A 548,272-nucleotide genomic window follows, 5' to 3' on the forward strand; every position below is an offset into this window, starting at 1 on the left:
ATAGTAAGTTGCTATGGAAGCCCTAGAAAAGTAATTACATATCTCATCAAATGTTAGATATTTTTTCTGATTCCAAAGATTCTTTATAATTTACTAAAAACATAACTTTGGCAAATCAACTGAGAAAGGATAGGTTGTTTTTGTTTTTGTTTTCAGGAAAAGTAGACCCTGGAGGGCAGCTTTAGCGGTTTAGCGCCGCCTTCAGCCCAGGGCATGATCCTGGAGACCCGGGACCCAGTCCCTCATTGGGCTCCCTGCGTGGAGCCTGCTTTTCCCTTTGCTGTGTCTCTGCCTCTCTCCATCTCTCTGTCTCTCATGAATAAATAAATAAAGTATTAAAAAAAAGTAGACCGTAGAAACATATCTCACACCTTAGACAAAATTAATTCAGAATGGATCATAGACTTAAATCATAAATTTAAAATCATAGACTTAAAACATTAAATCATAAAACTTTAAGAAATAGAAATAGAAGAACATATGCATGACATTGGGTTTGATGGTGAATTTTTAGATATAAACTGAAAACATAAACCATGAAAGAAAAAGCTGGTAAACTGAACTTTCTCAAAATTAAAACATCCTACTTTTTGAAAAGCAACAGAGAAGATGTTTGCAAATCACATATTTGATAAAGGGCTTGTGTGCATAATATATGAACATCTTGTGAAACTCAAGAAAACAAGCAAAAAAATTAAAAATAAGTAAAGAGCTGAATAGATATTTTACCAAAAGAGATGTATGGATATCAAATAAACTCATGAAATGAGGCTTAACATCATTTGTCATTAGGGAAAAGCAAATTAAAACCGCAGTGAGATTCCACTAGACTATTCAAATGTCAAAAACTTAAAAAATTGACAATAACAAATGCTGGCAATGATGTGGAACAACAGGAATTCATTACAGGTGGGAATACTGATGGTGCAGCTTCCATGAAAGACAGTTTGTCAGTTTGCTATAAATTAAACATAGACTTAACATATGTCCCAGAAATAGCATTCCTAGGAAATTATTCAAGTGAATTGGACACTTATGTTTACACAAAAACCTGTATAAGGATGTTTATAACAACCATTTATAAATGCAAAAAGCTGGAAGCAACCAAAATATGGTTCTACTGGGAAAAGTGTGTAAACAAACTGCGGTCCATCCATACAGTGGAATACTATTTGATGGTATAAAAGAACAACCTATTGCTTCATTAAACACCATGTATTAATCATAAATGGATTCTGCTAAGTGGAAAAAACAGACTCTAAAGGAGACATATTGTATGATTCTATTCATGTGGCACTATGGAGAAGGCAAAACTATAGTTGTAGAAGGCAGGTCAGAGTTTGCAAGGAATTGGTAGAGGGCTAAGTAATTCACTGAAATGGAGATCTACCAAGGAAATTTAGGGTGGTAGATCTGTTCTGTATGATATGGGGTAGTCAAAACCCATAGAAAAGTACGTACACAGTGTGAACCTAAATGTATGAAAATTTAAAAAAAAATCCAACCAGCATTTTTGGGGAAGCCAAGACACAGCACAAACTGTATAATCCAATAGCATTTTTTTACAAATGAATAATATAATTTCACTGAAGAGAGTCAATTGACCTAACAACATTAGAATTGAATGTGAGACAGACATCAGTACTAAGTTATGTTTAGCTTAGTATTTACTCTAATGAATAGATTCAGAAACAACTAGAGGTATATGTGTATGTATTGGTTGGTATTCATAAATATATTCTACTTCTGTCTGCTTAGATGATGTAGAAACAATGACACCTAAGTAGTAACTACAGGGACATAAGAGATCTTGAGACAGAACTACAAGAGATCTTGAATCAGATTTCTCTCAATTTCCTGACCCAGAGAAATGGTGAAATAATAAATGTTTGCTCTTTTAAGCCGCTAAATTTTGAGCTGTTAAATTGTTATTTCCCAGTAGATAGCTAATGCACATCCCCAAAATGTCTTTATAACCATCTCTTCTCACTCCAGGATACAATCTAAGATTATGCATCGGAAGTAGTCATCATGTTTCTTTAGTCTTCTAAACTATGGAAGGATCCCAAATCTGTTTTTACTCTTGCTTATAATGACATTTTTGAATAATGAAATTCAGTCATTTTATAGAATATTCTTTAGCTTGGGTTTGTCTGATGTGGTCTCATAATTAAATTTAGGTTATGAATTTGGGGCTGTAATATTTTTAATTCATGTATACTGCAGGATTTTTTTTATAACAGCAAATAATTTTAACAATCTATATGAATGAAGAAAAGAAATTGGTTAAGCAAATTATAGTTATTCTGATCAACAGAATATAGTAACAGCATTAAAAGTTATTATACAAATGCATTTTTTACAAGGTTAGAATAAAGAATTGCCTGGAAAAAAGAAAAACAAGTTTCAGAGCTGAAGGGATGATTTAATCTCATTAATTAGATTCCTGTTTGTAAATATTGATTTTCTTTGTTAGGGCAAAGATATAAATTTATAAAATATATTTTTGCTTGGGCAATATAAGTAAGCCAATAGGTAATTTTTTGAAAACTTTCTACTGTGTAATCTGAGTCCAAACATATGATCTGAAATCAAAAACTTGTTTTATAACTTTATCACATAATCAAGTTCTAAAATAAAACTTTGTTATGCATTTTTCTACAAATAATGTTATAGATTTTCTCATATCTGTTAATATAAAATAATACGATGAGGGAGAAATACCAATGACATCATTCAATTAAACAATTGATGTTTATCTGTCAGTGTTCTACTCTATCCCAAATATCCTCCCTGCACCAAATAGAAAAAACTACTAAGAAAACACAGAATATTCAAGAAAAGATAATCATAGATTTTACCTGTACATTGAAATCCTGGATGAACCATCCAGTTAAAGCCATTTAACTTCTCCTAACATTAAATTATTCATCTATAAAATCAGAAAAAAAAATTCTATTCAAACAGCCTGAAATTAGTTATTTATGTAAAAGTATTTAGTGGCTTTTCCTTGGGATTATGAAGTTCCAGAGAATTTACATAAAACTGAATATTTGAAAAAATGTACATTTGTTCTTATTAAATTTATGTTTTTTGTCATTTGTGTTCTAAAATAGAAAACATATGACAGTACTTCTTTGGATATTATCCATAAGCTGTTTTTAATTAACCATAAACACGTATAAGTGTTGGTACTAGGAGGAAAGAAAATATGTAGGCATATGCCTTAATAGTTCAGAGTGTTTGGAGTTCTTTCATAAGAAAAGCCATATAAAAATTATATATCAAGGCAAAGTCTGTAGATGCTGAAATGTATAGATACTTGTGACTCAGAGAACTCTTTTGAGGGTGACATAAGATAATGTGTAAGAAGGTCCAAGAATTATATCTGATCCCTGGCAAAATGTCAGGGATATTCGTTTTCTACTTTCCTGTTAAAAAAGCAATTAACTGGTACTAGCTGAGACTCATCTTGCTCCTTCTATCTAAATAGGTCGTTGGGAGCTTGACAGATTTTCATGAGAAAAGAAAAGTGAAATCTCAAGAGAAATTACTGTGTAAGAAAGCATAGGTATAGCAAAAACAAAAAGTTGGAATTTCTGATGTAGATTGTTAGTGTGGAATGATCTAGTGCTTGGGGACAATGTTCTCAGTACAGCCATTTGTGTCTGAATGCTGTTTGCCTCATTTATTCTTCCTCTTTTTGTTTCTATCCATTTTCTTTCCTTCTGTTTTTTTTTCTTCTCAAAACTTTTTGGTCACTAACTTTTTTGATAGTGAGTGTTATACATTTCAAGTAGATATCCATCTAACACAATACCATTTATTTCTTTTAATTCAATATCTGGTGCTTTACTATAATCCATTTCTTTTGTCTCTCCTTGAAAACTTCCACTTATAAGCATTCTGTCCTTTTCTGGCTATTTGACAGTATCCGTTCATCTCTGTTTGCAAATGCTCAGGTCTTTGTTTCTTTGATGCACAAGTTCAACTGACTTTTCTTAAGTCATAGACACAGCTTAGGTTTTTGGGCTGAACGCTCCATTACAATATAATTATTCCTTTTGCATTGTATTCTTTTTTTCCCCTCTCTTTTCTTTGAAATGCCCATCTTTCATCTTTTTGTTCTTAATTTATTAATAATGAGGTGAGGCTCCGCTTTTTTCCTTTGAATTACTTTTATAATTAGTTCAATTAAATCAGTTTAATTAAAATGGCATATATACATAGTGATGAAGTGAGAGAGAATGATGAGAAAGATATTGAAAACACACCAAGCATAATGGCATTTTTATTTCATTCAGTGTAAAGATTAGTGATTCTTTACCTGGGTACACACAACATTTGAGGTTCAGATGGATACAATCCCTTTCTGAGAAACAATACACAAATATCATATATACATTGTCTTGCATAAAACTGAAAGAGACAGATCTCTTTGAAGAATATGTGCAATATATGTCAGGCCATACACGAGAAAATGAGTAGCAAGAAAAAGGCAGGATGGTAACGTGGAGTATTGCAACACAACTTGAACTGAAGGGAGAGTGGGAGGAGGAAAAGCCTCTGACTGAGTAGTACTATAAAAGTACAAAAGAATATAAGAGCTACTCTACATGGAACTGCAAAGAAACTCTTCCAGATACCCAAGGAGTAAATATGTGATTGTGACCATGGGATCTGAGAAGTTAGCATTCAAGATGGGTCCTAGGAAACGGGCAAGAGAAATTGAGAAAAATCATCCCTGACTGCAGTGAGAAAAGTGCATTCATATCGAATGATTGGTAATACCAGTAAATGCTTCAGTATGTTCTAAGTGTTTTGTACATATTGACTAATTTCATCCATTTAACAGTCTTCTCCAAATGATGCTGGTATTGTCTTTTTTTTTGATGAGCCACATGAGGAAGACAGAGATTGATTAATTGGCCTCAATTCAGTGAAAACAATAAATGGTGGAATCAGAGTTTGGACTCAGAAAGTATTAGAGGAAGTCCCCAAGAGAACATGACCTCTGGTTGAGGAGAGCGGGATACCGAGCAATCAAAGTCTTCTCAACCCCTGCCCTGAGACTATGTGGACTGATTAAGACTAAATTTAGTTAAGGCATCTATATAAACTTTTTATGGACTTCCTAGATACAGAGAAGTACTCATCTTGCAGCCACTCAAGACAAATTTTGTATGTAAATTCCCTTGCTTAAACCTTCCACCTGCCAAACTGGAACAGCTTGCCTCTTTCTTTGTTCTCTTCTTGCCCTCTATGCATAGGGGCCACTTTCGAATTTCACCTGGGACAACTCACAAGTTTGAGAAACAACAAGAAAACTGGCTCCAAGTCTCTGTTCTTTACCATTATGCTGTCCCACCTACCTCCATAAGGCCAAGCTGGAGCATGCTCAGATCCCTGGATAGGAAGGGAAGTTATTGGGATGCCTAGGTGGCTCAGTGGTTTGGCACCTGCCTTCAGCTCAGGGTGTGATCCTGTAGTGCTGGAATCAAGTCCCACAATGGGCTCCCTGCATGGAACCTGCTTCTCCCTCTGCCTGTGTCTCTGCCTCTCTCTGTGTCTCTCATGAATAAATAAATAAAATCTTAAAAAAAAAAGAAAGAATGTTAAGAGCTGCAGATTGGGAGAGCAAGAATATATATATATATATATTTTTTTTTTTGCGCTTTTTTTTTTCTATCTTTATTTATGATAGGCATACAGAGAGAAAGAGAGAGGCAGAGACACAGACAGAGACAGAAGCAGGCTCCATGCACCGGGAGCCTGACGTGGGATTCGATCCCGGGTCTCCAGGATCGCGCCCTGGGCCAAAGGCAGGCGCCAAACCGCTGCGCCACCCAGGGATCCCAAGAATATATTTTTGTAATAGCTTAGGACAGATAACACCAAACAAAACCAATTGGGGCTAAAATAGAATTTCAATAAAATAGAAAAATACATCATAGAGGCATTTTATAACTAAACTAGAAGTTCTTAGAAAGCAGGGCCTGAACATTGCACATATATGCTTTTTGCAGAGAAAGATTTTTTTACTCTTATTTAAAAGTAAATATTCCACAGATACTAATTTAGTCTGAGTTTCATGATATATTATAATGAAAAAAGAGGGGCCTATTATTTTGCCCAGATGGAGAACATGGAAATATCAAACGTATTAGGGAAGATTAGAATTAATGGGAAGGAAATGAGTGTTCTAAATATTAGTAGTTTTAGAATGGCCTGCCCTCACATAGCTTCCTATGGGATTTTGAGAGAAGAACAGAGAGAAGAAAACCCAAGCTCTGCATAGAAGTAGGACAGCATTCCTTCCTAGGCCTTCACCTGATATAGGGTCTCTGCAGAGAAGTTGTACAATCTATCAATGTCGTAATTTCAGATCCTTTCATCAGTACATATTATGTGCTTTTTATCAGTTTAGGTAAATTTTGTAGTCACTTTGTATATTTATAGTTGCTTGATTTGATATCACTTTGCCATTTAAGCCTTGAAGATTTAGTGAAGCTATATATTTTTTTAATTTTTTTTTTTTTTTACTGAATGTCATTACTTTTCTGTAGCCAAACACACATCTTCAATTCCTTCACATATAAATTAACAGTCCTTAATGAAACTGTGAACCTATAGTACTCGGTATAAGCCTTATAATTCTGTGTATAAATATTTGGATTCTGGAATAAGAAAAAAACAAAGCATGTATAAAACTCTACATCTTTAAGAGTTAAGCTTTATTTTTATTTATTTTTTAAGATTTTGTTTATCTATTCATGAGAGACACACAGAGAGACAGAATCCGGCAGAGGGAGAAGCAGGCTCCCTGTAGTGAGCCTGATGCGGGACTCGATCCCCGCCTGGATCCTTGGATCATGATCCCCGGATCCTTGGATCATGATCATGATCCAGAGGCAGACGTTCAACCACCCAGGTGCCCCAAGAATTAATCTTTAATCAGAAATGAAATTCAACTTAGATGCTTCACATAGGGGGAAGTTGAGGAAGAGATTACTTATAAAGTATTGGCAGAGTTAAGGAAAACAGCAAGGGATGTTGAAGCATACTAGAGTAGCATTAGCAGAAGCCATTAATATCCTTGGGAGCTGTAATAGAGGAAGGAAGAGGAAGAAGAGGAATTGGGGAAAGAAAAGGAGTTGGACGAGGGGGGTAGGTGGCAGCAACTCTAGCCATAGAGACATGCAAGTCTTTCCAAAGCCTCAAGAAGGAAGGAGTAGAAAAGAAACACCTAAAACATTCTCTTCTCTTTTATTCTACTCTTCCAGTGGCTTCCATTGATTAAACCCAATAAAAAAGCACTTATAATGTAGGTGCATTATATAAGGTTAATTTCTTGAAGCACAGAGCAGGGTAAAAACAAGTAAAAAACAGGTGTGGGTGGAAAAAGGCAAACTAATCATCTGTTTATAATCTGTTACTCTGTATTAATTTCTGTGAACCTCAGTCACCACACATATAAAACAGGTACAATATAGTACCTATATTCCAGACATAGGCTGGTTATATAAAACGGAAGTATGGGGCACAGAGATCATCCATGTTAGGTGTTCAGTGAGAGAGAGCAGAAACTTCTAGCTTAAAATGATGGCTTGACACATTGTGTATTTAGTCTCATACTCAGGCACCAACTGAAATTATTTTAAGAAATAAAAATGTAATAGAGTTATAAGTGCAAAGGGAAAGGATTCAGGGTCATTACCTGATCACAAATTACAACAATTTTTTTGCAATGTAGGTTGACAAGTGGTAACTGATTTGGAAGAGAAAGGAAATGAACTGATAGAGGCATATGCCAAGTATAGGACTCAAAACAGGAGTCATTTAAAAGACTAACCATCAGGCTAGAACATCTCTGCTTGAAAAATTATATCAGCCACACATATGCCTCTGACCTAGGGAACAGGAGGTTTATTCTCAGGAGGATTGAATGGAATACACTCACAAATAAAAATGGCAGATATGATGGTTTGGGAGGTTGAAGAAAAAGAGATCTTAAAAATTAAAAAAATAATTGTCAACAGGTCACTAAATCCTCTCTTCTGCTTCAGATGAGAATGCCAGGAACTAAGCAGAAGAATGGTGTTCACATCTCAAGAAAATGGATAGCAGCACAGAAAAGAACTCTACAAACTGATATTTGGGGTTCTTTTAAATAAATGGTTTACTCCCCCACCTCAAGTTTAATGGAAAAATTTTCTCCCAATTATCTTAAAATGAAATCTGTGAATCAATAAGGATACTCACAAACACTTTCCAACTGATATTTTTTAAAGTATTATACTCTTGAATATGAACAGACAAAAAAAATTCTCAGACATATGGGAAAATCCTCCACATAAAGTAGATGAAGGGGTGAGAGGACAAAGAAGAGTGAGAAAGACACCAGAATAAAAAATAGAAAAAATAAATAGCTTCAGAGGAAACAGATCATAGTGGGAGCAGAAGAAAACAGAAATGAGTTTGCACACTCAGAGATACAAGAGGACATAACAACCATATAACAAGAACAAGATGCTATTAAAAAATAAAAAGAGACCCAGAAAATAACAGAAAGAAGCTTCTAGAGAAATATATATATATATATTTATATATAAATATTTATATATATTTTATTATTTGCTACATACAGGAATATTTGAAATATTTGTACAATCTTCAAGTAATCAAACTCAAGTTCACTAATAAGATAAACTCACAGGTTAGGCATCCCGTTTTAATGCATTAAGAAAGTCAATATCATCACATATACAAACTGAAGGATAGTCTGTAAAACAACTAGCTCTTAGTCTGTAAAAATAATCTTACAAGGAAAAGAACATGAAAAGTGTTCTAGATTAAAAGAAACTAAAGACTTTGGATCCCCCTCAGCCAAAAAAAGAAAGAAACAAAGAAAGAAAGGAAGAAAGGAAAAAAATCCTGTGTTGGAGGATATTAGAGGAAATTTGAATATAGACTATAGATTAAAAGAAGAGTGTTCTATACCCAGCCAAACTATGAATAAATAGAAAATAATGATACAATTATTTTAAACACACATTTCAGAATGGAGAGGACTCAAGAACTTTACTTTCCATGTCCTCTTTCTTTGGAATACACTAGAGGCCACGCTTCCAAAAACAGGAAGCGTGGGAAAGAGTGTTCCAGAAATAGAAAGAAGCAAAGATTAGCCTTTAGAATATGTAAGCATCATCCAAATGGCAGCAGCAACCCATAAAATCTTATACTGATTTTCAGAAAAAATGTGACATGTTAGAAAAGATATGCAAATTAATATTATAGACTATGTAGAAAGAATTATGGATAGGTATTACAAAATTATACAAATGAAAAAATAGGTAAATTAACTCAAGGGGGAAAACAATTTTTCAAGCAAGGAAACATATAACCAACAGTATTAAATCATCATGAGGCTGAAAATGGTGATTTTTAACTTAACTAAAAATAGTGAAGTTAATACTTTAAGACGGGGAAGAGAAATTGGAGTTGATTATGCAAGTGAGCTAAGTTTTCATTTACATTAAGTGGAAATCAGAGGGAAAAAACTATAAGAATATAATTAGAAAAATGAAGATAATCATCAAAAAAGGAGATAAAAAAGTTCAAACTTTAGCAAATGAGTAGCAGGACTGAAAATTGTACATTTAAAATGCTTCAGCTGATAGACCTGAGACAAAGGCTTATGTATAACTTATCTGTGAAGGCATTTTCAGGGATAAGAAATAGAGTTAGTGAAAAAGTAAAGCAGGAAAAGAATAGCCTACACAAGGATCTATCATTGTTGATAGCTATGACCAGTCATCAAGAGCTCAGTATATAACTAGGATGCAGAACAGTATTTCTGTCAGAACTGAAATGAGAAGCCAAGGTTTAGAATTTTGTTTATCTAGTCAGAAAAGCCCATTACCTAAACAAACAAATGAGGGTCAGAGATACTTGAGTCTAGTATCTCCCTGAGCATCCATTTCCTGGGCCATTTCCAGAGTCAGTCCCTCCCTCCACCTTAAATTGTACATTCTGCACATGAATTGCACATTTGGCCAACTCCTCCACACTTCCATTAGGAGAACAAAACAGAGTGGAATCCAGAGATTGGGCTTCTCACTCCATATTTGGTAGACTGTTCGTGTGATTTTTAAAATTAGCAAAGTCTCTTGGGGCTTCAATTTTCTTATCTGAAAGGTAAGGAGATTAGATCACTTCTAAACCTCCCACATGGTATGATTCTATCAACTAAGCAAAAAAGTGTGCAAAATGACTTCACAAAAGAGTTCACAACTGTTAAGTCACTTGACTTGAGCTTCACGCAAAATTGTCCATTTGAGGGCTATCATGCAGATAGGATTTGGCAACAGTTGAAGACGTCCTTTCTGAAAATTGTATTGAAAGTAATGCCAGATATCACTTACATTTGTTGTTCCTTTTCTCATTTATTGTTTTTCCAAGTATCACCAAAACTGACAACCATAAGTTGCATTGTTTTTCTCCTCACTGGACACTGCATCAGTGACATACATTAACTAAAAAGGAATACGAAGTGGCATTAACAATTCAGACTTAATTTATGATTTGGATGACATTCCATTAGTACTAGCCAACCATAGTAGGACACTTAGCATATTAATACTCATAGTTTTGTTTGTATTTTCATTTTTAATAAATCTATAATGTGCACTGTTCTTGCTGCAGCTGCTTCCTTTGCATGCATAATCTATTGTAATATACTTAAATGTTGCTGGTTTGGCTTTTTATGTATTTTAATTAATTTAACTATGTTTTAACCATTATCATTGAGTAAGAAACTTTGGTCTCTTTGAGAAGTAATGTTTAACAGTGATTAAACTGGTTTGAGTGAGGAAAGGTAATATAATATTACATGAAATGTTGGCTAACAAATAAAAAGGGGGAATTGTGAATAGGCTCAGTCAAAAGTTCTTTATAAATTAAAACAATAGGGCAGCCTGGGTGGCTCAGCGGTTTAGCACCTGCCTTCAGCCCAGGGTGTGATTCTGGGGACCCGGGATCAAGTCCCACATCAGGCTCCCTGTATGGACCTGCTTCTCCCTCTGCCTGTGTCTCTGCCTCTCTTTCTCTCTCTCGGTGTCTCTTATGAATAAATAAATAAAATATTTAAATTAATTAATTAAAACAATAATGAGATTCAACTATGCACATATTAGAATGGCTAAATTGAAAATACCAAATAAAGTAGAGGAACAACTGAAACTCTCATTCATTGCTGGTGGGAATGCAAGACGTACAAACACTTTGGAATACAAGTTGGCACTTTCCTAGAAAGCTACGTATAGCCTTAACATAAGATCCAAATATCATGCTCTGGTATTTACTCAATTTATCTGTAAAAGTTATGTCTACACAAAAGCCTGAATATTTATTGTAGATTTGTTTATAATCACTGACAACTAGAAGCAACCAAGATGTCTTTCGACAGCTGAATGGAAAAACAAATTTTGATACGTATATACAATGAATATTATTCAGTAATAAAAAGAAAATATCTATCAAGGCATGAAAAGATATGGATGAATCTTAAATGTGTACCGCTAAGTGAAATAAACCAGTCTGAAGGAGCTACATAAAATGTCATTCCAATTGTATAACATTTTGGGAAAAACAAAACTATAATTAAGGTGAAGACCAATGGTTGCCAGGAATTTAAGGATGGGGCAGAGAGTTGATTAGTTGAAACAGAGAGGATCTTTTTAGGTTGGCAAAGCTATTCTGTATTACACTGTAATTATTGATACATGACATTAACCATTTGCCAAAAGTCATGGAAATGTACTGCACTAAGAGAAAACCTTAACTTGCAAATTTTGAATATCAGTTAGAAGGTCAGTGGAAGTCAGGATGTAGAATGAGACAAAACAATCTAACTTTATTATAAATGTATGAAACAACTACCTGGAAGAGGGTAGGAGGAATGGCACTGACCTAATAAACCTTAGGAATTACTGAGATCTGAGATCTGTTAGACTAACGCAAAAAAAAAAAAAGAAAAGAAAAAGCTGTGTATAAGCACTAGTTGATAAAATTAGTTTCACTGGTGATTCAGGGTTAACAGTTTGATATTTGATATGATTATACTTATATACAGGAAATTGACCAATTAAGTAAAGGGATGGCATATTGTGGGAGCCAGGTTTCTCACAGTTGGCAGAGAAGTCAAGGGCACAGAAGTCATTTACAAGCAAGCAAGGAAGACTACAGTGATCTATATAGTGCTGGATTATAGTTGGAGACATTAGTCTGAACTTGCGTTTAGCTTAATATAGATACAGATGCTTTCATATAGAAATATTTATAGCTCTGTGTCTACATATAGGTTAATATACATATATATATCAATACAGAGTACTTGTCTATTCTGTCATCCTGAATGGCCTATAAGCAATGACACTCCAGTAGCAACAAGCCCACTTCAGCCCAGCTCATGATTTCTGATACCATTCTTCAAACCAGGGTTCCCTAGAGAGATGGATGATTCTGGAACTGGGGCAGTAAATATACAAGATGAGCCTAGAGTGTCCTTTAATAACAGAAAGTAAGGAAGTACTCAAAACCAAACCAAAACAAACAACACATTGATTGGGGGATAGCAAGGGGCCACAGGAGCCAGCTCAGAGAAACTCAAATGGCTAAGATTCCAACAATTTGAGCAATAAAATAAGTGATATTGGGTTATATAACTCAAAATATAAAACAAATACCAATAAGTCCATATCAATATAAATAAATTATTGAATAAACAAATAAATGGGGACAGAATAGACAAGTACCCTGTGAAGAATTCCAAATGATGTATGTAAATATTCTCTCACCTTAGTCAAGTAGTGGTATATAACTCCCCACTCCTCAAGTGAGAACTGCGCATAGTAATCTCCTCCAATAAGTACAATAAGGAAAGGGGAGAAAGACTAACTTTCCAGCAAAGACACCTCATAAACACTGTCAACCTCAACCAAGTGATCAAAATAGAAATCAATAGCACTGTCATGTTGATAGTATGTAACCTTGGTATGATGTGATGAAAATGGCACTTCACCTCTGGAGCTTCCTGCCAAAAACACATAACTTACCCTTACTATAGGGAAAACATCAGACAAATCCCAGATGAAGGATATTCCAAAATATACCTGATAAGTCCTTTTTTATATATTTTTTATTTTAAAAAAATTTTAATAATAAATTTATTTTTTATTGGTGTTCAATTTGCCAACATACAGAATAACATCCAGTGTTTATCCCGTCAAGTGCCACCTCAGTGCCTGCCACCCAGTCACCCCCACCCCCCGCCACCACCACCCCTAGTTCGTTTCCCAGAGTTAGGAGACTCCTGATAAGTCCTTTTGAAAATTGTCAAGGTTATCAATAAGAAGAAAAGTCTGAAAACGGCCTCAGCCAATTGGAGTCTAAAGAGACATTATAACTAAAATTAATGCAATATTCTGAATGAGATCTTGGAATAGGAAAAATATATTAGGGGAAAATAAGGAAATTTGAATAAATATATTAAATATTATTAAATATATTAAAAATATATCAATATTTGTTTGTTAATTGTGACAAATGGGTATACTAATGTAAGATGTTAATAGAGGGAACAATGCCTAGGATATGGGAATTTCTATACTATCTGCAATTTTCCTGTAATTCTAAAGCTATTCTCAAAATTTATTTATTTATTTATTTATTTATTTATTTATTTATTTATTTATTTATTTATTTATTTAAGAGAGGGAGGGGAAGAGAAGGGGAAGACCAGAACGAGAGAGAGAATTTTAGGCAGGCTCCATGCCCAATGTGGAGCCTGACATGAGGCTCCATCCTATGACCCTGAAATCATGACCTAAGCTGAAATCAAGAGGCAGACCTTGAACCCAACTAAGCCATTCAGGCATGCTAAAATAAAATTTATTTATTTTTTAAATTTAATGTCTGTAGGCAAATTATCAATTATTAAGCAAATATTTATTGAGTCCCTTTGCTTGTAGCCTTCATCTTGTAGAGAAATTTAGAGCCACTGAAGACAATCAGAAAAAAAAAAAAAAAAAGAACCATAGTACCTTCTATAAAATGGGCAGGTAGAGATAAAAACATTTAAAATGTACTTATACCAGCAACATCAATAAAAACTTTTAGATAAAGGAAAAAGTAGTAATAACATTAAAGTAAGCACCTAATTGAGGATTTTGTTGTGGGCAATAATCCATATCCCCATAACACTGGATTTGGAAACAGGAAGGAATGTTTGTGCTTTAAATAGACAGCAAATTCTTAAGAACTCATTATTCCAAACCTCTAAGAACTAAACCTTCCCAAAACCTCATTCCACAAAAACTTGTAGCACTTATAAGACATTTCCCAAAGCTTTGTTCTGTGTGACAAAATCCAGAGGGTTTTTAGTGTGCATTTGCAAATCTAAAGATACTGGATTGTAAAAATAGGGAGTGTTAAATTTAATAAAAATGACTTTATTCCTTATTTATACTTTGAAATCTTGACTTTAGGGACATCTGGCTGGCTTAGTCTATAGAGCATGTGACTTTTTTTTTCTTTGAAGATTTATTTATTTATTAGAAAGAGAGAGTGAGAGCAGTGGGGGATGAGGCAGAAAGAGAAAATCTCCAGCAGACTCCCTGCTGAGCATGGAGTTCTATGTGGGGCTCCATCTCAAGATCCTGAGATCATGACCTGAGCTGAAGTCAAGAGTCGGAGGCTTAGTCAACTGAGCCACACAGATGACCCAAAAAGCATGTGACTCTTGATCTCAAAGTCGAGTTCTAGCCCCTCATTGGGTGTGCAGCTAATTTAAAAAAATAAATAAAATAAAATGTATGGTACTTATGAACATGGAAACATGATTGTTTTAAAAAAAAATCTTGATCCTATGTCTCTGGGCTATCTGGCTATGGCCTATTTAAGGTGAGCCTGAATGATTTTTCTCCTTTAATTTTATATCATTATTCATACTTCTAAAAATAATTCTCTCTTTGGAGGAACTTAATAATTAACCAAGCAAAACCAATTGATGAAAGTGGCATATTGATTTTCTCTTTGAAAGGTGGATCTATTTGCATTAATACTTTATATTACCCAAGACACAGCTTGGGTCACAAGGTCTTTAACACATTAAGATAAGTTTTCTTTGAAGCTCCAAGTCATATTCATGGCCAGTCTAGTGATGTTCCTTTATTTATTCCTGTGAATAAATAAACTCCTGTGAATAACAGAGGAATTTACATGCTGTTATTCACATGATTTCCCACTGAGTTTTTACTCTTGGTTCTGAACACTGTATCTTTTTCCATTTGCTAATTTTTCTACATGTAGAAATTGATAGCAATTGACAATTCAGCTCCATTCCTTCAATTCAAAGAAAAACAAAATACACAAGCTTTTTGTGGATGGAGCAGACTTTACAGAAAGATTGGTGTGATAAAGGGGTTTACAAGTCACAAATATAAAATTGAGTACTATCTTTGAGGTAAAAGAATTTATTGAGTCACTCTGCTGAATGCTTCTGTCATCTTTGTGTCCATAAACTTCCTCCCCCTTCTTTCTTCCATCACACCTCTCTCTGGATGTATAAATTAACCACAAAAAAGGCAAACACAGAGATAAATATTTTCTAAAGGCAAATTCTATTTTCTTATGTAGAACAATGTATTTCTCTCCAGTTTCCTCTGCACATTCAGTTTGGGTACAGTTTTTATATAATCCAGTATATGCTGGGTTATGTTGCTACTTATGAGCAAGCCAGAATTATTTGTCTTTACTTCAGGATTTAATTGTCTGAAATTTCCCCATGAGCTGCTGCTCCAGATATTATAATGGGATTGTAGCACAGTTACAAAATATGCAATAAACTTCATATCAATACACATGGAATAATGCTTCCTTTAATATCCTACACACTGTTAAAACTTATGGTCAAATGTATTCTTTTTCTTATTTTAATTTTCAGAAGCATTTGACAGAATTAATGAATTCTCCTTGAAAGTTTTTCTTTCATCATCAGATACTTTTTATCAATCTTCTTTTGCTGATTATTTATCAGCTTTCTGGCTTCTAAATATTGGAGTGATCCAGGGCTCTGTCTTTAGTTCTCTTTTCCCTCTATTTTTTGTCCCCAGATAATATCACTTTATCCCATAAGATTTGGGATAACTGTATTAACTATAAGTTATGACCACCAACTTTTATCTCCATCTCTGATCTCTTATTTGAAGTCTATATTTGACTGTCCAGCTGCCTACATTACATCTTCTTTGCAAAGTCTAGATCCCCTCGAATTTAATGTGTCCTCAGACTGAATGATTCCTTTCCCCCAAATCTTCACCTCCTATATTCTTCTTCTCTTTCTATGTAATTTAAAGCATCATTCTCCCTTTTAAACTCCGTATCTTACCCATCAGCGGTGTAACAGTGTCTTCTTTTTTTTTTTTAATTTTTATTTATTTTTGATAGTCACAGAGAGAGAGAGAGAGAGGCAGAGACATAGGCAGAGGGAGAAGCAGGCTCCATGCACTGGGAGCCCCATGTGGGATTCGATCCTGGGTCTCCAGAATCACGCCCTGGGCCAAAGGCAGGCGCCAAACCGCTGCGCCACCCAGGGATCCCAGTGTCTTCTTTTAAAATAAATCCACCCAAGGTTAACTGTTTCTCAGGACCTTAATGCTGCCATCTTGTCTAAACCATTAGCATCTCTCCCATGGAGAAGTCCTTCTCTTATACTTGTTCTTTTACAGTGTGTTCTCCATAAAGCTGAATAATTTTATTGAAATGTGAGAGGGTGGGATGCCTGAGTGGCTCAGCAGTTGAGCTTCTGCCTTGGGCTCAGGGACTAATCCTGGAGACCTGGGATGGAGTCCCATATCGGGCTCCCTGTGGGAGCCTGCTTCTCCCTCTGCCTGTGTCTCTGCCTCTCTCTCTCTCTGTGTCTCTCATGAATAAATAAAGAAATCTTAAGACAAATAACATAAAATAAAATGTGAGAGGGTATTTTTTCCTCACTCTAAACCTTCTTCAATAGCTGATCTCACACAAGGTAAATCCGAAATGTTTGATATAGCCATAAAAGTTCTGTGTAATTAGGCACTTGACATATATATCTCTTACCTGCCCTCTCATCCCCTTCTTGGTCCTACATACCCACACTGAGTCCCACGGTATTTCTGGAGTAAATCAAGTACATTCAATCAGCAGAGCCTTTTTACCTGCTATTCCCCCAATTTTTCTATTCCCTTAGTCCAGTTAAGTTGCTTTGAAAATGGAACCTTGTCAATGAGGCTTTTCCTGTCCACACTATCTAAACTGATACATCCTCCCATAAGCAACCTATCTCCCTTCTCCCTTGCTTTATTTTTCTCCATAATATTTTAACCCCACTCATTATTATTTCTTTGTTTGTTATATTTTTCTTCCCATTAAAAGGTAAGCTCAGTGTCTGGCATATAGACTATATTGATAACTCATTTAATTTATTAATTATTTCTTTTCAAATAATGTTTGAAGATTTTTTGGAAAATTTTATAGTATGACTTGCCATTCAGTAAATACATATATAGTCCTACACTGTCCTGTAGATACAGAATGTATGCAGAAAGAAGGTGAATGGATATTTTATGTCCACTTACTCTTTTCTGAAGAATCATTAAAACCCTGAGATTGTGTCAAAGTTTGAACCATTTTTCTCAGTATGTAAATATTTAATATTGGCAGTGGAGGTATACTTAATTTGGATTGGGAAATGTAGGTGATCAGGAACCTGAGTCCCAAGTTAGGCTTAAAAGAAATTGGGGAATTATCTTCTCTTTCAATAAAAGAAGCAAAAGGATTTCTAAAATAATTTGAAGGATAGAAAAGAAGTTATAGAGCAAGTATTTCTATTACTAACAGTTGTTAGCTCTTATACCTATTCTTGGTTTTTATATTGGGACCATTAACTTACTTCCTCTCTCATAGCCCCTATCATTTAACCTTAGACTTAAGAAAGCCACAGTGGGGCCTCTGGGTGACACAGTCAGTTAAGCACTGGACTCCTGATTTCAACTCAGGTGGTTATCTCAGGATCTCGAGATCAAACCCCATGTCAGACTCCATACTCATTGTAGAGTCTGCTTAAGATTGTCTCTGCCCCTCCTGCTTGTGCTCGCTCTCTCTCTCTCTCCAATAAAATAAATAAATCTTAAAAAAAGAAAGAAAGCTACAGTGTCCTTTCATTGATACTATCATTTAACCATGTAATATGAGATGGAATCCCAGCAAATTTTAGACAGACTCAATTACAAGATTTTCTTTATGATATCAGAAGAATTCAATGGACCAGCAATATCTAGATTCAATTTTTTTATAGATAGAATTGCTATGGGAAGGTCATCAGTGAAAATATCTACCCAAGGAAATTATAAGCCAAAAGAAATAATTTCTTACAATGATTACACCTACATCTCTCCAACTAAAGTATTATGGAAAGCATAAAATGAAATTCTCAGAAGGAAAGGAAAAAAAACTATGAATACCCTTTCCTCTTTTCTGTAGAAAGTTGTTTCCTTATGAGACCAAGTTACTTATCTCTTGGGAAAGACACCATAAAACTCTTTCTCAGAACTCTTAAATATTCATGGAGTGATACATGTGACTAATGTAATAATTTGGAGTCTTTTTTATTTTAGTGATGATTTTTGTCCAAATAGTAAATTTATCCAACAAATCCAAGCCCTATTCATCACACATAAATTAGAATATCTGCTAAATATTCCCAAAGTAGAGGTGCCTGGATGGCTCAGTCAGTTAAGTGCTTGACTCTTGATTCCAGCTCAGGTCATGATCTCAGGTGAGATCAAGCCCCATGTTGGGCTCTGCGCCCAGTGGTGTGTGGAGCCTGTTAAAGAGTCTTTCTTTCTTCCTCTCCCTTTGCCTCACTCTTACCCCATGCTCTCTCTCTCAAAAAAAAAAAAAAAATAATAATAATAAAATAAACTCTAAAAAAATATTCCCAAAGTAATGGTTTGAATAGATTTATACAGATAATATGGAACTATGGGAAAATTGGATGAAGGAGAGTGAGGTAAGGCTTTCTTCACGAACTTCAGCACTACACTTATAGGTTTTCAAACCATATCTACTCTGGCTAGTTCAATTTAGACTATACAAAAACATTCACCGATGCAAAACAATACACAAATAAAAGCAAAAATAAATGTAACATACTCTTCAATTGGCTTATGATTTTAACAAGGACTACTACAAATAGGCAAATGCGAATAATATTAAGGAAAATAAGCACGACTAAACATGAATAATGTATGATAGTAGCTCAAAGTCATGTAAGATTATGTAGATAGAAAATTTTAAGATTTTTGTTTTTTGGTTTTTTTTTTACATGTTGTCTTTATAAAGATCATTTCCATCTCTACTTATTTTCAAACTGCAAGGACGTACTTATATTGAAGAACTGCCAAAAGAGTAACAAATATTAGTGAAATGGCTAACCTTTAATATGTATTCATATTAATCATATTAAATGTTCATATTTACTAAAAGTAAACATGACATTTCTTCATCAAGAAAATTATTATTTCCTATAGCAATAATTGCAATAGTTACTCTTGCCCTAATCTTCCCTTCCGCTGGATCCACCGAATGAAAGCCAGATGGGACATTCCTATGCATACAACAGGGTCTGCATTACAGGAGATGAACCTCAAAATATGAACATGTTGAAACTTTTCCCTCCTGAGAGAGGGAGATATCTCCTTATTATAATGAAATTCTCCTTGGGAGTGTAGGAGAAGAATTCTGGACTCTTACTCATTGAAAGATAAAACAAATGTATGCAAGGGGGAGATAAGTGTCTCTGCTTTCACAAACCTTGTAATATTTTCATAGTTATTGGTTTTATCCCCTTTTAAATGTAAACACATACCTCATGGAGACAGATCTCCCAGAGTTCTCAAAACTTATTGAGTCATCTTTTAATTTCCAAGTCTTGTTTATTAACCCAAGTTCCAATAAAATTTATTCACAAAGCTCAAACCATACAGAGACATAAAAATTATATCCTCTATAGAACCACTAATATCTGAAGTGAAAAAATATCATTTTTTCCTTAGTGATTAAATAATGATTTTTACCAAATATCTTCAAGCCATTTATTTTACAAACAAATTTGACTCACAAAGAGATAAAAATAATGGCATGATGTTTACTTAGTCTTCCTCATGGGATAATTCATTCTTCTGTACTCACCTATTAATAGTCAGAGTGTTTTTGTGGGGGTTTTTGTTTGTTTGTTTGTTTTTTATAGTCAGAGCTTCTTAAAGTGCATTTTATCCTCCTTGCTTTTTTCATTCGAATTCTTTCCCTAGGCTGTCTCAGACACACTCATGCCTCATCCAATCCATAAAATTATATTCATAAAATTAAATCTTTAACCCAGAGCTCTCTTCTGACCCAAGATTAATAAATACAACTGCTTACTTGATACCTTATACCTGAAACATAAAAAGACCATTATTGAAATCATGATTCTCATAACCACAAGGTGGTATATTCTGAGTTTTCCATTTAGTGAATGACATCAATATGAATCCAACCATGTAAGACAGAAACCAAGTCATCCTGATTCTTCCTTCCCCTTTATCTTCAAATCTAATGTTATCTCATAAATTTCTCTAATCTTTGTTTCTTTTCACCCCCATTGTCACAAGTATAAACTGATGCTATCAGCTCTTGCTTGAACTGTTGCAATAGCTTTTTGCATTATCCAACATGGTAGACACTAGCCACAAATAGCTATTTAAATTAACTAAAACTTAAAATTCAGTCACATTTCAAGCAAACAGCCTGGGTATATAACAGTTACATCACTGAAGAAGTTATTGTTAGATTTTACTGTTTCTAAAGTGTTCTATCTAAATCTATTTTACTCCCCATCTAATTAATTATTCACACTGGACACAAGTTAGATTTTTAAAATACAATTTAAAAAACCCCAAGCTGAGGATCCCTGGGTGGTTCAGCGGTTCGGCGCCTGCCTTCAGTCCAGGGCCTGATCCTGGAGACCCAGAATCGAGTTCTGCATCAGGCTCCCTGCATGGAGCCTGCTTCTCCCCCTGACTGTGTCTCTGCCTCTCTGTCTCTCTCTGTCTCTGTCTCTGTCTCTCTCTCTCTATCATGAATGAGTAAATAAAATCTTTTAAAAAAATTTAAAAAATAAAAAACCCCAAGCTACTCATACACACAATTTAAATATTTCATTGGCTTTCCTTCTGCTTTTAGGCTCTAACCAACCATTAAATGAAAGTGATTACTTTAGCTATAAATTCCTGCACCAAACCCAATGACTCCTGGTTATTTTGCACCCCATTTTTCTGGATTCACTCTATAATTCATTATAATCTAACAATCTTGACATGTTTTTCCCCAATTCTTAAATGGCCTTCCCCATCCTTCTTCCCACTTTAAGGAATTTGCATAAGCAGTGCCCTGATCATGGTATACTATTGCCCACCTGCCCCCTCCAACCTTTATTTGGTTAAACATTCAACCATTTGACAACTTAATTTTAAATCAGTTGTCAAAACCTCAGGAAAGCTTCGACATCCTTAATCAGGTCAAATCCTCCTGCTTTTAATAATCATGTATAATATATCTCTCCTTCAAAAGATTTATTGTAGCTGCAATTTTAAATTTATATGTATAATATTGGATGAAAGAGGGCAGGCATGATACCTGTTTTTGCTCATTTATAGTGATTAACTCAGAGAAGCTGCTTATATATTCTGGTTGAATGAATTCAAGTCTTCTTGTGATTTCACTCTTGTAGCTATGATATAGTGACAGGGATTTGGCTATCATCAAAGGGATACCAGTGAATGTACCTGGTTGGAAACAAAGAGACTGACCGACAAAAGTGAAAATCATATGGAAGGATATCCAAGAAGCCCAAAGACCATGAAAGGAAGCTACAGCTATCAAATAAAATAGCCTGTGTCATGGCCTTGTCATTCACACCGTGCTGCCAGTGGCCCAGCCACACTGAACTCCCAAGATCGCTAGCACCACTGGACTCTTAACTCCCCTGTGCACTGAGCAAATAATCCTCAGCTCTTATTGCTTTATTGTTCCCTGTTGAGAGCATCAGACTGGAGAACCTCAGTAATGGTCCCATGCTGCAACTGCCAGAGGGCGGAGAGAAGAAACTACAGAAACTTTATATTTCCTAGTGTGAGGTGGGGCCTTGCCTTCTACCAACAGGCACACACTACAAGCACTCCTCCCAAGCAGAGATGAGGTCAGATGTTAAACCGTTCAATATATCTGCAAAAGCTCTATTTCAAAATCCTCCTGTTTCCTCAAACCCTCAAACAGTTCAAATATAACTATTTTGTTACAAGACCTAGGATAGTTTATTTTGTTTTGTGATATGTGAGGACAATTTTGTGTATTTTATTACAATACATGAGGACAGTCTGTTTGCTTCATCTGCTATTCCCTGCCATATTGCTTGATATTAAAATGGTCCCTGGAATATAAACACACTCAACAAATATTTGTTGAATGGATATTCCTTAATATATATATATATATATATATATATATATATATATATATATATATATTTTAATTTTTTTTTAATTTGAGAGAGAGAGTAAGCATATGCCAGCAGTGGGAGGGAAAGGGACAAGCAGACTCTGCTCTAAACATGGAGCCCAACGTGGGGCAGGACTCCATCTCATGACCGTGAGCTCATGACCCTAAGATCACAATCCTGAATCAGGGCCTAAGCCAAGATCAAGAGTTGATTGCTTAACCAACTGAACCACCCCGGCCCCCCTTAATAAGTATTTTTTAAATGACAACCTTCATTTCAGTGTTTACTATCTGTAAGACACTGTTGTAAATATTTTAAACATATTAATCCAATTAATTCTCATCAAAGCCCTGTGAAGTAGATCTGAGTTCTATCCTCATCTTAAAGATTGTGAAACCCAAATACAGAGAGAATATGAACTTTCTCAGACTCACATAATGGTGAAAAGCAGAACATGAATGTTAGTTCATATAAAATGAGTGATATGTCTATATAACTATTATACTAAGTGGCCTACAATAGTAACTCTAAAACTTGGTTGGTGTCTGATTTATTAGGAAGAAAAATCTAATTAAAATAATTGATTGATTATAAAGCCTATGATAGTATTACAAACACCACCAGATTAATGTTTCTAAAATTCAACTCTGCTCAGAAAACTTCAGTAGTTCAATGTTTTCTAGTAATATCTTACTTTTTAAAAGAGTTTATTTATTTATTCATGAAAGACTCACACAGAGAGAGAGAGAGGCAGAGACACAGGCAGAGGGAGAAGCAGGCTCCATGCTGGAAGCCTGATGTGGGACTCGATCCTGGAACTACAGGATCACGCCCTGGGCCAAAGGCAGAGGCGCAACTGCTGAGCCACCCAGGCATACCTCTAATAATATCTTAAATCCTAAGTCTATTCTTGTAGAACCACTGATGATTTTATACTGGTTTTCTGCTACCTAGAGCACTGTGTGTCACTGAGAGTAATTTCTACTTCTGTTAATGTCGCTATTACTATTACTCTTATTGCTCACTCCATTTTCATGTGCATTTCTATGTTTCAGTCATTCTTGGGCTATCTGTAGTTCTGGAAAGTCCTAAGCATTTTGTACATTATGAGTTGTGTTTTAGCAACAGAGGTATAGGCAGCAGCAGCAGCAAAGACATTTCGTAGACTCTTGGTGAGCCACGGGCTTTGAGGAGTATGGCTCTCTCAGCACATAGTAATTACTCTTCCTTTATACAAATGATCACCTGATAAGCCCATCTATAGCATAGTGTCCTGTTCTTTCTCTTAAGTGCTGTCTAGTACAGCCCCAATGCCTAGATGGGATGTACAACCACTAGTCACAGTATAAGAGTCATTCCCCAAGCTTAATATCAACCATTCCTTTGGCTGAAACAGAGTTCAATCTGAGACACACAGACACAGGTAGAGACAAGCAACCCATGGCCACTTTAAGAAGGGCCTCAACCCATGTCCCAGTACCTTATTTGCCTACTATCAAAATGTCTGACTTTGGTCAGTTAAATTTGTAACAGAGGTGTACTAGGTTTGGGAGATGCAGCACAAAGGGAGTACAGGTCAAAGCACAAGCTTGCTAGCTGACAGCCACATAGCTCAACAAGCACTCCAGCCAAAGCACGGCAGTTCAGAGCGCATGCTCTCTAGCAAGCAGCAGAGCTAGTTCACAGGCCACAGCCAGAGGAGAAGAAAGACCTCCAGTAACAGTGATCCTCACCTAGAATCCTGCTCATAAAAGACATGGTTAGGGTTCTGCCCAAATCCATCAGCTGCCTACACAATATGCTTTTTCTCTTGCAGTTCCTACTGTCCTAATATCCGGCCACTAGCATTCAGGTTTCAATGGCATTTCATGAAACTTTTGTGAAACCCAACTGAGAAATGATTTTCACTCTGGTGAAGTAGAACTGTACTTTATATATAATACAATATGACATTATAATATTCTGTATATATGTAGTTATTGTCCTGACTATGCTTGAAGTTCTATTCAAGAACAATGGGCAAAATCTTTTCTAAATATTATTATCATTCTTGATACATAACCCACTCCAACTAAGTAGGTCTCAATGACATTTGTTAAAGAGACTAACGGCTGCTTTACAAACTAATTAGCAAATGTTTGTTTGCTATTAACAATGTCCGTTATAATGTGGATCCTTTATAGAAAATATTGACATTAATATATTAGCAATAGGAGGAATCAAGTTCAATGGTTTCCCAAAACTTTATTAGAGTTTCTGGATTCCTGTATTAAAAAAAAAAAAAGAAAGGCAAAAATCCTACTTTGTGAACGATGAGAAAGCTAACCTTTCTAAAGGTGGCATGATTTTGACGTAGGCAATTTTTTATTTTTACCTTTCTGCCTCTGGTAATGACACTCTTCTAAAGGTGAGGCAAGGTTTTGAAACTAGATCCTTGGAAAAAGTCAGTAGGCTCAGTTCTATTCTCAGTTCTGTTAAAAGGTTGACTGACCTGGGGGCAAGGCGGCTAATCTGACTGTGCCTTACTTTTAGTCCCTGGGAGAAAAAACAGTGGCTGTGGGCTCCTAAATTTTCCTTAAAGTTGTATGGATTAATGAGAAAGATCTCTAAAATGCTTTCAGTGGCCTAGAAAATGATTACTTATAAATATAATCTACTACTATTATGTTTGAACCATACATCAAACTGGGAGTGCTCAGCCCTTTCAAAACTGCATCCCATGATGACAATGGTTGATTTTGACATCCTTGTGGGGAAGATACAAACTACATATTAAAAAACACTTAAGTCCTTACTCTAAATTAAAAATAAAGAATTGCTATATACTCACCATACATTGTTAATATCGTTTTATTATGCAATTTTACAATTCTATGAACAAATGATTAAAAACACTAAATTTCAATCCTGGAGCTTCAAGGTTGAATCCCTTTTCTGTAAGAACCATCATGCTTTAGATACAAATGGCTTTGTCAGATCTTTCCAGTACAAGATAAGTGGATACTCATGAGTCCTGAGTATTCTCCTATTTGATCCTGGACATCAGACTAGAATTGAGAATCTTAAAATCATCAAAGCTAAGATTATTAAAAAAAAATGCCTTCACTAATTCTATAACATGGTAGACTTTGTTGCTCAACAACAAACATATGAAGCAGCTTCTGAAATAAACAGACTACATTTCACCTCATCACCTTCAGATCTCTGATCAAAATTCACTTTTACACGGATTGTGCTTTAACCATTCTATTTGATATAGCAGTAGCTTCATCTTCACCATCTCTCTCAATCTTACATTGCTTCTTTTTTTTTCTTCATGAGCCCTAACTACACCTGACATTATGTGTATTTTGTATTTGTCTTCCCCAGCAAAATGCAAGATACCTGAGTACAGACCCCTCTGCAAATTTTGTTGTTTTTTTGTTATTTATCTCCAGTGCCTATAGAGCATATAGAATGTACTTAATGAGTGTTGGCTGGCTGGATAACTGACCATGTTACTTCTGATCCCCCAAACTACCCAAAGCCTAAAACACACTTTCGAATATAGTTGGAACGCAAGGTTTACAGAAGTGGTAAATTATTATAAATACTAATCACAGTGTTTTTATATTTTTGACATCCTTATATTCCGAAACTGTTAATCAATCAATACTGGAATTTCGCAAGACTACATATTATAGAAAAGACATTTTTAAAACTCACGTATATCAGAGGCAATCTGTTTGAAAGCAAGGAAAATGTGAGGGCTCTGTTACCCCTAACCCATTTCAATGAAAGCAGTTATGCTTATACTTTTTTCTTGTTTAAATATGTCTCATTCCATCAAAGAGTTTGTGGCTTTAGCATGTTTGAAATTATTCATATGAAGCTAGTGTAAGATATTTTTTGGATTACAGTAATTGAATTTAAACATAAAATAGTTATTTATTCAGAAGACATTATGTATTGAATATTGTTCTAGGATTTAAAAGAAATAGAGTACTGATTAAATAATGAGAGCTATTACCTTTGCCTTTAAGGAGTATATGGTATAGTTACAGGTCAGAGAGTCAAAATTAATATTCATAAAATACTAAGAACACTACAAAATATCATTGAGTTAAATACAAAATTTACTGTGCTGCATATGCTATATGACTCTGAGAATGGGGGAATATTAAAGAAGGCAGACACAGGGAAATGAATGTGGAAAATTCTACATGACGTTGCAGTTAATCATTTAGTTCTGAATTAAATGTTGGCAATGACAACGAAGGTGATAAAAAAGATGTTTCAAAAGAAAAAAATGGAAAATACTAAACTATGTTTAGCATACTTTTTAAAATAAGTATTGGAATAGATGAGAAAAAAATAAATAATACTTAATATGAGAATACGAAGATTATTTTGCCCTTGAAATAAATAGATATCTGGAAAATTACGGAAAATTTAGTATTCTCTCATGATGCTGAATAAATGAGATTCCTTTCCCCTTTTTTCATGTATTAGAATGTCAAATTGGACATTACAAAGTTGCACATGAGGGCCATGCTTATTTCTGTGAATGTAAATTATGAATAAAATTTTGTGTTTACATTTACTTATTATCTCAGAATAAATATGTAGTCATGTCACTCTGAAGCAAATTTTTAAGAACGTTACTGAGTTTGATTGTTGAACTGAGATGTTAAGAATTTGAAGTTAAGGTTTTTCTGAATCTGTGAAACTGTTGTCACATGATGGAGTCCTCAGAGAAGACTGAGATTTCAAGAACCATTTGCCTTTCATTACATCACTGCAGAAATCCCAAGAGCCATATAATTACTGTCTGCTTTGCATGCTTTTTAAATCCTTGATCTTTTTGCTGTCTCCCACCTCCTCTTGCTCATCAACATGCTTGCTTCTCACCATGTGCTTGCTATCTTGCTAGTGGCTCCTCTTCCACCAACTCACATTTACTCTGAATTTCTGGGTAAGAAAGAAAATACACACAAATTCTTTAGGTTTACAACATATGACTGATTCTCATCTAGTAAAACACATTAGCTCTATTTGCATGTTATAGTATTAATTTAGACTATTATGAGATCTTTTGATTCTTTCTACATGGTGATTTATTTTGTCATTTTGGACAAAGAAACTTCCTGGGTATGTGACCTCACAAAGAGTAAGTCATTTAGAAAGTACAAGAATATGTATAGGCTAAAATTCAGTTTCGTAATAATAAATTTTTTTCATATAAGGAAACAATAACTTTAAAATGCTAATAATTATATTTAGTGGTGACCCACTTATTAGATTAATTGCTAGACCTTAAATGTGCCTTAACATAATGAACAGATAATCAAGGCATAATAAAGAATAAAAAAAAAGCAATGCTATGAATATTAAGTTGGACAAAATTTGTGCTAGATTTATCACAAATACATGTTAATAATCTTTGAATTTAGTTATTTTTTTTAATTTAGTTATTAAGTAGACTGCAGACTGCACATGGACTCGATATTTAAAGAAATCTAAACATAATGGGCAAAAAGAAGTTAATAAAATGTCTACAACTCTTCATTTCCTGTTTCTTTTTTTTTAATTTTTTTATTTATTTATGATAGTCACAGAGAGAGAGAGAGAGAGGCAGAGACACAGGCAGAGGGAGAAGCAGGCTCCATGCACCGGGAGCCTGATGTGGGATTCGATCCCAGGTCTCCAGGATCGCGCCCTGGGCCAAAGGCAGGCGCCAAACCGCTGTGCCACCCAGGGATCCTCATTTCCTGTTTCTTAATTGCAATTTCATATATTGGATAACATCTGTCATAAGATTCTAAAGACACACTCTCCCTCTTTCATTTTCAAAATTTTCCTCCAAAATCAGTGGCTGAAATAAAACGTGTGTGTGTGTGTGTATGTGCACGTGCACGCCATGTAATCATATAGTTTTACTCATGCATGCCTCCTGGATCTGATCAAGTCCAATTCATACTATTCTATTTCCATTGCACAAAAGCTTGCTTTTCTGTTCTGGAGGCTTTACATTCAGTAGATCTGATAATACCCAACCTAAGGGCAGCCTGAGTGGCTCAGTGGTTTGGTGCTGCCTTCAGCCCAGGGCATGATCCTGGAGCCCCAAGATCTAGTCCCACCTTGAGCTCCCTGCATGGAGCCTGCTTCTCCCTCTGCCTGTGTCTCTGCCTCTCTCTCTCTCTCTCTCTCTATCTCTCTCTTTCTGTCTCTCATGAATGAATAAAATAAAATCTTAAAAAAAAAAAAAAAAAACAAAACAACCTAAAAGGGAGAACACAGGTCCCATGGAGAGGAACCCAGCACAGTGGGACTTCTTTTACAAAAAAAGAATGTGGTTCATGTTGTTTGTTTGTTTTGCTTTTTGTCACAAATGGCATTGTCTTTCCCTATAACCTTTCTGGACATCTGCTATTGGGTTTACCAAGGACTCCACACAGCATCCTTATGCAAATGTGACATCTCTAACACACTGGTTTCTTGGGACATAATGGCACCCATAAACGCATCTTGCACTGCAGCCTGAACCTATTACCACGTTTTCTTTTCCTCTGTGTTTCACTTGAGACTTCTTAGTCACATGATAAGTAGGTTGGAACAGTATCCCCTGGTTTGGTATATGTTGCCTCCAAAATCTAAAGAAACAAATTTTTTTAATGACAGGGAGTACAGTTCATGGGTACTTTATTTTTACCACATGCTCCAGACCATAGACCCCTAAAAGTTTCATGCAATCCACTCTTTGGAACACTTGAAGACATCTAAGTTACCTACTACCTTCTGTCCACCAAATTTTATTAACATAATGCCATTCCTAGAGTATACCAGTGCGATGCAGAACCTATGAAAGTTGAATATAGTCACAGGAGAAAAAAGTAAATTTTACTCCAATTCTTCCCACATAAAAGCAAAGTACTTTCGATCTTCTATAGTGATTAGTAAAATTTTTAAATAAGCAGGTATTTCTTTGTAATCTTTCCCCTTCAGGAATGTGTTGGCTATTTTGAAAACTTCTTTTTCAATATATAATCATTAAAATCAACTTGAAAAGTTCTTCAGAAAATCCTTTTGGATTTCAATTTTAAATGTCTTCATCATACTACATTTGAAGGGAATTGGCATCTTGTCAATATTAAACCTACATGTCCATGAATATTTAGGTTTTCACAGAAGTCTTTCAATAATTTTTAAAATTGTGTACATATAGGTCTTTAAAATATGTTAGATTTATTCCTGGTTTCTTTAGCTTTTGTTATTCATTACAAATACTAGTTTTAAAATATATTTAATTTTCTAATTGTTTATGCCTGTACATATAAATGAGTTGAGTATGTGATATTGACTTTAAATTTCTATTACCTGTGAATAATTACACAGTTTTTTCCCCCCAATCCTGATACACTTTCATTTCTGCTTTATTTTCCTTACTCCACTGGGTAGTACCTGTTGTACAATGTTGAATAGAAGCAGGGATTGTGGATATTGTTAACTTGTTCTTGATCTTAAAGAACCACATGTTTTCCTTTGTTTCTAATATACTTGTGAAGCATGGAAATTTAGGGTGGAATTTGTGGCTTCAAACCACAAGTCATCTCCTGAATTAATATTCTTAAAACTATGTTATGTTGTATTAGAATGTAATCAGGAATCTATTTTTTGCTTATCTACAAAGATCCAAGTTAGACTTTCTTTGATTTTGTTTCACACACACACACACACACACACACACACACACGCAAGGTGAGGTAACACAGGAATTTTTGTATTTTTAAGAAAATTAGCACATATAGACATATTCTATTTATAAAAACTTCATATATATCAAGAAAAATTATCAATTCATTTTTTAAGCCAGAAGCTTCATAACTAAAACAGCAAGTTTTCACTCTGGAGCTACTTTTTAAGGGTTTCAAGTTAGGCTTTAATATATATAAATGTACTTTTTGAAAAAAAAAATCAATCTAAAGGCACTAAATTTTTCAAACTTCAATCTGATAAGCACAAATTCAATCATCCAGTGTTCTCTGGGAACTCTAAACCAGAAGTCATAGACACACATGGCTGCACACTGCATTGGGAGAATGAACCGTTTGCTAGAACTGGCTCAAATTGATGTTTAATCATCCTTTCACATGCTCTGAGTGGCAAATAATTTTTAAAAATACATAAATGAAACCATGAAGTTGAAAGTGAATCCTAAAATGTTCAAGATCTAAATACTCAGTTTAAATGTAATAATATTTAAAAACACAAATTGTAACAACTTCTCAAGGATTTGACTTCAACGGTAGATTAGTGCTTAATACTAAATACCAGAAGAAAGACATAATATGATATCTGTACCTGGAAAATGCATATGCATTACCTTAAAAGGCAAGTGGAATAAGAGTGAGGAAATATGGAGGTATTTAAAAAGTTTTTTTGTTCTATGTACATCATATTTTCTGTACTACAACTTCATAATGGAGGAAAGGGAGAAGATAGTAAAAAAGGAGATTATTATTCTTGGAATTTACATCTGATGATAGCAGTTATGGTTTCCCCTGAGCATGTTCAGAGAGCACTGAGGGTCGAAAGACAATCTCAGTGGAATTTTTTTTTTTTTCCTAAGGATAGAAACCTGGAACATTTTGGTATATAACAGAAAGGAAGAAACCAGGCTCAAAATATTGAGCTCATGTGCCAGCAAGTCCACTTAGTAGCCACATGCTTTTAGAAAAGTTTCCTAAGAAGCACTCTGAGACTCAAACTTCTTATCTGCAAAGTGAGGAAAATGCTTTTTGGCTTCAGAATGTTTTGAATATGATTTACAGTATTGTGAATATCTCATATCTGCAAGAAGAAGTAGCTATCACTAGTAGGTTTTAATACCCTCAAGTAACAGTGCCTTGCGTAGCAATAACAGGCGCTCAAGACCTCATTTTGATTTTAAAGTAAGTAATGTAATGTTGAGAAAAGAGATCATTTATGTGAAATTAATACACAAATCTGTTGATACTGATACAGTTTTTTGCAATGATTATGTTTGTTATATGGAGATAATTCAAAAGTTTTTTTTTTTAATTTTTATTTATTTACACAGAGAGAGAGAGAGAGAGGCAGAGACATAGGCAGAGGGAGAAGCAGGCTCCATGCACCAGGAGCCGGACATGGTATTCGATCCTGGGTCTCCTGGGCCAAAGGCAGGTGCTGAACCACTGTGCCACCCAGGGATCCCAATATGGAGATAATTCAGAGGAGTGCTTAAAATCACAAATTCTCAAAACTGACTCCCAAAGTAGAGTCACTGATCTATCGGGACCTTGAGCAAGGTATTTTAATTTTCTGTGCCTCAGTTTCTTCATCTGAATAACAAGAAGAAAATAACACCCACATCACAGGGTTGCTGTGAAGATTAAATAGTTAGAATGGATTCAGAGACTTAGTATGATATGAGTATTAGTTATTTTGGCTGCAGATTTGGATTTGCAAAAGATTTATTAATTTTCAGAGAATTTATAAGGTATATAATTTATTTCACTTCCTTTATAGATAAGTGCATTCTTTTGGCATAATACCCAAAGCAAATAGAATAAATAAATATAAATATATATATTTATATTTATTATAGATATAGTACATTATATATGACATTTGAGCTGGCATCTCTCTGGATTTTATTGTAAAAGAAATGTTTAATAAGAAATAGTGAAAGGGATTATAAGGGAAAGGAAGGAAACTGAGTGGGAAACATTAGAGAGGGAGACAAACTGTGAGACTCCTAACTCTGGGAAACAAAGGATTGTGAAAGGGGAGGTGGGTGGGGGATGGGGTGTCTGGGTGATGGTCACTGAGGAGGGCACTTGATGTGATGAGCGCTGGGTGTTATACTATATGTTGGCAAAATGAATTTAAATTAAAAATCTAATAAAAAAGTGAGTGGTTTAAAAAATAAAAGAAAAAATAAAAGAAATGTTTATCATAAAATGATTAGGTAGTAAATATAAGAAAATAAATATAAGAAAAAAAGAGCAAAAAGAAGATGCTATTTAGACAACATTAAGAAAAGTCAGTGTTGGGGACTGATCTTTTGTTCTTTTCCAGTGTGAGTATGTTATTTACAATTGTTTTGCTTACAATTGTTAAAATGACATAATTTGACATAATTTGAAGTCTGATATAAATTACATGCACATTATTAGTGTTAGTATTGTAAAGAAATTTTTTCAGATAACTCTGATTAAGCTACTAGTAGAATAATGAAATTATCTCCAATTTCCTGGCAAAGTTTCTTCAAAGAGAGCTTATCACAGATTTTAATCACTACTGTTATTAGAATGTTATTTCATACATTGATCCAAATTTCACAAATATTTAATTTTCCCCGAGTATTCCTAGCTCTGCCTATTGTGATTCAAACCGCACAGTGTACTTTGTGGCATGCCCCCACCACACCAGGCAGCCACTGGAAATTTTAAGATTTATGGGCTTACTTGCAAAAGGAGGGGGGTACATGCTTCCAGACCAAGGGTAGGTCGTCTCTGACCTTGTAATAGTCTATAGCAAGAGGAGCACTTTGTAGTCAGGCTGGTAGTTTGAGATTGTCTGAGATGTGGACATCCTGCCCCTAGGGAATCCACTAGCAGATGAAAGGGCCCAAGAGGCAGGGCTGGCAGGTCAAGATTGGCCTCCTAAGCATCATTAAGGAGAGGTGCCTTTGTAAACAGCTAACAGGGCTTTGCTCCTCTCTTTCTTGGATGTGCTGTCAGGGCCCCAACCCTTGGGCTGATCAGGGAAAGCATTATTTAAAGTGACTAAATCCAATATGTCTCTATTCCCCCCTCTTCTCAGACTTCTAAGGAGGTGGCTATCCTGTGGAAGGAGTGCTCCAAACCAGGAGACATGTCTTGGACCCTGCTCACAGCAGCAAGGGTACCTCCCAGAGAGAAGAATGGAGTCCAGCTCCTGGGGTAGACCAGAGGGAAGGTGGGAACCAGTGAGAGGAGACAAGAGGGAAGACCTTGGAGAGGAAGGTGGTATCACCAAGGACTGGGATCATTTACTTTCTCTGCTGGTGATCCCACAAAGAGAAATAAAAATAGAAAAGGAAAAAAAAAAAAAAAAAGGAGAAGCCAATTCTCCCTTGGAAGAGAAAACATGTGTCCTCTCACACCCTGAGTTCCAGTCTATCCTTAAGGATTTCACCCGAGAACCACTTGAGAAAGGAGTCCATGCACTTTTGACACTTCTTGCTCCATGTGGATAGATAATGATAACCAAGTTTCACAGGTAGCCAGGCCACACACCAAATCGGCCACCATAACACTTTGCTAACTTAGTGGATGGGACTGATCCTTTTCTTTACTTACCTATTCTCCTGGTTTTCCCATGGAAAGGGCAGACTGTGACTGAGTTTTGAAATCCTCATCCGTGCTCTTCTAGGATGCTGGGTATTAGAAATGCCTTATCACTGGCTTCACATTCAGGCACTCCAAAACAACATAGGCTTTAGATTATAGGGCAACTTGGGACCAAGGATGGATTGTTATATAAATAAGGCAAAAAGATGGTTTTGGTATATTAGTCCCTAGGTTGTTTATTTCCTTACTGCAGGCTGCAACCCATTAGCTCAAAAGCCATTGGGTGCTGAACTAAAATATTTACATATCTGGTTGCTTTTGAAATAACCCAAACAAGCAGATTTTTAGCCATTCAGAGCCTGCCTTCTTTGCATACTCATGAACCCTCAGCAACATCTGCTAACAATAGATAGGATAAGCCCTGGGACATAAAAACCCCAAGCTACTGCTGTCCTTCTGCAGCACTCTGACATGCTATCACCTAGACTCATAAACCCGCTCTCTCCTGAGAGTTCCCTGCCTTCCCTTCTGAGTAGCAACCCCACATGAGCCTCCCTGAGCAGCCTATGGGTAGTTCCCTAGCCCCTACAATACAAATATGTCAGAGTGTTACCCAATAAAGTTGCCACCTCATGGTCATAGCTTTTCCCTTGATCAGCCCCCAAATCCTTCAAACACCCCATAAATATGTCATGTGCATACTAATGAAAAGAAAGCTGTAAAACCTCTATTAATATAAGATGAAGCTGACTTTAGAACAAGGAATATTATCAAGGATAAAGAGGGACATTGCATTATGAAAAAGTAACCAATTCTCTAAGATGATTTAAAAATCCTGAATGTGTTTGGACACAAAAAGCTGAGCTTCAAATACATGAAGCAAATCTGATAGAATAAAAAGGGAAAATCAAAGAAATAACCACCATCAAAATTGGAGACTTCTAATTTTCCTCTTTCAATAACTGATCAAAAGGGTAGACAGAAAATCAGATATAGCAGACCCCAAAAACCTATCTACAAACTTGACCAAAATTATACAATATTCTACTGAACAACAATAAAATAAGAATTTTTATCAAGTGTACATGGAATATGCACCAAGGTAAACCATATTCTGGGCCACAAAACAAATCTTAACAAATTTAAAGTAGAAATCACACAGAGGACTTTCTCAGATAACAATGGATTAAACTAAAATGAATAAACAGAAAGATAGATGGAAATCCCCTTAAAGGGCTAGCAATTAATCAATACACTTCTATGTAATGCGTGAACCAAAAAGGTAGTCCCAAGAGAAACATTTTTAAAAGATTTATCTATCAACCAACTATCTATCTATCTATCTATCTATCTATCATCTATCATCTATCTCTTTATTTATTTATAGCAAACATACATGAGTGAGGGGGAAGAGCAGTAGGATAGGGACAAGGATGCTCCCCTCTGAGCCAGGAGCCCAAGATGTTAGATCCCAGGACCCTGGCATCATGACCTGAGCCGAAGGCAGATGCTTAACTAACTGAACCACCCAGCCATCCAATGTCCCAAAAGAAATTTTAAAAACACTTATACTGAATTAAAAAGGAAAAGACATATCAGAATTTATGGGATGAAGGTAAAGCAGTGTTTACAAGGAAAATTATAATGTTAATTACTTATATTAGAATATCCTTCTAATTATTCACCTGCCTCCTGTATTAAATTATCAACCCAAAAGAGGATTTTCTACATGTAATTAGATTATGCTATATCTCTGGATCTCCATCTAATGAAGAATGAAATCCAAAAAGTTTATCATGGTCTTCAAAGCTCTGTATGACACGACACATGATATCTCTTCCACCTCATTTCCTCCTATTTGAGGCCAGCGCTTCAGCAATAGTGTCCTTTTTATTCTTCCTCAAAACTGACAAATATACCCTTGCCCCCAGTTCTTTGCAGCTATCTCTTGCTTTGGTAGCTACACTCCTCTTTTGATGGATGCATGACTTGACCTCTCTTTCATTTGTGCTGTCAGCCCAACTCTGTTAGAGAGGCTTCTCTAACCAGCCTGGGTGAAATGCCACTTCCCTTACTTTGGGTCACTGCAATGGTATGTCACATAGACCCAAACATGATAGAAGTTCATAATTTACTCACTTAACAGTGAGCATACGAACATGTCCATGGTATGACTTTCCTCTACGACTTTGCTCAAAGTCTCAGGCTGAGTGGGGCTAGGCTATAGCATTTTCAATATGGAGCTTGCAAACTTGCTGGAGTCATTGCCATCACTACAAGTAAGAACTTGTTTTTGTGACCTGTTTTATGAGCAGGAAAACCATGAGAGCAAAGTAGTTTTCTGTTTTGTTTTATTTTGCTGCTTTTTAGGGGCCAGATCTAAGGGCTATACACATAATTTCTGCTCACATTTCTGTGAATGAAGTGCCATCATATGACTATACTTTACCTCAACTGGGAACTGTTTGATACAGCAAGCTACTTCCTCAGATAAAGGAGTATCAGTGTGAACTGTAGTGGAAGATTAGGAGTCCCTATTATGCCTTATTTTTTTGTCACAGCATTTACTGTCTTCTTCCACACTATTGCGTCTATTTGTTTGTTTCTGGTCTGTCTAGCCTAAAGAGAAAGGAAGCATCATGAGAAAGGGTAATTTGGGTACTCTACCCTTTTCCTGAAAAGTGATCACAAATGCCTTATTATTTTACACGTTGAGATGCTAAATAGGCTTAGATACTGAAGCTTTCACAATAAAATCATGGAGATATTGAATGGTAGTGAAAATAATTAGCAACATTAAAGTTCTAAAATCTTTTTGGGAAACAGAAGGTAGATGATCAAATTATTCTTAAATCTGAGGCACTTGAGGTGTATTTGGTCAATTTTATTTATTTTATTTTTTTAAAGATTTGTGTTTATTTATTTGAGAGAGAGAGTGAGAGAGCAGGCTCAGGCAGGGAGAGCTGTAGGCAGAAGGAGATGGAGAAGCAGAGTCCCCACCCAGCAAGGAGCCGATGCTGGACACCATCCCAGGACCGTGAGATCATGACCTGAGCCAAAGGCAGACGCTTAACCTACTGAGCTACCCGGATGCCCCTGTCATTTTTCTTATCAATGAGCACATGTAACTAGACTCATCGCTCTTTACCCAATATGAAGATTCTACATGTACTTCCTGATATTTACTCCTGGAGGGTAGGAAGAGTTTTCCTTGACCCTCTTAGGGTCCCTGCTGGGTTCAAAAATTAAATGACAGAGCTGGATTAATAGGAGAAAAGCATACAGATTTACTTATTATAAATTTTACATGAAGTGGGAGCCTTCATAAGGAAATGAAGACTATAGGAACAGTTGGGCCTGTGTGTTTTTACTTTAAGGTTGGTGAAAGATAGACATAAAGGAATATGGTAAGTTAACCAGTATGAAGTAATAATAATATTTATTGCATAGTGGACACTTAAGGCTTAGTTTGTTAGAATTCCTCTTGGCATCCCTTTATCTTTGAAGATATAGATGCTTCTTTTTCTCTTGGTATGGGGGAAAGAGCATCTCTCACAGAAGGGTTTTATGTCTTTTTCTCCCATACCTTAGCTTAAAAAATGCAATATATAAGAATGTCATATTTTGGGATACATTGCCCTGAACCCCAACACACTCAAATATCCAGAAACTTTAAAAATTAATTCGAGAAGTCTTCAAATCAGAATTAAAATCATTGTAAATGGTTTCTGCAGTAAAATCAGGCTTTCAGTAGGTAAGGGTAGTCCTCAGTGTCTCTCTCTACCACAGCAGAACACATAAGCACCATTTCAAGGATGAGAGCAACTAGATGTTTGACACAGGTGTGCAAGGAATAGAGGAACATAAATCATATGAAGTCAACTGCCTAAGAAATTTTCAAAAGTACATTTGGTATTATTTATATCATAAGAATCAGTAACTGCTTTTTCAAATCTATCCAGATGAAAAAGAAAACTGCAAATTTTAGAAATGCCAATCATTAGCAGATGCCCAAGGTGTGTAAGATGGTAGATGGTAGGAAAGGGATAGCATGGGAAAAGGACATTAGGGCCTAAAAAAGATATTCCAGTAATGCCTAGCTCCTGGTTTTCCAGAGGTATTAAAAATTAATGTATACCTAAACAGAAAGTACCCTGCTTGTACAATAACACAGTAAGAATACATTTCTTTTTCTGCTGGCATCACTAAAATCCTATCCACTCTTATGTGATCATATTTATCAGCTTTGGGGAAAAAAGTTACAAAGAAAATTAAGGCGTTCTTAACAGGCAAGAATGTAGAGTTAAAATAGAATTGCAGGAAACAAAGTATTTATCTTTATTTTTCTTCTTTGAAACCTGTTAATAGGTACATATACAATTATAAAATTTATAATATAAAAACATGTATTCATGAAAACCTAACAAAACATTTTTCATCAAAATCGTAGGTTTATCCCCAGAATGTATGTATGTGTGTGTATGTATGTGTATATATATGTGTGTGTGTGTGTGTGTGTTATTTATGAGTTGCAGGCTACTGTTGAGTCTTACAGTCTTCCAGTTGATGACACACCAATAGCCACTATGTTGTAGACCCTTTTTGTCAGTGTATTAGTGTTTTTCATTAGTGTACGTTATTGTTTCATTGTATTACTTACCTATGGTTTCTTTAACAAATGACTTAAAACAATGGGAATGCATTCTTTTATAATCTGCAGGTGGGAAGTCTAAGCTCAGTTTTATGGGGCCAAAATCAAGATGCCAGCAGGGCCACACTCCCTCCAGAGGTTCCAGAGGACAATTTACTTCCTTGTCTCTTCAGGCTTTGGAAACTTCATCACTGTCATCCTTGTCTCAGTTCCCTTCTTCCAACACCAGAGCAAGCCAAGTACCATCTGTCTCTGCCTCTACTTCCTTCTTTCCCCCCTCTTCTTCCATCTACTTAGGTCACATGGTCTTTCCTGTGCCAAATCTCTCTCCTCCCTCTACTAAGGACTTAAGTGATTGCATGTAGTGCCCAGCCAGATAGTACGGGATAACCTCACATTCTGAACATCCTTAACTTAATCAGGTCTGCCCTCTCTTTTTAGTCATGTAAGGTAACATTCCAGGTTGCAGAGATTAGGATCTCTATACCTTGGGTGGCATTGTCCAATTTCCACATTTCAAGAAAGTTTAGATTAAGAATTATAGGCCAAGGAAAAAAAATAGTAAATTAAGTTTGAATCAGTCCTTCAATTCTCATAAGAGTGACAATCTAATTAGTCTGATATTATCAAAATTAACATTTTTCCTGAAACTCAATGATGATCCTAAATCTGATTTATGTGTTTTTCAAAAAGGTCCATTTATTTCAAGTACCACTCACTTATGTATCCTGTAGTTAATGTCTTAAAGTGTTGGTGACTTGAACTGATCCATTTTTAAGAAAGATAAAAAAGAACTTATTGATAATTTTTCTACATTCTAGAAAGCAGTTAGGCACTATAGCTACTTTCATTAACCAAGTAGTAGAATAAACTAGAGAAAATATTACCAACTTTCCTTTCTTTCTCATGAAGAGGCTGTTATTTGAGGGTCTTCTTATTTTGCCTATTAAAATTAAATACTGGGCAGCCCGGGTGGCTCAGTCGTTTAGCGCCGCCTTCAGCTCGAGGTCTGATCCTCCCTGCATGGAACCTGCTTCTCCCTCTGCCTGTGTCTCTGCCTCTCTCTCTCTCTCTCTCTTTCTCTCTCTCTATTTCTCTCATGAATAAATAAATAAAAATCTTTAAAAAATTAATTAATTAAATTAAATACTATTTTAAATTTAAATTTGTGCAGGAGGAAGTGTTGCTAAAAAGATGCACATCTGCAAAGGTTTTAGGAAATATATGTTTTTATGCACATTGCATCAAGATGTTTAAGATTGATAAGGAAAAAAATAATGTTGATTTAATACCTTTAAGGGTAGCCATTGATGTTTTGATTAGTAATCTGGAAAGAAATGTACAAAATGAATATGAAGTTATGTTAAACGTAAATCAAATTTCTACTAGCTATTAATCCCCTGCAATATGTGGCTATGTACAGGAGAAATCTACATGCATAGGCTCAAGAAAGTTAAGCTTCCTAGAGTACTGAGCCTTGTATAATCAAGGTATTATATCTATAATAATGGTTTGTATTATGTTGAACATTGTGTAACAAAGTAAATTGCTGAGGTTTGCTATGGAAGATAGACAAACAATACTTTTTAATTTAAAAATAAACTTCCTTTGCTTCTAAGAGCTTATTAAAATCCCAATAGGACAATTATAGCAAATCATCTTACCTAGAAAAGAACATACATACATTTTATTTCATAATATTATCTCTCCTTTTTGAAAGTAGCCTGAAAATGAATTGAATCATTTTGTTTCATTATCCATTCTCTATTATAGAAAATTTGATATCTGGAGTCACAAGTTTTTTCTTGCTCAGTCTCCCTATTATATTTATAATACATGAATAGGTGGTAATAATATTTTAATGAAAGTACAACATACCACAAATACTGGAGGGCAGATATTTTCACACTTAGGCATCTAATGAAATTAAATTTGCCCTGTGGCTAGATAGTGCTGTGGAAAGAATTATAGATTTGAGGTTTTAGTACTGACTTGTTCATTTAGGAGTTGCTTCAACTTTGGGAAAACACTTGAAAATCCTCAAAATTATCTAGAAAGTGAAAGGCACACTTATGTCCATATCAAGTGCTGCAATCACATTATTGGGGGCAATTTTTCTTTCTTTCTTTCTTTCTTTCTTTCTTTCTTTCTTTCTTTCTTTCTTTCTTTCTTTCTTTTTCTTTTCTTTCTTTCTTTCTTTTCTTTCTTTTTCTTTCTTCCTTCCTTCCTTCCTTCCTTCTTTTTTTTTTTTTTTTTAAGAGAGAGAGAACAGGGGAGGGGCAGACAGAGAGAGGGAGAGAGAAATCCTAAGCAGACTCCATGCTCAGGGTAGAGTCCAATGAGGAGCTGGATCTCACAACTCTGGGGTCATGACCTGAGCTGAAATCAAGAATTGGTTGCTTAACCCATTGAGCCACCCAGGTGCCCCACACATTCATTTCTTGAACAGTTTTTTTTTTTTTTTCATATTTGTGAAGTTACTTCTATGGACCAAGCATTGTCCTTGGAACAGAGAATACTAAGTGAAAAAAATGGTGGACAATGGTACCTGGAGCTCACATTCTATCTTGTATGTGAGAGGGTAGGGAAGAGACAACAGTAGATAAATAAAATAAATGATATCCTGGAATATTAGAAAGTAGCAGTTGTTATGGAGGAAAATGCAGCAGAGCTGAAGACAAGGAGATAGGAAACCCAAGGGTGAAGGAGGAGTACTTATAATATTTAAAAAGAGGAAAAAGAAGGCCTTAAGGAAATAATATTTTTGTCAAGTCTTATCAAAGGAAAGGAGTACCCCTTCCAGATGTCTGGGGAAAGTGCATTTGATCGAAAGGCCCTCAGGCAGACCATGTAGGAACAGAGAAAGGGGACAATAAGATTACACCAGGTTGGAGTTACAAGGAATTGAGGGAAGTGCACGCAGCAGAACTGAAGACATGTGAGAGAGAATAATGAATATATTTGTGATTTCCTGTGGAATTTATCTTGATAAGGAGAGGGTTAAATAGATAAGACTGAAGCCACAGGAAATGTTGGTGGTACTCATGGACTGACAGTCCCTGTGAGGTTGAAAGATTATCAGAATCTTGTGCCAGAAGCAGTTAGCTTATAAGAAGGGGTATGGCAGTCAGAGAGGGAGATAATCGAAATTGAGTGCATGGAAGGGTTCTAGATTTGGTAATGGGTAGTTCTAGGAGCATGTTCAGTGAGTGACTGACTGAGGTTGGTGTGAAGAGGACAAACAGGAAAAGAACATTAGAGGAAGGAAGTTCATGGAAATATGATGCCAGGGTGTTGGTGTGATGCTAACTGTGGAGACAGTAGTCATTAGGCACTAAGACAGGAGTGGTGGTGAAGAATGTGATAATAAGACAGGAGTGAAAAACCTTGAATAAAGGACAGAGATGATGTGAGGTGTGTGTAGATGACTAAAAGGACAGACTGTGGCTGTGTAGTCAAATTGGCAAAGACTCAGTGCTGGGAGTATTCATAGAAGACAGAGGAAGAACAACTTGGAAGTGGAAATAGGAAACAAGAAAGACTCCTAGCTCATCTCAAGGCTCATTGCTATAGGAGGAAAAAAGTGACTACAATGTAAAAAGGTTACAGGGGAACAAAAAAAAAAAGAAAAAAGAAAAGAAAAAAAGAAAAGAAAAGAAAAAGAAAAGAAAAGAAAGAAAAAAAAAAGAAAAGAAAAAAGAAAGAGGAAAAGAAAAGAAAAGGCTACAAGGGAATTAATGTGAAGGAGAGGTCAGGTTTGGGCTTGTTGAAAAAAGTAAGGAAAACTCACAAAGGATGGGGATATAGGGCTTTCTGCTGTTGTCTAACTGTTTGCTTGAAAAGGCAAGAGAGACTTTTAGAAATGTTATGGAAAATGAGGATATAAGAAAGGATGAAAAAAAAACCAGGAGGAAATTAGAATGCAGGATGGAGATACTAACCTAGAAATGTGTATCTTCTTCAGGTGTATGACAGAAGTAGGGATGGAGGGATAGTAAAATCATTTGCACTAATTTAAAGGTAGATAGTATTGGCACAGATGTGAGTGTTAAAGGTAGAGACAGATAGATAGGTGCCTGGGAAATTCACTTCCAATGTAAGAACTGTATGAGTAAAACTGTGAACAGAGTATGTAGGGCTGTAGCTAGTCCATTAAGGTTCAAGGTCTGGAAAAAGATGGTCTAATTTGCATATAGGCCACCCTCTTTGTCAGTAGTAATATATAGTGGAGGCACCTCATAAAATATTAAACAGAAGCCACAGGTCAAACATATGCATGGTATTATGAATAGCTACCAATATTAGAGTATTTAGTGAAAATAGTAAGAATAGAATAAAATGTTAACTAATACTATTTCTGTAAAATAAAAATATATACCTACAAAGCAACAACACAGAGAAGTAAACATAAGAAAACTGTTCATGACTTTGAGATAAGAAATCTTAGTAATGACATAAGAAACATAAAATAATCCATCAGGCTTCAACAAAATGGAAATTTCTACTTTTCAAAAAAACTGATAAGAAAATTTTAAAAGTAAGCCAATTTATTGGAAATATGTACATGTGATATAGGACTTGCAGAATACACAATAAGCTATTATATCTCAATAAAAAACAATTAACTTAAAAAATGACAAAAGACTTGACCAGATGTCACAAAAGAAGATGTATGAATAGCCAATAAGTACATGATAGATGATCAACATCAAAGCCATCAGGTAAATGCAAATTTTATTATTTATTTATATTTATTTATTTATTTATTTATTTATTTATTTATTTATTTATTTTTAATTCATGAGAGACACACAGAGAGAGAGAGGTAGAGACACAGGCAGAGGGAGAAGAAGGCTCCCTGCCAGGAGCCCAATGAGGGACTCGATCCTGGGACTCCAGGATCATGACCTGAACCACAGGCAGATGCTCAACCACTGAGCCACCCAGACATCCTGGTAAATGCAAATTTTAAAAATATGAGCTATCACTGTGTACCAACTAGAATGGCTACATTAAAAAACCTAAAATACCAATGTGTGGGACCCTCATACATTGCTGCTGAGAGTGTAATATGGTTCAGCCACTTGATATTATCTTAGAAAGTTAAAATACACTTATTAATGACACAAGGATTTCACTCCTAGATATTTACCTAAAATAAATAAAAACATGCATACACCATAAGACTTCTACATTAATGGTCATAGAAACTTTATTGGTCATAATTACAATCCAAAAGGAAACTATCAAAAAGTGAATTGATAAACTTTGGTTTATCTATATAATAGAATACTACTGAGCAATAAGAAGTGACAAGAAAAAACATAAAACAAAAGCCTACTGATACATACAACAAGACGAATGAATCTTAGATGCATCATGTAGGTCAAAGGAAGCCAAACATAAAAGAAACATACAGAATTATTCCACTTACATGATATTCTAGAATGGGCAAAACTAGTCTATAATGACAGAAAAACGGTATCCAGACTAAAAGTCAGGCATATTTCTGAAAAGGGCAAAAAAGGAGTTTCTAGAGTGATTGAAATGTTCTACACCTTGATTATTATGGTGATTATATATTTTATAAAAATTTATTCAACTAAAACTGGATTTAGGTATATCTTGATATGGCTGATTAAGAATAAAAACCTGATCCTTTAGAATAGCAAAATAAACATAAGCAAAATATAGATATACAAATGGGAAAAATATTGCAACTCATATCAAAAGTACTAATCTTTTTTTTTTAAGATTTTATATTTTTAAAGATTTTATTTATTCATGAGAGACAGAGAGAGAGAGAGGCAGAGACACAGGCAGAGAGAAGAGCAGGCTCCATGCAGGTAGCCTAATGTGGGACTCGATCCCAGGACTCCAGGATCATGCCCTGGGCTTAAGGCAGGGGCTATACCACTGAGCCACTCAGGGATCCCCAAAAGTACTAATCTTTCTAATGTATAAAGTCTCACTAGAAGTTGTAAAAAAAAAAAAAGTCTAACAAGGAAAACAAAAAATGGGCACAGAAAATGAAGGACTGATTCACAGAGAAAAGGAAAGAACAAAAGAAAGAAAAGAAAAGGAAAAAAGAAAAAAAAGTGTGTGGTTATTTGGCAGTGGGGTGGAATTAGACTTGGCTTTTAAACATTTATAAATTATTCATCTTCACTGATAATTAGAAAATGTATGTTTAAAGTATCTGGAGATGACACTGTTCAATTTATCAAATTGTCAAAAATCCAAGTTAGAAAACATTTGTCTCAGAAGACTGTGGGTAGATAATCTCAGGCATTTTAGTGGGAGTGTAATTGGTATGTGGCTTTGGAGCATTCTGGAAATATCTATCAAAAATAAAAATGTAGATACCCTTTGAACCAGAAATTCTACTCAGAGGAGCTTTTTCTTAGAGATATATTCACATCTGTGCGAAATAATATGTGTAGGATTATTTATAAACATTAGTTATTATTATTACTACTATCACTAACAAAATTCTAACACAATACAGGAAATTAGAATTCATTAATAGAGCACTGGTTATCTAAGTTCTGGTACATCTATAAAATATTCAAAGAAAATCAGGAAACCCTCATGCTGAATTGGAAAGCTTTCCAAAATACACATTGGCATGAATAAAAGAAAGCATATTACAGTGTGTGCAGATCCCTGTCTTGGAAGGAAAGAAAATAGCAGGAGGTGAAAGAATGTTTTCACAGTATAATTTGTTTATGCTTTTCGGTTTTTGAGCCACATATATGTTGAAGCATTTTAAAAATTAAGTATAGTAATTTAAAATAGTAAGCTAATTGTAAAAATCACTATCTGTAACTCTAAATTAATTACTTTTACAGGTGGACAAAGGCAGTCGTGCTTCATCTCTCATCTTATTTCGGTAAAATATTTACATAATGTGTTTGATGATTCTTAATGATTTGCTCACTTCCCCCATTTAACTAGGCTATGGGTGCTACAAATCCAATTTACACATGTGTTTTGGTTTTTCATAGATTCCAAGGGTATTTTTAGCAGAGATCAGGTAATGTAAACGGCCAATTTCACAAAAAAATATTGTAAGGATTAGTGTAATGAAAACAATTAGTCAGAAACGTATAATTTTATTTCATTTTTGAATAATTGAAAAAAAGCAAACAAAAAAAAATGTGTGTACAGTATCATCTAAGACCAACGCTCCCCCCCCCCAAAAAAAAAACATTAGGCAAATGTTATTTCATCATGTATAAAGACATTTCTGCCCATATTGTTGCTATTCTTTTTCCCTGTTGACAGATGGTCTTATTATTCTGAAATATTGTGGAAACAACAAGCTAAGACATCAGCAATCAACTGAGAATACAAACAGGTTTCTTCTCATTGGTCTCAATCTGCACTTGAAAGCCAAGTGTGGTTTGTTCCCCTCCAGTTCTGCATTTTAATATTTGGGGTTTTAAATTCATCTCATGTGGTATATACTGGACAGGCCATTTGTAACAATAAAAGATTAGGGGGGAATTGTCAACAAGCAGGACTATATTTATATTTGAGCAATCTTTTTGAAAAAATTCAGTATTTCTTTAAAAACACTAACCAATTTAATGTTCGTCGGTCATCTTTGCTAAAGACAAATGTTTGTTTTGCACAAGAAGTCATTAAAACTTACAAATTAATTGCCCATAACCTAAATTCATATAATGTCCCAGCTGGCATGATAAACAGAATTTTCAGATTTTTTTTTTTTTAACCTCTATAGTAGTAAGACTTACTAACCGAGTGTTATTGATTTAGAACAGGTCAGTGTTGCCAACTACAGCATGCTATCTATCACAGTGGGAAGGAATGATCTACAACCCAGCAGTCCCCAGCAATCAATGCAGAAGCTTATAAATTTACATCATTGGCTTCTAAAACACAATTAATTCGTGCATGTTTTCCTAGCAGCAATTAGCAGCAGGCAGGAGTTTTAATGAAATAAAGTTGTGATTCCCACAGGGACTATTTATAATGAACATTACAAAACAAGAGCTTCAAACTGTTTACATTAAGAATTGATTAATAACAAAGCCATTAAGCTACATATTAGGTTACATATTGTGCCAATTTAAGGGATACTGCTAATTAAGTAATCATAATCGTTTGCATGTGGCATTTCTAATTAACTTTATATCTCTTTAAGTTTTTCCTTCAGGACCAACAGCATTCGAGTGGCATTAGCAAAAGGAACATTTAGGCCATTTCTTGGAATATTGCTTTCCAATAAAGTAGATTTCTATGAAAACACTTGGTTTAATCAGAGTAAGTGGCTTTTCAGGAGAATTATTTTGGGTTGCACCAAGTTTACTCTTGAGGGAATGAATTAACATTAGGTTAGGGTTAAGTAGGATTTCAAAATGTTTCTATATAAATTAAGTTTGGAAAGTAGTTTTAAAACTTCTGAAAAAGTTAAACACTAGAGCTGTAACGCCTAAAAGGATTATATTGATCTGTTTTTTATGTGTGTTATTTATAGAATGCTATATATGCATCTGGGAGGATTCCTAAAGATTGTTGATCCTGGTAGTAAGGGAGGGCTTGAAAGACTTTTTTTCAGTATCTGCGTCATAGGAAATGATATCTCTGCACTAGTCCCACCATCGCAAATAAATTTTGTGACCTATCCCTATTCAAACTAATTTCAATCTATTTTTTTATCACCAAACAGTAGCTTCTATAACTAGCTTATTTTTTTTCTTTTCTCTATTAAATATTTATTTAAATCCTAGTTAAAGTGTACAATATAGCAATCTCACACTTACATACAAAAGCCAGTGTTCATCACAAGGGCACTCCTTAATCCTCATCACCTATTTCACCCAAACCCCACCCACCTCCCCTCTGGTAACCATCCATGTTTTGGTGTGTTGTTCTCTATAGTTAAGAGAGCATGTTTTGGGGCACCTGGGTGGCTCAGTCGGTTAATGCCCAACTCTTGAGTTCAGCTCAAATGTGAGATTGAGCCTGCATCCAGCTGGCTCCTTGCTCAGTGGGGGGGTCTGCTTGAGGATCTTACTCCCCTTCTCCATCTGCCCCTTTCCTCCTCTTAGTCTCTCTCAAATAAGTCTTTTTTTTTTTTTTTAAGTGTATTTATTGGTTCTCCTCTTTCTCTCTCTTTTTTTTTTCCCTATGATTATTTGTTTTGTCTTTTAAATTCCACATATGGGTGAAGTCATATGCTATTTGTCTTTCTCTACTGACTTACTTTGTATGAGTAGCTTAATTTTTAACAGCCTAAAAATTTCATATTACTAGTTCTTAAATGTATCAATCATAGAGCATTTTACACTGAGTAACACATTCTAGCCTTCTTTTTACCGTAAACTATAAGGGTAGATTTGATTGTTAACATTATCAATTCCCAGATAAAATGAATTTTCTTGTTCTTGACCAAGCCTTCTTCTTATCATGCTGCACATCTGCATGGAAATGCCTGGACTTTTACTAACAATCCACTGACGGTTCAATTATAATAACTGCAAGACACTGAACGCTTGCTATGTTCACAGTTCTGTGCCAAGACTTAACACGGAAATATTTTGACTAATGCTTAATCTTGTAAAATAGATTTTACCATCATCAGGAGAAAACGGAGAGTGAAATGCTAAGTAATTTTGCTAACTCCGAGAACTAGCAAATGGCAAAGCCAGAATGCAAGCCCAGATGTGCCTAACTCCAAAGAAGTAACAGCTACATCAAACTCCATCTCCAGTTAACCCTATTGCTTCAACTCTTGAAGGACCTGCAGCCATCATCTTCCTATTTATTGACAATAGTGAAGATTCTTTTGAGTATCTAACAAACCATATCTTTTTTATTTGCCACTCATTTTGAACCTTGCATGGGCTCTGTTTCTGTCAAAAGAACATAATAGAAGCAATGCTGTACCAGTTTAAGGGACCACTTCCTCTCTTTTGGAATTTCTCTTTGGGAGTTCTAGACTGACATATAACAATTCTGAGTACCTTGAGACCGCTCTGCTGGCTAGGTCTCAAGTAAGCCTACCGTTCAACAGTTTCAACTGAGCCCAGGCTTTCAGCTATTACCATCAAAGATTCCAACGGTGATTGAAGCTGTTTCAGACCCTCCAGACAAGGCTATCTAAATGTTTGATTCTACCAAATGACCTCTGTGCAAGCCAGGGAGTAGAAAAAAAACACCGAGCTACACTCTGTCCAAATTTCTGACCTACACAATTGTGAGGTATCATAAACTATACCTGATTTGGTTGGGAAGATCTGAGCTGGATGCTATAATGATATGACACCTTTGGGGGCATCAGTTGGGTGAGTTTATTTTGCATGGAGGAGAGTTGTTTATTGAAAGGATCCACTAATAAAGGTTCTTATTAAGAACTCTTATCTCTCCGTGTCATTCAAAAAGTAATGATTGGTGATGTTATAATATTCCCATAGAATAAAAGGGTTAAAAATACCAATAGGAAACTTATCTTTTTGTTTTGTTTTGTTTTGTTTATGAGTTTTTTGGCTTGTTTTGGTGTGTTGTTAACACATTCAAACTCTTGAAAAGGGCTCAGATATGTAGACTTCAATTACAAAATAGCTCTGAGAGCTCCTGAAGGAGAAGGTCGGGGTGAAAGAACACAGAGGAAGAAAAATAAAGCAAAGCATATTTTACTCTTTATTTAGTGGAATATTTCCCACATTTTATGATGTGTTTCTGCATTGCTCTACAATAATAAGGCTATTTGCATTAAATCATGCCAGTTATGCCAAAAATAAAGTCACGACACAAGTAGTAAGAAATAAGTATCTAGAAGTATAGCTTGCTATTCTTAATTTTGCATTATATTTGTCTGTGATTTTCAAGAAGAAAATTAATATCTATCATTTTATTTTAACTTTTTTTTAAAGATTTTATTTATTTATTCACGAAAGACACACACACAGAGAGACAAAGACACAGGGAGAGGAAGAAGCAGGCTCCATGCAGGGAGCCCGATGTGGGACTTGCCCTAGAAATCTAGGATCATGCCCTGAGCCAAAGGCTCAACCACTGAGCTCAACCACTGAGCCACTCAGGCATCCCTAATTTTAACTTCTATATAAAAAACATTCAATAATGTTTGTCATATTCATTTTAGCATAAGATTAATATCAGAATTTGGTTTTAAGTGATATTTTCAAGATTGAAGTATTTGTTTCTTCATGTTGAAAGTATAGTAGGAAAAATGTTCATTAGCATATTGCTATCGCTTATGCAGATTTTTTTTCTTTTACATTTTTAAGAGACATATAAAATTCAAGAAGCCAAGAAAAATCTGGGAAAAGTCACGAACATCAGAATTTCCACATGTACTCAACGTTTAATGAGCCAAAGTCTAAGTAATTAAGTACAAAAGGAGTAAATCATGGAACTGTTCATTATAGTATGCTATTCCCCACCCAAACCTTCTCATGTCTTTAGACTGCTTTAAATTTTCTATGTATATGAAAATACACATATACATAAATTTCTAGTTTATGAAATTGTAGTTTCGGATTGCCCGGTTTCCGCTAAATACATATTCAGGTACATAATTATTACATTTAAGAACACTTCTGCAAAATAAATTAAAATGCAGAGGGTCTTTTAAATAGGTCTGGTACCAATCCCTGTGTATGTGGTGGGGAGGAGGTGGGTTCCCACTTGGAGAAGCAATTCTCAGACACCAACTAGGCAGCCTAGGATTTAACTAATTCTGACACTACCTACCCAGAAAGATCCTCGGATTCCACAGGTTAAATGTTTCATCCTACAAATCCCCCGCTGTCCCCACCCCATCTTCAGATAGCAGTCACAAGTCCAGTTGGTTACCTGCACTTCTGGCAAACTGGTTGTGAATCAGAGGTTCCCAAGACCCTCTCCTCCGGTTCCATTAATTTGCTAGAGCAGTTTACAGAACGAAGAGACATGTTTTACTTACTAGATTACTGGTTGATTATAAGAGGATATAACTCAGGGGCAGCCAGATCTTAGAGACACGGAGAGCAAGGCATGGGGAAAGGGTGCAGAGCTCCCATTCCTCTCCAGCTCTCCAGGTGCACTGCTCTCTCCAAATTTCCATGTGTTCACCAACCTAGATGCTCCTGAAACCTTGTCCTTGTGGGTTTTTATGGAAGCTTCATTACATAGGCATGACTGATTAAGTTATTAACCATTGGTGGTTAAGTCAACCTCCAGCTTCTACCCCTACCTGGAGGTTAAGGGGGTCCTAAAAATTTCCAACCCTCTCATCACAGGATTGGTTCCAAGGGCAACTCATCCTTAGGTGACCTAAGGGCTTCCCAGAAGTCACCTCATTAACATAAAAAAGGACCCTTTTATCTCTCCTATCACAGGAAATTCCAAGAGTTTTAGGAGCTCTGTGCCAGCAACAGTGGAAGACTGAATATAGTTCTTATTATAAATAAAAATATCACAACTTTTTATTATAATTATGCATGGTATTCTGGGTTATAAATCATATTTCCACCAAGTCAAAAGAAAGCAGCAAGAGACCTTTAGTAAAATGCCTATGTTTACAATAGTTTGGGAGGTGAGTAGATACAACAATTAAATTTAAACTTTCTCCCGACTTTATGATAAACCACGTTCCTGCACAAACTCCAGAATGGAGAGTTTACCTTAGGGAAAAACAAAACAAAACAAAACAAAACATAAAAAATATATAACTTTGTAGAAACTAGAAACTGCTGGAATTATGTATTGAAGGGAAGCAAAATATACCACTTTGACATATTGATTATTTTGAATTAAAGTTACTTAAGAAACAGCAAATGCAAGAAGGACACTCTGACCCCCACTATGTCCCTCCGAAAGCAGGAAATAAATCTTTCATGTGAAAGGTACCCTCCCTGTACCAGAAAGGTAGAAAGCATCCTCATCACCAGAGAGAGGAAATTTAAGGCCTAGAAGGTTGTATAAACAAAGCTTGTTACTTTCTCACTAATTTACTACCCCAAACCCACACTTCTTTATCTTGTTCATTCTTCACAAATTTATCGTTTCTTTGTCCAAAAGGTATAAAAGCTGCCTGCTTTGGTCATTTTTTTCAGTCTCATATTTTTAGGGGCTCCTATACATAAGAGATTAAATTTGTTTTTCTCCTGTTAATCTGTTTTATGTCAATTTAATTAATAGACTAGCCAAATAACCTAGAAGGGAAGAAACAAAAAGTTTTCCTCCCTCACAATGTATTATTAGACTCATGGCAAGCATCAGGACCGTATTGCACAACTGCATTTTCAGGAGATATTCAATTATAATTTACCAGAGGGGAAGCAGATGGAGAGAGGCCTACATTTCTATCATAGAAAAAGTATTTGGAAGGCCACCTTGTTACTGTTTTGTTTTGTGTAGCCATAATTGGAAGATTATATACTTTACAAAGACGTATTTCTTAGATTTTAGGTGTGCCTTATTCATGTAGTAAGTATATTTCTTAAAATTTTCCTATGAAACAATCGAGAATTTTGTCACTTAAAACTTATTTTAGATATTCCAGAAGACATTACTATTTACATAAAACCTACTTTATAGGTTGGTAATGTCTATACAGTTACCTTATATATATATTGAATCTCCTTCTCATAGTTTTATAGCTTATTTTTTAATGTGCCTTCAGCTCTTTAAGTTAAAACACAAAAGTTATACTGATGTTTTCTGTAACCTGGTTATAAACTTGTGAATACTAATTTGGACATCTTACAAGATGCACTGCCCATTATACCTCTGAACTATTTCAATCAGTCCTGTGTGCTGATGACCCCTAGATCCGATCTCCAAATCCCATCTCCCCATAATATGCAAACCTCTATTTCTAGCTGGCTTCTATCCATCTTCAAGGGGATATCTTGAAGCGATCTCACATTTAACACAAGCAATATTAAACCCATTTTATCATTTCACATACCTTTTCTTGATCTTCTCTTACACACTCTCTTTCATTCTTATCAACACTGGTTCAGTCTACTATATGGTAATTTTCTTTCCCATCTGAGTGATAGCAGTAGCTTTTTATCCAACTCTCCTGTCCATCCATTATTGCCATCAAAATTCTGTTCTTGTACCCCACATCCTTAAGCCACTTTAAACACATTCTCAATCCTAAGCAAGCTTCTGTGTCTTTAAGCAAAGGTTTTTGGAGTGACCAATCCCTCCTGCCTTCCAGGAAATATCATCATTTAAGATTCAACTCATTTTTCATATCAGTACAGCATTTCCTAAAAGGGGGCTAAAATTAATCACCTACTCCCTGGTATTCTTAGTGAATTTAACATATATAATCTGTATAATACTTAGTGTCTGTTAGGTAGTAAGGACTCAAAAATGGTAGTTGTTTTTATGAATTGTATTAAAATGATCTTTGCATGTGTTTGTCTCTTAACCTCCTGAGGGCACAAATTTTATTCTGCTATTTATTTTATTACAACTCTAAGCATACACTTGGCATTTAGTGGGAGAAGCTGTGCATCTACATTCAGTAAATATTACCCTGACTAGGGCTGTAATTTAGAGTTAAAAGTGTTACTTATAATTATTGTCAATAAGAACATACTTTCTAATAGTGATTAGAAAATATTGATGTGTTTTAATAGTATTATTACTATTACAAACAGGAGAAATATAATTCTGAAAGCTTTAAGCAATGAGTAAACATATGGATATATATATTATATATATATGGAGTTATATTAATATAAATATCTTAAAGTAAGAGAGTTCACACACAAAGTGATGGAATAGTTTCCCATCTCTGAGTTAAATACAATGAATTACCTTTCAACAATTAGTCATTTTTTTCTCCCAGGTATGTCTGCAAAAATTACATTACTTTTGGGATCTCAACAAATTTGCTTTCAACAAAATATGCTTATAGCTTCTCCAGAAGTATTAGAACAAAACATATTTAAATGGTTGTTACAGCATTGCCCTTGGTTACATCTTTTATCTAGGATATCTGATTTTATTCTGTAGGCCTGCGGCTGAACTGTAAATTATTTTTGTTCTCCTGCGAGAGGATCTCACCATTCCATCAACGATTCAGTTCTGTGTGCAGACTAAAAGGGAAATAGGATATAATGAAATACCCTTAAGGAAAAATTATAGGTGTACTGTAGGTCCGTAGTTGTTCAATATTCTACAGATACAGCACTCTGAAAGACATTATCCCAGTTGTTTAGGTGTGAATAGCATTCCATGGGTGAGGGAATACACATGAAAATGAGAAATGTTCTCATTAATGGTATTATCATTAAATCTTAAAGTGGTTACAACACATAGCAGTATATGACTAGATGTTGACGTGTTGGGCAGAACTACTTATTATGAAATACAGAGAATCAGAATGTCCTCTCATTGAGGACACATTAATTCGCCGTTTACGAAATTACAATCAGTCACCATAATCATCATTCTCATCATTAGAACACATATATTCCATATTGCTCTTCTGGGCACTGTACAAATTAGGTTAAAAGTCAACTTAGAAGTTGTTTGCAAATGTGTATTTTATATCATCTGTTGGTTGCTCTCCAATGGCTATTTTTTTATCTATATATCTACCTCTTTATATTCGTATTTTTTATTTGAGCTATCTATGCCCAAGTATTTCAAGATAACAAGAGTTATATTAATCTAAAGAGATTCACACATAAAAATTTTAATTGAGGGTAGCCCGGGTGGCTCAGCGGTTTAGCACTGCCTTCAGCCCAGGCCATGATCCTGGAGACCCGGGATTGAGTCCTACGTCGGACTCCCTGCATGGAGCCTGCTTCTCCCTCTCCCTGTGTCTCTGCCTCTCTCTCTTTGTGTATGTGCCTTTCATGAAAATACATAAATAAAATCTTAAAATTTCTTTTTTAATCAAGTGCTCTGAAGAAAATAGGATTAAATTATTACTGTATTAGTAATAAGATTTGCAAACTCACTTTTATGATTTTCTGTGTTCAGGTTACATTATGCACTACTAAGGAAGTGAGAGCAGCACGGAACAATAAAGTAGCTACTAGTCACACGAGGCTATTGAGCACCTGAAATTGGCTAGTATGATTTATAGCATGCTATAAGTGTAAAATGTACCTGGATTTTATAGACTTAGTATGAAAAATAAAAAAATAACACATGACATGAATCTTTTTTTATATTAATTACATACTGAAAATATTAATTTTGTCTAAATGGTTAAAATAGATAATTATTAAAGGTAATTTTATTTCTTCTTACTTGTTTGGACTGCTAGAAAATCTAGAAGTCTGTCTGTAGTTCACATTACATTTATATCCAACTGCACTGGGTTAGAATGTTTGAAATTCATGTAGCTAGGGTCAGGTAAGTTTCAAAGAAAAATGGAGGAGATTTAGTAAAAGATATATTAAATTAATTCTGTTATCTTCTAAATGACATCCACTGTGTGAAAACTACCTTAAGATTAGACTTACAGGAGCTGTTCTGATACTGTTATTTGTGATAAAATAAAAGTGACAGCCACAGTTCCCCTGTGTACTGGGGAACTGTGACCATTACTTCTGGAGTTCAGATAAAGCCACATTTCCAGGCTATGGGATTCTCTCTTGTGCTGAAATACTGCCTATGTTTACTTGAGTCCAAAACTTATTTGAAAAACTGGGCTTCTAAGATAAATAAGCACTCTTTATGGCCAAATGATCTTGATAAATTGATTCTAGAATTCATTAATATTCTATCTTTAAAGGACGCCAGGAAATAAGATATCGATGAGGAACAGATGAATAGCAAGTTCTGTTATCTTTACCTTTCACATTTCTTATTTCCAGCCTATTTTCCCATATCTGTTTATATATGTGGTTGTAATGAGAATTTATGACATAAGAAGTTTTCTTTTTCTAATTTTCAAACCATATATATACACCATATATTTTCACATCGAGACTTAAGACATATAGTACGTATTGCATTCTTTGTTACTTGTGGCAGAATGACATCAGTCATGTTAATTCACTGTGATGATTCTAGATGGCATATTTTTATATGCCATCTTTGTCATACTTTGGTTTCTCATTTAAAAATAAAAAATAAATGATAAGACGAAATTCTACATAATACAGAATTCTAAAAATACTTGTTAAAGCATTTATTGTACTTTATCTGACTGAATGCAATACCATATCCAGTCTACATCATGTGTCTAATTACTTATTAAGGACTGTAAGCTGGGAAAATGTTCATTACTATTAAATTATCAAGGATGTGATGGTTACTAACAGAATGACTACCTACAAGTTATGAATTATGAGTTTTAAAAAACAATTATTTGGCCTAAATAGAACTTACCAAGTTAACCAGTTTTAACTATTGGAGTACAACATGCTGTTTGTCTCAGCCAAGTAGATGCAAAAAGGAATAGCACAAGACACTTCAAGGGAAAGAAATTGTAGTGATCTTCCCCACCTAGGGCAGATCTTGGATGAAAATGCAAAGTAAATATATTTAGACCTTTTTGACTGACCCCTTTTATTTATTTATTTAAAGATTTTATTTGGGATCCCTGGGTGGCGCGGTGGTTTGGCGCCTGCCTTTGGCCCGGGGCGCGATCCTGGGGACCCGGGATCGAATCCCACGTCGGGCTCCCGGTGCATGGAGCCTGCTTCTCCCTCTGCCTGTGTCTCTGCCTCTCTCTCTCTCTCTGTGACTATCATAAATAAATTTAAAAAATTAAAAAAAAAAAAGATTTCATTTATTCATGAGAGACACACAGAGAGAGAGAGAGTGAAGCAGAGAGAGAAGCAGGCTCCATGCAGGGAGCCTGATGTGGGACTGGATCCCAGGTCTCCAGGATCAGGCCCTGGGCTGAAGGCAGTGCTAAACTGCTGAGCCACCCAGGCTGCCCTTGATGGGCCCCTTATAGCAAATCTCCAGCTAAGGGAGGGATTCCCAGCTCTGGCTGCATATTACAACCTACCAGGAAAGACTTCAACACATAAGGCTGTTTGGCCCAACTGAAATGGATTCAATCAATATCTGGTCCAGAAGAAGGGCACACCTCTGTATGGTTTAAAAGTTCCCCGGGGTGGGGAGGGGAGGTCTCCAGGTGGTTCTAGTGTGGACCAATTACAGAACCCCTAATTGAAGACAACCAGAAACCCCATATTCCCTGTTTACCAATATTCTGTTACTGAAGCCTGAAGCCTCTACATTTCAAATGAAGCTAATACCCTGCACCTTGCCCTGCTAATTTCTCACTGCTAAAAGTCACTACTAATTTGTTTCATATTTTCAAAGCCTCATTAGGTTACTGGCCTGCTAATTACATATCCCAAATCATAATAAACCACTAATAGATGAAAATGATTTAATGTGTGCTACCTTTCTAATTAATGAATTTGCTTTTTAACCTAGTATTTAGCATATCCTAAGGTGTGAATGGATAAATAAAATATGAATTTTTGGCATTCTCAACTCTATAGAAATACTTTAACTCTGGTGGGACATTCAACTTTCCTTAAGTATTTCTACATGATATTTTTTTTTAAAGATTTTATTTATTCATTCATGAGAGACACAGAAAGAGAAGCAGAGATATAGGCAGGGGGAGAAGCAGGCCCACTGCTGGGAACCTGATGCAGGACTTGATCCCAGGATCCCAGGATCATGACCCAAGCCAAATGCAAAGACTAAACCACTGAGCCATTCAGGTGCCCATCTACATGATTTAAATGGGAGCTCGCTATCCTGCTCCCATTATTAAGGAAGGAGATTGCAGGATGAATATGAAGTGAAAATATTTAAGGAAAATATCATGAAAGGTAAGGAAGTTGAGGATTCAAGTAATATAATATGGGAATCTATGCTTTTTTAAGGATTTTCTCATAGTTATTCTATTACTAAAGTGGAATTGTTAGGAAGAGTGGGTATTTTAAAGAGAATCAGTGATGGTTGATATAATGACAGAAGTTTTTGCTCACTGCTAAGGATGACTGAAAAAGGAAGTATGGATATAATTAATTAATTAGAAATAATAATAATAATTAATTAATTAGGATGTTTCCATCAGTGCTAAGGAAGGAGATTGGCCATTTATTGTATCATTGCAGTTATTGTATCATTGCAGTTACATGAGACTAAAGTTAATATGAACCAAGTTTAGAGACACCTATCACTAAAAATTTTTTCAGAGGTGAAATGGTGATGTGATTAAGAAACTGGGAAAAAGTTATAGTCTCTGGTTTCAAATACAAGGGTCAATCATTTATTATTGTTGCTGCTGCTGCTGCTGCTGTTGTTATTGTTATTTTTTAGAGAGGGAAGGAGGAAGCCCAGAGGGGAGGGAGAGTGAGAATCTTAAGCAGATGACCTGCTGAGTGTGGAGCCTGACAAGAGGCTCAATCTCACTGCCCTGAGATCATGACCTGAGCCAAAATCAAGGTCAGTGATGCAACCAACTGAGCCGCCAGGTGTCCCCAATCATTTTTTATTGTTTGACCTTGAACAAGTGCCTCACGTTGTTTGGCTGTAAAATAGGGATTGTGTTTATCTTTACCTCATCAGTTTGTATTTAGGAGAGAGGAGTTTAAATGGGTTAGTAGTGTAAGTAAAATCCTTAAAAAGCACATGGACACAGTAATATATATAGATATTAACTATTATTATTACTAAAAATGTGCAAAGCTACATATGTTTCTAGTTTATATACAATTATATCTATACATGCTGTCATGGTTCCAATTACCAATCTCTTACTCCCAAGAATTTACAAGTTTTTACAATTCAGAATGTCTCGGGCCCTTTTTTTTCCTGGCCTGTAATAAGACATTGCAGTATTTCGTAAACTAGGTTGAATCACTGCACTTTGTCTCATTGTATTGATCTGATATTTTCTATTGAATTGTTACACAATGTCTCTGTCTCTCTGGATGACCTACCTGTCAACCTTTGAAAGTCTTGTTACTATAACTTATTCAATGTCTAATCCATGAAGTTAAGTGTTTACTGCTGGTATTTTTATATCTACTTTATATTAATCCTTTAAAATACCCATTTGGGTAAGTATATTCCCCTGTTGGAGATGAGAAAACTTGGCCTTAAATGTTACATAATTAACTCCAAATCATTCAGCTCATTAAATATCTGAGTAAGAATTCAAACTCAGACATAGATGTTTATGCTCTCATAAACCAAAGTTTATGCCCTGTTGCCCCTGATTTCTTCTTGGTGCTCTAATTTCTTTTTTCTTTAAGATGTTATTTATTTATTTATTTATTTATTTATTTATTTATTTATTCATTCATTCATTCATTCATTCATTCATTCATTTATTCATTCATTCATTCATTCATTCATTCATTCATTTAAAGTGAGAGCAATGGGGAGGGGCAGAGGGAGAGACAGAATCTCAAGCAGACTCCCCACTGAGCATGAATCTCCACCTGGGGCCCTATCTCAAGACCCTGAGACCCTGACCTGAGGCAAAATCAAGAGTCAGCTGCTTAACTGACTGAGCCACCCAAGTATCTCTTGGTGCTCTAATTTCTAGCCACATATTTTAGTTTATTTTCTTTCTTAAACAGATTATTAGCCTTCACCTTTAACTTCAAGGATGAATTGGTATACAAGTTTTATTTAGACAAATACACAGATTGGCTTATAATAATATTTTATTTCATTTAGAAATGTTATTCTCTTATTATTGGTCTGTACCATGATGTAGATCATGAAGCTATAGCAATTTAGTGAACAAGAATTGTTCATAGAGAACTGGCAAGGGTTTCTGAGAAAACCACTTTGGTTAAGAGATGTTTAGAGCAAGAAAAGACTTCCTGTTCTCTTGAGATACATGAATGTATGAAGGCTTATTTCGAACTGTTATTATCATTTTCTATCTGCTTTAAAGGTGACATATTATACTGGTTCAGGCCAAAACTCTGAGACCAGCCTGCCTGGCTAGGTTAATCTTAGAGAGGTCACTGATGATGTGATCGTCAAGTGTGAATATCCAGCTACCAATCTCAAGTGAGGATTCCTACCTCATGGAGAACAGCCAGCCACCAGAAGTAGGAGCTTGCACACTGGCTCACTGCATCTTCTATTTGTTCAGAGTCCCAGAGGAGGACTCAACACACAAAGCATTGGTTGAGATATTTTACTCACAGAAAGCAGAAGAGACACAACAGAATGAGATTGGTATTTGCTGGTGTGTGCTGATCTACCACGGCTGGTAGGTCTCTCCCAATGCACACACCCTTCTCATGCTGTAGGGGAAGATTCCATTTCTTTCCATCTAGGGCACTGGACAGGTGACATATGATACTCTTAAGTTATACAAGGAAGCTCACTGAGTATCCAGAACAGAATGTTTTCTCTTAATAAGAATAAGAATATGGACCAATGATATAGTTCAGGACATGGCTTCCATATTGGGGAATATTCCAGGGCCAGGGCACTGATGGGGCAAGCCCAGTGAAGGGCAACAGGTATGCAATAGCTGCTTCCCCAGCAGTGATTATAGTCAAATTACATAAACTCCATATCACAAATTGGGGGTCATGATAATTTCACCCTCATAAAGTATTGGGAGGATTAGATAAGTTAATATATGAAAAATGCCAAGAACAGGGCCTGGCATATACTAAGCATTCCATTGAGTATTAACAATATTTGTCCAGCTGTGACAATTTTAGAATACGACTATTGTTTGGTGCCTCTCTGTGGGTGCTGTGCTTAAACTCCATTCCCTTTGTATCTTGGTGGGCTTGTGACTGCTTCAGTCAATAGAGTATTTCTGAAGTGACACAATGTCATGTCCTAAATGAAGTCATTAAGTGACCATGCAGCCTCTGCTTTTTTTATGGGAACATTCACTCTTGGAGCTTCATGAAAAAAGTCTTTCTAGATTGAGATTATCATGCCAGAGAAGTCTCACAGAAAGACCATGTAAAGATGCCTGGATATTACATAGAGCAAGAGAATGATGCTCAATGCCTTCCCGCCCCACCATCCCGACATGGTCAAGTCTTCCCAGCAGAAGCCCCAGACATGAACCAAAGATTATCTACTCTCCCCTGCCATCTCTAAATTCCTGACTCACAGAATTTGCAACCATAATAAATTATTGTTTTATACCACTGAATTTTAGATGGTTTGTTACACAGCAAATGGCAACCAGAATATAAGCCTCTTTATTTTTGTAGCATATATTAGAATCACAGGTTTTGCCTTATAATTGGGAATATTATTTTGCCTTATTACCTTTATAACTACTGTCTTTCCAATGGTTCCCTTCTAACTCAAACCAATTGAATCCAACTCAATTCAAACCAATAACCTGAGTTCTTGGTTTTTGCTCTCTGATTACCAAACACTTTAATTCAAAAATAAAATTACAAAACTGCTACAATTTGACAGTTGCCAATCTTTCCACAACTCCTTCAGTGCTACTTACATTCTTTCCTGCATGAGGCAAGTCAATCATTTCTCCTTATGTATTTTTCTCCATCTTGCTTTTCTCCTGAATAGATCGATCTGCCAACGTCCTATTACACTACACTTTCTGATCTTAGATGATCTTGGCTCCTCTTTCATGGAAAAATCATGGTAGGAATCCTGTCTTTTTCTCTGCTGTCTTCTGAAAAGTGATTGCCATCTCTAGCTAATTGATCTTCTATTTTCCGTCCTCCACTTTTCTTTCTTTATTCTCTCTTCATCCTAACTTAGTGAAAAGGTAATAGTCTTCCTCCCATCTAAGGCTAATCCCAATGCCTTAAATTTATATGATACCTCTTCTTGTTGCCTTGGAGCACATGCTCCAGTAATGATCTATTCTCTCACCAATATTTTCAAATTTTATCATCTAAATCTTTTTTTGTGTACTGATATGGTCATGTTTAAATGTCTCCTATTCAGGCAAAAGAAATCATTCTATGCTGATTTTGATGAGTTAATCTTTTAACTTGTCTTTTGTATTCTTTTGCATTTCTTGAATTTTTCTAGTGCATACATGCTATACATAACAGAAAATATAATAGGGTTAATTTGAATTAACCACTTTTCTAAGTTCTAGGCATGGGTATACAATGAAAAAAAACACAGAAATTTTGTTCTCCATTACTTCAACCTCTTTGGACAATATATTAATGCAGACAGCATATTAGATGTCTCAGAACAGCATCATTTGTAAATTTAGTAGCCAAATCTCATTACATGAGACTTCTGGGTTTAGCTCAGATATATAGAGAGCTAGAATGTCATTGTCACCCTTATGACAAGAGAAAAAAAGCTGAACATACTGCAAATTAGATTTTTCTTGAACTCTGGAGAGAACTGGAATGGCAAGGAAAGAAGTTCATCCAAAATCTGGAGAAAAAGCAGCACAAGCAGGGAGAAACAGGACACAGCCATTTGTTTACTTGAGTTAGATGCCACCAAATGCCATATAAGTCAGTGAAAATATTAAGCTAGACATTTTTAATTAATTGCAAAAGGCTGAGTAGGCTTAATGTTAGACTATAAAGCCCCTGAGGGCCACAGACATAAGATAGTCGTGTCCCTTTTGCAGAGCATTTTCTCTTGGAGCCCCACGAGGTTCTCAGGGAATATCAGGGAGAAATCTGAATAATGCAAAACAAAACAAAACAAAACAAAACAAAAACAGAAGAACTTCCTTCATGGTTCTTCCTGGGGTTGAAGAATGATAACCACTGCCAGAACTCCATCCAGACTCCTCTTTCTCTCTCTCTCTTATGAAATAAAATATTTTTTTGTTTTTGTTTTTTTGCAGATCTTTCGGGTAGAAAACAATTAAATTTGTAGATTAGGTGCAGAGGTGGAAATTCATTGCAACCCAAGGTGGAAATGGGTGGCTGCCACCCTTCCCCATCCCAGATGCATCCCCTATCTCATCTAAGGAGCAAAATCCTTAATCTGTAGGAGTTAGGGCCTCAAAATTATAAACTAACAGCACTAGTGGAAAAGTACTGAAGTTAAGGATGAAAACAAAGAATTTTTTAAAAAGGTTCTACTTGGAGAAGGAGCTAGGGAATGCACTAGCTCTAGTTTTGTATCTGGAGAAGAGACAGTATACGTACAAAGGGCACATGGCTGAGGTCAAGGCTCATGGTGTCTGCTTAAGACTGAGGCTGGTCAGAGCATCAAACACCCCACCCAATACCCTACCAACAAGCTAATATACAACTAGTAAAACTAATAGTGGAAGACATCTGGGAGAACTCCAAGACACAGGCTTTCTCTAGGAAGAAGTGCAAAGGACAATTCACAACTAAGTAGAAAGACAAACAAAAGGTATTACTAGAGGAATTTGTAGGCTTGATGCACTGAAGATAACCCAAACCCAGCCCTATATCACAGCCAAGTGACGCTCGTCCCAGGAATGCAAGGCTTGTTCAATATTGAAAAAAAAATGTATTTTATCATATTAATAGACTTACTAAATAAGAAAAAAAAACATTTTATCAACAAATGAAGAATCAAATCATTTGGCAAAATCATACATCTGTCCCTGATTAAAAAAAAAAAAAAAAATTCCACAAACTAGAAGCAGGATACTTTCTTAATCCAGTAAAGAATATCCACAAATCCTACAGCTAACATTATATTAGATACGAGTCTACTTTCTGTCTAAGATCAGGAATAAGACTGGGATGCCTGGGTGGCTCAGCTGTTGAGCGTCTGCCTTTGGCTCAGTGCGTGATCCTTCCTGGGATCCAGGATCGAGTCCCACATCGGGCTCCCTGCATGGAGCCTGCTTCTCCCTCTGCCTGTGTCTCTGCCTCTCTCTCTCTCTGTGTGTGTGTCTCTCATGAATAAATAAATGAAAGCTTAAAAAAAAAAGATCAGGAATAAGGCAAGGATGCCTCCTTTCCCTCCTCATATTCTACATTATGTTGATGTGCTAGTAAGAAATATTTGCAATAAGGCAAAAAGAAAAAGGAAAATAAAGGCCATATAGTATAGACAAAGAGAAGTAAAATACATGATTGTCTATACAGATAGTCACAAAGATTATTTTAAAAAGGGCTCCTAGAGCTTTAAATACATGTAATTCATTTTGTCAATGATTTCTTTGTCAATAATGCTTTTTAAAGCTTTTAAAAATTGCAAGCTAACAAAAGCATGTTAATTTGCTCTATGGAGTCGACAATGACTCCCTAAATATTAAAATATACCTCCTAAAGTCCCAGCCAGTTCCTACCACAGTCCCATGGTCTCCTGCCTCTCTTTTCAACATGACAGATGGCGTGTCCTTCATTAGTGTCCTTCATTAGTCAAGGACTGTCTGGCAGGTGGAGTGGCGGTGGCCACCTCCAGGGCCTTTGTAGTGCCCATCAAGCAGGTCAAGCCGCTGCTGCAAGTGCAGCCTGCCAGCAGGCAAATCACACAGAGAAGCAGTATGAGGGCCTTATAGACTGTGTGGTTCAGATTCCCCAAGGACCAGGGAGTCCTGTTCTTCTGGTGTGGTAACTTGGCCAATGTCATCAGATACTTCCTCACTCAGTCTTTCAGTTTTGCCTTCAAAGGTCTTCCTGGGTTGTGTGGACAGGAGAACCTAGTTTGGTCACTATTTTACAGGGAATTTAGCACCAGGTGGTGCCACTGGGGGCAGAGCGTTGTGTTTTGTGTATCCTCTTGATTTTGCCCGTACCCATCTAGCAGCTGATGTCAGCAAAGCTGGAACTGAAAGGAAATTCAGCTTGGTGACCACCTGGTTAAGATCTACAAATCCAATAGGATTAAGGGCCTGAACTGGCTTTAATCTGTGCAGGGTATTATCATCTACCCAGCTGCCTACCTTGGTATCTAAAGGGCATGTTTCCAGATCCCAAGAGTACTCACATCTTCATCAACTGAACGATGGCACAATCCACCACAGTGATTGCTGGGCTGACTTCCCGGGGTGGTATGATGATGCAGGTAGAGGGCAAAGGACTGACATCATGTACACAGGCAGGCTTGACTGCTGGAAGACGATTGCTCATGATGAAGGAGCCAAAGTTTTTTCAAGGGTGCATGGTGCAATGTTTTCAGAGGCATGGGTGGTGCTCTTGCACCTGTCGTGTGATGAAATCTAGAAGTTCAGGCAAGTTATTTCCTAGTTTTCCCCCTGGTGAACAGGCATGTTGTATTATACAATATACCTAAACACTCTTGACAGACTATTGGCTGTCTATTTATCGGTGGTAACTATTTACTGGTTCCAAATGGGAAGCCATAATATCCATCTGATTGGTTTTCTCTTAAAGCCATTTCCATGATGAAGAGACACAATTATATTTTTTATTTCAGTCACTCTTGTTTGAAGAAATAAAAAATGTATGAAATAATACTGCCTTTTAGAAACAATTACTTTTACTTTTTTTCGTAATGAATATTGATCCTTTTTTTTCCAAACAAGGAATAGATTCCAAAATTCTTTGTAACTAATTCATTATAATTCATGATTAGGCTCTAGGAGTATACTTGAACTAAAGATAGTATCACTCCATGAAGATCAACATTTAAAATGAAGATTCTCAACATTTCTATTATTTTTACATAATTTTATTTCAATATAATCTTTTGTTTTAAAGAATGCCCCTAATTTTTCTTATGAACTTTCTCAGAATATTATCGATTTCAGTAATTTCATATCCATTTGTAAACAGATTTGTCTTTGGATTTACTTTATGATTACATTACTTTCATACCACCTGTTACAATTATTTCGCTGTGATTTAGCCCCTTTTCTATTAAGCAGTGGGAGTAACTTTGTGCTCTAACCCTTAGCAAATCCTTCCACCATAATTCTCTAGGGATAAGCGGTAGTTAAGAAACCAGTTTTATGTTTGAATATCCAAATTAATTAAATGGACATCAATAGGCTTGACTTAGAGTATGTGCCCCTCAAAGACATTGTCCATTTACCAAACCCGTAATATTAGTTTGTAAAGGTCTGTACTTCTTTAGAGAACTTGTGAGTAATGTTTACACCTTCTTAAAACTATTTAAGTGCTACCCTGAATGTTTTCATTCACTGAATGTTACACCTTCAAATGTTTTCACTCAATAGATACCCTAGGGAGCTCTGAAATTCTAGTGGGATATGGAAACATTTATTTATTTTTTAAGTAGCTGAACATATGGGCAAACATCAGTATATTACAAACAAAAATAAATTGAAAGATATATCCCTTCCTAATTGTATTGAAAGAATTCAAATGTTTTCCATGGACTGTCTAAACTTAATTCTGTAGAACAATTGATTACCTATTGTTGGTGGCATGAACCACTTCCTTTTGGGTCACTGTAATTATTAGAAAACAGTTTCCTGGAGTCGTGGGGCTCACTTTCTCTCTTTTAATATAACCTACTTAGAGGATTGAGTACAATTTCTAATGTGTATACAATAATTTTATAGACTCCATGCAACCTAATTTGAAACAAACTTTTGGGTTTAGACGAATAAAACTGCTTATTGTGTCTACCAAATCTTTACCTTATTTTATGAGCTGTAGATACAGCCTCTTCATATTCCTATTCTTCCTCAGTACCTAAGAGGTTACTGTCTTTCACAGTAAGTGAACCCTGAGTTAATGTGGTATGTAAGTGATATAAACTTAAAAAAGATCCCAAATTGACAGGTCTTTCCTCTCACAATTAGAGAACTCTACCACTTTGTTTTTGAAGTACATTTTTTTGCCACCCAAGACTAGTGATTCAAAATAGCTGCTTCTCTCATCAGGGAAATTATAGGCAATTATGAAACCATATCCTCAGCCCATAATAATGGGATAGTAAACACATTTTACTGAAAGAAATGCAATAGGCTTATTTCTCTAGATCTTCTAAATTTTAAACTTCGGATAAGTCAGGTCACTAAAGATTCAGAATCTAGATGTTCTTTTCTTTGTTAGTTTTATATAGCTATACAAATATCTATTTAGCCTACACTGAGGAACTATAACAAATATGTTGTAGCTACTTTGTGTTTTGGCAAACCGATTATATAAATCAATACATATTCAATACATTCAATAATGTCTATGGGACAGGCAATAATGCTAGTCACATTCCATGTTGCCATATTCTGAGAAACTCTTGAGGGGCACATTTTTCTCAGTAGTTTCCAGCGCCTGAAAAATACTCCTATATACAACAAATGGCAAGTTTTATGGTTGAATATAATCTGATTAATGTAGCTGATTTTTTTTTTCAGATGATAATTTGTGACTTACCCCTGGCTAGTGTGAAGAAGAATGTGACAGTGTATATTTGTATAGTGATCTTACCCCCGGATTCATCTTCTTATTTTCCTCGTGTTTTTCTTACACCAGAGGTATCTTCATTCACTCAGAGCCTAAGGCAGCTCTGACTTGTCTGGTAATAGGGCTATTCCTTCACTTCAAAATGGTGACAGTAAAAATTTGAGATGATGCCAATATAGAACGTATCAAGCTTGTGACAAGAAGCAGGAGTTGCTATCCGGAGTCTAAAGAAAACAAATAACAGAGAAGATTGGCAGATGCTCTGCTGCTGACTCTCAGGAGCGTGCATAAACACATGAGTTTCCTTCAACTGAGGAATACGGGCTGCTGTTTCTGCATTCTGCTGGTATAACTGAAGCTAGCTTTACTATATTTTTACTGTTTTGCTACCCATATTTTAATACAAGCTCATGTGACCTGAGGAAAGAGGCTCAGTCAGGAAGCATGTGTCTAAAACCTAAAACTTTAATGACTTCATTTTCTATACTATTGAATATAAACTCCCCAGAAAAACTTTTAATACCTTTGACAATGCAACTAGATGTTTCACAAAGTACATGTTCATCTTTATTTTGAGATACCTTGTAAATATATCATACTAACTTACTCCACCAATCAGTCCCTTATTTATCCATCCATTTATTCAATTAACATGTTAGTATTTATTAGTTTTATAAGGTAATGGTTATTAAAAGCCTGCCATTATGTATTTAACGTAATGCTGGCAGCAGCATCCCTCTTCTCCATTATTATTTAGGATTAAAAATGTTAACTTCCTAAGAAAACCAGTAATGTCTACCTCCCAGAAGAGTGACTGATAGTAATTCCTAAGTCTAAATTAAAATAATTTTATTTTTGTGCTAATGAGCTATTATAAAAGAAGAAGAGCCCAGGAAATGTCAATGTATTTAATTTACAAAGATTTTATAATGTTTTATTTTATGTTTAATCTTTATTTTATAATGTCACTTAGAATGTATTCTAGTTGAAACAACTTTGAAGAATTAAAGTAAAAGTTCATTAACGTTACTCTGGGGAGACATTAATAAACAAGTTACAATAAACATTATCTATGTTATATTGAACTGCACTGAAAACCAGAACTCACACTTCCAGTAAGTTAGGCCACACTGTTCTATTAAGTAAAGATGTATGAATCCTCATGTCAAGATGTTTAGCGGGAACCCAGAAAAAAAACAAAACAGAACAGAACATCAATTAGCCTCAATAAGTCCAAGGTGAGACCAACTGAGTGGAATGATTATTCATGCCAGCAACGGGGGAATTTTTTAAAAAGTGTGCGTGTGTGTGTGTGTGTGTGTGTGTGTGTATGTATACATATACATACACTCTCTCCATTTATGTATATAAATATTTATGTATATAAAGAGAGAGAGAGAGCGCGCTCTGCAACTCAAGATGTGGTATATTATATGATATCATTCGAAGTATGCAGGATCCTTACTGCATCCAAATGCATTTTATCAGGATGTCCAAGTAATGTGCAAACATTAAAGTTTGAGAAACATTGCCATAAGCACTATGGAGACTAATACAGAGATTGCTAGCCTCCCAGCAAGGACAAATGGACTCCCAAGGAGTATTTGAAGAAATGTTATTGAAGTGACTTGTTATAAGCTGTTATTGTGTATCTCTCCCTGCCCAGATATTTCTATATTCAAGCCCTAGTATCTCAGAATGTGTATGTATTTGTGGATTGGGTACTTAAAGAGGTAATAAAATTAACAAGAGGTCATAAGGGTGGGCCCTAAAGCAATATAACTGGTGTCCTTATAAGAGGAGGAAATATGGATGCTGGTGGATGGGTAGAGAGGGAAGACCATGAGACGATACAGGGAGAAGATGCCCATCTACAAACCAAAGAGAGAGCCATCAGAATACAGAAATCCTGCCAACACCTTGACCTCACAGTTCTAGCCTTTGGAATTGTAAGGAAAATAGACCTGTGTTGTTTAAGACATCCAGTCTCTGGTACTTGTTATGGCAGCCTGAGCAAACCAATACAGGTCTATTCATAAATGTTTGGGCAGAGTTAAGAATGGTAGAGTACTTCAGACTAACAAATCAAAGAACTGTCCCCACTTCTAGGTCCAAGGGCAGTTATAACTGTAGTAAAAAGATTCCCTTGTAGAAGCATTGGTCTTAAGAAGTTTAATGCAGCTGCCAAATAATCGTAGGCTGGCAGGAGAGAAGCATGGAGAATAAATATCCACAACACTTACTACTTCTTCAATTTTCTTTGTCCTCTTGGCTAAATCTAATTGGCAGCCATAGGGTAACAGTCTACTGATGATGCAGTTTGTATAAGTTAACCTCCTAAGGGAAAAACAGAGTAGACAATGATATGAAGTAGTTTGGAAGAGCAAATAGAAATCATGCAGCAGAACTGCTTATCTTTCTTCCTTCCTGTTTATTAAATGCTCTTCATTTACACCCAGCCAAAAGACTGCTTTTCTAATGTCCTTGCATCTATCTATGCATAGCCACAGGATTACCTTCTTTTTCAGATATGAATAGAAATTGTTGGGTGGAACTTCAAGTCATGCTCCTTACAAAAGGGATATAGCTAGCTGGAATATGCCCTTTGTCCCCTCACCCTTCTTGCTGAAGCCTGTAATGGATCTGACCAATGCTCTGACAGCAGTGGAAATTGAAAGCAGATATATGGGAGGGATGTAGGTCTCTGATAACTGTGCAACGCCTCCAAGTCCTGCATATGCCACTTTGGCATGAGTATTATTTTAATCTGAATCCAACTGGGAACTCACAGATGCAAAAAGTTCTCCTCCTTCTCTTATCTGCCCAAAAGCTGGGAATACATTTCCCTTTGAGGAAATCCTATATCAGAGAGAGAAGGGGACTCTTATCATCTCAGATGAGGAGTTGATACCAAGATCAATTTGTGTAAACAACCCTTACTAAAATAGCTCCTACCTTCCATTATGAATTCCCTCATAAGTTTTCTAGTTACTTCCCCATAAATTACTGTCCCTTGAAACCCAAACCCCTTGCCTTCGTTAAAAAGGTCCCAATTCTAATACCCCTTGAGTATTGTTTCTTTTCTGTGAACTCCCATGCACATAAATATTAATAAAAATTACGTGCCTTTTCTTCTATTAATTTGTCTTTTATTAGTTTAATTCAGAAATCCCCAGTTAGTGAATCTAAGGTGGTAGGGAAGAGTTTTTCCTCCAGGCAGTGTAAAGTTGGACTGAATTCAAACTGTTACAGAGGTGAAGGTGAAGAAAGCTATTTAAGAAGCTTCAAGAGATAATGAATCTATATTATTTTTTTAAGTTAAATAATGTCTCAGAAGGTTTTCTGAGGTAAGGCCTGTTGTGCAACCCCAGTAAAATCACAGAATTATTCTAAGTGTCACTTTTCTTACCTACAAAAAGAGTTTAATAATAACATCCCTGGTACACACAGATAATTATTCTGAAATATATATGATAGTACTTGATAAATAATGAAGAAAACGAGTTGAGAATCAGAATTTTGTGATCTAGTCCTTGGTCTAACTAATTGGACCTAATTAGTCACTTTTTTTTTTTTTTGGTTGATGGTGAATTTTTGAAAAGATTATTTATTTATTTATTTATTTATGGTCATTTTTAAAGGATTTATTTATCTATTTGTGAGAGAATGATAGAAAGAGTACTTGCATGGGCAGAGGACCACAGGAAGAGAGAAAGAAGCAGACTGTCCCTGAGTAGGAAGCCCAATGTAGGGTTCTAGCTCATGAACATGAAACCATGACCTGAGCTGAAATCAAGAGTTGGATACTTAACTGACAGAGCCACCCCAAAACCCTGATAGTGTCCTTATCAGAGGCTCAGTTGGATGGATTCACTTAATCTATACAATGGAATATTACTCAGCCATCCAAAGAATGAAATCTTGCCATCTGCAATGACTTGGATAGAACTAGAGGGCATTCATCATACTAAGTGAAATAAGTCAGAGAGAAACAAATACCATGATTTTACTCATATGTGGAATTTAAGGACAAAAAAAGATGAACATGGGGCAAGGGAAGGAAAAATGAAATAAGACACAAACACAGAGGGAGGCAAACCATAAGAGACTCTAAACTCTAGGGATCAAACTGAGGGTTGCTAGAGTGAAGGTGGGTAGGGGATGGGGTAACTGGGTGATGGAAAGTAAGGAGAGCACTGGAAGTAATGAGTCCTGGGTATTGTACGCAACTGATGAATCATTGAATTCTTCCTTTGAAACTAATAACCCGGGATCCCTGGGTGGCGCAGCGGTTTAGCGCCTGCCTTTAGCCCAGGGCGTGATCCTGGAGACCCGGGATCGAATCCCACATCGGGCTCCCGGTGCATGGAGCCTGCTTCTCCCTCTGCCTGTGTCTCTGCCTCTCTCTCTCTCTCTGTATGACTATCATAAATAAATAAAAATTAAAAAAAAAAAAAAAAAAAAAAAAAAAAAAAAAAAAGAAACTAATAACCCACTATATGTTAATTAAATCAAATTTAAATTAAAAAGTTTTTAAAGACTTTATTTGATTTCAAATAAGAATTTGACAATTATATGACTTATTTTTATTTATTAGGGATTATGATATAGGTTTAAATCCAATTGCTGAACTTTAGTATCTATAAGGAATCTGCCTACATAATAGTGAATATAATGTGATATTAAATCCATATTAAATAAGCTATTTAAAAATGATCTTCTACTATATCTCTACTGTATTTTTAATTCCAAAAGAAAATACATTTCATTTTTTATGATTGTTTTCCATTTTTAGGCCACTAAGTTATGGGGAGATATAACGTAATCTTGAGGAAGTATGGATTGAATTAGGATTCTAACTTTGTAAGAATAAAAAAGCTACCTCCTGTGGCTCTCTTTGACAATAATACTTTTTTTCTATGAACTATGGTGATATATATATATATATATATATATATATATAGTTATATATGTATATCTATATATCAAGATAAATATATCATTATTAAATTATATTTTTTTCTATTCTATGTGCTATTCTAGATATATTACATGAATTCTGACTGATTATAAAGAATTTAACTGTGTTCTTTCCTTAAAATGCATGTGTGTTTATATGTGTGTAATATTGAAAAATTGAAAAGAGAAGTACAGAGAATATAATTCTGGGAACTGTAATCAAAAGAGGGCAGGGGGAATCAACACAGATTTTCAGAAGGAAAATTTCCAATTATGCCAACAATTACATGAAAAACAGATAAGAAAGCTTAGTTGTCAGGAATTGTATCATGCCTCTAGTTATGGAAAGTAATTAAGAAGGAAGATTATATCAATCTCTCTTTGCATTAAAGAGTGTTGGTAAGATATAAAAAATATCAAAGGTTAGATAATAAGCAATAATTCATCTTTGCATTTAGGAGTCATAAAAGTTTCTGATAATACTCTGCTGAATTATTTTGTTTGCAATCAATTAGTAAATGTTTTAAACTCATAATTTATAACCACATTCACTTATGAATATTTGTTACCCATATAATGGGTTAAGTCATTGAGCATAAAATGTCAAATTTATCTAAGTTATTATAACCATTTGAATGATGTAGTTACCATGTATACATAGCTTCTTTGTCCATCATAACATAAAAAGAAAACAGTTAAAATATAGACAGAAAACAAACAAGAGCCAAAAATATCTAGGGTAAAAGAAGAGTGTTACTCTTGCAGTGTCCTCCAAATACAAAAATGGGTTTGCATGCTCCTAGGAGGTAGGACAGTAAGAGGTATGACTCATTTTCCCTTCAAGTTTGTGTTGTGCTTTCCAATCAATAGAACTAGAAAGGTCTTTTGGAAGGCTCCAAGCTTATTTTTATGCTATGTTCTCTGCTTATGTTCTATGATTGCCTCTCTGATTCCCACTGGAGAAGGTTTGACAAACCACCAGCACTCTTCACTTTGATTGAAAAACTTAAAATCATAGAATTACAAGAATTTGGATGTGGAAGAAGCTTGGATTATCTAGTACAATCCCAATTGTATGTTCAAATCCCTTCCTAATGATATTCATGATACAGTATCATTGATACTCTATTATGATACTTTAATTACCAGCATTTCTTTAATTGAGCAAAAATCTGCCTGTTTCCCTTTTAGCTCTTCCTATATATTTCTACTGTCCCAGATTATAAATAGATCATCTGCTTGTTCAGCAGCAAAGCAGTCCTCAGGGTGTGTATGTGTGTGTGTGTGTGTGATCCTTCTGGGGCACACATTTATTTATCTTACATTTTATACATTTAATTTCTTGATTTTATATTTTTATTGTAGAATATAAATTACATGAAAATACGCCCATTTTAATGTGCAGTCCTACAAATATTAGCAAATACATAGAGTTGTATAAGCACTATCACATTCCAAATATTCCCTCTTGTTCCTTTATACTCAACCACTCCTGCCACCCTTAGCACTTACTAGTGACAAACACTCTCCTTGAACAAAGGTTAGTCAGGTTCCTCTGAGCCCTTTTCTTGACTAGGCCTTGACTTTAGGTTTCTGTGATCATCCTTTAGGAGTCATTTTAGCAAGAATCCCACTACGTCAGTGTAGGGAAAATCTTCCCACCTGGGGATATATGATGGGATTTTCATGACTATGAATTTTACATTTCTATAATATTTTCCTAACTTCTTATTCCAAAGAACTATTTCTTTAATGTATGAATGTGTACACCTGCACTTACTTTTAGTCCATGATGAAATAGCAGTTCAATAATTTTAAGTAACTAGCTAAAAAGCACATGTAAGGGTTAAATGTTGCATGCTTGTATCTAATTATGTCTTTGTGTTCCTCTGGAAGGAAATATGCCTTTCTTTACTTGCATGAGTCCTCATCCTGGCCTGCCTTCAACAAGAATCCTTTTAGGTTAATTTTAGCAAGAATTCCTCTTCCCCTGATGTCTCCTCTTAGTAATTTTCCATCTGCTGATGTCTCCCCTAACCTGCTTCCTGGCTATAAATCCCCCTTGTTCTCTTTGTATGTAGAGTAGAGCTTGATCTCTCCCCAAATGCAATGGTCTTAACACTTCCACCCATTAAAACAGTCTTGAATATAGTCTTCTTTACCATTGTAAGAAGGGTCAGAATAATTTTTTTTAACATCATACAGAGATAATCATTCTGAGCATTTTGCTTTGGACTCTAACAAGTTTGTTTCTTGAAAGTACTCAGACATTCCCTAATTCTTTATAAACTCTGTGTCCTGTGTTCCATGCCATTCTCCAACTAGCCTTTTCACCCTACTATATATTGTAAATATATTTTAGCAGACAAAGTTCTTACCCCTTTGTTAGTAATTATTTCATGTTCTCTAGCAGAGTTATTTCACTCTTTTATGATTCCATATACTTATATTTCTTATTTAATTTCATTTATCCAGTAATATAATTATTCATACGGTTGATTCTAATATTCAATTGTAAGCTCTTTGAAGACAAAGACTGAACATTTTCAACTTTATATTTCACAGACAGCTGAAAACGTCATAATTGTGACTCAGTTTCAAAGGGTGAAATTAAAAACAATAGTCTTTTAATCCTATGCTGAAGCCTTATTAGAATATTTTTTTCAAGAGTGAAGATCACTAGGAAATGCATTATTAAAGCACCAAAAGAAAGTAGATTTTTCCCCCTGCATTCCAAATTAGTTTTTTTTTAATTTAGCATAACTTTTATAGAAAATGGAACTAATCCTCAGAGAATTTAAGTGTTTTATCCAGGTCAAGTCAATGGTTATTAAGTTAATCCTAATTGGAATTAATAAAGAATACTGCAAGAAGTATGCAAAATTTTGTCTTATGCATATATATTTTTTAATGCAGAATATTTGCCTTCCCACACATATGATTTAAGACCTTAGGGCACTTAAAAAAATAATCTATCCATATTATCCCTTTTTATCATCAATAGATAATAGATATACCAGGTGCTTCTGTTGTTTGCTTGTTTTATTTTTGTTTCTCAAATGATTTCATGTAGACAAGCAGGGAAGGCCTCTGAATAGAGGCAACATAATGTCAAATCTCACAAGTTACCATTTAATTTTGTGCAATTTTCATGTCTATGAATTTTGCATTTCTGTAATATTTTCCTAACTGCTTATTCCAAGGAACTATTTCTTTAATGTATGAATGTGTACACCTGCACTTACTTTTAGTCCATGATGAAATAGCAGTTCAATAATTTTAAGTAACTAGTTAAAAGGCACAGGTAAGAGTTAAATGTGGCATGCTTGTATCTAATTATGTCTCTGTGTTCCTCTGGAAGGAAATATGCCTTTCTTTGCTTGCATGAGTCCTCAAATTATTCTTGATTCCTACTGATGCAGGCACTTGTCCGGCATCTCCTGTGACTGAGATTGCAGTGGGTTATCTATGGCCTGAAGGGCTTAATCTTGCCAACAATCATTCATGTCTTGTAATTGTAAAGCATTTTGGTCTGGGTAGAAACATTTATTATGCAACAATGCTTCATCAAAGATAGATTTAGTTATAAATTAAAGAATTGATGCAATGTTTCCAGATACTGTGACACTTTGAACTGAGTTATTTGAACTATTGCAATTTGAATAACTTAGTTATCTCAACTTCTCACTTACATGAGTATCTATACGGAGCAAAATGGTACTTAAATTGTGTGAGAATATGGCAGCCCCAAGAAATCATCTAGGTCAGTACTTCTTAACCATTTGCGGGGCTGGTCAGGAGACCCTTTGAATAGATGAAGAAATGATGAATATCATTACTTAAATAAAGTAGCCATCAGAACTGTTTATTACATGCTACCCAACTAGTTACTGAGGTAAAAACTTAATCTTTCTGGATATCAAATTCCTCCTCAGTGAAATAAATGAGTTGAATTAAACAAACTTCAGTGTCTGATGCTTTCTAAAAATCTATGTTTATAAGAAACATAACATATTAACTTATCAAATATCAGAAAATATCTAAAGATACACTAATGAGGCAAGCTTATGAAACATATGTAAAAACTAAATAATAAATGACATCTTAATTTATTATTTACAAATAATATTGGACTTTGGAAAAGATTTCCAAAGTCTCATATTCAAGGAATCTCTAGTCTGATAGGTAAAGTGTTTCACAAATATATAACTTCCAACAATTAAATATATTTAAGAACAACAATACACAAGACAGTTATTATGTAAATAGTGAGCTAGAATTTCATTGGTGCTTTGATTTTTATTTTTTATTTTTTATTTTTTTTTAAGATTTTATTTATTTATTCATGAGGGACACAGAGAGAAGGAGAGGCAGAGAGACACAGGCAGAGGGAGAAGCAGGCTCCACACAGGGAGCCCGATGTGGGACTCAATCCCGGGTCTCCAGGATCAGGCCCTGGGCTGAAGGCGGCGCTAAACCGCTGAGCCACCCGGGCTGCCCTGATTTTTGATAAAGACAGTTTACCATAGGCTAAGACGAGGTGCTAGGTGTTGTGAGGGACATGAATAGAAAGAATGTTGCATCAAAATTGAAACATTTTAATAGAAGTATTGTCGGAGGTGGTCTTAACGGCTCTACTAGCATCATGATTACTTTGTTGTGCCCCTTGGCCCCCAGTAACTGCTGCTTAGGTAGAGGAAAATTTGAAAATTAAGTTTGGGTCTCAGATGAACCCAATTCTACCCTTGGTTCTAAATTTACATCAAGTCACCTTATTCATGAAGGGTCCTGAAGGTAGGATTTCTTAAAAAAATATTATTGTGATTGTCTCTTTGAAATGTAAAAGTAATATCAATAATTCAGTGAAACTGGATCAATGCAATTCAACCACCAAATGTTCCAACCTACAGTGAGGGCTCAGATAGTTTTAAGTGCCCCATACAGGTCCTGGTCATTGAAGGAGTCCTAACTCAAATTGCTCCAACTTCTCCAATATTGTAATAGCAGAAGTAAGAATTATATTTCTTGATTTATTTACTTTTAAAAGATATAGAAGGTAATCTCACAATAATTCATTATTGGTTCAATTTCTTTTACTTACAACTTGAATTTATGGATTCAAATATCAAATGATAAAAATATATTATATTCTTATGCCCAGGTTTTAATATGAGAATGATGAGATTTATCTAAGCTTGTGCTCCTGGGAAATATTGATGGTTAAAAACTCATGTCCCAATTTTGTGTCCTAGAAAATGGTATATTGCAAAGAACCATCCTTTCCTATTTGATTGAGCAAAGACTCACAGGTGACTGGTGTTTTACATATGACAAGGCTAAACAATTGTTTGTTCCAACCAACCTAAATAAATTAAACATCCTCTAAATGTTTGACTGGCCAAACTTTATTCAGGCATCTCTTCTTCTCCCCAGGTCCTTAAACTTTGACTCACTCTTGATTTGGAGCAAGTATTGGAAACTTAACCAAATGTTGGATCCTAGAACAACACCTATTTGTGTTTAACTGTACGATCGCACCATCTGCTCATCCCATTTCCCCATACCCTGCTCTTTCTATCTGTACTTACTCATCGTTTCTGCCTGACCTTTGAGGTACTTACAGAACTTAACATGGAAACATTTTCTCTATTGTAATAGTTTATTTCCCCCTACTGCAGTCATCTTTTGAATAAAAATCTCTTCTTACCTAAATCCAGATTTGTTTTTTTTCTTAACAAATATAAGGTCTTTGTCTGTTTCACTAGATACTCAAACCAAATGAATTTTATACATAATAGCTGAAGTTATGGATATGGCTTTTACATTTCAAAGAGAGAGTCACAAGAATATTTTTTAAGAAAACCTACCTTTAGAAGATTAAGAAATCCTTCATGAACAAGGTGACTTGTTCTAAATTTAGAACTAAGGGTAGAATTGGGTTCAACAAGACAGCCTTAATATTTCCCTCAGATTTGTTTCCCTCAGTCAGGTTTCTTCCTGACTCTAGACTCTGACTCCCTTTTCTCAGAGCATTTTCTTTTCTTTTTTTTTTTTAAGATTTTATTTATTTATGAGAGACACAGAGAGAGAAGCAGAGATACAGGCAGAGGGAGAAGCAGGCTCCCTCCCAGGTGTCCCATCAGAGCATTTTCTTAAGAAAATTGTGGTTGTGAATTCTTTCTCTATCCCTTTGATATATATGTAAACTTTTTAAAAGATTTTTATTTATTCATGAGAGACACACAGAGAGAGGCAGAGACACAGGCAGAGGGAGAAGCAGGCTCCATGCAGGGAGCCCAACATGGGACTTGATCCCAGGACCTGGGATCACGCCCTGAGCCAAAGGCAGACGCTCAACTGCTGAGCCACCTAGGTGCGTTCCTATACATAAATTTTTTGAAAAGCCTCTTGCCAGTGTTGAAAACAAGGAATATCTTCCCCAAGGACCTAGGAGCCATTTTTTTTGAAATGTAAACATCAGGAAAGAAACCTCCTCTATCTTCCAGTATCTGTGGGAAGGTAGGAGCCTAACTTCCATAGGCACCAATCAGTATACAACAAATCATAGAGAAAAACACACAGATTAACCACAGAGGAAAACATTCACAAATTCTGAAATAATGCACATAAGTCATTAAAAATTCTCCCCCAACAATGTACTAGTACTTTTTCACTAGCTCACCCTAGAACTTAAAAACCATCACATCTTTAATTTCGATGGGGTTGACTTTAGAATATATTCTTGACTCCACTGATGCAAATTAGTCTTCAAGAAAAGTTAAGTTGCTTGTGTTCTTTTGAGGGAAGATATGGATATATGCTTAATATACTTTAAAAGATCTACATACCTTCATTTATTCAACCAATATATATTTATCATTTTCTATTAAAAACAATGTCCTAAATGTTGGGATTTTTTTTTTTTAAATGTTGGGATTTTAATATCAAAAAGAAAGAGAGAAGCAAACCAAGAAACATAACTATAGAAAACAAACAGATGGTTGTGGCAACCGGTAAAGGGTGACTGAAATGCAACCTATATATAATACACTCATCAAGCTATGCTCCATGATGTTCCATGGTGTTCAAGGAAGAAGAGATGTCTTTTTCCAATTTGCATGAAGATGCCTGGGGACACTAATCTTCCTCCTCTGCATCATGCACATCATGATAGCAATATTTTTAAAACAATTTATAATTTTCTGCCTCCCATTATCCAAACCCTAATAGCTTAGAGATTAGGGTCTATATGTCTTATTTTTGAAAGTTTCTATTTAAATTCCAAGTAGTTACCATACATGTAATATTAGTTTCAAGTATACAATAGAGTGATTCAACACTTTCACACAACACCCAGAGGGCATCAGAGCAAGTGTGCTCCTCAATCCCCATCACCTATTTCAACCACCCCCGCAGCACCTCCCCTCTGGTAACCATCCGTTTGTTCTCTATAGTTACGTTTCTTGGTTTGCTTCTCCCTTTCTTTTTGTTATTAAAGTCCCAACATTTAGGACCTTGTAATAGAAGATGATAAATATATATTGGTTGAATAAATGAAGGTATGTAGATCTTTTAAAGTATATTAAGGCATATATCCATATCTTCCCTCAAAAGAACACAAGCAACTTAACTTCTTGAAGAATAAGCTGCATCAATGGAAACAATAACATATTTCCTAATATAATGAGGCTCTCGGGTATATAAAATGTGTTTATGCTTTTCTTTAATGGTACCAAATATCTCCAATTTGGAGCATTCAAGTATTACTGTCATAGTTTTATTTTTCCTCTTTTACCATTGCTGTCATGCTGGCATTTGTCATGGACATCACTGCAGTTTCTTTCAGCTTTCTAATTTACTTCTATATAGATTTGGAAACCAGAAGATAAAATTCTAACTGATCTTATGGAAGGTAGGACTTGAGGGATTCTCTTTACTACTAGTGAAACACCATCATTTATTGATGATAAAATGGTGTAACTTTGGAGGGAGGAGGACAGCTATCCTTGACTTATTTTTAAAATTATATGCCTTGGTTCTGTCTTTTTCCTTAGCCTCTTCATCCTCCTACTTATCCTCATCTTTTTCTTCTTCTTGTAACAGTCTGGTTGTTCAATAGATGAGTTGCAGATATGTGATTTTTTTTTTTTTTTTTTTTTTAGGCTCTATGTCAACTTTGGTTGTAAAGGAAAATGTGCTTCATTAAGTACCTTCTATACCAAGTAAGCCCACTTTCCTATCCTCATCCAATATGAAACCACAAAAGGGTTACAACAGAAAGCAAGTCAAGATTATCTATTTCACTCTACAAAGCTCTTTGGTCCTGAATTTATATTCTTACCATTTATTTTATAAGTGTTCTCAGATTCAGTGTATTCAAATAAATTTATATTCTCTCTGACAATGCAGGTGACCCCATATGACTCTATCTGTATTTCTGAGAGGGTTTTTCAATCTTCACTGGCTTTTATATTACCTTCAGGGAGTCTTTTTATTGATATGTGCGTGTAGTATTACAAATGGGATTGCTCTTTCCTAATCCTTTGAAAGTTGTAGCCAATGAATATACATAATAACAAAATTGCAGGCATGGCTGCACCTTACTGAAACACACATCTTTTATCCTTCAATAAAAAAAAAGAAGAAACATACATCTTTCAAATAAATGACACTGTTTTATATGGTGGTGGTTGTGGGTTATGGTACCCCTGAATAGTCATTATTTCTACACTGAAATGTTTGCTCAGAGCTTATATTTTTTGAGGAATGAATTTTTGAAATTAGTTTTATTTGTCTCTTTAAGAAGTATTAGAGAAACAGAGAAACAGAAATCTTCAGAGCTATATCTGTTGGAAAATAGTGTGATGTAGTTGAAAGAACATGCATGGGTTATATAATTCTGGGTATAAACTCCAATTCCAACAATAGCTCTGTGACCTTCAGCAAGTCACTTAATCTCTCTGATCTTCAGGGTTTTTTTAAACTTTAAAATGACTTATTTGATTTTATTCACATAGGAATAGTTCAGAGTTTCTATGAGAAATAAGTGAGATGACCTTTAAAGAACTAAATGCATAGTGTGTTTCCAACAATGCCACTTTCCTTTTCTCTCCATATTTCTTTAAAGGAACCTGTGGATGCTAATGTTAGAGAAACCTGATTTGCAAACAAAGTTAGATTGGAGTTTTATCAAAGGCTGGTTCGGGGGATATTTTTAACAGGAGACTCAACCCAAGGGCCTAAGCTATCTACAGCTTGTGGTTCAGAATTCCCTGTTGTATTATTTAATTTAAGGTAACACTAGATAGCTGCTGTAACCAATCAACAATGAACTCTCAGTAGTTAAAGAAAATGGAAATTTATTTCTCACCCAGGTAAAGTCAGCAGGAATAATGGGGAGCTCTGTTCTGTGCAACCATTCATGACTCAGGCTAATGGAGGCCCTGCCACATTCAATCTGCGGCTTCTAAGCTCACCCATGGGATCAATATCTAGCCAACAGATGGGAAAGATAAAGTGAGTGAATGACAGATCCGAAGGTTTATTAAGCTTGGAAGTGATAATCATAACTTCTGCCCATATACCACTGGCTCCACCCAGAAACAAAGGAGGATGGGAAATGTAGTTACCACCTGGGAAGCCATGGCCAGGCAACAATTCTGCTCCATAGAAGGGACAATAAATTATCGATAGAGAACTGGCAGCCTCTTGTCCACTTGGAAAAGCTTTGAGAATTGCTAGGGAAAGCCTGCCTGTGCCCTGTTAAGTAGGAGTGACTGAATAATATTAGTGAAGGAAAGTCATTCTAGCCTAGGAGAATGGTGAGGAGCATAACCTTGGTCAAGGAGAAATAATTAGTATTGAAAAGAAAGGATAAGTTTGCGTTTAGCTGGTACAAAGTGATTAAACTTTTATCTACACCATTCAAACCTGAAAAAAAATTAAAACCATGTCCAAGTTGGTTAAAAAGAGAATTATAATCATAATAATAAATGAACGAAGCAAATGCAAGGATCTATAAATACAGCACCATGAAATACCCACACATCTCTCAGAGCTCCAAACAAACCTACTTTGTAAAACAAAATTGTCCATTAAACAGATAATTTGGCTAATTAAATTTTATTAATAACTAGATATTTTTGTTTTTGCAATTTGGATTTACAGTTATGAGATTAAATAGTTTAAGCAACTGAATTGCCTCAAAAAATGATTATTTGTAGGTATACTTATAATATAGTAAGAATTTTTATGGCTCAGAATTGCTCTGTCAGGAAATAGTAATTCCTAGATCTCAATAAGAGCTAGAATCCATATTTTTTTTTCCTGCTTTCCACTCATGCCCTTTCCCAATCAGGGTTTGTTATTGTCCAAATTATGTTATAGACATCTGGTCGAATTGAATTAATTATTGATCTGATCATGTCATATCCTGCTCATTTCATTAACTATTCAGTGATCTCCAGTATTTGTAAGTGAAGTTCAATCTCTTAGCAAGTCAAACAAAGATTTACATTCTAGCTTCTGTTTATCTCTCAAAATTCATCTTTAGGTAATTAGCAGTAAGAACAATTGTAATACCTATCTTCTACAGGGACGCCTGCGTGGCTTAGTGGTTGAGCATCTACCTTCAGCCCAGGGTGTGATCCTGGGGCCCGGGATCGAGTCCCACATCAGGCTCCCTGCAAGGAGCCTGCTTCTCCCCTGCCTGTGTCTCTGCCTCTCTCTGTGTATCTCTCATGAATAAATAAATAAAATCTTAAAAAAAAAAACCTAGTATCTTCTACAAAGTCAAATTTCAGTAAGTCTCCAGGTATCTGAAACAGTGAACATGAAAATGTTACAATCTTTTATGGAAGAAAGATTTTACACTATAATTATTTATATCAAGATTTTACACTATAATTATCTATAATTATTTATATCAATTATTTATATCATGAGAAGGTGACATCTGCTTAGGAATGTATATCACAGAGGCAATATGATAATAACATGAAAAAAAGGATTATGATTATGCGTATAACTTTAAAAAAATATTTATTCATGAGAGACACAGAGAGAGAGAGAGACATATACAGAGGGAAAAGCAGGCTTCCCATGGGGAGCCCAATGTGGGGCTTGATCTCAGGACCCCAGGATGATGACCTGAGCTAAAGGGAGATACTCAACCACTGAGCCACCCAGGCATTCCATGATTATGTATTTAACTTGATTTGATTTCCATAGTGAACAGAGGATTTGAAAACAATTAGAGTAAACAACGCTATAACAAGCAAATTTGATGTACAAAATGGTGTTGAGGGAGTTCAGAACATGCCACTCCAAAATATGCCACTTTGGCATATTGGTTATTCTCAACTGATGGTGCTTTAAAAATAGCACATGTAGAAAGGTGTTATCCAACCTCTGCCTCTTTCCCTAAAAGCATGTCATAAAACCTCTCATGAGAAAAGTATCATCTTTTTTAGCAGGAAGAGAAGAAATATTCTTCTTACCAGAGACTGGGAGTTGACACCAGAATGGATCTGGACTACTAACTAGCTGTAAACAACTGTGTTCTGTAAACAGACCTGCCTGCTAAAACACCCCTCATCTTCTTTTAGTTTCAACCATATATTTCCTAGTTACTGGTCCCCAATTTACTGCCCCTATTCCAAGCCCCCTTGTCTTGTCCCACCCCCACAACATGTCATGTTGTTTAAAATGGTGTATGAGCTTTGGAGCTATCAGCTTCTTCAGATCTTCGTATTCCTTTTGAAGACTCCTGTGTGCATATAAAAATATTAAATAAGATTTGTACACTTTTCTTTTGTTAATCTGTTTTATGGAAGTTTAATTTGTCTACCTGGTCATAGACCTGAGGCAGATAGATAGATAGGAAGCAGATCTTTTTTTAAAAGGTTTTATTTATTTATTCATGAGAGACACAGAGAGAGAGACAGAGACACAGGCAGAGGGAGAAGCAGGCTCCCTGCATGGAGCCTGATGTGAGACTCGATCCTGGGACACCAGGATCAACCCCCTGGGCTGAAGGCAGCGCTAAACTGGTGAGCCACCCAGGGATTTCCATGGAGGCAGATTTCCTCCCTTAGAGGGCATATCAATGAATAGCACTGAAAAAGGCCAACTCTGAAACTTATGAATGAATGACTCCATGGCTGCATTAATTTTAGGGCTCCCTTTAGTTCTAAGAGGTACATAGGTAACAATCCTTCTACATCTGTAGGGAAGATAAACCTCACTTCCTTATAGATCTTCTCAGGAAGGAAGATCATCAGAAAGATGACCCCATTGCTGGAGCTACATGCAAGCAAGGCCAGGTGTTAACAATCTTCAGTAGACGGACCATGAGCTGAACCTTTCACTTGTCACTTATCATATGCATCTAAGTTTGTGACCCCAACACTCCATGTGTGTATCATATCTTTCTTTTTAAATTTTTATTTAAATTAGCATATAGCATATTATTAGTTTCAGAAGTAGAGGTCAGTGATTCCTTAATCTTATATAATACCCAGTGCTCATTACAATACATGCTCTCTCTAATGTTCTAATGTTCATTACCCACCCCTCCCCTCCAGCAATCCTCAGGTTGTTTCCTATGATTGAAAGTCTTTTATGGTCTGTTTCCTTCTCTGATTTTATCTTGTTTTATTTTCCCTTCCCTGCCCCTGTGTTGCTTTGTTTCTTAAATTCCACATATGAGTGAAATCATATGATAATTGTCTTTCTCTGAGTGACTTATTTCACTTAACATAATACCCTCTAGTTCCATACACATTGTAAATGGCAAGATTTCATTTTTTTTGATGACTGAGTCATAGCCCATTGTGTGTGTGTGTGTGTATACACATACATATATGCATATTTATATATATATATATATATATATATATATATATATATATATATGCATATACCACATCTTTATCCATTCATTTGTCAAGGGACATCTGGGCTCTTTCCATAGTTTGGCTATTGTGGACATTGCTGCTATAAATATTGGGGTGTGGGTGCCCCTTCAGATCACTACATTTGTATCTTTGGGGTAAATACCTAGTAGTGCAATTGTGGGTCATATTTTCAAGTTCTATTTTCAACTTTTTGAGGAACTTATACACTGTTTTCCAGAGTGGCTGCACCAGCTTGCATTCCCAGAAACACTGTATAAGTGTTTTCCTTTCTCTGCATCCTTGTCAATATCTATCATTTCCTGACATGCTAATTTTAGCCATTCTGACTGTGTGAGGTGGTATCTCTTTGGGGTTTTGATGAAATACTGTATCTCAGGGGTATTTCCCTGATGCTGAGCAATGTGGAGCATGTTTTCATGTATCTGTTGGCTGTTTGAATGTTTTCTTGGAATGAATGTCTGATCATGTCTTCTGCCCATTCCTTGATTGGATTATTTGGTCTTTGGGAGTTGAATTTGATAAGTTCTTTAAAGATTTTGGATACTAGCCTTTATCTGAAAAGACATTTGCAAATAAATCCTCCCATTCTTACGTTGTCTTTTGGTTTGTTGACTTTTATTTTTCTGTGCAAAAGCTTTTTATCTTGATGAAGTCCCAATAGTTCATTTTTGCCTTTTTTTCCCTTGATTTTGGAGACATGTCCAGCAGGAAGTTGCCTGTGGCCAAGGTCACACAGGTTGCTGCCTGTGTTCTCCTCTAGGATTTTGATGGGTTCTTGGCTCATATTTAGGTCTTTCATCCATTTTCAATCTATTTTGGTGTATGGTGTAGGAAAATGGTCTAGTTCCATTCTTCTGCATGTAGCTGTCCAATTTTCCCAATCCATGCGTGCATCTTAAATTTAAAAAATCGATCTTATAAAAAGAAAACCTTTTTGGCAAGGTTGATGTCCAGCTACAGTAAGATATTTGTAAAGGTTTTTAAATGTTTTGAAACATGATACCAGTTAGCACCACCCATGCAACCAAGTCATTATTCCTATTACAAAATTATTTAACTGTTTAAATAGAGAACTACAAGGGATTATATGTTTTTGACATTATAGAGAAGTTAAAAATAATATCCTTGCCACTCTTTCCTCATTATGGAATGCTAGCCATTTGATTGTCATAGTAAATAGAGTAGTGTAAAAAGTAGAGTTAAATGATTTCCTTGAATGCACTAGTATGGTTAATTCCCCAAAGTATTTCCAGATATCCTTTTGTTACATATACATAAGATATTTTAAGGGAGAAAGAGTGAAACAAATAGATCATCAATTAAAATATAATTTTTTAAATAGAAGAATAAAAAGTAGAAAATCTTGATTATTTAAAGCATTGGATATGCTATTATTACCTGACTTGAAAATTATTGAATCAATTTTCAATTCAGGCAGTATTTCCAAGGACAGTAGAAATCTGTAGGGGATTTTGGGAAAATCTGCAATAAATTATGCTTATACTGCAGAGATTTAATTAGGGATTTTTATCTAAAATCTGTTGGAGTTTTGCCAGTTAGTCATTAAGTTTTATCCTTGCTTGGAAGCCATCCTAAAATTTAGTGCTATGATCCTCTGTAAGATACAGAGTGACGTTCTAAATCTAGCATATTAAAGTAAGTAGAAAAAATACCAAGCACACTTTTTAGATTTTGAAACTTTAAAAATTTCTCTGAATAATTAACCTATTGGCACCAAGAACACTAATTTTAGTCCTTTTTAAAATAAAATACATCCCCAGTTTATCATTTTATTCCTAGCAAAAGTACCATTCTATATTATTAAAACAGGTCTCATCTATGTCTTGCATTGATTCTTCATACTATTCCCATTACAGGATGAGCTTGAGAAAACAGAAATATTTCTCTAGGTGTCTTGCATGAATTTTACATCCCTATCCTAGAACTATTACATTAAAATACCTTAGGATAGTCCTAAGAATCTTCAGTTTCAAAAATTTCCCCTGACTTTTCTACATTCTGCTGGAGATTTAATTTTTTTTTTTCCCCTTGGGGTGCTTGGGTGGCTCAGTGGTTGACCATTTGCCTTTGGCTTGGGTCATGGTCTCAGGGTCCTGGGATAGAGTCTTGCATCAGGGTCTCCTGCAGGGAGCCTGCTTCTCTCTCTGCCTATGTCTCTGCCCCTCTCTCTATGTCTCTCATAAATAGATAAAAACTTCTAAAAAAGTCAAAAAAATAAACTTATGTCCCCTTGAGTTTACATGTCCCTTCATGTTTGCATTATCAACTGCATTGTGATTATTTGTTTAGATGGCAATTATTTGTTAATGGCTTCCCTAGAAAGACTATGAGATCTTTGAAAAAGTGATTTTACTAATTTATAAATATTTGAAATATAGTAAACCCAGTGTGTGATACAAGGCATATGTCTGTGAAAAGACAGAATGAAATTGTATAAATCCAGATATGTAAAGAATAGCTTGGGAAAAATAGATTCATTTGAAGACCACAGCATATAAAACATTGCAGAAGTGGTTACAAGAATGACATAAAAATGATATTACAAGCAAAAACCATTGTATTGTTTATAAATCTTCATTGAGAGAAAAGTGGGAAATATACTCAGAATGATGGGCAGAGGTGAATGAGAATGGGAAAAGCTTTGAATGCAAACCTGGAGAATTTTAACTTTAACTCATGCAGTGAAGAACTATTTACTAAGGGGGAAATAATAGGTTGAAAATGGTATTATTAAATAAGTGGCATTATAGAAAAAATATAGTGTGGCAAAATATATTTAGTGTAATAGTGTGGGATAACTGGGATGGTGAAGAAAATTTAGAAGCCACCATAAATAGGAATAAGGAAATGGTAAAATAGTGACATCACCAACTTGGATGTTGTTTATTACACATACACACTTATATTTAGAAAACTATTTGTAAATTTTACATAAAATAATACAATTTTTTAAAGAGCTAAATCAGTCACAGACATAAAGGATATTTTTTAAATTGATAATCGCTGTTTCATTTGTTTAAAACCTCTTAATAGTATGATCTGAATGATAGCATTCAGTCATAGCTATAAAATTACATTATGATGTCTTTCCTAAATTTTGGAGTCCAAGAAAATATATACCATAAGAGCACTTCAAACAAAAAACTTTCAACTTTTAAAGAATGAAAAGAAGAAAAATCCCAATCAGTTATAAGATTTAAAGAAATGATTCATGGAAGGGATCTTGAAGGATTGGTAATATTTTAAGCCTAATATTAGAATCACATTTCACCATTTGAGTTAGGCAAAGAATTATGAAAACAAAAACAAAAAACAAACAAAAAAAAAGAATTATGAAAACATTGGAAAATTTTAAAAAGTGCTTTTCTACAGTAAGAAATAGACATAATTAAAAAAAAAAAAAGAAATAGACATAATTAGCCATACTCTAGAGAAGTTGGTGGTGAAGATAAGGTTTTTATTTATTTGTGCTAGGTTGAAAAGCTTGAACATCATGTAATTGTATTTTCCAGCAAGAAAATGAGTACTGTCAGAAGGGGAAACTCTGTGTTTATCTCAAGAGTTATAAAATAGATGGCTAGATGTATGAAAGAAGCTATATTTCATGAGGAGGCTAAAGATGTAAATTAAGAAGAAGGTGGGCAGATGAAATAACAATTCCCTAGAGGACATGGGAGCAGATAGTTGCTGAGGTAAAAGGATGCATAGAAGTAGAAATAAAAGCTTTTTTTCTTTCTTTTATATAAAAGGAATGGTGTCTTTTTTATTGCTTTGGGTATGCCTTATTAAGATGAAGTGTTAAGTAATCATTCGACAACAACATACATGATAGACCAGAAGAAAAGATTAAAGAGGCAGGGGTACTCTTTGAAAAGATTTTGGAAACAGATAATATCCTGATTCGAAATGTTGGATCTATAACAAATTCAGATGAATATTAGGTCTCATGTGTTGTACCACAGTAATTGACCTAAGCTGGAAAGAATCTAGAGTTGAGGTTAAAGAAAGAGGCCAAGACATTAATGGTAGCACATCACTTAACAAGTTACAGAAATTATAAAAGTCTTTTTATCCTTTAACCTATTTTGGTGAATAGAATATTTTATCAGAGTTGAAAATTACATTGAATATCACTTAGTCTGCCATACATACAAATTGGAATGGCCTTCTGCTCATAAGATTTTCCCAGAGGTCAAGCTGTGCAAATTTTCTTGTCCAAGTGATCATAATAGATTGGTCTAGGGCTAGGGATCCCAGCTTTAAGAGAACCAGAGACAACCTCTTGAGAAGTTAAGTTTTCAATGATGGAACACTAAAATTCAGTAGTATACAGCACTGAAAAGTTTATAGCAATACTTGAGAAAGTCAATGAACACGGATAAAGCCACTGTGTGTTTGTTTCTTGCAATCGAAAGAACAATTAATAGTCACTTATGTTTGAAGCTGTCTACAAATAAAATATGAAGATACTTCCCCAATATCACACGTTGCTTATGTGACAAAGCTACAAACTTATAATGTAAAATGGCCAACGAAATTATTATAAATCATTTTATGCAAGTGAATTTAGGAAAGTGCTAACAATAAGTAACAAGTAAGCTGGAGCTACTTCTTAGATTATTATGAAACTTCAAGTAATTCATTCAGATTTGGTCTCCCCTTTCGAGTCCTTAACCTAATTGGAATAGTTATTATTCACTGAAGAAGAATATACTTATGTATATATATAATCAATATTGGTAATTAAATTTATACATTCTCATTCCTTTTCACAAGGGTATTAATACTTCAAGAACCAGGATGGAAATAAAGCATATAAAAGTTTATATAGAAGGGAAATAGAATTTATTAAGAGTTTGTTTTACAATGAATAGGCAGATTGCCTATTATGTTTTAACAGTATCTGACCCTAAGCCTTTGTGTTTCCTTTGCATATTTCTTGAAAAGATTCTGGAAATTCATTTGTCATCATATCTGTAAATCATCATTTAAAAAATCCATTTATTAGTTTTAGAATTACAAATATCAGTTACTGAAAAAATATTTATTGTTTTAGGTTGCACTATATGATGGTTACATTTTAAATAATATATCTCTTGAAAAGTATGCATATTTGAGAATTGTATGTGGATGTATGTGTATATATCAGTCTTTCTATTTATCTAGGCATAAATGTGTACCATAACCTTGCATTGTGAGGAGAAAAGTAGAAATAAAATCTATTTTTGAAGCTTTAAGTATGGAAATGGTTGCATCAGTAGAAACTACCATACTGTCTGGTGTACTGTTGACACACAGCTTGCTGGTTGGCACAAGGATATTTACAGCACTGCTGGAGTAGAAGCTCCTTCAGATGAATTCACTGAGCTAAATTTTCAACTAAAAAGGTGTTTAGAGTGTCATTCAACCTGGAGAATACAAGGTTTCAGTGAAAGATTTGCAGCTGTAGAGACAAGAGTGTCTAGGAGTCAGAATTCTGAGCACATAAAATGGGTACTAAATGAATTTCTGTAACAAAGAGATGTGTTAGTTAATAGGATAAAGACAAAAGAAAATACAAATACACCACCAGAAGGACAGTTACAGGAAGAAAAGTCAGTTACTTCTGATGTAAGAGTTCCTCTTTGAGGAAATGGGCGAGAACATCTTATCTGAAGTACAGCCTCGTGATTAAAACAATGGTCTCAATGTGTGATGAGTATGAAGGAGGGCACTGGTGATGAGCACTGGGTGTTACATTTGTGATGAGTCATTAAATACTACTCTTGAAACTAAAATTACCCTATAGGTTAACTAATTAAATTTAAATAAAAATTTGAAACTAAAAAACAAACAGAAACAAACAACAAAAGCAAAAACAACCAACGGCCTCTGATGTAAAACAGCCTGAGTTTGAATTCTGCTTCCTGAGTAATCTAATTAACTTCCACATCATGCCTCAGGGGGTTGTTATGAGAATGAAATGAAGTAATATGTGCAAATTTGTTGACATAATAAATATCTTAAAATGTTATCTATCATCATCATTATCATTATTAACTTTCTCATTTGTTTTCAATAGGACATCTCTTGGCGGAGCTTGGATAAAAGATAGGACTTTTCAATTATAATCCTTCTCAGTTAAAATAATGGACCGATGATATTTCTACCTATTTCTTTCACATATTTAGCATTCTTCGTGAAAAAATGAAAAGAGTATCAGGCTAGAAAACTAAATGAAAATTTTCCCTGTAAACTGAATGGCTAATCTTAAAGTCTGTGATTCTTTGATTACATACAAGAGCAACAAAACGGACACTTAGATGCTTACAGGTTAACTTCTTACAAAAAGTTTGTCAAATGAAGATAGTGAATTGCTTTTCAAGGATCTCAACTAGATTCTTTCTGTCACTAACATTTAATTTCAGCCTTTAATTGAAGGATGACATATGGCTCATGACAGCTTAATGAAAAGACATTGAAATATATACATTGTTAAGTCAGTCATGATTCTAAGAACCTCATTTATTGTAACATTATCTAAAAACCTCTGCAAAAACAAATCAGTAAGTTTTCTATAAACAAAGGGGGATTTTTTTTTCTCACACTCACTGCGGTTTAAAATTCTAGAGACAGTATTCCATAGACTATTTTTTTTCTGTATGACTATGAAGATCAATACAAGAAAGTAAAGGCATATGGGGCATAGGGGATAATACATTTTTAAAAGTAATATGGATGAAATGATCAGATGAATGTAATTATATGGTATTGCATTCTTATGCAGAATGGCCTTTGATTGAAATGAATGGTGCAGGTCTTGCATTTATCAGCACTATCCTGAATTTAGCAATGTTTGCCTGTATTTTCTTGGATTGCCCCTTAAAGCTTACTTTCCTCTTTCTTGTCTCATCTTGTCATTATTGTTGTTTTAATGATTCTTAACCACAACTCTTACCTCCAGTTTGTAGTTTATAAGTGGGAATGTCCATTTCTATGAAGCACATTCATGTGAGGTTGTCTATTTCAGCACCCTTCAGCCTACAGCACCTTGATAGCTGCTGATCATTGCATCCCCATAGCATTGTTCTCATCTATCATTTTGAATAGATAATAGACCCTTCTCAGATGGCCACAGATACCATAAACATTGTAAGATACTATTGATTTCATTTGCGTCTATTTGTTGTAAAAACTCAGTATGTTCTAACATTTATCAGCCAATTTGTCATCTATAATGTTGTAAGTTTCCAGTGTTGGTAGTCTCCCTGTTTTTCCTTATGTAGTGAGAATATAGTCAGTTTTGAAATTTGTGAATTTGTCCTACAGTACAAAATTTGCAAAAAGCCATTTCAAACTGTTTGGTGGGAGAAAAAAACAATTAAGAGTAGCTCCTATTTAATGGTAAAATATATGAGTAACAAACAGTAAATAATAAATGAATAAGAAAACACTTGCTAAACTCACCATAGATACTGAGCTCCTAGTTTGCATTGTTTTTTTTTTTTTTTAGAATACCAGTTAGTTAGCAAATAAAAAGAGACCTGAACCAATAAACTCCATGCAATCTTTAGAGACATATATAATAAAGGAACACGTATGCCTTCTCTTAGAAAGAAATTCATTACAGAATCTTCTCTAATTTATGTACTTATGAAATCAAGTAAAAAGGTACCAGTAGGGGAGCATAATTTTACCTACTGAAAGAGTAATGGAAGTTATCATTAAAAACAAGGAAAATGCCAGAGCATTGTCATTTCTGGAGTTACCATTATCCTTAACTGAATTTTAAATATATAATTAACATAAAGGAGCAAAAGAAAATAGGTGACACCATGGTCATCATTTTGAACATGATTAACATCCTCATGTCAGTCCTTCTAATCTCTAGTCATGTTCTGGAAGAGATGATATAACTTGATGCACTGGGGTTGTAGCTGTCAAATAATTTAAGTAAAAAAAGTCATTGATTTAGTCCACAAATCTAGGACCTGAGATCTTTACATGCATGCTGTGAGGAATTCAAGTCTCCTGAGACTCACTCTTACTACCTGGCCCTTCTCATTTAGAGTTTTGAGCCCAAAATCCCCCTTGGGAAACTAACTGTTGTATTTTTCAGTGAGCTTGACTTAACCTGCAGTGAACAGACATGGGTTGGCCTTCTAGTACAATAACATCATTGTTGCCCCTGTCTGTATTCATCAGAATTGAAGCAGAAATTAATATACACAAGATGGGTAATGTAAGGAAAGTTTGCAGAAGTATTATTTCTATGTGAATTATTTACAGTAAAGCCAGGAAAAATGATACAATATCTTGAATCTGGTAAGGAAAGAAGGGGCCATAGATGTCCTTAGGCCAGAAGTGTCAATGGAGGGCCAAGATCACCAAAACCTGAATGAAGAAATTCAAATGGAAAGGGGATCCTAAAGGGAAAGATGACCTTCGGGTGAATGATGCAGTCAGCAAAGGGGGCCACAGAAGGAAAGATCCAGAAAAATAAATAACTCAAACTTCTCCTCCTGCCCTGATACTTTCTTCTGGATGTCTCATTTTAAGAATTCAACCAATAAGCAGTGGGCAACAGATTCTTTTAATAGCGTCCATACATATAAGGCTTTGGGGATCAAGAGTATAGTATGGAAGGGTAAAGAATGAACCTACAGGAATAAATAAAAAATATCCTGCACCCTCTGGCTCAATATCCCAGCAGCATCAATCGGGAAGGTGTCCCAAGAATATCACTAACCCCTGCTTTTGCCTGTTGTTCTCTGAGCCTTACTTTTCTAACTACTGAGACTCTGTAATTAACTTTTTCACCACAGCCATCTGAGTTCCATACTATTGTGGGCTCCGTTTGCCAATATTCCAGTACTGCTTAATTATAGCCATTGATTATACAGGAGAATTTCTAGAGGTATAATGGACTAGTACTAATCTGACTCCTTTCTTTCCTTTGCTGCCCAGTGAGTCAATTGCCACAGCCACACTCTTTGTAATTCCACTCCACCGGACTGTCACCCCATGCATAGACACACATAGTGATTTATATTCTTATTCCACTATCACTGTCGCTTCCTATTCCTACTTCAATACTATCAAGTGTTTACTCTTCAGTTGGAGCTATCCGTTTTGTACTTTCGCTGTAGTGCCATCTGACATGACTGCAAGAATGCCACTTCAGAAAAAGGGCCCTCCCTCGTGCCTCTGCTTCTGTTATGGATAATTCTTGTTTCATTTTCCTCCACTATCGCCTTTATATTTTTTAAATCTCTAACGATGATCACAGCTGAACACAATCTTTCCTTGCAGTTGCTGTCACTATTCACCCATACTTAAATCCACCAAATACATGGCTTGATAGATTACTAAAATTTAGCTAAGGGAATTTCAGGAAACCTTCAAAATTGATTCTTACCAGGCTAATGGCTATAATTCCTTTTCATGTTTCATACTTCAATGAAATTTGATACATTAAATATTAATTAAGGGTTTGTAGTGTTGTCTGTACTAAGCCATAGTATGATTTGTGAACAGAATAAACACATTCCTTGTCCTCTTAAGATTATAGTCTAGTAATTGATACAGACAAGCATACACTTGCTATGGACTGAATCATGTCCCCCTGCAAATTCATATATTGCAGCCCTAAGCTGCAATGTTAGAACCCCAGAGTTGTTCATGCACAGAGAAAAGGCCATCTAAGGACAGATTGAAAGTGATCATCTGTAAGCCAGGAGGAAAGAGCTCATCAGAAACCAAACCTGATGGTCTTTTGATCTTAGTCTTCCAGCCTCCAGAACTGTGAGAAAATAAATTTCTGTTGTTTAAGCCAACCAATCTGTGGTATTCTGTTATGGGATCCCAAACATATTATCACAGATTTTAGTACCAAGAAACGGGGCACTGCTGTAGTAAAAATATAAAAACAGAGAAGTGGTCTTTGGAACTGAGTGATGAACAGAATCTGGGAGAATTTCTGAATTCTGTTGAAAATAACGTAGATCACTTCAAAGAGACTGTGGACATCTTGGACTCCCAGCAGAGGAGATTCCTAGGCAGTTTTAAAGCCCACCTGGCTCCTCCTTATTTTTTTAAAGCCCTCCTGGCTCCTGCTTATTGCTTATAGTAAAATGTAACAAGAAAGAGGTGAACTGAAGGAACTGTTAAGCAAGAAGGAACCATGAAGATGTAGAGGGTTCTCAGACTACCCACATTGTGAAAAATGGGGACATGTATTCTGGAGAGAGCAGTAAATGTATGGCTGGCCAATCTCTCTGAAAAAAATGACCCATTGATTTAACTAGCCATCTCAGCTGAAGCCAGGAATAGAAGTAGGGTTATACCACTGTTAGTTTGGATCAAAGAGGAAAAGAAAGGAGGATACAAAAGAAAGCTTTTGGACTTTGGGAATTCTGTTGGACAGGACAATAGAGCTATTTGACTGAAAGCAAAGGGAATAAAGGGGAAAACAGAAAAAATGAGTGGGAAATATCAGAAAGGGAGACAGAACATGAGAGACTCCTAACTATGGGAAACGAACAAGGGGTGGTGGAAAGGGAGGTGGGCGGGGGGTGGGGGTGACTGGGTGACAGGCACAAAGGGGGGCACTTGACGGGATGAGCACTGGGTGTTATGCTATATGTTGGCAAATTGAACTCCAATAAAATTTTTTTTTTTCAAGAAAAAAGAAAAATGATCCCAAGGGTATTTAAACAGGGCTGCCATTGCCTTGCTGACCTCTTTGGGGGCAATGCTGTCTCCTCTTTGCTTTCAGAAAGGGGAGCCTCCTCTTAAATTTCAATAGGACTTGCCTCCCTTGCTGAGAACTTCAAGGCCAGGCTGCTTCCATTATCAAGGGGGGCAGAGCCACCACCCTGTGGACTTGGAAGGCAGAGCATCACTAACCAAAAAGGATTATTTTCAAGCCGTAAGCTCTAATGGAATTCATCTTGCTAGGTTTGGAGTTTGCTTAGGACCTTTCACCCTTTTTGTCCTTACATCCAATTTCTCCATTTTGGAATGAGAATAGCTATACTATGCTTGTCTCGCCATTAGACTTTGGAAGCAGATAACTTACCTCGTTTCACAGGTTCACAGCTAGAGAGGAATTTTTGACTCAAGATGAATCATACTTCGAGTCTCACCTGTACCTAATTTAGATGATATTTACATGAGATTTCGGACGTGGAGTTGATGCTAGAGTAGGCTAAGAATTTTGAGGCTGTTGGGATGAGGTGTTGGTATTTTGCATGTGAGAAGAACATGAATTGGGGGGAGGGGGCCAGTGGAAGAATATTAAAAGCTGAATTATGCTTTCCCTAAATTCATATGCCAAACCCCAAATCCCCAGTGTGTCTATATTTAGAAATAGAGCTTTATAGGGGGTAATTAAAGTTAAATAAAGCCATGAGGGCACAGACTCATTCCAAGAACACTGATGTCCTTATAAGAAGAAGAGACACCAGAAGTCCATGTGCACAGAGGAGAGGCCATGTGAGGACACAGCCACAAGGCCTCTTTGCAAGACAGGAAGAAAGGTCTCCCCAGAAACTAACCCTGCTGGCAGCTTGACGTTGGCACCTCCAAAACATGAGAAAAAATTTCTGTTATTCAAGCCACCCAGTCTGTGGTATTCTGTTATGGAAGCCTGAACAGACAATACTCAGTTAAAAAAATAAAAATGTGGTAAGTGCTAGGAAAAGAAATGAAAATATAGCACACAATAGAAACATGGCAGGACAGAGGACAGATTTGGTAGCTCAAAATAGGGAAGGCAGATTCATTCCCTATAAGATGAATCTTGCAAATCAAGTAGAAATTTTCCAGGTGAAAAGATAGTGAGGAAGGGTGTGAATAGTTGGAAGTTGAGAATGCTTCTTGGTAAAACGTATATAAGTAATTCTAGCATTGGGCAGAAATGGAAATCATTTAAATATGGGAATAATCTAGAACTGAAGATTGGTACCTGCCAAGAGAAAAATCTGCAGCGATTATTATATGTCACATCTTTGTGGTTGTAAACTCAAATATATGAATAATCACATCACATATGCATGGTTACTCCAAGGCACAGATTGTCAAAATGGATGAAAGAATGAGACACAGACAAATGCTGCCTACAATATCTGACCTTTAAATAAAAAGACACAGATAAAAATAAAAAGAGGAAGTCGTATTATGTAAACACTAATGATAAGAAAGTTGGCTATATTAATATCAGACAGAAGAAGAGACCTTACCAGAAATAAAAAGGAGGATTTCTTAACGATAAAAGTCTGTTCATCAAGAGCACCTAACCATCTTAAATGTTTATACACTTTACCAAAGTGTTTTAAAATATGTAAAACAAAAAATGATAGACCTGAAAAGATAAATGAACACTTCGAAATTACAGTTTGAGATTTTAACTTTTTTTCTCTCAGAAACTGAAAGCACAGGTAGACAGAAAATCAATACAGACATACAAGAATGGAACGTCGCACTCAACCAACTTAACCTAATTGACTTTTATATAACACTACGCCCAACGAGGACAGAATATATATTCTTGTGAAGTGAACATAGAAGATAGGCCATAAAACACGTCTCCGTGAATTTAAAAAGATTGACATCATATACAACATATTTTCTCACTGAAATAGAATTCAATTTTAAATCAATAATAATAAGGATTTGGAAAAATCCCCAGAAATTGAAAAATTAACAATTACAGCACCACTCACCCAGGGACTATTATATCTATTTTCTCTAACTTGATTTAGGCATTCAACACTAGTTCCATTGAAACTCCGATTTTTTTTTTTTGGTAGAAATTAATAAGTCGATTTTAAGATTCCTGTGGAAATTCAAAGGATGTAGGTCAGCCAAAACAATTTTGACTATTATTTCAAGACTTAATTTCGAGCTTTTATGATCTATACAGAGTATTGGTGTAAAAGTAGACATAAAAACCAATATACAAACCAACGGAATAGAGTCAAAAAAGGATGTGTGTGCGTGTGTGTGTGTCTTACAATGCCCAAAATTTTCAATTTGAAAAGATGATAGTTTCCTTCAATGATTGGAAAGCTTGGTATCCATAGGGGAAAAATGAACCTTAAAGCTTTCCTTACCTCATGTACAAAAGTCATTTTGAAATGGATGGTAGACCAAAATGAAAAGCTCTAACTATATGTCACCTAAAAAAAAATGTAAAATTAATCTCATATAGGTTTAGCAAATATTTCTCAGACCAGCACTAAACATGATCTTTACAAAATGATAAATTATACATCAATTATTAAAAACTACCGTCTTCAAAGACAGCAGTAAAAATGAGTAAGCAATCTATAGATTGGGAGAAAATGTTTCTCAGTGTTTATATTTGACAAACTGTTCATATCCAAAATATGTAAAGACATCTTAAAATTCAGTAAGATAAATCATCCATTAAAAAATAGATAACAGGGATCCCTGGGTGGCTCAGTGGTTTAGGCCTGCCTTCCGCCCAGGGCGTGATCCTGGAGTCCTGGGATCAAGTCCTGTATCAGGTTCCCTGTGGAGAGCCTGCTTCTCCTTCTGTCTGTGTCTCTGCCTCTCCCTCTGTCTCTCATGAATAAATAAATAAAATTTAAAAAAAAATAGGCAACATACTTGAATAGATTACTTGACAAAAGAAATTGGCCAATAAGCACATGAAAAGATCCTCAACGGCATAAGTTTGAGAAGGGAAATAAAATAAAGACTTGAGCAATGAGTTACTGTTAACATGTCCACAATACCAAGAATTGGTGTGGATGTGAAGCAACTGAAACCCTTAGACATTGTTGGTGGGATTGTAAAATGATACAACCATTTGGAAAGCCAGTTTTGTACTTCCTAATAAGGTTAAAAATACATTTACTATATGATCCCATACACCACTATGTTTACCTAAGAGAAATAAAAGCATAAGTCGCATGATGCCTTCACATAAGTATTTATAGGAATGTTATTCATAAAAACTTCAAACAGGGGGCAACCCGGGTGGCTCAGCGGTTTAGCGCCACCTTCGGCCCAGGGAGTGACCCTGGAGACCCAGGGTCGAGTCCCAAGTCCGGCTCCCTGCATGGAGCCTGCTTCTCCCTCTGCCTGTGTCTCTGCCTCTCTCTGTGTGTCTCTCATGAATATAAAAATAAAATCTTTAAAAAAAAAAAACTTCAGGGATCCCTGGGTGGCGCAGCGGTTTGGCGCCTGTCTTTGGCGCAGGGCGCGATCATGGAGACCCGGGATCGAGTCCCACGTCGGGCTCCCGGTGCATGGAGCCTGCTTCTCCCTCTGCCTGTGTCTCTGCCTCTCTCTCTCTCTCTCTCTCTCTGTGTGACTATCATAAATTAAAAAAAAAAAAAAATTCAAACAGGGAACAATAAGGATGTTCATCACAAATGAATGGATAAATAGATTGCAACATATCTAGGTAACAGAATACAGCCCAGTAATAAAAAGGGGCAAACTACTTATACACAGAGAAGCGTCGGTGAATCTCTGAAATATGGTACTTATCAAAAGGAATCCAGAACCAAGAGGCCTGAGGCTATGAAATCCTTTTGATGCTCCTTCTATTAAAAGTGCAATATAATTCCAGCTAACAGGGAGCATTAGCCATCAAACATGTGACGGAGAGAATATTCTGCAGTATCTGCTTTTATAGAAGAAATATCTCTGTCATTGCCACTGTTGTGTCCGATGCTCTCTGGTCATGGCCAGCTTCTCCTTATGCCACCATATATACTTTGGCATTGGTTTTTTTTTTTTTTTTTTTTTTTTTGGCATTGGTTTTTAGTCATCAATGTTAGAGCGACCAATTTTCCTGGTTTGCCTGGGACTGGGGGACTCTGGAATGCCTCTATTTTCCTTGGGGTGGCTCTGATTTTTGCTGCTGATGCTGCTAAGCTGTCACTCGGTTTGCTCGCCAAAAGATGTCTTGTCATTTGCTTCCCACCTCCCACTGTAGGTTATTAGACACATTTCAAACCATACTACACTGACATAAAAACAACATTAAAAAATGACACCTTTCAGGATATTGCCTGAATTATAGCTTTTTAATAGAAAAGTCAAGGTGTAAATCAGGCTATATAAAATTATAGACACAACATGATATTTAACCTTCATTGAATACTAATTGTGTGACCAGCACAGTTATACGTAACCATATATGCATGTATATATATGTAATATACACAAACACACATAAGATGTATGTATGTACACACATGCATATACATAGGCACATGTCTCATAGGTTCTAGCAACACCTCATGAGAAGAATACTGGTATTATCTCCATTTTATAGTTGAGTAAACAATGAAAACTGAGTGGAAAACAATGGAGTTTGAGTTTGTGTTTTGTCTCCAATATCAATTTGTACAAACTTGATCTCTTTGACTAAGATTTCTCTTTTCCTGCATCTCAGTACTTACTTAGTTAAAATCTATGCCAGATCTTTAATCAAAGCCCACATTTGTGTAAATTATCTAGGAGGCGAAGAGTGCAATATTAAAAATATTTAACAGGAAGTGTTTTAGATTTAGACTGAGCAGATTTTAAATTCTGGTTCTTTCACTAACTAGTTGTGAAACATGAAGTAAATTATTTAACATTTGTAGGGACCAAATGGCTTCATCAACAAAATAGGAATTTTTGAAGATTAAATAATTGTATTTATACATGTATATTTTATATGTATGCCCACATACATGTATATTTATTATCTATACATGTATATGTGTATAACTCAATATTATTCTAAACTCCAGAGCAGCCTGTAGGATCTAAAAAACTTTTAATAATGATTTCCATGTAGTTTGGTGAATAGTTTGTATGCAATCGATTTCTTTAATTATTAGAAAACATTTAATTGCATTTCTCCAAAGACTCATATAATTACATGAATTATTAAAAATTTTAGAAAACTTGTATTGCATATCGCATTTTAATTTTTAGTTTGAAAATTTTATTAACTATGTGTAAGAAATAGTAAGATACATGATATTACATAAATGACTCAAACATAATCCCTAAAACAATAGCCTAAAATAAGTTTATTTTTTTATTATTTTTTTATCTGACTCCTGTTCCAGCTGATTATTAGTGCCTCTGCTGCTAGTGTTTTTTTTTTTTTTTTGTATATTTTTATATTGCAGCTCGATTTGCCAACATATAGTATAACACCCAGTGCTCAGTGTTAAGCAGTAGTACTTTCTCTTTATTTTTCCTTTTAGGGATGACTAGCAAGGCAATAGACTCACTGATGGTGGGGCAGGAAAGAGATATGAAAATAAGTAAAAAATTCTCCTCCAAATTATATTTAGTTTTCCTGTGACATCTGCTGAATTTTATTGTGAGAGGAAACTAGCAGACCATGTTACTTCACTCCTCTTAAAAGAAAAGAAAATGTAAAACAAATTGAAAATACACAGTTGAAATTAGATTAAACCCTGACTATAGAAAAGTTAGCTCTCACTATAACAAAATAGTTGAAGCATTGCATATTGATGCAACAAGGTAGACATTCTCCACAAATTCATTTCCCTGTCTTAAATATTTAATGTTCCTCATGTTCCTTTCTGTCATATCAGAATATTCCAGAAGCATTTAATAGAAGTGAATGAAATTCAAACAAGAAAAATCAAACTATACTGCAAAGATACTATTAATAGAATTTTGTGACTGATTTGATATATACACAGAGAAGATCAGAATTCAAGAAACAAGTCTAAGCATATATATATAAAGGTCTAGAGTCTTTTCTTGTATAAGATACTTATTAATTAATTAATTAAAACACCTGCTAACACCAACTTAATTTCTTCTAAGCTATGTGTTTTAGCCAAGCAAATTTTGTCATTCCTTAAACTATTGTCTAGTTTAAAATATACTTTTGAACTACAACAACCACACTTTTTTTATGGAACATAAAACATCACTCTCAATAGCTTAACAAATTCCAACTCGTGTTTTTCTTTTTAAGGCTTTCAAATATTACAATGATGTTTGCTAAAATAACTTACCCTTTCCTCTCTACAGTGTATCCAAATAAGCTAATGCCAACTTTCTTATATAAATAAAAACCTTCTCTGGCTCAATCCTATAACATTGAAATCATTCCCTAAATAACCTCAGTTTTCTTTCTTCTTATTATTAGATGAATGCAGCACATTGAAGTACAATCTTTATTTATCAATTAAATGTTTGAGATTTAATTTTTTAAGACTCAATAATAATCATCTTTGTTACCAGCTACTTTTTTGGAACTTGAAAAAACTAAAAATCATTAATATTATAAAAATTTTAAAATTCTAACTACTGTTTCCTCATTGTCTAATTCTCTCATTCTAAAGTTAGTCACATTTTAATCTGCGGGATCATTTAAGCTGGCAGGACTAATTTAGTCATGGTCTAGAATCTATAGGACATATGTGATCTTACCTTTGTCTTGAAAGCAAAATGTTATGTGATTCCAATCATAGGAATATAAAGAGACTTCCTATATTGCAATTAGAAAAAAGAAATAGTATTCACAATTAAGTATGTAAAGAAGCTAGTTTCCAAATGATGCTCTTGAGTCTTAAAATAGATAAGGTGATATAAAATGTGGTGAATAGTTGAAGGAGGCACAAATAAGTTGTTCAGAAACACCTGACTGCATGGGAGGGTCTGGGAAAAATATTCAGAAGGGACATTTGAGTTTGTCTTGAAGGATAGGTAGGTGTATGTGTGTGTGTGTGTGGGGGGGGGGGGGGTGTCAGTATTTCCACAAAAGAGGTAACAGGTACAAAGATAAGCAATCTAGGAAAGGCCATGTTAAGACCTGCTGAGAAGTGCAGAATGGCTGGTTGGGAGGGTTTATAAGATGGAATGATGAAAGAGATGGCTTGCCCCAGGCTATTTGGAGCTTTGCTTGCTCCACCAACAAGTTTAGATTTCATCCTATAGGGAAAGAGGGAGATGTCAAAAGGTTTAAAGCATGGAAGTGTGAGTTCTCTAAATGTATTCCTCTTTTCCAAAATTGTTTTGAATATTGTAGATCTTTTGCCTCTCCTTATAAACTTTGAAAGCAGTTTAAATCTAAAAAAATGTTTGCTGAGATTTTTACTGTTATTATTATATGTATGGATCAATTTGAAGAGATTTGATATCTTAACAATACTGTTTTCCATACCTTGGCCACACTATATCTCTCCATTTGTTTAGAATATCTTTAATTTCTCTCATTAATGTCATAATTAGTAGCATACAAATCTTGCACATACTTTGTTAGATTTACCTTTATGATTTCATGTTTTTGGTACTATTGTAAATGATATTCTATTTTAACTTAATTTTCTAGTTGTCTATTACTAGCATATAACAATATATTTAATTTAATGTACTATTTTATTCTGCAACCTAGTTGGACTCATGTATTCATTTTAGTAGTTTTTAAAAGTCTTTCAGTTTGATTAGTTCTTTCCATAGATAATTATGTTTTTTCCTCCTTTTCACTCTCTGTGCCATCTGCTGTATTTTTTCTGTGTCATATTACATTTCTAGTGTAATATGTCATGTAAACTATGTCTTTGCCCTATTACACTGTCATACTACTTTTTAGCCAAAGTTGAAAAGAAGTGGTGACATGTACATTCTTGACATGTTTTTGATTTTAGGAAGAACGTCTTGTCTTTTACCATGGAGAATACTACATGCTGCTAGCTTCCAACATTTGCTTTATAGTTTGAAGAAGTTCCCTTCTATTTCTAGTTTAATGAAAGTTTTTATCTAGAATGGATGTTAACTTCTGACAAATTTTTGGTTCTATTCAGATCATTTATGGATTTTCTTTTCAGTCTGTAAATATGGTGGATTATTTTAATTGGTTTAGAAAGTTGAACCAACTTCAGATAACTCAGATACACTACACTTGGTTATGAGTATATATATATATATATATATATATATATATATATATATATGATTTGTCTATAATTAACCTGCTGTTATTTCATTAAAGTGCTTTGGTTTATGTTCATCAAGGCCATTGGTTTGCAGTTTTCTCTTACTATTACTATATCAGATTTTGGTATTAAGATAATACTGACCTCAAAAGTATGAACTGGAAAGTGTTTCCTCCTCTGCTACTTATTTATTTATTTACTTACTTACTTGTTTTTATTCAGTGTTTCCTTCTATAATTCTTTTTTATAGATTGATAGATATTGAACTGCCTACCCAACAAGATTCACTAAGAGGTTTTTTCTTTTTTAATGTTTTATCTATGAAAAACTGTCAAGCTGAAAGATTTCCTAGCTGTCAGTGAGCCATTCTTCTCTAGCCTGATCGTTAAGCTTTTATCTTGTACTCCTCTGGAAAGTGCTCCATGACCAATTGCACATCTTTTGACAGCATATATCAAAAGTATTGGTTTCGGTCTTTCAATATTTGTTTCCAAGACCTGTATTAACAAATATAATGATTCAGTTGAATGAATTTCCTAGGTATTTATAAATTTCATTGGATATTTTCTGTTTGATTTTTTTTGCATCCTTCATATATGTTCATGACAAAAAAGAGATTGACGAATACTACAGCTAATACAAAAATTTGTTTCACCACATTTCTGTATCATTAACTTTAATGTTTTACTCCCATGGGTTAGAATTAATATGATATCTTAGAATACCCAAACTGATTCATTGCAACCAGATTCAAGGACCATCAATAATACAGTGAAAAATTCCTCTCAAATTTCCATTCTCCTTCCCAAGGGTAAGTGCTGATGTACTTGGTGTAAAGTTTTTCGATTCTTGTTAATGTATTTTTATTCCGGGTTATGTACCATCTTAATGTGTAAACATTCGTTACCCTAACAAAATAAAATTTTCACAGAATACAGCTAAACAAAAATAAATACAGAGAACATTTAGAAGTATGTTGTAACTAACATAAGTCTTTACTTTTAGAAAGGTAGAAATTCTCTCTGTGTCTCTCATGAATAAATAAATAAAATCTTTAAAAAAAGAAAGGTAGAAATTTTAGTTCAACTCTCAAGTTAATGTTTTAAACAAAGAATAATTATTGACATTTAGAGTGATAACTAGTCTGTCATAGTGACTAAAAGCAGAAATAAACTTGGCAAAGTACAAAACCTATTACTGGACCTTTAATAATTCAGATATTCATTTCCATATACTTCACCTCTTTCCATGATTCTGATACCCCCAAAGAATTGTGTACAGTGCCTTATATTTCATCAGGATAGCTAGTATACTTAGAAAAATCATAGAGAAATAGCAAAGCCCCTACTTATTCAACACAAAATTTACTTTTATAAGATCTACTTGAGACCTATTGTTCAGTATGTCAACTACATGTACAGTGTGCAAAAAGCTACACTTTAAAACTGATAAATTAGGAGCAGATATTTCTCATAATTATGACATATGTAGGTAAAATTAATAATCGTCTCCCTATGTTCTATTTTATTGCCAACAACCACTTAGATCTCTGGCACTCCCAGAATCTTCATAAAACACCCTATTCCTGTAAACAAATTATGTAAAGACATGAACAATATGTACTTTCATATGTACTTAATAACAGGCAAAGCCACATCAATGAAATAAAATATATTTACCTTTATAGATTATGATACAATATGCAGAGTTTAGATTTAAAACTTCACTAGAATTGTGGCAAGTCTATATTTTGCATTAATTATATGAATAATGGACACAATTCTCCATTTGAACTGCCTAATACTATCAACCAACTGAATATATGAGCTTTCCTCCCCATTAATATTACATAGCTTGTGAAAGTGTTCCTTTCTATGCATATTTAAACAATATAGCAGATCTTTCGACAATACAACATGCTTGAATCACTGTAGTTCTTGAAACATGTATACTCATTTTGCAACGGACATGGTGTATGAAATAAATAGATCACTTACACACTTTAGACGGTTCACTACTGAAAGTGGCTTGTCTACAATAATATAGATAGTGACAGAGTGACACAGTGCAAATTTGATTTCAGGCTTCTTGACTACAAGTCTAATGTTGTTACTACTATAGCTTGATTTTGAGAGGAAAATAATTCCTGAAAGCACTTCCATGAAGCATTTGCCAAAATGGAAACAAACGGAGTGTAAGGTTTACCACATGATATAAACTCACTTTAGGAGTTTGTGTTCTTAAATCCAGATGAGTTGCTTAATAGTTAACTGTGGTAGAAATAAAACTTAAACATGTTTAAATTCTTCCTCTTATGTAACTTATTTACACAAAATACTCCCAACCTACTACCTATACTAGAGTATATGATAAAGGCAATTTAAAAATCATGTGACAAGAAAAACGAAATCACACTTCAACGAAATTATTTCTGTAGGTCACCCACCCTATGAGTCTGTTTTCAAATAATTGACTTCACATTCTAGGTGGGAAGGTCTTTGGCTTATTTTAAATTTTTTTCCAAGTATTATGTAGGGTATATAAATATATGCTTAGCCGAGCTTCAGGAAGGCTTATTTCTAAAAACAATACATCCTTTCTAAATTCTGAATTGAATTTCAAGTAAAACCGTGAATGAATATATCTAGGATTATGTGTTACTGCTGGATAATATAATTAATGATCTGGGATAGACTTGAGTATATCTGATGAAGCTGAGTCTTTGTGCAAAATATAGATTCTGTTATGGTATTACTCTCTTCCATGTATACCTCTGAAACTATGCCCTGTGTTTTCTTTTCTGATTCTTCTTTCTCTTGCCTTTGCTAGGGTTCCAAGTTTCCTCTCCAACACCCCTTACCAACCTCAATAATTTGTGTCTTGGCATCCTTATCCAGTCACATAATTTTCACTAGTATTTTCACTAGTATTTATTTCAAAACTATGTATCCCACCATAATAGGTATCCCTGAACTGAACTTTGAGAATGCAGTCCCTAATATTACTTCTGAAATGTGATGCCTCACAAATATCTCAAATTCTGTGTGCCTGAAATTATTTTATTCCCCTTCTAACCAAATCTGCTCTTTCTCTTCTCTTCCAAGCCTGCAATCTAGCTTCCAAGTCAACTCCTCTCTTGATATCTACAATCACCAGAAGCTCTAGTGATTGTACTTTTTTTTTTTTTTTTAAGATTCTATTTATTTATTCATGAGAGACACAGAAAGAGAGAGGCAGAGACACAGGCAGAGGGAGAAGCAGGCTCCATGCAGGGAGCCTGACATGGGACTTGATCCTGGGTCTCCAGGATCACACCCTGGGTTGAAGGCCGCCCTAAACTGCTGAGCCACTGGGGCTGCCCTGTACTGTCTTACTACTTAAAATCGCTCTACTTTTCTCTTACTTCAAGTTTCAATTATTTCTCCTGGGTTTTTTGTTGTTGTTGTTTTGTTTTTGTTTTGCCATTTATTCACATTTTTTAGCTTTTGTAAATTTCGATTGGTTTCAGAAATTGTTGGTCAATGAAGCAGAGGGTGAATGATACATTCCTCCTGAGAGGTGTCCTTGTAAGGCTGGTACTTGGTGGAATGCTGGCCAATCATTTTGCTTGAGGAGGTTTGGTTTTAGGCTATGTTAGGGCGGGCCAATTTCAGATTTGCGTAGCTCTTTTTCCTTTTTCCACTCTTCAGGTGACTTCATAACCATTCTGAGATTTCAGCTGTAAGCCCAGTGACTTTACTAAGGCTCATCTCACATGGCTGGGTCTGAAGTCAGACTTCTTGTCTCACCAATCCAAATGATTCCACAAATGGAAACTCAGCTTCTTTGCCTCCAAGCCCTGTAGTATGTGGAATTTATTGGAATCTTGTCCTTGCAGACAAGGTTTGGAACCAGCAGTGACATTAGGGAAATTGGACACACTTGCTCAGGCTCATTTCTCTGCAATTTCCTCTTCTCTGAAATAAATGAACACATTTGCTCTCAGGCAAGAAGAGTCTGGAAAGGAGGCAATCTTCTCCTCCCCGCTCCACCATTCTGTTGAAATTCACCAATTAGATAAGCCACTCAAATTAACTTAGGGCAGAGAGAGATAAAGGGCTGAAGGACTGAAGGATGCTAATGTATTATGCTAATTGAGTTCCCTTCTTGGAGAAGGAAGATCAGGAGAGGAAAAGAAATGTTCCTTTCAGCAGAGTTTATAATCATGACACAGAGTGAGTAATGTTATGATGTATACATAAACATCCTTTTGAATGTAAACAGCATCTTTTTATAGAACTGTCAGTTGCTCATCAACCCTTATACCACCGAGAGCTTCCTAAATGGCAAAATTAAACATTTTTAATGGAATTATTAATTTGAGAAATAACTTTTTAAAAATCTATGTCACGTTCTGAAGAAAATTCGTCAGTACAAAGCATACTTCTGACATAACCAGAGCAGATGAACACATGGGTTTTATTAAACTCTTAAGTTCAAAATATTGGATGCTTGGAGAGATAGCTGAAATAAAAAAGAGGGGAGGAGACATTTGCCAAATGCATTTGCTTTGGGAAAACTAAACTGAAAGTTTTGTTTTTGTTTTTTTTTCTTTTTAATAAATTCGAGATTTCAATGGAGGTCTTATCAGAAAGTATATAAGACACAATATTTGAGTAAAAACTAGAGATGGGTCCCACTTAGCAAGATGGCAGACTGAGATCATTTCCACTGTCAAAAAATATATACGAAACTATATCTATATGTGAAGCCAAGTATATGTCAAAATGTATATGAAACTAAAAAATTTCTCCTTATCCGTGAAAAAAATCTGCTTGTATTATGTAGTTAATGAGTGATGATATTTAAAATAATTTAGGTACTTTAAAAATTCAATTGCATTAGAATTTTTAATTATGGTAATGGTGAAAATGAATTCAAAATATTAATAAATATTTGTTTTATGGTCATAGAAACATTGGGTGTAAAGGTAAAAGGTTAAAATAACATGAAGGGTAGTGTTTGTAAATATATTAGAAGACACTTCTCTCTAGAGAAGTGACTAGTGGAACTTCAATGTCATTCTAAAAGTCTATATGCCAGATTTCATCAACCTAGATCTAGCAGTATATCAAATTTCAGGCAAAAGGCATACTGAAGCCTAACTAACATATATTTCATAGAGATCCAATATGGACATATAAAGACACTTGATAGTCAACGAAAGATAGACACTGAGGAGCTTTGTTAAAACTATCATTTGCAAGGCTTAAATAATAAACCTTGTACATATTATAAAAAACAAATACTAGTTAAGTCATCCTCAATCTCCATTTTCCTCCGTATCCATTTTAATTTAAGGGTACTTTATGGTATTCATATTTCAATCCATGGTGAAGAGAGTCATTTTTAGATTAGACACTAATCCGTAAAGACTTTCCATTTGCATAGTACTCTGAATTGGACAGAAAAAAGCTCTTAAATTAGAAAGATGCCATTAGTTAAGTGAAATCATAGAAAGTGTTTTACATAATAAATAAGAGGCAACAAATCTCTATAGAAATCAATTGATAAAGACTTCACAATATATAGACTTTGATGCTTAAAGCAATATTGATAAATTTTAAATTCCAAAACTAAGTATCACGTTGATAAAGTTGTAAAAATGTCCTGTAATTCAAGAATGAAGCATTAGAAGAAGTCACTAATAAGACACAGACAAGAGGATTACTAGAACCAAAGAAAAATATCAGAAATTTCAAAATAAAGGAAATCTATGTTCGGGGACAGAATATTGTGTAGTTTTACCTTTGAAATTTTAGTTTTATTTAATTATTCATTCAACATGTATTTATTAATGTCCAATATGTGCCAGTTACAATTTTTTCATTTAGTTTTTTAAGATTTCATTTATTTATTCATGAGAGACACAGAGAGAGAGGTAGAAACGGGAAGAGGGAGAAGCAGGCTCCATGCAGGGAGCCTGATGCAGGACTCAACCCCAGGATCCTGGGATCATGACCTGAGCCAAAGGCAGAGGCTCAACCCCTGAGCCACCCAGGTGCCCCCTCAAGTTACAATTTAGAACCGAACCAAATGTTATCTTTAAGAAAATGTCAGCAGAGGGCAGCCTGGGTGGCTCAGCGGTTTAGCGCTGCTGCCTTCAGCCCAGGGCCTGATCCTAGAGACCTGGGATCGAGTCCCACATCTGGCTCCCTGCATGGAACCTGCTTCTCCCTCTGCCTGTGTCTCTGCCTCTCTCTATCTATCTCTCTCTGTGTCTCTATGAATAAATAAATAAAAATCTTAAAAAAAAAAAGAAAATGTCAGTGGAGTAGAAACTAAATGTATTATACATTAAAAGACTACTATTAAATACAGTAAATGATAGTATAAATACATAGTACTAAACTGTAATTTTACTTGATACAAATGTACCAGGTATTATGAGGGGAAATAGCAGAGGATTTCATTTCTTTGGGGGGCTCAGAAAATGCCTTCGAGGGGAAGCAATGAGGTAAGGGTCGACTTTATTGGCAGGATGGTATATTGTATTGGTGGATATTCACCGAAACTAGAAATAGGCAGGGCCAGTTCATGAAAATCTTCATAAACATGTAAAATATGGAGTTTGTTCTTTCTCTGAAATGAAGTAAGAATCCATTTAGAGATTTTGGGGCAGAAAAGTAGCATGCTCCAATTTATGTTTTAGGTACATTGTCACTACTAGGTGAATATATTGAATGGAAGTGGGAGTAGAACAGGGAGACCAATTTAAGATGATACAGTCACACACATGTAAGTTGATGGTACCTTGTAAGGATTTAGTGGCAGTAACGTTGGAGAGAGATGGATGAAATCAAGACATATTTTCTGGTGGAATCATTGGAAATTTGGATGGATCAGTTAAGGAAGAGAGGAAAATGTTGAGAATAACTTCCAGGTCTCTAGCTTGAGCAAGTGTGTGTTTTTTGCGAATTACAGTTGTTGGAAACAAGGAACAAAAAAAGCAGTTTCGACCGGGCGGAGTCATTGAGGATTGATCACTGTGTTTTGACATTTAATTGAAGATGCATGGGAAATAATCAGTATGGGAATATTCAGGAGGTAGTAGAGTACACGGACGTGGCCCTCAAAGAGAGGCGTGTGCGGAGGATCATAGGAAGTGATAGATTGATCATGTACAGTAAGGACACTCAGGACTGAACACAGAGAAAGTCCTCTAAGTCCTCTTTACTGCCTCTTTCTCAGCTTGGGTGAGAACGAGGCAGTAAAGAATTTTAAGAAGGAACAATCTAAGAATGAGGATGAAAACCAGGTAGGTATGATTTCATAGAGAGAGGCACTTTTTGTGACTTATTTTCCTAAAGGTCTAAGAAGCTTTTGATAGAATTCCTTGCTTTTCACTGCAAGGGCCTTTATAAAGGGAGAAGGAGGAAAAATTGAGACAAGTGGAGGGATTAGTCTTTAGGAGAAGGAGGCAGTATGTGTCTCTTGGGCTGTCTATGAAAATACCTCAGACTGAACGGTTTTTAAAAAACAAATTTATTTCTCACGGTCTGGAGGTTGAGTCAGGGAAGTGAGCATGTCAGGCGAGTGTGCTCTTCTGGATGGCAGAGTTCTTGGAAGATGCTAGGGATCTCTATGGAGCTTCTTTTATAAGACACTAACCTTGTAATGAGGGTTTCATGATGCAAACACCTCCCAACGACCCCACCCACCTAGTGATGTCATCACCTTTAAAGGTTAGGATCTCAACGTATGAATTTTGGGAGTGCACCAACATTGAGATCCTAGCACCGCCTCACTGATAATAGGCAAAATGAACAGGTGCTAATATATGCACAGTTTAGCTTCAGTTGTGGGAAAATAAATCACGGAGTGGCATCTGTTGTTTGGCCCGCCAGACATCCTTCCTGATTACTTTGGCTACAGCATCCCTTTGAGGAGTGACTTGTCACCCTTTAGGAGATGAAATGGGGCTGTATGCCCCCTTCTCTGACATCTGAGGCATGTGACTATATTTTGTATGGTAATCAAATTGCCCTACACATGGTCATATTCATGATCCACATCTCTAAATTCAGTGTTTTGTTGTTTTTTACTGGTTTTCATGAAAAATGTGCCAGTTATTCACCAAGTTTGGCAGCAATCCATGGCCAAACTTTCTGCTCCAATATTCAGTCACTGTTTCTTCTCTTCTGTCTTCCTGCCTCCTGTTTCAGTTTCTGCTCCTTTCTGCTACAGAAGCTCCAAACTTAAGCATGTGGACTTTCCTCAGGTCTCTCTGATCCACCTCTCTGTCTGACAAATCTCACGTATCACCCTATCACTCTATCACCCTGGATAATGAAGTCCCAGGAGGCCAGCACCCTCACTCATCCAACAACAAATGAATCCAGAGAAAAATAAATTTAGGCCCATCCATCAAAATTTTGCCTATGTTAATTGCAGTCTTCAAAAGCTATTAATCAGAGTCTGGGATTCAAATTCTGTGACTGTTCATTAGTGGGCAAACACAAAAAAACCCTTTATCTGATATAGATGATCCTAAATTACATTTTCTTCTACTCATATTTTTTTTCTTCTACTCATATTTAAATGTAAGACAAGCATGGTGATTTGAATGCAGTGTGGTCAGAATTTAGCAAAAAATAAATATGTCCTTTTCTATGAACCCAGCGTTTTGTTCTCACAACAATCTATGAGAAAGGGTTTACAGATGAGCAAAGGAGATGCTGAGAAGTTAAGCAATTTGTCCAAAGTTGTTCACCTAGTAAGTGAATCATGATATTTTATGACCACTCAGTCAATGACTAATTAATTAATCAGTTATGTGGTTAATTACATGATGTTCAGGAAAAAAATGGACTTAAACTTGACCTATCTTAAAACAGTAACCTGATATATTGGCTTATGTTGTGATATCAGAGTACCGGTTATAAGAACTTATACTGTAAGGATAAAATCATGAGACAGCTGAATTTAGTAAAACATGGGATTTTACCACATAACAGTCCTTCATAAGGCACAATTTGGAGGAAAAAAAGACCTTTCTCTCTGCTTTGCCAATTATTGATAGCCACCAAGAGGGTACTTATATTTGAATTATAGCATGTCAGATTTATTTTCTAAGTTGTAGCAAAACTGCACGTTTTAATTAAGTTTAAAGGGCCCACCAGGAACAATAATATTATATGAGACATGGCCAATAGCGTGTTAAGAAACGTGGCATTTAGCCACTGTGCCCATTTTTATAGCTACTCAAAGAAAAAAAAAAGAGTAAAAAGTATTATGTTGTAATATATCTCTCATTTGGTTTTAGATTAATTTCATCTTTGCATATGCCTTTAAACTGTAAAGAGCAATAGGCCGGATGTATTCACAACAACCATATTTAGATTAAGTGAATAATAGTATTATATCAGTAATAATAATCAGGATGACAGTATTGATGATTATGATTTTATTTGAAGCAAATGTGGGGACAGTTAGGGAAAAAATTCCATGATTTTATTTATGTTTTTAGTGAAGTTTTAAACTTAAATATATAATTCTGATTCTATTCATATGTCATCAAAATAAATGTTAAATTTTTGATATGTACAGATATTATATACCAGGGTTTAAGGAATTTAGGTCTTTCTGACTCCAGATGGAGACACAAAATATTTTCCTTCTGTAATTAAATATTTCAAACACTCTTAAGATTTGTAATAGAAAAATGAGACCACTTAAGACAGTGAATCTTGAATTATTCAGTTATCATTTGAAGACTTTCTCATTCATTTCTTTGTTTATTGATTCAATCAAGAAACAATGTTGAAACAAGCTAGAAATAGATACATTGTCTTTGACTTGAATAAAATCAAGTTTTCTTGGGAAAAAAATCAGACCTATAAAGCAAAAATTTCAATTTGGGAGGTAAACACTAGTATATGTAATATCAGCTAAAGGAATAATTCCAAGAAGAGAAAATCAACTCCACCTTGAAAAATCAAAAAACCAAAAATGATATTATAGAGGAAATACTTGCTCTGAGTCTTAAAAAATGAGTAGGAGTTGAACACACCGTCTAGTACATAGCGTGCAAAGAAGTCCATGAAATCTCACAAATGGTTCAGTTAGTTCAGAAAATACATATTGAATAATTTAATTCCATAAATGTTTATGGAATTGTAATTCTTAGGTAATACAAAGAAAAAATAATATTTCTTCCCTGTAAGAAATCTAATCTAAAAGCTTAATAGAAGTAACCAAATAATTAAAAATAATGTGAAAAAATGATAACCCAGGACTATGCATGATGTTAAAAGGAATATTGAAGAAAGAATAATAAAATCTGCATGTGGCAAAAGAAGGAGAAAGTTAATGAAGGGTGAGCGTAGTCTGGAGAACGTGCTCCAGAAATGTGAATAGGAAAATCACCCAGACTAGAAACAGCAGGATTTGTGCAGCAGAATTATTCTATATTACTAGAGATTAACATTTCAGGGAAAGGTAGTAAAAGGCAAAGAAAGTATGATAACATGTAAAGGCTTGCTAAGAAGCTTTAACTCACTAGCCACCTTCTCAGGAGCCTCGAAGTTTGGACACATCCCCTTACGAATTATGCAAGATAATTCGCTGGGATGTCTGGAGAAAAATATTGTTTTCTGATTATATGTATCTCACCTTATTTCCTGATTTTGTTTATATCTTATATCTTATAATTCCTGCAACATATTAGGTCTTGTATATGATTTATAAATAAGTATATGTGAATATTTTGAAGGTACGTGAAGAGGATGGTAGTAGAAGGTGGAAGGTCATGCAAAATAAAAAAGTTATGAAATCAGGTATTTGCTTTTGAATCACATGTTTTTAAACATTGAAGGATAAAGAAAAGAAGACCAGTTGTGAGACTACTAGAATAATATAAGAGAGCTAGTAAGAGCTGGAAGTTATAGAGACAACGCATCAGAAGAAATAATTAGGAGGGGAATGTAAACATTCCTTGATTAATTGGTAATTGCTCATTTGTTGACCACATATTGGAGGCCACATGCTATGCTACGTGCCTCAAATACCTTACTTATCTCTCATGGCAATGAAGAGGTTGCCATTCTTCTTATTTTACTTAGCAGAGAAAAATGAAGCTTAGGGAAGTTAAAAAATTAATCAAAGTGTGCATAGCGGGAGAGTGGCAATGCTTGACTTTAAAGTCAAGTTAATAAGACTCTAGAGTCAAGCTGTTAACCACTTGCCTCTGAAGGAAGAAACTGAGAGGGAAAGGAAGGGGGTAGGTATTGATTCAGAGGACAGGAATTAGTGAGAGATGGCAGTTTGCCCAACGTTTCCCATTTGGTATCTTGAAGAATGGCACTGAGTGGTAGTGAAGTACATGGTCCGATTAATAAACATTTTCACTCATTACATAGTGATTTTCACATGCATTGAACAACCCAGAAGAGTGTAAAATTTCATTATGCTACATGCACATCACCAACAATGTAAGGATAAATCCCGTACTTACGTGTATCACTTACATGACCATAAAATGGTCAAGAATTTCATTCAGACTAGGAATGTGACAACAGTTGAATATCTGAAAGAAAAATGTGCGTTGAGAAGCACGGTCCCAACAAAAGCAAATAATTACAACATAATTTGATAAAAGTGCAATTATATAATAACTTCCAGTTGTAAGGGAACTTTAATAATTAGTTATATATATAAATTAATAAAAAATATACCCCAGACTCCCGTATTAGCCAACCATCATTCTCAAGTATCATGCTATAGCTTTTCTACAGTCTGAACAAGAAAACTAACCAGAATATTGGAGTTGTTTTCTTTGGCTTTTGTTCTAGATCTTTTTCCTTTCACATCCAAGAAAAATTAATAAAAAGTATTCTTAGGTTAAAAAAAGACCACCTTAATAAACTAAACTCTCTCTCTCTTTCTCTCTCTCTCCCTCTTTTTCCTTTAGGTAGGTATAATTTTCTAGTTGGGTAAGACTCTAGGGAGGCTAACAATAGAGTTTTGCTAGCGAAGTGAGTTAGTGCTGCTTAGATATCTAATAATGACCTTTCTTCTGATTATCTTTGGACATTTAGGCTCCTTGATGTTCCTAAGTTCTTTGAGGCGGATGGCTGGCTGCTGCTAGGCAGATGTGGCTGTCCCAAGGGACAGAAATTACACTCAAGGGAAGCTGGTCAAGATGGCTTCATTTAAAAATGGTCTGCCGTTTTTGATGAGATTTATTGCTAGAGGCAAAGGCATAGATGTGAAGAATATCATAGTTTTGGTGTATGGGCCATAAAAAAGAAAAAAAAGTCAGTTTATGCTTAGAGACAATTAGCAGTTAGGGTAAATTCTGACATTTAATGCAATCTCTCTCTTTCTCTCTCACACACACAACATCTACATGTGTATGTGTATCACTTACTCATCATTCTGAACCCAAATTGAGAAGGAATACACTATATTGCACTCAGTGATATGTTTATCCCAGAAGTCGAAGATTACAGATGATTTTAAAAAACCATTTTTTCCCTTATTTCACAGGTATAAGGGTAAAATTAAATGCCATTAAGCGGTGTGGGTATATTACATTACAGCTACAATAATATTCATGCTTATACTTCTTTATTTGTGATTATTTAATGATTCCTACTTAAAAAGACATACTCTGCAATGTTTTTTTCATTTCATTTCTTGAAAATTATCAATTTGTATTCCTCTTGATACCATTTCTTAATATTATTTTGTGTGATTAAGTAACAAGTAATTTGAATTTGCACTAAACTCACCAATAGTGACACCTATTGGTGAGATGTAATTGTAAAATAGTAAGCATTTTGTATTACACGTTTAGCTAGATATCATATATCAGAAAATACACTTTATTCATAAATCAGACTTATCTTTAAAGTTTTGATGTTTATTGTGTCATGATTAATGGCTGAAATGTAATGAACACTCGGAGTAAGCATGTCAAAATGGTCCAATTCAATTAGTTTAGATGTGTTTCTAAGCTGTAGTTTTATCACAGTAAAATAATGTTTCTTTTCTATCTTATTGTAGGTGGGTTAATTGGACAACATTTGTTGAGCATATGCTATATGCCTCAGATACCTTACTTAATACTCACAAGATTATAATTTGTCTTATTTCACTTATCAGAGAAAAATTAGATTTGACAGATTTTTTTTTTCAAATTTTCCAATTTTTCTTTGGGGTAAATAATTTCTAAATGAAGCAAATTATTACTTTCATTTATTCAGTCTGGATAAACGAATGAAAAGAACTCTCCCTCAGAGATCAAATGCTCATAAAGAGGACAATTTTCTTTCATTTCTCTTTTAATCTCCAAACATAAATACATGTACTTTGTTTGCTATGCTTAGGTTTAAAACACAAATTATTTTAAAACTATGCACTGAATGGATCCTACACAAAATGTTATAAAGAAGTGAGTGATCTGTATGAAATTCTTAGTTTTGTCAGAGAATCAAATTCACTTGTGCATGTTTCATCTCTTTGTTCCTTCAAACTATTCTGATTCAACATGTCAGGCTTGTGTAAAAGCAGGGGTTGACATTTAGCTTTAACCCACAGCATGTAAGCTTGATATTTAGGGTTTTATATAGTAGATTTTTGGTATATGTATGTATGTATTTAGTTTTTTTTTTTTTTTAAGGAGTCTCTGGGGAGAATCACATGAAAAAAGTACATTCAGTTTTACCAATTGCTTTAGCATATGCTTTTCACCTGTATTTTTACTTATATTTACAAGGCAAAATAAAATAGTGTCAGGTTTCTGTTTGTGCACAAACATTGTGACAATATCCTTTCATCCTCAACTGTTAGCTACGATCCAGCAATTTTATTAAAATCTAATTCAAAAGACACTTTCTGGGGTTGATAAAAATAATTGTAGAGAACTGTGAAATGAGCAAGATGGGGCATAGGATTTTTATGAGTTTGAAGGTCACAATGTTGCACAAGTTTGGATTCCAGGCTTGATAACCATTTTTCCCCAGTTTATTCAATGATCTAACTTGTCCCTTAGAAACATTATTTTCTAGGGTAAATTACCAAATCATCCATTAAATGTGAGAGCATTTCTCAATTTTATCTTTCTCTCACATGTGTTTTTTTTTTTTTTTTCAGAACATATACTGTAACTTATCCAGACACTATGCCAAAGTCTGTCAGAATATAGAGTCCTTGGTTATTGACACCTTACAAACAACAACATTGACTGAGATAGTTAAATAACACCAACCCGATCTAGACGTCGATCTTCACCAATACCTGTGGGAACTTTTCGAGATTTTTAGGAAGCTGAGTGATTACTGCAAAGTACTTAATCAGCACAATAGGAGGGGGGGGGTCTATATATGTACAGAAACTCAGTTCAACTTTATAAACTTTAAAGGAATAACTATAAAATGTGTACAGCAGTATTTTGATTTAAATATTTATCTCTCCGAACAGCTTCTAATCTGATCTGCTCTCGATGCCACTTGTCTTGTTCTCACATCTGTGTCCCAGTTTTTTTTTTTTTAATTTTTTTTAAAATTTTTTATTTATTTATGATAGTTACAGAGAGAGAGAGAGAGAGAGAGGCAGAGACACAGGCAGAGGGAGAAGCAGGCTCCATGCACCGGGAGCCCGATGTGGGATTCGATCCCGGGTCTCCAGGATCACGCCCTGGGCCAAAGGCAGGCGCCAAACCGCTGCGCCACCCAGGGATCCCACGGTTTGAACTTGTTTTTTATCATTTGCTTAGAGTCTTTCCCTCCCTTAAATAATCTGTTAAAAAAAAATCTGATTACCTACTTTCCTTACTGTTGTACACTATCAATTCAGGGTTCTTTGGACCAAAGACACTGAAGATAACTCTGGCAAATTTAAAGCTAAAGAGCTGCTCCCAGAGTCAAAAGTTAATGTGATAGGTGTTTTATTGTTTTCATTTTCTGAATTGATTTGGAGAAAAAAATCAGATCCCAGTTAACCTCCCTCCAAAAAAAGTACAAACAACCAGAATTCGTTTCTGGGATGGTGCTCAACCCCCTGTCCCCCATAAATGGAGGGCTTGTCTCGACTATTTAACCAACATTGTGTGGGAGTGCTTCTAGTTAATCTGGAAGAATGATGCTCTGTGGTTTGCACAGCCCTCTTCAGTGGCTGTAGAAGTAAGAGTGACAAACATCAATCTCACATCAAGCCTTATGGAGAAGTAACTACAATTTTTTTTTTAATGTAAGAGTTAAGACAGTTTAATTTTTTATTTTATTTTTTGACAGTTTTAACTACAATTTAGAGGTTTTTGTCTTATATAATGATTGTGAGACCCTGTGCCAATTTGCAAAATATCACAGATGCCTATGTTATAGACCAAATACCAGGCTTTTCTTCCCTTCCAACTATGTATTTTTATTTAAATACTCTCAATTCTAGAGCTGTCTACAGTAATGTTAACTTCTGTAAAATGATTTCAGATACCTCCATTACTTCATTTTCCCAACCAGTCATACATATTTTTAATTACTGAATGTTTTCTGTACTCTGTATGTGTACCAACTTACTAATACCACAAGTGTAAAAATGAATAGTAAGCCATGATATCTGCCCATAATAGGCTTAGAATTTGATGATGTAAATAAAAATAAAGAATTCGAAGTCAATGCAATCATCTCAGTGATAGGGGTTTTGTCTTATTTGTCACTATTTAGCCAGTTCACAGAAATGCTCTGTATTTTATTAGTTTTCAGTAAACATATTAATGAAAATTATAATACAATTACAGTGTCATGAGTATTGAAATAGAAGTACATACTCAACATTATCAGAGCACTGAAGAGGAACAAATGAATTGCCTAAGGGTTTCATGATGGTTTTCACATTTGGGTTGAGAGATGAAGAGACCTGTAAAACAATAATGCCAGACATGGTGAAACAATGCTACACTGGGTTTAGGGCACAGGTGTGTCCTAAATTGCAAGATCAAATCAACCTCAAGGCATAAATTTTGACATTGTGCCAGAAATATATTGTCTATCATATAGTAAGCAAGGAAAGTCTTGGCCAGAGAGAAAGCTAATTCATATTTAAACATTTTCTCTAGATGAGCTAGTGGTTTCTGATACCCAATGAGTAATTAGATTTTTGATGTGGTATGTGGTAAGAGAAAATTGAGTGGAAATGCTCAGAATAAAAAATTATAGTTATTATTTTGTAATGGGTTGAGTAGAAAATTATTTAACAACTTAACCTGTTGTTTGACATTTTGAAAAGTTTAGATTTTAAAAATATTTATTATGTACTTCTTACCCAGAGTTTAATGGACATAAACCCTTTCACAAATACACAGAAAGCTATAATGTTTAACTTCTTTGCTAGATATGCTTTCTAAAAGTGAAGGAAAAATGATGATGGTCTTGTAAATTAAGCCCCATAAGTATGATTTATGGTTTGGGGTCACACACTTTTTACTAAAAATGAAAATTTTTTCTTTTTATCTGAGTCATACAATTTAAATCTCAGGGTGAAAAGCTGTCTTAATTATAAAATTGAAAATAAAATGTGTCTTGTGGGTTTACAAAATCCTTAGCATTGCTGACATTCAGATGTTTAATTTCATCGGTTCTGGTCAGGAAAAGGAGAGTGAATAAAAAATAAGGCATTATTACTTGTAAGAAAAATGTCAAACAGAAGTAAAGACAAAATTGGAGAACTGAAGATTTGACCAATTCATGTCTAAATGGCTTAGAATGATGGAGGGTTTTAATAGTAGCTAAATAGCTATTTCTTGAATAAATATCATCCATAAAAGAGTATAAGAAGCCTGGATGGGAAATAAAATGATTGAAGAGTCATGCCTCTTAAGGCACTAGGATTACTGAGTGTAGTTTGAAACTCAACCACTGCATGGGAATACCAGCTACATAACCAGTAATAGGTTTGAAATTGTAGAAACTGATAGCTGTGCTTTGGGATTTTCAAATTTTCTATCCATTTTTAGAATTATGTAGACTGATTTTATGATAATTGCTATATCTGATGGGGTTGCATGTAGTCCCTGAGTAAAGCTGTGGGGCAACATTAAGGAATAAGTGGGGACAAATGGGTCTGCCAGAGATGACATCTTGTATACCGTCAGGTTGTGCAGGTAGCTCCTAGGGAAAATTCTAGATGAAATTATACTCTTCCTTTAATTTCATTTGTTTAGTCATGTCCTTCTTTTTTCCCTTAAAAACCCTGAACATAGCTTTAAAAATGCATTTACATCTACAAGATCTTAAGACTAAACGAGAAATCAAGAAAACTTAAAAATACTAAAAAAAGAATTAAGAAGTTGGGATCAGAGAGCTTACTATGTTAGCCCAATGTCCGCATCATGGCATAAATTTGTCTGAGCTTTTAGCAACCAGGGCAAAGGAAAATACACTCATTTATATGATTCAACATTGTCCTAAGGTTTTTAATGCCATACTTGTCAGAAGCAGCTAAACTATTCCTAACACTAGTACTTATAATTACATATTTTTCATGTGGAATATAGTGAAGATCCTCAAAATCTTTATGGTTTCAATAAAAGGGAGGTAAAATGATATATAGAAGCAAAGTAACATGTTGATGGCTTAATAGGTGGCCTAGTATTGGTGTTTAAGAGACCACCATATAAAATAGTTCATAGGCAATTAATACTATATACCTTACAAAATATTCCCAGGTCATTATAAACTTTATTCATATATGTATTGTCACTAAAATGAGAAAAGCTTTCTCAGAATATTTTTGAACTAATTTAAAAAATGCAGCTGTGGAAAAATAAGCTGAGTTATGACCCAAGCTTAAAAATAAAAATATCAGAATGGCATTCAAATAAATATTCATGGAAATATTCTGGATGTTACTTTAGTAGATTTGTAATAATTTTTCTATGCATCATGCAAATCCACATATCTCCAATCAAAAAGAGCAAACCTTTTTTCTCTAAGTGTTTAGATCATTATTTGTGCACTCATTAATTTATTTAATAAATGCTTATTGGTGTCTCTTATGGGCCTAAATGTTTGGGCTATAGTCACAGACAAAACAGAAAAATCTCTGCTTTTATGGATCTCACATTATGGCAAGGATAGATAGTCAATAAACAGGAAATAAAATAATTATAAGAAGATTTTTGATAAGTATCATGAAAAAACAAAAAGGTAGAGCAAGATGAGGGGTAGGGGATGCAGTTGTAAATAACACGGTGAAAACAGGTCTCACACTGAGAAAGTGGTGGAGTAGAGATTGGAAGAAAGTAAAAGTGGATTCTGGTAAAGAACATTCAGTATATCAGAAAAGGTGACAAGGCTTTAAGGTACATATGCCTGTGAGGCTGCCTTGCTTCATAACTAGCCTGGGATCTTTAATAGATGTACTTAAGTTTACATGCTTGATTTATTAAGTCTGCTTGTGTATTTATAGATTTATTAACTCTGCTTGTGTATTTATAAATCTGACATTTCTTTTTAGGAGAACAGAAAGCTCTCACATGTCACAGAACAGGAATTAGACCTCTTGCACCAATGCAAGCACTGAAAACTGAATAGGCACCACTAAATCTACATGGAATCCGGAAGGGTCACAAGCCGCTCTGCCCCTCACTGATTAACAACACCCTGTCCCTTTAGAACCCCCTTGGCTAAGCAGAAAACTTGGAGCTGGCTTTTAGACGAAACCTATCTTCTCCCCAGATTGCCAGCCTTCTGAATAAAGTTCAAATTCCTTTTCTAATCAATAGTCATCACTGCGTATTGGCCTTTAGAGAAATAGGCAACCAAATTTGGGATTCAGTAAGACCTGTGATATTAAGAAACAGTTGATAGTCCAATGTGTCTGGAGTTGAGTCAAGCCTAGAGGAGAGCTTGTACTACATATATGTCCTAAACATTGCATGGATGTGTGTGTGTGTATACACACACACACACATATATATATACACACACATGTTAATGTATTTATCTGAGATTCAAATTTAATTGAAATTCAGTGTATATCTCAGCCCTGGTCAGAGGGTAACATAGAGTTAAAAGATCATTACCCAGAATATGTGTGAGTACCTGTTTATATTTAAATAAACACTTTATCTTTTATTTTGTTTTTAAATATAGTATACAGTATGTGAGTACATACAGAAATAAAAATATACCATTTGCTATTAGCTTGACCTGAATTACAGAACTCATAAATCATGATTGTTATACTTCTATTAAGCTGCTCTACCATGTTTTATTTTCCTGAAATAGCTAATGAGTCCTGGGGTTGGTGGTGCAGTGGAGAAGACATTCTAGCAAGGATCTTAGTTAGGTGGTCAAAAAAAAAAAGAAGTATTATATAGATTAATTATAAAGTTAAAGAAAATGAACATTAACAATTTATTTTAAAATTTCTGCTTGGCCAAATAGTAGTACAAATTTAAAAGAAGAAAAATATGAGACACGTTTTTATGGGATATATTTGTATAATTAGTATTAAAAGGAATAATTTTCAAGTGACCTTATACTTATATAAAAATGGTATAATATCATATTTAAAGCTTCATGTTTTTGGTTTAAATCACTAAGGTCATTAAACTGAACATGGGATTACCAGGAAAATGCTTAATATGTCTCATATAGAGAAGATTTACATAACAATATACATATTTTTGTAATGAAACAGAAACAATCCCAATGATGTACCTCCTTAGAATTGTAACTATTAACTGGCCCAAATCCATTAATCCATTCTTATGAAAACCTAAGAGTTCTTTGTAAATTTGCTGCCTTCTAACCCTGGTATCATGTGTACTCTCCTATCACTGAAATCTGTTCTCTCATTCATAAACTCCCTCTCTTCAATTAAAATTAAAACAAAGACCAAAAAAAAAAAAAACAATGCCCACACTGCTTTTCAGGATATAGTAGATTAAAGAGAAATGAACAGTATCATAAACTTATAGAGTTACTTTTCTAAAAATATCCAATGGCTGCTGTATACATTTTGCAGGATGTTCCCTGCACAGTTAAATCTGGCTGATGGAGTAAATGGAAGCTAAAATCCACCCTAAACTCTGCTAACCAAGCTGTGAACCTGCAGTCATAAGACATATATCCGTTAAATAATTTATATACAAAGTATATAAAGGATGCCTGTAAGTTATTAGTAAGATGAAAAACAATCCAGTAAAAAAAGGGGTCAATAGATTTGCACAGAAACTTCATCAAAGAAGAGATATAGATGGCAAATAACAATAAGAAAAGGTGTTCAACATCTAGTCTTTAGGTATAGTAAGTTAAGACCACAGCCAGATGTACTGTGCTCTTAGAAGAATGGTTAAAAATTTTAAAAACAACAGCAACCAGAAGACAAAATGCTGGCAAAGAAGCACATCAGCTGAAGACCTCAACTCACATGCTGATGGGAATGCAAAAGGGTATATAGTGACTTCAAAAAACTTCTTGGCAGTTTCTTATAAAGTTAAACATACACTTACCATATGGTACAAGAGAAAGAAAGCATATGTCCACATGGATGTTTATGCAAGCTTTACAGATAATAGCTCAAAACTGCAAACAACTCAAACATTCATTAACCGATGAATGGACATGCAAATTGTTTTCATACAATAGAATACTATTGAGCATTATAAAGGAAAAAATTTCTGATACAAGCATCATGTTCAGTGGAAGAAGTCAGACACCAAAGACCATATACCGTATGAGTTACTTACATGACATTCTGGGAAAGGCAAAACTACAGAATAGGGGTTAGGTCAGGGATTATCGTGGGCTAAGAACAAGGAGTAGGGTTAACCATAGAGTGATACAAATAAAGTTTTTTTCATGAGATGGAACTACTCTATATCTTAATTGAGCTAGTTATCACACAATTTTATACATTTGTCTCAACTCATCAAAGTGTATATCTAAAAAGGGTGAATTTTCTGTCTATAAATCATACCTTAATAAATAAGAGTTTTAAAAAAATCCCTTGCAAGATCAAAAAAAGATCAAATACCTATGAATATGTATAATAAAAGATATTTGAGAAAAATAAATTAAGGATACCAAATTGATGTTTTGGGTGATTTAAAATTGTTAAAATGCTAATTCTTCTCAAACTGATCTTGAGATTCATTGCAATCTCCATCATGATACCACAAGGTTGTTCTTTTGTTTTTCTTGGTGTAGGAATGGGGCATTGGAAATAAGATAATTCTAGAATTTAAAAGAAAATTGAAAATTGAAAGAGGCCTTGAAAATTCTAAGACAATGAACAGTGAAGGACTTGCACTTGAAAATATTAATTATTATAAAGTATAGAAATTGAAACCATATGACATTCATTCAAGGATAGATAGACTACTTGTGCAGAATTGAGAATCAAAAAAACACCTCCACAAAGGCCATCTGACTACAAAATAGATGAAAGAGCAGTGAATTTGGAAAGTGATGGTCTTTTCAACAAATCAGACTCCATCCATGGGTGTGTACATATGAGAGAAAAAAATCCATTTTGATCATTACTTCACATCATACAAAAAAAAAAAAATTCCAGATAGTTCATTGATCTAAATGTGAAAAGTAAAATATATAGCTTCCATAAAAATTACAGGAAAATAGCTTCATATATATATACATGTTTTTAAAAAGATTTATTTATTTATTTTAGAAAGAGAGAAAGCAGAGTAGGGAGGGGCAGAGGGAGAGGGACAGAAAGAATTTCAAGCTGACTTTGTGCTGAGCACAGAGCCTAAGACAGGGCTTAATCTCGTGACCCTGAGATGACGTCCTGAGCCAAAATCAAGAGTCAGCGACTCAACCAACTGTACCATCCAGGGGCCCCATGCAGATTTTTCTTCACCATGAAACAATAAGCGCAGACAATAAAAGGCACACTGATAAATCAGTACAAAAAGTATAAAGGTCTGTCCACTAAAAGGCACCAGTAAGATACTAAAAAGGTAAATCACTGACTGAGAAAATATTTCACTATACATATCTTGTTTTTTTTTTTAAAAGAAAAACTTGCATCAAGTAAACCTATATATAGGTTTACTAAAAAATAAACTATGGAGGATCTAAATTAAAGCCATAAAGAATACAAAATGTTTCTTAATATCATTAATCATTCACAAAAATCAAATAATAACCCAAAAGTACAAAACAAACTCATCAATCTGGATTAAATTAGAAACAGCAACAACTGCTAACAATGCTGTGGAGCAGCTGGAACTCTCATAATTTTCTGGTAGAAATGTAAAATAGTGAAATGAATTTGTACCTCTTGCTGAGATCAGTAATAGGATAATCTTAAAACATCAAGGGAACCCCAAAATGGGACAAATCTATTCCAATTAGTTGAAAAAAAAACAAGAACACTAGTGAATATGCATTCATTTAGGCGCCTAATACATTTGTAAGTATAAATGAAAACAACTCATAGGAATAAGACTAAGCAAAAGTACATCTGGGGCGTCTGTGTGACACAGTCAGTTGAACCACCTGACTCTTGGTTTTGGTTCAGGTTGTGATCTCAGGGTGGTGATATGGAGCTCAGTGTCTGGCTCTGTGCTCATCAGGGAGTCTGCTTGAGATTCTCTCTTTCTCTCTCTGCTTCTCTCTGCCACACATTCTCTCTCATCTCTCAAAATCTTTTAAAAAAGGTATATCCAAAAGTTATATACATACTGATTTAACCAAAAAATCTAAAGCATTAAATGTATGGAGATTTTGTTAGTAAAAACAAACACTGGCATAGTGCCAATTAACTTCTGAGACACTTACTCTTTAGGTAGAAGTTTATCTTTAAAGTCTTCAGTCATACAACCAAACTAAATTCTAAGAAAATCATACTGCCAGTGGCTCCTCTGGCAATAATTTAAAATATTTTGGCTAGAACTGCAGAGTTAGAAATGACCATGTGTTATCCATCCGAGGAAACCAAAAAATTGTCTCGATAGCTTGTGAATTATAGGGAGGTTTTACTAGACTGTGGCCAAAGGCCCATGAGTAATGCTCTGCATGTCATTGTGTAGTATACATTCCCCAAGCATGCCTAGACACAGTTAGTACTTTATTCTTATGGAGCTCAAAACATTATACAACAAATGTTTAGTATACAAGTTCTTCAATTCCAAGGGACAGATCTCAGGAGAAAACCAAAACTGTGATTCAAGAAAATTTCATATGATGAAATGGCCATAATCATTATAACTATTAAGTGACCACTTACTACAGTGACTGTCGTTTTATCTACATGAGGAAAAGCTTTGTATTTTATTTCCAAAGCTTTTATTGGTTTGTATTTAGAAAGTAGATCCATTAAAAAATGTGATCATAGTGTCAAGGGCCTGTATCTCACAGGAGGAAATAAAAAGCTCTTTGAATTGAGTATCTAAAAATAGCAAAGGTTTCTTTCTTTATGCATTTCATGTAGCAAGTGACAGCTGTCTTTCACTTTCTAAAAATCTTGATTAAATACAATAGTAGCAAAATCAATCTTTTCCTATTTAACTCCCTGCAATAAAAGACAAGGAAACAACATCATATTATAAATCACTGTGAAACTATAGCACCTGGGAACCACCCCTAACATTTTATATAATATTCTTCTCTATCAAAAAGAGTTATAAATTACCAACGTTATCCTTCTACACTTGGTGAAGGTATTAAATTGCACTTTGAGTTTCATATTTAACATAGAATGTAAAATTACGCCTGGATATAGTTTGTGGTTCAGGTGGAGGCCAGGTGGATTTGCTTAATCAGCATTTCTGTTGTGAAATCACCTATGGAGTAATAGCAAAAGTGACCAGATAATTGAGAAATAAATGCTAATCTAAAAAGGACTAAATTGAAGCATTTCATGGTCCCATGAACATGAACAAGAATGAGTACTGTGAATGATATAAACAACTTATTAGTGTTGAAATGTGAACAATACATACATACTCATTGGGGTTTTTTTAATTTTTATTTTTAAGATTTTATTTATTTGAGAGGGAGAGAATGAGCACAGGCAGGGAGGGACAAGGGAAGTGGGAGAGGAAGAAACAGACTCCCGCCAAACAAGGAGTCTGGACGTGGGGTTCGATCCCAAGACCCTGGGATCACGACCCAAGCCAAAGACAGATGCTCAACCATCTGAGTCACCCAGGCTCCCCACTTCATTGGTCTTTTATGTAAAATATTTAAAATCTTAAATATTCTCTATGCAAAGTAAAAAGTTACCTCAAGTGTTTTGGATTTAAAGGTGGACATATGCTGCACATCAACTGTAATTTTACAATGTAATTCTATTTGATTAAGGACAATTTCTTAAAAGAAATTTTGTTTATATAGCTTAGATATTGTATAATCATTTATGATAAATGAGAAAATTTTGATTTGGAACCAGATTGAAAGTATTTGATGCTTAGTACTTATTTATAGTGAGACCATCACCCCCATTAGTTTGAAGCAACAAGCTGTTCTTTTTCCTATTTTACAGATTTATCTCTTTCATAAGCCAAACTTTAATATTAATAGTTCTAGAAATAATAGTTGTATATCTATCTTTCTGCAATTAAAAAGCCTATTGTACAATGAAAATTAAAATGAGATACCAATTTCACATAGCATGCTGAAAATATTTAAAGTGCAATAACTGCATAAGGAGATAGAATAGATTCAGATACTTCTGACTGAAGGGGAAGTTAGTATAATTATTATTAGGAGAAATTTCACAGTACTTAGCTAAAGAATTAAACGTATATATGATCTGACTAAATATGTCTATATCAAGAAAAAATTTAAGGAAAATATTAAGGTGCACAAAATTATATTGAACTGGATGTTGGGAGTAGTGTTTTTTGTGTTATTAAATGTATTGAATCTCAACTTCAAAAAGCTAAGAGCTACCTAAATAGGAAAAGACATGTTTTTATTCTAGAAAAAAGGTGTTACTATAAATTACATTGTAAGAGAATATTTATTGTTGTGAAAGTGTTTTGAAAATAAAAGGTAACTAAGAGTGTACAAATAAATAAAGAATATAATTGTTCTTTAGAGATTCTCATAAAAACAAATGATAAAATTTAAGTTTTCTTTATCATATCATCATCATCATCATAATCATCATCACCATCATCATTTTAATAAAAATTCAGCCATTTAGGAAAGAAAGCTCCTTTCTTAACTTGATAAAGGATATTTTTAAAACAATAATGAGAAGAAATTTTGTAATTAATGGTGAAATGTAAAAGGTTTCCCCTGTCATCAGGAAAGAAGACAAGAATAGGCACTTTTACACTTTTATCCATCATTATATAGGTTGTTATAGCCAGTACGATAAGTCAAGAAGAGAAAAACAAGGAGAGTGGGATGTGAAATATATGGAAAAAAATCAAAGAAGACCTAGATTTAAATACTGTATGTACCATGTTAATAAACTGAAAGGGTTGACAATTTAAAGACATCAACTTTCCCTAAACTGCAGAATATTTATTGAATATTAAACATTTTTATTTTATTAAAACTAAAATAAAACTGGTATCATCTATGCTCTGTTTGGAATTGCTGAAATCAAACAGAATGAAAATTTCAAGTGTTAAGGAAAACATGGTGCAATTGGGATTCTTTAAACAAGTGGTGTGAGGTTAAATACAAGCCCTATCAATGAACATTTGCCAATTATTTCATAAATTTGAAAAAAATGCCAGTCCCATGGCTTAGTAACTCTATTTCTAAGCACAAACTCAATAGAAATGTAAATAGATATGGACCAAAATATAACTATAGAATCTCCAGAGCTACTATAATTAATTGCTGAAATCTAGAATATGAAATACTTTATGAACAATAGAATGGATAACTGTTTTCTTTACACAATGGAATACTCCACAACAATGAAAATAGACAAACTCCACTACATGAAACTATGTGGGTGAGTCTTACAAATATAATGTTAAGCTAAAGAAGACAGACACAAACTAATACAGGGATTCCATTTCTGTACTAAACAGGCAAAGTAAACCTGTTTTATTAGAAATTAGAGTGATGTTACCTTTGGGGAAAGGGATAATAGAGGTTAGGAGATTTCATAGCGGAGTCTTCCTGGACAGTTTTACTATTTTCTTTATTGCTCTGGATGCAAATAAACATGTTTTCATTTTATAATAATTCAAATTTCTGTCTTATAATTTGTATGATGTGTAAGTATATATTTTAAGAAAAGTGTTTATTTATGAAACAACATCCAAAGTTGTAGTTGTTTTCCATGACTAGACTATATTGTGATAGTTGTAATCATAAGATATATATATATATACATATATATATATATATTTGTAGCGTTTGCATGTGTGTGTTTTTCTGTGTGTTGGATGAACGAGAAGATTGTAAATTTACAATGTTGATCCAATGAAGGCATCCAGTCACCAAGGTCTATTACCTCATTCGGAATGCTCATAGTTACTTGTTTCTGTTAATTTCTTATTTAAACAATAACAACAACAAAACCAGGGATGAGTTTTTAACCAAGAAACTTTTCAACAGAGGTTTTACAGACAAAACATACTCTTTTCACCCCTTCCAAGTGGCTTACTTTTGGGAAGAGGCACATAGATCTTGGCCTGACTTGCCTTTTTAAAAAACCCAGAAAATTGCCACCAGTCTATTTTCTTTTCAAGTTTGTATTTAAATGCCTGATAGTTAATATACATACAGTGTAATAGTAGTTTCAGGTATTTATAGTCCATTAATCTCATTGTGTCCCATGAGAAGGAACACCCTTATAATTACCTGTGAAAATATATTTATCCTAAAAAACATATTCATGTATTCAGAATATTAGGAAAATACTCATAAAATATATTCTTAGAGACATTTTTGTGTTGGGGTTTGGTCTGTTTGCAGACTTGGCCAGTATGTACAGTAGGAGCACAGCAAATGACAAATAAGAAAAAGTAAAACAACCAACAAATGTGAGTGGAGCTCAGAGAAATATCAGTATTCAGGGAGGTAACTTAAATTAGATTTTACTGGGACAGTCTTAGGTATCTAAGAATCAGTTCTCATTGAAACGAGAATGGCAAAACCAAACAAATCATCAGAATCTACACTGGATGTGGATCAGGATGAGACTCTCACACAGAGAACTCAGTGTAAGTCAGAGAATATAGAAAGGAGGGGGAAAGACAATAGCTGTAGATTTGTAGGCATCCAGAATAGAGTTTTTGTGCCAATTACACAATCTACAGATTTGAAAGAGCACATCTTCTGATTGTTGCCTTTTTCAGACCAGAGTGATTTAAAGATTGGGAGAATCTGGAGTAACAACTTAAAGCCCTCAGGTCCTGAACACACGTTGGGCACTTAGTGAAGTATTAATCTAGACTTGGTGTTTTAGACTTTGAACATAATGATTTTTGGAAAAAGGTTTTATTTCATTTCATTTTCTTAAATTTTTGAAGGAAAATGTAACTTACAACTGAGACTCATTTGTCTTTTTTTTTACTAACTTCAGTGCTCTTTGGTTAATAAATAGTACCCAGAATACAAAAAGAGGAAATTCTGTTTTCTTACATGCCAAGAATTTTATATTGAAATGTGAATATGTATATATTCATAAATTATAAAACATCTAAAAAGAATAAAAAATCTATAGTTGTAGTGGTTCCAATCCAGAAATTGAGTTTTAAAAATATGGATTGCTAAAATATCTATATCTATGCTTATATATCTATATATAGATTTCTTTCATTTTTTCCTTATTGATTATTGGTGGTTAAAGTTAAGCTATCTGATAAGAAAATGCCACAGTGTACTCATTTAGAATCCCCCTTAGCATTAGAGATTCATTACTAGTGATTTTGATTCATCCTCATTACTTGTGAAAATAATTAAAAGTATATCCACAAATCTAGGATTCTATCATTTTAAAGATATGTTCTTCCAACATATTAAATGTATTTGGATACATTGACTTGCTTTGTTTTGTTCCTCAGTAAACAAGTCACATTCATTCTCAGGAAAGATTTATCATTTCTGAAAGTCACCTAGGTACTTAAATCATGGGCTTAAAGCAGTTTTAAAAGTGTAACTAAAGATAGACTGTGACCTTTTAGAAGGTGAAAAGACTTATTTTTGAGCCAGATGGTCAGCCTCAGGCTTAAGACATTAAAATTGAGGCTGGAGGGAGTTCAAACAATGACACTGATTAGTGCATATGTCTCTACATTAGATGCACCAAAGGACAGCAAGAAAATCTTTTATGACAACTTGTCTGTTGCCATTAATGCAATCCTTGCAAAAGGAAAAGAATCATTTTTGGTTATGTCAATGCCTGAGTTGGTTAGAACCACAACAAATTTATTTCAAATACAATTTTAGGCAATATTTAAAGAACCAAAAAACTGAACAGATCACAGGTTGAGGGGGGTGGGCATTTCTAATTGGCTTATCACAAAAGCACCTGAATTATTATATTTCTCCTCCTTTGATATTCATTCCTAGGGTATTTTCCATAGGACAAAAATAAACTGACCTTCTGAATCCTTGCCCTAACATCATGATACTCATAGTAAATGACTCAGGGTAAATATCTAAACACTCATTTAGTAGGACTCTTCAATTAGCTAATTTTTAGAAAGTGACTTAACTGTCAGCTATAAGACAATTTAATCATTTTCTCCTTTGAATCTCATACTATAGAAATAAGGCATAGAATTCTTCCTTCTAAATAATATTTGCTTTTTTACAGGCTCAAGGGCATTTATAAAGATGGAAAATGGCAAATTGATGTGACAGCTTGTAAAATTCCATATTTACTCTTTCTTTTTCAATGATTTAAAGTTAGAATCATGATGCAAATTCTCTAACACTATTGTTTCACTTTATCATTCCAGGCTTGAGAGTCTAGGGGATTCTCAAATACTTAATGGCAGGAAGAAGAATCAAATACATAACATATTTTCAGGTTTTAGTATGAAACAAACCTGCTTGGTAAGACTCTTGTGGTCTCCTTATTAAATACATCATATCAAAGTGATATCATTCATGAATACCATACTATTTTTGTTTTTTTTTCAATTATTATCTTTATCATCTTTTATCTTCAAATTTAAGATAAAATAATTTATTTAAATGGGCCTTGGATATCTACGTTTTCAAGGTGAGTGTTTAACATTAAGGTGGGTTCGTATTTGAGCCTACTTTATTTACAGTGTGATTGAGTGCCCATACAGGTTCATGTCCAAAAGGATATCTTATCATTACATCTCAGCATTACTAATATAATATGAGGTTACGTTGATGATGAGTAGTGATTTATGAAAATGAAATGTTAAAAAAATATAAAGAGAGGGTATTTTCCTTAGGGGACTTAATAAATTCTAAAAGATACATGCTAATTTTGCAGGAAGGTTGAATAATAACCATCCGAAGAGAAATCTTGTTGTATCAAGAGAAGAAAATATTTTAATTTTGGTAAGTGAGAAATATAGTATATCAGATCAGTGGTTTCAAGAGATATTGTAGAAAAGAAGATGAGATAGTGAGGACTGCTCAGGATTTATCCTCCTGTAATCACAATAGGGAGATGAGCCAAGGGCAGTTTAGCTTGATTGATGAGCAGAGCTATGAGCCAACTGAGAACAAACTCATACACTACTATTGGTTAGATCAGTTCGGAAGTTGCTTATGAAATGTTAATGCAAAAAGCTGTATGTAAACAATAAGTAGATGTAGATTCAAAGGTTATTTAGCTAGTTCCATCTTAGGAAAGGATCTAGGGAACTTTTGGAGAAGTCGTGTTCTCCACTAACTTAGTCATTGCCATTGTAAATACACTAAATATACATGAATCTGTATCTTCTCACTTGTCTTATCTCAAGCCTGTAGGACACACACGGACATCTCAGGAGAAGCAAAGTAAATTCTTCTATGTATACTGATGCTAATCTGCACTTACTTCCCCCCCCCATATCCAAGTCCGTTGCTCGTCTTGCCTGGTTATACTGACTATGTGACCCATTTATGCTTCATGGAGTTTTTCTTGAGCGCCCAATAAATTATGCTTAAAGCTAGTCATGTTGAGGGGTGGCTGGGTGGCTCAGTAGGTTAAGTGTCTGCCTTTGGCACATGATCCCAGGGTTCTGGGATTGAGCTCAGCATGGGGCATCCTGCTCAGCTCAGGAGCCTGCTTCTCTCTCTGCCTTTGCCTGCTACTCCCCTGCTTTGACTCTCACTCTCACTCTGTCAAATAAATACATACATACAATCTTAAAAAAAAACTCTAGTCATGTTAAATTAACCAATAATTTTTATAATGTAACTCTCCACAGTAACTGTGTTTGTATCAAGTGAATCTGCTTTCCAACCAGAGAAAGAAACTTGTCCCAAATGGTGTATCAGCTCATCTTTACTGTGAACCTACATTTGGATTTTAAGGTCTCAGGTTAAATCATTCTCTTAGATGGAGATGGTATGAAACTGAGGAGCTCTGGTGTGGCTTTCATGAGTGCTTCAAAGAAGCTGATGAAATCCCTTTGCTAAATTTTGGACTAACTGAGAGACAGATAAACGAGGTATGTAGATGGAAAACAAAATACCAATTGTTACACAGATAAAATCTAGATTAGAGAACATGCCACAGTTTTGATACTACTATGGTATTTTTAATTCCGCATACTGCTGTACCACTTCACAGTACAGCACTGAAAACCAGCATTTTCTCTGTAAGGACATAGCTCTTTTGCTTTGAATTGGCAGATCCTCTTCCTCAAACTAAAAATTTGAAATTCACCAATAAGATGAGTAACTCTTCTTATGCAACAGAGAAATAGTTAGAAAGAGGGCAAGAATATTCCTCCAATCAAGAGTCCTTCATATGGAAGGAGACATTAAGAGTAGAAAATTGGCTAACAGAGAGGAAAGAATGAAGAGGACATTCATCAAATACTAGTGACCACCTATATTCTTCACCTAAAGCTGAATTCATCTCCATTTCTACTTGCCCCTGAGTTCCCCAAGCTCCAGTTCCCTCCAATCTTAGCTCATAGCTAAAGTTACATATCAAGCCTTTCCTGATTCATACTTCCCTGTTGGCACATAAAACTCCTTATATCCTGTGCACTTGGACTTATCCTGTCTTCTTATATGTGTTTTAAATATGTTTGATATATTTTATACATATGTTTGGTATATTTTGGGCACACATGTGTCTGAGCTCAATGGGCCCAGAGAAAATATAATGTAATGATTAAGAACTATGGATCTACATCCTAGCCAAGATCACTTCATAAATATGGGATTTCAAACAAATTATTTGTTCTTTTGTGTGTCTTTTTCCTTATATCGAAAATGCCAATGAACATTAGTTGTCAGGATTTTCATGAGTATTAAATTAGAGCATGTATGTACAGATAACAGCTTTCTAATATTCTAATATGTAACTATTATGATTAATACTAGATTTCAAACTTCTTCATATCAACATCAATCTTTTATATTTCCTTGTAGTGTTCCCCCCTCCTTTTTTAAGATTTATTTACTTATTGGAGGGAGAGAGAGACAGAGGGAGCATGCCCGCACAGGTGTGCACACACAAGCAGTGGGTAAGGGAGTAGAAAATCTCAGTAGACGTCCTTCTGAGCTCACAACCTCAGGCAGGGTTTCATCCCATGACCTGAGCTCATGACCTGAGCCAAAATCAAGAGTCCTATGCTGAACTGCCTGAGCCACCCTGGCACCCCCATAGTGTCTCATTTTGTATACAAGGAGACTTGCTTATGGAAAGTATTTATGAAATATTTTCTAGAGTTAAAAATATCAGAGCTTTAAGGGTTCATAGGGGCCTTGAAATCTAGTACCCTTATTTTATAAATTGGAAGCTGATATACTGAACATGCAGTTTACTTGCCCAGTGTAACACAGTTGATTGATAATACATGCAGGAATAGATTTTTGGGCCAAGACCTACCAGATCCAGATTTTAATTAATGATTTACCTAAGAAAAATCTGGCAAGCAGATAACTCAACGTTTTAGTTTACTGCCAAAGTAAGCATCCCTCCTGGTACAGGGGTAAATTGCAAAAACGGCCCCCAAATTCTTATGTCCACATCCTCTGAGTAAGTTTTTGTGGTTTCCCACAATCTTGCATCAGCCATGTGACTTGCTTTTAAAAATAAAATGCTATTAAGTACAAGCAGAAGTTTGAAGAACATTTGCGAGTAGAACTTTTCTCTCCTCAAAGCTCTTGGAAAAAGTTCACACAAGCTTGGTGAGATATGAGAGACCACAGAAAGCAGAAATGAAATGTTCCAGTGTAGCCCCCACCAGAACAGCCTGCCCTAGCCAACCTGTCGACCAACCAAAGAGCATGAACGAGTGAGGCAGAGGATTCATCATTTGAGCCCAGCCCACATTTCTGACCAACTGAATCAGGAGGTAAATGAAAGGTTGTTTTAAGCTACTAAGTTTGGGGGTGGAGTGTACACAGCAAAAGTAATCCAACTGAAACTACAGTGTGGATTAGTTAGTAATTAAATGTTTTATGAAAAATAGGCAGATACTAAGCCTGCTCAGTTCAAGTCCCCTCATACACAAGAAGAGGTTACTTTCTTCTAAACAAAGTTATTATTAGTTAATGGGAATTATCATCGACCCAGATATCATAAAATTGAGTATTTTTGTCCTCAACACTTGTCAGTTGTTTCTTACATCAGAAGATTTATTGTCTTAGCAACTAGGACTCTTTGTTGGTGTTCTCTGTGACTAATTTTTCAGTTCACCTACTGACTCTGGCACGTTGTGTACCTTAAATAAAGTATTCTATGACACAAAATATTTTTTGACAGTGGCCATGAAAAAGTAACTGTAGTATTTGAAAGCCATCTCGCACATTCAGAGAGGTTTATAATATAACATTCTACCTCTAAGAAAAAGAATCAGCAATTTCTCCCATTCCCTAAACAATAAAAAACTTTTTACATCCATATTGTTAAGCACCAAAAGGTTACATCATAGCTTCACACAAAGAAATTTACATAGATTTTCATAATGCTCTTGGTAGGTAGTAAGATAGAGAAATATCATATGAAGCAGATAAGGGATTATTTGATTTTTCCATTTAACTCATATCTCCATGAAAGCCTAAGAAACATTTGCTTAAAATTAGCATTGATTGTATTGATGAATGCTTACCAAGGACTCTTAAGGTATATTTGAGTATGTAATTTATTCTTGAAATACATATATCACAAAAATATCTAGTCTGTATTTTGCATATTGTTCAAAATACATATATATGGAAAATAAATGTCTCTATTATCTCATGAATTTTAGACATGCTTATTCTTTCCCCATGAAATTTGTTAAGCTGTATATAAATATATAGGGTGATATATATTTCATTGTGCCCACTGAAAGTATACAATTTAACTTTGGTGGTAGTCAGAATTTATAAAATCACTCAAGAATTTCTGTCAGTCTTATGGCTGTGGATTGCATCAGGTGGCAGAGGACTGGTGAACCAAAGCTACGAATAAGAATAGACAGGAGCATTTTTTAGCTTTTGGATAAGCGATTAAAAACAAAGAATATAAAGACGCCAGAGACAAACTGTACAATCGTTTCCAGTTATACAAGCAGTCACGAAGTAGGAGGGTATATTCACCAAAGCAAGTAAATAAATTTCAGAGAAGCAAAAAAGGAACAAGCGACCATCAGGTGAAGAACACTCAGACAAGACAAATAAGTGAATATGTATGAGACACTAGTACCAAGATGATATCGATTCAGAGGTAAACTTCTGTGTACTCTTGAATTTGTATCTTAAGTGATGTACTTTGTCAGGAGTGGAAGCCAATCTTCATATTGCAGCCATTATAGGAAGATTACAGGATATGATCCTAAAAATTTGGACTACATTTGGGCTATGTGGGAAAAAGTATGAAACAGGAATGCAGAAATAAAATGATCGAGAATAACTTCTTTGTCAGTTAACACATCTTTATGGAGAGCCCACCATATACAGGGACATCACCTTGTTGACTAGCGGAGGACTATTGCACACCATCTATAACGGACAAGGAATTAGTTAAGAAATAGTGAATACAATAACAATTCTTTTTTAGCCTTTACAGTTCAGGTAGTTATTTCACTATATGTAATTATTCATATTGTGCTAGCTAATTACTTTTTCTAACTTGGTAGACCTGTTCAGTATTGACTACTAAATTCCTTAATTGATATATCTTGGTTCATATATTGCATGTGAAATATCCATCAACCTCATAGCATTTTTCTCCCCACCATTTATGGAATCCAAGAAACTAAAAACTAATAGATTTCATTTTGTTTTCACAACTCAGTGAAAATAAAACTCTCACTGTGCCAGTCACAAGCTCACATTCTAAGGTTTACCATTAGAGTAAACCCTTTCTTTTCCAGAAAACAAAACAGGATATTTCTTTGGGTCATAGAAACTATTAATTGGAAATTAGACTATTTTGTATACTTAAAAGGCTGATTTAAATAAATAAATAAATAAATAAATAAATAAATAAATAAATAAATAAGTAACTGATTCTTTGGTGGAATTTGAGCTGTAGGGAACAGAATCAATGTCATTTAATTTCGGTATCTTCAGAGTCTACGCTTATGTTTGAAACACATTGAATGGGGCAGTCCCAGTGGTGCAGCAGTTTAGTGCCACCTGCAGCCCAGGGTGTGATCCTGGAGACCAAGGATTGAGTCCCACATCAGGGTCCTTGCATGGAGCCTGCTTCTCCCTCTGCCTCACTCTCTCTCTCTCTCTCTCTCTCTCTCTCTTCTCTCTCACGCACAATGTGTGTGTGTCTCATGAATAAATAAATAAAATATTTAAAAAAATAAAAAAAGAAACACATTGAATGTTCTAAAAATTTGTGGAGTGTATAAATTATGGGTAAATGAACCGTAAGGCTAGCTCTGAGTACTCCCTATTTTCATAATGCTATCAACTCCAAAAGAGTAGACAAAGATAAAGCCAAAAGGAGACAAGAGAAAAAGGTCAATTGTCTTTCTTTTTTTGGACTCAAGAGTTAATTACATTCGGTTTTGTTATCAGGACTGTACGGTGACAAATACAAGGCTAAATAAATAAAACCACATCACATGGTAGAGAATATAGCCAGCAAACATGTTGATTATCCAGAACACTCAATTTAAGAAAAAAAAAATAGGTAACTTTGCATAGTATAAAAGAATTATTTTGGGGGGTACAGTGGACATCTATCAGAGTTATTTTAATTAATTTTTAAAGATTTTATTTTTACTTAATCTCTACACTCAACATGGGTCTCGAACCCACAACCCTGAGACTTGTGTCCAGAGTTATTTTAATTTAAACTCCTCTGATTTCACTAGCTTGAAACTTGAATGTTCTTATTTTCCCAGAATTAACAAAAGTTCTAACTTTAGGTCAAGGTTGATTGGCAAAAATGCTTGGCAACAGTTGAGAAAACTATAAAACAGAATTAAGCTTCAGTTTTTTCATCTTGTTAATGATATATGTACCCAATGCCAAGTATTTAGCAATATTAGTTAATCAGGGAATCCATTGTGAATGATTAAAGGCACATTAAATATGTAATTCGTAATGCAGGCTCAGGGCTACTATTGCATTTTTGCTTTAATGAGTTAATGTGTTTAAAGAAATGATGGTGTTAAGCTAAAGTTGTTTTAACTTTCAAAGAAAAGGGTTTTTAATTAAAATAATCATAGACTCTCCTTGAAAAACTCATTGTCTTTGTAAGGAGAATTAAAGAATTGCATTTTGTTCTGCAATTAAGTTTTCAAACCACTAATGAAAAATGGGACAAAATGACCAGTATGGTCATGGAAAAAAGCTTGATTTCATTATAGCTGATTTGGAATCTGTTCAAAGTGGAGAACAAGAGGGGCAGCAGGAAATAAACATCCTTACAAGTCATGGACAAGCTGAAATAACGACATTCGGCAGAGTGTTGCACAAATTAACTAATAACCTGTACAAGGAGAATATTTTAGCTCCTTGCATTCAATTTAAAGAGGGAAAGACCATGTCACCTTATAAATTGAAGTGCATCTGACACATAAAGCTATTTTAGGGAAAAACTACTTTTAAAGTTTCCAATATCATCAGGAAACCCAGACATAGGCACTGTCAAGATCTGACTTGTGTTTTAGATAGTCTGATATGTGAAATCTTATGAGTTAATACTTTGGGATTATTTTTTATCAATTCTTTGCTGTAGGAAAGCTACCTGAAGATAAAGAAATAAACATTACCTATCTCGTCTGAACTAGTGATTTTCAATACCTACCAAAATGATATTCTTAAGCTTCTTTATAAATGATAGGTCAAGGGCTTTGTACAGAAGGTAGATCATATTTTCAAAATGAGCCCTCTTTGAATAGTGATGCTATTTCTGACAAAAAGAAAAGGACACATCAAGAGAGAAGGTTTTATCTTTATTATTGTCTTTATTACTGTCATCATGACAATCATCCAAAGTATTTTTCACTATAATTGTCCACAGCATTTATACTCAGTGCCTGTCAGTGTAGGTTGCTCTTCTAAGCATTGTCATAAACAAGATAATAAAGGTGTTATTTCACTTTCATCCAGTGTAGGAGTTGTCATTCCTGTTTGGCTTTAAAATATAGTAAATGTGGATGATATTCTGGAGAAGAAACTAGAGAATAAAATATTAGATCATATCTTAATTTTCCCTTCAAATTTGATAATTCACCTCTTTACCTATAGCTATGAATAAAATTAGCACTTCTTCAAATTTGAATAACATTCGGAGGAAACAAAGTATTCCATAACATTTGCAACACTTTTTAGAGGTATGTTTATAGTAGGTATTTATTACCATCTCATCTGATTTCAACCTGAAAAGTCATAGAGAAAATCATTGGAAAGTGCATTTTATATTTAATTTTTAAATAACTTAATTGAAAATTCAAATAAGATAATAAAATACAGAATTTATATATCTGGAAAACCAAATATATTTGGTTTTGATATTGTCCTTGAAGAGGTATTTCTCACACATCTGACTGATAGAAGCCAGCTGGCAAAGGTGAAGGAAAGCGCAGGGAGTTTGTTTCCTACAAAGGCAATGATGACAAGGGGCAACAGATATCATTATTTCTTACGCTGATTAACTGGAGCTCAGAAAGAATTTAGAAGACCATGATTCCTAGGGATGTAAAAAAGCAGAACAGCCATTCTCTATCCTATTGCACTCCTTTTCTAGAAATTCTTCATGTGATGGGGTATTTTTTCATCTTTCTTATATGTTATATAATATTTTAATGCCTCATATTAGGAAACCAGGATCTTTGAAACTATGGACATTTTTAAAATTTTTCTTTCTTAAAAAAATTTATTTATTTATTTGAGAGAGGTAGCACATAAGTGGGGGTTGGGGACAGGCAGAGGGAGAGGGAAAAGCAGGCTCCTACTGAGTGAAAATAGCCCAACTTGGGGCTCGATCCGAGAGCCCAGAACCTAAAACCCAGGATCATGACCTAAGCTGGAGGCAGATGCTTAACCAACTGAGCTACCCAAGCACCCCAAAACTATGAACATTTTAAATATTCTCTAGGACTCACTCAGTTAATAAGCAAACAGAATGCTTCAATTATTTCACTTGAAAAATTCAACTCTATAAAATTTTAGAACCAGCAACAAAGTGTTAAATATGACCACATAATACAAAATAAAGGGGAGAAATCATGGACTGAATGATTTTTCAGAGACATTAAAGGTAGATTCAGTGAAGTACTGAGCAATGATATGAGCAATGATCACTGAGCAAACAATAAGATACAGATTAGTTTAGCTAGATAAATAGAGGCTTGTGGTAGATGAATATAATAATCTGCAAATTATTTTTCTATTCTGTGTCTATAATAAATAAATAAATACATGAGTATTATCAATTACAGCAATAAAGAAACATCAAAATATTCATAACTAGCATTGCCACTTGGCAGTCTAAAAGAAAATGAAAGAGGTAGTAGCATATAAGGAATTGCAAAAAAAAATGAGGCACAATTATTCGCAAATGTTTGATTCTCAGATGCAACATCATAGTGAACTGTTAAAAGAGAAGCAAAATTTAAAACGGGGACATTCTTATAAAGAAAGAAACAGAGTAAAAGTTTTCATTATAATTTAAGGACTTCAGACAATACAAGCAATAAAGTTCTTTGCCTGGGAATCATGTTTTATTTTTCCACTTGCCAAGTTGATTTTTAAATTCTATTCTGTGGGTCTTAATAAACATCATAATCATGATACACCAATAAAATTGGCAATGCCTATAAATCTATAAATAAATATATCCACCTCATTTGGGAATTTAAGTTTGATAATAAATAAACTATGTTAATACCATTTCTCAAAAATGTCAGGACATTTAAAATAGATTCAGAAAGAAAAACCTTCCACTGAACTCATAAAGCAAGAGTTTTTTGCTTCATAAACACAATTTAATTATATATTTATTTGATCATGACTGTTAATTCAGGTATTTTTTAAAACTTTCATCCAAGAGAAATTTTCCCCTAAAGACATTTTTTTTTGGTAAAATTAAAAAAAATACGATGTACTTCATTTCTCCAATTAAAATGTCTATTTTTCTTTTTTTTTAATTTTTTTAAATTTATGATAGTCACACAGAGAGAGAGAGAGAGAGAGGCAGAGACACAGGCAGAGGGAGAAGCAGGCTCCATGCACCGGGAGCCCGACGTGGGATTCGATCCCGGGTCTCCAGGATCGCGCCCTGGGCCAAAGGCAGGCACTAAACCGCTGGGCCACCCAGAGATCCCCAAAATGTCTGTTTTTCATCAGAAATACTTGTGTGACCTATGGGAAGTCATACATCTATGGCATGATTTTATATTTTTAATTTTATGGCATTATTTGTTTTTTTTTGAGATGAGTAGCAAAACATATGAGTAACACATGCCAGGGAGGAAGAGGAGAGGCAGACTTAAGAAGAAAGGCTCCAGTGTTATAGATGAAGGCCATTTCACTCTTAAGTTTCCATGGAGCAAGTGGAGGCATGGGTAGGCTAGTACTAAGTAAATAAATAGAACAGGAAGCAAAGGCTTTAAAAACCTGAGATCCATTTGGCAGCAAATTCCAGCCTTCTATGGACTCAGACACTGATTTCATATGGTCATCAAACCATCATGCTGGCCTGATGGTAGTCCTCTCCGAATATTCCAGATGGATATGGATGGTGTCTGCCTAGTTCTCAAGACCCACTGACTGTTCTGAGGGTCAGATGCTATCCAGGGGCTTCTAACAAGGTTCTTCACTGCTAAAGAAATTTATGCTCAAGGGATTCCAGAGGTTTAAAAATCAAAAGGAGACTGCAATGGATGGAGGCTTTAGCCTTGGTGAATGGAAGGGTTCTTCTTTTGCCCTGCTCATCCTTAATATATTACTTGGCATGTCATAGGTATTAAAATATATATTTTTTATGAATATATGAAAATATGAATGATCCTAGCCCCAAGGATTTTCCCCAGTGTACCCTTCAGCCATATTCTAATTTTTCATTTGTTTATAATTATTGAAAACTGTTGTTTACTTATCACTTTTATTTCCTCTTGTATAAAAGTTTAATGACTTTTATTTGCTAAACCTTATTTCTTAAGGGAAAACAACTAAGAATTCTTTTTAATTTAACTATCACATACTTTTATTTTATTTTTCTTCAAATAATTGTAAAAGAGGCCTGACACTCTTTCTTTTTCACATGGTACAATTTGACTCCTCTTGCCTAATTTCATAAATGTATGGCTGATTACTTAGGGAGATTGAGTGTCCTCTTGAAAATGTGACCAGACCTCTCTATTCCTTTTTCAATATCATACTGGAAGTCCTTGCTAATGCAAGCAAGAAGTCAAGAAAAGGAAATGAAAGATACACAGATTAAGAAGGAATACATAAAATTGTCTTTGTTCTCAGATGACATGAACATTTATGTAGAAAATCTAAAAGAATTTCCAAAAATAAAGACCTCCTGGAACTAGTGTAAATGATTTTAGCAAGGTTCCAAGATACAAAGTTAATATACAAGTCAGTTGCTTTCCTGTATGCTAGTAATAACAAAGTGGAATTAGAAATTCAAATCATATTTATATTAGCACGCCTCCCAAAACAAAATACTTAAGTGTAAATCTAACAAAATATGTAAAAGATCTATATAAGGAAAACTACAAAAATAAACAAAATCAAAGAGCTAAATAAACAGAGAGCGATTTCATGCTCATGGATAGGAAAACTCAATGTTGCCAAGATGTCACTTCTTCCCAAATTACTCTATAGATCCAATGCACAACTTACGCTAAAGCTATAAAAATCAGGAGAGTGTGGTGTTAGCAAAAAGAACTAGATAAATAGATCAATGGAACAGAATAAAGAGTCCAGAAATAGAGCCACATAAATACAGTCCCCTGATTTTTGACAAAGAACAAAGGCAATACAATAGGGCAAAGATAGTCCCTTCAACAAATGGTGCTGGAACAGCTGAATGTCCACATGCTAAAAATATGAATCTTGACAAACCTTATAACTTTACAAAAGTTAACTCAAAATGGATTATGAATTTAAATGTAAAACCCAGAATTGTGAGATTCATAGAATATAGCATAGGAATGACCAGGATCACCATAGGTATAATGATGCCTTTTTAGATACAACAAAACAAGCATGATCTGTGAAAAAAATAATTAAACTGGACTTCATTGAAACTTAAAAACTTCTGCTCTACAAAAGACAATATCAACAGAATTAGTAAGCGAGCCATAGCCTGGAAGAAAATATTTGGGAAAAAACCCCTCATCTGATAAAGGACTATTATCCAAAATATACAAAGAACTCTTAAAACTCAATAATAAGAAAATAATTAATGACCCAAAGACCTTAACAGATACCTAAGCAAAGAAGATATGCAGATAGTAAATAAATATATGGAAAGATCAGATGTCACTAAGGAAGTGCAAATCAAGACAGCAAGGAGATACCACCACACAACTATAAGAATGGCCCAGATCTGGAACACTGACAACATCAAATGCTGATGAGGATGTGGAGCAATAAGAATTCTCAGACATTGCCGGTAGGAACACAAAATGGATCTCTCTAGAAGACAATATGATAGTTTCTTACAAAACTAAGCATACTCTTAATAAGCAATCTAGCAATCACTCTCCTAGGTATTTAACCAAAGATGGTGAATAATTATGCTCACATAAAAACCTGCACGCAGTTTATAACAGCTTTATGTATCATTGCCAAATCTTGGAAGCAACCAAATGTCCTTTAGTAATGAATGGATAAATAAACTGTGTTATATCCAGATAATGAAATATTATTCACTTCTAAAAAGAAATGGGCTACTAGCCATGAAAAAAACATGGAGGAATCACTAATGCATATTACCAACTGAAAGAGGCCAATCTGAAAAGGCTATTATATGATTCCAACTATATAACATTCTAGAAAAAAGAGAAACTATGGAGAAAATAAAAAGATCTGTTGTGGCAGGGGGTGGGGGAAGGGAATGAATAGGCAAAACAGAGGATTTTTAAAGACAGTGAAAATACTCTATGACATTACAATGATGGATATATGTCATTATACTTTGTCCAAACTCATAGGCTGTACAACACCAAGAGTGAACCCTAAGGTAAACTATGGGCTTTGGGTGATTATGATGTGTCAATATAGGTTCATCCTTGGTTAAAAAAAAATGCTATGGTGACTAATGTTGATAACTGGGGAGGCTATGCACAGGTTGGGCAGGGGATAAATGAAATATATCCATGCCTTCCTCTAAAATTTGTTGTAAGCCTAAAACTGGTGTAATAAAACTCGAAGTCTTAAAAAATAAAATCTCCATTTACTGTAGAGAACAAACTGAATGTTGTTGGAAGGGAGGTGGGGGGGTGCGGTGGTTTGAATGGCTGATGAGGATTAAGGAGGGCACTTGTTATGATGAGCACTGGGTGTTGCATGAAGTGATGAATCACTAAATTTTGCTCCTGAAACTGATATTACAATACATATTAACTAACTAGAATTTAAATAAAAACTCGAAACAAACAAAACAAACAGAAAATCTCCAGATACCTTAACCAAGACTTACTTTTTAACTTTCATTTCTTTCCCCTTATTATTATAACTTTTTATTATTAAAAATACTAAGAGTGTTTTCTTCAAGGCTGCTTTTCCTTAAGCATGCCTAAGAATTGCCTAGATGGATATTTTGAGATGCTGTTTTTAAAATACAATTAAATCAGGAAATTGATTAATATTTCAGGAGCCATTCAGGTACATGAATTATGATTAGTGGGGTCGTAAGTCAAAATAGAATTTGTTGTAATAAAGAAGGAGAAAATTGTCTATTCGTCTCAATTTTACCTATTAAGGCAGGTCTTCTGGAAAATGCTCATGCAAAGACAGGATTTTGATGCCCATAAAAAACTTTGAACTTGATTCAGAGGCCTGGGATGATATGGGACATTAAAGCAAGTCTGAAATATTCGTTTTAATAAATATTAATTTCCATTTTTCCTCTAGATATAGGTCAATTCATTATATGGAAACAGAATGCAGTCTTTTAAATTCCATTGCCCTCAAAAAAAAATTCCATTGCCTTCAAATTTCATTATCTTACAATTTTGAATTTTGATTATTTTTTCTTAACAAAGTAAATGAGATGCCATCAACGCCACCTTGCATTGAATCTCCCTAACCCTGGAGATGTTCGTTCCCCCATTTGCTCCACTTTTACTTTTTCCAATCACACTTACTAATTCCTAGAATGTAATACAATTTAACTGACTTTATTACTTCTTGTTTGTTTTTTCCTACTAGAATGTAAGCTACTTGAAAGCAGTGATAATGTGTGTGTGTGTGTGTGTGTGTGTGTGTGTGTGTGTGTGTGTGTGTTTGGTAATTAATGTACCTGGAGTACCTAGGGACTCTGGCCCAAAGGAGAAACATACTTAATGAATAAATATTTATTGAGACTATGTTTAGACAGTGATCAAAATACAACTAATAATATTTTCTATTTCCATAGGATGAAAAGTTTCAGTGTGATATCAAGGATCGGGATACATTTGCCACCTACTCAGCACAACTTAAATTATGTGTCAAAAAAGCTTTAGCTTTTTTATTGGTTATGTTGTTGCTGTTGTTACCATTTCAGTGATGATTGCAGTTTAAATCTCATCTAAGTTTGCAATAAAATTCCACCATCTGGCCACATTCCTAAATCTATATTACATGTTTGGATAGCATAGAAATTGGTCATAGTACAATCTGAAAAAAACATCAATATTATGGGTTCTTAGAATTAGAAATGATAATCGAAATCATACAATCTCTTATTTACCTGTGTAAAAACTATATTTACATAGCAAGTTAGGGATAGATAAAAAAGAATGAAACATATATATTTTCTGTATGTATAAAAATGTATTTGGTTTTATTGTTTCACTCTAAGTTTCTGTAATCTATGTGACATGTGAGTAGCTTATTCATACAAAGAAATTATGTTTGATGACAGTACAAGGTCATTTTGAACTTTAAAACTGAAATTTGAGAGGAGGGGCAGGATGGCGGAAGAGTAGGGTCCCCAAATCACCTATCCCCACTAAATTACCTAGATAACCTTCAAATCATCCTGAAAATCTATGAATTCGGCCTGAGAATTAAAGAGAGACCAGCTGGAATGCTACAGCGAGAAGAGTTCGCGCTTCTATCAAGGTAGGAAGACGGGGAAAAAGAAATAAAGACACAAAAGGCCTCCAAGGGGGAGGGGCCCCGCGAGGAGCCGGGCTGAGGCCGGGGCGAGTGTCCCCAGGACAGGAGAGCCCCGTCCCGGAGGAGCAGGAGCTGCACCGACCTTCCCGGGCGGAAAGGGGCTCGCAGGGAGGTGGAGCAGGACCCGGGAGGGCGGGGATGCCCTCGGGCTCCCGGGGACACTAACAGACACCTGCGCCCCGGGAGATGCGCCGAGCTCCCTAAGGGCTGCAGAGCGCACGGCGGGACCCGGAGCAGCTCGGGGGGCTCGGGGGCGGCTCCGCGGAGGGGGCTGCCGGGCGGGAGCGCGAATCCAACAGCGCAGGCCCCGGAGCACAGGGCGCCGGGACACAGCCCAGGATCCGGCCTCCCCCGGGACAAGCAGAGGCCGGGAGGGCCCAGGAGAGCAAGGACGCTCCTGCCCCAGCTGAGCAGATCAGCGGCCCCGCCCCGGAGCCTCCAGGCCCTGCAGAGGAGTCACTGCGGGGGCTGACTCCAGGGCTCCAGAGCTGGCCCCGCCACTGGGGCTGTTCCTCCTGCGGCCTCACGGGGTAAACAACCCCCACTGAGCCCTGCACCAGGCAGGGGGCAGAGCAGCTCCCCCAAGTGCTAACACCTGAAAATCAGCACCACAGGCCCCTCCCCCAGAAGACCAGCTAGACGGACAAGTTCCAGGGGAAGTCAAGGGACTTAAAGTACACAGAATCAGAAGATACTCCCCCGTGGTTGTGGGGTTTTTTTTGTTTGTTTGTTTGTTTTTTTTAATTTCTGTTTGCTTCCCCCACCCTTTTTTTCCCTTTCTTTTTCTTTCTCTTTCTCTTTTTCTTCTTTTTTCTTTTTTTCTTCCTTTTTTCTTTTTTCTTTGTCTCTTTTCTTTCCTTCTTTTCTCTCTTTCTCCTTTTCCCAATACAGCATGTTTTTGGCCACTCTGCACTGAGCAAAATGACTAGAAGGAAAACCTCACCTCAAAAGAAAGAATCAGAAACAGTCCTCTCTCCCACAGAGTTAAAAAATCTGGATTACAATTCAATGTCAGAAAGCCAATTCAGAAGCACTATTATACAGCTACTGGTGGCTCTAGAAAAAAGCATAAAGGACTCAAGAGACTTCATGACTGCAGAATTTAGAGCTAATCAGGCAGAAATTAAAAATCAATTGAATGAGATGCAATCCAAACTAGAAGTCCTAACGACGAGGGTTAACGAGGTGGAAGAACGAGTGAGTGACCTAGAAGACAAGTTGATAGCAAAGAGGGAAACTGAGGAAAAAAGAGACAAACAATTAAAAGACCATGAAGATAGATTAAGGGAAATAAACGACAGCCTGAGGAAGAAAAACCCACATTTAATTGGGGTTCCCGAGGGCGCCGAAAGGGACAGAGGGCCAGAATATGTATTTAAACAAATCCTAGCTGAAAACTTTCCTAATCTGGGAAGGGAAACAGGCATTCATATCCAGGAAATAGAGAGATCCCCCCCTAAAATCAATAAAAACCGTTCAACACCTTGACATTTAATAGTGAAGCTTGCAAATTCCAAAGATAAAGAGAAGATCCTTAAAGCAGCAAGAGACAAGAAATCCCTGACTTTTATGGGGAGGAGTATTAGGGTAACAGCAGACCTCTCCACAGAGACCTGGCAGGCCAGAAAGGGCTGGCAGGATATATTCAGGGTCCTAAACGAGAAGAACATGCAACCAAGAATACTTTATCCAGCAAGGCTCTCTTTCAAAATGGAAGGAGAGATAAAGAGCTTCCAAGACAGGCAGGAACTGAAAGAATATGTGACCTCCAAACCAGCTCTGCAAGAAATTTTAAGGGGGACTCTTAAAATTCCCCTTTAAGAAGAAGTTCAGTGGAACAATCCACAAAAACAAGGACTGAATAGATATCATGATGCCACTAAACTCAAATCTGTCAATAGTAACTCTGAACGTGAAAGGACTTAATGACCCCATCAAAAGGCGCAGGGTTTCAGACTGGATAAAAAAGCAGGACCCATCTATCTGCTGTCTACAAGAGACTCATTTTAGACAAAAGGACACCTACAGCCTGAAAATAAAAGGTTGGAGAACCATTTACCATTCAAATGGTCCTCAAAAGAAAGCAGGGGTAGCCATCCTCATATCAGATAAACTAAAATTTACCCCGAAGACTGTAGTGAGAGATGAAGAGGGACACTATATCATACTTAAAGGATCTATCCAACAAGAGGACTTAACAATCCTCAATATATATGCCCTGAATGTGGGAGCTCCCAAATATTTAAATCAATTAATAACCAAAGTGAAGAAATACTTAGATAATAATACACTTACACTTGGTTACTTCAATGTAGCTCTTTCTATACTCGATAGGTCTTCTAAGCGCAACATCTCCAAAGAAACGAGAGCTTTAAATGATACACTGGACCAGATGGATTTCACAGATATCTACAGAACTTTACATCCAAACTCAACTAAATACACATTCTTCTCAAGTGCACATGGAACTTTCTCCAGAATAGGCCACATACTGGGTCACAAATCGGGTCTGAACCGATACCAAAAGATTGGGATTGTCCCCTGCATATTCTCAGACCATAATGCCTTGAAATTAGAACTAAATCACAACAAGAAGTTTGGAAGGACCTCAAACACGTGGAGGTTAAGGACCATCCTGCTTAAAGATGAAAGGGTCAACCAGGAAATTAAGGAAGAATTCAAAAGATTCATGAAACTAATGAGAATGAAGATACAACCATTCAAAATCTTTGGGATGCAGCAAAAGCAGTCCTAAGGGGGAAATACATCGCAATACAAGCATCCATTCAAAAACTGGAAAGAACTCAAATACAAAAGCTAACCTTACACATAAAGGAGCTAGAGAAAAAACAGCAAATAGATCCTACACCCAGGAGAAGAAGGGAGTTAATAAAGATTCAAACAGAACTCAACGAAATCGAGACCAGAAGAACTGTGGAACAGAACAACAGAACCAGGAGTTGGTTCTTTGAAAGAATTAATAAGATAGATAAACCATTAGCCAGCCTTATTAAAAAGAAGAGAGAGAAGACTCAAATTAATAAAATCATGAATGAGAAGGGAGAGATCACTACCAACACCAAGGAAATACAAACGATTTTAAAAACATATTATGAACAGCCATACGCCAATAAATTAGGCAATCTAGAAGAAATGGATGCATTCCTGGAAAGCCACAAACTGCCAAAACTGGAACAGGAAGAAATAGAAAACCTGAACAGGCCAATAACCAGGGAGGAAATTGAAGCAGTCATCAAAAACCTCCCAAGACACAAACATCCAGGGCCAGATGGCTTCCCAGGGGAATTCTATCAAACGTTTAAAGAAGAAACCATACCTATTCTCCTAAAGCTGTTTGGAAAGATAGAAAGAGATGGAGTACTTCCAAATTCGTTCTATGAGGCCAGCATCACCTTAATTCCAAAACCAGACGACCCCACCAAAAAGGAGAATTACAGACCAATATCCCTGATGAACATGGATGCAAAAATTCTCAACAAGATACTGGCAAGAGGATCCAACAGTACATTAAGAAAATTATTCACCATGACCAAGTAGGATTTATCCCCGGGACACAAGGATGGTTCAACACTCGTAAAACAATCAATGTGATTCATCATATCAGCAAGAGAAAAACCAAGAACCATATGATCCTCTCATTAGATGCAGAGAAAGCATTTGACAAAATACAGCATCCATTCCTGATCAAAACTCTTCAGAGTGTAGGGATAGAGGGAACATCTTAGCCATCTACGAAAAGCCCACAGCAAATATCATTCTCTGGAATGAAGCACTGGGAGCCTTTCCCCTGAGATCAGGAACAAGACAGGGATGTCCACTCTCCCCACTGCTCTTCAACACAGTACTGGAAGTCCCAGCCTCAGCAATCAGACAACAAAAAGACGTTAAAGGCATTCAAATTGGCAAAGAAGAAGGCAAACTCTTCCTCTTCGCCGATGACATGATACTCTACATAGAAAACCCAAAAGCCTCCACCCCAAGATTGCTAGAACTCATACAGCAATTCGGTAGCGTGGCAGGATACAAAATCAATGCCCAGAAATCAGTGGCATTTTTATACACTAACAATGAGACTGAAGAAAGAGAAATTAAGGAGTCAATCCCATTTACAATTGCACCCAAAAGCATAAGATACCTAGGAATAAACTTAACCAAAGAGGTAAAGGATCTATACCCTAAAAACTATAGAACACTTCTGAAAGAAATTGAGGAAGACACAAAAAGTTGGAAAAATATTCCATGCTCATGGATTGGCAGAATTAATATTGTAAAAATATCAATGTTACCCAGGGCAATTTACACGTTTAATGCAATCCCTATCAAAATACCATGGACTTTCTTCAGAGAGTTAGAACAAATCATTTTAAGATTTGTGTGGAATCAGAAAAGACCCCGAATAGCCAGGGAATTTTAAAAAAGAAAACCATATTTGGGGGCATCACAATGCCAGGTTTCAGGTTGTACTACAAAGCTGTGGTCATCAAGACAGTGTGGTACTGGCACAAAAACAGACACATAGATCAATGGAACAGAATAGAGAACCCAAAAGTGGACCCTGAACTTTATGGTTAACTAATATTCGATAAAGGAGGAAAGACTATCCATTGGAAGAAAGGCAGTCTCTTCAATAAATGGTGCTGGGAAAATTGGACATCCACATGCAGAAGAATGAAACTAGACCACTCTCTTTCACCATACACAAAGATAAACTCAAAATGGATGAAAGATCTAAATGTGAGACAAGATTCCATCAAAATCCTAGAGGAGAACACAGGCAACACCCTTTTTGAACTCAGCCACAGTAACTTCTTGCAAGATACATCCACGAATGCAAAAGAAACAAAAGCAAAAATGAACTATTGGGACTTCATCAAGATAAGAAGCTTTTGCACAGCAAAGGATACAGTCAACAAAACTCAAAGACAACCTACAGAATGGGAGAAGATATTTGCAAATGACATATCAGTTAAAGGGCTAGTTTCCAAGATCTATAAAGAACTTATTAAACTCAACAGCAAAGAAACAAACAATCCAATCATGAAATGGGCAAAAGACATGAAGAGAAATCTCACAGAGGAAGACATAGACATGGCCAACATGCACATGAGAATATGCTCGGCATCACTTGCCATCAGGGAAATACAAATCAAAACCACAATGAGATACCACCTCACCCCAGTGAGAATGGGGAAAATTAACAGGGCAGAAAGCCACAAATGTTGGAGAGGATGTGGAGAAAAGGGAACCCTCTTACACTGTTGGTGGGAATGTGAACTGGTGCAGCCACTCTGGAAAACTGTGTGGAGGTTCCTCAAAGAGTTAAAAATAGACCTGCCCTACGACCCAGCAATTGCACTGTTGGGGATTTACCCCAAAGATACAGATGCAATGAAACACCGGGACCCCTGCACCCCGATGTTTCTAGCAGCAATGGCCACAATAACCAAACTGTGGAAGGAGCCTCGGTGTCCATCGAAAGATGAATGGATAAAGAAGATGTGGTTTACGTATACAATGGAATATTCCTCAGCCATTAGAAACGACAAATACCCACCATTTGCTTCAACGTGGCTGGAACTGGAGGGTATTATGCTGAGTGAAGTAAGTCAATCGGAGAAGGACAAACATTGTATGTTCTCATTCATTTGGGGAATATAAATAATAGTGAAAGGGAATATAGGGAAGGGAGAAGAAATGTGTGGGAAATATCAGAAAGGGAGACAGAACATAAAGACTCCTAACTCTGGGTAACGAACTAGGGGTGATGGAAGGGGAGGAGGGTGGGGGGTGGGGGTGAATGGGTGACAGGCACTGAGGGGGGCACTTGATGGGATGAGCACTGGGTGTTATTCTGTATGTTGGTAAATTGAACACCAATAAAAAATAAATTTATTATTAAAAATATAAAATAAAATAAATAAAACTGAAATTCGTATTTTCTTACAGGTTCTTTCACTACTTGAAATTTATAAACCATTTCTGTAAATTATAAATTCAGCTTATTAATAACTCCCTATCAGACATTCATAGAGCAGATCATCTTTTAATAAACCCCTCCTTAAATATCACAGTATCATTTTGTAAAGAGAATTGTGAGACTATTTTGGCATTATTTCTCGCATCATTGCAAATCAATAGAACATTAACTTATGGATCAGTAGCAAGAAAAACAACTTAAAGTAATTCTTGTGTTTAGTCACTTAGTCAATTTTATCCAATTAAAAATAGTCATGAAAGGAGTCTAGTGAATTTAGGAAAAATGGAATACAACTTACTTTGCCAAATAACAAAGTCTATATAGTCTATGCATTTAACGTATTTGCCAATAAATAAATAAGTAGTAATTACCTTGCCCAGGGCTTTCCCACCTTTTTGAAGGGGAAGTGGTTTAGATGTTTTACTAAGAGACATTCATACTCCTGACAGATTCATAGTCAGAATAATGATGGGAATACAAAGTAAATCATTATTTTATGCTCCAGACTTGTTTATTCTTTACATGAGAGAGAGTATATGTGATTGAGAGGGTGGAGTGTGTTCTTGTCATTGTTCCTGAATCATTTTGGTTAAACTTCCAGTAGGAAAATTACGCATTCTCTGAAAAATAGGGACCAAGGAAACAAATAATAGAAGAACCCTTGTTTGGAAAATGAAAAAGTGGTCAAAGAAAGAAAAAGAAGCAGGGAGATAGAAATAGAATCAAGAAGTGCTTGTAGCAAAAAGTAGAAAGCGTACCACTCAGATACACCATGAAATTAAATAATCCATTGTGGCATTGAATCTCCACATGACTGGTTTTTGTACAGTCTAGTTTATAGTTGACATTACTAAGTATTATGCAAGAAATAAGCATACATAATGTAACAGGCTCGCCAAACATTTGTATTATGCAGAAACTTTGGTTTTGATTCAAAGTTACAAAAACACAAAACAAAAATAAAACAAAAATGAGAATTCTAGTACCCACCTTATTTATTTCTGTCAATGTGAAGATAGTTTGATATGCCATTCATAATCTGGCACTGTTGAAAGTTTTTTAGCCTTGAAATACTTTTGGAGCTTTAGCAGTAAACTACTTTTAATATTTTTCATTTTTTTTCTGAGTAACATATCTTCCAGCTGAATTTTTAGGTATTACATTTTTGTGAATTATTTGCTAGAGGGGCAGCCTGGGTGGTTCAGTGGTTTCACGCTGCCTTCAGCCCAGGGCATGATCCCAGAGACCCGGGATCGAGACCCTGCATGGAGCCTGCTTCTCCCTCTGCCTGGGTCTTGGCCTCTCTGCATCTCTCTGTGTCTCTCATGGATAAATAAATAAAATCTTTTAAAAAAATTATCTGCTAAAAAGTGCACAAATTAACTGTTGAGGCCTTTTAAGATTGTTAGATTATTTCCTTCTCCACATACTACTTGTGGCTAAATTTAATGGTCTGACAAAATTCAAAAGTGATGCTGAACACTTTTCTAGAGAGGAAATGGAAATGTATGGCTCAATTCAAACAAACATAAATAACGTAATTGTTCAGTCAGGTATTAAAATACTAGCCACCACTCAACATCCTTTCTTTCTTTTTGCCTCAGAAAAACAGTCTATTTTGGGAAGCAAATCACTCAACCTAAGGATTACACTTTCCAGACTTGTTTGCAATTAGTGATTTCCACATTTCCAAGTTCTGGACAAAGAGATGCAAGTGAGAGTGTTGTGTAGGCCTTCATAAACTGGTTAATAGAATCCTGAGGTTCTTGCATGCAATCTTGGGCTTGGAGTTTATCCTGCTGATATCTGATGACTTTCTAGCCCTAAGATCTGATGACTTTCTTGAGTAGCCATATCACCAGAGAATGCTTTCACTCAGGGTTCTCTTAGGTAAGAGGATACAACTTTCTATGTGTAAGCCACAACTGATATATTGTGCGTAAGCCATTGTATATAACACATTGTGAGTCACTGTTACAGTTCTGAGATTGCCACTCAGGAGGACTGCACTAATAATTGCCTTCAGTAATACTTTATATATGATATATTTATTAGAAAAATAAATGTGTTTTATAGAATTAGTAGCTAGCAATGTATACCTTAACTCATTTTTTCCAATTATATACTGAAGATGTAATTAACTATGAGGAAAAGAAAGTCAGTTGAAAAAACTTTTTAAAGATTTTATTTATTTATTTATTTATTTATTTATTTATTTATTTATGAAAAGGCAGAGACACAGGCAGAGGGAGAAGCAGGCTCCATGCAGGGAGTCCGATGTGGGACTCTATCCTGGGTCTCCAGGATCACGCCTTGACCCAAAGGCAGTCGCTTAACCGCTGAGCCACCCACGTGTCCTGGCGGTTGAAATTTTTAAGAACCTTGAAATGTAATTTGTGTAACCTTTGTTTCAAAGACTTCCCAACTGTATATAATGTTTAAGTACTATAAATCTATCTTTATTATATAACATGTGAAAATAAATAAAGACCTAAGAGTTTTATTTATATCTGATAAACAATTCACTGGGAAACATCAATCAACAAAATTTTTTAAAAAATCCTTTTTATACAAAGCATATACTATCTCTTTTGAATATATAAGACAGTAGGAGGGTCATTTATTAATTTAACTGCTTTATATGTGAGATTAGGGTCAGATTTTAAATGGATACAAGTAAAGCTCTTATGGAAAATTCAATTTCCGGGGATCCCTGGGTGGCGCAGCGGTTTGGCGCCTGCCTTTGGCCCAGGGCGCGATCCTGGAGACCAGGGATCGAATCCCACGGGCTCCCGGTGCACGGAGCCTGCTTCTCCCTCTGCCTGTGGCTCTGCCTCTTTCTCTCTCACTGTGTGCCTATCATAAAAAAATAAATAAATAAATAAAAAAGAAAAAAAGAAAAAAAAAGAAAATTCAATTTCCTAATATGAAAAAAAACAAAACAAAACAAAACAAAAAAAAATGAGTACTTTGAGGCCAGTGGTTAAGTGGATAGTTTCTTTCATGGATGGGTCCAGATTCAGATTCCAATAATTAATTTGCAATGTAGAAAAAGAGGTTTGAGGAAGCAAACTAATGAGTTTAGTTTTACACATTCTGAATTTGAGGTGACTGCAGGACACTGAAGGTGATGAGGAGGCAATTGATTACACAAGTCTAAAAGCCTTGACAAAAGAATCTTGAGGACAAAGACTGCCACAGAGGTTTGAGAGTCATTAGCATATAGATGAGAATGTGGCTATCCAAGCGGGCTGTAAAGTTGAAAGAGCAGTGGGCCAAGAATTGCATCATGGAGATTGGCAGGTGAGGAGATACCCATAAAGAAAAGTCAGCATGGGCAGGAGAAAACAAGGAGAGTTGAGTCACCTCAGGCAAGAGAGCAGAACTTTTCCAGAAGGTAGTAGCCAGTGGTGTTAAACATGCCAGGGAAGTCTAGTAGTACAAGGTCCAACAAAAATCTATTGACCCCGAGACAATTGTAGTTATGGGGGAAACATCTTGTGTCTGAGAAAAGCTGAAGATTGGAGAGAGTCAATGATTAAGTGCATGATAGGAAAATGGAGATATGTAGTTGATCCTGTCACTTATGAATAATGTTAATTTTCTTCTTTATTTCTAATTCTTATAATTCATATTTCTTGTTCTACTTACTGCTGCCATCAGGGTAATACTAATAAAACTGCTTATATCCACGGGTTTTGACTTGTTTCTACTTTGAAAGAACTACTTCTAAATTTTCATCATTTAGCTTGAATTTTTTTTTGAGTTTTTGATAGAAATCTTTGTTGGCCTATGATACCCTGTTCAGATCCCCATTTGGGAATGAATGGCTCATTTTCCTAGCCTCTAGGAGTGTTGCTGGCAGATTACTCTCAGCTGTCAAACTCCTATCTGGATTGTCTGGTTTACGAAAGCCACTTGGCCCAAAGTATTTCCTCCTGGAACACCCTGCACCAAAAGTTAATCATTATAGGGTGAATCATTATAGGGTGTAGATGTTAGACTTGCTCACATTCCCATCAGGAAGACCTTGACAAGAGATCTCAGCTTCAGAACTCATCATACGATCAGCTGAAGCTTCCTTCAAGATTCCACAGCTCAATTTTTCCCTTTGCCTGATCCCAGTTTCTTCTCTTCTTTCTATAAGAACTAATTATAAGAATTCACCCCTAACACGATCATCTCTGTCCTGGAGTTGGCTTCCTAAGGAAACCCAAGCCACAACAATATTCTTTATCAGATTATCAATTTTTCTGTTATTACTAGTTTCCTAAATACATCTATTATTTCTTTTTTATATGTTAAAAACTCATGGGTGATTCTTAGACCAACCGGCAGTATATATTCAAACTTCGCTTTCTGTTATGGTGAAGTTCTGGAGTTGTGTTCTTTCACAGGAAATAAATAGGAATTGATGAAAGGGACTCCATATTTGCTACCTAACACTTATGAGTTTAAGGCACGCACATTTCTTTTTTTTTATTTTTTTATTTAAATTCAATTTGCCAGCATATACTATAAACAACCAGGGCTCATCCCATCAAGAAGGCATGCATATTTCTGACATGGGAATTTTCTCTTTGCTCTTTCATGTACAACTCTATATTTAAATGGTTTTAGTTATATTTGATCCTGTATGTTCATACTAGGGCAGAAGCTTCTGAATTATTTCAGTCCACCATATGTTTCAAACCATAAGTACCAATATTCCTTCCTGGTCTGTGTTTTATGTGAGAATGTAAACACACACACGCACACACACACACATACACTCAGTGGGTTATCTATATAAAAGCATTTTTTTTTCTGTATCATGGTAAATTTTGAATAGTTATAGAAAACTTTGAATAGCTACTCCTTGCTTTAGGTCAATTCCGCAGAAGCAGATCCTGAGACTGGATATGCCAGTGATTTATTAAAGCAATGCTTCCAAAAGAAATTGGGAAGAAGTGGGGAAAGCAGAAAAAGGAAGCAAAAGTCAAACAACTGCGAACTTTCAGGCAAAAATCTCAGCTTCAACCTGATTCCATGCTGAACTCTGAATTACCCCACATTGTTTGAGCTGCTCAAAGCAATAGAGTCAGTTGGACTTTCAAAATCACTAACCTGTTAGTTACTTAATTGAAAGCCATCCAGAAGGACACAAAAATCCCAAACTCCCAAACACTATCCACTCTCTATAGCACAGTATTTCTCCAAGAAATGTGCAGATGTAGTCCAAAAGGAAAGCATACGAAGTTAGCAGCAAAAAAAAAAAAAAAAAAAAAAAAAGTTAGCAGCAATAAGGTTAGATAGATAGATAGATAGAGATATGATATAAAATAAAATCTAAGTATATACATAAATATAAAATGCAATATAAAAATGAATATATGTAAATTTATATAAATAAATATATATTATATATATAAAATACCAAATTTTACATATAAAAATGGAACTCATGTTTTCTAACTAAAGAGAATATTAGTGATCTTAAGCTGATGAAGAAGAGAAATTAGGTGTTCTTATCTATATAATATAAACTGCAAAACTGTAGTGGGAAGATAAAACAATTATTAACATGCTCTCAATATAATCTCTGTCTCTCTTTAAAAAAACGGAAGTAAGATGAAATTCAGAATATTATGAAAATGAGATTGTGGCAGTAATATATACCCAAATTTCAGGTCTTCTATGTGAATAGTGCCTGAGGGGATAGGGTGAGCACTATGGCTGCTTCTACTGCTTTGGAAGTTTCTAGGAAAGTGAAGAGGAGATATCAGAAACAAAACGGTAGGTCAACTGACCCATGGTTTGATCAGTGGTCTGCAGGTGTGGCTCAGAGTGTAAAAGTAATGATGAGCAGTTACCTTGGTCTCCCGACTGAGGTCGTGGAAGATCCATACCTATATGATCACATAACGAATTTACAGAATGAGATCATTGATTTCTCATCACTAAAAGAAATCAACAGCAACTCATGTTGGCTCTGAGTACTTCTTCCATATGCAATATTTAAATTAATATGTTTATTACTATATACACGCACACGAACTTAATAATTTAATGAAGTTTGTAATTAACAAAAAATTACAAATAGCATTGACTATGGGGATCCCTGGGTGGCTCAGCAGTTTAGTGCCTGCCTTTGGCTCAGGTCATGACCCTGGGATCCAGGATCCAGTCCCACATTGGGCCCCCTGCGAGCAGCCTGCTTCTCCCTCTGCCTGTGTCTCTGCCTCTCTCTCTGTGTGTCTCATGAATAAATAAATAAATAAAATCTTTAAAAAAAAATAGCATTGACTAAAGTACCCCCTATAAGTTGTGATTTTTGCTTCTAGAAAAATATTTAAAGAAAAGTGTGCATTACTGATTTTATACTGAGATGGTCTATAGTCGATATCTATCATGTACTACTGAAATGAAATGTATTGAATTTTCTTCAATAACTTTGAACATAATAAGGTCTTTTATTTTATATTATATTTTTTAAGATTTTATTTATTCATGAGCAACACAGAGAGAGGCAGAGACACAGGCAGAGGGACAAGCAGGCTTGACACAGGGAGTTCCATGTGGTACTCGATCCCCAGACCCCAGGATCACGCCCTGAATCAAAAGCAGATGCTCAATGGCTGAGCCACCCAGGCCTCCACATACTAATGTCTTTTATTTATTTATTTTTTTTTACTAATGTCTTTTAAATTAAGGGTGAGTAGTCAGCCCCAGTGGCCCAGCGGCTTAGCACTGCCTTCAGCCTGAGGTGTGATCCTGGAGACCCAGGATCGAGTCCCATGTCAGGTTCCCTGCATAGAGCCTGCTTCCCCCTCTGCCTGTGTCTCTGTCTCTGTCTCTCTCTCTCTCTCTCTCTTTGTCATGAATAAATAAATAAAATCTTTTAAAAAATAATAAATTAAAGGTTAGCTATATCAAATGTCCAAAATACCAAGTGTTCCACAAAAAAAAATTTAACTTTAAATCTCAAATTTTTCTGTGATAGAAATACATGTTTCCTCAAATAGATTAAGTGGAATAGAATATTAAAATTCTAACCTCATCTTCCAATCCCTCAAGGTTCCTGAGAATCGGCTCTTTAATAATAAGACAGAAGATAAATCATCCTCTTTTTATATATATATATCTAAGTCTTTAAAATGAAAATCATATTTTAAAATGAGATAGCTGAGAAAAGTCTGTCTTAATTTTTAAGCATAAACTCCTAACAGAACCTTTTTCTCAAGGTCACTCAAAATTATATCACAGGAAGTTAAAAACCATATTTAAACTCTTAAGAAATCTGAGAGCAAATTCTTGTCATCTTATTTGATATAATTTCATAAAGCAGCAGTGCCCCCTGGTTGCTATTTCATCCACCACTTCTGGCTGGAAGTGAAACATAGTTGGTCTTTGAACAATATTAGGGTTAAGGGCACTGACCCCCTGCACACTCAGAAATCCATGATAACTTTTGACTTCCCCAAAACTTAACTGCTAATAGCATACTCTTGACCTTACTGATAACATAAACAATTGATTCACACATATTTTATATGTTAGACATATTATGTGTTCTGTTCTTAATGTAAGCAAGAGAAAAGCAAATGTTATTAAGAAAATCATAAGAAAAAGAACATGTATGTACAGTAAGGTACTGTAAAAAATTCCATGAGTAAGTGGACCTGCACGTTAAAACCTGTGTAAAGGGTCAACTATACTTTTAATCCTGCATATTAGATAAGCTTCATTAAAAGAGACACATTGCATTGGAATGAATGCATTTGGATTATAAATGTTTTAAAAGTTGGCAATAGTCTAAGCATTGTAACATGATGGCTGGCAATTATTGGTTCATTGCATATTTAATTCTTTTTTTTTTTTTTTGTATTGGAGATAGTTTGCTTTAAGTATTGAATTTCAGAAGAACAGTTGTTTCCAATTTTACTAATGACTTCCACATTGATGAATATGGATTTCTGTAGAGTTTGGACACAATTAAAGCACTGATAGTTTTCAGGATAATTCAGTTCCTATTTTACTTTGAACGCCTTGCTTTATTCCTAGAATATGAGAAAGATAAACATCACAAATAGGGACTGATAAAAGGAGAAAAAGTATCACTTTTTAAAGTTGTGCATTAAATACTTGTATTGTCAAATAAAAATAATAAAGTAATGCTTCACATAAAGTGAACAAATAAAAAAGTAGACCATTAATATGAATTTTGTTAATCAACAGAATTCTAAATTAATAGGGTTAACCATAAAGATTATCTGAAAATGTGTTAATGAATTAATCATGTTGTCCATTAAGATAAAATAATGAATTGAAGAAATATCAGATGGATTATTGTGCTCATTTTTCATGTTAAATAAAATATTGCTCATTTATTAACATCTCCATTTGAATGATAGAAGAAAGATAATTTTAGTAGACGTCAGGAAAACAAAAACAGTAAAAGATTCATGCAACCCTTAAATTAAAGCTATTCTTACTATCACACACACACACACACAAACACAAAGTAAACTTTAAAAACAGAATTCAATAAGCAACAGACAAAAGTAGACTGCAGATAACTGTCTCATGGACACTTGTTTAACATTTGAAATGTTCCTTTCTGAAAGTATGTATCCAATCAAATCAATATTATATCTGTATTTCCTTTTTGATTTAAAATCATAGCAATAAATATGTCAAAGTTGTTAAAATATAAAAGAGGCCATATTCAATCAACCCCATTTCTTTAGGACCTTAGTAATTTCAATATTAGTTTATATGACTAATTAAACAATAGTATTCATAGCTAAAAATTCACCAGACTTCCAGACAATAAACAAAGAAACAAACTAGCAAACCAAAATCCCAGTCAAGAACCTGTTCTAATTCAGTAATTTACCCTCCTGGAGTTTGTAAACCTTTTATTGAAATACCTGCAATTAACCAATGCTCACCCAATGACACTGACCAGAAATATTAATGACAACAGTAAACATGCAAAAGAACCCCAAATTACTCATCTGTAGAATAGCAGATATCAAAGTGAAAGATTCTAAAATGAAATAAAGATAAATAAAATTATTTATTATAAACCTTGAAAGTATGTGACTTGAAAAAACTTAAATTTCAGAAAGTTTGCTATGTACATTGAGCATATTAAAAAAGAAAACTTTTTACTGGAAGCATCAATTAATTAATATTCAAATCCTATTCCTGAATGTTGTATTTTCCTCCAGGGTTTCCTTTAGATGAAAAGGCAGTTGTTAGACAAAAATGCTAACAAAGTGTTATGATAAACCCATCTGTGAGAATTCCTCAGTCGCTAGTACAAGAACAATTAGAAGAGCTCACGTGAGCAGCTCTGCATCATTTTTTGGCTTCGACAAGCAGCCTTGCACACAAGATTTCAACAATATCCTCAGAGGGAGTCATTTCAGAAACAACTGGGAAATACTCACCAAAGATGAAAGTCTGGCAAGAAAGTACTCCAATAAGGAACTTGCTGCTTTAGACTTTGAGGCATAAAACAGTTTCAGGACTGGTTTGACAATTATAGCACCAAAAAAAGGAAGGGGACATGTAGGAGAATACTTTTACCATGTCATTCATTGTCTCCAATTAATTTATTCTCCTAAGTCCTAAGTTATTCATTTCAAAGTGCATACATAGAATAAGAGAAAAAATAGTCGATAAATTTCTTTTCCCCAGAATCAAAATCCAATTGTGAAATGAATTATAAAGAGTAGTGATATGCTAAGGACCCATGAATAATAGAAATTTAATAAAGTGAATAAAGAAGTTTTTACAAATGAAATGTTTATGGGATCATGTGGTAGAGAGAAATTAATGCTTTTTCTTGATCTGAAATGGTTCTGCTGATTTTTTTTCAACTATCAATAGAGTTGCTCATCACACCCTCACCTTGTCTCATACGTCCTGCTCTGGATTTTGCAATTTACTAGAATCGGGAATATCATCACCATAATCAGAAGGTGAAAATAATTTCATTTCATAGCGTGCAATAATATATTTTATAGAGGATAAAGTACAGGGTCAGTTTTGTGTTATATGATGAAGAGCTTATAAATTCATAGAACTGTAAATTGAAGGTCAAAGCCAGTATAAATGAGTAAGACTAAAGTGCTAAAATGAGCTCTGAGGTGACTGAGCATATTATGTTTGCTAAATTTTCCTATCTCAGTTTTTTAAAATGATCTGATAATAAAGCCAGTCTGTAGTATAATATACACATCAAATGCAGTAGATAATTCCCATTCACATAAGCCCAATTTATTTAGGCCAAGATTATACTCAATCCTCTTGCTTAATCACCCAGACCTCTTAGTCAATAACCAGTATTATAGATAAGGAAATAGCAAAATCTAAAAATTGCAGATCTTTCCATGATGAGTCTTGTGTGGCCGGCTTCCTGAAACGTACTATATAGGAAATGGAACATTTGTATTTCATTGGAAAGTTCACTTCGATTAAATTTTATCCGTTACTTGCATTTGTCATTTCCATGATGACTTCTGTTATGTTTATGTATTTTCTCTCTTTGGCTTCTGTGCCAGCTCTCCCTGATTTCTGTTGACAGTGGATTAAGGTAGCCCACATTCTTGTTAGCACCAATAAGTGCTACAGGCACTTGGGGGCAGCCTTAAATGAAGACGGATCACCCTCTGCAAATGCAGTGTCTCTCTAATCTGCAAAGCACAAAACTGTCTTAATGTTTCAAATTGAAACAAGAGAAAGTTTAGGTAATTTGTCTGCAATCCAACGTAGGTGAACTGACTGAACTATCTTAGTGTTTGCTTAAGGTATCATCTTATTACCGTTTCAGCTAAGATGACACTTTTAAAGGTTGACTGCATTCAATATCCCTAAGTGGAACTTATGCCTGTAAAACATAATTTTACTTCTAGATATTAATTCAGTTTAACTTATTTCCTGTAGGATCTGGTCAGTAAAGAAAATACATACATTACACATTTGGTAGATAAGTCGTTTCGAATCAAATTTGATTTCTTAAAACTACTATTAAAACATATCAGGCAAATAAATAAATAAATAAATAAAAAACGTATCAGCCAGATCATGAAAACTTCACACACTGATTTTCAGTGTGATCTAAAATATTTCATTACCTTCATTAAATCAAAATGGAATTTTAATTTATCACATATTCATTGCTTTTACCACTTAAAACAATCGTAATCCAATCCTTGAAAAATAAAATATAATAAAATCACAAAAGATAAAAAAAAAGTGACTTTGGTTTATATTAGGTTTTTGTTTGTTTGTTTTTCAAAAAAATAGATTGGATTCTATTATCTACAGAAAAAAGCAATGGCTAGAGGGAAGACCCTGCCAATGTAAAGGTAGGAAATTAAGAACAACATCTTTTTCTACTATTTAGCTAGTATCTGGGGACAGGAATGAGAAGAGTTTGCTGTGGAAATTGCCACCTAACAAAGATTAAACAGGTTTCCGGAGAAGTAGAAAAACAAGGTGCAGTCATACAGTAAGACACAGAAGTACGTTATAAAAAATTAAAGAAAAGCAAGAAGGCAGAAAATAGTTAAAAGGTTTTTCAAAAAAATTCTATAATGATATATGGTGATGGATTTTAACTAGACTTCTTGTAGTCATTTCACAAATATCAAATCATTATGTTTGATATAATAATATCTATTACTGATAATATACTATTAATATACTTTTTGCATGTCAATTTTGTCCCAATTTTTTAAAAAAAGTTTTTATGTGTGATGATCCTATTGAGGAGGATGAATGGGAGTAAATTTTACACAATCTTTCGTTTTTAAATTTTTTTTTAATTTTATTTATTTATTTATGATAGTCACATAGAGAGAGAGAGAGGCAGAGACACAGGCAGAGGGAGAAGCAGGCTCCATGCACCGGAAGCCCGATGTGGGACTCGATCCCGGGTCTCCAGGATCGTGCCCTGGGCCAAAGGCAGGCGCCAAACCGCTGCGCCACCCAGGGATCCCCTTACACAATCTTTCAAAATCATTTCTTCAGAATGTAGTTTCCAAACTTGAGTTAACTGGATTAGCCTACATTATATGCAGCTCTTTGAAGGAATGGGCTAAAAATTCTGAAGCTACCCTATATGTATTAAGAAATTAAAAAATTGCTTGGTTGATATGATAGCCAGGATTCTCAATGTTAGAAAATAGAGTTACAAGTATGGAAGGGAAAAAAGGTTAGAATAAATATTGTCCAGTTGAACATGAATTAGAAATATGAAATTATGGTGTGTGTGTATATGTATGTGATACATATATCATATATACCATACATCCATATTTAATATAGATATATGTTCCTTTTAATCAAAGAATAAAGGAAAAGGACACAGAAGTCAGCTTGTAAAGGACCCCGTTGGTTAAATATAGGGTGTTTGAGCAACAAAAATAATTATAGTGATATAATCCATAGAATAAAATAAGTATGTGTGAGTTTACATTGATATAAAAGATAAATGGAGGGTAGAGAATGCTCTTATAGAAAGCACAATAGAAACAGAAAGTTTTAACTTGGGAACCACTAGGGCAGTATTAATTGTTTAGATCAGAATCACCAATGGATGCTAAGATTAGTGGGGAAAAGCATGATGAAAATGCAATATTTGCAGGGTTTTATAGTATCTCCCCACAAGATAATTATTGACACAGTAATTTTACATTAGAGAAAGAGGGTGGATACCAAGTTCACAAAGTATCACAAACATTTCAAGTAATGGACAAATGAACACAATGTGTCTCCTAGAAAGAACACTGCACCACTTCCATGACATTCTTGGCAAATATGCCTCTACTGAATGTAATTATAAACACACACCCAAATTGTGGGGCAAAATATCTGCTCTGAATTCTCCCGAACTGCAAGGTTATAAAACACAAAGAAATGTCGAGTAATTCTTTCAGGTTAGAGGAGATGGAGACCAGACAACTAATAATGATCCTGAAATAATTGGTGACATTTTAATAAGGCTGGTGGATTACATATAATAATGTATCATTGTTAATTGACTGACTCTTATAACGTCACTGTGGTTATAAAGACAATACCCTTATTTTTTAGAAAATCACACAAAAGTGTTTACAATTTGCTCTGAAGTGTTTCAGGAAGGAAAAAAAGCCAGTGTTTGCCAAGAGTCAGAAAACAAATGCCCTTGGCAAATCTGGGTGAAGAAAATCTGTGCCCTCTTTATTTTATTTTTATATGTTGAAATTAGTTTTTACAAAAAGTTTTAAATAAATAACATCCTAGGAGACTGGAATGGTTGTACCTTGGACCCTGATCCCTTGGCAGAATTAGGACATGGTTGGGGAAAGTCCTGAATGACAGTGTCCCAAATGCCACGTAAATGAGTTCCTAACGGAACACGTATGAGTAATTATCAACGAGTAGAGCAAATGACATTTCTCAGGCCAGATGGCAGATGTCTCCCATAGAGAAGATTTCTTGATTCAGTAATTTGGTGATCATTCTCAAGATAAACTTGTGGACAGGTAAGGAAATATATTTACAGATAAATGCCTATCTGCAGCTTATTAAAAACAGAATTGTAATGGGCGCTGTTTCTTAGAGCAGTTGTCATCTAAATGTAGCCTAAATTTAGAGGAAGACTCTTGTCTGTGAGAAAAACAAAACAAAACAAAAAAAAAACTTTGATTTTAACACAGAGCTGTGGAAGCATTTTTACAATTTTGATGTCAAGAATGAAGATACAGCTATCACAGTGGCTTCTGACAAAAGTTTGAGATAGCTAATATGTTTGATGACAACACATTTTAAAGAATTAGAAGATTGAAGTGTTGAACAAAAAAAAGAACTATGATAATAGAGATTAATTATTGTTTTCGCATTCAGTGTAAGAATAAATACAGAGATAGGACTACTCACGAGATCCTACTACAAAGATGACTCAGGAAGAGAGAAGAAGTTTTGAAGAGGTTAATGTGGCTCATTTTAGAATACCCAACAAGGCGAGACACATTACTCTTAGTTTCTCTTACATACACTCATGGCCTCCTGGATTCCCGGAAAAGCTCCACAAAAGACAAAGGCCGACCTGGCTTCTAGATGTAAGAAGAGCTTATTAATCTTAATGTGTTTCTACTAACCTTGTGAAAACAGCCTGTTTCAGAGTGACTGATTGCATCTGAGTTCAGATGGTGCAAACTTTTAACCCTCAGTTCTATCCTCTTTCACTTTTCATGGAACTGGTCACTTAAGAGCTTCTGTACTCTGGATGTCTTGGCGGGAGTCTAGGTATTTGAATGCAACATACAAAAAGGGAAACAGGTTATACAATGTTTCCTCTTCTCACCTGATTTCTTGGCCTTACCCCAGATATCTCCAAAGTTTATAAATATTTCCAAGGCGGAAAGGGTGGATGCGAGGTAAATGTTAGAATAAGTACCAGGAATTATTGATAAGTAGACTCAACTTTCAGCAGAAACTTTGGAAAGAACAAGGAACACAGCCTTGTTTAAGCCTTCACATCTGATGATGTGCGCACGCCCCCCACACACACCCACATACACCATAGATTTAGCACCAGATAACCATACCAAAAAAACCTCTGTTTATTCTATCTCACTAAGACCAGTTATCTCATCTGCTGTATGAGAACTTTTTTTTTAAGATTTTATTTTTTTATTCATGAGAGACACAGAGAAAGAACCAGAGACATAGGCAGAGGGAGAAGCAGGCTCCATGCAGGGAGCCCAATGTGGGACTCGATCCTGGGACCCCAGGATCACGACCTAAGACAAAGGCAGATGCTCAACCACTGAGCCACCCAGGTGCCCCCGTATCAGAACTCTTTAAAGGCAAACATTTCTGTCCTAAGATATAGCTACTGGAAATAGTCACAAGATGCCTACCATTATCAGCTTTTAATAGGAAGTCACTGTCAACATAATTTAACCATTTAGGAAATGTTATTTATGACTTTTTTTTTCTGAAATGCCAATTCTGGCAGCCAGAACTTATATTAAAATGTATATATTATCACACCAGACAATTGCTATTTACCAACCTAATGTTTAGTGATATTCATATTAAATGAAAGGAAGAGGAGAAATATCTCTATCTCCTTAGCCTGAATAGGACTGAATTATTTGTTTTGTAGAAGTGATAACCTCTTAGTCTGTCCTTCTCTAATATCCTGATAATTACTCACCAATGCCCAGATCTGCAGGCATCCTGGTAAATGTTTGCCTTATTGTCATTATGAACTTCCTCTCTGCTAAATCCTAGGTCATATGATATTTCCTAAAAGTATGATATTTTTCTTTTTTTTTTTCAGTTCTATTTCCAACTTCAATCAGAACCACAGATTTTAACAGCCTCCTTCTTCCTCTCTCACTATCAAAAGTGGGAGAAAAAGTGTCACAAGTGGGAGAATATGACTCATTAAAAGTAAACATTTAAGAGCTTGGTACAGCAATTTTCTATTTTTTCACAAAAGTTATGTTTCCTCAGAGTGCAATGGACAGAGGTATAAGGAGCACTATGGAGCCCCTCCTTTGAAGATCGATAGCGTACAACACATTAGATGACCTTCTACGTGACTCTGTCCAAACATCAATAGAGATGGAACCCGGAGTATTGTCTAGTTGTGACAGTTGTGAAAATGGAATAGATTATAATTAATGCCACTGAAATCATTCTGTCTTCTGCTAAAAGCCTGCCAGCCTCCTAAGAGTGTCACTGATTCTGAGTGTTCAGATTCTCTCTTCATTCAAGTATAGAGATATTTGATGCTACAGATTGCTATCCAATCAATGTGATGGAAAACTATCACCTGACCTCCTGAAGACATTAACATTTTATAGAATGCTTACAATTTAAGGATAAATATGAAGTTTATAGCTCAAAAGCATTTACCTTTGGAAGCATAATTTATGGAAATCCACACATCTCAAGCTTTGAAACCCATTTGTGTACCTAGGAACTAATTAATGGAACTAAGATAAATGAGCCCAAGAAAAATGATATTTTGATCTCTTGCAATACAGTAGTCCACTCAAACCCATTAGAAAATGTTTTCGCCCCAAGAAAATGCATCCAGCCAATGACGTAGCAAAGTTATGATGAGGAATAGTTATTTCTGAAATTATGTAACAATATACTCCTGTTTTGCTTGTAAATAAAAGATAACATAGCACAGCTGATGCTTGTTTAAACTTTGCATACAAATATGCATGATGCCAACTGGATTCAATTTATCCTGTCTTAATTTGAATTAACTTGACAGATCTTTTGACACATGCTGAACAGACTAATTGTTGCTTATTTGGGTGCACTGAATCAGTGAACATGGCAATCAGAATCCAAGCAGATGTTCATAGTTTCTGTGATTGCCCGGAGCCTGAGGGTGGAAAAAGATGGAGAATCATTTTGCTGATTTACTTTTGTTAGTATCTGTCAAGTCATGGGCTGCATTACAAATACTATTGTTAAAATAAGCAGACTCTGCTAAAGACTTGTGAAGAGCAGATATGAATGCTAATGATAATTTTACCTTTAGATGCATTTGAACTTACAAAGTCCCTGTAATCAGAATTTGCTAAGGGTAAGATTGCAATAGGACATTTTTCTTCTTCTTGCCTTTCCCCCCAATATCTTTCTTTTCTAAATGTCATTAACGTATTATGACTAGTTTCCGGAACACAGAAAATTATAGGGGAATAAAGCAAACAAAAGTATACTTGCTACCCTTACTGCCCACTTTGTCAAATCTTGTGTTGTGCCCTATTTAATACGTTATTTTTTAAGAACAGGAACATTACAGATCCCACGGAATCTTCCTGTGAATGAATGGAAGAGATAACAAGAGTTGGATCAACTTCACACACCCTTTAAAAATTTGTTACATTGTTTTGTGTTATCAATTTTCAGTAAAATTTGCTACATACATTTTCAAAAAATAACAATGAATTAATGGAGTAAAATTTAACAGAGTAGAAGTCTAGAGTTAAATAGTTCAGAGATTGTTAAATGACTTCTTAAAATGGTTAAGGTTCCATTTTGGACATACTTCTGGTTCATTTGTATTTCCTATTCTATAATTTTTTCTACATGTCTTGTCTATTTTTCTACTGGAAATTCCATCGCTTTGTTTAGATTGATTTGTAGAGTATGCACTTTGGGCACTAATCCTTTGCTGGCCTACGTGCTACAAATACAGTCTTCCAGACTATGGGGTTCTAATTTTTCTTTGCATAGAAATAATAAATTGCCCTATCAACGTTTTGTCACTATTTCTTTAACATTGCTTTTTGTTTTCTTTTCTCTATCCTCTTCTTCTAAATTTCCTATTAAAATATATGAGATTGTCTCATTCTTTTTCTGCATATCTATTGGCATTCTCTTTTTTCTCATCATTTTACCTCTCTATTCTTTATTAAGTGTAGTATTATCACACCTAATTTCTGGCTCATCGATTCTTTTTTTTCCACTGTGTTCATCTGATTATCTATCACTACATAAATATGTGAATTATATAATTATATTGAGTTATAGAACTAATTCTCATGACTTGTGTTTCTAGAAGTACCAGTAAGTCCTTTTTCAAATCATTTTTGTTATATCTTGTTCTTTCTTCTTCCTTTAATTTTAGGCTTGATTTTACTTGTTTTTTTTTTTTTTTTCCTGGGAGGAGAAGGAAGTAAGAGAAATTTATTTGGCATCAGTGATCTATTAGGAGGTCTCCATCTAAAGTTGATTTTTTTTCTTTCATAATCACAAACTATAATTGACTTCTCATTATTATCTAAACCCACAAAAAAAAATAAAAAAAAATAAACCCACACTACATTCTCCTTGGTCCTCTGCCTTTTTTAATATGTGCAAATTACTGTCACTTAAAGTAATATCTGAGAAAAAATTTACCTTAATTTCCCCAGAAATGTATCCATTTCTCTCCCCTACACTGATTTCACCCCTGAAACTCTTCACAAAACTACCTTAGAATTAAGTCCTCAACCCGGTAAAGGCCACTTGGAGGCTGTTTCGGGGGCCAGTCAGACACAGAAAGTTAGGCCCCAAATCTATAAGATCTCAAAGTGCCTGATGAGGGGAAGTGGCCGCAACTCTAAAGGAGGCAGATCTAGGAGCATCCCCAGAGTCTGGGCCACAAGACAATGGGTCAGTGGCTTATTTGCTGTGCTACGTAGCCTTGTGGTTTTTGCCAAGTCATCTACACGCTACATACCTATTTCTTCATTGATAAAATGAGGATAAAATCACCAATCTCAGTGATGATATGAAGGTTAAAAGAAATGACAACAAAGTGTACCAGCATATAAGAATCCAAAAGTTATAACTTTATTTCACTTTTTTTATAGCCCTGCCATCTTAGTTGTGTGGCACTAATTCTACTGTTTATTTTCATTTCTGTCTCTCACTCATCTTGGTATCTTTCAGGACATTTTTCTCTTTTTTTTTAAAGGATATTTTTCTAACTTTGGACTGACAAGTCATTTTCCAGAAACTCTTCCGTGTGAGAATCATGTATACTGAAATGAGAATGTGTCCCATAAGTCAACTGTTGTATTTCTTTTTGCCAGGTCAGGTGAATTACTGGTGTAGATCAACTCAATAGTAATAAATCCCTACTGGGGAAAGTCCATGGTTTAAAAGTCTCATGAAAGGTTTTTGTTATTGTTCTTGTCCTAACCAAAGCTCAAGCCAAGACAGACAACTTTCTGTATGGTATGCTTTTGCCAATAGGACATTTTTAAATTGTCTGCTTTTCACAGAAGGTGTAACATTTAGAGAACCTAACTTCATGTAATGATCTCAACTCTAAACCCATAGCTCAGGCTGGTCTAAGTCTGTATTTCTTGATTCCAAGTGAACATTAAGAGTGTGCTACCATTTTAAAAGAAACAGAAACATCTGACTTTATGCTGATATAAAAATGTGCAACACATTTTCTTTATTTTGGAAACAACATATATTGTTTCCATATCCTGGCTCTTGTGAATAATACTGCAACAGGCTATAAAAGAGAAGATATATCTCTGAGATCCTCATTTCAGCTTTTTTAGATATCTGCCCAGAATAGGATTGCTGGATAATATGGCAGTTCTATTTTTAGCTTTTTGAGGAACCCCTATATACGGGTTCAAATTTCTCTTCATCTCACCAACATCTCATTATTTTTAGGTTATTTTTAGAATTGCTATCCTAGCAGGTGTGAGGTGATATACCTCATTGTGGTTTTAGCTTGCATTTCCCCAGTGATTAGAGATTTTGAGCATCTTTTCATATACCTATTGACCATTGGTATGTCTTTGTTAGGGAAATATTTACTCGGGTCCTTTGCCTATTTTTAAGTCATTTATTTATTTATTTATTTATTTATTTATTTATTTATTTATTTATTTCTACCGAATTGGGGAATTTCTTATATATTTAGAATATTAGCAGATATGTGGTGGTCAACTGACCTTCAACAAGGGTACCAATAATAGGCAATGGAGAATAGTCTTTATCTTATTTGTATTTTAGCTGCATCTATAAATAGTATTATTTGTGTCTCTATGAGATATATATGCATATATACATCTCATAGAGATTTATACACATCAAATATATATATTTGATATATATATACACATCAAAAATATGAAATTATATTGCACTTATTTCTTTTAAACCTTGCTTACTTTAGTCAATACCATGTGTATAAGATGAATCCACAATGGGATACCTCAGTGGTTGAGCATCTGCCTTCAGGTCAGGGCATGATCCAGGGTTCTGGGATTGAGTCCCACATGGGGCTCCCTGCAAGGAGCCTGCTTCTCCCTCTGCCTATGTCTCTGCCTCTTTCTCTGTGTCTCTCATGAATAGTTAAATAAAATCTTAAAAACAAAAGATAAATCCACAATGCTGTGTAAAGGTGTTATTTGTTTTTATTAATTTATATTATTCCACAGCATATTTATTTACTCTATTTTTAATGGTCTTTTGGGTTGTTTCCCACTGGAAACTAATATGAACAATATTAGTATAGTTTTCTGGTAAATTTTTCCTGGTTTCACTGGAGAAGAGATTCGTTAAGATTTATATACAGGGCTAGAATTGCTGGCTATATACATTTCCTGAATTTTATTTGATATTACAAGATAATTTTCAAAGCAGCTGCACCAATTTTCACTATCACCAATAGTGTATGAGTGTTCCACATCCTTGCCAATAAGTTAATTGGATATCTTTATTCATGTTTATTGAAAATTTATATTTAATCTCTTTTTGGAGAACATATTTAAGCCACTGGCTTATTTTTCAATTTATTTTTCCACTCTCTTAATGATGTTTTGAGAATTGTTTTATACATTATGGATATGGGTTCATTTTTGTGTCCAGAAAGAAGAAATGAGCTTTAGTCCATAGATAAGACAGGTCTCACCAATCTTTTCATTTAAAATATTATTTTTCCTCTTTTCCTCACTTCAGGCACACACACAATTATTTATTTTGTTTCTTTGTTCATTTTCTTGGGAAAATACATCATTAAACCAGTCTTAAACATACCGCTGAATCCACTGTTTAACTTTAAAACCTTAATATCCTTGGCTTTCTTTGTCTTTAAAATCCTATTTCCCCCTATTTGGGGGTACAGAAGGAAGTTGGCAGAAGGAATTTGTGGTTTCAAATCTGCAAGATCCCAAACTTCAGAACTCCACCTTTCCATTTCACTGAAAATCAGTCACTTCTCTCTCAAATTGCTTAATTTCTTAATTTCTTGATATAAGTAGTAAAGAACAACAATTTGTATTTTCATTCTGAGTCTTTCTGTTTCTCTTGGACATATGGGCTTAGGGAGGACTTGATCAGCTTTCCAAGTCATCTCAGGCAACATGTTATTGAATAAGTTGACATCATCATATTGCACAGCTCTCAAGCTTGCCAATCTGTTGCTTTGTCCCACCACGCACACCCATCCACTACTCCAGATGCTCATATTACTGTTAGAGGTCCCTCAGTCCTGCATGTTTGTTACAGTTTTGGTAGTTTTTTAGGACAGGGATAGCTGTTGAAACGGACCTCAAACAGATTAGTCAAACACAAACATATTATCGGTTGTAGGCAAGTTGGTAGGAGACTTTTCTCCACTTGGTGATTCAGAGATTCAATCTCCTCTTACCAGTGGCAAAATTATCTGGTAGGAACTTGTTATTTTCTGCATCTGGTCTGCAAAATGACAAAGAGCATGTGGTGAAGAGACAACACTTCTCAAATTTTAGGACCGTAATTGATGTGCATTAATTTTGCTCATGTTCCACTGGTGAGACTTCAGGCACAAAGAAACATACAAATGCAGATGAGATGATGGAAAATATAATCTGTGCACCCAGAAGGAAGAGGAAATGGATTTTGAGTCAATGGATAGCAGTTTCTGCCATAAATTTCTCAAAACAATTTATTGTTTGTTTATTGGTCTTTTGCTGGCGGTTTGCAATTCTTCTTCATATGTACACAGGGCTGTTGAGAGTTCATTTTTATTCCATTTGTCTATTTGCCTATACTCTAAGCCAGAACCACATTATCCTGTTTATTATACTACTTATTGTAAGTCTTGATAGCTACTAGGACAAATTTTCCTATCTTCTACTGAATTAAACCCTAGCTATTCTCAAATATATTGCTATGTGAAGTTAGATGAATATTGCTAAGTTTTACAAGCAAAACAAGTTAGGGTTTTAAGTGGACTGTCATTGAGTTTATAGATTATTGAGAATTAAGAAATTTCAAAACATTAAATAGTTCTTTAAAATATTGGCTCATCAACCTAAATGTTATAACTCTAAATTTGTTTAGGCCTAATTTAAAATATCCCAGTAGAGTTTTATATTTCCCATAAATATGTCGCACTGCTGTTGTTACATTTATGTTATTTTTAAGCAGAATGGTTGTTTTATTTTCTAATTGTTGCTATTATATAAAATACAGTATTTTTGTATATTATTTTATATGCAATGACCTATTATAATAAATTAATGGTGGATTCATTTGATCACCTAAGTATAAAATCTTATCACTTGAAACAATGAATTTTTTTTTATCTTATGTGTTGTTTGTTCATTTATTTAGTTTTTAAAAAAGATTTTATTTATTTATTTATGAGACACAGAGAGAGAGAGAGAGAGAGAGGCAGAGACACAGGCAGAGGGAGAGGCAGGCTGCATGCGGGGAGCCCAACGTGGGACTCGATCCCAGAACCCCAGGATCATGCCCTGGGCTGAAGGCTGGGCTCAACCCCTGAGCCACCCAGGCGTCCCTAGTCAGTTTCTTCTATAATGTTTCCTGGCTTACTTGCTGGGGAATTCCAGGACAAGAATAAATTGTATTGTATACATGCTTTGACAGGTTAAGCAACATTCATTTCATTCTTAGTTTGCAATATATAATTATTAATAGACCTTAAATTTACATGAAATGAATTTTTCTTCCTCACATTGAAGAAATCATATGGGTTTCACCTCTAATATGCTAATGGTATTGATTCATTAGTGGATTTTGAGTATTAATAAAATCTTGATTTCATGAAATATACCTTATTATGCATATTACATATAATATGAATTTGGTTTTCTAAAATTTTCATTATGAATTTTGCATTTATATTCATAAATAAGATTGACTTGGAATTTCCTTTTTAATGTTTTTTGTCATATTGTTGTGGTTTCAAAATTTTGCCAACAATTTTTAGAATTACTACTTCTATATAGTAAGTATGGAAGTTTTGGCTGAATAATTTGATTCAATTTAGTTTCTTTCATTGTTTTTTGAGTATCCTCGTTTTCTGTTCTTTTTTTAAATTTTTTTTAATTTTTTAATTTTTTAATTTTTAATTTTTTTCGTTTTCTGTTCTTTATTAAGTCATGTAAATGAATGCATTAATTTTTACCCATCTGTTTATTTCAAAATTTTAAAATTAATTGATAAAATATCCCATAATATTCTACTTATGAGTACCTGAAGCATCTGTATTTTTTGTCTCACCACCCTGCCCTCTTTTCTCTTTCCTGAGGTTGATTATCAGAGGCTTCTTCATTTAGTTGTTCAAAGCAATAATGTAGCAATCAGTAGATTTTATTCATCCTTTCAAAGAACCAACATTTGCTTGCATTGAGCATGAAATTGTCAAAAAAGATAAATATTGGTCTCTGCCCCTGATCCCTGACACACAGTCCATAAGACCTTTGTAATTTCCTGAGTGACAGGGTCTGACACAGAGGTCCTAAATCCCTTGGAATTTCTTGGGTGTTAGGAATGCCTCTTTTTGTAAAGAAGCAACCATGGTGTATTCCTGGATGTGGGCTGGTCACCAGAAAAACTAAGCCATAATGAGAAGCTTGAAACTCTTAGCCCTGTCTCCCATTCTCTGGAGAGGGGGGAGAGGCTGGTAATCAAATTAATTAACCATCATTCCTATGTGATGAAGTTTCTATAAAAATCCCAAAATATGGGGTCTGACAGCTTCTGGATTGGTCAGTGCATCCATATTCTGGGAGAGGAGAGCACCCCAACTCCACAGGGACAGAAGTTTCTGAGCTAAGGACCCTTTTGAACCTCACCTGTGAGAATCTGCATCTCTCCATTTGTCTCTTCATCAGTATCCTTTATTATATCCTTTATAATAAGTCAGTAAATGTGTTTCTCTGAGCTCTGTGAGTCATTCTAGCATATTATTGAATCCAAGGAAGGGGTAATAGGAACTCTAATTTATAACCAACTAGCTATAAATTAGAAATACAGTTGACAACTGGGGACTTGCCATGCCAAATGTTTCTGGAATGGGACAGAAACCTTAAGTGGTGGGATCTGACACTAACTCCAGGTAGTGTCAGAAGTGAGTGTGAACAGAGAAAATTGTTTTCTTCATATGTTGAAGAATTACTTTTTAATTAGTCAAATTGTTTCTTTGCTTATTTGTTTTAACTTACTGCTGTTTTTTGCTAACTGCTCAGATGGATGATTGTTCATGGATGATTGTTCATTAATATTCATTTGTTTTTTCTAATATAACTAATATACTAATATACTAATATACTCTACTATGCCTGGGTAAGATATAAATTTTTCTTTAAATATAGCGCTAGATATACCTCACAAATTTTGCTATGTAATATTTAAATTATTACTCAATTCGAAATATATTTTATTCCTTATAATTTCCGCTTTAGCCCATGGGTATTTTAGAAGCGTGTTCTGATTCCAAATATCTAATCATTTTCTAGGTCATCTCTAAATTAATTCCCAGCTAAATTTCATTTTAGTAAGAAAATGTACTCCGTCCGTATGTATCTAAGTGTACTTAAAAATAATGTATATTCTGAGGTTGTTTGTGTGGTGCTTTATTAGCATCCATTAGGTCAAATTTCTAGCGTGTTCAAATCTCTTTACTCTTATTTTTTGAGAGCATGTTTCACCTTACAACTATGAATGTGTCCTTTTCTCCTAATTCTGTCAAATTTTTGCTCTCTGCATTTTGTATTATGTAAAAGCAAATTTCAAAGTATTGTTGCTCTGGTGAATTTAAATTTCTGTCATTTTAAAATAACCCACTTTATCACTAGGATGCTTTTGGCCTATATCTATTTTGTCTGAAACTAATAAACTAATTCCTACTTTTTTTGGCTAGTTTTTGAATTGTTTATATTTTTCAATCATCTACTTTCAACCTTACCATTTAAGAGGGTCTTTCACCGCAATATACATCTTAATTTTTCACTTAGTTTCTTTTTGTTTTTAAATGGAACATTACATCAATTCCTACTTGCCATAATGAGAAACGTACTCATATTCCATGCTATTCTTTCAAATCTCTTCCATATTTCTTTTTCTCTCTTGGGCTTTCTCCATCTTTTCCCCTCTAAGTAACATGGAATTTACATCTATTTCTTAGGGATATCTTACAAATTAACAAATCTCACTTGTCTTATCATGAATGAGATTGTTCTATGATTTTATAACTTTTAATTTTTTTTGCCAGGTTGTTTATATCAAGGTCATACGGTCTCATCAAGCATATTGGCAAATGTTTTTCTTCCCCCTTGATTTTCTTAAAGCCTTTGTGTAAAAGTTTCTCAAATGTTTGCTAGTGTTCAGCATTAAAAAATACCTTGTTCTTGAGATTTTGTTTTCATTTTGAAATGAAATTTTCATTCAATTTCTTTAATTAGAGATAAAAAAACTCAGATTTTGATTTACCTTAGGTCTGTATTTGTAAGTTTGTTTTTCAAGGAATTTATTTCCTAAGTTGGTGAATTCATTGGTTGCTATAAAATTGTTCTTATATTCCCTTGCTTACTTTTTAATTTCTGTAAGATATGTAATGATGTTCCATTTAACTTTTCTAATGTGTGTAATTTCTTTCTCTACTAAAGTTTTTAGATTTATTTAATATCTTCAAAGAAACTTAACTTTGCAATCTGCTTATTTACTCCCTGGTTTTTTGGCTATTTTCTAATTGATTTATACTTTTATCTCTAGTTGTCCTTCTCTCTACTTGCTTTGGGTTTAATTACTTCCTTTCTTATTACTTTTTAAGGTAGAGACTCAGGTCACTAATTTTTATGATTTTCTTTTCTATTATAGGTATTTAAAACTACAAATTTCTCTCCAAATCAAGCATCCCCAGAATAAATTCCACTTGGTAATGATGTGTATTATCCATTTCATACATCACTGGATATTGCCTGCTAATATTTTTCAGAATTAAAATGTATATTTTAATCTCCATTTACAAAAGGAATACATATATGTAAATGTAAATATGTACTTGTTAACTAGAAGTGAATAAAAGGAAATGATAAGCTTGTAATACTGAAATTTTAAAGTATAGTGGAAAGTAATTAAAATCTTCATCTTGTGCAAGAAAAACTGATGATAAGAAGAGTATGTTTTGTTTTATTTTTCTTCAGGGACCATCACTAGTCTTAGGTTTCTTCATTTAAAGAACATTTCCAGGGGCTCCTGGGTGACTCAGCTGGTTAAGTATCAGACTCTGGGTTTCTCATGATCTCAGGGTCATGAGATTCAGCTACTTGGCAGGGCCCCCGCTGAGAGTGGAGACTGCTTGAGATTCTCTCCCTCTCCCTCTCCTTCTTCCTCTCTCCCACCTCTCCCCTCCTCTCCCATAAATAAATAAATAGATAGATAGATAGATAGATAGATAGATAGATAGATAGATAATTTTTCTTTTAAAAAGTCATTTCCAATTCTGTCCACCACTGGAACCCAGAAGGTACTAGCAGACTAAAAGTTTCATATGTCATCCTTCATGTATTTTAGAAATGGGCAAAAGAGGGACAAAAAGAATTGTCCAGGAATGTATACAGTGTTACTTTTTCCAACATAAAAGGGACTATCAAGTTATAAAGCATTAAAAGTTGCATAATAACACTGATTTCCCATACATCTGTTTATATCTTTAGCTTATGATTTCAAGGAGATCTAGAGCGCCTCTGTGATTCTTTTTGTAGCTAATTTTAACATAATAATTAGAGTTAATGTGTAACTACACCAGATCTCAGCTGCTCCTACACGGTACACTGGTGTACCCTGTGATTACAACTTAAACACGCCAAATGAACACATGAAAAATTTATATGTAATTAATTATACAAATGTCATTTAATCAATTTTTGCTAAAACTAGGCAATATCTGTTTCTAAAAGAAAATAAGGGAAATAAAACTATCAAATGATATAGTTGTGACAAGTGGAATTTCCAATTGTGAGTGTTTAATAGTTTTTTTTTTTAAATAGTACAATATAGTCCTTTGTAGTAATTGTTTTCCATAACCTCTCATATTCTGGGTGTCAAGAAAAGCCTTTAACTATATTTTCACTATTAATGCATTATAAATATTGGTTACCTAATTATCATGTCAATTAACTATATGGCACTTCTTTATGGTATGGAGCATATTTTTCTCATAATTGAACATCCCCATCCCCCAATGCCTTGCTAAGTGCTTGCAGAAATTAAGTATTGAATAAGAGTCTTGTATGAAGGAGGAATTAACAAAACAGGAGAAGGTGGTTAATCATGTCCTGAAAGCCTAGAAACTCTTCCAGGCAGAGAAATGGACCAAGGGCACTTGAGGTAGAGAAAATTGTTTGCAAAGGCAAGTAGATTTTATTCATTTAGTCAACAAATATTTATTGAGTCTATTATACATGCTAGGCTGTTGGGATATAATCTAAGGCAATTACATATATGGTCCCAGCTTCCATGAAGCTTATGGCTTATGAAAAAAATGTGTTCAGCTAATAAATCACTCAAAAATGTGTTCCTATAAGCCAAAATAAGTGTATAAAGCAATATAAGTGTATGTAATAAACAGAATTAATGCCTTCTTCTGAGTTAATTGAGCATGTTTTATAATCCTAATTTGTCTCTACTCTGGAATTATTTATAAATTTAAAAAATTAGTAGTCATTCCTATGGTTGAAGCCCTTGCATATAGTGTTACATTATATGTTATGTAACATTAATGCTGTCTACTTATGTATATTACATCACTTAATATGTAGAGCAAGATGCTTATAGCTAAAAGTATCAATTCTTCCCTCTAATCCCATGTACTATTTAGGTCATATATTTTACTTTTAACATATGCTTTAAGCATACAATATATCACTATTTTTGCCTTAGACAAAGCTATCTGTTATAGCTCCTAAAAGTAAGGGAAAACAAACTGAATTCAATGTTTTTATTCTTTTATTCCATATCAGGGATCATCCCTCTTTTTAGTTTAGCCACCTTTATGTCTAGTTTTATATTCTTTCTGCCTAAAGAACTTTGCTTTATATCTCTTGGAGTGCAAGTCTACTAGAAATAAATTGTGAGTGTGTGTATGTGTGTGTGTGTGTGAAAGCAGGTATTTTCCTTCACTTTGACAGCTATTGGGGCGAGGTATAGAATCCTATGTAGGCAGTTTCTATTTATTTTTCAACCCTCCAAATACTAATATTCATTGTATCTGGCTTGCATGATGCCAGATGAGAAGTGTGTTGTAGTTCTTTGGTCCTCTTCATGTAATGTGTCCACATTTTCACGTATTTTCAGTAGTTTGGATGTAACAGGGAGGCATGGGATGTGTCTGTATGTGTGTACGTGTCCTAATTTCAGAAAACCTGTTGCCATTATTTCTTCAAATATTTCTCCTCTTCTTTTTCTTTTTCTTCTCCTTCTGGGATTCCAAGAATACATTTATTAAACCAGTTGGTATTGTCCAATAGCCCTTTAATTCTGTTACTTTTTTGTTGTTGTTTTTTACCTATCTTTGAGGTCATTAATTTTTTTTCTTTTATTCTTTTTTTAGGGGAGGATATATTGAGCACAGGGAACATTTTTAATTGGCTGTACTGGGCATAAGCATGTTCAAAGCATTCCTTATCTTCATTACTATTTTTTGTTTGCTTCTAGCATTTTCATTTGTTTCTTTCTTATAGAGTCCACTTCTCTGCTAAAATTACCCATTTCATCTTGCATGCTGTCCACCTTTTTTCATTAGAGGTTTTATCACATTACAGTTGAATCTTGAATAAGTTGAGAGCCAACACCCTGTGCAGTCAAAAATCCACACTTAACTTTTGACTCCCTGTAATAGTGTATTCTGGTTTTTTTTATTTGTAAATTCTTTATTTTGGCTAATATTGACTGCAATCACTACTACCACAGATTTATAATGGCTGAGAGGACTTATTCACTAGATATTCTGTTGTTATTAAACACTAAGAATTAAGAAAAGACTGGAGGGTATTTAGAATGGAATATGGAGAGGAGAGCAGAAGCTCAAGGGAGAACATGACGTCCTACCCAGCCTTGTTATCCGAAATGAGTAACCACATCAAATATAACTAAATGCCAGCCTCTACAAAAAGGTTTTCAGAAAGAGGTCGTATAACTATTACTGACAAAAAAAAGTCAGTGTTTCTAGAAAAGATCTTGACATGAAAGACCCAGCTTATGAACAATTATACATAGTACCATGACACAGCTGGGATCACAGCAGCCTGGCACCAATTAAAATGCTGTTGTGGACACATTAAACTGTAGAGGCTGGTTCCCATTCACAGATACGTGTGATGTTTTATAGCATAGGGGTGCAGATGGTTCTCTCCTGTGTATGTAGATGTCATCTGGAGGGGACTTCCTCTTGCTGCCACATTCAAGGAATTTCTTAATTGTAGGAATATTACTTATTTTCACTGTGAACCCTTGGAGGTGCAGGGAGGATATTGGGGATATTCTCTTTTAGAGCCAAAATGGTTTGGAGCAGAATCACGTCCCCAGAGGCTCAGCTGATTACCAACAAGAAATCTTTTGCCTGTGATCCCTTAAATCTTTTCAAACACAGGCAATTATCTAATTGTAGCCTTCTAGGCCATGTTAATCACTTGTGGTTTTTTTTTGTTTTTTTTTGTTTTTTTTTTGATCATCTGGTTTTAGGAATGGACATATGATAATAATTTCCAGCAGGTCTAGCATCCCCTACATATACATGCCGGCAGCTACAGCCCTGATGGGCTTTTAGGCTTTCTGGCATTCATTTGGAGCAGCCAGAGTCACCCAATGTGTTCAGCAAACAGCCTGTGGCCCATAGCCTGTTGTTGACTGGAAGTCTTATCCATAAGGTAAACAGCTAATTAACACATATTGTGTACATTATATGCACTATACGGTGTATTAGAATAAAGTAAACTGGGAAAAAGAAAATGATTTAAAAAGATCATAAGGAAGAGAAAATATATCTATAGAACTGTACTGTATTTAAAAAAAAAATTAAATGTTTTTGATCCATATAGTTCAAACCCATGCTGTTCAAGGGTCAACTGTATGACATTGATTTTAACATTCTGCTCATAGCTTTTCAATTTATATGTCAAATATGAACCTAATTCTATTGATTATTTTTTGTCTCTTGGAAATGCATTGTTCATTACTTGCTCTTTGATAAACCTTATAATCTTTTGCAGAAAAAAACTAGACATTCTATATAAGACAGTAGATACCAAGGTAAACAACATGTGTGGGGGTGGTAGAAATTGGCAAACCTTTCATTCTACTAGACTTTTATTTTGTGGATTTTGAAGCCATCGAAAGAGAAGTGGCTTTGGTTTGGGTTGTTTAGTTGCTACCCTCTACCCTCAGAGCACCTTGGTCACCTAATTGCTTTGGAGATAATGTGTGTTCAGGATGGGGATGGTTTTCTTTATGGTTTTATCATTTCTGATTCATCCTCAGCTTTAGTAGATCTCCTTGACGTGTGCCTGAGAGAGCATTTTTCTCCAGTCTTCCTCTATCCTGGTCCTCTTCCAGGAGAATCGTTCACCTGTTACTCATTTAACTTACAGTCTGGTAGTAGAGTGTACTCACCCATCCTCCAGCTGTAGTTCTGGGCTAGCATTCATTTGATCCTTTCCTCACTGTTTTTTCACTAGGTTTCACTAATGCCCAATGTGTATTGCTCTTCTACCACACTAAGTAAGTATTGTGAGCAATTTGCAGAGTTTTGTCTTGAAATATTTATCTTGACTACACCCTGGAAAATTAATTAAAAATCATGTGGGTAGACCAATGGGGAGATATCACAGTTGTCCAGGTTGGACAAGATGGGCCCTTGGAATGGAGAAATAGGGGTGGATATGGAAGAAAGACATCTGCTGAAAATAACAAGAGAAAGAAAGAAAATGAAAGAAAGGTGGACTTTTTGAAGAGTCTGACACTTATGGAGAATAGTGAGGCATTCAGGGTGGCTATTACACGGGATCATGATAAGACTTTAAGGAAATTAGGCTGGAAATGAATTATGATGAGACCGGAAAGACCATGTAGGCCATGCTAAGAAGGCTGTATTGATTTCTTCTATATGTACTAATTAGATCACAGTAGGCTTTAAGCTGAGCTGTGACATGATCATATTAGATTTGGGTAGATATGACTTAAATCACTAAGTCATGATCTATGTAGATGGAGTATTATTACATTCTTAACCATAAATGCAACATCTCTGTTAGTATAAGCATATATTAAAATGGTAAAGCTAGACAATAATAATCTTTACAAACAAATGAAAAGAGTATTACAGTGAACAAAATTTAGTTTTCTTATCACCATCCACTGAGCAAAGTAATCTGTCAGTAAAATATATCAGTCATGAAACAGGAATCATAGTCAACATAAAAGTTGATTTAAAGATGAAGATGAACCAGTTGGTAGATCAAAAAAGTGGTTATATTTGACAATTTACCTTTTCTTTTTATGGTTCAGGTAAAGTATAAATGAAAAATTCATTATATCTTATATCATAGCAAATTTATAAATCCTGGTTTAAAGGACAAGCATTCCTTACATATAATTTTCCTAATTTTTAAATGTTATATTAATAGAGTCAATCATCCAGCCACTTATGTGTTTAAGTTCTCAATGAGCACATATTGGGCACTGAAAGGCTCCGTACGGTGCATGCAGGGATTCCAAAAAATTAGATGACGTGTTCTCAAAGAGCATCCAAAAAAGAAACAGACATTGCTCTGCAGTGGAGTTAAAAGCTGAAGAGTGCAGAATAAGGATGGAAGTACCAGTGACCCTATGAGGCAGGGTGGGGGGCCTTATAATGAAGTAAATAAGGCAGGACTTTTTGTTAGGCGTTCAGTTCAAATCATTCAACGAAGCGTTACTCAGTGCTCTGTACCAGGCCCCGTGCTCAGTGTTTGGGCTGCAGAGATTGATAAAATACAGTCACTGATTTCAAGAAACTAATAATCTAATGAGAAAGACTGACATCGTAACAACCAACTACGGTATCGAATTCTAGTAACAGTATAAACTACATGGAATTAAGCCAAAATGAGAGTTGGAATGAGGGTTCACTGAGGAAGTGATCAGGAAGGAGAAGTGGAGAGTAACTTGGGGAGGAGTGCGATGTTAGGTCAGTACCTCCTTGCAGAGGACAGGACAAAGGGCTAAGGAGCTAGCCTTGACATCCTGCTCCCCAGGACAGGCTCTCATGCGGAATTTCCATGCACCGCACACCAATCTTTTTAAGGAATAGGCATCACCAACTTTCCTTTGTAGGTGTGAAATCTCTGACCCTAAGAGGTAGGTAGCTTTTCTTAGATAATGGCAGGCTGCTAGGTACCACCTACAGCTATTCCGTTTAAACATCCATGCGATCAACCATGGTGTGATAATGAGTGAAATTACGTGGTATCAGAGGACTGTAAGCAGCTCAGCACGGATGAACCACATGCAAGATTACACATATTTCTTTTCTTTTCATATCTTACCATTCCCATTTGGGTTCTTTGGATTTGGCTACTCCTTCTTTCAGGCTTATCATTGGAACTTCAGCTCCACCAGCCTGCCACATACTGACAGATAGCAAAGCTTACCTAATCTGCCTTACTTGGGGTCACGAGTAGCTGGATGAAACCCCCAGCAGGCTGCGTTATGGATCCTAGATACTGCAACCATTGCTTCTGGTTCATCCGAATGTTGCCTCCTCTGGCTCTCGTGAAACTTTATTTTTCAGATTTGGAAAGGTGCCTTGCTGCAGGCTCATGTTCTGGGCCCCAGTGGTTACTCTTGCTATTTTCAGATCCTTTTCCTTACTAGCCTGCTTCCCTGCTGCCCATCCTTTTCCGCTATTCCTTGTGACACTGAATTCAACCAACTATTTTCCCAGCTCAATGGGAAGAAGTTCCTTTCTATAATTATGTCATCTCAGTAGGGACAAAGGACATTTTCTGTTTCTTTTTTAAGCCATGAATTAATGTTAATAAATCCGAGCTATAACCTTGGTGATTAGGCCCTATCTTATTCTGCTTTTATACGAATATTTACAAATTGCAGTTTGGTCCGTAATTTACCATTCCCCATTTAGCTCTGTATGGTCAAATCAAAGAGTATTTTTAACTTAGCATTTTGTCCCTCTAGATTTTGAAGCCTGAAATGATCCTTTCCTGTTTTTAAAATCTGTCCCATCTGGCCTTCAGTGGACTCCAGAGTCTGCAGAACAAGAAGACATCCTACTCACTTAAAAATGAAAAAAAAAAAAAAAAAAAAAAAAAGAAAGAAAGAAATTTTACCTTTCCTACCATCAAAATTGTTTTTTCCTATTAATCAGAGAATCTGTCATAGAGCCCCTAACTATTTAATAAACTTTCAAATTTTGTTAAAAATTTGTCTTTCTCGGGCAGCCCCGGTGGCTCAGCGGTTTAGTGCCGCCTGCAGCCCAGGGCATGATCCTGGAGCCCCGGGATCAAGTCCCACGTCAGGCTCTCTGTATGATGCCTGCTTCTCCCTCTGCCTGGGTCTCTGCCTCTCTCTGTGTCTCTATGAATGAATAAGTAAAATCTTTTAAACAAAATTTGTCTTTCTCTATTTGGCCTGCACTCTGGATTCATTTCTGTTTTCCACATTACATAATTTTTTCCTTAACTAGGACCAGTGTTTATTGCTTTGTCACTAGCAGCTTTATCATTAAGTACAATATTCGTGCGTGTATTTGTGTGTAGGCTTTTCACAAGCCAATCCCCTCAATCTATCAGAAAGTATCAGAAAGCATAAAAAGTAATATTCAGAATCGTCAAACATGTCATACTTTATGATTTTAAATTTATTAAAAAAAATAAAGAACAAACTTGATGTGACTTGTACTACATGTGGCCCTGCTTCTTGAGAACAAACGTATATTACAAAAACCCAATCAATATATATGTTAAAATTCTGCAAGTGCTTAACTTTTCAATATTCTCCCCATAATGTGCTCTTGGACATTATTTTAATATAAAACAAACATACAAAATCCATAAAACCATAGCAAAATTGGGATTTGTTGTAAATTTTCAAATATCTGAATGAAGTAAAACATAGTTGGCTGGTACCTTCCCATTTTGCATTTGTTGAGATTGAATGATCACCCTATAGATAAAAGCCTACATTCACTCACAACAGATTAAAGTTATCAGAAAACAACCTAGTTCCCTGAAGTTCTTTTCCTCCACTCGTTCTGAAGCATTTTTATATCTTATAATTTTCTCAGTTATGTAATAAATCTCCATAGTCTTTTATTAAAACATTTAAATACATACATATATATATATATATAGTTTCTCTAATAGCAAATATAGCCAATTTTAATTGTAAATCTGAAAAATGTCTTTCTGATAGAAAAAGTAGAAGGCATTCCATCAGGACCTATTAACAGTTCAGAAGTCTCAGAAGCTGGGGTCTCGCGATAAAAATTCTAATAAAAAAACTGAGGGATGCCTGGGTGGCTCAGTTGGTTGAGCTTCTGTGCTGGGCTCAGGGTCCTGGGATTGAGCCCCCGAGCAGGGTCCCTGCTCAGCAGGGAGTCTGCTTCTCCCTCTGCAACCCCTCTCCCATTGTGTTCTCTCTCTCTCTCTCTCTCTCTCTCTCTCCCTCTCTCTCTCAAATAAATACATGAAATATTTTAATTAAAAAAATTGAGAATTTCAGCTTTGGGGAAGCCACTCAAGAATCAGTTTTTTTTTCAGATTATACCACCACATGAATGTACTGTCCTCCTCTACTCTGTCGTTGGAGTGTACCCAGTCTAGAAAGAACATTTCTCACTAATCAATTTTATGCCAAAAAAAGAAAATAATAATGAAAACAACCTATTTTATAATAATGCTTTATTTCAGTTTTATCAAGACTGATACCATTCTGCTCTCAGCAATTATGACTCATCCTAGACATGCTGCTGCATAGCGATCTATCACCAGCTTAACAGCTTATAATACAACACATTTCTTATCTCATGATGTCAGTGGTTCAAGAGCTGCGGCACAGCTTTGCTGCATCCTCTGCTTGGGGTCTCACAGGCTGCAATGCGGGGGGCGGTGGCAAGTAGACTTCATTCTCATCTGGAGCACTGACTGGGAAAGAATCTTTCCAAATTCATCCAATTGTTGGAGGAATTTGTTTCCTTGTGGCTGTATGACTGAGGGCCCATGCTTCTTGCTGGCTGTCAGTGGAAGATTCTAGAGGCTGCTGCAGTACCCTACCACGTGGCCTTCTTCACACCAAGTGCTCAGTGTGCTTGTTCACCTCCTCAAGCCCAGCAGGAGAGTTTCCTGTATACTAATCTGCTAACAGAATTTCATAGAACGTGATGTAATCTTGGGAAAGACATCTCACCACCTTTGCTGTATAAAGTAACTTAATCAAGGGGTTGATAGCTATTACTTTTTCCACATTCTGCTTTCTACAAGCAAAACAGAAGTCCTGTTCTACTCAAGGGGATGAGATTATATGGGATTCAACACCAGGAGATGGAGCTCGTGAAGCCACCTTGGAATTTCTCCTACCACACTTTTCTAACAATCCATCAATTTCCCTTGGAGAGGTCAAAGCCATACCCTGTTTTAAGGATGAATTTTTATTATTTGCTTATAATTGTACTAGTAGAAAGATCATATTCCAACTTACATAAACCCTGAAATTTCACAATAAAATCTTACCCCATTGATCACAGTGTATTTTTATAAACAATAAATCTGAACAGTGAAGTCTTTTATCTGTAAGTAAATGTATTTAGCAAAGTTATTTTGGAAGTATTTTCACTTTGAAATTTTAACTTAGGACCAGTCTCCCCCTTGGCTAATTTTTAATGGTAATACAATGAAGACAAACTTTTACAATGGGATGACCTCTTACATTGGAAATGTTTGTCATTTATCTAATTCCCTTGGTTTGGAGGCCCTAGAGATCTAATTCTTTCCAGTGATTTCTTCTATCTCGGAAGGTAGAGCTACTCACAGAGGTATCATTTTTTCTTCCTAATTTCCCTCTTACCCTCTTAGTCTCTCTGATCACGTTGATTTTCTCAACTGAGAATTGGAATCAGGACTCAGGTCAAGCGCTAGAGATTTTTCTTCATTCACCACTAGGCCTCTTACACTGCCCCATTGGAGAAAGATGGAAGCCTCTTTACTGCCAGTTGGAAGTGGAAATTCAGGCTCCCGTGGGCTTCCCTTGACAACACAGGGGAGGTGGGGGTGCAGTAAAGGCCTCATTACCAGCCAGTAGAGATTAAAGGTTCAAGTTGCCTGGTTGGTCTTTTCTGACACTATTCCAGCAGGGATAATGGGGACCCCAACCTCATAAGGATAGGAGTTTACCTTACTCATTGCTTATTCAGACTTTCATTGTGTCAATATGATATAGGGCCAAAGGTTTTGGTTAGACTAGAGCAGTTATTGTTGCAAAGTGTTGTACCTTGCTAGACTTCCCCTTTCCTACTCCTCTGGGTGGAGAGGACAAGCTTTTTTTGAGTGGGGGGTACTGTTGCATAAAATCCATGTTCACTTAGAACCTCAGAATATGTCCATATTTGGAAATAGGGTCTTTGTAGATATAATCAAATAGGCGAGTTCCTCTGGATTAAGGTGGATCCTAGTTCAATAAGACTGGTATCCTATAAGAAGAGGAGCAAACACAGACATGAGGAGACAGATTGAAAAGGAAGAAATAAAATTGTCCTTCTGTACAGATACGATGATCATGCAAGTAGACACTCCAAAAGAATCTGTAAAAATAAAAATCCTAGAACTCATAAATTAATTCAGTAAAGTTGAAAGATAAAATGTTAACATACAGAAATCAACTATACTCCTATAGACTAGCAATGAGCACATGGATACTGGAATTAATTTAATCTACTGGCTGGGAACGAGGTCTTTTCTGCACCCTCACCTCACCTGTGTTGTCAAGAGAAGCCCACGGGAACCCGAATTTCCACTTCCAACTGGCAGTAAAGAGGCTCCCATCTCTCTCCAGTGGGGTGGTGTCAGAGGCCTAGTGGAGAGCGAAGACTTTCACCATTGCACAACAGTAATTAGATCACTGCTTTGCTGTATCAGTGGAGACTGATGTGGAGGGGGTCCTGATTTCTCACCCCTATCCGTGTAACATTGTGTATCTTCTAGATAATTTCTTCTTTTGACCCTTCACAATCTCTTTACATTTATTTTACATAAAATGTATAGGGTTTTTCAATTGTGCTTAGTGGGAACAACAGGAAAAAGTAGTTCTACTCCCATCTTTCTGGTGGCACACAAGTCACTCCAAACTAAACTCCAGAGGAATTTCAGAGAACTTTTCTGTTTAACCTCCTTTTTAAGTTTCTTCTTTTCCTCAAGAAATTTTTAGGGAAGACATAGTAAAAAATAAAATAAAATAAACATATAGTAGACTACATGCGATGCCCCCTTTCGGATGTTCGGCACAAGTGGTCTTGCAGAGCACTGTCCCAGACAGGGTGCATGATACTCCATGCCAGTCAATGATGCCTGATTTCTCAGATTATTGGAGAGGTCATCTGATATGCCATGATGCTGTGTGTGCTCTTTCCTTCTTAGAAGCGCAGCCCTCCAGCATGATGGTAAGGGCAGAGAGAGTAGTCCAGGCAGTTATATCTAGATTGGTCCAAACTCTTACACAGGAACCCCTGAGAGGATCTGTTTGTTTTTTTCTAGTTCAGAGTTTTATATTTCTGAAGTTTCTTTATAAACTTGGTGATTTTCTTTATAAAAAATGGTGATTTTTCTTCTCTCTCTTTTTACTTATACTGATTTTATCTGAGTCTAAAAGAGTAACAGCTTGTATCACAGGCTGTAACTGTATCACAAAACCCTATGAAGGACAGATACTCAGGTTATTCCTTATGTGTGAAAGTAATATTTTCTCCTTCATGATATTGTTTTTTGTCTCTGGCAGAAACTCTTTCTAAAGTCTTTTCAGGTATTTAATGCAGAGCTAAATAAACTAGGAATGGTCCAATTTTAAATTCCTGATCACTTCATTTGCAAAATATACTTTTGTGATGCTTAATTTTATATGTCAGTTTGACTAGATCCCAGGTGCCCAGATAATTTGGTTAAGCATTACTTCTGGGTGTATCTGTGAGGATATTTATGGAAGAGACTAGTATTTGAATAGGCAGTAGACTGAGGAAAGCAGATTGACTTCCACGGTGTGTATTGACCTCACTGAATCTGTTGAGGGTCCGAATAGAACAAGAAAGCAGGGAAGGGAGAATTTTTTCTCTGCCTGTCTGCATGACCTGAAACACTGATCTCTTAGCCTTGGAATAGGACTTAACACCATCTCAACTCCTGCTTCTTGAACCTTTGGACTTGAACTAAAACTTATGCATTGGTTCTTCTGGTCTCTTCCCTATTGGTTTTATTCTCTAGAGAACCCTGACTTACACAGTTTTCATTATAATGCCATTATCATGTGGGGTCAAGCAGGAGAGGGCAGTTTTGTAAGTGTAGCTTTGATGGAAACTGTTATCAACTGAATGTGCTTCCCTCTAAATTCATGTGTTGAAGTCTTAACCTCCAATGTGTATTTAGGGATGGAACCCTTGAGAGGCAACTAAGGAGTGCTGAGCTCATGAGCTCCTAGAGTCCCAGGATCGAGTCCCACATTGGGCTCCCTGCGTGGAGCCTGCTTCTCCCTCTGCCTGTGTCTCTACCTCTCTGTCTCATGAATAAATAGATAAAATCTTTAAAAAAATGAAAAAATAAAAAAAGCCCTTGTGATAGGGCTACTGCCCTAATAAGAAGAGACACCAGAGAGCTCCAGCATATAAGGGCACAGTGAGGAGGCAGCAAGTCAGAAAGAGGATCTTCACCAGAAATCAACCATGATGGCATCCTGACCTTTTACTTCCTGCCTCCAGATCTGTGAGACAATAAATCTCAGTCGTTTAAGTCACACAATCTATGGTATTTTGCTACAGTAGCTGGAGCTAACTAATACAGACTTCTACTTTGATAAGCTTTTCTAGGTGCTTGCATGCCTTCATTCTGGATGAAAGAGCATAAATTATCCCACGCTATGGCCTATTTTATCTCTTTGCTTTATGTCTTACTTCTTGTGAGATCTTATTCCCTTTCCTTGATATTTGAGTAATCTTTCCTATGTCTCCTGAAGTAACTAATACAACCATTTTTGGCCTTTGCTTCTTGTATGGGCAATAAACTCCCTCTCCGGTCAAAATTTCCTAATCTCCATCTTTTATTACCTCTTCTTGTTCAAAATATCAGTAGCAGGTTTAAAAGTCAAATGTCTTGGAAGGCCAGCCCATGTGAAGCAAATAAGATAGCAGCAAAACATCGTGGAGTGCTAGCAAATTAGTGAATGTGTGCCCCCATCGAGAAGACTAAGTGGGCCCTTATCCACACCACATTTCATCAGCTCCTCTAAATTTTCAAGAGAATATAGAAATTCAAGTTTTTAAAGGCTAGCAACTAATTAAAAAAAAAGAAACTTAAAAGGATGGGGGCACCTGGGTGGCTCAGTGGTTGAGCATCTGACTTCAGCTCAGGTCGTGATCCTGGGGTCCTGGGACTGAGTCCCACATCAGGCTCCCTGTAGGGAGTCTGCTTCTCCCTCTGCCTTTGTCTCTGCTTCTCTCTGTATGTCTCTCATGATTAACTAAATAAATATTAAAAAAAAAAAAAAAGGATGGATGTGAACCAATGTTATTCAGGACAAACAACACAAGTCTGGGGGCCAGATTTGGCTCTTTGGCCCCAACTGAGGACTCCTATTATAATCTCTTTAATGATTCCTCCCAGGGGTGTATTTTCTTGGTGGCTCCTGTTAATATCCCTTATCTGGCTTGGGAGACCAGGCCAATTTAAGTCCTGCTGATGGTGGAACCATGGCTTATGTCCTTTCGCAGCTCCGTCTGGCAAACAGCTCCCCCTGGCTCAAAGAAGTGCTGCCCAGCTGACTGCTGGCAGTGGAGCTCGGCTCCTCCAAAGAACAGGACACAGGAGAACTGCCCAAATCTCTCTGTCCTGGGGATGAGTCTGTCTATATTGAATAGTTTATGATGCCACAAGCTGGTATATAGCTCTGCAGCCACCTCTGCTGCGGCGGGCGAGTGCATCTGTCACGCAGAATCTGCAGACATCAATACTATTGTTATCTTAGGCACCAGGATTTTATTTTCCTCAATACTTTATTTACTTCATTGAACAATATTGAATTTTCTTCTGCCCGAGTTAGGCTCTGAGACTAAATCATCGGCAGGTGCTTTAAATCGTTCTCTTGATGATTGCCTGTTTCTATTTCTGGTATCGTTTTTATATCTGAAGTACTGGGTTGGATTTTCAATTTTGGTGGTCAGACCTGTGTGTTTCTCTTCACTGCAGAAGTTGAAGCAAGTCTCTGAGGCATGTCTTACTATTTTATTCCTTGTTTCTAGTGTGTCAGTCCAGGTTGGGCAGCAGCCTGTGGGAGGTGGGGCGTGTTTCTTGCAGAAAGTTTCAGAACCACACACTAGAACTTTATGGTGTGGGAAAAGGAGGAAGAAAAAAAAATCAGCTTAACCATACTCAAAAAAAAAAAAAAAAAAAGAATTATGTTCAGATGGTTTTATCTTCCAAGATTTTTTTTTTGTCCAGATTCATGATGTAATCGTTCTATTTCCTTCATTTAACCCACTTTCTCCCTTTCACTGTCATTGAGATAGACAATTTCTGTATAGAAATTCTTTGGGTCGCATTTACTCACAGGTACTTCCCTGGGTTTCTATTAAAGTTTAGAACCCCTGCCGCAGATGACCTCTCCTCCCTGCATTTTGCCTATCACGAAATTAATTACCCATTAGTATTAATTTTTTTAAAGATCGTACTTATTTATTCATGAAAGACACAGAGAAGGATAGAGACATAGGCAGAGGGAGGAGAAGCAGGCCTCCATGCAGGAGCCCAATGCGGGACTCGATCCCGGAATTCCGGGGCAAAGGCAGACGCTCAACCACTGAGCCATCCAGGCATCCCTACCCATTAGTATTATTATCATTGTTATTAATTTTTAATTTTGTTAACATATGACTTAACTTTAAGGTCTCAAAGGCAAGGAGGTTATGTTGGTCTCATTCAGTGTATCTCCCAAAGAAGAAATAAGTAACATTATGTCTCAGCTGAATCTATTCCACGTTCATATAACTGTATCCATATTCAGTTTTTAATTTCATTCAGATTCTGTTTGCCAATCATTATTCTATAGGGGCACAGAGCAAAATAGCCCACTTTGCTTTCCAAAAGCATACTTACTGTTCATCTTTGCTCTTTCCATCTTCATTTGTTTCTTCTCATATCTAAAATATAAGGTAGAGAATTCAGTTTAACAATTCAAAGTTTAATATTGGATGATGCACCCTGAAAACAAAATCCCTTGGTTTGTATATGGTGAATGTATGATCCAGAAAATTTTAAGTTCCTGGGAATTCAGTCGAAATTTCTCTTGTCCAAGAGCAGGGAATTAATAGATTATACTTATGAATCTTTCATCTATTCAACTAATCAAGCTACTTATTTAATACCTCATTTTAGATGACTAAGCCTGTTCAAACAAAGTGCCACAGACTGAGTAGTATAAATAACAGGAACTTATTGTTAATGGTTCTGGAAGATAGAAGTCCAGGTGGTGGTTCCTTCTGATCGCTATGAGGGAAGGATCTGATCTGGGCCTCCCACCTTGGCTTGTAGATAGACGGCTGTCTTCTCTTGTGTCTCTTCACATTGTCTTTCCTCTACATTTGTCTGTCTCTGTGTCCAAGTTTCTTCTTTTTATAAGGACAATGGTGATATTAGATTAAGACTCACTTTAATGAGTTTTATTTCAACCTAATTACCTCTGTAAAGACTTTATCTCCAAATAGGATCACATTCTAATGAACTGGGGGTCCGGAGTCCAAGCTATGAATTTTTGGAGGACACGATTCAACCCATAACATACCAATTGTATGATTAGAAGTAATTTTTAGACTCCGGGGGATATGTATTTCATACTCTTGTGGGGTAGGCCAAACCAAAACTCATGAATAAAAAGTGTGTGATACAAAGAACTATGTAACTAGGGCTAAAATTGTGTGGAAAGTATGCTATGCTGTAGGGGCTCAAAAATAACAATAAATAAAAATACTAATGTGTACTGGAATAATCAGGAAACAACTGAGATTCTAATAAAAAAAAAGGGCTTAGTAAAAAAAGAAAGCTGGACTTTAATAAAATGGAATTTAGATAAGTATAAGGATGGAAAATAGCATATAAGGTAGGAAGTAGGGGTGACAGCACAAAGGTTTGAGTGATTAAAAATGCAAGACATATTCACGTCATAGTAGGTAGAGGAGCTGGCTCAGATAGAGCGAGCATGTTGAGGAAAACTAGAAAAGAAAGTTAAGTTAGGTGGGAAATGAAGGGTCTGCTAAATGGAAGCACTTAGTACATTCGAAATATTGGTAGCAGAGTTGACAATTGATCAGTTATGAAACAGGTAGTGGCTGAAAGTTTCTGAGCAGGAGATTGACAATAATTGTGGTAGAATGAAGAAATCTTCACAATCTCTCACCCCTTCCCACATTCATGAACTTTATAATGTGACTTGGCAGGCCCTCCCAGAAGGAGGTGAAGGCTGCTTTCTCTTTGCAATGAATACACTAGTTTGTGATTTACTTTTACTAATAGAATGTGGCCCGATTGACATTACAGCAGTTTTAACCCTGGTCTGAAATTAATGGTTGTGTACACCTTCTCCCTCTCTGTCTCTCTCTTTCCCTCTGTCTCTGTCTCTCGCTTGTGATCACCTTTGAAGAAGCCTAGTATAGTCTGTTGAAGGATAAGAAACTGTGTGAAGGGAGTCCACCACAAACGAAGTCATTTTTCATCATGAGCTCTCAGAAGACCCTTCAGTTGCCTGTAGACACACGCATGACCCCAAGCAAGCGAGATCAGCCTAGCCAGATCTAGCAGGTCAGAAAATTGTCCCATCTAACCCATAGACTCATGAGCAATAATAAATACTTAATAATTATCATTAAGTTTTGCAGTTGTTTGTTAGTATTATTGTAGTAGAAAGCTCAAACTGTGGCGTTTGAGTAAAGAAGGATGAACCTGGCAGCAATGGCAGTAGGGAGAGGAGTTCCTGTGTGAGTATATGGAAAGTAGAGGAGGGCAGTTAGAATAAATAGTAAAAGGAAATCGATCTAAGAAGGACCTCAGGCTAGGATACTCCTAACTGAGCTGTACAGTAAGGGAGTCATGAGAAACATTTTGAGGAGAAAACTGGCAAGCTTTGTGAATTAAAAAAAAAAAAAATGACAGGGAAGAATTAAGGAATTTTATTTGAGTTTCTACCGAATACTTAGATAAACTTTAGCTATTTCCTTTAAAAATAGTTCTAACGTGATTTTCTAGGCTCAAATGAGAACTTTCCATAAGCTATTTCTTTCATCAGTTTGTCTAAATATACCTAGTAATTTGGGGGGTTCTAAAAATGGGAAATTCTATAAAATATATGGCCACTGTTAAAGGTTTCACAAAAATAAAGTCTTTGCTTGAGATGATGGGTTTAAAATATAAACACCAAAGATGTTGGTGCTTCTTGGGAGAGAAGCTTGACTTTTTGCTAAGAGGTTGCATAAGAACACTTAGGTCTTTCAGTGAGGAAGATTTCCAATTGTTCCAGTTCCAGAGCATGTTCACAGATAAAGCCAGATTAAACAGTCCTGCTGTCCAGCTGCCAAACTCATAGTGCTTGTTTATACCCATCTTCTAATCTAATCTACATCCTTGTTTCAAAGGATGTGCCATCCTAAGAAGGAGAGATCTTTTAAGACAAGCATAGGAAGCACATGACCATAGATAACAGCAATGAAGACAGGAGTCTTTCTTTCTTTCTTTCTTTCTTTCTTTCTTTCTTTCTTTCTTTCTTTCTTTCTTTCTTTCTATTTCTTCTTTCTTTCTTTCTTTCTTTCTTTCTTTCTTTCTTTCTTTCTTTCTTTTTCTTCTTTCTTTTTCTTTAATTGTCAAGGCTAACAAGAACTGAAGATAAAATTTTGAACATTTGGTAGCTTAATGGTCATGACTATGTCAAGGCCAAAAGAATGTCAATCTTAGGTTATTTAAAAATACCTATCATCAGATGATCATTTAATTGTATTTATACAGGTCTATGTTAATGTATATAATATAAATTTTCCTTCACCAAATTTCCTTAGAAAATTATATTTTGCTTATAAAAAGCTCTTTTCAGACAAAGCATTCATTAAGAGAGAAGACATTAGGAGTACCTGGGTGACTCAGTTGGTTAAGTGCCTGCCTTCCTCCCAGGTCATGATCCCAAGGTCCTGGGATGGAGCCCTGCACCACATTGGGTTCCTCTTCAGCAGGGGGTCTGCTCACCCCACCAGCTTGTGCTCTCTCTCAAATAAATAAATAAAAATTTTTAAAAAATAAATAATAATAAAGAAGTGTAAGAGAAGACATTAAATTTAGGTAAAAATAATTGAGTGAAGTGGAACAGATACAGAAGAAATGATGTCTTCTTTGTCTCCCCTTGGTTCTTTAGTTCCTGGGATGCTCTGAAGACCTGTATCTGTATGTCAGCTTTACTTCTGTTTAACGGGCATGTTCCTTAATGGTGGCAACAATGTGGAGACATCAGGAATCCTAGTGTTCCAGATGAGAATGCATGTAACACATACAAATTTGCGTCACTGTGAAGGATTCTTGCTGAGAAGCCTTACATCCTTAGTAACAGATGCCAGTGTGCTTGCTAACCTAGCACCAAGCCTGCCTCCACACGTTCTAATTGAATGAAGTCGCTAGAATTAGCTTAAAGATCTTCTGGTTTTAACTTTTGGTGTTTATGAGTCATCTTTCCTTTTAGTTACAAATGAGAATTTTCTGTGAAAGTAACTAATTGCCATGCCTTTTGCTGATGACAGGACCAGGGTATCTGTGCGGCTTGCTCCCAATATATGATGACTAAAAAAAGAAACACAGAAAGAGTGGGAGCTCCATTTATCTCCAATATAGGAAAGATCATCCATCAAAGTTGATGCTTTCTAGACTCTTTGATTTTTTTTTTGTTTAGAAATACATTAGAAACAGCATTTCATATCATTAGATCTTCAGACACTGCCTTTACCAAATTTCTCATTCAATCGACAAATGTACTTTTACCTTTAAAAAAAAAAAAAAACAGCCAATTCCCTAATGGTAGTCATTTAGATTTTTTTTCCACTTTTCCACTGATATTGGATAGAGTATTGCAGTGAACATGCGTTTTAGGTAAAATCTTGGTATATGTAACAGGAATATAAAATGTAACTTACATGGTGATGTCAAGTCACCTGTCCTTAGACGAGAACAGAGTGAACCATGGTGGACAGAGCCCAGGTATCGTGATCTCCCTGTGCTCAGCTTTTGCAGAATATGGCTCTTTAAAGGGAACTTATACAAGGATGAGTGCAGAAAAATAGGGAAGCATCTCAGCGGGTCTTGCTCAACGAGTTAAGGTGTTTGACCTTCATACCGTTGACGAGTATTTTCAAGAGTAAATAATTTAGCATCTTAATGGATACAACGGATATTTTCCGAGATGAAATACAACACCATAAAACGGAATACTATAAATCAGGGTGCACCAATAAGAGTTTGAAAAATGTTATTTCAGTTTTATGTGAGGTGCCTGTGGATAAAAGAGAGAGAGAAGAGAGAGAGAGAGAGAGAGAAACAGAGAGAGAAAGGTTGAAATGTGGTTTTCATGTGTAGTAAAACAAAATAAAATTAAAAAAAGAAAGGCAGTGTTGTCAATCATGGAAAGCCATGGAGAAATTTTACGATTGGGGGTAATCTGTCTGTATTTGCACTTCTCATGAAGAAGTCTTTTTCTCAAGGAGGTTAGATCTGGGAATAAAGATACCTTGGAAACAGGCAATTATATACCAAGCTATGAAAATTTTGTGGTGAAAAACCATCACTACCCAAAGTGAGGCAGTGATGATGAAGATGAAGGGGATCCACAGTGTGATGTTTAGGAAGGAGAATTGACAGAAATAGATGACTGCCTAGACAGGATGGCAAGCAATTCATTATGATTCTGAATGTCTTTGGCTCAGGTGATTGTGTGAACAGAGATGTCATTAACTGAGATTAGGAGTACAGGAAGGAGAGCCAGTTTTGACAGAAAGAGTTATCATTTCTGAAAAAAAAAATATTGAAGTTGATGGATATTCTATTCTTTGTGATGTTGAGAAGTTTCAATATAGTGCAGGGGATGTCCTGAATTAAAGCATAAATGCCAGATAAGAAAGTAGAAATAATGTCTACAAGCTACCTATAAAAGTTCCACCTTGAGGGGCGCCTGGGTGGCTCAATTGGTTGAGCATCTGCCTTCGGCTCAGCTCATGATCTCGGGGTCCTGCAATCCAGCCCTGCATCGGGCTTTCTGCTCAGTCGGGAGTCTCCTTGTTCCTCTCCTTCTGCCCCTCCCTCCATTTATGCTCTCTCTCTCTCAAATAAATATATAAAATTGTTTCTTAAAAATTCCATCCTAAAAGGCAGGCAATATAGGATATATAGATATTTCTTCATTTGTCTATTTACATGTTTAAATATATACTGTTTACCTACAATTCCCTGATCTTTTTACAGCTAGATGGTATTTTCCATATAAAAGATCTATAATTATTTTCATACATTTGCTTATTCCTTGTCCTAATTTTTACTTATGAAAATTTCAATACCAGAAGATGCAATTATATAATAAATTTTAGCAGTTGATTTCTCTATAGATGTGTATCTTCTGTGGTTGATAATGTACCTGAACTTGTATTTATACAGGAGACTGGTGCTTGCCTGTGGTGTTGCAAGCACACATTGTTTAAGCATAGCAAGTTATTTTCATATGCACTCTGCAGTAGTGTATGAGGTATGATAGGAGATGCAAAGCCATTTGATAGAGGAGTGCCAGATGTCATTTGTTTCACTGGGATCCATTGGCTCTTCAGGTTTTAGTAAATATAACTTTTCTTTTCTCTGATTTTATGATTTACATACTTAAAGGCTAGGCAAGTATAAATTATTTTAAGATGTATCTGGTAAATGGCTCTAGAAGATTTTGAAGTGGTAAAATATAGTAATTTCTTCTTTCCGATTGTTTTATACTTGTCCTTTCCTTTTAAGTCATGCAAGTATTATTATTGTAATACAAATCTGTGTTATTGCCCACTTATATTTCAGCAACAGCCTTATGGCACTGGGTCCCTATCATCTGCCTCAACTAATAGATCCATCCAGCATAGGATGCCCACTATGCAGGTTCTGAGAAACTGCCAAAGTAGTCATTCTAAACATGACAGTCATTATGACTTTGTCTTACTCAGCAACCAATGTTCATTCTTTATTACCTACTATGTAATATCCAGGCTCTTGTGTATGACTTTCAATCTATTATAACCCAACCCTAAATATAACACTTGGCATTACACCACATGACTGGGGTTGTATTAGACTCCCTGTCCTCTTCATGTTCCACACTCACCTATGCCTCTGGAATTCTCTCCTGGGTTTCTGCCATAAAGTGGAATTCCTTCTCCCCATCATCTATGCACATCCAGACTCTACGGACATTTTGTAGACCTATCATCTTTCTCATGAGGCACACTAACAAACCAACTTTTATTTTTCTTTCAGTTCTCCAACATCTGTAGAGTCAGAACCTTGATTATAAACTGTTCTTTTAGATGTTATGGTTTTATTTCTTTTATTAAACTGTATATAAGAGTATAGTGCAGATCCTTTATGACATAATTCTTTTGTAAAGTTGATATATATAGAAACCCATCCTCATCATGGTGCTAAATTATATACTTGGTCATTGATTGATAATTAAATGACTCAAGAGTTCTGACATCAGTATTGGCTCAAAACCACTTGACTCTATCTTTAGAAAAGATCTACTTACAAATTCTACCCCTCTACCCCTACTTGATCACCTTCCCTCTACTCTATCATGTTCTACCTACAATCCCCCACTCTCTTCCTCAGGTGGGGGTTGAAGGGCCAGAGTGGGGGTGGCAGGGTCTGGAAGCCAGGCAGGCCCCTGCACAGAGAAAAAAAAATCTGGTGAGACTTTCAACTCTTTCACCAAAAATCTAAAATAAAATATAAACTTACCTAGTCATATCAATTTTCTACCTTTAGTTAAGTATTTAATACCTTTAGGATTTTTGCTGTTGTCATCACTGGTTTTCTTTTTCCACTCTTGTTTTTCTCAGTAGTGAGGTAAAAATCTCTACAGCTATATGGAAATAACTAGGTAATACTTTATCTAACATGTGAATGTTGTTTATAGTTAAAGACACTTTACTGACATAAAGATGCAATTCGAGTTTCTTAATAGATTTTATTTATTTGATGGAGAGAGAGAGAGAGAGAAAGAGAGAGAGAGAGAGTGACAGAGAGTGCATGAGCTGGGGGGAGGGGTAGAGGGAGAGGGAGATGAAGGACTTGATCCCAGGACCCTGGGATCATGACCTGACCAGAAGGCAGATGCTTAACGGACTGAGCCGCCCAGGTGCCCCCAATTCAGAGTTTTAAAAATATCTTCTAGTAATTAGCTAGGATAATTTTTACTCAGTAATTTCATTTTCCTGAAATAGATAAGATGCCAAAACTCATGCCATTAAAGAATTGGTTACACAGATCTTTCCACCATGTTGATCTGAGGAACCTGTAAATCCACCTCTTTCTTAGAGGACTTGTTCATTTCATTTCATTCAGTCTGGCTGTCCCCTTCAGGGTGAGCACAGAAGTGTATGTCACTGCAGGGAAAAGTTTCTTCATGCCTTGAAGATATTTATTTCCCTCAATGAGCTGAAAAATAACAGGCAAACATTTTATTTATACCAGAGACCCTAAAGTGATGGTGAATCAAGCTGGAAGACTCATTAGCTTACTTCATGCCCTCTGTTGTCACTAGAATAAGATCTGTTACTTATATGGCTTGCTCTTCAAAAGTTTCCATTATGGAAAAAAAGCCTACTTCCTTATAGGCATATATAGGTAATTTAAAAATAGGAAAGTATTCTTCAGTGTTTTTGTGTAACTTCATATGAATAGTATATTATACGTAGAAATGCCATCATAGACTCATTATAAAATAAGCCCTAGTTATTGTTACATAAAACATTTTTGATGCTATTTTGATTTATGTTTTTAGAGAGTTAACAGTGATTCTGTAACTCCTTTTTAACCTCGGTTTTGATCATTACCAGTCTCCTTATAAATATTGACTATGGATTTACTAGATAGAAAAAATGAGGATCTGCAAGGGTTGCTATGTACTAATTACTGAACATGGAATGCTTCTAACTGGATATACTTCTGCAAGATTTTCAGCTGTAAATAATCATGTCATCTCTGGATCTCTGAGAGGCAGCTGCATAAGGAATTATTAGTTGTATAACCATTACACTAATAGAGAACGAGCAATGGGTAAAATTTGAAAGACTCTAAAGCCTACTAAACTCATCCTTCTGGAGAGCAAAACACATCCTAGTAAAAGTGGATTTGAGAAGCTGTGTCAGATGGATGTGCCATTCCTGGGTATTTGCATGGCTTATGCTGCTGCTCCTATTTTGTATCCTTCATGACTCATTTGTAAAGCTTATATTTTATGGGATCCTATTTGCTAATTTGGGCCTCTGTGATCGTGCAATTTGTATACTGTTTTACATTTTTAAAACTAAATCTTTATATAAGTTTGGTGATGTAAATAGTGCATGTGTTACCAGCTGTTTTAGAAAGGAACTTAGTCTAAGGTGATGATAGTAGCAGTAGAAAATCCAGAGCAGTGGCAACTATTTACTTAGCTTTTGGTGTGTATCAGTGTGCTAGGCCCTTAATTCATTTACTTTACAATTAGTCAACATACAGAAGACTAAGCTTCAGGATCCTTGTCTTTATTGGACCCCATCTAAGCCCTGAGAAATCTGCTAGAAATATGTTCTCAAGGTCATATAATTGGTAAAATTTGCCCAAGTGAGATCCTTTAATTATAATCTTTTAAGAATATTATCTTCCCACTCCAGCTTCTCTTTGGCATTTTTTTTTCTCATGTTGGGTGGTATGGAAGGAGGCAGCATCGAGGAAATTCAATTAGGGATTCATTTATTCAGGATTTATAGAATAGGTTTACATGATGAAGTATAATTATATGGCTTGCAGTTATTTATATAAAATTATTGCAGAAATCCTAGTGTAGGAATGTCTTTCTGGAATAATCCTATCACCCATTGTGTTATAACATAAAAAGTATGAAGACAGAGTTTGTATCATGGCATGCATGTGTCTTTGGTGCCCAGAGGCTGAAATCTATTGGTAGTGGAAAGAAAACAAGGTATAAAATGTGCAGAATCAGAAGCTAGCCTGTGAAAAATTCTCACAAATTTATAGTACATAGATGAAATAAATGGAGAGAGCTTTTCCTAGATTTAAAATAACCTGAAAATTTAAAAATACTTACCAATGACAAAATGTGAAATTGAAAGAAACAGCTCTAAGCTATTGATAATAAGAAACATTTTTTTTAATCTAACATATTAGAGAAACATTCTTTCTACTGGAAATTAGAATATAAAATTCTCATAAGACACTCAGAGATTGAAGCCAAAAATAAACAAATGCACAGAATAAAAGGATTATAAAAGTACTTCAGAGAACTAGTGAAAACATTGATTTTTTTTCCAGATTTTCTGATACTTTTGGCATGGGTCTAGTTTTTAAAAATTAATAATTTGTTGAAAGACCTTTAGTTATTCAAAATAGTAACTTCTGTAATATTTTTGCATTTATTTTTATTTTTTAAAGATTTTATTTATTTATTCATGAGAGAGAGAGAGAGAGAGAGAGAGAGAGAGAGAGGGAGATGCAGAGACACAGGCAGAGGGAGAAGCAGGCTCCATGCAGGGAGCCTGACCTGGGACTTGATCCCGGATCTCCAGGATCACACCCTGGGCTGAAAGCGGCGCTAAACCGCTGAGCCACCTGGGCTGCCTGTATTTATTTTTTAAAGAATTAAGCCAAATTTTATGTGTATCAGGCCCAGGATCCACGCATGCCAGGATCTACCCAGAGTCAATGGTATTCTCCAGAGTTTATACACCCTTGGGCCAACACTAGAGAGAATGTCCTTTAATATGCTTTTTTCCTTTCCACTGAGCTTTTCTTTGTTCATATTAAATCATTTATGTAGGGTGCCTGGGTGGCTCAGTTGGTCAAACATCTGCCTTTGGCTTGGGTCCCGATCCTGGAGGCCTGGGATCAAGCCCTGCATTGGGCCCCCTGCTCAGCAGAGTCTGCTTCTCCCTCTCCCTGTGCTCCTCCACTCTGCTTGTGCTCTCTTATTCTCTGTCAAATAAATAAATAAAATCTTAAAAAAAATCCATTATGAGGGAGAGAAAAAAAATCCAATGCTATGCAGAAGACTATATCCATATGTGCAAGGAATAGAAAAAGTTAGGCAATTCAGTTATTTATTCATTAATTCTACTGAGTTCTAAATTGGAAGCTGTTTGTTAAAATGGGCAAATAATGAAGCTTCCCCAGGGCAGGTCAATATGCAAAATATTCTCTATGCCTGATGTATAGAATTTCTCTTGATAGAAAACATAACTTTCTATATAATTTAGAGACTATATCAAAGTTCTGGAAATATTTCTAGTGCTGAAATTGTGAACATATGTTTGAAACTTTGCAAACTGTTTAATTATGAAAAATATCTTTCTGAAATTTTAAATATAGCCTACCTTAATTTTGTAAATAGAGTATTACCATGTGGTGTTTTTATTTTAGACATGTGGGGAATTTAAACAACTTATTTCTGAAGGAGAATATTCTTTTCCAAAAGTGTAAAACTATTCCAATCTGGATGGTCAAGAAACAGAATTGAAAGCCTTTTCAACAATAGAGAGTAATTTGGAACCTATTTAAGAAAGAGAATGACCAATCCAGGTAGACAAGACTTGAGTTTATTTATACGATTCGTATCTCCCTTCTTGAAAGGACATTTACAAACTTGATTTCAAAAATAAAGAACTTCTGAATGACAAGTGTTCACGTTTTAATTCCAGTATTACAAGTATGCTCTTTTGTGATAAATTATCAGTTGAAAATGTTCCAGTGAAATCTGGTATCAGTTAATTTAACACTTCATATAAGAAATAAAACATTTATTTTCAAGTCTTACATATATTACTTAAATTAGATACAAAGTTCAATTTGTAACTTTCAAATTTTACTGCTATATCAAGCTACCTGGGAGAAAATACCTTAGTGGAAAAAAATGTTTTGATTGTTTTAATAAGTATGACTTTTAAAACAAGCACTGTTAGTAACAATCCACCCATATGTTATTTAGGAATTAGGCAGGTCAAATAATGTGTGATATTATTTTGAAAGAAAAGAAATAGTATTTGTTGGGCAGGTGCAGGTAAAATAATATTTGAAGACTATTATAATACGCAACTTGGAATCAAATTCAAGAAGTTGATTGGTTAATAAGAATAACATTGAACAAATTCATAAATAACTGCTTAGTTCCCATCTTTTAATATTAATCCGCACGACTGAAGCACACTGAAAACAATGAAATGAGATAAAGTCGTAAAAAAATTGTACATCTGATTGTTTCCTTGATGGAGGCATTGATTTGTTAAAATAGCTTCTCATACACATTTTCCTGTCCAATAATATAAACTTGCTTGTTTTCCATATATACAAGTATCCTGTGAAATCCTGGACTCCAAAAAGAAAAAGGTTGAGGTATAGCATTGAATAAAGCATCAAAATGCATGATATTTTTGGCTGAAATTCAGCAAAGTTACTGTCAGTAGAGCAGAGTTGATCCAAGTGCGCTTCCAAGAGTCTTCTAGGTTTTTGCCCCTCTGAGAAATTTGTTGGCGACATCAAATAATTGAACTCTTCAACATCAATATATACAAAGGCATTTTATTATTAATCAAAGAAAGGGAATTAGAGCCATCAGAAATTACAACTTTATTTTTTTTCATAATACATATATTTATTGCCATCATAGTTCTGCAATTGTCATAAAATTAGAGTCAGATGGAATTCAGAGACACGTGCAAGTTTTGGAAATGGACACATAGATAACAGTATAGAACTGTACATAAAATAATTACAATTTATTAAACACATTGTTTTAGCACATCCTTGATGGATGGGAATGAGCACCATATCTTTTATGAATATATATTTTTCTCTTCTTTTTTTTCTACAGCACCAAAGAAATCCAAATAGGAAAAGGAGAGATGAAAATTGGAAATCAAGAATAAGGCCTGTTTCCATCTCAGCCACACTATCTTGTATTTTTATGATTTTCGAAAGTTTTTTCATATAAAGATTCTGGCCCTCTCACGAGCACCAGTATTTTTAATCGGAACATATATACGTAGCAAGTTGCTTTCTATACCATCCTTATTCAAAACTTGCATGTGGCATAAAATGGGTTGGTGGCACCAAGGTATTTTTTTTCTGTTGATTTCATATGTTCTTTGTCCTAATCTTAGCCAAGGAAACAAACAGGACCAACTTCAAATCCAAACTTCTGATTCTGATCACCAAAGTCATTGATCATTACATCAACGATAGGTACTTGATCAATTTTCGGTGTATTGATTTCAATCACAGTTTTGTCATAGCCTTTTCTGGACTGTAAAATGGAGCAGAAATAAAGAGTTACACAATCATTTTATAGTTTTAATACATATGTTATTTTTTTCTTACACCTCTGAATGGAGACAAGAAGGTAAGAAAGACAAGAGTAAGAAACAAATTTGTCATTATCTACATGTATTTAACTCTTGTTTTTATCACTGATGTCATAGATAGTTTTAAATTTTGAGTGTTTAATATTTAGCTGTTATAGCTGTTACTCAACTATAATATTTGGATATATTGCACAGTTGAAGAGAATCTTACTGAATTGAAAAATACCATTTAAGATGAAGACTGATGCTAGTATTGAGTCAGGCTCCTACATAATAATATATTCCCACCATTGTAATCATACTAGGTATATATACAAGGTTTCTTAAGACACAGTATACAAGTTATAGTGCACGAGGTCACTTCTACTGTTATATATTAATTTTGTGAATGATTATCAGTACATTACTATTGGGAAATCCAAACACTTGCTACTTTTAATATGTTTTATTTTCTCTTCTTTGATCTGTGGATACCTTACTCATTGGTGAAGTCATGTGCTTATTGCTTTGTAACTATGACTTCTTTAGTCATCAGCTAAAACAATGAGTTTTTTAGTGTGTTCTCTGGGTCACTTTCTTAAATGGAATTCCCACTGTGTGAAAATGATAGTTCCAGAGGATAGAAGTAACAAAAAATGACAGTAACTGCCTAAACCACTATAGTATAGAATCAACAGACAAGCTCCTTACAAACAAAATACAGAGGTAAGAATTATCTATAGTATAAATGGTATAATGCCAATTCCTTTACCTGTCATTTTAGATCCATGGATGAAGGAGGCAAATGAAATTTTTTTTTTAAATTTCAAGAATAACTAGCTATAATAGTATTCAAATATCAGGAATAATTCCATAGAAGTAGCATATGATCTAAGATTAACTTCTGCTACGGCTTTTAAAATATGTCTATATGTATGTTTCATGGTTTGTGTGTGTGTGACTGTGTGTGAATATTAGTGGCTTCTAAGACACCGTATTTCAATGCCAATGTTAAGCATCAGATCTTAATAACAATTGCTATTCATTTCATGCATTTCATGAGAGAAACCTGGCTTAGGGCCAAACTGAGGTGGTTACACGCTGCCTCCCACCCTGCGGAAGAAGGCAAGCGATTTCACTCACCGCACAGCCATCATACAGTGCTTTGATGTAAGGGTTGTTGTCGTAGGACATCTCCTCATCATTTGATCCCAGGAATCGAAGTGCTTTGTCGTAACTTCCTGATGACACATCATACCAGGCTGCTGATTGATGACAGGTGTAGGTGAAATTCTGCCGAGCAGAGGCAGTCAGCAGTTTCAGGAATGTCATTTGCACCATATTAATGGAATTTCCTTCAACATCTAAATAGGAAAGCTGGGAATAAAAGAATAAAAAGACATATAAAGATTCTTTTACTCTTTTATGTTATAAAAGGATAAAATCGCTGTTGACGTTGAACTGTTACCCCAGAAGCATTGGATGAATCAATCAATGGGCCCATTTTCAGTTAGGGAAAGAAAGTGGGCACGGAGGATCAGAAGACCCAGAGACAATATTTTCTGAAATTGTATTCCCATCTGAGTTACTATAAGCACTATGTATCTTGAAAAAAAAATCACTTTCTTCCTATGCTTCATTGTCCTAATCATTAAAAATTTCCCCAAAAATGCTTTTGTTTCCAAGAGAGCTTTCATTATATTTGTGTATCTTTTTTTTTTGAGTTTTTTTTTAATTTATTTTTTATTGGTGTTCAATTTACTAACATACAGAATAACCCCCAGTGCCCGTCACCCATTCACTCCCACCCCCCGCCCTCCTCCCCTTCTACCACCCCTAGTTCGTTTTTAAATTATAAAGTGGAAAATAGTGAACAATGGGAACTGGGGAATCTTGGTGCAATGCAAAGGTGACCAATTTAGCGGGGTTTTACTTTTTTTTTTTTTTCCAGAGAGAAAGAGTGTATATGCACTGCTTGCACGGGTGATGGGGGCAGGAGTAGAGCAGGAGCGAGAAAGAGGGAGAAACGATTTCTAGTGGAATCCTGCCTCTATGAGCACAGAGCCCTAGGCATCTGGATCTCTTGACCCTGAGATCTTGAGTGGAAACCGAGTCATCACTTAACTAACTGAGCCACCCAGTGCCCCTTCATTTTTTTTTAATATCACCTACTTCTTTAAAAAATTTCATCGTATAAGCACTTGACCCACATTTACTTAAAGATTTTATTTATTTATTTATGAGAGACAGAGAGAGAGGGGCAGAGACACAGGCAGAGGGAGGAGCAGGTCCTGGGCTGAAGGTGGCGCTAAAGCGCTGAGCCAGCCAGGCTGCCCTTGCCCCACATTTTAAAACATGTTCCTGCAGTTTTTTATTTTGGGGCCATAGTTTTCTAAGGTGTTTGGTCTTTTATTTCCAGGACAGACTTGCCCGTTTGTTCATTCTTAGATGATGCACTTATTCAACACTATGTCACTAGCACTAAGCATAATGTCCAAGATGACACAAGTGAGTATTTGTTGGTCAGTAAGCACTTATTTTGAATTTACAGCAGGTAGTTTTAATTGAAAATTATTAAAGGTCTTTATTAAATTCATAAGTCCATTGGGTGTAATTCAAATACTAGGGTCAACTGAAACATATAAACCTAGAGTTTTTAAAAATTGAGTAGGGGGATCCCTGGGTGGCGCAGCGGTTTGGCGCCTGCCTTTGGCCCAGGGCGCGATCCTGGAGACCCGGGATCGAATCCCACATTGGGCTCCCGGTGCATGGAGCCTGCTTCTCCCTCTGCCTTTGTTTCTGGCTCTCTCTGTCTCTCAGTCTTTCATGAATAAATAAATAAATAAAATCTTAAAAAAATAAATAAATAAATAAAAATTGAGTAGGAAATTTACCTAAAGATTTAGTCAATGTAAAGGTAGTTATCTATGGCTCTCTTCTTTATTGCTGAATCTACTCAATTCTTACTGATTAACAGCTTAGATAGTGAGGAAGCTTGTTTGGTTGAAGAAACAAAGACCACTTGGGAAATGCACACGAAGGAAAACAAACCAAAACAACAAAAAATAACACCACATACAGAATTCTGTGTATGTATTTTTAACTTCTACACTAGTAAGAATATCACATGGATATTTTATGGAACTTGAAGATTGAATAATTCTGTCAAGTGGAGAACTTCACTAAAGTTGTTAATTAATACGTGTAGGTTCCCCTAGGATGATAACTATAAAACAGCCATCAATAGAAAATAATAGCTTTTTTAAGAACATCAAACAATTGAATAATTATCTAGGAAAGTGAGAAACTTTCATTTAAATACATTCTTATTAATATTTTAAACACATATATTTTTAGACAGCTTTTATAATACAAATTTAGTTTTGGCACCTAATCTTAAAATACCTATAAAAATTATCAATAGTGAACTGGCAATTGTATGAAAATATCTAAATGAACTTGTGCTATAATCCAAATAAAGGTTAGGTCAGTCAGTTCACTTTATTTCCAAATGTAACAGTCGAAAAAAAATTTCACATTCTAAAAGTTTTTACTGAAATAGAGAAATGAATATATGTATTCTCTATACTGGATATTTCTAACATAATCCATTTTTATGATGTCTATCAGGTGCTTAGTGGAATGCATACTTTATCTGATCACATTATTTTAGTAAATTTAGTATATTTCCATATGCTATTAGCATACTAGCATAGCACATTTAGACTTCTCTAAAATACTACAGTGATCTAAGATAGATGGAGCCAGCCGGAGAACACTTGGAATCCTTGATAGTAGAATTTGGACTTTCATAGTCAGTGTCTAGAGATATAGAGAGCTTCATTTATGAAGTTTAAGATAAACCATTTCATGGTAAGGTTATAACATACCAGTTTTCCTCTCTTAAATTCACTAAACCAGCTTCCTGGTTTCTCCTTTGGCCAAGATGATATTCTCACCTGTTGCAAAGGAATAGGAAAATTAGATAAAAATTGTGAACAGCATTGTTTAGGTATGTATCAGTAATTTTCAGTAAAACTAAAATGCCAAAGAGGTTTTAAAACAGCCTATCCTGAACTACAGAAAATGAGATAAAGAGCAAAATTTGAGAGAGATCTTGGGAATTCCTATTTAGTGAAGATGGAGTCATTTTCTTCCTGGTTTTTTTTTTTTAATTGCTCAAAAAGAAGGGTGTGGGGGGGATAACCTACAGATGGCATAATAAGAGCTGTAGGGGACATTGGTGGAACTCTTAGGTAACCCCTTGGAAAGGAACACCTCACAATACCAGTTGGAATCAGCCAGCAAGGCAAGTACCATCAGCACTGCACTGTGAAGGGAAGCATCCGGAACACATTCAGCCAGTAACTATTCAGCCATGCTTTGGAAAAGTCACTGGCAGGAAGCAAGCCTAATCATCTTCTGCTGACAAGAATGTTTAGAATCTCCTATAGATCTGCATTTATTGTTTTGCTTTGCTAACATCAGCAAACTATAAGGGTATATAAGATCTCGTGGTAAGGAATCTGAGTTATCAGTGTAAGGGAAAGCATTTTCCACATTCCCTCATTTCTTTGGGGGCTACACGAATTTTATTATGCTTCGCCACATGCCATGTTTGGGAAACAGAAGTTGCTTTGTCTCCTGCCCCTACTACCCATCCTTTTCTCACAAATTTAATTTCTTTCCTGAAGAGATTAGCCACACCTAAAGCTACTTGTCTTGCCTTAAGGACTTTCTTTGCCTCTCTATACCCATACCATTTACTAAGAAGAATGTCATTTATTAAAAGATTACAAAGACAACATTTACCACCAGAAAATAGTTGGAGAATATAATTAGGCTAGGGGAAAAAATCTTTCCCTATATTAGTAGTTTACCTTTATAGCTTTAAAGATAGAACTCAAATATATTGATACTGCTGGGTGAAAATCAAGAGATGTTTTTGAAGGGACTAAACATTTTAAAACTATGCAAAAAAAATTAAAACTATGCAAATGCAGACAGTGCTCTTATTTTATGTAAGATATTATAAATTGTGTATTTTGAATATCATATACAGCTGTGAGTTCTATCTCATGGTAAGTGGAATGAAGAATACTATGCATGCACTAAAATTTGGGAATCAGCTGTGCTGTGTCATGGAAAGCCATAGAATTTTAGAGCACAAGCAGGTGCATAAAGAATACATCTGGGTAAAAAATAAAGGAGAGAAGTATTTGTTAACTCTGTGCATCACTTTGGTGTCTTATTCATGTTTATGCAAATGAAATGTTCTAATTACCCTGTAAGAAAAGCAGATAAATGAAAATATGACAGTATAATTTTCCTGTTTAGTTCAATATTGCAAAAACATGGCAAGAACTGTCAACAGTCACCACCAAAACAGATTGGTACTTACTCCTTCAGATTTTTTGTCTGGATAAATGCAAGTCTCACCACCAGATGTGAAATTACAGTAAACTTTGAAGGAATCTCCTGAGCAACCTTGGTTTGGGTCAATCCAATATTCACCTAGAAGTAGGAAAAAATATGTCATATACAAATACATTTATATAAAAAGTCAATTGCATTAAGTATCAAATTTTATTAGAGAAAGAAAAATTAATATTGATGGATCTTCTCCCATGAGAATCACTTTTATGCTTTTTGTCATATTGAGGTATGTGTTTGAATAGTTAAAGAGTGACCCTTTGTCTTCTCTGAATCAAAGCTTTGCCCATAAACTCTTGTGGAACACACTTGTTCCTAGCACATCTGTTATTTTTAGATTTCAGCTTAAATGCCACCTCCTCAAATATTAACATTCAATTTACCCATCATAATAAATTGCATGGATATTGGAATCAGATAAACTTAACCCTAAATCTCACATGTATTACTACTTAAGTGGTCGGAGTATAATAATCACTATATTTTCCCTTGGTTTATTCATCTGCAACAATGGAGGTGATAGTATCTACTTAGCTTCAATCGTACTTTTGCATTACTTTATGGCACAAACTTCTTGTAGTAAAGAATATTTTACTACAAGAGAAATTCTAATTCCCTTTGAATTAGATTTTAAAAAGAAGGTCCATTTGATATATTTAAATGTAGTTTTCTATTAAAGTCATTATCCTGTGGTGCAGGGCAAATTTTATCATGTGGATGACTATGACCATTAATTTATTGTTAGATGAGTAAAGATGGTAAGTAGTAGAAATAACATAAAATTTTTTTAAAATAATTGACAATACACCAACAACTATTGGAAGACAGTATTGGTACACATACTTTGGTTCCCTCTTACCATTTTTTATGCTGTCATTTCATTTTAAATATTAGTCTGAATTATGTGAATCTACTGGTTATTAACTTTTAACAATCTGAAATCTCTAACTGCTTAGTACTAGAACTCTTGAAAATCCAAAACCAATCTGCTTTACCTTTTACTACTACTGTATATAAACAGGGAAAGTACTCTTTTTTTTTTTTTTTTTTTGGAAAGTACTCTTATAGTCAATTAGCTTCTACTATATGTCAGATCACTTGAAACATTTATTTAACAAAATCATTTACATTTTTTCTGACTGCATCATTTATAGATTCATGTCTGGAATGAACTGAAATTCTCAGGAATAAAATATACAAAAAAAGTTAAAGATCATCCAGGATTTCACAAACCAGGATAACCACTCTTACTGTTTGATATATCTTATGGATTTTAGAAATATGTAATTTCAAATTCTGTGGTATTTTTACCTTGATTTATTCAGTTAATATTGTCATTAATTTTTTTTCAAAAACATAATAATAACTTAATTACTAAGACACCTTCATCGTCCAATAAATTCAGTGTACTATTGGTACCATGTACAACTTATCTCTAACTTATTCATTTCCTGCTTTTACTGTCAGATCTCTAAATCAAGTCATCATAATTTCTTGACTAGATTAATCCAGTTTCCTTTGATTCCACCTCACTTCCCTCCAAATTACTTCAAGTAATTTTCCACTTTGCTTACTACTGTTTAGCCATAGAGATCTTTCAGTTCCTTGAAGACACCAAGATCTTGTCTTCTTCAAAGCTTTACCTATATCCTCTGCCTGGAATACCCTTTTGATTCTTTGCATGACTGGCTACTTCCTTAAAAGTTTCAGCTTAAATGTTACCTCATCAGATATTAACTCCCTATATATCCAAAATGGAATCATCCTTTGCTTACCTAAATACTCATTTTTTTACAGTACCTGTCATAATATGCTATTATTAATACTTATGCTTTTTCCTGTCTCTATCATTTGAGAACAGCAGCTCAAGGGCATTATTCCTTCTGTGTATCTGTGAATCTCTGTCTGAAGAACAGTGCCTGGCTGTTAATTAATTAATTAATATTCAATTAATTGATTGACATTTAATTAATATTTAATCACAATTAATTAATACATTGAAGAATTACTAATGCTAGTTTATTTATGAGGAAACCACAGGGAACTGTAGCCCATGGTGAACTTCCCATTCCCAAAATTTACAAAACTTTTTCTTGACTTCTCAGGTTCTAAGTCATTATATGTTGTCTTATAACTCATACATGTTGTAATCTTTTACAATAGAATTACAATTATGTATGACTCTCTTAGCGACATGAGAAGTCTGAATCATTCTTATAAATCACTGAATTACTACTGAATTAAACTTGCATTTCTCAAATATACATACTGTAAACTTGGATATCAGTTTCTATGAAATCCTTAATAGTTTTAGCCTGTTTTAGTTTTAACAGGCTATGCTTGAATAAGATAGGAAGATTTTATGATATTCTTCTTTTATGGTGGTGACTGTTTCTGAATCACATTGAACTTTTCTCTCTGAACTGAGTTATTTAGATCTCAGTTATATATAACATTCTTGTATGATTGACAGTGCAAAATTATTGTCCTAAAAGTAAAAAGAATGACAAAATATTTCCACATAAAATGGGAGATTTAAGATCACATAAAATCTGTCCCTTGTTAGGTATGTAATTGTGAGAGTTTATTAGCTAATTCAGGATACTTGAAACTCTTGCTTTCTCAGGATGGGTATGTAAAAGTTTGTGTTAAATGGTAGGTATAATAAATTATCCTGATTATTATTACAAATAAATTGTTCACAGTTCCAATTATTTGTGGATCAATGACATAAATTTTTGCCCCAAGCTATCCTAATTCTCAGTCTGTTCAACAAATCATTGCTAAACTAATGGGTCAAATATGATGTAGTATGCTATTAATCATGTTAACTTTACTCATATCGATGTAAAATAAGTTAGATTATAGGATATAAATAATTATACATTAATGTGTACATGCACGGACACATAAAGCCCCTTCTATCATAGTTATTACATAGAAAATGCATTTATGTTATCTATAATCATCCAAAAAGATCTTATCATAATTTAATGAAACCTTATGTAACCGGCAAGGATTCTCTGAAGCAGATCTTGAATTGCACGGTGTAAATGACTTTTTCTGTCTACAAGATTGGAATTAAATCACCTGCTTTAGTTTTATTGAGATTCTATATTAAACATTTAACTAGAATTAATGAGCTGACAATGTGCCTTCATAACTTAGAGGTTCAGTACACTTGCTGTGTCATGTATTATTAACATACCATCTGGGAAGTCAGGATGGCTGAGTTGCAGGTCTTTGCAAGTTCGGGCTGGGTTAGTCTGAGTACCCATTGGAAACTTCATATGCTCGATGTCTTGTTTCAGGGAATTGAGAGAACCAAATATTTCCTCCATTCCATCCGAGTAATCAAGAATATTATCCCCTGCATCTGCTTGCATGTTTTCAGCATGTCTTCTTGTTTTCTTGGGTGACAAGATTGGTAAAGGCTGAATGACTTCCCCAGGTGGACCCTGTGAAAGAGATAACGTGCATGTAATTGCTTCTTAAGTAAAATATTCTGTATAATTATTACTGGTTATGTCATTGTTAGGAGAAACTATAGCTAATTTAGCTTTTCAATGTGTTTCCTATTTTCAATGTTTTCTATACACATATACATATATAAATATTTATGTAGAAACTGTGTAAATTCTATTCTAAAGAATCTCATGAGCATATGAGGTAGATACAAATCAGATAATTTCTGTACCTTTTTTCTATATAAGTAATGTAACACAGACTGGTGTGGACATATGTATGTTACTTTCTCATTTATTAATTAATCCTCATTTACGTGTCCTATCTCTGCAACTAGATTTTAGTCTCTGAAGATTAAAATATCATTTTAAAGTTATTATGCTACCTAATGAGTTGTCTATTGTGCTTGATAATAATTTATATTATGAAACATCAAGCTCTTAATAATACACAAGTTAATACACATTAACTTGTTTCAAATAGAAGTTAACATTGTATAAATTTTAAAAACTTAAAAAATGCAGCCAGACTTGAATTTGCAAGAGTAGAACTATACCAAATAGTTAAGTGCACAGCGATATGGATTGTGTCCCACAAAATTCATATGTAGAAGTCCTAAGCCCCTGTACCTTAAAGTAAGACCTTATTTTGAAACGGGATTGCTGTAGATATAATTAATTAAGTAAATATAAGGGCATTCTATTCCAATATGACTGATAACCTTATAAAAGGAGGAAATTTGGGAATAGAGACCCACATAGACAGAAGATGATGGGAAAAGACAGAAGACAGCCATCTATGAGCCAAGGAGAGGGTCATGGAACAGACCTTCCTCCAAGACCTTGGAAGGAGCGGATGCTTCCCATAGGTTGAACTAGGACTTGTGGCCTCGAGAACTGTTGGACAATGCATTTCTATGAGTTAAGCCACCTTGTTTGTGGTGCCTATTACGGCAGCCCTAGCAAAGCAAATCTATCACTTAGTAGTTACGTGAAGACTGGAAAAAGTCCGCATTAATAAATATTAGAAATTATTGTTGCTTTTAGGATGATCATTATATTTAGTAGGAAAAAAATGTCAGTTTTCTAAACTTTTGTCTTTATTCCTGTGTGGTCAGACATATATGCATCTTTGTGGCATACAATCAATTGCTTTCACAAAAATGTGACGTAAGAAAGGATATAATATTCTTCAGAAACAAATAAAAACAAGATTATCATAATATGTAGTTAATGTATCTTTTTATTCAATTGAAAGAAAAATATTGGCATGTGGACCTGATCATGTAATTAATCTAGTTGCTATTTCCTAGAAAAATCAGCACAAAGACATTTGACAGAATGTCTTTTTTTTTCACCCTTCTTATAAATTCAGATAATTCATTGGCAGTCTCAGGATGCTAATTGCCAGAACATTACTCTTGTTACTCTGCACTTACCGGAGGTCCTGGAGGCCCTGGAAGACCACTGTCACCCTTCTGGCCGGCAGGTCCCTTTTAGGAAAAAAAAAAAGGAACAAGATAAATAGAGAACAAGGCATTTAAGTGGACTTCCCCCAAAAAATAAAAGCCCAAAGGCAAAAGTACTTACAGCAGAGCCTTTGGTTCCCTTTGGACCTTGAGGACCCTAGAAAAAATGCAAAGGCAAAAGATAAAAGATAAGATAAAAAATCTAGAGAATTTATGACTTCAGTATATTTGTAAGTTTACATTAAAAAATTATTTCATCTTGCACTTACTGGTAAGCCTGGAGGACCAGGTGGACCTATGGGACCAGCAGGACCTGGAATTCCCTGTAGAGAAAATCATCCAAATTAGAGCTTTCCTCAGCTATTCTGTTTCATGTTTTGCATAACAGCATACACTGCATACTTTAGATTATGCAAGAATATATAAGAATAACCTAAAACTTTCCACTCTGAATCTAACAAATAACTTTTCAAGATAATCTGTTTTTTCCCATGTGCTTCAGTGTCTATACCTTTATAGGAATAAAGCAGCTTCAGAATGATTTGTATGTTTTGGGGATTCACTAAATTTTTGTGTAATTAACTGTTGAACTGTAGTTTTTACGATTTCTAACTTCTCATATTTTTAATTTATTACTTTAAGGTTAAGTAAACCTCTTTTTGAAAACACCATTGACTTAAAGAGGTTAAAGATGCTTTAAATCACCTCATTGGTCACGTTTAATGGAATGTGTGCAGGTGTGTGTGTGTGTGTATGTGAGTACAACTGGAAAGGAGTAGGAGAATAATTTATATCTTTACTCACTCCATCCCCCTTTGCTCCTGGAGATCCCTGAGTTCCAGGGAGTCCTCTGTCACCTTTTTCACCTTGTTCTCCCGGAGGTCCAATCAGGCCAATTAAACCAGGATGTCCCTTTAAAAGGCAGAGAAAAGAAATTTAACAATATGTAAATTACAATCATCTATTATAGTCATAAAATAATTACACGCTAAATTTATGAAACCTAAAAGTAAAAGAAAAAGATAAAAAATTTAACCCTTTCTGAAGGATATTTGGATTAAGAACCTGTTTTCCTCTTACCTAACAGGATCATTTACTGCTTAAGTGAGATTTTTATCAGTGAGGAGGAGTATTAGGGAACAAAGTGCTTTCTGAAAATATTTTCAGTGTTTCATTTACTTAAAAAGAATTCTCTCAACTAAGAGACTAACAATGACCATATATAATATTGATGAAATAAACAACTGAAAAGTCATTATTTTAATAAGCACCATATTTTATATGAAATGATTTTTACTCTTGAGACTTTGTAGTTTTTCAGAGACATTTGGAGATTTAAAAATAATACAGAAACATTAGTGGCATTCTAAAAAGGCTTATTTTCTTTCATTATTTGGTGCGACTCAGCGTACATTCTGGAAGATCAAGTTATTATTTCAAAGGTATTCTAGTTTAAATTTTTTATTTTCATGTTTAAAAACATAAAAGTGGACATTTTGTTATTCCATCTGTTTATTTTCTGAAGGGTTATTTTAGTATAACCATATGCTTTCTCCGTATGGTTCCTACAAGGGGACATTGAAAAAATATAACACTGAATTCTGATACATTTTTCACTATGACTTTGTATATTTTCTCTTCTCTAAATTCATCTGGGAAACAGAGGATTGACAGCTTTTTCCTTGGTTAGAAGGACAAAGATATTCATTGAAATTTCCTTTTGAGTCATCTATATCCACAAAGTTATTGTCTCTACTATTAGGATGTCAAAATTGTAATAACTTGTGCTTTTATTCTCACCTTCTCACCCTTGGAGCCGGGGTCACCTTTGAGACCAGGTAAGCCAGGAGGTCCCTAAATAATGAGAAATAATAAACATATATAGAGTGGGTATGAGTTAGAGGATCATTACTCTCCACAAGGAATGTTTGGCTTTGGTAATCTGACAGTTTTCAAAAACAATAATGTTTAGTGTTTATTTTTCAGGATTCTAAATAATTTTGCTTGTTTAAAATTCCATGGCTTAATATTTAACTATAGTTATAAAGCATAGTATCGATAGGTTTGACTACATAAATATGAAATTAGGAATAAGACATGGTTTATATGGTCTTTAAACTGAAAATGGAGGATAGATTTTTAAATACCCTAATTTTAGAAGTGATTTCCAAATTATACATCAAATCAACCAAATATTTCTGTGCTAAACTCAAATACATTACAGTATTTCCTGTAAAATTAAAAAAAAAAAACTCAGTAAATTTTTAACACTCATCTGACTTTTGATAACTACTTTTCCTAATCAAACTCCCAAGATGGTATTTTAAACTGTAATTCCTGAACAATGTTTTATCTAAATGATTTGTAAATTTAATAATAAGGCAATTCGTTTTCTTCATATAATCATCTTTATTTTACTAATTTAACCTTTTTTATGGTCCAATGATAAGACATTTACTCATTTATGCTGAATTATATTTTGATGAAAATCATGGTATGACTTCAACTTACTCAGTCCTGACCCCTACCCATGGAATTATTCATATTGATGACTTTTTAACACATTTTTTAAAGATTTTATTTATTTATTCATGAGACACACAGAGAGAGGCAGGGACACAGGCAGAGGGAGAAGCAGGCCCCACGCAGGGAGCCCAACGTGGGACTGCCCTGAGCCACAGGCAGACGCTCACCCGCTAAGCCACCGGGCGTCCCTAACAAACGTTTTTATATAAAAGTCAGTGTATTCCATATCAAAGGCATCACAAAATATGACCCTTCTTGTGAAATTAATGACAAATGAAACTGCAGGCTAGAGATTCTGTCGGAAGAAACGTAACTGACACTAAAGGATGGATAGTAAGGGTGTGATCGATGAAATCCAAGTCAAGATAATGCTACAGAATGTAGGTCACTACTACCTGCAATAGTGAGGCATCCAGAAAAACAAAGCAAAATATTTCTACAGTTTCTCTATTTATATTGAATTGAATTTTGGAATTATAATTTCAGTAACTATTTTTAACATGGCACTTAGAAAACAAAAGGCTTTGACTTTTACCACACTATACCATGAGTGTTCACTTTTTGTTGTATCTTCTTCAAGGCTACCATGAGTAATTTTTTTTTTTTCCTTTCTATCCAGACACTTAGAATCTTCAGTGTGAGAGGAGCATGTAAGTCCCAGTCCAACATTTTTGTGAATTTAAAGTATGAAAAGCTATGGATCTGATCCAAGTTATATGATGTAATATAAAAAGTATGGGCTCAGGATAGGATAAATTTAGGACAGAAGCCCGTGTCTCCTATTAGCAATTTAAATTAGCTAACCAAAAAAAGCTGCAGTTATCTCATCTGTAAATTGAGGATTATGATTCCTGTTTCATGAGATTGAATAGATGAGCCTTTTCCACTCCTTACTTTCTCACATCTACATCTTAAACTGAATTTCTGATCATCAGGGGAAAGTCAGAATGTGGCTAGTACAATTAGTACTGTGTAACAACAGTATTTTGGACTATTATTATATATAATTATATTTGTTTTAATTCCTGAATTAATTTGAAATTCTGTAAGTATTGATATAAAAGTGAACAATTTCCCTACATCATTCCATTAACAATAGATTCAAATTATTTTCATAGAAAATACATGCAATTTTAAATGTGCCTAATAATGTTCTTCTACTAAGGAGAAAATAATCCTCAGACAGAAATTTATTTTAATTCACCTTAGACCTTCTTTTGTGTAAAATAATCATGCTACTTTGTTCAAAACCTGACAGACAAAATGTAGATGACAAAGAAATTACCAAGGTGTTTTTTTTGAGAACGTATTTTTTTTTTTTGAGAATGTATTTTTTATTGGAGTTCGATTTGCCAACATATAGTATGGATACATACTATATGTTGCCAACATATAGTATGGTTATACATATAATATAATTCCCAGTGCTTATCCCGTCATGTGCCCCCCTCAGTGTCTGTCACCCAATCACCCCATCCCCCCACCCACGTCTTCTTCCACTACCCCTTGTTCATTTTCCAGAGTTAGGAGTCTCTCACGTTCTGTCTCCCTCTCTGATATTTCCCACTCATTTTCTCTCCTTTCCTCTTTAAATCCTTTCACTAATTACCAAATTTACTTCCAAGTATGTTCTAGGGCTGGGTTTGAAAACTGGACTTTCATCTTATTTACTCACACCCTATCATAGTGAACCTCAAAGTGTGGTCCTTAGACCAGTAGCATTAGCATTCTCTGTGAACTTTTTATTAGAAAAGCAAATTCTTGGGTTTCATTCAGACCATCTGAATCTGAAATTTTGAAGTTAAGAGACCAGCAATCTGTTTCATAGATTTGATAACTCATTACTGTTTGGGAGGCATGGCTCTGTGGCATTAGGTCCCAAATCGGGTTAAATCAATATTCAAATCAGAAGCGTATAAAATATCTCATATATGTTAAAATATGAGCATTACCTATTTGGTTCTACTAGTTCAATAATTTTTAAATTATAATTATATTTCATATTTATTATTTTCTGATCGTATCAGAAATGCATGATGAATCATCAATTAGGAAAATAATGTTGCCCAACAGCACATTTTAAAAGGATAATATCAATGATTAGTGGAAACACTCAAATAATTTCCTGAGACCACGTCACCATCAGGATAAATGCAAAAGATTCTATATGTTATAACAAGGTGGCATAGAATAGTAAGAAAAAATAGTTTTAATAAAAATATAACTGCATGAAAGAACCATATACTTGTAGCAGTAGCAGAAATCTTTTAAGAATATTGGTTAAAACTGACATATGTAAATTAAAAGTAAATACATTCTCTAGACTGAAAATATAAAACTATGTACAGGCCAGACTTTCTTCATGTCTCATTTTACATTCAAACTTTCTTAGGCATGTAATATGTTACAAAAATTTTGGTCTATGCGAGAGAATTACTAAGGATGTTGCTTGCTGGACACCAATATCCTAATCACTGCTTCACTCAGAGTCTTAAATCTAACCACATATTAGTTGGGTGATCTTAGATATATTACTTACTATCTCTGAGTTTCATTTAAGAAGGTAATATGTAATAACTGTCATAGTATTCTAATAATGGAAGAAAAATCAGACCTACAAAAGTACTATATAGACAGTGAAGTATAATATAAATTATTAACTTTCATTTTTGAATTGTTACAAATAGTTCTCAGTCAGCTTTCTCACCATATTTTAATAGTATAAACTAAAATGGGGAAAAAAGAGAAGGAGGAGGAGGTGGAGAGGAGGAGGAAAAGGAAGAGGAGGAGGAAGGAGAAGAAATACTGGAAGTCTAATTACTCAGGCGTAATGAGAAATACATTAGATATTATTTGTGTTTATACTGCATTTTAAATCATTTCTATAAATGTATATAAAAGAGTTAGAGGAAATGAGGACTAATTCCTCTAAGCTAAGAATTTCTTATGAACTTGCAAACTTTATCTGAGGACGGATTTATCAGGCAAAATCAGTTTCTTATCATTTTCATCAGTTGGAAATAGAAATTGGTGAAGTTATGATATTGATAGCAGTTGTAAATAACCCTCTGAACTTGGAACATATCAGAAATATCAATTCTGCATATAAAAATGTTATTCCAAGTACATATTTTCTATTTCCTATTTGGGATATTGTAAATTGGAAAACCCCAGGGAAATGCATAATTCATAAGTAATAAAGTGAAAAGGAAAACAGGGATGATAGATTCTTAAGTGTTTAGAATACACAATCAAACATTTACCCCTGCAGTATTATTCTTTACAGAATGTTTGCTTTGATATGCATCTCAAAACTCTAGTGCATTGAAGTTTAAAGAAACTGTAAATCCTGCACTTTATTTAGAATGTAATATTGTGAAATAATTTTTAATTTGGTGAAAAGCAAATGCTTTGTTGTTTGAACCTGGTTAATCATTATGGAATACTACACATCTCAATCTTGTCTACAGACAGTTCAAATATAGCATAAAAAATTAGAAACTGCAATTCAGTAATCCATCCTACCATTTTTTCAGACCCTGATGGTTTGGAAAATTATGCCATCAGATGTTTTATTTATCGGTATGTGTAAAAGAAGGCATGCATGATTATAGTATGGAAAATTTCATCTCTTTTTCATGTTGACTACTCAAAAATTTTATTCAATTTTTAAAAACCTTTTATTATTCTTTATATAATATCATCATTGTCCTCGGCCTTCTGTTAGCTCCCCTATGTAGTATTTATCCTCAGTTCCATATGGTGATTCTAAATATACAGGTACATAAAATTTGTGCATATATAGGAGTTTAATTTTTACCATGAGAAATGTCTTTTAAAGTGAAAAATAAATACTTTACCATATCTAACTCTAGTAGAGACGATTACAGGTGGACAAACACCAAACACATATCATTTTAAAAGTTTTGTTATATTTATTTATTCTTAAGGTTTTATTTATATTTTCATGAGAGTCACGGAGAGAGAGGTAGAGACATAAGCAGAGGAAGAAGGAGGCTCCCTATAGGGAGCCCGATGTGGGACTCGATCCTAGGACCTCAGAACCTGAGCCAAAGGCAGAGAGGTTCAACCACTGAGCCAACCAGGTGCCCCTTTTTAAAAAGTTTTAAAAGATCTGTTTCACTCTCACCCCAAAGAATTTCCACTCCAAAGGTTAACATGATTATATATAAAATACCTTTATAAGTACAGTAAGTTTATAAGCAAGCATATAAATATTCTCTAATAAAAACAAAAAGCCACAGAAAAAGGAATGGCACCCATACTGCTAACTGCTCTGTTAGATAGAGTGCAATTGTCTAGTTAGTTAGCTGCCTAACTGGAGCAATGAAAGTTCAGTAAGTTGCACTTACTGAACAGCTAAGTTGTATATAAAAGTTGGGGAAAGGGGAATGTTGTGGTTTTGTCTGACTAGTGGACCCTACAGCAGGAAGTTTCAGGCAAACTTCGGGAAGGAGAAAAGAGACCCAATGGGTAGCTGCAGAAATGCCGTGATAAACAGACTTCTGAAGCATGTGTAGACTTGGATGTGGGTGTGAATACATTTATAATTATAATGAGGAAAAACACATTATGGAGAGAATATTCAGATGAATTTCACGTGGATTAATTTCAGAGACTAATTCAAATTTATATGAGTTTTGAAACCTCTTACTTTTACCTCCCACATTTTTTTTAAGCCTTCCAACCACCTTTAAACCTCTCTTTTCCTTCTTTAATAAACTTACCATATTCTTGATGAGGGAAAGGTCCCCAGAGGAGATGGCATTTTAACAATCTTGCTCTGAATATATTTAGCATTCTTTGCTTAATTCTATTATAGTACTTACTTACTTACCTTAGACTCTAACTGCTGTAAGTCAGCATAATTTGTTAGTCCTTTTCATTTGCTTTAATAGTCAGTGTCTTTCAAACAAGTTTATTGATGATATGTATGTATGCATGAATGAGGTCAAATTTAGTGACTTTTTTTTTAAAGTAAACTCTACCCCCAAAATGGGGCGCAAACTCATGACACCAATATCAACAATATTCTACGGAGTGAGCCAGCCAGGCATCCCAACTTTAGTTACTTTTCACTAAGAATATGAAATTGTTTATTTTTCAAAACAGTATTTCATTCAATTAATCATTCTTTATTTGATGCACCTGGTACCAATGAATGGTCTAAGTGTTTTACATATAACTTATTTAATTAACATAAGAACCCTAATGAGGTAGAAGATATTAATATCTCATTTAATTCATTTAAATTTCATTACATCCCAAGAGATAGATGCTATTGGTATTTTAATTTTACAGATGAGAAACCTAAAGCTTAAAAAGAAAATAAATAGCTTTCCTAAAGCCATCCAACAAGTAAGTAGTAGTGTTTGTTTTTGAAACCAGGGAGCTTGGCTTGAGAGCCAATGACCTTAACCAATAACCATGATCAAAAACTGCCTACTAAAATAAATTTTTCTTGGCTGAGTTGAAAAGCTCATTGAATTGCCATAAAAAGCATGGTTTCTCTGCTCATCCTCACTTCATGAGGATCAACTAGCATTTTCATTAAAATTAGATATTGTCAAACTAATGGATGCTATGAAAAAGCTCCAATATATTCATATTATAAGTGCACTCTGATAAAACGAGTAGCCAGAGAAAGGCATGGCACTCATATTGCTGAATTCTGATGCTTTTCACTTCACTCTGCCTAAAAGGGTTTGAGTTTGAGATGTTCTGTCCCTTGCTCTGTAAACTCACATTTACCTAAGGGTCAAAAATATAAACTTTTACAAGCTGGAATCAGGTGATACATCTGATGGTTTTATTTTTAATATTATCTGAAGGAAATCTCCAGTACGATGTTTCTTTTTTTTTTTTTTTTAATTTCATCTGGATAAAGGTCAGAATACTTATTGGAAAATCTGAAATAACAAGAAAAAAATCTCTGGCATATTTTAAGGTGACATTAAGGCAAATTATTATTTTTTCCAGACTCTGACTCTAGAATTAGGAGCTTACCATATTTAAGGAGAATATTCCCTAAATAGTGGCACAGACTTGAAGCCCACTCTGCTTCAACCAGGGCCCCGTGCCTATGCTGATCGGGTCATGTACAGATTTGATAATCTCCTGATGAAGGTCATTCAAAATTTGGTGACTTTTATCCTGATACTAAAATAAATGATATTTAACTTTTCAGTGAAAGTTTTAAAAAAAAAGTCTCTTGTAATACGAAATTCTTGGTATATTTTGTGGCATTTTTACTAAAAGGAATGGCCAAAATTTCTCCTCAATAAATAAGATTATGAATCCCAGGGTTTTTTTTAAATAAATCTTTTTTAAAAAAGATTTTTTAATTTATTCATGAGAGACAGACACACACAGAGAGAAAGGCAGAGGCAGAGGGAAAGGGAGAAGCAGGCTCCCTGTGGAGCAGGGAGTCGGATATGGGACTCAGATCCCAGGACCTCAGGATCAAGACCTGAGCTGAAGGAAGATGCTCAACCGAATGAGCCACCCAGGTGCGCCTGAATCCTAGTTTTGACGGCTTTCTGAGAATGCATCTCTGAGGTAATTAATATATTCATGATAAGAGGTACTTTTGTAAAATATGAATTGCTCTACAGAAGCATTTGACTTTTTGAACCAACTTGCATCCCACGTGCATAATGGTATGCATTATTGACTATTTTGATTAATCCCTTTACATGCAACCATTTCTGAACAATGAATTTCAAATACCTCTACCATAAAATAGAATCTGTCACCCAAAAAACAATGATATTAAAGTCAAGACTTGGTTTCTCACCTATGCCAAAATTCAGTTGCGAAGATAGCCTTGGCACCTATAATACACTCCCATCCCATGTACAGTGTGCTGGTCAACTAAATGCTCTGTTGCATATCTCAAGCATGTTTGCACACAGGGTTTATGATAGTAACCAAGCTTCAGTTGTAGTAATGATGCCTTTCTTCACTAATGGAGGTTAATGTTTTATCTTCCAGCACGTATGACTCATTGAAGAGAACAATTTATTTGGTGAAGGAATCACTATATGCCTGTGCCAATGTCATTCTTTTAAATGAAGTGCCAGGAAACTAAGTGTAATTGCATGCATTTGGGGGAACTGTCCACATTTAGAAAAGAACTGGCGAGGCTATTAGTGGCATTTTATTCAGAGTGGAAATATTTTTTTTTTTTTTTTATCCAAAGGACATAAGAAAGGAAAGATTTGATCAAATGACACATTTTCCAAATAACCGATCAGGATTACTTTCGTCTTTTTAGATCTAAGTAATGCACTTCCTTGAATGTTGGACAAAGTATAAGCTAATTTATAACATAAAACTTCAGAAATTCTTGCTTATAAATAAATTTGTTTCTTGAATTCTCCCTCTAAATAACAGAAAAGATCATACTCACCATAGGACCAGGAGGCCCATCCTGGCCTGCGGCTCCAGGGAGACCTTGTTCTCCCTATGGAAAAGAAACAATTGATTTTTTTTAATTAACAAAAGGATACATACATTTTTTCTTTCAATTTTGGAAATACAAAAAGAAAGAAAGCAAACATCACATGGGGAATATCTATGGTATGCTATAAGCAATTTTCAATCTTTCTATTTTGTGTATGTCTATATGGATGCATGTATAAAAACTGAACATCTTAAGTTCATAGGATTTAGTTTTCTATTCTGCCTTTCTCTGTTGGAATTTCACCTTGAACTTATTAAATAAATGACATATCTAAATATCTTAAGAGTATCTGACTTTAATTATTGCATAACATTTACTGAATTCCCATAAAACATCCACAAAATACCTCATGAAACAATCCTGGCATAAACCTTTTCATTCTTAATTTTTTTGGAAATAAAATATTTTCAAATGACATCGTTTAGCACAGATGCTCACCACTGGGCCAGGGATGCCCCGAAGACCCTCTGGCCCAGGCTTTCCGGCAGGTCCCTGGGGACCGACTGGACCAGTTTTTCCAGGAGGACCCTCGGCACCTGCTTCTCCCTGTTAGAAGAAAAAATATGTGAATGCATTAATAATGAGGAAAGATAGTTTTATATTATTAAAAGTATTGCAATCGATGTTGTTCAATTTATGTATAAGCCATTCAAACATGTATTTTACCTTAGCACCTTTTTCACCTTGTCTTCCCTCTGCACCTGCAGCTCCAGGAGGACCCTATAAACATAAAATTACACTTAAAATATATATTGCATATAAAAATAATATAGCTGAGGAATTGCTCACAACTACTCTGGCTTAATTTGTAACAGAATTCTAACAAACAAAACAAATTCTGACAAACTGTGGTTGTCTATAGCTATTTAGTTTAAAGCATGATGAGAAAAGAAAAAAATCAAAACCCTTTTATATAAAACTTTCATTTAAAATATTAAAAATAAATTAAGCACAGATTGACAGATAAGCACATCATGTCAGTGTAAAGAAACAGTCAAGATAATTTTTTTTAAGAAACTGATGACTTAGTCACCTTAGTATTTTAAATTCTCAGGTATCATGTATTATGTTGTAGAATTAGGATCTAAGTGCATCTATCAGATTGCACTTCCATCCTAAAGTGTGGTTCAAGATTGGCTCCTTTCTCAATCTTAGAGCATCCATATGTTATGCATTCTTATAGGATCATCTTCAAACTAGGGCAGCACAACATTTAAAATCTTGACTATCAGCAGAAATTTTCATTTTCCCGAACTATGCAATTCACATAAATAAGTTACATAAAAATAGTTATTACTTTTAAAACCTAATATTAGAGCCAGAGCGGAAAAAAAAATCTTCACACTCCATATGTTATCCAAAAGCTTATGAGATATTCTGGTGTTTGCCTGACTTTTGCAGAGCTGCATAGATTGCTATGGAGAGATGCTAATTATTAATCTGTTTAAAGCTATTCATAATATTGCTTCTCGACCATATTTGTATTTTTGTAAGATATCTGTCAACCCAGTTCTCTTTTTCTTTTTTCATTGGCTTTTTGATTTTTTACAATTTATTAGTATTCCCAAACTTCAGTTCTTTCATCCGTTAAAATATTACCAAGAAAAATTTTCTTGCTACAGAACTGTTGTTAAATTTAAATGAGATAACACATGTAAAAGTATCTTTCAAGCTTTCCAGTGTAGTAGTATCAAATACAGATATGGAATCTGGTGCTTTAAGAGCATAAAGCCTGGACTTAGACTGCCTGACTTCAAATCCTGGCTCTGCCACTAATTAGCTTTGTGATCTTTAGGAAGTTATACACCATGGCAGCTCTTCAGTTTACTTCTATGCAAAAAGTGGAGAACAATAGGAGCTATTTCCCAGAGTTGTCATAAGAACTCAATGAATTGAGAAATGTAAATGGCGTATAACAGTGCCTGGGACATTAAAAAAAAAAATTGAGCAAACATTGGCTATCGTTACTATCATTACTACAATTATTAGGTATTCTTTTATACATTAAAGCATTTTACCTATATTTTTCACCATGTTGGCAACCTAAGAGTCAGGTCAAACAAAATAGTCTCTCAAACTACATTTGTAGGCACCATGTCAACAAATTACTTTTTCTACCCATTCTGTCTATAATACCTGAAAAATATAAATTCCATGTTTGAAACTACTTATTTTAACTGGAAAATTTTGAGTTGGCTAAAAAATGAGATATAATATAATCCTGAAATATATAATCAGATTTTGAAATCTGATACTCATATTTCCTTCTTGCATTTGCATAATCATCTGTGAAATATAACATGACATTTCTAAATCTTATAGCAAAATGAGAAAAGAATCATTTATAGTACATAATACAACATCCAAGGTATCAAAGAAATAATGAATTTTTCAAGCTAAGACATTATAATTCTCGGTATATCTAAATTTTATTTCCATTAATTACACTGGATCATCACTTATGCCATTTCTTAATATCTTTCAAATCAACAAAAAAGGGCGCATTCTATTGTACCTGTACAATAAGAATGCTTTTAGCCTATAAAGCTACCCCCAATATATATTTGTAATAATTTATTCTAAGACATAAAATTTACAATTTAAAATAATTATAAAATATAAAATAAAATATTTCACTTCCATTAATTAACTGAATCTTTTATTATTATTTAACAAGCATTAAAATTCAATCTAGTGTTGAAATTTTCTGCACAAGTTCAAACAGAAGTACAAACAGTCTAAATAAGAAACTCCATGATCTCTAAAAAATTACATTTCATTTTCCCCCAGTCTCTCTTGTTTTCCATCTGTTTATTTCAATTTTTGCAATGCATTGTACTCACAACAACTGTGATTGAGGTTGGAGGTTGGAGAGATGGTGTTAATTGGCAAAAATAAGGTGAGGCAGGAGGATGACTTTCTCTCTTTCAGATGCCATATTAATATGCTAATGGTGAGCACATGCTAGTCTTTCATATGGTCTTTTAAAACCACATTGAAATGAGTATCAAGCACTTCATCAAACTCAGAGCATTCTGTGAACTCATTTATCTCAGAGAGAATCAATGAATATAGCCTTGGTCATTATTTTCTCAATATCATCACTGTAATGCCATATATGATTAGACACACATTGTGCCTCAACCCAAAGGAAGAAATGTACAAATTCTGAAGCAGTCTCCTGAGGCAGCAGCATTATGTTAACAATAATACATGCTTAAAACTTAAGTGTTTCTTTTTAATTTTCTGCTACTATGCGAGAGGATTTTGGTATAGAAGCATCAGTTTCAAATAATTTCCAGTGTTAAAAATGTTGTCATAAATTATTTTGGTGTGATGTTTGAAATAATAACATATGCAAACCTAAACAACCATAATGATTACGATTTTGGAAACAGAAATTATGAGATTCAGCTGAACAATGAGCTTTTCCTTATTCTATTAAGGTTTTTCCTTAAACTAGTGGCATAGAGATATGGAGTCTTTCCAAAGAATTGCATTTACACACCTGGACATACAGAATAGAAAATTTATAAACATCTAGCTTTACAAATAAGCAAGTCATTGGCTGTCTAAAATTGTAACATAAATATTGCTTTTACTGTGAGGAAGAAAAGAAAATCCGAGTTTGAAGAGCCTAGAGAATTTAAATACAAGTAAACTACAACACAAACACAAAACTGTGATTCAAATAGAGTTTCTCCATCCCAAAAGAATTTCTTCCCTCTTTGAATGAATGCCTATATCTGTCATGGTGGAAATCCATATTAAATGGATTTTCTCTGTTCTTTATCTCATTTTTCCCAATTTCATTTACTTATATTTTTTTTCCAGATGGCACAGATTCTTTTTTTAAGAAAGACTGGGATGGAAACAGAAAAACACACTTTTTCTAGGAGAATAAAAAAAAATTAATAATGCGTATGGACAAACTCTTGTTTTAGTCATTTATTTTTCATATATCTGCATAAACAGATGATCAAGGACTTAACCTAGCAAACATTACACTTACTGTACTTTCATGAACTAATGAGTGTTCTGATTGGAAAATGCCTCCTAAAACATGAGAAAATAAAACGGGCCCCCCCATTAAAATCTCTACCAGTAGCCACTGTTACATGGGATTTTCTTCATCATGAGAAGTATACTTCATATAAAACACAAAGCATAAGTCTCTCTCCACTATTCACATTTTGCAGTATTATTCTATAATTTGTCTATTCTTCCATTCATATAAAAATATTTAAGTTGTCTTTACATGCCAGAAATGTGCTGTGCATGGAGAATACAAAAACAAAAACAAAAAACCCATGAAATCCTAAGGAGTTCATGAAGTTTAGTTATGAAGATGGACATCAAAATTAACAAAGACAGTACTTTATAAAATATGCAAAGATGAAGTAGGCATGTTCTAGTTTGACAGTAGGGAAGGCTTTCCTAAGAATGTCATCTCTGATCTGAATCGTAGTGTTGGGTACATGTGGAAGGGGTGTTTCCTTCTAGTTCTTTATTTTTGACCATTCACATTCATGCATACAGGCATAGGGATAGAAAGAATATTTAATAAGAATATATGCACAAACATAATAACTTGTGTATATGATAAGAATATATATGCATTAAATGGTGTGTGTATATATATATACAGATAGTTTTTTTTCTGTATTTCTACCAGTTAATATCAATGATTTTAATTTTTTATCGTGGACTTTCCACTGGCAATATGAGCTGAAGTCTTTAAAATTCCATTTAAAAGGTACATTTTGTGCATTTCATAATGTTTAAATTATTTTAGTGATCTCTAGAATTTTTTTCAATATAAGAGCATGGAACTAGCTCTTGGTTTCAAAAGGCTATAATGATAACTTGTATTAAAATTCCATGGTTTATTGACACAAACTGTACAATATTCAAGTGCCTTGAGGAAATGTACATTTTTCCCCAGTATTACAAATACACGACAGAATGCTCGTGTACTACAAATGACAACTTAATTTTCCTACTTGTTCAATAACAGTTAGAATCTTGTTTCTCAGTATCACTGCCACTCGCAACATTCTGATCAATATTCTATTAGGAAGGTTTATTATCATCTACTCATCCATCTAGAAAGTTTTAATAGCATTCAGACTGCAGGCAAAAGTAGGCAAGAGATCTCAAAAATCATGTTACACTTTGTAATTACTTTCTAAGAATAACAGCCCAATGGTTGGTTTGTAATGTATTTTTTTTCCCACCCAGGCCATGCTTTGGCGTTGCCAATAACAAAACAAAACAAAACAAAAATAATATTATTTAGAATATTGCCAGAATCTGTGCTCACTTCAGCAGCACATAAACTAGAATATTGTTAGAATGTAAGAAGAAGGGGGAAGGAGGAAGGAAAAAAAAAAAAAGCACTTGGCCAGTGAAGAGAAAACTGTATTCAGAGATGATGTGTAATATAAACAATTCATTTCTGGCAAAGACAAATGCTTATAAATATTAACTCAAATTTATAGTGCTGAGGGACAAAATTAAAATCTGTTCATACAGTATGTATATGAGGATGTATAGTATGCAAATCCCCCTAAAACAAACTACCATTAGAAAGCTGGGTGTATATGCAACTGATGAATAACTGAAACTAATATACGACATCTGAAACTAATGATGTACTACATATTGCCTAATTGAATTAAAATTTAAAAAAATTAGAAAACATGGGATCCCTGGGTGGCGCAGCGGTTTGGCGCCTGCCTTTGGCCCAGGGCGTGATCCTGGAGACCCGGGATCAAATCCCACATCAGGCTCCCGGTGCATGGAGCCTGCTTCTCCCTCTGCCTGTGTCTCTGCCCCTCTCTCTCTCTCTCTCTGTGACTATCATAAAAAATAAATAAATAAATACTAAAAAAAAAAAAATTAGAAAACAACAGTGATCCCAGGTATTCTGTGCCTTAGGATTACTGAAAGGAGAATGAACCTAAGAAATATATTTTGATGTTTACCACATATTTTGTTTGCTGGTAGGTCACAAAATAGACTAAAGGTGGTGCAGAAGAACAATGTACATTGATGTAAGTGCCGCAAGAGGCAGGTCAACAGAGTTTTATAATGAAAATAGTACAATCTTAAGAAAAAGGCAGTTGAAGTAAATCTCCCAAGATCCCCTGGAGCCAATATTTTGAACAAGATCTATTTATTTCTATTTTACTGTCCTCTTTTGTTGAAATCCTGCCATGTTTCCAAACCAGAGAAGCTGGACCATGTGAAAGCAAGCTAACACCACATGGTAACTGAGTCCTGTGCTCTTTCTATTGATGCTTGCATTTAGGTTTTTACAACGGTTTTAGCTAGTGCTAGACTGCAGCATCTCATCTTCCTGTAGCCCACCAAGAGTGGGAGTTCAGGATTCCATACATCTTTTATAACAGCCTACATTCATCCAGAGGGAGACCTCAGCTCAGAGGAGTGGGAAACTACTGTTCATTGTGACAGATTAAATCTGTCCATGTGTGTTCTATTTTAATAAGAATTTTGACAAACAAAAGAGATTACCCTGTTCTCCATGACTTATAACTTTCAGCATCATTGTAATGTACTGCCTACAGCTTACAAATATTAAACAAATGTTTATACACAGTAGATAATGAGTGGATGTTTCAAATAAAGAATTTCAAAAACTTACCCTTTTTCCAGGAGGACCTGGTGGGCCAGCCTCACCAGATGGGCCAGGAGGACCCTTGAAAATGTGAAAAATACCTTTTAAGTAATTGAGCATTGTTTTATGGTTCATAGCATTTTTCCACACCTGGACTGAAACTACGCTTCTTTCTTCTCCCCATATCTACCTTTCCTGGATAATCTCATTTCTGTTCCAAATACCTAAACATTCTCTATATATCCATAATTAGAGTCAGTACATTCAGATGGCAAACTCTTCCATAGCTGGAAGAAAGTGAATCAAATTTCTTCTTCTTCAACTGTTCTTTTAAAAAGTGCTAACATATCTGACAAGCAGCTAGTAGACCTACTAACGAACTGAACCATATGATGAATAACTCTACTCCTATCAAATATATTTGTGAAACCATAGAATAATTACTTCTAAATTTCTTCTGGTACAGAAGTAGCATTTCTACGCCAAGGAGTACTCAGCATGTTAGGATATAACCCATAAGTCCTATCTACACAGAATAAGCCTACAAATATTCAGTGGGGATGGTACCAGAGACAAAGTTATGTTAGGGGTGTGATTTGTCTTTGGCCCCTTCTTAAGTTAGTGCCTTCCTTTACCTCTCCCTAAATAACCATAAGTGGCTAAAGCCCCTACTCAGTCATTCTCAAATTAAAAAAAGAATAGAGGGCAGCCCCTGTGGCTCAGCAGTTTAGTGCCGCCTTCAGCCCAGGGTATGATCCTGGAGACCCCGGGGTCGAGTCCCATGTCGGGCTTCCTGCGTGGAGCCTGCTTCTCCCTCTGCCTGTGTCTCTGCCTCTCTCTCTCTCTGTCTCTCAAGAAAAAATAAATAAAATCTTAAAAAAAAAAGAATAGAATAGAAATGTAGTCCAATACAATGCTGAATTTGTTTAGGTTAGTAACTGAAGTACAATCACACTAATGATAGGCTGATAACATGGCTGTCTTAATTTCAGTCTTATTTGTGTTTTTAAAAAATCTTTTTAATTAATACAAATAGTTTTATTTGATATAGTATGATAAAATAATTAGTATGCTATTATTACTTTTTTATTACAAAGGTGCTTATATTTCTTAAATCACATCAAGTAACAAACTCCATGTAAGTTTGACTTTAAATTGAAATTCAAATATAACTTATAATCCTTTCAGAAAAACATATGCCCATATAGTTATGTTTTTGAAACTCTGATTATTTCTTTAAAATGTCTTAAGACTATGTAAAGATCTAATAAAAATAGTGTGCTTACTTACCGGTTGACCAGGATCTCCATCTTCACCCTTGTCACCACCAACACCATCTTGACCCTGTAATGGGCAATAGAAAGTGATCCCATATATTTCTCACTATGAGCTCATTTTATTAAAACAAAAATGTATGATATACTCTCTGAGTCCTTGAGATAAATTATTACTAAATGGACAAATAAAAGTATTACAAAAATTGTTCAGCTCTATTTTAAGGATTGTGGTATATCTCTCACTCTTTCAATAAAGATTTGTGAAAATCACACCCCATCAAATTTAAAATACAGTATGCTGTTCATATAAGAAAAGGAGGAGGATGTAATTAGTATACAAGGCCAGTGTATCCCTGCACATGAACAAATATAGCACAATTGGAGATAGGATTTACATCTTAGGAGAGCCTGAAATAAAAACAAAGATGCTGTAACTTTGAAATCATAGTAATGCTGCTACTTAAATAGTACAACCCAGCAAAGTGTGGAAAACTGACCCAAATGAAGAAAATAATCATGCAACATAGATCTAATTGTTTTCAGCTATATGGATTTTATTGTTGTAGTTGTGATTGCAGTTTACATTTTCTTTTCCTTTCTATTTTTGGGGGATCCACTGAAGTCACCAAGAATTTTCTTTATTAATAGTAGAGACACTGGGAACCTCCCCGTCAAAATAGTTCCCTTATTTTCCCGTAATACTTACTGCAGGGCCAGGTTCTCCAGGAGGACCGGGATCACCAGGAAAACCAACAGGACCCTAGAATGATGTTTTTAGAAGAAAGAAGATACATAAAAATATTTTTTATAAAGTCATGATATTCTGATGTTCTTAAGAGCTAGGTATGGCAAAACCAAATGAGAATATTTCCCTTCTGCTAGAAAATTTTTTAAAATGAAATTAATGGATAATGCTTATGGATATATGAAATGATGAAAAGTCAGCTTCACCAGCTATGGGCCAGAGCTTTATGATTTCTAACCTTTCTATGTAAAAGCTGAGTGGCTTTGACATAGTTGTCACTTCAAAGGGGACCAAGCTCACTTACCGGGTTACCCTTAGGGCCATCGTCACCTGGTGGTCCCTTGGCACCAGGAGGTCCAGCAGCACCAGGCGGGCCAGCCTCTCCTTTCTCTCCTCTTTCCCCTTTGGGGCCCTACAACAACATAAGAAAAAGAATGATTATCTTATAAGCTTTAAATCAGAATTTCTTAGCCTCACAGCATATTGGATCAGCAACTCTGCTGTGGGGGGCTGTCTTATGCATTTGCAAGATGTTTAACAGCATTTGGTCTCTACTAATTTGATCCCTGTGTGTGACATCAAGTGTGACATTCCTCCAAGTGTGACAACCAAAAATGTCTCCAGACATTGCCAAATGTTTCCTGGTGGTCAAATTCAGTCCAAGTTAAAATCAAACAAAATTAAAATGAATACAATCTTAATTCAATTCATAAATGCTTATTTGATTTAGCAGGGTTTGCTCCTTTTATGAACAGTCCACCAAAAAAATGTATACACGGCTTATAGTTTTAATGCTCTAACTTAGGCAAATGTCATTTGTTTTTCAATTTCTACGTAGAGCAAAATATACACAGGATATGCAAAATTATTAAATGAAAAGGCTCTGCATTTGTGATTATTCTTAATGGGTTGGAAAGGAAAAGTAAATAACTGAATTACAGCTAGATTTAAGTTACTAGTTTAAAAGACTCTAAAAGGAATTCTCAAACTGTTAACACCCCGTATGGACAATAAGCTAGCACTCACGCCTGTGCCTGCTTCCCCAGGAGGCCCCGGGTTCCCTGCTTCTCCAGGTTCACCCTAGAAGAAAGCAAATGAGCTTCAAAACTCAGAAATGACAAAAACAACAGCATAGAAATTATGTTTTTGCAACAGAAAAACTGCCTTCAATGATGACCACCATGACATTTTAGACTAGACCTTAAATCATTATATTGTTTAGAAGGTAGTAGAACTGGGTGTTATACTATATGTTGGCAAATTGAATTTAAATAAGATATTTTAAAAATAAACAAATAAAAGGCAGTAGAAGACTTTATTAAGAGGAAGGAATTTTTCTAATTATTGGCTTCAGTATTTTTTTTTCTCAAGTGAGGAGCCAGAAGTATGTAGGCTGAATATGACAATTCTCATCAGCAACTTAATAGTTATAGCCTTAACCTCAATTTGCCACCACACCACACAAAACAGACATCTGCATGTTTCCTAGCAAATTTTGTGTTTGTGCTGCATCGGTATTCATACTATAATTTAGTTTATTGATTAAAAAACCTTTATTCTTAACTAAGAAATTAATTTGCTTTATCTTTATAGTAGCAAATAAGCAAATCATTTGGCGGTATTTTGAAAATCCTATGAAACACATTTAGTAGAGATCTAAAGACATAGAAAAATACTGTATTTCTAAAACACATAAAGATACTTAGATAGTAATTGAAATTGCTCCTTTTGAGAATATACACATTGTAAGTTCATTAGCTTTTAAGATCTCCCGATATAAATATGGATGGATAATTTCTACCTCAGCAGATTAATAAATAAACCTCCTAGATTAGTAGGTTTTAGTTATGAAGATCTGTCACTAATTTTGTTACACTGAAAAATGAATAATATTTGATTCAGCAATCATCCAAGTGAAATAAGACTGCATTCACGTGTCATGTTTCTACACAAAATCAGTGGAACCTAGAAATTCTGAACTGGAAATTGTTTTAAATTTCAAAAAAAAAAAAAAAAGGGAGATCTGAATTCCCTTTAATTTTTAACTCTGCTATTTCCAATAAAACTGGTATAAACTTATTGCTCATAAATTGGTTTGAAATGCATTATATTAAATATAAACTCCAGAGGATGTATTATTCAGTGTACATAATTTTTTATTCTTTGAGAATATTCACATATTTTAACTTCTTGAATTATCTGCATAATGATGGAAGATATCAAGTATTTCCTGGGAATTTATTAGTAGTAGTATTGTGTGTAAATTATTTTCTCTCTCAAGATGAGTAGCAAATATTACCTGTTATTTTAGATAAATCTTACAAGTAAAATATTGCATTTACATTATTTACAAAGCAACAAATCATCTATCTCAGGTTGATGGAATTATATATATATATATATATGTATATATATATACACATATATATGTAATATTTTAGTGATATTTTAAGACCTATTATTCATATCTCTGAAATAAAACTAAAGCAGTTTGCCATTCAAATCCACTACAAATGTCCATACTAAATGCTTTGTATTTTAAACATACACAGTAAAAAAAAAAAAAATAAAAAAAAAAAAATAAACATACACAGTATACTGCATGATCTCACTTATATGTGGGACTTAAAATAGCTAAACTCATACAAGCAGACAATAGAATGCTAGTCACCTGGGATTGAGGCGTGAGGTACATGGGGAAATGTTGGTCATAGGTTACAGAATTTCAGACACACAAGATGAATAAGTTCTGGAGATCTAATATTAGCAACGTGAATCTAGTTAACAATACTGCATTGTATGCTTGAAATTTGCTAAGAGAATAGACCTGAAGTGTTCTCACATCACATTCAAAGAGATGTAACCTGGGATGCCTGGGTGGCTCAGTGGTTGTGCATCTGCCTTTGGCCCAGGTCATGATCCCAGGGCCTGGGATGAAGTTCCGCATGGAGCTACCCAACCCTGCTTTTCCCTCTGCCTGTGTCTCTGCCTCTCTCTCTGTCTCTCTCATGAATAAATAAAATCTTTAAAGAGAGAGAGAGAGAGAGAGAGGAAGTAATGTGAGGTAATGAATATATTAATTAGCTTGAGTGTGGGGGTTATTTCACATTGTATACTTATATCAAAACTTCTAATTGTACACTGAAGATATACAATTCTTATTTGTCTTTTATACCTCAATAAAGCTGGAGGACAAATAAGGGTCATCTATTGACCAAGTACAAAAGGTCTTCTTATGAATGGTGGTATAACAGAAGTTGGAACTAGAGGGGAAATAACTATACTTTTTTAGTCACACCTGTGTATTTTGTGGTTCCCTTTTAATCCTTGATCATTATAAAGAAAAGTTGATTCCTCAAGGACTGTTTCCATTTTAGTGAGGAAAATGATAAGTGATAAAGAGATGGAGTTCAATAATTGTCTTTTTTATTCTTTTATTCTTTTTCCTTCCTCCTGTATGTTCATGTTTTGTTTCATAAATTCCACAGATGAGTGAAATCACATGGTATTTGTCTCTCTCTGACTGACTTATTTCACTTAGCACAATAGTGATGAATCACTAATTCTACTTCTGGAAGCAATATCGCACTGTATGCTAACTAATTAGAATTTGAATAAAAAGTTTGAAAAGAAAAATAAAGAAAAAAATAAATGTTAAGATTTAAAGACAAGGTTTTAGTACAAAGTATCTTCACTTTGAGAATAATGCATTAATATTCATTTGTTAAAAATACAATTGAAAATAACCTTTGAGTATATTAGAGCCAGTGTGCACAATATAAATAGCAATTACTTAAGATGAAATTGGTATTATTTAAAAATGTTCCATATTGAATCTCTTGAAAGGGGGTGGGACAATATTACAAGTAAAGAAAGAAAATATTGCAACAGACCGCTTATATAGATTGAATCTGTATTTCTAGCATCACCAAAGCTACACTATATTCATTTGAAGAATAATAACTGATAATCAATGATATACATTCTGTGAAGAAAAATGGCATAGGAAGGAGATTCTAGATTATAAATGTATTATTACTTATCATGCAACTATTTTACCCCACTCAATCAGTTATTCAGGTTAAAACTCTTTTCAGAAGGAACAGCAAATTGTATGCCCAAAGTCATAAGGTATACATTATATCTTAAGGTAATCATCTTTGTTAGGTAATATCTCCTTGTTTTAAAGAAATAATTGAAGTGGAAAATCCATCTGTAGCAAATATTTATTACATGGAAAGCAGGTTAAACATATGTAAGAAAGTGCAGCATGACTAAAGGCTATTAGTTTTCTTTTCTCTTTTTTTTTTTTTTCATTGAATTTCATTGGATTTTTTTTTTCATTGAATTGGTGACTGGGAATATATTTTTCTAAAATAGAAGTGGGGAAGCATTCAGCCAGAGTCAAAGTTGATATCAGGAATCTATAATCTACTCCAAATTATATTACCCTCGATTCTGAAGACAAAATTAAAATTAGAATTTTATTTCTATCGTATCACATAGAAAAACAATTTTAATAGGAAAAATTAAAACTTTTTCAGTGTAACAAATTTAGATCAGGTGCATTTTAACTGTAAGAAGTTAAATCACCATCTTGATTAACTGAATCATTTTCTTAAGACTCAAAGTTAACCAGGTATTACCAGATAGCCTTTATGCAAATGGAAACAATATGGAAAAATAATTTTCCCAAAGTCCAAAACTCTGGCATCCATGTTTATCTTCAAGAATAATACAAGATAAAACCATAATTGTAACTGAAGTACTTAAACCTGCTCCTACTGTACCTGGGAGCTTTAGGAAACTGTAATATAAACTGAAAGGGCTTTTAAATTTAGGATATATTTATTAAGGATTATTTCATATATTTCCAGGTGGGCAAAACTAAAACTAGAGACCAGTTCTCACAACCATCTAGTCAACATTACAGCCAAAAGGGGATGGCACCAAGGGAAGAAAGAGCAACGAGTCTGTCTTCATCTATCTCATAGTTTTGCCATCCGAGACCAGTTATCTCTGTTGCTACTCTTCCTACGACAACTCTACTCAATGAAAAATGTTCTTTGAATCCGACCCCAACTAACTTGCATGTTTTCAACACAAAACATTACATTTAAAAATATAAACAGAGACAGTAAAAAAAAAAAAAAACTTGACTATTTATGCAGTAAGAATTAGGTAATAATTTTAAAATGCTTCTAATTTAGTAACGAAGAAATTAGTTGAATAGTTGACCATATCGGATTAATTATAACCAAAATTGTAGACTGTGTTTAGCAGATATACACATGAAAATACTACATTCTGGGAAGCCCAGGTGGCTCAGCAGTTTAGTGCCGCCTTCAGCCCAGGGAGTGATCCTGGAGACCCAGGATCGAGTCCCACGTCGGGCTCCCTGCATGGAGCCTGCTTCTCCCTCTCTCTCTCTCTCTCTCTCTCTCTCTCTCTCATGAGTAAATAAATAAAATCTTAAAAAAAGAGAAAGAAAATACTACATTCTAATCCTATCGCACTTCTTTTATCTGAGGGTTAAATCTTTTACTTCAAATAAATAAACGCAATATGTGATATGTCAAAACTCTTTGAGACCAAACAACAGAATTGCTTTTACAATTAGGACAAGTCTTCTGATATCATTTAGTTAATAACTAGAAATTTCAGGAAATACCTGCATTTTTTCATTGTATAGTATTTATGGAATGAAATTTAATTTGTATCCCTCAAAATTGGTAAATAACTATTTTTTAAAATTAAGACCAGTGTCAATTTTCTTAAAAATTCTATTAAGAAATGAGCATGAATATTCTTTCATAAATAAGAATTTAAAGAATCATTTTGACATTTTCATAATAAGAAAGAGAAGATATTTTAGATGAAATCATTTTCATGAAAAAAAAAGAAGCTATACATATGAGCCCAGATGTTATGGCACATGCCAAGTATTTTGAAAAGTGCCAAAGATGGGTTATATTATTTCAATGAAAATGCAACTCCAAGTATGACAAAATGAATGATTATTTCTTTAGTAATTTGAAAAATTCCTTTTTACTGTTTGAATCCATTATATCAACCAATCTTCTTTTTCAGGAATGAGTGTTATTAGAGACACTTAGTCTAGTCAGACTTACATGGGAGTAGATCCTGACTTACTTTCTAATGACAAAACTTTGATGAAATTACTGAAATTCTTTAAACTTCAGCTGTCTCAGCTTAAAAATGTGGATAATAATACTATCATCAGAGGTGATTGTGTTGATTAAAGGAACTAATCTAGAGATCCCTGGGTGGCTCAGAGGTTGAGCGTCTGCCCTCAGCTCAGGGCATGATCCTGAAGTCCCGGGATCAAGTCCCACATCGGATTCCTGTGAGCAGCCTGCTTCTCCCTCTGCCTATGTCTCTGCCTCTCTCTGTGTGTCTCTCATGAATGAATACAATCTTAAAAAAAAAAAAAAAGAAAAAGAAAAAGGTAAATAACCTATGTCCAGGACTCAGCACAATACCTGGCAACAAAAAAATGTGGTGTCTCAAAATCACATCATCACTAATATTTAAGTACTAGAGTGGATTGGCTGGGATTCATATAACTATGTGTAAAATACTTAGTACTATTAGACGTACTTAAAATATTATCCAATATCATCAAAGTCTTTACTTCTTGCTGGGTCAAACTGTATATCCCTACATTCCTCACCTTTTCTCCAACACCACCGACTGAACCAATGGATCCTGGGGGTCCTTGTGGTCCCTACAGTGTAGAAAAAACAATATAGTTATCCTCATTCTTGTAACAAATAACAAATTCATAAACATATATGGTAGTTCTCAAAGAGGGAGAAGCATACGCAAGAATATTCCAAGTCATTTGAAGGATGGGACAAAATGATGTCCGTTATTGTCAAATTTACTGGATAGCAAATAATTTAATTACATTAAATTGATTTTCAAATTCACCAGAATTTCAAAGATATGCCAGAAAACTTTCCAACTCTAGTCATGTTGGTTGATATGCAGAAGATAATTTCAAAATCCTTGCCCATTGCATAGGGAAGAATAGAGGGTGATTCTGTAAATTTTTGATGTGGATCAAAGTATGACTCTGGTTAAGAGTTAGGTGATCCATGCAGAAAACAGTATGAACCCTCGTTTAACCTGTATATTACTTAAGGAGAATTAAAATGCAAAAGCTCGGTACGCCTGGATGGCTCAGCGGTTGAGCATCTCCCTTCCACCCAGGGCGCGATCCTGGAGACCCAGGATCGAGTCCCGCATCAGGCTCCCTGCATGGAGCCTGCTTCTCCCTCTGCCTCTCTGTCTCTGTGTCTCTCATGAATAAATAAATAAGTCTTAAAAAAACAAAACAAAGCCTAAAAGCTCTTTTAGTACATCTATTCCTAGTCTATTTTACCCCATTCTGGCCTGAGCTAATTAAAAGCAGGCATAACAAGAGCAATTGAAAACAAGAATAAACGACTTTTTCATTGTGAAAAGTTGAGATCAGAGGAGAGATGACATCACATTCTGTACATTTGCTAATGGTAACAGTAAGATAAATGTGGCATTACATTTCAAATCCTGTAATATTGTAGCAGTGGGTCGATTATTAAGCATGGGGAAGACTGTCTTTACACAATTGAGCGGAAACATCTTACATGGTAAGAGGTGCACATACTATCTTGCATATAATTCTCTAATATATCTTATATTGAATGTGAACTATGAACCTCTTTTATATGTGAGGTGACCAGTTCCCTATAAAGCCTATTTATTTTCCTATAAAATGAAATGTAGTGAGTAGATGATTTTTGAGCTCTTGTCCACTTAAACATTTAGCAATAGTGCAATTATCTTCATAGTGTCTTATATACCATCTGTCATTAAATAATACTGACATTTATACAACTTCAAAATAATTAACATATATTTCACAGTTCTTACATCAGCTCCATTGGGACCTTGAGGACCTCTTGGGCCTGGAGGACCAGGTGGACCCTGTAAGAGATGAATATGAAGGTTTATGAGGACCAAACACACTATATTTCTGACATCTTCATTTTGCAATCAAGAAAATGAAACGAAGTTTCATGCTGTAAAATCATAACTGGTGAACCATAGCAGGGTTATAAGTCATTGTTGATAGATATAATATCATGTTAGTAAATGAGTCTCTACACAAAGCTAGGAGGAAATTAGGCCTGCGGGCAAACAATTTGATTAAAAATTAGAAAATCAGGCTATTGCTACTATCTGGTACAATGAATTCATAATACAACAGAAATATGTTATACTAGAATATGCTAGAATGTTGGTTTAAAAAGGAACACAAAGTTGGAACAAGAAATGGTGCTTGATTAGATTTAGAATTTATTAATTCTATAAAAGTATTTTTTATTTGTATATTCTGTTTTTGTGTGTGTGTGTGTGTCAGCTCGTATGTTCTACATGTTAGAACAGAAATAAGATTAACTATTTAGTTGTCTTCCTAAAAGAGATGTTCTTTCTCCGGTTGTTCACTAAAAAGACCTCAGGGTACTCCTTACAAAATACTGATGTCTGGAACCCCTTACCTCAAGGTTGTGATTAAATTAGTCTGTAGTGAATACCAGGGCATTAGAATTACTTTTAAAAGTCACAGTTTATTCTAATATCATTGTTGAAAACTTCCTTACTAATAGCTATTATTATTAGTAATGTCAGAGAGAAATCTATTAATGATTGAAGGAACCTTAGCAATCACATCTAGAAAGGAGCTATGTACCCGATGCTGCTCAGAGTATTAGTTGAGTCAGCAATGTTTATTATGTTCCCTGTTTTTTAAGTTTGCTGTGATGTAAAGAATATTTCCTTATTTGAAGAAAATAAAATCTAAAATGCAAGTGTAAAAATTTCAAAACATGTATTCTGAAGGAAGTAAGAGATGGGGGCAATGTTTATTGAAAGGAAGGAGTGATTAGTAAATTTACTCATTACATTTCATTACAGATTTCAGTTACCTTGGATAATTGTTTCCTTATCCAAAGTAATGCTCAAGGAACAAATATGTGTATTTCAAAGTTTTAGTGAACTCTTAGATTCATACTTAAGAGCAGAAAGCCAGAATCAATAAGTGCAAATCATCTTGTCATATCCTTCTAATTCAGATAGAATTCCTTATTAAATTAGGAATTTGTTACAAAGTACAGTTTTGTGCTAACTTTTGCTAATTATCCAAATCATAGGTGACTATTTCCTCCTCTTTACCTGGTGCACTTCAAAGTCGGGAGCTAAAAACTAATAAAAACCTGAAGTTTGACAGTTTATATAGACAAAAATAGTACATATACTTAGAAACAAATCAGTAATGCCGCATGTGCATATACCATTACTGCAAAGTGAAAAAGGGAACAGAAAGAGAGGTATTTGCTGAGAGTGACTCCAATGGTCACAGACACAGGTTGGGTGGGAAAAGGGGGAGGCAGCCATCTGAAAAATCATGGCCTTCAGGACTACTTTGTTCATATTACTAGATCTGAAGAAAGATATTAGTAATAGGAAAATTCACAATAACCATAATATCCTAAAAGATACAAACTTACCATGGGACCAACATCCCCATTTTCACCTTTTTCACCAGGCGGGCCTGGCAGTCCCTAAGAAAACATAATAGGAAGACAGGAAAAGTCACTATGTATTTAAAAGGAAACTTTTGGCCAATTTCTAATATAAAATCAAAATTAGATATAATGCCAACAGGAACATGAAATTAAGATTTAGAAACTGTCACCTGTCGAAATACATACAATGCAAGTTTTAACTGCATATAATAAAATTTCATACCTACGTTTTCAAATAAAATTTATGCTTTGTATAATATTATACTGTTTGATTTTAGTTACACAAACTAAAACCATAATTTAATCTGGGAATTCATGAACACTTAATCATTTGCTTCATCTTTTATGAGAAGTATATAGGACTGCCATTGCAAAGATTTTTCTGAAAAATCCTGTCTCAAATGATTTTAGGACACCCTATTAAAGTGAGGTTTTCATAGTTATGTACCAATTTGACAAAACTCTTTTGAAAATAAGCATTCCAGGGGCGCCTGGGTGGTGCAGTTGGTTGGGCGACGGACTCTTGATTTCTACTCAGGTCATGATTGCACAGTCCTGGGATCAAGCCTCATATAGGGCTCCCTGCTCAGTGGGGAGTCTACTTCTCTCTCTGCCTCTGCCCCTCCCCCTGCTTGTGAGCACAAGCGTGCTCTTTCTTTTCAAATAAATAATCTAGTATAAGTTTATCTGTGAAATATGCTTAAAATAGGTAATAATTATTGGACAGAAATAGTAAAAGTGGCAATAGGTTTTAATATGGTAAAATTATGGATCGTTTAATATTTTTAATGTTTTTAGTATTATTACCATCATTTATTTACACCTTATACACCCTATACATACTTTATTTTAAATATGTGTATAGTAGTATTTCAGACACAATTTTTTAAGAAATAAAAATACAGCACAAAAGCTATAAATCTGTGCTGGTATTTTAGTAAAATTATTGACTTGGCACTACACTGCAGTGGCTGCAAATTATTTGACCGTGACCCATAGTAATAAATATATATCACTTATTACTCCCTAATGTGCACATGCAAAATAGCTGAAAGATGAGTTTCAAAAAATAATGTCCTTAATGCACAGATGATGATCTTTGATATTTTTACCTTGTCCTGTTATATTTCACTTTTTTAAAACCCTGGTAATAACCCACTAAACTATTTTTATGACCTCCTAATTCCACATGATTCTGTTTGCAGAGAGGCTACTTTACTGAGTATATCTGTAAACATTTTTTAACATGGCATTTATTTATATAAAAATAAATGACAAAGTCTTAATTACTAATTTATAATGGACAACATACATGAAAATTTCATTTCCTTGTTCTCAAATGTCACTTGGATGTCTAGGAAAATAATCAGTTGCATGTACATCCCAAACGGTTAATATTATTTGATAGTAGCTTCTAGAATTACTAGGGAAGTTCCTGGGATGACATAGCCAGGTAGTATTTTAGATTTTAGCTTGCCTAAAAACTAGCTGGGAAAGATTGCTAAAATTTTAGATTCCAAGATGTGCAACCTTGGAGATTATAATTCACTGATAGAGCACACAAACTCAAATTCTTGAACAGGCAAGTAGATTTTAACATTTAATATTTCATTTTAAATCCATGTTGTTAAGTAGCACGCATTGCAACTTAAACAAAAGTAAATTCTTATAAACACCATATAAAATAATAATCACCTTCCTTATTTTTTTGGTCCACATTTCTACCTCATTTTAGCATAGAGTGAATCTGATTTGGAATCCTCAAATTGAATAGTATATAAATAATAGCGTTCATAGTTTTCTTTTATTTCTGTAGCAAGCACAGCTCTGTATTACCAGCTTCTTTTTTGTGCATGAGTATTCCTAATATTAGCTCAATAGGGACCTCCCAATAAAAAACACTGAAATATTTCTTTCTTTCTGATGAAATCTGGTTATAGCATAAGTTGATTAAGACAGAATGTTCTTATCATTAAAATTAATAGAGACATAATGAGTCAAATTCTTTTGTTGCTGGAAACTAAATGTGCTAAATAGTACTACAGTGTTAATCAGTTTTCATATCCCCCAACTTTCTTCTAAGGAATAATTAATGCAAGGAGATATTCTGTTTAAAGGTCTGTCAACTTAAAATCATTGGTCATTTAAGTGATAAAATTAAAAAAAATGAATTTACGTCAAGAACTATTGTTCTATATGTCTCCTTCATATGCAGATAAATTGTAAACCCCAAGTTGAAAAATCAAGTCACTTAACCAGAATATTAGATTATTATTATTTATGTATTATAATTGCTAATATCTATTCTGCTATGAAGACTCAATTAAAGGATGCAGATGCAATTGTGAACATGTTAATTACATTAGCATCTTTTCAGATTCCTGATTTAAAGAGGTAGCTGTGGGGAAATATAATCAATTTTGCAGTGAACTAATTTCTTGAGTCACCCTCATCAAAGAGCACATTTCTTACATTGTGGAAATGAAGGTAATTTTTCATTTTAATATTTTATAAATATAAGCTACAAAGCATCTTCTTTAATCATGAAGAACTAAACTCCTAAATTACAACCTTATAGAATCAGAGTAATCAGTTAAATGAGAAAGAAGAAAATGAATGGTAACATATCCACTAGCAATCTAATTTTGAATGCCTTGTTGTTTTCAAATAAGTGTGTTTCTCACACATTTTGATATTTTGTACTCAAGATTGCTCATTTATTTTTGTCTAATAAACATAAAGGAGGTAAAAACATAAATATGAACATGAAATTTTTGCATTTCCCAAGTCTAAGAAGAATCATTTTAGCATTAAAAGCAGAAAATTATAAAATAAAAGCATATTCATTGGATGTCTAGGAAAATAGCCAGTTGTATGTACTTCTCAAATGGTTAATACCATCTGATAGTTGTTTCTAGAATCTACTATCCAATGAGTGTTATGACAATAATAACTATTAAAATAAAATTAATTATATTATTTAAAATATAATCTGTGTGATTATGTACATAAGTTATTTGATATTAAAAATCAGTATTCAGTGACTTTACTTATGAAAATAAAGGTAAAAAATTAACTTTATATAAATTCAACTTTTATTTACTTTTTTACAACTTCACAAATTGTTAAGGACAGTGAACTAGATGATTTAATTTAACCATTTCTAATTGCTAATGTGGCATAACTCATATCCCTATGTTACCCAAATATCATTACAAACAAAATTTTATAATTTTCTGGAGGATCACTAGGTAGGTGTAGAATAAGCATGTGAAAGATGAGAGCCATATGTTTTCAAAGTTTGTAGGAAGCCGTAAACATCACAATGAAGAGAATGGAAGAACAACTCAGAACAGGAGATGTCTACTATGCAAAGAGTTACCTAAGAGTCTAGTCATAAGATATATTTGAATGAAACTTTGAGTGATTTACAAATCCCTATCTCTTGTCCTGGATATGCCTCACAAAATGCAAATTATAATTTAAAAGAAGTTATTTTAAGTGATCAATCTATTGTTAATTATTTACCTATTGTTGCTTAACATCTGCTCTTGGCAATGCTGTTGGTGATTGGGACTGGCAGTTTGCTCTTTCTCAAAATGCTTTTAAATTTTCTTAGGCATCTGAAGTATCAATTTTCTCACTTATGAAACCTGCAAGAGCATCCGTCCAACCTCTCACTTTTAATGATCAGTCTTCAAAAGGGTTGTCGTTCATTTTTAAGCAAAAGGAGAATGACAAAAGGAGGCATAACACCTAAGGTGGGGCTAACATTTAAGTAAGTCAGTTACTATGGCTAAACATTGTATCCAGATTCCTACATAGAAGGAAGGGAGGCTACTTGGCTTGACATCCACCAGAACACCTGGTGTGAGAAGAGGGTGGACATGATAGAGTGCACGATGTGGAGAGCATCTTACCTGAAGACCTATGGGACCAGGAGGTCCTGGGAAACCTCTGGCACCCTCATCACCTTTTTGTCCAAACATGCCCTGCTGACCTCTGGGACCTGGCTCGCCATCACCTCCCTGGAACAGAGCAAGGAAAATGATCATAAACTGGAAAAATCAGGATTCTGATACAGGTCATAAAAATATAGCCATTTCTAATTTAATCAGAGCTGGCCTATTTATAAGTAACACATAATCTTTAAGATTAAATCTTAAAATTTAATTGAATCTTTTAGGATTAAACTTCCATTATCTGCTACAAATACACCATTGTTTGATTTACAGCCTTTGTTTCTGGAGTATGACTGAGTTTGATTTTCTCATGTATGCCAAGTAAAGTAAAAGCTGCCTAACCAGGGGAAAACAATGTTCAGAATTTACTACAAATTAAGTACTTTCAACTGTTTTTTTTTTTTTCAAATGAAGTCACAACATCTTTTGTTTATAAAGATCAGCTTGGTTAGCCATATTAGATCATTTAAATTTGATTCAACATTAAACGTACGGACTCATCATGACACAAAATCAACTGGTTATGTGACAGTTCATAAATTTCATCAGGGAACCGTGAGGACATAAATTTGCTGAACAAAGAGGAATACTTACAGCAATTCCAGGGGCGCCAACAGGACCCTGAAGACCTGGGGGACCAGGAGGACCCTGCCGTGAGATAAAAATCAGTAATTTTGAAACTGAAGCCTGAAGAGTCTCAGCTATAATAGCACAGAAGGTTTCGTTGATCATAATCTATTATGCGTCTCTACACTTCTATGGAAAAGAAAAGAAGCCTTTTGCATTCAGTGCAGCCAACCGTTATTTGTTTTACTTCTTGAGACTCAGACTTGCATATTTGCAATCAGCTTTAAATTGGTAGTTATTGAAAGCACTCTCATTTGTAATGTTGTGGATATTTAAAAGTGGATTTTTATGCTAAGGCACTGAAGTTTCACATTTGAAATTTTTCAAAATGCCAGATTCCTTTAATGGGATATGCATGAGTCAGAAAGAGCACTTACAAGATTTGTCTATACATTATCTTCTAAATGAATATTGGGATTGGGGGATTCTGTACAGACAGAATGTGGTAATATATACAAATCTAAATTTCCTTCATGTGAAATACATGCAAACTTAGTTTATGTATATCAGAACTCCTTATTTTGAGCAGTAGATCTCGATAAGTCTTACATGCAAAAACATTTCTTCTTAACGGTCTTTTTTTTTTTTTTTTAACAAAAATAACTGTTCAGTCACTATAAAAGACCTGAGCACTAAAGAAAAAGTCATCGTTTGTGGCAGTAACTGCCACATGTTGGGAAGAGTATTTAAAGCAAAGGTTCTGAAAGCACAGTTCATAGACCATCGGGGTACCTGAGACACTGTCAGATTTCCACCAGGTCAAAATCCTTTCATAACCACACACGACATTATTTCTCTTTAAATTACAGGGATATTTGAACTAATGATGCAAAAGTGATGGAGCTTTTAGGTTGGAATGATTGCATAACTTAATACGTAATGTCAAAAAGGGGTTTAATTAAAATTGACTGAATCCCAACTGAATATCTGCCAAAGAGGTAATATAGTAGCATATAATAAGTAGGTAATGCTATGGAGAAATATCCATGGTTAATAGCAAAAAAAAAATAAAAAATAAAAAGTTGAATGAGCAATGCTCCTCAGTAAGAACTAGGAAGCTTACATTTTCTCCTTTGTCACCCTTGCTGCCCTTCTGTCCGGGTTCACCGATTTCACCCTGCGTTGGAAAGATTTAAGTTAAAGTTTATGTCTAACATGTCATGCCCGCCATTGCAATTGTCATCACTATCATCCCATTATCAAATTTTACTTTAATATAATTGTATGCTAGTGTTTAATGTCACTGTTTAAACTGTAAAATCCTGGGTTTTCTGCTTCTCTCTTTCTAGCGTTGACTAATAGACAACCAAAAGTCAATTGAACTTTGAGGAATATTGAAACTAGATTTTTAATTCACAAAATCAATTTTGTCTGAAATATCATCACTGTAAACTGATGATGGAAGTACACTGCTTCATTCAAAAATATAATTATGCATTAATAAAAAATTACTTAATTTTTTCTCCTGGTTTTCCAAATGCTAAAATGTTACACATTATCAGATTACTGGTTCACAAATTGTGTTATATATGGCATTTCATAAGAATATTAGAAGACACATTAAATTCATACACTTAACAGGGCAGCCCGGGTGGCTCAGCGGTTTAGCGCTGCCTTCAGCCCAGAGCGTGATCCTGGAGATCCGGGATCGAGTCCCACATCAGGCTCCCTGCATTGAGCCTACTTCTCTCTCTGCCTGTGTTTCTGCCTCTCTCTCTCTGTGTTTTTAATAAATCAATAAAATCTTTAAAAAAAATCCTACACTTAACAGCCCTACATTCAGAATCAAGAGCTTAGAATCTTTACTTAGAATCTTGGGCAATAGAGAAGTACAGGATAATCAGATAGGTAAGGGACCCGTTCTTAAGTCTTCCTTTGCTGTATCCAAGATACTTGAAGTATATACAAGCAATTATTTAAATTAGTTTCACATTTATTTCAGAAACTATATATTTGAAAATAAACACACAATTTTGGCATCTGCTATTTTCCCCCCTACTATTGTGTTTGTGTTCCCTTTTTTGGTTTATATCCCACATACTATTTGTGGATAGGCAATATTACTCAAACTAAATTAAAACTTTGGAGCACATGGAACATGTATGAAACTTCGAAAAAGCTATCTTAAGATATGGTATCTAATCTTAAGAAAACTTCAATCTAGGATTCTTGATTAAAAAATTAAACTTTCACAAGAGGTACTAACATGAATAGAAAATACTAACCTTGTCTCCATCTTCTCCAGGGGAGCCCGCAGGCCCAGCAGGCCCTGGGAGACCCACAGGACCTTGGACTCCATCTCTCCCTGCGGGGCCTTGGGGACCTTTTTCTCCCTGTATTGAAAATCCAGCAGACCATTACTTCACTGTAAGAAATAAGTAGCTGTTTATTATGAATTTTATGTGCAGCTGCAATAGTCATACTCTGGATTCCATATTTGATAGCAAGAAACTATTTAGTGTTATTAAGGAAAAAAAATGTGCTCAAGTAGCAAATGATGGCACAAAAGATCCCCACATTCTTTCTTGACTGCAAATACCATCCTTGTTAACAATTTATAAATCTCAAGCTATGGTCCATTAAAGTAATTAATACTCATCTTAGAATCTTTCCTTCAAACACACATTTTCTAATCAAGAATTATACATTGACAAATCAGATGCTAAATGTTTACGAAAATTCACTGAGCTTTGATTCTTCTTTGGTGGAGTTACTGAAATAGCTGTGCACTGACTATAAAGCCAAAAAAAAAAAATCATAAAGTGCATTTGCTCATATACTCAATTTTAAAATAGGCTTTATGTGTCAACTTTTTCTCTTTTTAACAAATGTGTCATGGATTTTCCTAGATTTTTATATTTTAATTCATTGTTGCTTTGACGGATTCAAAATGACAAGGCCATTAGTTTTCTTTGTTTATTTTTTGAGAGTGGCATTATTTCCCCGTTTTTAAATTTACCTCTATCATGTAATTTAAGAAAATAGTGCCTTGATAATGACATTATTTTCCATTGAAAGTTCTTTCAGAGTTTAAAATAAATTATATCCTAAAAGTCAAGATTTCATCAGTTTTGCATAAGATACATATACCTGATTGCTCTCAGTGACTCTGATTTCTCTTATTATAGGGTTTGAGAATCCACAAGTCATTAGCTCCCACCTTTGTGTTACCTGCTCCTCCCCTCTCCCCGCACCACTTCCTGTCCCTTCACAATGACTAAATTTTATCTGTCTTATCTCCCGAATATATTTACTTCACTTTATCTCTACCACTAACACCTTATCTCCAAATACTGGTAGCCTTCTTTTGAATGATGCAAATAACCTTTTTCCTTTCTCACCTCTATTCTTACCTCCAAACTATTCCCCATGCTGTAACCAGAGAAACAATCAGATCATCTTACCAACATTCTTCAGTCAATTTACTTGTCTACTATCCCTAACATAAAGACCAAGCAGTTAGTGTGGCCTACAATCACTGGCCTCCTCCTACATGCCCAACAGCATCTAGCCTGCCTTGTACTTGCTCTCTACATTCCAATCCCTCTAGACCTTTTTTTCAGTTAAACTTGATTCCATACCCCTCTTGTTACCTGGCCTGAATATGCCTAGGAGGACCCTTCACCAGATAATTCCTCTTCATCTTTTACATTCCACCACTGGCATCCTGTCTAAGGAAAAGACCTGACTCCAGCTCAGTTCCCTCTGTTACAAGCTGACATTTCTTTCCTATTACTAACCAGGGTTTGTAATTATACACGTACTTAGGGATTCTTTGCTTATTATCTAATGACCCCGTCAGACAATAAATCTTATGAGGGTAGAAACTATGTGTGTTTTTACATTCCACTGCATCCCTTTGGCCTGTGGCCCAGAGTAGCCAGTTAGGGAATATTTGTTGAGTTAATTACTTAATGACAACAAAAATAAGAAAATATCTATAAAGCAAAGTTAACTTGTAAACTCTAATTTATTAATTTCCTAGATTCCATATGCTCTTTCTTCCAAAACCATGTCTTAATTATCATTTAAGACATACCTCTGATGTCAGCTTGGGGATCTTTTATTTCCTTTAAGTCAAATATCTCAAACCTATTTATACTTGTAAGATGTGCTGTGTTATTCATAGTGAACCTTATGGTTTTAAACACATCAGCTTATTCAGATACTTCTTAAATTTCCTTTAGAGCCTAACATCCAAAAATTGATTTTTTATACAAGAGCATCCTTAAACAAGACAGATTAATTCTTATCTGCCTTCATTATAGTACACATGATCTCCAGCCAAGAATCACCTGCCATTTATTTCTTCTGATTCTAGTCTGTGTGGAGTCAGGAAAAAAAATCTTTCAACTGCTCTATACCACACTAAATCTAGATTCTTCATTTACAACTCTGCAAGATGACAAACTCTTCCTCCATTATGTATGCATCTCCTCGCCTGCAATCTACAGGACTATCAGAAACATCATCCATCTTTCCTTAAGCAGTCTTTATTTCATCCCTTCTATCTCTTCACTAATGTCAATAGCTGAATCTCAGCTTACAATTTTGATAGAAGCAGCTACTCATCCCATGTCCTATGTTTGACTTGGCATAATCTTGTATTTAGCTTGGATCCCTATCCTCAACTTGTATCATAATTCAGAATCCATCCCTCCTTATTCAAAAGCCAAACTATGCCTTTATTTACTGGCTATAATCCATCCTTTTTTATGACAACTCTGGTCCACACCCATGATGGTGATGATGGTTCACTGCAGACTTATTATCACAATTCTACAAAGTAATTCAGAACTACAGGTTCATCTAATCCTCACAAAATATTGTGGTTACCTTCTTTTCAGAGGCTTTGGGATATTAAATAGCTTAGCCAAAATCTTGAACTAAACAATTAGTAGACCTGAATTCCCAGCCCAATTCTGATTGGCTGAAGCTGGAAGCCCTAGTCTACTCTGACACCCTTGACTTCCTCACTCTTCACTGATACTTTCCTTATTATTGGTTAAGTGAATAAATATATGTGCATTATCTAATAAGAAGCAATGATTCAATTCTGCTTGTACTTCTACCTACTGCCCGCTGTTTTTTAGCCACATGGCCTACTGGGTTGCTCACCATGTACCTACCCCACTCCTTTATCATCTGCCTTCTTTTGAACCCCACTGTAATTACCCAGAGATCATAAATGCCCAACAGGCCAAGTCCTCATCTCTCCTTTTGCTTTTATTTGGTTTTCCATATTCTTGATCTTTTACAACTTTCAACATAGGAGACTCTTACTATTGGGCCTACATGATGGTATGCCTTGGATATATTTTCTATCCCTCATGGGCTCTTTTTTTTTAAAGAGTTTTTATTTAAATTCCAGTTATTTAACATACAGTATTAATATTAGTTTCAGGCATACAATATTGTGATTCAACACTTTCATACATCACCCAGTGCTCATCGTGACAACTGCCCTCCTTAATCCTCATCATCAGTTTAACCAATCCTTCCCTGCAACCTCCTCTCTGGTAACAATCAGTTTGTCCTCTAGAGTTAAGAATCTGTTTCTTGGTCATGGGCTCTTTTACTCTTTCTCTTACTTGATTCTTTCAAAACTCTGATCATTATGATTCTCCCTAAAGGAGTGTCAGACTATTATTGCTTAATCCATTTATGGCTACTACTTTGTCTTTATTGTGTTTTGGATCTAGCATTTTCTCTCCATTTCTACAACTGTCTCCCAAATATATACATTACCAACATAGCTTCTTATCTGTACTCTTTGAATCCAGTACCTCCTTAACCAAATAGTTTTCTTAAAGAATCATTTCCCCCATCAGAGTATTTCTATTAGGTGAATGGATAAAGATGATGTGATGCGAATGTATACACACGCACACACACACACACACACACTCACACACATAATAGAATATTACTTAGCCATAAAAAAAGAATAAAATATTGCCATTTGCAATGACATGGTGGAGCTAGTGTGTATTATGCTAAGTGAAATAAGTCAGTCAGAGAAAGACAAATACAATATTATTTCACTCATAGGTGGAATTTAAGAAACAAGACAGATGAACACAAGGGGAAAAATGATGGCGGCAAACTGGAAACAGACTCTTAACTATAGAAAACAAACTGAGGGGAGGTAGGAGTAAGGATGGGTTAAATAGGTGATGGGGATTAAGGTGGGCACTTGTGATGAGCACTGGGTGTTCTATGTAAATGATGAATCACTAAATTCTACACCTAAAACTAATATACTGTATGTTAACTAACTGGAATTTAAATAAAAACTTGGAAAATATTTTTATCAGGTCAGGGAGAATAGATTTCAGCTTCTGGAAAAGAGAGTATTCGACGTGCTTCCAAACACCCCATGCTCAGTTTCTAGTCTGATTGATTAATTTGGGGATAGAGATTAGGCCACAGTTGTTGCCCCAAGTAAGTCATGTGGATATTCCTGGCTATTGTTTTCCATTTTCTTCCTTCCAAGGAGGCAGACTGGTGGTTAAGTCAGCCAAGGACTTGCCTTACACAAACTCCCATCTTATCTTTTTCTTTATGCAAACCCCCATCTTATCTTTTTCTTTATGCAAACCTTAGCTTACTTACTAATAATCACGTAACATTTTTCTAACACAAGTTGCTCAAAGGAGTTAAGATCCCAAATTTATATTTGGATTTAGGAAGAAGTAAAAGACTATACTTAACATCTTAGCCAAAATTTTATCAGGTTTTGCTAAGTTTCTGCATGGAGGTCAATGGGTACTTTCACCTTTTATCATCTTTTTATGCTACTATTCCTAGACACCTTCTTCAAAAACACTAATACAGTGCCCAGCACTTAGTTGCTGTCAATAACTATTTGTTGAACTAAAGAAAAACAGAATGACATCTTCGAACTTTTGCTGGTGGTAGGAAAATTTGAGAGAGGACAAATGGGAAGAGCATCTTTTTCCCCTTCTTAGTCAGGGTATTATCAGTCACCAGTGAGACCCAAGTCCAAATCTTAGCCCTTACAAGGAAGGCCTTCTGTCAACAGTATCTCCTCTATTTCACAAAATTAACTTCTTATTATCACTTTCACTACTTTTCCATATTCTTCACTTGGCTTCAATATTTTCTTTTTTTTTCTTCATAAAACCACTTTATTTATTTAAACACTTTAAAACCCAGCATTTCAGTATATTATCTTCACAGAATCATAACTTCTCTAACTAGTATATTCTCAATTTGTGTAAGAAGAAATGTATATTCTTTTATTTTGTATGTATTCTTCACTGTGCTATGCCAAGATATGCGTACCCTGGATTTTTGAGTGAACTTATATGAGAAGGCCTAAATCTGTCTTTTCTATCCCCCCTTCATGCACTGTATACTATAAAAGTTGGTGAGAAGTTAGAGTTTGTAAAAGGGAGGTAAAGAATAGTTTTTCCATAGTAGTTAACATTTCAGAAAATAATGTCTACATTTTCTACATATTTACTAAGCTGGAATATATTGCTTTAAAAGTTTTCTAATTAAAAGTGCTTTTTTGGTCACAAAAATATCTATGTACAAGTGGTATGGCTCTATTCTAATATTTTAGATACTTCTGAAAGGTAATATTACACAGAGCATTTTAATTTGGATATAATGGAATAATATCACAAACAGTAATGAGAGAAAATGCATGGACAATGAAAGCAACTCGCTAAAACTAAAGTCTTAGTGATAAAGACAGTATTTTGTAAATTTTAGGTTTAAACTAGATTATACATTTTAAGACTTAAATATAATAAAAAGTATTGAACTCTTATTTTTATGTATTATGGTCAACATTATACCACTTATTGAATGAGTTTGTATTTTATTCTTGGAAGATAAGAATTTTTAAAAAATTAATATGATTAAATCAAAACAAAAACAAAATCTGAGAAGAAATTTTGACAAACATTAGCCTAATGAATAGAATACAGCCTACAAACATTTAAAAATAAAAAAAATTAAATCCAGTAAATATAAAATAAAATAATTGGTTGGATGTTTTCTATCTCATTCACTGCAGATCAAAACTCAAATTACATGAGAAGGGCAGCCACTTTCTATGGATTTCATTTACAGACTTTGGAAATACTGGATATGAAGTTGTAATACAAGAGGAGTAAAAAGTGCACACTTTTCTAATATAAAGCTGCAAAGTGTAGTTTTAATCAAAACTCCAATTTTATTTTTTAAAAGGAGCAAAATCAGAAGCTTTTTACATTAATAATATCCAACTCCCTCACAGGTCTTAGAGTTTCATAAAGTGTGGGAAAATGTCATCTTATTTAATTGAATTTGAAATTTTCTCTATTATAAATATAAAAAGAAGTGTGTTTATATGCCAGGCACATATGCAGAGAGAAGGCAGTGGAGTATGAAGAGCTAATATCCTTGAATAAAAAGTAATAACTTGTGCAGAATGGCAGTATAATATATTTTCTCCTTGAAATTACTTACAGGAGCACCTTTCTCTCCAGCTGGACCAGGAGGACCCTGGGGTCCTGGACGCCCTGGCAAACCAATTGGGCCAGCTGTACCTGCTGATCCACGTTCTCCTGGTGAACCCTAGTATGTGGGGAAGAAAGTATTCTGTTATTAGTAATGGGAAAAAGTCATAAGGCTTAAGAATCATTTATTTAATAGTGGAATCTTAAAGTACAGTGAATAGCGTAAAAGTCACTTTTAGACAATTGGGAGATCTCTAATAGGAAGAGTTGTACTCATTATTTGAATGATTAATTTCAAGCCCCAATATTAACCACAGATATTGAGTTAGAAAATATTGATAAGATGAAAAATTTTAATTTGTGTATCTTTAATACTTTACAGATATCATGCTTTTTGAAGTGTTCACAACTGTTAATAATGCTTTCTAAAACATAAATCCAGTAAATAAGTTATATGATTTTCTCCCTGTATTATTATGGATTGGCAAAAAATTTTTCTAGACTAGTGTTTCTCAAAGTGATTTCTGGGCTTCACCTCAAACTTGCTGAATCACAATTTCAAAGTCCTAAAAAATGAGTTCAGATATTGCCACTGCATTAGGTTACAAGTATAACCTGTTAAAAGTATAACTTTTTTTAGATAATAACATTTGATAATCACCATCCCAGAACTTGGACATTTTTCCCAGAAAATAAGTCCTTAAAGTTATCTTAGAGTCTGACAGGGATCATCGGATTTTATTATGAACACTGGCAATATAATTCATATAATTAGGTATGTCCAATTGAGTTTCAAAGAAGACACCATATATTTTCAACTAATTTGCTTTAAAAATACTAAATATGTAAAACTTAAAAAAAATAACAGTGTGGATTCTACCTCATATTAATTACATCTATCAACAATTTAAGAAAGAATTATTTAAAGGAAGAAGAAAATAAATGCAAACCCATTTACTAAGTCATGTAAAGCTCAAATGTTACTTATTTACTATTTCCAATTTTATTTTATTTTATTTTTTATTTTTTTAACTGATTAAGAGTCTTCTTTTAATAGATGTGTACCTCATTTTACGTTTTTTTTTAAGATTTATTTATTTATTTATGATAGACACAGAGAGGTGGGGGGGGCAGAGACACAGGAGGAGGGAGAAGCAGGCTCCATGTCAGGAGCCCGACGTGGGACTTGATCCCGGGACTCCAGGATCGCGCCCTGGGCCAAAGGCAGGCGCCAAACCGCTGAGCCACCCAGGGATCCCCTCCAATTTTATTTTAAAAACATAACAAGAATGTTGTCTTTCAATTAGATTTCTAGATGGGTGGTTAAGTTACGATTTATCATTTTCTTTCACGATTGAACTAAGTGTGAAATATTAGGAAACATGATTTTTCATAGTTCTCCTAAAAAATTAAGATGTTTAGATAATATCACCCTTTAAAAATTCATAGAAGAAATTACTTATGAAATTTGTAAAATACAATACTTTAGCACTTATTTTCTCATATTTACTTCCCATATAATTGAAAATCTTTTTATTATACAAATATGAATTAGTGACTTTGTTCTAATTTATATTTTATGAGGTAGAGAAACAATTACGTATAAACACAAGAACAGTGATAAAAATGAAAACAATTTGTATTGACACAGTTCTTGACAATTTATAAATCCACTTCACATTCATTTTGTCACTTTATTCTCAAAACATTCCATAGCATTGAATGTGTAGTTGTAGCCTGTCAGTGGTAAAGGTGAGAAACTGTAGCTAGTCAAGAGAAACCCTGACCTTGGGCTCCTCTCTGTGCTTTTGCCACAAAGCCACCCACTGCTTCTCTCTAATGGAGACATCAATGATTCCCAGGGGATATTTAATTATCAATTATTTGAATTCAATGTTTCTGAAATATTAGTTGATTACAGAAAATTATAAAAATATTTACTACTGGGGGGGCGGGAAAAAAAATAAATAAAAAAAAATATTTACTACTTAATTTCCTGATATTATTTTTCTGGCTAAATTCACAAGGTACATTGAATAATTTTTATTTAGCCAGGCATCTGAATGTCAACACAATTAAATGAATTAAGGGAGTATAGATTTGAGATTATTGGTAATAATTTAAGAGTGAAACTAGAAAAAGTGATTTTATATATTTTTGTTTTATTACAACTGTTTTTTTTTTTTTTTAATTTTAGGGTACCTTAAACTTAGGAGATAGAAATAATTTGGAGAAACTTTACCAAAAACATGGTTAAAGAAATCATGAAACAACTTGATATAAACAAAAAGTGGCATTTTTGCTCTATAAGTATATATTTAAAGTCAATCGGAGAAGGACAAACAGTGCATGTTCTCATTCATTTGGGGAATATAAACGATAGTGAAAGGGAATATAAGGGAAGGGAGAAGAAATGTGTGGGAAATATCAGAAAAGGAGACAGAACATAAAGACTCCTAACTCTGAGAAACGAACTAGGGGTGGTGGGAGGGGAGGAGGGTGGGGGGTGGGGGTGAATGGGTGACGGGCACTGAGGGGGACACTTGATAGGATGAGCACTGGGTGTTATTCTGTATGTTGGTAAATTGAACACCAATAAAAAATTAATTTATTAAAAAAAAAAAACAAGAACTCTTCCTCATATTGCATGATAGTTAACCAAGAGTTGTTTGAAAATTAAATTTTACCAATTACATATTTCAAATACTAAATAAGAAACAATTACAAAGGAAAATTGCAGTTAGTTTTTTTTTTAAGATAATAAACACCTAGCCCTCTGTCAAAATGTTTTTTGAAATTTAACAAAAAATTTTTTATGCAAAAAAATCAACCACAAGTGGTGTAATTGTTGAGGTAAAAGACTTTGAATGAATGATTTCAGAAGCCAATGCAGAAGAGAAAAATAAGAGTAGAGTCCTCTAAGTGTTTTGCATTCAGGACCACTGCCCTAAATGTGAAAGGAAGGTAAAGACTTGTCCCTATTGATTAGAGCAAAAGAGGTGAGAAAGGAAGCCTGGAGGGTGAGGGTGAGCACAAGGAGGAGGGAGAGAAAGGTAGTGAAAAAGGAAGGACAAGACAGAGAGAGACAGGAAGAAGGAGGAAGACAAGAGGATTAAGAACAAGGACTCTGAGACAAATGCAAAGGTGTTTCTTGAATCACAAAGAGATAAAGAAAAAGTTCAGTAAATCAAATACTCTCTTTTTATGTAATATAAAAATATCAAATGAAGACAGCATACAACGTGACATCCTTAAAGATAAATCTCTACTTCTCCGAAAAACCGGTACAACATCACTGCATTACATTTCTGTTTTACCATTTCACTTGTAAAAATCTCAGAAAAGGATTACTACCCATTAGTGTTATCAAATCTAAAGCATCCAATTTAAGTGCTGAGATATTTTACTTGTAATTGACTATACAAAATGAGATGCAATTTTGACTTTAGGCCATGAAGTCTCTCTTTATTTCTGTTTTACATTTAAACACCAACTGTGTTGGTGGAAGACTACCCGAGGAAGACAACACGTAGACTGTGTTGAAGGAAACAGCTATGAAACTAGGATGATAAAAGGGGGAGACTCACTAGGAGCAGAAACATATATTAAAAAAACGTATTATTTTCCAATTATCAAGCCTATTAAACAAATAAATTGTGCTTAGTACTCTGCATATGCAATATAATTTAATACCAATACAGTTTGCTTATTTTTCAGGTAAAGGCCATAAGAGCTTGATGTGCCATGATTCACACAATGATTCTAGGTTCCGAGGATTTCATGAATAAATGGTGAAAAAAAAAAAAGAATCCCCAATTGTTTGTACCCCTATAATTCATACATATTGTGCTAAATTTTAATAAAAGAAACATAGCCATATAACACCATTTCTACCTGAATGAGCTTATATTCATTGAACATTCTGTAAAATGAGAAAACTTCAAAGAATTTGTGGCAATACTTATGTCCTTTGTCCAAATAGCCACTCTCTGTCATTGACATAGTTTGTCATTGACATAAACAGAGTTTGTTAAACAGAGTTTAAACAATTCATTAGAATCTTTACTTTTTGTCACTGTGCTTACAAGTTTATTTTTAATTTTCTACAACAAGGAATTGTTTTTAGTTTTGAGAACAATTTAACACACGTGTGGGACTTTTTTCATTATGTTCCACTTTTGGTTTTAGAAGCTAACTCTTCTTCCTTGTGTACAGAACTCAGTTTGGTTTAATGCTTCTTTTTGAAAGTATATTTATCCTTGATCACCCCTCCACCAAATACTCATATACACACACTCAGAAATTTTTTACTTTAGATTTTAGTATTGCAAATTATTTTCTCCTAATGCATCATATCTCTCATTGTCCCTCTAATACAATACGCCTGCTGTTTCCTCTGAGTGGTTGGTCACACATACATTCTATCTTGGAAAATCTTTAGTCTTCTCCTGTACTATTAAAATTTTAGCCATTCTTTAGGCCCAGGATAACAACCATCTTTTCTAAAAGTTGTATTATTCTGAGAATTTAAAACATGAGCCATCTTTCTAAATATTCCTTACACAATTTACCATAGTATGCTAGGTTTTCTACCATTATTTTCTGAAGGAATTAATGTAGCATTTGACATACTAAATTTCGTCCTGCAAAGATCTCCATGATTTCTTTACTAATACTTCCAAAGCATAAAATATTTACTATATGCATCAAATAATTACAAATAACAGTAATAAATATAAGAACATGGTAACAGAATTAGACCTATACACTGGTCTTTCTACAAAATATATGGACATGATAGATATGTTAAAAAATTTATGATCTAAATGTATTTATGTGTAGTCAACAGAAATTTCCAAAATTTTCAGAAGAAAGAGCATCGATTGAATACATACTTTCCTTAGAAAATGTGTTATAAAAATTAAGAGAAATATATATTTCCTTAGCTGAATATATCATGCCTGAGAAGTTATATGAAAATAAGTAATGGCCTTTACTTTAAAAAAAGATGCTTATTAATTTTCTAGTAAAGTATGTTTAATTTTTAAAATTAATCAAATAAAATGTTCATGTATATCAGGTAGAGAAAGAGAGCTGATTTGAATCAATGACAATGTGTATAGTTTGCAAATACTATATGCTATTTTTTATGGCATAGCTTAACTATTTTAATTACTCCCTTGGAGCATTCATAAGATTAAATTTCAGATTGCCATCTTGCTTGTGGAACCTGCATTAAAATTAACAATAAAAACATATTACTTTCCTGCAGTTAAAATATTGCTCATGATCTTGTCACAGCTCATTAACTTTGAAACAGTGGATGAAAACAATAAGAGACTTTTTGGATGTATATTTGTGATTTAAGCATAACTGTGATTTCTTTGTCCATTAGTTATTTCAAACATTCTATAAGTCTAGATATTTTTAATAACAGCATGCTCTGCAATGATTTTTTTATACTTATACAAATGAAAAGTGAAAATCTCTGATGATATCTACCTATTAAGCAAATGATCTTACAAACATGAAAATCTTTTAAAAATATTCCCAGGCCAACTTTTCAAAGAATAAGCCTTATGAATCCTTTAGTCCCAACTGAACCACTGGAGAAATCTCATTAAAAAAATTAAACCCCATATTAAAAAGAGAACCCATTTTCACATTCTACAAAAATATAGTTAGAATCTACTTTCTCGTGACACTAACTGGGAATACAAAATGAATTATCATAGGTAGCAGCCCTTGAGAGACTCATGTTATAAATGCATTTTTTTCCTACAAAGAGTAGACATTTATCATGATACAAATTATTGCATAGCTCTGTAACTGGCTATAGTAAAGAGCAGAGGGTTTTATAATTGTCAGTAAACATTTACATCTAAAACAAATATGCTTGGGTTTAAACACAGATTAAATGGATAATGATCAGCTCCACAAAGGTACGATTCTTATTTATTTATTTTTCACTGGCCTCCAGAACGTTGGGTAGTTACTTGGACATAGCGGACCCTAAGTAAATAAATGTCTGTTGTATGTGTGATCTTTCCTTTTCCAGGACTGGAGCCACTAACATTCCCATCTTGAGCAAAATGACTAACCACTCGATGGCTCACATTTCTCACCAATATGGTGGGGACAGAAATAGTTTGTCACCAGGTTTTTGTGATATTTAATGTCGTGATACTGCTAAAGTTCTTTGAGCAATGTCTGTCTTCAATTATGAATGTAAGAAATCTCAGAGAACTGTACTTGAACATTCCTATGTTTCAAAAATAGATATGCAATTTCAAATGAGTATAGAGGTAAAATTTTATAGAAGAGAAAACTAAGATCCAGAAGTTTTACGTGGTATATTAAGGATATACTGTTAAAAGAAGAATGGAGATTTTTCCACACTGTTTGTACTTAAGAGCATAAACAGCAATTTTTATGAACTAGAGCTATTCAAGTAGAAGGAGGAAAAAAAATTCTGCCCTTTCTTTTAGGGTCAACTGGACCTTCCCAGCAAAACAATTTGAGGAAATTCCCACTCCCCAGATTACATGTATTTTAGATCATAAAAGCCAAAAATTTAGATAAAATATCAAGCATTACCAGAATTTAAAGTATAAATACTGAATGATTCTATAGTAATATCTCAATCTTTAGTCATTGATCTCTACCATCCCAATACTTTGCTCATACCTGGTTGGATGTCATAATAGGTTACCTGGACTCCAATAGACAAAATGTGCTCTATCTTAAAGAGTATAGTATATGATGAATTAGTCAGTAGATATAACCCTACTTAGAATTTATCTATTCCGTGGATTGAGGGCTAGGTAAAAGTCAGTGAAAAGAAGCTTCTCTGAAATAGAACATAAAAACAAAATTAGAAAAAAATAGGAATTATAATAGAAAAAACATATAAAATCCTAAGAAAAATATGACCAAAATAAATAATTAGCACATAAAGAGAAAGAGAGATTCAGAATGATCAGAACATAGTCACGAAATAGAGAAGTCATAGGAAAGGGGTAATGTATGTATGGCACAATTTTGAAATCTTGGACATTTAACTTTTAGAAGCTATATGTTTGATCCCCCTCATACTTTCTCCATATTAACTCCTACCACTCTCAGGGGGAAAAAAATGTAGTTGTAAGAATATAAGATTCTTACTGAGCGCACCATTCTATTTTAATCTCCTTATTTTTAGAGAAAGAACTATTGGCAAAAAGGTGGTTCCATATCAGAAAAAAATATACAGAGGAGAGATTATTTAGAGAATATATTTTCTTTGATTTTGTTTTATGAAAATGTAGGTAGTAGGTACAATCTGAGAATTTGGTTACATAATATTTTTATGTATATTGTGTGTTTACATAAATATAAAATGTTTACTAAAGTTTACGTTCAACATGTGAGAAAAATGCTTCACTGTCTTCCTTTCTTCTTTTCAGTCCTTTGTTGCTATCTGCTTTGTGTGTGTGCATCGAGACATCCACTTAGTGGGTAAACCCCCTGAGATCAGAAAACATGCCTGTGCTTTGATTGGCATCTATTACCAGCTCTTGTATACAACATCTTGCACATAGAGAGCACTTGGTTTCTGCCAAACTTCAAAAGCCCAAAGTCACAGCACCCTGTTAGGGTCATTTTGTTTGTCTTCAGTGGGAGCACTAAAATCCATTTCTTAATCACTTCAAGTAGCACAATCTTTAGAAGACTTGCTTTTCATAAATAAAACTGATTTTTATTTACAGCTATAATTAGAACATTAAAAAAATCATTGTTCCCATATTGTCTGCTTTGTGCTATATTTTAATAGATTACTTATTATTTATTATGTTATTTTATCTATTTTATATCTGTCTTCTTCAGTATACCATAAGCTCTTTGCAAGAAATATCTATTTAATGAATCTATTTAACTTTAGCTTAAGAGATTGGTATATTCAAATATTTATTTAATTATAGTTTTTCTGTCAGAAAAGATTTTAGCAGCTTGCAGGGAAGACATAAAATATAAGATCATATAAATAAAAAAACAGACAAGAAAAAAGAGGAAAGGGAATAAAAACAGATACGCAAATTAAATTTTCATTGGCAAAAGATAGAACTGATAATATTAGTAACCTAAAAATGCATACAATAGACCAAGATTTTTCCCAACTTCATGGGTTGTGAAATCAATTTAATGGGTCCTGTCCAGCACATTTAAAAATAATTATAATAAAAAATAATTATTATAATAAAACATAATAGATGACATTAAAGTATATCACATATATTGTTTTTGATAGAATTGAACTCAGAAAGTTACAAGAACAGTCATAAAGCAAAACGGAGTTATCTTTTTTATTGGATCTCAATTTTAACTCCATGAATTCTGTAAGTCAAAGCAAAAGAGAAATTGGTTTCACAATTCCTAACAGTTAAAAGGAAAAAAAAAAAAAGCTAGCTAACTGCTCAATAAATTACAAAGAGTTTTAAAGCTATGATTAAAAAAAAGATTTAAGGATATTCATAGCAAGGGCCCTGCATCAAGCAATCTCCCATATCCTCAAACAGATCCTTTTGGTTGATATAAGGCTTCACAATATAGTTTCTCCAAACACAAGCCAATGACATCCCAGCTGGACCTAGCAGAGTTTCAGTAAATTCACTTCGGTAGGATGTCATAGCAATGTGACAAAGCTAGTCCAGAGTATATTTCTGACTGAATGGATTATGAATAAAGAGAAGAAATGTCAAAAATATTTATAAATAAACAAATGGGCACAAAGATGGATGGATGACTATGAAATCTTATATTTCACTTTATATGGATAAGCATATATAAAAATAGTGTATAAGGTACATAGTTGTGACATGTACAAACTTTAAAAATCTCACTGTGAGAAAGAACTGTTAATCAATTAAAGCTCTACTTAGGGCTTTTAGTTTTAGTTCATCAATATCGTATGCAATGAGGGAATTTATTTTTCTAGTAATCCAGAAATACACAGCACACCTAGGCTCCTTGAAAATTGTATTCTAGGATTAAGAAGCTAAAGATTCAATAGTGTTCTGAAAAACATCTATAGTCATTAAAGATTCAACCGGTACATCTGTTTAAGCAGTTTGAACTTTCATTCATTTAAGTTAAGCTATGGTTATAAAGACCACATATAGGAATACTAAAGCCAGTTAGCTGTGATACTAACTCCTATAATTCTCTTCCTTTTGATGAAATTGTTCACACGGTAGAGAATGATCAAGAGGACTTGGGAAAATGCAATTGAGAGAGAGGAGGGTAAAGAGGTGAAGAAGTAGAGAAAGGGAGAGTAATGGAGACGGAAGGAAAAGACACTTATTTTAGCAAATGTTGCAGAGTGAGAGGCATACACATCTGGGAATGAGTCTGTATAATGTGTTATCATGACGTTTTGTCTCCTTTTAAGGGACTATGAACTTGGGTAAGGGTAAGTTGTTGACCTTCTCTAAGCCCCAAATCTTTTGCCTTTAAAAATGGAATAATATCTACTGGATCAAGCAACAAGAATCCAATCAAATAAAGATTATAAAGTTCTAGCATTAAGAGTTGAAAGAATCAACACTTTTAACATTAATTCATTTCCCTTCCCTATTTCTTTTACCCTTCACATTCTTTATTCACATTCTTTCTGCAGAGAATTCAACACTTTAATATTTTTTCTTTAATATGAATAGCCAAAATCTCCATTCTTCTCTCTTCTTAGGGATTTCAGTCCTTCACTTACCATGACTTAGTCAATATCTCAAAGGCAAAGTTAGTATGAGATGGATATAAACTCAGATTCATCTACTATAGAATCAAGAAGTTTTACAGGATATTTTTATACCTTTATCCCTCATGACTTAGAATTTCATTGTCTCTCACCAAATGACCAAATATTTTCCTCTGATAGTTTGACATTACTCTTTGATCAACATTGCAAAATAGAATTTGTGATCTTTTTTGCCAAAGTCACCACTCCTGATTCCTTGTGTTTACCATCAATTGGAAGGTAACACCATACAAAGTCTTGAACCTCAAGAGGTAAGAATTAACATGAACAAATTTTCTGGGTAGGTTATGGTTTATGTCTAGAAAATCAACAGTTTTTTCTTTTAATCTTTTCATTCGGAATAAAAACTTTTCCAATCAAATTTCAAGTGCACATAATTGCTTTAGATGGAGCAAAGCAAGGCTTGTTTAAAACTTGTTATTGGAGGTACCTGGGTGGCTCAGTAGATTAAGCATCTGACTCTTGATTTCGGCTCATGTCATGATCTCTGGGTCACGAGATTAAGCCCCAGGTGGGGCTCCACACCGAATGTGGAGCCTGCTTAAAATTATCTCTCCCTCACCCTTTGCCCCCCCCAAATAAAACGATAAAAATACTTGTTATGAAGTATAAGTCATCATCATGAACCTTTTTACTATATTTTATAGCAATTATAACAATAGCACAGTGAACTAATAAATATGAATGATGTCTTTAGTTGTTCCTCTTGCATCAGCTTTGAGGAAGAATCTCAATTGGTTGATGCATACAGAATTGGATATGTGAATCTATTATAAGAAAGGGTGTTAATCCAAAATAAACGAACTCATGGTGAGCATCTGTGAAGCATTTCTATTAGCAAAGTCGAAAAACCTTTTAAAATTTCTTGTGACTGCTGAGAGGTTTTGGGTTTCCATGTGAGAGTGTTTTGTCTTTGTTGTTATAGATCCTGACCAGGTAAAATTGCTCCAAGCATGGAAGGTATCACTAAACTGTCATTCTCACAAGGACACAAGCTTGAGGTCATCGCTCAGCTTTCATCTTTCCTCACTGGCCACATCCAATCTTAGTAATAAATCCTCCTATCCTGCCTGCCCAGTGTTTGTTACATCTGCACTGTCCTTCGACTTCCCACTGGCCTCATCACTGGTTCACTCATATTATGACTTTGATCACTGAGCTCTTATGCTCATCAAGTGTCTCCCATTTCTGTCACATATTACATACTAATAATATTTTCCCTAAAATTAAATTTTTTACTCCACCTGCTCCAAAAACGTCAAATCCTCAAATTACTTCAACTCACCATTTTTAGAACTTCAATAATCCATGCCATCTTATATATCTGCTTTAGCTTTAAATTATGTAAATAGATAGCAGTGTGCCTGGATCCTTGTGAGACTTCATCAAATTTTAGTCCTCTCAATGTACTCCACTTTGGTAAGATCAGATTTTCCCTAACACCTTACTTTTTTTCTTGCTCTTAAATGATGCTGCAATCTTTTGCCCTCTGTGAAGCTACCTCCTGAAAAATCTTTTTTTGCTGCTTTCTCATCTCTTCCTCCACCCTTACAGAATTAACTTTTTTTTTTGTATGTCATTAGGCATTTAATCATGGACTATCTTACACTGCTGTTTAGTGTTTTCTGTTTTTTGTTTGTTTGTTTTTTTAGATTTTATTTACTTATTCATGAGAGACACAGAGAGAAAGAGACAGGAGAAGCAGGCTCCATGCAGGGACCCAGATGCTGGACTTGATCCTGGGACGCTGGGATCACGCCCTGAGCCGAAGGCAGACACTCAACCGCTGAGCCATCCAGGCATCCCGATGTGTTTTTTTAGAAATGGTTTACCTTTAAGTCACTCTCCATGGAACCTAATAGTATATAGGGAGGTAAGTAGTAATTGCCAAATAAATGGTGTTGAAGCCAACTAAATAAATATTCGATTTTTATATCACATTTAATAGATGATTCTACATGTGACAATTGCTGATTACCATTCTGTTAAAGTATACCTCCTGTATACACTATTCACTCTACAAATGCACAAATTGTAACTATCCCAAACACCTGGGATAGCCTTATTTGATTGGCCCCTAAAAAATAACTTTAAACAATTTAATCCTTGTAGTCATGATTCAGGTTTCACACATACGATAACTTGATCTAAAATATAAATATACATATTCCTAAAATGAAATCACTTAAGATCCCGAAGTTCTGATTAAATGGATTGCATTGTGCTGAATAGTTGGAAGATCCTATGCTCAAATAAACTTCTGTCATATTCAACTGTTGTTTCTGCTAGTGCTACCAGTACTAACTAATGAGGATATTTTAAAATGTTCTACATAATTTTATGCACAGAGAAAATCAAATATAGTTACTGAAATAATTATTTTCCTTTCAAAAAATCTTTACTGTATATACCTTAATCACTCTAATATTACATTTCTGTGATCTGCAAATTAAATATGTTAATCAATCTCCCAAAGATTATAATGCCATGTACTCTGTACTGGCTATGCCACATACATTTAACTCCAATATCAAGCTTTCTGATATTTCAAATAGGAAGATATGGAGGGATTACTGTGTGTCAGGCACTATGCTATGAATGTACTAAAATAACACAGAAACTTCCAGAAAATAATAGGAGAGATACCAATTACATTCCAAAGTAATTTATAAAATGCTAACCATAACTAAGAACACTAAGGGTGAAGAAATTTCACCAATAAATGAAATGGAGGCAAACTGTCCAGGTATGACTATAGAGATTTAACATTTAAGCTTCATCTTTTTGGGTGAGTAGAATTTTTTTCAAGTAGAGAAAGGGAAAACAGATTTCCTGGAAGAAGGGGGAAAGTCAGTAGTATTCTACCTGCAAAGTATAAAAGATGGTGGCAGTTTGAGAAGCATGAGGTTCAGTACATTAAATTAGGTAGAATTAGAGGAAGTCAATAAGGTGAATAAAACAGGCTACAGTGACTGGGACTAAGCTGTGAAGATGACTCGTTGGTCATGATATGAAGTGTGTTTCTTTTTTTTTTTTAAATTTATTTATTTATGATAGTCACAGAGAGAGAGAGAGAGAGAGGCAGAGACACAAGCAGGCTCCATGCACCGGGAGCTCGACGTGGGATTCGATCACGGGTCTCCAGGATTGCGCCCTGGGCTAAAGGCAGGCGCTAAACTGCTGCGCCACCCAGGGGTCCCTAATGAAGTGTGTTTCTTAAGGCAGTGTAGGACCATGAGATGCATAAAAGCAGAAGAATGGCATAGTTAAGGGTGTGCACCTGTAATTCTCAAACCAGTGGGCAAACCTGAGCTAAGGAGATGGAGTCAGGGCCATGAGTCAGAGCCATGAGTCAAGACACTACTGAGCAAGGAGAGACAGAAGAATCTGAATGCAGGTGGTAGCAGTGGCAATCAAGAAAGGGGAACAAATTAAAGAAACATTTTGGAGGGGTCACTGATATGACTTCAACATTTCATATAAGGAACTTGAGAGAGAATTTAAAGCCACTTGAAGCTTTTTGCCATGATGAAAAAAAATGGCGAATGAGATGAGGCCACCAAAATTGGTGAATTGGCTGCTATCGGTAACGTTTTAGAGTACAGGTAAGAATAAAGGTGAACTCATGGGGAAAAATAAAGGCTGTATTCAATTGCTTTCAGAGGGATTGATCTGTATCTCAAAAAATAAGAGGTGAAGTAAAAATCTGATATTTGCTCATTGATCAATTATTTCATAAGGTTATGTTAACTACATAAAGCAATCTAGAGAATACATAAATGAATATATGCCTTTCCTGCTTAGGAGGGTATTTTAAAAGCAATGACAAAATTCAAGTCTTATCAAGTATTCACAATGAGACAAATTATGATTTATTTCCTTGGTAATTTAAGAAGCAAGTTGGCTCCTTTTACCTCCTGACAGCAGCGGTGGAGTAAATATTTCCAATCGTCTAAACTCTTCTGTTACTGCACTCATTAGTGCATGCAATTAGTAGAAACCAGGCATTGACTGATTTGATTGACGTGTGTTTATTTTCTCTCCCACACACTGTGGGATCACAGCATGAGAGTAATGAAAGAAGAGCTATAATTTGCAACCAAGGGTAGCATGGCTATTTATTATAATCATACTTACAACTGGACCTGGTGGGCCCTGGGGACCTTCTCCTCCTTTCAGTCCAGGTGCACCCTGGGAAATGAGAATAAAAACAAAGAAAATTAATCGATGTGAACTGAATATAAATAGGAGATGTATGATTGATAAAATGAAGATGGTAAGAAGTGTTTTTAGACACAAATATACATTGCTATACAGATTATGATAATCAATGCTTAGGCTTACATATTTCCCCTCAATTACTCATGAATCTTAGTTAAGTCCTGAGAAAAATGCTTCTGATAAGTAATCTCATTCACATGCTTTATCTATATGCTGATTATACCTGAGCTCCAGGAAGACCTCTTTCACCTGGGAAACCACGTAGTCCTGCTGGTCCGTCTTTCCCTGAGATACCTTGAGGACCTGGGTCACCCTAAAGAATGTAATACACGTCAATCATAGAGAGTAATTTCTAATGTTTCTATAAGCACAATTGTTATTGCCTCTAACCTGAAAGTAGAGCCTAAATGTCATTCAATAATGAGAATATTGTGTGGAATGCCATATACATTAAAATGAACTGATCACTACCTCTACTAAGAATGTGTATAAATGGATGGCTCTATGGTCAATGGAGCTAAGTAATCTTATGTTATCATTCAGTCACACCTTGAAGTAAAATGAACTGAGTATTTTACTTTTGTCTTTCTGATCCATTTAAACACTGTGCTAACATATGAAGATCCTCTGGACAAGTGATGAGAAGTGATGGTGAAAAGCAAATGAATGTCTCTGGCCAAGAAAATTCCTTCAGCGTGTCTTACCTTTGCACCTTCTTTTCCTGCAGCACCAGGAAGACCTTGCTCACCAGGTGGTCCAGGAGGGCCAGGATGTCCTCGTTCACCTATTGGACCAGTCTCCCCAGTTGGTCCCTAAATTAGATAAGCAAAACCTCATTAGCTCGCTCTTTTACTTTTGGTAAGGATAACACAAATCCCAAATAAAATATTATTCCCTTTCACAGAGCTTATCATTCTCATTTATTTCCATAAGGTACCCCCCAAAACATAAAAAGCAGTTTTTCTGGGAGGAGTCTGAAAAAAGTATAATTCTTGGTTAGGGCCTGATTTCCAGAGGTAAATTCAAAGAGCTGTTTCTCTTTGTTGAAAACCAGAAGCGCTTCAGGGTGAGGCCAAAGTAAGTACTCTGAAAACCTGTGGTTTTTAACTAGTTTCATCCCATTCCCTCTTTTTATATAAGATGCCAAATGAGTTTAGGAGTCAAAGAGGCATTGGTGCCATATTGGTAGTTACTCAGTGAATCACTGCTTGACAATAAGCCCAGGTTCCCTGGAACCCAAACAACCAAAGTAGTTCTCCTTGGAATTTCCATGACTGGAGACCTCTCTATAGTTAATCTATATTCATTAGACAGAGTCTAGGGAATGTAGCTGGGAGATCCTGGAGGCTGTGAGTTTGGGCTGGCAGTTCCTCCTGGCCAAAGGCTGTAACAAATAACCCGCTGCCTTAAATTGCTGCAGATGCCAAAGTGAAAAATGTCAGGTCATTTATGTGTCCCCTGACTGGTGCTGTTTTGTGGTGCTAAAGTTTAATGAGCTTTCAAGTGTAAATAGAGAATGGTGACCAGTTGCTCTCTATCTCCACTTAGAATAAAGCAAAATGAAGGATTTAAGTTAAAGACATATAAAGGGAAAGTTTTCAGATACTAAGGTTCTTAAACAGTGGAATGTGTTATGAAAGTTGTTTATGTATTGTCCTCCCTTGTTATTTTTCTAAAAAAATGCAACAGATTCTTAGCCTCTGGTCTTGGATAAAGAACATATCTCCCTCATATTTGAGTGTAAATTTCTAGGTTTAAATTCTTTTAATTATGTATTGCTGAAAGTCCCCAACTTATCATTAATGTACAGACATTCCTTCACAAAGGAATTTTTTCTTGAATATCTGATCACTGGAATTTCAATAGTAAGCAATGTAAAATTGGTCCTAATTTAATGGCTATCACCATTCAGACAAAAGTGAGCAGTGATTCACATGACTACAAAAAAATGGAATGAATATCAAATATCAGAATCAATATTGTCCCTTTAAATCACTTCTTTTGTCCTAACATGAAACTTAGGTTACTGAAATAGGGAATTGGATTTTCTCTCTTAAAAAAAAAAAAATAAAGAAAACTAACTCAATGGAAATGCATTCTCAGTAAAACTCCTAATACTTTTCAACAGCAACAAAGATCTCAGATGCCAGATGTCTACATTAGGCAGAGATGAATTTTCAAAAAGGGTAAGGTCCTGAAAAATTCAGTTAAACCCCTTGATGTCTACATTGTAGTTAGCCTTTAATTCTATTTCTATTCATGGATATTGAATATAATAGGAATCATTCTTTAAGTGATATTTTTTTTCACAGAAAATTGCCATGAAGTTGGTTGAAATGAAAAAAAAAAAGAGTAGCAAATTATTGAGGGAGTATTTTTAAAATTAAAACTGTTAAGCAGTTAAGAGTTCTTCAGCACAGAGGCACCTGGGTAGCTCAGTCAGTTAAGCAACTGCTTCTTGATTTCAGCTCAAGTCATGATCTCATGGTCATAAGACCAAGCTATGAGGGGGGCTCCAGGCTCAATACGGAGTCTGCTTGAGATTCTCTCCCTCCCTCTGCACCTCCCTCCTTGCATGCACACTCTCTAAATAAATAAATAAATAAATAAATAAAATCTTTTTAAAAAGAGTTCTTCAGCATATACACAAAAAAGTATGCCAAAAAAAATCATACATATTACAATTTTAAAATAAAAGAGTAAACAGTATTTCCCTTGGTTCAGGATTCATCTCTGGAATTAAAGGATTGACCAATCCAAGAATTCTTCATTTTTGCCTCTGTTACATATATTCCTAGAAAGAAGATATAGTTTTTTGTTTCTCTGGTTATATGTGTGTTTGGATGTGCTGTTTGTGTGTTTGTGTGTGTGGTGTGTGTGGGGGTGTACCTGAGTTATAAAGTGTTAAGAGCCAATTACAGGCTGAGGAAAAAAACTAAAGCGATTAAATAATTAAAGCACTTATTCAATTGCTCTTTTTTGCTATAATTTGTTATTAACAGGAGTAAAATTCCAGTTTAAATGTGTTCTTTCCATTTAATACCACTTTGCCAGAATAAATATTTTCTATTCCCACAAATTAAATAAATCAGTAAACTGCATCAATTTTTGAGATTCTTTCTGCCACCTATGCTGAAAAAGCTATTTGTCTTTGTCATTATTTAGCCATACTCAAAGGTTACAGACTAATATTTTATCATTGATGGAAATCATTGGTGTAAAGACAGAAATCTTAAGAAACATGCAATATACTAAAAATGTTATAATTTAAGAAAAAAATCTGTGTTCAAAGCTTTATATATTTCTAATATATTATACATCTAAGTCTAACTTTACTCAGGAATCTGAAGTCATTTTGTAACCTGAAATTCTGGGAAAAGATGATGGTCAACCTTTATAATAAAGCATTTTAGCAGGTAGTGCTGTGGTCAGACTTCCATGTTAACTTCACTGTCAATCTTCTGACTTGACTTTCATAATTTGTTTTATTCTCTTCTATTTAAGGAGCCAACTGAAAAATTTCTTCATCTAACAGTAGTTTGCTAAAGTTTATGAGATAGGTCAGTTGCATTTATTTAAATGTGATGTAAACTATAAAGTACAACATTTTGAATCATAATAAAATGGGCAGATTTTATATAGCATAGAAAAGATGAAAATACAAACAGGAAAATAAATCTTATTAGAGAAAGAAAGTAAAGGGACATACCTGTGGTCCAACAACACCCCCTGGCCCTGGGGGGCCAGTCTTGCCTTGAAATCCCTAAGGACAGAAAGCATAATCTGTTAAAGGTATACATGACAAAAGTATAAGTTAAAATTTGGTAAGATAACTCACATTAAAACAAGGACACTTTTTGGTTAAAAATACTTATTTTTAAAATTTATTTTATTTTATTATTTTTCTTATTTATTTTTGAGGGGGTGGGCAGAGGAAGAGAGAGAGAATCCTAAGCAGGCTCCACACCCAGCATGGAGCTGAACTGAATATAGGGCTCAATCTCATGACCTGCGATCATGACCTGAGCTGAAATTAAGAGGCAGATGCTTCACTGACTGAGTCACCCAGGCACCCCTGAAAATAAATTTTTAAATGCTTAATTATGAGTTATTATATCCCAGTTTTCTTTAAGTTCTAAATTTACTCTCCTCACTATTTCACAGTATGGCCCAATGATTACTTTCAATAAACGTAAAAAAGAAAATAAGACAATGGGATGAAGATGGAAGGAAAGCGTATTCGCAGCCCTATTCCACCTGGTCAAATGACAGTGAGAATCGTAACATAGCAATGTTTATGGATGAAATAAATTATGATTTAGACATCCTTGAAACAGTCCACCTGTTCTATAAACAGAGATAAATCTATGATCTGTGATATTAATGCATTTCCCTTTCCTGCATTCCAACATAAAATAAAACAAGAATAGAACCAAAACAAAATAAAAACAAAAATAAAACAGGATGTAGAGTACCTTTATAAAGAGGACACTTTGCATGGTTAGTAATCATTTCAACATTTTGTTACTATTCTTTCTTAAACCCCTCCCTACCCCAATACAGTTACAAATGTAAATAATGCAGCCATTAAAATAAAATCTGGTAGATGTAAGCAGCGTAGTCACTAAGCAAAGCTTTTGAGCATATATTTTGGTGTCTATATTTCTCTAGATTCCTGGGTTATTCATTCTGTATGACTGTTTTATAGTTGGCAAATTTCTTTTTCATGTAAGTTAACTTACATTAAACAGTTGGAGAAGTAGCTTCAAAATATGGGGAGAAGAACCTTCTGAACTGAATTAAAGCAAATAGTGTTTGCAAAAGCATTTATGACAACATGAGACTGGAAATAATAAGATTGGAAAGCAAAGGGCAGAAACTGTAGTCCTGTGTTTGTATCACAACCTTCTAGATAACTGATTAAATTATTTATAACAAAATTTTATAAGTAGGAAAAAGGAAAAGAACTTGTATTTGTAATTACTTGACATTACGGGGAAAGAAAACAGATTTCATCTATTCTTTTAATATCCATTAATTCTTATTGCCACCAGGATTTGTCTTGATATACCAATTTTAATAGCAAAACAAAGTAATACAAGGGCAATACATCATAGAATTTATTTAGTATTTTATAAACAAAATAGCAACTTGACTGCCTAATTTTAACTTTTCATCTATTTTTTGGTTTGGAAATTTCTGCACACATAACCATGTATATATACATATATAAGCACATCTATACTCATGTGTGTATGATGTATATGTGTGTGTATATATATATATATATATATATATATATTTCTTTCTCACCAAGACATAACAGCTTACTGTTATCAATTTGTTCACAGGGTTTAGTCCCACGCCCCACCTACTCCTAGATTATCTCAATAACCCTCATGACCAAGATCGTTTTCTATATGCTGATGAACTCCTCTACAACATACTATTTCTCAAACTCTAATCTGCATCGTGCCCTGAAACTCTCTCCTAAGTGCCTACCAGACATTCCCAGTTGTACCTCATGCTCTCTCCTCAACTTAATATTCTCAGTATAAAGCTCACTAAATGAACACTCTCCTCTGGTTCTCCCCCTGTGCTCTCTTTCCTAAGGGAGAGACTAGGTCCCAAGCTCTCCTTCAGTCCTCAGACTCCATGTCATCCTGCTATGTCATTCAGAACTCTCTCAAGTGTGGCTTCTTGTCCTTTGTGTAGGAGACTCTTTTATCTAAACTGTAGTTGCCACTTTCCTTGACCACCGCAGGTTTTCAGGTCAAGTTCATGCACTCATCCACTTTGGCTACATTCACAGCCTCACTAAAGCAAATCTAATCAACTCATTGCTAATCATGTATCATGCGACATCCATTCCAGTTTTGTTTTTTTTTTTTTTTTTTTAAGATTTTATTTATTTATTCTCTATTCTCAGGAGCACAGAAAGAGAGGCAGAGACCAGCAGAGGGAGAAGCAGGCTCGCTGTGGGGAGCCTGATAATGGACTCAATCGCAGGACCCTGGGATCACAATCTGAGTCAAAGGCAGACACTCAACCACTGAGACACCCAGGTGCCCCCATCCTTTCCAGGTTCTATACAATCTGGATCTAGGCTGTCACTCCAGTTCTTTCTTTGCTCTGAAAATATGTTTTACATTCTAGCCATGTTGATTTTCTACCCTTTCTCTGAATAGCCATACACCACATATTTGTATAGCCTGTTGCCCCTGTCTGGATTATCCTTCTCCCAATTTATGATCACTAAGTTTGACATGAAGATATGAATGTAATACTTGAAAAAAAATTAAAATCTTACAAGTTTTTTTCTTAGTAACTGAGAGCAAGAACAGTACATAAAAAAATGACTAATAATAATTAGTGATGAAGATCAACTGATTAAAAATCAATGCTTAATTAAGGAAATTCCGTGAAAAATGTGGAAAGAGAAAATTGTGGGTGCTAGCACATCTGCCTGGGTGACAGATTTGGACAGCATTGTTAATATGTCTGCTCCTTTACTACATTCAGGGTGTCTGCAAATATCCAATAAATGTGACACAAATAAACCATGTGCATGAAAACTTTCTAATTTACAATGGAGTGTGCTTGTTCAAAATTGTCATATATTAAGACTACACTTGCCATTTAATTTTAGAATAACAAGTTAAATTATGTTTTTCAGAGTCCCTGAAAACAGCAATTTGCTATGTTGGTTCTGCTGTTAGACTTAATAAAAATGTTAACTCCTATTCTGATCATCCGTAAGAAACTAAGTTAATTTTAGGATCACCGTAGGATTTGGCAGTGTGTTCCTGAAACAAATTTGGGTTGTTCCAGCATAACAGAAATTATTTCTAATTATTGCCGGTGGCCTTAAAAAGCTTTGAATTGTAAATGTCAGAATGAAACTTCAATTCAAGGATTTCTAGCTGGGGACAAATCCCAAATATAACAAAAGATTTTCTTCTTGAAAACAAGATGACACATATATAACAACATATAGCTGCTCTAGATTCTGACGCTTTCTTGCACAAGGCAATCCTTTGAATCCCAGTCGGCACAGAACAAGGCTAGAAAGAAAGGTTCCTGACTATAGGATGATTCATTCTTGCTCTTAAGAGTGGATTTGAAATCAGGAATACAATTTTCCAGAAATAATTCTAGCCTTTGTCTATGAGAACCGCTAGAGGAGAATGTCCATCTTAGAATCAATAGTTAATATGATATTTAAATATGCTTTGTTTAAATTTAAATGTTATATATAATAGAGTTCCTCTGGGTACAAGAAGAAGGTCTTGATTAAATTGAAGACAAAAGGGATTTTACAATGGTGATTCTCTAGGGATCTCTTCCTCAAAAGACATTTTGAAAATATTCTAGAGTTCCTCCCACAAAGCTACACAATGACTTAGTTAAAAATGATTGACTGCAAGATTAGCATGAGAGTGCGTTTGCAAATCTGAGTATGGATTCTCTGCTAAAGAGTTTATTTTATGCTCCTCATGCAGATGTAATTCCCGGGAGGAAACCCAAACAATTTTACTCTTTGGTCTCACTAAATCATATTTGATTCTGCTTTTGAAATCCAAGACTTTGAAGTTTACAATCTGACTAAAATGAAGAAGCTATTACACTAAGAATCATCGCTTGGTGAGCAAAACAGGAATTGAGTTGCTGCTGATAGATTGTTTATCCTACGCAAAAAAAATCGTCCTGTTTTCACATCTGCTGCTGTGTGTGCACTACAATGCAACTCCAAATATGTCTTTGCGCTGGCTGCATGCCCTAAAATGACTTTGAACTACATTGTCAAAGCTAGTCTGTGTTATGATTTCCTTAAGAAATCTGGATAAAATTAATCAACAGTGAGATCCAAGAATCAAGTCCAAGGAAACATGCTAAGCTATGATAACTTCTGATTAGACTAACGTCCCCCCGGACAAGCCAGACACATGGTTCTGTAACAGTGGCAGGATAAATAAACAAACCCACAGGGATTCTTAAACCATACTTAGAGCGCCAGTTCCCCCCGCCCCGCCCGTACAAATTATTGTTATTCACATAAGCTGTTCAGACAATTTGTTTAATGTTATATTCCTCATAATTTAAAAATAAAATTCAGTTGTATATTTTCTTTTACATCTTGTTACTTAGGGTGAAAGGATACATTGAGCATAGTTTACCCTTATAGTTCCAACATCAGAAAATATTTCATCTCTTTGTTCCAGATAGAAGAAGGTATTAAATGCATAGCTTAGTGTAATGTGTTTCCTTTAGAGAGGGTATGGGTAATAGAGTTGGATGGAATATATCTCTAAACAAATACTTCTGTAAAATGGTCAAAGCTGCCAACCTTGTAGAGGTGTCCAAAAGATAATGGGATCTTCTCTGTCAGCTCATCCTTAAAGTGTTGTTATTGACAATAAAGACAATCAAATCAAGTAACACTATATCAAGTATATTCATGGGTGGTTAGATAAAAATTTGGGTCTATTTATTTTATATATATATTCTTAATAAAAGTTTCTTTGAAATTAATTTCTCCATTGTCCTTAATCTAGTCGAGGAGCTGTTAATAATAAAATAGCTTTCTGTGAAATGATGAGGTGCCAGAGATGGAAAATTTCAGTCAAAAGAATGGAGTCACTTACAGTCTCTCCACGTTGTCCAGGGTGTCCTGGCAGGCCATCCTTCCCAGGGGGTCCCTGAAATCACAAATATTAGATACCACATGCCATAAATATTTCTTATTTTATACTTTAAATGTAACGTGTCAGACAATTTTCGCATTATATTTTCATTAGCTATCATATTTTGATGTTCTGTTAACTTTATATATGGTATTATGTGCATATATATCGCTTTAGGAAAATTCTATCTGTAACTGTGACCAAGAGAAAATAGTGTAACTCCGTTAAGAACATTTTACATTTAAATGACTTCATTAGCATCTGTTTTTTTTTTAAAAAGTATTCATAGAGATTTGTATTTTTATTTTTACAAAAAGGTTTAGTTCTTCAGTACTTGACAAATGACTATTTTCCCCTCTTTTTTGGGATCTGCTCCTAATTCAATTTCCTGTGCATCAAGATTGGGATAGCAGAAGGATAGTGTCCTCTAGTGGTGGTCTGAGCTTCTAACTGATAAGAATGAAATACAAACTTAGAAACAATGGCACTTTTTCTCTCAATTGCTTCAAGTAAAGTGAACAAGGTAAGGTGCAATGTTCAATTTCAGAAGTCATCAGGTTCAAATTTTCCCAGTTGGTTTTCTTGAATATCCTCTTGGGCACGTAATGTTTATTAAGCACTGGACAGCAAATCTACTCTGTTATCACTTTCTCTAAAGGATGCTGTCTGTGTCAAGACTGAAGAAATAAATGAAGCAATTAACTAAGTACTTAAAGTAAACAACTCTGTGTGGTTTCTGTGTTTTAGATACTTAGTAGAAATAGATTGCTTCTTCAGTCTACATTATGGATTATTCACCCCACTCAGAAATCATTAAGTATCGGGGTCAGATTTCAAAACAGGTTTAATGATATAGGCAGAAATATTCTCACTCTCTGAATAAATGAAGAGAAATGTTCATTTTAATAACATTTTTAATGATAATAGATATACCTCTCACAATATGTTAATCATTTAAATATATGAAATTATCTTAGAAATACATTATTTACAAAAATCTATTTTCAAATATTTATTTTTATACTGAATTAGAAAAAAAGGCTTTGTTTCAGAATAAGATAATTTTCACTGACAGTTTTATTCTGCTGGAGTTAAAAGACTTTTTTTGACATTGGCTCCAACGGTTCAGGAGAAAGGCCTCCTGACAGTGCCTTGTTCCAGCTCCGCTCCCTGATCTCATCTTGTCCCTGGTTGCCATGTGAATTAACAGCTCTAATTAAGGACTGCTATTATGACATTTCACAAGATTATTGTTTGCTCAGGAATTTGCTCATGTTTTCCAGGATCACCTGAGTGATTCTAGTGTCATCCTCTGAAAAGACCAAAACTGGAATGTTTGTAACCAAGGCCCCAAAACATTTGTGGCCATAATTTAACCACTTCTTCTTTCAAAACCATATATTACGTATTTATGTGCTAGGCACTAGGTGTACAGTGATGTAAGAGTTAGCTCTGCCATCAGTTTAATAGTGAAACACAGAAATAAAAAGTTGATTGCTAGTAGACTCCATTAAGTTCAGTAAATCAAAACAGTAAATGAAAACAAATTCTGTAGTTTATTACTAGTTTGACACATACAAGAATAAATGTACTGTCAGGTGGGGACAGTAGTAAAAGTTTTAACTAAAAACACACAGTGACAGTTAAAGGCTAGTAAATATGAATCAGACTTTTTTCCCCTACCATACTAAAATGCCTCTCAAATGATGTGTTTTTCCATCAGCATAAACCATTTACATATTTTCTAACAAATCTGTAAATATAAACTTCAAAATGTCATTATATTTGCTGATTTGAGAAGCGTAGGTTATACTTCCATTGGAAAATATTATAACCCTTTAAAACTGGGATCTTAGATCAAAATGACGTCACCTTGGTATGAATGCAACATGATTTTTAATGACTTTCCTACATATCCTGAGGGAACAGTGTTACAAGACTACATAAAGAATTCATAGCATCATCATTTTTCTTATTTAAGTATTTCAAATATTGAGCGATTAATCCTAAATAATTATAATGGTTCCACACTATCCAATAAAATAAAGCAAATTAATTACCAAATAATTTCATGGCAATAATTTTAAAATAATAAATTTACTGGTCAAAGTAGACTGCCCCTTTCATGTTGTTGAAAGGCAGTGGATTTATCTAAATTTATCTAAAGGAGGGTGTGCATATACAGCAAGACAATCTGTGAAAAGACACTTAAAAATAAACGTTAAGGGTATTTTTTCACTTCCCTTTGGAACTGAATTTTGATTTCTCCTCTTCTATAAATAGAATGTATCTCATAATAGTTGTATCATATATCTTAGTCACCACACATTAAAATTTTTCTTACATGGGGTAACTATATGCTGACATTGGCATGAGATTAACAGACTCTAAACATGAACATTCCAAGCACTCAATACATAATACATGTGTGTATGTGCATCTGTGTGAATCTATATATAAAACCATATACATACACACACAAACACATAAACATTTTCTGGTTACAATGAAGATGAACCAATTAATTTGTAGAGAAAAGAGCTTGACTCTATCCCTCTACCCGAATTTCTTCCTTCCATAACAAAGAGATGAAGGCATTTCTGTCCTAAATATTATAAAACTGCATACCAGAGAAATAATAGGTACTTTTATTTCATGCTTTAATGTTTCACTCGTCAGAGAAACAGAGTATAAAAATCATTTTGTTTAGCAGTGAAAGCAATGTTCCTTAACAGTGTCATGTCTCTCCAACTAGACTGCATGCTTCTCAAGTGTAGGCATTTATTATACTTCTAATACTTCTTAGAGACAAAATGCATGCATGATTAATGGCTTAAAACTTGTTGAAAGATACATGAGAGAATGGACTGAAAAAGTCTGAGGAAAAATGGGTCCAATTGGTTTCTTTGACAATAAAATTACATTACATGAAGGAAACAATTCTTAGCAATATGTACAATATGTACAAATATAAATGGTATGATAATGCAGAAGTTATACATATTACTGGATTTTATGTTGCTAAACAATGATCTTTGCATATTGCTTCAAAATACTTATGAAAAAAAAGTCTTACATATACAATCATTTTGGGAACTGTGTTTTTACTTTCCTACATGTGAAATTTTGCCTGACAATATTATATTTGGAAGGAAACGGAGATAGTGAGTAAACAACATTATATGCAGGTAGTACTGATGTTATCTTATTTTTAATACTAACTACTTGCATTAATCCTTTTATAATAATAGAATATAGATAACAACCCTTTTTTGTTATGTTTGCAGTAATAAATCAAAACTGTATCAGAATAATATTTTAAATGGTGCCTAAAAATTGTTACCAAAACAGATTGCTTCAACATTTAACATTTACTGTAAGTTAGTATTTCATGACAAATAATTCATTTTCTAAGGACATGAGCTAAAGTCACATTTGAAAGTTATCAGTGAAATTGAGGGTTATTCAAATCCAATAAAAAATTTAGTTATAAATTAGTTATATTATTACATGAAAAAACATTTGGTTCTCAAATTATTGGCTGATAGTTTTAACTATATTTAGTTTCCTGCTGAGTAGATCATATTTAAACTCTGTTGGTTTTATTTTCAGGCAAAATATTTTTTGCTTTGTTGTTTAAAATATGGCCCATGCTGCAGTCACATTGGCATCATCTGGACCCTTGTCAGTAATGTCAAGACTCAAGACTCACTCCAGAGCTACTAAATCAAATTCACATTTTTTACAAGGTACCAACACAATTTGCATGCACATTTAAGTTTGCATAGCATTATCTAGCATAGACTAAAAGAGTGGCTCACAAACTTTAGCATGCATCGAACTATCTGGAGAATTTGCTAAACACAGGCTAGGCCCCTCTGTTGGAGTTCTGATTAGCTGAGTGAGGTGGCATAAGTCGAACAAACCCCAAGTTGCTGATGCTCTGATCCAAGGACCAAACTCTGAGAACACCTTTCTTAGACACACGGGTGCTATGGCCTGAAATTCATGTTGAAACCCTAAATCATACGTTGAAATTTTGTATGTTGAAATCCTAACCCTCAGAGGAGATATTATTAGTAAGTTGGGCGTTTGAGAGGTACTTTAGTCATGAAGGCGGAACCTTCATGAATGAGATCAACAACATGAAAGAGGCTTCAGAGAGCTCCCTAGACCCCTCTGCCATGTGACGATACAATAAAAAGTCTGGTACTGGAAAGAGGGGTCTCACCTGACCATACTGGCACCCTCATCTAGGACTTCCAGCCTCCAGAACTGTGAGAAATAAACTTCTGTTGTTTATAAGCTATCTGGTCTCTGTGTGGTTTTTGTTTTTTTTTTGTTTGTTTGTTTGTTTATAGGAGCTAGAGTGGAGTAAAACAGTGGGTAGGTTGATTCTAGTTCTCATAAACAAACTGAGTAGATTGCTAAGAAAAGAAACAGAGAACAATCGAGTGAGCAGTAAGCATATCCTATGTTCCATGAATATTTAAGTATGAGAATAAAGGATTTCAATTAACTTTATGAAGATATTTGGATATCTAAGCAAATTTTTGAAAAGGGGTCTAGGTCAGGAAGGGTTTTAAAAGAATGCATTATAGACACAAAAATAACAAATGCAAATAAACAATTATAATGATATGTAAGTAAAGTCAATGCTAGAGAATGTTTAGGAAGTGATATTTTGAAGGATACATTGGGTGATGGGAGACAAAAGAGAAATTCTGATACAACAAATATTTAAGAATCAGTAACAATTTTTAACGCCATCAATAATATTCATTGCAGTAGAGGAGCATTTGAGAGAATAACACTCATGCATGTTGTTTCTGTCTGTGATATATTTTGAAAGGGTATTTACTAAGATATATTTGAATTACATCAGAGACACTCAATAAACTGAAACTGAATAGTTTGAACAAACTGAAAAATGTACATTCTTTGACATTATTCATTGTAATTTTGTTTTTATTAGAACTTTCATCAATACTTGTATCTAAAAATTATTTAAAATATAAACTATAACTCTCAAAAATTTGAGAATACTGTCCAGTGAAGAAAGATAAACTATGGCACTTACAGGAGGGCCTTTGGGTCCAGGGAATCCAACTGGACCCTGAGGTCCTTGAGGGCCCTGTAAAGAAAAAGTGGTGGAGAAATTTAAGAATATGTTTTGAAAAATACATTTTTGTACCTTATAGTTTATTTCTACAGATGAACCAAAGCTTGGCATACAGCTTCTTCATTATGGCAATGAAACAAGATAATCTAAAAGCCAAATGCATGATTTTTCACATTATTCAGTACTCAAAACCACACACCACATCAATGATCTTTTTTTTTTTTCTTTTAAAGATGTTATTTACTCATGAGAGACACAGAAAGAAAGTGGGAGACATAGGCAGAGGCAGAATCAGGTACCCTGTGGGGAACTCGATGCAGAACTCTATCCCAGGACCGTGGGATCATGCTCTGAGCCAAAGGCAGTTGATGCTCAACTCCTGAGCCACCCAAGTACCCCCACATCAATGATCTTAAATCAAGATCATAAATATTTAGAATTCATATTAAAAGTGAATGGAACATAGATGTATCAAGAAGTTCCACAGATGCTGGACTTTCAACATTGGTTAGAAACATTCCTAAAGAAGACTATTACAATTCCATAGCCTTCCGCCCAAAGCCTTTTTAAAATTGATTCTATAAATGTTCTGGTTCCAGTCATACAAAACTAAAAGAAAAAATAAGTGGCTAATTTAGAAAGACCTTTAATTTCTATATTTAAAATTTATATTTGAAGATATCAATATCTCATTTTACTCATATAGTAACTTATTTTGTAGACAAGATGAAAACACTTTATTATATAATCATTCTCATTAACATTCAACCCAAATATACATTTATAATATTGTTCTTAACTTGATGCTTAATTAACTATATTATGCAACACTCATATTTACATATCTTTAAAATACAGAAAGTAGACATTATACTGATAGCAAAATAATTGGTAAAGTTAATCCTTTATGTTCCCAGAACATAATAATTACATTTCTAGAATAAACATATGTAAAATGGAAGATAAGAAATAAGATTTCTTAAGTAACTCAACTAGAATAGGATATATTTAAACTTAAATAAAAAATAAAGTTTACTGAAATTAGTCTTTAATAGAGTTTACTCTCCTCAGTTTATCAGTTTAGCCTTTTCAAGGGAAATGTCATTATCATTTTTAAATCAATACTAGTTCAGAGATCATCACAACTTATCGCTATTACCAGCATCTCATCTTAAAACCAAAAAAGAAACATCAAAGTAAGATATGTCACTAAATAAATAGATAATACAGTTACCAAAACCCCTGGGCAACTCTTGAGACTCACAAATTTTGGTACTCTTATAGAATGAAACTATCATTTTCAATATCTATCATAATAACCTAAAATTATAAAAGTTTTATTTATATTTTATTTTTAAATATTTTATTTATTTATTTGAGAGAGAGAGAGAGAGAGACAGAGCATGAGCAGAAAGAAGATGGAGAAACAGGCTTCTTGCTGAGCAGGGAGCCCTACATAGGCTCCATTCTAGGACCCTGGGATCATGACCTGAGCCAAAGGCAGATGCTTAATTGACTGAGCTACCCAGGCACCCCTGGAAATACCTATTTTTGTCCATTTTAATGGACTTCTTTAGGACTTCTTTAACAATATGTTTATTTGTAAGGACACCTGGGTGGCTCAGCACTTGAGCGTCTTCCTCTGGCTCAGGGCATGATCCCGGGGTTCCTGGGTCCAGTCCCACATCAGGCTCCCTGTGAAAAGCCTGCTTCTCAAACTGAATGTTGGACACCCAACCAACTGAAAGTCCCAGGTGCTTCAAAGTTTTATTTTAAACACAAAATTTTTAAAATGGTATTTTTTTAGGTTATGTAGCAAACTTAATTTTTCTAATTTCTCAAAATATCATTTCTTTGCTTTCCAAATTTTGGCTCCTTTTCAGATAAAATTTGATTTTGAATTTAAGTATCTTTACAGATAGCATCATCAAAACATCACTTTTCTAGAGAACACAAAGAAAAGGTGGGTCTTTATAAAATTCCACAAAGAGCATGGACATGTCCTGTCTGTATTTATTAAAATAGTCTCCAAGTGAAGTGGAAAATACATACTCAGTGTAATGATGGTGCTGGAACCCAACCAGGGTTGACAGATATAATACCCAGTGTCAGTGAAATTTGAATTTTAGATAAATAATGAATAGTTTTAATATGTCCCAAATATTGCAAGGGACATGCTTACATCACAAACTATTCTGTTGTATATGTAAAAATTCTAACTTTATTGGGTGTCTTAGTCCTTTTGTTTGTTTTTATTTCATTTTGTTTTGTTTTTGTTAAATCTAATAATCTTAGACCCAACTAAAAGCTATGAACTAAGTCTTTAATAACAGATATCTGTGATCTGCAAATCATGAGTATGAGGAATTATATTTAAGTTGCAGAATATCTTAATGAGTAAATATATAATCCTATATATATATATATATAATATATCAAGGCATGTTTATAATATGTACATGCAATACTATGTACACTTATAAACAAATATATGGTGGAGGTTTTTTTGTTTTTTTTAAAGATTTTATTTATTTATTTATGAGAGAGAGAGGGGCAGAGACACGGGCAGAGCGAGAAGCCGGCTCTTCACAGGGAGCCTGATGTGGGACTGGACCCAGGAACCCCGGGATCACACCCTGAGCCAGAGGAAGACGCTCAAGTGCTGAGCCACCCAGGGGTCCCCAAAATATACTTTTTTTATTGTCAAAGTACTTTTATAATTACAAAGTAATCATACTGTAGGGCTACAGTGTTATGTTCCAAAGTTGTAAATACATATGGTTAATCATGATATTTTGGAATGCTCAAGCAAAATATGAAAAAGAGAACAGTTTGTGCTTTAAAGACAAAACTCCTGGTTTTGCTATAATTTATGAAATGGTTCTACTCCATTTAATGAATTAGCCATATTAATTAAACTGCATCGCATTAAGACAATTTTGACCATAAAATTTTTCAAATGTATATATTATTAGTGCACTCGGAATGTACAGAATGGACTCAATTTGGGACTAGTTCATCAATAAAAGTTTAATTTAATTAAGGATGAATCAAAGCCTTAATAACTGTAATTAAGTGTTCTTTTCTCACATCTTATGTACTGACATTTCTATCACAAATAGAAACTTTGTTTCCCTCCCAAAATTACTTATCCTCAGTTTTTTGGGGTGTTTTGTATAAACATCACAGATGTTTCTGTTTCTCTTTTGGTGAAACACCTACTGTAAATGTCAAACAATTATATACAAAAATAAATTACTATGACTGCATATACTAAACATTGTTATAGAATATTAAGAAGTGAGTTTAACTTCTTTAACAGTAGTACAGAATTAATATTTAAAATTCTTTCAAGAAGATAGCTTTCAAAAACTCTTGCTACAAAAGTGCTGTATTTTGCCAAAAGAAAACAAATAAAGGGCATGCTTACTCATGTATATTTAGCTTTATTTTATATCAGTTGAAAATCAATTTACTAAATAGTTTTTCTATTTACTGGAATAGATGTTTTATCTTGATTTGAATGTATATCGATTGTGACTTAATGGCTACTGGGAGCTTGCATTTTACCAACATAATACTGCTTCCAGCTCCATGGACAAAATGAATATCGATAGGGAAAGCAAGGGGAATGAAGGAGACGGCCTAGCTGTTACACGGATATTAAAATATATATATTTTGGCTTGAGTTTAAGAGTGACATCATAGGGCAATTATGCACAATATTTCTCTCATTTCTATAACAAAATTAGTAGCACATAACTGATGACGCTTTTTTTTTTTAAGAAGCAAATTTTAAAAAATAGGAATTTTTAAATTCTGGCTAGATATTGCAAAATACTGTGTGCATGTATTTGCAGACACACGCACCTTTTCCCAGAAATTTAAACACTTGTAAAACATTCATATTTATTTTATATTTCATTACTGAAGCATACTCACTCTTTCTCCAGGAGGGCCAGGAGGACCGTCACCGCCCGAAGTACCCTAGCAACAACAACAACAACAAAAAGAAAGAAAAACAGAAAAAAAAAAAAAAGAAAAAGAAAAATCAGTTTTGATTCCTTCTCCTAGCATTTGTCATCTTCAAGAAGAACTTAGAGCAAACTCAAATGAAACAACTTATAATACCTTTGGGCCAGGTTTCCCGGTTGGACCTCTCGCACCTCTTGAACCTCGAGGACCCTGCAAGTGAGAGAGAAAGATGAAACTAATCTAGTGCCAAGCCCATACAAAAGCACAGAATAGGTTTTTAGCTTTGAAGAAAACGATCTTGGAAAATTAAATACAAAACAAAACATAAAAATCATTATTTTAAATTAAGGCACCCACCGTTGGACCACGCTGACCCCGAGGGCCTGGTTTGCCAGCTACACCCTGCCAAAGACAGTTCAAACAGTTTCAGTATGCAGCGCATCACAGTGAATTGTGAGTCTGGTGCTGAGAGACAGGTACTCATTCGAGAACATTCATAGTAGATAGTCCAAGGCAATATGTTTATATACCATACCCGTGCACCTTTCTCTCCATTGGCACCTGGAAACCCAGGAAATCCAGTGGAACCCTACAAAAAAATAAAAATAATAAACAATGAGTACGGTAACTAACATTTTTAGCCACGAGCTGTAAGCCTTTTGGAACACACTGAGTCTCACAAACTGGTAATATTTAAATCAGAAATATAATTTTAAAATACCATACAATCTATTTGTGTAATTGAAAATGAACTTACAGTGACATCTGAAATCCTGGAAGCATTGAAAGCATTAATTGATAAAACATATTTCAGTTTTTAACTTTAAAATAATTAAGCAAATGTCATCATTTCTCATATTAGAAAAATTGCAACTAAAGGACATTTTATATAAAATAATTTTGACTTACAATTCTACATACTTGCCTCAACCTGAAAGAAAAATCCTATGTTCCATGAGCACAAATAATTAAGTATTAAAATAGGAATTTCATAAAACAGTTTTCCAGAATTAACATTACTACATTTGTATGTTTATCACTTTTTAGTTTATTTTTATATACTGTTAGAACTAAATAGAACTAAATAAAATCATAAAGACTAAAAATCTTCCTCCACCTTTTCTGTTTGACGCTTGAATGAGGTTAGATCTAGCTGGGAGTCAGAAAGTCTAGCATTCATATCCTTTTTTTTGGAATTCCAAAGTCATAAATTCAAGACTTATGTTTTATCATACACTCACCTAAGTAAGTTGGGTACATAACTTATCCTCTTTGAGCATAGCCTTTTCTTCTGCAAAATGAGGGCACTCACCCAAATTTTATAGGCATTTTGAATGTGTGGGAGGTTAGAATAAAAGAAGCCAGGGTATACAAATGATAATAATAGATTACAATGAATATTGGTTATTTAGAGATGCAACAAGAACAGTAAAAGCATCATGTCATTTCATCTACAAACCGCCACATTTTGCAGATGGAAAATAATTTCCCCACTTCACTTTTTGAATACGTCCAGATTTTCAGCTGCTCAGAGATTCCTTCGAACATCACTGTCATTGGTTTGCCTCATCATCGTGTCATGAATAGAAGAGATTAAGGTTCAGTTCCTTTCTCCTCAACTTGCTAACTATGAGACTCTGGAAAGTGTGGGAGGGCTTCCAAATACTCACTTTTCCTATTCAGACCACTATATAAATTAAATCCAATAATGTGTAAAATATCTAGCAGAGTAGTAGACATTCAGATTTGATACACTTCCCCTATGTTAATGGAGATATAACAAAGCCTTCTTTAACTTCATACATTCCTTGCATTTTTTTACCCATTCACTTGGATTGGATTATCCCTAAAGTAATATTTTTCTAAGTGATATGTGGCCCCTCTGTATCAGAATAATCCAGAGTGATTCCGTCTTATTAGGATTTATATCTCTGGCAGTAGGATCCAGGAATCTGCATTTTTAACAATTTCTCCAGGTGCTATATTCAACAGATATCAATTTATATTTCCTCCACAAGTCAGGAAAATCATATGTGAAGCCTTATGATAGTCAAAACAATAACCCATAGTATGCACTGCTAATCTTTTTCTTATGACTCATTTCCCAATATAGTTTAGTTCGTATCTATAGAGATTACTATGGGATTCACCTGAGGACAATGGTTAGGTCATGCAATATTCACATAATGGGGGAATAATGTCTGCAAATTACATTTTTGAAGGGCTTTCAAAGCCATTGCTCTTTCTCTCCAGAGAATCAGATTGTTAAATCTGGTAGAGCATTACTATGTGACTACTCTAGGAATTTGACAAGTGAGTATAATCCAATATGGAAATAATCTACTCTATCAGATTTTATTTGAGAACAAATATTCTTTTCTGTCTTGAGAAGAATAGACAACTAATCATATTTATAGAGACTCCATTCAAACAAATTGCTCTATGCATCAATTTTATTTCTCATAAATTCATTTTCTTCAATAGTTTCTGCTCTAAGAAACTTATGGAAAAATAACAAAAATGCCCAATCCACCAACTAAACCATTTATAATATATGGACATAATCTTCCTCTTCTCTCACATACGGGGTTATCACCAATATATAGAATTACCATGAAAAGGCATTATAATGCTTTAAATGGAAAGAACAAACAGTAAACGAAATGCCCAAAAGTCAAAGGTTAATGGTGAGATTGGCTCACTAATGGTGAAACTTTCAAATTTATTTGAATGCTGTTTTAAATATAAAGAATTCTACATTAAAATGCATTTTACTTTTTGAAGTAGCTATCATTGTATAGTACTTATAGTGGTGTGACTTGCAAATAACCATTGTGATTTATATTGCTAGAAAGATAATAAATAAATTATATTGTCTAATTATAGTCCTTAAACATCTTAGAAGAGATTAGCAGCCAAATTTCACTTTAAGTATAGATTTAAATCTATTCAAAATTCATTGGCTCCCACATAGGAAAAAAAAGTGAAGCTATTTTTGATCTTTAATGAGCCTTTTTTTTTTCATTTTAGAATCAAGAAACATAAATCATTTTTGATCATACAAAAAATTATTATGAAGAAAAGTAATAAAAAAACAAAGTTTCAGACATTTTGGTTAAAGGTTAAAAAACATTTCTCTCTAGTCATTCTGGTGTGTTTTGTTAACAAAAATAACTCAAAGAATATTGAACAGAGTATTGTCTCAGGAAAAAACAGAAGAAAATAAGAATGTCAAATAAAAGAATATTGTGTTCATTCAAGTAATATGACAGTTTTATGTTTTTAAATCAAAACACCACAATTGCAATTCAACTTTGTAATTAGATCAAGAACTCTGCAAGTGATCTAAAGATACCTTAAAGTTGTGGGTTATACAGTGAATGTCCTCTTTTACTCATAATACTTTTGAAAATGCTTGATATTTGAAAGGAACTTAGCTAGGAGATAGGGCAGTATATTAGGGACAATATTTAAAAGGTAAAACTTATTAATCAGTGTTCTAAATGTAGCTAGAAACCTTTAAAAGATGCTCATATTATTCTTAAATCACAAATGAAATGGATCTCATTCTAGAAGGGGCTTACAGCATTATGTTTACCTCCTATTATACAAGGAAATGTGTATTTTCTAGAGACTCAATGGAAAATTATAAGGCAAAACCATGTGGTATGCCTAATGTCATCACATGACAATGAGCAAACACAAGTGCATGTAGTTCACATGTGTCAAAAGGAAAGATTTTGGCCTCCCAATGATTTGGGAAAGACTTTGGCTTTCCCAATAAGTAAAACTTATTAACAAATGTATGTTTGGGAATTATTATATAAACAGGATTTTTCCTTGTGTCTGATACTTGACAAGCCTAAATGGATCAAACAGAGATAGATAGATGATAGATAGATAGATAGATAGATAGATAGATAGATAGATAATCTAGGTAGTCTTATAGACATATACCCATTTTAATAGTAATAACAAAATGCATATATTAATTTTGTAAACCACTTTACTTAACTAGGCAACACATGAAGTGCAGCCTTGACAAAGTTTTATGATTAGCTTGAGGAAAAGTAGTACACCAAAGTAAAAATATATTTTAAAAATCATCCATTTTAAAATATATATTTTAAATAGTTAAAAATGGAATTCAAGTTCTATAGTGGATTGAATAGTGGCCCCAAATCAATATATCCAATAGTCAAGTCTCTGTAACATGAAATGTTGCCTTATTTGGAAAAAGAGGTCTTTGTAGGTGCAAATTAAGTGAAGAGTCTTGAAATGAAACATCCTGGATTACCCAGGTGATTCCTAAGAGCAAAGACAAGTGTCTTTATAAGAGACGGAAGAGAAGATATAGAAAAAAAAAATGGTCATGTGGAGAAGGCAGCAGAGATTGCAGTTAAGCAGACACAAACTAAAGGACTTCCCTGGACTACCAGAAGCTAGAAGAGGCAAGGACAGACTCTCTCTCAGAGCTTTTGAGGGGACTGGAGGCTCTGCTGACACCTTGATTTTAGGCTTTTGATCTCAAGAACTGTAAGAGAATAAATTTCCATTGTTTTAAGTCACCAAGTCTGTGGAGATTTGTTACAGTAGCCCTAGGAAACAAAATACTGTGGAAATGAGGGAAAATAAAGATGATGAAAGATGTATTGTAATTCTTTTTTTTTTTAAGCAGCAAATAGAAATTCCAACCCTTAGGGTACCAGAAATGAAATTGAAAGCTATTCTCCATCACCTATCATCCTCATTATAACTTCTAGATATACTACGATGTCACCCTGGAATAGTCCTTATTCCAATGACAAGGAAGTAGCTGTCTATGCCTTCCTTTCACGACCTCATCTGATAAAATACTCCAATCCATAATCACCTAGGCTCTCTGAGCTCCATGCACACTGGGCTCCCATGAGCTCCATGCCTTTCCCTTGTGAAATTATATTTTAAGGATTTATCATCTCTATGTTACAAACTGAAATGTAATTATGTGTGATTAATTTCTTCAAAATGTTGATAAGCTATAAAAATCAAGCTAACTGTTTTACCTTTGGTCCTTGTCTTCCTGGGTATCCTGGTAATCCTGGAACACCAAGTTTCCCCTACAGTTAAAAAAATAATAATAATAAATAAAAATTCTAAATTGAATTAAGTTTAAACAATGAGTTTAGTTTTCTGAAAGTTAGGACCACATATCTGAATACTTAAAAGGAAGAGTTGCAAGTTTTCACCACACTTTATTTACAATATATTTCCTCATTTAAATAGGAAAAATATTGCTTTGGACATATTTCTAATTCTATAATGTTTGCTAACTTTGTCTAAGTAACAGCGCCTTCTTTGAGGACACAGAACTCTGAGCTAAAGAGAATTCTAAGACCCTTTCTGAACTCTGAAGCATTAATAAACTGCCTAAGCTTTTTCAGCATTAAAACTATTTAAAGTTAGTTGATGTAGTTAGAACTACATTTAGATTTTATCATTCCAACTAAGTGAATCATCTTTTTTAAAAATTATTTCATTTCTCATTGTAAACATAAAGCAAGCAATCATGAGTTATTTGTTTCTCACTAAATAGTTTAAATAACCATCCAAGAAATTCTGACCTAATTTTTGAGCAAAGTTTTTTTCTTTTATTCAAACATCTGGATAAATCTGGGTTAATAGATGTATCAAATGTTGAGAACTATAACTAAATAACAGTGACTTTTGTGGAGTGTTAATTCCTGCAAGTGGGGACTTAAATGAGCCACAATTTTGTTCCAGCGCAATGAGATTACCTCTCAATCTAAAAGTGCTAAAATAGGGACGCCTAGGTGGCTCAGTGGTTGAGTATCTGCCTAAGCTCAGAGTGTGATCCCGGAATCCGGGATTGAGTGAGTCCCGCATCAGGCTCCCTGCAGGGAGCCTGCTTCTCCCTCTGCCTGTGTGTCTCTGCCTCTCTCTCTCTGCATCTTGTATGAATAAATAAATAAAATCTTAAAAATAATAAAGTGCTAAAACAAATGGTAAATTACAGCAAAGTCCAAAGTTCTGTAACAATACCAAGAGATTCAAAATGTTATACTACCAAAATTGCCCCCTGAGCAAAAAAGCATTAATTTAAAAATACAGGGAGAGAGAACATTAAATTAAATTGAGTGAATTGAATAAAATATGTTTGTGGAATTTTACTAAGACTTATTTTCCTTAAGATTTTATAAAGCACACTTCATATATATTATTTGCCAAACTCTTAAACATTAGGAAGCACATAGTATCATTATTCCCCATGTACATTTAAACAAAATAAGAATAGAAACAAAAACAAATCCAAATTACTACATGCAACAATAAAGGATGAGCAGTAACTTTATAAACAATAAACATTTTACTAGATGAATCAAGGCAAGAATATAGGAATATAGTTCATGACCTTGTTATTAGAGATTGAACTAAAGAGTTGTCTGATTCAAGATCAACGCTGCATAGGTAAGCAGTCTTCAGATGGAAAATATGCAAACCAGCCCTGAGAAACATGCTTATAATGATGTCCCTTTAGATGCATTAAGTTATCATATCTGTTTTATGCCACTGATTTCAAGGTTAATGAAATGCTCTAATTATGATCACAAAGCCTTTGTGTTCTATGTTAATTACTGTATTATAATATAAACTTTCATTCACTTTAGAGTCATTTCAAATTCTAGACAGAAAATTTGTTTGCATTTTCAATATGGTGATAGGCAACTTCAGTAAAGGGAAAATACCAATAAAATATTGAAAATGAAGAACTGTGGGGTAAAGTCTTGATGCCTCTGAAGAAATGGCAGAATCATTTACACAGAGTAAAGTGGAGTAAGGATGAGAGGAAGGTCCAGAATAGTCTAAAACCACTGGTAAGGGAGTACTTGAAGTCGAAGGGTCATTCAGCCTAGAAAGCCCTGATTCTCTCCCATTCTTTCTTTCCCCTGCCTGAACACGATGACATATTCATCATTTCCCAATTGGCAACTGGGAGGGTGAAACTGTAGAACCACTCCATCAGGATTCCTGACATAAGGAAATGTTTTCTTATTTATCTAGTCACAGTGCCTATATAATCCTCATATATTTTTCTTCTGAGACAGGATGGCAAGAAGGGAAATTAAAATTTTCTTAAGTAGCTTGGAAGTCCATATTTTATAGAATTACAGCATGTTCAATATAGAAAATTCGGAAAGTGAATATACATATTAAAAGGAAGGAAATCACCTGAATTATACTACCAAGAAATAATTATTATTTATATTTTCCTTTAGTGTACATAATAGTATAATACTTGTCACAGATATTTCTAGTTCTTTCTTAACTTCATAGTTACATTTATAAGCTGTTTGCCACATCACTAAATACTCTATGAAGGCATGATTTCAATGCTGTATAATAGTACATGTAAATGTAATGGTTAAAAATATTTTTTTACATACTACATATAGCACAATGGCCCTGAAACCAAAAAGTATTAGAATTACCTGGGGGTTGTTTTAAAACATAGCAATGCTTGGGTTAGCCCCAGACTAACATTAAAATCTCTTGAAGTTGGGTTTGGACAATGGTATTTTTTTAAAAACACTTGTTCTGCAAACATGCATGTTTATATGGAAAAATAGAAAGTGTACATTTTGACTTGAGGAGCAAAGATGACTCCACTTCTCCCAAAACAATAAGTAGACCATCTTTCATTGAATCTTTGATCTTTTGTTAATCACATACAAATTCTTAACTTCTAATGTGCAAAAGCCTGAAGAGCTGCTGACCCTGCAGGGTCAAAGAGAATAGAGGGGATAGGCAACAAGGGAGAGTGAAAGAGGATGTATGTACCCATCTCATGGTTGTACCCGTGACAGTATATGGGTATGCTTGAAATGTAGTGAATCCTCTAGATTTCTGACATGGATGACTATAAGTATTTTTAAATGACAATGAAATATCCTCTGCGAGAGCACCTGTGAATTTAAATTTGTTCACTGACCTTTTCTCCTGCTTGACCAGAAGGACCAGGGTCTCCAGTAGGACCTGCTCGACCTTTGGGTCCTTCAGGGCCATCTTCTCCTCTTGGACCTACTTGACCAACTTCTCCCTGAAACACAGAGTAGCAACATTCTTTTAATTTAAAGTATATTGGAGATTGAATAACAGATTATGGTCTATAAAAAGTCATATTCTCCAACTCCTCACTTGTTACCTCATGCTTTATTTAGGACAAAGAGGTTGGAAAACATTTGACTTCATCAATCTTTCCATTAGGAAATGAACAACTGAATATAGTCTGACATTTGAAAACCTACAGAAGCCTGAGGTTACCATGTTTCATATTAAAGTAATTTTAACACATCTGTGTTGTATAAAGAAAGAAAAAAATGAGGATCAAGGTTAGATAGTGTAGGGTGGCAGAATAATCAACCCCAAAATATGCCACTTGGGAGTGAGGATTATTTTGAGCTGAAGGCACTTGAAAAGTAAATGCAAAGGAAGTTGCTAAAAGCAGGTTACAAAAAAAAAAAAATGCAGGATACAGATTTGCTTAGTCTGGAGCCAAAAGCAGACAGCAGAGGAATAGAGATAACAAACTTTATTAACTAGCCTTTGTCTGCAATCACTTTGCCATATATCTACCTTCCCACAATTTGCAGCCATAGAAATTCAATCCTTTTTGTTGTCATGTCTCTAAAAATTTATTTTTCCTTTTTAAAATGCCATATAAGCCCAAATTCTAACCACCCCTTTAAGTTAATTATCACGGAGTGCTCCCAGGTGTAAACGTGAGGCACAAGCTAAAAAAACTTGTTTGTTTTTCTCTTGTTAATCTTTCTTTTGTCAATCTAATTTTACAGGGCTCCAGCCTAAGAATCTAGCAGGTTAGCAGGAAAAAGTAATTTTCCTCTCTGACAATAGCAATTTTGGAAATCACTGTTTGGAACACAAGAAAAATGTCTCCATTTTAGACTTGGTTTCACCTTTATAATATTAGGGACTGAAATGTGTAAGTTACTGCACACATTCTGGAAACAGGCATTATGTACTTTTTAGGGAAACAAAAATATTCTGCAGTATGCTTCTTTAATTAGATAGATATATTAGGTATTATTATGTTAGATATAAAATAAATCTTCCCAATGAAACATTTAGTTTAGTTGACTTTAGGTAATTCATATTTTTGTTTATTTTCTAAACGTTCATTACCAGAAAAAAGTGAACCACTTTTACGCTCAAAAATTCAAGGTCACTAATAATGGAAGTACAAGAAAGTTGCAAATATATGGTTTCCAAGCAGCATAGCTCATTACAAAATTTAGAAGAAAACTATAAAACTACTTCTTTTAAGGAATTTGATCAATTTAGAAAATATCTATAAAAAATATTACTCAAATTTATACACACATGCACACACACAAACATAGGCTATAGAAAACATGTAAATTTAATATAATATCTGGAATACTATCTTATCCACAAAAAGTAACATGTTTAATCTTCTTATAAAAACCAAAGTCAGCAAAGTGTCAGATAATACAAACATCTTTATTTAACCTGTTCTTGCTATATTTAAATATAAGAATATACACACACACGTACACACATGCACAGACACACACAAATGTATGCTCTGATATGAATTTTCTTCTTACTTACCCTATCACCTTTAAGACCCATATCACCTTTGAATCCTGGAAAACCATCTTCACCCTGAAAACCAAAAGTAATAAAATAGGTGTTTAATGATTTGTTTGGATGAATCTAAAATGTGACTATAAAAATATGAACACTGATAATTTAGGGAAAATCATTCTGAGAATCCTGTTGTGAAACTTCCTTCTCCCTATGCTAACCTTTATCACCTCTATCTTCTCATTTTCTATTATTATTGGCTCTAACTTCCTCTAGGAAAGTTTTCTCAAATGTGTCCTTTAAATCTTCTCCATCTTATGGGGGAAAGAATCATTCTCTTATAACCACATATATCTATCCTATGCCATTTGAACAAAGAAAGAGTAAATATTTAAATAATTATCATCTTAACTTTGGAATACTAGAACTGTGACTACCAAATAAAATGTCTTTACCCTTAATTTGCTAATTCATATCAAAGAATATCATATTATGCATTTTGTACCATGTGCTTTAGATAAATGCCTTCTTACTCAACTTCTGTTCCACATTACAATTTCTTTTCAGATGAAGAATGAGCAAACCAATATTATCCTTTACACATGCATGGAAAATGTTCATTATCTCAACAGACCAGTAATACTGAAAACTGGGCCTCCTTTAATAAAGAAAGCAGAAATTTTGACTACGGAAATGTTTCATACCATTCTTAGTGAAATCTAGACTTTTAAAAGTAAGCTTCAAGAACAAACTTAATGTCTCTTAATTTGAATAAAAAATTTAAATTCCTAAGGAATAACCATTTAATTTTTCAATAACGTTAATTAAGCATTTCTTTGTTCAGAGTACTATGGAATATTTTGAGATTTTTAACAGTAAAAACTGAAGGTAGTATATTTGCATTAATTTTGGTACTAATGGGAAGAATAGGTGTTCAGATTAAGAAAGACGTGATGATGATGATGATGATGATGATGATGATGATGATGACTATGATGGTGGCAGTGGTTCTGGTGGTGGTGGTAGTAAAGCTAGAAGTTAATTGAAGAGGGTTTGACGGGGGAGTTGGTATCTTAATTAAGAGTTAGAGAATGGGGATCCCCAGGTGGCTCAGCAGTTCAGCGCCTGCCTTCCGCCCTGGGCATGATCCTGGAGTCCTGGGATCGAGTCTCGCATTGGGCTCCCTGTGTGGGGCCTGCTTCTCCCTCTGCCTGTGTCTCTGCCTCTCTCTCTCTCTCTCTCTCTCTGTGTGTGTGTATGTCTCTAATGAATGAATACATAAAATCTTTAAAAAGAAAAAAAAAAGTAGAGAATGGATGTGAGTTGCAAAGTTTGAGAAAAGGACATGTCAGGTTGAGTTTGTGAACAGAGCTAGGAAGATTGGCACATATACTTCCACATCCTGCTGCCAAATGACCTCTATAAAAAAAATTGATCACATCAATTTTTACCTTAAAACACCTCAGTGGTTCCAGATTGCTAATAATGAATATAAGGTGCCAACTCCCCTCCCCATCAGACCATGATCTAGTCCTTGTTTGTTCATTTTGGCAGTCTTATTTTTAGTCTGGAGTCTCCCATCAGCCCCCACCCAACACCCTGAGTTGAGTACTAGAAAAATTGAATTACCTATATTTCCATTTGTAATTCTTTTTTTTTTAAAGATTTTATTTATTTATTTCAGAGAGAGAAAGAGAGAGCTTGAGCAGGGGAGAGGGGCCAACTCCTCACTGAGCAGAGAGCCCCTCGTGGGGCTCAATCCCAGGACCCTGAGATCAAGACCTGAGCCACCCAACCATTTGTAATTCTTGCACTGGTTGTCATTGTCATACACACACCTGCAAATCTTTTACCTTCTGTGTCTCTCTCTGTCTACCTTTAATCTTCTTTCAAGACTCAGTTCATAATTCCACTATGAAGTTCCTCATGACCTCAATCTTACCACTCCCCGCTCCCCCTCCTTAAAATTAAGCCCTCTGTCCTATGTACTCCCACTAAGCATTTATTATTGTAAGAACATGCCATCCTGCACTTGGTAGATCATAGTTTTTTCTTTTACTAAATGGTAAAAAAAACAAAACTTACGCCTAATTAGGCTCTGCGCTTCCAGTGCCTAGTGCATATTTAATCCTCAATAACCATGGCATTTAATAAACATCTATCTACCAAACGGATATTTACTAAGTGAACCTGTCTGTGAGTCTTTAGCAAAGTATGTTAAGGTCCACAAAATATCAGGTAATTTTGGATATATGAGACCTAAACCTGGAAAAGTGATCCAATCTGGTATCTTGTCCAAACGTAAAAATTCTAAAAGGTCTAGAAATTTCTGCTAGACAAAAACATGATGTTTTCAACATTCTTGCTATAAAGAAGCTGTGTACGTAGCATTCTGTCTATACTGAATGCAACTGGGCAATAATAGAGGCTTAAAAGCTGAAAATGACCATTTAACTTCCTATTGACTATTGTCTTCATTACCTTTCTCCCTAGAGAGAAAGGTAATTACACAGTTGCCAAATTTAGTTTAAAGAACACTGCAATTTAAGTAAAAAAATCAATAATAGTTTTTAGTATTTTTCCAGGAAGTATTTTTTGTTTCAGGAGAGAACATAGTGGGTGATATCCTATTTCTGTCACATTTTTGCTTTCAATACATTCACAATTAGAAAATAAACTAGAGAAACAAATTAGAAATAAATAAGATGACTTAAATTTTTAGGTATATCCTTACAAGTGACACTATCAAGTTACTAAGCTTCCCAGTCCTAAAACTATTACTTCTAAATTAATATTCAAAAAAGGAAAGAGGAAAGAGAGTTTTAGGAGATGCATAAGAGAAGAATTCACCTATGCCATTTGGTTCATCGGATTATGTTCCTGTAGGTCTAAAGAATTTTGTTTCCTTTAGGTCTAATGAATTTTAATACTAGATAGGATACTCACTTGCTATTTCACCTTTAGTTAGCAATTGATGTTGATATGTGGAAAAAGAAAAAAGTTTCAACTTCCTTATCTCTTTTGAGATAAATGGTCAATTATAATACATACTCAGAAAAAAAACAAAATAAATAATAGGTATTAAAATTCATAAATATTTAATGATTCTTCAGAGTCTGAAAATAGGGAGAACTCATTAGAAAAAAGTTTCCATTAACTTTTATATAAAATTTCTCTAAACTAGATTAGATAAATAACAGGTATTAAATAAAACAAAAGTTAAAATAAATATGAGCAGTTTTTAAGGACAATGTCCTCATTTTAACAGACTCAAAATTAGACAATCTGTCTCAATTTACCAGTGTAGTTAGTATGAGAATAGGATTGGAACTGATAACTTTTAACTCTCAATTTAAATATTAATTCTTTTTCTCTATATCTTCTTGTTGCTTCTGAGACAATACACCATTCAAAACAACAAATAATCTCAAATTATTTTTCTACATATAAGCAATTTATATTTTTCAATGAGTTTATCTTCACATGTAAATCATCAGCTGTAATTTTATTCACCTCTGTCATTTTGCCACTACCTTTTTTGGTAAGTTCACAATTTTCCCATCTCAATTAACACTTTTCCTTTAAACAGGGTCAATCCTAAGAATCTAAAAAAGACACTTATTCCAGAGAAAAATTTGGATTGATACTTAAATATCTTAATAATAAAAATTCCAGAGATAATAGATATATGTGTGCACATATATAATTATATATTTTTTCGCATAAGCTATCTGCAAATAATTACAAGTTCAACTTTCTCCGATCAATCGTTGTGTTCAGCTACCAACTTAGTAAGACATTACATTCTGAAGTTCATCTCTGAGGATAAGAACTGGGATTCTCATCAAAGTAGCTGAGTTCATTTCAAATGCATGACATTTTTCATACAGTAGAACTGAATATAGTTATATAATGTGACAATGCGGCAATATGTTACTCTTTACTTTTTCAGAAAAATAAATTACAATGGATGTAAATCCATCCCTTCTGTTATCCATTCCTTATTGATAGCAAGTCCACACAAAGTGCTTTATTATTTATTTATTTATTTATTTATTTATTTATTTATTATTCATAAATGTTATTGCTTTTAATAACATTATGATTATGGAAATAAAGTTATCCTTAAAATCAAAATTTATGTTCCATAATTTCTCAACAAAGCTACATTTTATTTTAATCCTTATTTTTTTAATGTAATATTATAGTAAGAATTAACAATACTGACTGTGAGAAATGTCATTTTATTTTAACATAATTACTGAAGGATTTGGGGGCTCTACACTGACAAACATTTACATTAAAAAAATCTCGATTTCAGTTTCTTTGTCCAAAGACAAACTACAAAAGCTCTATAAAAAAATCCCGCATTCTTCATCCCTTTCTGCCTAGTTTTAATCTTTATTTCCTTCTCATTAATAGTTTTGCTTTGCATACAGTCTAATGTATAAAGACTTCCTCTTCCTCAATTGATTTAGGGTATTTCTAACTCTTGCACTGCATTTCAGCTTAAGCACTTTGGAGATTTTAGTAAAGAAAGAAAGGAATAAACATCTCTCTGTTGTGTGTACAATTGGATATTTTATAAACCCTGTAGCTAATTTATTCATAAAGGAACTCTATGATTTATAAAAGGTAAACACATGTAAGAAAAAAGGGATATAGGATTCTGTTTATTATATACCTTTGCTTCTGTTCTATAATTCAGTCCTCACTCGGAGGTATAATCTTTTTTTCAAAAAAGTTTCCAGGATACACAGTACAAAATCAAGCTTGCATTGTAATGTATCAAGTAATCACTTAAGGGGCCTCTGGGTGGCTCAATGGTTGAGTATCTGCCTTTGGGCCCAGTCGTGATCCTGGGGTCTTGGGCTCGAGTCCCGCATCAGGCTCTCCCTATGGGGAGCCTCCTTCTTCCCCTGCCTATGTCTCTGCCTCTCTGTCTGTGTCTTTCTAATAAATAAATAAAAATCTTAAAAAAAAAGGGCAATCACTTAATATATTGGGAAATGAAATATCTGTTGAATAAATGCAAATATATGGCAATTAAAATCACCTAAATAAATTGTATTTTACCTTTTCACCTTTAGAGCCCTTGAGGCCTCTGACGCCATCTGCTCCCTATGGAATAAATTAGAAGAATTAAATGATTATAATATTTTGCATTGAAATTAAATGGTGTGAGAAAGAATAACATTTACCTTTACTCCTCGGGGACCAGGGTAGCCAATAGGACCCTGTGGACCAGGAGGACCCTAAAAAAGACCCATTGCAATTTAAATATATAATACATGGAAAGCGCTACTCATTCACACACTATAATTTTACCGAATAATCTAAAAGAATATGGTATTTTTCTATTATTGATAAACTTAGGGAGTTTTTCACTTGTTCTACAGTCGGATGTGATGAACAAACTATGAAACTAGCTCTACCTACTCCAAATTTTTTGTATCATATATTCATGCAAAACTAATATAAACATTATATATGATGTGAATGATTCTATAATTAATAACTAACTTTCTAAACCTGAAAATATCTGGTGTCCTCAATGTCTACAATAAACAAACATTTGTAACAGAAAATTGGCATAACTTTTGTAGAATTCACTTCATCAAAAAGATTATCAAAATTATACATTTTCCATAGCTGGTTTCATTTAATTAGTTCACCTAAAGGAAATGATTTTCAAAATATGACATAAAATTTCTATAATAATTCTGTCTTTTAATATTATGTTACTAAGAAGCTAAAAATAGCAACTCTAAACAAAATGATCCTACCCCCTTCTCTTGTAATCCAAAATAGTATTAACAACAAATAAGCTCTCATTTTAATAATTTTTTTAGATATTTTGATAATCATTATTTACAATATAAATATAAAATCATTACAATTAAATCTCCTCTTGTTTATAAGTTACCAGAGAGTGATAAGTAAAGATAATATAGGAGTGACATAAACAGTTTATTTAGTAATTCTTAACCAATTTCATTATTATCATTTATTCCACATTTACTACATATGCAGAATTTGGATTTATCTCTGATCATGAAAACATTTATTTAAAAAATAAAGAATGTAATCTAATTTATAAAATTACTAATACAAAATTAAAAGTTATATAAGACATCTCTGTTCATTATACCTTACACAAAAAATAATTACTAGATCATGATTTATATTTAAATGATAGCAAAACAATCTTTAGAAAGTAAAGACATATTTCAAGGCAGATACAAAGTATTTTCTGGTATTTACTTTCTAATATTCTTATCCCTAAGTGATCATAGAAGATATATATATATCATAAAGATGACCAAAGTAAGGTATTTTCTCTTAGACATAAAGTGACAGGACATCTACATGGATACTTTGTAACATACCAGAGCACCTTTTTCTCCAGACTGGCCTTCTTTTCCAGGATGGCCCTATATTTAGTAAAAACATAATAATAGTAAGATGCAATATTAATGGTAGTTTATATCACTATGAAATTGTTCCCTTTTTTCAAATCTATTGTGTCAAAAGATATTGAACATTTTGAATCAGGGCTTATGGCTTTAAACAACACTGAAAATTGGATCATTTGGAAGGAAACATAATAAGCTTATATTTAATGGATATAAGTTTCAGCAACTACATAATGTATATGAAAGTTTGAGAAAAGTACACAAAGCAATACAGATCCTTCATTAACAATTCAATCCCAGTATTAATTATAGTTCTTACAGAAAGTTAATTATTTCAGTCTGACTTCTATTTTGCTTATTGATCAAACAATCAAGCATACATCTTCAAAAGGCAGCTAAGCTATATGAATGGGACGTTTGAAAATATACCAAGATCATAAATACTAATAGTTAATAATAAAATTATGGAGAGTCAGTAAACAAAAATGTATAACTCTGTCACAATTACACCCACTCAAAATTTTGTATTCTAGCTCAAAAATCTATGCAGTTTGAGAAGAATAAATAACAAATTTTTAAAAATAATAACTGCAGAGATTACATAATTACATTATGTATTATTATGCACTGGTGTATAATAAACATTGCTATATTTCTAGAAAAGGTAAAAATCTCTGAAGGTTGAGGAATTTTCATGGAAGATGTTTGAGGAAATTTACTTGTGGTGAGAAATTACTCATGGACCTTCAGGAACATACTTTGAAAAGTAAGAGAGAATGGAGAACTGGTTTCTATGGAGAAAAAAAAGACCACAGGAAAAGGCATAGAAATAAAGACATTTTGAGAATGCTGAGAGAAAAGTGAGTGGATCTGTTTGCCTGGATCTGATGGTTCATGAGGAAGTAGGAAGATCTTGAGATTCTGATACCAGAGTACTAGAATGAGTTTATCCACTGCATGATCCTTAGACTTTGCAAGATGGAAATGACATGATGAAATTGTATTTTAGAGGTATCAATGTTTAATTACTGGCTCAATTTGTTTTTATTACTGACTTAAGAAAATCACTTCTAAAACACATGTAAAATCTATTTTTGAAGATAATACAAAATTTCAATGATGACTAACTATGACTTACAGGAGGCCCATCAGCACCAGGAAGTCCCGCAAGCCCTGGTTTTCCTTGTGGTCCCTAATCAAATAGAGAAAGAGAATATTTTATTTTAAGACATGAGAATAATGAAAAGTCTGACTTTTACATAGGAATATACTATTAATAAAATTCTTAATGAGTCATTGGCTTTTATCTATAAGCAACAAACTGACTTTTAAATGTATGTAGGAAATGTTATACTGAGATAAATGAAAACCAAATTTGACATATGTCAAAAACATGCTCACTTTTGGCCTGCTTAGTAGTCCTAAATGTATCTTTTTAAAAAATTAAACAAATTAGTTTTTGCATACCAATAAACTAGAGCTTAGAGAATAAAAAGAAAAACAGTATAGGTCAGGAATATATGGATTTATACAACTGAAGAAGTAAACACTGCACATTTCCATCAAAGATATTAAGGAGTGCTAATTCAAATAATTATATGGTAACTTCAATGAAACACAACTAATTATTAAAATATGTTAAGAAATATGCTATATTGTGACAGTTATTCATGGGACACAAAGGAAAACAAATCCAATATTTTGATGTCAAAGACATAATCTAATATGCAACTATTAACACTAAATATTTATTTAACCCATTACTCCAATTTCTTTTTAACCATAGAAGATTTCAAATGTCTTTCAACATGACATTAGTAAAATTGGAACAAAGTAAGAATGAGCACCAAATTCTTGTAAACTCTTTCTTGATAGGAAGATAGACATTCTGCTGAGAATAATTAATTTATCAAGCTTCCAGAGTCCAAATAATTATTACTTACTAGTGATGAAATTAGGCATAATTTAAAAACAATTGAAGGGTAAAAGATATATATGTGAGGCTAGATATTGGACACAATATCCATTTCCATTCTCAGAGAGTATTTAAGAAAAGTGTAGTATATATATATATATTATATATATATTATATATATATAATATATATATACACACACACATATATACTGATAATCTAGAATTTACAAGAGATGTAACTTAAATCACAACAGAACAACAACAACAAAAAAATCAAAATAACCTTTAAATCGAACAATAGCTGCATCTCATTTAAAGGTTCCAAATGTTTCAATTTGTCCTTCTGCAAAGTCATTTTCAGTCAAGTAATCTAACATTATATAATAACCATTGTAAAACACTGTATTTTTAATGGCAGTGTCTGGCACATAAATCATCTTCTGCTCTCAAGACTATGGTCTTATTTCTTCAAAACAGTATGTAGAGCACAAATGCAGAACTATTGTATTAATTTTCTTATCAGCAGTTGTGATATTCATATGACAATGACCTATGGTCAGTACTACATGGCTTTTGTTGTTGTTGCTATATTTAAGGGACTAGGAATATTAAAAATCTTGTAAATGACTTTTTATAAAATTAAATTAATCATCCTGGCTGGTGTGAGGTGGTATCTCATTGTAGTTTTGATTTATATTTCCCTAATGATGAGTAATGTTGAGCATATTTTCATGTGTCTGTTGGCCATCTGTATGTCTTCTTTGGAAAAATGTCTATCCATGTTTTCTGCCCATTTATTAACTGGTTATTTGTGGGGGTTTTTTTTGGTATTTGATTAAGTTCTTTATATACTTTTTATTCTAACCCTTTATTAAATATGCCATTTGCAAATATCTTCTCCCATTCTGTAGGTTGTCTATTAGTTTTGTTTATTGTTTCTTTGCTGTTGCAGAAGATTTTTATTTTGATAAAATCCCAATAGTTTATTTTTGCTTTTGTTTCCCTTGCCTCAGGAGACATATCTGTAAGAACCCAATGTTTATAGCAGTATTATCAACAATAAGCAAATTATGGAAAGAGCCCAAGTGTCCGTAAACGAATGGATAAAGTAGATACACACACACACACACACTAGAATATTAGCCATAAAAAAGAATGAAATCTTGCCATTTTTCAATGATATGGATGCAGCTAGAGAGTATTATGCTAAGCAAAATAAGTCATTCAGTAAGAGAAAGACAAATAACATATGATTTCACCCATCTGTGGAATTTAAGAAACAAAACAGATGAATATGGGGGAAAAACAAAGAGGCTAACTGAGGAACAGACCCTTAACTATAGAGAACAAACTGATAATTACTGTAGGGAAGGTGAGTGGAGGATGGGTTAAACACATTGATGGGGATTAAGGAGTGCACATGTCATGGTGAGCACCAGGTGTTGTATGTAAGTGATCAATCACTAAATTCTACACCTGAAACTAATACTGCACTATTTATTAGTTAGCTGGAATTTAAATAAAAATTTGGAGGAAAAAACAAGTTAAAATCAGTCCATCTGTTTAGAATGGAAGTTCCATGATAGCATAATATTTTATCTTCTTTCTTAACTACTTGCTGTTTCTCTGGAGGGGTGGGAATAAAGTTGAATGAATGAATGTCATAGATTTTTAGATTTTAATAAAATAATGAAAATTATTGTGTATTGTGTTTCTATGAATTATAGTGATTTATAGATAGGTAGATAGATAGTCCTTTTTTTTGATATATAGTCCATTTTAAGTCTCAAACAATTCCATGAAATATCATTATCTAAAGAGTTTGGGCAAACTAATGTTAGTAAGTGACAGAGTTGCAGTATAAATGAACCTAGGTCCATATCTATGCTTCAATGTTCTTGCCTTTAATATTTATTTTGTGTCTTGTTATTTCATTCTTAACTCAAAGAGTTATATAATACTATTTGTTTTCTCTAAAGCAATTAATATATGAGTGATGTCAAGTCCGACATTATAAATCAAATAACAGGAAGCTCAGTATATTTAAGTTATCAAAATGTCAGGATAAAGAATATAGCTGTTTTATCCAATTTAGTTAACTAACAAACTTTATAAAATATTTTATCACAAGTAAAATAAAAGCACATATACATCATACAGAAATGTATGATGATACATCATAAAGAAAAGTAATATAGATGTAAAATAAAAAATACATCATAGATGCAATATAAATAGAACATGCTTCTCTCATGTTCTTGAGTTCCTTTCTTCTTTTGATAAAAGCAGACTGTCTTTGAACCCACAAACTATATATGTTCAGATTAGAGAAAAAACAGATTGTGCTCTCTTCTTACCACAAATACAATGAACCAGTTCCCATATTTTACCTTTGACTTTACAAAGGGAATTCAGATATACTAGTTTACCTAAGAAAATTCCTCTTAGGAATCCAATGCATGGGCAGCCCCAGTGGCTCAGCGGTTTAGCGCTGCCTTCAGCCCGGGGCCTGATCCTTGAGTCCCGGGATTGAGTCCTGTGTCAGGCTCCCTGCGTGGAGCCTGCTTCTCCCTCTGCCTGTGTCTCTGCCTCTCTCTTTCTCTCTCTCTCTCTCTCTCTCTTTGTGTGTGTGTGTGTGTGTCATGTGTCTCATGAATGAATAAATAAAATCTTAAAAAAAAGTTAAAAAAAAAAAGGAATCCAATGCATGGTAGAAAATTTAATAGGCTTATGCTCAAATAATAGTATGAATATAGTAGGGTCATAATGAACTAATCTAAAGTATGGCAAAAGAGGCCCAAGGTAATTTTTCTGATCTAAAGTAAAGATCTGAAATTGCTTTTGGTACATCTTTATTTCAAAGGGCACTTTCCAATAGATCTCTAATACCATACCATACAGATAATACACACAAAAGAGTACGTTAAAGGCTACTTAAATTTGATGTTAACTCTCACAACCTAATAATAAAATAAATAACTCAATCAGAATATTACCAAAATATTTGAATAGATATTTTACCAAAGAAGATACAGAAATAGCCAATAAGCACATGAGAAGATACTCAACATCACTAGTGACTTGGGAATGCAAATTAATACCACAGTGAGATACCATTTCACACTAAGAAGAATGACCATAATCAAGAAGAAAAGCCAACATTCATGAAGATCTGGAGAAACCAGAATCCTCATACCTTGTTGATAGGAAGGAAATAATGGTGCAACTACTTTGGAAAACCGGTTAGAAGCTTCTTCAAATATTCAGCATTAAATTCATCATAAAACCAGAAATTCCACTTCTATGTGCTACCCTAAAAAATTCAAAATATGTCCAAAGACCTCTATGCAAATATTTATAGCAGCACTTTCATAACAGCTGAAAAGAGCAAACACGTAAGTCCATCAGCTGCTAAATAAGTAAACAAAAAGTGGCATATTTCATTAATGAAATGCAATAAAAAGGAGCAAAAGTGTTGATGTATGCTGCAACATGAGTAAACCTGAAAACTTTATGCCAGATGAAAGAAGCCAGATACAAAGGTCACATATTATATATTCATTTATATGATTAAATTCATATTTTAAATGCATTCATGTATTTCATTCTAATGTCCAGAAAAGGTATATCAACAGAGAGAAGAAGATTAGTGGTTGTCTAAATCTGTGGGTGGTACAGGGAGTACAAATCAACAAAAGATTTTTTTCTGGGGTGGTATAAATATTCTAAAAAATTTTATTGTGGCACAACTCTGTAAATTTATTAAAAATCATTGAGCAGTACACTTAAAATGAGTGAAATTTTATGATGCAAAATTATACCCCAATAAAATTGCTTATTTTTTAAATTATACGTTCATAGAAATCAATGAAAATAACAGGAAGAGATATTGAAAATGAACCAGCTAATATTGTACTGTAACTACAGAGGACAGAAACTATTACTTAAGGAATCTGGACGAAGATATCAGGGAGAAAGACATCTCTTTAATTAAAGATTTATTCTTGTTTTGATACAGACACTGAGTTATTAACAAGAACATCCTTTGCCATTCATACATGAAAAATGGTGGGAATGATAACTTCACAATTTCCCTTAATCAGATCTTGCTAGAAACCCTTTGTTACAAGCAAACCTAATGACATTTTTTTAAATAATGAGAAAGAAAAGGAGAACCAAAATGAAGAGAAAACATTCATTCATAACAGTACATTTCTAAAATTAATATAGCTGAGAATGTCACATTTGGAAGCTATCCAAATGGAACTATGTGAAATCTTATCATTTATAGTTAAGCGAAGTATGAATGACTTCCCCTACACACTGTACTCTCAAGGTTTTACTCCAGATTAATTCCTTATGTGCTGAGCCATCTTATCAAAAACAGAAGGCAGACCTCGCTTCTGCCTAAGGCTGACAACCCAGAATTGGTGAGCAGACATTGCCAGAACAAGAGAGTGACTTACTTTCTCGCCAGGAGGACCGATTGGACCTTGTGGACCAGGAAGACCCTATTTTAAAAGAATTTATTTCATATGTCAGGAATCACATCACAAGAATACATTTTCAAAACAGAAAAATAACCTTCTATTTCACAAGAAATGAGTTATGAGAATCTATATACATTCCCCACATTTCCCAGAAAGTTTTGGAACACTATGAGGCATTTTACACAGGCTACTCTTTTGGCAGGGTGACTGTAATGTGATCCTATTCAGAACCCTTCTGCAGGTGTGGCTATTCGTCCTGGCATTCCATGAACACTGAATGACTCATTTTATTCTTGGACAAAAAAGGGGCCTCTGCAAATTTGCTCAAATTAAAAAAAAATTATCTTCCTACCGTTGCATTGCAAACATTTTTAATCCTACACAGAAAATTTTGAGGCTGTCAGTTTTCTCATGAAAAGATAGCATCTTACCCCATTACCTCAAAGGAGCTGCGGCGGCTTAGACTTACCTGAGGTCCTGGATTCCCTTGCTGACCTGGAGGTCCAGGCTCCCCTTGGGGACCCTGCCAGAGAAAAATATAAAGAGTCTTTAATAGAGCTATTTCACATATTTTTTTTCTTCTTCTCAATTGAAAAACAGTCCCCAAATCAGTTTCCCTATGGAGAATCTGGAAAATCTTGCAAAACATTAATGCTAGCAGAAGCTAATGGGCTTTGCAAAACGTTGCAAGAAATTTTTATTTTATTTTTTATTTTTTATTTTTTTTGAAATTTTTATTTTAGATTTAGCAACAAAAGTTGTTGGTTAATACCTAGACTGCAGAAATGAGTTATGTTACAGATGTTTTCTACATACCATGTTTCCTTTTGGTCCTGGGGGGCCATCAACACCTGCAATACCCTTCAATAAAGAAAAAGAAAAAAAATATATATATAGATGTTTAGAAATTTAAATGCTACAACAGAAAATTAAAACAATAGCATGACATCCACTGGCCTAGGGTATCTAAAAATCATTTTAGGATTTAGAGATGAGGAAAAAGGCAGGGTCTATACTTTCCTCTCCATGTCCACATTGGAGACAACCTGGCAGCATTTTCCACTATGTACTGGAAATTTGATATGAAATAATAAAGTAGATAAACTAAAAGGGAAAGAAAGGGGTAGAGTGGAGAATAATCCATCTACCGATGGACAGAATCATTATGTCTTAGAACCTAATAAAGCAGTAAAGACCTAGCTGTCTACTGAATCCTGCCATGGCCTTGAGCTTTAAAGTGTCTGAACAAGCTTTCCCTAGAAAATTCTGAATATTTCCAGCAATACATACAGGCTGCCCTGTAGGTCCTGGAGTTCCCCTTGGTCCCAGCAAACCTCGTGGACCCTAGAAGGAAAAAAAAATAGCATGTCCTCATAAGAAATGCCCTCAAAATATACTTCCTCCTCTAAAGAGATTTTAATGTAATGTTGAGAGTAAAAATATCTGTGCATCTTCTATTAACACACTGCCGATTGTGTTTAAAATGCTATCTTTATGTAACACAAATATCTCATGTCTATACTGATCTGTTATACCCAGAATGGATAACAGGTAGTTTTAGCATATAAACTGTGTACCTTTGATTCTATAAATTTACATATGAATCAGTAGGGGAATTTTCAAAATGGGAAATGGCTTAATATTTTATGTCAGTTTTGTGTCATTTTCTGCTTTAAATGGCAACACTGAAAATTATTAAATCTTATTATTCAATCATATAGAAAAATCCCGATTTTCTTCTTTTGTATTAGGTGAATTCCTTTCTTCTTAAAAAAGATTTTTATTTATTGAGGGGGAGAGAGAGAGTGAGCGGGAGAGCACAAGCAGCGGGGAGGCTCAGAGAGAGGGAGGGAGAAGCAGACTCTCCACTGGAGCTGGGAACCCAAGGCACACAGGGCACAGTCCCAGGACCCTGGGATCAGGACCTGAGCCAAAGGCAGATGCTTAACCAACTGAGCCACTCAGGCGCCCCTAGGTAAACTCCTTCTTGAGACAATATCATGAAGAGAAAGAAACAAACTACTGTTTAGATAAACTATATATGCAGATTATACAAACCATTTCTCTGAGAGATTTTTTAAAATTATTATTCTTTAAACTTAATTTCTTCTCTTCTTTTTTCCCCCTCCTTCATCTGCTCCATCTTCTTTTCCTTCTTTAGAAAAATGAGTACAGTAATTTACTGCCTCTCCTATTCCCTTGAGCTCTTATGCCTTTGAGTTGACAGGCTCTGTAATGTGACAGGCTAGGACTGAAATTAAGAAGACTGGCTCTAGTATGGTTAGAGTCTGGCCTGGCTAGTTTTGATTAGCTAGCTTTAGCTAAACTTTCCCAATTCAGTTTCCTCATTTGTATAATTCGGTAGAAAAAAATAATATAATCTAGCATATTTTATCCTTATATCTGACATAAGAAAATCAAATAAAACAAGGACACAGCAATAAAAACTAAGTTTTTTTGCCTGAAAAAAATATTCTATTCTACATTTCTTTCCTCTCAATTGTCCAAGACTTTCTGTATATCAAAGAGTGCTATTCTTTTAAAATGCTTTCCCATAACAATTACCTGGTTAGTTAGCTTATAATTACCTGAGTTTATCATTGACTTTATATGTAAAACACCAGTCACTATTCTTCCAAAACAGGGTATTATTGAGAAAGAAAGAAAGTTGCTTACAGCTTCACCTGGAAGACCCCGTGGTCCTATTTCTCCATCTTCTCCCTGTAATTGACAAGAGGAATGGGAGGGAAGTGCAAGCAGACAACACATCAATTCAACATGACTTTGTTCTCTTATGTTTTCATTTTAAATATTTCTTAAAATAAATGAAGTTTAATATACCCTCATTCCATCTTCTCCAGGAGGACCAGGGGGGCCTTGGGGGCCCCGTTCGCCCTATTAAATAAATACAAATATGATGAGAAAATGAAACAAGGCAGAATTTTTAGAAGTGTTTCCTATAGCTATCCAGTTTGACAGGAAAACTTATACTTTCTTTGTCCTCCTCAAAACACTGTGGAGATAAATCATAATTTTACATTAAATGACTTTATACATTGCTACGCTAAAAAAAAAGTTCCTTCAATTAAAAAAAAAAGGTTTGAATAAAATACCTAAAATAATCTTCAGACACTTAATATAAATTAAATCATTTAGAAAATTATTTTACTGAAGATTGTCTTAAACTGGGATACTCTTTGGTAATTTAAATTTAACTTAAATTATTTTCTGTTTCTAAGAGATTCATAATAAATCAGCACAATTCAAGATAACTAAAGACATTTTTAATTTTTTAAAAAACAAAATTGTGTATTTCTCCTGACATATGGTAGGTATATACTAAATACCTTGCTTGACATCTCTGGTATTCTCTTTTCTTTTACTCTTGTCTTTTTATATTATTTGTGTAAAGTTTTTCTTATCTTCATTTCTTACTTCTGAAGAAGGGAAATGTGAAGATCCAAAGCTGTCCTTTGCCCAAGAGACAGCCTCTTTGCTTAATTTCCCACTAAAAATATCCACTGGATTCCTGTTCAGCATGGTGCTTTGTTTAGCTTTTGCAAATTATAAGCTCTTGCATTGCACTGCAAACTCATATTATCACAAGAAATAGCTTGTGGTGTCTCTATCTTTGGGCACCATGGAACAGGATAATAAAATACAGTGCCCAGTATATTGTTAGAGCAATGACAGACTGTCTAAAGGGGCCTCTATTAAGTATAGTTCCATAGACAAATTATAAGAGGCACATTAAGATGATTGGCAAGAAATTAGAGGCAAAATGCAATCTCCATGCTTGGCTTTGTATAAATATAATATTTTCCACATACATGTACATAAAGATTCTACCTGGATTTATATTTACATGATTAATGTCTAAAAATAATGAACTTGTATTGATACTGTGTGTAATTCTATTTATCTTTCTTAAAGTAGGTAGTAGATGCAATACTTTGCTAAATTATTGGATTCATAAATATTTAAATTAATTTTCTTTTTTTGACTTCTTAAAGCCTATCAATTTTAATATATTTCATAATATCCCTGTATTTTCCCTGTATGCAAAGTAACAGAATGGTATACCTTACCCTGTGACCTTTGTCACCTGGCAGACCTGGAAGTCCATCAAATCCCCGATCTCCCTGTAAAATCATCATCATCATCATCATCATCATCATCATCATATTCCCAACTTAATTATATACTGTAATTTAAATGTGAAAGATTCATTCATACAGGAAACTCTGTCATAAAATATAACATTTTCAGGAGTGAACTAACATACAAGATCCAAATATAGAAATGTACAAGCTCCTGACCTTTGCTCCAGGTTCTCCTGGCATTCCTCTTCCTCCATCAGCACCTGGACGACCCTGGTAATGCCAAGAACATGACTAAGTATAAAGGATTCCTATCGGCACAAAGTAAAAGGAAACAAGGTAACTGATGATTTCAGATCATCAATATATACAATGAAAACCAGTCCTACCCTTTTTCCAGGTTTTCCCGTTGGACCAGGTGGACCTTGAACACCACGAGGGCCCTATATCAAAACATTGAAATTTATTCATTTTATGGAATTTTTGGTCAATGCACTGAATCACATTGAGATGGTTTTAGAAATTTCTATGTTCTTAGCTTTCCCTTAAACGTTTTGGCATAAGAAAATTATTTCTTACATAAAAGTTCACATAAAACAGAAGAAAATCAATTTTTCTAAAAGGTTCCTCGCAAAAAAAAAAAAGAGGGCCACATTATCTTCTTAAGTTTATGGAGATCTGATTACATTTAAACAAAAGAAAGTGATATTTTAATCTTTAAAAAAAATCCTCACTCATTTTGATCCCGAAATCTTGGGTTTTACATTTCCCTTGACTGAAAACACTCTTAACCATCCATCTCATTCGTCTTTTCTTTCCAATCCTCTTTCCTTCACCTTCCCCTTCATTTTTTAGAGATCCTCTTCTACATATTTATTCTTTTATTCAACTTATCACATGAATTATAATTGTCTTTTTTCATAGTTGAATCTCCCACTAAATTGCGATCTGCTGTGGTTTTAGACTAAATCAGCCTTTTCTCCATTATATCCCTACACCTCAGCATAGTGCCTAGCACATGTATCTTTCTATCATCTACAAAATGCTGGAGGATTATTTGGGATCTCTAATGCAAATTATTGCCTGGCACCATGCCATATCATATTAAAGGTGAAAGATTCTCAATATGCATCTTTCTTGAAGTAGTGCAATGTGATATTATGTCAATAAACAATGTCTTATGTGAGGATTGATACACATGTTTTTTTAAATAAAATTACACAGTTAATAATAGATCAAATGTAGTCCTAATATAAACATTGCATAGGCCTTTATATTTAATTAACCATATCCGTTTTAAAGTTAAACAGTATGTATATAATGAGTGTGGTAGCAAATGTAACACGCATTCAAAATTACAAATAACTTTTATCTTCACTGTACAATGTTGATTATGGAAATATGAAATTAAAGTTGTCTAATAAACAGGGTTTAAAGACCACAGCTTTTTTAGAAAATTATTTTTGCAAGATGACTTTACCCCGTACTCCAGCCGGAAGGCAAAGAGCAATACTAACAGCACAAATCTCAGTTTTTAATGAAAATGATCCTGCTTCATCTAATACTGTATCTCTTTGGACTTGAGTCAAGGAAAACCACAAAATCCATGGTGACTACTACAAAATGTCTTTAAATTAAACTATTTTGTAAAGAGATGATGAAATAAATTATAAATTTTTCAAAAGCTTAAACTCTCTAGATTTCATATAGTGACATTTCAGTAATTTTATGCAATTCTCAGTTAAGTTGCAATGTTTTCCAACCTTCCATGGCAATATTAACCAAGAATGAAAGATAAGACTGCCATAATTTGAATCACCCAATTATGTTTCTCAATTTTCTTTGATTTATTTTCTAATTCCAAAATAAACTGCGATGTATCCGTATAAAGGAGTACTACTAAGCAATAAAAATGAACGAACTATTGATGCACTCATCAACTGCGATGAATCTCAAGGCATTATGGTGAATGAAAAAACCAGTCTCAAAAAGTTACATAATACATGATTTCTTTTGTACAGTATTCTTGAAAAGATAAAACTGTAATAATAAAGAACAGATCAGTGATTGTCAGGTATTAGGGGTGGTGGGGAGGATATGACTGTAAAGGGTTGGCTCCAAGAAATATTTAAAGTTATAGAACCATTCTATCCTGATGATTATGGTGGTGATCACAAAGAATACATATTGGTTTTAAATTCAATTTCACCTTGTAATTTTGAAAAAATAAACCCAATTTTATTGTATTATTTTTTAAAGATTTATTTAATTTTATTTGAGAGAAAGAGAGAGTAGGAGCAGCAGAAGGGGAAAGAGAATCCTCAAGCAGACTCCTTGATGAGCAAGAGCTGCCTGCAGGAATTGATCCCAGGACTCTGAAATCATGACCTGAGCTGAAACCAAGAGACAGCCACCTAACTGACTGAGCCACCCACATGCGCCAAATAAAACCAATTTTTAAAAAAGAAAAAAAAATCGGTGACTGGCCACTTGAGAGTTCCTGTAGCCAATCTGAATTTCTATTTATTGAGTATATCAGGAAGTATTTTCATTTAAAAATAAATTATTTTTAGGGGCTCCTGGGTGGCTCAGTTGGTTAAGCTTCTGACCCTTGATTTCGGCTCAGGTCATAAGCTCAGGGTCCTGAAATAGAGCCCTGCATTGAGCTCCATGCTCAGTGCAGAGTCAGTCTGGGATTCCCTCTCTATCCCTCTCCCTGCTTGCATTCTCTCTCTCTCTCTAAAATACATAATTAAAATCTTAAATCGATAAATAAATGTATTTTTTAAATGTCACATTTTTACTATTTTCTAGAATAAGCATACTTCACAATGTTCTTATGTTGAATGTTTCTATCTACTTATTATCATTCAAGAAAACATAATACTTTAAATTTGGTACCATGTAAATATAATCTAAAACCTTTTTAAAAAATTTCAGCTCAGCTGTTCTCAATTCTGATAATTTCCTAGTTCTTAAAAAATGCTTAAAGTTAGCTACTTTTAAGTATGTTAAGTATTGTTTTCTGAAAGTATATGCTAAATTCACTCTCCACAGAAAATATCGTGGGTTTGAGGCAGGGCCACTAAAAAGTACCATTGCAGTAGTTCTGCTCTGCTCTGTAAAATTTCAAGCCAATTTAATATTCTAAAGGCCTATTACTATCAAGCCTTTCCCATCCTAGCTTATTATCTTCTTTTAATATTGTTTAAATTAGTCAAGTCGTTGGCAGTCAACTGGTCAGTAGGGATTTTTCAATTAAAGGAGGTGATATGAACTTAAAAGTAATGTAAGTAATTTCTTTCCTCATAAAACAGATGGCAGATACTTCAATTACCTCTATAAGATAAAATGAAGTCAAAAATAAAAGAAGTAAAATAGACTATTGTTTTTACCTGAGGACCTGGGTCACCACTCTCACCTTTGGCACCAGATGAACCAGGCCCCCCCTGTAGAGAAAAAGTAAGAATATAATCATTTAACTGAGTAATAATTCCCTAACTACTTTAATCTTACCATTTTCACATGAAATAGTTAAACACTATTAAAAATATATTTCATCAAATTAGTATAATTTTAATACAATAAAATTTTCAAGTCCTTTGAAATACATCTCTTCTCAGATTTATTGTATTCCAGTTGGTAAACTATATTTAAAAGTCTCTATTTTACACATAACTACACAGAAGCCAATTTCATCAAGTCACATTGAAATTTTCTTTACTGTATACCATTACAGTACTTACGATGATATTCAAGGCATTATTTATTATTATACTGTGATGTAGTACTAGAGGCAACATATTTTTACTGAGTCAGGTATACATTGAATCCATTTATACAGCAAGGACTTGGCAAAATGTTGTTGTTCTAATACTCAGAAATTTCTCAGACACTGAATTCTATAGCAATAAAATGTCAAGAACAGATGCTACAACTATCATTTTAATTGTCCTGAAATAATGTCAAAGCATTTTTCCCCAAAGTGGTTTGTTTATTTCCCACAAGAATAAGCCCTTATGACAAAAATCTCTTACAAATGTTTACATAATTCAAAAAGTGCCATAAAAACCTGGCACATTAACTGGAAAAAATATAAAATCACTTTATAAAGTGTTGTGAGTTTTAAAATAAATACTAGGCTGTTCATTCCCCTAAAAAGCTTTAGGACATTAAAATTGAACATGGTGATAATAATTAACTTCAAACAGAAGTATACTTTGGGTGTTTAAGAAGTTTCTGGTTTATTTAAATCGATACACATTCAAATGATGGTGCATTGAATCATTATACAAAAAAAAAATTGTGCTAAGTCTGGAAATGTTAGCTATCTAGAGCCTCCTGGTGGCTCTAAAGGAAAATAACTATTAATCTGACTCCTAAGAAATATGGAAAATCAAGTAACATGAATATTCTAACCTTGAAAATTAAAGAATAGCCTTCACGTTTTTAATTAAGATTTCTCGCAACTAAATTTTTTCAAGAGAAAACCTAAGGGTTCTATATTAAATCAGATTATTAATCACTGAATTGAAAACAATTATAGGACAGTCAATTTGTTTTTAATTAATTTACTGCATTACATTCTCTGTATATAGCACTACCTACTCAACAAATTATAATTACTCTGTCCAAACACTTTAAAAATCATCATCTAATAATTGACAGTAACAGAATAAAATAACACAATATTTTCTACATTTCCTGTACATTTTATAATATAGGCCTCCATTTGTCTAGAAAAGCAATTGGAGAAAACAACTGAATAAGGAATTTTTCATTGGAAGAATGTATATGTTTGTATCTGAATATATTGATGTAGACTTTGTTCATTTTATATAAAATAGTTTTAGATTCTAGAATGAACAGATATTTGAAAATCTATCATAATTTGACATTTTGGAGAAAGAGATAATAGAAGAGAAATGGTGAAAAGAAGCAATATGATGTTTTTCTCTCAACACCTACTTTTAATATTTAAGGAAGCTAAAAGTTCCTAAAGCAAAGACTTAAGGAGTGAAATCAATTAATCTTGAATCCAACGTATGACATTAAAAACGTGTGCACGTTTGCCAATTTTTGCTCCTTGCCAACACGCCCTGAATGACTGACCCTCTAAGACTGGTGAAAACACAAACTGCTGATGGAACATGCTTCTGTTGCTTCTGCTCATCGCTGCCCTGACCATCTACAGATCGACTAGGCTTATGCTTGTCAGGATGATGCATAGGAAAATTCCTTTGGGAAATGGAGTTTTAGGGGATCCTGGAGTGATATTTTTAAATTAAGTAACATATTGTGGTATTTCCCAAGCAGGTGTGACCATAGGAATCAGGTGGTGCGTTTATTAAAAATATAGTTTGCCACATCCAAACCCTGAATTTCATCATTGGAATCTCAAGTTTGGAGCCCAGGAACTATTTTTAATAAAACATACAGATAATTCTTCTGCCCTCAGATTTATAGAACATTAGCATGCTGATGATTTTCTTCAGTTGTATAAATATGAGTTATAACTAACAATTAAATATTAACTCTATTCTTTCCTTTGTTAAGTAACACAAACTCTTCCATGTTTCTTATTATTTTGCCAGAACATATGTTCTGCATGAGCCCATACCATTGAGTTGTATACCGCTTCAAAATATGTAAGATGTACAAACTTTTGAGACTGAGTTAGGAGTACCATAAATGTATGTAAACTACATAACAAATCCTTGAATAAAATACAGGAAGAAAATGATTTATCATCCTAATATGATCCGTAAAACAGATTAAATAATTAGAAGACTATTAACTTGATTCAAACTTGAATAAAACTGTTTTGCTGTGTTTACTCAGTAAATCAAATACAAGATTTTAATGTTCATAGTAATAGTTTCTATAAACATCATTTCATTAAATATATCGAAAGCATATAAAATCATATGAAAGAGTAAGAGGAATAACTTTTTCTATAGAAAAACAAACACTTAAAATAGAAATTATTTACTCAATTAATTCTAAAATCAATCATAAACAAGGTTGGACTCCTACCTCCTACTCCTACTTTTTCTTAAGAAAAAAAGGTGATTTAAAGGGATTCTTTTTGTGTGTGTGTGTGTGTAAATTGCTACACTGTTTAACATTTGGTAAAACTTTCAAAATATTTGAAGATATTTTTTAAAAACCACTTGGAAAATATTAGCTTATTAGCAAGCTTGCATGGAAAAATAAAACACTGTCATTTTCCAAAAGTCTCCAAAAGACAAATTAATTTCTCTAATATCTGAAGCACTTTGTGGAATATTGAAGGCAAACTGAAGTTTAAGCCAAGCATCCTGCTTGCTCCCCATATTATGGAATAATTTAACTGGCCTCAAATAGTTTTCTTCTTTAATGAAAATCCTATTTAACATAAAGTTAAGTCTCAATAATTTAATATCAAATTGAATTTTAATAACTTGGAATGTTATGTAAATAAAATATATTTATAATTTGAAAAATTAATAGGTACGTAACAATTATATTTTTCATCGTATTTATTTGATTTGAAAATTCATCATTGATACTTTTTCATTGAAACTTACTGAGTTCTGAATTGAAGTAGACTTAAAATGGAAACATAATCAAGCATAAATAGGCATATGTATCCTATTTTCATTAGCTGTAAATATGAACAATGCTTGGCTAAAGTTGCACAAGAAACTACTAATAATGTGGATTTAAACAACATGATCTTATTAAGTAACCTACCACAGGACCCGGTCTTCCAGTTAGACCCATTGGGCCAGGTGGACCTCTCAAAGCAATCTAGAAAATAAAGTAGACCAAACTCAGGCAAGCTCTCCTGGATAAATATATTAAACCACAATATTCATTTGCACAAGCTACCTGTAAGTAACAGATGATTAACACAGGTGTAATAGCTATATGCTAGAAAGAGTGCCTGATTACTGAAGAATTGCAAGTTTCTAGAATGATAAGTGACCTAAATAAGAATTGGATGTTCTTTAAACTATTGTATCTTGTATACAATCTTGTACCATATTATTATGATTTATTCAATGATAAAATTTAAAATAGATTTTAGTATAAGCTATCTGATATTTTATAATTTTTCTACTCTAAAATATACTTCAAAATAACATGTAGATTCAAACATGTTGGCATTAATTATCATTGAAAATTCTTTTAGAGGCAACAGTTTGAGATACTTTAAATAAAAAGTTTCTACCAATATTATAGGAAAAACTATGACAATTAAAGCAAGAAAGCAAGCAAAACCGATCAGAAAATATGCTAATACACTTATTTTTAAAAAATCTCAAATTTAACATTATAAGAAAAATACATTCATTTTGTATAATCATAGGCATGATAGATTGATTACATGCACTATTGATATTGAATATTAGAAATGTGAAATTAGCATACTTGAAAAGCTGGAACAAGTGGAGTACAAAAGGTAAATATTTGATAGATGTTAAATTAGTATGGTGAGCTATTTTTGAATATTAGTGATTCCAAAAGATGAATATTTAGATTATCAAAACAGATATCAAAAATAATACTGTAATAGAAACAATATGTAAAATCATATTAGAAAAGTGCACAAGATGAAAACAGTAGGATCTCCAAAGTGCCACTACTGACTCACCATGAGATTTTTGACAATATACTTCTTAATCCTTGAGATTAAATATCTGAAAAATTGGAATTATAATGCTTGCTACCTATTTCCAAATAACTTAAAAGGACTAATAAAATGAGGAATTTAATGATCTCATAAAACATTTAAGTTCAAATAATTACCTTAAATTTGTTGAAAGTAATATAATTTACATGATTAATTGTAGGAGTCATTAGCAAATTATTTTAAATATTTTTAGGTAAGTGTTATGCCAAGGTCTAATAAACAAGTGCTTAAGTTTTTCTGTCTTTGTACATGATATAGCCAAATAATGGCATCTTTTCAGAATAACAGACTTAGTAAATACATAAATAAATATGAGTAAATTATAGTCTTCACTTATGTTTTTTCAGATATTTTATACACTCATAAATTTATAATGATAGACTTATAGATGTTAAATTTTATATACTCATAAATTTACACAAAGTTATCACAGAAATGATTTATATAACTTAGAAAGTGGGCCCATATCCATACCAAATGTAAGTCCTTTATTTCCTTTTTCCTTAAACCCCCCCCATATTATGAATAAAAATATTATATGACTTTCAACTCTTCTCTAGTCCATTCTTTAGACTTTTTAATTGCAATGAATTTAAAAATAAATATAATTATAAGTCTTATAAGATAGTGGAAACTGACAGCTGATGAAGGATTATAAACTAAATGGATTTTGTAAAAACATTATAGGTTTGATGATTAGAACTGAAACACATATTGAAGGTTTCTTTCTTCTATGAGAATGCTTAAAAAACTTAATTTGCTAGATTATTTGGGATATCCTGATTAATTTATTAGATTAAAAGAAAAATAATTATTTCAAACCTTACTCTTATTTTTTTTAATCATTAACTTCTGTCTTAGCAAAGAGAGACTATATATGAGAGATACAGTGTTAGGTATAAATCCAGCAATACTCTGAAAAATATTTAGAAAATTTGTGTTACGGTTTGTGTGTTAATGCCAGAATTATATATGGCAGTACTACAAAGGACATTTAACTTTAATATTCAATTAAAGAAAATATTCCTACTGGAAAAAATAAGATTATAACCTCAACATTTTTTCTGTCTAAATTCAATGTACTATCCAGAAGTATTTTGTTTATGATAGATTCCTCCAGATGCAGACACACACACACACACACACACACACACACACAATCTGACACAATCAGCTCCTGGGAATACATGTTTTTTCTCTTTTACCCGGGCCTGCTGAAGAATCGCCTGAGCTTGAGCTTCCTGAGCAGAGATGGTTGGTCCTTTGGAACCATCGCCTCCATAACGAAACTAAGAGAACATAAAGAAGCTCAAAATTAAGCTTTGTCAAATAGGTGCTTTAATCACTAATTAAAAACTATTTACTGAAAATGATGGGATTTTTATAAAAGTACAAGGTAACTTATACTAATCAAGATATCTATTTTTTTTATTCTCCTGCCCATAATGGAAGTTTTCTGAACCATGTTTACAAATTGTAGAAGAGACTAAGAGATTTCCAATTTTAAATTTCATAATATCTGAAAAATCCAAAATAGGTCATTATATTTTTTACCTGCACAAATGCAACCTATTTTATTCACACATTTGTAAAAATTACAAATGTACTCAGTTAAGTGGTAGTTATAGAACAATTGCCATTGTGTTGAGCGAAACTTTTGGAATCTGTATGAATATAGAGGAAATCTTCCTTGAGATATCTTCATTTTGTTTATCTTTTCTTATAATAGGAAATTAATGCTCCCTCTATCCCTCCATAAAATACTAAAATTCTAAAGCTCCTATTTATTTTAACTAAAAATGCAGATGAGTCCATTTCTTACTCTACTTGATTATTACTTTAAATTTTATTACATTTAAATAAATAAATCGGACTTTTTCCCAGAGGACAATGGCAACTTTAAAAAAGCAATCCTACGGTAAAATAAATAAATAATTTTTGAGAAATGAAAAATAACAATATAGATATGTCTTTAAATTATCAACTGTTGTCTATGGTGATAAATAGCATATTAATATTAAGTAACACATGAAATGCATGTTAATCATATGATTCAGGATAAAGGCACACTATCGGAAATATTAAAAACAACCTCTAAGCTTTGTTGCCAAAGTCTAATCAAATAATGAAACCTTAGTTCTAACGCAGAGATTAATATTTACCAGAATTATGTCTTAATAAAATTTCCTGTCATTTCTAAAAGCTGCTTGATTTCAAGTATCTCTAACTCATACAATGGTTTCAGTTAATTGTTCTGTAATATGGTTCAACAATATTTTTCAGCAATAAGATGACAAAATATCAAGTCATCTTTATAGCAATAAAAAAAAAAAAAAAAAAAAACATACCGGCAACATTAACATGGTACCGGGAGGACCGGGTAGACCATCAGCGCCTGGTAAACCAGGACGTCCTGGGGGACCCTAGGAAAGCAAATCATCAAAATTAATAATAAATTAAATAATTAAATTTATTAGAAATATAATAACCTTTAATAACTTTAGTCTACGTTAACTAATTTGTTTTTGCCCTCCCCTCCTTGGTTTATCTCCTTTTGGTAACTATACCTTTCTAGAAAGAGTTGCTATTTTTTTTTTTTAAGGAGGCTCTACACTCAGCATAGAACTTAATGCAAAGCTTGAACTCATGACCCTGAGATCAACATCTGAGCTGAGGGTGGCTCAGTGGTTGAGCATCTGCCTTTTGGCTTAAGTCATGTTCCTGAGGTCCTGGGATCAAGTCCCTTCATCGAGATCCCTGTGGGGAGCCTGCTTCTCCCTCTGCCAAGTCTCTGCCTCTTTCTCGGTGTCTCTCATGAATAAATACATAAGGTCTTAAAAAAAAAAAAAAAAAAGACCTGAGCTGAGAACAAGAGTTGTATGCTTAACCAACTAAGCCACCCATGCGCTCTGAAAGGGTTTTCACTGCACTAGTTTTACAGGATTTTAATAATGCACAAAGTTATTGGTTACTCATGAATAGAGGGGGAAAATAGGAAAGAGATTTTGCAAGGAAAGTTTGGACTTAAAACAAATGGTCTATTTTACCATGTGACCCAGGACATGCTCTTCAAATTAGAACTCAGGCTTATTAACTCAGTCTATCAGAATCCAACTAACTACTCATCTGAGTTCATAGAAAACATGTCTTAATTCAGACTAAAGAACTGAATCTAATGTAGCAGGTTCATTTCATGGACATTTATTGAAAATAAAAGTTTTCTTATTAATTATAGCACAGATAAGCACAAGTTCTTTATCCTCACTTCTGAAATTAGTTACAAAAGTTAACCAAAATATTGCACATTGAATTCACAGACTTCTCTCCCTTTCTAGTGAGAAGGATAACATGTTAAACTTGTGGAATATATTGTAATTAAGTTAATCTATGTTATACTATTTGTTATAAAGAGTCCCTTCACTTACCCTCTCACCAGGATCACCAGGGGGTCCAGTGGGGCCTTGTAGACCGGGAGGACCCATAAGACCCTACAGAGAAATAAACCATGACCTGAGTCAGAACTCATTGTCATTCGGGAGAATTCTTCTTACCAGAACCAAAGAAGAGCTCATTTTATATATCATAAATATGCACTTGTCTTCCAATCAATTGCCCTATTTATCTTCCTATGAAAAGAAAACATACGGGAACCACTCTGTAGCTAGCTCAATGCTTCCTCCATGAAGCTGCTCTTGGGGTGGAGGCAGACATTCCAAGGAAAAACAGTAAAGGAGAACATGCAAATATAAAGTCCCTGAAATAGAAGCTGGTTCCCAGTTCTTAATGAAGAAATGGTACACTCAGATAATTAGACCTCAAAAATGTGATAGCAAAGTTGAAATGTAGTAATCATTTCACTTGGAGGCATTTTCACATTTTCCTTTATGTATAAGTATTTAAAAGCATCAGCATAACACATCTCTTTCAGATGACAAGAACTTAATTAATTCCACAAAAGACAGAGATTTCTTACAAAGTCAGAGCAGTACAACTACTTGAGAATAAGACACCAAGCAACATCTGCCTCGGTAGGAAGTGACAATGGAAACTGACAATCATGGCATTTGGAAGTACAAATAAGGCAGCTACTGTCTACCTAGAATTCCAACTCCATCTATTGAGATATATCTATTCCTCTTTAATAAAAACAAAGATGGCTTTTTTTCACTATCAGAACTTTCAGATAGAAAGTTGAAAATGAGGCTAGGGATCTAGAGATATTTAAGCAAAAACAAAACAAAACAAAACAAAACAAAAAGAAGAAAGAAAAGAAGACTAAACAAAATTTGATTTCACTGCTCTTAAAAGAATAACTTGTGGAAAGCCAAATCAGACAGCAATTCAAAGATACCAGGCCCTCTGAAAAAAAATGTTTGACTCTATCATTCAATACTCAAAGTAGTATCAGATATATAAACTTAATAATGTAATAGAAGTTCTATATTTGATAATTTAAAAAATTAAGACAAAAATAATCTTGACATATTTACATACCGCAGGTCCTGCTGGCCCTGGTGGTCCTTCAATAAGCATACCCTATAATAATAATAAAAAAAGACAAAGAATCATTACTAGTGAAATGATTCTAACCCCTAACCTCTTGTCTAAGCAGTTCTAACATAGCACCACATCGTTGCTATTTTAAAAAGTAAATTCTCTATTTCTTCCATATAAAACCAGTTATGAAGAGTTTTGCATGGGGAAGGAAGAGAGTTTAAAATGACAGAAAACACAGTCCCTGTCTTGGAGAATCTGTGAACTTATTAGAGAAGAAATAAAATTCAGAAAAGTAATATTAAAAGGAGAATATGCAAAGTGCTCCCAAGAAGGACAAAGCAAAGAAATTTGATCAAGTTTTCCCAGCACCCAAAATAATGCCTGGCACAGAGCAGGAATTTAAATATTTACTGTGTGAATGAAACAATGGAAGCTAAGTGGCACCTAAGCACTTTAATTTAGGGAAAGGAGAAAAAAAGTCCAAGCACAAGAACTGGGGATAAATATGAGATATGAGATAAACTCTTCAACAGACAAGAGAATAGAGCACTATTTCAGGATGAGAAACTCATTCCACAAAGTAAACTATTCTACTGCCTGAGATTGTTTCATCATTTAAAAACTGGTTGTAGGGCAGCCTCCGTGGCTCAGCGGTTTAGCGCCGCCTTCAGTCTAGGGTGTGATCCTGGAGACCCAGGATCAAGTCCCATGTCAGGCTTCCTGCCTGCTTCTCCCTCTGCCTGTGTCTCTGCCTCTCTCTGTGTCTCTCATGAATAAATAAATAAAATATTTTTTTAAAAAATGGTTGTAAATTTTAAAAATAAGGGCAAATTCTTCTGGAAAAGTATTTTTAAATTCTTTGGTAAGTGACATGATTTCTCAAATTTTGGAGTAATACTGTAGATAGCCAGCAACGTCCTAATAGACATATTTTTTTAACCTTTAACCCACCCACTCCCATTTAGTTTTGCAGTTTTTATGTCCTTGGAATTTCTGAAATGATTTTCATGATCTTGAGGCAAAAAGTTAAGCATTTTGTCTTTAGTTCTAATGCAAACAGTTTCCCCAAGTTGGTGATGAAGGAGAACAAGAGTAAAATTGCTTTTCCAGTAAGAATTTGCTTTTTACCAATATCTTGAATAGTAATAACATTAAGATCAAGATAAACTGTAAAAATCACTTCGGGAGTAAATTAAGATCTTTTCTTCAGTGGAAGAAAGGAAATGAATTTTAAAAAGAATATTTTCATATCATTACATGGTATTATCTGAATAGGCACAAGAAAGTATCTAAGTCAAATAATATATTTCTAATAATGTCAAGTTCGAGAAATTGAAGGGAGATAGAAAAGCTAATGTCTGACTATGTTTCAACCACCAACATCTGAACTTTAGCAAGTTACCTAAACTGGAGGTCTCGGTCAGGTTTCTTTGTTGTAAAACAAGAGGATTACAATAGAAAAATTTCAGCTACTATCAATTCCAAAATTTATGTCTCTGTATTTCCTGGTTGATTGAAATATCACTTGCCAGAAATGGCCTCACTAACTCATTTATTTGTGGCACATTTTAAACTTCAGGGCGTTAGAATCTTTAATGGTAACATATAAACATATATAATAATTTAAAGTTGTATGATGGGTCATACAAAATAAATAATTGTACCAACCTTTAAAATATAGTCTCACCAATACTTACAGGTTCAACTACTGCTGGTTCTCCTTTCTGTCCCTTTTCTCCATATCCACCATGGCTATTTATCTGTTGAGTGAAAAATTCAAGCAGCCTGTCTTTAAGTAAATAAGGCCATTTAAGTATTTTTATAGAAAATTTAATCGTCTAAGTGCATTTAAAAACAACCTATTAAACTGTGTTTTTTAAAAAGAAACCTATTAAATGTTTAGATACTGAAAATATAAAAAGGAAAACATAATGAACATTAATACAATTTTTTAATGAAATTAAGTAATTGTTTCTTAAAGACATATTATAGAAAGATAAAGACATCTGTAGACCTCAATTATTATTCCAAGGCATAAAGAAAAAAGTGTCATCAAATTAAATTTAACAAAATAAAGGTGGGGGTGAGGGGTGGGAGAAATGGGTGAAGGAGGTCAAAAGGTAAAAAAAAATAACAAATATGGTACCATACTGAGCATCACCAAAAAAATTTTCACAATTAAAAAAATCAAATAAATCTAAAAATCAGAAATTAGACTTACTATCCAAAATGAGAACTATTTTTAATCTTATCAATAACAAGATAATTTGAATACAATTCTATTCAAGACTATCCTTTCAAATGAAGACCCAGGTAGTGTAGGCCAAGCTATACTGCTGAAGATTCCCAAGAGGAAGAATCTATCAAGACATCCTAACAGTGAAAAATATTCACAATTTACATATGAACACAACTTGTATTTTACACCTGAGAAGACATCAGGATAAATGTGAAAATACTCCAAAAATAAGACATACAATGACACAGAGCGTAATACTGACTTACGCTTGTTTCTGTGATATCTGTTTCTGCTGGAACACCTGGACCAAATTCTTCATTAGTGGGGCTTGTTGGTTTATCTTCATATTCTTTATATTCGTAAAAATCATATTCGCCTAAATCTCCATCTACCAGAAGGTCAGAGTCCCTGCCGTCTATTCCTTTGTTTTCATATAGTGTATCCTCAGAATTTTTCCTCTGGGAATCATAATCCTCTCCAGTTAGATATTCTTCAGTAAATACTTCTTCAACTGGATTTGGCTATTAATTTAAGTTGCAAGGAGTTGAAGAACATGGAAGTTTACTGTTAGTAAAGCAAGGTAAGCATTTGCAATTACAGTTTGATGGAATGTGACGGGAAGCAATTTAAATGCTACTCAAGCAAGCCTGAAGGCCGAAAAAGATAGCCTTTCAGTATCATCGAAAGAAATATTTTTGTACATTGGTATGTACAAGGAAATATTGCTTTCAAAGTACTTTTCCCAATAAACTGCAAATATTCACATGGTTCAGCATGTGTATTTGCTTGTTCCATTGAAAAAATAAAAACGTGTTAGTCAATTTTATATTTACTTTATAGTTTAAGACTTGAATAATGAAATGAAATATGCATGATTATTAAAACTTTGCTTAATTTTTAAAGTCACAGATCATTATGAAATACAACTGCTACCAGAAAAATTGACTAGCCTAATAGATTGGTTAATTTACCATGTAAATTTGATTTTCAATCACAAAAATAAAATATTCATGCCAATGTTGAGACTTATCATTGCAATTTTTATAGAATATCAAGTATATAAGGAAAGATTTCTATAAAGCAAATACAGTGTAAATTATATTCCTCAAAATTCGAGACAATGAAATAAAATATATCACTGTGCAATCTCATAAAGAGTAGAGAATAAATGTACACTTTCAAGTAATATATCAATAATATTCCGAGATTAAAAAATAAACCTAAAAAAAAACCTAGTGTACTTTCTTTTTCACATAAGTAATTCTTTATTTATAGCATAAGTTTAAACCATATTTATTATGCAATTTTTATCCATATTATGATTTTGATGAGGTTTAAACTAAATAATTTATCTTTCTACTCTTCGAATTTCATTTTAAGTAACTTAATTTCTACAAAATAGTGAATCTAGATAACAGAACAGTATTGAATAGTAGTACACAGAATCATGTAAGTAAAAAAGTGGCTAAATGATTAAATTAGCAATTGGAAACCAAAATAAAATTTCCAATAACCATAATATTTTTGTGTTCTTAGACAAGGAGGACATATTATTTACAAGGGGTGCATATTATCCAAAATCCAAATATTACTATGTTCACAGCTCTGAACTAAAAATACTAGGTGATTTAGTTAGACAAATAGACATCTTGACTAAAGATAACCATTTCTGGAAAATGATTAATTTGGACTACATGAAACATAAAATCTGTTCTTATCCTAAATATTATTCTAAAGTATGTGTTTGCATTTAATGCACCACTGGGTTCATTTGTCTCACTGGGACACATGTTATAAATGTTCTTACAGGTAAATTACTCAGGTATTCTTCATACCCAGCATGACAAGTATTTCACAAAAGTAAACTGAATTATACACTTAGTTTTTCATGATATTTTTAGAAAAGAATGAAAAAGGGTAAGATATATTAATTTAATCATAAACATATACTCCTAACAAGTTTGAAAATGTAAATAGTTATTAAAATCCACTAAGACTACATTTTCTCAAGAAGTCTGTTGTCATAATAATGCATGTTTATTGGTCAGATGAAATAAATTCTAATTGTATCATTTTGTGATACAATTTTCACTTTAGAGGAATCTCCTCACAGAAAAATCATGCTGTGAATACCTTTCATCACAACATGTTGAGAAGCTTGCTCAATCCCAGGAGCAATCAAGAAAGTGATAGCAGCCAATTCAGTTTAATCAATTTGCATTTGCATGAAGCAAAGAGTCATGCAAAATCTGAATTGACTGATTGTCAAAGACCTGTTTCCAGTAACAGTGAACCAATGCTATTGTTCCTCTTACCTCAGTAAGGGGATAAAAAGAAGGAACTTCTCACAGGTTATAGATTCTCTCAGAGGGAAGTGTATTAAGAAATATTACATATGTAAAAAATTTGAACAGGGACTTAATAGTGTCAATGACCTTACCTCATTTGGCCCAGATACATGCCTAGGAGCTACTGTCTGATAACTTTCCTCTGTTCCATAGTTGTACTCTTGAAAATCATCAACGATATTTGCCTAGTGATAAATTCAAAAGAAAAGCAATTATAAAAATGTAAAGTAATCCCAAACTGAGGGAAATCATGATTTAATTGGGTTATCAGATTAGCCAAATGAGCATTTATCTAGTTGGGTTAGGACAATGACTCATCATCAGAGATCTTCCAGCTTATCTAGGACAGATCTTGATTGCTTTTTCTTTGCTACCTTTACCCCTAGTTTGGCTTTTGCTGCTGCTTGATAACTTTTCTTCTTCTTGGACGCAAATTTTTCAGATTTAGGGGGTGTAAACTTTTTGGATTTTTCCTTTGAGTTAGTGGCCACTGTCCTCGTCTTCTTTTTGAAATTGGATTTCTTTTTCTGTAAAACGTGGTGAAAGATGGAATGGGAAACATAAATAAAGTGGAAAGGGAAATGAAGAGCATGGATGAAAGGAAGAACAAGCAAAGCAAAATGAGCAACATTCCTTCAGGACGGCTACTGTCAAATAAAAATCACAGTTATTGGTTCATAGAAATCAGGTGAATGAAAGGCTCATGACGAGTTTGAAGAACAGCGGACATAGGAAACCACAGAATAACAAACAGGACACCATACACAGAGGTGCTACTTTGTTTTTACCTCGGTTTGTGCTATTGTCTCCTCAGTTACAGTGGGTGTCTCTGTTACAAATTCAGCCTCCTTATACTCTGCTTCCCCATACTCATAGTCATATTCCATTATATCCTCAGGTGCATACTACATTGCAAAGGAAAAAATATCAGGCGACTTTGTTAGTTGCAAGTAATACTAACAACAAAGTGGTAACTGTCTTAACTTTTACTTGTGGTAAAGGTTAAGAGGCAAGGAAATGCTGTTATTTAAATGTTATTTTGTATTACAAGAAGTATTATACTTTCCTATACAGAGTATAATAACATAGGAGTGACAAAGCAGGTTTTTTAAGAGCAGAATTGTGATTAGGATTGTGATGAAACTAAAAATTTTGAATATTAATTCAAAATTAATTAATATTCAAAACCTATAGCTAATGACTTATTTTGAACACAGCAGTTATGTACATGGTCGCAGTGGTTAAATATTCATGTTAATTTTTATTTGTAAAAATTGTTGCACAAGGCCCCTCTTTAAGAATTTTACTGTAATTTCAATGGGTACTTCCCCTCCCCCATTAAACTACATGCTTAAAATTTAAAATATGGAGAGTAGTCTTTCCACGTATGAAAGAATGTGTATGCTGTGAGTCGAAAGGGGAGAGGAAAGGAAATGCAAGGAAGAGGAGCCTATACAGAATACTGAAACTAATGAAAGACTAAAATCTAAAATTTATTTAGAATCTCTAAATAAATCTAAATAAATTCTAAATAAATTTTAGATTTTATTTTTTCATTGCTAGAGATTTCAGATCAAAACGAGCACAGAATACTTGTGAAACATTAAAAGATTCAAAATTAGATCTGTCTCTGGTTAATACATTATTTTTGCTTTCAAAAATATTGTTTTCTCTATCAAAAAAGCATAGCACTTAGACCTCGTAAACTAATGAAACTGAACTCACACTGGAAAATAGTATTTTATACTAGATCCTTCTGTATTAAAATAATTGAGTTGGAAAGAGTTATGTTTCTTAATAGAGGGATGTACAAGACCGTCATACATATTGAATGACATGGAAAATAATGTAATACTTCAAAGTTAACTATCTCTATCAGAACTTTAATTTGTAAATAAGAATATAGCTATTGTGAAAAATATATAAATCATCATTTTCACAAAAATAACTATAAATAAACCAAGGTCATGTATACATAAAATATTAAGCAGCAAACTCAATAAGCTGAATCTTTAGTATTTATATGCTAAAGGCAACCTATTTGGAATTCCCTCAGTATTATATCTGGTGAAATTCCAATTATACCCCAACTGGATTTCTTGGCATTTCAAAAATGCCAGAAAAGCCTTTTGATCTGCCAAAAAAATAACTGTTGACCATATGTCTTTTAAAAATTGTGATCACTGTGCCTTCTAATAAGCTCTATTAACTATAGCAATGCAAATGAGTACAAATTTCACAGATCTATAATGAGACATGTCCAAAACTGATCCCTTGGCAACATTATACATCTAGCCTTTGATGAAATATTCTCACTAAAGTGAACTTTCTGGATGGTTCTGCCAAAGGTCATATTGAAATATAAACATAGACACGTCTTTAGTTTTCTTTACTATTGTCAAAACTCTGATTTGATTAAATTAATTCAAATGGATTCATAATGTTTTCTACTCATTAATAACTTCATTATCAATGAATATACATACAAAGAACTTCAACAGAGCTTTATCCTAATTGAATTTGTACAGAATTTGGTAAAATAGAAAAATGCACATATAGAACACTGAATATTTGTTTCTTCATGCCTCTGCAATCAAGATATAATGCCAACTACTTCTAGGAAAGTTAATGTAGACATTATTAATAACATCATTAAATAAATAAAATGATTACATATTTAATTTAGATACATATCAAAAAGACATTAATGGAGATTGAATATTGTATAATGAATATTTTTTCTATAGTTATGGTCAATCATGATGGAATAAGAAATATTAAATTTATATAGCTATTAGCTGACAGAAAGAAGTAAATCATAAAAAAGATTTGACAGTTTATTTTATGCTGTAGATTTTTAAAATTAAGCAGACTTTTCAAAACCAAGTGCATTTATAATGAGTTTTAAAAACAAAAGACAATAAGCAAACACACAAAGGGCAGATTTTTCAAATGCACAGTTTAATGCATCTTAAGTGGAGAATGGTATTCAGAAATGTATCAATATACGCCAACTTCATGTCATGTTTTTGTTTTTGTTTTTTCTTGTAGGTGGAAAAATCTAACCTCCATAAGTTTCTCCTCTTTTTAAACTCTTTCCAAATGAAGACCAACCAGACTGGTCTTATCTTTCATTTTTCTTAAAGATTCATTTATTTATTTTAGAGAGAGGGTAAGGGTGGAGGGACAGAGAAAGAATCTCAAGCAGATTCCCCAGTGAACACGGAACCTAAAGTAGGGCTTGATTTCATAACAGTGAGATCATGACCTGAGCCAAAAATCAAGAGTCAGACACTCAACAACTGAGCCACCCAGGCGCCCCTGCTCTTATTTCTTTATTTAAACAATATCCCCTTGGTGATGGTATTGAGTTGATGTAGCACTAGTATACATGAAGCTTTATAATCTATTTTTGAAGATGATTCTCTATTCTTACTATGGAATTTTGGGGTGCCTTAAAAGAGAGAGAACTAGTTGTAATAAATGAGATGAATACATGCAAAAAGACACGCAGCGATGGAATGATTTTAATTTTAGTATGTGAGTATCCTAGCATTAATTATAGTGTGTGAGGAGATAGGGTCTTCTAGCAATGTCATAATCTCTTCTTGTTTAATTTGTTAGAAAAATCTTTGAGAACCAGAATATATGATAAATATTAAGTACAAAAAAGATTAAGGTAATACATATGTGGAAGTCAGTTGTTTTTTAAATTTCTCTATAAAATATTACCTTACCTTTGCTTCACCTTCCTTGTTCACTTTTTATAAAAAAAGAATGTCATTTGCTACTATGTATAAGATACTATAGTTTGCATAATATATTAATAAATAACCATATATAGATTTCACATTTAATTTCTTGTAATAGAATAATATAACTTGAGAAAATCCCCAAACATCATAATTTTAATATTAGTTACTCTTCTATATAAATGGTGTTATATAGGTTCAAATAGAATTAAAATTTGATGATATAATGACTATATTCAAATCTAGCTACATTATGCATTTCACTGTATAATGAGGATGTGATGTTGTGTAACAATAGAATCTTAAGAATGACTTAGAAGATGTTATTTAGAGGGTATGAGCTAGACAAAATTTAAGTTGGAAAAAGCATACTTGAGTTAATTTGTAAAAGAAATTGACACATCTATTAATTCAAATTAGAATGAGTATGCAATGTCATGAATTTATTAATGGAAAAGTAAGTGCTATAAAGTGTGACATGTATGGTCAATCCTCTATACTGTATTTTACATTCTTTATTCACTGGAAATAACATCACTCCCTATGTCATACAAGAAGAATATCTGCAGATCAATTAGTAAAATGCATATTTGAAATATAATGACATGTTAATGGCTAATACAAGGACTAATACTAATATAAGGACTGTTTACTAATTTGGTTAACCAGTTTATTTCATAAGTGTACAGAATGGTTTTAATACTGAAGTATCAATGTAATTTATGATAGGGAAAAGAACTTCATTGCAACACAGTCAATAATAGAAACTGGTAAGAAATGCTATATCCATTATACCATCATCCAACAAGATTTCCATGCAGTTTTTATTAAAGCAATACATTGTTTTTCTCTTCAAATTCCTACTAAAAACAAGTTTGACTTAACAGAATGTTAAATATACATTATCAACAGCTAACGTAGAAAGGGGCAAATTTGCTTTTAAAATTTACATTTTTATCCAAATTAAACTATTTTGCTTTAAAAAAACTCAGTTTAACTGACATGATAGCATTAACGTATTGTAATAAAACACCTCAAGGCGATATATTAAGAAAGCATACCTTCATTCTTCCAAAAATCAGAGCCATATCTGTTGCTAAAAAGAACAAAACTTATCTTTCTTAAAATAGGAGCGAAATAAATCTCAGCAATCTCAAACATGTATAACATGTATAAATGTTACAAATTTTAATACTGAATCATCACAATCTCTAAGGCGTTAAAGCACTAAACCTAATGGTATTTTACCTATCCTCTTGGAATTCACACACACACACACACACACACACACACACACACACAAACTGTTTAAATAAATCCTGAGGGGGAGGGAAAAAAAAAGAGGCACTGGAAAACTGTGGAAAAAAGAAACACAACTACCCAATCAATTTCTCTTTTCTCTCTCATATTTGCTTTTCTGTCAGCTTCTTAAGACTTTATCCTGTTTTAAAACAAACATTAATAATAAGTCATGGAAAATATCAGTGCAATAGAATTCAAGATCATACTTTAAAAAGTGATGTCAACAAATAGATCTCAAGTGTTTAGATAGTGCTTAGTAGAATCCTAACCGAACTCACATGCAAAAATAACAATAAATTAAAATAAAAGATAAGATCCTAACTTCTTGTAAATAGTCAAGCTCAAAAGATGGCACCAAATAGTACATTTAGAAAGTAAGAAGAATGTTATTTGAGCTTTTTTCAAACATAAAGGCAACCTTGATGTTTTCAAACTTCGAAACCCCTCTTCTAAAACTTAACACTCTTCACCTTGAGGAAAAAAGAACCTAAAAAAAATTGTTTTGCTGCCAACTAAAGACTAAATTCCTTCCAGTTTGCTTGTTTTTTAATTTCCAGAAGGTCCACATCAAAGAATTCTACTAAAAAATCTGGATCAGAGTATACTATGCTGTATTATTTTTTTTGGATATTCAATTATGAAAAAATTGCCATGGTTATGCGAACTTATTTTTTGGTCTGAAAGAGAATAGGGTCAAATTTTATTATGATAAATTTTCTTGCAAAAATAGCCGGGAAGAATGGCTTCACACCTGGATTTCAAATAAAGTGATATAATATGAATCAAAGGACATGGATAGTTTTAATTATTGTATTTAGATCAAACTGCTTTTCATTTCATTGCTCTTTATATGAAATTTTGTGGGAGAAAAAGAAAACATACATATAAATGTAGCATAGTCCTGTAAGAAACAGAAAAAAAAATCTCTCTAAATACTCATCACAGAAAAAAAAAAGAAAACAATTTAAAAATTTTAAAAAATAAATAAAAATAAATAAATAAATAAATAAATAAATAAATAAATAAATACTCATCACAGCCTGAAACACTAAGATAGCTCTAATGTCACTTTCTCACATGCCTGAATTGCCAAAGGCAAGTACACCAGAGGATATGTCACCTTATCTTGAGTCTGTTAATTATTTTACTGCCAAGGGCAGAAATACAGCTTTTAGATATTTATGTTGCAGAAATATAGCTTTTAGATAAATATCTTTTTCTCACCCCCCCAAAAAATGAAATATGCTTATATACACAGTATACAAGTGAGGTATCTCTATTTTTAAGAAGTTTAAGTAACAGAGCACTGAAGAGGAAAAAACACCAAAAATCTTAATCACTTCTTCCTATTATTAAATAGTAAAACACTATTAAATACAAAGTATAGTGTAATTAAAATTGAATAACAAAAACAGTCTCAAAACTGCAGGACTAGGTCCATACCCTCGAAATGAGAAAACATGCCCTGATCTTATGGTCCTCACCTCATCAATCTGCGGTTCCTGAGCCTGAGCGGCCTTGGGCACTGAAGAGTCACAGTCTGGACTATAATGCTCACAGTAGTCATATGCTGCTTTGGGGTCACCTATGATCAGCAGCTGCTGGATGTCACCCTGACAAAATATAAACATAGGTATAGTCAGCGTATTTGGATATACATATATTTAGAGCAAGAGTTACCCAAGACCATGAGTAATTTATTTTTAAATACCTGAAGAACTATCACTTATATTTCAATGTTAAAAATAGTCTTATAGAACAAAACAAACAAGCAAAGGGAAAAGACAAAGAGTCAGAAAAACCAAGAAACAGAGTCTTAACATAGAGAACAAACTGATGGTTACCAGAGGGGAGGGAGTAGGGGGATGGATGAAATAGGTGATTCTAGAGTGCACTTGTCTCAATGGGCACTGAGTCACGCACAGAATTGTTGACACACTATATTGTACACTTGAAACTAATATAACACTGTATGTTAACTATACTGGAATTAAAATTAAAAAATTAATAAATAAACAATAGTCTTATAGGATTGAAGAAAACTCATAGATGTTTTACAAATCAGCTGTTAACATTAAGCAGTTATTCTATTTTTCTGTGGTTCAATCTTTACTATATGCATCCATTTGTTAGAACTTGATTTTACTCAAGTAAAATTTACAATTTTATATTGCATAAAATAAGACAAGTGAAAGGTAAATAAAAAACTGATATAAAAGGTAAACAAAATTTAAAACCTGTAGATACCTAAAGATAGTAATATATTTTCAATGTTAACTGACGTTGTTCAATCAAATTAAATGGAATTATTATTATTAGGTAAATTTATATGAGAATTTTTAAATGAAAATATAGATCCTACTATTGTGTTCTGGTAAAGGAGTCAGTATCAAAAGGAATTCCTACTTATAAAGAAATGCAGAGGTCAGAGAAATTCAAATTATGAATAAAAAGCATAAATTTGCTATACTTTGATTAAGAAAAAATGGAGCATCTAAGCATACATTAAAACTTACTTATTTGATTTCTGCATAATCTTAATAAAAAACATTACAAATAATTAGTAATAGGGTTATCTAAAGAGTTTAATTTCAGGAGATTCTGGAAACTGGTTCTGGAAAATGTATAAACAAGAGAAAAATTATAACATTTGAATATTTCTGAATATTTCTACAGAATCTAATTTAACATGAAACTAGTTTCATAGAAATTCATGGGTCATGTCCATTTTAATTCAGAATTATACTCAGGCCCAAAAGTATGTCTGAGTTAATATCCAATTGACATAATGATTCGAGTCCTTGTAAGTTTGAGCACATAAGTCTGATTCACAGAACTTCTGCTGGCATTTTGAATAATTTCAAAGTTATTCCAGTTTTTCTGCATGTCGTTAACAGAAGTTATATAGCCTATATAGTCTATAGTCTATATAGCCTATATAGTCTAATGAAAATATAGACATTAAATTTTAAAAAGTCTCTAACCATGAACACTAGGAAATAATTCCTAGCACTTCTGTACAACAGTTGTTTAGTCCTTTCATTCGGACACTCATTCAAACAGTGCTTTCACAAACCATAAGAGATTCTTAACTATACAGAACAAACTGAGGGTTGGTGGAGGGAGGTAGAAGGGGGATGGGCTAAATGGGTGATAGGTTTAATCAGAGGACCCTCTGATGAGCACTGCGTGTTATGTGTAAGTGATGAATCACTAAATTCTACTCCTGAAACCAATATTATACTCTATGTTAACTAACTAGAATTTAAATAAATATTTGAGAAAAGCTCATAAAAACTCCAAAAAACACAAGTGCTTTAAAAAAGTGCATTAGCATGTTAGTGTGGCCAGGTAACACCCAAATAAGAAAATACATTATTGCCCAGTAAAACCTAATAAAATAAGACAGAATCAACAAATATCCATCTGAAAACTATAAGGTTTATAATAGTCATACTATTATTAGTATTCCAACCTCAAAATTGTTTATTTCTACATGCCATGAGGCAATATAATTAACCAATAAAATTAGATTGCTTTTGAGATTTTTTTTCAAGATTCTTTTCTGTAAATAGATAGGAATGTCTCTCATATTTCTTTTATGTCCACTGATTTTAAACATGCTCACAGTGAATTAATGTAATTTCTTAAAAATTTTTGATAGAACTTCTCAAACATTAATTGATCAGTTTAGAACACTGAGTAGCCACAACTGAATATATAAATAATTACATAGATAAGTAAATGGATAATAATAAGTAACAAAGATAATTTTGAATACACAATTTTTCATCCTGCTGTTAAAAAATAATAATAATGAGGAATCATTGTACATCTTGAGTGCTGACATCATTGAGGGTTTCAGTTAAAAGTCCTGACTCTTGATTTTTCTCCCAATGTCATTAACTATGTGGAATTATGAAAGTCACTTAACCTCATTCCTAATTTGTAAAGTGAATATGTGTAGATGGTATCTAATGTCCTCCCCAGAACTCCAGAATTCCATACTTAGGTATAAGAAATATAATAAACCAAGTGAAGCAGTTGCTGAAACAGAAAAAAAAAAGCTGCCTATCTTATAAGCATATGGTATTTTTAAAATAGTATATTTTTTAGAAGAATGATGGTTTTCTAAGTTCTTACTTGACTTCATTAAATGGAATCCTGCCAATCTTTCCACTATACATTCTTATTTCAGGTGTTTAATATTTAGCCATAAAATATACTACTGGAAATAAATTGAAAAATTCAGTTAAAAAGCTATTGTATAATTTTCCCCAGAATACATTTTATGATGTTTTATGTTAATCATAGGACATGTTGTGAGACAGTCTGTAGATAAACAAAAACACCCTGACAGGTTGAATAAACTGTAAATATTTAGATTCAATAGTCATAAAAATTTCCACAGGTGGAAAAAAGTGAAGTTACCAAGTAATATTGGCATCTGCAGCATACAAACCATGAATAAGATCCCCTAATGATCTACGAAGCCAAAATTAGAGTTGATGCAATTACCTTGCTATCTACAGCTGTGTCAACTAGGTCTCAACAGTAGTATTTGTGTATAGACAGGATGAGACTAAGGTGGAAAGCAAAGCAAATGTAAGCAAATGTAAGAAAGTCAAATGGCACCTGTCTATAAAGATGAGGTTCTTTTAAAAATCATATGCATTGCAAAAAAATCCTGCTACATTTTTATCAGGACCAATTTAATAAGTAATAGTATATCTTCCTTTTAAAACTAAAATACAGGGGATCCCTGGGTGGCTCAGCGGTTTGGCGCCTGCCTTTGGCCCAGGGAATGATCCTGGAGTCCCAGGATCGAGTCCCACATCGGGCTCCCTGTGTGGAGCCTGTTTCTCCCTCTGCCTGTGTCTCTGCCTCTCTCTATATATGTATATATCTATCATGAATAAATAAATAAAATCTTTAAAAATAAAATACAATGCACATATTATAATAATTTTTGTTTGGTTTGTTCCCTATTTTTGTATATATGTGTGTGTGTCTCTCTATACAGCCTACCTATGTCTATTTCAGTGTAATGAAAAAATTACAATGTGCTCTATGAAATACATAGGTTAATACACATTTAGCTTTTTCCTCCAGGTATAAGCAATCAGATTTATTGAAAAAAATCTGGTGTAAGAAATTTGTTTAATGTCTTAAAATCAAATGTCAATGTGTCGATGTTAAGTGTCTGATTTTTCAAAATCAACTCCTCATCCAATGTAAAGCCAATCAGTGCTTGGTTTAAGTCAGTTCCTGACCTAAATATTCACTGAATTGAACAGCATAGGAACCGATTCCTAAGAATGAGCAGTGGAAAATTAAGCTGTCATCAGATTCAATTCGCTGTGACCTATGAATGGATTTTGTGCTTGGAACATAATAGAATTACATGAATGGTTGAGGAAATTCAGGTATAACCAAAATAGTGAAGGAGAGGCTGGATCAATGCTCAACTATAATTGGTCAAATAAAGAGATCATTTTTAAGCAGTATATCTATAAATAGTCTCTTTTTAATGTCAGTCTAGCAACTAGTATCTATACAATACCATGAAGTTTTTAATTCCACTCATAATCTCAGAAGACTTAAACTCTTAGTATTAAAATGTGGGTGTTCTTTATATTCTAAGAGAATGATATTATCAGGAAAAATAGACTCCAAGCACCTATTAACCATGTACCTCAGAAAATTTCATAAGTTTCTATAATTAAAAACTTCACCTCCCCTAGTGCTGAAGTAAATCGCACAACTGGAATCGTGTCTTCTTTTTTTTAAGATTTTATTTATTTATTCATGAGAGACACGGCCGGGAGGGGGCAGAGACACAGGCAGAGGGAGAAGCAGGCTCCATGCAGGGAGCCCGACATGGCACTCGATCCCAGGTCTCCAGGATCACGCCCTGGGCTGAAGGCGGCGCTAAACCGCTGAGCCACCGGGGCTGCCCTGGAATTGTGTTCTATAAAATCATCTAGACTCCATATTTCCCATAGCACATTCTTGTCTCCATTAACTTGAAACATGCAGGTATTTCAATGGGAATGAATGTTTTTATGAAACGCTTCTTGGAAAAATCTTAATGATATAAGCAAATATGAGTTATCTTGACGAAGAAGATGCAAAGAAAAAAAGCACTAAATAGAAAAAAAGATCTTAATTAAAACTTTAGAGGTATGAAACCACATGACAAAGTCAGAGAATTAAGCCATAGTGCTCCACAGTTTGAGGGAAGGCCCTATCTGATGATAATGAGTAGAGAGGGTTGAGATTAGAAAGAGGTAAAGAGAAGGAACAATTTAAGGAAAACTTTGCATGTGAACTGAATTCTAGAAGTTATGGAGTGTCATTCAAGGATTTTGAACAATAGAGCAAATGGACCAATGCTGTATTTAATGAAATCATTGACAACATGGGGAAGAATGATTTGGAAGCCACCAGTTTGGAAGCATGGGAAACTGTTAGGGATCCATATAGTTAAGTACTCAAAAATTAAACCAAGCAGAAGCAGGAATGGAAAAAGGGGACATAGAGTTGACATATTAGGGAAAAATATCTGCAAGGTTCAGAGACTGGGTGCTGATGATGAGGTGAATTGGGAGTGGCAGGAAAGATGGAGAAAAGTGTGTTAGAGAGGAATGGAAAACAATTCTTTACTTTCTGGATTGAGCAATAGCAGGATGGCAAAATCATTTACTCAGTTAAGAAACATAATAAAAGGAAATATTTGGGGATGATCCTCTTAAGTCTACAAAATGGAATAATTAATCATTGTTTCCAGAATGAGTTCAGTTTTTCTTCTAAGAAAGCTGCCTTCATTTACTTTTGAATTGTGTTCTACTTACAGATTGTAAAATTGTATTACTAAAGCCAAACCAAGCTATAGGAATCAGTAAGAATCAGGGGAAATTCCCCTTCATCTGACAGTCCATACTTCTTTTTTCTATAGCAATTTATGCCCATTTTCTCATTGCTAATCAAGGATAAAATGAACTTGCCTAGACTTAGTATTAATGGGCTCAACTGTGTTCCCCAAGCAACCAGAGAGAGAGAGAGAGAGAGAGAGTTATATGTGTGTGTGTGTGTGTATACAAACTCTTAACCTTGTAATGTAACCTTATTGGGAGATAAAACCTATAAAGAAATAATTAAGGTAAAATGAAGTCATTATGGCAGGTCCTAATTCAATACAACTGGTCTCTTTATAAGATTAGGACACAGACACAACCTAAAAAAAGACTACAAGAAGACATAAGGAGAAAAGGGTCATCTATAAGCTAATGAGTAAGGCCTCAGAAGAAATCAGTCCTGTTAACAATTTTATCTCAGACTTTTAGCCTCCAGAACTGTTAAAAAAAATAAAGTTCTATTGTTTAATAGTCAATCTGTGATATTTTATTATGGCAGCCCTAGAATACTAATACAGACTGAGTTACTACTAGTTTGTTTTTATGTATACCCTGTAAATGTTGTCTTTATAACAGAATAAAGAACACTTTTTAAAAAGTAGTTTTGTTTATTTATAACTAGGGTAATATCTGACTATGACCAGGAACTGGTATTAAGTAGGTGCCATAGAAATATTGGCTGATTTAATTTGGCAAAGAGCTAGAATTCAGGGTAATCGTAGATTATCATATATCTATCAATATTACTCTGTGTAAATATCCCTTAGTCCATTGGAGATAATATAAAGTGAAAAAGATTTTTAAAAAGTACATTCCAAGTATAAATAAAGAATTGAAGGGAGCAAGGTTGTTTTTTTTTTTTTTTTTTTGAGCAAGTTTTTAAGTAAACTTACAAGAGGTTTAAAAAAATTCATCAAATTAAATTATGCTAGAGTTCATACTGAGTTTAAATGTCCATTTATAAGACTATGTCAAAATGCATTTCAATTATTAAGTAAAAAGGCAAAAAAGTAATCTAGATATAATGCAATTACTATCAAAATATCAATGACATTATGGAACACAAAAGAACCCAAATGGAACAGATCAATGGAACAGAATAAAGAGCCCTAAGATAAACCCATGCTTAGATGGTTAATTAATCTACAACAGAGAAAGTAAGAATATACAATGGGGGAAATACAGTCTCTTCAGTAAATGGTGTTGGGAAAACTTCACAGCTACTTATAGAAGAATGAAACTGAGCCACTTTCTTACTCTATATACAAAAGTAAAATCAAAATGAATTAAAGACTTAAATGTTAAGACCTAAAATCACAAAACTAGAAGAAATCATACGCAGTAAACTCTCTCACACTGGTCTTGGCAATATTTTGTGGGATCTGTCTCCTCAGGCAAGGAAAACAAAAGGTAAAAACAAATGGGAGTACATCAAAACTGTAAAAAACTTTTGGACAGTGAAGGAAAACAACAAAATGAAAAGGCAATCTACTGAATAGAAGCAGGTATTTGCAAACGATGTATCTGATAGATTAACATCCAAAATATATAAAGAACTCATACAATTCAATATCAGCAAACATTCTGGCTAAAAAGGAGCAGAGGAATAGACATTTATCTAAAGAAGATGTATAGATGATCAACAGATACACGAAAAGATGCTCATCATCACTAATTATCAGGGAAAGGCAAATCAAAACCACAGTGAGATGTTACCTCATACCAGTCTTAATGTCTTAAAAAGTATCAAAAACAGGGCAGCCTGGATGGCTCAGCGGTTTGGCGCCACCTTCAGTCCGGGGTGTGATCCTGGAGCCCCTGGATCGAGTCCCACATCAGGCTCTTGCATGGAGCCTGCTTCTCCCTCTGCCTGTGTCTCTGCCTCTCTGTCTCTCATGAATAAATAAATCTTAAAAAAAAAAAAAGGTTCTAAAAAAAAAGTATCAAAAACAACAAAAGAAATCCCCGAGAAATAATAAGTGTTAGTGAAAGTGTGGAGAAAAGAGAACCCTCATGCACTGTTGGTGTGAATGCAAATGGGTATAGCCCTATGGAAATCATCATGGAGGTTCCCTAGAAAATTAACTAGAACTGTCATATGATCTTGCAGTATCACTTGTGGGAACTTATCCAAAGACAACAAAAATCCTAATATATATAAAGAATATATGATGTGTGTGTGTGTGTGTGCACTAGTGTGTGTGATAGACTACTACCCAGCCACAAAAAAATTGAAATCTTGCCATTTGCAACAACATGGATGGAACTAGAGTACATTGGCTAAGTGAAACAAGTCAGGGAGAGATACACAAATACCTTATGATTTATTTGCATATGTAATATATAAAGCAAATCAAATGAACAAACACAACCAAACAGAAGTAGACTTACAGATATAGAGAACAAACTGATGTTTGCCCAGGGATAGAGGGTGAAAGGCAATTGATGAAATAGAAAAAGGGGATTAAAAAAGCACAATCTTCAAGTTATAAAATAAATAGGCATGGGAATATAATGTACAGCACAGAGAATACAGTAAATAATATAGTAAAAACCTATGTATGGTGACAGATGGTAAGGAGGCTTATTGCAGGGTGTCTGGGTGGCTCAGGAGTTGGGCATCTGCCTTCGGCTCAGGTCATGATCCCAGGACCCCATCAGGTTCCCCTCAGAAGCCTGCTTCTCCCTCTGCCTATGTATCTGCCTCTCTCTGTGTGTCTCTCATGAATAAATAAATAAAATCTTTTTTTTTTAAAGGAAGTTTATTGTATATCAAGTTGGTATGTTGCATACTGGAACTAATATTATATATCAATTATACTTAAAAAAAATTCCTGGTTGTATTGCTAACTCCATATTAATGAAATTATGTTCGAGTTCAACTTCATGTAAACAATGGGAAAACAACCAAAAAATACATTCTCATAGGAATTATATATATATATATATATATATATATATATATCCTCAAAATTTATACTTATATTTTCACAAGGGCCTTACCAAGTATATAAATCTGTTTTTGAATTATAACTGTTAATTGAAATTGCAAGTAATATGTGTTTTCCAGTGTAGTTAATATATAAAATACTGGTTGGTCTTTCAAGTAGAAGTTGAGCATGGACTCTAATGCTTAACTACCTTTACTCTAAAATTACTATTGCACATTTTAAATATTTTTCTATATTATTTTCTACTTTCACAGCCATATTTTAATTCTTTATTACAGAAATAAATTCTATTTTGAAAATGAAAATATATATTTACACAAATATATATATATATCTGTATTCAATATCAGAATTGTATATCTTTTGTAGTTTGCATTTTATTTTACCTGTCAAACTAATGCAAATCGGAGAGTAAAATAGCATACTTAGTACTTTCTTGATTTAAGAAAACACATGTATAAATTTATTTTTTTAATGTATAAATTTAAATGTAAAAATACTGAGATGATTCTCAGATCACAAAAGGATTCATTTCAAAATTTCGTAAAATAATGAGCATTTAAAATGTGTATCACTACAATGTAATTCCTCTCACCCAATAAATGTATCTGATATTTTTTACAAAGATCTATTTTCTTAAAAAAATATAACTGAAAATAATATTTAAAATCTAAAAAGAGGACTTTAAAATAAAGTGGAAATCATATTGAGACTTATTTTAAGATAAGAAAAAAATCATCTGTATGAAAGAAAACAGCAAGCATCACTTAACATTTTTAACTTGTATTCTAACACAGACTCAAAAGACAAATTCATGTAACTAATGTCAGCAGAAAGGCCAAATATGGCTTTTGCATGTATGGCCTTTGCATGTATATGGCCTTTGTATGATTTTCATTGCCTGTCTCAAAAAGTTAAGAGCAGAATTTAACATTTACTTTGTATTTCAGAGCCTTTGACTTGGCAGTAAACTTTGGACTTATTTTTAAAGTAATTATCATCTTTTGAATATGAAAGAAATGATGGACTCTTTTCATCATTCCATAAAGAGTTTAACAGTTGAGCTGGTACATCTACTCCTCTAAGTAAATAAGCCTGATACTTGGAAATGATTTGTTTTTACACATCAATTTAGCATCCCCCTTTTTACTTCCTATTTTTAAGGCTACAGAAAATACTTCTCAGTATATGAAAAGTAATCACTGGTTGTAACATCTCTACACATTCATTATTCTTGTTCTATACCGTGATACTGTCCCAGAAAGAACAGAACTTTTAAAAATATTTCCTTAGGCTTACTGTGTTCTACTCCTCTACCTGTAACAATGAATGATATATTTCCTTTAATGAAGTAAAGTTTTATTAAGTCAAAATTGGCTGTTTTGGGGATCCCTGGGTGGCTCAGCGGTTCGGCGCCTGCCTTTGGCCCAGGGTGTGATCCTGAAGTCCCGGGATCGAGTCCCGCCTTGGGCTCCCGGCATGGAGCCTGCTTCTCCCTCTGCCTGTGTCTCTGCCCCACCCTACACCCCTCTCTCTCAGGAATTAAAAAAAAAAAAAAAAAAGGCTGTTTTATAAGATATATAAGCCTAAGAGGATTTTATAATTACATATATAAATATATAAAACAATAAATATACCTTTTACTCTTTTATTTTTTTAAAATATTTTATTTACTTATTCGTAGAGAAATAGGCAGAGACACAGGCAGAGGGAGAAGCAGGCTCCATGCAAGAAGCCCAACGTGGGGCTCAATCCCGGGTCTCCAGGATCACACCCCAGGCTGAAGGCAGTGCTAAACCGCTGAGCCACCCGGGCTGCCCCTTTTTACTCTTTTAATTTTTTAGAAAAAGATTTTTTTCCATGTCAGTGTGAAAACTCATGACAGAGTATAGCCAATCTGTCTGTACGCCTACTGAACGGTGAATAGGGGGCACGTTCTCAAAGTTGAAACACAGAATTCCCTATTGAAATGGGAGTATTCGGAAAGAACTGTATTTTTCTTGAGTGCAAAAGCAAACCTGCTATTCAACATTCCTAATTTTAGGAGGTACCGTATACCTCACAATTTTAGGACAAGTTACGTTTTTTTTCCCAAGACAAAATATTTTTCTTCTTTATATACTAGGATACATGATAATTTGTATTAACAGGCACAGATACTTTATCAGCCAGATAATAATTGCTTTTCTCCTACAACTTTTAATTGTCACCAACCCAGGAATTGAACAGCCAGATAACTCTGAGAATCTTTTTTTCTTTGTCTGTTTATCAATCATTCAACTATGCATTCAGTCAACAAATATGAAGGCCAAGTAACATGCTGGCTGTCTGAAAAGAAGGAAGAGGAAGAAAGAGGGAAAAGAGACTCACAGCCCATTCTCAGATAGCTTATAGCTTGGTAAAGACTAATAGTACACAAAACATAACATCTAAGAAACATATTTCTGGGGCCCCTGGGTGGCTCAGTGGTTGAGCATCTGCCTTCAGTTCGGGTTGTGGTCCCAGGGTCCCGGGATCGAGTTCCGCATCAGGCTCCCCGCAGGGAGCCTGCATCTCCCCCTGCCTAGGTCTCTGCCTCTCTTTGTGTGTCTATCATGACTAAATAAATAAAATCATTTAAAAAAAAAGAAACATATTTCTTTGGTACCTATTATAGTGCACTTATGAGGAACAAAGGAATTGGGCAGCTAAGGGGTAAAGAGTGGACAAGTTCCATAGGGGAAAATTAGAGGAATGATCCAGAAAGACTTGGCATATATGACACAATTAATGATAAAGCACCCAGTTTCTCTTTTAAATATAGAAGTGAAAAAAATAAATAAAAAATTAAAAAATCATAAATAAATAAATAAATAAGTGTTCTTTATTCTCTGTTGGCTCCCAAATCCTAATTATATGTATTTCTCTCTTACTCTGTGCCCTCCAAATCTGACCTTATAGCTCATGCCATCATACTATTTTGCAGGTTCCAATTCAGACAATGAAAGTTACTACCAAGAGTTTGAAAGGTGGGAAGAGAAGGAAGTCAGGTCCTTTTTGTCACATTTCATGGGCTTATCCCAGCAGTCTGGCCACCTTACCATTACCGCCATTGCTGGAAAACACATCTGCATGCCTCCAGCTTTCAGCAAATTGTACCACTGTTTCTGCTCCTTGTCTCCTTAGCCCTAGGGAAGTAATGCTTATTACCAGGTTCCCCAGCCTCCTTGTTCACACCTCTGTAATCACCTGAGTAGAGATTTTTTTTTTTTTTTTTCCTGGAACACACTGTAGACTCACAGAGAATGTGAAAAGTTAAAAAAAAGCCATATACTTGAAAGCCTTATAATGCTAATTGGCATCTTCCTTTTATATATGTACTAAGTTTAAGTATTCAAACAATCAAGACAAAAGGCACAGTTTCTGGTCTAGGCTCCTTCACTTAATCAGCCAATCTATATTGTTCAATTAAAGCCACTGGAATATAAACTTAATGAGAGCAAGAACTCATCTGTTTTGTTCTCCTAGATTTCCACAGTTCCTGGAATAGACCTGCACATTGTGGATACACGATAAATGTTTGTTCAATAAATGGATCTCTGGGATATTAATTTGTTCATTTCAAGACGAGTTCAACACCTGTAAATTGAGAATACTATTATTTTTTCCTGTATTTCCTAGAGATTCTCTAAAAAATAATATGCATTTAAACAGTTTTTAAAATGTAACATGTTCACAAATATAAGGTATAATTATTATAGTGTTTGAGGACAATTAAAGGAAAATACATCTTTGAATGGCAAACTTCTAGACAACGTGTCTATGGACACCATAAAATCTAAGAAATGCTGCTGGAGAACTCATTTGTAATTGTTCCAATAACAGAGTCCAAAGAAGTTAAGTTTCAGGAGCCTTAAAGTCATTATTCTATAAGTAAAGCCCATCAGGAAAAAAAAGTAATAGAAGAAAAAGAAAATACATTTTGCTAAGCAGTTTCCAGGATGTGCCACTGTAAAAGCAATAGCTTAACAAAATTATATGATGTCACCTGAGTAGACATACTGAGTAGTATACAGTGAGTAGTATAATAATAATCAGTAGTATATACTGGGTAGTATAATAGACCTTGTGCTTTATTATAAAGCACAAGCTATCTTTGTAGAGGTTTTTGATTGTATATCCAGGAACAAAACTAACATTAAATATTAAATACAGCTTAGGATTCTCAAGAAGTAACTACCATTATCAAGATTAATTGAAAAACTAGGCTTCTTGTCTACTTCAACTTCTGGATCTGCCAAAGCATTAACTCTCATCACAGTTGTTTTTTTTTTGTTTTGTTTTTGTTTTTTTTCCAAACATTCCATACAGTTAACGATTCTTTCTCAGCTATTCTGTGTGGAAAAGGAAAGCTCCCAAAATGCTTAGAATTTTAGTGTAATTGAAAAATGGATCAGAGATTGTATCTGAGCTATACTTCAAAGGAAAGAATGAGGGAAACCACATAATCATAGACAGAACTGCCACCCACATGAGATTTTACATTTCTTAGTGTCCCCAAATCAGCTTAAGAAATCAGTTTTAAGAAAATGAGTAGTGTTCTTAATGTTACTTGAATGTAGTACTTTTTGAATGTACTAGCGATGTACCTAGTAATACAGAAAATGCCTAAAATTGTATGAAACACTAGCATAAAAAGTGCATATTCATCTTACACTATTCTAACAAAGTTTCTTTTTTTTTTAAATATTTTATTTACTTATTCATGAGATACAAAGAGAGAGAGACAGAGAGAGAGAGAGACTGAGAGAGAGAGAGAGAGAGGCAGAGACACAGGCAGAGGGAGAAGCAGGCTCCATGCAGGGAGCCTGATGTGGGACTAGATCCCACCTGGATATACTATAATTTAATAGTCTATCGCATTCTTATATTCCTTTGAGTGGGTAATCATTTCACATTTATGGTGTGTTTTCCATAACGCCTGAAAAGTATAGAAATATCGAGAGAAGATTATTTTGTCCGGGATAATCCTATGGCCATTTAGCCAATGTAAAGCTTTATGTAATTCATAATCATAAAAAGAAAATGGAAGGTTTTTAAACTTGGCTAAAATTCCAAACAGCTCATGTTTGTGAGAAGGAAACAGCAACTATTTACTATCTATGTGAAACTTAAAGTACTAAGTTCCTCTCTCCCCTAACTCCACATAATCAATCAGTCCCCAAGTCCTGTCAGCTCCGCCTACTTGGCATCCTGAAGCAAGACCCTTCCCTCCATTCTTCGGTCAAGGCTTTGTCATTACTCTAATACCTTTTATTTGAACTAATGTTTCAAAATATTAGGGTTTGTTGGTTTTTCCTTTTTTTCCACCAGTTTCTCCTGATTCTAGATGAACTCCTTCACTGTCACGCATGTGCGCATGCACTCACAAACACACTTTAAAAAAAAACAAATCTGACGGTTTACTTTTTCTACTTAAAGAGATATCTCATGACCTACGGTTTAAAAAGCTTTCCAAAAAATAAATAAATAAATACAAAATAAAAAAATAAAAAGCTTTCCACAAACAGGCCCTAACACATTCAACCAGGTCATATCCCCGATACCCCCAAACCAAATTACATTTCTCAGATCTGCTGTGCTCACTCCAAACTTTCATCTTTTGCTCATGTGCCCTCATCTTGAAATATCTTTTTATTTTTCAACATTTTGAATATGGTTGTTATTCCCTCACTTGAACATTTCTCTATCTTTATTATAGACTCAATCATATCTTATTACAATTATTTATTTATGTCTCTATATCAATTATTTAAGCACAACGGTTATTCTGCTTCAACAGGGAATAGTCAACTATTTAATAAACACCTAACTTTCAATTGGCATATGCTAGCCTACAGCTACCCCTGCCCCTTTTTCCTTCCAGACACTTCTAACAAAGTCTTCATCACCACCAGGTACAGCACTCATTTATGAATTTACTAGTCTTCAGTTTCTATAAACACTATGTCAAACTTTGTGCTTGGTGGTGCTGCTGGAATATCTAAATAAATAGACTATAAATCCTACTTTCAAGAAATGTATAGTCTAATGAGAAAGCTACATATTAACAGGTAATTATAAAACAACATGATAACAGAGATATAGTGACAAGAACGCAATTCAAAATGGCTTATTCTCTGAGAAGTTAAATGCCCAGACTAATAATAAACATTAAAAGAAAAAAAATTAGGAGGACAGGTTACACTTTTCACCAGGGTAATCAGAGATAAAGTTTTTATTTTTTATTTTATTTTATTTTTTTGAGATAAAGTTTTTTAAAGAACAAAATAAAATGTGACATTTTATTGTGCTCTGTTGGCAGTGGAAAATCCAGTGATGCACTAATCGAAAAGTAAAAAACTGAATCAAAATGGCAATGTTCCTTTTAAAGGACCAGAAATATCCTGTATAACTGGCATTTTGCATCTTCTATAGAACTCTGAAATCTAAATCCATCTCAAATGAATGCTACATTGAGTTTCTTAAATCAGTTTCAACCATAAATCCTGCTAAATATAAAATTGTACTAAACTATCAATGAAGTCCCCAAACATAGCCTGTTATCTGCATATCACACTATAACAGTGCAGATCTCAACACAGTCTGAATGGCAACAGCATACCACACGGCTATTTTATAATAACGTACGGTGATATCTAGAGAGAACTGCAGAGACTTCCCACAGCATCACAGAAACTTGGTCATAAATAATGTGGCACATTTTTGTGTGTTGACCCTCACCACACTTGTCATACCAACTCAAAGTGAAGCAAAAAAGAATGTAATTACACATCAAACAGCCAAAAACAGATGTTCCTTTCAGACTTGGCTATGGATAACTCTCAAAAAAAGGATAAACCCAATGTTGTACTTTGATCTACTGGTATATATTGTAAGTAGTTAAAGTTAAATATCTTCTAAAAACAGAAAAAATCAAAAGGTGAATATCTTATTTGTCATCATAGCTTTGTAAATAATTATTAACACCAAGTCTAAATAAAATCTGACAAATTCTAAATTTGTTCAAGTAACAAAAATGTATTTGATAAAGTTACTAGTATAAGATACTGTTATGCAAATTTATTGGACTATTTCTGCATGAGAGCCATAAGATCTCCTTTTATTTTTTTTTATTTTTTTTTAAATGTATTTATGATAGTCATACAGAGAGAGAGGGAGAGAGAGGCAGAGAGAGGCAGAGACATAGGCAGAGGGAGAAGCAGGCTCCATGCACCAGGAGCCTGACGTGGGATTCGATCCTGGGTCTCCAGGATCACACCCTGGGCCAAAGGCAGGCACCAAACCCCTGTGCCACCCAGGGATCCCAGATCTCCTTTTAGAAATAACTGCACAGATATTTAGTTTTTTATATATTAGAGAAATTCAACATGTCCATGAATACAGCATGTCTTTAAAGCAGTGTTGTTGCTGAATCCTAATGTTACATGAGTGATTAGTGTATGCCTTGAGATTTTTTGCTCTATTTTGCATTGCACTTGTGTTTGTTACAATCCAGCTTTACTTGGGCCATGCTTGAGTATCAACCCTATCAAATTTGTGCCTCATGTTTGGTGTCCACATTTGTTACTTCTCTTAAAATTTTACATATTTACTGAAATTTAGAAGTTAAACAATTTTGATGTCTTACTACGTGACACAGACATTAATCACGAAACTGATTCCAGACAATGCTTTCAACAATTAAAAAAAAGCCACATTATATTCCCAAATGTACATGTTAACTGAAGATTCACAGAAGAACAAAACTAAATAACTGTGGTAAATTCAAAGCTTTGTTGTTTTTCTGTTTTGCTGACTCTGTGTTACTTTGACATAGAAATACAATTCCACTCCAGAATGACATTTCATTTTTCCTTTCGGTTTTTGAAATCTTCTTTAAAATAGCACATCATAAGCTGAAGTCCTTTACAATGTAGCTGCTATGCTAGCTATGTATCTGCTGTTTTCACCTAATTTCAGAAATAATCAATAAAAGAAAATTTATTTTTCTTTTTTTTGAAAGTTTATTTTCAAACACTTATAAAACACTAAGTATTACAAGATGCAGATTAAATGTTTTATACATGTTAACTCACTTAACCCTCCAATGACTACATGAAAGAAGTGCCCCAGCTATCCCATTTTACAGATGAGGAAAAAGACACACAGAAGTTGGGTATCTTGCCCATGAGATCCAATGTGATTAAATTCCAAACTCAAAAATCACACCGCGGCTCTCTGGCTCTAGAGTCAATACTGCTAAGTACTGTAAGTGTGGTTAAAAAGGCAAAAACATCACTATCATCATCACCTTTTTCATTTAATGAGTTCTGCACTTCTCAGTTGAGGAATGATAACTTTGCCTTCATCTTTCATTCCTCAAGTGAAACAATGGCAATGACTTTATTATCTGAGTTCACTCACATCCACTTTTTGGTTCTTAAAATTCATATTTTCTGAAAGATCATCTAAATATATATATAAAACAAAAATAAAATTTAAAGAAATGATTAGTGAATATAATGATAATTTTAAAATATAGGAATAACTTGCTTTTTTCTTACTTAATTAAAGAAGATCCAGGGACGCCTGGGCAGCTCAGTGGTTGAGTGTCTGCCTTTGGCTAAGGGCATGATCCTGGGGTCTGGAGATGGAGTCCAGCATCAGGTTTCCAGCAAGGGGAACCTACTTCTTCTCCCTCTGCCTATGTCTCTGCCTCTGTCTCTGTGTCTCTCATGAATAAATAAATAAAATCTTTTTTAAAACTCATTAAAAAATTTTAAAAATAGAGAAGACCCATACAGAATTGGAAAAAAAGAAGTACACAATTCCAGCCCCCTTCCATGTGGCAGAAAGGAAAACACACATCTAGAGCCTTATATAGTCATTCTACCCCACCCGGTAGGGAAAAAGAACTGAAAAGCACTGGCAAACTTCACAATCCAAGGGTACAAGTTCACTAAAAGACGGAGATCTATCATAGGACTATAGCATGCTTCCCCTCCCCGCGCACCATACCAACACATTACTGAAGTCTTCTTTACCAAATTTCTTTTACCTAATACATAAAGTCCACTTTTCAATGGAAAGTTAAAAGGCATACAACAAGGCTAAAATCAGTTTGAAGAGACAGAACAAACATCAAACCACAATCAAGATTCTGGCAAGATTCTGGAATTGCCCAGCAAGAAATTTTTAAAAATGACTGCTACTATTCTAAAGACATTAAAGTAAAAAAAAAAAAAAAAAAACAAACAAACAAACAAACAAACAAAAAAAACAGACAATATGCAAGAACTGATGGATAATGTAAGCATAAACATGGAATTTCTAAGTATGAACCAAAAAGAAATGCTAGAGATTGAAAATGAAGAATGTCTTTGATGGGCTTATTAGCAGACTGCCCATAGCTGAGGAATCTCTGAGCTTGAAGACATGACAATAGAAACTTCCAAAAATAAAAAAGCAAAGAGAAAGGAAATGATGGGGGAGGGGGCACAGAATATCCAAGGAGTGTGGGACAACTACAAAAGATATAGCACCTATGTAATGAGAATATCAGAAGAAGGAAGAAAGTGAGTAACAGAGAAATTTTAGAACCAATAACAACTGAAAATTTGCTCAAATTAATGTCAGACCAAGTACTCAAGAAACTCAGAGAACCTCAAGCAGCATAAATGCCAGAGAAAAACTAGTTCAACTTCAGAAAATCAATGATCAAGAAACATCTTGAAAGAACCCAGACGAAGTCACCTAAACTGTAGGGAAGCAAAGATCACAATTATACCTGACTTTTCTTCAGAAGCTGCACAGCAAGAAGAGAATGGAATAAAATATTTCAAGTGTTGAGAAAAAAAACACCAACTTAGAGATCTGTATCCTGCCAAATTATCCTTCAGAGTGAAAGAGAAATGACTTTCTCAGAAAAGCAAACACTAAGGGAATTTGTTGGTGTGGGACTACCTTTCAAGCAATTTCAGAAAAGTTCTTTTGAGAGAAGAAAAATCATATAAGTCAGAATTTCAAGTGTAGATAATGAAAGGAATAGCAGTGGAGAATAAGTAAAAGTAAAATAAGAATTTTTATTTTTCTTATTCTTAATTGATTTAACTGATCATACTTTGTTTAAAATAATAATAGCAAAAATGTATTCAATTCATATGCATAAATATATATATGCTTATGAAAAAGTGAAATGAATGAAAGCAATGATACAAGCTATGAGAGGGAAGAATTAGGAATATTCTGTTATTATAAGGTACTTGCCCTACCTATGAAATAGTATAGCATAATGTAAAAGTGACTTGGGGATTAATTGAAAATTACTGCTGGGGCACCTGGCTGGCTCAGTCAGAAGAGTATGTGACTATTGATCTCGGGGTTCAACTGCTGTGGGTGAGTGAGTTCAACTGCTACGTGGGTGTAGCGATGCTAAATTAAATAAATAAACTTTTAAAAAAATGTATACTGCAAACACTAAGGCAACAGTTAACATTAAGTTTAAAAGGTAGTGTAATTAATATGCAAAGAGTGAAGTGTAATAATATAAAATTCCCAATTTAAACAAAAAATGCAGAATTGTAGAAGACAAAAGGTGAACAAAAACAAGGTCAACAAACAGAAAACAGTGCCAAATATGGTGGATATAAATTCAATCAGATCTATAATCACTTGAAATATCAATAGCCCAAATATACTTATGAAAAGGCAGATTGTCAGAGTGGATCGAAAAACAAAACCCAACTATTTGTTATCTACAAGAAATCTACATCAATATAAAGACACATACAGACTAAAAGTAAAGGGATGGATAAAGATATACTGTGCCATCACTAGTCAAAAGAAAACAAGAGTATGTCTAATAACTTCAGACAAAGTAGACTTCAGAGCAAGGAAAGGTATTAGTGATAAAGAGATATTACATAATAATAAAGAAGTCAGTTGTCAAAAAGAGATGACTGTCCTTAATGTGTATGTGCCTAATAACAGAACATCAAAATATGTAAGGCAAAACTTGACATAATTGCAAGAAGAAATAGATTTATCCAATATTATTGTTGGAAACTTTAACACCTTCCACCAGAAATCAACAGATCCAGCTGCAGAATATAGTAAAGACATAGTTGAACCGAACAGCACTATCAATGAACTGGATATACAGTTGACCCTTGAAAAACCTCAGAGTGAGAGATGCTGACTCCCCACACAGCTGAAAATCCATGTATAATTTTGACTCCCTCAAAACATAGCTATCAGTAGTTTATTGTTGACCAGAAGCCTTACTTATCAGTATAAAGTTAAATTACACTTATTTTGTATACTATATTTATTGTATGATGCATTCTTAATGAAATAAGCTAAAGAAAAATGTTATTAAGTAAATCATAAGAAAGATAAAATGTATTTATTTACAGAACTGTATATATTGAAAAAATCTGGACCCATGCAGTTCAAATCTGGACCCATGCAGTTCAAATCTGTGTTGTTCAGGGACCAACTGCAATTGACATCCATCCACTACTTCATCCAAAAACAACAGATTACATATTCTTCACAGGCTCACCCTGGAACATTCATCAAGATAGAGCACATTCTGGGCCATAAAACTAACAATTTTAAAATAATAGAATCATATAGTATCTGCTGTTAGAACATAGTGGAATTAAACTAAGAATCAATAACAGAAAGATATCTGGAAGGTTCCAAAATTCCTAAAGAATTAGCAACATAATTCTAAATAACACATGAGTCAAAGCTGATATCTCAAAGGGTATGTAAAAGTATCTTTGAACTAAATGAAAATAAAAACACAACTTATCAAAATGTATGGGATGCAGCAAAAGAAATTCTCAGAGAAATTTATGGCATTGAAGACATAAATTAGAGTAAAAGAAAAATCTAAAATCAATCACCTACACTTTCACCTTAGGACACTAGAAAAAGAAGAGCAAATTAAATCCAAAGTAAGCAGAAGAAAAGAAATAAAAATTAGAGAAGATATCAGTAAATTGGAAAACAGCAGTATACGTGTGTGTATGTCCAATATATATGTCATATATATATATCAAATATATAGATATTCTATATATATATATCAAATGTGTGTATATATATATGAAATAAAGTCATATATAAATACATGAAATAAAACACATATACATATGTATATATATACCTATATGAAGCAAAATCAATGCATATTTATCTAGGCTAAGAAAATAAGAGAGGAGATGCAATTACCAATATTATAAATGGAAGAGGGACATCACTATGGATCTCATGGATATAAAATGATAATACAAGAAAACCATGCTCACAAGTGTGATGAACTAGAAGGAATAAACCAAATTTTTAAAAGACATAATCTGCAAAAAAACTCATACAAGAAATAGATAATTTGAATAGGGCTTTATCTACTAAAGAAATTAGATCATTAATAGGCTTCCAAAACAGAAAAACTGGACCCAGAATAGTTCACTGATGAATTCTATAAAACATTTATGTAAGCAATTATACCAATCTTCTACATTATCTTTCAAAAGACAGAAGCAAAGGAAATACTTCCTACCTCATTCTATGAGGATGCTATTTCCTAAACCAAAGCCAGACAAAGACTTCACAAGAAAAGTACAGACTAATATGTCTCAGGAACACAGATGCAAAAATTTTCAGTGAAATATTAGCAAATTGACAATGTAGAAACCAACAATGTATAAAAAGAACTATATACCATGACTAAATGAAATTACCTCAGGTAAATAAATAAGGCTGGTTCAACATTTGAAAATCAATTAATGTAATTTATCACATCAATAGGCCAAAAAAAAAAAAAAAAAAAAAAACTCCACATGATCATACCAATAGATGCAGAAAAAACATTTGCCAAAATTGAACATCTATTCATGATAAAAGAAAAAAAACTCTCAGCAAACTGGAAATAGAGGGAAACTTACTTAATTTGATAAATTAAAAAAAATCTATGAAAAACCTAAAACTAATCATACTTACTGGTGAGACTTGAAGCTTTCCAACTAAAAGCAGGAACAAGGCAAGGATGTCCCCTCTCACCACTGCTTTTCAATATTGTACTGGAAGTCCTAGCTAATGCAATAAGACAAGAAAAGGAAATAAAAGATACAGATATGGAAGGAAGAAATAAAACTATCTTTGTTCACAGATGACATGATTGCCTATATAGAAAATCCAAAAGAATAAACAAACACATAAGCCAAAAACAAAAACAAAAAGCCCTCCTGGAACTAATTAGTAATTAAAGCAAGGTTGCAGGATATAAGGTTAACGTACAAAAGCCAGTTGTTTTTCTGTGTACAACCAATGAACAAGTGAATATGAAGTTAAAAACACAATACCATTTGCATTAACACTTAAAAAATGAAATAGGTCAAATCTAAATTTACAACATATAATGAGAAAAATGACAAAACTTTGATGAAAGATATCAAAGAATTAAATAACTGAGAGATATTCTATATTCATGAATAAGAGAATTGATATTGTCAAGATGTCAGTTTTCCCAACTTCATCTAGAGATTCAACATTCTCAGTTAAAATCCCAGGAAACTATTTTGTTGTGTTTATTGTCAAACTGATTCTAAAGTTTATAACAAAAGGCAATAGATACTGGATAGCCAACTCAATATTGATTGACTAGAATAAAGTTGGGTGGACTAACATTGCTTCAAGATTTATTATAAAACGACAGTAATCAAGATAGTGTAGTACTGTTGAAAAAAAAAAAAAATAGGTCAATGGAACAGAAATAGACCCAAATAAGTATAACTGATCTCTGACAAAGAAGCAAGGCAATACAATGGGGCAAAGTTAGTCTATTCAACAAATAGTGCTGGAAAACATGTGGGGTGCCACATGTAAAAAAGTGAATCTAAACACAAACCCTTCACAAAAATGAACTCAAAATGGATCACTGAAGTAAATGTAAAATGCAAAACCTAAAACCCATAGAAGATTACATACAAGAAAAACTAAATGATCTTGGGTACAGTGATGGCTTTTTAGATACACCATCAAAAGCATGATTCATGAAAGAAATAATTGATAAGCTAGACTTCATTAAAATTAAAAACTTCACCTCTGTGAAAGACAATACCAAGAGAATGAGAAAACAAGTCAAACTGACAGAAAGTATTTGCAAATACTCATCTAATATAGCATATAGCCCTGTTCCCCAAAATATTAAAAAAAAACACTTAAAACTTAACAATAAGAAAATGAACAACCTGATTTTAAAAATGGGCAGAAGACTGTAACAGCTTACCAAAGAAGACACACAGATGGCAAGTAAGCATATGAAAAGATGTTCAACATGTCATCAGGAAAATGCAGACTAAAACAATGAGATGCTACTACACACCTATTGGAATGGCCAATATCCAAAATGCCCAAAATACCAAAAATGTTGAACAGGAATTTTAACTCACTGCTGGTGAGAATGCAAAATGGCTAGCTCTTTTGGAAGACAGTCTAGTCATCTTTTGGAATCATTCCAAATTATCTTTTGGAAGATTGCTGATATGGTAAACACATTCTTACCATATCAGCAATCACACATTTTGATATTCACTCAAAGAAGTTGAAAACTATGTCTGCACAAAAACGTAAACACAGATGTTTATAGATACTTTATTCATAATTACTAAAGACTTGAAAGCAACCAAGATAGTCCTCGGTAGACGAAAGGATAAATAAACTCTGTTACATTCAGACAATGGAATATTATTGAGAACTAAAAAGAAATAAGCTCTCAAGCCACGAAAGACATGAAAGAAACATAAATGCATATTGCTAAGTGAAAAAAGTCAACCTGAAAAGACTATACCTTTATGATTACAACTACATGACATTTTGGAAAAGGCAAAACTATGGAAACATTAAAAAGATTAGTGATTGCTAGGATTCAGAAGAGATAGAAGGATGAATAGGGGGAACAGAGAGGATTTTTAGGGCATGAAATTATTTCATAAGATAATACATTGGTGAATATGGATCATGATACATTAGCCAGGATCCATAGAATGTACGATCCAAAAGTGAATCCTAATGTAAACTATGGACTTCAGTTGATAATGACATGTCAATATAGGTTTACCCATTGAAAAAACTATACTGCACTGGTGGGGAAATTGATAGTAGAAGAGGCTGTATTTCTTTGTATGTGAGTGTGAGTGTGCTCAGGCACAGATACACATGCACAAGGGTATATGGAAACTGTCTACTTTCCTCAGTTTTGCTCTGAACCTGTAACAGCTCTAAAAAATATAAAGCATGGGATCCCTGGCTGGCTCAGTGGTTTAGCGCCTGCCTTCTGCCCAGGGTGTGATCCTGGAGTTCCGGAATGGAGTCCCACATCAGGCTCCCTACATGAAGCCTGCTTCTCTCTCTGCCTGTGTTCTGCCTTTGTGTGTGTGTGTGTCTCTCATGAATAAATAAATAAAATTAGAAAAAAAAAAGCATATCAATGAATAATTTTAAAAAGACACTAAACAACTCAGATAACCCACAGACTTTAAGATATCTATTGTAACTATAAAACACTTGATCCAATTATTTTATGACACACTTTCTTTTTAAGGGCATATGCTACATTCACCAAGATAGACTATATCCTGGGCCATAAAGTAATTGTCAATAAATCTACATGGAATGAGATCATATCAAGTTCATTTTCAGAGGAAAATGGACATCTACACTGAAAACTAGGAAACCTTTTGAAAGGAATTAAAGAGCGAAATAAATGGAAAATTATACCATATCCAGGAAATAGAGAACTCAATGTTTGTTAAAATATGGATTATCTTCATTCTGATCTACAGCTTAAATGATATTCCAATTAAAACCAAATTTTATTTAAATGAAAACTCAATTTTATTTTAGAAATCAGTAAGCTTATTCCAAAATTTACATAGAATGCCAATAACCTAAAAGAGCTAAAGCAATGTTTGCAAAGAATGAAAAGTAGAGCAGTTACCCCACATGATATCAAAACTTTCTACTAAACTACAATAATCAAGATAGTTTGGTATTGATGAAAAGATAGACAAATCAATGGAATAGGGTACTAGTTCAGTAATAGGTCTACTCAAATGTAGCCCTGATTTCTGACATAGAAACTACAGCAATCCCACGCATGAAATGGAAGTCTTCTTTATAAAGGATGAACTGGATATCTTTGTCTAAAAACAATTAACATTAACTTTTACCTGCTACCATACACATATATTGACTCAAAATATGGCATGATCTATGTGTAAAACCTAAAACTACAATATATCTGATAACAGAAGAAAATTTTTGTACTTTTGGTGTAGGTAAAGGTCTCTTAGAACACAAAAAGTATAAACAAAAAAATTGACAAATTATAACTTTATCAAAATGAAAAGCATCTATTCTGTAAAAGGCACTGTTAATGAAATAAAAAGGCAAGCCACATGCTGGAAAATTATTTGCAAAACTCCATCAGACAAGGTATGAAGGATTTATTTTTAAGACTCTTAAAACTCCATAATTAAAATAGAGCACCCAATTTTTTAAGTGGACAAAAGATACCTCGTGGAAGAAGATGTAGAAACAGCCAGTGAGCACCTGAAAAAAATGCTCAACATCACCAGTTATGAGGGAAATGTAAACTAACCCCACAATGAAACACTACTACACAACCACTGAAAATGGCTAAAATTTAGAAGACTATAATACGGGTTGGCAAGGACACAGAGCAACTGCAACTTTCATTTACTGCTGGAGGGAGTGTAAAATGATTAATGTCACTTTGGAACACAGTTCAATAGTTTCTTTGTTCTTTTTTAAACTTAAATATGTACTACCAAATAACCAAAGCATTCCATTTTTCGGTATTCAATCAAGACAAACAAATTAAAAAGATGCCCACAAAACACTTAAAAACAACAACAACAACAAAAATAACTTATACATGAACACTCATAGCAGCTAAATGCAGGAGCCAAAATCTGGAAAGGATCCAAATGCCCACTAATAGAATGAATGGATGAACAAACTCTGCTTTATTCATACAGTAGGATACTGCTCAGCAATTTTTTAAAAAGCAAAATAATGATATACATGAAACACAGATAAGTCTCAAAAACATGGTGAGTGAAAAAAGCCAAGCTAAAGAGAATAGACTCAGTATCACTCGGTTTATTAAATTTTTAGAAAAAATAAGCTATAGTGATTTAAAAGCAAGTGAGTAATTTCCTAGGGTTAGGGAAGAAGAGATAGATTATAGAAGTCCATGAGGAAACTTATGGGTGTGATGGCCATGATTATTTTTTTCAATTAGCAATAGTTGTGCCACCTTATTGGCTACAATACTGCCACTGTGCAAAGCTCATGATTATTTTCTTGATGATGATGGTTTCAGATGTGTAAACATCACAATTGATCAAAAAGTTACACTTCTAATATTAGCAGTTTATTTGCTTCAATTATATCTCAATAGATAGATTTTAAAAATCTCAAGTGTTACTAGGTAAATGCATCTAGACTGGGAAAAGTAGATAAATGGGAAAGCTACCCCCATCCTGTTATATTGTTCTAGAAGAAAACCATATCCACTAACAATTTTTTAAAAAGCATACACTTTGGAAAATATACATAGTAAAAAGATACATAGGCCTCACAAAGTAGTAATCAAATTCTTACTGGAACATTTGAGATGGCTATTATTACTTGAAGGTAAGTTTTCTGGCCTTGTAAAACTACTGAAATTGTGTAACTTTTATAAACTATTATTCATTGATTTCTCCCAAGAAACCTGAATCCCAAAATTATGCTGAGAAGTTTGAAAAATTAAAAAATTTCATCAAAGAGCGTTTCCACTTAAATTGTCATTATATTCTTCTCATTGCTTCAAACAAAATAACGAATCTGCCCAAAGATAGAAAATTGTTTAAAAAATGCTTTCATCATTAAAAAAGATCAAAATAGCAATATTTTGAAAACTTGGGTTATAATAGCTACAACTTGATATGTACTAAAGAAATTTCCTGTTTAAAAGACTACAAAATTAATTTTATTGATAATGAATACAGGCAATGTAGATATTTTTCTAATTTAGCTTTTCCTCCCATCTTTGAAGTGTATTATCAAGCTAGAAAAAAAAAAAAAACCAAGGTTGTGCATTAGTGTTGGTTGGATATATTGTGCCTGCTTGAAAGTATTCATCTACCCCGACCCGGTTTTCCCCTGCTAAGTTCTGTACCCAGGTGCTACCTGTTTAGGAAGGGAAAATTTATCTAATCCCTACAAGATACCTTGTAGACAAGCAGTAGCGCAGGAATCAACTACTTCATTTACAAGACAAAATGCCACATAAAACCTTTGATACATGGATCACTATTGCTCTCCCATATCAAAAATGTATAAGAATATTTGACATGTCATAGTTGTAAGATGATAAAAAAGAATGCAAGTAATTATAAGAAAACTACACAGTAATACATAATTAAATTAACACAATATTATACCAGTATTTTAAGCACTTTACATAAATGAGCTCACTTTTAAAATACATATACTTACTAGGGAGATAACATTACTATCCCTATTTGAAGAATGAGAAATTAAAACTTACACAAAGTAAAAATAAACAAGTAAAAAAATTTCTATAAAGTAATTACATAGAGAAATGTAATTAAGCTATTCTGGGATTCAAATTAAATTTTTCTGATTCAATAATGAATTTTTATATTCACTCCACTATGCTGAAATTATATAATCTGAATTATGACTCCATATATTCATTTTGGCATTTTTATATAAACTAACTTGTCATACTTAAAAAAAAATTCAGTTTTGCTTTTATCTCTTTACTGTTGAATTCTTAGAAGTCCTCAGGCTGTATTTCAAATATGGCCATGTTTAGAATTTTTGCCATTACAGTACCATTCCATAAATGTAGGGTAATATACAGATGAAATTATATACTAAACAAATTTGCATCTAAATTGGGATGACACTATTTCCAAAGAAGTGATATTTCTAGTTTTCAAAATAATGAATCACTGATTTTTTGTCATCTTTACCATCACAACTGTTTATCAAACATTAAAATAATGCATATATGGTACCATTCCTATCTCTTATCAGTTTTAGTTTAATTTCTACACATTCACTTGCAGAGATTCAAAAGTCTAGACAGATACCATAACGTGAAACAAAATGAAAAGAAAAATATTTGAGTAAATTTTTACAGAAAGGTATATTAACATCATATTCAGATAAGTTGAACTAATTTCACAAAAGGTATCAGAAAGTTTTATTGTGATTTTAAAATGTCTTTGAATTATTTATTTTCTTCATATTCTTTTTTCAAGTGGGAAAGACTATATTGTTTTTGAAGTTTATATACCTATATAATAATATAATTTAGGAAATAAGACTTGAGTATTATGTATAGTGACTATTTGGATATAGGGATAAAGATAAACCTTATAGTGAAGTGTCTGCATTTATTTACTTTTTCAAGACTAATTACACTTCCTATTGAATAAATGTTCTTTTTAAAGCTCCATAAGGTTTCATGAAACTCCAAGATGCAAAGTGGCATAATAAATTTATTTTTGCTGCTTACTGTCACACTCACTAAATAATTCATTGAGTCTTTTAAAAATTATTTTTCTTAATAGTTTAACAGTTTTTCCAAATAAACAACTGGAGTTACTCCAGCATTTAGGATGTGGTTTATGGATTAGAAAATTAAGAATTAATCAAAGAATTGTATATTACACTTTGATTCTAGTACTTCTGTCTTTGGTAATTTACTAGAAGCCCTCTTGGTCAGAGGTGTTTTGGTCAGCAGTAGTGAAAACATATGGAAATGTTTTAAGGAAATAATTTTATATATTTCTAGGAGTCGATAGTATAATCAACCTGTGAAATACAGAAGCTATTATTACATATTTTAAAATATGTAACATTAGAGTTAAATATTTATCTTGAAAAAAATAACATATTGTGATAGTCTAAAACTGTAATTCAAAACTCTAAACTGGACCCTGGTGAGAATGAATGTAATATATGTGAAATAAAGTGGGGTACAGTCTGTGCATGGGGGATGGGCAGGCAGTGGCAAGGGAAGGGCTGTTTGAACAAGACATCTAATCAACAAGTACCTATAAAAATACATTTCAGGGCAGTAAATGTTGAGAACATTAATAATTAATTTGTATTTTTAATACACATTATTTAATTTAAATTTTTTTCTCTTCTGTATTTCCTTTTTTTATTTTTTAAGATTTTTATTTATTTATGGGAGACACAGAGAGAAAGGCAGAGACATAGGCAGAGGGAGAAGCAGGCTCCCTGTTGGGAGACTGATGTGGACTCGATCCCAGGACCCCATGATCACAACCTGAGCCCAAGGCAAACACTCAACCACTGAACCATCCAGGTGTCCCTGAATATCCTTTTTTTTAAAAGAATTATTTTATTTATTTATTTATTTATTTATTTGAAAGAGAGAAAGGGAGAGAATGTGCTCATGCATGTGAGCATGGGGAGAGGGGGTAGGGGCAGAGGGATATCTCAAGAAGACTCCACTCTGAGCCAGACATGGGGTTCAATCCCTTGATCTTAAAAAATAAAATAATAATAAAATAAAATTAAATTAAATAATTAAATTAAATTAAAATAAAATAAAATAATAAATCTCTTGATCTTGAGATCATGACCTGAGGCAATATCAAGAGTCAGATGCTGAGGCAATATCAACAGTCAGATGCTTAACCAGCCAGGTGCCTCTTCTTATATTTCCTCATTATATATTCCTACCTTTTATGATGAACAAAGTTTACTCTTAATTTCCATTGCTTAAAGTTCTAAAGGCTCTGTAACTGTGTATAGCAACAGACTAATGTATGAAATGAAACCATCCACTGATATAGTTCTTCTATTTTACTCATTTATGTTCCCAGAAAATAAAGCCATGTGTATTACAAAAATAAATTTAGTCTGTTAAAATAAACTGACATTCATAGTTTAATTTTAAAATAGAATTATTAAGTTAATTTGTTTATAATATTCATCTAATAAATATTATCATTTCTGTGCAATCAATACAAGATATTGGAAGATATTACTGTATGTTGCCTGAATGAGTTTATCATTTAATTTAGTATGATATAATGTGTTAAAAACATTTTGTTTAGAGTCAAAGGCTTAGGTATACACATGCTGACAAAAATCAGAAACAAACAATCAATCAAATAATCTGAAAGTTTCACAAATGTTAATTATAGTTATAAGTTATGTATATAAATGCAGGAATGCAATATTCTCCTGCACTGAATGTACATGGTTCTATGAAAAATACTGTGTATATATGTGTGTATATATTCAAACATCAACCAAATACAGAACATCTTCTAAGTAAACCCTGTCTGTTAACCTGTAATATATTATAGAGCTTTACTTTATTATACTTTGAAAAACAAATTACTTCAGAAATTGTATAAAACCAATGATCACAGTACTGAATAACATCTCAGGGGTGCATCCCTTTATAGCATCAGGACCCAGGTCTGTTTGTTCTGTTAAAAATTAAATAATAAAGGACAAATTACCAGATCCAATGATTGAAGGATTAAAAGAAAGAATGTGGTTATCATAATTGGTGAATTATAATTGGAAGGAAACTTCTTACCATGACCTTCACATTAATAAAAAAGTGATTTTAAAGACGTTAAGTTCAGCTTTTGCAATATGATCTCTATTTTATACCTTGGAAACATTAACAAAGAACAGAGAAAGAATATCTGACTCGCACATTTCCCTAAATTAATCTCCCAGAAAAGGAAGTGAAGAAAATGTTCTTTTCTCCAAAGAAAATAATACAAAGTACCAAGAGTAAAGCCATTTGCCCTTCCCAGGAGAATAGCATGCCTGTGTTCAAATCAACCAATCTCTGTAATGTTTCCCAGTCGTTACAGCCATCATTGTCTACTCATTCTCTCACTGAACAATAGAAAACATCACCGCTACACCCACAGGGGAAGAAAGTAGGTCACCCTTTCATTTTCAACTTTGCTTTATAGCATGTATTGATTGTTACTGTTATTAACTCAGTTCATCTGATTTAACAATATTCAGCTTCAAATAAAATTTGATTAATTTTTACCTCAAAAACTTCTTCATCCAAAATTCTTGTTCCAAACACAGTGATTCCATTGGTGTCAACGATTGCTCTCTCACTTCTATCAAGTGGTTTTGTGGTTTTCTTCTTACAATCCACAATCATTGTCACAGTTTTCTTCTCCACGCTGATTGCTACCCGATGCCACCTAAAAAAGCCAAGTAATTCTTTTGTAAGCTTCAAAGATATTGTTGCCACATCATTATTCGTGTTAAAATACACTGTATTTTAAACCGTGAAAGTGAGCTGAAATTGTACAAAATGTAAGCTCATTTTTTCATCAGTCAGTTAACAGTTGACTAGGTATTGCTTACCCAGAAGGGCGGTAGGTACTAAAAAGACACAAACAGTTTAAATTGCACACCAGTGGTGGCTGTCTATGCTGATAAGAAAGTGCCCATCCTTTGCTTCACTTTGTGCTATTGCAACAAAAGCTTAATCTCACCATGTCATGATGAGTGTATTTGATAGAGATCGGTGTGGGATATGGGGTAAGTAATAGTTTCTATGTACGTAAATGCTTTCTTCCAAATGGAATTCCACTTAATTTTTTTTTTTTTTCTCTAGAGATCCCCTGAGATGAACTGTAAAAGGGTATGTCTACTAATTGAATGACTGCTCCATCTGGAACTGAACGTTCTAATTGTAAAACACAATGTGCTTCTCTGTCTTTATGCACATTTATTTCAAGTGCTTTCATTTTCTTTTTCCACTTTAATTTCAAGACAGTTATAGATCACTCCTGTGGGCAGGATCCAAAACTGAGACACAATATCTCTCCTTCTTCCCAGGGTTGGCAGGAAGTGGGAACACTGAAAGAAAGCACAGTCAATGCATGTGTGGAATGAGAGTCTCAATTCACTCTGAAGCTACTGCTCCAGCTAATTCAGGGTGGCGATGACAGGCTGAGGGGGTAGACATGGCCAGCCTTTTGGAAACGTATATACCCTAATCTTACTATAAAATGGTGGGTTTTATTAACAGTATCTGGTGCTAACATAAACCACTGAGTGAGGCTCACTTGGATTTTGTGAGCCACTCTGGTTTATATTTTTTTTTCCAAATGAAAAATGCTAGATTAATATTGCAGAAGTGTCTAGGACTACATCCATAAAATAAAATGCCCAAAAAATTGCAGGAGCTTTCCTAAAATGTCTGTTTCATGTGACTTGGCATGGGTATTGATGAGGACCAAGTATATTTCCATATACACTTAATCTTTGGTCTTTCCATAGCACAGTCAACTAGCATAGGTGTCTGCTTAGTTTGAATTGAGCAAAGATTTATTTTGGAGGCACTTAATACTGTGAGAGTAAAATTTACACATATTTCTGCCAAGAAGCCTGTGTCTTAACTTAAACCATCTCCACTATTGTACATATGTGCTTTTTATTAACAGAAAATAAAAATGATTCTAATTGTTAAAAGCTGATTAGGACTCTAAACTTGATCTTACCATTGATTAATTTTAGCCTGATAATAATGCTATGTCATAACCATGCTATTATGCATTATAGTCAAAATACTAAGCCACCCCTTAGTTCTGGAGTCATTCTTAATTTATTCTCTTTCTTGTACAGTATACATTCATATTATCAGAAAATCCTTATATTCAACGTATATACAGAATCCAATGTCTCTCAACTTTATCCCATCTGCAAGCTCCCTCATCTGGACTCCTAACTGGTCTCTACTTTCACTCTCATGCAACCAGAATGACCATTTTAAAATACAAGTCACATCAATCTTCACCTTGCGAAAAACCACCTCGTATTCCTAGTAAAAGCTGAAGTCCCTAGTCTGCCTCATGGGACTGTGCCCTGGCCCTCTGACTTCACACCAAAGTTTTTCTTTCTCACTCCCTGCAGTGCAGCCACACTGTTGCCTCTTTACCATGCTTTGTACATGTTCTTCACTCTGCCACAAAAGTTCCTCTTCCATATCCCAACATGGTCTACTTCTTCATTTCCAACTTGCCTTTGCTCAATGCAACCATGTCAAAGAGATGTTTCACCGAAAACACTACATCCTTAAATTCCTTACCCTGATTTATTTTCATATCATCACTTTTCATATTAGTTATTAAGGACAGTATGTAAATTGCTTACAAAAGCCCAGTTTTTCCTGCCACTGAGATAACATTTTCTCCATGGTCTTGTCAAAGATACACTGAGTGTAGATTATTTTTTTTCCATTTGCACGGCTATTTCTTTCTTATACCTCTAACTTAATGTTATATTTCAGATAAGGCTAGTTTTAGAAGCCCAGATTCAGCAATAAGATGCCAACTAAATTTAATAAACATTTATTTGTATTTAACTGCTCCCTAAGTGAAAGACAATATTCACAATACAGAACTCAGAATTCAGCATGATTTTCAGAAGAGTGTGATGGTTATTATGGAGTCTATCTAAATTCAAACCCTACCTTGCCACTTTGCAAACATATGACCTCAGGCAAGTTACTTAAACTTTCTGTGCCTCAGTCCCTTTATCTGTAAAATGGATTTATTGACATTATTTGCTTCAAAGAGTTGTGAAAAATTAAATGAGTCCACTATGTGGACTCATAGTACTTCAAACAGTATATAGCACATATCAACTATTATAAAAAGCTTCTTATGACTGTCAATATTAACATGCTTGATGATAGGTAAATCAAATCAGGTCATTCCCCGTTCAAAAAGTCTATAGTGGCTTCCTATTTCACTCAAGATAAAACCCAAAATGTTTATATCCATCTACAAAGTGTTATACCATTTGGCCTCCCATGGATTCTCCATCCTCATCATCGCACTCTGCTCCTGACATGCTGGTATCGTTGACATTGCTTAGACCAAATCAGCCATAGCTAGAATCAGAGGCCGTGTAATTGCTTCCCCTCCTCCTGAAATAGTATACTTCTAGTTATCGGCAGGGCACATACCTCAAATCCTTCACCAGTCACCTTCTTAGTGAGATTTTCCCTAACCTCACTCCTTAAAATTGTACCTTCCACCACCATTCCCTAAACTCTTCACAACTCTATTTCTTTCTCTCTCCCTCACTTATCATCACCTGATATGCTCTTTATTCATTTTTAAAATTGTACATCATTTGTCTACCCAGACAAAGAAACTATGTAAAATTAGATATTTTATGTTTGGTTCATTTTTGTGTCTTCAGTCTTTAGAAAAACTGCATCATGCTTTATGAATATTTGTTGAATGATTAAATGAAATCATTGCTTTCAATACAGCTACAGCATTGGACTATTATATTACTTACTTTCCATCAGCGATGTTAACAGTTCTGAAGAGGGGATAGTCTTCTGGGGCAGGTTTTCCAGTGTGGTCTTCAAACAGGAAAACAGGTGATCTTCCAACCTCAACACCGATTTGCTGAATACCGTGCTCATTATATATAGATAAAAGGAAAGACTGAATTCCTTTTTTGGGTTTTATTGTAAATAGTATTGAAAAATCTTCTGGAAAAGCTCCTCCTGAGAAGACAAAGATCAGAAATTCCAAATTCCCAAATTATTCCTGGATTGCCCTATTTTTTTAAACTTTCTAGGTGGCCTTAATAAGTCCTATAAATAAAGAGTAAATACAGGTTAAAAAACAAATGAGAAGGAGATGATAATAAGCTTTCTCTCCAATAATTGTTCAAGCTATATTCAAATGTTAAAGCCACTCACTTAAAGCACAGTGGTTATGTAAAATTGAATTCAAAGTTAGGAAACAAGATGACCATGGTGCCACTACAATATTAAATACACAATAAGAACTTTTAAAATATGAAAGCACCACTTTTGGTGTAAGATTTGTATTTCCAGCCTTGTCTGATCTATGGCCATATACCCTCTTTTTAAAGAAGGCACTATAAGGACACAATACATGAAGGTATTTTTCGAGTCATCTTTCAAAAGCTAAAGAGTTTTGGGTTTTTTTTTTTTTAAGATTTTATTTATTCATGAGAAACAGAAAGAAAGAGGCAGAGACACAGGCAGAGGGAGAAGCAGGCTCCATGCAGAGAGCCTGATGTGGGACTTGATCCTGGGACTCTAGGGTCACACCCTGGGCCGAAGGCAGGCGCTCAACCGCTGAGCCCCCCAGGGATCCCCTAGCTAAAGAGCTTTTGATCAGTTTTTCCTATCACATGAAATGCAGTTTCACTAATAAAAAGCTTGTCATTATAAATCACAACTGTTAGATATCTGGTTAATTTGATTCTAAATTCAAGAGGGTAGACTGTCTTTTTCTTCCCCTCTTACCATCATACTCCAAATATCCAGTGTGGGGCCAGATCTACATTAGTGCTTAGTATTTATTAAATAAATATGTCAGTTAAGTGATGATCACAAATATATCTCAGATAGTTAATCAATGACTACTCATATATTTTTATAAAAACACTGTGTATTAAATTTTGCAGTTTGGTCTTCAAAAATGCTTTTACATATATATATTACTACCCTGAAACATAAGTAAAGCAGAGATTTTTATTTGAAGGGTGATATTATTTCAGTTAAAAGGTTGTCCATATGTAAAACAGGTGTAAATATGCACATGTAATCAATGATATCTGGACCAGGAGCTTCCATATTCAATCCATTCATTTAAAATTCTATCATTTTAAATTTTATACATGGTAGTATACATACAAGACTATGACTGCCATGGATTCAAATTCAAAAGATTATGGGGATCCCTGGGTGGCGCAGCGGTTTGGCGCCTGCCTTTGGCCCAGGGTGTGATCCTGGAGACCCGGGATCAAATCCCACGTCAGGCTCCTGGTGCATGGAGCCTGCTTCTCCCTCTGCCTGTGTCTCTGCCTCTCTCTCTCTTCCTCTGTGTGACTACCATAAATAAATAACAATTAAAAAAAAAAAAAAAGATTATAGGAAACAAGCAATCCCACTTCTAAGAATTTATTGGAAAAGGAACAATGCTTATGTGTAAAGATATGTCAACTCACCAGAACACTATTAATAATGCTAAAATATTAAAATGGCCTACAACAATTGGGACAGCCTAAATAAAATACAAAACATCTATATAATTTAAGTAGCTACTTAAGGTAGTAGGTGATAATTTATGAAAATGAAATTATTTAAAATGAGGAAATTACATAAGAGTATGTCATAGAGAAGGTAGTTCATTAATGTTAACTATTTGGTTCTATAATATCTACTTATATCTGCATCTATATCTATATCGACATCTTTATCCATATCTATCTATATTCTAGATAAATATCTCCAAACCAAAAAGTGCTTATTTAAAATTCTTAATTTTAGTTTTTAAAATAATTTACCAAACAATTTTGTTATATCACAAGTAGGTCATAAAAGCTTTGCTATCAAAAATAAAAAAATAAAATAAAATAAAATAAAATAAAAGCTTTGCTATCACAGGAAAAATAAATAAATAAATAAATAAATAAATGTGTGTGTGTATAGTTTTGTTTCATTTAAACGTCTTAAGACATCTAATTTTATATTTATGTAAATCAACACAAGGAAAATAATCATATAAATAAAATGGAAAGATAATGAATCCCATCAATTAATAAAGCAAGTTCTATCTGCTTATACTATAAATAAAAATCTAAGTAGGTAATTCAGCCTGCTATTGAAGAAACTCCATAGAAAATAAACTTTCTTCAAATAAGTAGCTCAAAATGTTGAGAATCACAGAAATTCTTTCCCTAAATGTACTTTAAATTATTTAAATTATTTAAATACTTAAATGTATTTAAATTATTTAAATACTTAAATGTATTTAAATGTACTGTAAATTATTCAAATGTCTCCTACATTGAAAAAAGAAAATGCTAAAATGTTATGTTAGGGGAAACCAGTATTTTTTTCACTTTTGCAAAAACACTATGAATTCATGCCTACATAGATGTATTTAGGGAAAAAAGAATTTTAAGAAAGAATATATTCATATAAGACTAAATAGATTAAAGCAAATTCTAATTAACAACTGACTAAATATATCGGAGAGAATTCACCATAATATTCAACAAAAATGCAATCGCTTACTATGTGAAATTTTATCTAAAATAACAGTGATCAGTATACATGATAAAGTAAAATGTGAAACTTAATGATATATGTTTTGAAATATATAAATACAAACTAAAAATAAAGCATCTTCTCTGTTGGATGATTGTTATTAAAGAAAAAAATGTCATTACTACTTTTGATATGCATGTATACATAAATCAAACATATGCAATAATCATAATTCACAGTAAATATATCAAGTTCAACAGTGATTCTTAAAAAGGCCTTTTAATATCAATAGATATTGCATGCAGGAATAGATTTTGTGTGGAAAAGGCACAAAACTCTATTATTTGATTTTAATTTTTTTAGGTTGTGGTCAATAGATTTCCATGTGGAATATGTCTCCCTTTAACTAAAATTCTTTTTTGATGTAGCTTGGTATTCAGCAAGATTTTGAAAATGAGGAGGGAAGGCCACTTTTGCATAGAAGGAAAGTTCATTTTAGTCTAAAAGAGGCAGGGACTGTCTCTTTGTCTCACATCATTCACTGGTTCTGTGATATTATGCAAATACTTCACATTTCTAACCCCTACTCCATAATTTGAGTTTAAATATTCTTTTTCCCAGATGGATATGAGGATAAAGATCAAATACACCAAGTTTCTTGTATTGTATCTGTCCTATGGCAGGTGTTCTAAAGAGAACAGAGGATTTGCAAATTACAGCTTCTATTCAGGTCACATGTATAACGTTTACAGACAGTTAAATTAAAGGTCTCAGATTAGGACTTTAGAAGACCCATATACCTTAATTAAACAGAATTTTTTTTTTAATTAAACAGAATTTTACGGTGACTGTCTGATAATCCTCCACCCCTACCCAGTGCTGAAGTTTCCACTATCCCTGCTTAATTTTTTCATTAGAAAAGAAGTTGCTATTATGTCTTCCCATAATGAGAGAAAAAGCATTCCCAAGTAATTTTTCAAAGATTTTTTTACTTATTTGAAAAACAATAATATTCAATCTTTGGATTTCTTTTTTAACTTTGAAGATGCCATTGATCATTTTTATTAACTGCCATTGTGCATTATTCGACAGGAAGCTCTACGCTGTAGAAGATTGTTTAAATTCATTTGTGTGGGGGAAAAATGAGGTCGCTATCAAAAAGTGTCTCCTGCAATCTGAAATACTCATTACTAGAATCATATGCCTAAGGCAGAATGTTATGAGAAGGTGGAAAAAAAATTGACATAGGGGAATTTTGTTAACTCTCATGGAAGGAAAGCTCAGAGGCATACATTGTATTCTTTTTCCATGAATAACAAAGCAGAAGTGATTGAATTAATCAAACTACCAATTTGGAAGGCAGAAAAACTGACCCTGAGATGATGAGCCAAAGCATAAAAAAATTAAAAACTAACTTCTTATTTCTGAAGCTTTTCCATTAGTATATTTTTCCCCTGTTATTTTCTCTGGAAAATTGCCATCTTTTTCCCATTTCTGCATTAGAAGGCAGATAAATAGAAAAGCAACATAATTTTTCATTTGCAACTTTTAAACTTGATTTTTTAAGAATATTTTATGAATTTAGTAAGTTTTAACTTTTTATTTTCAAAGTCAGAAAAATTGTGCATGGATATTCTTTGTTTTTCCAGTTTGTTACTTTGGTGCATCACAAAGTATGGCAAAACAAGAAATACTTGGGAAAACAACAATTTAATCGACATAAATATGTTTTCAAAAATACTTTAAAATGTCCATCCATGAAAAATACACTATCTCATTTTGTAATTCCTTAGTCCTTTGATTTTAATTTTTCTATGGTGAGAAAATACTTTTATGTGAAAATAGGCAATTCAAATCCCTTCATGTAGAAACAGTAGACAGGATACTATGAAGAATTTAAATGATAAATTATTTCTGAGAGGATCCCAAAGCACCAAAAAGAAACACCAGATATTATAAGGAATATTGGCTTTGGCAACAGATTAGACCTGGATTAAATACTGACCCCTTGTAATCTGGGCAACTCCAAGAACTTCAGTGAAACTCTATTTCCTCTTCTGTTAAGTAAGGATGAGGACACTCAATTTAGTAGAGTTACAAGAAAAAAATAATTGACATGTATCCAATAGCCAACTTGTAATGAGTTACTTGCTTTAATAATGTAATGCTCAGAAATTGGCATTTCATCACTTAGCTCCCTTTTTCTACATTATATGATTTGGAGATAATTAGTGCTATTAGGTCAATCGATGCTTTCATGGAAAGAAAGAAAATATGCACCAAGTAGTTTTCAATACCATTATGAAAACTTTCCAGGTGAAGATTTACCAAATCTCTAGTCCCAGATCTCCTTTTAATTGCAAGATGTGACTAACTTTTACGCTATTTGAGATAAGAATAGGATCCAAAAAAATACAGAATAATCTGTCTTATCTTCTGAAGTATTTCTTTCAACAGAAATTTATCTTAATTTCAGAAAGACACTAAGTATGTCTAAACCCACATTGCAGTCATTAAGGATAAAGTTGCAATGTTCCCAGCAATAAATAAATTCTACATGATTTTATGCAAAAATAAGCTAGATAGAATATCGTCTTCAAGTTTTGTCATTTTCAATAAAATAATAAATTATTAAATTTTCAAACAAGCATATCTCCTGTGACTGTGCTGAATTAAAATTGGCAATTATTAGTTATTTTCTTCAAGTCACCTTAGTGACCACAATGTATTCAATGTCCCATATATGAAAGAATTATATCTGTCCCAATAATTGTGCATTATACAGCATGATAAAAAGAATCAATAATAATTTGCAAAGTAGTAATTGTTGTAATAATAACGTGAACATACCTGAAAATAACTGTTTTGTGGGAGCACTGAGTTGTGCTTGCTTTGAAACTCTGTAAGCAGTGTCCGAATCTTTTGAATTCTTTCTGTTTGTGCAAAAGCCCGTTGTTTTTGTTATTCCCTCTGGAGAGTTGTGAAAATCTAGAGCTTTTAGTACATCAACTGGAGCCGCTGAAAAATAAGTAAAAAAAATTTTTTTAATTGAACAAATAATCTAATATAAAAAGAATTTTTTAACAGAGAAAATAGTTTCTTGTTCTACTTCTCAAATCTGTCATTTGCCATGTTTCCATAACATTTGGGTGGGAGATTGAGGAGTGTGACAGCAGGTAAATTACAACTATAAAATTCTCTAATACGAGATATCTCAACTTAAGAATAAAATTATAGAAAAGCAAACAGAAGATATCCATGTGGGGTGGAATATGTAGATTTAGAATTGAATATATATATGTTACATAGCACATATTATACATTATACATACATATATTACATAACATAAATATTATATAACATATAATTGAATATATGTGAATTTACAATCTGTCTGATGCATCTCAATAACCATTTAGAAAGTCTTTAATCATTCTAAGTAATTGCATTATTTGGAATTAAAGTGAAAGCCAGCATCTAGACATATTCCATTAATTTCTAATAGATTTATAATTTAAAAAAAGACTTATAATTCAATTATTCATAATCTAAATAAAGGTAATTTTGATTGACCAAAATTTTGAAGGTAATTTTGTATAGCAATGAATGTTATACATAATTATTATCAAATCTGCAGTTACTCAGCCATATTGTACACTCAAAAAAGTTAAAAGTTGTTAAAAAGAACAGGTAACAAAACATAATGCTCTTGTTTTGAACGTCTTCCTATGTTAGTTATTTACAAATTATATATAAGCAAATGCATGTGTAAACAGTATATACTGTGTACATATGTATATCTGTGTATGGTGCATGCACATATGTATCTATGTATAATCTGTTGAGTTTTACCCTCTAAATTTGCCAGAATGTCTTCATGGATGGTGCTTTATGCCTCATGATTCAGATTGACTTTGGAGACTGGAAATTGACTAGAGACTTTGGGTAAAAGTATAATCTTTGGATAAAAGTGTAATAAGGTGTAATCCTGTTGGATAAACTTGATGTTTTAAACAGCTTTATTGGAATATTATTCACTTGTCATGTAATTTACCCATTTAATTATGGTAAAATACATACAACACAAAATTTGCTATTTTAACCATTTTATGTACAATTTAGCAGCATAATTATATTCACAATGCTGTGCAACCATCACCACTATCTATTTCCAAGACATTTTCATCACTTCAAACAGAAACTAACCACTGAACAACAGCTCCCTATTTACCACCTCTGCCTGGACTCTGGTAACTGATAATACACTTTCTGTCTCTATGAAGTTGCTTATTCTAGAAATTTCATATAAGTGGAATCATATAATATTCCTCAGAACACTGAACATATAAGTGCCATATGACCAAGCAATTCCACTCCTGGGTACACCCAAAAGAATTGAAAGCTGGCACTTAAACAGATACCTGTGTGCCAATGTTCATGGAAACATTATTCATAACAGCCAAAATGTGGGAACAACCCAAGTTTCTATCAGAACATGAAGAGATTAGCAAAATGTGATACATGTGTACAATGGAATAGGATTCAGTTATAAATAGCAATGACATTCTGATACATGCTACCACATGGACGGAACTTCAAAGCATTACACTATATGAAATAAAGCAGACATTAAAAGACAGTGTTTTAGACCATCAAATTCCCTGATACACAACTTAATACCTACTTAATTCATTAAGCAAGTCAAAACAGGAGTCATATGGTGTAAGCACTATTATAAAAACAGACTTTAGACTCCATATTTCTCAATATACCTATATTCTGTTAACTTTCTCACTTTATTAAAAAATAAAAATATTCAGAGGAGGTCATTGCTGGGCCTGTATTACTGAGCATTTCTGAGATATATGTCCTTACTGCAAGAATTTGGATTCTAATTCAGAAGGAAAAGGGATCACTTCTGCTTAAAAGTGAACCAATATTACTTTGAAAAGTTCAGTCATTAGTTAAAAAAAAAAAAAAACAGAACTGCCATCACATTTCAAAATACATTGGGTTTTATAAATATACTGTTTCTGGGAAAAAGTAATGAGAATGGAAATGGGACTGATTTTAGAATAAGAAAATACCATCACAATTTATCACATTCCATAGAGTCACCTGCAACAGGATGTTGTCCTTTGAGAATTATAATTTCAACTAGTATTTTTTTTATAACTGTCAGTTCATTATAGAATGCATGCATGAATGAATGAGTGTTTGTAAGCAATGTTTACCTGGTCATTTCCTTAAGTTAATTAAATTTTAGGGGTATTGACTTCATATGTACAAATATATGTGGATGAAGCTTTAAATAACTTTCCTTTTACAGTATAACAATTATACTTTCCTTTAGCAATACTCTACCTCTTTCATCAAGCCTCTAAATGAAAATCAACATAGCTATTCAGTATAGTCCACATGGTTTCAAATTATTAAAAAGAAAAAAATCTTTTTCTTTATGGAAATCAGGCATTTCAACAGGATCATTAATTTATCAAATATGATACTCTCTAGTTCAGCCTTGGACTATTTAAAAGAATGATGACATTCAACAACCATTTTGTAGGAGTCTTGCTTGTGATGATCAATTTTTCTAGACCAATAGGAACACCTGACCATTCTTAGCTTCCTTCTTTTTCTTATCATAAAGTCCAAGAAGAAAGTAATAATTGTAATGGCTTCCATGTCTAGAAAGCCTAATATATGTCAGTCACTAGGCTAAGCTCTTGACAGGTTTGCAGAGCATATGTTCTTATTCCCACTGTGCAGATGAAGGAATTGAAACCCAGAAACCAAACTGAGGATACTCCTAAGATCTGGGCAAATATCAAATCCAGGCTCTTTCCACTTCACCACCTTCATTGCTATACCCTGTAAAAGAAACTGAAAACATAAATATAATATACTAAAATTATCTTGAGACAGCTAATTGATTCCTGATGTTTTTATTTGTTTTAAATTAACTTAATTTATGTTTCAGGGTATAAATGACTCTGAAGGAGACTGTTTCTAAAAGTCACAGCATTTTATCTGCTTATTTTATCTTCTTGCTCTGAGGCCGTTAGCAAAAGTAGATGAGGGTTAAAGACTCAAGGACAAACCTGAAAACAGCTATGAAAGCTGTAATTCTACGAGGTAAAGGATGAAGTTCCATGGTCATGGTTCCAACTGCTCGTAGGTAAATAAAAAATAAAATAAACCACATGTCCCTTCTCTCCAGAATATCTTTTCACAGTATGACCTTTTCCAAGAGCACAGATTTTGTCACATTTGTTCCTTCCGACTTTGAAAGTAATGTGGTAAAAACACATTCCCTCTATAGGATTCAAAATAAAGGCTCTATTTTTAAAACCTCAAAAAATTCTTTGTAGAGACACATTTTAAGAAATAATTCACTCTTCAAAAACCAATTAAAAAATAGGGATACAAAATAAAGATTTCAACTAGGTTTTTCCTTTCTCTAGAAAGCCATATCAAGTTATAAAAATGTAAAACTTACTCAAGTTTTAAAGTTTTTTCCTTCAAGACAACTAAATAATAAATTAAGCCACTTTGAAATCTATCTGTTATTTGATCTCATAATCATAGCATTTAACAAATTCTCATAATATGGATTTTATGATTTTATGCATACACACACACATACATTATACATGCAGGGAAATTATTCTTCATATTTTATTGACCAGATTGCAACTGTTTAAAGATTAAAAGTAGGGGCACCTGGGCAGCTCAGCGGTTGATCACTTGCCTTTGGCTCAGGTCATGATCCTGTCCTGGGATGGAGTCCCACATCAAGCTCCCCACAGGGAGTCTGCTTCTCTCTCTGCCTATGTCTCTGCCTCTCTCTCTGTGTCTCTCATTAATAAATAAATTCTTTTAAAAAATAAAATGAAGATTAAAAGCAGTAGTTCTTGGAGCTTAACTTGATATATCTAAAAAAGTGAAGTTTCCATATTCAAAGCAATTCTTAAATGCCCTTAATATTGGAATTGTTTCCATGTTGCCAATAGCTGATGCCACAAACCATGATTAGAATTTCAGATGTATCCAATTAGTACCATATTTTGTTCAACAGTATTTTTCCTGCCTTTTACGACATACTGTTACATTTTATTAAATGGGAGAATAAGATATCAGAGCCCAGTGCATTATTACAATAGCCACTTGACTGGTTTCCATGTCTTTTCTCATCAGTCTGCACACCACAACTTGAGCAAGCTTCCAAAACTCCAGGCTTTATGTCACTGTCCTGCTTAAACTCCTTCAGTGAACCCACTAAAATTTCCAGATGGTATGCACAGACCGGAATATAAAATCTTGAAGATCTGAACATATACATTTGTCCTCCCGGTACCACCCTAACTGTACCTCCACCATTTTTTTTTCATTGTCATTTCCCCTAACTCCTTCCTCACTCACTGCTCTAGCTATACTGAATTTAGACAGCCCAGAACACCTTGGCCCCCATCTTCTTTTTCCTGCCTCTGGATGTTTCTAAATTCTATGCCCCCCATCTGAATCATTGAGCTCCACTTCACTGAGGGATATGTAGGCTATAAATGATGAGTAACCTGCTCCAGAAAGCATTTCCTGGGTTATCTGGGTTATACTCACTTCTAATATAGCACTTTCCATACTTAGTTTTAATTATTTGCCTATTCTTGAATTTTTCCCAAACCAGAAGACAACAGCTATACACACACATATACACATGAGCTCTATAAAATACTGGCTGAATGTGAAACAAAATAATATAAAAATACTAGAAGCAACTTTCTCTGAAGTCCATAGAGCTCACTTATCTTAAAACAAAAATTTTTGAGGGCCTACTATATATTTTCTATTATGTTTTCCTGATCCTCTTGAACACCACCCCCCCAACTCATTCACTGATTAGTCTGTCCCAGGTCTTTAATCCTTTCCCTCTGTTCCTTTCAGTGTCCACATGGATTACTGATCTAAAGCCTCACAGTGCTTTGATTGTTTCATCTCTAATTAATTCCTCCTTTAAACCTCTTGACACACTCCCATTACCAATAAGGAGTAAGTCACAGCAATACATAGTGCTGAAGAGCTGGAATGATTCTGGAATCCCATCCCTGGCACTTAGCATCTGTATGATTTGGACTTGCTTTAGGCCTCAGTTTCTACATCGGTAAGATGAAAATAATAAAAATATTTACTTAAGAGAGTTTCTGAGAGTATTTGTAACAATGTCTTAGAACAGTGGTAGGAGAAACTATGCCTATGGGTCAAGACCTTGTTGACTACCTCGTTATGGTATATAAGATATTAATGGTTTTATTTTTACATCATTAAAAATTTAAAAGGAGCACCATATTGTGTGAGATATGGAATCTACGTGAAATTTAAATTTCAGCATCCACAGACAATATTTTTATTAGACTATAGCAACACCCATTCATTTATATATTGTCCACAGCTGCTTCTGCCCTACAACAGAGTTGTATAGCTCTGATAGAGCCCGTATAGCTCAAAAAGGCTGAAAGATCTACCATGTGGTTTCTTTTAAGCTGAGTCCTGAAGGATGGGTAGAAGTTTATAAGCTTAGAGGAGGCTGACAGAAATATTAGATATGCAGCACAGATACAAGACAGCACAGACCACAAGAAAATGAAAGTAATCATGGTTGCCTGATAAGATATCAACACTAAATAAATTGAGATGTCCAAACTCTCCCTGGGTGTATCATAGCTATGGAGCACCTCTTGAGAAAAATCAGATCTCCACCATGGATATTCAGAGCCACAATCTCCAAGTGAAACATCTACACTAACTCCTAACCATTTCCCCAACCCCAAATGAAGTGTTCCAGCTGAAATAAACTTCTCTAAGTTTCTAAAATACACTGTTTCCTTTATTGAGGATTTAGTTTTTCAATCCTTTCTCAATTGGCTAAGGATAGTTGACTGTTTCTCAACCCTGTCATTAGAAGCTTCTGGAGATCTTTTAAAACATAAGTATGTCTGGGTTCTATGTAAGAACCAATAACTAGAATGGAGGAAGCAGGGGGGTGGGGTGGGGCGGACAAGCATTCATGATTTTTTAGATGAATCTAAATGGGTAGCCAGGATTAAAGCCACATGACTGAGACCTAACCAACCTTTTTTATCTCAACCTAATCATGACTTCCTTCAGGAAATCATTACTTATCTCTCCCAGGTTGGGTTATGTGACCCATTCATATGATCCCAAGTGCCGTATATTCCCCTTGGATAACTCCACACTCTATTTTGCTTACTCAATTATCTCATTTTCACTCAGGCATGGTGTGTGTCTAAGATCCCTGTTACAGACTCATCCACCTAATCTCCCTCCCTCTCTCTCTCTCTCTGCTAAGCTTGTAATTTATTGTTTGATGTCTGCCTCCCCTGATAGACTGTAAACTCTCTGATAGCAAACATCAGCACCACTGATGTTCACTGCAGTATTGATAAATAACATAGCAGCTGATGCATAATGAATAATCAATACAGATATGTTTAATGAATGAATGAATACATGAATCAATAAGCAGCTACATCCGGCCTCAGAGCCAGAGTTTCTTTCTCACCAGTCTGCAGAGGAAAATGGAGTGTCAGAAATGGCCTTTATAATCAGCACCTTGAAGAGCTTCCCAAATCTGATTGTTTCCATTTGATTAAAGTGTGGCAAGAACAGTTTGTTTGTTTGTTTGTTGTTTGTTTGTTTGTTTATATTTTATTTATTTATTCATAACAGAGAGAGAGAGAGAGAAAGAGAGAGAGAGAGAGAGAGAGAGAGAAGCAGACACAGGCAGAGGGAGAACAGGCTCCATGCAGGGAGCCTGATGTGGGACTGGATCCTAGGTCTCCAGGATCACACCCCAGGCCAAAGGTGGCACTAAACTGCTGAGCCACCGGGGTTGCCCAAGAACACAGTTCTTAAGTGGCCTTTCTAAAGTAGATGCTTTCTCATCTCTAGGGAGTCACTTATCCCCACCTTGTATCTCACATCACAGGCTACATAGAAACATATCATTCTAGGGAGAAATAAAAATAAAACACAGAGTTATGAACCATCTCCTGGGGAGCCTGGGTGGCTCAGTCATTTAACTGTCTAACTCTTGGTTTCAGCTCCATTCATTTTCTTGAAGTGGTGAGATTAAGCTCCACATCAGACCCCACGCTCAGTGGGGAGTCTGTTTGTCCTTCTCTGTCTGCCTCTCCCCTCACTTGAATGCTCTCTTTCTTTCTCAAATAAATAAATAAAATCTTTTTAAGAATCTCCCACTCAGTCATGAAATGCTTTGCTGCTCTAGATAAATATCAAAAAAACAAGAGTGCTACTGAGTTTATGTAGTGGTGGGATTTAGGACTGACAAATGAAAAAGTGAGAGTGAAATGACTATTATTATAATTTAACTATAACCAATATTTTGCTATATTTTAAAATGACAAGAGCTCTTAATAAAGAGTCTGAAATGTAGGATAGGACAAGTGAATAGGCAACAATTAATAACTCCATTTCTACAGTTGGAACCTACTCTGTGACTTAGTTTCTCCAACTTAACCTTATTTTGATAATTAAATAAAATAAGCATTTTAACCTCTGAGGAAAGTGTCCAACACATAGTAACACTTAGTAAAAATAATATCTAAAAGCACTATGTCCTTAAATTTTCAATCTATTTGAACATCTTTAATAGTGCCAGTGAGCATCACCCATGTTTCCTCCAGAATTATAATTCATTTGATTCTTACTATCCATTTCCCCTGACTACTTTGGGAAATCTCTTTACAGAAGAGCAGAAAACTAAACAGGTTTCCACCTCTAAAGGTCCATCAGATATCTCCATGAAAATTATGTAGTGCTAAGCAACCTCTCCAGCACACTACTATGTTATCCCAAGAACATACAACTCCAGGAAGTTGCCTAGAACTTTGTCAGTTTATGTAACCAAATGAGTTGAATTTATATTTTCATATAGATTTCATTACCACTCTGTAGCACAATTGGCCTTAATACGCTTTCATTAGGATTTTCCCCATTTAATAATTTCTTTTTGTATTGCATAGATATTAACATAACTATAGATTAAATATAGCAACATGATGTGAGTTATTTATTAAAAGGTTTAAAAAAACCTAATATTTTAGAGATGCCTGGTGACTCAGTTGGTTAAGCATCCAACTCTTGATTGCGGCTCAGATGAGATAGAGCCCCACATAGGACTATGTGCTCAATAAGGACTGTGCTTGAGATGCCTTTTCTCTGCCACTCCCTCTATTCATGTGCTCTCTTTCTCTCCATCTCCCCCCCAAAATAAAAAAATAAATCCTTTTAAAAACCTAATATTTTAGTTTCTTTCCTCCGATACCATTTCTCCTATTTATTTCAAACACATATAGGATATACAGCAACGATGTATTACAAACAAACATGAAGTATTAAAAAACAAAACCTATTGATCTAAACTCTTCCATATTAAAAAAAAAAAAAGGTTTGAGAGTTCATTTTTAAGTGATAATGTGGGACAAATAATGTTAATACAAATCACATAAATTTCCTATGTTCCAACACAACGCTTTGTAGCTGAAACAATTAGACTTTTTGTCTATATTTTGTAATCTAATCTTTATACTCAAAGTATAAGATGGGAGAAATGAACTGCTTGAATACATTAATAAATTGTAAGCTTACAAGATTAGAGTTGTAGTATTTACACTAAATACTCCTGGACATGGGAAGTGTTTAGAGTCCATTTTACCCAAGGGATTCTATAGTACACTTAAATGTTTTGTCATTTTAAACCTATGTGTAGAGAATATATTTCCCTTCAGGAAAAAAAATGAATAAAATAAATACAAATATCTCAAGTCTCAAGTTTTTGATAGGCATCTTGCAAAAACTGGATATTTGATATTCAAACAAAGAATAGCATCAAATTAAGAATGACATGGGCAAAGACTTGTAAAATAGTAGCCCGTAGTTTCAGAAATTTTATAGTTAATTTCATCAAAACTAAGCACCTAACAAGCCTAATGGTAATACCATTTCAGAAAACAGAAACCCAGCAATTAAATGTAAATATACTTCCTTATGATCCCATGAATATACCAGCTCAAAAAAAAAAAAAATCACACAGTGAAATTCAAAATTGGAAAGGAAAAGGTAAAGGAAATACATAATTAAGTATTCTGAAGTAGAAGTAATGGATAAAGTGTGGCTCCCACCACAATCCATTGTATCCACATCCCACTGTTGACTGTTTATTCTAATTCTGACCTACCCAGTGGTTGAAAGAAATGTGTAAACCTTGTGGTCCTAGCATAGATTTAGCATTGATTGTAAATAACAAATAAATTTGTTTTGAATATTAGTATGTGTGTACATTTCCTTAACAATATTTAATCTATAGCTGCTTTTAGGTCTTCACCTGCAAATATCCATCTACTTTTTAAGTAACCACGAGTCCCACATTATTGTCCTATTAAACCAGCTAAGCAAAGTACAAATTTCCATTACAATTTCTATACAGCTATAATCTCTTAAAACTGGACCAATATGCATGATGTCCATCAAATAAGTAAAATGCTTTACCATGTGGAATTTAAGTGTCACAGTGACTATGTATAAATATGCAAAATAAGTTTAAAAACTATGGCAATTATGTGGACAACAATCGCCTAGAACCTGCCCAAATACTTTAAGGCAATAGTTGTACTCCCTGTACTCCAAAAATATCTAATTCTACATTTGATATAAAGCCTTAAAATAAAATACTCACCTTTAATTTAAATAAGCCATGACTTTTTATACATGACAAATATTTGATTAGTACTAAGAAGAAAATATATCAGGAAACAAGGGTTAAGAAGGCATGGATTTTAGTATCAAATAAGAAAGACAGGAAAGGCCTCAATAAGGAAATAATGTCTGAGCAGTCTAGCCAGGCATAAGAGACTTTTGTATCCTGATATTTCAACAAAGTAGCATTCTAAGCAAAGGAATAGCAAGTGCAAAGAGTCTGAGAGATGAGTTGTCCCAAATGGGAGGAGCTGGAGGAAATGCAAGGAGACACTTAGGTCTCCAGCAGAGAAAATCATAGAGGTGGAAGAGATGAGGTCAGAGAAATAAGGGTGAGGCAGGTTAGAAGCAGATTGTATAGGTCCTCCGGGATGTTCAAGTTAAGGTTTTATTCAAAATGAGACAGAAAACTATTGGAAGTTAAGGGAGAGAAGTAACATGAACCAACTAGTTTTCCAAACCACTGTGGTTGCTTGCGCTGAGAACAGACAGGGACACTAGAGTGGAATAGAGAGCAGAAAGGAAGTAATTCCTATCCCCCAGGTGCAACATTTGGGCAATTTTGTTATCTTGGACTGGGAGATGAAGTACTAGATCAGATTCTGGATATACTCTGATGACAGAGCAGACAGGGTTGCTGATGGGTTGGATACAGAGTATGAGATAAAAGGAGTCAAAGCTACTCCAAGTATTTTAGCTCAAACATCATGACTGTGTTGCCATTCACTGAGATGGAAAGATTGTGAGAGGTACAGGTTTCAGAAGGAGTTCTCTGATTCAGTTCTGGGCATGATAATTTTGAGATGATTTAATACATTCCACTGGAAATGGCTGAATAGGCAGTTGAATATATGAGACTGGAATTCAGGGAAGTTACGGGGTAGAAATAAAACTGGGAGTTGACAGCCGATAAACATATAAAGCTATAATTAATTAATTATACTTATTTTAAAACTCTATTTGATGTAACTTTCTGTGAAAGAAATCATTATGGATTAACAAATGATTATAATAAATATTTTATTCTCTCAAATAATCAAAATAGATATCTTGGTCCAATATATGAATCCTCAGAAACAACAACAAAAAAATAACCACTTCCAATTTATGTCCTAAAACATGCTGCAAGTTGGGTAATGACAAGAATGATCACATTTAAGGTTTAAAATGTTAGACTAAATCTTTGTCTCACAGCGGATTTTATAAAACGTGCACACATTTTGTTTCATGTACTCCCTTATAAAATAGGAAGATTATTCATTCATGCATTTTTCAAGTCCATAATGGGCATAATCCTGTATCAAGTGTCACTTAAATGTACTAATTACCGTGGAGAACCCCAAGAGACTTTACAGGAGGTTAGCTATTCCAGAAAAAAGCAGCATGGTCTCAGTTCCCTGGTTATTTGTCAGAAGATCCAGTGGTTGCAATCAAGTGGAACCACCTAGTATGGATAGATATCAAAGTATGTACTGATCCTGCCAACTTAGCAGCCTCCCTGTATTTTTTAATTAGTCACATGAGTCTGCACTAAATAAAAATATTATCCACACAGTCTTGTGTTATGTGGTCCTAGCCCATTCTCCTAACCCCAGCACTCTCCTGATAATACACATACCCTTGAGAATAGACACTAGAAAGTAGGCATACTATCTTTCTAGTCAGGGCACCTAACACTAACTACACATAGAAGAGAGTCATTTAATTTTCACAGTTATTGAACAGCCTCAATCCTGAACTTTCTTGTATCATAAAAAGCTTCTATGAACTGAAATTGAAAGCAGAAATAATATCACAACTCTGAGGATGGCAAGGGAAAGAACCAATGCCAGTTAAGAGTGCGTGTTGAGAGTGTGATACTTAAAAGCTTGGCATTTCCTACTTACAAGTGGCCAAAGCCATTAAAATGTTTATTATAAAACTTAAATTATAGTTTCAATATAAGCAGATGACTTCAATGTTGAGAAAAGCAATTTTTGCCTACATCTAGTTTATTACATGCTATGGAGAGGAGGATTAAAAAGAGCACAATCTATATCATAATTCAGTTGATCTATCCAAATCACTTTTTGCAGACTCACTGCTATTGGGTAATTGAGTATTTATCAAATGATTTGCATGCAGCAGATAAATAACCTTTTACTTGACTTGCAGTGCTCTGTTAATACAAGCTAGACACATTCCTATTTTTGTGTGTTTTTATTTCCCATTACAAAATATTCATAAACCTTTGGATGTGTATCAAAATTATCTGTGGGGCTTTATAAAGTACCTAACCTTGGATTCCATACAAAATCTACTCAATCAACATCCACGGAGATGGGATTGGAAATAATTGTGATATCAAGACAAGGCTGACTGCCTGCGTATTCTTGACTTTAGTAAAATCTCTTGCTTATGAGGTCATTAATTCATATGATAAACATCTTTTGGCCACCTATTTGCCCTAGGTATAGTGCCAGAAGCCAGAATTTCTAACATGAATGAAAAAAGATGCATTATTTGTTTTCAATTTAGCATCAAAAATATTCTGTGATAAGCATATTGGAAGAAGCATAGTGTGCTTTAGGATGTTATGCAAGGTCAACTACCTCAGTCTTCATGGTTGAAGAGAGGTATTCTTTTAGGGGATAATATCTAAATACTGAGTAAAAAAAGCAATGGTAAGTGGCTTGGAAGAGTGTTCACGGTGGAAATAATAGCTTGCCTGGAGGTAAAATAGAGATAGACATTCTCAGGAAATCACAATATCAGCAAAAATCTGTTCGATATACTTCTTTAGACACTGGCAATAACTGACATATAGAACCTTATTTCATATCTCAGGTTGTTCGTTAGGTTATTCATTAGAGCTTCAACCGACACTTCCACTTCACTCAATGAAGATTTATCTATCGAATACCATGTGACAGGCTCTGTACTATGTGCTTGGGACACACTAAAACGATAAAGATACATATCCTAATGATTTTGGTGTAACTAAAATAAATATGCAATGGATAAGAATAGAATATAAAAAGTATGTAGCATTCTTCCAAAACAATTCTACAACTACTGTCTCTTAATCTTATTAAGGACTTGAAACTATAAGCTCCTTGCTTAAAGATGGTACTTCATAATATAGTAAGTATATCACACATATATATAATATGTATATATGTACAATATATGTATAATATGAAAATTAATTTCTAGAATGAGCTTACTAAAATAACCATAAGGTGATAAATACAGATGGGTTACTCTTTTAATAGTTATTAAGCAATATAAGAAATTCCTAATAGCATACAAAACTGAGATAAAAGTTTCAAAATGAATATATGATGGGAATTTCCCAATTATTATTTTAACAGATTGATACCACTCTTGTCCTAAACTTTCTTGTTCACCAGCAGACAGTGAAATTATTTATGTTGCTGTCAAAGCAAAAATACCACCTTCATATGGTGTTTTTCTCTAACAGATTGCTATGTTAAAGAAAACTACCATTTTAGAGGTAATGTAGGCAATTAGTAGCTTCAAATATTTAGCAGTGTCTTGGAAGAGAATGTGCAAAATGTGTTCTCCAAATGAGGAAAGCTAAAGGGATATCCCAATTCATTCACTTACAGAGAATAAGTAAAGAAGTAAAGAGGGAGGGATCTAATTACAGCTATCGACATGACATGAGTAGATCACTTCACACCACTCCAAATTAACTAGATTTAACCTTGTTCCAGTCCACTGGGCAAAGTAAGAAGATAATTTATAATCTAAATAGTGACTATATTATGTACTGTGCATTGTGGCATCTTGGTAGACTCTGAGGACAGAAATAAAACTAAATCATAGTCGTTACCCCCCCCCCCCAGCAACTCCTACAGGAAGACTAACAGAAAAATGAGTAATTTCTTAAATAACGATATCCTTTTTTTTGCAACCTATGTATCTTTTAGTTACATTATAACAGTTGATTGCAGGGATCCCTGGGTGGCGCAGCGGTTTAGTGCCTGCCTTTGGCCCAGGGCACGATCCTGGAGACCCGGGATCGAATCCCACATCGGGCTCCCGGTGCATGGAGCCTGTTTCTCCCTCTGCCTGTGTCTCTGCCTCTCTCTCTCTGTGTGACTATCATAAATAAATAAAAATTTAAAAAAAAAGCAGTTGATTGCATTCCAAACAGCTTTTAGACAATCAGATCTGACACTTTTATACTGAAGGTAATAAAGCACACTACCATATATCAGTCTCCCAAAGTGGAATAAGACCTGTTGTTCCTTGCAATGGATCCTGATTAGAACAGGCAGCAATTTGTTAAGTGTCCTTATTACTTAATGAAACCAAGCCAACTCCAATCTGAACTGTGAATGCTAACAGATACAGCTGTCAACTTCCCCTTAAATAAGTCAAAGGAAATAAAGTAACACTTGCTGGCTTCTAGCAACCACCCTTAGTGGTCTCCAACATTATTAGGGCTCAGGATTGTTCTTAAAATGTTAAGAGTGGTATGGTGTCCACCACTGAACTTTAATGCAGGCTGAATTAGAACATTGTCTTTTGCCAAGTCCTCTTTATATTTCTCCTTAGTGGCGTTCAAGTTATTCATACAATTGACACAATGCTTACTATGGTGCAGTTGTGTGTTCTGACCATTAATGTGGCACCCCAGGGTACTATAATCATAAGTCAGGGCGGCTGTATGGAAACATTAGAACACATGATAAAGTAAGCTGGGACAAATGATCAAACCCACGGACCCTGTAACATGATTGTCTAGGTTCAAATCCTGGGTCTATCACATAGAAGCTGTGTGACCTTAAGCATGATAATTAACTTCTCTGTTTTTCAGTTCCCTCGTGGGTAAAATGTGTATGTTAACATTAGCTTACTTCCAGGGCAATTGTCAGAATGAAATGAGATTCTATATGAAAAGTGCTAACTACAGGAGCTGGCACATAATAATAAGCAGGTACCGAGTGTTAGATCTTACTATTTTATCTGCCTGGAGATATGAAGCCTGATCTAAATCCTGAAGTAGGAGAAGACATCTGCTAGACGGATGAGAAGGCTACAGATATTCCAGGGAAAGAGAATGGTGTGTCCCAGGACAGGGGAGAACACAGGCAAGAGGTTTAACACAGCCGAAGTGCAGGGTAAATGGGGGCAGGTTTATGGCAGTGGAGGGAGTGGCTGGTCAGGAGCCTGGGCACACAGAAGAATCCCATCCTGAAGGCTACTCTACATCAGGCTAAGCCATTTGTACAATATATTCTCAATTCTCAACAATTATTCTCAAAACCAGTGAAGTTTCTTGAAGACTCATCAGCATTCAAAAAGAAGAGTGCCAGCTAGTAGGGTGTGCTCCACTGTTGACTCTTGCCTAAAGGGAGAAGTCAGGGAAAATAGAGACATGTATGACTCTTCTGTCTCTGCAGAGCTCTCTAAGAGCACAAAGTGCAAAAGTGTTTTAGAGTTTCTTATTAGCTTTGTCAGGAATTGCAACCACTGCCCTTTCTGGCAGTCATCCTTTTGGGAAGTTGTTTGTGAAGAGCTGACTGAGGAAGGAAAGCCAACCACCTCACACAGTGGAAGGTTCACGCCTGTAAGCCCGGATGCCAGCTTAGCAGTCAGACAGAGGAAGGAAGCTTCCACTGACACTCTATGCGCTCAAGTTCTATGAATAGGGACCTTCATTTGCCTGTACAGTAGAGGGCCATTCAAGAGCAATTAAATTTGTTTAAAATAAGAAAGAAATGCTTTTTAAGGAAAAAAAAAGGTGGTTTAGAAGGGATTGCAAAAGTTGATTGTGCTAAAGCACTTTTACACAGGTTTGTTTTAGTTCTCAATTGTCAAGTCGTATTTAAGCTGGTCTCTTACTCTGAAATATGATAACCTTTCTTTTCTCTGAGTTCTTTCTCCTAAATTAATAGCACTGTCTCTAATTCCATGCGCAGCAAGCAAAGAGTTTATTTTACCAGATAACAGTAGGTCTGGTGATCAGCCAATGTCTAAAGAACCACTAGCCAAGTCAGCAGTAGGCCAAAGACTGCAACCAATAGATACTACTCACTAAATCACTTTAAAATCGACTTTCATCTTCTCTACCAGCTAGTATTATTCAGGTTGAGTTTTGAGACAACAGAAAGCAGGGGGAAGAAAAGCTTATAAAAATGACATTTTATTAGGGTTTTGCAAGAAAAAGAAAGATACATTAGTCACCTAATGATATAGAAAACAGTTTAAAATGAAAAAAAAAATAGAACTTTATGTTCTGAATTAAATTGCAAGAGAAATTAGAAGAAGAAAGTCCAAATTTAGGCAAGTCATTATAGTATACCAAAAGCTGCACCGAAATCTGCATTTAAAGTTGCCTCTTTGGTGAAAGAATTTAGGGAACACTGCAATTTTTTATAGCATCTGTGTACACCTCTCTTTCTTCTTTGCTAAGGAACAAAAACTTCGATGGTCAAAAACAAAGTTGGGTTTCCTCTCACCACTCCCAGCTCAGGTCACATTTCCCCAGTATCAAATGAGGGAAGTGGAGGAGTAAAAGCAGAAATACAGATCAGCTCTCAGCCCCCACTCTGTAGTTGCCTTGAATGCCTAATGATTACACCAACTGCCCTTAATTATTTCTCCAAAAGTAGGAGGAAAGAAAAGTGTGCTTAGTATACAATGGAAGTCTGGCTTTTGAATACCTAAGTATAATCATTAAAAACTATTTAAATGATGTGGATGGCTCGGTACTTATTAAACCCTATATTCATATAAATGGTTAGAGTTGATCATGAATATAAATATTAGTTTCCACGGTGTCTTCTTCAGGACCCTAAGGACATGTACTGCTTTCCCTAAAGAGAGGAAAACTCTTCATTTGACAGAAATACTAGATCTACCATTGTTGTTGCCAGCAAGACAAGTATCATGGTCATCTCTTAAGAGTGTCTACTTCCCGATAGACTAACTGTCCATTTCTTCTTGAGGTGGAAGTTATTTATGTAGTCTCAGATGTCTTAACAATCCAGAAGAAAAATCAATTAGAATTTACATTACTAAGTGCTCTCCTATATCTTCCCAAGTTTGCCACTTGTTTGGCAAAATATTATCTATTAAACAAACAAGCCATGTTGAGTAATAATCAAATTATTATCTGGTTTAGTAATACAACCAATATGTGTGTGTATATATATATATATATATATATAGTCTATATCATCCAATCTAAAATCAACTTGGAAAGCATAAAATCTGACACAATATGCAATAAACACAGATATATTATTAACTGAATATATTCTTTGAAGTAAATATATCATATATATTTATATTATATAAATATATAATTTCTTAGATTCTTAAAATTCAAAGTGTGACTGGCCCTCCAGTAACAACTTTACAGTGCATAATAAAAAACTATGTTCCTAATCCAGCAACAAACATACACAAAAAATATTTTACAAAGTACTACACTTTCTACTCTGATACCGATAATCCTATAGAATCACATAATTAGGTGTATTGACAATACAAATTATCAAAAATCACCTTTCTCCAAATTTAGAAAATTGAGGAATTTTTAAATGCATTCTATAACTCTGTTCCCTAATGGATTTTCTTTAAATCAATCATTTTCACTTAATCCATCTTCTCACTAAACTCCAAGAAGTACAGTTAGGCTATATTTGGTCATTCCATAAAGTCTCAGACCTACTATTATTTACAGATATTTTTGTCACTATCGCAGACCTTCACTATATTCACTTAGAAAAACATTGAATATTATGGAAATATTTTTATTTTCTATGAGAAAAATCATTTAGCTAATAACTTTTCTATGCCTTGGTTTCTTCATTAGTCAAGTGAGAAGGTAGTAAAGAGAAATAATCTCTACAATAATATCTCTAGCTTTCTCTTTTAAAAATCTATACACCTTTTTTCCCTTCCCTTGAAAAATTCAGCTTTTTATTACAGGCACTCTCAACCAAGCTTGACTTGAGTCCATTCTCATTATCATTCATTATCAAATAGGCAATGCTTCAATAAATTAACCAGAGTGAGTAGAGTTTTTCCCAGAAAAAAAAGCAAACTTTTAGAAAAGAAAGATCACTATTTAGTTTGTGGTTCTGTTTTATGTTTTGTTTTGGTGTCTTATCAGAAATGCTACCCAAAAATGTGAGAAAGAGATTCATGTTTGCCATGCTATATTTTAGGGATAACTTAACTTGAATAATACGCTCTATCTACACTAGTCATATTGAAGCAAACACAGACTCTAAAAAATTAATTAAATAAATTGTAAGAGATATATACATTTCTCACTTGCCACTTCACAATCTTGTCAAAAAATATGAGAATACCTCTTACAGAGTAATTTTATAAAGTGGAGTCTCAGTCAAGTACTTATTATGAAGTAAATTGTCACTTTAAGATATTAATAAACTTAATTTCAAAACTAGTAGACAATTTTGTGAAAGTGTCTACATTTACTTGAATATATATGTGTCACCTAAATCTGTTTAAAACAGGCAGGAAAATGCTTCTCATAAGATACCCGGTTTTCTTTATTGTTTCTCTATTAGACTTTGTCAATTTAAAAAAAAAAAAAAAAGAGGAAAGACACTATAAATAATCCTAGCAGACACTGCATTTGTTATCAGAAGTGTATCTGACCTTTTAACTGATTTCTGATTAAGGACCCACAGGGACAAACTTGATCTCTTTGCAAGGTTGGATTAGCACATACTCTGGAAGCCAGCACCATTTCACCTGCTGATCCTGGGCACTCAAAACACTCCAGCAAGGCTCACTACCCATTGCTGACAAGCTTTGAAAAGCGCTCATAAAATTAATCAACTTTTTGCAAGACACACTCTTGGTTTTATCACCAAAGGTTGAATAGCATTTCAACTAGTGAAAAAAACAAAAAAAGATTCAATTAAATACTATTTTTCTTACTAATCACTTATAGCTTAACTGGTTTTAAAAGTCTTAAAGCCCTCACCCTTAATGCAATCACAGCACTGTCACTATAAATTCCAGGTAAATATCAGGTTCTCTCTATAACAAGCAATGGACTAATTGATAAATCTATAAATTTCTGAGATAAAACATTTATGTTAACCACAGGGAAATATAGGAGACATAAAATTGAAGTTAATGCAAATGAACATACTATAAAAATAATACTCTTTTAGGCTAAATCAAAATAAATGCTAAAAAATTGTAATAGGCATGTTAAAGATGTCCAAGTTACAGGCTTCGGATTTGCAAAGCAAAACAATATGATTCTGTGTGAGATTATAAATTTTCTTCTAATCCATTCAGGTCAAGAACTATTCTTTGTAAGGCAGATGCTTTAGGATCCTAACTACACTTTCTTTAGGATTTAATTTATTAAAAAAAAAAAAAGAATTTACCAGAACTCTTTAAGTCTTTGTTTTAAATCCAAGAAATACAAATTTTAGGTGAAATTAGGCTGTTTTAAATTACCTTTTGATTTAGCAATCAAATCACACCCCTGCATCTCACCAACATCAGTAAATTATACTACATAATAACACCTTTATTTAGAAACTGGAATGAAATCATATTCATTCTTACTTCAATTGCAAATCTAATGGCTAGCATAAGAACCGAACACTGGGTTTATTTTTTCCTTGTGTGATGATTCAGGCCAGGGTTTCCTTTGTAAGCATTACTATACTATTACTTCCTTTTTGAAGTTTATTAAGTGGCAAAAATGCCTACAAGAGTAGATTTGTAAATATTACTTAGTGGGAAGTAATAAGCACCTAGCAACTTGATGACAAGAATACCAAATCTTACAGTGTGGGTATCCAAACAGTCTTGTAACTTTCAAGACATCTCGTCGGAAATGACAAACAAAAACAACAAATGATGCTTAAACTTTGCTATTCGCCACATTAGTTGGCCTTATAATAACAGTCAGGGTTCCTTTTCCACCACTTACTTGATGTGGTACTGAGATGTTTGTTTAAAAGTGTTTCAGATCTGAAGCTAGACTGAAAAGAGACAACTAATGCAACACAAGTATAGAAATCTGATCTTTCTGATAGCCGTAGAGCTTGAAGGAAGGCCAAGTGTGGAAGAGAAACATAAATATCTGCCCTGAAATAAGCCCTGGATGTCTACAACAGTGTCTCTTGAGTTTATATATCTCATCCATCTTCATTGAAGAAAATTTGGTTTCTATATTTTTAAATCAAGAGCTGGCATTGCTATACATTGTCCAAATGTGTGTGTAACCAGCTGAAAAAGAAATAGTAGATCTGCTCTTTCTTAACGGAGTGTCTTTTGCCGGCATCACCGCAGTTACAAGTACTTGAAGAGACCCTGTGTTCTAAGGCAGATGCTTAAAAAAAAAAAAAAAAAAAAAAATCCCAAATAATAAATAAAACCAGCAGAGGGCAGAACTGCCGACAGAAATTGACCAGCCCAGCTGGGTGACCAGGTACCAAAGGTAAAAAGCAAACTTTTGATGGATTCCACTTTCAAAGGCTCTTACTATGTATCCTCGAACACATCGGCATGAATGAATGAATCCAAATGATCGGCATGACTTGTAACAAAATCCAAGCACAATTTACATTTGAGGCTCTGGCTCTATCTCCCCGGGAAAAGCCAAGCAGAAGGATCAGCCGGCGGCGCCCGCTGCCCAGGAAGGTGAGCACCGCCGAGCTCGGGGAGGAGCGCGGCCCGGCTTCCAGGGCTCGGCCCGGGAGCGCCGATTCCCACTCGGGAGAACGCAGGTCTGGGCATCCAGCAGGGCCACACTCAGGTTCCCGCTAAAGCCTGCGCATTTGGGGTTGACAACTTGTCTCGCCCTCAGCCAATCCTCGCCACCCTCCTTGCTACCCCCCCACTCGTCTGTGCACCCGACAAAGCTCGCTCTTCTCCTCCAAGCGCCCCAGGCCTCCGCCCGCCAGCCGGGGCTGCGGCACCTAACGGGCCGCCGCAGCCCGAGGCCCGGGGAGGGGGCGGGGAGGGGCGGGGAGGGGCGGGGGGCGGGGGAGGAGTGCGGGCGCTCTCCCTCCTCGGGTCCTGACGGGGCTGCCGTCCTCCCAGCAGGTCGGGCCACGGAGCGGTTGCTGGTGCCACGTAGAGCCTTTTCCTCACCTCTCCCCTCCCACCGCATCCCAGGCCCCCTCCTCTCCCCTCCCGAAGCCTGGTCCTCCTCCCCCGCCCCCCTGGCTCGGCGACTTTCATCCTTCTCCAAGGGAACTGCACGTCCAACCTGCAAGAAGAAGCGGGGGTGGGGGCGGGGGCGGGGGCGGGGGCGGGTGGGGGTCGCGGGGGGAGAGGGGCTCTCCCCATCTTCAGCCCCTGCTTTAGAACCTGCCAGTTTTTTCTTCCACTTAAGATCTCTTCCGAATGCCACACACACACACACACACACACTCTCACACTCACACTCAGTGTGCTCAGTCTCCTAGACTCAGCACCTCTGCTTTCTCTTCTCTCCCTAAACGTAAAAGAGCCCGTTTGTACTTTGTTTCACACAAAGAACTTTATCAAGGTCCCTGTTCTACCCTTTCTCTAGATTTTCTCCTCCTCCGCTCAGCCCTACAAGGACCCCCCTAGGTGGGATGTGAGGAGAGCAGCAGCCGCGCTCCGGGGCCGCGCAGGGGCCCGTGTCAGGCCCGGGCCGGGTGCGGTGCCGGCGCCCCAGGTGACATCCCTGGCCCGGGGCGGGCATCCCCGGGCCGCGCCTGACAGGTCTGCGCCGCCGCGGCCTCCGCCCCGCTCGCGTCCCGCCTCGTCCGGGTCTCTCCGGCCTCGCTCCGGCGCGCGGGCGGCAGCATCCGGACGGTCTCGGGGGGCGGGGGGCAGAGCGGAGGGCCCGGGCCACAGAGGCCGACGCCCCCCCCGGCCGGGGCTTTGTCCTTACCTCCGCCGACCCCTGCAGCCTGGAGGAGGCAAGTCAGCGCGAGGGCGGCCGCGGTGAGCCCCCAGGGCCACCGCCGCGTCCTCCACCGAGACGGCCTCCGCTCCATCTCCGGCCCCGCTCCAGCCGCGACCTCGACCCGCCAACTGCGGCCGCGCACCGACCTCGTCCCCCGCACCGCGTCGTCGGGGCCCGCTACGCGGCCATCGAGGAGGGGGCAGACGGCTCCTCCCGGGCACCCGACGCTGTGCTGCCTGCCTGCGCCTCGCCCCCTCCTCTCCCTCCGCCGCCCCGCCGGCCGCGACCCCGAGGCTCCTCCGCGGGGCCCTGCGCTCACACTGCAGGCTCGCGCGGGGCTCCCGCCGACGACCCGACACGACTGCGCGCCCCTAAAGGCTTCATGCCGTCAGTGGGCCGGCCGCGGGGCCCCGGGCAGCCCCCTCCCCCGCCCACTGCCCTCCGCGCCCCCCTCGGCCCGGCCCGGCCCGCCGCGGGGCCCACCCAATCACACGCGCCCGGCGGCCGCGACCCCGCCCCCCGCCGCCCCGCAGGCCCGGCCCCCCGGCCCCCGGCTCCCGCGCCCCCCGCGACACCCCCCCCGGCTCCCCGCGCCCCCCGGACCCCGCGTCCCCCGTGTCCGCCCGCGTCCCCCCGGCCCCCTAGCCCTCCGAGCCCCCCGGCCGGCCCCCCGCGCCCCCTGCGCCCCCGGACCCCCGGCCACCCCCCCTCGCCCCCCCGCGCCCCCGCCCTCCCCGCCCGCCCGGAGCCCCGACAAGAAGTGGGAGGGAGTTACGCGGGACGCGTGCTTGGCTCCTGCACCTCGGGAATGAAAGGAATGGCAGGAGAGCCCCGGAGCCCGCAGAGCTCTCAAGGAGCTTCTGTATTCAATAAAAACAGCTACTTGTCCGCCCGCGGCCGTCCGTGAGGCTCGTCGCCGGCGGGGGAGGGAGCAGCGCGGCCGCGGGCCGACCCGGGCGCACACCCCTCGGGTGGCGGGCGTGGGACCCGCGACTCGGGGCTCCCTTGCTCCGGAAGGGATCTGTGTTTTTTACTTTATTTCATTTTATTCATTTTTAAACTGAGAATTAGAAGAAAGGGATGAAGGTGAGTTGCAGGGACCCAAGAGGTCACCCCCCACCCCACCCCCGATCTTAGACTGAAGCCGGCCTCCCTTCCAGTTCTGAACCTGACAAGTTCCTCTCTTAGATGCTTAAGCTCTGCACTACCTGCATTCAGTCTGGTCTCTTAAAGAGCCGAACTGTACTTTGAGGCAGGAGGAGAAAGAGATGTATGGGAGCTGACATTGAGGGGGTGAGCGATTTGATTTTCCAGCTGATTCTGACCTGGTCTCCAATGAGGGGGCCAAGCGGGAGGAGGAAGGACAAGCAAGGCAACTAGCAGAGAGATGCCCAAGCGTTTAGGCCCACAGCTCCTGTAAAGGGCCTCAGGGGCTGAGAGCCTGGGCACTCCATAGAGTTGAAATAGTAAGGGGCAGGTATCTAAATTCCTTCTATTTACCCTCCCCCAAAGTAATCCCCTTAAACCTGGACTATAGATTACCTGGTCATTTTTTCCAAGCTTAAATTATGCCCTCCTCTTGGCTCCTTTGTGTTCCTTAATATTTCCTGAGATGTCTCTTTCAAAAATGTTCTGGAACAGATCCCAACAAGGTAGCCAGCATACATACATTAGGCGCGCAGTAGAGATGGGCTGAGTGAATGAATACATTTTTCCCGTTGACAAAGACTGGACACTTTGACCAGGACGGGCGCTGAGTATTTAAGACCTCTCAGTGCTTAAGGATTCTCAACTAAGTTTATGAGGCACATACGTCCACTAATCTCTAGGAACCTAGTTTCTCTGTTATCGAAACACACCTCATTAGATCCATTAGATTAATCAGATAATCCATTTACTTGGTGTAGAAGTTGGAAGGAAGGTTTACAGAGACTAGGTGGAGGTCCAAGATGGAATTGTTTAACAACATAGATGAGGCATATAAAATGAGGAAAGCAACTAATACTAAAGCCAAAAATACCTGCAACATGACTGTCACCATCTGTGACAAAGACATTCCCACATCAAGAAATTTACCTCTTCGATAACACTTTAAAACAAACAAATGAAAACCCCACTTTATGTTAGAAATGCTACCGGCGAATGTTTGGGATGCCTTATATTGGCTACAGAGAAAAGTCACCAACTAACTTCTCCAACCTCTAGTTGCTAATATAGTTTTATAGAATGATTAAATATCCAATTATGTTTAAATGTGGCAAGTGCAATTACAAATTAAGCACCTTATGATGGAAATATAGGTCATTTTGCCATCTTAGGTATCCTTCATTTTTCTCAAAATAAAAAAAAGGAAATTTTCAGTTGCCAAACTTTCCGAAACACGACTTTTCTGTTCGGTTCTTTGTGTATTTCTGAACTTGTTTTATAGGTCTTCTCCTAGAAGTAAAAGAGCAAAATAAATACAAAGTTTAGAAATAGGTATTTGTGAGGCTACCAGATTCCTAAACCAACTCAATAGCCAGAGATAGTTAACAGCACCTGCAGCAACCTGTAGAATGATATTCCAAACTGTTTCTCAGTAGCTCTCCTGATTTACTGAGAATTCCATGGCCTGATACTGCTCTAGAAGGTGAGAAATGATGCAGTCAGTCTAGCAAGCCCCACCTTCTGGTCACATCTCAGGCCTTCTCACTAGGGTGAAAGGGTCCTTTCAGGCAAAGTGTCTTGGGTGAATAGAGTTATTTCTACTCTATGCTTTCTGTACTCTGTGGTCTAAATTCCTCTGGCCACCGCCCAGCTAGGCATAACCTGGGTCTGAATTAACGCCTCTGGAAGGAAATATAGTAGATTCATGGTAAGGAGTCGGTATTTCTGTCTAACTCCTGTAGTCTGCAGCCAGCTGCCAGACCTAGAGGCTCCCAGAAGCAGGCTCATGCATTTACAGGAGATGAATTCAGCAAAAGAAAGGGTAACACCTAACAACAAAGGGTATAGAGGAAAGCTGGAAGATGCACACTTCACCGCCTTCAACTTCGCAAGAGATCACTTCCAAGGACGTCACTTCCCAGGTCACCTTTCAGGCAGTCCTTGCTGTTCATACACAGATTCAGAATGTAACAGAAAAACAGTGTCCTGGACATAGGCCTTTAATTTGGAGCACCATTAGCTAGATAGCATTTCTTATCTTGTCACATTAAGAAGCGTTGGAGATATTTGCCTAGCTTTGTAGAATTCGTTCGGATTGTAAGTCTTTCAAAAGCAGGGAAAGTTTAGAGAGAAAAAAAAAAAAGAGTCGCTTCTTTTGTAGGAGTATTTTAGGTTGATTGTCCATTCTGGCTTCTCAGAGAAATAATCTGATAATAGATTGGGACGTCAGATTGGGGGAATTTAAATGTTCTAGGCAGTCTTCAGAATTCGTGGAGCTTTAGTGAACATTGTGAAAAGTTTCTATCTCCCTTAAGCTCCTCACAAATCCCTAAGAATCAGGGGATACAGATTGAGAACCAGTGTCTTAAATATGGAGACCTCAAAAGCCAACTGGGAATGAAGAAACCTGGTCCAGTGCTGGATGGCCCTAATACAAATAGTAGTAAAGTATGGGAGATAGAAATAACTCTAATATAATAAGAGCTAAATCGTTACAGGTAGAATTAGGGGAAAGAAGATATAGATTAAGTAGCAAGATTTTAGAAAAGATGCATCATCTTTTAGATCATCTGACATTCATATTTTCTCATACTGATGTTTTATCCTTCCTATTTTTGTTATATGTAACATAGATATTGACATATATAATATGTATATTATATATAAAATACTTATATATATATATATGCCTAGGATATTTATATACATTTTCTCCAAACATCTTACTATATAACTAAAATCATTGCATCAGATTTGACTTCTTGAATGAGAAATTATTACGGGGGTGGGAAACTCTTGCACACATCAGAAATACTTAAAATGTTTCAAAGAAAATTGCTGTTGAATATAATCCCTCTCTTACTGTGCCTAATGGTTTGTCTTTCTTGCCCTTTTCTGAACTTAGGTCAATTATTTTAAGAAAGAAATGACTAAGCAGTTTGACATTTATTTTACAGTTTTTCTAATACATGAGAGGCTGAAAATTAGGCTCTGTTTAAAAATGGTGTTAGTCCCTCTTACCTCACAGATGGGCCATTGTACTGCAAAAAGCGGGAGTGGGGAGAGGACAGAAAAGTTTATTTCCATAGTTCATCCTACGTCACAAGTACCCCACAGTGATGACTGGGTATTTTTTGGCACCTTTCCTGTGAAACAACTTACAGAACTTCAGAGAAATCCAAATTTAGTCCAATTTCCATGATCAAACATACTCTGCAGATGAAAAGTTTGGTCTGTTGGAGTGTTGAAGGAGTCAATTCAGAAATGATTGACCCATCCCGTTTAAAATATCCTAAAGAAAACAAAATATAAGTGAACTCACCACAACCAAGGAGCATGGCCTTGTACATGCATGTGCATCTCTCTTAAAAATATCCTTTCGTTAGCTATATTTGTCATCCTAGTTCTTTCTCATAATTGTCCAGAGTAGAAAAGAGGAACCAGAATAGAATGATTCAGGGTGAAAACTGGGATATTTTTTGGACCTTTGTCAAGATATTTTTACTCTCTGTATCTTTTTTTTCTTCTTAATTGAATAAGTTCGGCATTTACTAAGCTCCTGTGTGTCAGCAAAAATATAACACGACTTTTTACCAAGTGGTACAGGACAGCATCAACATCTCTATCAGTAAAAAGTAGAAGATGGGATTTTAAACATTTTAATGAATCACGTGTCGTGGCCAAAAGAAGTGCCACACCAATGGTGCCCCAACTATCATTAGAGTAGTATTCATCTTGATTCACACTGGCTGCTCCTAATAAAATGAGGTTGCTGAAGGTAAGGATTTTAGTTTCTTTAAAGGGATTATTTCTTCTTAAGAATGTACTCATACAAATAGTTTTTTTGGACACATCATTTCATAATATAAATAATAAAAGGAACCACAATGATTGTTACACCTTCTCAAACAAACAGACTCCTTCTTTCCACCTCTACCCTGTCTTCAAGGAGTTATCTACCCCACTGGCATTTGTCAGTATTTTCAACTTAAAATGATTATTATTTCCAGACAGCCATATGTGGTCTGTTTTGTGCCTCCACCGTTTGTAGCAATTCATTTCATTCTGGAACCAAATGCATGTGCTTTGGAAACTGAAGACTCACATAAGACACATTTCTGAATTATATACAACATTTCTGTTATTTTTATATGACAGTCTTATACGTTCTCTTGATGCAACAACAAATGCCAACTACAAGATTTAAGGCTGGCAAAATACGGTTAAATATCAAAATAGATCTGATTTTTAAAACATCTGTGATGAATAACTCCAACTTAATTTGTTTTGCAGAAACAGTGTTTAATAACCCTCCCAATATTGTATTTTCTGCCAGTACTGGTATGGTCAAATTATTGCACATTCAAATGCTGCACAAACAGTAGATCCTATTTCAAAAGTTTTCACAATGTAATCTGTTAAGACTGAAAATCACATATGGATTTAAATGGTTACAGAACAAGCAATACTTTATATGAAGGTATACTTTTTTTTTTTTGAAGGTATACTTTTAAATGTAAAACACTCTTGTCATTATAATGACTTTTATTTAAAATTCTTAGTTTTGTTCCTGTTGGTCTTCATATCTATCTTCATGAGGCAGGGATGTGGCGATTTTAAGTTTCATTTTAAGGAAGAAGTTAGGCACACTCAGAGTTCAAACTAGGAATCCAGAAACAAAATATGTGACAAAAACTTTATTTCACACCTGTTCTCATTATTTTTTCGTTATAAATAATGAATTTATAGAATATGTATTTTTTTTGTATTTTATAGTAGGCATAAAAAGTAGGAGAAAGCAACTAAGATACAAAAGACACTGGAAGACCATAATGTAATCAAATCTACAGCTCCTGGATAATTGCTTGATTCTCATCAGAGACTGTCAATATTCCATCCATTGCCATTACCAATAAATCATTGCTTTTGTTTGGATGGTAAAAAAAAAATTTTCTTGGATATAAACTATTAAAATGAATAAAATCTCCAGCATTACAAATCTTAAAATAAGGAAAGGAAATGTTATTGACCTTACTTATAGCCTTAAAACAATATATATAAATCTAACTCAAGATTTATATGTTTGAATAAATTTCTAAGAAATAAAAAACCTATTCTTAAAGATTAATGAAGATAAGTTCTGTTTATCTCAATGCCAACTCTCAAGTTGCACTCTCTTCTGGGATTTTAAAATCACTTTATAACTTTACACACTGCTGCAGACAGGAAACACTACTGACATTAACCTTGAGTCATTTTATGCTTTCTAAGAAGAGAAAGGAAAAAAAGACATTAAATACGTTAAACAGAAGAAATATCATAATTGTATTAACATTTTGTAAATGCACGGCACATGTGGAAAGTTACAAGTATTACATATGAACTTCTAACTCAAAATTTTGAAACTTTGAGGCTTATGATATATCATGCCTTAGATAAATATTTCCTTCTAGACTACACATTTCCTTCTGAACTACATGTTCATTCTATGTTGTCACTTGAATGCCTTGGTTTCCTCTTTTCATTGAACTCTGTATGCTTTTGTTGACACGTAATTGTGCACTTTAATGCAGCTTTAAAATGCAACAGAGCCTGTTTAAGTGATTTTGCCCATTATTTTATTTTGTTTCATTTTTCTATTCAAATTCAGTTTGCCAACATACAGTATAACACCCACTGCTCATCACATCACATGCCCTCCTTAATGCTTGTCCCCCAGTTACTCCAGTCCATTATTTTAAAGCATTGGGACTTTAGTTATGAGTCATTATATTCCTGAGACCCATGCTAGGATTGGACTCCCAGGAAGATACTGTCAATACCACGGGGCTCTTACCAACCTGGAAGGAAGACAAAACACCAGCACCACTGATGAAACAAGATTTTTGAGGTGTGAATAATCAAGACAAAGTTTGACACATTTCTTGAAGCACAGTTTACTGGGATATTTTACCAAATCAGTGTTCAAACTTCAGAAGGATTTGTTCCGCCGATAAAATCCCATCAAGTTTAGATCTCCTCCTCATCTCTACCATTTCATGATAATAAGGAATTGTACGCTTTGTGTCTAACCTCTGTGAACTTTCATATTGACAACCAACCAGCACTGCTTCCTATAGTCTTCTCTTGCTATTCCTATCCAATAATTCTGAAGCAGGATATCTGAGTAAATTTTGATGAATGGTAAGAATGAAAGAAAGAAAATGTCAAGGAATTCATATAAAAATGTCAAATCATTGGTGACAATTTCTTAATTCATATGCATACACATTCATATTGTACTGCAAATACAGACCAGCAAAAATAGTGCCATGAGTTATTCTCAAAAATATGTCATATATATGGAAAGTGATTTCATCATATTTGAATGGGATATTGGCCGAAATCCTAGAATCTTAATGTTTGGGTAGAGAAAGACAAATCTATTAATAAGTCACTTAATTAGGAAATAAGGCATCCTACTTTGGGAATAACTGTTATTACTTATAGAAAGTGATTTTTTTACAAGATCTCCATTCTTAGTACTGCTTTAAATGGATCTTTATTTAAGATTATAACTTACATAAAATTTGATCATGTAATGATCAGAAATATTTTAAATACACACATAAATGCACACCCACAATATATATATCTTGGTATCTCAGATAAATAACTTTATGAATGTAAACATTATCCAGAGATTTTGTGATGGATATTATAGTGCTCTGAACAAATATGTACTTATTTAGCCTCTGACTACACCAGGAAAGATACTTCTTACTACTTCTTGAAAACCTGGCTCAGTCTTCATCATCCTTGTCTTTAGCAATATTCCTGGGAAATATTTACAAGGAATGCCTAACCAGCCTATTATTCTGGTAGCCTGTGGACATCTTTGAGTCCATTTACATTCCATATCTATTACTAAGACATTTTCTTGAATCTTCCATTGCCAGAGAATTTTATTCCTCAGAATTTTAGGGGCTAGAACAAGAATAAAAGATGGACTATTTTTGCAAGAAAAGCAATCAGCAGGGGAGAAAATTACATATCTTAAGGGAGAAACTCAGAGCAGTAGAAGAAAGAAAGCGATGATGAAAGAACATAATGGAAACAGGAAAAAATAGACTTTTAGCAGTCATTGTAAGTGAGAAGTGTTAAAGATAGGGAGTTGTCTAAGAAAATATTTGAGTAAGTGTTTTTCCATGATGCATTTTCTTACTTTTCTGACCCTCTTCTCCTTTTTCTTTTTTAATATCTTTAAACAATCTCTACATCCATCGTGGGGCTCAAACTCTCAACTCCAAGAGCAAGAGTTGCACACTTCACTGGCTGAGCTGGCCAGGTGCCCCACATACCCCTTTCTCCTGCTTTAAGGACAAACATTTAGCTGAGACATCTCAGCTCAGCTCATTGCCTTTTGCTCTAGGACTGAGACTTATTTATACTCTTTACTTCCCTGGTTATCAAACCTTTGGATTCCAACTGAGTTATATCACTTGAGGCAGATCATGAAACTTCTCAGCCTCCATGACCACATAAGCCAATTGCTCACAATAAATAAATAAATAAATAAATAAATAAATAAATAAATAAATATTTTATAAATGTGTATATTATATATACACACATATATGTGTATATATGTATATATATGTCTGTATATATGCACACATAGGCTTTATTTTATCATTTTGGACTGCTCAACTGTTCTTGGAGCTCTCTCAGAGAAATTTGAGATTATTCTCTTCCCCCATACTATACTAAATATTTGTTTTTAAAAGACTTATATATAAATATTGTTTGTTTATAACAATTTATAACATTGTTTACAAACAATGTTTGTAAAATGAAGAGCACATGCAGAGAAATCAAGATTTATATAAAAAATATTAGAATCAAGAAATTGTTATTCTTCCATGTATTTCAACTATAATAATAGTAGAATCTGGAGAAAATATTATTATACTGGCAAATTTGGTATAGACTGATTTTCTACTTTCTAAAGTGGTATTTTAGGAGCGATACAGAGCTGTGGGACATAAATTTACCAATATATGTCTTTCTATCACTAACAAAATATGTAACAAGAAGACAAGGTCAGGGACGAGTTTATTCACAGCTCTAAGAAGCAGGGATGTGTACATAGCTTCAACTAGGACAGCAATAGCCTACTTTACTTTTATTGATCAGAATTGAGATACTTTTGAAAGAAAAATAGTCTGCTTGGGCTATCATAACAAAAATACTATAGATTGGGTAACCTATAAACAACAAAAATTTATTTCTCACTGTTCTGGGAGCTGGGAAGTAGAAGATCACAATGCTATCAGATTTGGCATCTAGTGAGGACCCGCTTCCTGGTTCATAGATGACTATCATTTCACTATAACTTTACATGACACAAGGGGCAAAGAAGCTCTCTGAGGCCTCCATTATAAAAGCACTAAACCCATTTGCAAATGCTATACCTTGTAACCTAATTACCTCACAAAGGCCCCACCTCCAAATACCATCACATCAGGGATTAGATTTCAATATAAGAATTTGGGAGGGATACAACATTTTGTCTACAGTAAATGCCATTCACTGCACCTATCAGATAGCAAAGTAAACTCGTCATGTTTTGGTTCTTGTGTAAGATATCCTATAGAATATATATAAAGCAAATTAATTGAAATCTGTATTTACTACTCTGAATGGTGACCCACACTTACAGCAAGTCTCAGTAATCTCAATAACAAAAGTGTGATAAATGAACTCTTTCATAAGTGGAAGAAAAATTTCCTTTGTGACCTAACCTAGCCAGAAGAGATTCCTATTTCTCACAACCAAATGAACTTTACTAACTAGGACAAGATGGTGTTCAGGTTGGATAGGGAAGGATGGGCACAATTTCTATATTTGGTAGACACTAGATATGGTAGGTTCCAGAGAATATTATGAAGACAAACCTGAAATAAAACATTTTAAGGATTATGCTAAAAACAGTGGGATCAATTTAATGCAAGTCTCTGTTTCACTTTGCTTTTACTAGGACTCCAGAGCATTCACAACACCCAGTTGTCAGATAGGCAAACCCATATATGACCATCTAAGCAACTATCACAAAACCACAGAATTTGCCAGGGATTAAGTCAGAAATAGAACTCAAAAAACTGAGCTACAAGTCCCACTCTTTAACCACTAGGACCACTCCCTTCCTACAGTACATTTAGTGTGAAATAGTTTTTTGGTTTCTTTTCATGCTGTAGTCAATTGAAGGAGGTTGGAAAAAATTAAAAACAGTCCATGCACTAAAAATGCATTTTTCCTCTCATTTAAGGCCCTTGATTTTTTTAAAGTAATTTAAGAAATTTTATGAAAATTAGAAACCCAAAATGTCATTTTCTACTATTTTAGTAGTTTTATTTTTTTTTTTCATACTGGAGCTCTTAAATAAATAAGGGTAGACACTTTTCATCCACGCATGAAACTAGACTATTTTCAGAGACAATCTCTGAGATTAGCATCCCTGAGAAATAGCATCTTTTAGAGAGGGGTTAATAATAAGGAGCCTATCTTTTTCAGATGATTCTTTAGCAAGACAAACTTCGACAAAGAAAGATCATCAAAAAGATAAAAGTAACATTTACATGTTAAGTCATATCAGACTACTAATTTGTATCATATTTTTTTATTTTTCCAGAGTAAAGGTGAATTAGCATTTTTACAAGCAGAGAATTCAGAGGTAAAAGCAGTTTGGTGTCTAGAGAGTCAGTAATTCATGAAAGAACCTCTTTTTCCCCGTTCATTTCCTGTTTTTGAACTCCCTCCACTAGCACCATTCAAGCAAAGAGTAGTACTGTGCTTCAGCACAAATGACTAAAAGTGACATTCGTTATTTTATTTATTTACTTTTTGTTTGTTTGGGCAGCCTGCCTGCAGACAGTGGGACTTGGCGAGCTGCGCTGCCTTGCAGATGTGCTAGCTTTAATTTTTTTCTGACAGAGATGATAGCTTTAATGACGCTGATTTAAATTAGACAGGAGATTTGACTCCTGGAACACTAATTGAAAATATTTGTCTGACTCAAGGCTAAGCATTCAAAATAAAGTTCTCTATGGTCATGTGTTTATCACGTTTTTAATGCTTAGGTGGAAAGCAAGGGATTGAATGTATTTTTAAATTTCAACAAAAATCCCCATTCCAATAAAATTGATTTTGACGTTCAAAAAGACAACGATAGTTTAAAATGTTCTTCATTGTATATTGCTGCTTTTCTTCTTAAAATGTGTGTCATGTTCCTGTAACTATGCTTATGCTAATACTAAATAAGGATCCAGAGTTTTGTTAAGAGTAAATTGTAATGAAATCTCTTTTTTTTGAAAAATAATCAAGTTGTTTCAAACTAAATATTTTCATCCAAAAACGATTTGGTATAAATGAGAAAGATTTTGATTAAAGAAATGCCTTGAAGTTTAACAGTCATAAAGAGTAACATTCAATAAATCCTGACCCCGGAAAGGGTCATTCTAGGGTATGGTCCTTCATTTCCCAGTGTTCACTCTTAGAGTAATTTACTTTGGTGTTTCAAACCCCACATTCTTTTCCTCACCTCAGACCAGCTGAGCTTTCAAACCTTTGAATTCCTCTTTCATAATTTCAGCTCTTCATGGTGCTTTGAAATGCATATTTTCCAGAAATAGAGTATTAGTCACAAAGAAAGGAGTCAGTTTGGTTTCATGATCAGATTTTTTTTCTCCCATATTTACATTGTCCCATAATAACTGATCTTTGAAGCAATGGAACTGGATTTTTAGACTCACTTCATCCCAGGTGGAATTTTCCATATCCCTTTACCTGCTTAGATTCTATAGTTTTTGGTAACAACTTCTAAAATATGAATTTTGTCTTACCCATTCATAAGGATACATTTAACTTTCAGATCAAGTACTTTTTCCATTGCAATTTATAATTTTATAGTATTTTCCTCTGTCATTTGTTTTGAAAAAGATTTTCTGAAAATGGTAAAATTAATTTGCCAAGCAGGATATCAAGAAACTGCTCATTAATGACAATACTTTGTTTTCCTGCTCTTTTTATCTCCAGGAGGTAATTCAACGTGTATACTAAGTCTGCAATGAAAATTTGCTGGAAAAAAAAAAAAAAAAGAAAGAAAGAAAAGAAAAAAGAAAATTTGCTGAATGTGTGAAAAAATAATGAATCAAAGAGTTTTCTATATATTTTTTTAAATACACATTTCCCAGAATGTAGCATTTGACCATTACTGTGCTGGTTGCTATTGGAAACATAAAAGAATATACATTTTTACAGAGCATTAAAATTTCAACAAAAAATCAACATGCTAACAAAATTCATTTTAAAATGTTCTTCATTACATGTTGTTTCAAAGAATATCAGACCTAAAAGAAATATTGAAGATTTAAAAATTCAATCAACCTATTCTATAAATGAGGAACTGAAGATAGACTAGTTAATGGTGTTACCTGAATTCACATATATGTTGGTGAACTTGCTTTAGAATTCAAATCTCCTTAAAACCATGTTAGTATGCCTTCTACCATGGGAAAAATCATTCCCTTTCATACTATCCAGAAAAGTAAATATAAAATTATTTCAGATACACATACACACTCACACATTTATAAGAAAAAAGTTAAACATTTATTATATTTAAATCGTACTTTCCTAGTGATTGTATGAAAACAAAAACTTTAAGGAAATATAGTTACTTTCAGTTAAATCAGGTGTGTAAATCACTGTTTCTCAATCATTTCAGTCTAAGGTATGTCTGTGAACTTATCAAGGTAACTGAGAGAGAGGTACCTTTATTCTTAATATCATTAAAACATAGCTATGATATTGATAGCCCCAGCTATAAATATCTTGTTCATCCATGAGTACATATCATATTTCTTCCTCCCTGTCTCCACACACAGCTTCCAGCTTGTTTTCCCTTTCTCCATCAAATATTAGTAAAAGGAATGGGAAGAATCCATAATATTATTGTATGCAGGTTAATTTAAGATTTTCCTTAAGTGTAGTTAGGAAGCACTGACACCAGTTATTGAACGGGAGATGTGTTCTGACCAAAAGGAAAACAGTGACCTCAAATTTACACCATAAGAATACAGTAAATGTTTTAAAATACACTCATGTGGAGGAGTAGTACTTTCTCAAAAGTATGATTAAGATTCCCCAAATTTAGGGTATCTGGATGGCTCTGTTGGTTAAACATCTGCCTTCGGCTCAGATCATGATCTCAGGGTCCTGGGATCCAGCCCCACAGTGTGCCTCCCTCCAACCCGGGAATCTGCTTCTCCTTCTGCCTCTGCCCACCCCCACATCCCTCTCGCACACCCTCTCTATCTCTCAAATAAATAAATAAATAAAATCTTAAAAATAAAAGAGATTCTTCAAATTTACTAGCATTATGTGAAACACTGGCCTCTCTTAGCCTAAAACTACAGGGAAGACTTGACTTTGAATGAATTCTTTGAACATCCTGTAAACATAAATTTATTCTGCTTTCTTCTCTGAAGGATTAAATGAGATTTAACCCTTCCAAGTATTAATCTTTTTTTTTTAATAAGCTTTCCACTAAAATTTATTATTTATCTAACACATAATTGTCTATGTGTTTTAACATCACTGGTAGTATTTTAAAGGATGTTTGATACTATTGATTTACCTAGAAGAGTCAGAATTCTTTCTTGTGAAAAAAAAAACAAGAATTCTTTCTTGTGTACACACACTACTAGCTCTTCATTTAAGTTGCAACTAGTATACTCTCCCTCAAGTAGTTAATAAAAGTTTTTATGAATAGTTTTTTATTTTGTTTATTTAGATTACAAACCTTTGGAAATACATTATGATCTTTTTTTATTATACTAGAAGGGTAGCATAATCAGGATGACTTTTGATAATTCAAAGTCCTCAAGTCTTCCAGTAGTGACATTATACTTAAATATTCAAATACAAGGACACGTGGGTGGCTCAGCAGTTGAGCTTCTTGCCTCAGGGCATGATCCCAGGGTCCTGGAATCGAGTCCCATATTGGGCTCCCTGCTGGGAGCCTGCTTTTCCTTCTGCCTGTGTCTCTGTTTCTCTCTATGTCCCTCATGAATAAATAAATAAAATATTTTTAAAAATAAATAAATATTCAGAGAATCCCTGGGTGGCTCAGCGGTTTGGCGCCTGCCTTTGGCCCGGGGCGTGATCCTGGAGACCCGGGATCCAGTCCCGTGTCGGGCTCCCAGCACAGAGCCTGCTTCTCCCTCTCCCTCTCCCTCTGCCTGTGTCTCTGCCTCTCTCTCTCTCTCATAAATAAATAAATAAATAAATCTTTAAAATAAATAAAAATAAAAATAAATAAGTAAATATTCAAATACAAGGATTATTTTCTTGCTTGTACATACAGTGGGAAAGTTGGGTACTCTCCAGTATTTTTGGATGGGCAAGGGTGGAGTGTGGGTGGGACATTTCATCCAGTCAACCTCTTTCCAAAGCTTTCTGTATTCTCAACAGTACTCTAAATCCTGTGACTTTTTTCTACCTATCCAGATTATTTTCCACACCAGTACTCCCTGGTTGCCTGCTATAATCAGCAATTTTCTATGGAATACTGGGTTTTTCAAATTACAGTTAAATGTTAGATATCCTTGTCTTTTTAAAGTTCCCAAACCACTTCCTGCCTGCCATAATGTCACTGAGGCTTCTACAACTCCTTTTAGCTGTCAACTGCACCTTCTATTCTGTATCCAACAGGTAGCCAAGGAAGACTTACTACCTCATTCTGTGGATTTATTAAAGAAAGCAAGTTAACTCTCTGTCTAACCTTTATCTAAATTATATCCAGGGGTCTGACTTCTGAAACTAAACTTTATCTTTATTGTTTCTTCCTTAAGAAAGGAAACAACTTTATATCAGATCATAAACATGGTTAGTTTTTCTAATGGCAAATTAAAGGAAAATAAACACTAAAGAGTAACTGAAATTATAACTTAGATACATTGAAAGGCTGTTAGAAGTCCATTGGTTTACATTCTTTCCATACTATGTCCAACAAGTCATTTCAGAAATAATTTGTTAAATCAATGCTTAATGATTCCCAGCATACATTTCATATATTTTAATGTATTATAGTGTTTCACAACCTTTAGGTAAAATTTCCCCTAAATTTAAATCTTATTTTGTCTTGTGGTTTGTGAAAGTGGAGAATAATTGCTCACCAATATTGATAAAATGCTTCATAAACCACTTGATCCTTTAGAAGGTTGAATTTTACTGAGCAGATTAGATCAGTAGCTTTATGTTAACATTTTTTTTTCCACACCTGGACTAAGTACTTAGCACTTAACTACTTTTCTCTGTGTTTAAAGAATATTCACCTGGCTTATGAATCCTTATGAAATTATATATATATATATATCATTGCCTCTATCATTACCTATAGGTGAAAAATTAGAAATGATACGGTATAAGCTATTGACAATATTAAGAGTTAAACACTACTAGATATTTTATTATTGCTTTGTTATTGTTCTTGTTTTAAAGCTAGAATAGAAAATCCCAAGGACTAGAAAATTCTGTTTCTTTTCTTAGTGATGTATCTCCAGCTCCTAGAAGAGTGTCTGTTACATAGTAGGCACTTAAATTATATTTGAAGAATAAATGAAAAAAAAAAAGAATAAATGAATCAATGAATAAAACTTTGGGGAAAAAGTGAGTGATGAAGAAGTAAAAATAAGTTATAAAACACTATATAAAGTCTCAAATACAGATATTTTTTAAATAACAGTTATTTGAAAATCATGCTTTATCATTATGAAGAATTATTACCAAATCTATGGAGTTAATGATCACTTTGATTACTTCTATGGTACAAAGCACTTCATATCTTATATTGTTTGGATTATGTGCAGTCCCTTTATGAAAGTTGCCTAACCTTGTTGGTGGTTTTATCTTCCAAGTAAGAATAAACTGTGGATTTCATCAACAGCATCTTATTCTCTACTTATGGAAAGATTTTAGTCACATATACATGAAATTTGAATAGAAGTCATCAACTTTATTTTTTACAATCATGTATTTATAATTTCTCAGCCACTTACAGCATGAATGAAATAATTTAATTTTAAGTAAAACTTAACACATGACTATTTTGACCTTTAAAGAAGTGTTTTCATTCACACCTAAAAAAATAAGAAAGTGTTTTGGTTCAAATACTGCCTATTTCTAAAAGGGATTGAGGCATCCAATGCATTCCTAAATATTTACACATTTCCCTTAAATTTTCTGTAAAATCAGCATGGATAGAATTTTGTCAATATAGATGTTGATATGAAAATCAGTACAATTTTTCAAATGTTCAAACATTTCTAGCCAAGATAATAATACACCAAACCCCCTATCAGGATCCCACTAGTAAGATAGTGGGATTTTAAGCACTTAAAGCTGAGATAATTTAATTCAGGAAATGACTATATAAAGGATGGAAGACATATGAAGCTAAATAGTTATCCCAGAGATTGACAGCCAAACAGTGCCAGACTGTAAGGTGGAGGGACCTAAAGAAAAGTGGGATGAATTCATCATCTTGTGAATCAGAATGAAAGTGGCTGGAACCACAGAGGAGAAATTGCTAATTCCAGAGATATCTGCAGAAAGGAAAGGAAAAATTCCCAGTTTCTCCCTTTATTTTATCCTTCAAGCTTGGCTAACACTTTGCATTGGCCATACACATCAAAAGGGAAATGACTCCTGCACAACTTGAAACAAAGATGAGTCAATGGAATGGATCTGAGGGCAAGCAAGCTAGAACCAGCACAAACAGAACGAATTATAGCATAAGAAAAGATGAAACAATGCTACATCTTCAGAAAAACCTAAGATATTTGCTGAAAAATCCTTAGAATTCATAAAGCAGTTATTAGAATTCATAAAGCATAAATCTTGAAGTTTATCTGAAAAAATAAGAATAAAAATATATTTGTTTTAACTGAAGAAGTATGATGGAGGCTTATTCCACATGTTATTAAAATGAGTGTTTATTCATTCATTTGTAAAATATTTAATGAAGCCCTTCCTATGTTATAGGCATTTCTAACAGCAGCTAACAGGGAATCTGTTTGACAGGATAGAAAGTAGACAAGTAAGCACATAAGTGAACAAAATAGTTAAAAATTATGGTAATTTCTCTGAGGTTGACTGTAGGAGTCGACAATAGATGGAATGACCAGGAAATGTCCTTTTAAAGAAGTGACATTTGATCAGAGACTTCAAGATGAGAATCAGCCAGTTCTTTGGACTGATGAGGGAACAACATAGTTCAACAAACTGTGTGACCTCAGGCAAGTCCTTTAATCTCTCTTCCTTGTTCGTTATCTGAAAAATGAGAATACTATAGTATTTACCTTAGTAAATACTATACTTACTTAGTGTTAAGTACTTACTTAGTGTTAAATACTTACTTAGTGTTAAGAAAATGAATTATGATGTGTGAAGTACATACAACAATGTCAGAAACACAGTAAGTATTCAATGAATGTCGACAAGGTTTTGATAATACCTGAAACTCCACTAAAAATGGATAGACATGAACAGAAAATCTACCCAAAAAAGAAATAAAAAATTACAAATAATCACATTTTATATACAATTTATTCTTACTAAGAATCCAAAAATAAATGTGAGTCATATGATTTTGTTGATTACACACATTGAAGACCATTCTATTTAAATTAACATTAAAGAGTAGACTTACAGAATTCAAAACTATTAACTTTTAATTTCAAATATTGTCAGAATGATTGAAAATATTTATCTTAGAATCCTGGAACAATTTGTATTTTTAAATGAATTTAATGTTTAAGAAGATATAGTGGAAAGCAAAGAAATTCACTTATCAGAACTTGTAAGTAGGAAACAAGAAGTCTGGGTTCCATTATGAACCTTCACACCAAGTTTCTCCACCTGCCACCTTGAAGCATATTGAAGCTTTCATTTTCTTATATGTAGAAAAAACTAACACGAGAAAAGAAGTTTTAAAAACTCGAAACATTTCTCAGTGTGAAATATTTTTGCATACCCCAAATCTGAACTTGTACATGAGTTATCAGTAATGCTTTTATAGTTCTCCAGAAAGAATTGTGGTATATACATTTGGGGAAACCATAATAGGCTAATGTTTTGTTGGAAGTTGGGCAAATAAATGTCAACATGTTACAACAAATGCTGAGTCGATATCATTGGAGACCTGATTTTGACATTCTTAGCCTTTGAAATTTATTTATTTATTTATTTATTTATTTTTTAAGATTTAGTTATTTATTTTAGGGAGCGAGAGAGAACATGCAGGAGAGAGAAGCAGAGGGAGAGTATAGAAAGAATCTCAGGGAGTCTTCTTGCTGGCAAGGAGTCCAACACAGGGTCCAACTCATGTTCCTGAGATCATGACCTAAGCTGATATCAAGAGTCAGACGCTTAACCCAGGCACCCCTGCCTTTTGAAAATTCTAAAATAATGAACTAATATATATAATATATATAATAATAATGATTACAATAATAAATCTTTTCAGGTGTACTTGAAAAATCAAAAACATCAAAAGGAGATACATACAACCTATATATTATTTGGAATTTCCAAGACCTGGATCCAGAATGGGGTCTTATGGCACACCCTGTGAAAATCACATGTTCTTTGAAAAATTTCTTCCAATTCCCAAGGGTTGCCACTCTTGTGATCGACACCAGGAAAAGATCTCCTTCTTCCCCTGGGCACCCTACATCCAGTGATGCAACAGAAGTGTAAATGCCACACTCTTCCAATCCCAAGCAATTTTTAAGGTCTATCCCAGCTCCAGGGCTCCCTAGATTACAGTTTAATAACTGTATTAGACCAGTCTTACTTTCTTCACTCTTTCACAGGTATTTATCTTGAAGGCAGTCTTCAATAAATATTCTACAAGCAGATCTCTATTTCCTGGAAACTTTACCTAAGAGGATTCAATGTCAGAAGTGGTTTAAGGAAGCAGGAACTATAATGGGATATTGGAGTTGAATTATCAGTTGGTCATCTGGCCACGAGGACCCGCTCATAGGTAGTAGATAAAATAGGATTAACCTCTGGCATAATGTAAATGTGCAATTGTTAAAACTTTCATCTATGTTAAACTGGATTAGGAAACTGCTGAAAGCAGATGCAATATCTCAGCCATAATAGAAGCTCAAGAAGTAAGAGCCATGAAATTGGATGGCTTCTGTTGGAGGTAACTGATATATTGGAGAAATGAAAGGAAATTCTAAGTATGAAATGATTAACCACCAACTAAAGACTATGCATAAAAGCCAGAATGCCACCCGGGTAGTTAATACATAACTTTCACTTTTTTTGTGAGTGATTGGCAGCACAAAAAAACAGCATCAGGCCCAGAACATAATTATAACAGAGCTCCAGAGACTGAATACATAATCTGGAAAAGTCTGGACCAGCAAGAGCCCTGATTGGAGAAATGTGAAGGGTGAAGACAGAATGGATACATCTGACTCAATGTTCCAGAGAATCTTGAATTAAATAAGATTCTTCTGAACTCTTTAGAGATATAAAATTATCTTACTGTATTATGTCCCAATCTAGAGCATCTTGTTTCCTGAAGATGATGCAGAAGTCTCTTCCTCACAAGAAAACATACATACTACTCTCCTCCTTTTACAGGTACAACATAACTTTTATATTCCATTATAACCCAGTCAGGAAATGCTGGCCCTGCTAACAGAGGAAAGCGATGATACCCTCTTTGAAGTGGCTGCAAGATCTGATAAGATGGAAGCTGGAAGAGTATGCATGATACTAGACTTTGCTAGATGAAAGAGGCAGAGCATAAAGTTGAGGAAGAGACGGTTTACCTGTGTAGGAGCACTCTCCTGTATTACAGAATTTAATCCTGGCTAGAATTCAAGGAATATTCTAGAATAGAGCCTGGACACCTGCAGAAAGCTATGATCCATACTAAATGAAATAGAAATGCTAGATCTTCTGTGGAAGACAATAGAAGACAATCGAAGAATGCATCAGATAACTCAGAGAAAGGGGCATACTAAAATGGAGGTGGGGTGCAGGTCTTTAGTCATGTGGCTGGCAAAGTGTTTATGCAAGACAACCATTGCTGAAGCGGATATTTCTGCAATCAAAACTTAAATCAACCACTTGCGTTACAAAAAAAGAGAAAACCCAACTGTCGAGGAATGCTACAACTCTTATTTCCTTTGCTGTACAGGATTTTCTTTTTTACTTTGATGTAGTCCCACAGGTCAAATTTTGCTTTTGATGCCTATCCTTTAGGTGTCATATCCATGAAATCATTGTCAACATCAATGTCATAAAGCTTCCTCCCTACGTTTTCTTTTGCAGGTGGATATTTAATTTCTCAGCATTTGTTAAAAAGATGACCAACTTCCCCATTGTGTATTCTTTCCACTCTTGAGGAAGAACAGTGGTCCATATATCCATGGATTTGTTCCTGTGCTCTCTATGCTATATATCTGTCTTTGTGCCAGTACCATACATACAATTTTAATTATGGAGCTTTCTAATATATTTCAAAATCAGGAAGTATATTAGCTTCAGTTTTGTTCTTTCTTTTCAAGATCACTTTGGCTACTTGGGTCTTTTGTACTTCCATGTGAATTTTAAGTCTATTTTTTCTGTTTCAGTAAAAATGCCATTGGAATTTTGATGGGAAAACCATTGAATCTGTAGATTGCTTTGGGTAGTATGGCATTTTAACAATCATGAACGTGGATGTCTTTCCATTATTTCTGTTTTCTTTAATTTCTTACATCAATGTATTATAACTTTCAGCTTAAAAATATTTTATCTCTGGTTAATTTTATTCCTACGTAGTTAATTGTTTTTTTTTATACTACTTTAAGTGGAATTATATTTTTTCAATTTCTTTTTGGATAGTTCATTGTTACTATATAGAAACACAACTGACTTTATATGTTGATTTTGTGTCATACAAGTGTACTGAATTAGTTTATTAGTTCTGACAGATTTTAATGGAATTTTTAGGGTTTTCTATTTATGAGATCATATTGTCTACAAACACAGTTTTACTTCTCTCCCCGCCCCTACATTTTTTACTTGCAAAACTGCTCTGGGTATGACTCTTAGTACTTTGTTAAATAGAAGTGGCAATAGTGGACATCCTTGTCTCGTTCTTGATCTTAGAGGAAGAAAGTATCAGCTTTTCACTATGGATTCTGGTGTTAGTTGTGAACTTGCCATATATGGCCTTTAATATGTTGAGTGGTAAGTTCCCTCTATCCTCAATATGTTAAGAGTTCTTGATCATGAATGGGCGTTGAATTTTGTCAAATGTTTTTCTCACATATATTGAAATGATCATATGATTTGTAACTTTCATTCTTAATGTGGTGTATCATGTTTACTCATTTGCATAATACTGAACCATCATTTCATCTAAGGGATAAATTCCACCTGATAACGGTGTGTGATCCTTTTACTGTCCTATTGAATTTGCTTGCTAAAATTCTGTTGTGTGTTTTACCGTTTATATTCATCAGGGGTATTGCCCTATAATTTTCTTTTCTTGTAGTATTATTATCTCAGTTGTAATGTCCTCTCTCATCCCTAATCTTTCATTTTTGCCAGTTTCATTGATTTTTTTCTGTTGTCTTTCTAGTCTGTTTTTCATTTATTTCAGCTCTAATTTTTATTTTATTTCCTTCCTTCTATTAACTTTGAGCTCAGTTCTTCTTTTTTCTTGTTCTTTGAGATGTTTATTTGACGTCTTTTTTCTTCCTTAATGTAGGCATTTTTCATTACAAACTTCCCTCTTAGAACCACTTTTACTGCATCCCATAAGTTTTAGTAGGGCGTTTTTCACTTTAATTAGTCTCAAAATAGTTATTTCCTTTCTAATTTTTCTTTGACCAGTTAGTTCCTCAGAAATGTGTTATTTAATTTCCACATATTTGTGAATCTCCCAATTTTTTTCCTGCTACTGATTTTTAGTTTCATGTCATTGTGATTAGAAAAGATATTTGATATGATTTCAATTTTCTTAAACATTTTAAGACTTGTTTTGTGTCCTATCCTTGTGAGCTATTCTTGGTAGCATTCTGTGTATATTTAAGGAGAATATGTATTATGATGTTGTTGAATGAAATCTGTATATGTCTGTGATGTTTATTTGTCTATAGTGTTGTTCAACTCTGCAGTTCCTTATTGATTTTCTGTCTAGTTGATCTAACCATTGTCGGATGTGGGATACTGAAGTCTCCTTCAACAATTTTTTAGATAGTTTTATTTAAAATACAGTGTAACACAAAAATAATAGTTATTATAGTTAATAAAAAGTATTATTATTGCATTCCTGCTTATTTCTCCCTTCAGTTCTGTTACTATTTGCCTTATATATTAGGTACTCTGAAGTTAGGTGCATAAATATTTATAATTTTAATAACTTTCTAGTAAACTGACTCTTTCATCATGATGTAATAGCCTTCTTGATCTCTTGTAACAGTTTTTTTTACTTAAAATCTATTTCGTTTGACATAAATATGGCCAAGATTACCATTTGCATGAATATCTTTTGTAATCCCTTTACTTTCAGTTTATGTGAACCCTTAAAGCTGAAATAAGTCTCTTGTAGACAGCATGTGGTTAGAACTTGTTTTTATCCATGCAGCTACTCTATGTCATCTGATTAGGTAATCTAATCCATTTACATTTAAAGTAATTATTGGGATGCCTGGGAAGCTCAGTGGTTAGCCACTGCCTTTGGCTTAAGGCATGATCCCAGAGTCCAGGATCGCATCCCACATCAAGTCCTGCATCGAGTCCTGCATCCAGGTTCTCACGGAGAGTCTGCTTCTCCCTCTGCCTCTGACTCTGCCTCTCTCTCTGTGTCTTTCATGAATAAATGAAAAATCTTTAAAAAAAGTAATTATTGATAGTTGAGGGCTATTGCTCTTTTACTTATTGTTTTATATCTGTTTTGCAGGGGTTTTGTTCCTTTCTTCCTCTCTTGTTATTCTTCCTTTGTGACTTGATGATTTTTTATAGTGATATGCTTTCATTCCTTTCTCTTTATCCTTTGTGTACCTACTATAAGTTTTTTTGTGTGTAATTATCATGGTTAAAGGGATTCCTGGAGTCAGCTCCAATGCTTGGGTGGGTGGGGGAGTGTTCCCACATATCCACAAGCTATTTTCTGACACCAGGTCAAAGTTTTATAATTCAGTTCAACTCTGACATTACCTGGAGATAGCATTAGATCCCACAGGTTAAAGGATTAGTCCTATAAGACTGCACCCCCTCTCACTTCAGGTGCCAGTCACAGATCGAGGTTATTACCTGTGGTTTTGGCTGACTGGCTATAGATTGGAGGTTCCAACAACACCCTCCTTGGTTTGCTAAAGCAACTCACAAAACTTAACAGTATTTTTTTTTTTTACTTACAAGATAAGATCACCAGTTTATTATAAAAGAACATAACTCAGGAACAGCCAAATGGAGAGGATGGACAGGGTAAGGTTTAGGGAAAGAGTGTGGAGTTTCCATGCCCTCTCCAGGTATACCACTCCACTCCCCAGCACCACCATGTGTTCAGCTACCTAGAAGCTCGCTCTTTCTTTCTTTCTTTCTTCTTTCTTTCTTTCTTTCTTCTTTCTTTCTTTCTTTCTTTCTTTCTTTCTTTCTTTCTTTCTTTCTTTCTTTTTCTTTCTTCTTTCTTTTTTCTTTCTTTCTTTTTCTTTCTTCCTTTTTCTTTCTTCTCTTTCTTTCTTCTCTTTCTTTCTCTTTCTTTCTTTCTTTCTTTCTTTCTTTCTTTCTTTCTTTCTTTCGTTTTGGATTTTTACAGAGGCTTCGTTATATAGGCATGATAGATTAAATCATTAACCACCAGTGATTAAACCAAATCTACTCCCAGAGATAGAGGAGTGGGATTACAGTTTCAGCCTTCTAATCATATGATTAACTCCACTGGCAAGGATCCCTATCCCTAGGTGAGTTCGAAAAGTCATCTTATTAGCATAACAACAGTTACCTTTTTGGTGCTCATCGGCTTCTTAAATTCCAAGGGTTTTATGAACTTTGTGCCAGAAATGAGGATTAAGACAAAAATATATATTATTTATTATAAATCACATCATAATAGGAATTAAATGAATCTCATATTTAGAACAGTATTTTTAAGTCAATGACAACTTAAATTCACTTGAATACAAAAACTCAATACTTTTATTCCCCAATCATACTTTAAGCTATTGATGTTACTATTTACATATTTTATATTGTTTCAATTAACCAGCTATTATTATAGTTATTATCTTGTCTTTTAACTTTTATACTAGAGTTAAAGGTGAGTTAGGGCATTCTGAATTGATTGTATATTTGTCTTCACCAGTGATTTTATACTTTCATATGTCTTCATGTTAGTAATTAATGTATTTTTGTATCAACTTGAAGAAATTCCTTTAGCATTTTATGTAATGTAGATCTAGTAGTGGTGAACTCCCTCAGTTTTTATCTGTCTGGGAAAATATTTATTTCTTCTTTATTTCTGAAGAACAGCATTGCCAGGTATTGTAACCTTAGTTGGCAGGTTTTTTTTTTTTTTTTTTTTTTTTTTCTCTGTCAGCACTTAGAATGTATCATCCCATTTTCTCCTGGCCTGTAGGATTTCTGTTAAGAAAGCTGCCAATAGGCTTATGGGGACTTCCTTCTATATAATGAATCACTTTTCTCTTGCTGCTTTAAAAATTCTCTCTTTGAGTTCTGACAATTTGATTTAATGTGCTTTGGTGTAGGCCTCTTAAATTCAGTCTGTCTGAGCTTCATAAATCTAGATGTCTATTTCCCTCCCCAGATTTGGGGAGTTGCCACCTGTTATTTCTTTAAATAGGCCTTTTTCCCCTTTCCTTTACTCTTTTTTTCCTTTAGGAATCCTATGATGTATATATTAGTTTAATTTTTTTAAGGGAATATGGGAGTTTTTTTTAAATTTAAGATTTTATCTGTTTATTAATGAGAGACAAAAAGAGAGAGGCAGATACACAGGGAGGGGGAGAAGCAGGTTCCCTGTGAGGAACCTGACATGAGACTGGAGCCCAAGACCCAAAGATCACAACCTGAGCTGAAGAGTGACCAATTCAACCACTGAGCCACCCAGGCAGGCATCCCTATATTACTTCACTTACTGATTCCATAAACCTCTTAGGTTTTCTTCACTTCTTTTCATTCTTCTTTTCTTTGCTTCTCTGGCTGAATAATTTTAAATGACTTGCCTTCGAGCTTGTTGATTTTTTTTTTCTGCTTGTACCAATCTGTTGAAATCCTGTAGTAATTTTTTAAATTCAATTATTGTACTTTTCAGCTCCACTATTTCTATTTGTTTTTTATTAGAGTTTATGTCTTTTTGAGATATTCTCATTTTGTTCATGTGTCATTTTCCTGATTTTATTTAATTGTCTGTTAGTGTTTTCTTATCTCATTGAACTCCTTTTAGGCCATCAATTTAATCACTCATCAGGAAATTCATAAATCTTCATTTATGGGTTATGAGATTTTTTTTCCCTTTGACTGTGGCATATTTTCCTGATTCTTCATGCTCCTTGTAGAATGCATTGGTAGCTGCACACTTGAAAACATGGCACCTACTTCCAAACTCCTACAGAGCTAACTGGTTTAAGAGAAGAACTAATTCAGGCAAGGTTATTTTGTTTTCCTTATCTATTTTGGTGTGACTTTTTACAGCCTTATGTTCCAGAGGTGCTGCAACTTTTCTTTTCTTTCAAGTTCTTAATTGTATTCTGGATTTCACATAAAGCCATTTTGATCCAAGTATAATTGTATTAGTTTTTCTGTGGAGGAAGGAAGGCTAGGACTTCTTGTTCCACCATCTTGCTAATGTCACCTCATCACTATTATATAGATATTTGTTTTCTCTAAAGTATAAAATATTAGCAATATTGTCAGTGAGAGACATATAATAGAAATGAATTCATTATTTTTAAAAATGTTGACTTTACAAGTTGCTGTATAAAATATAAAATATATGGTTCTAGGTTTAATTTATCTTGATACTTTATTTTAATTGCTGTAAGTGGAAAGAGTCTACTTTAAGTATTAATGATATTTACTCTTCCACTCTACCCATGACTTAGGTGAATGTTTTTCTTGAACTCAGCAATGTTCTTGCAAATTTCAAAAAGTGTTATGTGTCTAAATGTTTTTTAGAGATGACTTCAAATTCACTGAAAATCTTTATTTTGAAAGGTTTAGATAGTTAAAAATACATATTTCCATTTTTGATGAATGCAGGTATGAAAGCTTTGTAGGTAACACAGGTGGGCTTTGGCACTGATTGCATGACAGAAGTATTTCCATACATATGTTTTCAAAAAGTTTCTCCATAGTATAATTTTCCATTCAAAAGCTATTGCCAGGGCACCTGGGTGGGTCAGTGGTTGAGCATCTCCTCTGCTCAGGGCATGAACCTGGGGTCCTAGGATCAAGTCCCGCATCAGCCTCCTTACAGGGAGCCTGTTTCTCCTTCTGCCTATGTCTCTGCCTCTCTCTGTGTCTCTCATGAATAAATAAATAAAATATTTTTTAAAAGCTATTACCTTTTTTTTTAGTCATTATTAAAATGTCATCTTTACCTTGAAGTGAAGTGTGCAAAAGAAAAAAAAGATTATTAGGCTGGGCATTATTGACATCCATTTTATAATCTTTAAAAGTTTAGTAAATGTAAAGGTGTCTGGGTAGCTCAATTGGTTAAGCCTCTGCTTTGGCTCAGGTCATGATCTCAGAGTCCTACGATCTGGCCCCATGGTGGTGGCAGTGGCTGGCTCCCTGCACAGTTGGGAGTCAGCTTCTCCCTCAGCCCCTCTCCCTGACTTGGGTGTTCTCACTCTCAAATAAATAAATAAAATCTTCCAAAAAGAAGTTTGGTAAATCTAAATTTTAGGGGAGATAACAGAAAAAAAATATGTAATTTATTTGTACTCACAATTCTTTTAAATACTTTTCCACCAGATATTTTTATGAACACTCCCAATCACATATGAAATATTATAATAAATCAACTATATTTTTGTATGTGTTATAATAAAACCTTTTATATAAAAATGGGTGAGCTATTGTTTTCTTACCCTTCCATGTTTAGATGAATCAAAATATTTGCTTTGCATACATTGCAAACAAAAGAGGGAAATAGATGGTATATTTTATAGTTGGCTGTATTTCAAGTCTTTTTTTTTTTTTGATTGAAATTATCTACACTGATGACATCTTTGCACCTTTTCAGCTACAACTCCTTTACTGCAGAGGTTTATCTATGAATAATTTTGAAAATGAATATTTCATATAGCGATATTACTGAACAGAACTTCAAAATTATCTTTTCTTTATTGTTTTCAAAGCAGGCACACTTAAATGGTTATACTTACACTGTTTTTCCAAGAAACATTTTTATTAAAGATACTTTTAAATCATCTCCAGTACATCTTTCTTTTACTGACCACACACATAAAAATGGTCGTTTCGGTTTTATTATTGAGGCAGATTTAATCATAATCATAACTTGAGAAATGTTAGAAACATCTGTACTTCCTCTTAACAGAAATCCTCTGGTGCTGTGCAATTTGTTCGAATTTCTTTTTCTATAAATTTTTGGCACTATTTTCTGTTTCTTTTAAAGTACTTTCTGTTAAGTAAATAGATCTTAGTTTTTGAGACATATAGTTTTGCTAGTATAATTTGAGCCATCTTACTACAAGCAAGAAGAAAGGGGAAAAAATTTATCAAATGGTATGAAATTGTTTTTTTTAAAAGATTTATTTATTTTATTCATGAGAAACAAAACTTCTATAACACAGAATTAACCATTTTAAACTGAACAGTTCAGTGAATATAAATAAAACATACAAGATCTTGTACGTCTAGTTTTTTTCACTTATCATAATATTTTAAGGTCCACCCACATTGCAGTTTTTATCAGTATTTCATTAATTTTTATGGCCAAATAATATCCTATTTTACGTATACATCGCAATTGGTTATCCATTCATATGTTGATAGACATTTGGGTTATTTCCACCTTTTGGCTATTGTATATATATACAATATATATATAATATATATATATATAGTATATATTATATATATTGTATTGCTACGAAGTTGTATGTATATCTATTTGTTGTAGTACCTGTTTCAATTCTTTCGGGTATATATTTAGGTATAAAATTGTGGGGTATGTGGGAATTCTGTGTTTTACTTTCTGAGAACTACAAAACCTTCTTTCCATAGTAGCTAAAATGCTGACATTTCTACCAGCAAAGTATGAGGGTTGGTTCCATTTACTCCACCTATCACCAACACTTGTCTTCATTTTTTATTATCATATCCATTCTAGTAGTTATGAAGTGATATCTCATTACAGTTTTGATTTACATTTCCTTAATGACTGATGATGGTAAGCATTTTTCATGTACCTGTTGGCAATCTGGAAATACTCTTAGAAGGAATGTTTACTTATATCATTTACCAATTTTTAAATGGTTTATCTGTCTTTGTCATTGAGGTATCAGAGTTCCTTATATATTCTATAGAGACACTTCTCAGATATATGATTTGCAGATATTTTATTTTGTACATTATCTTTTCACTTTATGTGTCTTCTGAGGCACAGTGGTTTTTGTTCTCATGAAGTTTAATTTATCTATTTTTACTTTTGTTGTTAGTGGATTTTGGTGTCATATCTAAAAATCCATTGGTGGGCGGCCTGGGTGGCTCAGTGGTTTAGCTCCATCTTCAGCCCAGGGCCTGATCCTGGAGACCCGGGTTCAAGTCTCATGTCAGGCTCCCTGCATGGAGCCTGCTTCTCCCTCTGCCAGTGTCTCTGCCTCTCTCTCTCTGTGTCTCTCAATAAATAAATAAAATCTTTTTAAAAATTTTTAAAAAATTAAAATCCATTGGTAAAATTATAAAGATTTATCTTCACACTTATTTTTTAATCTAAGAGATTTGTCATTTTAGCACTTATAATTAGTCAATCTATTTTGATTTAATGTTTATATATGATATGGGGTAGGATTCCAACTTTATTTTCTGTATGTGGTTATCCAATTGTTTCATCACCATGTGTTGAAGAGACTATTATTCCATAGCAGAAGAGACTATTATTTTCCCATGAAGAGTCTTGGTATCTTTATCAAAATCAATTTGCAATAGATATATAAGTTTATTTCTGGATATCAGTCTTATTCCACTAGTCAATATATCTGTGCTTTTGCCAGTATTACAGCATGTTGTTTACTGTAGCTTTGTAGTTAGTCTTGAGTTTAATAGTATAAGTCTTTCCAACTTATAAAGTTGCCCTTCCAACTTTACTTTTGCAATATTGTTTTAGCTCTTTAGGGCCCCTTGCAAATCCCTATGAATCAGATGCTCAACCTTTCCATTTTGGCAAAGAGAACATTGCTATTGATAGGGATTGAACTATATCTGTAGATCACTTTGGAAAACATTACTATCTTAAAAATGTTGATGACAATGGACACAGTATATCTTTATATTTATGTACATGGACACAGTATATCTTTATATTTATGTACATTTTCTTTAATCTTTTTCAGAAAAATATAATATTGAAAAATGCAATATTTTGTAGTTTTCAACTCTATCATCATCTTTTAAATTATTTCTAGGCATTTTACTCTTTTGGATGTCATCATAAATGGAACTTATTTCTTAATTTCCTTTTTGGATTGTTCATAGCTGGTATATAGAATCACAACTGATTTTTGAGCGCTGATCTTGGACTTTACAATTTTTTTTTATTTTTCTTTATGTAATTTTGTATTGCCTAGTTACTCTGGCTGTAACTTCTGGCAAAATGTACAGCACCAATGAAAGCAGACATCATTGTCTTGTTCCTGATGTTAGGGAGAAAGTTTTCAGTCTTTCAACATTGAGTATGTTGTTATATAAATGCCCTTAATCACATTGAAGAAATTACCCTCTATTTTCAGTTTTCTGATTGTTTTTATAATAAAACTATGGATTTTGTGAGTGCTTCCACTGTCAGTTGGGATGATCATGTGATTTTTTAATTTTGATCTATTAATATGGTTTATTACATTGATTTTCTTGAGTATAAACCTTTTAATAGGATGACATAAACCTTTAGAATTAGGTTTGCCAGCATTTTGTTGAGGATTTGGCATCTATATTCATAAGGAATTTTGCTTTGTAGTTTTCTTTTCTTATGGTGTTTTTGGCTTTGGTGACAGGATAATATTTGCCTTGTAGAATAAGTTATAAAGTGCTTCCATCTAATTTTTTGAATAGAGAAAAAATACTATGTCTTCTTCAAATGTTTGATGGTTTCACCATCAAAACCATCAGATCATTGACTTCTTCCTCGAATGCTTTCATTATTGATTCAATCTTTTTCCTTTTTATGGGTCTGTTCAGATTTTCTATTTGTTATTTAAGTAATTTGTGTATTTCTAAGAGTCAATCAATTTCTATTTGTTGTTTAAGGTAATTTCTGTATCTATTTCTATAATCTAGGTTGTTTAATTTGATATATATATATATATGCATATATTTATTTATTCAGAGAGAGAGAGAGAGAGAGAGAGAGAGAGGCAGAGACACAGGCAGAGGGAGAAGCAGGCTCCATGCAGGGAGACCGACGTGGGACTCGATCCCGGGACTCCAGAATCACACCCTGGGCTGAAGGCTGCGCTAAAGCGCTGCACCACCGGGGTTGCCCAATTGTTTAATTTGTTGGCACAAATTTTCTTATAGTATTATAAGCCTTTTTATTTCTATAAGACCAGTACTAACATTTCTGCCTTTCTGGTTTTAGTTATTTGCATCCTTTTTCCCCTACCACTCTAGTCAAATTCTGTATATTTTGTTGATCTTTCCAAAGAACCAACTTTTGGTTCCACTGATTCTTTCTACTGTTTTTCTATTCTCTATTATCTATATTCTAGTCTTTATTATTTCCTTCTTCTGCTAGCTTTGGTTTAGTTTACTTTTTTTTCTAATTATTTAAGTTATTTATGTTATCGATTGGTGTTCTTCCTTTATAAAGTATACTGTTTACTGTTATGAATTTCCCTCAGAGCATTGTTTTCACTATATCCCACAAATATTGGAATGTTCTGTTTTGTTTCATGTGTCTATAAGTATTTTACTTCACCATGATTTTCCCTTTGACCTAATTGCTTGTTAAGAATATTTTGTGTAGGGGCACCTGGGTGGCTAAGTAGGTTAAGTGTACAACTCATGATTTTGGGTCAGGTCATGATCTCATGACCTGATTTTATTCTGAGATCAAGCCCTGTGTCAGACTCTGTGCTTAGAGGAGGGTCTGTTTGAGATTCTCCCTCCACCCCCTCCCACCCACTCTCACTCTTTCAAATAAATAAACAAATCTTTTTTTTTAAAGATTGTGTTGTTTGATTTCCACATATTTGTAAATTTTCCAGTTTTCCTTCTGTTATTATTTCTAGCTTCATCCCATTGTGTTCCAAGAAGATGCTTTATATGCTATCAATCTTCTAAAATTTATTGAGATTTGTTTTGTGGCCTAAAAACAAATGTTTATCCTGAAGAATGCTTCACGTGCCCTTGAGAAGAGTATGTACTGGGCATTGTTGGGTAAGAATGCTTTTTGTCTTTCAGCCCTAGTCAGTTTATATTATTGGTCAAAGCCTCTCCTTCCTGTGGCTTTTTGTCTAGATACTCTATCCATTTTTTTTAATGATTTTATTTATTTATTCATGAGAGACATAGAGAAAGAGAGGCAGAGACACAGGCAGAGGGAGAAGCAGGCTCCATGTAGGGAGCCCAACATGGGACTTGACCCAGGACTCCAGGATCAGGCCTTGGGCAGAAGGCGGTGCTAAACCACTGAGCCATCTGAGCTGCCCTGCACTATCTATTATTGAAAATGGGTTATTAAAGTCTCCTAACTATTATTGCAGGACTGTATATTTCCTTTTTCAATTATGTTAATATTTGTGTCATATTTTTGATGCTCTACTGTTTGGTTTGTATGCTTACAATTATATATTCTTGATGAATTGATCCTTTTATTAATATATAATGTCTTCCGTTATCTCTTACAGCAATTTTTGGCTTGTTGTCTACTCTGTCTGTTAATAGTGTAGACATTTAAGCTCTCTTTTGTTTATTATTTGGATGTACTATCTTTTAGACACTTTTTTGGGACTCTTTGTGCCTGATGCAAAATTCATATGTTGAAATTTCAACCCTCAGTGTGATGACAATAAGGGTGAGGCCCTAATGAATGATGTTAGTGCTTTTATAAGAAGAGACACAAGAGCTTTCTTCCTTTCTCTCTGCCATCTCTCTTCCTTTCTCTATCTGCCATATATATATATATATATATATATATATATATATATATATATCCATTTGTATCCATGTGAAAACCAGGAAGTAGGACCTCACTAGACACCAAATTTGCCAACACCTTGGTCTTGAAAATTTCAGGTTCCAGAACTGTAAGAAATAACTGTTGTTTAAACTACCCAGTCAATGGTAATTTGTTATGGGATCCAAACTGACAACCATTATTTAATTTTCAACCTATTTGTGCTATTTGTATCTTTGGATCTAAAGTGAGTCTCTTATAGAGAGACATAGTTGAATCTTAAAAAAAAAAATTCATTCAGTAAATTTTTATGTTTTGATAGGTAAACTTAATCACTTACATTTAAAGTAATTACTAATAAAGAAATTCATCAGTATCTTTCTGAATCCAGTGAGAAATTGATCAAGTAAACATTAGGGAACATGGTAATTAGAGTAGATTCTGGTCCTTAGTGGAAAAAAAAATCATTATCTGTACCATTGAGGTATTATCAATAGTATGATGCTGCTTCCATGATTATCAGTTCTGTATTCCAAATGCCCAGAAAAAGAGTGCAATAGACGCAGTAATATGGAGAGTCCTATCTCTGAATTGGTCTTTTATGACATGGGTTCAAGATTTTTTTTACCTTAAATTTAGCAGAATGACTTTCATAGTGGCCATGTATGTATGAGAGCAAAGAGAATTCCCAGAAGTGATTCTTGGGAGTATAAAATTATAGGTTTCCACTAGACTCCTCATTTATCTGCTATTTAACTTTTTATCATGTACCAGATATTGTGAGAAGAACTTAGAACACAAATATAAACATAAGAGCATTTTTCCTTCAAAGAATGTCCAATCTATGTGAGAGGAAGATAAAAAACAATACGGGTGGAAGATAAATAACAATATGGGTGGAAAAGAAATTATAAGCAGTGAAAAAGTACAAAGGGGAAAGATTAATTCTCCCTGAGAAGAGCATGGAAGTTATATCAGATAGAATTGCCTCAGGTTGCAAATAACAGAAAACTGACCTATAATCACTTAAATAGAAGAAAAACAGTTTCTTATATGATTATCACATGGTTAAGATATGTGGATGTTGAGATTAGGTCAGCAGTTCAGTGAATGATGCCAAGTTCTTTCCCTCAAAGTCACAATATAGCTGCTAGAACTCAGCCTGGAAGTCAGTAAAGTCTGTTTCTTTTTATCAAAAAGGAAGGAAGGAAGGAAGGAAGGAAGGAAGGAAGGAAGGAAGAAAGAAAGAAAGAAAGAAAGAAAGAAAGAAAGAAAGAAAGAAAGAAAGAAAGAAAGGCAAGCTATCCCAAACCCTCAACCTGACACGTTTATTTCTCACAAGATCTACCATAGGTATAAAGAGGCTTTTAAAAAAGTGTTTGTCTCCCCCAAGACCTTTAGAGACCTTGCGACTGATACTCCCACCAGGGAATCACTGAAACTGTTTCTTCTAAAATCTTGATGCAGTTTTCCTGTCTGCACTTCTTATTTCTGTATCCTTTCCTCATTTTCCCATCTGTGCCCATGGTCATCTATGAACATTATATGTGTCTTTGCATCGCCTCTAATGGTTCTTCTTCAGTCTCTGCCCTATTCTTTTATGAACCCTGTACACATGATAAAGGAACTCCCCCTTATTCTCAAGTTCACAACATATTTACTTCTCTTTGCCTGACTGAAATTGAGTCTCAGAGCTTTCCACACTTTAAGGTCAGCAGGTGAAGTTCATTTTCTCTTTATTTTGCAGCCACTGCTTAAAGATCACGAACTCTCCATCCTTGCATAAAAACTCAGGAACTTTTGAAGCATTTGACATTTTAGCTATTTGATTCTCTACACTTCCTTATTGTTTGTTGCTATACACCCCGATTTTGCAATTAATTTAGGATTTTTTTCTCTCCACTTTAACTTCTGCCATTGTCCTGAAAGGATTACAAGATCCAAATGGATTCCAAAGCTAACACATTGCTCTTCCCCCCAGGTCAAGGGGCAGTTAGGCTCTGATAAAATCCCAAAAGATTAGGCTCTGGTAAAACAGTTTCTCTTAGGAGCAGACCTTATTAAGAAGAACAGAAAGCTGTTGTATATTTTAGCATTATTCCTTTCTCTCTCTCCCTGCCAGAAGCATGAGTGGATTTTTCTCCAATATTCACTGTGAGAATCTGGTAAAGCTATTGGAGCTAAAGATTACAAGTGTGAGTTTTTTGACTGATTGCCCTTGAAGTTTTTGACTCAGAATTCCCCACACCGAGCCTCTAGCAGTTCATTTATTGCAGTTTAGATTTTCCTTTGCTGGTACTACATTGGTTTCTGCTCCAGTAAATTGTGATTCTTTGTATCTCCCTGTCTCCCTCTCTAATTTTGAGAGCAGCAGTTGGCTGTGTGATCTTAGTTCTCCAATGAATCTAAGAAGAGTTGTTGAGTTTTCATCTTTTAACATGTCTGTTAGGATGAAGTCCTATTCCAAGTCCCTTATACATGGAAACCACAAGGCTATAACCTTAATTTTTAGTGGCCTATCTTTACAGCCCAGTTCTAGAATTTCTTGAAGTGTTTTTATTTTTTTCCTACATTGAGAAGTTGGAATTTCTGGGTGTAATTTTTCAAGAGATAAAAATAGCCAACAGTGTCTATATTTAACAAAATACTTCAACATATTCTTTCAAATGTTCTCTAAATTTCATTCAGTATCTACTAAGAGCTAACATTTAGGCACTGGTGATGTAGTAGCAAAACAAAACAAAACAAAAAAACAGACAGAAGTACCTTCATATCTGGATTTTCCTTCCTAGGACAGGAGACTAAAAAACAACAAAATAAATATGTATTAAAGGCCTGCCTCGTTTCACTCACCGCACTTTATTACAGTCCACAGATACTGCATTGTTTGCGAATTGAAGGTTTGTGGCAACCGTTCATCAAGCAAGTCTACCACCACCATTTTTTCCCCAATATTTGCTCACTTTGTCTCTATCACATTTTGGTAATTCTTACAAAATTTCTTTTTCATTATTACTACACTTGAATTGCTGCAACCTTAGAATAAAGCTTTAATGGCTGAGGGGTTGCTTCTTATGGATGAACCAAAAATATAGGTTCATTAGATGAAATCTTCTCCTGGTGAAAATGCTGTGAAAGTTGCTGACATGACAATAAAGGATTTGGAATATTATATAAACTTAGTTGATAAAGCAGTGGCAGGGTTTGAGAGAATTGACTCCAATTTTGGAAAAAGTTCTACTATGAGTAAAATGTTATCAAACAGCATTGTATGCTACAGAGAAATCATTTGAGGGAATAAAAGTCAATAAGTGCAGCAAACTTCATTGTTTTCTTAATTAAGAAGTTGCCACAGCCACTCCAGCCTTCAGCAGCCACCACCCTGACCAGTCAGCAGCCCTCAATATCAAGGCAAACCCTCCATCAGCTAAAAAGATTAGAACCCACCAAAAGCTCAGATGATAGTTAAAGCATTTTTTAATAATAAAGCATTTTAAAATTAAGGTATGTACATTGTTTTTTAGACATAATACTATTGTACACTTAATAGGTAGTATCAACATAGCTGTAAATGCACTGGCAAACCAAAAAATTAATTTGATTCTCTTTATTGTGACATTTGCTTTATTGCAGCAGTCTGAAACTGAATCTGCAATAGCTCCAGGGTAGGCCTGTGTGTTAAATAATGAAAGCGCTACAAAGGAAAATTAAATCTGGAAAAGGGGTTGTGAAATCGGATATATCTGCGAGATTTCAGATGGCAAGATAAAGGAAAGCCTCATTAGAAATTTTAAACAAGGAAAAATGAGGGAGCATGCAAATAGTGTGAGGAAAGTATTCCAAGCAGGGTCAACAAGTGCAAAGTCCTGGAGACAAGAATATGCACCACAAGTTAGAGAAAGAAGGAAACCAGTGTGACTAGTGTGGAAAGAACCATGAGATCTTGTGGATTTTAATAAGTCCCTTGATTTTTTAATCTGGGAAAGATGGAATGCCAAGGATATTTTTGAGCTGGGCAATGGCATCATTTATCTGTCTTTACAAATAATTCTGGCCTCTTTGTTGAAAATAGACTGCCAGGAGGCTAAAGATAGAAACAAAGAAGACTGGGAGGAGGAGGCATTGTAAAATTCCAGGTAAAAGTTGATGGAATCTTGGACTACAGTGGTGGCAATGGATGAGAGAACTGGCCAAATTGCAAAAACATCCATTTTGAAGATAAACAGGATTCTTAACACCAAAGATTCTAAAATTATTATAATACGATACTAGAAGATGTTACTTTGATATTTATAACATGATACTAGAAGGTGTTACTTTGGTACATTACTCTAATTTTAATGAATTTTGAAATAGTTTTATTTGAAACCACATTTTATATAGATACTAGCACAATAATTCTCTATTTCTCTTTTTGATAACTGTAATGCTCAAATTTAATGGATTCATTCATTTTTACTAAGTTTGAAAAATAAACCAATTTATTTTTTGAGCAAAGAAGTCCCAGTCTCCAAATGAAGAAAATACATAGGGGAAATAATTTTTGCATTTACCAAATGACACTGGTATGTATAAAATCAGTGGAACTTTTTGTAATTTGTTTTTATTAAAGTATAGCATATGGGCAATACAAGTCAAAAAAAAAAAAAAAAAAAAAACCAAAACACACTTTTAAGAATTTTTACAAAGTAAGCCCGACCATTTAACCAAAACTCAGATAAAGAATTATAACATTAGGAAAATGGAGATTGTTCCCTTAGGAAAATGTCATCTGGTGACCCTTCTAATTATTACTTACCCTCATGGGATAACCACTATTCTGACTTCTAACAGTTCTAACAGTTTAAATTAGTTATATATATATATATATATATATATATATATATATATATATATTTAACCTTATACAAATGGAATTGTATATTATGTGTTAATCTGTTTTCCTTCACTCAACAGTATTTGTGAGGTTCACTCAGGTCATTACATATAATTGTAGTTGGCTCATTTTCATTGTTGAATATGGTACTATGGTACTCCATTATGAATCTATCACAATTTATCCATCTAATTGCTGGGGATTTGAGTTATTTCCATTTTTGGCTATTATATACATGTTCATATATTTTGGTGATCATAACTGAAAGTTCTGTTGAGTAGATACTCAAGAGTATACAGGGCATGTATATGTCCAATATAATAGATAGAATCCACCTCCATAGTAACACTGCACCAGTTTACACTTCCACTGGAAGTGGGGGTCTATTTCTGGGCTTTCTATTCAGTACTACTGATTTATGTGTCTACTCTCTGACCAACGCCACATGTTCTTGATAGCTGTAGTTTTTCATAAAGACTTGAAATTGGATAGTGTGACTTCTCAGACTGTATTTATTCTTCCTGTTCAGTATTTTTTAGGATCTACCCTTTTCTATATGAATTATTGACTCAATTCATTAATATGCATAGGATGGCTAGATGGAATTTTTATTGAGATTATGTTGGACATATAGATCAAGCTCGAAAGAACTGGCATCAAAACAATTTTGATTCTTCTGATCCATGGACATAAAATACCTTATATTTATTTAGATCTTTGATATTTTCATTACACAGCCTCATAGTTTTCTGCCTGTGAATTATTTTGTCAGAAAAAAGTATTTTGGAGGGGGAGGAGAAGAGGAGGTGCTATAGTAAATGGTATTGCTTATTTTAATTTCTGAGTTAAAATGTATAGAAAAGTATTGTCTTTTGTATACTCGTCAGGTATCCTGCAATCTGGAATAAATTTTTACTCTTAGTTCAGGATTATTTTAGATTGCTTGAGATTCTCTACAAAGACAATCATCTGTATACAAAGATACCAGTTTTATTTCTTTATAATCTGTGTATCTTTTATTTCTTTGTTTTTTCTTATTGTATTAGCTAGAACAATCAATATAATGTTGAATATGAGTGGTAAGATCAGGCATCCTTGCTTTGTGCTTGATCTTACAGAAAAATGTGTTAAGTCTCTCACTAATAAGCATCACATTACTGTAGGTTTTTCGTATTTGTGCTTTATTAGGCTAAGGAAACTCCCCTCTCAATTCCTATATTTTTTTTTTACTTTTTTCTTTAAACAAATGGATGTTTAATTTTATTGACTACTTTTATGCATCTATTTATATAACTATGTTTTTTTCTTATTACAGTGTTAATATAATAAATTATATTGACTAATGTGCAAATAATTGGGTCAAGTTTCGATTCCTGCAATGACCCCATTGGTCAGGATTTATTATCCCTTTTACTTATTGCTGGATTAAATTGATAATACTTTCTTAAGGATTTTGCTTTTATGTTCCTGAAGGATACTAATCTATAGTTTTCTTTCTTTGTAAGCTCTTTATCTGCTTTTGGTAATAGAGCAATGCTAAGCTGATGAAATGGGTCAAGAAGTATTCCATAGCTTTTTGGGGGAAGAGATTGTGGAAAATTAGTATTATTTTCCCGTTAAATATTTGGTTGAATTTCTCTGAACCTAGTGCTTCTCTCTTTTCCTTCCTTCCTACCTTCCTTCCTTCCATCTTTCCTTCCTTCCTTCCTTCCTTCCTTCCTTCCTTCCTTCCTTCCTTTCCTCCCTCCCTCTCTCTCTCTGTCTTTCTCTCAAAGGTTTTAAATTAACTCAATTATTAACTACTTTGTTAGGTATATGGCTATTCATCTTACCTATTTTTACTCAAGTGAGTATTTAGACTTACAAAACAATTGTTTTATTTTATCTTAGTCATCAAATTTGTGGGCATAGAGTTTTTAAAATAATCTATCATTTTTTAATGCCACAGAATCATTAAAATTACTCCTTTTGGTAATATATGTATGTATTCTTTCCTTTTTTTCTTGGCTAACCTAGCTAGTTTATAAATTTTATTGATTTTTTTAAAAATAGCTTTTAGTTTTATTGGTTTTCTCTATTTTTTCCTGTTTTAAATTTCATTGATTTCTGCTCTTATTTTCATTTCTTTTCTCTTGCTAGCTTTTTATTTAACTTTCTTTTCTTTCTCTTCTTTACTAAGGTAAGAACTCAGATTACTAATTTCAGATATTTTTTTATTTTCTAATGTTATATTAAATGCAAATTTTCCTCTAAGTACCACATCCCTAAAGACTCTGGGATTCTACTATACTCCACAGGCTTTGATAAATTGTATTTTTTTTTTATTTAATTCAAAATACTTTCAAAGTTTTCTTAGGACTTCTTTGATCCTTGTAATATTTAAGACTGTTCATTTACTTTCCAAATATTGGGGATTCTTCCCAGCTATCTTTATGTTAATGATTTCCTAATGTAATTCCATTATAGTTTGAGAACATATTTTATGTGATTCAAGTATTTTTAACATAAATCTTGGTCTGTCTTGATGAATGTTCCATGTAAACTTGAAAAGTATATTCTACTGTTGTTGGATGGAGTATTTTCTACATATCAATTAGATCATATTGATCTAATTAGTGCTGTTAAAGTAATTCTCACTGTTTTTCTGACTGCTTGATTCAGCAGTTACTGACAGAGGAGGATTGAAGTCTCCAACTGTAATAATTCTTTCCAGTTATATCAGTTTTTTTCCTCATTTGTTTTTATCTTTGCTGTATGGAATATACATATTTAAGATTGTTATATTTTCTTGGAGAATTAACCAGTCATTGCATAATGCCCCTCTTTATCACTGACATATTTCCTTGTTCTTAAGTCTGATTTCTCTGAAATTAATATAACTACTCTAGTTTTCACTAACTAGAGTTGCCTGGTGTATCTCTCTCCATAATTTTACTTTTAACCAATCAAAGTCTTTATATTAGGGATGCCTGGGTGGCTCAATGTTTGAGCTTCTGTCTTTGGCTCAGGTCGTGATTCTGGGGTCCTGGGATTGAGTCCTGCATTAGGCTCCCCTCAGGGAGCCTGCTTCTTCCAATGCCTATGTTTCTGCCTCTCTCTGTGTGTCTATCATGAATAAATAAATAAAAAGAACAAAGTCTTTATATTAAAGTGGGTTTCTTGTAGAAAACATATAGTTGTATTTTGTTTTTTTAAACATCATTGACAATCTCTTCATAACTAGTATGTTTAAAATATTCTCAATTAAAATGTTGATATAGTTGAATTAGTATTTAACATTATTGTAACTGTATCTATAACTGTTTTCTATTAATTGCATTAGCTCTTTTCTTCTCTCTACTTTTTTGTTTTCTTTGATTTTAATTGACCTTTTTATATAATTCCTTTTTATCTCCTCTCTTAATGTATTTGTTCTCTGAAGAAAATTTTAATGGTTGTCCTAAAGCAGTTTGACTGTTAGTTTTAAGATCTGTGGTAACAAAATGCCACAAAGGATGGATTCAAGCAAAAGAAATTTATTCCCTCACAGCTCTAGAGCCCAGAATTCTAAAATCAAAATGACACAAGACCATACTTCCTTTAAAGGCTCATGTCTTTCCTCACCTCTCGCTAGCTTTTGGTAGTTGCTGGCAGCCCTTCTGTTCCCTGGTTTGCAACTCTATCACTTCCAATATCTGTTTCCGGTGTTATGTGGCATTCTCCTGGTGCTTCCTCTGTCTCCATATGACAGTCTTCCCTCTGTGTTTGGGTGCCCAGATTTCCCTTATCTAATAAGGACATCAGTTACTCCATTAAGGCCTGTTCTGATCCAACAGCACTTCATTTTAGCATGATTACATCAGCAAAGGCCTTACTTCCAAATAAGTCTATATTCACAGGTACTGGAGATAGGACAAAACATGTCATTTGGGGGGAAACAGTTCAACCTACAGTCAACATGATATGCCTAAGTGTATACTTCTTTCAGCATCTATCACCCTCAGTGTGCTCTAAGCTAACTAGATCTGTGGTTTTATGTCTGTTAGTTTTTGGAAATTTCTCAGCTATTTTTAGTTCAAAAATCTCTTCTGTTCTCCATGTCTTTCCCTTTAGGTATTCAAATTGTGTGTATGTTACCTCTTTTAATCTGTTCCCTATATCCATAGTTCTTAGATATTGTTATATTTCACTCTTTTTTTTTTTTCCCTCTGTGAATTTTAGTTTGGAAAGTGTCTACTGAATTACCTTCAAGCTCATTGATTCTTTTTCAGCTATGGCTGGCCTACTGAGGAGCCCATCAAAGGCATTCTTTATTTCTATTACTATTTCTGATTTGTAGCATTTCTTCAAGAATTTCTATTTCTCTGCTTATATTGCCCATCTGTTCTTGCATATGGTCTATTTTTTTCATTAGAGTCTTTAACATAATAATCATAGTTAATTTACATTTCCTGTCTAATAATTTTAATCTTTGTGCTCTATTTGAGTGATTCTGATGATTGCTTTGTCTCTGTAGCCTGTGTTTTTTCTTGCCTTTTGTCATGCCTTGTAAGTTTTTGTTAAAAGTCAGAAATGCTGTAGAAGTTAAAACCTGAGGTGAATAGGCTTTACTACAGGGACTTATGTTAATTGGCTGGGATTTGGTCTGCATTTAATATTTGTTGTAAATTTACAGGTACCAGAGGCTTCCAACTCCTCTAGTTTCTTTGTTTTTATCTTCTCTTTTGGCTTTCCAGCTTTTCTTTGTATAGTACCTTGGAAAGAGTCTTTGTCTCACTCTTTCCACTGTGATCCACTGTTATCCTGCTACAATCTTAGTGTGGCAGTAGGTTGTGGGGGACAGTGTATGTTCAATATTCTTCTAGTCAATCTAAATATTTCAGGGGGCTTTCCACTCATGCCTATGGCTTTGCATGTGTGTCTGTCTTTGCCTCCAGTGGTATAAATTTGTCTTTCCTCTTGATCTTGCTTTTTTCCCTATCTTCCATGTTTCCATCCTATTTTCTTGAAGTCTAATTTCCTGTTTATTCTGTTTTCTTAATTTAGGAAAGACTGAAAGACTGGAGGGGACTGGAGGGAGGAAGAGTTCCCTTCTTTTGGCCCAAATGAAGTTTTAGAATTGTACCCTGATGAAGTCTTTTCCTTTTAAAAATAGGCCTTTGTTTTGGAGAAGGCTGTGGATGTGTTTGCCAATGCTTACTTTTCCCCCTCCTACTGCCAGGGACTCTAGAGGTTATTTCTCAAATATTCACTGTAACAACCAGATAGAACTCTCTGTTCACAACCCAGTATGGTTGATCCCTCTAGTACTACTAAGATAAGACACTATTGAGTAATCTACCTCATGCTCCATAGAGATAGGTTTTCAATTCAGGCTAGTGGGAATAAGTACTTTCTCTCTGAACATCCTGTAAACTCTAGTGTCATGTTCTCTGTGTACTCTTGCCTTTTTCTGCCCCTGGCTTTACTCTTCTATTACGCTGCTTGCAAACACTTTCCAAGCAGTTATAAGGGGAATCTTAACTTATACCTCAGTTGTCTTCCATCTTTCAGGGATCACCATCCTTTGTTGTCTATTGTCTTGAGTCTTTTGCTTCATGTATTTTTCTAGTTTTTAATTATTTCAGGTAGGAGAGTGAATAGGATCCTTGTTATACTACATTGGTAGGAAGCAGAAATCATTCTATTGCTTTCTAATAGGATCTGTAAGGGGCTTGCTCATATTAATATTCATTATTAAAACACAATAAAATCATGTTTTCAAGAATAATTTCAAGTCTATGTCAAGTTGAAATATTTTTATTTGTATTCATTCCATTAGATTGCTTTTACAAGCTTCTCAAGCAAGCATTAGATAATGCCATTCAGGCAGGCTCAGGACCGAGGTGAGACCAGTGAAGCATCTAGAGTGCAAAATTTAATAATGTACTTACTCTTAGGGTAATGCAAGTCCATGACCTTAAGAGTTAATGCCTTTCTAAGAGTGGATATGGGAGAATGAATGCTTTTATCATTTCTTATTATGCAAACATAAGGCAAATACCTATTCACTAGAAGTTCTGAAAGTGCTGAAGTACCACATGTAGATCCTGGATAGTATTCTGTTTTTAAGTGCAAATTGCGTATAGTATTTTCCAAAATTATGACCTGCATAAGTGGAGAAATATGCTTTATTTAATTTCCAGAAATCCAGATTAAGATTTTTCCAGCATCTTAAGATTGTTATTTTTAAAATGATTGTTATTATTGGTCCTGTTATTTATTCAAGCATGTAATCACAGAAGGGAGATTGAGATAGATTTAATACTTGGGATAGGCAACTTCATCTTCTACTCTCCTCAAAATAAAAAATGCCTGAACATAACTGATCTGGGCTTGGTGTGATGTAACTTGGAATAACTGTAGGCTTTCTGTGCACTGAATTTGGTAGGTTGGGAATTATATTATTAAACTATTGTCCAGTACAATAAATAGCTCTGAGGGTATGAGTCAGGGCCTCTAAAAGGAAATTATTCTAGAAGCAATTCACTACCTCATTTTTTTTCTATAACTCTAAAGATTTCAGAAGTAACTTATTAAATGTTAAAAATAAAAAAAAACATGTAATGTGTAGAATTAGAGAGGACTTTTATGGCATTTTTAAGCAAGACCTAAATGTTAAGTGTCACTTCCATGAGGTTGGAATCAATGTACCCAATAAGGAATATGAATGTCAGGAAATGGTTCCTACTCTGAGGTGTATACTCATCCAGGCTCTAGGTGTCCAACAATGTGCAAAAGAGACATGTCAATGCCCTCCTGGAGTTTATAGTTTGTTAGAGAAGAGAGATCCTCCTAAAAATACCACAGAATAAATGTAAACATATTGGTATATTGTGCTATGCAAGAGATACAGCTGCTATGGTAAGAGCTGAAAATAGAGATATTTAAACTGGCCAGGGTAAGTTACCCTAGGAAGTGATACTTGACATGAAATCTAATATGAATAGGAGCTACCTAGGCAAAATAAATGTGCAAGAGAAATAAGTGGCTGGAGGGAGTAGGGGACTGAAAGGAGACTGGTCTATCTCCAGTGAAAAGAAAAAGAATGAATGTGGGGGCAACATGGCTTTGTTGATACCTTGCGGCTGAACTATATGAAAGAAAGTCTCTTGGTCAAGTTATTTTAAGAACAATGGAAAACCAATAAAAGATTTTTGACAGGGTATAAAAATCATCATATTTGCATGTTAAAAAACTTTGCTCTGGATGTGTTGTGGGGAACAGACTGAAAGTGTGCCAGAGTGGAGGCCTGGAGACGATTGAAGGAACAATTGAAGTATCCATGTCAGACATAATATGAACGTGAATTTGAGTGGTGGTGAAACTAGGCTAAATATAGACTCAAGAAATATTTTGAAAACAAAATTCACATTTTAACTTATTTCGTATTTGTAAGTTAGTAAAGCTATTGACAAAAGATTTGTATATAATTTAACCCCTATGGGGTGAATCTTTGTGGGAATGCTTATTACCCAGAATATCTTGCTTTCAGTACTTCATGGGGAATGAAGATTTTATATATTAAATTTGGGACAAATATGGAGCATATCCCAGAACAAATTCATGTGTAATTTGGGAGACATATCAATAAACACATGGAAAGCGGTAGATGGGAGGATGAACAAAAGACATTTTGGGATGTGTTTGTGTTTTTTTTAATAGTAAGTAGGAGATTTAAATCCAGACTCAGAATCAAGTTCTCCCTGATACCACAATATGGCTCTTAAGTTGGGGAACAGGTCACCTAATGCCTAGTACCTTAGGACAGAGATTTGGAACATAAAGTCAGTTGAGTATAGTATCAATTTTCTTCCCCAAAAGTGTTTAGCTAATAGAAAGCCAAGGAAGAAGTCTTAAATCTATTTATTGTGAAAAATAATAAGGATGTTATGTTGATCTTATCTGTCTAATTTTAAGATTGGTGAGCAATTGAGTACAAACTCAACTGACCAAGCCACTCAGGTGCCCCTTAAATTTATTTTGTAAGTGATACATGATTATCCATGTTACAAAATTTGAAATATTTGCATTCTATTATTTATGAGTATAATTTATTTCATACATCAGAAAAGTACATATATTTCTGAGTCCAGATTTTTAGAAGTGGGCAGCCCGTGTGGCTCAGGAGTGTAGCGCCACCTTCAGCCCAGGGTGTGATCCTGGAGACCCAGGATCCAGTCCCACGTCAGGCTCCCTGCTTGGAGCCTGCTTCTCCCTCTGCTGTGTCTCTGCCGCACTCTCTCTCTCTCTGTGTCTCTCTTGAATAAATAAATAAAATATTTAAAATAAATAAATAATAAATAAATATTTTAAAGTGTGAAATGTGCTCACAAAAAATGCATGTCCAATAAATTTATTACTAAATACTATAGCAGTAGCATGAATCCTGAGTTCAAAAGATATTTTGTTATGCTTCTCTTGACTTTTGCAAAGTGATTGATTAAAAAATTCAATGCTAGGGACGCCTGGGTGGCTCAGTGGCTGAGCATCTGCCTTTGGTTAAGGGCGTGATCTCAGGGTCTGGGATTGAGTCCCACATCGGGCTCCCTGTGAGGAGCCTGCGTCTCTCTCTCCCTGTCTCTGCTTCTATCTCTGTGTCTCTCATGCATAAATAAATAAAATCTTGAAAAAAAATTCAATGCTATGCTTGAATTTGATACAGCAAAGAATGAAATTCAAGGTCATTGATGATTTAAGATTAGTTGGGTATCTAACTTTCTGTTGTTAGAAAATAAACCATCCCAAAATTTAGTAGCAAAACACTAATCATTTTATTATACTTACAGTTTGTGAGTCAGAAATGCAGATTGGACACAGTTTGGATGGCTTGTCTATGTTCCATGATGTCTAGGGTTTTAGATGAAAAGATTAAAATGGTTGTAGGTAACTTGAGTAGCTGGAGACTAGAATCATATAGACACATTTTCAAACAATTATCTTGTGCCAGAGATGGGATGACTCAAATTTGGGTTTAGCTGGAACTGTCAACCCAGAATGTCTACGTGGTCTTTTTGTGAACATGGGCTTTCTCATGGCATTGCTTCAAGCTAGTAGGACACCTTACATGATGACCCAGGGCTCTAAGAAGGAGTGTTTCAGATAACAAGACAAAACCATATGGCCTTTTATGAGTTAGTTTTAGAGTCACATAGCATTATTTGTACCATATTCTACTGGTTGAAGCAATCACTAGCTTGCCCAATTTCAAGGTTAGGTGACATAGACTCTACAGCATGATGGAATAAGTGTCAAAGATTTTGTGACCATGTTTCAAAACTGCCACAGACCTGAATAGTAACATTGAGAGGCTATTCTCACCACTTTTGAGATGTGATGCATTTGTAGCAGAAAAGCTATGGTGAAACATTCCAGAACACTTTTAGAATTTAGATAATGATTTATTCAGTGATTCAGTTCAATACATTCTAAATTCCAGATTCATGTCTTTTGAATTGTCAATACTCTTGACCGTCTCAACTATCTTCTTAGCAAAATTGTTGTCAGTAGACTTTTTTTCAAGATTTTATTTATTTAACAGAAAAAGAACACAAGCAGGTGGAGTGGTAGAGGAGAAGGAAAAGCAGGTTTAACCCTCTAAACCACTCAGGCACCCCAAGTAAGGCTTTCCTGACACAGAATCCCTACTGAGCAGGGACCCTGATGTGGGGCTCAATCCTCAGATTCTGGGTCATGACCTGAGCCGAAGGCCGGTGCTTAACTGACTGAGCCACCCAGGCACCCCATGCTGTCAATAGTCTTACAGATGCATACGAGCATATATTTTAATCTAAAGTAATAATTCAGAATATGGAATATCCAATAATAGTTTATTCTCTTCAATTATCTGCAATACCTCATACTTAAAGGATACAATTTACATTTAAAATATCACTAGGTAGACAGGGATTTCTGAATATGTCTATATGTCTTGTGAAGAGAATTTTTCATTTAATACAGATTGCTGTATCCAAGTCAGTAAAATAGTATTTGAATTGTCATACTCTCTTTTCATATGCTTTGAAGCCTAGGAATATTCTCTTTTGGAGAACTGGAGATTGAAATGGTATTTGTTAAAAGGGAATTCCACATGTACTTCAAAAACTGACACAATACTGGAATGCAACACATTAATGGAATGAATGAAAACATAGAGGGTAGGTTTCTTTTAAAGATACTACATCTAAGTTGGAACTTTATACTTTAAGAAGAATATCAAGGAACTGGAGAGAAATCAATCAACTGGTGATTCAGAAAAATTAGCACTTTTAAACTTTTAAGTTATATAGGATATTTTCCTTTAATCATATTTATATAATATATGTTCTATTCAAATAATTTTAATATGTGTAATATCACACTGGATTTTTACAAAAGCATCTAGATTTCTTCACAAAATGCAGCAATTAGTCAGGACAAGAATTTTACATAAGATCACATGATATTGACTTCTCTCTGATAAATCATTATAATAAATCATTTAAGATAAATCATAAATCATTATGATCCTTTAGAGGAGTCAGAAAAATTGTGTTTGTGTCACAAGCTTTCAACAGAAAAAAAAAATTTAACCTCTAGAAGAGAAAAATCCAAGGAAAAATAATTAAATGCCATGGAATCTTCTACATTAGGTTTGTATATGTAAGCTAATAACTTGGGACTAAAAATAGTATAAGAACACTTCCACATATCTCAGACTGTAGACTTCTAAAAACAGGCTTATATGAGTTTTTTATTAAGCTGTGCTTCCTCCTGAAAATTGATTTAAATGAGAGTGATGGAACAAAACAGGCATAAATCAACAAAAACAAATAAAAAGGGAATAGATGTAACCATAAATATGGCATATCAATAAATTTCTAGAAGCCAGAGTGTGGATGGAAAGCATTGATTGATTTAGAAAATGGGAAAAATAAAACTGAGGTCTGCAAGAAAGAAGCCAATAAGTAAGGCTTACTCTTTTTTTTTAAGATTTTGCTTATTTATTTATTTATTCATTCATTCATTGATTCATTTGATAAAGAGAGAGCACACAAGCAGAGAGAGAAGCAGGTGGAGTAGCAGAGGAAAAGAGAGAAGCAGGCTCTCTGCTGAGGAGGGAGCCCACTGCAGGGCTGGATCCCAAGACTCTAGGATCATGACCTGAGCTGAAGTCAGACACTTAACCCACTAAACCACCCAGACACCCCAAGTGAGGCTTTCCTGACACAGAATCCACAAGATTTGGGGCTCAGAGGCACCAGGTACCTCTGGAGAAGGGATGTTGGTGAGTTTAGAAACCTACAAAGATATTTAGGCCTTCTGAGATTTGCCCCTATTTGAAGAAACAGATAAATTCCCTGACTAACCCTGGCATATATATGGAAAGTATATAAATGGAAAATATATATATATTCCATCTTTCCATATGTGTGTGTGTATGTACACACACATTTATACACACGTACATGGAACGATTTAACTAGACAGTCTGTATTCCAAAATAAAAACTAAGAGTAGGCATAAAGTACTGTTCTTTAAAAGATGATACTGGATGATTAAATGTCAATATAAAAGTCTTTTCCACTTCTAGATTCTCAAAAGCCCTCATTGCATTGCCCTGTGGGAATTGAAGCTTGGGAAAAGAGCACAGGAAAAATGATTATCTGGCTACTGTTTTGCCATAATAAACTGTCCCTTTTCTCTGACTCATTAGTTGTGTGTTTTCAGCCAGAATCCATGAAAACGAAGCATGCTAATATGCTACCTTGCAATTAGGGGAAAATATCAGCCTCTTCACAGTTCTTACAATCACCAATTGTAAATCAGAAAATGAGGTTTAGTGAGGTTGGACAATCTGCTCAAGGCCACACAACTAACAGGAAGGAAAGCTTGCTTCTGAACTATCTAAGTTACTCCAACTTCACAAACAGATATGCTATTTGAGTTAATACTTTTGAGAAGGGCAATCTCCAGGTAAAAAGAACTGAGGGACAGGGGATTATCTGTGTATCACTCGTGCATGAGATATATCACATTTTCAGTGGCATGCCTCTGGAATTACCAGTAAATTCTTCAGAAGGGTAAGCTTTACCTTCCTTTAAAACAAGTGAAACTCTAAGAATGGTATTCTTTAAAATCAGCAATGTACCCGTAAGCTGTAAATTTTTCCTAAGTGTCATTACAATATGTTCCTTCTTTTGAGAGATTTATGGATGGAATTAGTTCTAACAATGAGGTATTAAAGCAATGTGATATTAAGGAACACTGGTCTTTATGATCCTTAGCTTCATAACAAGAGTGGCAGTGTTTGGGCCAAACAGACAATAAAAATCAAACTGAAAAAAGCCACAACATGATTTCAAACATGTGAAGCTGCTGCTGCCGAGTAATGGTTAGCCTTGACCAGCATCTGTCTTTCCTACTTCTTCTGATTGCCTTCCAACTATGGGAACCACAGGAATTGACTCCAGGCAAATAAAGCACTGGACGTGTGATGGTAATCTTTGCCACAAAATAAATGAGCTGGTCTGGAAAACTTCACCTTCAGAAGGAGACTTTTACTTTTTGTTAAAATAGCATAATCTGTTCCTAAGATACCGACTAAGTGAAGCTCAGAGTTCAGTTGTATAGGTGGGTGAAAAAGAGAAGAGATATACATTATCTAGAAAATCACATGCACCTTCATATTTTTCTTTTTTCTTTCAAGCTCTTAACATAGTGCTAAAAAAGAAGCTTAGCTATCCAAAAAAAAAAAAAAAAAAAAAAGTTTATCAATAAAAATTCGAATCTATCTTGCAACTTGAAATTTTTCCATTTCTCCTGGTTTCTCAGAGCATTTGAGGGAGTCCAGCAGCCATAGAGGGTTGGGAGAAACAGAACAACAGTACTGTCCTGCTGATCTCTCCTCGGTAGCAGTCTCAGTTTCCAAGTCTGTTTACAAACATGAAAATTGAGTCTTATAGACATTTAGATGGCAAGACACAATTATTACGTAGCATACTCCAGATTCAAAACTGGTAGGCCCTAACCTTCAAACTGTAACATTTTTCTTTTCTTTCTTTTATATTATTATTATTATTTTTGGCTTCTTACAGGAAAATGCCATATGGCAGAAGAGGCAAAAAAAAAAAAAAAAAAAAAAAAAAACACTAAAATGTAGGAGCTCCTGGCTGGCTCAGTCAGTTGATCACCCAACACAGTTTCTGCTCAGGCCATTATCTCAGGGACGTGGGATTGAGCCCTGCATAAGGCTCAGTGCTCAGTGTGGGGTCTGCTTGAGAGACTCTCTCACTTTCTCTCCCTCTACTTCTGCCTTTCCCCCTGCTCAGGCTGCCTGTCTCTCTCTGTCTCAAATAAGTTAAACAAACAAACAAACAAACAAATAAATAAAGCTTTTTTTTTTAAAAAAAAAAAAAGGCAATAAAATGTAACCAAACTCATGTTTTCCTTATTTGAAGTTTTCCATGGCTAGTCCTATACAGTTTCAAAGACTCAAAAGAATAATAAAATGTAAATTGAAATCACATTATCTAAGAGCAAATTAGGACAAAATAAAAATCTTCAATATGATAGTTTTAGCTGAGGTCTTTCTTTCTTTCTTACAGGAAAAACACTGTGCAAATGAGTATAAGAATTATGTCAGTACATATCCATTAGTATGTAAGCATCATAAGGTTGTGATAAAGGTATTTATGTTACTTACTGGTATATCCTCAGCACACGGAATGATGTTGATTATCTAGCAAATTATTAATAAATATAAATTAAATATGTTAATAAATGGAAGTGATTAAATCTTTTTGTCTTCAAGCTCAACTTCAGATAATTCTATGTATGGATTCATTCCCATCAAAGTTTGTGGGCAAATCCAGATGATATGTGGAAGTAGATTAGAAACTCCTTCTTCAAAAAAAAAGAAAAAGAAAAAGAAAAAGAAACTCCTTCTTCACCAATGGTAAGATCTAGAATCAACCTTGTGGCCTTATCTAGGTGCACTATGAGGTCACAATTTGCTTTTAAGCTACTTTGAGCCAGCTAAGCAGCACATTTCTACTTTAACTTCCATTGTATAAGTCAAGCCCATATGAATAGCTATCATCTAGGATCAGAGATCTGTCCTACTGGGTAAAGGTCTGATCTTCAGTCTAGCCCTATCTTCTTTCCACCAAAGCTCAATTGACCTTGTGTTCCAATAACTGATTTGTCTGCTACCTTGCCATAGGTAACAACTACCAGCCCTCACCAATATATCAAATCTATTAGATAACATTCAATGATGTACTTTACATAATGTATTTAAACTTTTTCCTAACTTGTACATTCTTCAAAAGAAGTGACTTTTTGATTCACTCAAAAAATGTATTGAATACTATGTTATGGCTCTAATATATATTCAACAAATTCTTGTTCATGGACTAGACAAATTTCATCTTATATGTAATACATGGAACTGATATGGTTGAGAGAGAGAAAAAGGAAGGAAGCCCTTTTATGCCTCTTTGTATAAGGGCACTAAGCCTACCCCAAGGCTCTACCTGCATGACATAATTACCACTCAAAGGCCCCATCTCCAAACCTCATTGCATTGGGATTAGGATTTCAATATAGGATTTTTTGGACAGGACACAAACATATAGTTCATTGTGGTACCCTAATCAGAGTAGACTAGAATGGATGGTAAAGCTTTCTGAGAACATGAGAATGAACACCAAGCCTTATAAAGAGTGGGAAGAGTATTTAATCATACAAGAAATGAAAAGATGAATGTTTTCTGAAAAGAAATCTTAATGCAGATTGTAGTACAGTCCAAATGATGTTAATGTTGCAATGTTGTCTATTGAATGTGCATCAAGAGTTAGATAAAGGAAGAGAGAGATAGAGACAGAGAGACAGAGTGAGGAAGGATGAGAAAGATCTTCAATTAGTGATAAGCAAAAATATTGTGCTTACTGGGCATGTAAGTCATCTTCCAAAAATATTTTGTTCATCAAGAACTTAGCAGGAAACAGGCTGCAGAGAGTTTGATTAGTGTCAGGATTTAAAGAACTATCAAGGGCTGGTAAATTATCCAAGGAATGGCAACAGTGAGAAGTGGTGTGGCAAGGAAATGGAATGATGTTACTGTTGTGAGAATTCAGAGAGAAACATAGCCTTGAACAGGGACTTGAGGTGAAAGTCACAACAGAAGAATAAAGCTACTGGCAAAGCCATTACCTAGTAAGGGCTGGGGTAGATCTAAGTACATGGACCACTTCTCCTCCTCTCCTCTTCCATCCCCTGTTACTTCTTCTTATTAACACAATGATTCTCAACAGGGGCAATTTTGTCCCACCAACAGGACATTTGATAATGTCTGGAGATATTTTCTGATTGCCACTATAGAGGGAGGAGGTGCATCCAGTGGGTAGAAGCCATGGTGCTGCTAAACATCCTAAAATGCACAGGGCAGACCCCCAGAACCACAACAACAAATGATACAACCAAAGTGTCAGTAGTGTCTTGGTTGAGAAAGTCTGTTGAAATAACCAAATCTAATCGAAAGCCTAAGGTAAGGGCAGTAAATGATACAGCCTATTGGCATTAGCCTCTTGGGGCTCATAGTAGTACAGAGAAGGTCAGAGAAATGATCTAGGGGTAGGGGGATGTCAGAGAATAATGAACAAATATGTTCAATTTTTTTCTATGTATTTGCTTTCAAAATACTCAGCTAGTTTGATGGTAATTTAATAAAAAATATATATATTTTTAAAATTGCTGTACAAAATAGTATGCTATTTATTGCAACATCTTGATATTTAAAAAGTCAGATTTAAAAGAGGATTAATTTAAAAAGGTGATTTATGTTTATAATTCTAAAAACCTTAATCCTATAGTCAGGGCAAAATAAGAGGAAAACACTATAAAATGTATTTGTCTCCTCAAGGAAATGGATCAATAGTTTGTTGAATTTCAACTTAGAAAATACATGTAATATATTTAATTATTGAATTCATTTTCCATTGAAAAAAACTGTGATATTAAAAAGCCTGGGCAGCTGGGTGGCTCAGTGGTTTAACGCCACCTTCGGCACAGGGCATGATCCTGGAGACCCAGGATTGAGTCCCACATCAGGCTCCCTGCATGGAGCCTGCTTCTCCCTCTGCCTGTGTCTCTTCCTATCTCTCTCTCTCTCTCTCTCTGTATCTCTCATGAACAAATAAAATATTTTTTTAAAAGCCTGATATTTTTTCTTAAAAATAAGTACTTAGGTAAATGTAAAAGAAAAAATACATCTAGGAAGGTGAAGTCAGGTTTCTATCCAATTGAGTGTAACAGGACTGGAAAAGAGATTTCATTCCTTAGGTGTCACTACAATGTGGTTCCCAAATTCTTTGCTACCAATTGCTTAAATCAAAATTATATGGTGTTTTATGTTGTTGTTGTTGTTGTTGTTATGAGGTTTTTATTTTTCTAAGTTGTGTCCAAAGTGGTACTAAATGAAATGAAATCACAATTTTCTTCATCTTTTTAGTAACAAATATTTGGAAAATATTTGGTTATGTGGTAGCATGCATCATTGATCAAGAGCTTTTGTTTATTTTTGGGTATTTAGAATCATGTGTATATAATCGTTGTGTGACCAGAATGTCATCACAGTCAGAATTTTTAACTGGCATATAAACAGGTAAGAACATAATTCCCAAGACTGCATTTTAAAATTTAGGTCAGAGGCTCAATATTCCACTGGCAGGTGATTGTTGCAAAACACAATTTTTATAATAAGAGAACTCTTGTGTAGCTAAAAAGGGGAGTTCAATCAACTTTATAATATATATCCAGTTCACACTGCTTTACAGCCAGAAATTCTTTCATATATATTTAATTTTCATAGGTTGATTGTTTGCCTAGGCCTTCACCTCAGCTGCTCTGATAACTGAAACAGGTGGTGCTGAGCCCAGCCAATCAGTCACTGTAGCCCTGAGATGATTTAGTTTAAACCCTCAAAACAAACCTTTCTAGATCCTCAACTGTGGTTTACCATGTGTGAATGCAGCCTCTATGAATGACTAGTGACTGCATAATTTAGATGCAAAAGAATAACCATTATGGCAGTTAGATCCTTATCATTATGTTGCATTTCCTGTACTTATTTCACAGTAGCTAGGACACCTGCCCTTATAACAGCTCATCAAAATAAAATCTTCGAAAGTTTCAATCACAAAACCTACATGTTTGGTTTTGTGTGTGGAGATTTTAGAAGTTTATTATGAATCCTTAGCTTTTTGCAAGTAACATACAGGGCCAGGCTCACGATCAACTGTTAATTAGACAAAATATGTCTTGATTTCCCTCCTGTCCTCATGTTCTAAATGGAACATTTTTGCTTGCATACCATGTGAAAGGATTTTGAAATATACACTCTCTTATTCATTTTAAATTTGATATTAAAAAATGACTGACTTAAATAGTAGTGAGATACATTTTCCTGTGTATTATATATTGTAAACATTAGCCATTAAAAGGTTTTAAATCCCTTTTACTATAACCTCAGAGTAATAGATTTAACTTATTCCATTTATGGAAAATGTCATAATACAATCCAGTTGGGAAAGTCAGTCTTTGTTGAGAAATCAAGTAGCCAAATCTACTAACGTTAAAGAGGCCACATCAAAAAAAGGTAGGAAGTGCAGAGCCATAGTCAGGATAGAAACTAATCCTGGCCGCTGAGGTGGGGAAAGAGCTGTGATTGCAGAAGAGGGTGAAAAGCAGAGTAGCACACAGAGGAGGGCACGGGGAAAATAATCGCCATAGCAATTGGCTTGGAAAGCAGGATTACCCAAATTTCATGAGTTCTTACAACCAATGGGGCTTAAAGCTTAAAGTTTTAAAGATCAGCATGCTTGGTTCAGGGAAAGCTCAGAGGACATTGAGGTTGCTCTTGGGGAAAAGGTATAACAAATAGCTCATGGACTCACAGTATAGAAACAGCCATCTGAAGAGTGCCTGGAGCACACAGTAGGAAAGTCAGTTGCTCATCTCAGAGTGCATCCCAGAGAGGCAGGGTTCACAGAAAGACCCCTCTAGGAACAAAGGATCTGGCAGGGCCATTTCTCTCCCCTACCCCTCAGCACAGAGAACAGAGCCACCTATAGGAACCAGCACAGCACCCACACTCTACCTAACTTGCTTACATCAAACCCCGTACTCCCATGCTCTGGTGGAAATGCCCTTCTTGGCTACTCTTGCTTTAGTCCAGTGTGGTGGACCTCTCCTTCCCACTCCAAAGACTGGCTCAAACCCTGCCAACATCTTGTCTCTTGACCTGGAAGTTTTGCAAGGCCTCAAATCCAATGGCAGTGACACATCTCATTTCACAAGCAGACCAGAACATCCCTAGTTAAAACACACCACATTCAACCCAGGGACCAAACACTGCCCACAACAGGCAAAGAGAGCTTCTGCAGATTACTGGTCTGAAGGATAAAGCAGCCAGGACACAACAACAGAGCAGACAGCACACACACGGGAGACACTCCCAGAAGTTTCAGGCCCTGAGGAACAGGAGACACTGCAGGGCACCAGAGGACCTCTTCTTCATAAAGCCATTACCCTCAAGGACAGGAGATGTAGTTGATTTCCTTAACACACAGAAACAGGCACAGAAACCTGGACAAAATGAGATTACAGAGGAATTTGTCCCAAATGAAAGAATAGGACAAGGCCACAGCTGGAGATATAAGTGAAGCAGATATAAGTAACATGCCTGATGGAGAATTTAAAACAATGATCATAAGGATACTTGAGAAAAGAGTGGAGGACATAAGTAAGATGATCAACACAGAGATAAGGAGTAACATAGTAGAGATAAAGGGCTCAAAAAACAAATGAGAAACACGTTTGATGGAATGAACAGCAGGCTGGAAGAAGCAGAGGAAGGAATTAATGACCTAGAAGACAGAGTAATGGAAAGTAATCAAGCTGAACAAATAAGAAAAAAAAGGAATCGTGCAAAATGAGAATAGCCTTAGAGAACTCAGTGACTCCATCAAACATAACACTTGTATTATAGGAGTCCCAGAAGAAGAAAAGACAGAAAGGAGGGTGGAGAATTTCCTTGAAGAAATAATAGATGAAAACCTCCTTAATAAAAGGAAGGAAACAGAAATCCACATCCAGGAGGCACAGAGAATGCCCAACAAATTCAACAAAAGCAGATCCACACAAAGACATATTATAATTAAAATAACAAAATATGGCAATAAAGAAAAAACCTTAAAAGCAGCAAGACAAAAGGAGACAGTTACATACAAAGGAAACCTCTAAAGGCTACCAGTGGATTTTTCAGCAGAAACTTTCTAAGCCAGAAAGGCGTGGCATGATATATTCAAAGTGCTGAATGAGAAAAACCTACAGCTAATAATACTATATCCAGCAAGGCTATCATTCAAAATAAAAGATGAGATCAAGAATTTTCCACATGATCAAAAACTAAAGGAGTTCCTGACCACTAAGCCAGTCCTTTAAAAAATATTAAAGGGAACTCCTACAGTGGAAAGAAAAGACCAAAAATGACAGTATGTGGGTAAAAAACACAAAAGGAGTAAAAATAAATATAGTTGTAAAAAAAATCAGTCAACTCACAAAATAAAATGATGTAAATTATGACACCATATGCCTAAAACATTGGAGGAGAAGAGTAAATAATCAGTTCAAGTTAAATGACCATCAATTTCATATAGATTGCTATATGCAGAAGATGTTATATACAAACCTAATGATAACCACAAACCAAAAACCACTAATAAATATGCAAAGAATAAAGAGAAAAAAATCCAAATATATCACTAAAGAAAACCAGTAAACCCATGAAAGGATCAGGGAAAATCTTAGAAACAACCACAAAACAAGTAAAAAAATGGCAATAAATACTTACCTACCAATAATTGTTTTATTTTATTTATTATTTATTTATTTATATTTATTTATTTATTTTTCAATAGTTGTTTTAAATGTGAATGGACTAACTGCTCCAATCAAAAGACATAGGGTTGACAGAATGGATAGAAAAGCAACACCCATCAATATGCTGCCTACAGGGATCCCTGGGTGGCTCAGTGGTTTGGCGCCTGCCTTTGGCCCAGGGCGCGATCCTGGAGTCCCGGGATCGAATCCCGCATCGGGCTCCCAGTGCATGGAGCCTGCTTCTCTCTCTGCCTGTGTCTCTGCCTCTCTCTCTCTCTGTGTGTGACTATCATAAGTAAATAAAAATTTTTAAAAAATTAAAAAAAAATATGCTGCCTACAAATTCTCATTTCAGGCCTAAAGACTCTTGCAGATTGAAACTGAGACAATGAAGAATATTTATCATGCAAATAGATGTCAAAGGAAGGCCAGAGTAGCAATACTTATACCAGACAAAATAAACTTTATTTATTTTATTTTTTTCATAATAGACTTTAAAACAAAGACTGTGACAAGAGACAAAGAAAGACCCTTTATAATAAGTAATAAAGGAGACAATTTAACAAGTATATATGACAATTATAAATATTTACACACCCAACATGAGAGCACCCAAATACATAAATACATAAAACAGTTATTAACAAATATAAAGGAATTATTCAATAATAATAAAATAATAGTAGGGAAATTTAACACCCACTTACATCAATAATGGACAGATCATCTAAACAGCACAACAAGGAAATAATCAATGGCTTTGAATGACACACTGGACCAGATAGACTTAACAGATATATTCAGAACATTCCATCCTAAAATAGCAGAATTCACATTCTTTTCAAGTGCACATGGAGCATCTCCAGAATAAATCACTTAGACCACAAAACAAGCCTCAACAAATTAAAAAAGATGGAAATCATATCATGTATATTTTCTGATCACAATGCTGTGAAACTAGAAGTCCACCACAAGAAAAAGTCTGGAAAGACCACCAGTAGATGGAGATTAAATAACACGCTACTAAACATTGAATAGGTCAAGCAGGAAATAAAAGACAGAATTAAAAAGTACATTGAAATAAATGAAAAGGAAAATACACTGGTTCAAAATCTTTGGGATGCAGCTAAAGAGGTTCTAAAAGTGAAGTTTATAGCAATACAGGCCTATCTTAAGAAGCAAGAAAAATATCAAATAAACAACCTAACCTTACGCCAAAAGGATCTAGATAAAGAACAACAAACAAAACATAAAAATGGTAGAAAGAACGAAATAATATTAGAGCAGAAATAAATGATATAGAAACTAAACAAAACAAGGAGGTGGGGAAAAAAGAAACAAAACAAAACAAAACAAAAAAACGATAGAGCAGATCAATGAAACCAGAAGCTGGTTCTTTGAAAAAAAAAAAAATCAATAAAACTGATGTTTCTAGGCTGACCTAACAAGAAAAAAAGGGAAGCGACCTAAATGAATGAAATTACGAATGAAAGAGGAGAAATAACAATGAATAATACTAAAATACAAACAATTATAAGAGAATATTGTAAAAAACTATATGGTAACAAATTGGACAACATAGAAGAAATGGATAAATTCTTAAAAACATATAAATTTTCAAAACTGAAACAGGAAGAAATTGAAAATTTGAGCAAACTGATAGCCAAAAGAGAAATTGTATCAGTAATCAAAAAACCCACAAACAAAAGTCCAGTACCACATGGCTCCATAGGTGAAGTCTACCAAACATTTAAAGAAGAGATAATACTTATTCATCTCAAACTATGCCAAAAGATGGAAAAGGAAGGAAAACTGCAAGGCCAGTGTTATTCTGATACCAAAACCAGATAAAGTTACCAAAATAAAACAAAACTACAGGTCAATATCTCTGATGAACAGAGGTGCAAAATTCTCAAAAAAAAAAAAATACTAGGAAATCAAATTCAAAAATACATTGAAAAACAATTTGCCACAAACAAGTGGGATTTATTCCTGGGTTGCAAGGGTTGTTCAATATTCAGAAATCAATCAGTGTGTGATACATGACTTCAGTAAGAGAAAGAATAAGAACCATATGATCCTTTCAGTAGAAACAGAAAAGGCATCTGACAAAGTGCAACATCCATTCATGATAAAAGCCCTCAACAAAGTACGTTTAGAGGAAATATACCTCTACATGTAAAGGCCATAAATGAAAAACCCACAGCTAATACCATCGTCAACAGAGAGAAACAGGAACAGGTCCACTGTCCAAGGATGTCCACTCTCACCACATTTAGTCAACCTAGTACTAAAGTCCTAGCCATAGCAATCAGACAACAAAAAGGAAACAAAATGCATCCAAATGGCAAGGAACAAGTCAAACTGTCACTATTTGCAGATGACATGATAATGATATTCTATATAGAAAATTCATCAGAATGTCAAAAAACTGCTATAACTGGTAAAGTCAATCTACAGAAATCTGTTACATTTGTATACACCAATAATGAAGAAGCAGAAAGATAAATTAAGAAAACAATAACAAAAAGATTTACAGAAATTATTTTCAAAAGTAATAAAATATCTAGGAATAAACCTCACCAAAGAGGTGAAAGACCTGTACTCTGAAAACTATAAAACAGTGATGAAGGAATTGAAGACAACATAAAGAAATGGAAAAACATTCCAGGCTTATTATTTCAAAGAACAAATATTGTTAAAATGCTCTACTACCCAAGCAATCTACATATTTAATGCAATCTCAGTCAAAACACCAACAGCATTTTTCACAGAACTAGAACAAAGAATCCTAACATGTGCATAGAACCACAAAAGTCCCTAAATAGCCAAAGTGATCTTGAGAAAGACAAGCAAAGCTGGAGGCATAACAATTCCAGACTTCAAATTATATTACAAAGCTGTATGACCACAACAGTTATGGTACTGGCATAAAAATAGACTTTCTACATATGTCTCCTGAGGCAAGGGAAACAAAAGCAAAAATAGGCTACAGTAGTCACATTAAAATAAAGAGCTTCTTCACAGTGGAAGGAAACAGTCAACAAAATTAATGGGTAACCTACTGAATGAGAGAAGATATTTGCAAATGACATATCCAATAAAGGGTTAGTATCAGAGATATATAAAGAATTTATTAAATTCAAGATCCAAAAAGCAAATAATCCAATTAAAAATGAGCAGAAGACATGAACAGACATTTCTCCAAAGAAGGTATCTAGATGGTCAACAGACACATGAAAAGATACTTATCATCAGGAAACTACAAATCGAAACCGGAATGAGATATCATCTCACACCTGTTAGAGTGGCTAAAACCAAAAACAAGAAACAACAGGTGCTGGCGAGGAGATGGAGAAAAAGAAACAGTCATGCACTATTGGCAGAAATGCAAACTGGTGCAAACACTCTGGTGCAAAACAGCATATGGAGGTTCCTCAAAAAGTTAAAGCTAGAACTATCCTACAATGCAGCAATTGGGTAAATATCCAAATACAAAAATACTAATTCAAAGGAACGCTGCACTCCTATGTTTATGGCTGCATCATTTACAATAGCCAAGATATGGAAACAGTCCAAAGGTCCATTGACTGATAAATGGATAAAGATGTGGTATATATGTATATAATGAATTATTATTCAGTCATCAAAAAGAATGAAATGCTCCCATTTGCAATCAGGAAGATGGAGCTAGAAAGTAGAATACTAAGGAAAATAAGTCAGTCAGAGAAAGACAATTACTATATTTCACTTGTATGTGGAATTTAAGAGACAAAACAAAGGAACAAAGGAAAAAGAGAGAGAGAAAGAGAGAGAGAGAGACAAACCAAGGAACACCCTTAACTACAGAAAATAAACTGATGGTTCCCAGAGGGAAAGTGGGTGGCAGGTTGGGTAAAATAGGTGATGGGGATTAAAGGGGACACTTTGTGATGAGCATCTGGTGATTAAAATAAAAACTTAAAAAAAAAAACAACAACTTCTTTTTGGGTGTCTTTTCAAAGTTGCAGAAAACAAAAGTAACATGGGTGTAAAATTGATAAAGCTTACAATTTGATTTCCTTCTACTGTCATATTTCCACTTGAAACAAAAACAACAAAGAAAAACATGTTATTATTAAATAAATTATTTCACCTTGCAGTGAAAGAAAGAACCTATTTGGAGAAAGAAAAGGAGAAAGAAGCTGAAACTGGGCATTAAACCCTTACACAAACGCAAATTATGAATGAAACCATTAAGCTGAATGGGAACTTTTATGTCCTATGCAATGTCTTTTCTTAGTGTGCAATTTTTTTTTAAAACTTAGTCTAGAATTTCCCTTGACACATGAATATTTACCTCCTATTTGCACCAAAATATATTCATTCAATTTATACTTATTGGATGTCTTTGACATACTGCCACCATTCCCATAGATCCTATGTCCTCTTGACATCACAAATATCAATGGGTTTTAGATATTGTATATGGTTACCTTTTTAATATAGATTTCTTTTTTTTTTACAATGGTTTATGAAATTTTTGAGGAAGAAGAAACCCACTTCGAGGATAAAAGACCATTCCAAAGTCAAATCAGAATGTTTTTGAAATCCAATTATGTTCTAGGCCATGGTTTTTTTGGTCATGGTTTTGATTTTAGAACACATCATTTTTAGAACACTTCTCTTTAGAATAAATATATTTTCTTATACGAATATTTGACCCATTTTTTTTTACTACCTCTTGGAATATTTGACATATTAATTGAATCTCCGACTCTAGAGTTTGGATTAAGGTGCCTTTAGTTATTTCCTATTGGCACTTGAGCAAGTAAAATCAATAATTTTGCTTGAAACCAAAACACATTGTAGATCAGTGAAATCTATAGTTACATGTATAATGCAAAATTAAAATATTACATAATGTAATGGTTACTTGATTTATGTCAGAACTATAGAAATAAAATCCAATTTTAGTTTTTAAAATTTTGTATATACCATGAATATTAGATTACTATTCATTCCAAGTAGCATCCAATAATCCATTATTTAGTTGCAAAATGAACAAAGACTGTGTATAAACTAAATTGACTCGAAGAAAACAAAGAATGTCTACTTTTACCCAAAACTTCTGAATTTTAATATAAAAATGGACTGAAAGAGCAATGCAACATTTTTCCATTAATGAAAATATTATTTTAAACAAAAAGAGATGGAACTGCATTATAATTAAGCTCCTCATGCCAAGTTTACTATATATTCTAGGTCAAACAAGAAGTTTAAGAATTTGAACCGATGATAGGTCAATCTCAGAGCACATACATTTTTAATAAAACTATTTTGTTTGCAATTGTTTATGTGGCTTCTTCATATGGTCAGCAGCTGGGAGTTACATAACATCAAGACCATGAAATGTTCTGCATAATTCTCAATGTTCTCCTTCTGCAAAATCATTACAGTAGCAGAATTAAGAATTTAAGCCTTAGATAAATAATGCATTTAAAAATATACCTGAGGTATTCACAAGGGCTCTAAAACTGAATGGCTCTATCAGAGTTGGTGCAGGGATACGGGATGGCAGCTGACACTGTGGGCTGTATGGAAAAGCATGCGTTTTAGGAACAGACCTGTTTTTGTCTTAATTCTCCTTTTTACTGGCTGTGTAGTTCATGCTAATGTATAAAATAGGACAATTAATACTAGTGTAGGTTAGGCTGCAGTAACAAATAACCCTAAAACCTGAGTAGCTTATAAAAGCAAAGTTTTTTTTCTTTTCTTTTCTTACTCAGGTTATATGTTTGTCACGAATTGACAAACTCTCTCGTATCTGCTCACTCTGTAACACAGCCTGATAGGGAAATCACTATCCCAAAGTTGTTATTAGCTGAATCAGGGAAAGAGCTCCCACAAAATAATAATGCAATCCAGAGGTGACACATGTAATTCCACTCACAATATATTGGCAATGTTTTCATCATATAATCCCAGTTAGCTGTAGTGGAGTCTAAAAACATTCCTACTAGGTGCCTAAAAGGCAGAGATCCAGAAATACTAGATGCAGTATGAACAATTGGCAGAGGGTTGTTGATAATTTACTAATAATCTGCATAAAATTCTAACATAGTGTTTATGAAATGCAATGGTAAATATCTGAAACATTCTTCATTAAGTTTTGCTACTAAGAATACAGTATTATTATTAGGAAGAAAGAATAAAATAATATTAGCTATGAGCAGAATTTGTTTATAGGCCTCCTTATGTTAAGTATCTTTGGGGAATATATGTTAAAAATACACAAAAGATATCTTCTTTCATTTTTAAATATTTACGATGGCATTTCTATGCCTTGTCAATTATCCAGTTAATATGAAACCTAGAAATTTAGTCAGAAAATTAAAGAATTTATGTTTCCAGATATTATCTGGATCTTTTCCAGATTTATGAAATATAGCAGGAGAGTTTTTTCATATAGCAAAACTTTAATGTTCAAATAAAGAGAAATCAAACTATAAATTTTATGGTTCGACTCTTTAATTTTTTTGAGAATTAGACCCAGAAAATTAATTTTCTTTCCCAAGGGCATGCAATTATTCGTTGGTGAGAGTGGGGAAATCAGGTTCGGGTCCTTCATATTTTCTCACTTTATTATTAGCGAGAGAGATAGAAGGACTACAAATATGCTTTAAATTCTGAAAGTTCTGTGCTTTCTAAATTGTTCCACACAGAATAGTATGTATGGTATTAAAATTCCTAGAATGAACAAAGAAAATACACTGTTACATTCCCAAAAGTCTGCAAGACTATGACAAGCACTGTATTCATTGAATATTTATTAAAAGCAAAAAGTTATATGTTCTAAGTACTTATTTTTCTTATAAGTCTGTACCATAGACTCTTAAACTACCAAAAAAAAAAAAAAAGATAAATTGATATATATTTTCAAGGCATTTTGCTTAAAGCCAAAGAATATTCCTGAAAAAAAGAGATTTTACAACCATAACCATATTTGATATTTACCTAAATGTGAAAGTTTGCTTACCACTTACCTAAACTGTGTATAGCTCTCTCAAGATGAACATCTGTAAATTAAAAAATAGGGAGGAGGGGCAGGATGACGGAGGAGCAGGGTCCCCAAATCACCTGTCCCCACCAAATTACCTAGAAAACCTTCAAATTATCCTGAAAATCTACGAATTCGGCCTGAGATTTAAAGAGAGAACAGCTGGAATGCTACAGTGAGAAGAGTTCGCGCTTCTATCAAGGTAGGAAGACGGGGAAAAAGAAATAAAGACACAAAAGGCCTCCAAGGGGGAGGGGCCCCGCGAGGAGCCGGGCTGAGGCCAGGGCGAGTGTCCCCAGGACAGGAGAGCCCCGTCCCGGAGGAGCAGGAGCTGCACCAACCTTCCCGGGCGGAAAGGGGCTCGCAGGGAGGTGGAGCAGGACCCAGGAGGGAGGGGATGCCCTCGGGCTCCCCGGGACAGTAACAGACACCTGCGCCCCGGGAGAGTGCGCCGAGCTCCCTAAGGGCTGCAGCGCGCAGGCAGGACCCGGAGCAGCTCGGAGGGGCTCGGGCAGAGGAAGAGGCTCCGTGCGGAGGGGGCTGCGGGGCGGGAGCAGCTCGGGGGGCTCGGGGGCGGCTCCGCGGAGGGGGCTGCGGGGCGGGAGCGCAAATCCAACAGCGCAGGCCCCGGGAGCACAGGGCGCCGGGACACAGCCCAGGATCCGGCCTCCCCCGGGATAGGCAGAGGCCGGGAGGGCCCAGGACAGCAAGGACGCTCCTGCCCCAGCTGAGCAGATCAGCGGCCCCGCCCCGGAGCCTCCAGGCCCTGCAGATGGAGAGCTCCGGAGTTCCTGTGGGGGCTGAATCCAGGTTTCCAGAGCTGCCCCGCCACTGGGGCTGTTCCTCTGGGGGCCTCACGGGGTAAACAACCCCCACTGAGCCCTGCACCAGGCAGGGGCAGAGCAGCTCCCCCAAGTGCTAACACCTGAAAATCAGCACAATAGGCCCCTCCCCCAGAAGACCAGCTAGACGGACAACTTCCAGGGGAAGCCAAGGGACTTAAAGTACACAGAATCAGAAGATACTCCCCCGTGTTTTGTTTTGTTTTGTTTTGTTTTGTTTTTGCTTCCCCCAACCCTTTTTTTTCCTTTCTTTCTTTTTCTTTCTATTTTTCTTATCTTTTTTCTTTTTTTCTTCCTTTTTTCTTTTTTCTTTTTCTCTTTTCTTTCCTTCTTTCTCTCCTCTCTTTTTCTCCTTTTCCCAATACAACTTGTTTTTGGCCACTCTGCACTGAGCAAAATGACTAGAAGGAAAACCTCACCTCAAAAGAAAGAATCAGAAACAGTCCTCTCTCCCACAGAGTTACAAAATCTGGATTACAAGTCAATGTCAGAAAGCCAATTCAGAAGCACTATTATACAGCTACTGGTGGCTCTAGAAAAAAGCATAAAGGACTCAAGAGACTTCATGACTGCAGAATTTAGATCCAATCAGGCAGAAATTAAAAATCAATTGAATGAGATGCAATCCAAACTAGAAGTCCTAACGATGAGGGTTAACGAGGTGGAAGAACGAGTGAGTGACATAGAAGACAAGTTGATGGCAAAGAGGGAAACTCAGGAAAAAAGAGACAAACAATTAAAAGACCACAAAGATAGATTAAGGGAAATAAACGACAGCCTGAGGAAGAAAAAACTACGTTTAATTGGGGTTCCCGAGGGCGCTGAAAGAGACAGAGGGCCAGAATATGTATTTGAACAAATCATAGCTGAAAACTTTCCTAATCTGGGAAGGGAAACAGGCATTCAGATCCAGGAAATAGAGAGACCCCCCCCCTAAAATCAATAAAAACCGTTCAACACCTCGACATTTAATAGTTAAGCTTGCAAATTCCAAAGATAAAGAGATCATTAAAGCACCAAGAGACAAGAAATTCCTGACTTTAATGGGGAGGAATATTAGGGTAACAGCAGACCTCTCCACAGAGACCTGGCAGGCCAGAAAGGGCTGGCAGGATATACTCAGGGTCCTAAATGAGAAGAACATGCAACCAAGAATACTTTATCCAGCAAGGCTCTCATTCAAAATGGAAGGAGAGATAAAGAACTTCCAAGACAGGCAGGAACTGGAAGAACATGTGACCTCCAAACCAGCTCTGCAAGAAATTTTAAGGGGGACTCTTAAAATTCCCCTTTAAGAAGAAGTTCAGTGGAACAATCCACAAAAACAAGGACTGAATAGATATCATGATGACACTAAACTCATACCTTTCAATAGTAACTCTGAACGTGAACAAACTTAATGACCCCAACAAAAGGCACAGGCTTTCAGACTGGATAAAAAAGCAGGACCCATCTATTTGCTGTCTACAAGAGACTCATTTTAGACAGAAGGACACCTACAGCCTGAAACTAAAACGTTGGAGAACCATTTACCATTCGAATGGTCCTCAAAAGAAAGCAGGGGTAGCCATCCTTAGATCAGATAAACTAAAATTTACCCCGAAGACTGTAGTGAGAGATGAAGAGGGACACTATATCATACTTAAAGCATCTATCCAACAAGAGGAATTTAACAATCTTCAATATATATGCCCCGAATGTGGGAGCTGCCAAATATATCAATCAATTAATAACCAAAGTGAAGAAATACTCAGATAATAATACACTTATACTTGGTGACTTCAATCTAGTTCTTTCTATACTCGATAGGTCTTCTAAGCACAACATCTCCAAAGAAACGAGAGCTTTAAATGATACACTGGACCAGATGGATTTCACAGATATCTACAGAACTTTACATCCAAACTCAACTGAATACACATTCTTCTCAAGTGCACATGGAACTTTCTCCAGAATAGACCACATACTTGTTCACAAATTGGGTCTGAACCGATACCAAAAGGTTGGGATCGTCCCCTGCGTATTCTCAGACCATAATGCCTTGAAATTAAAACTAAATCACAACAAGAAGTTTGGAAGGACCTCAAACACGAGGAGGTTAAGGATCATCCCAATAAAAGATGGAAGGGTCAACCAGGAAATTGAGGAAGAATTAAAAAGATTCATGAAACTAATGAGAATGAAGATACAACCATTCAAAATCTTTGGGATGCAGCAAAAGCAGTCCTAAGGGGGAAATACATCGCAATACAAGCATCCATTCAAAAACTGGAAAGAACTCAAATACAAAAGCTAACCTTACACATAAAGGAGCTAGAGAAAAAACAACAAATAAATCCTACACCCAGCAGAAGAAGAGAGTTAATAAAGATTCTAGCAGAACTCAACAAAATCGAGACCAGAAGAACTGTGGAACAGATCAACAGAACCAGGAGTTGGTTCTTCGAAAGAATTAATAAGATAGATAAACTGTTAGCCAGCCTTATTAAAAAGAAGAGAGAGAAGACTCAAATTAATAAAATCATGAATGAGAAAGGAGAGATCACTACCAACAGCAAGGAAATACAAACGATTTTAAAAACATATTATGAACAGCTATACGCCAATAAATTAGGCAATCTAGAAGAAATGGACGCATTCCTGGAAAGCCACAAACTACCAAAACTGGAACAGGAAGAAATAGAAAACCTGAACAGGCCAATAACCAGGGAGGAAATTGAAGCAGTCATCAAAAACCTCCCAAGACACAAGAGTCCAGGGCCAGATGGCTTCTCAGGGGAATTCTATCAAACGTTTAAAGAAGAAACCATACCTATTCTCCTAAAGCTGTTTGGAAAGATAGAAAGAGATGGAGTACTTCCAAATTCATTCTATGAGGCCAGCATCACCTTAATTCCAAAACCAGACAACGACCCCACCTAAAAGGAGAATTACAGACCAATATCCCTGATGAACATGGATGCAAAAATTCTCAACAAGATACTGGCCAATAGGATCCAACAATACATTAAGAAAATTATTCACCATGACCAAGTAGGATTTATCCCCGGGACACAAGGCTGGTTCAACACCCGTAAAACAATCAATGTGATTCATCATATCAGCAAGAGAAAAACCAAGAACCATGTGATCTTCTCATTAGATGCAGAGAAAGCATTTGACAAAATACAGCATCCATTTCTGATCAAAACTCTTCAGAGTGTAGGGATAGAGGGAACATTCCTCGACATCTTAAAAGCCATCTACGAAAAGCCCACAGCAAATATCATTCTCAATGGGGAAGCACTGGAAGCCTTTCCCCTAAGATCAGGAATAAGACAGGGATGTCCACTCTCCCCACTGCTATTCCACATAGTACTGGAAGTCCCAGCCTCAGCAATCAGACAACAAAAAGACGTTAAAGGCATTCAAATTGGCAAAGAAGAAGTCAAACTCTCCCTCTTCGCCGATGACATGATACTCTACATAGAAAACCCAAAAGCCTCCACCCCAAGATTGCTAGAACTCATACAGCAATTTGGTAGCGTGGTAGGATACAAAATCAATGCCCAGAAATCAATGGCATTTCTATACACTAACAATGAGACTGAAGAAAGAGAAATTAAGGAGTCAATCTCATTTACAATTGCACCCAAAAGAATAAGATACCTAGGAATAAACCTAACCAAAGAGGTAAAGGATCTATACCCTAAAAACTATAGAACACTTCTGAAAGAAATTGAGGAAGACACAAAGAGATGGAAAAATATTCCATGCTCATGGATTGGAAGAATTAATATTGTGAAAATGTCAATGTTACCCAGGGCAATTTACACGTTTAATGCAATCCCTATCAAAATACCATGGACTTTCTTCAGAGAGTTAGAACAAATTATTTTAAGATTTGTGTGGAATCAGAAAAGACCCTGAATAGCCAGGGGAATTTTAAAAAAGAAAACCATATCTGGGGGCATCACAATGCCAGATTTCAGGTTGTACTACAAAGCTGTGGTCATCAAGACAATGTGGTACTGGCACAAAAACAGACACATAAATCAATGGAACAGAATAGAGAACCCAGAAGTGGACCCTGAACTTTATGGTCAACTAATATTCAATAAAGGAGGAAAGACTATCCATTGGAAGAAAGACAGTCTCTTCGATAAATGGTGCTGGGAAAATTGGACATCCACATGCAGAAGAATGAAACTAGACCACTCCCTTTCACCATACACAAAGATAAACTCAAAATGGATGAAAGATCTAAATGTGAGACAAGATTCCATCAAAATCCTAGAGGAAAAAAAAAAAAATCCTAGAGGAGAACACTGGCAACACCCTTTTTGAACTCGGCCACAGTAACTTCTTGCAAGATACATCCACGAAGGCAAAAGAAACAAAAGCAAAAATGAACTATTGGGACTTCATCAAGATAAGAAGCTTTTGCACAGCAAAGGATACAGTCAACAAAACTCAAAGACAACCTACAGAATGGGAGAAGATATTTGCAAATGACGTATCTGATAAAGGGCTAATTTCCAAGATCTATAAAGAACTTATTAAACTCAACAGCAAAGAAACAAACAATCCAATCATGAAATGGGCAAAAGACATGAACAGAAATCTCACAGAGGAAGACATAGACATGGCCAACATGCACATGAGAAAATGCTCTGCATCACTTGCCATCAGGGAAATACAAATCAAAACCACAATGAGATGCCACCTCACACCAGTGAGAATGGGGAAAATTAACAAGGCAGGAAACCACAAATGTTGGAGAGGATGTGGAGAAAAGGGAACCCTCTTACACTGTTGGTGGGCATGTGAACTGGTGCAGCCACTCTGGAAAGTGTGGAGATTCCTCAAAGAGTTAAAAATATACCTGCCCTACAACCCAGCAATTGCACTGTTGGGGATTTACCCCAAAGATACAGATGCAATGAAATGCCAGGACCCCTGCACCCCGATGTTTATAGCAGTAATGGCCACATAGCCAAACTGTGGAAGGAGCCTCGGAGTCCATCAAAAGATGAATGGATAAAGAAGATGTGGTTTCTGTATACAATGGAAAATATTCCAGCCATTAGAAATGACAAATACTCACCATTTGCTTCAACATGGATGGAACTGGAGGGTATTATGCTGAGTGAAGTAAGTCAATTGGAGAAGGACAAACATTATATGTTCTCATTAATTTGGGGAATATAAATAATAGTGAAAGGGAATATAAGGGAAGGGAGAAGAAATGTGTGGGAAATATCAGAAAGGGAGACAGAACATAAAGACTCCTAACTCTGGGAAATGAACTCGGGGTAGTAGAAGGGGAGGAGGGCGGGGGGTGGGAGTGAATGGGTGAAGGGCACTGGGGGTTATTCTGTATGTTGGTAAATTGAACACCAATAAAAAATAAATTAAAAAAAATAAAAAATACATGGGGCAGCCTGGGTGGCTCAGAGGTTTAGCTCCACCTTTGGTCCAGGGTGTGTTCCTGGAGACCCGGGATAGAGTCCCATGTTGGGTTCCCTGCATAGAGCCTGCTTCTCCCTCTGTCTATGTCTCTCTCTGTCTCTCCGTGTCTCTCATGAAAAAATAAATGCAATCTTTAAAAAAAATTAAAATAATAAAAAATACTAAAACACATATCTAGTAATTCTCCAATAAATTCATAAATCCAGTGAATTTTAAGGACTTACAAATATACATAAATATACATAGTACTTGGGAGATCTTTTTAGGGCATGGCAATTGTCAGTCATGCTGTCAGAAGTAATTGAGAATGGAGTTTCTTTTTCAGAAGGAAGAGTTATATATTCCATTTTCCTATCCTTCAGGCTTGGATAACTGACCCAACGGGGTAAAATATATTATATTCTAACTCTTGTCATATAATATTACTCTGGCAAGGTCAACTGTCGTAAACTTTCCCAGGACCAGAAACTGATTCTTAATCCCTGTTGAGAGATAAACCTGGATGATATGAGTTGTGAGATAAATACAGAGACATTGACTCTGTGGTCAACACTCAAGCACACTACTTTATTGCATCTCACTTGAAGCTAAAGAATTACCAAGTCCCAGGAATATAATGAAACTACAAGTTTTGTTGGGAGGCAGGTGAGTGTTTGTTATCCTGATATCTGAAACCTAGAAACAAGAATTCTTGGTGTTTACTTATTAAAAACAAACGTAAGACTGCTTAATGTAATGGTCAATAATTCAAAAGTGAGCTTAAGAAAGTAAACTGTAGTCTATAGCTAATATCATGCATAACAGTGAAAGACTGAATGTATTCCTCATAAAAAGAGAAATAAGGCAAGGATATCAGCTCTAACCACTGTTATTTGTATGGCACTGGAATGCCTAGACAGTTGATACAGAAAGAAAAGGAAATAAAAAGGCATACAAATAGGAATGGAAGATATAAAATTTTCCCCATTTGCCAGTGACTTTATAATCAACACAGAAAATCCCAGGAATCTACAAAATGAAAACAAAGACGAAAAGTAAAACAAAACTTCTTAGAGCTAGTAGCGAGTTCAGCAGGGTCTCGGTATAAAAAATCAACATACAAAACTAAATTTCTATATAGTGGCAATAAACACATGGAAACAAAAATGAAAAACAATACCATTTATAATAGCTCAAAAGTGAAATACGTTAAATCATGTACAGTATTTGTATACTGAAAATTTCAGAACATTGATGAAAGAAAGAAAAAAATGAAAAAAAAATTTCCATGATTTTGCAAACTCAATGAAGTAAGGATGTTGACTCTATCCCAACTGATCTATAGGTTTAATGTAATTCCTATCAAAATCTCAGTCACATGTTTTGTCGATATTAAAAGTTTATCCTAAAAATTATATGAAAAGGCAAGAAATAGCTAAAACAATTTTTAAAAAGATGAATAAAATGAGAAGTCTCTCATCCAACATTAAAGATTACTATTTAGCTACAGCAATCAGACATTATAGTATTGACAAAAGATAGATACAGAGATCAATGAGACTTAATAGAGGGTATAGAAATACAGCCAATCGGGCAGCCCAGGTGGCTCAGCGGTTTAGTGTCTGCCTTTGGCCCAGGGCATGATCCTGGAGACCTGAGATCCAGTCCCACTTCAGGCTCCCTGCATGGAGCCTGCTTCTCCCTCTGCCTGTGTCTCTGCCTCTCTCTATTTCTGTGTGTCTATGAATAAATAAATTAAATCTTAAAAAAAATAAATACAGCCAATCGCTACCACAAAAATATAGCCAATTGATTTTTTTTTAACAAGGCACACAAACTATTAAATGGAGAAAGATTTGAGGTGGCTGTGTAGTGCAGTTGGTTGAAGGTCAGAGTCTTGATTTTGGCTCAGATTATGATCTCAGGGTCCTGGGATCGAGCCCTGCATCAAGCTTCCCACTCAGCAGGGAAAAGCAAAATTAAAAAAAATTGATAAACTGGACACCTGGGTGGCTCAGCAGTAGAATGCCTCCCTTCAGCCCAGGGTGTGATCCCGGAGACCTGGGATCAAGTCCCACATTGGGCTCCTTGTATGGAGCCTTCGTCTCCCTCTGCCTCTGTCTCTGCCTCTCTCTCTCTGTGTCTCTCATGAATAAATAAAATCATTTTAAAATTGATAAACTTACTTAATCAAAATTAAAGATCTTGTTATGATAATAAAAAAAGTAATTTAGAATGGGAGAAAATATCCTCAAGTCACATATCTGAAAAAGGACCCATATGTAGCGTATATACAATAATTTCAAAATGTAACAGTAAACATAAACACACATACACACACACACAATCCAATCAGGAACTGAGCAAAAGAGATGGAACAGACATTTTACCAAAAAAGAATATACAGATGGCATATAAGCACATAAGCACATGACAAACACATTCAACATCATTAACCATTTAGTGAAATGCAAGTTAAAAACCATGTCAAGATATGAACAGTTCATATAAGTTTAAAAAATAGTGACAATGACAAATCTGATTAGGCTGTGGAAAAATTTCATCATTCAGAGACTACTTATGGGAATGTAAATATAAATGGTACAGCCACTCTGGAAAATAGTTTGAGAATTTCATTTTAAAAAATACACTTTTCAAAAAAAAAAAATACACTTTTCATACAACCCAACAATCCCAATCCTGGCCATTTATCCCAGAGAAATGAAAACTCAGGTTCACATATACAACATATATACAAAATGTACCATGAAGGTTCACAGCAGTTTTAACTTGTCATAACCCAAAACTGTAAATAACCTAAATGGCCTTCAAAAAAACTATGGCACATCCCCCATGGAATGTAGTATATCATAGAATATTACTCAGTAATAAAAATGAATGAACTATTGATACACACACAAACCTGATATCAACAGAATTATATTGAGTGAAAAAAACAATTGCAAGAGATTATGTATTGTAGGATACTATTTACATAATATTCTTGAAATGATAAAGCTATAGTGGCATACACGGATTAATGATTGACTAAGGTTAGGGACATAGACGAGAGGGATAAAGGATGGATGCAATAATAAAGGAGTAGCCTGAGGGAAATTCTTGTGGTGATAGAATAATTCTGTATCTTGGTTATGGTAGTGATTAAATAAAAGAATATATGTGGTGAGCTGGTAGGGAAGTACACACAATAAAAATGAGTGTATGCAAAACTGCTGAAATCTGAACAAGGTCTGGAGATTGCACCAGTGTCAATTCCCCGGTATTGCTACCGTACTAATTGTGTAATGTTGCCTTTATGGGAAACTGGATGAAGAGTACATGGGACCTCTCCATTATGTTTGTAATTTCCAGTGAATTTATAATCATTTTAGGTAAAAAGTTAAGAACACGCTAAGAAAAAAAACAAGAAACAATATCTATAATGTTAAGATAGAATAATATACATGAAAAATTCATGCCAGGCCTCGTAGGCTGGCTAAAAGTGCAGAGGAGATCTGATTATGGAATACTTTGATACCAATACAAAGAAAATAACAAACAGATATAATGTTTACAGTACCACAACCTTTAAGAAACTGTTTAAAACAAAGTTACTGTTCTGAGGCTCTCAGAGATTTGTTTCCTCTGGAGAAAAAATACCATATCAGGCTTGCACTGTACATTTGGGATCAGTGGTACTTTCACTCAGTGAAAAATAAGCTTCAGATAATTATTTTATTTACAGGAACATGATTATTTTTATGATGATATTTACAATATAAAAAGCATGTGTATATCCTCCTTTGGTGTTTTTGTTTTTGTTTTTGTTTTGTTTTTTTCTCAAGGGGTTTATAAATAAATTATCTCCTTAATCCCATCAAAGTTTGCGACATGCCCTCAGCACACACACAGTCAAGAATAAATTGGAGTTAACAGATTAAGTGAATGGAAAAAATTATAACCCAGATTTTCTGGCTTTAATTTCCCTATTTCCCTAATAGGGATTTCCCTATTGCTATACAAGTCTGACTCCAAAAGCAATATATAGTTTTTTATTTACTTTATAATTGTATTAGATTGTAACAAAGATGAAATTATTTACAATGAGCAATCATTTACAATATTTCTATACTTACACATTCTTTGGGTTTGATTTGTAAGTCTTAATATTTAAAAATATAAGAACATTAAAAGGCATAATCTTCAATGGAACCTGGGATAAACTACTTTGTAACTGAAGAATACTCATGTTCTAGAATAAAGTTGTACACCTGTGTTTGCAGTTTGGATTCATAAAGTCACAGAATATAGCATAACATTTTATTTTATACAATAAGTAAAACAATTTGTATAAAATATAAAAGCGGACAATCTATAATATTCTAATTTAGTGAAAGCATCATGAAGGAACAACAGGCATGATGATGAAGGCCAGTCTCTCAAAAGCAAATAACAAGAAACCAGTAGGATATTTATAAAGACTATGTCAACTCTCAAATTACTCTTATCATCTGTCATACTAAATTGAAGGTGGAGAGCGTAATAGACTATTATGTGAAGGCAATAATTTGCTAAAAGATGAAATAAAATAAAATGATAAAATGTGTTTTTACATAGAAAATTAACAACAAAAAATGCTGCAGTCACCAAGAAAATGCTCCTCCTCAAATTGGTTACTTCCCCTTGGTTGCACCATTTCAGTTCCCACATGACATTCAGTATTTTTTATCTTGAAACGTTAACAGCCTTAAACTTATGACCTTCCAGGGAATTTAGCAGATCAGGACTATTACTGCAAAGATAAGGGGATAATTTAGTTTTTCAAATATGGTTTGGATAAATGTCAAGACATCTATTACTAACGTAAAAACTCAAATGTAGAACACCTTCAAAAAGTTCTACTTGATGATATAAAGAGGAAGACCATCTGTGATCAGTATTTGATGAATAAAAGAATATTTTGACTGAATTTTTTCCTATTTGGAAGTTCCACAGTTTGAATCCAATTGGAGTATAAAAATCTAATCATTGACATTTCAAGTTTCATTAAGCCCAGAGAAATATGAATTCACTACTGGACGATTTTTTGTTTCATCCTCAGTCCCTGTACTGCTCTCCAAATGACTAGTTAATAAAAGCCAACAAAAAACATAGAAAACTAAAAATAAATAAATAAAAATTTTAAAAGTGCAATTACATTTATTTCTATAATAACAAATAGAAAGCTAATAAAGGAATCAAGAACTAAATTTAATTTTAAAACTTAAATAATGAAGGAGGTTAATAAGTGGAAGCTAATAAATTCAGATTACTACATGAGGTTCAGGTCAAGGAGATTAAGGTCACTCACATTCTTCAATATAAGAAGAGCAGGAGTAGTAGCTTGAGAACAGGGGTTTGGAAAAAGAAATATCTGAGTTTGAGTTGTAGTCATTTGCCATGGACATGAACAATACATCTTACATTTCCAAGTCTCAGGTTCCTGAGCTGTAAAAGTGTGTCACAAATAAGACCAATTTCATAGGACTGTTGTCAGATTTCAATCATAGGACTTAATCTATTAGAGTGTTTTTAAAAACATCTAGAATAAAATAATTATCAATAAGTCTTAGCTATTTTGAGTCCCACATCGTCCTCATAAGAATGGAAAAAGGTACACCCTCTCAGTCCATCTCTATTGATAGATACCTAATCAATGGCTTTTTGGGAAAATTGAGAATAAAACACAGATTATTTTATTTAAAAATTAACCTCTTCATGTGCAAACCTGAATCCACCCTTTGCAAAATGTTTGTTCATGGTTACATTGTTATGACATTAATAGTTTTCCTGTAAGCAAGTTGGTAGTGGAACCAAATGTGTTTTGTTTAATGTTGGGGTTAATTTGGGGTTAATGTTGAATTTGCTAGACAATAAAAATTATTGTAGACCTGATCATATTATGAAAATCAGTGCATGCTTTTTGTGAAAAATTTGAAGTGCAGAAAGGAGAACATTGGATTTATTTACTATAGTTTATGGCCTGCTATTTTTTACATTTTTTTCATGAGCATTTTGCCATGTCATTAAATTGTCAACAAAGTCCTCATTTTTAATGGCTGCACAATGAATCCAGTGAATTTTGAAAACTACAACTTATGTAGCTTCTTTAAAATCTTAGTTTCCTTGTCTGCAGCTTGGTGGTGATAATAATAGCCACCCCAAAAGATTAGTGTGAGGACTAAGTGACGCAATGCTTCTGAAAAAGCTGTAATGGTAAGCTAGAATGCATTATACAAATGGTATTTATTATTAGATCTGTGAAGCCAGTAAGAAGAAAGAACTAAAAAATGTGATGGGGGCAGCCCGGGTGGCTCAGTGGTTTAGTGCCCGCCTTCAGCCCAGGGCCTGATCCTGGAGACCCTGGATCGAGTCCCACATCAGGCTCCCTGCATGGAGCCTGCTTCTCCCTCTGCCTGTGTCTCTGCCTCTCTCTGTGTGTGTGTCTCTTATGAATAAATAAATAAAATTAATTTAAAAAAATGTGATGGGGTAGATATTGGCAGGTAAAAAAAAAAAAGAAAAAAGGCTTTGACTGCTATTTTATAGCTCTTTCCTACTTCAAGAAGAGGAATGGATTTCATAATGTATTTTGTTTTTGTTTTTGTTTTTTACTTCTACATTTGTATTGCTACAATATAATTAGAATAAATCCTCCAAAATGTTAGAAGGTAGAAGAAATGTCAAAGTCTACAAGTAGGCAGAGAACAAGAAGTAGGAAGATTTATATAGAGTGGTTACTTTCTTTTTAAGGATTGAAACATATTAAATCTGATTCATTTAAATATTTGTTTTTAAAATTTTAGTTACATTCCAGGTAGTTAACATACAGTGTAATATTAGCTTTAGGTATAAAATACAGTGATTTAACACTTCCATAACACCCCATGCTCATCACAAGTGTACTCCTTAATCCCCATCACCTATTTCAGCCATCCTCCCACCCACTTCCCTTGTGGTAACCATCAGTTTGTTCTCTACAGTTAAGAGTCTGTTTCTTGATTTGCCTCTCTCTTTTTTCCCCTTTGCTCATTTGTTTTGTTTCTTAAATTCCATATATGAGTAAAATCGTATCTTTGTCTTCCTCTGGCTGACTTATTTTGCTTAGCATAATACTCTCTAGCTCCATCCATGTTGTTGCAAATGGCTAGATTTCATTCTTTTTATGGCTGAGTAATATTTTATTGTGTATGTAGACCACATCTTCTTAATCCTTCCATCATCAGTGGACATGGGCTCTTTCCATATCTTGGCTATTGTAGATAATGCTGATATAAACATCAATGTTCATATATCTCTTTAAATTAGTATTTTTTATTCTTCGAGTAAATACCTAGTAGCACAATTGCTGGATTATAGAATAGTTGCATTTTTAAGTTTCTGAGAAATCTCCACACTGTTTTCCAGAGTGGCTGCACCAGTTTGCATTCCCACCAACAGTGCTAGAAGATTCCTTTTTCTCCATATCCTTGCCAACACCTGTTGTTTCTTGTGTTGCTTATTTTAGTCAGTCTGACAGATTGTGAGGTGGTATCTCGCTGTAGTTTTGATTTGTATTTTCCTGAGTATCAATGATGTTGAGCATCTTTTCATATGTCTGTTGGCCATCTATATGTCTTCTTTGGAAACAATGTCTATTCATGTTTTCTGCCCATTTTTAATTGGGTTATTCATTTTTGGGTGTTGAATTTGATAAGTCCTTTATATATTTTGGATACTAACCCTTTATCAGATATGTCATTTGCAAATATCCTCTCCCATTCAGTAGGTTGCTTACCAGTTTTGTTGATTATTTTCTTTGCTGTGCAAAGTTTCTTATTTTGATGAAATTCCAATAATTTATTTTTGCTTTTGTTTCCCTTACCTCAGGAGACATATCTAGAAAGAAGCTGCTATGGTCAACATCAAAGAGGTTACTGCCTGTGTTCTCCTCTAGGATTGTTTTATGGTTTCAAGTCTCACATTTAGGTCTTTAATCCATTTTGAATTTATTTTTGTGTTTAGTGTAAGAAAGTGATCAAGTCTCATTCTTTAGCATGTTGCGTCCAGATTTCCCAACACTCTTTGTTGAAGACACTGGTTTTTTCTGTTGGATAGCCCTACCCACTTTGTCAAAGATTAATTGACCATATTCTTCATTTCTGGGTTTTCTATTCTGTCCCATTGAACCATGTGTCTATTTTTCTACTAAAAAAAGATAATCACAGGTCAAAATCTCTGATGAACATGGATGCAAAAATTCTCAATAAAATACTAACAAACTGAATCTAAAAATACATTTAAAAAATCATCTACCACAATCAACTGGCATTTATTTCTGGGTTGCAAGGGTGGTTTAATATTCACAAATCAAATTGGTGTGATACAGTACATTATTTAAAAAAGATAAGAACCATTTGATCATTTCAATCGATGCAGAAAAAGTATTTGACAAAGTACAACATCCATTCATGATAAAAACCCTCAACAAAGTCTGTTAGAGGGAATAACCCTCAATATAATAAAGGTCATATATGAAAAAAAAAAAAAAAACACAGCTAACATCATCCTCATTGAGGAAATCAGAGCTTTTCTTCTGAAGGCAGGAACAAGCCAGAGACATCCACTCTTGCCATTGTTAGTTAACATAATACTAGTAGTCCTAGCTAAGCATAGCAATTAAACAACAAAAAGAACTAAAAAGGTATCCAAATTGACAAGGAAGAAGTCAAGCTTTCACTATTTGCAGAGGACATGATGCTGTATATAGAAAAACCCTAAAAACTCTATCAAAAAATTGCTAGACCTGATGATAAATTCAGTCAAGTCATTGGATACAAAATGAACAAATAGAGATTTGTTCCATTTCTACACATCAATAATGAAAAAACAGAAAGAGGAATCAAGGAATCAATCCCATTTATAACTGCACCAAAACCCAAAAGATACCTAGGAATAAATATAACTAGAAGTGAAAAACTTGTACTCTGAAAACTATAAAACACTGATGAAAGAAATTGAAGATGACACAGAGAAATGGAAACACATTCCATGCTCATGGATTGAAAGAACAAACATTGCTAAAATGTCTGCAGTACCCAAAGCAATTCACACATTTAGTGCAGTCCCTATAAAAATACCAACAGTGTTTTTCACAGAGTTAGAACAAACAATCCTAAAATTTGTATGGAACCTCAAATATTTTTATATATTCATGCTTATAATTTAATTTTTTGAATGGTTTGAGATATATTTATCTTTAGAAAGCATCAAAGAGCAGGGACCATCCCTCATCCTACCCTTACTCCTATACTTTTAAAATTAATTAATTAATTAAATTAATTAAAAGATTTTATTTATTTATTCATGAGACACAGAGAGAGAGAGACAGAGAGAGAGAGAGAGAGAGAGGCAGAGGGAGAAGCAGGCTCCATGCAGGGATCCTGATGTGGGAATTGATCCTGGGTCTCCAGGGTCACGCCCTGGGCTGAAGGAGGTGCTAAACTGCTAGGCCCCCCGGGCTGCCCTTTTTTATTGTTTTTTAAGTAGGCTCCACACCCATTCTGGATCCCAATGCAGAACTTGAACTCATGACCTTGAGATCAAGAATCAGATGCTCAACTGACTGAGACAATCAGATGCCTCACTCAGCTCCTGAATTTATTTTGATTAAGTTCAGTATTCAAAAATATTCTTTTGGTGTGCAGGAATATTTTAATTTTATAGTTATAGGTGAATGATCTAAAAAAGAAGTAGTTTGTCTCAAAAATCTCTTGATAGTGTTTCTATCATAGTAAAATACAAAAAAAAAAAAAAAAGAAAAAAAAACATTAAGATGGTTGTCGGTCTACTATTTCTTGGGAAATTTCAGAATGTTGAAATATGTCAAAGAGCCATGCACCCAGTTGCATTGCTCTGCACAACCACCTGCTTTATCTTAGTAAAATTCAATATGAGTAAAGACAAGTCATGTGTACCAAAAGCAAATCATATGTATGTATTGGGCTGAATGATACAAGACTGAATTCAACCACCAGTTCTCAGTAGCAAGCCAATTAATCTTCTTGGCCTCAGTCTCTGTCTTTACAAAACAAATTATTTAATAGTTATTTAATAATGAAATTATTCTTATAATTATACAATTCTTACTGTGATATTAATTACAAGTATGTGATCCTTATTTTATATCATTTAAGTATAACGGGCATTTGCTTATAATGCAAGTCAAATCCTATTCCATGTATACAAGGCTATGTTTTGTAGTCATTTGTCATTTAAATTAGAATTTAGACAAATCTTCCCTCTATCTCTTTCTTCACCTCAATCATACATCACATATTCTTCCTCTGATTTTCTGGTCCTCACTGAGCTCCTCTAAATCTTCCCTGTGTTTTTTCCATCATCACCATCATCTCTCTTTTTAAACTTTCTTTCTCCTCTTAAAGAGACATAAAATTATGTTATCAATGTAACTGGATTTGGCTTCATTTTTTGAAATTACAACTTGGGTCTCATAAAGGCTACTTACATTAGCTCAACACTTCTCTAAAGTTTGTGTAGAAAAATCAGTGTGAAAGAAAAAAATATGACTGTTTTCTCCTTTTGTGAATATTTTAGAAGGGAAAAATAAGGAATGATATATGAACAAAGAAAACAGTGTTTTAAACATCATATTGTTTACATTCCATTTGGGGAAATATGACTTACAGAGAGCGAACAATAGAACCTCACACACAGTTGAGTCAACAAGTATTTATAGAGTGGATAATAAGTAGCTAACCAACTGCTCCAGATGTGCTGGTGGTCCACAAGAAGACTGTGGTTTAGAGCACAGAGTACCTATGTGATCTATTGTGCCTCCAAAGACTTTTGTTTAAACATTATGAGTTCCTATGAAGAATGGTTGGTATGTTGGACAGGGATCAAATCTGTCAAATGCCTTGAAGACAGTCTTCCAAAGAGGAATAAAGTTAGAGAACCTAGGATGGAGCAAAACCAAAAATAAATGAGTCCACTAAATGAGACCACTCATTGTCTGAATTAAGTACTTGCATCTGAAGTCCTTTCCAAAGCAGGCAAATTTGATCCTGCTTAATTTAGAAAAGCCTCTGAGAAAGAGTTATATTTGAGCTTGACTTCAAAATCTTATGCTTTCCCAAGCTACAAATTACTACAATACTTTGGTAGATTTTACCACATTATTTTTGTCTTTTCCCAAATGATTTAAAATCATATCATTATTACATGAATTCAAATTAATTTCATTGTGATTATTGTTTTTGGACTCTGACACTCCCAAAATGGTCCATGGAAGTTGGTCCATTATATGTTTTATTTTCAGCTCCTGGCACTTTGTGCTCACTAAATAAACTAACCTTTGGGTGATACAGAATAGGAATTAATCTCAGGAAGCTTTAAAACCCATGTTGCAATAGCTGATTTGTTGAGTTTCTTTGAGCAGGCAATCACTGATGTTCATTTTCAATCACTAAGTTGAGAATCACTCCCATAGTTCTTCCCCATTCTCCAATGTCACATGTGCTCAATGAAAAGCAGAGGTAGCCACATTAATGCAGACCAAGAGAATTTTTAAGCTCTATCACTCCCCTTCTGTCTCAAAACTCCCCTCTTCCTACCTGGAATTTCTTGTTTCTAACCAGAGTGATTATTGCATAGGTTTTCCTCTTTCTTTACCTTGAAACTGATAAATAACTTTAATATGCTACTCAGATTTTAGTTTCATTTTGGTTTTACTTCTGAATATTGCTGCCTGGATCACTCATTTTAATGACCTGCACTGTGACACCCAGGAAAAACCAGCTCAGTACCTCTTCCCCAGTCCCACTCCATCCATAGCCCAGAGAAGGACAGCTAGGGAGGGATTGATTCTAGCTTATATGGAATTAAAGAATTTGACAGGTTTGTTCTAAGACTGTGATTCACTTGGGACTGCCCCGTGGAGCCTGAAGGGACAGAGAAAAAATGATCCCCTCCTTCCTTTCCTAAGGTCTAACAGTTACAGGGAGTCTCTAAAGTGTTCCTAGTCATGTTGCAGCATGTCCTGAAGAGGTTTTTAATGTGTGACAAATGATCTTTGTAAAAGACTTTTAAATGATTCTTTCCTTTTTATTTGTTAATTTAACAAATCTACTCAGAATAATTTAAATACATTTTCTGATATACTTTTCTAGCATCTTAAGGCTAAAGAAGAACTAATTTTAATTAACTAGTTGTTTCCATCTCTTCATTATCTCACAATGAAATACTGGTTGGTTGGTTGCTTCCTGTGGTGTTTATGAACCATAGCTTTGTTTGCCTTTTGATTTCTGACAAAACTACTCAGTAAAGCAGAAAACCTATTAAAACTCGATTCCTGATTTATTTTCTTTATAAGAAAGATATGTAGAGTATTAATATGAATTTTTAGGCTAGACGTTTTCTCTTGATTCCAAGATTATTCAAGTGTTTTCATTCTCTTTACAAACAAAACTAGTGTTTTTTTAAATAGTTATGGTTATATTTATTAGTGGCTTTTCTCAAACTCATAACATTGTGTGTTTAAATAGTTATCTCTGTTTTCTGATATATTTTTTGTTTACAATTTTAGAATATTAATAGGAAAAGAAGAGAGATTCCAATTCATGTTATTGCTGTCCTGGAAAATCTCCATGGCCTGTTAGGTCAAAAAATCACTGGCCTTAATACTCTTTCCTGAATTCCACAAAATATATTTCCAATAATCTATGGAAATATCCAACTTAATATCTTCCAAATTGAACTTATTACTTCACCTCCAAGAACCTCTACCTCAAATCAATTCTCATTGTTATCCTTATCCTTATCTATCCTTATCTGTTTCATCTTCATCGCGTGTTTTTTTTTTTTAATTCTCCAAAATCAAATCAATCATGAAAAACTATTCACTTAATCTCTGAATTGTGGGCAGCCCAGGTGGCTCAGGGGTTTAGCGCCGCCTTCAGCCCAGGATGTGATCCTGGAGTCCCAGGATTGAGTCCCACATCGGGCTCCCTGCATGGAGCCTGCTTCTCCCTTTGCCTCTGTCTCTGCCTCTCTCTCTCTCTCTCTCTCTCTGTCACATGAATAAATAAATAAAATCTTTTTTAAAAACCCTATCAAATTCTAAAAAAAAAAAAGAAAGAAAGAAAAGAAAAATCTCAGAATTGTTTCTTGAATCTGGCTTTCCCTATCAATTTGTACTAGTGGCCCCTTATTCTCTGTCACTTAGAGTATTATATCATAACATCTCTCACTTAGATTATTAAAAACATGTTTTAGCCACCAGAATTTCCTTCACCTGTCCATCTCTCTGTCTCTTTTTAAAGATTTTATTTATTCAATTGAGGCAGAAAGACACAAGGAGGGAGAAAGAACATGAGCAGGGGGAGAAACAGGGAAATGGGTTTCAATACCAGGACCCTGAGATCATGACCTGAACTGAAGGCAGATGCCCAACTGTCTGAGCCACCCAGGTGCCCCTACCTTCCATTTTTCATGCAGCTACTATTTATCTTCTTTTTTAGTATTTTATTTATTTACTCATGAGAGACACAGAGAGAGAGAGGCAGAAATATAGACAGGGAGAACAGGCTCCCTCCAGGGGGCCTGATGAGGGACTCCATCCCAGGACCCCGGGATCACCACCTGAGCCAAAGGCAGGCACTCAACCACTGAACCACCCAGGTGTCCCTATATTTATCTTTTTATAAAATAAATCTCTATTAGATTATTCAATTAGTCCATCATTCTTTCACTTTTCCAAAATTAAAGTAAATTTGATTTTGCTTTCCTTTTTAAGTTGCCCATTAGAAATTTTTAGCCACATTTATGACTCATTCACTGCAAAAGTGTAAATTCAATATTCAATGCATTGGTACAACAGCTTTGTTGTTTACTCCATTTTATATAATCTTCTTTAGTTTTCTATTTGGTCTCATCATTGTCTTACATTATGTATAACTTCGTAACCATGATTATATTATGCCAGGAGATGAAGCATATATAAAGTCACTCATGGGCATTTCCAAACCTAGTCTTACTGGCTTTGAGAATCATTCTGGGCTTCTCAACACTCATAAGATAAAGTACAAACACCTTAGCTTAGCTTCATTGTCTCACCTCTATATTCTTGAGCATCAAGTCCCACAACCCTATGTTCAGAAACACAGATTTTCTAAGGACTCAAAGTAAGTCCTAGCTTTTCAACTTGCCACATCTTTATATTTCTGCTGATATCTTCAATCATGCTCTGAGAAGCACAGTTATTTCACAACATGTAAGTAAGGATTTCCTCATGTAAAAGAGTGTCAAGTAAGTTTGAAAAGTGGCATACACAGATTCTCCTTATGAAGATCTTAACTGCACAATTGCTTCAACAGTAGTATTTTTCAAACTTTAAGAATCAACTGGGACATTGTCAAAAGTTACAGATTTTCAGGCCTCGTTGGAAGAAGTTTATGGATCATATACCCAAGGTGAGTGCTTTGGTTTGAATGTGTGTGCCCCCTCAAATTCATATGTTGAAATCCTAATACTCAGCATGGTGGTATCAGGAAATGTGGCTTTTGGAACTGCTTAGATCATGAGAGCAAAGCCCTTATGAATGGGATTAGTGGCCTGATAGAGATCCCTAAGCTTTTCTATTGCATTAGGACACAATGAGCAGTCTGCAACCTGAAAGATAGCTTACACCAGAATGCAACCATGCTGTCACCCTGATTTCTCATTTCCTACTACCAGAATTGTGAGGAATAAATTGCTGTTTATAAGCTACTCAGCCTGTGGTATTTTGGTGTAGCAGTCTGAACAGATTAAGACACTGAGTTCATAAAGTCAGTATTTTGACTAATTGACCTAAATTATTTTTATAATCAAGAAAATTTCAGAAATGCTTGTTAAAGTATGGGAGCATTTTGAAGTAAAGAAACCTTTCTGTGTGATCTAGTGTTTGTCATAAGTATTTAGGTATGGACATCTTTTTTTTTTTATCTGACATGTAGTTCTTCTCAGAAAATATTTTTTTTTAAATGCTGGTATATGTTATTCTCTTTATATAAAATTCTTCTCCTACCCAGAAAAATTTCTGGACATCCTTCAAGATGCAGCTCAAAGCAACTTTCACCATGAAGGCTTTCCTGGCCTCTCCTATCATAGCTCCAGCTTCAGCCTTACACCATATATCTAGCCACATTATATTACAGTAACAAGCCCATTTCCTTTCTTCAGCGTCTGAGGAAGCAGAACACATACATACTTTATATGATGAATGCACATGATAAATTAATTAATGAATGACTCCATGAATGAATGGTAAGATGTTATCAAGCTTTCTAAAATAGTTATGGCTCAATCAGCACTATATAATCAGAATCAGTGTCAAATTCCAGTTTTATTCTTTATACCAATCTAACTCATTACAGGGGCATGTGTTAGTGTAAGGCAATCTTCACATGTGATCTTAGAAAAACCTATTCCCAGGGATCCCTGGGTGGCGCAGCGGTTTGGCGCCTGCCTTTGGCCCAGGGCGCGATCCTTGAGACCCGGGATCAAATCCCACGTCGGGCTCCCGGTGCATGGAGCCTGCTTCTCCCTCTGCCTGTGTCTCTGCCTCTCTCTCTCTCTCTCTCTCTGTGAGACTATCATAAAAAAAAAAATTTAAAAAAAATTTAAAAAAAAAAAAGAAAAACCTATTCCCAAATATACGACTACCACCATTCACCATGTCAAATGTCTCTTCTAGACCTTTCTTCTTTGATCAAATATTTCCTGGACCACTTTGTCGTTGGAAGAATCAACATTGTCTTGTATTGTTCTCTTAGGCATTTACCACATTCCTCTTGAGCTAATAGCTTAAGTATACTTTTAGAATTTATATCAGTGAAGGAATAATTTTACAAAGTGTTTGCTTAGGCAGATATTTTATGGAGAAAAGCTAAATTAAATATAAGATTATTCTAATAGATTCTAAAGGATCTCACTATGGATTTAAAATATGGGTCCAGTATTTTTTGAAAAATGTAATCTTTGGTTTGTTTTCATATTTTTACATATTTACTGAATACCTCTTAGTAAAAATGAAGAAAAAATCTAAAAAGGAGCATTCATTGAAATTCTATTAAGATTTTTAGCAAAAAACAGAACTATAATGTGTATTGAATTTTAACATTTACTCTTGTGGGGTCTATTTTGGCATTAGGATTTCCAGAGTCATCCAAAACAATATGCAAGTATGATTTTCTCTTCTCCAGTCTGTAGACATGCACTTTAATATCCTATTGTTTTCTTCTCATTTTAAAAATATTTTTAGAATAGAAAATATTTTGATTAGTGAATGTAGCTAACTGTGCTGAAAATAATTCTAAGTTTAGAGACTAAGAAAATAATCTGGGATTTGTTTTAAGAAATTGATAATTAACTCTACTGCAGGGATTCTTAAAAATGCCACTTCACCTTTTAAGGCAATCTGTGCATATGTTGTTATCAATTATACATGAATGAACAACTTTACAAAGTATATTATTGTTTCTCTAACTTACTAGATTGTCCGTTTTTGAGTGTAACGACAGACCTATCTGTTTTTAACCTGCAAAATTTCTACAACAGACCTATATATATATATATATATATATATATATATATATATATATATATATACTACTAACTAACCTCTGTTGATTTAGTTATCTGTCAACTTCATTTAACTACTAAGTCACCCATATGAAACATGGAACTCAACAAAAGAGCTATCCTAATCTATAATGAAGGAAATAAATGGTGAGATGAAAGGTTAAAAAAAAGTAAAAGAATTAAGTTATATGTAAAAGGTCCTGCATAAGTAGCAGAGACTTCTGGATTATTTCCAAGTAACCAAAAAGATTCCTCTGACTGGAAAGTTATTGCTTTGACTCAGACAAAAATGTGACTTATTTGTATATCTTAATAGTATTGCATTTCTCATAAGCCACTTATGAGCAGTGGTAGCCAACACACACACACAAAGAAGCCACAGACAAAGAGGGGGAGAGAAAAGACACATTCCATTATACAAATGCATGTCCACTTGGCTTGGTTTCTAGAGTAAAGTGGGCACACAGTAAAGGAGACTTGCCTCGGTTTGTCAGCCCTACTTTTACTGCTACAGGGAACCACCTGCAGATGCTTTCAAGGTTATGGGAAGCCACTAATGGTATTTCTATCAGCATGCATTAGGTCTCTCTGTCTCTAGTTCCAGATCCCATTCTTCTATTATCCAAGACAGGTGTGGTCAGTTTCCTTTGGTCTTGATTCATTGGCTCTTATTCATGGAAAACTCCCTGGTGTTTTCCCCAAGAAAGGACAGCAATTCAATTCAGTTTTAGCCATTTAATTTGTTGTTAAATTAGCTGGCATGCTGTGTCATAAGGAATTATATTATTGAATTCCTGAATGTCCTATTTCCCTGTATTTTCCTCAGACTCTTTTACTTTAAACTTGCACTCTGGGGAATAAAATAGTTATGTTTTTTATAGTAATGCTTATACTTACTTACAGAAATATATTTTACATGCTCCAGTAGGCACATTATAAATCGGCTCTTTAGAAATCCTAAGAAAAATTCCTTGATATTTAGTTTTTAAGAATACTTCTCATAAATTAAATCTGTGAGGTTTAAACTTACTTTTGAGATAATTTTTTAAAAACCTGGAGTTTTATTAATTTGTATAAGTAATAGTTGGAATTTTAAGGTGTTTTTTCATTGATTCTGATTTTGTATTTCTAAGTCTTCATGCTCTGCCTCTATGCTTTCCTATGATCTCTGTTAATACCCTAAGTGCCTCACCTAATTTGAAACAGACTTGCTCCTGTTTCCAACTATATTCAGTTTGTGGGTTAAATATATGAGATAGAAATAACTGCACAAAATGTGCATTTCTAAGGCTAGACATTCCAAGTAGGCCTTTGCAGCCAAGAATGTGAGTTAGTCTGGGCAGGAATGATAGACTTGGGTTCTTTTAAAGTAATAGCAATGGGTGTGAATCCTGAATTCAGGAGTTTATCTATTTAATTTATATGAAAGATTGTGTTTGAAGAAGACTGCATTTGAAGACTCTTGTATTAAATGTACCCAATCACAAATATGATCAATGTGTGATGTAAGCCCAGACACACCAAAAGTAAGTGATGCACAAGGAAATGTGGTTCAACCTTCTCTGTTCTTGTCCAGCTGTCAGTTTCTGGTGTCAGCCACTTTATTTTAGTTGGGAAGGAAATAGGAAATTAGAGCAAGTGAACACACACGTTTGTTCAAAGAAGAAGACTCTGAAACAGGATGTACATGCTGTGGTTAATAACAGCAAAACACCCGTAGGTTTACAATTCCTGCCCAGACTAACTCACATTCCTATCTGAACAGCCTAGTTGGAATGTCTCATACCAGTAACCCTGCAGGCAGAAGTGATGGGCATTGACAGAAGAATGGCTTCCACATGCTTTCAATATGGTGGAAGTTTCAGGTGTCAGATTGATTCCATTGGCCACTCCCATGATTTGGGAGGAGCACCAAAGGAGATACACTTCACAGATCTAGGTCTGTGTTGTAGGGGAAAGAGTTCAAATAACAAAACTGAAATGCTGGTAATAATAAATCAATGAAGCATGTTCAGTAGCATGTGTGAAAATCCCTAAAGAAGGGAGGCAAGAATAAATGATCTAAACACATAACTGAACTACAGTGTGAAAAAGAAGTCTTTTCTAAAGCCACTTCTTCCATTGTTGTAAAGAACAATTAGTCCTTAAGAGGCACAAAATAAATGGCACGGCTACAGTTATATACCCCCAAATAGGGACAAATAAATGTTCTGATGCTGCTTCTCAAATCAAGGATACACTACTAGAAAGTCTAAGATAGTAATATACACTGATATGCAGCAAATCTGGGCCACTGGGGTTTGTTATTCCACTTTGGAGAAACAAGATAGTTTAATGTAAAATATTTAGCTTAATGAATCAGTCTACATTTCAGAGTATGTGCTGCCTGAATTCTTCATCCACAGAAGTTGGTTTGACTAAAATTAGGTTTCTAAAATAAGGAAATGTTGGGATCCCTGGGTGGCGCAGTGGTTTAGCGCCTGCCTTTGGCCCAGGGCGCGATCCTGGAGACCGGGGATCGAATCCCACATCAGGCTCCCGGTGCATGGAGCCTGCTTCTCCCTCTGCCTGTGTCTCTGCCTCTCTCTCTCTCTCTCTCTGTGACTATCATAAATAAATAAAAATTTAAAAAAATAAAATAAGGAAATGTTGAATGGCTAATGCTATCTCAGATCGCCTCTGTTCCTTAGGTTCAGGGAAGTTAGATAACATACCCAGCGTTTCACAATCAGAAATGTGAAGATCTTGTGTGAGAATTCAGGATTTTTACTCCAAACTGCATGTCTTTTCTCCCATCACCCATATCCCAAAAGTTATGATTCAACCCCAGTTCAGCTAAAGTAAATCACATCAGTTTTAGGATTCTCCCACTAATCTCAGTTATCACCAGACCAGGATGGGTCAGATTATTGATTTTATTATGATGATCTCCAAAGCCCTACATTTGACATGGTCATGCTGAAGTCATTTTAATTTTCATGAATTTACTTATTCCTATAATGAAAGCATATTAAATCTAGTATGGACCAAAAAATCAAAGTGAACACATCATGTGTCTTCCTTCAAAGTGTTCACAGACCAATGCAGAGACATACAACAAAATTAACAATTGTCATTATTATGCTAATGTATAAACTGTTGTTTCTGTTTTGTTTTGTTTTGTTTTAGAGAAGACAAAGATAAAACTCTAAATAAAACCAATATTTAATGTCTGGCAGAAAAAGAGTAATATCAGTGAAGGTCACTGCAAAGAAAACACAGGAGAAAGTACAGAGGTAAAGGAAGGAAGGGCCAGTCAACATCTCTTTCTGTCTCCCTTTTGCCCTCCATTAAAAAAGTGAGTTTGGAAATTCAGTGGGTGTGTAACTTCAATGTGTTAATACATATCCAGTTCCTAACAAATGATTCATACTGTATTTTTAATTACACTATTCTTACTCTGTGAAATAATGTCCCCATGACTTATATAATTGGAAAATTATGTTTGGAATAATACTTAGACATTTGCCCCATTTTAAGTAAATTATATTTAACAAATAAAGCAATCAATCTATACACTTATTATTCTAAAAATAGTACATATGTATATTTAAATGATTAACCCAGACTATCCCTAAATAGCTACCTGTATTTGTTCTTTTCCGCCCCTTATTTATTCTTAAATAGATGACTCTTAATGGATTCTGAAAATAAATTTTCAAGTATTTGTGTCAATTACTTTTGAATCTTTCTTAGTGTGGCAAAAACCTGAAGATTATGCATAGTAATGGAATGTATGGTCTCTCCACTATTTCTAGTACTACACATTTATATTCCAGCTCAAGAATATGGACCAATGGTTCTCTGCAATGAATGGGGAGCATGTTGGAGATTTACACTCTGTTTCCATCTCCATCAATAGCTTGCATATAATCCTGGCTAATTCTTGATTCAGGCCCAACATTTATTCAGTAAGTAATAGCAAGAAGTAAGGGGCTATGGTATGCATTATAACAGTCTGAGGGCTGATGAGCTGTGGAATCATCATTTAAGAATTTGGCAGTATAGCAGTGAAGATAAGATTAGCATAAAAATAACACAGACTATACATTAAGTGTAATAAATCTGTACAAGTAAAATGCCATGAGAGCTTTTTAGGGAGACTGACTTAGAGCAGCAGATACCAGGAAAGGCATGTTAGAGTACAAAATAAAAACAGTTCTCTTTATTGCTGAGACACATTACCGAACCATTTTTTAGGAATAGAGTTTTAGGTAGTTCTACAGAGAGTAGAATACAATTGTTATTTTTAACTGCAATAATTATGAAATTGTAGGGATCTTGATAAAATGTATTTTTTTCTTTGAGCTTTTAGGATGCACTGAACAATGAATGTCAGAAATCATTAGATAGTGTAGATTTCATATGCATTCAAATATGTACTCTCCAATATACCTTAGTATTTCACATTTACTAGCCTATAATTTTTGACCTAAGTATATGCATTTTCAAATTACAGCTTGTAAAATAACCCTTTACTTATTTAAGACAAAATTATGATACTCCAACTAGCTATATCCTAGACTAAATTTTTCTGCCATTTTTGCCACTTGAAATTAAAGCAGCTACCTTTTCAGTACTGAAAGAATACTTTCTTTTAAAGCCATAAAGCTGTATTAATAGAATCTCAAACATTCCATAGTGGTGGCTCAACATGCTAAAATGTGAGTTCAGAAAGCCCATTTTGATCTAAACTGTTTACACTGATTTTCAGCAGGAGACACTGAACAAGAGTCCACAGTTTCAGTTCTTGAAACTGTGGTCTAGGTAGTGAGCCACAGGGAGGTTGACTGGCAACTTTCAGAATGCCAAGGAGACAGGGCAAAGGGTTGTTCCTGACATTTTTCAAATGACTTTCTAAACAGAACTCTTCTATTACATTTTTGAAAGGGGGTTTCAGTAGTTACAGAGCAAGATTCAGAGGCAAGGAAGCTGCTATTAACATGATGGAGAACTGCATTTGGTGGACGGGATCAAGAATGAGAAAGAGAGAGGAGAAAAGGGGACCAGGAGAAAAGAAAGGTGTAGATTAGTGGGAAAAAATGACAAATGGTACTTTTTTTTTTTTATCAAAGTATCTCATTTAGTAGTCTATACAAAAATCCAAAAGCACCACATTAAAATAGCGGGTTTTCTAAGATAGAAAAACATATGTCATTAACCCAAATATTCACTTTTATCTATGCAACCAGAATAGGGCAGCCAGGTTTAACTAAAGAGTGCAGATCAACACTTAGCATGACAACACACCCTGGAAAATCCGTTCTCTTAATTATCCCTCGATAACATGTCCTTTTCATAGATTAGCAAATAGTCTTGAGTTGCAAATTTCGTGAGAATTTAATTGTGTTTTCTGAAACACATTTGGATCAAAATGACTTTCTTACAGAAATTAATAATCCTTTGAGAATCAACAGGCACTCATACAGAAATAATTTCTGTCTCCCTTGTAGAAATTATCTATCTTACCAGAAGGAGAATTCCTGTAGAGAAGACCCTGTAGTTTATCCAGTTTTGATACCTGACATTTACCACAGTATTCAACATGCATTGAGCACCCATTAAATTGGACAAATAGAATTGCAACATCCATATAGAAGCAGAAACTACTTCCTGTCAACAGCCACCAGTCTCAGACATGAAACTCAACTCCTTATCTGGAATGGAGAAGAAACATAGCTTCTATATATTTTTTTGAGTGCTTTATGAACAATGTCTTTCTTCACAGTCATATCACAAACTATGAAGTTCAGTTGGAGAGAAATCACAAATGAAACATCTTCTCTGCTAATTCAACCATGGCAATTCAAACATGGCAATTGAGTTTTGGAAACCAGAGCTTTTTCATCCACCTGATTGACACAGCATTATCAGTTGACAGACTCATTACCATTTGGTTATCAACTTACCCATGCAAATGAAAAGTTCATGAATACCCAGCAGTCATGGCAGACGTTAACAGAGTTTGGCAGGGAGATTTAAAACATATTATATACAAGTTTTTCATTTCTTATTACAAACTGTTTTCACTTTACTGATATGAATTGTCATGGTTTCTCCCTTTGTTGTTTAGATCAGTATTCACTATAAAAGAGTTCATTGCTTTCAGGCCTTGCCAATTCTGATAAGGTGCAAATATTTATCTGGCATAAGTGAAATAGAGCAGAATGAATATTTTTATATAATTTCAATTTTATAGAATTTCTCTCTAATCTAGGGGATTATTAAACAGGTCAAAAATGAATTTAGGATAATATCATAAAGGTAATCTATACTGAATTTTTAAAAGGCAACCCATATCTTGGGATCTCTAGTATTAGGAAGAAGTGGATGTTACTTTTGTCATTTTAAAGTAAATACAAAAGATACATGTTTAACAAAACTAATCAGGAAAAAAACGTGTATTGTCTTCTACATTATTTTGCCATATTTTTCCTCTCGATTTTCTGTGTATTTGCATCATCTTTGTTTGAGACAGGCAAGGTGAAAGGGTTAAGGATGGAGCAAAGGAACCAGGGTTTGAGTACACTGTAACATTCATGTAATAAATACTTCTGAGCTCCCAGTGTGAATCAGGCACAGGGGTCATAGCTTTTAATAAAAAAATGTCTTCATCACTTATAATTTGCAATGAATTAAAAAAAACACCTCCTGTCAACTTTATTACATTCAGATTCCCATATTATTTCTCATAGACCATATTATTTCTCATAGACCAGTGCAACTAAGATCAAAGAGATAATGTGTTTTCTATGGATACAATATTTCTACAATTGGTACCTTTTAGTGACTAGCAATTCTATTTAATAGAAGGGCCTTTCTTACGAATGGAAAACTAAGGTTGTAATATTGGGTCCTTGAATTTAATAGTAATTCTATAAAAAAGGAAAACATTGTCTTTTTTACAAAAAAAATGGGACTTTATAGAAGTATATATTTCTATTCTTTGAGTGAAAACCAAATAAAACGAATGAAAATGCATTATTGTTTTTAGAAGAACTAGTAATCAAGCAGTCCTGAATGTAGCTCTCATTGGTATTTGTGGCATTTTTACATTTTCACTTCTAATTTTACAGCCATTTATTATGTAATTAAGTACAACAATAATGAGGGTTTTTAAATATATATTTCCTAAATTAATAAGTCTTTATTACTTTCTACCACTATGGCAGGCACACCAGATGATAAATGTCTCACTTTCCCCCAATCTTCCTCCTGGTGTTCACACCTTTGTATAATCCTTCTATATCCTTTTGTGTGGATAGGACCTGTCACTGCTTCTAACCGACTGAACCAGCAGAGCTGATGGAAGTTCACTTCTCTGATTACATTACACTATCTAAGACTCTCTTGATAGCATACACTCTAGAAACTCTCCTTTCTTCCTTGATAAAGTAAGGGACCATGTTGGGAATGCTCATGTGCAAGGAACTGTAGGTGCCCTCTAGAAACATCTTCCAGCTGACAACAAGGAAGAAGCCCAGCTGGTCCTACAACTATAGAAGTGAATTACAAGAGCAACCTGGGTGAGCATGGAAGCAGATTCTTCCCATAAAGCTTTAAAATGAAGCTTTAGACTATAGCCTTGCAAAATCTGAAGCAGAGGACCTAGTGAAACTGTGTCTGGACTATTGACTCATAGAAATTTTGAGATAATAAATGTGTGCTATTTTAAGCAGCTAAGTGTGTGGCAATTTGATATGCAGCAATGGATAACTAATATATGAACTATTCTTCAGATCTTGAAGTCTAAATAACTATAGTAATTTCCATAGATAAAGCAATAATTCATTTTTACATTCAGCAAATATTTTTTAGTACCAGATACTCTTCTAGTTACTAGGAATATGGTAATAAAAAATGACATAATTCATATGCTTCAATGGAGGATATTTTAATGATACTTAAAAGTTATAGAATAACTACATAATGACAGTTGTGGTAAGTGAATAACACATGATCAAATGTAGTCATGGGAATTAGGTAAAACTGCCTGCTATGCTATTTGACATTTAAAAATAGGCTCTTGTTAGCAGGAAGGGGAGTGAGTCCTGATTTGCAGCATTTGCAGATACCCCCAAGATGGCCAATTTTAAGATACCAAAGCAATATCATTGAGCATGGAGTTGAGAAGATATGAACATAATCAACTTCTATTACCTGGTATATGCAGCTTCACACACACACATGCTACTAGGGTTACCTAAAAAAGTGACAGTTAAACTATCTACCATAGAATGAATCTGACTTAACTAAACAATGATGGGAATAAAGAACATTCTAGAAGAGCAGTCGGCTTATCATAGGTCTTGAACCTGGAAGAAGTTAGTTCTTTGAAGAACTGAAAGAAGAATGTAACTAGAGCTTAAGTGCTAAGGGAACAGAAATTCAAAAGGAGAGAATGAGGAATCAGAAAGGGGCCAGACTATTCAGACTGCTGAACATTATTCTAGGCTCTGAGGAAACCAGAGTAAACCAGAGACACAGTCACTATCTCATGGTGTTCACAGGGTCCTTTATGCAATGTTAAGAATTTAGAGTTTGGCCTAATGCAAAAGGAAATCACTGAATTATTATTGGCAGGAAAATAACAAATTGTATTTTTAAAAGATAGCTGTTCTTTGAATAAAGTCATTTTAAAAAGCATACGAATGTGTGGGAAAAAACGAGTTCAGACAATATTACTCACCTACATATCAATTCCTTATTCTAGAAAATAAAAATAACAATACCTTCATCATAGTTGTTTCAGGTTAATTCAATATACATAAATTGTCTAAAGGTAGTCAGCACATAGTAAGCACTCAAAAAATGTCAACTATTTTTTATCTTGCTTTTCTTCTTTTTCTTTTATTTTGTCTTATTATTATATAAATACAGGAAGAGGTCTATGATGGAGATGGAGCTCTGAAAGTGGTCATCATATGCATGGTGTTTGTAGTCATAGGAGAAGATAATATTGCTAGAGAAACAATGGTAAATGAAAAGAGAAAGGAGGGCCCAGGTCAAACCCATGTAGAGCTCCAAAATTTGAAGATTGACTAGAAGCAAAGGAAACTTCTTCCTTTGGCAGTAAATTTATGTCATAAAATATGGAAATGACAGGTTCTGTCTACAGAACTATGTTGAGCTCACACCTGGATTATGGACTCATTTTAAAGTCATCATTATTAGAAGTATGTAGAAAAACTGGATAAAGTTCAGAGAAAAGTAATGAAAATGATTAAAGACCTGAGGTTGATGGATTTACGAGGAAAGACTAAAAACCAAAATGTGCTTCAACAAAGACTATGGGGAGAATGGGTCTAATTAATATCCTAGAGTTTTTTTACAAAGAGCAAACATGAAGGAAAAAAATAATTATTTTCTTCAGATTGAGAAAAGAAAAAATATATATCAGTCTATTAGCCCAAATTTTAATTAAAAGAAGAAACTCTAACATTGAGAATATTCATTTTGTGGAAAAAGTTTTCAAGGAAATCGGTAAGAAATTCCATTTTAAGACATAAAAAAACTTGAAAAAAATTTAAATTGAGTTCTATAGAACATTTCTGTGTGGATAAAAATAACACATAAAATTTTTAAAACTCTGTTGTCTTTACTTCCAGATTACAGAATTTCCATAAGGACAGAGATTTGATCTTTTTCATTCATGTATCATCAATATCTGGAACAGTGCATGCCAGAGCAAATTAGATCACATTTGAAACAATTGTAGATTTTCATCTTAATAGGAATTTACTAATGTTTTCATAAGTTAATTTCCCACATATTAGTACAATACTACTATCAAAATATCTCAGAAAGTTAGTAATAGTAGAGAGAAAAATGCAACAAAATATTATAAACCAATTTCTTATTTTAAAATATTACCTATATAAAGTAGTATGATTTTAGGGTATATTGTAATTCATTATCCCAAGATATGATTATAGAGCAATATCGAGAAGATAAAAACATAATATAAAATATTTTCTGTTTATTCAGATGTTTCCAAAATGAATGATTGCCAAGATCATTTGCCAAACTTAACCTAGATCCAGATTTTTCAATCTCTCATAATTTGATATTAACTAATCTGCTTTATGACTGCAATTGAATTGAAATATGTTAATGATTTTATCATTAGGTTTTTTTATGGTAGAAAATTAATTAATTAATTAATTAATAAAAAAACAAATTTGACTTCTGTCTGAATAAATTAGTTATCTTTCCAATTACTGCCTTAATTCCACGTCTTCAATGTTAGCATTTCAGTGAAATAAAATAACTGTAAAATTCACAAAAATTTTCAAAGTTATTATATGACCGAAATACTTAAAACCAATTTTAGGGAGTGGATTTTATTGCATTGCAGTTCATTTTATAATAATGAAAATAACACAGAAAATAAATATCTCATAACTCTTTGTAGATGTGCTGACAACACTGACTCCATCTTTCTGCCCTCCATCTTGTTCATGCCCACTCAATGACTTCCCCCCGGTGCTATGTGTTCCAGGTTAATATATGCCCTGACCAGAATACAGGAACGTTTGCCTGACCTTCCCTACAGTGGTGCACAGAAGTGCCCTTTAGATAACTAGTAGAGACGACTGGTGCATATGTGGCAACACTTTAGGTAACTACCCTTTGACCTCACTACAAAGGCCCTCACTCTATAAAACCTGTGGATTAAGGCCTGACCAGGGGCAGAAAATAGGATTCTGGGGATCCCTGGGTGGCGCAGCGGTTTGGCGCCTGCCTTTGGCCCAGGGCGCGATCCTGGAGACCCAGGATCGAATCCCACATCAGGCTCCCGGTGCATGGAGCCTGCTTCTCCCTCTGCCTGTGTCTCTGCCTCTCTCTCTCTCTCTCTCTGTGACTATCATAAATAAATAAAAAAAAAATTTAAAAAATTAAAAAAAAAAAAAAGAAAAGAAAATAGGATTCTGGTGTCGTGAATAGATAACGTCTCCATCTGATTCCCTTCTGTCAGTAAGTTACCCTGAATAAAATTCTGTAAGTAATTCAGAGTGGGTTCCTTTTCTTTTCTTTTTTCTTTTCTTTTCTTTCTTTCTTTCTTTCTTTCTTTCTTTCTTTCTTTCTTTCTTCCTTTCTTTTTTTTTTTTTAATTTATTTATTCACGAGGGATACATAGAGAAAGGCAGAGACACAGGCAGTGGGAGAAGCAGGCCCCTTGGAGGCACCCAACTCTGCACTCAATCCTGAGACTCCAGTGAGCTGAAGTCTGATACTCAACCACTGGACCACCCAGGTGTACCTTGCTCCTCTTTTCAGTTTGAAATTATCTTCTTAGTCTGAAGGACACTTTACTGACCCCCCTCCATCTTATAATAATAGACTAGTAATAAAAACCATGAATAAAAGACTAAAACCATATTCATAGCAATGATAATAGTAAAGATTCTATAGAAGGAGTAGCTAGGTTAGCTTGTGCCGAGTTTCTTCCTGATTGTGGGAAATAACTAAGTATCATTAGTGAATTAATCACCTAACATGTTTTGGAAATGTGAATCATCTTCTACTTATGAACTAAATTATGTACTAATCTCAAAGATGCCAAAGCAGAACTAATAAGGCAATGATAAAGTAGAAGGACCATTAACACTGACTTTAGGAAAACTCTATCACCAATTAGATATATCTCTTCAGACTATTTTGCAGAGAAGCATCAGAGAAGAAAGAATTCAGCAGAACAATGACCTCAAAAGTTTGCATTGGGATTTACCATAGACGTGTTATCCAGGGCAGAATAGAGAATATGTATCTAGCAGAGATCCAATGGGCTAGGAATTAAGTAGTGATACAAAAGATGCAGGGCTGAGAAATGATGAAGATCTTGTCCTGCCAGACTGGAGACATGTTGCTGAGCACTATGGGCTTTCAGTCAAAAGCCTAGAAATACTTTTTGTCATTAGGACTAAAGACACACCCCAGAGTACGATTTACATTCTAAAACTAAATTTCAAGATTGAAATAACAGTAGCCTAATAAAGACTAAAATAAAAATCTATACAACCAGAATAATCTACAGTAACTCAACTGTAAGCCAGGATAAAAATCAATACTCATTAGAAAAAATGTTGGCTAATTGAATATAAATTTAGAAAAAAAGAAAAAAAAACCAAAACCATAATGCTCCAATGTATCATCTTCAACATTCAGGCTACAATTAAAAAAGTAGACATGCTAAGAAACATAAAAATATAAGCCATAATTGAGAAATGTAAAAACACAGACAATAGAAATAGACTAGATGAGCCATATGTTGGAATTAACAGATAGTAAGCATATATTCTCTAGATAAATATATAGATAGACAAAATGAAAATGATCAAATTAGAAAGTATAGTATATTAAAATAAAAATATTGAAAGAGTTTAAAAATGGATTTGAGAGTATAGAATAAAGGGTTAATAGTACAGTTAAAAACAATGATCAAATCTAAGTAATATGGAGAAGACAAAATACTGATAAAAGAGCCTCAGTCACCTTGGGGGGACAATATCAAGTAGTCTAAGATACATGTTTCAGGAGGAACACTAAGAGAAAATGGGATAGTTCTTTAATTTCTCTCAGCAATGTTTGTAGTTGCCTTTATAGCGTTTGTAGGATTTTTGTTGAGTTTATCCTTAAATACATTATGATGCTAAGGTAAATGAATTTTTAAAATCTATTTCTTCAATTGCTTGCACCTTATATATAAAAGCAAAATTAATTTCATATTGTTTCTTTTTTCCCTGACCTTGATGATATCAATTATTTCCAGTACATTGGTTCTAGTAGATAGCATTTGCTTTCTACATTAATAATCATGTCACCCGGGGATCCCTGGGTGGCGCAGTGGTTTGGCGCCTGCCTTTGGCCCAGGGCGTGATCCTGGAGACCCGGAATCGAATCCCACATCGGGCTCCCAGTGCATGGAGCCTGCTTCTCCCTCTGCCTGTGTCTCTGCCTCTCTCTCTCTGTGACTATCATAAATAAATTTTAAAAAATTAAAATTAAAATTAAAAAAAAAAATCAGTCACCCATAAATAAAGTGAGAACTATCTCTTCCAATCTGGTTATGAGTACAAAACCTCTGGACTTTTCCCACTTTTAAAAGGAAAGAGTTCAGGACGCCTGGGTGGGTCAGTGGTTGAGCGTCTGCCTTCGGCTCAGGGTGTGACCCTGGAGATCTGGGATGGGGTCCTGGCATGGAGCCTGCTTCTCCCTCTGCCTATGTCTCTGCTCCTCTCTCTCTGTGTCTTTCATGAATTAATAAATAAATAAAATCTTAAAAAAAAGGAAAGAGTTCAATATTTCATAATTATGTATGGTGTTTCTGTAGATTTTTCTTCAATGAACTTTATTAGAATAAAGAAATTTTCTGTCTTGTTCTCGATATCTTAAATTTTAAATCCGTGTTAATTCTGTTAAATGCATTTACAGCAATTACTTAGATGCTCATATAATTTCATTCCCTTTATGTCATTACTATGAGGAATTAAGTTGGAAATGTTTAACAAATTATGTATTTGTAAGATATTGCTCATTTGATCAAAATGTATTATATTTTCATATTTTGCTGAATTTAATTTGCCAATAATATATAGAAGATTTATTGTGTTGTAATCATAATGGATGCTTATCTTTAATTTTCTTTCACTATTACATGTTTTTCAGATTCTGTTACCAGGATTATGCTGCCCTCATTATATGATTTGGAAAGTATTTTAACTTCTTTTCCTTTCTGAAAAGTTAATATAAAAATAATATAATTTATTTGTTAAATATCTGATAGAATTCACCAGAGAAACCATGTCATCCTAGACCTTTAATTATGAGAACATTTTAAAAAATATTTTATTTATTTATTCATGAGAGACACAGAGAGAGAGAGAGAGAGAGAGAGGCAGAGACACAGGCAGAGGGAGAAGCAGGCTCTATGTAGGGAGCCTGATGTGGAACTCGATCCAGGTCTCCAGGATCACACCCAAGGCTGAAGGCAGTGCTAAACCGCTGAGCCACCCGGGCTGCCCTATGGGAACACTTTTGATTATAAATTTAATTTATAAATTTATATAAATTAATATAGAGTTTTTCATGTTTTTAACTTCTTCTTGTGTCAGTTTTATAAGTGTATTTTTAAAGGAAAATATATCCATTTCATCTATTAAAAATTATTAACATTCTTGTTCTTACAATGTTTAATAAATAAATTACCTTTTAAATTTCTGATATTTTTGGCTTTGAATAGCTGGTTATCTTAAAAGGGAATCTCCTTTAAATTTTTAAAACACTATTTTAAAAAATAGGGTTTTAAGGGATCTGGGTGGCTCAGTCGGTTGAGTGTACAACTCTTGGTTTCCATTCGGGTCATGATCTCAGGGTTGTGGGATCCAGCCCATCATCAACTGGCTCTGCATTTAGCAGAATCTGCTTGAGATTCTCTCCCTCTTTCTCTGTCCCACGTACCCTGCCCTGGCCTTGCGTATGCATTGTCACAGCCTCTCTCTCTCTCAAATCAATAAAGTCTTTCTTTTTTAAGGTTGTCTTTTTTTTTTTATTAACCTAAATATGTATGATTTCTAATGCTTTCATTCTTTCAGGTAGATCTAAATTTATATGAAGGACATCATTTTCTTTCAAAATAAAGAATGTAGCATTCCTTTTTGTGTGTGGCAAATATTTCCTCCTTTTTGAACTGTGCTATTATTTTTAATTCTTGAAGTATAGTTGACATATAATGTTATGTTAGTTTCAGGTGTACAACATAGTGATTCAATTACTCAGTGCTCACCATGATAAGTGTAGTCACCATATCATGTTATTGCAATATTATTGACTATATTCCCTGTGCTTTGCTTTTCACCTTTGTGACGTATGTATTTTATAACAAGAAGTTTGTGTCTCTTAATTTATTTCACTTATATAGTATTTCTTATATTCGGATCTTCCAAGGACAAATTCTCTGAGATATTTCTTTACCAGAAAAATGAGATACCAGTAACTCACCATTTGTGTTGAAAGTTAAGCAAAATAGCAACAACAACAAAGAACTGAGAAGAAACAAATGTTATTGAAAACATAAGGTTTGAAACTCTTACATATTGTTCCCAGACTATAACTTTTAAACTTTGGAAACTCTTCGACAGTTTCTTATAAACTTAAACATACCATACATATTCAAACCTAGCAGTTCTAGATTTAGATATTTATAAAAAAGTAATGGAAAGATATCCACAAAAAGGCTTGCACAAGTGTTGTGTAGCAGTATAATTCATAGTAGTAAAATATCAGAAATAACTTTCATGCTCTTCAATAGGAAAATAGATAAAGGCATTGCTTTATGTTCACACAATGAAATATAACTCAAAAAAATGAAATGATCTAATATAACAAACAGCAAAATGAATGTGCCTTAAAAGTATATTGCATGAAAGAGGCCAGATAGAAAAGAATATTGACTCTATGATTCCACTTATTCTTTTAAAGGATTGATTGATTGATAATTTGAGAAAGAGAGAAAGTGAACATGCACAAATGAGGGGAGGGGCAGTGGGAGAAGGAGAGAGAGAATCTCAAGCAGGCTCCCTGCTGGGCATGGAGCCTGACTCAGGGCTTGACCCAGGGCCCTGAGATCATGACCTGAGCCAAAATCAAGAGTCGAACACTTAACCAACTGAGCCACTCAGGTGCTTCTGATTCCATATATATGTAATCCAAAAAAAAAACAGGCAAAAGTAGGCCTTTAGTTATAGAAATCACAACAGTATTTTTGTTTTGTTTTGTTTGATTATTCAATAGAGGGTAAGAATTGACTGAAAGGGATGTAAAAGACTTTTTCCGGTTATGGCAATATTCTGAACCTTATCTCAGGCATTGATAAAGAGTCATGGTGGTATATTAGAATTGTTTCATGTTGGCTCATGAGAGCTAATTGTTAAATATTCAGAAATTCAGCAAGCTGCTTGTTAAACCCTTGTTAACTTAAAATCAGATCTGGTGGGAGTTTGCACCTGAAAACTAGTAAACACTGCAAGTCAAGTTTTGTTTGTTTGCTTTGTTGTGTTTTATTTCTTCCAGAGCTTAGATTTACCAGAACACCATTGCCTGAGTATATATACATTTATAAAAAAACTATTATGGGGACATCTGGGTGGCTCAGCAGTTAAGTATCTGCCTTTGGCTCAGGTCATGATCCCAGGATCCTAGGATTGAGTCATGTATCAGGCTCCCCAAAAGAAGCCTGCTTCTCCCTCTGCCTGTGTCTCTGCCTCTCTCTCTGTGTCTCTCATGAATAAATAAATAAAATCCTAAACAAACAAACAAACCCTATGGTGTACTTAAGGTGTGTGTGTTTTCTTCAATTTAGATTTCACAATTGGGCATTTGAAATGCATGATTTTAGAGCTCTACTTTCATATGAGAAAAAAAAATCTATACACGCTAATATTTCAACTCAGTTTACATTTGGTTGTTTTGTATGTGTGCATTGTTTTTGTTTTGTTTTAACATGCATGGATTCTACAACCTGGTAGTATTATAAAATATGTACTCTGAAATCATACGATCTGGATTTGAATCTCATTGCCATTCCTTCCTACTCTTAGTGCCTGTTATAGACTGGCTGCTTTTGTCCACCCCCAGCCCCCAAATTCATCCCTGAAATGTCAAGCCCTAAGGTGATGAGAAGGGCTTTTGGGAGATGATTGATCATGAGGGTGGAGCCCTCATGAAATTAGTGCCCTATAAAATGGACCCCAGAGAGCTCTCTTGCCTCTTCTGCTATGTGAGGCATAGCAAGAAGACAACCATCTATAAACCAGATATCAAATCTGCTGGCCTCTTGACCTTAGACTTTCCAACCTCCATAATGTAAGAAATAAGTTTTTGTTGTTTATAATCCCCCCAATCTCTGGTAATCCGTTATATATGCCCAAACAGACTAAAACAGCAGCTTAGATAAGTTAAATGTAGATAGAAATTCCACCTACTTCACAAGGTTGTTATGGAAACCAGATAGCATAATACATGTAAAGTGTTTAAATCAATTTCCAACATGTTTATCATCCTCAAAATGTTAGTTGAATTTACATATATCATCTAAGAAGTTGCCTTTTATAATTATTCATATACGGTGAACATTAATCATATTGTTATATATATTTTGTGTGTGTATATATATATATATAAACAAAGCCTAAAAACAGAAGTTCAATAACTATTTATAAAATAAATTAATGAATTACTTAAGAATAATGACTGCCTAGAATTCCACAGCAAGCCTTATTGTCTGTAGGTCCTTAGTTTTTCTACATTTCCTATTATATTTAGGTTTGCAGTGATCCTATTAAACATTCAAAAAATTCACTTCCTGTATTATATATGTATAATATAAATGTTAAGCAGAAAAGAAAAATTACTTATGGTTTTCTGGGGGTCTAGAAAAATACCAAGACAGTAATCTTCATATGCATGTGATGGACAATGTGAATAGCCAATCACCAAATAATACAGATTGTCTCACAAACGGCAAGTTGTAAAACCTCTCTCATCCTTCCCCCGAAAAAAAGCTACAGTTCTACCTGCCTGTAATGAATTTTGTACAACTTGAACTAAAGGAAATTGTACCACAACTACTCTTTCATCTGTAGATTATTTCCTCATCTACAGATTATATGTCATAGCAGTGCAGGGAGACAAGGCTAGTTCAGAGATACCATTAATGGAGACAGAATCTTTGGAACTTTATTGGTTGCTAAACTAGACATTTTAAATTTGCTCCTTCAGATATGTGCTCCACCACTTTCTGTCCTGCTCTGTGTTTTGGGAAGCTGACTGTGGAGTCCATGGATGGATTTCCTTGCCTCTCTGCCTGATGGCTGAACTAGACCACGGGGTGAGTTAACAAAAAAATGAGGAGCAAAAGGAAAGTGCTGGATCCTTGTGGGTCAGCTGTGTATATCTAACAAGGTTACTTCAAGTCATTTCTTTCTTACAGTTTCAGCTGCTGATCCTGTTCCTCCCATTGTGTCAACCCCCTTACTTCACTCCTTCATGCCTGGAGATGGCAACAGCTCCTCATTATCACTCCCCCAGGGTGCTCTAACATCCTTGTTGATATCTCTTAGCACTGGTACACATCTGCAAATGGTCCCTTAATTAAACTCTCTTTCGTTACTTCTTCAAAGAATGCTATTTTTTTTTTTCTAACAAGGCTCTTATTGATAAAATTGCAGGCAGGAAGACTTAGAATTCATCATAGTTTACTCATCATCCTTGATACATGGAAATAATATGAATCGGAGAGAAATACATGTGAGGCGTTTTTTGTTGTTGTTGTTGTTGTTAAGCATTGTTAACAGAAGCCAATTAATAGCAGATGAAATGATGATAGTAAAAGCAGTATACACAGTATAGCTGGTACAGAGAAATCTCATGTAGTCTTTGTAAGAAAGTTTTGATAAACAGCATTAGGATCCCACTGTAATTTATCCATATCTTATTTCATCATTATTTATTTTTAAAGATTTATTTATTTATTTTAGAAAGAGAGAGAGAGAGAGAGCACAGAACCATGAGAGGGAGGAGAGGAAGAGGGAGAGACGGAATCTTAAGCAGACTCTGTGCTAAGTGCAGAGTCCAATGTGGGACTTGATCCCAGGACCCTGAGATCATGACCTGAGCTGAAACCAAGAGTCCAACACTTAACCGACTGAGCCACCCAGGTGCCCCAATATGTTATTTTAAAGAACGTTGAATCATATTTATATATGTAATTTCTATATATTAGGTAAACAATGTAGAGCACACCATTCATGCCTTTTTTTAATTTTCTGTGACATTTGTCAAATTTCACAGTTATTTTAAATAGAGCAGCCTGAGTGAGTCATTTATAAGTTTGCTCGATCGTATCACTTCTTTAAACCCTTCAACAACCTCACATCTAATCACCAGTAAAAATCCAAGTCCATATAGTGGCTACATTGCCCTAATTTATCTGGTTCTTGTCATCTGTCTTACTTCATCTCCCAAATCACTTCCCCGCATTCTGCTCCAACCATAAAGGATTAACATATTGGCCAACACACTAGAAATGCTTCCCTGACAGGATTTATGCTCTTGTTCCCTCCTGGAATACTTTTCCTCCAAATCTGTCCAGCTTCCGCCCTTATCTACTTCAAATCCTAGATCAGATGTTCCCTGTTGGTTGAGGCTTTCCCTGACTACCCTATTTGAATTTTCAAAATTCTCCCCACAGTAGACATCTATAACCCTTTTGTCCACAGTATTTATCATCAAAATGCATTATGTATTTTATCATTAAGTTCTTTTGTGTTTCTTTTTTTTTTAAGATTTTATTTACTTATTTATGAGAGACAGAGAGAGAGAGAGAGGCAGAGACACAGGCAGAGGGAGAAGCAGGCTCCATGCAGGGAGCCTGATGTGGGACTAGATCCCAGGTCTCTAGGATCACACCCCAGGCTGAAGGCAGCGCTAAACCGCTGAGCCACCTGGGCTGCCCCCTTTTGTGTTTCTTTCTGTCTACTCAACATAAGTTCTATGAGGGCAAATATTGTAATTCTTTTTTGGGGGTGTGTGTGCATCTTTAGTACCTAGAAAAACAATGCTTGTCATGTTATTGGAGCTTAATAAATATCTATTGAATGAATGGACACTTGCTTAGGATCAACTGTTAGAGTAAAAATTGTGGTACAAGTTATGAATCAACTCCTAAATGGGATCCCTTCCTACTTGAAAGTGCTACCAATTATAAAAGAATTTATTTTCAATATTTTCATCTTTAGATACTGACTACATAAATAGTCATAAGTTTCATACATTAATATGAATATATGCTTGTAGAAAATTTGGAAAATATCAGGAGATATGAGGACAAATTTTATTACATATATGTATTACATATATTATAATAATATTTGGTCTATTGTACTCTAATGTCATATGGTTCCTTAACATATAGTCATGTGCCTTTGCACTAATTATGTTATGGGTAATTCACACATTTTTAAAGTTTTAGTAAACATTTACACATTATAAGTAAATTTTATTTATTTATTTATTTATTTATTTATTTTTATTTTTTTAAAAATTTTTATTTATTTATGATAGTCACACACAGAGAGAGAAAAAGAGAGAGAGAGAGAGAGAGAGGCAGAGACACAGGCAGAGGGAGAAGCAGGCTCCATGCACCGGGAGCCTGACATGGGATTCGATCCTGGGTCTCCAGGATCGCGCCCTGGGCCAAAGGCAGGCGCCAAACCGCTGCGCCACCCAGGGATCCCTATAAGTAAATTTTAATAGATTCAAGATATCCATCAAAATCCAATCCAGTAAATGGACATATTTTACTTCCTAATGATCAACCTGTTTTACAGTTCATTATCATGATAAATAATGACATTTATTTGCATAAGTTATCTTAAGAAATCTTATAATTATGGAATAAAAGAATGGAATGATTGTATAGCACCTCAAAATAATATATTGACATAGAAAGTTTGTTTTTCTAAACTGACATGAACCACCACACACACCAAAAATGGCCCTTTGTTGTGCCAAAGCACACTGTGTGGTCACTGTATTTTTATAACCAGAAAACAGTCCAGAAAAGATTCAGACAGTTCAGCCCAATAGTAATTTAGCAAAATGGAGATGGAACTTAAGACGGATCAAATTTAAAATGGGGGAGTTAGACTCTTAGTATGTAAAAAATATAGGAAATACTAAAAAAATTCTGAACCTATATAAAAGAAAACAATAACTGACTGCAGTAAGAAATTAATATGCAAGTTATGAAAAAGATGATATACAAACAAAAGCATTCTACATTGTAAGCATTGCATTTTTCTCCTTGCAATAATTTTTCAAAGGAGTGCCATATTCTCCAATGCTGCATCCCAAACTGAGAAGAGTCCTGGCTTACAGGGGGTCATCGAAAAATAACTTTGGAATCTGATTCAATGTGTGTAATAAATTGTAAACACAGGTCTATACATAATTTATGTCAATGATCTACTCAGCTCCCAGAGAAAATGTCTGTGAGTCTTGTCAGATGGAGAAATATGAGATATTAGAGAAAAAAAGCAAAATGATTTTATCCTCTTACTATTAAACCCTATAAATAAGACTGCAAATTTCTACATAAAAGCAGGCAAGAAAACTTCAAGAATCAAATGATTGATCTATCTAGTCTAAATTAAAGACAGATTTGCTCTACTTTTATTTATTTGCTTGTGTAAGTATAGTCACAGACGCCTAATGGAAGAATTTGATTGTTTTGAGAAAGAAGTCAGGAATTCCTTCAAATATGATTTTGGATTTGGCCTCTGATTTACTATTAATGAGTTATTTATTGTTAATAAAGCTTTCATGCCATAAAGCAGCCGAGTGGCATTTATATTGTTGAGGCATGCATAGCAGTTGAGAGCCGTATGTTGTTTTAAAATTTTTCTTAATAGATTGAAAAGTATTTCTCATGTTAAATAATCCCTAAAATTTAAGTTTCAAATTCACTCTTGTTCATTTATTCATTTATAGATTCTACAAATTATTTTATTTCTCACTAGAGCATTACAGTTAAAATATTTCTTATACATTGTATGTCTTTCTATAAAATGCTTTCAGCATCTTGGAACACACTGAGTATGAAAACAAAATCAATATTCATTTAATAAATCTTATTTTGCACTTGTTCAGTGCAAGACATGAGACTGGTTTTAGAAATTTCAACAAAAATCATAAAATAAATTAACATGTAATTAATTACTTTATAAAGCAAACTGGAAGAACTCTAAGCCATCAGACAGTCATGAGATTGATACCATACATTATCTTCCTTCTAAGATTAATTATTAATTAATTAATACTTCCTTCTGAGTAGCATTGCTTTAATTCAGACCTCAGTGATTTATATAAAGGATATGAAGCAACTGACAATAGAGATATTCACTTTAATAATATTAAAAGGTCATTTTTAAAAAGAAGATCAAGAAAGGCCAAAATCTATAGTTACATAGTTACTATAACAAGATATCTGGGTTTCATCTTTTACCATTTATGAAAAAAGTGTAAAAGGTAAACACGTGGATTGCCAAAGAGGAAATGAGTCTGAATGATTGAAGGAGAAGAAGAGGTCAAAGGAAAATGATACCTTTATAGTTAGATAGAATTTAAATTATTATTTTAAACCACATTATCCTATTTATTATTCATACCAAGTTACATATTAGTTTTCCCATTTTATACAAGGACGCTGAGACTCAGAGAAGCTAAGGGACCACAACATCACTCAGTTGTAAGTAGTATGATTGAGACTAAAAAATGAAATTATTCTTAAACTTCAATCCCAGTTCTCTTTCTCTGCTTCACCGAGTAGAATCTGATATCATTGTTTCAAAAAAAAATATCGTTAAAAACAGACAAAACTTAGTTACTGTCTTTTGTAAGGCTTTCTTATTTCCATACCATCTTACCTAGGCTTAAAACAGATAAAGCAAAGGAGAAACCAAAAAAGGATTCTCTTGACTTAAAACTAATGGATTGGGCCTCAAGCAAGGATCGCTTAAAGGGCCCAAGACACTAGTCAGCTGGTAAAATCGTCCTGGGCCCTCCCTACAGAGTTACCAGAATAGACAACCACAATTTCTCCCCAGCCTTGAAACACTTCCCTGTCTGGCAAGACTGAATTGCTGTGGAAAGAGGCTCTCAGGCCTGGGATTTTGCCTCTGAGTTGGTCATTTGTATTCCCCATTACATTTTCTAAAAAATAAAAAAAAAAAATAAGCTTTTGCACTAGTTTCACAAGGAGGAGAAGAGAACAAACATTAAGAACTGCTAGGTAATACTTTCTACTAAAGAGTTTCTACTGGTGTCCTTTAAAGATTATCTTGTTGGTTTAGGAACTATATAAGTGATTTACTATATGGGTAGGTGAGTGAAAAAAAGTAGAAAATTTGCTCCCCCTTAAAAAATATATATATTTTTTATATAGGATATAGCATACATTAATAGATTATATATCTTAATGTGTATTGTAAATTATATTTATAAGATATAAATATAGATTTAGTAAGTATATCTACATTTAGAGAGGGGGAGCATATGATTATTGGAAAGAGGGAAAAATAGATTTAGTTTCAAGAGACCAGTGTGTATACACACATGCAAACACATACACACATACATGCACACCACATATATACACACACGCATACTTGGCATTCTTGAATTTTCCTGCCTTTCCCTCTGCAGCACTGAAGTGCCCTTCTTATCACTGCTTTCTCTGTGGTCGAAAGGAGAACTGGACTACAGATGTCTCTAAGGCATACTAAAGCCTCATCACAGCTGGTTTGCAGGGGAAATTATTTTAAAATAATTCCCTGAATAAGCAAAAACCGCTTCCACGACAAATAGCAAAATTTAGAGTAGACCTGACTCCTGTTATTAGCTAGGAGGAGTAGGCCCAGCTGCAGCTAGGGAGCCGGTGGACCACAAATCGGAGAGCCAGAGCTCCACAGCCGGTTTAGGCTGAACACACAGTTGAGCTCAAACACATTTTTGCTTACCTTGGCTGAACGCAAGGTAAATACTGTATGAAAACCCAAAAGAAAGCTTTCTGCTCTGACGAGCCTTTGTCTGTGCCTATACCATGGGAGTTGGCAGGGTACTACTAAAACCACAAAACTTAGCTGTTAGGCTTTAGAAAAAGCGCACATATAAAAACTAAAGCAAAGCACACCATTTAATACTATCCTTTAAATTGTTATTAATAGAAACTTTATGTTGAACTTAAAATGTCCACTTTAAATTCCAACCAATTAAAGTTATTTGGCATCATACTGAATTTTGTAATCATCTAAATAAATAATAATATAATAAACAAGAAAAACCTCTATTTTTTAAAATTTTATTTATTTATTTACTTGTTTATTTATTTCTTTTTTTATGAGAGACACAGAGAGAGAGGCAGACACCCAGGCAGAGGGAGAAGCAGGCTCCATGCAGGGAGCCCGATGTGGAACTTGATCCCGGGTCTCCAGGATCACACCCTGGGATGAAGGCAAGCGCTCAACCGCTGAGCCACCCAGGCATCCCGAGAAAAACCTTTAAAGACTCTTCTCTAAATCGAGTCAGTTTCAATGACTGATCAATTTATTTATCAATTTATTAGTGACTATTGAACATCAAGCTTATATTGCTGTTTCCTTACACATTTTAGCTAAGTTTTTAGAAACAACAATCCTGGTTTTCCAAGAGTATTATAGAAATCAACATAAGATGATTTAATTCTCCTACTACAAATAAAATAAGATGATGGCAGAGATATTAACAACAGTGTGTACTTTCTCTAAGTTAATATAATTACAGTATAATAAAAAGAAGTTATCTTTCATATTTACTCCATAAAATGTTCATTTAAAAATCAATACACTTTAAGTGTTTCTGCACAGACTATACTATTTTGACTTTACCATGATGTTTCTGAGATTTTAATTAGCCCATTTTTATTTTTTTTTAAGATTTTATTTATTTGAGAGAGAGGACAAGCAGAGGGAGAAGCAGACCTCCCACTGAGCAGGGAGCCCAACAGGGGGCTCGATCCAGGGACCTTGGGATCATGACATGAGCTGAAGGCAGCCTCCCAACTGACTGAGTCACCCTGGCACCCCAATTAGCCCGTTTTTAATGGCTATTTTTAATGGTAATTATCAATCAATTGACTAAATAGAAATTATTTCTAGAACTATTTTTAAAACCAAATTAGCTCAGGCACCTGGTGGCTCAGTGGTTGAGCATCAGATGCCTTTGGCTCAGATAGTGATCCTGAGTCCTGGGATCGAGTCCGGTATCAGGCTCTGGTTGGGAGCCTGCTTCTCCCTCTGCCTGCATCTCTACCTCTCTCTGTGTGGCTCCCATGAATAAATAAATAAAAGCTTTAAAAAAGAAAATAAACCTAATTAATTCAAAGATACTTAATTTACATAATATTGGATGACTTAGCAAACCTAGTTTGTAAAAACATGATGAGCCATTTTCCCCAACAATTTATATAAACAAAGTTTTACTTTGTCATAAATTTTTCTCTGATTAACTTCTCACATACTATAAAGTTTACCATCTTAAACTGTATAATTCAGTGGTATTAGTATATTCATAAAATTATGCAACCATTACCACCACTTAACTCCAGAATATTTCATTACTGCAAAAAGAAACCTCATTAGCAGTCAATCACCATCCCCCATCCTCAACCCCTAGCAACCACTAATCTCCTTTCTGTCTCTATAGATTTGCCTCTTCTGGACATTTCATGTAAACAGAATTACATAACATACTTTGCGTCTGAATTCTTTTACTGAGTATAACACATCATTAGTTCATTCCTTTGTATGGCTTATTGTACGGATACACAGCATTTTGTTTCTCTATTCATCAGTTGACAGATACTTGGGTTGTTTCTACTTTTAGCTATTACAAATAATACTCTTATGAAAATCCATGTATAAGTTTTTGTTTGGACTTATGTTTCAGTTCTCTTGGGAATATAATTAGAAGTCCTGGGTCATATGGAAACTCTGCACTTAATTTTTCAGGATATTATCAATCTTTTTTCTAAAAGGGCTCCACCATGTTACATTCTGACCAACAATGCTTGAAGGCTCCATTTCTCCATATCCTTGCCAATACTTGTTATTTTTCATTGTTAGATTACAGCCATCTGATTAATTTTTGTCTTTCATGACTTCCAGAGAAGAATTTATAAAATTTGCATTTGGGAAGATGGAAGAAGCCAAGGATGACTGTGAAGTTGTAAGTGACTGGGGGAAAAGGCTGAACACATGGCGTTGAGCTGAAGCACATTTTGCTTACATTGGCTGAGTGAATGAATGTAGGTGGTGTCATTATTGGAAGCAGAGGGGTAAGGAGAGATGATTTCAGGAAGAGACTAGCCTGATACTGTTGAAGGCATGTCATCCTTTGCAACAGCAAGATGAGAGCTCAGAAATAGAGCTTATAATGAAAAGTTTTCAAGCTTGGTAGAATTAAAGCATAGACTCTGGAGCCACACAGTCTGGGCTGTAACATTTACTACCTATGTGACTTCCAGCACTGACTAAGCCTCTTTGTTCTTCAACTTTTCCATTCGTAAAAGAAATACTCCAATAATTGTATGTATCTCAAAAAGCTGTTGTGAGAATTAAATAAGTTACTACATTGCATGTAAAGTACTTAAGATGTTTCTCTCATATAATAAATGTTAGCTATTATAAAGGTGACTACATAATTTTTTGTCTAAAGCAGAACACTTTCAATCTCAAAGCAGAACGCGGGGTCTCGGGGAGGGTGGACCGTGGTTGAAACCAGCCCCAAGATGCTAACACACCTCTGAGGTGATACTGAAAAAAAAAAAAAATTCAATCTGCCCTGGTTTGGACAATATATGGTCACACTGAGACTACAGGCACAGTCAAACTGGGATGATGGTCCCCCTAGCTATTATAACTGTAACACTTTGAGGTTTCCACTCAGTCTGAAACACGTTGGCACAATGCCAAGAAAGGGTGAAAGGGACAATGCTGGATGCTCCTTCTGCTTCAGTCAAAACATTGGAACAGTTAAAATTAAGACTGAAATGGGAACATAAAGTAATACAAAATACAGATAGTAATACCTATCTAAGAGGTGAGATAATATATAGAGAGAGTACGTAAAAATATTCTAAATACTCAAAATATGTTAGCTATTAATTTATTAACAAGACCTATATGTTTTGATGCTCCAAGCAGAACAGCTCTAAATTATCATTAACAATCAAAACATCTATTTTTTGTTTATTTTTATTGGAGTTCAATTTGCCAACATATAGTATAATCCCCAGTGCTCATCCCGTCAAGTGCCCCCTCAGTGCCCATCACCCGGTCACCCCATCCCCCCGCCCACCTCCCTTCCACCACCCCTTGTTCATTTCCCAGTTAGGAGTCTCTCATGTTCTGTCTCCCTTTCTGATATTTCCAACTCATTTTCTCTCCTTTACCTTATAGTCCTTTTCACTATTTTTTATATTCCCTGTATGAGTGAGACCATATAATGATTGTCCTTCTCCGATTGACTTACTTCACTCAGCATAATACCCTCCAGTTCCATCCACGTCGAAGCAAATGGTGGGTATTCATCATTTTTAATGGCTGGGGAATATTCCACTGTATATACAGACCACATCTTCTTTATCCATTCATCTTTCAATGGAATCCACAACTATCCATAATGATAAAAAAGCAGAGAACAAAATTCAAATAAGGAAGTTAAAGGATATATGTCAAGATCCAGGTCAGAAAGTGAAATCTACATTGGTTTTAATTAATCTTTCTGTTTCACATATAGAAGGAAAAATGGAAGTTTCGTAGTGTGGGAATTAGCAGTCACTTTAGAAAGATTACACCTGGACAGTCACAAAGGGATGGGTGGCTTTGAAAATCAAGAGGCCACCTTGGAGAATCTGTCCCCTGTGAGTGGACTTACAAGGAGGGTGGAGAGCAGATTGGTGCTACAAGCAGTACCCAAGGAGGAAGAAAGTGAAAAGCACCTGGAAAAAACTTCATTCACATTGCCATTTGCCCAGAATGCTGGTGAAGATCTAAAAATGATTTGCTAGTCACTTTGTGTTCTGAAACTGCCATCAATATGGGCAAAGCTTTTGTGCACCACCCCAAATATTATGCTGTCAGAGAAGTCTGTAGTCTTGGCACAAATTCACTGTGGTAATTGCAGTGAAGGCCATGAGTCAAGATGATGATGGCATAGTTGAGCCTATTTTATTTCAGATTCTTTTGAAAGGAAAATGGCAAATACAGAAAGTAAAAAAAATGGGTGATTTGTAGCCATGAATTTTCTTTTTGGAAATATTATAGTAAAAATTTCTTTTTATGTTATTGTTATATTAGTTACAGTAACTAGAGATGAGTTCTACAGTATTTTTAAAGTTCCTAAATCTCTGGCATATGGTAGCTTTTCAGCTAATAATTGACATATGTTCTTGAAATGCTTGCCCCAAAGATGAGCTGTAGACTAAACAGAGAATCAGATTGGAATCATGGTTTTGCTTAGCGAATTGAAGATTCAGGATTTTTGAAAATTATTCAGAAGAATAACAAAATGCTATAATATCTATTGTCACATACTTTGGGTTCTTAATTTTAGTTTGAGTTGGGGAGAACATCACACTGGCAGTTCAGAAATTTTTGAAAACAAAGAATTTTTATCACTAAGAAATATATATATAGCAAAATCCTCCCCTCACTGAAGGATTTGCTCTTGAAGGTTCTTTAGGTCTGGATCCAAGCAAAATAGTGAATTAAAGTTTTTCTTTCATGATCTCAATCTTCCCTCTTTGCTTCCTCTACATGAGCTCTTTCCTGCATATATCCCCTAGGCTAAGGAGAAATTGCATCTAATCTGAAACTGGCTATATTTATCTCTCTTATAGGTTATATTTTTATATGTTTTAACAAATGGATCCACAAAAAAATTAAGACAATTATCCCTAACTAGTTGTACCAACAGGATGTTTGCTGCTCTGGGAGTCCTGAATAATTATTATTAAAATATTAATTTTTAAAATTTATTATCTTATTTCATTATACATACAATTAACAATTGACTCTTCTCAAGTACAGCACTTATTAAATTCAATAACCCAACTCTTGAGAAATCAGTGTGTTGTTTATCAATGTTTAAACATAAATTTTATTGAAGCAGATTTGCCTAAGTCTGTCCCTTTAACAGATACAAAGCAAACAAAACCATATTAGAGATACTAGGCTGTGTTAAACACAAAACCGGTGATATGCTAACATTTTTCATTCTAAGAGAATTCTAATAATTTTTTAATATAATTGTTTTGTTAACAGAGTTGGTGAAATAAATTTTAGCAATAAAGACACAGATTAATGTATGCTTAGAAATTCAGACAAGTCTTATAAATAATATTTATAAATAAACTGATTTTCAATATTAGTATTTGGCCTCCCTATGCTTACTGGTTATTGGCACAGTTTACTATAGAGCTCATTTAAAAATCATTCCCAGTCAGCTCACTTTTGGGGAAAAGCATCATTTCATAGGGAGAAAACATGGAAGACAGTGCTCCAGAGTTCTCAAAAAATGTTAACACACTTTCTTCCCATCACCTTCATCAGGAAACAGTATTGACAGGGGGTCTCCTTTGTAAAAGGGTATGAGAAGGAGGAAGTGATGGGCCTGATATGTTCTGTGTCTCTATTAATTATACTTAGAATGCCTATGATTTGTTTCTTTTGCACTTCATAGGCTCAAGGGAAGTCCTGCTTCTTGTTAGTATTTATATATCACAGAAAACTTTGCACTGCTTGTATACTGTCTTTACTAAAAAATTGAGTTATTTAAAATTAATACACCATCCTAGATATAAACAGCAGCCAGTGTGATTCTGAAGACTGTACACACTGTTTTAGAAGCCAATCTGTTGGCACCACAATGCGATGATGGAAAAACTAAAATAAAACAAACAGCAGAAATGCCAAAAAATAAGGTACCTACTCTAGAACCTGTACAATGAAATCTCTGTCAGTTGGTCCATACTAAATGTTTCACCAGATTCTTAGTAAAGTCTCTTTTGGGGTGTGACCTTGCTGAGCATTTTTCTCTGATATTTTGTCTCAATTACGCTCCACCTGCAATGTAGTCCTATCATTCTGTCCTTCCCCCAATTACCCTCAATAATTCATTCCTTCGCAAAGATTTTAATCTGAACCTACATTCCTTCTTTAATCTAGCATCTATTAGTTGACTTTGAAGTTGAGCTTCTCTCATTCAGGCTTTGGCATTTTTAAGGAAATATTTGGCCACATCAAACTCTTTCTTTTTGATACAGTAATGCTTTATTAAGTTATAATAAAATAATTTTAGAAGTTTTTAAAATTAAATACAATCATGTCAAAAGAGTCAATATATTAAGAAATATTATATTTTGGTAGCATTATTCTCACCCAAATTTAAGCAGAGGAGAGTTAGCAGAAATTAGCATTAATTATATGATAGAATATATTTCCAAATATATCTGTGAATGTGTAATGTACCCAAACAGGAATAAACCTCAATAAGCAGCATTTGGTACTGCTTATCTCCCCTACCCACAGCGAATACCAGAACATTAAGTGGTTCCCAACACCCACAGTTATAAGAATATCTATCTAAAAAATTCTCCATTTTAGATTTCTCTTAAAAAAAAATGATTAAGGGCTACCTGTGTGGCTCAGTCAGTTAAGCATCTGACTCTTGATTTTAGCTCAGGTCATGATTTCAGGGTTATGAGATGGAGCCCTGTGTCAGCTCCATGCTGGGCATGAAGCCTGCCTAAAGGTCTCTCTCTCTCTCCCTCTTGCTTGCTCTTGCTCCTTGCATATGCTTTCTTTCTCTCTGAAATAAACAAATAAATAAAACTTATTTAAAAATATTGAAAAATGCATTATGAAATAAACCCCATACAAACTGCTGAACAGTTAATATAGTCTCAGTTTCTTTGACTGCAACTGAATAGTATTTAAACAACAGTCTTTTCAGATTTATTTATATATTCTATGATCTATGAGCCTGTAACTTTTAAAGAGATGTAGAAAATATAAAAGCCAAAAAAGATTCTCTTTCATCTCATCTGCAAAATGCTGATATTATTGTTCACTGATCTTCCTGGACATACCTTGCTTTTACATCTGCCCAACATTTGTCTTGTCTTCTTGTTCTCTCTCTCCTGGAAAGTTAAGAAGGAATTTAATGTTCTTGATCTTTTAGAAGGAAAACAACAAGTACCAGATTAACACACATTGAAGAAATTCCCTGTTTGTGTGAAATCATTCAGAAATTTATTTGTGAGAATAGGTGTGGTATAGCTGTTCAACATTTTAGATGATGGTAAAAACCTGTATTTTCTCTATTTTCTTCGTTAACACAGTTATTCTATGTTGAAGCTACTTGGAAGCTTTTTCTCCCCCTACTATGGCAACAAAGTACATTAGCTGAGAAACTAACTTTGCCTCTCAACTTTTTCTCAGGCATTTCTACTAACTTCATTTACTGAGTATGAGAATTCAAAGTGTAAGATGCCCAAGGCCCCTGACAGATTTCTAACCTTTGCACTAGAAGCTTAATGTTTCTTGTGTCACTCACTATGCATGGAGAAACAAAACCAAATAGTGCAGGATATAGTCTTAAAGAGTTTACTCTATGGTTGGGGTTATGTGGAGAGGGCAAGAGAAGAGAGATAATGACATTTGAGATGGATTTCAAAAATTGCTGGAGATCCACAAGAAGAAATCATGGGAAGACAATTTTAAATAGAGGCTGTAACAAGATTATTTGTAATTGCACTAACTAGAAGCAGTCCGAATGAAAAAAAAAAAAAAAGTAGAGTAACAGCTATATAAATTACAGCATATTCTATTGCAATTAAATACTAAGTTAAAGACCCTAGAAATCACTCAAAGATATAGTATGTTTTTTTGTTTGTTTGTTTGTTTAAAGATTTTATTTATTTATTTGAGAGAGAAAGAGAGAGCATGAGTGGTGAGGAGAGGCAGAGGAAGAAGCAGACTGCTCGCTGAGCAGGGAGCCTGATGTGAGGCTCGATCCCAGGACCCAGAGATCATGACTTGAGCTGAAGGCAGAGGCTTAACCCACTGAGCCACTTGGGCATCCCTCAAAGCTATGGTATGTTTATTAAAAATTGTAGGTGATTATATGCATATTATATTTATAGCATTTAAATATACATGTAGCATAGAAATTAATTTCTTGAAAAAGACTTGATTAAAATGCTTCTAAAGGTAGGATTGTACAGATTTTTTATTTTCTTTTTGATACTTGAATGTACTTTCTTAAAATTGTACCTTATAGTTAACTACTGATTAATATAGGTAAGACTAAGTCTTATGCAGAATAAGTCTATATTATATACATATATATAATACATATATATATAAAACATCTATCTATCTATATATATATATAGAGAGAGAGAGAGAGAGAGAGATGTACAGACAGCCTTTATTTCTATGATACTCTACTTACAGTTCTGGAGCTGAGCTGATGTGAGCCAGAATTAGAGAAGGAACTAGAAAGCAAGGAGAGACTGCTACATTTGTCCAAGTGAGACAAAATGAAGGTAGTAATATCTGGAATGAAAACAAAGACAAATGCATGAGCTATGGGGAAGATAATGGAAGACTAAAACAACAAATATATTTTACTGGAACTAAAAATGAACAGTAAAGAATCAAAAGTGCTTGCAAAGTTTTTAGTCGAAACAACAGAAAATATGGAGCTCCTGGTCATAAACACGTGGTAATAGGAAGAGAAGAGTATGAGTGAGGGTAGATGAGGATGCTCTTGTTTGAGATTGAGATGTTGGTAGGCAAAGTCTACCAGAATGTTGAAAATATGATTCTGGGTTTAAGAAAGAGTAGAATTCTAGGTAAGTATCCAAGTATCATCACTATAAATCCAATTTGACTAGGTAGAAAGGATAGAGAAGATATAAGCAGAGAGAAGATTGAAGCAGAGGTTTCCAAGTTGTGCTGTACCTTAGAGCACTTTGGCTTTTTTTAGTGAATCCTGTAGACCCTTTCTTAGGATAATGGTTTTATCAACATAAAACAAAATACAGAAATTAAAATAGAGACAAATTAGTTTGAAACAGAGCTCTCAAAATAATTTAAAATGTGATATATTAATAAAACTGCTTGCCTTTTAATACATTAGATAACAAGATTTAGTGATAGAAAAAAAGATTTAGTGATGGGTCTAATAACTGCAATAGTTTCAATATGATAATTGTAAGGAATATTTAATGTGACATAAACTGTCTCTGTTTTCCAGCAGTGTCAAGTTAATAGTACTTTTAATACCCCTATATGAACATTTTAAGGAAATATTGCGTTTCCTTCAGAAGTTAGTTAGATGTCCTTTCTTATCCAAATTAGTGGACTGTCTGAAATGTATCCAGTGACCTCTTGGTGGATATGGTTAAGAGCTCCTTTAGCGTAGGTCCACATATAGAGTATGTGGACAGACAGATGTCTAGAACTCGTTTGGGACGTAGTAGAATATATTTGGGTATCAAGACTTCCCAGCAAAGGCAAAATTGTGTTAATGTGCAGCAATGCTAGAGGCAGCATAGTCTGTAAGATCAGAGCATCCAAGGCCAGAATGCCAGTCCAAACATTATCTGCATAAACTTAAGTCACTTAACCTCCTTGTGTCTTAGTGTGTCTATTTTTTAATTTTCATAGGGTTATTGTGAGAATTAAAAGTGTTAGTGTTTGGAGAATAGCCTAGTGCATGTTAAGCACTATATAAAAAGTATTTATTAAATTCATAAATATGATTGAGCTAAATGCCCTGCAGAATGAACAATACAATTAGTTACAGCTTGCCTTTATCACCAAGGTTTCCTAAACCAATGAAAGAAACAAATATGGAGTAGACAGGATAGAAAAGAAAAGAAAAAAAAAAAAAAAAAAAAAAGCCCAGCAGAGCACAAGACATGAGGAAATGAGTTTCAAGGGGAAATAGTTCAGATTAGCAGATATTACTTGGAGGCCAAAGACTGAGCCTGAGAACATACACCCAGACAGGGACTGAATGATCAGTAAGTGGATCAGCAGTGGCCTTCTGAAGAGGCTCTAGATGGACAGAAGCAGATGACAGATGCCAAGCCATTTACTGAATAGGTTGATCATGATGAGCTAATGAAGGCAGTGATTTGGACTACTTTCCTCAAAAGTCAGTCCAAGAAAGAAAGGAAGTTAAAAGTTTATCAGATTTAATAGAAATAGCCTGAGCACAATGGATATTACCAGAAAAGTAGTAAATGAACAGAGAAAGATTGTAAATGTAAGAGAAAGAGTAAGTAACTGAAAAACCACATCCTGATTAATATAGGTAAGAATAAGTCTTATGCAGAAAGCTTTATCTTGGACTAAAAAAGAAGAGGTCAAATCTTTTTGAAGCTGGGGCCTAAGGAGAAAAAGATGAAGATAGCAAGTGTCATGATCAAATTAAAAACAAGAATTAAGGGCAGCCCGGTGGCTCCGCAATTTAGCGCCGCCTTCAGCCCAGGGCCTGGTCCCGGAGACCCGTGATGGAATCCCATGTCGATCCCTGCATGGAGCCTGCTTCTCCCTCTGCCTGTGTCTCTGCCTCTCTCTCTCTCTCTCTCTCTCTCTCTCTCTCTCTCTCAAAAATAAATAAATAAAATCTTAAAAAATAAAAATAAATAAAAAGAATTAAAAGGCCTACGTGGGAAGATCTCCTTCACCCAGAACTATGGTGGGAGAGATCTTCAGAAGAGTAGGAAGTGAGGATAAAGATGGAAACTTTAGGGTGAACCAGAAGCATTTTTATTAATCACTATAGAAAATGCAATAAGCATCTCATTAGAGATGACCGTACAGATTAGCAGGTAGCTGTAGGGGGTCTAGCTGAAGTTGGGCTGAAAAGGATAGATTTCGTACTAAATGTCAAAACCCTAGGTAAATCCCTATTGATCAAACTCCCAGAATTTGTAGGAGTTTGATCCTACAAATTTGTCCCTACTGTGTATTCTCATTGTGACCTGAATTTATATAATTATTTCTGTGGTATATTTGCGACTTCCTTGTTAAGGTATAAACTTTTTAAGGACTACTTTTTGTTCATTTGCATATACAGATTCAAATTCTGACACATAAAGGATAGTTGAACACTTTTTTGTTTTTAATAAATGACTTTTATTTTCTGGAGTACTACTTATTTGAGAAGACTCTATCTTAAACTTCAGGCCTTAATTCAAGTTGAAACAATTCCAACTCTAGCGAAGCCAATTTTGTTATGAACAAATTAATGGACCTTCCTCTCTCACAGTTCTTCTTATGTTCCTCCATGATTTATCCTGCTTTTTCCATCTTATTTGTTTTTTGTTTATGGCCTACACTTATCTCTCCAACTTCACCAGTACATGATTTCTTCTTTACTGTTACTTTGCAATTATTCTTGAGGGCAATTCTGTTCTTGATGGGGATCCCCTTCTACTTCCTTTCCTGCCCCCCTGTGATTCTAAGTGGCCTCAGGAACTCAGCCCGCAGTAAGGCAATCTACTTAGCTCTTCTAATGAGTGTAAACTGGATCTGGCAACAAAGATAAAAAATGAGCAGGGAAGAAATAATAATCCATACAGCTTATTAAGGGTCAGGAATTGCTCACTCTGGTGCAGGAGAGTCTAAAAGGTGAAGAAGTCAAGAGTATGTAAAGTTGGATAGGAAGTTGAGAGACGTCAAAAGATAAGTGATTCTCTGTAAGAATACGTATAGGCTTATGACTTAATTGTTACTTTCTTTGAACAGCTATTGAATAACTACTATAATTCATGACTGCCATAAGGAGAAAAAAGAATATATTGAATAAGGAAATAACATTTCAAATCAACACAGAAGCTCCAGGTCTAGATTTCAACGTTTTAAAATTAATTTCACAAAATTAGGTCAGTTCAACATAAATTCATTAAGCATAACATAAAATTATGTTTTTTTTTATGATACAAAACTTACTCAACTACCATGTTTGAGTCCTTCACTTAGGATTCTTGATTATGTGCACAAGAATATAATGTAAGCTATTTCTTCAGTGATCACAGAGATTGGTCAGTATCTATTTTATTTAATAAACTCTTGTCTATTACTTGCTATGTGTCAGGCACTCTTAAGTGCTTTACCAATGTTAGCTTATTAAATCTTATGATTTGGCATTTACATTTATTTTTCCTGGTAACTTATGTGAGAATGCTAAACAGTGATTCTTCTGGAACATTCCTATTGATAATTTCATTTAAACCAAACATATAAAGACTAAATACATTTAAGTAGTAATTAAATGCTACCATGGTGGACATATTTTAACAGTTTCTTCGAATCAAACTTAGTACAAAAGAACATATATAAATAGATACACCTATTCATTTATTCATTCATGAAAGCATACTTTCATTTGTCTAATAAACTTTTACTACATAGTCGCTATGTAAAAATGACATGCTCATTTTTACATGCTCATCAAAAAAGGACGCAAGAGTTTATAAGGTAAGGAGGTATTCTGGGACAAAGGATTCAGATTAGAGAAGAAAGCAAATAGTGCCACATGATACATGGAAGCTTGAGAAAAAATTTTCTACAATAAACTTAAAAACATTGGGATCCCTGGGTGGCGCAGTGGTTTGGCGCCTGCCTTTGGCCCGGGGCGTGATCCTGGAGACCCGGGATCGAATCCCACATCGGGCTCCCGGTGCATGGAGCCTGCTTCTCCCTCTGCCTGTGTCTCTGCCTCTCTGTCTCTCTCTGTGTGACTATCATGAATAAATAAATAAAATCTTTAAAAAAAAAAAAAAACAAAACTTAAAAACAAGACCAGTGTGGATTGGATAAATCAAAAAGAAAGGGACATTTAAGCTGAATATGTGCCATTTTGGTGATAGAAAGTCTTTACTATTACACAGGCCAACAGGGTGTAGAAATATGGATAGACTTCAGCTGGATCAAGATTTTCCTGGGCTAATGTGATGTGTTAACAATTGTTAGGGGAAAATCATTTGCTAAACTATCGAGAAAATGCAGCCTCTCCAGTAAAAGGAAACTTTGTCTAGTTTCCAGCAGCAAAATAGTCTACCAGTTGTACATTTTTTGTTTGTTTTACTGTTCCTGAACTTTGATTGCTGTAAGAACTAGAAATATCTTTCATCTCCAGCTGGCAGTAAAGTTCTACCCCATTTTCCAAGTTGGACTGCTATAATCTTCCTTAATGAGTCTACCATAGCTCACTCTCCAGAGCCTCCAACTGGATCAGAAAATAATCCTCAGCCAAAGGAGCAGCAGAACACCATGGTCTCTCTATCCTGATGCAATGCTTTTCTCAATAGTTACTACTTCATTTCTGTTCCAAGTAAGAGGTGTTTTGAAAGATTAAATAAACGATGAGCCTTGAAAACCCATGAGCCTTGTTTTCTTCTCTCTACTTTGTCATAATAAAAACACTAATTCTGTTCCCAGAGAAGGGAAGAAAGAATAGAAGGTCCCACAGTTTGGCCTGGGATAATCAGAAAAGAGCAATTATATTTTTACAGATGACATCATATGATGTCTTCTCAGACAACAGCAATATTTGTTGGTCTAAAATATTCAAACTACTTATAAATGAATTTTTGGATGAGGAAGTTGTAAGTGATTAGCTGGGTTGCAAGTTCTGAAATTTTGTGACATCTGCTCTTCTTATAACAATAACATATGAATGAAAAGTTTCTTCTATGCTTTCAGGAATGTTGTTAATCTCACATTCCATACAAGCAGGTCTGGTATTAATAACATTCCAAAATAGACTAAAAATGTCATCTTAATAAATGTCTCATGAAACACTAGTTAAAATAGATAACTATAACCTCATTTTAAGAAAAATGTAAGATGGTGTTTGGATTTGTTTGTATTTACCATAGCTGAGTATTTTCCATATAGTTAATGACAATAGAAAAAATGAATTCACACATTCATTGTGTATAATTGTACTTTTTCCACCTTATTTGGGCACTCATTGTAAAAGGCTATTGTTAAACTCTGCTATTTGTAGCACCTATGGCATCTAAGTGAGTACAGATAGGGAAGGTCAGATGTCCATTAATCTGGGCATGGAATCTCATTTGGAGCAGGATAATGTGTGGTTTCTGATATTTTTAGGACTTTCTGGGCATTTTCTTCCATATGAAGATGGATATTATGTAGAAACTATGGATATTTGTAGTGTTTTGAAACCACAAAGAAGCAATTTGTAAAGGTGGTGATTTTGCATTTTTTATACATTAGAACAAATTTAGAAGACAAAATTGTCCCAAAGCTCACCTCAACAATAATACAATATTACAGACTCCTGTAATCTGATTCCAAGCCTGGCAAAGCTCTGGTCATTTACTAAAAAACAAAACAAAATCCTAAACTACAATAATAAAAGACTCCAAATCAGCCTGAGTTTCATAGGAAATTCACAGGGCTAATGTGACACTAACTAAAAAAGTGGTTCATGAATGGTCAGTTGGCAAGAAAACTTGTACTGGACACATCTTGCAGTTTTATTTTACACCCAGCATAGCCTTTAAAGTTTCAAACTTACTTATAGAGATATGAGTAAATGCATCTCGAGTATTATAAATCGATATTTTAAGCAATTTTTTCATGAGGGATGAAAATTTCACTATGCATATAACTAAAAAGTTTCTCCTAGTTGGTTTTATTAGGTTGTTCAATTTAACCAGCTCATTTTCTTCAGATTATTTATCACCAATTACACGGTAGCCAATCAAATGTATAAGACTCATGCCAATTGACATTTGCAAGATTATGTATACTAATCAATAGAATAAAATATTAAGTCTCATTCTCATACCCACTGGGGGAAAGGGAGACAAGAGAAGAATGAAAAAATAAAGAAAGAGGCAGACAAAAAGAGAGAAGAAACAAGGGTATGCCAGATTTCCAACATCTTCACAGGCAAGTGTCCAGTTATTCCATGTGTTAAAGGAGGCCTGGTAATGATTTGCCAGCGCCGGTGGTAAAGCAGTAAACCAGGGGCAGAATTGAGATTCAGGAGGGATATCATATTTTTTATTACATTTGCAATATTTTGGTAATTCTTTACCTTATATGTCTTGGTGGAAATCAAAAACCATCTCCCTAGATGAGCTGTACATTCTGGCTTTTCCAGCTAGGGTACAGCCACGTGACCCAGCTTCAGAAATCACTCACTTAAGGCTTAAATTTGGACTATGCATCACCCTCTTTCAATCTCTCTCTCTCTCTCTCTCTCTCTCTCTGGTGACTGTGGTAGCAGTTTCTACAAAGCCAAACTCCCTGTGCAGAAGGTTTTGTGATTTATTTTTTAGTTGGGAGCTCACATTCCTTGGATCTTTGTGGGAATAGTTTGAGGCCCGGGTGAAGGATGTGTTCTTCTGAGAGGTTACAACACAGACTGTTTTCACAGGCACAATCTTGGTCATAATACTCTGGGAACTGCAAAGAAATCAGTTTGACTAGTCTGTTAAACAGTGATTTAAATAGGCTTATATTTAAAGAGCTATTAGCATGTCTTTTTTGGCACGTGTGGTGCTGATCAGTGATCCTTATTAAAGGTCTAGGATTAGGCTTGTTTAAGAGTATTTAGAGGTGGAAATAAAAAATATTAGGCAAGGGGGAACTATAGTTGCCAATATGCACATTCTGATTTTTAATGACATTTGATGCCTAGTTGAGGCGTTTTATTATGTTTGTTACAGTTAATAGTTTTTTTTATCCCTCAGTGTGACTTTTCAAATTGTATCAAATATAAACTGACATTGAAGATGTTTGCACGTGGATTGTGCCTCAGAAGCCACAAATTTGTGTTTCATCCTATTTTGAGAAATACATTTTTGGCATTTGTCTGTTGATGAACATACACAGGAATTTATTTTGGGTATTTGCTCATGATTATAATTGCTGAGTCATATGGTATCTTAATGCAAAAAACTTCCCCAAATGGTTGTACCAAATCACACCCCAAGCACTGTATGATATTCTACTCACATCACATCTTTATCAACATTTAAACTTGCCAGACTATTTCATTTTATCCATTCTAATGTGTAGTAATGTCTCACTGTGATTGTAATTTACATTTCTTTGATTACTTATGTAGTTGTGCACGCTGGTATGCATATTGGCCTTCAGGATATCTTCATTTGTAAAGTACTTCCTCATTTCTTTTACCTATTTTTCATTGGGTTATCAGTATTTTTAGCACCTTTGGAGGGAATTCTTTATATATTCTGGATACATGTCCTCGATTGCATATACTATGTAAAATTTTCACTATTTTGTGGTTTGATTTTGACTAATAGATTTTAAAATTTTATTTTAGTAAAGTTATTAATGTTTTTTTTTGCAAGCTGAGAGGTGTTTGTATTATTAGTTAAGAAATATTTGTCTACCCCTGAAATCTTATAGATATTTTCTCATAGTCTACCAATTCATTTTATATAGACCGTATAGGAGAGGTAACGATTAATTTTATTCCATATATATTTATCAAATTGACCCAGGATCATTGTTTAAACAAAATCAACATATCTACACTGCTTTTCAGCACTATCTATACTTTAAATCAAATATTGTTTAATGAATGCCCTTCCTGTTTTATTCTATTTATATTTGTACCAATACCACATGTCTTAATCTTTGGAGTGTTCTGATAAATCTTATATGTATAACCGTTAAGTCTTTTAATTTTGTTCTATATTTTTGTCTTTGTATTTGTATACATGTATAATACACTTATCAGTTATAAAAAGATGGTTCAAAATTTCTAAACTTGGGTAGCCCAGGTGACTCAGCGGTTTAGTGCTGCCTTTGGCCCAGGGTATGATCCTGGAGACACAGGATCGAGTCCCACATTGGGCTCCCTGCATGGAGCCTGCTTCTCCCTCTGCCTGGATCTCTGCCTCTCTTTCTCTGTGTCTCTCATGAATAAATAAATAAAATCTTTAAAAAGTAAAATAAAATAAAATTTCTAAACTGTAAATTTTCCTATTTCTCTTTTTTTTGCATAAGCTGAAGTATAACTAGATGCATACATATTTAGATTGTCTTATCATTATGGCAAGTATATTTTCTCATCATTATGAATTGTCTGCTGGTAATCAGGACAAGGACATATGGGATACATACAAGAGCATCTGAAGAAAAATCCAAGCAAAACAAAAAGAGAGAAATTTTATTGCAGTACGTGGTAATGAATTTTGAGCACTTTCTTAGAAGGTAAGATGGAAGATGTGAAATCAGTATCAGAACCATACTATATATAGAACATTCATAATTATGAAACTGTTTTCTGCATAGCAGGTTACATATGAATTCTTTCCACAGTGTTGGTGTAGTCATTCACAAATTGTTATTTCACTCTCTTCATAAACTAAAAAAACAATGAACCAAACCATACTGATGGGGGTAAGGAAGAAAAGAATTAACATAAATTTGGAAAACATTATTTTGAGTGCATACCATAAGCTAGAGACAAAAAGAACTATATAAATGCAAAACTACGAATGAGATATGTACTAGCACTTATAGGATATAAGTGTATTGTACTGTATTTCTCACAGATGGAGAAAGCACAGCTTAGTTTTGAAGTGTGAGAAACAAATTATAACTTTGGGCAAGAAATTATTTATGAGAATTCAATTAGAATTTAAATGATGAAACCAAAACAAAAGATATCTACTGGATTTGACAAAAGTCACTGGTAATATTAGCAAGAGTTCTTTTCAATAGAGGAATGGAAGAGGGACAGCTGGTTGGCTCAATCGGTAGAGCATCATCAGGAGCAACTCTTGATCATGACACTGTGAGTTCAAGCCCCACATTGCACATGGAGCCTATTTAAAAAAAGAAAAAAATAGAGGAATGGAGAAGTGCACCATAGTTGAGGAAAAGTGAGTAAAAGATGCCAAGAGGAAACAATGAGATAAATCAAAGGGCTCAAAAAGGTTGACTATGAAATGAAGGATAAAAGTGTTATAGAAACTGGAGGATGATAGAGTCAAGGGAAAAACTTTTCTTTTTAATTAGGAGAGCTCAATTTTATGTATATATACGTATGTACATATATAAACATGTATATGTACATTTATAAATATACATATACATTTTATTAAAGGGCAGAAAATGAATAACTGATGAAGCCAAATCATGAATCATTGAGAAGATAGAAGAGGATGAGGCACAGCTATAGACACAAGTAGAGAAGGCTTTTCATTTCTATTTTCTTTTTTGATTTTGTGGATGATCTTTTCCCTTTCTTCACCAATAGAGGCAATCCAGTGGAGAGCTTTCTTACCCCCTGCTCACCTCCTTACTTGTTTCTAACATTTAGAAACAGTATCCATATCCATTCTTTACTCCCATCTCTACTCCTGTCTATAGCTGTGCCTCATCCCCTTCTTCATCTGTTAAAAGAAAACAATAAAAAAAATTAAGAAAAAAAAAAAAAAGAAAACAATGAATGAACCATTTCAGGCTCATCAAAGTCTAGCTGGATGGATACTAATGACTATTGAGGTTAGGATTATTACACTTACAATAGCTTCGAAATTCTTAGTACTACTTGAACTGATTGTAATTCAATTGCTCTGAGGTGGGACTAGACATTCTACATTTCTAAGAAGCTCTCAGGTGCTGCTTCTGATCTGTGGGCCACACTGCTTACAGTACCACAGGATACACTAGAGCATCTGAGTGAAAAATATCACAGTTTGTTAAATATGTGCTTTTCCTACAGACTAAATGGTGGGATTGATTTTTTTTAACTTAAATTTCTTTCAGTTAATAGTGATGCATTATTTTCCTGCAGATATTTAGTATATTAAATTATATGGCTGCAGATCAAAGACTGTGGAGGTTCGCAGATACATGGCACCTTTGTGCTGTTTATAAACAGTGGTGCCTAGAGTATTTTCCCAGTATTCCTATGAAAGATGATGACTTCCTTCTCCATCCTGCTCTCCCTTGTCCCTACCCAGGATTCTGTATAGAAAGAACTAGGCTAAAAGAATTGTTCAGGAGAACCAATTTAGATCACATTGTATATTTCTTTTGACATATGAGATCAACTTTATGAATAACTTATTTCTATAGCATAGTGTTTTTCCATGAACTTGTGAAATAATAGAGCAAGTCTTCTTTATAAAAACTTCCTCAACATAGCTGCTTAGCATCTCTGCCCTTTCCCTCTGTTCCAGCTGAGGCTCAAAGACACTGAGGTCCTTTCTACTTTATGCTGTATCTCTTGGATCAATTGGAAAAGTTCTCATTAAACCGGGGGTGGGGGGCTGCTTTAATTATATGCAGTGTTCTGTGGATTTCAAATTTCACTGTTTTGGAAATAGGAACTTTCATTTCATTTTGGTTCAAAAAGTACATGATTACAAGTTTGTGAAAATTCACATTTCACCTGAAATTCTCGCCAACATAGAGGTAGTTGAAACCAGACTAAAATTTCCTGTGCTTCTGGATGGCAATAGTTTCAGTGAAGAATTTGTTACAAAAACAAATGGCAATTTCAGCAGGCATTTAAGTGTTTAATAAACATTTTAGTATTTCAAAAATATAAAGAAACTGTAAAATGTAGAATTGTGTCATTTATTCATTAAACTGCTATACTCATTTTAAAATACAAAAGGTATTTAGGATATAGGAAAATAGTCTTTTTGGAATCAATAACTTACTGGGCTTGCTTTTGATCTTGGTAACAGTGGCTTATAGATTTGTCATAGCAAATAACCACACTAAATGCCTACATAATGATGCCTGGCATTGCATGTCTAGAACATATATTACACTCTTTTACACATGTTATTTCATTGAGTTCTCTCAATAAAATTAGGTAGTTACATAGATTATTATCTTGGCGTCAAGAAACTAAGCCAGAATGTCGCAGCATTAGAATTCAAACCCAGATTTCTCCTAACCTACACATTTCACTTTACAACATTGTCCATGCAATGAAGAGTGGATTCTAAACTGAGAGATATAAATTCTGATGTTTAAAAGAGTCTTTTAAGAGAAAAACAGCACCTTAAAGCATGAGCTACCTAAAACCTTTCTCCACTGTTAGAACAAACTGATGGTTGCTAGAGGGGAGGGGGTGGGGTTATGGGTAAAACAGGTGAAGTAGAGTGGGGGATACAGTTTTCCAATTATGGAATGAATTTAAAAGTTTTTTTCTTCAGTTTTGATATGTAAAACTAATGTTTCTCAATTGATTGACATTGGTCACTACCTGAATATGCCGATTGTTTTCTGCTATAACATATTCAACCCCTACCAGCATATTTAAACCAGCAGGGTTATGTTTTTCAATCTACGTGATCACTGAGATATATTTAGCCAAAAACATGAGACCTAGTCATTGATGGCTTAATACTCGGATGACAGTGCAAACTCTGCCACAAAACGGCAATTGGGGCAATAGAACACGGGATATAATGAATATATACGTGAATTGCCTGCAACCTTTTCATTGCATTTACTACAAATCAGAAAAATGTGCTTCCCTTTTAGAAAAGCATCTCATTTATGGTAAAATACTAAAATAGAGAAAAGAATATTCTAAGGAACTTAATGCTAGATACTTTAAATGGTCCCATAAAACAGATAACCAGAACTAATTTGAATAAACTGGTGTAAATTATAGTACTGTATGAGGTATGAGTCTAGTTTTATTCCTCATTTATAGATTTGGTATTATATTTTTTCTCTGAACTATCACGTATTTTTTCATTCACATTTAACTTAACAGCATCCATTAATAGAAGCAAAATTTTTAGCATTTTATTTAATTAAAAATGGAATACCTTCTTGTATTGCAAAAATGTATGTGTCAAACTATATCTTCTAACCTTCTTTTCAAAAGCAATATCCAGTATCTATCTACTTAGTTACTTTACTAGCTTGAAACTCCAATTACTCTACAGTATTCCATAGAGCTAATGGTATACAACTCTGCATTGCTGAAGTGTTAATAGATTAATTCATCATTGTTCTTTTACTAACTTAGCTTTTTGTTTACTGAATGTATGCTCAAAGTTCTATTAAATATGAGGCTAGGTTCATAAATTATCTACACCTAGTTGCTGAGCAAACTTGATCTTGATTATTGATAAAGAATAATAATTGGTCAACTATATGTCCAAGTCAGCTTTGGATGGTCATGCTAACTTTGTGTAGGGAAAATAGAAATTAGCAAAGAATCCACTTTATTGAAATTGGAAAGTCTTCTATGACAGGAAAAGCATGAAGATCCACTGCTGAGCCAAATAGGAATCTCTATATAGAAACCTGAGGTAGCATATTGTCTATTAAAGTAAACATAAGAGGAAAGCAAAAAAATGAAAAAAAAAAAAAAAAAACAAGAGAATCAAGAAAAAAGAAACTAAAGACATTGTATCTGGTTAAAATAAGGAAAACTTGCTGGTAAATTAGCATCTGCAATAACAGGAATATATATTTTAAATATTTTTTTATTTATTTGAGAAATAGAGATTGACAGAGAGATAGAGATAGATAACAGGAGTGGGAAGGAGGGCTAGGGGGAGAGAGAGAAACAGACTCCCAGCTGAGCAGGAAGCCAGACGTGGGCTCTATCCCAGGACTCTGAGATCATGACCTGAGCCAAAGGCAGACACTTAACTGACTGAGACATCCAGGTGCCCAGGAATATAATTTTTTTGATGAAATAATTTCTTAAAGATACTATCTATTTCTATACTATCTAGTATCTAAAGATACTATCTATGGGATTAAGATCTTTTGAGACAGGGTTCCCCTCTCATAGCTATCTTCCTGGCACACTACTGAGAGAAAGCCCCCCATATACTGGAACTACAGACATAAGCTTCAGACGGGAAACAAGTATATTTTCCATATTTGGTAAAACAAAAAGCCATAAAATTAAAAACGGGAAATAGACATGTACAGCTTGCTCACCAGATTTAGTGAAAGCTTCTAAGACTCTACTCTGGTTAGGCTTCTCGGACCAGGTGCTATACACCCTTAAAGACAAGGGGTACAGAAATCCTTCAGATGCTTAAGGGCCTCGCCTTCTTTGATTTAACACATCTCCAACCTTGGCTGTTAAGAACAGCTGTAGATTTGGATTGCTGTCTACAGGAAACCAAAAGCCCTGGTATAGCAAGACTAGAATAAAAGATAACTCTTTTTCATTGCTAACAGATGGACAAGAATATATTAGTAAAAATAAGAAAGTCCAAAAAGGATTGCAAGGGTGAAGTTATCTGCTTTTCTGTTTTAATACAAGACTTCAGTAAACAAATATTTGTTGAGTGCATAACTTGTGCTAGGCAGTTTTTAGGTGCTGAGAAGTCAGCAGTGAAAAGAGGCAAATCCCTGCATTCACAGTATTTACATTCCATTGGCCTTGTCTTACTTTGGGTCTGTTTTATTCAAGGCTGAAACTGTCTAGGTTTTTTGTTTTTTGTTTTTTTTTTTAAGATGTATATTTCACAGCCATGGAATTCACCTATGTAAAATGGATAATTCAATAGTTTTCAGTATATTTGCAGATTAGTGCAACCATCAGCACAAAGTTTATAACATTTTCATCACTCTGCTGGTCCAAGAACACTCATACTCTTTAGCAGACACTCCCCTTTCCCTGTCCATCTGCCTAAGCTCCAGGCAACTAGCAATATACTTTATGTCTATATAGATCTGCCATTTTTGGTTATTTCATATAAATGAAATCATACACTATGTGATCACTTGCAACTGGCTTCTTTACCTAAACATGTTTGCAAGGTTCATACATATTGTAGCATGGATCAGTATCTCATCCCTTTTTGAAGCTATTTACTTTTATAGTTATTGATTTTTTTTTTAATTTTATTTTATTCATGAGAGACACAGAGAGAGGCAGAGACACAGGCAGAGAGAGAAGCGGGCGCCCTGCGAGTTGCCTGAGGCAGGACTCAACCCCAGGATTCTGGAATCATGACCTGAGCCAAAGGCAGACGCTCAACCACTGAGCCACCCAGGCATTCCTATAGAGGTTTGTTTGTTTGTTTGTTTGTTTATCTATCTATTTATTTATTTTTAAAATATTGTATTTATTTATTCATGAGAGGCAGAGACATAGGCAGAAGGAGAAGCAAGCTCCCCGCGGATAGCCCAATCAACGCAGGACTCAATCCCAGGACCCCAGGATTACCACCCGAGCTGAAGGCAGATGCTTAACCACCAAACCACTCAGGCGTCCCTACAGGGGTTGATTTAAAATGAGACTTGCCCTTATTTTATGCTCTTTTTAGACCTGTCCATACTTCATAGAAAATTACAGTTTTAATTAAACATAAAGCTTTAAATGGGATGGCTTAATTTTAGAACTAAAAAATATTTGGAGGGCATCCAGTTAACGAAGAGATAAGTAGAGAACTACTATCTATTGGTTTGCTGAAGTTAAAGGCAAGACAGAACTAGAAGCTATCTCCTTACATCCTGGCGTGACTCTTTTATCACTGGGCTTAATTGGCATAAATTGTGATAGTTTTTGTTTGTTTGTTTGCTTTATCTGTAGGAAAAATGTTACCTCTTTAACTTGAAGAAAATAATTTTAATTCCTTTCAGTTTATAGACTTTTGGATTTTCCTATAAGACCATTTTTTTCTAGTCTATGATTTGAGGAAGGAAACTATATAAATCAAGCAAATTAGATTTTCATTGATCACAACATAATGCCCCATTTTATATTAGTCTTACAAAAAGTATTGTAAAAAAAATTACTCACCCTAAAATTGCACACCATTTCCAGTAGCACTCTATCTCTATCACTGAATTCAGTTGGCTTTCCATTTTATAAATTTTCAGGACTATATCTATTTTTCTCAGGTTCATGAAATAATTCAAAATACATCTTTTAAAAAGTTATAGTGGACAGTGCTTGAGATTATAATGTTGGAAAACCAGATTTCCATTTTTCAATCCTTTCAGACTTCACAATTAAATCTATTAGCTTCCAAATAATGAATAGAGCATGTAATCTGTACAGCAGCCACCACAGTTTTTTCAACAAGTATTCAGCCTCCACTGAAGCCACATATCAAAATAAAAGATTTATTTTAACTACTATATGTCAAATTTCTCGGATATTTCTAAATAAACCTTCAAATTTTGTTAAACTTCCTTTGCTCTTATCCCAAAGTTTCCTGATGGTCCTCATATTTATTCTATATTTTAATATTTCCTGCATGGCTTCTGGTGTTGTAGAATTTTACTTTCATTTGATTTGTTTCAATTGAACCCCACCCCCCATCTTTCCCCATCAACCACCATTTGGATTCTTAGTGTATTTTGTGATGGGGAACAGGGCTAGCTGAGGACAAAGCACAAGCCCGGGGCAGCACACTGACAAGTCCTTGAAACAGGCAGAGGAGAGGGACATTCCTCTACAGACTCAACTGCCTCGATGTTCATACTTTGCTAAGGGCAAAAGGCAACCTTAGCCCAACCCCCAGGATAATGTAAGTCTACTTTAATGTATAAAAATCACTTTAGAAATTTCCTTTAACTCTAAACCCCCCAAGAGAGTGTTAGCCATCATCCATCCCCCAAGCACATGGCCCGCTGATATACATCTGAAGGGTCTCATGACTCAAGTTTTATTAGATGATAATAAGTGACCTTTTCCCAACAATAGCTAGTCCCCTCAAGGTCCTGGAAACCTGGCTTCCAAAATTCCTTAGAGTAGGCTATTCTCAACCCCCTCCCAGCTACCAGGTATACAATCAGCCACTCCTCACAGGCCCGGGGCAGCAGCTCTTCCTGCCCTTGGGTCTTGTTCCTGTGCTTTAATACAACTACCATTTTGCACCAAAGATGTCTCAAGAATTCTTTCTTGGTATTGGCTCCAGACCTCACCTATATTCCAAAACGTCAACATTATGTCTTACTTTTACTGTTGCTTACCTCTGATTATTTTACTACAGTGCATGTGCCATGCTCAGAATTTGTTTTTCAGAATTCTACTTACCTCTCCAGAGTGCTAATGGGTGCCTGCCTCAACATGTATTTAGAATTACTTTCTGGGATCCCTGGGTGGCGCAGCGGTTTAGCGCCTGCCTTTGGCCCAGAGCGCGATCCTGGAGACCCAGGATCGATCGAATCCCACGTCGGGTTCCCGGTGCATGGAGCCTGCTCCTCCCTCTGCCTGTGTCTCTGCCTCTCTCTCTCTCTCTCTCTCTCTCTCTGTGTGTGTGTGTGACTATCATAAATAAATAAAAATTAAAAAAAAAAAGATTTAGAATTACTTTCTGTGGTACATATTTTAACTGACTTCCTATTTCACTACTAAAGGTAGAAGTTGAGAAGTTATATGAATTCCATATAAGCATTTGATTCCATCTGATATATGTAAATAGAACAGGAATCTCTTACACACAAAAAAATCAACTATGGCTATTATTTCCTTACAAGAAATTGACAGTAGCTATCATTCATTCAAGAAAATTTGATGTGAGTGAGAGAAGCAAACAGTAAAATATTATCTCAGAGAAAGACCTGAGAAAATTTCTCAGAAAGAGACTTAACTGCAGGAAAGGTTCCTCATTTCCAGTGACCTCAACTCCACTTTTTCTCCAGGCCTCAAGTTCTCGCACAACTTCTCAGACGTGAGGCATAATGAAGAAGAAACCAAAGCACCTTGGCTAGCTCAACTGCCCTCTGCTGAGACCCTGGGAGGGCTCTGATTTGTAGTTAAGTGTTTGTTTTACAACATAAACTTTTTCACGTTGGGTCCAGCAAAAAAAAAAAACAGCACATAACAATCAAATCTATTTTGGTTGGCAAGATAGTAATAAATCAAGGATTGTTTGCCTAGATTCTAAAGTCATCTTGTCCACTTTCTGGATGGTCCCCTCCCTGCAGTCTCCAGGTATGCATAGTGAGTACTTGGACCCTACCTTTGTTTCTCAGTCTGCAATGTTTTGAGTGTTCCTTCTTCATCCTTCCCAAACCTGAATCTTTATTAGCTTCTTTAGAAGCTCCTGCCAGGACCCTTTAGGTTCTATAAAGCCAAACTAAATGTTATATTGTGAATAAATGAATTGTATTTTCATGGCTCTTTTGTTTTCTTATTTTTTTATAACAGCACAATAGTTATATCATCTTATTTAGGTTTCTTTAAGGAAATTTTATATTTTATTCACTTTAAGTTTTATAGAAATATACATAGGAACAAATTTATAGTAATATACAGAAATAGGGAAAAATGAACTAAGAGAAACAATCCTTGAAAAACCAATTTCTAAGTGATATAAGGCTGTCTGGCCAAAAGTCTTACCTGTTATTTTCCTGGTTACCAATTCCAATATGTTGGGAGGTTTTCTCCATACCACCAACCAATTCTCGGACACCAGCTGTCCTACAAATTCAATTCAGTTCAGATACTATCTCCCAGTGATTGCATCAGCTTCCACGGGTTAAGAGCTCTGTCCTGCAGGATCACCCCTATCCTGCCTGCACACACATGCCATAACAAGCCCTGGTTGTCGGCTATGCTTCTGACCAGACAGGCTATGGATTGGAGGATCCAGCCAACCTCTCCTTGAATTTGATTATTGCTAGAGTGGTTCACAGAACTCACAGAAATGTTTTATTTACTAGATTACCAGTGTTGAAAAAAAAAAAAACAAAAACAAAAAACTACAGGCTTAGAACAGCATCACTTGGACCAGGCTAAGTCACCAAACCAGGGCTTAATACCTAACCTAATTGTACTGTCAGCTCCCTCAAAGACATGTGAGTCTTAACCTATCAATCAGGAATTTTCTGATAAGCATCAATGAGGTAATCTGTCACATGGACCCTCTTCATCTCCCAAAGGAAGATGAGGTAATCCATCTAATAAGGACCCTCGCCCTTCTACCTAAGGAAAGGTGACCTTGACTGGATCATCCCTTTATCCTCCCCCCCCCCTTTTTTTTTACTAATAACTTTCTTGCCTCACTCTCCTTCCTATAAAAAACTTTCCTTTTTTTCCAGAGCTCCCTTCTACTTGCTGGGTGAAATACAGTCAATACACAAATCACATAATAAAGCCAATTAGCTCTTCAAATTTACTCAGCTGAATTTTTGTTCTTTAACGCCACTTTATTATAGAAGGATATAATTCAGAAACAGCCAGATGGAAAATATACAAAGGACAATATATGTGGAAAGGGTGTGGTATTTCCATGCCCTTTCTGAAGGCCACTTTCCCCAAATCTCCACACATTTACCAACCCATACGTCCTCAAAACCGCCTCCCTTTGGATTTTTATAGTGGCTTCATTACTTAGCTATCTGATGAAATCAATTCCTTTTAGCCTCCATCATCTTTCTCTCCATGGAAGTCAGGGCGGTGGGCTGGAAGTTCTAACCCTCCAATGAGCCCAGCAACCAGCCCCCACCCTAAGGTTTGGTACTTATGTCACCACACTAAGACAACAAAAGATACCTTGTTCTCTTTATTTAGGAAATTCATTGATTCTATTAACTGATTCGAGTTTTGAAAACAAACTAGATCATGTAAATCCTCTCTTCTAAAACCTCCAGCAGCTCCCCATCCCTTTAAGTATAAAATTTTAAATTCTTACCATGGCCTGTAAAGTTCTAGATCAGGAGTTGGAAAACTATTTCTATAAAGGTTAGACATTATTTTCTGGAGTAACTACAAAATTTTGCTATGGTAGTACGAAAACAGTCACAGATAAGGCAAAAACAGAAGATTGTGTGTTCCAATAAACCTGTATTTATGGATACTGAAATTTGAATTTCATGTAATTTCCAAGTACCATAAAATATTATTTTATTTTTGATATTTTATTCCAAACTTTTAAAATTGTGAAAATCATTTATAATTGCTGGGAAGCCATACAGAAACAGCTGGTGGATCAAACATGGGCTGTAAGCTCTGCTTTGTATGATCTTCACTTTCACAGATTTCGGTCACTCCATCACACTCCCTCTTTCTTGGAACTCCAGTTACTCTGGCTCTCCTGCTGCTCCTTGCATACATCAAGCACATTCTCCTCTCAGTGCCTTTGCACAAGCTGTGCTGTTTGCCTAAAACACACTTTCTCCTAATTTTTGACTACCTGGTTTCCTTCAGCTTTTAAGATTAATTATTCTCTTACTATCCAATTCAAAACATCCTTTCCCACACTATGACTCTTATCCTCGTGTGGTACTTTATTTTTTCTTTAGCACTTTTCTCCAACTGAACTATATTATTTTTCATTGTTTATTTTCTGTCTCCCTTCATTAGAATGTAAGCTTTATGGGAAATGAGATTTTGTTCCTTCACTGCTTCATCCAGAACAGTGTCTGGCACAAAATATGTACTCCAATGAATAATTTTTCCATGAATGGATTGTGGTTATTTATAATTTCCAAAATTCCTCTTTCTTGTGTCCTTTAATTTATCTCTCCTATCATTTTGAGGTTCTACTTGATTAGGAGTTGCTTCTAATCTGTGAGTTACCATCTGAGAGTTTCTTTAGCCTCTATTATATTTTATATTGCTCTGCAACATGACCTTTCCACAACCTCCTCTCTGCTAATGGTGATCTTTAATCTGGCTAATCTATATTTAGTAGAATTCCAATCATTAATACACTTCCATAATTCTGAAGCTAGGTAATCCATATCTAATCTTGCTAGTTTTCATGGCTTGTACATGGCACTATGGTTCCCTAGCCAGCTGCCCTTACTGGAGCTGCTATGTTAGCTGCTAGGACCTTACAGTTGCTCTATATTTCCAGGAGATTGGCCTGAGCTGATGAGAACTGCCTTCATTTGGAAGTCATACCCTAGGAAATGGTCCATAGCTAATAATGAAAGACATATAGGGAATAAGCACAAAAGGTTAGGCCCTTTGCCTTAAACCAAAGAAATCACATTAGAAATCATTCTGAGGTGCAGTTTATCCTCAAGAGCCGACTGCACTCCTCCCATGGATCAGGCCTGGTCCCCAGACCTTAGTTTCTAAAATTCTCCAATAAAAGAAATCAGGACTTCTTAAAGAAAATGGCTGATTCCAGGACTGAGGACAAGGTGAGCATAGAGTATTCTGAAGTGTAAAAACTAAAACAGGGGTTGCCTGAGTGGCTCAGTCGGTTAGGCATCAGACTCTTGATTTCTGCTCAGGTCATGATCTCAGGGTTGTGGAATGAACCCTGCATAGGGCTTTGCACTCAGTGGGGAGTCTGCTTGGGATTCTGTCTCTCCCTCCCCCTTTGCCCTTCACCCAACACGTCTGCATGCACTATCTCTCTCTTTCTCTCTCAAATAAATAAATAAATTTAAAAAGCATGTTTTTTAAAAAAAACAAAACAACAACAAAACAGTGATGAAGTATGTCACATTAGCATACAAGCTGACTGAAAAAGTGCCAAATGGCCAAAACTGGAACAATTTGAAAAAAAAAAAAAAAAAGAATTTTAGATTATAACTCAAAGTATAAAATAAATATATATGAATTGATACTGACATAAAAAATAAAATAAATAAATAGGTGAGAGTAGACAAATCTCCCCTGTGAAGTATTTCAAATATTTTATGTAGTTACCCTATTCTCAAGAAGGCAGAGCATAACTCTTACCTCTTTTTTTTTTTTTTTTTTTTAAGATTTTTATTCATTTACTTGAGAGAGAGAGTGTGCCTATGAGTTAGGGGCAGGGCAGAAGGAGAGGGAGAAGGAGGTTCTCCATTGAGCAGGGAGCCCAGCGTGGGGCTTCATCCCAGGACCCCGGGATTGTGACCTGAACCAAAAGCAGACATTTAACCGACTAAGCCACCCAAGCACCCCAATGACTCTCACCCCTTAAGTGTGGCCCCCACACACTGACTTCCTTCCAAAGAGTACTGTATGGAAAGAGAGTATAAAGAAATTTACTGTGAAGAAGCCTGGCAAGCACCATTCAGCCAGATGACAACTTAACATCAGCAATGATGTCAGTTAATAGTTTTCATGCTTGATATGATATAATGAAAATGGAACTTAATCTCTATAATCCTCCTCTCCCAAATCCTTTAACTCCATGTTCATGAGAAAAACATCAAACAAATCCTGATTAACATTCTATAAAATATCTGATTCCTCAAAGCTGTCAAAGTCATAAAAGATGAGGAAAGTCTGAGAAGCCTAGGAAGATGTAACAGCTAAATATAATATGTTATTCTGATGGGATCCTGGAATAGAAAAAGGGTATTAGTTAAAACCTAAGGAAGTATAAATAAAGAATAGACTCTAATAAGTAATAATGAATTAACATTGATTCATTAATTGTGACATATGGACAATACTAATGTAAAATGTTAAATATATGGGAAACTAGATATGGCGTAGATGGGAATGCTCTACACTATTTTGCCACCTTTGTATAAATCTAAAATTATATTAATAAAAACTCTTTAAAAATGTTTTAACTAAATTTAAATGTGCAACCTTACAATTACATTTCAAGGATTTTTAAATTCAAGAGAATGTCTAATTCACACTAGAATATCTTAAATACCATTTTGATTATTACTGGAGGAAACCACCATGAAGCTTCTAAGTTAGAATCTTTTTTAAAAATTTTATTTATTTATTCATGAGAGACAGAGAGAGAGAGAGAGAGATGCAGAGACAAAGCAGAGGGAGAAGCAGGCTCCATGCAGGGAGCCCAATGCAGGACTCGATCCCAGGACTCCAGGACCATGCCCTGGGCCAAAGGCAGGCGCTAAACTGCTGAGCCACCCAGGGATCCCCAATAGAATCTTAATATTATGTTGCACATCTGAAGCACTTAAAGTTAAACGATTTTTGGCTTTGCTAATGTTCAAAAAATTATCAAAGTTAAATTATTAACGTTTTCAACAATGGTTTGGAATTATCTTTCACATTATCTACAGTGTTTAAAGTATCAAAATATTATGATATTGCAACAAAGTCATAACATTCTATGATTATAGAATGAACAACAAAATAATTTTAGATTATAATTCAAAGTATAAAATTGATCCTTAACTTATTTTACCCAAATATATTATGTGTTCTGTTGGAATAGAATGTGGTGGCATGCAAACTAATGTTTCTTGAGCATTTATGTTCCATTAGGCATTAAATTACTTTTAGAGTCTCATACCTGTTATCCAGTTCAGTCCTCACCATGCCCTAAGAGATGATAGTTTAACACATTTAGAAAGAGGAAAATGGAGCTAGTGACTATTAAGGCAGTCCCACTGACACATGAGTGACAGTGAAAAGGCAGATTATTCATCTACAGTACTATTACTCTATTTCTAGAACCTGAAACAGTGATAGGGAAATAGAGGATCATCATTAAATATACATTGAATAAATAAATGAAAATAAGTGGCCTTGTCCAAAGTGACACAATTACTCATAGAATCAGGAGAAAATCCAAAGTTAGTACTTATTGCCTATAAGGCCCAATCATGAGCCATGTCATGGCAGGTGGACCACAGGCTGGTTGAAGGACAGTACCTAAAGGAAAAATATATGTCTAGAAATCCACACCCATACAGTGCAGCATCCTGAACATAGTAGACATCAAATCAATGAATCTCCAATGAGCTTGTTTATGAGCCACAAATAATGGACATTTAGACAAATTAGAAAAAAAGGGTATAGATTTTCTTAGATTTGACTCTTGTGGACAAATTACTCTGCTTTTTTTATTACATGAAATGAAAGCTCTGATTTTGTAATATATTCAAACTCCTATGAAAGCTCTGAATTTTATTAAATATTCAAACTTCTATTTTTCAGAAGCTCATTAGATCCATTTATTGCGTACTTTTCTTTTTTATGAGACTGTAAAGTTTTTATGCTGACTGTGGCACAAGAAAAGAAATAAAGCACTATACACCATTGAGTGACTTCATCTGCAAATAGCTTAAAGGGAAACATAAAAATAGAAACCCAAATGCAGATGTATTTTGAAGGAATGCTGCATAATTGCCAATGAATGCAAAGAGGAGAAAGTTTCTCTGATATATATCAAGCAGTAAAAAACGAAGTTCTGTCTGGAAATTCCATTTTATTATGCACTATATTTAGGGTGGTAGGGGGAGAGTCAATTGTAAATATAGAGCTGAAATACAAATGCTACAATAAATGGAATTTTCATCACTGTGAAATCACTGCTTTAGCACTTGCCTACTTTAAATATATATACATACATATATATATTTTTCATATATATATGAATTTTTTCATATATATATTTATATATATATTTTATATGTATATTATTTATATATTTTTTTCTTATATATATAAATATATATATGTATATATATATATTTAAATATATATATGAAAAAATTGATGCATTAAAAGAGAGTAATCTCTCAATCCCCCAAATTTCCCTCTAAGTCTATGTTTTAGAGTCATTTTAAATAAGTACAAATATCAAGGTGCCTGGGTGGCTCAGTCAGTTAAACATCAGACTCTTGATTTCCACTCAGGTCATGATCTCAGGGTCTTAAGATTGAACCCCACCCCACGTCTAGTGGGGCTCCATGCTCAGTGGGGAGTCTGCTTGTGATTCTATCTCTCTCTGCTCTTCTCGCCCTTAAATAAATAAATAAATAAATCTTTAAAAATAAATAAATAAACCAGTACAAGCATGAGATTCTAATAAAAATACTAAATTAATTTATCGTCAACAGCAATGGTGTCCTATTCAATTATTTTTTTAGCAGCTTCCCATTTATAGGTTTACAGAGCAAATATTCTGTGCCAGACATGGGCATGAGCCTAGAAACATCCCAATTTCATGCTCTTATATAGTTCATATTCTAGTGGAGAAATCTAGGAGACTAATAACAGTCAGTAGTGCTTGAGAATAACAGTAAAAATAACAGTAATTTCAGAAATAATACTAATAATTACCATTTTTGAATGTCTAGCCAATGTCAAGCACTATGCCATAATTATAATCTTATTTGATCTCCCATCAAATGTTGGAGAGAGACAAATGAGACAATGAGATGAACAAAAATGTGAAAAGTAGTAAGTGTTAGACTCTGAATTTGAATCCTTGTCTTAAGTAAAAATCCCAGGCCTTTTAACTTTTTTACACTACCTTTCAAGACTACCTAAACAATTTGAGGTGAGAAACAAACCCTTTCATAAAAAAGGGAAAAGCTTTATGTTTCATTTCTGGAGATATAATATTAGCGCTATAGATTACATAATCTAAAATTCATTCCTAGAAATATAAATATCTAGGATCCTTACTACATCAATAACAAAAATTCTGGGGTCAGTCATTTTTAGGTAAACTTTGGATCTGTCACTAACTAGCTGTATAAATTTGGGTCAGTTCAATATTTGCACAAATAATACTTAATAATACTTTTCTATAAGTGTCTCTTCCTCTCATTTCTATAGCTTCTTTACACACTTTAATCTTCCATTTTTATCCTTCTGTTATATTCTTTAATCTCTATATTTTTACTCTTTCCACTTTCTTCATTTCAAACTTTTAAAATTGATTTATAATTTATATGACAATTTTTACAAAATTTTCCCCTTACATTGACCCCAGTGCACTATGCCTGCTGTTCAATCCAGCATTTTGTAATGTCCTACAAACCATTACTTTCTTCCCTTTCTTGAGGTAGTAGTGCAGATTCTAAAAATGCATTCTGTAGACAGGCAAGCATCGGGCATTCGTTCATTAGGTAAATAAACCTAGTCCACTACCATTTTGTAACTTGATATCCCCTATGCAGAAGAGTAACTGGGAAAGTTAGGAAGAGTAAACTTTCATTTACCTTTTTTTACCTTTTTTGTTTCCTTTATTCTATCCTTCAGATTCAGCCTTTTTCTGCAAGTCTTGTATTATATTATGCTGTATCATATCATATCATATTGTACTTTATTTTAGGAAGCATTCAATTTGATTTGTATGAACTCTTTCCAACTTCAAATCTCTCTCTTTCAGTATCTTCTGGACACATTACAAATAAGCATGAACATTTTCTGAACTATAATCTAGTGCCAAGGTGGAGTGGGTTCTTCTGACCACTACATTGTTATAAGCAAAACTCACACCGTAATTTTTTCTCAAATGACATCACAAGATTTTCTATCCAAAGCACGAATATCTTTGGATGAGGGAGGCAACCAGAAGTGAAAATAGATGTAGGAAAATTATATATTATACTTTATAATGTTTGTATTCAGCACATTTTGAACCAACATCTATCCCTTAGATGTAGTCATACAATGTCTATGGATTTTTTAATGATTGGGTATCCAAGCATAAATACTTAGAAACAATTGATTTACAATTAAAAACCCTTTTAAATGCCTAGAAATTAACCATTTTTCCCTCACATATGAGCAGCCAATCATAGATTTACTTTCAAAATGGAATGAAAATGTATTCAATATATCATCTAAATGGTTTATACTAACCCTGAAAACATCTTCCTTCAAAGCCAACACAAGAAAATTTCTCTATAACAAAGGCCTCTCATAAGTGTCAGATTCAGGCACTCTTTTGGGAGAAAAGGTATCACTCTATGAGTATTAATCAGCATCTCATTACTATCTCAGGAAAAACATGAAGGTGGGAGGTGGAGGAAGGGGAATACAAATAGCAGGGCCTCCCCACCAGGATGTCTCCTTGCTTGCTACTTAAATCATGGTCCTCAGACTGGAACTATCAGTATCTCTTTAGACCAATGCTACTCAAATTTGAAAGTGTTTATGATTCAATCTTAATTCAGGAGGTCTGGGATGGGCTAAGATTCTGCAATTCTAGTAAGTTCCCAGGTGATACTAGGCTACTGGCCCATGGTCCACACTTTGATTAACAAATGTTCTAGAAAGCCAAGGATAACTACTGTGGATGTTGTATTTTACCAGCCTATTCATGATGATGATATTTTATGATGGTATATCTTCCTACTGTATACTTGTGAAATAATTTAGAAATAGCTAATATTTATTGAATATACACATATGATATAAAAATTTATAGTAAAAACTTATGGTAAGAAAAAAATTAAATAACAGGTAGGTTTTCTGAGGCATGAAAATCACCATGGAATTTCATCAGACTATTGAAAAAGAAAATATGTATTTACTGAAAAATGGCACATACTATGTTGAGTTCAAATTAATTCAGCTTTTCACTTGATAGCCACATCCTGATGATGAGGGGAAAAAACCTTTTACTATTTCTTAGAGAGCTTGAAAAGAAGCACTCATTTTAAATTGTGTATTAACAGCTTTTTCTTTTTCATAAGGCAAAAAATAGTAAAATCAGGAT

The 548,272-nt window shown here is 34.5% G+C and overlaps 1 protein-coding gene, 3 long non-coding RNA genes and 2 pseudogenes across 10 annotated transcripts; 2 read left to right on the top strand and 4 right to left on the bottom strand.

Moving 5' to 3' along the window:
• The window catches only part of LOC140639166 (ADP/ATP translocase 2-like), a 138,277-nt pseudogene extending 73,577 nt beyond the window's left edge, over positions 1-64,700 (top strand).
• Positions 64,701-166,970: 102,270 nt separating this feature from the next.
• Positions 166,971-171,413, top strand: LOC140637573 (uncharacterized). Its single transcript, XR_012034658.1, has 2 exons — positions 166,971-167,103; positions 168,909-171,413. It is a non-coding gene; the product is annotated as an uncharacterized lncRNA (long non-coding RNA).
• Positions 171,414-187,304: 15,891 nt separating this feature from the next.
• On the bottom strand, positions 187,305-198,238 carry LOC140637574 (uncharacterized). 4 transcript variants are annotated; one of them, XR_012034661.1, is made up of 5 exons: positions 197,754-198,238; positions 194,737-194,780; positions 190,360-190,456; positions 189,878-190,076; positions 187,305-188,745 (listed from the first exon to the last, which is right to left on the bottom strand). It is a non-coding gene; the product is annotated as an uncharacterized lncRNA (long non-coding RNA). The 4 variants fall into 4 exon arrangements; XR_012034660.1 differs by lacking the exon at positions 190,360-190,456 and having other exon boundaries at positions 187,832-188,745; positions 197,754-197,885; positions 197,991-198,229; XR_012034662.1 differs by lacking the exon at positions 190,360-190,456 and having other exon boundaries at positions 187,305-188,748; positions 197,754-198,237.
• A 7,245-nt stretch (positions 198,239-205,483) lies between these two features.
• Positions 205,484-402,269, bottom strand: COL11A1 (collagen type XI alpha 1 chain). 4 transcript variants are annotated; one of them, XM_072834734.1, is made up of 67 exons: positions 401,855-402,269; positions 380,025-380,192; positions 374,438-374,651; positions 371,157-371,319; positions 340,581-340,709; positions 334,831-334,947; positions 334,135-334,227; positions 331,961-332,215; positions 331,153-331,215; positions 329,453-329,494; positions 328,384-328,446; positions 327,307-327,381; positions 326,164-326,247; positions 324,016-324,072; positions 320,676-320,729; positions 317,670-317,723; positions 317,500-317,553; positions 317,269-317,322; positions 316,022-316,075; positions 315,857-315,901; positions 314,471-314,524; positions 313,997-314,041; positions 313,650-313,703; positions 313,157-313,201; positions 307,912-307,965; positions 306,747-306,791; positions 305,559-305,612; positions 305,434-305,478; positions 300,382-300,435; positions 298,721-298,828; positions 295,776-295,829; positions 291,266-291,319; positions 291,088-291,132; positions 290,887-290,940; positions 290,698-290,742; positions 286,714-286,767; positions 281,595-281,648; positions 276,659-276,712; positions 273,654-273,761; positions 273,173-273,262; positions 272,866-272,919; positions 258,946-259,053; positions 252,687-252,794; positions 251,525-251,578; positions 250,429-250,482; positions 249,793-249,900; positions 245,855-245,908; positions 244,218-244,271; positions 242,974-243,027; positions 237,306-237,359; positions 236,584-236,691; positions 236,241-236,294; positions 235,548-235,601; positions 234,285-234,338; positions 228,284-228,337; positions 228,056-228,163; positions 227,564-227,617; positions 219,406-219,459; positions 218,410-218,517; positions 217,875-217,928; positions 217,727-217,762; positions 217,576-217,629; positions 215,881-216,130; positions 212,641-212,753; positions 211,130-211,198; positions 208,383-208,616; positions 205,484-207,202 (listed from the first exon to the last, which is right to left on the bottom strand). In XM_072834734.1, exons 1-67 carry the CDS (start codon positions 401,958-401,960, stop codon positions 207,056-207,058), a joined length of 5,421 nt encoding a protein of 1,806 aa, XP_072690835.1. In that variant the 5' UTR covers positions 401,961-402,269; the 3' UTR covers positions 205,484-207,055. The 4 variants fall into 4 exon arrangements, with proteins under 4 accessions (XP_072690835.1, XP_072690836.1, XP_072690837.1 ...); XM_072834735.1 differs by lacking the exon at positions 334,831-334,947; XM_072834736.1 differs by lacking the exon at positions 331,961-332,215.
• Positions 384,269-398,707, bottom strand: LOC140637714 (superoxide dismutase [Mn], mitochondrial pseudogene; annotated as a pseudogene).
• Positions 402,270-404,114: 1,845 nt separating the features above from the next.
• On the bottom strand, positions 404,115-453,310 carry LOC140638062 (uncharacterized). The gene is made up of 5 exons (XR_012035187.1): positions 453,032-453,310; positions 448,135-448,197; positions 437,220-437,254; positions 406,037-406,307; positions 404,115-404,305 (listed from the first exon to the last, which is right to left on the bottom strand). It is a non-coding gene; the product is annotated as an uncharacterized lncRNA (long non-coding RNA).
• Positions 453,311-548,272: the final 94,962 nt, after the last annotated feature.

The sequence above is a fragment of the Canis lupus genome, chromosome 8 (genome assembly GCF_048164855.1).
Source record: "Canis lupus baileyi chromosome 8, mCanLup2.hap1, whole genome shotgun sequence".
Lineage (NCBI taxonomy): Eukaryota > Metazoa > Chordata > Mammalia > Carnivora > Canidae > Canis > Canis lupus.

Coding starts and splice junctions, on each gene's coding strand:
- COL11A1 (XM_072834734.1), bottom strand. CDS start 401,960: ATGGAGCGGAGGCCGTCTCGGTGGAGGACGCGGCGGTGGCCCTGGGGG. Junction 326,248..327,306: donor GTACCATGTTAATGTTGCCG/GTATGTTTTTTT, acceptor ATGTTCTCTTAG/TTTCGTTATGGAGGCGATGG. Junction 313,704..313,996: donor CAGGACCAAAAGGAAACATG/GTATGTAGAAAA, acceptor TTTCTCTGGCAG/GGTCCCCAAGGGGAGCCTGG.